Raw genomic sequence first — 576,716 nt, 5'->3', positions numbered from 1 at the left:
ATTACCCATTACCTGGTTCCTAGCTTAGCTTCATGAAAAGAAACAAGGTGCCTTTATTTCACCGAGAATAGCGGGCGAACGTCTTGTCACGCATGGAAATACCGCAAGAACAAGGCTTCGTAAATTGTTTGTCGCTCTGTTAAGGCCAATAACATCAAGATTTCGGGGCACATTGCACATGAGATGCCTCTTATTTCTGTTAAATATGCAGATCGTGTTGCACAGAGTTCTTACATTTTTTTTTCAGGCATTTGGAAACGTAGTTAATAAGGGCAGCTTGACATTTGGAAACACTTTTTCTCATAATTTCTTCCCCAAAGCTGTATGTAATGTACACTCATTTAACTTCGCACACTGATTTACCATTGTAGTCCGCTTATTACTGCTAAGTTTGATCTTGGTGCCATTTGTAGTTATATGCCATCGCTGCGTGCACAATTTTGCGCCACTCGTAGAAGCCAATCATGTATGCTCCGATTACGCAGTTTATTACAGAGGACGTGAATAATCGAAACAGTTTGAATTTTGCCTAAACAAGACCCATAACCTGCCCCTTAATTTCGCTGAATGAGAACTCTGTGTAACGCATGCACTTCCATCCGGGACACTGAGAAATGGCATACAGTGGCCGCATAACAAATTCGAGCACATGTTTAAGAAAATTTTCACAGAAGGTTTTAAATATTCCACAGACACTTCACTGCGCACACTACTTTGCCATAGTTCCCCCTACGTGTTGACCACATTTGATTTTGATGGATTTTGTGGTTAAGGTGAGTACAGTGGGCTAAATTTTGCGCTGCTCGGAAAACACCTTCGTAACGCTCTGGAGCGCTTGCGTACGTAATTTATTGCAAAAGCAGTAATCAACCCACCCTCTTTGAACTTCGCCTTCACATCACTTACTGCCTGGCCCTTACTTTCACCACTGTAGAAACAAGGTGCCTCGTTTAGTTAACCGAAGACACCGGGCTAGCGTCGTACAACGCATGGAAATACATAAAGTACGGGGGTTCATGAATGATTTGTAACACCTTCTCATTGAGCCACTATAACGTTAAAATTTCCGAACGTGTACCACTTAAAATGCCCCTTATTTTGTTATATATAATCATCCTGCATGTTACGCCCACTGCAGCGCAAAGGCCTCTCCCATACTTCAACTAACCCGGTCATGTACTAATTGTGGCCATTTTGTCCCTGCAAACTTCTTAATCTCATCCGCCCACCTAACTTTCTGTCGCCCCCTGCTACGCTTCCGTTACCTTGGAATCCAGTCCGTAACCCTCAATGACCATCGGTTATCTTCCCTCCTTATTACATGTCCTGCCCATGCCCATTTCTTTTTCTTGATTTCATCTAAGAATTCATTAACTCGCGTTTGTTCCCTCACCCAATCTGCTCTTTTCTTATCGTGGTTGCTCAGTGGCTATGGTGTTAGGCTGCTGAGCACGAGGTCGCGGGATCGAATCCCGGCCATGGCGGCCGCATTTCGATGGGGGCGAAATGCGAAAACACGCGTGTACTTAGATTTAGGTGCATGTTAAAGAACCCCAGGTGGTCAAAATTTCCGTAGTCCTCCACTACGGCGTGCCTCATAATCAGAAAGTGGTTTTGGCACGTAAAACCCCATAATTTATTTTTTCTTATCCCTTAACATTCTTTCAAATCATTCTTTCCATAGCTCTTTGCGTCGTCCTCAATTTAAGTAGAACCCTTTTCGTAAGCCTCCAGGTTTCTGCCCCGTACTTGAGTACTGGTAAGACACATTCGTTATGCACTTTTCTCTTGAGGGCCAATGGCAACCTGTTGTTCATGATCTGAGAATGCCTGCCAAACGCACCCCAGCCCATTCTTATCCTTCTGATTGTTTAAGTCTCATGATCCGGATCCGCGGTGACTACCTGCCCTAAGTCGATGTACTCCATTACCGCTTCCAGTGCCTCGCTACCTATCGTAAACTGCTGTTCTCTTCCGCGACTGTTAAATATTACTTTAGTTTTCTGCAGATTAATTTTTAGACCTACCGTTCTGCTTTGTCTCTCCAGGTCAGTGAGCGTGCATTGCAATTGGTCCCATGAGTTACTAAGCAAGTCAATATCATTAGCGAATCGCAAGTTACTAAGGTAGCTCTCTCCATTAGCTCTTATGCCCAATCCAGATCTCTGAATACCTCTTGTAAACACGCTTTGAATAGCACAGGAGAGATCGTATCTCCCTGCCTGGCGCCTTTATTGGGATTTTGTTGCTTTCTTGATGGAGGACTACGGTGGCTGTGGAGCCGCTATAGATATCTGTGAGTAATTTTACATACGGCTCGTGTCCGGACACAGGGATTCTTAGCACCGCCTGCTGCGTCACAGGTTTGACCGCCGCCGTCCTCAGTTGCTTCGCAGATGTTGGTGACTGAGGGGCTGGGGTTTGATTGTTGTATTCATATAGGAGGTTGTGAACAAGTACTGCACCAGGGTGGCCAATCCTGCTCTGGTGAGGGAGTGCGTTACACGGGTTCTGGTCACCGGGATGAGGCCGCACTCCAGGCCTGTTTATGCAATTTTATCAACACGAGTTTTTTTTTTTTTTTAGTATCCGGTGGAAAATTGTGCGGCACCAGGATTCGAACCACGGTCCTCTTGCACGCGAGGCGGATGCTCTACCACTACGCCACCGTTGCGCCCTATATATAGACTTGATTCGGACTTGTTCTTGTACGAACTTCAAAGCAATATATATATATATACATACATATATATATATATATATATATATATATATATATATATATATATATATATATATATATATATATATATATATATATATATATATATATATATACACTAGCGTCTCTCTTCGCTACAATCACCCCCCGGGAGCGAGAAGGGAGTCGTCCGGCGTTCTAACAGCTCGTCACGATGAGCGGGTAGTAGTAACGCTTTAAATGGTCGACATGGAGAATGTCTCGTCCACGGCGGCGCATGTCTGAAGATGGCTCAACTGGTTCTATGACATAGTTCACAGGAGATGCGCGTTCGAGAACACGATAAGGGCCTTCATACTTGGGGACCAGTTTTGATGAGAGGCCAGGGCCAGTTAAAGGAACTGAGAGACACACGAACGCTCCCAGATCGAAGGTGACCGTGGCAGTGGCGTCACCGCGAGTGCTCCTCTGGCGCTCTTGATCAGCGGAAGTAAAGGCCCGTGCGAGGTCGCGGCACTCTTCTGCATGTCTGACCGTGGCAGAAATAGGCACGCACTCGGATGCATCCGGCAGGTACGGAAGAATGGTGTCGATGGTGTGCGAAGGGTGTCGACCATACAGCAAGAAATAGGGTGAAAATCCAGTGGTGCTCTGCGTAGCGCTATTATATACGCGTAGGTGACGAATGGCAGAATGGCGTCCCAGATCGTGTGGTCGAAGGCAACGTACATTGAAAGCATGTCGTCGAGCGTACGGTTGAAGCGTTCTGTGAGGCCATTCGTTTGAGGGTGGTACGCCGTAGTCGTACGACGAACAACGTGGCACTCTTTGAGAATCGCTTCAACTACTTCCGACAGGAAGACGCGTCCGCGATCGCTGAGCAGTTCTTGAGGTGGACCATGCCGCAGGATGAATCGGCGAAGGAGGAATGGTGCAACATCGGGCGCTGTAGCTGCTGGGAGAGCGGCGGTTTCAGCGTATCGTGTAAGGTGATCTACTGCCACAATGGCCCAGCAGTTACCAGCCGACGTCAGGGGAAGTGGCCCATACAAATCGATGCCAACGCGCCCGAACGGCCGGGTAGGGCAGGGTAGAGGCTGCAGACCAGCTAGCGAGAGGTGGGGTGAAGATTTTCGGCGCTGGCAGTCGGGGCATGAGCGAACGAACTTTTGAATGTAGTTGTACATTCCTCGCCAGTAGTAGCGTCGTCGGAGGCGCTGGTAGGTTTTGAAAAGTCCCGAGTGAGCACACACTGGATCAAAGTGGAACGATGCGCAGATTTCAGAACGCAGGCTTCGAGGTACAACTAAGAACCACTGGCGGCCGTCAGAGGTGTAATCGCGTCGATGAAGCAGGTCGTCGCGAATGGCGAAATGGCGAGCTTGCGATGACGGATCAGCAAGGCAGTCTATGATGGAGGCAATCCAGGGGTCCTTGCGCTGCTCAGAAGCGATGGTCCCAATGTGGACGGAAGAAACGTCAAGCTGTGATATTGCGCAGCAGGCATTGTCGTCTGGCAAGGGAGAACGTGAGAGGGCGTCAGCATCAGCATGCTGGCGTCCGTTGCGGTACAGTACGCGGATATCGTAATCCTGTAAGCGAAGCGCCCAGCGGGCGAGACGGCCTGAGGGATCCTTCAATGACGACAGCCAGCATAGTGCATGGTGGTCCGTGACGACATCAAATTGGAGACCATACATATAGGGCCGGAACTTGGTAAGCGCCCAGATGATCGCCAGGCATTCCTTTTCCGTGACGGCGTAATTGGTCTCGGCTTTAGTAAGCATACGGCTTGCATATGCCACAACGCGTATTCAGGAAACCCTTCTTTGCGCTGCGCTAGGACAGCGCCGAGGCCAACACCGCTGGCATCTGTGTGTACCTCAGTAGGTGCCGTTGGGTCGTAGTGGCGCAAAATGGGAGGAGACGTCAGCAAACGTACGACGGAGCTTAGTGAACGCCTCGTCGCACTGGGACGACCACGAATGGAGAGGTCCGTTGCTGCCAAGGAGCTTCGTCAGGGGCGATATGACGGCGGCGAGATTGCGAATGAAGCGCCTGAAGTAGGAACACAAACCGACAAAACTGCGCATTTCTTTGACGGACCTCGGTTTAGGAAATTCAGCTACGGCACGAATTTTGTCTGGATCGGTGAGGATTCCATCCTTCGAGACGACGTAACCTAGTATGGTGAGCTGCCGCGCTGCAAATCGGCACTTCTTTAGGTTCAGTTGGAGGCCAGCGTTTCACAGACATTCACACCATTTTCACTGAATTAGAAGTTGGCGTCTTGTGCAGTTGCCTTATCACATGGGAAAATACAGCGAACAACGATATATAGTACGAAAGCCGAGAACGCTTGAGGAACTTCCAGCAAAGGCCGTAATTGAGCTACAGAGATGAAACTATATCTCGTCACTCATGATATGTTGCCTATTTCAACGAACTGTAAACGCCGTGCCTCGCATGTATTTCACCAAGGTTACCTGGGGACAGTAACTACATGCTGTGCATAAAGTATAATGATTGGGAGGAGACGACAATTCAGTAACTATCTTCCAAGCACACAATTGCCCTTCAAGTTTTCTGTACACGTGACGCATGTATAGAGTGGCCCCGTTTCCTCGGTACGTGCAATTTCTGCCGTTTATGGCCCTTCCACGGAATAGGGAAAAATTGTGTGAGCATTTCATATATTGCTTCTAAAACAGCCGAAAACAGGGTTTAAGAATTTTTATTTGAGTCCTAATTGACACATTTCAAAAATTTTCCAGAATATTGCACCTAACAATCCCCACATTTCCTTAAGATATAGGCTTTGTGAGCAATTTATTTTCGCTTTCTTTGCGGCGTCTCTTGTTACCCGTTAGCTGCTTTGGGTCTGTTAAATCCCGTAATTTAAAATCACCGAAGCTAAATCTCATTTCTCCGTTTCCTCGCCTCGACTACGCGTTTAGGTACGTGAGGAAAGCCCGTCCGAGGAAGCGCCCGTCCCGGTCTGTTTTCTTTTTATTCGTTTGTTTCTATCCGCCACTTTGCGCCAAGTTAGCGTACGTCAGCATGCAAGACCAACTAGCTCAAAAGTCAGTCCCCCTTTGGGCCACCTACACGGCGGGGCTCTTCAGACGTCGTATCGAAAGAGCTGCGATGTCCACTCGGAGTAAAAAGAAAAAAAAAAGGACATTGTCCGAAATCACCACGGGATGCGGAAAGACACCACCGATTCGCGCAAACCATCCAGTAGCTGTCGGGCGCTGCGTGATGCCGTCGTCACACCAGGTAGTGCTCGTGCCTCGAGTGCCTGTGGCGCGAAGCGCCACAGGGAAACGCTTTATCAGATCCGAGGCGAAAAGCGGACGCTGCGCGAGAGGATGAAGCGGGGGCCGTCGACATCCGTCTTACATTCCCACCTCGTTCGTGGAAGAAGACCGCGTGCAGCTGTCCCCGGGCGGGCGATTGTCTCGTGCTCTCAGCGTGCTTAGTGTGTGTGTACGACTCCACGGTCAAACCCGATTGTCGCCTTTGCGTGTCGAGCTGCGTGTCGAATCGGGCACCGTTACTCTCCAGCCGTACATACACCAAGAGACGATGAATCAACGTGCGAAGCGCTTCGTCGGCTTCGAGTCGTGCCGACATCCTCATCCCAGCCGCCAGGAAACTGGCGCAAGGTAATAAACCTCTTTCCTTTATTTCTCGATATCAGGACGCACAATGGCGAAATTTGCATGCCTGCCCAGTGCCAACTGTCCCGAGTTATATTTTTTTGAATTTGGGCTCGCTTTGAGGTTTTACGAGTGTTGCGTCAAGCTTTACGAAAAAAACAACAACTGAATTTTGCTCACAAAAAAAAGTTTCAAAGGTGTGGAAAAATGGGACGTAGGCAAGATTGCAAAACGAAAAAGAAAAAGAAAAAAAATCGTACAAGAAGGAAATTGTGAAGGCGCGTGTGCCGCCCTCTCGTGGCAGAACAAGATCACTGCGATCGAAAAACTGTTGCTTGCCAAACTCTGTTGTTCCAAGCTTGCTGTTGCTGGTGGGGTGCATCTGAAAGTAAATCATCGTTGATAAAATGTGGATGATGTGTGCTGAGGGCGAACGTTACAAAGTGCCTACTATCGTTCTGTCTACCTTTCCGTCGTGTCTGCTGGAATTTTACGAATCTTTAAGTCCATAGGTTGGCATGTATGCAATTGTTGCGCCTGGAAATGGCTGAGAGACCAAAGGGAGCTAGCCCTTTCAGTCAGTGTCCCCTTACGGAGACAACTTACTTTTGTATGTTCTGAATAGCGACGACAAAAGGAAACGTTGAACCTAACGCTGAATGTAAATGTAACCCTCTTCTTATACTATACATAAAAAAGCCGTATGTCGTAAGTCGCTGTACTACGGAAAGTAATGAAAAGGAATCTAAATGAAAAACAAGTTCTACGTGTTGCTCTGTGTCACTGCTGTTCACGTACTTTCTTGCGTCTGAAGTCCTTCTACATACTAATAACAAGCGCATGTAATCAATATTTTAGTTCTTTTCGTGGTATGACACTTCTATATTGAATATCGGGCAATATCCATAGTCACTTAAATAATCCGTTGATTACTATCTAAGTACTTACAATACAGCTCAAAATTATTTTTTTCCTTTTTTTTTGCAAGGCTCGGTTCTAGGACACTTTTATCATTCACGGTTCGCGGACGGCTAATACCATTTATAACGCAGGTCCTCCCACGAGTTTCCAAGCGTCCTGCCCAGTCGCCATCTTTGCACAGCAACGTAGCTTGCATCGTTTGTGACTTCGATGCTGCCTTCGTGAAGCTGTCTTCGACTTAATGGTTCTTTAACAGCTTCGTTAGAATTGGAACGAGACTTGAGATTACCGCTGCACGCTTAGCTGTCTACTTTGCCCTCTCGTAAATGGAACACAGCCGATGATGACGACTGCATAACAGATAGGGCGGACGGGCGGGCGTGCGGACGGACAAGCCCGAAGGCAGTTTCGTGGTCATAACAGCTTTCACAGTAATAAATCATAGCCACACACACACACACACACACACACACACACACACACACACACACACACACACACACACACAAACACACACACACACACACACACACACACACACACACATATATATATATATATATATATATATATATATATATATATATATATATATATATATATATATATATATATATAACACGGATGGACGGATAAACCCTTTTGAATTTAAAATCTTCCTAATTTATCTCTCATTTTCCGCAAAGAGAATCCACCGTTCCACCGTTCTCAGCCGAATGAAAGTTGATGAGGAGGAGGAGGAGGGAAAACTTTATTGATTATTCAGATGGGAAAAGGGGGATAAGGAAAAGGGAGACTTCCTACAGAGCAATTCACCTGTGCAGCCTGTAATCCAGCGTTTCCATTTACAGAACGGTCTGATGTTCCATGCCGCCTTCATCCGTGAGCCGACTCAGGTGTGATTGGAAGATGACTGGAGAGACATGGAAGCCACACTGATTGCTTTCATCGTGTTTGGCGTGGCCATGGTTCTGCTCAGCCTCCGCTGCTGCTGGGTCACCATGAAGATCTGGATCACGCCACTGTCCAGCGTGGACCAGGAACGGGAACCGTCAGAAGATCGGGGCGGTCATCAGATGGAGTTCGCAGAATGGACAAACGCAGTGACGTGAACGTGTCGCAGATGGAATGCAGCCTGCGTTTCGTGAACCTCGAGACGCAGAGAGAGAGAGAGAGAGAGAGAGAGAGAGAGAGAGAAGCGCTGCCTCTCTTGACCCATTTTTTTTTAGGTCTACAGCCTATCGCAAAAGAAAAAGAGAAAAAAGAAAACCTCGAGGACACCTAAGCACTTGTTCGAGTTGTGAATGCGAAAGCATTAATGTCCAATTGAACTCCGCTGAGTGGTCCTTCGAACTTTGCCCTGCGAGTAACGTACCATAGCAGTACGAGCTTCCCGAGCCAGCAAGCTGCAGCAGCCTGCAGTGCCAACGTCGCATGCGACCGACGTCTTGGGCGAAGAGAGACTTTCCCCTCACGCGACGCCTGGCGCGCTATCGCGGCTGCAGGTGTTCCCTTTCGCCCGCTCTGCTCCGTCCAGGCGCGCTCGTGACGTGGTTGTCGCAGCCAATGGCAATGGGAGCTTACGTGCCGTTTCGCTGCTGCATGACAGACGCCGGCTCTTTCGGTAAATGGGCCATTTGGCGCTTTCGTATATAAAAAAAAAAAAAAAGGCTAGCAGGATGTTGCCGGCAACAGCCGGCAGGCCGTTACTTTTTGGGAGGTGCTATTCTGGGTCGTTGTAGCTCTTTGGCGAAGCTCTATAAAGTATTTCTTTTCTCATCCTCCAAATTTCCTTCCTGTCGGGACCCGCCGCGTAGCTCACGAGTGGCTATGCCGTAGGCGCTACTGAGCACGAGGTCGTGGGTTTGATCCCGGTGGCGCCGGCCGCAGTGGAATTCAAGAACGCTCGGGTACCGTGCGTTAGGTGCACGTTAACTAATTCCAGGTGGCCGAAATTAATACGGTGCCCTCCGATACGGCGTCTCTCATTATTTGTTGTGCAGTTTTGGGACGTTAAATCCTACAATTTAATTTCATGTGGTTCATTTTGGGGGCGTGCGAACATTCGAAGTTTTCGAAGTCATATCAAATAGTCAATTCGATTCGGGAATTAACGATTCGAAGTTTTAGAATATCGGTTTCTGCTCGAATACTATACAACAGTTGTTACAGTCTACAGGGAGAAAGGCCATATGTAGGAGTCCTTAATTCATTACTGTCGTGTAACATCATTGCTGCACCAGATACGTTCACCTTTCCGCTATGTCTCCTTTACAAGACTCCCAGTTGACCTGACGCGCCCAGCTGTTGAAAGCCACATATCTAAATCATAACGTGAATGAGGCTCTTTCTTTGCCAACCGGATTCCACAGGATATTTACGAGTTTATTTGTATTTCTTTAGAAAGTGCAAATGTTAGGTATTCCATTTGATATTCAGTCACTGTCTTGAATATTCGTATTCGATTGAATTCGGAAATCCGAAAACGCTCGCTTTTCTGACTAACAAGGGAGATAAGATACGTCAAGCGTTAGATCAGCGCTGAGTTATTTCCTGGCAAAGGCTTGACAATTTAGCGTTTATCAAATGGTAGTATCTTAAATGGCACACTCCCTCACGAGAATGTCAATTGGCCTTCCCGGTGCAGATGGATCGCTCGTAGAGAGCTCCATCTTGTAGTGGGCACATAAAATAGACTCATAATGGTGACGTAAAAAGAAAAAAAAAAACAGGTGCGAACTGCCTCACAGCATCAAAGGGAGCAAGATGTCTTTACTAATAACCAGGCATGGATGATGCGTGAGCGTAATAATGTGTGTAGACTGACTGTTCATTGACGATGCGTATACGGTTCGAACAGATAGCTCGGTTTCCGTATGGTGCTCATTGTCCCATTCAGCCAGTTGCAAAGCTGATAAGGGTACAGATGCAGGGACGGTGGCGGTTCGAGCTCGCTTTCCGAGGTTGCAGCAATCGGCGCCTCCTTCCGAGCTCGGAAAGTTTCCTGGAACGGCGGCGCGGCCGCGAGCCCGTTCGCCGTGTATTGTGCGCACTGCACAGGGGCGTACCGCATAAAAGCACTTGCCCAGAGCGCACGCACCACAAGGGAGGCACAGCTTTACTGCTTCGCTGGTTAATCTGGCTCCCTCAACTTCTGTGTTTGCCTTAGGCAACGTATATCATACCCCTCCGAGTCGACGCGCCACCAAGAGAAAGAAAAACGATTTCCACATCATCCGAAAGCTTGCGCGTGACGACCTGCAATATTAACCAAGAAACTATATAAAAAAAGAGCAAACCAGTGAAGGTGATCCACTGTGAGATTGTCCTGTACCGCAAAAAAAAAAAAAAAAAAAGAAAGTACCGCGGGGCTGTCTTTATATACCAGGAAGACAAAGAGGACGGCGTATCTTCCGATAAGTGAGCCTCTGACCGTTGCACAGTCGCAACCGCCCAGGTACAGCCCTGCCTCTGACTGAAGACAACAAGGCATACACAGGCGTCAGCTCCGCGACGCTTTGGCCCCCCCCTCCGCGATAAGATAACGCGTCGCGGAGGGACGCCGCGTGCCCACCCCAAAGGCTCATGACGCTCTGCCGCGCGCCTTCAGATAAGGACGTTTATGTCGCCCTCCCCTCTCTTACGTGCCCGCGCAGTCGGGGAGGCCCTCGGAAACCCCTGACTTCCGATGCCGTCCCGAACACCTAACCCAGCCCACCCCGCAACGCAGCGCGTAAGCCGACGGCAACCAACCCTGCGAGCCAGCCGCAGCGGACAAGTCTCGAAGGAGCGACTGCCGTCCTGGTGCTCTACAGTTCCTCAGCGCGCGTCGGTGTCACCAGGTTCGTATATTCCACCCTGGAGAATGTGCGCCGCCTTATTCGCTTCTGTGGATGTTAGTGCCGCTTTATACTGACTGCCTGATTTTCTCCGAGGAATGTCTTTCTTTCTTCTCTCTATTTTTCCCCCCACCGGGCCAAGAACTCGTGATGCTAGGGAAGATAAGGCAGCCACGCCATCTACTAGGATAAAAAATTCAAGATAATATTGAATATGACGCAGGCGTTGTCAAGTTTTTGCGCTGTGGGGGTAGTCTTACATAGTCGCGACAAGTTTTTCCATGGAAGCAAAGAGACAGTGTAGGTTTGTTGAACGAGGGAAAGATTTTATAGCACTGAGGGATCCCGGGTCCAGTTATGGGCATCGTCGGTGCAGCATGGTCTTGTGTCAGCACACGACAAAGTTCGTGTGGTATGTCTTCAAGATAAGTCGGTGGTAGCAGCGAGTTATTCTCGTATAGGAGGGTGAATGCTTTATCGTGATATACGATGCGCCATGTATATAAAGGCTGAAGAAGAGTGTGGGCAGCCCTAGCGAGTGGAATATATCGTGCGCGCACGAGTGGTTTCTTCGATATTCTGCGCTGAAAACCTGGCCGATGGCCAGGGTTTACTCAGAAGTAAGTGTCTCAGGCCTATTCGAGGCATCGCGTGAGACCGCAATCCAAGAACGATATCAGATAATGCTGGATCTTTATCCACGACACATATAGCTCACTTGTAACCATGAAGGTACTGCTGAAAGTTGAGTGAGTTGGTATGCCTGAAACTGGGGAACATGATAACGGCTGTAAAAGGACGGCGCGAACAAGGCGAATGCGTTATTCGTCGTGTGTACTTTTTATTATTTCTTCCGTCCTCTTAGCTCTCTTAACATGTTTTGCAATGGCAACGAAATACGGTTAGTTTCGAGCTTCATATAGCGAGTAACGTCAGCCATTGCAAGCGGGTGAATCTGCACTCGTTTTGGCAGTTCAGTAATATACTTGCCTGTTAAGGCGCAAATGGATAGCATAAGCAGCGTATAGTTAGCGCGCACCTGCTGCAGGATGTGGTTCCTGGGCTTGCGAAGACAAAAAGAAAGAAAAAAGAAAAAAAGAAAAGGAGATGAAAATCGACAGTCACCTAAGTATCCATATTCGATTTGAATGCGAAAACACGCTGACGTGGTTACGTCCATGATACGTGACGTCATACATTCTCACGCGTCCTTAACGACTCTACCTTAATCAACCTTAATCCACCTTTCTAAGTTGTACCAACCTTAAACCCCTTTATCCACCTCAATCCACTTCGCCTTGATTCACTTTACTCCCCCTTAAGTCACCTTACTGTAACTTCTAACTTTATTTCTGTATTACCGACGTCATAAGAGACGCCGATGACGTCACTGATGATGATGATTTTTGTTACGACTCGTTGCGGACAACGCTGGCTTTTCTGGCTCCGTGGGGCACATAATGCTTTCACATTAAAAATAAATGAAGACCGTTGCTCCTGCGCACAGAGCCCACACAGTAGGAAGGCTCGGCATTCCGCGTGGGGAGCATTATCGCACTGCCGTTTCAGTAATTGCATGAATCGCTTTTCAGGGGAGCTTCATAGAGCGTGCGTCTCGCAACGCAATCGGTGCTCACAGCCAGCAGGTTATCGCTTTATCTCAAAGAGGGCTGAAAACCGTTTATCTTTGTTCACGTGCCGCGCTGCTATCAGTCAGGCGCACGAATTGACGACAGTCGTTGGTTTCGATTGCCTCAACGACCCGTGAGAGGCTGAACCTCGCACGTGTCCCCCGCACACGGTCAGTATACGTTTAATTACCGCCTTTTCCTAACAGGTGCTCGCAAAGATAACTAAAGATAAATCGGCTATTAGAGATACGAACTTCTTGGACTCGTGAAGTCCGGCGACGATTACAATCGGTCCTTGCCCTTTCCTTTTGCTGTTATTTACACGCGGAACTATCGAATAACTTCAAATAACTCGGGTGTAGTTACAACCTTTTGTTGTTGTTTTTTTTTTTCAGTGTAGTAGAAAGGCACGGCAGCCCTCAGTGACTCAGGACACTGTAAACATCGTTGCGTTGAAGACAGCCGCAGGAAGGCCAGGAGACTGCAGGTTCGTTATATTCGTATATTTCAGTGCTCGAGATACATCAACGATGTGATCTTCGCAAGCGGTTTCGTCGCAGATTTTGAGGCTTTTGATTGTCAGACAAGATCGCTGAAGCATGCCTTTATGGCACCTTCGCGCTTTCTTTGTCGAATCCCTTTATCTCTCTATCCCCGCTGTCCTCGTTCTGGAAAGGCAAACAGGATGCAACTCGCCCCGCTATCTTGCTTGTGGAGAACGAAAGAAAACACTCCAGTTGCAGGTGGCCTTCATGCTAGCCGAGGCTAAGGATGTCACTGACAGCACTTTGTTAACTAGCGTCAGACCTAACACGCTACTTGCCCGCAACTTGCTTCTCGACAGACAATATACAAGGTGTGCTTCCCGACACTTGCTTTGAGGCTTGCAGCGTGTTACCATCGAAGGAGGAAGTTGGTCTCGTTAAAAATAAGAGATTAAGACATCGTAGCTTGCGCATCAAGGCACAGCACGGCGCTATAGTAAACAAAGGCAGGACAAGAATTGGAATACTGCTGGACACGTATGACAGGAGCCGGGTCCATGCGCCCTTCTTGTACGTCTTTGGCACCGCTATAATTCGTATGTCTTGGTCCTGGTTTTACTGTTGCGTGTTAACCAAAAAAAGAAAAGAGTCGCAGCATCGCCCGAAAAGCGAAACATCGATTGCGATAGCAAATTAGTAGAAAACTGTACGAAGTAGGGACATTAGCTTTATCGGCCGTATAAACTTTCAAAGATTCGCTTGCTAACCAACATAACAAGCATGGTGACACGCATGCACAAGCAAAGATGAACACATCTCACTCGATGACTGCGCACACTCTCTGTAGAAACGATGGAGTGAGAAAGCGCGGCAGCAGCAGCGAGTGAAGTGACCTTCGTTATAAAAATGATGTGTTTTTACGTGCCGATCTTTGTCCTGATTCTCGCTTCAACGCGAACTAGGTGGCACGAACACAGCGCACACGAAGCTATCAGCAGCATTCGGCGCGCATTCTGCCCCCATCGCAGATCGCTTTCAAGATAGGGCCCGCGTAACCGCGCCATATGCAGCCATCGCCGAAGTAGAACGCCCCCCTCCCCCCGGTGTCTTACGCCCGACAGAATAGGGCGCGTTTGCTCCCCGCTTTCCTCTCTTGCACATGCAAGAATGAGCCACCATCGCAGGCTCACCCTCGCAAGTTCTCATTCGCACATACGGCGCGCGGCGACGATGTTGTCGCCCTTGGACTTTATACGGAACATCACGGCGACGCCGACGGTAGAAATGCGCCTGGAGTGTCCATATAATTGCTATCACAATAAAAAAAAGGCAAAGCGGTGCGCACAGCTGGACCATGTTGAACCGGCTTCACTGTTGCTCTGTCTCACGCAGGTTACGCAGCAAGCGCTCCATCGACGACATTACGTCTGGGTACGGCGGACCTCATCAAGCCCTCAGTGGAAGTGTGTTACGCTGGCCCGTGCGCTATCGGACCAGGCACGACCATCCATAGAACAGAGTATTAATTTGCGGAACCACGTCTAGCGGTTCGCATTGTAGCAGCAGGGGCAGGCGTAATGCGGCTAGCTGCGCGGTCATGCACTTGCTCCTCCTACTGGCCATCGTCCTCGTCGTCCTAGTCGTGCTGAGCGTAACAGTCTGCCTCTGTTACGGCCTCAACTCGGCTTCCTGCATGGCCGCCTTCAAGCTCAACTCGGCTGCCCACAGCGTGGCCGGTCTGTACAACGGCTACGCCGACCCCTCTACGGCGAGCGACGGCGCTCGCAACGGCGGCAGCAGTTCCGCGGTGGTCGCCCCTCTGGAGAGGCGCAAGTGTGGGCCGCCCGAGCAGGTCTCTTCTTACTCGAGCGTCATCGAGTTGTACGACAGCACGTGGCAGGTTAAGGAACCGCCACCGCCTCGGAATTGTCGCCTGGCGTCAGCCGCTTGTCGCGTCACGTTAGACGGGCCGCCGGACGCGAAGCAACCGCAGCGGTGGCACGTCGGAGACATCCGCGAGGGCGACGTGGTGCACGGACAAGTGACGCTGGAGAAACTCGACTTGGGGTGCAGCAGTGCGTCGCTGCTGTTCCCGAATGCTCGCGACGAGAACGGCGCCCCGGCCTGCACGAGGTTAGCAGGTGTCGCCGCGGTGTCCCTGCCCAGCGTCCTGAAGGACGGCAGCTGGAACCGCAGGGAGTCGTGCTCCCCTCTTACGGACCTAGACGGTGCTGAGCGATTCCGCTTGGAAGTGAGGTCGTGCATCCTTCTGGAAGAAGGCCCTCGCGGCCGCCAGGTGTCACCGGTTGGCTCGTGAACGAGTGAAGTTCTGGTATCTTTTCTTTTTTCACTCAGAATCTCGTTCGTATGCGTTGTTTTCAATAACGTGTTTGCCGTTCGTCGCACACGCGTCCAGGATGATATGACTGATGTGACAGGTTGTGAATTTCGATTAAACCGCTGCGATTGCTATTTTCGTCTCTGGTAGCGTGTTTTTTCACGACTGTGTTGTGCCGCCTATCTGATAAGACACAAGGGTGTTTGTACACGTGAGAGAACACCGCAACTGACTTCATTGGTGGGATGTTGAAGCAAAGAGGTTTTTGGACGGATGTTGCTGGTGTGAACGGAATGTGCAGGTTGACTTCTAAATATATAAGGGAAGCATGATGCTTGCCATTAGAAAGAACATTTAAATCCACTGTCTCAGGCACACCTTGCGTCAGACACATTCTTTACGTAAACCCGCCGTGGTTGCTCAGTGGCTATGGTGTTGGGCTGCTCAGCACGAGGTCGCGGGATCGAATCCCGGCCACGGCGGCCGCATTTCGATGGGGGCGAAATGCGAAAACACCCGTGTGCTTAGATTTAGGTGCACGTTAAAGAACCCCAGGTGGTCAAAATTTCCGGAGTCCTCCACTACGGCGTGCCTCATAATCAGAAAGTGGTTTTGGCACGTAAAACTCCAAAATATTATTATATTCTTTACGTAACTTTAGCCCAGTATTTGAATATGATTAGCATTCTTTGGATACTTTACGCGCTCCGGCAGCCACGCCATACGCAGTAGCCGCCGTAGCAGAACGCCCTCTCCCTCCTCTCCCCCAGCTGCCCGCGCGCGACCGAAGATCGCTTTCAAGATAGCGCCCGCGCGGCCGTGCCATACGTAGGAGCCGCCGGAGTAGAACGCGTGCCCTTTCCCTCCGCTCCCTCCTCCCGGTTCCTTGCGCGCGCGAAATTGAGCCGCCATGGTCGGTTCACCCTCACATGCTTTTACTCGCGCATACAGCGTACGGCGCGCGGCGGCGTTATTATCGCCCTTGGACTTTATATGGAACATCACGGTGACGGCGGCGGCAGAAATGCACCTAGAGTGTCCATACATTTTCTATAGCAATAAAATCCTTTAAAGTCTATCCGATGCTGGGGCGGGATTCAAACCGCGTCATATACAGTGTGTCCATGAAGGCATGGTGCACTTTTGTCCGATCACAAGAAAGCAACAAAGCAAGCTAGAAATGTGAAATCTTCAACAAATAACAGGGAAACTCTCCAAGTTTCCGTAGTATGATGTTCAAGGGTGTGCACACAAAGGTGAAAACTGCGCCACACAGGTGATGACCCAGCGCCATGAACTTGTGGGGTTATGTGACGCGACTTGTGTACAGTTAGCGTATATCAATGACATTAGCCATTTAAAACGGAGAATCACAGACGTTACTCACTCTATTACATCAGACGTCCTTAACCGTGTGTGGGAAGAACTTCAATATAGTTTAGATGTGTGTAGAGCAACAAATGGAGGCCACATCGAACTTCACTGAACAGGTATAAAACTTGGAGAGTTTTTATATTTGGTGAAGATTTCACATGTATATCTTGTTTCGTTGGTTTTCTGTGACCGGTCAAAAGTGCACCATGATTTTACGGGCACACTGTATATTCCGACATTTTTGTCTGAATATATATACATGCGCGTCATACACGGATTTCGAGGCGACGGCGCTAGATGGCGCAGTGTGTCCAGGGTTGAGCGATAGAGGATCCCGGCTGCAGCGCCCGCGTTATACATTACGCGTTTCGGCGGTGACAGTGCGGTGTGTCGCTACATTCCTTCAATGGTAATTGCATTATAGCGTCGACATTCATCGTGAGATTTGTACTGTGGAAATGTTTACATGCGAATATATATATATATATATATATATATACTTCACATCTTTCTTCAAAATGTGGCTATCTCTTTATATGCCTGATACTCAGGCACACAGTATTTGACGTCCCGCTGGAGCACATGATTTCGTAAGCTTATTACCTTTTTTTTTTTTTCCGATCGCACATCCATTTCCGTAATAAACAACGTAACGACGTTTCACGCTAATAGGGATATATACGGGAACGCAGTAACAAGTATAGAATCACGGGGTGCTCGTTAACCGTTGCTTCCCCATACGCTTGGCGATCAGTGCTCGAAGTTATACGTGCGAATCTTGAAAAGCCGGCAGATCCCACGCCCTGCGGGAATCGATGTTACGCGAAGCAGTGTGCGGGAGCCTACCAGGTTAACGAAACGACCATGAGAGCACCAAGACGTAGGCGGACGGACGGACAGACAGACAGACAGACAGACAGACAGACAGACAGACAGACAGACAGACAGACAGACAGACAGACAGATAGATAGATAGATAGATAGATAGATAGATAGATAGATAGATAGATAGATAGATACAGACAGACAGACAGACAGACAGACAGACAGACAGACAGACAGACAGACAGACAGACAGACAGACAGACAGACAGATAGATAGATAGATAGATAGATAGATAGATAGATAGATAGATAGATAGATAGATAGATAGATAGAGACAGACAGACAGACAGACAGACAGACAGACAGACAGACAGACAGACAGACAGACAGACAGACATATAGATAGATAGATAGATAGATAGATAGATAGATGCTGTCAAAGTGGCGAATGTTTGCCGAGAAATGGTTCGCATTTGATGAGTGAGCCCTCCACCTTAGTTCCCCTCATTTGGTGCGCAGATTTTGGACACGTATCACCATAACTTAAGATAAAGTTATTGAACGTGAATAAAATAGATATCCAACAGTACAGCGCAGAGCGGGAGCTTGGATATAACAGAGTTCAAATCCTCGAGCCTTTCTCTTCTGGTTCAGTACAACACATGCGTTGTAGCGTTGAACACCATACGAGAAAACGTTCCTAAGGCTGCAAGCGGTCCCAGACGACACGAGGGAAACTGAGACGATGACAAGGCGCTTTGATCAGCTCTGAGGGACAGCATAATGGGAACGCAAAATATTCTGGCATGGTACAGCCAACCTAAACGTAGGGATAGGTGGGAGGCGAAGAGGTGATTCAGGGCAGAAATCGCTACTGTAGAAAATTGGTGGCCGTTGTTGAAAACAGAGAGCATCATCTAGTTAGAATTTGGGATGAGGTCTTTTCCGGAGGTATAATCTAAAGTCTGCGCCCCCTGTCCATGTGTCTGCCATCAGTGTATTTGTACTTGATCGAAGTAAAAGCATTTATTCAACGAAATAACCGTACAGAGATGCTTACCTTCACTCCAGTCACGCTGTTTCTTACTTCATGCAGGAAACGACAAACGCGTAAAAAGTTGAATTCATGACTAAAACGAGCACGTAGACAGAACAAACGCATATGTGTCGCGGCACTGGCATTGTGCCGTATAGTATTTTGTACTTTTCCTTTAAACATTTCCTATAGAGTTGCGTTCAGCATATGGCTTCCTTGCGGTAGGCCCTCGAGAACGGCCGCTCGGTGGCCGGGAACGCATGGCCGTGGCTCGATCGACACAAGCGCAGTAGCGTTACGCGAATGAGACTGGCTAAATCATCTAGCACCCCCTCTAATTGGAATAGCTTTGCCGACTATCAAGTGCCTCTCCTGATTCTCTTACTGGACTGGCGTCAGAAATGATTCAGCGCATGTAATACTGAAGGAAACATATCGCTTACTTAATCGCAAAGTCCACGGGGTGCAGCGTTACATTCACGATCGCTACGATAATTTAGCCGACAAGATCACTCACTCTCCTTTTTCACCTGAAAACCCAACTACTTGCCTTCCCTTCTGTGCCCGTTCCATCTCCTTAGCCCGGAACTTCATACGTTTTACTACGGGACACACGTGATCTAATCACCGGTGTGTCTCCTCCCTTCCTCACAATCTCGCTCGGGTGGAGGAGGTCTCCCTCCGGAGAATCCGGGCTGGCTCAGCAACTGAAAAACCCCGTGAAGTGCTGAAGGTGCCCTGCAGCATCGTCTGCGGCGGATTCCTGCGCCGTGTGCTGTGGCTGTGCACATGGGACACAAGAGGGAAAGTGCTTAGAGGCGCTGGAATGACGACAGACCAGCCCACACACTTCGAAGAGTTAATTATAGACAGTAAGCTCTACTGGCGACCTGTACAACTTGTTTGCGAAAAAGGTCCGCCCAAATTCATTTAACTGTAATATACTGTTTATCTGGTAGCGCGTGCAATAATAACTAAAAGTGGAAAAAATCCGACAGAATTACGAGGGCAGACAGACACTGAGCATGTTTTCGTTGTAACAATAACTTGATTTGGGCGGGTTGGACCATCCAGGATACATAAGGGACGAGGACAGGAACGAGAAAAACAACAATGACAGGGCGAACGCGGCCTGGTGCGTCCACGATTAAACTTCAGGTCAGCACTCGCCCTGTCGAGGTTGTTTTTTCTTGACCCTGCCGTCGTTCCTTCACGCTGCTTCAAGTTCTATTCATGTTTTCGTCGATGCACACAAATCTTCTCGATCAAGGTGAACAGTTCAACAGCGTGAACGAGCGAGGAACAACACGAGAAGGTGCCACGCAAGCGCGCGCGGAATGTCAACGCGTGTGTCGCCTTCTCGTTATGCGCCTCGTGCGTCCGAGCTCTTTAGGTTCGCTTCACGGACATTCACGGACGTTTCTGCGTGTTGCCATAAACGGATATGGCGCTGATAGCACATCGATAAAAAGAGAGAGATAGAGAAGGAGGTTAAAGCAATGTTGCCAGTCCAAGACGCACGAGTCATTGACCGCACACTCAGGCTTCTGGAAGGACAGGTTCCCGTATGGCCGAAAGGACCGCGCGTACCGGTGTTTCTCGTAGTGTTCAGGAGTAAGGCAAATCGCCGTACAGTCCGTAGTACATTCTCGCTTTGCGCTTCAGGATGATACTTCTAAGGTACTGCCTGTAGGTCTCGTCGTGCTGGGCCTTCCCGAAGAACGCTTGGTCGGCCTCGTCTTCCTCCGAGATGGGCAAGCTTCCCGAAGACGCCGCACTGCAGTGCACTGCTGCACTCATGGGTTGCACGAACGGGACGCACCGGTAATCCTGCACTCGCCGCGGGCCGTGTTCGACGAACGGGTAGCAAGAGTACGAGCGTTCCGCCTTCCGCACTCCTCCGTGCACTCCCGACGTGCTCGAGTGACCGTCCGACTCTTCCCCCTCTTCCTCCTCTTCCCCGGCGGTGCCGCTGCACTCTGAGCCGGCGTAGGCGTCAGCGTCCGTGGCGAACACGTCTTCCCGGTTCTTGCCGGGCCACTCGAAGCCCGCGTAGTCCCAGAGCATCGGCGACAGCGACAGTTCTACGACGTCGCCCGTCGCATTCTCTCGGCGCGTTGCGGCTGTCGACGCGCATGCGCCTTGGCTTCGAGCGGGCTCGTTCAGTCGAGTCGCCTGCTTGTCAGGAACGTTAGTCCTGGATGTATCCGACACTTTGCGTTCACTAAGGTCGGTGTGCGTCGCGGACACGGACGCGTAGCTGAGACCTCGCCCCACGTAAGCAGTTTGCACTTGTGGCCTTGCATAGCGACACGCGCTAAGGCCGTCTGCAGGCGTTGACGTCATTGGATGGTTCTCTGAAGAGTGCGTACCGGAGGCTGTCTGTGATTGGTCAAACTCTGCGAAACTACCGCTGAGCGCGGGCCCGTCTTCTGGCTCGCGAGGTGTGACTGACAACAGTGTCACGCTGGAGTCCGACGGTTGTTCTTCGGCCGCTTCCACGTCCTTGTGGTCGGTTTCGTCGAAAGCGGCGACCTTCACTGTGCCGTTTAGTAGAGACAGCGATTTGCCGAGGACTTTCTCCTCCGTCTTGGACGGCTGGTACGATCCCTTGTGATCATCCCACGACATCTGCCGGATCAGGCGGAGGTAGAGCCAGGCGATGGTGGCGGCCGAAATCAGGAATACCGCGACCGCCAACAGTATAGCCACTGTGGGCAGCATGGCGTCGTTCCCGTAGACTGGTGTTCTTCTCTTAGCTTAAGTTTTGGAGGGATGTGTCCGGCTGTGTACCTGTAACGGAAGATGCCGAGACTTGAGAGACATGTAGCGTGGTAGCTTGTACAGAGGAACTACTGTACCGACATATATTTTTTCCCATCTATTTTGGACAGCAGAATGCATTTTGGCGTTTAGAAGTCAAAGGAAACAGGTCTGGTGTTTTGCACTTTGAGACTGAAAAACATTACCATTGAAAACTTCACCATGCTCATCTCAACAGTTCTCGTTAAATTATTTCTCACCTTAACGCCCCTCCTGCCTACCAGGCCTAATTTACAGCAGTAAATGAAGATAATATCTTGATTACAATGATACAAGTGATACAGGAGGTAACAGCAGCTATAAAAAGTGTGTGGTTACGTTTAGTCCTATCGTTAATCTCGTAAATTTTATCACTACTTGGAAACGACTTTTAACCGCTGTCTATGTCATGAGATGTACGAGCTTGAGTTTTATTTGTCCAAAGTGAAATGTGTGTACAAGAAAGGAGCATCTTTACATGTACATTAGGTAAGCTTTTTTGCAACACTTTATACAATATGCATGAAGCTGGGGAGCACGAAATCAAAGGCCCTCTTTGGTGTTTTTTTTTTTCATTTTCATACCTGTTCATTTTACCTGATAAGGGCAACAGCAGACTGGAACTGATCGCCAGTTTTGCACATCGAACACAGCCGCGCGGTTTGCTAAAACCGGAAACATATTCTGAATAATTTTGCGCGCACAGAACTGGCGCTTTTATTGTACTTTCGAATCCGAGATCTTTACCACCGTATTAATTGTCCGTTCTCTCCACACTCGACCTCGATTCAGGAAAGTTGATGGCAGCGCTGTCCCTCCACAGAAGAGTCGCTAGACTTCACTGACACTCAACGTCAATTCTTGAGAAGCGTAGCAACTTCTTCATTCGAAGGGTGGCGCTGTGAACAGTACGGTGGAGTGGAGGAAGAACTTCGAGTCAAAGGTGGTTTGAGAATACGCGGGAAAGAATCCTCGATACTTGGCACCGTATTCCCTGACATATGCATTTTGTCAGAAAAGCGGTGAAAAAAAAAAGGAAAGAAAAACTATTGCTGGCGTGCTGTTTTTACGAGAAGAGGTGATGGCCGCGCAGGAGATTGGTGCGCGGCGCACTCCGCCTGGTGGCCATTTGTTAAACTAATGGCACTGTAGTTTTATTAATTCCTTCCTTTCTTTGTCAACTTGCGTAATAGCGTTTTGTTGTGACGACGTGAAACGAAAGCTTTGTACGAAAAAAAAAATTGCCAATGCAAGGGGTCTCATGACGCCCACTTATGATGACCATTAAAGATCATTCTGTGGCATCTGCAGAACACAACCTGTACTCCACTTGAGGCGAATAAAAACAACGCAGATATAGAGAGAGCTGGAGGCGGAAGATTACATTTTAACTTTAAAGATAACGTCTCAGGTGCTACACGGTAAATGGTGGGCTAGGAACACATGAGGCTGACGCGATCCTCAATGTCCTTTAGTTTTCAGCAAGCGCCCATGTAAACAAGAACTTTTTTTTTCTCCGTGCTTCTTGCTTCTAGGTATGCAATGCACTAAGGGCGGAAACTAGAGTACTCTAACCTAGCGTTACAGGCCCTACCGTTACCGCTTACCCGCAGCAGCACATGTGTGGTGAACCACACGCACATGCAGTCGGCGCGGCAGGTGGTATCGGTAACGGTACCCAACGGTAACGGTATGCTAAGCTACTCTGGCTCCATCAGCGAGCATCAGAGAGTTCATGCTTCCGGAGCCAAAGCATATGCGCGTATAGCGGAAAACGCTCACCTGTCTGCTTGGCCGCCGTGCTTCGACCTTCGCTCTTACGATCGGACATTCGATCTTACGAACCATCGCAGTTCCGCTTCCTCACGGTCACTTCCTCCGTCGCGCCCTCAGCCGTGCCCGCGTTGAAGGCATATCGGATTATTTCGTGGAATACGACGACGTCAAGCGGGGCGGATGCACCTGTTTACCGCAGCTCGCACGCTAAGTGCTAATGCACGTTGGCCAACGGCTATGCGTGTACTTCAACGGCTACACGCTTTTGGCGCTCCTTCGTGGATTCGAAGCACTCGGCCCGGAGGCGACGAGGCTCAACACACAGACGAGGCTTCGCGACTGCGTGACCGCTGCAATACACGGATCCTTGCACACCGGAGTCCTTATCGCGCTGCCTTCGATAACGGCTCGGTGGACCCGCAGCATGGGGCCGCGGAAAGGCTGCATAGGGTGGAGAAGCCGTTGGCGTCCCGGTATTGACTCTATAGTGTGTACGAGCGCCTCAGCAAAGATATACGAGATATACTACATTGGCCTGTCGTGTCGATTGGTGGTTCGGGTTCAGCGTCTGCTTTCACACGTATAGGTGCGCAATCAATGTGGTTTCTTCGCAAAGCAGTCTTAATAGCCAGCACCTGTATTCAACACCAGGCGTTTCTCTATACGCGGAACACGTTCATTATCATTATTATTATTCTTTTTTGAGAGATAGTGTCATATCTAAGTCCGTAAGCCCCTGCCGGTTTTAGAGCTAGACTAGGGGGCTTTGAAAGACAGTACCATATTTAAGTCCCTAAGTCCCTGCCGTTCTTACAGCTAGACTATAGGGGCAAGGCGGACATTGGAAGCAAAATAAATTTGAACGATAACATAGCCAATTAACTGAAATATGCTAATCAACTTCTAATTTTACGCGTTATCACGTCTGCTTAGCCCGAATCCCAAGGCTGGCGCCACAATCGAGATATTCGTCCCCGAAATCTGCAAAAAATTGCCTCGGCGTGCCGGTTAGATCGTCACTAACTGTTTGAGGCACGCTTTATATATATATAATATATATATAGCAACGACCCATCTGTACACCGTTAAATATTCCCCCTCCCCATGAGAGAGCGCGCACAACAAGCAACATGAGAGGGAGCCAGGAGAGGACTGATAAGAAGGTGCAGTTCATTACTATGTTCGGGCTTTCAGTCATTACGACTTCCGGGAATTGTGCGGCAGTCCTGTGACGTCCAGCATAGCTCAGGTGGCCTAGGCTGGCTGTAGCATTCCCGACGACATATGCATATGCCCCGAGGAATGAACGTTCGGACACAATGCAGCAGTGGGAACTCGGATATAGAAGGCGTCGGCTTACTCGTCGCGACTTGTGGACACGCGGAAACTCTTGCTCGAACGTTCGGTGGACCCAGTGGTCGAGGCGAAGTCTTTGTTGGTCCGGTATGCCGTGGAAGTGCCCGTGTTCTTTTCGTCGTTGTGCACAGCGTGGTCGCAGGAATCCTTGGGGGTGGGAGCAATCCTGATAGGTGGTGCTGAAGGTGTACACCCCGCGACGTTTCTTTCTTGCAAAACGTGGTCTTCGTTGAATTCGCCTTGGGATTAGTTCGCTGGCGCACTGGCGTTTTCCTTGTCGCAACTGTGCTTTCGGCAACGCTCTCCGTCGTCGTCTCTGTGGAAGCCGTCGTAATGTTCGCTGGAGTTGTTAACGTAGTTGATGATCTTTTCGATGCTTCTGCGGGTGTTGCTGAGGCAGCGTTACCATCGGAATTGAGTTTTGACTTGTTTTACAAATTGACGTGGTGATCTGCGGGTATCCGGAACACTGCTCGCTTTTGAGAGACTTGTTTGGTGTCAAAAGCATTGTGCCAGGCTTCACCGAAGACTCTTCTGAGGCTGCTGCGACGCCGTAATGAATCAGGGCTACTGTCACATGGCAGGGTGCGACGCTTGGTGCCTGCGACGCTCCTGCAGAGGCATAGGCTCGTTCGGGTGTTGTACGCGGAAAAAAAGTTTGTGTGCTGCGAAGTGGTTTGGTCTCCTATAATGTACGGGGTTTATCTACTTTTGCTGAAAGTGCATTGCCTTCCGTGTGAAAAGAGCACATGCTGGTGGCGGTTTCCTTCTGACCTATTGTCGGATTGCAAGCCGGCTTCGTTTCATCGGAATACACAACAGTGCCGCTTGAGATGCGGTGTTGTCCGACAACCGTGAAAGTGTCGCGTGACGCGACATCCGGTGGTTGGCCGCGTGTGCGAGAGAACGGTGTGAACGCGTCACATAGTTCAGTGACATCATTCATGAAGGGTGTCGGGAGTATGGTCAAGATGGCTGCGCGGTAGTCACCATCATGCTAGGCATGCGTCTGTGCGTCGTCTTCTTGGGAGTATCACGATGTGGGAAACTCATCGACGAGTTCCTCGTACGAGGCCTTGTTCGGCACTGATGATGATCGTTACGCGGGGCCAGCGCGTGTCTGCGTTGACCCAGTTGAAATGTCTCCAGCTGGTGACTAATGGGGGGATCTGCAACGTATACTTGGAATCGACTCATCATCTCTTCTTTGACTTTTCTCCAACAATTCGTTGTTTTCAAAGACGTGGTGTGGTAAAAGCGAAATGCCTCACCGGTCACGTATTCATTTAAGTTGGCGACCATCTCCCGTTCCGACCATGATTCACTGGTTGCGTGGAGCTCGAAGATGTGGAAGCAACCTTCCACGGGCCCATCGTCCGCTGATCCACTGTGCTTGGGGACGTCCAGGGCTTCCGATGGAGCATTCTTGATGCTGGTCTGTTTCGGCGGTGGATCTGTGCGCTTGGGTTTCATGGCGAGGCGTGGAAGACTTACATGTTGATGTTCAGCTGATGAGATGGCTGCCAGGTATTTAACCTGTCGACTTGTGTGATGCGAGTAGGAGGATGCGGACGGAGGCAAACATGGTCACCCGAACACTGCCTTTATTCTTCATCTTCCTGTACACACACACACATTCGAAAAGTAAGGGCCGTTTACTTATATTTAAATATTAACGGGTCAGAACAGAGTTGACACATGTAGCGCCAATTCTTTATTGTTTCCCAAGGTACTGAAGCTGTTTTTATTCACTAGTCGTCTGTTTGTCGGTGAATGCAGACGACAATGTCTGCGAAAATTGTTGCTCGCGCCAGCTACGAAGTATGGGCTCTGGTTCGATTTTTCTGTGTGAAAGGATCGTCAGCTGACCAAATTCATCGGAAGCTATGCCTATTTTCACAGTAATCAGTGAAGCAAAAGTTAGAAAATTGTGTCGAAACTTCAAAAGTGGCCACACAAATGTGCATGATGAAGAACGGAGTGGCAGGTTCAGTATCAAGTCCCGATGAGATGGTTCAGCAAATGGACCAAGAACTGTCATTTGATCCACGATCGACAATTAGTGCTCTGGCTGATAAATTTTCGTTACAACTATTTACATAGTTGTAACGTAAACACTCGGAGATCACGAATCGTACGCAAGATGGGTACCGTGTTACAGGTGACGAGACGTGGGTATTCTACACCAACGCAGAAACAAAACAACAGTCAATGCAGTGGCGCCATTCATCCTTACCAAAATTGAAAAAAAAAAAACAGTCGCGCAATCTTTCTACTCGAGCAGGAAAATGATGGCTGCCGTTTTCTGGTACGAAAAGGGCGTTCTTTTGGTTGATTTCATGAAACATGGGACAACAATTACAGCTGACGGGTATTGCAAAAAGCTCACCAAACTGAGACGTGCGATACAAAATCGACGGAGCGGGAAACTTTCGTCCGGAATATAGTCCTCCTCCATGACAATTCGCATCCTGGCACCGCTGCCTGAACCAAGGAGAAGATTCAAGATCTTGGTTGGAAACTTTTTTATCACCCGCCTTACAGTCCAGAAGGCCCACGATACGGCGGTAAGGTTAAACCTTACTGTCCCGACGTTGGAGCCGCCTGCGTCAACCGAAGGGTTGATCTTCAGGACCTGAATAAAGTTCATCATACCATACCATCAGTCCCGAACTTGCACCAAGTGTATATTTCCTCTTCTTGCACTTGAAGCAGTGGCATGGCGGACAACAGTTGGAGAGCAACGAAAAACTCGAGACCGCCGTTGTCAACTGGTTCGATTCCTAAGCGGCGAACGTCTATGCACAGGGACTAAAGAAATTGGTGCAGTGGTACGAAAAGTGCTTAGAAGTTAACGGTGATTGTGTTGAAAAGTGAAGTTGGTTTTAAAGCAAGGGCCGTTTGGTTTGGTTGTATATATATGTGTTGACCAAACGGCCCTTACTTTTTGAATATGCCTCGTACTTGGGTTACTGAAGTACATGGTCGGGATATGTTGACACGCATTAAATCAGCGAGCGTGGATTTTAGAGCACTCAAGTTTACGGCTTTTCGATCCGACTGCTGATTTGGAATATGACCAATTAAGTTTATCAAGAGGAGCGGTGCTTATTCTTGACTCTGAGAAGCTGAAAAAAAAGAAAAAAAAGAAGGAGGTCGTTTACTACGGACGTGTTCGTTAGCTTTTTCTCTTCAGGTACGGGCCTCGGCAAACACGAAAGCATCTTCAGACGGAGCAAGAATCTGCGACACCGTTGCGGCAGAGAGCTGTCCTTGGAAGTCGGGCCTGTGCCTCCGTTTTCCGACAAAAACGAAAAATAAAAGAAGAAAAAAAAAAACGAGGAAAGAAAAGGTGCGGCGCTGACCATGCAAAACTACAACTATAGGCACGCATAAGGAAATGTTAAAAAGAAGCAAGACAAACTCTCACCCACGCTTGTCGCAACCGGCAGCTTGCCGAACCGCTTCGTCCTGAGAGAGATGTACACCCATGAGCAAAAGTATACGGACTAGGGATTGCGCGATAAAGCCATTTTTCTTTTTCCTCTCGCTGTGAATGCAACTTGAAATTGAGGACTGCAGTCCGGACTCGGCATTGCGAGCTTTCCAGTGTACTTGTAAATTTCTTTTTACGCATGTTAATTACAAATAATTTATTTTTCGGAGACCTCATGGTCCGTATACTTTTGCTCACGGGTGTACGTATGTCTGGAAGCAAGCCCAACGGTGACGTACCACCAGCTTTCTCCTCTTTCCGTCGCGTTCTGTTTTGCAGTGCGTAAGTGTGTTTGGCGCTCATTTAGAGTCATTAGGCACTCGATTTGCGTCGACGCCGGCGTAGTCTCGTATCGTGTGGCTTTGGGAGTGGTGCGCCGCTTCCGGGAATGCTGTGTGCGTCGTTAGCGGAGTACTGAGCAATGAGCCCGTTTATGTGCACGCCCTATATACGAGCTCAGTTTACAGACTCAGTGCGCACAACTTCACGCACCTGCTCAACTATAGTGCGTTTTCCCTCTCTTTCGACCCAGTATCCTCCTCTCCCCAATTGCCGGGTAGGAAACCGGACGTGCGTCTGGTTAACCTCCCTGACTCTGTCCTTTCTATTTAACCAGTTCAGTGCCCCGGATTCAGCAGAGCGCGTGCTTGGGCACGATGACAGTTTCGGCATGTTGGTTAAAAGTTGGTGGTTTAAAGGCACCGCAGAGCACGAAACCCAGTGATGAAAGGTTACGGTGAGACAAAACAATCGCAGCCACAGGCTCTTGTGCATGATGATGATGATGATGATGATGATGATGATGATATCGGCAGAGCTGGCGCAAGGGCCTGGCGTAGTCAAAAAGCGCCATTCCTTGCTTATGAACTTCTGCGGTGAAAAAAAATCACTCTGATGAAATATGATCATGCGAAAGGTTTCAGTAAAAGACATCGACCTATAAAGACATGCCTTGTGCAACGACAGACACGTTAAACGTATTCATTCATTCGCCGTAGTCAGTTTCACGGTGCGCCCTTTTTCTCTGTGCCTTGAGCGGCTTTTGAATCACAAACCATGAAGCTACGCTTAAATGTGATTCACGACGCATTAACTTAGTAATCACTTAACTACGATAAAGGTTGGAGGCCTTCCCGCGTGAATCATTGGTCCGCATGGCCCAACCTGTTTGATCACCCGGCAGACACAAAAACGTCCCTCTTATACCGGCTTGCAGGCTGTCTCTTCGCTGTGCACGACTGAAAGAACAAACACGAATCTGAGAATATTCAACTCGGAGATTTACTTATATAGCTTCCTGGCTTTTGGCGGTAGTAGTAAAAATAAAATAAAAATAAAGATTATGTCCGATGGTGACATTTGAAACAAAGCCCACAAGCCATAATAGTCCGATGCTCTTATCCCCCCCCCCTTCTTTTCTTTAGGACACAGGGGCAGGCTTTTAACGCACTTTTAAGTGCCAGCTTTACGACTCGTCGTTTGTGGCAGATTTGAGACAATTGAAACGTACATTTGCAGTATTAAAACAATAAATAACGACATATTTAGCGCTCGAGGGTGGGGGTCAATCGATGCTTCGCTTACACTAATTCCCACACTGCGTGGGAGCTGCATATATTTACATGTATTCTTTTGTTGTCTCCCTCTCCGATTTCTTACTGCCACATTTTTTTTTCTGTTGTCAGATAAGATGTCGAGGGTGTCAACTGAAGGCCCTGCTCTGCTATCTTTGTAAAGACAGTTCACGCATGCCCGTCAGCATACTTGCCAGATGACAAGCGGTAACCAAGCTTTCTCTCTCTCTCTCGTGTCTTGTTCTTGCACTATAGGAAGATTAGCCTGTCTCTGAGAACACCCCCGCGTAGTCGTCTGGGCATTTCTTTAGCGCCTCCGATTGTCCCCGACATCGGCAGCTCGGTGCCAGCTGCGGACAAACAAGGAAAGGATTAAGCGGCAGCTTCCTCGCTGACGCACCCTCATCGTCTCGTGGCAGATAACCACGGTCGACGCTGTTCGTTGGCGCCTGGTCCACTGTCGAGTGCATGCTAGGCTTGTTTTTACGTGCCAATAAGTACAAAGTAGTGGACTGACTGCGACCAGCAGGGCATCTCGGTACGTAATACATATTTTCTTCTTTTTTATGCTTCCACCTATCATACGCAAGTAATAGTGAATTAAAAAAAAATACGTGTTTTTTGGAGGGGGGGGGGGCGCTGCGGAGGGATCTGCGCGCCAAAATCGCGATCTGATTATGCGACACGCAGTAGTAGGGGACAGCAGACTGGGTTCGAAGCCGTGACCTCGAGCTCAGCAGCGCAAGGCCTTTGGGTTGTCACGGCGGTTTACACGTAGAACTCAAGACAGTGCACGTTTTCAGACTATTCGAACGGAACTCACGCTTGCTCTGCACCTAAACTGCCCGTCCCGATTCTTCCCCCTTCGTCGCGAGCTCCCAGATTGTCAAAAATTTCACTTCGTCTCTCCGCTGCGGCGTCCCTCATAGCAATTTTTTTTTAAATTTTGTATGTTACAGATAAATTAGGATATGCGATTAAAACTGTCGAAACACGCAAAGTCGCTAGTTCACGTAGCTATTAGAGCTTTGAATATTTCATTTACCAAATGAATATCATTGACAGGTCCCGTATGTTATAAGGATTCTTCCGGCTCTTTTCACTTCTTGTCATTCGACCTGCCAATTGGCCGAAGCTGGCCGGCGATGGCTGCTATGGGGCTTTGCGCAACTCACTTACGAAGGGCTATAAACGAAAAAAAAAGAAAATTGTTATAAAATATTGGAGCCGGTGTCCATCACTGAAACAAATATCTGCGCTGCTACACTTTGTCCGCCATGTTGTAGCGTCGATACGGTTGGATAATATATCCGTCATTATCTCCACGCGCCGTGAATAACGAAACTTTGAGAATCTGCCGACGACGCGGCTATCCGTTATGGCGTGTCAGCGAAAAAAGCCTATCGCATGTGACTACACGGCGGCTGCACCGCGTTCGCAGCTCGATGCCGTTCGACAGCTGACCCGTGCCGTGCTTGCCGACGTCATCCGCGCTGCTTCTCTGTTTTGTTTGTTTCATTTTCTGTCCGCGGCCGTGACGTATACGCGTTTCGCACGACGACACGCTCAGTGGATCGCGCTTCCTTCCATGTATATCCACACTTCCCGACAGAGCTGTGCGTCGCGGCACCAACCAAACTCGGCCGCCCTTTCGCCACGCTGCAGGCCCCCGAGCGAATCGAACCGAACGCCATGGGCTCCCTCATCGTCGACTCCATCCTGACGCCGTTCAGCTGGTACAGCCTGCTGCCCATCGTCGGCTTCGCCGCCTTCCTCTCCCTGGTGGCCGCGTACCAGAGGACCCAGTTCTACTGGATCACCGACAGGGCCGGCGACGTGGCGCAGTACGTGGCCGCGCGCTTCCGCAAGAAGCCCAGGCGTAGCCAGGAGCCCCACGTACCGTGGTTCATCGCGGGCAACGCCTCACCCGCTTCGCCGGGCATCGCGATGACCACCTTCCAGATGCACCACGCCTCGGCCGCCGCGTACGCCCCCGAGGCGGTCGGCGCGGCGCCTTCGAGCGGTGCCCCCGCTGTGCTGAGCAGTGGCACCTCAGGCCAGATGGACACCGCGTCTCGGGCGATGCCGATTCACGCTCACGGCAGCGGTCACCTGCCCACCTTGCCCGCGGTGCCAGTCCTCATCAAGGTCACCGACCTGAGCGAATGGCGTTTGTAAGCGTGAACGTGAGCGTGTGAGTTATGTGAATGTGAACCGTGTGTTTTCACGGGGCTGTTCGTTTGTAACTGTTCGTTGCGAGGATCCTTCCGTTACGAGAGAATGCTTCCGCGGTTCCGTCCTCAAGGTCATCGACGTCGGCGGGGTTTTTTTTCTTTCCTCAGACGGGGGGCTGAGCTGCTCAGTTGCAATAGCTGCTAACGGAAACAGTGGTGCGACGCCAGGTAACGTGGTTCTTTTGCGAGACTTTCTCGAACAGTGTCCCATAGCCTTTAGAGCATCGATTATCTCTCTGTATGTACGTGTGCGTGCGAACAGATGTGTTCGTAAAGCGGAATTTCCGATGGGTGCTTCTTAATTTGTTAAATCGTTGAATTCTGACGTGGCCTTTTCTAGAACAGTGCTTGAGTGAAACCTTGCATGTCGGTTGATATTTAAAATGTTTTTTTCTAAATTTGGGTGCTCGCTGATGCCACCAGAACAAACTTCGTTTGCAATGTTTGAGTTTGAAAGCGTGGTCACAAGCTACGATTCCGTTCGTGTAGTTATCGGAAATGGCTCTGCCACCCTGACGGCCACTTAGCATTTTGTGGCACGTTTCTATTCCGACGTTGCTGTGACCACGGCTGCAGTAGTAATCGATTGCCGCTGCTGACCCCGCCGACAAAGTGCCACAATGTTCTAAGCTAAGTCATTGCTCACTTTCCGTGTGTGTCTCTTCTTTTTTTAACCCGCCTCTTTGCACTGCGATTCATTTAGTATCATTTTAGTTCGCGCCCGAAAGCAACGAACAACTTTCATGAAGACGACGAAATGATGAGCGCTCTGCTGCATTATTTTAATAAAATCTTTTTTTTATGCTCCTTGATCTAACTTTTCTTTTTCACTGTGGGCTATTCTTCAAGAAGGCGTGGAATCTTCTCCCTGTAAGGAAAGGACACTGACATGTAGTTATGATTGTTAGGGTGTCAAATAAAGTTAGGGTGTTACACAACGTGCCGAAGCAATACACGAGCTTATAATTAGACGCCGCGCTCTGTGAAAGATTCCGGATTAATTTTGACCAGCTGGGTTTCTTTAAAGTACGCCCCATTATAAGTAGGCTTCTCGAGCGCTTTTTACATACCACTCCCGTCAGAATACGGACGCCGCGATAGGGAATCGCACGCCGCGTTGGTTCACGCGATATGGCGTTTGCCCGATGAGTAAGAGGTCATGGGTTCGATTCTCCGTCGCATTCCGCCGGATGCGTAATAACAACAAAAAACGCTCTTGTATGCCTCGATGTAGGTGCACGTTGAAGAAACCCGTGTGGTGGAAGCAGCATCTTGGTTTAAGTTAATGGTTCATATTAAAAAAAAAAAAAAAACTACGGTGCGAAATAGACGAGGGCATAGAACACAAGACTGCAGCCAATTTCCAAGTGGTGATCTTATTCAGAACGAGAGAGCGATTTTTTAAGCACAGGCAAGTCACGTGGTCCCAACAAGCGTGCTAACGCAGAATAACAAAAAAAAAGAAAAAAAAAAAGAAAAGAGGAATGCTAGGCGATCAAGCTGGGCATGCAGAAGAATCAAATAGCATGCGCAGAGAGTTGCCCAGAAAAGAAAAAGGCAGTTTGTTATCGAGTATCTTATCTAGTTTGCGCCGTAAATTTCGTTTGGTGATAGTGTGGCCAAAATTAATCCGGAGGCCTTCGCTTCGGCGTCTCTCGTAGCCTTAGTGTTGCGTTGGGGTACTGATAACCTCGTGAAGTCAATCGTGGTGTCATAGTATCCATCCAGACGCCAATGAAGTCGTGGTTAGACTGCCACAAATACCATAGATTTATTTCTTTACGTGTTGAGGGAAGCGCGAATGATGTAGGATGAACGCTTATAGCTATAGAGAGGGTCAGAACGTTGGTATCAAAAAGAAGGCAAAACACGAAACGATGGGAGCGTTACATTCCGTACTGCAAACTTAACATAGTGAGTAAACTGTTTAACCAATTAGCATCATGTGCCACCAGCATGTGTACTCTCACGAATGCTCACTGAACTTTCAGCCCCGTTCCTTACCTGTGGGTCTGTTAGGAGCTGGCCGTTGACCTGGTGACCTCCGTTGGCAGAGGTGCTCTGGATCCGCCCTTCACAGACAGCAAAACAGAGCAATTTCAGAAAAATAAGAAACAACAAAACACGCTCTTCTGCAGTAAAGAAAAGAAAAAAAATGTCAGAATGTTCTTTTTAAACTACGCACGGTTTGTAGCTTTGTTGTTCCATGTTAACAATGTGTGCGTTCTATGTTAAGCCGAGAAAAAGAAGACACTTAAGTGGCCCGCGATAGGACCAGTGTTGGGACCACACGCGACCCTGTAGATTGCTAACTCTCCGATATTGGGAACGCTGGCGTTTCCCACTTTTCATTCGTAGTGTGGCACGACGGATAGTTATCGCTCCTTTGTCAAAGAAAAAATAAAACAAATTCCTAGCAAGCGATACTGCAGTGTATACCATACATGTTATCAGTAGCAAGCCAGCACAAATTATTATAAGATGATTTCGGGCATGGAGCTTTCTACGAATTGCTTCTTATGTTTTTTCCCCCGAAGTTTGTTACTAATCGCTGTTTCTCATTTTTTTTTTTGTATGCGATAACATCTGTTCGCGCATCCCAGCACGATTTCACGGATCTGGCTAACCGTCTCGGAGCTGTACCAACACACACAGAGAAATAAAAAATGCCTTTTGGTTCGAACGAAGAACACCACGGTTGGCGATAAGGGCTCTTGAACACCGCTCCGCAACCACATTGAGTTCCTCAGAAAAGATATATGGAAGATATATGGCCTGTCACCTAGTACACAAGCGGTGACGTCATGTAAACCCAATAATGCCCAAACACAGCTGCACGAGAAGAAATTGAACTTTTTATTTATTTATAATTTAATAGGTACCTGCATCGCCTTTTCAAATCCATTAAAGCAAGTAATCTAGTTAATTAGTGTGTTCACCTTCATTACTGGTCATGGGAAGTACATCTGTACAAAAAAAGAAAGGCAGAATGTTATTTCAGCAATATCTTTGATGTCTTTCAGGATATTTACGACTACGTTTTCTTCTGTTAAATGAAGGTCCTATTCCTATAAAAAAAAAGGAAAGGCAGGCCTTAAAGCACCGAAAAAATCGAATGGCTGTCTAAATCCAATTTTGGTTTCCTTTAGTAGATTACTGTGCCTTGACGTCATGACGCAGAATGTGGTCACGTGGGAGCAACACAATGCGACGTTTTCACGCTCACTCCGGTTCACTCGGTAATCAGAAATTAATTATGCAACAATTTTGTGCTTGTCAGCGTTCCAGATTTTTTAAGCTCTTTATTGCTCGGAAAGTTCCACACCGAGGAAAATTATAACTTGATAATTTTTATTTCTGGCCACGGAGAGCTCATTTGTGCGAAAAGAAACGAGAAATGTGAGGTAAAATTTATTTAGTAAAGTAAATAATTTGTAATTCGGTTGCTGAACTATCGATAATGGAAAACTCGCTCCAGCGTATCAAAAACGCTACGCGATAGGCGTTTAAACCAGACTTTTCGGGCGTTGAATTCGTTGGGCATTACAGGATTAAGAAACTTTTCGCACCGTCAAAATTTTTAATCTGTAGGCAATTTTCGCATTTATGGAGCAATATTCTTTCGAAGAAGATCAATTCGCCAAGTCGCTAAGCCGTTGGAAGCCAGAAATTTAGGCAAATCCATGTGCTGAGCACCGTTCCCACGCTGGCTGATGCTTAACACCTTCCGCTCCAGCAGACATCGGCGCCAGACTTCCTTCTAAAAGAATGCCAGTGGATTAGCTCGGCTATGCCAGGATATACGTAGCGAAAGCTAAGGCATAGCACGGTTAGCCTTGGTTAAGCTTGATTGCAAGTCCAGGTTAGTCTGGTTGTCTAGCTTTGTGGCGGCGTTTAGCCAGTCGTTCGGCGCGCTGTTCGTCTGTTTCTTGGGCGATTCGTTTCCTCTTCATCTCGTTTCGATGTCGATTCCAGGCCTCCTCCTGCTTATCAGAATTGTCGCCGTCCATACTGCCGCCTCAACTGTGGTTGCGGCGCACGCGAGCTCTCCTTTTCAATCCTCCGACATGTTATCAGGCATGCGACGCAGCTGGCGAAGCGAGCGGAGGCGAGCGCAACGACGAGGAACGCGGTGTGACGTCGTGCGCCTCCTCGGAGCACCGCCACGGCGAAATCGCAAGTTCGCGGCAAGTAAAGCTTTCGCTTTAAAAATTTTCTAAGAAAGATGCAAACGCAAGTGTAAGAGAGATGCGAGGCTTAACACCCACCGTTCGCGAACGTTTCCGTGTGGTGGCGCTTGATGTAATTGGCCGCGAACTGGTCGGCGCGGACGATGATGAAGCGCCTGCCGACGGCCTCGATCACGTTGCCCACTCGGAAGTCCGAGATCTCGTAGTACCGCGGCTCGGCCGCTGGCGGATGCGGCGGGAACCCGTCGAGTGGAGCCGGTTTCCGTAGCCTCATGCGACGCAGGAACTTTCCGGCCGGAACGCCGGAGTTGGGCAGCGGCCGCTCCAGGATTGACACCGTGTCGTCCGAGGGGTAGAAGCAGATCACGAAGCTGCGCTCTCTGTCCAGGGGAAGCGTGCTGTCCTGCGTGCGACGACGGTCAGACAGCTGCGGCTGAGCTCGCGCTACACCTGTGCATGGCGCACAGGCAGACTTTAATGTTTGTAAACGAACACGCACAGTGCGAACAGAAAGAAAGAAAAAGAAAGATACACGGGAAGAACGCGAAATAAACGGCGCGTGGAAAGACTGGGAGGCGCTGCTGTAGCTATAGCCCGGCCCTGGAAGATCAGCTATTCCTGATCCAACGAGCTGAGCGGATGGCCCGTGCCAGTGGGGCCCTGGAACGGGGGCACCTCCCTGCCGGACAAACTCCGTTTTTCATCCCCCCCCCCCAGCTTCCTCTGGGGAACTGGGGTAGAAGCCCGTCCGGTTTCTGTATATAATAAAGTTTTTCTTTTTCTGCTACTGCAGCCGACTTTAAAGTAATCATAGCTTGAAAAGTACGTAGTTGGTGTAGCTTCATCGTTTCGTCGCACCATGCCACTGGCGCAGAGCAAAATAAAGATGGAACAAACGAGTGCGCGTTGATGATGATGATGAAAAACTTTATTTATCCCTCTTTAAAGGGAAGGGGGCAATGGAATAGAGGGTGGGAGGAGGAACTACTTGAAGTAGGCCTCCTTTATCCTCTCAGCCCACTCCAGGATGGCCTCCTGAAGATCGGGCCTGGAGCTGCGCAAGGCAGCCTCCCACTGCTCCTCACTAGATATTAATTGCTTGAGGAAAGGGGGAAGACATTTCCGCTCTTCTTCGACGGTGTTCTCCGCTTCGATCGGCAGAATTTGTGAAGTTTTGCGAGCTCGGCATATGCGTGCGAACGGTAGTTTTTGAGACTGGACCGAATCGAAGATAGAATGATTTTTGATAAATTTTCGGATTTTTGGGCAGCAGTTCTCTATTTAATTCTGAACATTTGAATGACCATTTTGAGCGTTTCTATTTTTCGATTTTATTGTTTAAATTTTTGTGCAATAGATTATTAGACCCTGTATGTATAACTGGTGAATGTTTTCTCTTTATTGACTGTAACTATTGTATGTGTGCCTGATTTCTGTACCACTCGTGTACTACTGCTTGGAGGGGTTTTCTGTACATAGTCAAGCTGCTCATGCAGCTTTTTGCCAGAAAACCCTCCATTTGAACCTGGAAAATAAACTTACTTACTTATGTACTTACTTATGGAATGATCTTGGCATCCCATTATATTGACAACGTTAGCAGAGTTCTGTCCCTATACAATCCTTTACTATACTGTCTGCTGATGTTAGTTTTGCTCTTTCTTTTTAACTTTCTGTATATGGTATATTGTCTCTTCGGAGTCAGTCCTTTCTGTACCCGTGTATATCTGAAATGCCTCCCCCCCCCCCCTACTACAATGCCCTTGTGGTACTGCAGGTATTCGTACTAATAAAAAAAAATCAATACGGCGTGCTGTGAGGCCTTGCTTGTTAAAAGCACAAATGCGGCATTAGGAGCAGATAAGCATTTATGCGCACGTTTAGGGCTCATTGGTGAGTGCGAGTGGTAACGGACTAAACGGAAGAATTCTACCTTCCTGATCGACACACCGTGCTCCACTACGTGGAACTTCTCGTGTTTTATGTCTGCAATGGCCGCCACTGTATGAAATTTATATCGCTTTTGCTATGCTTGATGGAGCGTAGTGAGTGATCTGAAAGTTTTCAAAACAATTCGATAAGATATTCGTGTTTACGAATACAGATTCGAAGACGGAGTAGAATAGTGCAACATGCGATTCGTTATTTGAGTGTTTCGAATGTCCGCACATCCTGGACGTTTCATCTGTGCTGTGCGATAAGCAACAATAGATGTCATTGCGGCAGAGTAAGGCGAGCTCTATCCGTTTGAATGCCTGAATGTAGAAGGCGAAAAATAGTGAGACAAGCACTGTTTTATCTTTAATTCAGTGTAATAATAGAGCAACTAAGTTCGTATCAAAAGAGTGCGGTAATATTGAATAAAAACGGGGCTTTTGTTTCCACCGTCTTCACGTAGCAGAGTTCATGCAGCATGAATGCAGCAGAAACATGCAGCAGCTATCTTATGCAAATTTCAGAGCTCTCCTTATGCATTAAGCGAAGCAGGCTCATACATGTCAGCACGTCTGTTCCAATGATTGCCGAATAGCGTTTCACGTGGCACATTGGTCACTGCACGTAGACAGGTTCTTTCTAAGCAACCCCTTCTGACTGCGTTCGGGCGCCTTTCTCGAAATCAACAAAAGGAAAGCGAAAATCATGCATTTTATGAAAAGGATCCGTTGCCCCCCCCCTTTTTTTTTTCGTTAACGGCAAGGAATTTTTCCTGCAATTACTCATGCCTAAAACAATGTCAGGCAACATCCATTGTTGATCTGGAGTGCACGTCTGCTTCTCGTGCGGCATTTTTTACTCGTGAAATATGCATGCGGAGTGCGCGAATACATGCCACGCTGTAAGAAAGGTATATTTAACGTTTCGCTGTCTCTATTGATTTATGTTGCCGCCGCATTTGGGGTGGCCAGCTATGCGAGGAAGCAAACTTAGGGGTATTTAGAGGGGGAGGGGGGGCAGGGGGAGGTCTTGCACGCAATAAACGCTAGTAATGCTGTGACGGAGGCTAGTTTGTGAAACAACACAACTAGATGTGCTGCTTAAGACAAAGCAATCACTTCATTTTTTTTTAGCAAACCGAAAAACAAACCAGTTAAATGTGGGTTCGCGCTTGTCTTCTGTCTTCTTGTCGCTATGTTTCGCAATGTCATATGTTAGCCATTGTTTAATGTGAAATTCTTTAAAGAGAACCGGAAATAGCTTGACACCATACAGTTATCTCTTTCAGACCAGGAAAGGTACTCTGTAAGTGTACACCTAGTGGACATGTCCATTTCGTCTGATGTTGAAGTTCTGTCCATTTCGTCTGCTGTTAAAGTTCTGATAGGCTGGGCTGGAGTGCCCGTCAACAGGAGCCAGGCGTCCCCAGCAAATCAGCGTTTCATCAGCAGACGAACTGGACATGTCCACTTGGTAGACACTTACAGAGTAGCCTCCCCCTCCCATTTTCGAAATATCAGTGTGTATCATACATTCGTTCTAGGTTAGGATCCTAACCTGTCCTTTTTTTACCCTCTTAAGCAGCGCGACTATAGCCGCGACGAAAGAAACACTCACGAGAGTCGCCTGGAACCGCAGGACGATGCCCTCCTTCTCCAGGACCAGGCGGCTGTCCCTTCGCGCCCTCCGGGGAGTTATCCTTAGCACCGACTGCAAGGTGTCCTCGGGGGAGCCGAAGCCGTTGTGCGGAGGAACGGGCTGCGCTTAAAATAGCGCCCAGTCACGGGGAGGTATGTGCTCGAATGCGAGACGGTATCGGGAAGTTTCGAAATTGGCACTGTTCCAGAAAGAAAGCAGTTTGTTTACGTATCGACTCCGCGGAATGTGTCCCGGAATTAAGTGTCCTTCCCAGACCGAATCGAGCACCTTCTGCGATTCGAGCCTGCTTGATTTAAGTAATCGCGTCAGAGTGGCGACCTTTCAGCTGTGTTCTCTCTTAATTTTGGAGAGAGAGAGAGAGAGAGAGAGAGAGAGAGAGAGAGAGAGAGAGAGAGAGAGAGAGAAGCGGGAGCAAGACCTGTCGAATTACCAATCTTTCTCGTCACGGCTGGTGCTGGTGTTTCCCTAAGTGAATTCGATTGGAGGACGTTCGCAGCCGTAGGAGTAAATTAAACTACCAAAACTTTTTTTTTTTGCAGTATACTCGTGGTGAGGTTTAAAACGCAGTGGACGATTAATAAAGACAGCTCAACTGTAGAAACGCGTAGGTGCCTATGCAACTCGGCTCGTTCACGAGAATCCTTTAGGACAAATTAAGCTGAATCAAGGGGCGCCAAAGTAGTATTTGACTTGTGTAAATTTCACGTAATTGTTACTGCAGCGTTAACGAAAGCAAGATCGCGCCGTATAATCTAGTTCTTTGATGATGCGCTGAAAACCAGAAAACTTGCAGGGATGTTAGTGTGGACCGAGCGCGTCCCTCTTCTACGAAAATCAAAGTGATCCGACGTGTTTTTTTTTCAACCGCGGTGGATTTATTATCTAAAGGACGGGAAGATAAACGCAGGATTTCAGTTTTCAGCAAGATTTGTTTTATTTGCATACATCAGTAACGTAAATGCCCTCTGCATCCCACTGGTCCATTCACTGTTTGTTTCTCGCTTGCCTGTGCACTAAATGAACGTGAAACGTTTCGGTATACATGCGTTATGCCATCTTAGTCTATACGATAGTGTTCCAAAAGCGCCTGCACTATATATAAACTTCCCTAGACAGTCTCAGGGACAATTTTAATGACTCTCGACACAGCTTTTCTGTTGCTCAATACGTACTATACATAAAAGTGTTATTTTTTTTTCTGAGAGTGAAAAAAGCCTGCGAATACACGCAAGGTGCCTCGAGCGACCAGTCGCGTGGCAATTTTGCTTGTATTCGCGAGCTTCTTTCACGCTCGGAAAAAAAAAAAAACTTTTGCGTATAACACGTATTGAGCAACGGAAAAGCTGTATCGGAAATTCTTCCTGTTGCTCTACAGTTTCCTCATTGACACTTCTCGCCTAATAATATTTGTGAAGTTGATTAATTAATTAAGACTAATTATGTAATTAGGCAGAGTGCAAAGAATATAACCCGAGTATCTTAAAGCGACGGCAAACAACATTACCTCGGTTCTGTCCAGCTACGTGGCATTTGCCTGTTTTTTTAATCTTGGTGCGTGATAGTTGGGACACCCTGTATAAACGCAGCAGTGTAAATAAATGGTAGGAAATGGACAACATTTTTGCGCATGATCGTGTGTCCATAGTTCATTTGATACGTGCTCACGTGACTATCGAGTGCGTGTTCGCGAGTTCTGTGTTTGCCAGCGTCGAGGGACGATCGTGTGTACTTCCACATGAAGACTGTAACTTTGTGAACGGCTCCGGAACATTTATTTTTCTGTACTTATGTTGCGTGCGCGTGCGTGATAACTTTAGAAGTGCTACCAATACGTTTCTTTGTTGCCATATTGTGTTTGGAACTTTTGCATATAGGTTGGAGCACATCTATGAATTATGTAAGCACCAACTAATAACCAACCAACTATTAAGTAAGCTCCAAGTAGTCCAGCAACGTGTCCTGATCTGCTGTAGGAATTATGAGAAGCCGTCGGACAAGAGAGGTATAATTCTTTAATATTTTCCGTATCCCATAATACTTTTGCATGGGCTCATATTACAATAAGGTATTGTGGAAAGGCTAGAGTTACAAGTGGCCAAGTAAGTCAGTCAATCAATCAATCAATCAATCAATCAATCAATCAATCAATCAATCAATCAATCAATCAATCAATCAATCGGTCGATCGACCTTTCGATCTGCCACACCTTCACATGCCTCTGGACATTGGTTTTGCAAATACAGCTGCAAAAGAAACGACAGTTTATCGACAGTTGCGGTTTATGTGGTACTGCATTGTCGTTTGACACTGTTTCGGTGCCTTTACCATTCGAACAGCATTAATTTGACGAACTCTGCCAGTGCTAATCTATAGACAGTGTCATAAAAAATGCTCTCGACTATGCTAAACCGTCACTAAATTCATGCGCCTAAGCTCGCTCGCCTTTCTGGAGCTAAGAATATGATATACGCAAATATACAGCGTCCGTGAAACTGTTGCTCCCTGCGCAGGTAGTGCACAGACACCTCCGTAATCTCGGGAAATTTTGGAGAATAAGGCCATAGTGTCAAAGTCATGTCCGAAGCGACCGTCAGAAGCGCTGCTTCTTACCTGCTGTGGCCTCTCTTCTTCCTTGACGTCAACGTCTATGACGTCAAAGTGCTCCACTCCGAAGTGCTCGCGATAGAAGTTCTTGGTGAAGTCGTCGCAGTCGTATATGAGAAAACTGCGCCCGTAGATGTTGAGCTGTCTCCCCGGCTGCAGGTCCCCAGGTCCTATGTACTCGTCTCCGTCGCGTTCCATTTCGTACTTGTGGAACAGGCCTGCAATGCGGATTCATTTAAGACACGTTTTATTATCATTTTTACTCATACACGTTGTTCTAGTGACTGTAAAGGCTGGGAAAGTGTCAGTGTGTGTGTGTGTGTGTGTGTGTGTGTGTGTGTGTGTGTGTGTGTGTGTGTGTGTGTGTGTGTGTGTGTGTGTGTGTGTGTGTGTGGAGGGAGCGAGGAAGGGAGGGAGGGAAGGCGGGTAACGGGGATCTTCCTCCGCTGCCCACGACCCTTCAGTGGCTGTGTTACGAGAGGCTCTAATGGTGTCTCTGGGCTTGGACATGTATTCGTAACCCTGAAGCCGTGCGCGGACCGAGGATGCTGCAGGGTCTCGGAGCTAGGGAGTTGATGAGCGACTGCCAGAGCTCCTTGAAAGCTCTTTGCTACTCGAGAGCACTTTTGGTAGTGGAGCCGTATTGGACGAGCATAGAGTTTGACCTGGTGCCTCGATGGTTCGAGTCTGACGAGGGCTGGGCTCCGAGATTCTGAACATATTGGGCAGTCCCGCAGCAGTTGCACTGGACCTGCGTTTACATGGCACAGCCTGTATGTGCCAGTATAGTTGCCTAGTGTGTGCAGTGAAACTAATCTGAATATGTGCCCCCACTACGTTCTATAATTAATCAGGTAGATAACACATTGGAGCGACCTATTATATTAGAGATCAAGAAATCTGGTAAGACGAGCAACAACATTTAAAAGTAGTTTTCGGATTATTATGAGGCCTGAAAACCAATCGATTTTTATTCTTCTAAGGATGGCATGCGAACGCGTATAAAAAACCTCGAGTGCTTCATTTTAGTTATTTGGGGCCCTTCCTATGAAATAAATTGCTGAATGATGAAACAAAACATGAAACGACACTAAAAGAGAAATACAGTTGCGGTAATGGGGCGCTATCCCATATGTTGAGCATAATGACAACCAAGTCAGAGCTCTCTCTCTCTCTCTCTCTCTGATGCACGCGCCCGCACAAGGAACACACACCTTGCAAACAAAGACGGCATGTCTTCGGAGTGCGCTGGATGATTAGAACTCCCGTGTCTGAAAGTTGAATTTATTTACGCATGAAAAAGTTCCAAAACTTAAAGTAATGCACGTGCGTAACAAGCTAACGATTAGACAAGGTGTATTTTGTTGAGAGTGTTAACTATTCCACAGCGTGCTATGCGCTTACCCCTGCTTTCCTGCGCTTTGGGAATCCTCTGGCGTCCCAGCAGAATCGGCGCCAGCTCCCGCTGTTCCAGAGGCCGGTGCATCTCTTTCAGGTCTAGAGTGTCGTCCACCAAGAAGTACTGTACAGAGAAACGAACGAAAAAAAAAAACGAAAAAGAAATGTTTTTGTAGAGTCCCCGAAGAAATCTGTGTGTATCTTCACCCTCTCCCCCTAAGAAATGTCCGCATGTCGTCATCAATACTCTGCATCTTCCCTAAGCGCCCTAGTGTTCTCGCGAGGAGCCATGTGCTATGCCTCAAGCCTAGCAACTGACTTCAGAACCCTGAGAGTGTAGGACGCGCCTTTAGTGAGCTCTATTGAAAGTCGGCTGGGGCCCTATTTTTGCAAGAATTATTTTTCTCCAGCTCAGGGGTGCAAACCGGCAGTGCGTGTGTCCAATTCCCCAACCTTTCTTTGCTTCTCTCTCTTTCGCACAGTTCCTTTCATTTTTATCACGACCGCTTACGGCCTGAATGTCCAAGGAGCATAAACCTCGAACGAGATGGAATGTCGAATGCGCCTGAAATGTCCAACGCCCCTGAATGTCCATCGAGGCGGAAGGTCCGACGAGACAGAACGTCCAACGAGACAGAGGGTCCGAAACGGAATGACCAATAAGGTTGACATTCAGACTCGTTGGATATTCGAGCTCGTTGGACATTACGCGCCTTGACGGGCCATTTCGTCTCGTAGGGCATTTCATCTTGCCGGTCACGTGACCCGTTGGACATTTAGTCTCGTTGGACGATCGGTCTCGTTGGACATTCAGGCACTTAATCGTGCGGCTACATGCGATGTAATGATGAACGGCAAATGAAAATAAATGTTGCAAAGAGACAGAGACCAGAGATAGAAAGTATGAAAGTAAATTTAGACAGACAGCTGGGGGTGCTAAACAGAGGACATCGCCGGTTGGCTACCCTGTACTCGGCTCTCAAAGGGAAAGGGGGCTTGTAAAGCAAAGCAATACGCCAAGCCGCAAGTCTGTGCGAAGCCAAAAGGACAAAGTCTAGGCAAATCCGTGTACACTGCACTCATCATTCCCGTGCTTGCGGAACGACCATGCTAACAGCTTCCGTAGACATGCCAGATATCCCTCTAGTAATTTCTGTAGGGAGCTTCTATGACCTATAATAACTGGCTTGAGAGCCCTGGTCTACGCTTATCAGCACGGGAAGCACTGCGAGAAGTGTAGGCCAAGCGTTGGTCACGTTGGACCTTCAGATCGGCCACGTTGGTACGACATTATGCCAGCACTGACTCCATTCCCACTGCTACATGGGATAGACCGCAGCATCACAGCTAGTCGTCTGGACGTCCGCAAGTGCCGTCGGGGTCCCGCCGTTTGAATCCCAGAGTGTCTTGCCAGAATTTTATGACGAAAAAAGAAAACAAAGTCGCAGTGCCTCGCGAAGATTTGTACTCCGGGATCACAGATTACCAGCAGAAGCTTCAACCTCTCAGCTACACCACCGACACCGCAGCAGAGCACTGCCCATGGACGATACAGTGCTTGGCCTCTCGAGCGCCCTTTAAAGCAATTGGTTGACGTCGCCTTCTGTAGTTTACCGCAAATCAGCGCCAAGGTTAAGTAAAATGAAAGAAGATAGTGTACAAAAACCGAAAGCAATGATAGGAAAGAGGAAGAAAGAGTCGGTGTCTCTTCGGTTATCCACCACCGGAGGGCAGCACCTAACAAACGATGACGGTTCGGACTAGAGACATCATTGAATAATAAAAAAAAAGTTATCTTCTTACCGTAAGGAAATTACTCGTACGCACCTCAGAATGTTTACTGCAACCGCGAGAAGAATTACTGCACATAATAGATACACAACATGGCGTCAACCGTGTGGTTCTTTTTCTCCCTCCACCACCCCTCCATTCAAATGACTAGGCCATTGAGCCATCTTCGTGGCCGATAAAGGGATTCAGTCTATCAATACGTCGCCAGCTATCGCCTCGCTGTTTCGCCCTGTGGTCGCGAAAAAATGAGACCTTTTGAAACAGACGCGGAAGGTTCTGCTGCTCGTGCACAGTAGAGTTACTGTATATGCTACCGTAGGTAGCATATACAGTAACTCTAGTGCACAGTGCATGTACACGCACCTGCAGCACGAGCTTCTTTCGGTGCCTCGGGTCGACGACCCCTTTGCCGTCCTCGACGCAGAAGAAGCGCAGGACGTGGCGGTCGTAGCGCAGGAAGCGCCACAGCTTGTCCCGCTGGCTCTTGGTGGTGTGCAGCTTGCGCTGCTGCTGCGACAGGATGCGCCGGCTGGCCGTGTACGGGTCCTCGGGCAGCGGCTCGGGCGGCCGAACCTCGACGCCCTGCTGGCGGAGGTAGTCCTGCGGACGAGCGTGTGCCGCGCATCATGGTCGAGATCGCGCGTCTCCAAATTACGCGCGATTTCTCCCGTTCGCGGGGGGCAAGGTGTGAAGCCGCGATTTTTGACCCCACAGCGAGATCGCGGAGGGAAATCGGCGGTTGCCGTCATTCGCAATAGCGCTGCGAAAGAAAGAAAGAAAGAAAGAACGAAAGAAAGAAAGGAAGGAAGGATGGAAGGAAGGAAGGAAGGAAGGAAGGAAGAAAGGAACTAAACATCTTCAGTTTCGCAGCGGAAATCTTATGCCTCAAAGTGATTTACTGGGAAGTTATTTAGTGGAACTTCATTTTGTTTCTCTAATTTTTGGAACAAGATTAAAGGAAAGGTGTTTGGTAACCTCATAAATGATTCAGCTACTGATTTTAAATCTAATGAAATGAATAGAGAGAGAGAGAGAGAGCAAGGACAGGAAAGGCAGGGAGGTCAATCAGACGAGCACCCGGTTTGCTACCCTACACTGGTGATGGGGAAAGGGGAAAGATAGAAGAAAAGAGGGAGAGAGTGAGCACTACGTGCGTGTGCGAGGATGCACAGGGGCATTATAAATGGTCTCTTAAGCCGGCGCCCTTCAAGTAGCGTACTAGTGCACGAATCGCTTTTCGTGCCGTTGACGCAAGTTCGGAAAATCGAGTTGCGCCGTGAGAGTCAGCGAGGAGCGCGCATATAACCCGAGGCATGCTGGAGCATACGGACGCAAAAGATGGGGACAGTTTGCGCCACACATTACGCCGACTCCTAAACATAATAATAATATTTGGGGTTTTACGTGCCAAAACCACTTTCTGATTATGAGGCACGCCGTAGTGGAGGACTCCGGAAATTTTGACCACCTGGGGTTCTTTAACGTGCACCTAAATCTAAGCACACGGGTGTTTTCGCATTTCGCCCCCATCGAAATGCGGCCGCCGTGGCCGGGATTCGATCCCGCGACCTCGTGCTCAGTAGCCCAACACCATAGCCACTGAGCAACCACGGCGGGTCGACTCCTAAACAGGCACGCGAGGCCACGATGCGTTCCGATATTGAAGAGGCCCACAAAGGAAAAAAAAAAAAAAACAGATATTGAGACGACACAAGATCGTCAATATGATCATCAAGATGGCTGCCGGAAACTTGGAGATTAATAAGATTTCTCGGTATCATTAGTTCGTTGACCTCACCTCACGTCCTCGCTGGAGCTTGGGGCATCTCAAATTTCTATGCAGCCCAGGGTCTGACCGAGAGCCGTCTGGCCTTGGTATAGAACAATATTACAGCAATATTTAGTATTGTCACTGATCGCGAAACGACGAAATTGACGCTTCGGCGCCCACACGAGCACCTTGTTCAGCGCTGAACCAGCTTGTTTGTTCACTTGAATGCACTGCGAAATCACTTTGTATAGCTGGGCTCAGAGCCCCTGACTAGATGAGCTAATGTTACACGGAACCAAGCGCGTACGTTCTGTGCGGTGTATACACGTTATCCGATACCTACACAGTGGGCCGACGAGGTTGTATTCGCGATACCAGCATTCTTCGTGTCATGTGCGCGAATGCCGCTACACTGCGGGGCTCACCCTGGTGTACTTGTCGCAGTTGACGATCTTGTAGGTGATGCCGTAGAGAGAGATGGCGTTGCCCACGTTCAGGTCGCTCCAGTGGAAGCACCGGCCGTCCGACTTGCGAATGCGATGCCTCCGCAGCACGCAACCCTGGGGGGGCGGGACCGCCAACGTGAACGTATGTGTGCGCGAACGCGTAGCCTCTCGGCTGTTTTATTATTTTTTTTTCTCGGCTGCGTAGCCTCTCGGTGAAGTAGCGGGACGTTACGGAAGGGTGACCATTGTTTCAAAAAAGAAAAAAAAAGAAGAAAGAAGGTTCGCCTCCATTCTACCATGTGAAAGTGGATGTACAGAAGACGCTGTACATCCACTTTCACATGATGGAATGGAGGCGGACTTAATTCATTTTACTCAAGTCACTTTACTAAGTTCCTTATGTCTCTTTACCTTATGTCAGCTCATTACATTAATTACCAATGATTACTGCTAATTAACGTTGTTATACAATTTCCTATCTTCGGTATTACTACTGACGTCCTACAATACGCTGATGACGTTACTCATGATGATGATGCTTGGTACCACCGCTTGATCAGGCCGGATTTTCTGCCTCATGGGACATATAATGCTTCAGCATTAGTTATCGCTATAGGGAACTATGGCGCTAGTGTCTACGGTAGCTGCACTGCGTTTCAGCCAGCATAGGAATGATGGGTATAGTATACATGAATTTGCCCAAACTTTCCCCTTCTGGCGTCAAACGGCCTCGTGACTTCGTAACAAACTCGTCATTTTCAACAATGTAACCGTGCAGTAAATACTAAAGCAAACGCAGTTAGAATTCTCTTATGGCAGGATTCGAACACAGGACCTTTAGCACGGAAGCTCTATATTTAAACTATTACGCCACAGATGCATATATCAACAAGCTGCGCAGTATATACGCCCTTATGGATTGTTCGCCGTCAAGCGAGCGCGTTGAGATGCCTGGCGCGTTTCGATGTAGCCACCTCGACAGGCTGAACCGCTGCAATTAGTGGCGGTTGTAGCGTGTTCGCCGTGTCTTCTGCACTTAAGAAAGCATAGGTTGTTCTGAAATTTAGGACAATGAAGCCAGGTAAAGCGTAACAAAGTCGCAAGAACGCCCGAAAGCACGAAGATCAGACAACTCCTTGTTCTACCCATCGTTAGCATAGTGCTGAACGCTTGCAGCGCCCTCTAGTAATTAGCTCTAGTTCCCTCTAGTAATTATTGTAGGGAACTCAATGCTTCTAACCGACCGCGCGCGAGACGCTCAGGCATCGTCGCGTGGGGTTAGCACGACGACGGTCGCGGCGACGGCGTTTCCGCGCCTCAAGCGTCCGTAGAATTGCTACAGCAGCAACATCGAAACAATATTTATCTAGAACGTGCTTGTCTGCATTGCCTGTAACCCGGTGCATCGATGGCCTGTTCAAGGGAAGGTTTATCGCGCACACATAACTTGTACAGAAAATCGAAAGAGGAACAACAACAACACGACGTATGTTTCACAAACAGATACTACGATACTGCGGCATAACACTGCGCATATATAAGCGCATTACATTTATAATGACGCTAGAAAATCGAGCGGATTAGTTTACATACTGAAGATGGTCACGTGTACACAGAGGGGTCGTGGAGTTTAGAGGTCGCGGAACTTTTCCAGAAAAAAAAAAAATTCTGCGCATGGAACGCTAGCACATATTGTCAGGACCCGCTGGCGTTAGCTATGCCTGATATCCGTAGTAAAGTTAGCATGATTCAGCACAAATGAGCAACGAGATCTTTGACTATCATCTCCACATAGGTTCCACATGATTGTAGTTATGGGCTAGTTGGCATGCAATCATTCCTTGAAGACTATTTTTCAATGTGACCAAAATCGAACACCATATCCCACAGGAGCATCACATGACAGTTAGCACGACTGGGTTTTATGCCAGGCGACGTCCCAGTTTAACTTTAGGGAAGTTATGAAAGATTCACTATCGTAGCACTCCCGTTCGCTATTCGCGTTGGACAGCGCAAATGCCGTAAAGTTCAGAACAGTTCACTTTACATGCTTCACCGGCACACCTTGTTCAGTCACCTTCACTAGCTAAATATATGAGATAACCTCGCGTTCCGAGAAAAACATGCAACGCTCTTGAGGTAGGCGCAAGCATACTATTTGCCAAATGACTTCCCACAACACAAAATACAACCCCAAATACACCTCATTCCCGAGTGTGCGGTTCTATTGCCGGCATTAAACTACAGTACTACTACACCTACTGGCGCTGCCCAAGAACCCACACGCCTCAGCGTCGCTCACTTTGTCCTAACATAATTACATTGCGGGTCTGGGTTTGCCAAGCTGGGCAAGACGACCTCGTCGTGGACAACTCTCCTCCACCATATACTGAGAATCACTTGGAACGATTCTATAGCCTCACCCTAGAGCACAGACCAGGACATGGGTATTGAAAATAAACGTTTCCTCTCTCTCTCTCTCTCTCTCTTGATGCCAGCAGTTCCTGCTAAATAAGGTGCATTGAACTGAACAGAATTAAACGGAGCGCATTCGCAGCGCGAGACGCACAATAGGCGTTATTCCATGGTCCAAGGACATGTTGTAGCCCCAAGGTGTGGTTCCGGAGGTAAATTCGAGTGCCGGTATTAGCACTGTCATTTAGACAGAGTGACGTAAGTGACTGTGCGCAACCAATCGGGAAAAGCCTGTACCTGGCTCAGACCGCTGTTTTCCTGCTTGGGTTCTCGTACCGAGATGCTGTCGTCTTCGAGGAAGTAGAAAATGTCCACAGGCCGGACGCGGTACTGTTCCAGCGGAGAGTTGTCCACTTCCTCCCGGAAGTAGCCTTGGAAGTGCAATACCTTGGCGGAAGGAAACGGAATTGACAAGGTGAAACCCTTGACGAATTAAGTTACATATAGTGCATGCTTTATTTTTTTTACTTGAAGCACTTGAGAAACAAAGCCCGCAAAATTTGCGTGAACGACTTCACTACAGGTAAATTATCTGCCCAGCCGGACATCGTTGGCAAGAAAAACCAAAACAATTCATTCACTAATTAAACTACTTACATTATTAACTCCACTGCTGCAAGCTTCGGGGTACATGTTTATATTAGAGCGTTGAATAGAATCGTCATACAAGTCTATAGTTCCGTGTTTCTAAATTTCAAAATGGCCATGTAAACCGCAATAGCTGCCGTCAAGTTATTCATTATTTATATAATCACGCCTGAGGCACTGCGAAACGCGGCTGGTGGTGCAATCACTCTGTGACGTACAGAAAGGTGGCGTAAAATTAAGCTGCCGTCGCACTTCTCTCTTCTCTTGCGCTGATTCCGATTAGCGCTTGGCGTAACTCCCAATTGAAGGCACAGTCACTGCAGCAACAAGAACGAAACAGACCACTTTATAGCATGGCACAGCGAAGAGTTGATTATGTACGGCTTTTCAATAAATTGACTTTAAAAAAATTGTTGTAGCTTGAGTATTATCGAGCAAAACGCCGGGTTTTGGACATTTTAAAGAGACATTAAGCATGAGCTCATTGCCATGAGCTCATGGCATGAGCTCATTGCCGTGTTATAGTTTGTGAACGAAGCTTCCCCTCAAGTCTAAATATTGTAAGGCAGTTTGTCGTGTGCGTATCATGGCCACGCATGCTTATATCGCCTTTCCGTTTCTCTACCACGGTTGCGCCTTAAAACCACGGCGCTGCAAGTTTGCTTTCTTTTCCTTCCCTCTTCTCCGCCCTTACACTGGCTCTCTTAACTACTACACGCAGAGGCAAGAAACAACGCGCGCTTTAGATACTATAGATGAGATGAATATTTACAATTATTATTAGGGTTATAATTATATTCGAGTGCTGATTGCCGTGTTATAGTTTGTTAACGAAACTACCCGACTGTCGACTGTCGCGGACAATACCAGCCCCTTTCCACATAAGTATGAGGCTCGGAGCAGGAGCTATAGCGCTTGAAAGTAACCGCTGGTTTGACGAACCAACCGACTGAGCTACCTTTCCGGGCAACATTGAAGGATCACGAGTTCAAATCACATGTTATGTTCCTTTTTCTTTCCTTTTGTTTTCCTTTTAATGTATTTTCCTTCCTTTTATCACTGTACGGAAACCCTCCTAAAAAAAAAAAATTATATATCCTCAATTATGTGTGGCCACACATGTGCAGGTCATAAATACCAGGTTCTCTAGCCGAGTGCCATCCATGCGGTACAACCGAGCTCAGATTGGTCCACCTTGACTGCTCAAATAGGGCGCCACTGTAGGTTAAATGAGGCGTACAACTTTTGCGGGACCCGCCGTGGTTGCTCAGTGGTCATGGTGTTAGACTGCTGAGCACGAGGTCGCGGGATCGGACCCCGGCCACGGCGGCCGCATTTCGATGGGGGCGAAATGCGAAAACACCCGTGTACTTAGATTTAGGTGCACGTTAAAGAACCCCAGGTGGTCGAAATTTTCGGAGTCCTCCACTACGGCGTGCATAATCAGAAAGTGGTTTTTGTCACGCAAAACACCATAATTCAAATTTTAATTTAACTCCTGCGGGGACGGTAGAGTATCCGTCTCCAGTGCAAGGGGACCGTGATTCAAATCCCGGTGCCGCGCAATTCTCCTCCGGGAAATACAAGAAAAAAAGAAAAAAAAAAACCGTGTGTTGAGAAATTGCACAAACAGGCCTGGAGTGCGGCCTGATCCCGGTGACCAGAACCGGTAACGCACTCTCTCACCAGAGCAGGATTGGCCACCCTGGTGCAGTACTTGGCCACAACCTCCTATATGAATACAACAATCAAACCCCGGCCCTCAGTCCCCAGCAGCCGCGAAGCAACTGACCACGGCGGCGGTCAGATCTGTAACGCTGCAGAGGGTGCTAAGAATACCTGGCTCCGGACAGGCCGCCATTGGAATCTGAACCTGGCAACGTTTAACGTTAGAACGCTATCTAGTGAGGCGAGTCTAGCAGTATTATTGGAGGAATTAGAGGGTAGTAAATGGGATATAATAGGGCTCAGTGAGGTTAGGAGGACAAAAGAAGCATATACAGTGCTAAAAAGCGGGCATGTACTGTGTTACCGGGGCTTAGCGGAGAGGCGAGAACTAGGAGTCGGATTCCTGATTAATAAGGAAATAGCTGGTAACATACAGGAATTCTATAGCATTAACGAGAGGGTGGCAGGTCTTGTTGTGAAACTTAATAAGAGGTACAAATTGAAGGTGGTACAAGTCTATGCCCCTACATGCAGTCATGATGACCAGGAAGTCGAAAGCTTTTATGAAGACGTGGAATCGGCGATGGGTAAAGTCAAAACAAAATACACTATACTGATGGGCGACTTCAATGCCAGGGTAGGCAAGAAGCAGGCTGGAGACAAGTCAGTGGGGGAATATGGCATAGGCTCTAGGAATAGCAGAGGAGAATTATTAGTAGAGTTTGCAGAACAGAATAATATGCGGATAATGAACACCTTTTTCCGCAAGCGGGTTAGTCGAAAGTGGACGTGGAGGAGCCCGAATGGTGAGACTAGAAATGAAATCGACTTCATACTCTGCGCGAACCCTGGCATCATACAAGATGTAGACGTACTCGGCAAGGTACGCTGCAGTGACCATAGGATGGTAAGAACTCGAATTAGCCTAGACTTGAGGAGGGAACGGAAGAAACTGGTACACAAGAAGCCAATCAATGAATTAGCGGTAAGAGGGAAACTAGAGGAATTCCGGATCAAGCTACAGAACAGGTATTCGGCTTTAACTCAGGAAGAGGACCTTAGTGTTGAAGCAATGAACGACTATCTCATGGGAACCATTAAGGAGTGCGCAATAGAAGTCGGTGGTAACTCCGTTAGACAGGAAACCAGTAAGCTATCGCAGGAGACGAAAGATCTGATCAAGAAACGCCAATGTATGAAAGCCTCTAACCCTACAGCTAGAATAGAACTGGCAGAACTTTCTAAGTTAATCAACAAGCGTAAGACAGCGGACATCAGGAACTATAATATGGATAGAATTGAACAGGCTCTCAGGAACGGAGGAAGCCTAAAAACAGTGAAGAAGAAACTAGGAATAGGCAAGAATCAGATGTGTGCGTTAAGAGACAAAGCCGGCAATATCGTTACTAATATGGATGAGATAGTTCAAGTGGCTGAGGAGTTCTATAGAGATTTATACAGTACCAGTGGCCCCCACGACGATAGTGGAAGAGAGAATAGCCTAGAGGAATTCGAAATCCCACAGGTAACGCCAGAAGAAGTAAAGAAAGCCTTAGGAGCTATGCAAAGGGGGAAGGCAGCCGGGGAGGATCAGGTAACAGCAGATTTGTTGAAGGATGGTGGTCAGATTGTTCTAGAGAAACTAGCCACCCTGTATACGCAATGCCTCATAACCTCGAGCGTACCGGAATCTTGGAAGAACGCTAACATAATCCTAATCCATAAGAAAGGGGACGCCAAAGACTTGAAAAACTATAGACCGATCAGCTTACTGTCCGTTGCCTACAAAGTATTTACTAAGGTAATCGCAAATAGAATCAGGAACACCTTAGACTTCTGTCAACCAAAGGACCAGGCAGGATTCCGTAAAGGCTACTCAACAATAGACCATATTCACACTATCAATCAACTGATAGAGAAATGTGCAGAATATAACCAACCCTTATATATAGCTTTCATTGATTACGAGAAAGCGTTTGATTCAGTCGAAACCTCAGCAGTCATGGAGGCATTACGGAATCAGGGTGTAGATGAGCCATATGTAAAGATACTGGAAGATATCTATAGCGGCTCCACAGCCACCGTAGTCCTCCACAAAGAAAGCAACAAAATCCCTATAAAGAAAGGCGTTAGACAGGGAGATACGATATCTCCAATGCTATTCACAGCATGTTTACAGGAGGTATTCAGAGGCCTGGAGTGGGAAGAATTGGGGATAAAAGTTGATGGAGAATACCTTAGCAACTTGCGATTCGCTGATGATATTGCCTTGCTTAGTAACTCAGGAGACCAATTGCAATGCATGCTCACTGACCTGGAGAGGCAAAGCAGAAGGGTGGGTCTGAAAATTAATCTGCAGAAAACTAAAGTAATGTTTAACAGGCTCGGAAGAGAACAGCAGTTTACGATAGGTAGCGAAGCACTGGAAGGGGTAAGGGACTACATCTACTTAGGGCAGGTAGTGACCACGGATCCGGATCATGAGACTGAAATAACCAGAAGAATAAGAATGGGCTGGGGTGCGTTTGGGAGGCATTCTCAAATCATGAACAGCAGGTTGCCACTATCCCTCAAAAGGAAAGTGTATAACAGCTGTGTGTTAACCAGTACTCACATATGGGGCAGAAACCTGGAGACTTACGAAAAGGGTTCTGCTGAAATTGAGGACGACGCAACGAGCTATGGAAAGAAGAATGATGGGTGTGACGTTAAGGGATAAGAAAAGAGCAGATTGGGTGAGGCAACAAACGCGGGTAAACGACATCTTAGTTGAAATCAAGAAAAAGAAATGGGCATGGGCCGGACATGTAATGAGGAGGGAAGATAACCGATGGTCACTAAGGGTTACGGACTGGATTCCAAGGGAAGGGATGCGTAGCAGGGGGCGGCAGAAAGTTAGGTGGGCGGATGACATTAAGACGTTTGCAGGGACAACATGGCCACAATTAGTACATGACCGGGGTAGTTGGAGAAGTATGGGAGAGGCCTTTGCCCTGCAGTGGGCGTAACTAGGCTGATGATGATGATGATGATGATGAAGCATGAGCACGAAATAAGTTTAGAGCGGCAGTTCGAAACTCTACGTGGCTATTTCTTTCTTTCCTTCTTTCTTTTTGACGAGAAAGTATCGATCAGTAACGATGAAAGTAAAGAGAAGGTTGTCTTTTCGAATTTCCGCGCCTGAAGGATTCGGACTGATTTCCGATCGACGTCGTTGAACGGCCGGCAACCAATTTATTTCACGTTAGTGTCTTCTTATTCTGAAGCGCATCAAAGGAATGGCTTGGACCCCACAAGCGAAGCGCTATATTGCGTCTCGCTAATTTCGTGCAGTGCCTGAAACGCTAGGGGTCACGTCAGACAAACGGAAACGAAAAGGATCAGATATATTCTCCGCCGCTAATCCCCCCACGCCCGACGCCAGCGTAATGGAAGGGTCAGGTAAGGATTAGCGGCGCAACATAAGTAGACACGCAACCAGACTTTCCTTTTGAGAGAGAGAGAGAGAGAGAGAGAGAGAGAGAGAGAGAGAGAGAGAGAGAGAGATCGTTTATTTCTGTTGCTTCGCAGAAAATCAAGGCAAAGCCTAAGGCCGCTGAACATGACGTAGCTGCAGGCAGAGCGCGTATATATATATATATATATACATATATATACCCGTGAGGACATGTATGAAAGATATAGAGTTACAGTCAGTGGTGATGCATTCCAAAATTAGGAAAGCAAAACAGAAATAAATTAACATAGGGTTCAATCAATGATATCAGTTTGCGGCGTACATCAGTTCATAAGATATGTACACAACTCACTGCCAGGTTGTACCTGTGTGTGTGTAGTTTTTTATTTGCTCCTTTTTTTTATTCCTTCTCTCTCTCTCACCTATCGCATCCCCTTGCCCCTCCCCCAGTACAGGGTAGCCAACCGAAGATAATCTCTGGTTAAGCTCCCTGTCTTTCCTTTGCCTCTCTCTCTCTCTCTCTCTCTCTCTCTCTCTCTCTCTCTCTCTCTCTCTCTCTCTCACTGCCAGGTCGCTAAAAACACTGAAAGCAAAGCGGCGAGAGAAGGCGCCGGTGAACATCAAACTGGCTCACACCGCTAGCGGCTTTCACTGCACAGCAGCAAAGTGGTGAGGCAGAGTATGTAACAGTTCGATCGAAGGGTCGTCAACCATTGCTTCCACGTAACAAATACAACATGAGCGCAGGTCGATGCTGACGCAGCCCGCTTGGTGCGATCACCCCTCCGCACGGCTGGTCCCGCGTGCACGCTCACTGATGCGTGAGCACTGTACGGCGGAGCACGGAGCTCGCGGGCCCGCTTTGTTCCGCTTTGTTCCGCTTTCTGTTTAACGCCAATTTCTGCGAGTGGTTTTCCGGCCAAGTCGGAGGAAGCCATTTTCATGCATTGCTAATGGAGCGACGACGCTGTACGACGTGGGCTCGTAGCAACCGTAGCCTTTGCTAGCGATGAAAGAAAGCAGCAGAAAAGAAAAAAGAGAGGTTACCACGTAAGGACAGGTCAGAGAACTCCGCGTGCCAATTATACTACACAAGAAATGTCGTACACACTACCAACGCTTTTAAATTTGTCTCTGAAATCGTCTTGGTATTTATATAACTGAGGTACGAGATTTACGTGAACATTTTGTCACTCAATCTGTCTTCAATAATTGAAGAGCGTTTTTCAGGTAATTTGTGTTTTTGCGTTTATTTTTTGTGCATATTTCACATGTAGTCAATTGCTATATATATATATATATATATATATATATATATATATATATATGTGTGTGTGTGTGTGTGTGTGTGTGTGTGTGTGTGTGTGTGTGTGTGTGTGTGTGTGTGTGTGTGTGTGTGTTTGTGTGTAGAGAGAGAGAGATACTTTGATGATAAGTGTGAAGATGGCGGTGAGTGAACTTGAACAGTAACGACGCTCCAAAGTCTCAGGTCTAGACGGCTCTCGTGCAAAAATTTGATTGGGGCATTTACGACACCACGCCGACAAGAATCCGGCCAAGGCCCCAATATGACATCTTCAGACAAAGGTTGGTTGGTATACATGACTAAATGTTGTACCAATGATTGTCTTTGCGCACCATATCGCGGGAAAAAAGGCGCAAGACGTATTCATCAGTTGCCTCAGGTACCTCGCACTTCTCGCAGTACGGATTGTCTGCACGGTCAATAAGGTGTAGGCATCGTCGAGTGAAGGCCACACCTAGTCGTAACCTGTGAAGCAGGCTTGAATAACTTCTTTTTTATCTTGGGTGGTAATTTCATTGGTCAAATCCGTGAAGGCGCCCAGCGTGGAAAGGGTCGCAGAGGATTACGCCCTTGCTATTGAATAACGACATGAAAATTATCCGCTAAAGAGAAATCTCATGCTGAGGTGTAGCAGAATCTGTTATTCGATGCGAGCACCAGCGAGCTCAATTCCCCGAGTATACCACATCTTGTATCCAGAAATAATTCATCCTCCTTTGCGACTGACGACGCCTTCGGTGATTCTGAATGTTCGCGGCGTGGAAAATAAGCCCAGCTCATCCATTCTAGAAAAAAAATTTACGCTTTTGCATACGAGCCGATTGCGGGTATACAGCGCGTTTGTCGTCACAGATGCATTCAAGGACACGTGTCACTTAGATGACTGCTTTTCATATTTTTGCACGTGAAGCAAGGAAAAGTTGCATCTGTATCACAAAGCGTCGTCTACAACAACAGAACCATTTGGCCTTCTAAAAGCTGACGTATCTGTCGCCGGAAGTATATACACTGAAAATTGGGTAATCCACTTCAAAGCATCTCCTGGAGACACTATGGTTTCGAAAATATTACGAAGAGTCGGACTCGTGTATTAACAGTTACATCCACGTTAAGTGACGTCTTCATATCCAACATCAAGCATTCTAGTATTTTATCGTGTATTGTGAGTGTTCATATAAGGGATCACCACCGTCCAATGTTTTTTTTTCACGACCTCACAACACGCGATTACCGTTTGCCACAAACGGTGCGAGATGTCAATATACACAGCCTGAACAATTTTTGTGGATAAATATCACTAATTGATTAGTCATTACTGAGGCGTACCAAAGACCCAGAAACTAGTTATGAGTACTTTTTCGCTAGATTTAAGGATGCCTTTGATAAATTCTTTAAATACAAAGTAGCTAAAGATGGGCACAAAGGCAAAGAACCATGAACAAATAAAAATTGTATCAATAAAATTCTCATCAAAAACCACCTACAGCACACTTTATCATGGCATGGACTTAGGATACAAATGAGCAAAGGAAGTAGTCTATTGCGCAGACAGAAGAGACAGTCTTTACACAATGTGTTCAATAACGACGTAATAAATAAATCCGATGTTGCCAGGAGGTGTATTAGTGGTTTGCTTGGGCGAGGAGATGGGAACACGACTACAGGCGAAGTCACGTTACATGGTAAAGTTTTATCAAGCGAGGATAAAGTATTTTAACAAATACTTTCAATAACTATAAACCTTAGTGAACAGTACTCAGGATTTTCATTCTTTGAATTTCCTTGACTGCAGCACTAATTATTCTGCGTTTTTAGGGCCGATTACGGAAAATGAGGTGTTTACTGCTTTTATGTCTATCGAGAACAGCAGATGTAATGATGCCGACGGCTTTTGGGATCACGCCAGTTAAGCATATCCTGGAGTTGATCTTAGCGGCATTAGTACACATATTTAATTTGATATTCTCCAGCAACTCCTTCCCGAAAAGACTTCGGGCTGCGAAGGTAATAGTTTTGCACAAAGCTCGTGATAAAAACGAGATGAGAAACTATCGACTAATATCGGTGTTGCCAATTCTCTCTGAAGGTGTAGAAAAACTAGTACATGCCCGCCTGATATCCTTTCTAACCAAACACAAACTGGTGATTACTATGCAGTATGACTTTGAGGTAAGGCAGTCGACAGGAGCTGCCTTGCACACTCAAGAAGAAATTATATAGGCGTCGTTTGAATAGCAATAATGCACTCTGGGTATCTTTATTGATTACTCTAAGGCATTCGATTCTATAAATCATGCTACGCTACTCAAGAAACAAGAATATTATGGTTTTCGTGGCGTCTTTCTTAATAAATTCATATCTTCAACACGGTACACGGCAAGTGATCATAGACAGATGCGTGGCACAATTGAAACCAGATTGAGCGGGAGGGCCACAGGGAAGTACTCTGGTGCCTCTGCATTTTTTTTATTTATATCAATGACTTCATGACTATGAATGCTAGTACAAAATTCATTATGTGCGCGTACGACACAACTATTCTGGTTAATTCACCGAGATCCGCTGAGGCTATCATTATCGCGAATCAGGCACTAATAAAACTGTTCTCTTGTTCTATCACAATTTAATTGGAGTAGATATTAAGAAATACGAAAGGCGTTTGCTTCACACCGAAAAATCGTAACGCCACTACAGACTTAACATGATTATGTTTAATGATTGTTTGATTATATGTTTAATGATTAATCAATGATTATATCACTGCGATTGCGCCGACTGTTAAGTTTCGGGTGGTTGTTTTCATACAACATATGTCGTGAAACACGCATGTGGGTTTATTCGCGGCTAAAATTATCCCGTGTGAGTGGAATTTTCCGCATGTTAAGATTTTTTTCTCTCCCTAAAAGCTTCAAGCTTCTCCTCTACCTTCACTTACTTTTGAGTCAAAATAACTATTGTCACCGTGTTTGGGCACTACGACTTCTTATCATAGTATCACCACATTACATAGAATACAAAAAAATTATGCCCGTAGTATTCTGAATGTTCCTGATGACACCCATAAGCGCCGCCTCTTCTTTTTTTTCTCAAGAAAAGTAAATTTATTTCCTATGCTTTCTATTTATGAGCAAACACTACTTAAATAGTATAAGACAGACATTAACAGAAATAATACCATTTTATACACTATCTCGAACTTAAAACACAGAGATACGCTGCTAAATACTCGCACTTGCGAACACTGGGAGATGCCACGCGCAAGAACTAATTAAATTGCCAGATGTTGCTATTTATACTACCGTCTTGTCTGAACAGAATTTACATTATATAACATTCGTTATTGTGCTTTTCTCTCTTTTTTTTTCCGCAGAGTGGAAAAAAATTGTATTTTTGTTACTGTGTACTTGCCGAATTGTGCATTGCAGTGTGTATCACATGACACATTTGTTGATTTCGTTTGTACATATTGTGCATTCGTAATTACCCTTGTTATTTCTTCATTTTCTGCTTCAGTTGTGTATATTCTATATAGCATGTGCATTATGTTTGTCACTCATGTTATTGGGACAACGATGAATCTACCGAATATGTAACTCGTCACCTTATGCTCTGCCACTGCCTGTTAAAAAGGGCTGCGGACCACGTCAAGACATAAAAAAGGTTTTTTGTTCGTAGTACTCGACATTGTGGTGTTTGCATAAAGTGTATTGTATTGAATTAATTCAGTGCTGCTTTAAAGGTGACATTTCCTCTCTTTGCTGTGAAATTAAGAAAATATTGACCCTTACCTCTTGTTCCGGCCATCAGGTCTACGTGTAAACAATCCCAAGCCATATTGGAATAGCGAGTAATGAAGGAACGGACATAGTCCGGCACACTCATCGAATGAATCTACACAAACACTTAATCATTCGGTTTCTTAGATTACTTTTAATCAATTTACTTTCTCTCAAAACTCTTGCTGTTATTCAGACTATGTACATAACATAAACAACCAGCACTGAAGTCAGAACGACTCGTATGTTCGGACAAGTTGGACTCAAAGTTAAACTCAACTAGTCAAGTTGTGTTATAATCATCTTTTTTTCACTTTCTTTTGCCCTGCTGTGTTCGACGATTGAACACATCCTATATATCTTTCCCCAGTACGACGTCCGGACAGCATTGAACCAGCTGGACTCGAGACCATTTTCGGTAACGAAGATCCTTAGACCAAGGCCGTACACGTCGATGGCACAGAAAGCCACGAAAGCGCTGTTGAAATACCTCAACTCGACAGGTCTTAGCAACCGTGTGTAGACTCGGTTCGAAGCTTCAAATGTGCGCGAAACTGTGCTCTCTCTATCTCCCCCCCCTCTCTCTCTTCATCCTCATACCCCCTTCCCCCAGTGCAGGAAAGCAAACCGGATGTGCGTCTGGTTAACCTCCGTGCCTTTCCTGTCTTCTCTTTCTCTCTCTATCTCTTCTCCCCTTTTCAACTCCCTTGCAGAAAATCATGCAAGTGAATACTCCTACGTCGGCAGACCTCTCCGATTTTAAATATAGAGCTCTCTCCGTCCACTGCTCTCTCAGCACCAATAGCACTGACTGCATTCGACACCACTACATCACTTCAGGGACTGAGCTGCAAAGTAACAAAGACCTTGTGGTTAGACGAGTGGACAAAATCGCCTCTTCTGTACAACACAGACTACTTGTTACGCTCGTCACCAACCTTCAAGATAGAACAGTCTCTAGAGGCTCGCCCTTGCATCGCATACGTTTCTACGTGACGTTCACACCCTGCTTTCCTGTGCTGCATACGGAAAAAATAATCTTCATACTGCGTACATTTGTGGCACCTCGGAAGTTTGCGTAGAACACACATCCCCATCGAATGTCCACAAAGAAGCCTCGAGCGATTATCTCGTGGACAGCGACTTCGTTTGGTGATTGCGAATAGTGCTATTTGAGTTACCTAATCTTTTATCGCACAGCAACGTCTCGATGACTAGCGTCATAGAAATTTTGTGTGCGTTGATTTGTGTCTCTTTTTTTCTTTCTTATTTTCATATTCTGATAACTTTACTGCGTGGCGGTGGTTAGCAATGATGGTTGGGGTATCCCTGCAACTACAGCCTGAGAGGTTTGCCGGCGACGGATGTGACAGCTTGATGGATCGTACTGTAGAGACGACACGAAAGTGTTCGAGATTTGTTAAACATAACGTAAGATTAGACCAACTAAAAACAATATATGTTCATCGGTTTGTTTCTTTCTATTCTTGCTTCTTTCTCGCTGGGTTGTTGTTGATGTTCTTGTGTTTCTTGTTAATATTGTGTGCGATGTCGCTTTGTTATCAGCAAGTTTGGAAAAGCCGACCCTAAATTGGGCCTATTCTCTCCATTTGCTTTAATCCAAACAAAGAAACAAAAGCAACGGGTATAGCACATATTTACAGTAGTTTCCAACGCCCTAATTATGAAGGTTCTTGCAGTACGAAGCAAGAAGCAAAGAAAACAAGAGAGCCATAAAATTTGCTCGACCTTCGCTCCTCCATGACCTCAAGATATTGATTTTTCTTTTTTATGTACTCCGTGCTGGCCACATCATGGGGAAAACCGCCTCCGATGCCGTCAGCCAAGATTCCGTACGCTCCGTTAACTTGTGTATATTTTTGGAAGGGTCTTGCATGGGGCTTTCTGGTTAACCTCCCTGCCTTTCCACTCTTCTATTTTCCTCTCTTTCTCTCTCTCTCTTACATCGGCTCGCTTACAGACATTTTTCTTTTCTTTTTAGTTCTTTTTATATGTTCGGGGGCCAGGTAAACGAGAAAAACGCATTTGCCCTAATTACAATTCGCGATTTCTTGTTCTGCGCTGTGCGGGATTTTTGTCGTGCTCCCATACGGAATGCGTTGCTGTGCCACTGAATCGAGGTCAGCCTTTTCGCATTACTGATCATGACTCCTAATTCATGGAATTGGTCACTGTTCGCAGGAGGGCAGTTTTACACGCATCGGCGCTCGTAGTTGTGGGCTCAGTGTATAAGGCCATCGATCATGCCGCGCGTCGTCGGTTCTCGTCAGATCACCAAAGCTAAGCATCGTAGTGCATGGTTTTTGATCACTGTGCTTGGTAACAAATCTGTGTTTATTAGCGACAAAAAAACTTAAATAATTACATAGGAGACGCAGTTGAAACGATATAGAAGATAGTGCAAACCATGACGATCCAACTCTTTCGTTTACAGGCAGGAGTGACATAAATAAGGACGGTGAGACGATGATTAAGGAGATGACTACGGTAGTGCTTATCGTTCGTAGTAATGGTGACAATCGATAGAATGCCTGTGTCGAAGAAGATGACGTCGGCAGTTCACGGCATGAACGTGCTTACGTTCTGAAACAGCGAGCGAACAAGCTGGTCATCGGCATACTTAAGCGTTAATTAGCTCTTACGATTCCTTCGACTCTTTCAGGAACGATGAAGATGTCACCACAGGTCCTGAATTCAAGCGTTATTAAGAAACAAAAAGCACCATGCGTGAGAGGTCGTGCGATAGCTGGCTTTTCAGGGATAAAACCATCAACTGATGCACTACCACTACCACCGCAACCATGCACCAACACTACCATCATCGCCTCCGGAAATATCGTGTATGTAGTGTGTGTGCACCCATAGTTTCAAATGGCGTTTACCTAGGTATACATAACGTGTGTGTGTGTGTGTGTGTGTGTGTGTGTGTGTGTGTGTGTGTGTGTGTGTGTGTGTGTGTGTGTGTGTGTGTGTGTGTGTGTGTGCGTGTGTGTGTGTGTGTGTGTGTGTAAACATAATTTGCATATTCTTTTGCACTTGCTGGGAGCAGTGCATATATACGGTATCGGACAGGAGGTGCTTAGCTCATTGCATTATTCCGCCATTGCATTCTACGCTGCGCCTTATTACATCTTGTTTCCGAAAGGTCGTGCTTGAACTCGATGCGAGTCTTACAAAGCTGTGCTGGAATCCTTGCGAACCGCGAGACAACTCTCTCGTTTGTAGTGATCGTACTCTGCGCGTGACTGCGTATTGCCTTGTAGTGGGTCTTCCTCTGTATTTGTTTCCTCCTTCATCACCTTCTTAGTTTCATTGTTTTTCTCTCCTATTCAGGCGGATGTGGCGTCCCTTATGTTTGTATATTTACATAACTACTGCTACTACTACTACTACTATTAATAATAATAATAATAATAATATTCTTCATTCTGTGCACCTGTGCACCAGTTACACCTAACGCAGTGTCGCAGAGACACGTCCTCCGGCCAACATCTCCGCCTTTCGTCTCAATAAACGTTCTTCACCCCCATCGGCATTGTTGTCAAGAGAAGCCTAGACTTTGCGGGTGCCACATGGAACTGGGCTAACTGCATACCTTTTTGTCGTTGATGGCGAAATTTGGCAAGAAGTTCTTGAAGGTGGTCGGCCTCCTACGTCGGTGCCTGTAGGGATCGTCGTCGATGCTCTGGGACCCTTCGGAAGTGTGACCGCTCCCCAGCGCAGCGCCGTCGAGGAGCTCGGACGGCGGCCTCGACTGCCGACTCTCGAACAGCTGCGGCTGCAGCGACGAGGTCGGCAGCGACCGGGCCATGGGCAGGCCGCTCCGGAAGTCGAACGTGTGGCTCAGCGGGTAGCGGTCCTTCTGCGGACACACGAATTGCGGTGACTTTATATCTTCTGCACAACTGTAATGGGACGAGAGCTTGTGGGCTTTGCGCGTACCTCTATGAGAGGAGGGAAAAAATTTAAATAGGCATGCTCTAGTACTGAACGGGTCTCGAGGTAGCATCTCGCGATAGCCCGCATTGACACCCTCACACTTCGTGACACCCGCAGAACATGTACATCCGCTGGTTAAAAAATTGTTTGCGTGTACGTTTGCGGCTGCCTTCGGGCTGACAGGCTCTCATGCAGAAAGGTCTTCGTAAATGCTATCGCAATTATTATAACCATCGTCTGTTTAGTTCTTGCTGCCTTACGGTCCCTTTTAACGAGGAGTAAGCCAAACCAGAGCGTGGAGGACGGTATCTTATACGGAAAACGTAGGTGGTGAAAGAAGATAAAATCTCCACTGCTATGTCAACTTTTTCGATAGGCTTAACCAAATATGGCTCCGCTTTTTCATTCGATCATTTCATTAAGACAGAGATCTTTGTGATGTCGGCTTTTTGTTTGGGAAAGACCATGGTAAAAGTTGCGAGTAAGGAAGTGCTTTGAAACACACCCTAAGAATTATGTCGGGAACAACGGGAAGTTACTGACTGGCTTCTTTCTTTGTAGCCAAGCACTCCTAACGAAAGCCTTGTTCGTGTCGCACTTTGTTTAAACTAGAACTACTTAATAAATTAAATAGTGGGTTTTTAAGAGCCAAAACCACGAACTCATTATGGAGGACGCCGTAATAGGCGCCCTGGAATATTTTTGATCACCTGGACGTGTACCTAAATTGAAGTACGCCAGCGTTTTAAGCATGAAATGCTTTTAGCTCCCGTTGTCGGTGCCCTTCAAATGACATTGAGCCAAAAGCCAAAGCCGTTATCCGGGAATTCAAACGGGGACATCCGGGCAAGTTGCGAGAACAATACGAGATTATACTGGCAACCAGTCAAAGTTTAAGAAAATGCGGTCTCTGCCCCCCAACCCTTTGTACCGGACCGCATTATAAGCGCTAGTTACTGCCCAAACAGGTTACAAAAATATTGCTTCCAAGTTCGTCCTAATGATTGTTCAATATATCACTCAAGCTGTAAGTTCTAGTACGTTATAGTTTTATTTGTATTTTCCAGTAGCGACGTTCAAAAGGCAGATACAGGGCACCACACACTTCATTGTCGTCTTTTGGATTTGAGACATGCCTGCCTGCCTGTGCTTTTGTTGAATGCCAGCGGTCCCTGAGTTCCGCGGAGCGGGTTTTGAGTCGTTTCGAGAGAGGCGTCACGCTGCGTGGCACCTCCTTCAGACGCTTTTCTTTTTCTAGCTGGGCAGTGCGCTCTGTCTCCTTGGCCTATTTCGCTCCCTGTCATGCCGCCTTCAGCCCGTTTTCTTCTTCTAGCTGGGCAGCGTGTATATGGACCAGTGCAAAGTACGGCGTGTTGTGATGCGGTGCGGCGTGGTGTAGAGGGGTGTGCCGTTGCGAACGTGTGGCACACCCATTTTAAGATCGCGGCTAGTGTCATCTCCAACCAATCTGCTTTGCCGCCTGACATTTTATGCTTACATCGGCTCTCCATTACGGGAGACCCAGCAATCTTTTTTTTTTTTGCATTTCGCTCCTAGCGAAACGCGCACACCGAGGCCGGAATCGAACCCGCGATCTCGTGAGCATTATTGCAACGCCATAGTTCATGAGTTACCGCGGCGGGTGCCACTTTTCGATTTTAACGTTTTGTGATTGCGGTTTGGTTGTTTAGAAGCATTTGCCATTGTTTTGAATACTTTTTCGGCAGCTCGCGTAGCAGACAAGCAGACGTATTACAAACCATGATGTTACAAACAAACGAACAAATAAACAAACAAAGACAGTCATTCTTATAGACATCCAACGTCTTGGGTGAGCAAGCCTGCCAAAGTGCTGGACTGACTGAGTACTGAACTTTGCGAAGGACAAGAAAACAAGAAAAGTGAACTACTTTCAAGGCCTTTTGCTCCACCGTGCGAGAAAAGTACAGTTATGGCTATTTGGTTTTGTATAGCCGTAATTGTTGATTTCTCGACACTGCAGGTGATCGCTGTAGGCGATCACAGAAGCTGTGGTTAACGAGCAGTTTCGGACATTTGCCAGTAGGTGACTCAGGTGCGCCAAGCTAATATAAGTACACGACAATTCAAATACGCATCTCCTTTGACTTCAACTTGGCCGAAGAGCATGAAAACGAAGTCGCGGCAAGATTTTGCCCATATCGAGACGTCATTTTAAACACTTTAAGGAAACGGACCTGCTGTGATCGCAACCCTACCAGCTCCTAATAATGTGTGACTATATATATAGCGGTGTCAAAAAATTTGTTGTTGGCGCATCTATTTTGGCGCGTTTCTCACTGGCGGCTTAACTCGCTTTCTCCTTTCTTTAGCAAAGATGCACCAATGTAGCTGTGAATAGTGATTATTTTTCTTCATTCCCCAGTTTGCTTTGCGTTTTATTGTTTTGTATACGTCGAAAAAGGCGGCAACGTATGAACTAGATGTCATACAAACCGCTTCTGTGCGCATGAGACAACTCCGTTAAAAACATCTTTTGCAAATAAAAGTTAAGCGACTGCCTTGCACAGACCCAATATTGTGTGTGTCCGTTGTCTTCCGCGTCAAAGAAGCGCGTTGTGGCCCCTCTCCCGACGCAGAAAACGGAGAACAACAAGAAAAGCAAAAGACAGAACGGAATGTCAATCGGAATCTTTACTTTCCCAATGTTCTCCCTTCCGCGCATTCAGCAATATTTCGTCACTATGCAAGGGGCGATAACGATAGAAGATTTTGCGGCCCATGGGCGCCGACCGATCTGAGTGCGCATTAAATAATAATAAGCGCCCTCTACCCGGACCGCGTCCCTCCGACCCGAACGCCTTGCTTCAGCTGAGCAGACAAGTGGGTCACTAAGGGATCGAAGGAGGCGAAAAATGGGGAAACACACAGACACACACAGACGCACACGCACGCACGCACACACACATCGCAGCAGCTGCCGAAAATGGAGGGTCGGTGAGGGCGACGCGCCTTAATCATCAGGAGGGGGGACCGCGAATAAATGCCTTCACCTCGTCTGACTCGGGGCCGCCGAAACTCGAGTAAGATAACGCGTGCCGCACCGAGATTTGTTCGTGCCCAGCGGCTGTTGGGGGGGTCTCCCGAATCGGGCCGCATCGATTCGACGGCGCAGTGCCGTGGCTTTGCGGTGATCGCGAGACAGCCCGCAATACGGGAGACCTCGGCGTCGTCGTCCCGCTATTTTAAGGTGCGCAAATACGGCGTCTTCACGATCGAGAGTCGGCCTGGCCCGAGCTTCACGCCTCAATGCCGCCTTGCCGGCCGTCGACACGCAACAACTTTTTTTTTTTGTTCGTGGGGCGGGTTCTACTTTTGAAATGCTCGGTTGCTCCTCGCACGTGTGCCCAAATTGCTTGCCTCTCCTTTTTTTTTTTACTTTAATCATTTAATCACACCTGCCAACCTCCTCCCCTCCGGCGCATGGGTGGACAACTGGAATTGCCTTTTCGTTAAAGTTTCCTACCCTTAAACCGAAAATTTACCAAGAATAGGGTTCACTTGCCCTACTTCTGCTAACGTCCCCGTCAATTACCTTGTCTATCTCTTTCTCTCTTTAGGCAGTTAACAGCAGTGTTGCATAGCTACCGAGTTCGATGGCGTTACGTTCAACAGCTTCCCCACTGCTAGAACGGTCGCCATTACTTTTTCGCCAGTGTAGACTTGAACATAATTTGACTCCCGTGGGCGTCATGGTGCTGTCGTGAGAAACGGTAACACGCCACTCGGCATTTCGAAACCGCGATTTGGGCATCACTTGGCAGCACCGTCATCGGTAATTCTGCAGTTTAAAGCGTAACCATGTGTGTGAAGAGCACCCTCAATCAGAAAGAACGATACATTTGCTAGCTGATGCAAAAATAGGGATTAAAAACCCGATCGGGGAGCAGGCGGGGTCCGATACATTCGGACGCAAAATGTACCGCTGACGTGAGTAACATGATCATGAGAGTCCAATGCACATGCTGGAATAAAGGCGAAGTGTAGCTTCCGGGAAGTGGTTAATTAAGTGGTATACAACTAATTCCGACATTACAATTGTATTTGTTGCCATCCTGTGGTACGTGTTACCTCATGCAACGGTTATGTCCTTCGTAGCGCGCAGTTCACAACTCTAATAGTGTGCGATGTTTATGTCTATGGACTATGCCTCACGCGTGAGCCGTGCCCAAATACTGACAGAAGTTCATGCCACTGCGCCCTGTGAGACGTCGACACAGGCATGTCGCGAGGACGAAGACGACGTGCGATGCTTGTCGAGGCACGGCCGCTCTCTAGCGCAGCAGCATCGTGGCATATGGTCTGCTCACTCGACCGGTTGCTCTCTTTCGCCACATCCGCCGCCGTGGCGCTGCGAACTGACCCTGCGTAAGGTTCCCAGGTAACTCCTGCGCAAGCTAGGGACCTTAATCTTGTGGGGTGCCTTCGCGTACGGCTGAAGCGTGAGATTTCGAGTGCTCGCGGCGTTGACTATTATAAATTGATTTTAGTTTATGTGACCTGCGAGAACAATTTAACGATGCGCCAACGACACGACGTAAAAGATGCAGAATGGCGTGGGCGAAAGCCTTCGATAGGGAGCTGAGCGATCGCAAGTTGCAAATGCCAAAAGGTGAGGTACGCTTTTGGTAGACATCGTCAAAGTGTCACTTTATCGAGACTGGTCAACGTTAGTTCTCGTGCAGCTGTCTGCGTTGTGATGAGCTTCGTTCACTTACCGTGGACGCTAATAAACTTGGACATCGGTGTGCAAACGCAAGTAAAATCGTAAGTATTCGTGATGAAATTTCGCAAGCAGTGTATAATATATCGAGCGAATAGTAAGGAGAGACGTACGCAGAGAGACGTATGAGGTGAAATGCCTAGAAGTATGAGGTGAGCCTGGCTATTCTTCGCCGCTCATTATTCCAGCGTCTGTGGCCAAATGGAAACTGGCGTGCGCGCTTGTGCTTTTGCGTTCACGTAAGAGCACAATTCAGCTTTTGAGCACAATTGAGATCAATTGAGCTCTCGCGCGCAAGTGCAGCGCGATGCGGTTTTGGGGCTCTTGTGCAAGAAGACACAGGTTCGATCCCCCTTTCGGGAACGTAATAAAGCGAAGGTTTCTTTGCAAACCCTCCCAGGATTTTGGTGACCGTGGCTGCTACTGCTGCTCATACTGGGTCCTGCTCTTTGTCTCGCAAAATGGCTCCCATACATGGCTCACATACGTCACCGGCCGCTAAGAATCTTGTACCATAGTTCCAGAACGTTGGCGTACGAGAATACGTCAACGCAAGATCGCAATGACCGCCACAGCTGCAGAGGCGCGAAAAACACGCGTTGCAGTCCGCTTTGACTTGTCTACTTGTTCAATCCCTCCTCGAAATCTGAAGTCCTGCAATGCGGTTCCTCGGCTTTGACGTGAGTGAATGAATGAATGAACCTTTATTTGAAGCAGTGACTTGTCAGTCGAGGTGGGAGGGTCCCTTATTCCAGGAACCCTCTGGCTCTGATCGCCCTCCGGGCCCGGGCGACGAGTTCGCGCTGGTCGACCAGGTCCGGCTTGGAGATCGCAGCCTCCCACGTTTCAGCGAGGAGGTTTGGATCTGCGTCTGCTTCTACTAGTTGTGTCGCTCTGATGCATGCTCGAGTGTTCTTGCATTGCAGTAGGAGGTGCGCCAGGGTTTAAAAAAATGCGGAGCCACGTGCTGATTACTGATTAGATTTAAGAAGGAAACGACAAAAAAAAACTAACATCTGAACCGCTCCATTCCATTCCTTAAGTCATTACTAAATTTAACCTGTACAGTTTATTCTTCTTGAGACGTTCGCCTGACTAGCTGAAAGACGAAGGTAATGCGAAACTTCTTCAACGTCAATAAGAACGGGGTGATTGATCAAGGAGCGGACCGCCAAAGTGTTTTCTCGTGTAAGAACGTTTGGTTGTTCGAGAAACGCGACGGAGGCAAAACTGCAGTCAAGACACAGCTTCTCGTTTGCTTCTCGTTCAGTTTTGACGCGTGGAGAAAACGATTTCCACGGCGCTCTTGCGACGCTCTGTCGTTGGGGAATCATTCATTGTCGACGAAATCACAATGGCCTTTTCACCACAGCGTACGCATCAGGCAGTAAAACTTTGCCGTCCGAGATCAAAAGAACCGTCAGTATATAAAAGACGACGTGACCATTGGCATGACGAGATATCCAGCGTTCGTCACAACGTTTGCGTAGAATACTGCGTTTCACTGCGGACGTGACCCGTCTCGGCGGGGAGGGGGGGGGGGGGCTTCATTGAGCGAAATCTGGCGTCTTTCGCGATCTATTTTTAAAACTCGATCGCCCTTGGCGAGTGTACTCGTACATGCGCGACGTCGGCCTCCTTGTTTGTGCAAGGTGCCGTTTTTCTGTCTTTTTATGCTTGGGTTGCTTAAAGACGACACGGCTCTCGAATAACAGCCGCCGTGTGTCCTTGCTCTAGGCCACTCTTTATGGACCCGCCGCCGAAGAGCTGGTGCATTGTCATAGGAATAAGGCCGGCCCCTTAGATAACAGAAAGTCTGCTTCGTCCCAAGGGCTATTTCGCAAAACGTAAACAGTGAGGCAGGGCATCGTCGAAAGTTGCACACACGTAGATGGTAAAATGAACGAAACTCTCTTGTCTGCGTGGCCAGAGTTAAGCGTTGAGCAAGGTGCTTGGTGTTCTTGGCATCTAATGGCTACCGTGGTAACATTGATGAAGTGCTAAAATTGCGCACGCAGGAGGGAACTTCTGAAAACATAATTATCTGTTAGCACAGCAACTATGACATGATGTGAAGAAAGGTAAGCAAGTAAACTTCGTTTTCAGCATCCGGTAATGCTGCTGGTCTCATTGTTTGAAGAAGGACGAAACCGCTGGATAAAAAAAAAAAAAGCTGTGAGGAACGACGCATTTCAGCTTTCGCAAACGTTAGCAATTCACATCGCAAGAAAAAATAATACGAACTCTTCCGTAAGAGGGTTCACGAAAGAGCCCTCCCCCCCCCCCCCAATTCTTCCTCCATTCAGAACAGATTTCGAGCTAGATGCACAAGTGGGTGTGTGTGTCTGTGTGTGTGGTTTTATATTTAGTTTGCGTTAACGGTGACTGCGATATTCCATACTGTGTGTTTGTGTGTGTGTGTGGTTTTATTTTTCGTTTGCGTTAACGGTGACTACGATATTCCATACTGTGTGTGCGTGTCTGTGCGCGCGCGCGTGCGTGCGTGTGTGTGCGTGCGTGCGTGCGTGCGTGCGTGTTTGTGTGTGTGTGTTTGTGTGTGTGCTTGTGTGTGTATGCGTGTGTGCGTGTGTGTTTGTATGTGCGTGCGTGTGTGTGTGGTTTTATTTTTAGTTTGCGTTAACGGTGACTGCGATATTCCATACTGTGTGTGCGTGTGTCTGTGCGGGCGCGCGTGTTTGTGTGTGTGTGTGTTTGTGTTTGTTTGTGTGTCTGCGTGTGTGTGTGTTTGCATGTGTGTGTGTTTGTGCGTGTGTGTTTGTTTGTGTGTGTGTGCGTGTGTGGTTTTATTTTTCGTTTGCGTTAACGGTGACTGCGATATTCCATACTGTATGTGCGTGCGTGTGTGTGTGTGTGTGTGTGTGTGTGTGTGTGTGTGTGTGTGTGTGTGTGTGTGTGTGTGTGTGTGTGTGTGTGGTTTTATTTTTCGTTTGCGTTAACGGTGACTGCGATATTCCATACTGTGTGTGCGTGCGTGCGTGTGTGTGTGTTTGTGTGTGCGCGCGCGTGTGTGTATTTGTGCGTGTGTGTTTGTGTGTGTGTGTGTGTGTGTGGTTTTATTTTTCGTTTGCGTTAACGGTGACTGCGATACTCCATACTGTGTGTGTGTGTGTGTGTGTGTGTGTGTGTGTGTGTGTGTGTGTTTGTGTGTGCTTGCGTTAACTGTGGCTGCGATATTCCATTCTGTTTCAGGGTTTCACGTTTGACATGGCGCCGAGATAAAGGCAAAGAAACATACCTGACATTGCTCCTGGCACATTGATAATACAGAGCAATGCCAGAAATACATAATGAGAACATGACACATGACCAATGGCACACGCACTACTTCATATACCACGAGTAATCAAACAACACATTTTTTAAGGTGCACAGAATAAACTATACATTTGAACAATTTGATGCACTAGACTAGTGAACTGCGTCATTTATCAAAAATAATGAGAACACAAGAACAGGAGGTCATAAAAAAATCCAGGAAATACAATTTTGATTCCCTCCTAAATGTCCAAGTAAAGGTGAAGCTTGTTCTATGATGTCAGTTAAGGAAGCGTGCATATTTAGTAAATTAGGAAACTGCAATTTTAATTGAATGCCTTAATTTGTTCTCGTTCGTATGTTAACAAAATGCCTGCTTCTAAAGAAATATGTAGTTGTAGCACTGTGTGTACAAAAAAAATAAAAATGTTTTCTCGAACCATTCTGAACTCTAGAAAGATAACTTCAGGCAATTTTCGTTCACACAAAATATTATTACTTAGTATGCAAACCTTGTTTAAAGTATGGAAAATAAAGTATGCTTATACATAGATAAATTATGCATGAAACGAATGCTCTTTTTCTGCAGTATATATGAATTTTGCAAGTCAGCTTTAGAAGTTAAGCCCTGCAGAAGTAAACAGTAATGAATCCGACTGTGAATCAAAGAAAGATATAACTGACGCTTTACTTTCAGAGGTACTAATGCACGATACTTGTTTAACACACGGAATTACTGGGCAATATTAGGTTTAAGAAAATTAACGTGACCTGTCCGGCGCAAGTTTTCGTGAAAGAAAACGCCAATAAACTCGTGTTCCGAAACCTCCTCTACGAAATGTGGTTGAAATGTAATTACGCCGTCAAGAAGGAACTGGCCTATTGTTTGAAAAAAAAATACTACGTACTTTGTCTTACTGACATTTAAGAATAGTTGGTTAGCAGTCAGCCCCTTCGAAAGGTTATTTACCCACCCATTACCGATTAGAATCTAAGATGAAGCATGGCGTGATGGAAAAAGGACGTTCGTGTCATCTGAATTTAATAATACGTCAGACATTTCGGGGAAATGTAGAAAATCATTTATGTAAAGTAGGAAAATTGCGGAGCCTATGATTGAGACTTGAGGAACGCCATATTCTATCGGTGAGACATCAGACCTAGCGCAACCTATTTCTACGAATTGAGAGCGATTCTGAAAATGACCACATAATAAATCAAGTGCACGGCCCCTATCGATATAATGGTAATTTTGAAAAAAAAAGTATGTTGTGTATAATAAAATCAAATGTTTTGATAAACTCTAAATATCTTCCAATCGTTTACGGCTGATTTTCCATATATTACAAGCAATTTTCCCACGGACGTTAAGTACATCTGATTCAGTACATTTATGTTTTTATAATCCGTACTGATTCGCTTACAGTAACTTAAGTTTATCAAGCTGTCCTCTTATTCGAAGCTAGCTTTCTGACTTACCTTACAGAAAATTGGGAGTGGAGAAATTGGCCGATAATCGCCAATGCAATCGACAGCATCACCTTTGTATAGAACCGAGACCCGCGCAATCTTCATTTCGTCGGGAAATAGTCCAGCAGAGAACACAGTGCTAGATATGTGACAAAGCGCTGTACTTGATAGATCTGTGACTCCTTTGATTGGTCCCGTCTGAAGGTCACTGAAACCGCAGGAGTGACTGTTTTTCAATTCACTAATTATTTAAAAAAAATACTCACTCGGTGTAAGAGGATGGAGAAAAATTGTTCTCCTTTCTTTATTACTTACGTACATACCTGCCGAATCACCCAAATGCTTCGTAAAGTTTACGAATTTGGACTTACTTTGCGATTTTACGAATGTTTTTGCGTCAACATTTACGATAAACAAATTCTGTTGGCAAAAATGTGTAGTTAGTAAGTTCCTGAATCCTCCGTTCGAAGTCTTCCGATGCATGGTGAACGATTGCAAGACGGTACTTGCTTTGAGCTAGCTTACATAGGCAAGTTACAGAAGCAGTCGCGAAAAAAAAAAAGTCACATTTAAAAGCAACGTGTTGGTGTCGCTACTTGCCATGCCATGTTTAATGTTGCCTGTGGGTGCCTTGCGTCGAAAGTTAAGTCATCGGTATGAAAGTTTGTATGTCTTTTTTTTTCTAATAAGGCGTGTGCTCAGGGCAGGCTTTAAAAAAGAATGATTGCTACATATCTCCCCCCCCCTCCCCCCACCCCACCGCCACCACATCTTGCGGCGGTGAGCGGGATTTTACGAATCTTAAAGCTCACTGGTTGGCGGGTATGCTTACATAGCATAAAGAAAAAGTATCCGACGCCTAAATAACTAAACATCCAGGAGTGTAAATTAAAAGCGACAAACTTGTCAGCTATATCTTTACTACGGAAGACTTGCTCACCTAGTTTAATTTCCCGTGGGACACCAGTTTGAGTAGGCCCGAATAAAGCGTTCAAGGTACGTCAACCTTTTTTTCGGGCTATACGAAATATCCGAAAATGTTTTTAATTAACGTACACAATGCGCCATTTATTTATGTCAACGTGTAATTCTAAACTTCTTACATTGTTTTAGAAGTTCGTTATCTCTTTGCTAATGCAAAAAGGTTTTGAAGCGTTTATTTCGCGCCTTTAATCATTTTAGTAGGCCGTAAGTTACCGATGGTTTTCTTGTTCTCTTGTATTTCCTCGGTGTCACCACGGGAAAGGAATATTCATCAAGCTTAATAATTTTATCAAGGAACAAGTTTTACGGGGTATTGGAATGAGAGCCAGCCGCATCAGACATTTCACTCCAGCTTTCACAATCAGTAATTCGAGCAGGCCAATCAATATGCGTTGAAAAGCCGTGCAGGTATACGAGGACAACGAAATCGCTAAGCGCGATATTGGGTCTCAGAAGGTCAATATTAAAATCCCCCAATATTACCGCAGGCAATTTTAGGGATGACGAGGAATATTGAAAAAAACTCAAAGAAGCTAAGAAATTCACCAAAAGGTTCAGGAGGAAGCCGGTAAACGAGTCCGATAACAAACGAGTTGCATTTGATAAAGAGCGATTCACAACTTGACGTTATGGTACAATGCTCAGCAATGACGGTGTAACGTAAATTGTTCTTTATATACACGATGACGCCGCCACCCTTCCTGTCAATTCTATTGAGATGCACTCCAATCGATAACCATCAAATCGCACTATGTCGTGAGCACTAGGAAACCATGTTAGCGGGAAAGCTAAAACGTCAAACCTAAGACATAAAGATGACAGAAAAGCATTCTGACCATCGTCCTTATTTCTTAAACTGCGAGCATTAAAGCAATAAAAAGAGAAGTACCGCTGCTTTAGTTCATCGAAAGCGGCGTTTCGAAAGTACTCACTACTCTGATAACAAAAATGACACGGAGTAACAGCCATAATAATATATCTTTTTAAAAAACGTCGGCTATGTAGCAACTTTCTCGGCATGATCCTAAATATTTTGTTCGGATCGTATTCACTGCGAATTCGAATGACGTTATCGCCTTCTACTTTACGCGCAAAAAATGTGCCCGTTCTTCTGCCGAAAAGAAGAAAGACAAAAAAAAAAAGAAAATCGTTCATTTCGCTTTTTTTTTTTATCCTGCCGGAGAAGTATGGGTGTCAAGTTGTCAAATATTCACACGCTCGATTCCAACTGCTTCAGCCGATTACGACACTGATTCCATTGCTCCATTGCGTCGCAGAAGTTTGCGCAACATTAGATTGCTAGTATAGGTTGCTGCAACCTTACTTTATGCGTGTTTTTGTGCTCCTGTCTGTGAGTTGAGTTTGTCAATATTTATGCGACCTAATAGGGGGCATTTACGTGTGTATAGGTGTCTTCTCTTTTTGTTATTGTTTTAATTCTGGCGGTATTTATTATCTTGTTCTCTATCGTGTTTTGCTAGGTATCGCTGGACAAACATTTATTCTTAATTCGTTTTTTCTTCTTTTTTTAACGTGAAGGAGTAGCCAGTATCACATGTTGGCGCCAATATCTCCTCATAGCCGTGTACTAAAAGAAAATTTAAAAAGAAACCTTCGCATTCGCCTGCAATACAAGCTGGGATTGTTCTTCCGAATACTTTTCGAAAAACACGTTAACTTCCAGAAACCATCGTCGCTGCAGTCATCTCTCATAAATCATAGGCGATTGAAATTGAACCCATTGTTTCTGCTACTTTACGTGACAGTTCTAGAGTTGTCGATTAGTGTATTCACGCGTCAAGCCGGCTATAGAAAGCGGGAACGTTAATGTGGTACTAATTCAAGTAGCCTGGAAGTAGTCTGAGGAGGACACATCAAGGCTCGGGATGGCAGGCTACTACTGTTTTTTTTTTTTCAGCCAATGGCGATCGTTGCGCTCGATGTAGGCTCTGCTGGACCCGCTGAGCCAGACCACCCTTCTGGACTTGAACGCTGAACGCCCTGCATTCTGAACGCTGAACGCCCTGCGTCCTGAATGCTGAAGGCCCTGCGTTCTGTACGCCGAACTCTGTTAAATATTCCCGCCCTGCGTTCTCTGCAACACGAACTCAGCAGGCCGAGCGCAGCCTGAACCGCAAACAGCCTCCATCGCATCGGCACTGTCTCCCATGCGTTCCATGGCATCGCAGTGCATGCTTCGGCTCCATCATCGTCCCCCATTGGTACAGTATAGACACGTCTACCGCGCCCACACCCCTTGACGCGCTATCATGTCACCTTCTATTGAATGTTAACCTGAGTGTTAGTTCTGATTACTTGTGCAAGATATCTCTTCTCATTCCATGCAGCAAAGTTATGCTTTGTAAGGCTTGCTTTAATGCTGCACGGTATCTTTTAATGCGCGTGTGTAGAGCTACTAGTTCCTCCTGGTCTCTGCGTACACTGCGTAGAAAACCAGAATGTTCTACCGACTAGCTCTACAGAAGATTCCTCTGGGTAACAACGTTTGTGGAGTCAGCTATCTTAGATCACCGAATGACCTAGCGTACTTATTGGCCTTGTTGGTTCCCCGGCATAAATAGAGAGCTATGAAATGCGTAACGCAAAGATATAAACCGAAAAAGAACACACGGTTTGGAATTCCACACTGGAAGTGTGATTAGAGCGTAAAGAACAATAAAACGACGGCGGAAACTTAATATACACGCGATCAGAGTATTTGTGACATTCCTACATTTTCTACATTGGATGCTGGAAGATGGGCTGGTAGCTTGACCTAGTAACGCACCGTGATTTCCAGCGGTGAAAAAAGTTGGAGTTAGACCAATGGAAAAGACGCTAGACTAACAAATGAGCGTCTTCCAAGGTGGCGGTGGTGGTGGTAGTGTTGCAGAAGGCGGGGTTAGCCTAGCATACATAGCCAGCAATTTGTTCCGCCTGAGCCTCCTATTAGTGTCACAGTGTCAAGTCTAATTTCTTCCTTAAAACTTTTTTTTCTTTTTCTAACTGCTGTAAAGAATGGTGCGTCTTCCCTCATTGTCAGTGAGGGTGAACCGGCATCTACGAATCAAAACTAGAAACGCGCATTCTCATGCTGTTATTTTGTTAAAATTACCATGTTTGATTATTCACGGTCTGAATTTCATGCTTTATTCTGCATTAAAGGGAATAATATTCAGCCTTCTGAAACAAAGCCGCTCAATAAAAGTGCTGAAATTGGCTTCGTTTTTGTACGCTACTGTCGTACAGAAAAGCCCGCTTTGAAGGAACCGCGGGAGGGACACAGAAAGAAGCCTTCCTTCAGTGCCACGATTCGACGTTGCATATTTCATAGGAATACAGCGAAATATTTTTTACATCACTGAGGAAAATATCGCAAGCTGTGCCCCGGAACCGGGTCTGCGCATCACAAGCCATACCTACTTTAAAGACAAGTACAGAGAATGAGTAATTAAAACTGCAACCCATATAGTAGTTCATCGCTTGTTAGACAGCCGGAAGGTCAGCATGCAAAACTTAATGCTGCCCGCGTAGCATAGGTATATGTGTACCTACAGCGCTACAACTTAACGCCAAGGAGAAACGAGATCACACGAGCGCAGCGTAGTGTAGTCATTTGTGTTAGGGTTCCGTTTGCTGTGTTCGCGTTGTAGGTAAACATGCAGTTGTGCCGACTGACCCAATTTTAGTTTTATTCAGACATGTATGCACGCCTACCCAAGGCGGTTGCCAAGTGTCTATGGCGTTGCCCTGCTGAGCCCGAGGTCGCCAGTTCGATCCCTGCCGCGTTGGCCGCATTTCGACGGAGGCAAAAGGAAAAAAAAAGGCAAGGCGCTTGTGTATTTATATTTAGGTGAACTTCAAAGAACCCCAGGGGTTCAAAATCAATTCGGCGAGTCCTCCACTATGGTGTACCTCAAAATGAGACTATGGTTCTGGCAGTTAAAACCACGGATTAAATCTTGCGTGCACGCCCCCTAACGAAAAAGGGTGAAGGACCAGATCGCGCATCAGGTTGACTACCCTACTCAGAGGGCGCGGCGTCAAGGTACGAGAAGAAAGAAAGGGTAGGGGAGGTGACAAAACACTTGCTATGGCTCTTTGAACAGTTGAACTTTTCAGATGAAAGCGTGCCATCTGAACGTCTAAACACAACAGGCGTTTGCTATCAGTGCTTCGTCTACTCACCACAATCGGCAAAGAGTAACCCGGTAACATGGGTAGCCTGTCTGTAAGCCTTGCCTCCATATTCGCGCTGACGGCACAGTTCGCACTGTTAGTCGAGCTGTCGCAACGGACGGTCGTCACCAGGCATGCGATGAGCTCGTGTAGAGAAGTTGGGAGCCGAGAAAGGGCGTTCAGTAAGGTCGACTTCTTTCTCGAGCTGGCAGATATTTTGACAAACGGAGCACGGTATCGTCAGAAGACCAGAAAGAAGAAGAAAAACTGCAACAATCGCAAAAGTAGACACTCGCTGAAAAGCTTCAGTCTGACGGCAAGCGTTGATTCTTGGAGCAAATCAGTTGTTCTCGCAAACCATCCGATGTCAGTGCTTCGGCCAGTGGTCTTCCGACCTATTTAACGCTGTGATCACACGCAGCCGAAAGAAGCGAAAGAACTTCGAACAAAGAAATCGAGACCGATTCCAAGGAACTTCGCGGCGCGTGGAAAATTATATGACCGGGACAGGTTTAGGAATAAGATCGTTCTTCATCTTCTGTCCAGAATTTCGCGTTCGTTCTTCTCCATGCGCCAGAACTTCGGTTTCGCTGAACGTCGGTGTAGCACATGAACATCGCGGAGGCACGTCTCACTTTTCCGGCGCTACGCACAGCGAGCATCTTAAACACATCGTCTCGTGACGCGGAGCCCTCTCGGCGAGTCTTCCTTTCGACCCGACAGCGCGCGCGCACACACTGAACTTATTTCCCGCTGCGGGGCACGCGACGCGAGCGAGCCGGTCAGCGGGTGCCGTTTCTTTCTCCTTCTTTTCTTTGTTTCGGCAGCGCCTCATCGGCTTGTATGTTTGGGCCCGACCCGGACGCGTCGTAGCCATGACGACTCGGCTCTTTTTCTCGTATCGTGCGTGCGCGGTCGTGTGTGTGTGCGCGTTAACGCCGGTGCCTTCCCGCCGCGTTTGTGTGCGCAGATGCTGCTTTATTTTCCCTGCCGTTGTCCTCCCGTTCCCCGGTCACTACCATACCCTCCTTCCCCACTTGCGGGAGGCGCATCCTCGTTTCTTCCCCTCCTCCCTCTTTATTTTCCCCTCCCTACATTTCCTCTCCGCTTTCTCTCTTTCCCACTATCTGTCTCTCGCACTCCCTACCTCTCTCCGGCACTTCTTTAGCGGTTCCTTCTCACTATCATAACCTTTCGACTCGCTTCTTCCCTTTTCCCTTTCTCTTTTTCCTAGCTGTCCCCTACACTAGCCTAATTCCCCTTTCCCTACATCTCTCCATTCATTTCTTCTCGCTTTCGTTCTCTCTTTTCTAACTGTTCCGTACGCTTTCATACATTTCCCACCCTGTCCCTGCACTTACCAACCCCCTGCGAACTCTTCCCGGTGCTTTCCTACACTTACCCTCCCGCTTGCATCTATACGTACACCCTCCCTTACTCATCCCTCACCATCCTTCCGCGAGAAGCGCTTTCGCTCTTTCCCAGCCGGCCAGCGCTGTTTGTTCGTATCAGCCTCTCACACCCCCTCGTTCCCGACTGTGTCCGACGGGTTGGCCCTCTGCTATTTGCGGTTTTGTCTTTGCTGCCGTGTCGCGTCGAACCTAGCGTGTCGCACATCCGGGTCGCGCGTGGTGTCATCGCGTGAGACCGAAAGGACGGGCGGGGCGGAAAGGGTTAGAGCAGCTTGCTCGAGTTTCTTTTTCCTTTCTTTCTTTCTTTCTTTCTTCCTTTCTTTCTTTCTTTCTTTCTTTCTTTCTTTCTTTCTTTCTTTTATGGCACCTGACTGTAGAATCACTTCAGGACACGCACTATCGTGACACCGCGCGTTCGCACCGCGCACGACGGGGTGACCTGCGTGCGCGGTCCAGTGAAGTCGGAGAGTGACGGTAATGAAAGGGCTGCCTGGGGAACTCCGTACAAAGTTTCTTTTCTGAGAAACGTGTACGATCCCTGGAAGGGTCGTGCTCGCGCAGTCGGATTCAAGCGGGGTGTTGCGTTAACTGATAAAGGTCGCCTGCAACGGTCTGCCACGGTCTGCTTCTCGAACCACGTAATGCGTGTGACCGTCGCGGCGCGCGCATTGCTCAAATAGAGCGGATACGGTCGATTTCTCGTTCGGCCTTTGGTGCGGGCCGCGTGGCACGCCACCGAGTTCCTGACCTGGCGCGGACGCGCGTGACAGGAGGACTCTTTGACCCGAGCCGAGTTGCGTCGTCGCCTTTTCTTGGTTTAATGACACTGCTCTTTCACTAACGCTGGCCTCTGTCCAGACTGTTTCTTTTCTTTTTTTCGGGAGTGCGGGGGGATCGCTCACTTTCTTTATTCGTCGTACTGACAAGAGGCCTTGAAATTGTGCAATCTGTGTCCTTACGATTGCTCCGTGCGCGCCAATATGCGCGTGAGCTCTGTTGCTTTATTGGCGCGCGTGTGTTTTTGTGTTTCAGAGTGAGCGCGAGAGAGTATAATAGGAGAAGATACGCAGAGAGGTTAAAGAGGTTGCAGGTGGTTTGCTACTCGGCACTGGGGGAGGAGGATTCAGGAAGAAAAGGGAAGAAAGAAAGGGATGAAAAGTAAAGATGTGATGCAGGCGCACACACACAACAGCGTTCGCCGCGCAATTAGAGGCGGTCGCACAGGCTAGTCGTCTTTAAAATATGCAGCAGTGCTCTGGTGGCTGCGTGGATGACGGTGAATCCGTGGTACCAATAATCTTGCTCCTGTGACGATTTATCGTCCAGTCGGCTTGGAGCATGCACGCAAAGTCTCTCTTCCGAAATCAAAAGAATAGCAGTAGACGTAAATATATATACCATGGTATCGTTGCAAACATACATCATGCTAATACGAAAACACTTCTTGTTTTATGCCCACTGCTGTTTGCTTCAGAAGCGATTGTATAACTAAATAAACTTGCAAGACTGAATCGCACAGCGTACCGAATTCAGTGTAAACCGTGCTATGTGCATCGATTGCGTACTGTGAATTTAAAGTGAGGTATGAACAGATCAATTGTATATATATATATATATATATATATATATATATATATATATATATATATATATATATATATATATATACACACACTCGTTTGGAAGTATATGAGCAGCACTATAAACCACTGGAAACAGACCTGTTAAGCACTATGTGTTACAGTGTACTGCCACACCAAAGTTTGTGGGACGCAGGACAGCGGTAATATGCAGTATACTATCAGCACAAATTGATACGCGAACAAGAAAGAGCTGATCAGAGCGCCCGTTAACCTTCATTACAAGGGAGTGCAGTTGACACTCACTTCGCAGGCGCTTTCTAACCGAGGTGTAATCCCAGACGTACGTTTTGCAGTCTAAGTAAAGCCACGATTATACAAATGCCGGTTGACCTGGAGACGCAACAATGCACTGTAGTCATTTTCGGCTCGCTCGCGTTTGAATGATGGCTACTGTGCACTATTAATAACCAACTATGTATCTTGAAAGAATAATAAACTGAAACTATAGCGCGTGTGCAGACTGCACTTCTGGCTCAGGACACATAATCTATGCAGAGAAACTCCTGACACTCTTCTCCGGGGGTGATCAGCTCTTGTGTCTTGTACGGCGTGACACTCACAGCGGGCTGTCTGGACTGACTCAGAGCAGCAGCACGGACCCATTCGCATTTGGGACCCAGCGTGCGAGTTTCGCATGCCGTATGGCCTCGGCAGGGGCGATCCAGAGTGCCTACACCGCATTCGGCAAAGTGTCGATTATTGAAAATGATTCCCTTTCCAAATAACGATCGCCACTACGGGAAGACGTAGACCACTTAACCTTCTCTTGCAGCCCATTCATATCAGAAAAAAAGGGCTCAAATGTCAGCAGTGAATATATATGAAGGCCTCATCATCATCATCATCATCATCAGCCTAGTTACGCCCACTGCAGGGCAAAGGCCTCTCCCATACTTCACCAACTACCCCGGTCATGTACTAATTGTGGCCATGTTGTCCCTGCAAACGTCTTAATGTCATCCGCCCATCTAACTTTCTGCCGTCCCCTGCTACGCATCCCTTCCCTTGGAATCCAGTCCGTAACCCTTAGTGACCATCGGTTATCTTCCCTCCTCATTACATGTCCGGCCCATGCCCATTTCTTTTTCTTGATTTCAACTAAGATGTCGTTTACCCGCGTTTGTTGCCTCACCCAATCTGCTCTTTTCTTATCCCTTAATGTCACACCCATCATTCTTCTTTCCATAGCTCGTTGCGTCGTCCTCAATTTCAGCAGAACCCTTTTCGTAAGTCTCCAGGTTTCTGCCCCATATGTGAGTACTGGTAACACACAGCTGTTATACACTTTCCTTTTGAGGGATAGTGGCATCCTGCTGTTCATGATTTGAGAATGCCTGCCAAACGCACCCCAGCCCATTCTTATTCTTCTGGTTATTTCAGTCTCATGATCCGGATCCGTGGTCACTACCTGCCCTAAGTAGATGTAGTCCCTTACCCATTCCAGTGCTTCGCTACCTATCGTAAACTGCTGTTCTCTTCCGAGCCTGTTAAACATTACTTTAGTTTTCTGCAGATTAATTTTCAGACCCACCCTTCTGCTTTGCCTCTCCAGGTCAGTGAGCATGCATTGCAATTGGTCTCCTGAGTTACTAAGCAAGGCAATATCATCAGCGAATCGCAGGTTGCTAAGGTATTCTCCATTAACTTTTATCCCCAATTCTTCCCACTCCAGGCCTCTGAATACCTCCTGTAAACATGCTGTGAATAGCATAGGAGATATCGTATCTCCCTGTCTGACGCCTTTCTTTATAGGGATTTTGTTGCTTTCTCTGTGGAGGACTACGGTGGCTGTGGAGCCGCTATAGATATCTTCCAGTATCTTTACATATGGCTCATCTACACCCTGATTCCGTAATGCCTCCATGACTGCTGAGGTTTCGACTGAATCAAACGCTTTCTCGTAATCAATGAAAGCTATATATAACGGTTGGTTATATTCTGCACATTTCTCTATCACTTGATTGATAGTGTGAATATGGTCTATTGTTGAGTAGCCTTTACGGAATCCTGCCTGGTCCTTTGGTTGACAGAAGTCTAAGGTGTTCCTGATTCTATTTGCGATTACCTTAGTAAATACTTTGTAGGCAACGGACAGTAAGCTGATCGGTCTATAATTTTTCAAGTCTTTGGCGTCCCCTTTCTTATGGATTAGGATTATGTTAGCGTTCTTCCAAGATTCCGGTACGCTCGAGGTTATGAGGTATTGCGTATACAGGGTGGCCAGTTTCTCTAGAACAATCTGACCACCATCCTTCAACAAATCTGCTGTTACCTGATCCTCCCCAGCTGCCTTCCCCCTTTGCATAGCTCCTAAGGCTTTCTTTACTTCTTCTGGCGTTACCTGTGGGATTTCGAATTCCTCTAGGCTATTCTCTCTTCCACTATCGTCGTGGGTGCCACTGGTACTGTATAAATCTCTATAGAACTCCTCAGCCACTTGAACTATCTCATCCATATTAGTAACGATACTGCCGGCTTTGTCTCTTAACGCACACGTCTGATTCTTGCCTATTCCTAGTTTCTTCTTCACTGTTTTTAGGCTTCCTCCGTTCCTGAGAGCCTGTTCAATTCTATCCATATTATAGTTCCTGATGTCCACTGTCTTACGCTTGTTGATTAACTTAGAAAGTTCTGCCAGTTCTATTCTAGCTGTAGGGTTAGAGGCTTTCATACATTGGCGTTTCTTGATCAGATCTTTCGTCTCCTGCGATAGCTTACTGGTTTCCTGTCTAACGGAGTTACCACCGACTTCTAGCACTGTATATGCTTCTTTTGTCCTCCTAACCTCACTGAGCCCTATTATATCCCATTTACTACCCTCTAATTCCTCCAATAACACTGCTAGACTCGCCTCACTAGATAGCGTTCTAACGTTAAACGTTGCCAGGTTCAGATTCCAATGGCGGCCTGTCCGGAGCCAGGTATTCTTAGCACCCTCTGCAGCGTTACAGATCTGACCGCCGCCGTGGTCAGTTGCTTCGCGGCTGCTGGGGACTGAGGGCCGGGGTTTGATTGTTGTATTCATATAGGAGGTTGTGGCCAAGTACTGCACCAGGGTGGCCAATCCTGCTCTGGTGAGAGAGTGCGTTACCGGTTCTGGTCACCGGGATCAGGCCGCACTCCAGGCCTGTTTGTGCAATTTTCTCAACACACGGTTTTTTTTTTTTTGTATTTCCCGGTGGAGAATTGCGCGGCACCGGGATTTGAATCACGGTCCTCTTGCACTGGAGACGGATACTCTACCGTCCCCGCAGGAGTTAAATTAAAAATTGAATTATGGTGTTTTGCGTGACAAAACCACTTTCTGATTATGCACGCCGTAGTGGAGGACTCCGAAAATTTCGACCACCTGGGGTTCTTTAACGTGCACCTAATTCTAAGTACACGGGTGTTTTCGCATTTCGCCCCCATCGAAATGCGGCCGCCGTGGCCTGTGTTACGTTTCGCCTACGACGCGCGGTTTAGCCGGCGCGGATGCAACGGACGCCGGGGCTTCGTTCAAAGCGGCAGACATTTTGGCCCGTTCGGCGCCGCTGCTACGCCTCCCCGCCAAGCGCGTCCAGGCATGTTCCGATGCCACGTGTCTTCATGTGCGTGTGTGAGTGTATGTGCATATTGGTGCCCACGCTTGTCGAAGCGCGGCAGCCGGGGAGAGGAGCTCCCAACAACTGTGAAGCGAGGGGGTCTGACAGGCGCCGACACGACGTGTGAGCCACCTTCTCCTCCCCATTGTGCCCGAACGGCGCCGGCACGACGGCTGCGCCACCTTATCCCATTGTGCCCGAGCGGCACCGTCACGTGCTCGTCTATACAGGGGTTCCTTCTTGCCCTCAACTGCGAGAGTATAAAAGCAGCTGCCCCCGGACGCCAAAGAGGGGCTCCGATTTCTTCTGTTGAGTAAAGTGCACTCCCGTCTCTCTACTTCGGTCAACCTGACCGCCAACTCTTTGCGATGTTAGAATAAACAAGTTGTTTTGTTGTTACCAGTCGACTCATGCTTTGCCGGGACCTTCGGATGCTTCCAGTTGTACCCCAGGCCGCCAGGCCAACGCTACCCTTGGGGCTTGCGACCCAGGTGCAACAACGGGCGTCAGCGCCGAGTTCCCAACAACTCGCGCCAGCGGTGCGATTACAACAACTGTCTGCCAGCGGTGAGATCGCGACAACGGAGGCCAGCAGCGAAGAGATGCAGTTGACTGTATGCTGAGCAGCTCAACGACCATCCGGGAGCAGTGCAACGAGCCCTGTGTGATGACTGGTTGCCTGCAGCGGAACGACTGCGCTGAATTCTTGGCTGCGAGGTTTGGTGAGTGCGGGACTTTCTTCTTCTGAGCTTTGCCAGGCTTTTGTTAGTGTCAGAAACGGAGCTGGTAATTGTGGTTGTCGTTGCTGCCGGGTTAGTTTGCGGCAAGACAATATTAGGCACTAGAGAAAGCAGCATTCAGAGCAGCCATGGATTTGAAGTCGTTGCGCAAACCGAAATTGCTGGAGCTTGCAAGAGAGTTGGGTCTGGATGTCTCGGACAAACTCAGAAAACCAGAACTGCTAAGGGCTATTCTTGAGTTAGAAGCTGAGGATGACGAGCTGTCGGAATGCCTTGAGACCATTGAGGAAAGGGAGACGGCAAAAAGACAGGAGCGCGAAATTAAAGAACAGAAAGAAAAAGAAGAGCGTGAACGTAAAGAACAGAAAGAGCGAGAGCAACAAGAGCGTGACCGTCAACACGCTTTGGAAATGAAGCGTCTCGAGATAGAGGTGGAACGCACTCGTAATGGAAGTCAGGCACACGGTGCAGGAGAACGAGTATTGTTCAAGATGACTGACCTGATGCGGCCGTTTAAGCTTGGAGAGGACATTGGTTTGTTCCTGGTTAACTTTGAGCGAACGTGCGAGAAGCAGGGGTTCTCTCGGGAAACGTGGCCACAGCGCTTGCTCACTTTGTTACCCGGCGAGGCGGCCGACGTAGTCGCTCGCTTGAATAGAGAGGAGGCAGAGGATTTCGACAAAGTGAAATCGAGTCTGCTAAAAAAGTACAGGCTGTCAGCAGAGGCGTTCCGTCGGAAGTTTCGGGAAAATGAGAAAGGCAGAAGTGAGTCATATACGGAGTTTGCGTACAGGCTTATGTCAAACATGCAGGAGTGGCTCAAAGAAGAGAAAGCGTTTGGTGACCACGATAAAGTTCTGCAGTGCTTCGGGCTGGAACAGTTTTATAGTCGGTTACCTGAGAACGTGCGGTACTGGGTCTTGGATAGGCCAGACGTTTGTACGGTGGCTAAAGCCGCTGAGCTAGCCGAGGAGTTTGTGACGCGTCGGGCTCGCGGAGCTAAGGACGGTCAAAAGGGTGAATTTGGCTCGAAGTTTGAGAGGCCGAAGTTCACACCCATGAGAGCAAAGGGGAACACACGTTGTGCGGATGCGAGTGAAAGCAGTGCGACCGAACCTAAGGAGACGGCGGCAGCCGAAGCCGAACGCAGAAAGCGGTTCGAGACGAGGAAAGCGCGCGTTTGTTATACGTGCCAGAAGCCGGGTCACTTTTCGGCGCAGTGTCCGGAAACAAAACCAAAAGTTGTGTTTTTGTCAATATGCAGCACTGACGAGAACATGAAGCTTCTCGAGCCTTACATGCGAGACCTCCTCGTGAACGGGAAAGAGTGCCGAGTGCTTCGCGATTCCGCAGCTACGATGGATGTAGTTCACCCCTCCTACGTAGAACCCGATATGTTCACAGGCGAGTGCGCATGGATCAAGCAAGCCGTAGAAGCTCATAGCGTGTGTCTGCCCGTAGCAAAAGTGCTTATTGAAGGACCTTTCGGAGCACTTGAAACGGAGGCCGCAGTGTCATCTATGCTGCCCCCTCAGTACCCGTACCTATTTTCGAACAGGTCCGATCACCTCCTGCGCGAGAAGGGGCTTTTGTTTGGTGAGGCTAGTGTTCAGGCCTTAACCAGATCGAAGGTTCGGGAGCTCGCTGCAAAGGCGGTAGTTGCGGGGCCGACGTTATCAAACAATGAAAAAGGGTCAGAGGCGCAGCAAGCCGATATTCAGAGCACGCCCGAACTGAATAAAATTGAGTCTGTAACGTTAAAGGCACCAGATACTGGAGAGGAAATTCCCGATGCGGGAAAGTTAGAAGAGCTATCTGCAGATTTGCTCATCGCGCCTACGTCAGATGGACTTAATAGGTTGCTAAAAGTCAGCCGGTCGGCTTTGATAGCCGAGCAAAAGAAGGATGGCAGCCTAGAAAACATACGCTGCAATGTCAAGGAAGGTATCGCCAAGAAAAATGCTCGCTTTGTGGAAAGAGGTGGAGTCCTGTACCAGAAGTATCTAGACCGCAGAGGAGTGGAGTTCGATCAGCTGATCGAGCCTCAAGGCTATCGTGAGGATCTGTTTCGCTTGTCGCACGGGGGTTCGTGGTCCGGACACCTTGGAGTTAAGAAAACTAAGGACCGTCTCTTGCAAGAGTACTATTGGCCAGGGTGTTTTCGGGACGCAGACCATTTCGTGAGGACATGTGACACCTGTCAGCGGGTGGGCAAACCAGGGGACAAATCGAGGGCGCCGTTGAGATTGGTCCCTATCATTACGGAGCCTTTTAGACGGCTCGTTATTGATACAGTGGGACCTCTGCCGGTAACAGCCACGGGGTACAGACACATTTTGACTGTGATCTGCCCAGCGACAAAGTTCCCTGAAGCAGTGCCGCTTAAAGAACTCAGCTCAGTTGAGATAGTCAATGCACTACTGTCCATATTTGCGCGAGTTGGTTTTCCTGCGGAAATCCAATCAGATCAGGGCACAGTGTTTACTAGCGCTTTGACGACAACTTTTCTCGAAAGGTGTGGGGTAAAGCTACTACACAGCTCAGTGTACCACCCACAGTCGAATTCCGTTGAGAAGCTCCACTCCGTCATGAAGCGCGTGTTGAGAGCATTGTGTTTTGAACGTCGAACTGACTGGGAGCTGTGTCTGCCTGGGGTGATGTTTGCATTACGGACCGCGCCGCATGCAGCTACGGGGTTTTCGCCAGCTGAACTGGTGTACGGTCGCTCGCTGCGATCTCCGCTTCGCATGCTTCGAGAATCGTGGGAAGGCAGGGGCGACGACCCAGTCGTGGTGGAGTACGTACTTAAGCTCCTCGAACGCTTAAGAAGGGCACAGGAGTTGTCAGGTGAAGCAATGGCAAAGGCCCAGCAGAGGGCCAAGGTTTATTATGATCGGACCGCCAGGGCCCGTCGTTTTGAGGTGGGCGATGAGGTCATGATATTGCGCACATCGCTAAACAACAAACTAGACGTGCAGTGGGAGGGCCCAGCACGAATTGTTCAGAAACTGTCGGACGTTAACTACGTGGTGAGTCTGCCAGGAAAGCGGAAAGCACAGCAAGTTTACCACTGTAATCTGCTCAAACCTTATAGACAAAGGGAAGCAGTGGTGTGCATGATGGTAAACGTTCCTGAAGAGCTTCCGGTCGAGCTTCCGGGACTAGGCTCAGTGACGAACAGGGAAGACACCGATCAAGTCATTAGTGACTTAATCAGTAAAGCATCGCTGTCGCCAGAGCAGAAAATCGAACTACACCAGCTCTTACAAGAGTTTCAAGGTCTGTTCTCTGAGAGGCCTGGTAGGACTTCTGTCCTTACTCATGATATAGAACTTACCTCCCCAGAGCCAGTACGATCCAAGGCGTATCGGGTGTCACCCCGCCAGAGCGATATTATGGAGGCTGAGGTAAAGAAAATGCTACAGCTCGGTGTTATTGAGGCAGGTGAGAGTGATTATACCTCCCCTTTGATTTTAGTTGAGGTACCGGGCAAGGAACCTCGTCCTTGCGTCGACTACCGCAGGCTTAATTCCATCACTAAGGATCAAATTTATCCGATCCCTAACATCGAGGAGCGCCTTGAGAAAGTTAGTAGCGCTCAGTTTATTTCCACCCTAGATCTTGTCAGGGGTTATTGGCAGGTTCCACTTACAGAAGAGGCTAGTAGGTATGCGGCGTTCATTTCACCAATGGGAACATTCCGTCCTAAAGTGTTGAGTTTTGGTTTGAAGAACGCGCCATACTGCTTTTCAAGCCTCATGGATAAAGTGTTGCGGGGACAGCAAGAATTCGCTTTACCGTATTTAGACGACGTAGCGATATTCTCCGCATCCTGGTCTGAGCATATGGCACACTTGCGGGCAGTGCTAACCCGCCTGCGCGAAGCGGGCTTGACAGTCAAGGCTCCTAAGTGCCAGTTAGCACAGGCCGAGGTTGTCTACCTCGGTCACGTGATTGGTCAGGGTCGTCGCCGCCCCTCTGAAATAAAGGTGGCCGCTGTGCGAGACTTCCCGCAACCGCGCACGAAGACCGATATTCGGTCGTTCTTAGGTGTCGCCGGCTACTATCAGAGGTACATCCCCAGGTACTCTGATATCGCGGCTCCCCTGACGGATGCTCTAAGAAAGACAGAGCCGCAAACAGTCGTCTGGGACGAGACAAAGGAAAGAGCTTTTAGCGCCCTAAAGAGCGCCCTAACAAGCCAGCCTGTGCTACGATCGCCAGACTACACCAAAGGGTTCGTAGTTCAGTGCGATGCTAGTGAGCGAGGCATGGGCGTTGTACTGTGCCAACGGCAAAATAGAGAAGTAGAACACCCCGTCCTGTATGCTAGTCGTAAGCTGACCAGTCGTGAGCAGGCGTACAGCGCCACCGAGAAAGAGTGTGCGTGTCTCGTGTGGGCCGTTCAGAAATTGTCATGCTATCTAGCCGGCTCGAGGTTTATCATTGAGACGGATCACTGCCCTCTCCAATGGCTGCAGACCATCTCTCCCAAAAATGGCCGCCTCCTGCGCTGGAGCCTCGCTTTGCAACAATATTCCTTTGAGGTGCGTTACAAAAAGGGGAGTCTCAACGGCAACGCCGATGGCTTGAGTCGAAGCCCCTAATGTAGGAATCAGCCTCAAAATTGTTTGTTACTGATGTTTTTCTTCCTGAGGCAGGATTTTTAACATATTGCTTTTGTTTAGTGTTTCAAAGTGATGACATGCTTTCTAGTGCAATTTTCCAATTTGTGGACGCGTTCTGAGTGATGCTAGACTACTGTAGGGAACTAGGCAGTGGTATAAAAGGGGAAAGAGCCTGGCAGGGCTTAGTGAGGGTTGTGCCGTGCTTGCTGACTGAGCGGTTGAGTTTCAGCGTAGTTCTAACGCTGGCCGGGAACGAGAACAAAAGTGTGAACTCTCCCGAAGTCACTTTGCAGTGTCCTGTGCGAACCTGAACGAGAGAACGAGGCCTTCTCTGTGCGCTGCGCTCAAGAAACGTCGAGGGACGCCCGACTTCGGTTATGAGCATCATCGAGCGACATCCCTCCGGACAGCGGATGCAGTCCCCTGACCATTGGGATCTCCTTCCCCCGGCGGGGCGGTCTGTTACGTTTCGCCTACGACGCGCGGTTTAGCCGGCGCGGATGCAACGGACGCCGGGGCTTCGTTCAAAGCGGCAGACATTTTGGCCCGTTCGGCGCCGCCGCTAGGCCTCCCCGCCAAGCGCGTCCAGGCATGTTCCGATGCCACGTGTCTTCATGTGCGTGTGTGAGTGTATGTGCATATTGGTGCCCACGCTTGTCGAAGCGCGGCAGCCGGGGAGAGGAGCTCCCAACAACTGTGAAGCGAGGGGGTCTGACAGGCGCCGACACGACGTGTGAGCCACCTTCTCCTCCCCATTGTGCCCGACCGGCGCCGGCACGACGGCTGCGCCACCTTATCCCATTGTGCCCGAGCGGCACCGTCACGTGCTCTTCTATAGAGGGGTTCCTTCTTGCCCTCAACTGCGAGAGTATAAAAGCAGCTGCCCCCGGACGCCAAAGAGGGGCTCCGATTTCTTCTGTTGAGTAAAGTGCACTCCCGTCTCTCTACTTCGGTCAACCTGACCGCCAACTCTTTGCGATGTTAGAATAAACAAGTTGTTTTGTTGTTACCAGTCGACTCATGCTTTGCCGGGACCTTCGGATGCTTCCAGTTGTACCCCAGGCCGCCAGGCCAACGCTACCCTTGGGGCTTGCGACCCAGGTGCAACAACGGGCGTCAGCGCCGAGTTCCCAACAACTCGCGCCAGCGGTGCGATTACAACACCGGGGTCCGATCCCGCGACCTCGTGCTCAGCAGTCTAACACCATGACCACTGAGCAACCACGGCGGGTCCCGCAGGAGTTGTACGCCTCATTTAACCTACAGTGGTGCCCTATTTGATCAGTCAAGGTGGACCAATCTGAGCTCGGTTATACCGCATGGATGGCACTCGGCTTGAGAACCTGGTATTTATGACCTGCACTTGTGTGGCCACACATAATTGAGGATATATAATTTTTTTTTTTAGGAGGGTTTCCGTACAGTGATAAAAGGAAGGAAAATACATTAAAAAAAAAGGAACATAACATGTGATTTGAACTCGTGATCCTTCAATGTTGCCCAGAAAGGTAGCTCAGTCGGTTGGTTCGTCAAGCCAACGGTTACTTTCATGCGCCAAAGCTCCTGCTCCGAGCCTCATACTTATGTGGAAAGGGACTGATGTTGTCTGCGTGGTTGGAAGGCATAATTTCTTTGAAAAATGGGCGCCAGAGGAGCAGCGTGAACTCGAGCGGCTTTATAGACTAGGAAAACTGCCTTAAAATATTTAGACTTGAGGGGAAGCTTCGTTAACAGACTATAACACGGCAATCAGCACTCGTATACGACGAGAGAAATTATTGAGACGTGGGAAATTCCCTTGAAATAAATCTGGTTTGCGAGACAAATGCTTGTATGTATTGAATCTCTTAAAAGATGAGGGGGGAAATATGCGCTCACCGAGAGGGCATCTTCAGCACGAGACCACCGCGAGGCACCTTACTGAGATGTAGAGAGCTTCGCGGCCGGAACGAAATCTCCCCTCTCCGCCGGCCCAGGGTGGAAAACGCGCTTTCCGATCGCTCAAGGTTGCGCGGATATTGTATAGCTCTAGCGTCTAGAAAAAAGGTTAAACAGGTGCGGGGGCGGCACGCATAGCGTGGGAAGCTAGCCGCCGGAATAGCTATCTCAAGTACTGCTGCTGGCGAGGGCGAAATACCTTCGTGTAATTATAATAACCCTAATAGGACTTCTTTCAAAGAAAAAAAAAAGAGAAGAAAAAGAAAAGGGAAACGGCTCAGAAGGCTATACTACGAGAGCTATGACTGATACTTTTCTATATATATGTATTCATCTCATCTATGGGATCGCATGCGCGCGCTGTTGGTTTTAAAGCGCAACCGTGGTAGGGAAACGGAAGGCGATATAAGCATGCGTGTCCATGATACGCACACGACAAACTGCCTTACAATATTTAGAATTGATATATATATACACACACAAAAGCCAATATAGGCTGCTCGACACTATCTCGCGCGTTTTTATAGCGAAGTGCATCAGAACCGACTCGTCGTTCCACAACAACCATTTCCTGAGTGATCGCCAGATATATGCCGAATAACTTCCTGTCATTCAATAAGAATGTCTCTCTTTCATGCAGCCTACCAATTCGCGCTGTTTCGGTTTAGATAAAACAATTTATCATTCGAGGCGCACTTGCCAAGTTTGCCTCCAATTAAAACTGCCTGCGATGCCTATAGTGCAGCTCTTATCTCACTCAACATACACAGTTCTATATACGTGCATCCGGTGCAATGCTTTCCGTTGTATCAGCAATTTCAATGTCATGGGCGATCATGTAAGCAAAAGTAGCTGTTTACTATTTACAATATCCAGAATTGATCAAACGTGAAGTTGTCACCGGCATTCTGAGTGGTTGGAAGGCATAATTTCTTTGAAAAATGGCCGCCAGAGGAGCAGCGTGAACTCGAGCGGCTTTATAGACTAGGAAAACTGCCTTAAGATATTTAGACTTGAGGGGAAGCTTCGTTAACAAACTATAACACGGCAATCAGCACTCGTATACGACGAGAGAAATTATTGAGACGTGGGAAATTCCCTTGAAATAAATCTGGTTTGCGAGACAAATGCTTGTATGTATTGAATCTCTTAAAAGATGAGGGGGGAAATATGCGCTCACCGAAAGGGCATCTTCAGCACGAGACCACCGCAAGGCACCTTACTGAGATGTAGAGAGCTTCGCGACCGGAACGAAATCTCCCCTCTCCGCCGGCCCAGGGTGGAAAACGCGCTTTCCGATCGCTCAAGGTTGCGCGGATATTGTATAGCTCTAGCGTCTAGGAAAAAGGTTAAACAGGTGCGGGCCTATTATGGCCTATTATGCCTTAAACCTACGACGCGTACTTGGCCTATGGGCTGGCGCTGCCTCAGCGTCCCGCGCCACGAAGGCACATTTAAGCTTACCGAGAGTCAGTGCTTTCAATGAGATACTTGAACATGAGTTTTCTTTCGCGCCTTTGCTTTGTCTCTCCGCTATTCTCTCCGTCTTTCATTTCCCCTTCCCCTTCCCCCAGTGCAGGGTAGTGAACCAGAATGCTTAATTTAACCATAAAGTTTAACTTCCCTTTTTGTTCCATCCTATTCTCTCTCTCTCTCTCTCTCTCTCTCTCTCTTTGTTTGTTGCATGCCGTGTATTTGTGTTTTGTGTATGCCCTGTGTCTGGTGACGTACACCGTACGTGTCAGTCCATCTCGCAGCCTGGGAAAGCATGCTAAGTGTGCCGACAGGAAATTGTCTCCAGAATTCACCCAAGAGCCCTCCGTCTCTCTATATCGAATTTATGTAGAAAAATATCAGCTACTGCTTCGGTGATGCTGCTCTACCAGAAATCTCCAATTACCCCTCTCTTGCGCCAGCTGATTCCAACTTGCGCCTACAAATTTCCTAATTTCATCACCCCACCTAATTTTCTGGCGTCCTCGACTGCGCTTATCTTCCCTTGGCGCCAATCTGTAACGCTAATCATCCGCCGGTTATCTGCCGAAGCATTACATGGGATGCCCAGCCGTGTGAGGCAATTAGATAGGGAGTTAGGGCAGTTAGATAGTGAAAAATCTGAGGCGTATTCCATTTCAGAAGCTGCTGATGAATGTGTAAGCGCTCCATCACTGGCACTCACTGACAAAGAAGTGCTGTACCTCGAGCAGAACACGACGAATGCTCTGTAGTGGCTTGCTGTCGGCGCCTATCGGCTTCGTTAAGCATTTGGTTATCTCCTACGTGGCACATTCGTTTATTCGCCGGTCTGCGCATTTATGTGAACATACGGTCGTTTCTTGCGTGTTTTTCTGAATAAAGCTTGTCAGTTGAAGTCTAGCGCTCTGTCCCGTCCCACCTTTTATTTTTCCCCGTTAGTCTTGCTAGCGCCAGTAACTACGTCACGGCAAATGCATCAACACCAACTAGCCCAACTTTGTGCGTTGACCATGTGCTCAGACTTGGCAGAATTGCGGTAGTCAGTGGCTGTTCGATGTCACTAATGCGCACGGTAACAATGCAACAGCCCCTAATTATTCGTTAATTATATTAGTGAGGGGGCCCCTCACTATAGTGACTTCCACATCGAAAAGTGACTAATTTATTTTTACCCTGTCTCTTTCTATCCAGATGCTATATAAATGATACTTACTTTTTCACTGTGTATTGTATAATTGTGAGTTTGAATAAGAGTTGGGGAGTTGTCGGTGGGTGTTCATGAAGTTTGTTTCGCGACATCTTTCAGCCGTTTTTCATCTGGGTTAGCATATGTCACACTTGTGGTGAGGCTAACCTCTCCCGCTTCCTTTAAGGAACAGGTATATATATATATATATATATATATATATATATATATATATATATATATATATATATATATATATATATATATATATATATATATACTTGGCTTCGACTAATAGATTAAGTTGCTTTTCTGGTAGTGCAAATATGCCGATCTCAGGACGCACGCACGCACACGCATACAAAAGAAAAAAAAAATTACCGACGATTACGTTACTTCCTAATGCGAAATTTGAGCGCAGCAAATAAGCTGTTTCACCTTTTGGATAGATTGAGGCAAAGAAATCGAGCAACACATGTATGCGCTATCACAGAATTTTTTTTTATTTTTCACACGTATTCCTTTAACAAAGACTCCACTAACAGTTCTTGACAGTCATGAAGGAAGCTTTGTGGTCGGAGAAATAGACTGATATATGTTCGACTTGGTACACCAATGCTTGATTCTCAAAGACGAGATCTATACAAGTGCCTCGCGAGGTTGTCACAGCCGTGGGGGAAGCAGAGGCTAAGCGCCGCCGCCGAGAAGACCCTGCCGTTCGCGCCGCCGAAGCGGAGGCTCATTGCCGCCGTCGAGAGCAACCAGCAGTAAGCGAGGCTGAAGCAGAAGCTCATCGCCGCCGCCGAGAAGACCCTGCAGTTCGCGCCGCCGAAGCGGAGGCTCATCGCCGCCGTCGAGAGCAACCAGCAGTAAGCGGAAGCGGAGGGGGGCGGCGTGTACACAGCGGCAAACGATGGGGGCAGAAGCGCGCGCAGCAAGCGGACAACACGATAAAGGGAGGAGGGAAGAGATAGCAGCGACTGACTGATGCCTTTGACTGATACTCTTTCTGCATGGCGGCGACGGTGTTCTATGCAGTCACGTTATCTTGACTCTCTAGCGGCGTCAGCGGCATCCAGCGGTATCAGTCGGTCGCTGCTAGCGCTGGGGGGATGAAAGGGGGGCGGAGCTGGTTACGAGGCCGACGACAACGCCGACGACGACGCGAAACCCAGGAACGGACGCCAAAGAGCTGCGCTCTAAAAAGAAGGAGTAATGGTGGCGCCATCTTGAAGTTCTCGTAGCAACTCCCAGTGCCATCAGATATTCTCGCAGCGTCTGCTCGGCGCTGCATAGTTAATTGTTGACCAAGAAAAAGAAATGCTTACACTATATTCAAAAGTAAGAAACGACTTCAGCGGGAACATCTGGGAACTTGCCAGATATAGGAACGCGAATCGAGACCCGTGATTCCAACTTGATATCATCAATGCCGCGGTGCAAGCGAGAAATTCATAAGCGGGAAACTTGGCCTTCGTGCGTGGGTGTTTTCTTTTTTCTTGTTCATTTTGTTTCCCCACTCTGTAGCTGTGTATTTTCAGGTAAAGGAAGGCGAATACAAATTATACTTTTTAACGAACAGTTCATCATTTTATGATGACTTATAGTGTTCACCTTCAGCGTATACATATAAAGGTCATCATCAATCTGTCTGTCTGTTACATATGTGACTCTCGAACGGCACGAAGTAGAATGTCACTGGCGTATCGTAGTAAACGTAAAGGCAGGGGAAAATAAATAGAGCGGGCAGTAGCCACTGTGCGTGTTTCGCCAAAAAAAGAAAAAATAATGACTGTGAAAGAAGAGGAGAAAATAGAAAAAAGCATTTACATGGTTTTTCCGTTCACATAACTCTGCGTATCGAATATGCAGGCCGCGTCGCAGGGTTAACGCTCACATTATTCATAACGATGTGAGGTAAGCGAAGGAACGTGCTCGACAGGTATCCGCGGCCACTCTTTGCACGTGTAACTTGCTTACGCAGCATCGTCACGTTTTCTGTTACTTCGACGTTCTTTCTTGTTCCTTTTTATTTATTGTTTTACTATTTTTTGTTCGTGGGGGCGATTCTGGAGAGTGTCACATGTGACGGGGCCGTCAGCGCCTTCGGGGTAACGACGAGAATGAAAATGAAAGGGCGCGGCTGCTACGCCGTTAATCAGCTGTCCTTGTCCGCGCCTGACTGGCCCGAAGGGGTGATCCATGCGAATGTGTTCGGTTCGGCGTCCGGGGGCACGGCTGTACCAAAATCATCTGTGGACTGGATCGTTCGGGCTAATCATAAAAGCTAGCTTCGTTCTCCACCGATATATGTAACGCTTTCGAGTAAGGGTTATGCAAAGAAGGCACGCTGCAATAAGTATATATGTATATATATATATATATATATATATATATATATATATATATATATATATATATATATATATAAGAAACGGGATGGCGTAGAATCCCTCGTGTTGCACTTGAATCGATGCGTCGACTACAGCACTCCTCAGGCCTCAAATTAAGGCAGTAGTTCGATAGATATGAGACGTGATCATAGAAACGGGCGCCGTTGAGATTTTGCTGAGTGGACGACCTATCATTAAGCGGTTTGCGTGCAGCCCGCGTGCACCCGCAAACAATGCAAGTATTGTATAGCTTAAGCCTCTTGCCAGATATGTATAAAATGGGTATTTAATGGATCAGAGCTTGGTCATCTGCATGATTCTTTAAATGGAAGCAAGGGGCACCGCAATGGTTTACCGCCGCCATTAGAGCCTCCGCAAATGTACGTGTGCGCGACATCTATATATACCGCATTTCGAAAATGCGAGCACGCACGCATCTCAGGTATTATATGCTAATAAACTGAGACTGCATTTATGAGCCATCTGTACCGCTGAAACAACACTTCGCTTAGACATCGAGCTCTCCCATAACAACGTAACTGCTCGTAATTTTATATGAGGCGAAAATGTTTTCTTGATCTCCGAGCGATGCGAGCTGGTCCGCGGAGAATTTACAGCGTGCGATGGCTAATCGATCTGCCTCCAGCGATTTGAAGCTGGAGGAACTCCCAACTTGTCAACCGCTTGCTTTTGTGCTGTAGTGTTTATTGCGGGGCCTCTCGGTGCTGTTAATGTGACAATGGGCGTCAGTATATTTTTTAGTATAAGGATGACGCCTGTTAGTGCGGACGGCATTTTTGGCATTGTCAGAACAGTTCTCTTTCCATGCTATTTAGCTATCTATCACTTCTACAATGTGGCTGATCCCGAAAGCACAGTCTAAAATGCGGGCCATTCACGCGGTTATGTACCACTGCGTATGTTCCACTCTTCAATGAACCTTTTTCTGGCGCCAATTTGGCTATTTGCCACAGAGTATGTGCCTCCCTTCAGTGAACCTCTTTGACGCCAACTTGGGAAACTCTGTATGTAACACAGGGTATGCCTGGACTTCGCGGCGGCGCCACCAGAAGGCGCAACGTGTCCAGTGGAAAGCGCGAGATAGTAGCCTGGGTGCAGCGCACGCCTCATATACGCGATGCGTTTCGGCTATTTCTTTGCTTGGATAGTAACCGTACATGAGTTCTTCCCGAATTTTTTCGAGCCTCATTTTCATCACCGCGAGCTCGCGTGTCACGCTTCAGCGTCATCAGACCCGCGCGTTTCGCGTGGCTCGAGTCGCGAGCATGAAACACAACACACGATTTTTTTTTTTATGTTTCAGCCGGACTGGACGCCGGAGGCCCCGCTCCGCTCGCCGCTTCTCCTTCAATAAATGTGTGGACGACGGTACGCCACGTCGGCTGCCGCCGCGTCCTTCGTGCACTTTCGTATCGCGTTTCGGCGGCAAGATATAAGACCCTCTCATAGTTGTGTGCTGTTCGATACGAATAAGAAGTTCGCCTCAGTTGAGACCAGAGATGTGTATCAAGCTCAAGAAGCTCGATCGACTTTGCAACAGCTTCCGTGTTGTCAGGATCCGTCCGTGACTTGCGGGGGCGTTCAGCGCATACGGAGCGGCAGTCCGACGATATCGGCAGGGTCGGGTGCCACGGCGTCCTTATACTTGCCTCCGTGGCCGTAAGTTAGTTGGCTTAGCAGGAGAAAGCGATACGCTCGGGCTCACAGAAAGCCGTCTTGCTGTGTGCGCAGTTCGATCGGCTCGGTATTGAAGATTAAGTATTTCGTGCGTCTCAACGTCGGCATATGATTGCTTTGCTCGCAGCCGATGCGGCCAGCGCCACCTTGCACCGTTCATGATCACGGGGTTGATTACGGCATGGTCGGCTGCGCCATCTACAAAAAGCTTATTTACACTGCGTATAGAAACTCTCTAGATGTTTTCTTTAAAGTGTGCAGAATATCTAGAGGCAGCCTCTAGATCTTCGCTGATGTCCACGGACGTTTTTCAAACAACCACGCAGACTGAGATACAGTTCCTTTTAAAGAAAAATCTGAGAAGTCGGCTTGGAGAAGTGAGAAGTGCTCTGGACAAACAAGAGGTCGGCTGAACAAGCTAAGGTTATGTGAATACATTAGTTTCCCGACAAGTTTGACTAGGGACTAGCCTTCCTGGTGTCCGCAGCTGAAACTGTCGGTAAAATAGCACACACACACAATACCCCTTTTTAAAAAGTAAAAAGCTTTTTGTGCGCAAACAAACAGGGACAAAGAAGAGGAGCAACACAAGGACGAGGGCTTTAAAAATGAATCTGTTCCAACTAGACCGACTCGCAGTTATGTTACAATACCCGATGTACTCTCATGAGCGCCGAAATTTAGTATGCTCCGCCGTTTTCTTTCTTTCTTTTCTCCTTTTGCTCTAGCAGCTTTCTTAGCTTAAATGCTATACGACTCAAAAGTAATGATTTTAACTTATATGCAAATTGCTACGCAAATTGCTGGTTTAGAAGTGAAGGGAAACAAAGGGTCTGACCTCACCCCGAGCTGGACATTGACCATGCTTTGAGGTAAAGCCTTCAAAATATATTGTCGAAGGTTTTGCGCAAGGAAATATTACCACAAGCCTGCACCTTGCTGCAGAACTTGGAATGTTTTTAGGTTTTCGGGACTAAGTATTTGAGAGCAAACATCTGACCAAACTTAAGCTCGCGATTCCTTTCTCTCTTACTTAACATGCGATTTAAACATTCCTGTTTCTTTTTTAACTGACCTTAATATGTCAGCGAATGTTTCTGTGGCTACATCCGACTTGGTTAACCGTGATGGTGAGGATCAAAAAAAAAAAAAAAATGGAAAGGGGAGGCGGGGGGTTAGAATCCTTATTCTCCACCTCACAAGTCGTTTGCAACACTGTGGATGCTGCAAGACTCCATAGCCAATAGGAAGGCCGAATGTCCTTCGAGATGAGTTCATCCGCGCCGCGTCGTCTGCTCAGCGGTTGTTGAATTCGCGGTATGCGATGCGCACGTGCAAAGGCCCTACCATGTCACGTATCGCTGTGACCGCTGTGACGCATCACGTACCAAGCAAAAACAAAGCTCTCTAGTCCTGCCATTAATAATAGTATGAAAATACTAATGTTTATTGCATCATATACTGGGCACGTGACACTAGGTACGTGACAATGGGGACAAGCCGATTTCTTTTTGCTTTTCTTTTTCAGCAGAGAGAAATAGACGTGTAGTTAAACTTGCCACTCGCTGCTGTGCAGCATACGATTTTAGAAGCGGCGACGACGGCAAGAAAACAGCAGCCCACTTTTCACATGTCTTCAATTGAATGCTTTTAGTTTCGTTTTGTGAACGTAGCGTAACTCTCTGGGTTTCGGTCTACGACTGGCGTCTGGGACTCGGCAAAGCGCGAGGAACCGTGAACTTGCTGGCAGGCTGCTGCAGATACCTTCGCCATCTGCCAGTCGGCAACAAAACTGGTCTTTGAATGGAAATTTACATGACAAACTTCACGACATACTCACAAGTAAACGTGTTCGAAAGCTCGTCTACGTACAATCAAATTTTAATGTGGAGACAGCCACGACGGATTATGAATCCTGTTTGTCCAGCGAGAGTCACTCGGACACTGAATGACCTTTTTTCTCGGTTATCAGATTGGCAATCTTTCGTAGAAGAGAACAGGGCGTTCATTTGCATTGACTTTTCCTTCTCTGCGTAATTATGGCATGTATATAAGAATAAATATTTTTAATTGCTGGAAATAATTATAACCTATGTTAATCTAGTTTCAGTTTTTCTCAATATCCGAGAAATTTCCCGAAAATAGAAAGGAAGAAAGCCGGTAATTTTCCTCCCGCTCGAAATTTCCGGCAATTTTGCATCCCAACTCACACCCATGTTGCCCCCAGGCCACAAATGAACATGAGGAAATAGACTTAATAAAGGTAGTAGTTCATAGACCTTGTATAGCCGAAATTACAGGCCTGTATAAAAGCAAGCGCAGCCACAAGAAGCCTATGTTCGCAATACATTTTGAAAAGGCTACAGCGCAGGCAGACCATGGGCAGACACTTCAAGAGTGGTGTCGCCACCTGCTAAGAACAACGCCCACGCTTCTCACCTGGTGTTCCTTTTGACCGACAGTCGGCGCTGCGCGTCCACTAAGAAAACAATTGTTGTTGACCTTTGACCTTAGAATGATGGCCACAACGGCGTTCGACTTGACCGCCTAAGTGCAATGCGGTGCGCCATCCGGAGAGAATAAATGGTCAGTTAAGTTTAGGTTACCGCCATCGCTTACGAACATTCTTAGGGGAACTTCTGTGTTTCATTTCTGTTTCTTTTTTTTTTTGCATTGGGTAGAATATTTGTTGAATTACAATTGAATGTCACATAATTTTTGACAGGTTTACGTCGCTGGAAACCATCGAGGCTCGTTTGATTCAAGAGATTTGACGTCGCTGGGCAACAAAAAGCCTACGATGTAGAAGCCTTAGGCGAGAACCTCGAATTAACTTTGACCACTTGTGGCTGTTAAGGTACGTCCAAATGCCAGTGAAAATATATATATATATATATTTTTTGCATTCTCCCGCAGCTCCGCCAGAGTGCATGCGGCCCCCGCGACCGGGACGCGAACCCGCTACCTTGCGCTCAGCTGCGGAACGCAGGAACCACTGAGACATTAAGGCGGGAAAATTATCATCGCTAATTCAAACTCATCGCAGCTTATTCAAAAGACACTGCACACATCGTGTGTTGTGTAGCGGCTTCTCCCAAATCACAGGCAATAATTTTGAGTGTTTATAGTTCTCGTTAAACAATTTGAATTTTGAGCACGTAAATGCGCTGTCCAGAGCTCGGCGTGGTGCCTACAGGAACTCTGAACATATAACGGCTTGTACTTTTTTTTATCGTAAGTGTTATTCGGTGCATTTTTCATCCGGCACAGCTACAACTCATTGCTTTGATCAGCAAAACATGTCGGCAACCAGCACTTGGTAGCACGTGGGTATGTAGCAATGTTACCATATTCGGGGAGTTTCAGCTACATCTGGCTCATTTTCGGCTTGTTTAGCGGCAAAAATGCGGCAGAAGAGGATATCAGAGTTGAGCGAATATTGCACGCCATTTTTCGAGCTCTAGACATTGAAATTTTAGCGGATGTTGAACGTTTTGCAGACATTACGAATGTCTGTCGTCTATAGTTCGTCTTTTGTCTCGACGACACTCCAGACTATAAGTTTTAACGAGTTCACAATATATATTTCGGCGAATTCTAAAGTGTTTTGAATCCTGCTTCAGCGGAATATGCAAAGAAGCAACAGGAGAGCCTTTTCTTGTTTCTTTCTTGCGTCGTCCTGTGTGCACTAAGCTTTATTACGAACACATGCCAACAAGACCGTCATTGCGTTGTGCTGACGCGACACAAACACTGGAGAACAGTAACACAACGAGAAAATTTAAGTAAGCTAGACATTAAGTGCCACTTAAAGTACGCAACTATACATCCTCGTGGTAGCGCTTTACTTACGCATCACGTTTACACGACTGTGCTGACATCTCTTCTGTTATTTTTTTCTGTGTGGCGCGCTTCAAGCATAAAGGGACGTTTTGTTTAATCTTCTTCTTCTTATTATTTTTCTGGCTTTCTTTTTGTTACTTCGCAACCTCCAAGCTTCTCACCAAAGAAAGAAAGCCAACTATAATTATGCTGCGGCAGTCGTACGTACGTTGTTAGTTGACTCCTTTACACAGCTACGTTGCAAAGTGGCGAAACAAGATGTAAAGGCGGCAGGGTTCTATATATCGGCGAGACTGGCCAATTCAATGCCGGGATTCATGTACCTTCACTTGAATTTAATCCGTGCTTTCTTATATGCCCTGGTTTTAATGTAGTTATGTGACCGGTCTTTGTGTTTACTTTAGTGCACCTATGTGACTGGACTTTGTGTTGCTGTGTTTCTGAGTTGACTTTTAGTTTTAGTGTGGCATTAGTGTGCTTAAACGAGAAGAAAGGGGGTTAACCGAGGGGCCTGATTTTTATTAGTCATATTATAAGAAGCCAACAAACACTGACACCAAGGACAACATAGGGGAGATTACTTGTGCTTAATAACGGAAATAAAGAAACGATAAATTAATGGAAATTAAAGTGGGTGAAAAAACAACTTGTCACCAGGTGGGAACCGAATTCACAACCTTCGCATTTCGCGTGCGATGCTCTACCAATTGAGCTACCACGGCGCTGTTCTCCCATCCACTCTCTTGGGTATTTATGTGTCCTAGTGGAACTGTGGGAGTGTTAGCCAGCGCCACCACTCAGACCTTTGCGGCGGACGTGGAACGTCCTTTTTGCCGCAGGCGTCACGAGAACGTGATCTTTTGTGGGTGAAGGCAACTGGTCAATAAACCCACATATGCTACCTGAAGGCATCAATGTTGCCGGATTTGAGACCCTCGTAGTGTATAATAAACGAGAAGAAAGGGGGTTAACCGAGGGGCCCGATTTTTATTAGTCATATTATAAAAAGCCAACAAACACTGACACCAAGGACTACATATGGGAAATTACTTGTACTTAATAAATGAGATAAGGAAACGATAAATAATGGAAATTAAAGTGGGTGAAAAAACAACTTGCCGCAGGTGAGAACCGAACCCACAACCTTCGCATTTCGCGAAGGTTGTGTGCTTAGTGTGCTTGTGTGACTAGACTTAGTGTTATTATGATTTGGAGTTGGCTTTTAGTTTTAATGCGTTTAAGTTAATTCCTTCTTTAAAAAAATATATTTGTGTAAAAAGGAGTAGCCGGTGCCAATTAAGGGTGACATCTCCTAAGTGCCATATAATAAAGAAATGAAAGGGGGGAGGGGAGGGGGGAGTCAACCTCAGCGCAACCGCTATGCTATCGGTTGGAAGAGAAGTCCTAAGCAGATACGACAAATTAAACGAACTCATTAACGATGTCAATGCAATACTGCACACGGGCATGTGTCTTTACTTCTAAAGTTGCTTGCTAATAAACGACATCGCAACGTACTGTAAATATCGAGGGCGGCAGAGTGTTAGATAGAGAGACTAGACAAAGAAATTTGTAGACCGGATAGAGTTTGGTAACGCAGGACTGAACTAAGTGGAGATTACTAGAACGGATCTCCGTCACACAGTGCAACTCATCCTTGTTGTCGTTGTCGCTGTTATTCTTCTTCTTCCAATTATTATTATTATTATTATTATTATTATTATTATTATTATTATTATTATTATTATTATTATTATTATTATTATTATTATTATTATTATGTGGTTTCTGTAAAGGTGTCGCGGTCATTTTAATATCGTGGTAATGTTTCCTTCGCTATATAGAAATAGAATCCACACGATTCGCTGTCACGTTATGTCTGTCCATACACGGCACGCTTCTCTGTTGTCGAAGCAGCCCAGTAAATCATTGTGGTCATAGAACATGCGCTCAACTCAGGACGGGCAGGTAGAACGCACCGAGAACGTGGACAGAAAATAGGAAGAAAAGATCCGAGGCGGCGCAGTGCTGCTCTTTCTTTTTTTTTTTCGAAGGGATTGACGTCCAGATGGACCAAAGGTATATCGAATACGAAGGACAATTATTCTGCGTGTATTACGGGTAAGAAATAAACAGTCCTATATCTCTTCCAACAACAACCGGAGCTTCGAGGCTCGTGTTAAGGTGACGGCAGTGCCCTAAGCTCTGCGTGTGTCTTTACTAAAACATATACCTGTGTAAGCTTAGTGCATGTGAAAGTGCCGTATTGACTCCTGTCCTCTCTCTCTCCATTACCTTTCTCCACGTGTAGGGTAGCAAACTGGGCTCAGTCTGGTTAACCTCCCTGCCTTTCCTTCTTCCCTTCTCTCTATCTCCCTCCCTCCCCCTCTCTCTCTTTCACTCCCAATTCCCCTTCCCACGTGTAGGGTTGCAAACTGGACTCAGTTTGGTTAACCTCCCTGCCTTTCCTTCTTCCCTTCTCTCTATCTCCCTCCCTCCCCCTCTCTCTCTTTCACTCCCAATTCCCCTTCCCACGTGTAGGGTTGCAAACTGGACTCAGTCTGGTTAACCTCCCTGCCTTTCCTTCTTCCCTTCTCTCTATCTCCCTCCCTCCCCCTCTCTCTCTTTCACTCCCAATTCCCCTTCCCACGTGTAGGGTTGCAAACTGGACTCAGTTTGGTTAACCTCCCTGCCTTTCCTTCTTCCCTTCCCTTCTCCCTATGCCTCTCCCTCCCCCCTCTCCCTCCCTCCCCCTGTCTCTCTCAACTAAAATACGTTTGTCGACGAATTGTTCCTTTTTTAATAATCGATGTGCTGCGGTTCTAATTGCGGGCTCCATTAGAATTCGGAGCTTCTTATTTTTTTTTTCCAGTCAGCCCATTCAAAGGTGGACAGCAGTAGAGGTTAACCTTACAGCCGGCTCTTCAGCTGCCCAGGACGTCATAATTTGAAGCGTATAAGCCTTATCCGTACTCCTCTGACTATACCATGAAGTATGTTAATGCGCACCGGGTTGAGGGAGCGTGTTTGTTTGCGCGCGGGCCTTACGCGAGCTCGGCTCGCGTTCGTGTTTGATTTGGACGAAGTTGAAGCGCACCGCGCCGTCCCGATCGGATACGGATTTAGGTTGGGCGGTCTGGCTCGTCGTATAGTACTGGTAGGGGGGGACATATGTCCTGGAACCTGTATTAACAACTACTGAGGCGAGCTCGTTAGCTCCCTTCATTCCGCACGTCTCCCGCGTGTCCTGGCACCCAGACGTTTTCGGCCAGCTCGCGTACACGTGGACCGGGAGGTGTCTGAAGCTACGCAGGCTGGCAAATCTCCTCTTAGGCGTTGTCTAGACGCTGTCATGGGATCAGTGAATGTGATGGGCGTTTCAGACTGACACCGCAGGAGGGGCTGTATATATATATATATTGGTTGCTTTACGGGGCGTTTTGTTCTCTCAGCGGTTGAGTGCCTTGCCTTGCGGCGATGATGGCGGTAAATGCAGGAGTCCTATTGAAAAAAAAAAAACAATATGCCCCAGAACTCTGGTTTTCAATAATCTGATATGCAACAAATAGGATTCTTAATATAAAAAGCTCGTTTTTTTCCCCGTATTACATACGACGTTATTTGATACAGTTCCTTTTTCTTCTTTTTCTTTTTTCAGTAAGGATAGATGGAGTGACGTAGGACTACGGCCGTTGAATCGGATATTGCTAGTGCTCGAGTGCGCACTGTAGCCTCTTCTGTTTAGCTTTCCGCGCAGCTCATGTACCGGAGCCAAGGTCGAAGCGAGCTGCGAATGCAGTCACGCAATCACAGCAACTGAGTGAGTTTGGCGTACCGCGGTTTAGCGTGAGGTCGCAGGTTTGATTCGCGGCTACAGAGACGCCACATTCATGGGACGAGAATAAATGAATTAATTAAGCCGGATTATTAAAATTTTTTCGGAGAGCGTGAAAGACTTCAAGTCGGCTTAAGGGGTCTATCCGGAACCATTCCCTGCGGTTGTGGGACGTGGACAACCCTCGGTCTACCGGCTTAAGCATTGCGGTCTTCACATGGAAATTCTCAGGCTGTCCTGTATCTGCCCTGCGGGGGCGATTGAAAAACATCGAGGGTAAAAACAAATCAGCGCGTCAGTATCAAACGATGGTGTTTCAGGTAGGTGACTTTTTATTAGCACGCAAGTACGGGGTCTTTTTAGTACGGGTGACTTTTTATTAGCACGCGAGAACGGAGTGCAGCATGATTGTATAAAATTCATGAATGGAACTCTAGTATTTTTAGTTTCGCGGTTATATTGTTCTGTTTCTTTTTTGTCCTCTGTAGAAAAAAAAACACTTACGTGGTTTTAAGGAACCCCCCCTTCACTAACCTTTCTTTATGTTATCTTATTTTCAACCTCCGGAATAACATCGAGGTTGGGCTGCTGCCTTGGCTGGTCTGCTTGCTTTGTCTGACCAGTCGTGACAAGGCAAGCTATCGAGAGTTCCGTTTTCCTCCGAGAATGATGGAAGAATATTGTGAAAAATAACTAAAAGTATAGTGTTTCGAAGCTGGCGGTGCGGTCTTCTGTCAATGGGTTCTGCAGTGTACTGTAATAAGGAGTTGAGATATATAGTCGCTCGGTACTTGTTTTACCGAAATGGTTCCGAAGAAAAATCTTTCTCGGCGACGTGCTTCTAATCTGGCACGGCTGCACTGTATTTGGGGATCCAGAAATGACTGATGGACGCGTCTGACCGAGCCCGCTCTGTCGGAAACCGTTTTTAGCGAAACATTACCGGAAGGTGGCGTGGGGTGTATGAACGTTAGAAGATATATACTGAAAGGTTTCCTTGTTTCGCTTTGCTCCGTGGAGATTACCCCTTCTCTCAGAATTCGGCGGGCGTATGCCTTTTTTTGCACTTCTACTTTATTTCTTTAATGCTGTCACCGCTGTCGTGCTTTCAGAACTAATGTTAAGTAAAGCGGGCTGTTTCGAGTGTCTGGAGGCCCCTTGTAGACTGCGTTCACGGTTGGCGTGTGACATATTCGTTCTGTATAGTGTCGTCGACCACCGCCATGGGTGTCAGCGCATGGTGTCTTACTTCAGTATTATTTATTTATTTATTTATTTATTTATTTATTTATTTATTTATTTATTTATATATCTACACATCACAATGTGGGTAATACGGTAGGGCCAAACAAACTATTGGGAGGTACAGCGGTTATGCACGCATACACAAAAGAACAAAGAAGAAAAAAAGAAATGAAAAGAACGACACAATAATGTAACGTACATCACGTGACAAGTATACATGTACGTAATAGCCAATAAACCCAGGTTCCCGCCCCAAATCAAAAACACAAGAACGTAACTAAAAAAAAAACACTGACGCAAGCCCATTAGAACAATGATTAACAACGATTGCAATTAACAACAATTGCAGCGACACCAGCACCAGCTTCGCATGGCAGCATCGGGTAATAACGCTCGCAGTGGCTGGGAGCAATGATTGCAGCAATGCCACCCGCCGCGGTTGCCTAGTGGCTGAGGTGTTGAGCTGCTAAGCGCGAGGTCGCGGGATGGAATCCCGGCCACGGTGGCCGCATATTGATGGGGGACGAAATGCGTAAACACCTGTGTACTTAGAATTAGGCGCACGTTAAAAAACCCAAGGTGGTCCAGATTATTCCGGAGTCCCCCCACTGAGGCGTGCCTCATAATCAAATCGTGGTTTCGGCACGCAAAAGCCCATAATTTTAATTGTAGCAATGCGATCAGCGACAGAGTAAGCCAACTAAGCTGACTGCAGCAAAGCTGACGTCAGCAAAAACAAAACAAACAGCGAGAGAGAGACAGACGACAAACTAAGATTGGATCTGGCCAGGTTTGTAAATGATGCCTAAGAGCATCAGGAAACCGTAGGTAGCAGAGGCAACTTCTATGGCATCGAGGGGGCGCAGATAGAATAGATAGATAGAATAGAAGGCATTGAAACCCGATTAACAGTTGTTGAAAACGCGCAAAAGGACTTGAGGCCTGCGGGAGTGGGACCGGTAAAAGCGACCACCAAACCATATCATCGACCCGTAGTGACAGAAACCAGTAAAGTCACCGGGGAGAATCAAACAATTAAACATGGCTCCGCGTAATAAATACATAATATGGCAATGGAACTGTCGCGGGTATCGCCGGAAACGGGGACACCTGCAGCAGTTCCTAAGTAGCAAGGAGGCCCCAGACGTCATCGCCCTGCAAGAAACGGGGGGACTGGCTAAATTATCCGGTTACAAAGCATACGGTGCTTCCGACGAGAAGGCGTCTGTTACAACTATCGTACATAGAAACCTTACGGTCATAGAACACACCACTGGCGTGACCGGTGTAGACCACGTCCTGCTTGAAATCATTCCCATGCGCAAGGGAGAAGGAAGCCTTTTCATCTTAAATGTATACAGTAGCCCTCGACACAAGATGAGATTCGGCCCACTTTTTCGTAAATCTTTAAATTTAGCAGAAAGAAATGCAATGGTAATTGTAGGGGACTTTAATGCACCCCACGTGGCTTGGGGATACCGTTTGGAGAGCGTCAAGGGTCGTAATCTATGGCTAGACGCTCAGCAGGAGGGTCTCACTCTCATAACGGATCCACAGGCGCCCACTAGAATGGGTAACAGTGTCAGCAATGACACCACACCAGACCTAACTTTTACAAAGAACACACCTGATGCAAAATGGATAAACACGCAAGAAAATCTGGGTAGTGATCACTTCATTGTAGCAACAACTGTACACGCAGGCCCATCACGAAAGAAAGGCAGAAAAATAACAATTGTCGAATGGGACTCCTTCCGCAAAATCCGGAAGGAGGAAGCTGATGAAGTCATACATGACATCGATATTTGGACTAAAAAACTTCATCAAAGTGTGATACGAGCCACTAAGACTATTCCGGAAAAAGCAGGGATAGAGGAGGCGGACAGCAAACTCCTACATATGTGGGAGGCAAAAAGCAGTATGCAGAAACGCTGGAAGCAGCAAAAACTTAATAGAAACCTGAGAAGGAAAATCACCATGCTCAATAAGGAAATAGAGGACTATGCGAATAGATTAAGCCGTCAAAATTGGGAGGCCACGTGCAACGCCATGGAGAGACAGATAGGGCTACCTAAAACCTGGAATCTTCTGCGTTATCTTTTAGACCCGGAAAACAGCAAGTCCACACAACGACACTGCCTGTACAAAATAATTCACAGATACAAAGGCACGGAAGAAGAACTTTTACAGGAACTACAAAGTCTATACGTAGGAAATACAACCAAAGAACAACAACATCCGTATACTGGTAAGGAAAACCCGTATCTTGACAGCCCCATAACCGAGGCTGAAGTTCGAGCGGAACTCATCAGGCTCAACACGAAATCCACGCCAGGCCCGGATGGAATCACCAACAAGATCCTGAGAAATCTCGATGATGAATCTATCTCGGCCCTCACCAAGTATATTAATACCTGCTGGGAACAGGGTAATATTCCACGTCAATGGAAAACCGCCCGGGTTATAATGATTCCAAAGCCGGGAAAGAAACTTCAACTTGAGAATCTCAGGCCTATATCGTTAACGTCGTGTGCTGGCAAGCTCATGGAGCACGTCATCCTCACACGTCTAACTAATTACATGGAAGATAACGGCCTTTTCCCGCACACCATGATTGGATTTAGACCAAAACTGTCTACACAAGACATTATGTTGCAAATCAAACACCAAATAATAGACGCGGGACCTCAAACACTAGATACAAAAGCTATCCTTGGTCTTGATCTTACGAAGGCCTTTGATAATATCACCCACAGGGCTATTTTAGAAAACTTGCAAGGCCTAGGAGTGGGCCAACGAACCCACGCGTATGTTAAAGACTTCCTCTCTGACCGTGTTGCGCAAATCACAATCGGTGAAGTGAAATCCAAAGAGATAAAACTCGGAAGCCGGGGCACACCACAAGGATCAGTCTTATCTCCCTTTCTTTTCAATGTAGCTATGATTGGCCTGCCAGCAAAATTAGAAAATATAGAAGGATTACAGCATAGCCTGTACGCCGATGATATCACCCTTTGGGTAACAGGTGGAAGTGATGGGCAGATTGAGGAAATCCTCCAAACAGCCGTACATACAGTTGAGAAATATGTTGTGGATAAAGGATTGAGATGCTCGCCGCAAAAATCAGAATTACTTCTATACCGACCGACACGGAGGGGCCGTAAGAGTTCTACGGATAAACCAAACATCACGCTTTTTCTAAATGGCAACCAAATACCTATTGTCGACAGCATTAGAGTCCTCGGACTCCACGTATCAGCTAACGGTCACAACGGGGAAACAATCAGAATACTAGAAAACAGCGCACAACAAACAATGAGACTAATTAAGAGAATAGCTAATCGCCATTATGGGATGAAAGAGAACAATCTGGTACGACTAGTCCAGGCTTTTGTCATCAGCCGCATAGTATATGTAACCCCTTACCTAAATCTCCAAATAGCAGAAAAGACAAAAATCGACGGCATCATTAGACGATCATTCAAACAAGCCATAGGTTTGCCGATAAACACATCAAATGACAGGCTCCTAGCCTTAGGTGTCCACAACACGCTCGAAGAACTCATAGAAGCCCATACGATAGCGCAATATGAAAGACTCTCACAAACACCTACTGGCAGACACATACTTAACAAGCTTAGAGTAACATACGCATCACAGTATGGCACTAAAGTAGACATTCACCACGACATAAGGAAGCAGCTTATTATCCCACCGCTACCCAAAAACATGCATCCCGAACACCACAGGGAAAGGCGGGAGGAAAGGGCAAGGGCTATACAGAGGAGATTCCAACGCTCTCAGGACGTGGTGTACGTCGACGCGGCAGAGTACACGACTACTCAGAATATGTGTATCGTTGCAGTGAACTCGGAAGGTGAGTTTAAGGTCAGCGGATCTATTAAAACTAACAGAGCCGAGGTGGCTGAGGAATCGGCCATTGCTCTCGCAATGGCTTCCACACTGGCCACGATAATAGTCAGTGATTCTAAAACCGCCATTTTAAATTACGCAAAGGGACGCATCTCGCCGGAATCACAACGTATCCTGGAAAACTTTCGCGGTGAGCGGGTTGTCCATATCATCTGGGCGCCTGCGCACTCCTCTCTCCCCGGCAATGAGGCGGCCGACACCGTGGCTCGAGGACTCACAAACCGAGCCACCGGGGCGCCGCGGTTGGGGCTGACAGGGGACCGGATGGTTGGCTATAGGGAGATCACTAATCATTACAGATTGGGGAGGGTGCGTTTTCCTCCCGCACACCCATCACTTAATAAGCAGCAGGCGGTGGCATGGCGCCTCCTTCAAACAAATACATATCCGAATCCGGTGACTTACAATCATTATTACCCAGACCAATATTCGGCCAATTGTAAACTTTGTCAAGAAAGGGCGGACCTGGATCACATTATCTGGGCCTGCCCTCGGGCGCCCCGACAGGGCCAAAAAATTCAGGATAAGAAGCAGTGGGAGACCGTGTTGCTCAGCTCGGCCCCCGAAGACCAACTTTTGGCTGTCCAGCAGGCCGAGGATGCCGCTAGAGCTCAAGGGCTTCTGGCCGCCATCTAGGCGGGGTTGGCCCCCCCACGAATCTGCCGGCTATATAAATAAAAGTTATTTCTCTCTCTCTCTCTTGGTGAAAATGCCTAGACATTGATTTACTTTTATCTTCAGAAGGTAATCATGGCGCTAAAGTACATAAGCAATCGGCTGACGATATGTGTCTTTTTTTTCAATGCCGTGTGATCAAAGAGTATGTCACGTAAAAAAAAAATAAAGTGAGGAGAAAGAATGCGCGGCGGGAGAAAAAGCTCAGGTGGGTCAGATGGCGTTTTACATCAGTGACGCTGCTTGGGATCTTTCCAGCATTCCGACAAATATCAGGCAGCACGGTTTTGAATTGCCGTCAAAGTATTCTGGAGAGTTTGCCGTGCCTGGATCCCATCCTATACAACCCTATTCTAAAATTGGTCTCACGTTGGTTAAATGTAACGTTATCCTTATTTTTTCAACATCTCGCGGTACGTGCTTGAATTTCCTTCTAATAAACTTCGCTCTACCTTTTTTTTTTAAGGTTATGCACTTAACATGACCAATCTACATTAAACCTGCGGAGAACGTAATGCCGAAGTATTTTGCTTCCATCCCCTCAGTGAGGGGATGGTCATATATACGAAAATGAGGGACAAGCTATACCAACATTCCCTCCACACGCGATCAACAGATGACCTTGCCATATTTAAAAAGTATCGAAACAAGTTAACTAAGAAGTTGCCACATGCACACACAGCATACTACTCATCTTTCCCGGACATCGAAAACCGGAAACGCAGTCTATATATACTATGGTCGAGGTTGAACCGACTTTTGAATCGCAGTGATTGCTACAAGCCTTTATCGCAGTTACAAAATAATGGCAAAGAATTATCAGGTATTAAACTAGCTGATGCATTCAATAATTTTTTTCACAGATATGGCTAGTACTCACGCTGCGACCTGTCATGCTAGTAAATATATTTGCGCTAACAATGAGAACACAATATACCAACAGCCCGTCACACCGGATGAAGTTGTGTCAGTTATAAAAACCTTAAACAAAAGCAGTAGTTGTGACATTGACGGCTTTCAAGCGTGTCCAATTAAACATGTAGATGAAATTATTGCCCCGAATACCCACCCATATCTTTAACATATGTGTGGAATCGGCAATTTTTCCAGTGAGAATGCAGTCTGAGAAAGTTACCGTTCTATATGAAAAAGGAGATCGTAATGGCTTGGGAAATTACAGGCCGGTATCTATTTTACCAATCTTTTCAAAGGTGTTTGAAAAAAATTTGCATTTGAGGATGACAAACTTTATTGAAAAAAATAACCTGTTAACACCACACCAATTTGGTTTTTGTAAGAAAAAAATCTCTCGAGTTAGCATTAGTAGAGCAGAAAGAATATATATTAACAGAGTTTGAAAACAAAGCTGTAGTTGTTGGTTTTTTCGTAGACTTTTCTAAGGCCTTTGATTTAGTTGATCATAACATTTTATTGGAGAAATTAAACTATTATGGAATACGAGGACAGGCATTATCTCTTGTCAAATCCTACTTATATAGAAGAACACAAATTGTGAAAAACGACACCTTTACTTCTGAGGCTAGAGCTGTCCATTGTGGAGTGCCACAGGGAAGTATTTTACGGCCTTTATGCTTTTTAATATCTACCTGAACGATATCGTCAATATTAACTCTCAGGCAAGTTTTATGATCTATGCGGACGACACGAGTATTTTTTTCACTGGTAATAATATTCATGTTCTTATAGAACAATGTAACGATGCAATGAAATCATTAGATGACTGGTCGAGAGCGAATTTACTGAAGATGAATGCAAACAAAACAAAAGCAGTTATATTCAGACCGAAAAACAAGCAAATACCTCTCCATCAAGACATTGTATTAAACTCAAGGCGTATTGAAATAGTCGAGACTTTCAAATGTTAGCGTGTCATCGTTTCAGCGAACATATGTCATGGGACAATCACGTCAAATGCATTCTAGGCAAAATAAGTAGAATAACTGGCGTAGTACGTACGCCGTATGAGGTGCATTCTTCCCACACGTATTAAACTCTTGCTGTACAATTCACTTTTCCAATCACATTTAAACTACTGCCAATTAGTATAGGGTAACACAACATCCACCAATCTAGAACATATTCACCTGTTACAAAAGAAGTATCTCCGCCACGCATATAACGCTTCCTGCATAGCATCGACAACAACCTTCTTTAATAATTCTGGTGTGATCCCAGCTCACAAGTTCTACAGATATCATCTGAGTCATGTATATAAACCGGAAATCCATCGAAATATCAGCAACCTGCGTATTCTAGCCCAACTTGAGAGAAAAGCTGCAAATTACGTTACAGGACGCTTTGCGGATTGGTTAGCACCAACACCACGTTCAAACTATGGGAAACAATGCCTTAAATACATAATACCAACACTGTTAAATTACTATAATTCGGCCTGATTTGATCTTTTTACGACATCATCCAAGGAACTGAAACTGATGTATACGGTTTCGGTGTAATATCTGGTAGCGTGTCACTGCATTTGTTTCTTGACATGAAGCAAAGTGCGAGTGAGAAAACTATGTATATGTATGTATATGTATGTATATGTGTGTATATGTATGTGCGCATATGTTATGCTGCCTCCCTGTAGAAACGGGGCTTGTAGACACGCCAAGCTGTTGAAGGGTAGCTATTTATGTATAGCACCTGTAAATGTAAATGTAGTTAAATCTGGAAATGTGCAGGATGGCCAATAAACAATTTCACACACACACACACACACACACACACACACACACACACACACACACACACACACACACACACACACACACACACACACACACACACACACACACATATATATATATATATATATATATATATATATATATATATATATATATATATATATAGAGAGAGAGAGAGAGAGAGAGAGAGGAGGAGGAGGAGGAGGAGGAATAAGCTTTATTAGTTGAAATGAGCCGACGGTAAAATCGTCCGAGGTGGGCGGCGTCCCTAGTCCAGGATGCCGTGGGCCTGAGCTGATAGCTTGGCCCTGCTATATATATATATATATATATATATATATATATATATATATATATATATATATATATATATATATATATATATATATATATATTCAGGCCGATTCAGGTTGAGCTTATCGGCCTGAATCGTTATTAATTACTTGGTGCGAGACGCGGTGGCCTCTATAGTCTGAATATTTATGTAATCTCTACACCGATATGTCATTTACGTACATTAGCAAGAACAGTGGGATGGCCAGGACGGAGCCCCGCAGGTACACCAGAACACATGGGACAGAGGTGCGTCTGCCCCGGAGGCTCACATGCTCTCATCGATTCAATTCCACGTGCATTTTATTTTTCGCTGGCAACCGCAGTGCACAATCACTGCAATGAGTATAGCCAATAATATATGCTGAGCATCTTGTTTAGTGTTTGGCGCAAAGACTGCGCAGGCCTTCTGAAATATCGATTGTTGTATTAATGTAAATCTAACCGACGAAACCACTTCGAATCTCTAGCAGTGTGTGAGTGCAGTCCAGATGGTAATCCATTACTTGTGTAGTTACCGCAAGCAAAACACGAGACTTGAAGAAAGGGTTTTTAATGATCTAATGATTTAATGAAACGAACGGCGAGCTTCACTGATTCCCGACCGACCAGGCCGCCGATTGCTTCGATAGTGAGTGCGCGCTTCTCCGCATAACGTTTATTTCTTCCGACATTTCAGGGATGGCGCGTGCAAAGAGGCGAGTGATTTCCTCCGTGAAGATCATGCTGTTCTCGTTAGGCAGTTTCACACTAGCCTCCAGCAAAGTTTAAGCCCCCTCCTTGCGACGATGCTCGTGAAGGTGTCCAGTGACGCGCTGTGAAACAGGTCCCACTTTGTCAAGATGGACTCTAGGTTTCCAAACCACGTCCTAGCGGTATCATCCAATGAGAAGTGTGCGTGGCGCAACCTGTCCTCGCAGTTGCAGCTGTTGAACTTAGCAAACCTTTTCTCGTGAGGCTCAAGCCAGATTCCCGTGCCGTGAAACGATGATCCACGGAAAGTAGGTGGCTTCCTACGCTGTTTCAGTACGAAGACTGCAGGCGAAGCTGGGTCCGCCATCGATAGACGCTGCACTTCGCCGTGACCTTCCTAGCCGGTAGGACGCGTTCCGAGGGCAGGTTGTGTTGCCTGCGGCTAGCGCAATAGTTCAGTGCTTGACGGGGGGCGTCCGGTACGTGAACGCAAAAGCACCTACCCCAGATGTGACGTTGTATAGTGACGGTAAACAACAACAGCGGCAAAACGCAAGTCACAAAACAGTTTATTGGGCCCGCTTGGGCCGAGGAAAACGATTAATACTCAGGATTATGATAGCGGCGAGCGCACTCGTCGATCGTAGATATCTAATCTGCGAATCAGACGCGTCGGCTGTTTATAAGTGTCTCAATGCACCTTCCAGTGTAATCGCTTGTGCTCGCGTTAACTTCTAGAATTCACACCATTATTCGCACCGCGCACTCAATCTGATTGCACAAGTCAAGGCGGCAACATAGACAACGGATAGAACCAGCGATAACACTCGAGGAACTTCCGATACTGAAAGGCGCGTGTTGCACTTAGCGATAACGTTTGACTTTTGTGAGGCAGTTAATGACAGCCGCCAGAAATGACAAACGAGCATACGCGCGACAATATCTCGAAACTGGTGTCATCCTGAGAATTGGTTCCAATTGAATCCGCCTCGCGATATCTCCATGGCTACAATTTTGGAAGTTGCGATATGTGTCGTAAGGTAACTATTAAAAAACTAGTTTGGTGAATTTCTTTATGTTAATTAATCGATTAGGTATTTCGGCTTCTCGTGCAAATAACGTCAGCTTGTTCGAGCAATGTCGCTCAAAAATTACAATTGTGTCATCTGCCACACATGATTCTCAAAAAGAAAAAAAAATACTTAAATTCTTCGCAGAAACACCTGCTAGATTTGCAAGGGTTACACCAGCGGTACAATGACGACCACAAGGAGAAAAAGTAAATGAGAACTCGACGCCACGCAAACAATAAACTCCTTTGCAACCTTATAAATCATCCCTACCGGGCTTAGGACAGAACGCACCGAGCTGCATGTTTTCCTTGATGCGCTTGCGCGGAATCCCGCGCGTTTTCGTTGTCCCGACATGACGCAGGCGGCTACTCACACGGTTGGCGGTGCCGTTTATTCATTCTCTCGTACACGTAGAGCCTAAAGTTCGTTTCGTTTCCTTTAAAGCGTGTAGCTTTCTTGGAACTTCAGCCGCTCGCCCGGAATGAGACCGCCGGAGCCTCGTATCGTGTATACAAGCAGCCGCCAAGCTAGCGCACAAAGCGAGAATACGAGTCATGCGAAAACAAGAAGCCTGGAACCACTCGCGTTTGGCCACCAGTTGGATCTCGGGAGAAGAGAGAGGGGAAAAAATATCGCCGGGATTTTCCCGTTGCGGTGAGACGTCGTTTCGGCGAACGAGCTTGGAACGCTGCAGACGCGCGCACGCGCGCACTAGAGGCTGGAAAAAAAATACCGTATGTACTCGCCTAAAACACACATCTTTGTTTTCTTTCGCCGGGAGAGAGAGAGAGAGAGAGAGAGAGAGCAAATGATAACTGAAAGGCAGGGAGGTTAACCAGAACTGAGCCCGGTTGGCTACGCTACACTGGAGAAAGGGAAACGGGGACGGAAAGATTAAAGAAAGAATAGAAGGTCCACCGGGAATATCGTTCAGTCCCTCAGTCCGGATCACAGACGCTGACTCAATCCTGTATCTTTCAAATATCGCAGCAGCGCTTTTGTGGCCTTTTGTAGCTGCGATATGCGAGGCCATGGTCCCAAGATCTTGTTCAAGGTGAACGGTTTTCTATCTAACTGGTTGAGAGCTGTGCAGAGATCTTGTCTTTCATCTTCAAATGATGGGCAGTAGCACAGTAGATGGTCTATAGTTTCTTCGACACCGCAGGCATTGCACTCGGCGCTATCAGCCATTCCAATTAAAAACGTATATGCATTCGTGAATGCGACGCCCAAGCGTAAGCGGCACAGCATTGTTTCCTCATTACGCGGAAGCCCTGGTAATAGCCGCAGTTGCGGAGATGGATCGAGGGAATGCAATCGATGTTGAGTGAAAGCAGGTGTGTGTCACTTCTCCAATGTCATACGGTGCGCTAGCTTGCCTAAGTGTTGGGCTGCGTCAGTACGCGACAAAGGTATAGAAACAAGGGTCGCTCCATCGTGTGCTTTCTTAGCAGCTTCGTCAGCGAGGTCGTTGCCGGAGATACCGCAATGGCCAGGCAGCCACTGAAACACGACGTCGTGCCCTATGATCTCTGTAAGATCATAGGGTGCTGCTCTTATGCGAGTCGGACATATGACTGCCGTTTAAATCCGCGGATGACGTTGCGAACGATGTATAGAAAAATGCGGACACTGCATCTACACATACATTTATTGAACACAAGAACCACTTATGTAGGTCTGTTTCATTCTTCATCACTCTCGATGTTGCTTCAGTCGTCGCCTGAGTTACTGTACCTCATCGGCATACTCCCCAGAAATGGTCGTCCTTGATTCCATTCATGCTGTGAGATATTCTAGTAGCTTTAAAACGTTTACTGACGGTATCAACCAATAGCTATACACCACGCGTTCGATATTTCGTATATTTGACGAAACTTGCTCTTCTTGTTCTTCTTCTTCATCAGAATCTTGAGCAGATAGAAGGGGGGTTGCGGGCCATACCGGAGAGTGTGCCTTACACGAGAAAAATACGGTATGACAGCGCGGCCTCCCCCAGTTTTGCGCATTGAGGCGCGCGCAAACTCTAATAGACGCACACACAGCGCTGGCCTGGAGCCTCGCTCGTATATATATATATATATATATATATATATCCGCAGGCAGCCCACACACACGTGATAGGGAAAAAGCCAGGCGTACAAATCCCGCGGCCGCAAGAAGAACGAGAAGGAACGCATAGTCCACATAGTAGTATGATTGCATTTGTCGCCGTTGTCCTTTCGAGGTTTCGCATTCCGCAAAACGTTGGCCGCGGTTCCGGCGCGGAGGTTTTTGTTTCGAGCGCCGCGTACATGCGCGGCTATGCAATTAAGCTGCCCCGTTTCACTCTCCGTCCAGCTGCACGAGCAACTCCCCCCCCCCCCCCCCCCTTTTTTTTTTGCAGCTGCTTTTACGCGCTTTGCGCGCGGGCGGGAAACACGAGCGTCGCGTTGTGAAGCGCAAACCGTGTTTTGCTATTATATTTCGTCGGCGCGTGCGTATTCAAATAAGGCAATGCCCGCGTGAGAGCTGTGCGGCGTATGCGTGTATTAATATATACGGAGCGGGTGAATAGACAGACGCTGGAGACGCGTTTTCTATGCTCGTTTAGGCGCACACGATTCGTTGTTGGAGTGGAAAGTCGTCGTCTGCGCTGCGTACACGCTTCGTCTAAATGGTGGAAGGGTGGCTATGTACGGTGAAGTTTTAAGCAGTTTTGCATGCCTAATCGTTGCACGATGTCGCGAAGCTGCGTACCCGACCTTTCTTTTTCGTCGCCGTTTTCCCATCTACGGCATGTAATCGAACAAAACAGATATAGTTTAGCACTGAGCGCGCACTTTTCGGCAGGCTGCGTTATTCGTTGTATTACGGTTGCGTTACACGTGGCATTACACGTAAGCAGAGAGAGAGAGAGAGAGAGAAAAGTTATAGGAGAAAGGCAGAGCTAGAGCTTAATCAAGCTGAGCCCGGTCGGCTGCCCTACACTGGAGAATGAGGATTTGAAGGAATAAGAAGCATTAGGAGCTCTAAGGGGTGAAATTCTATGGCTATACATATAGACAAATAGGTCATTGCGTTTGAAAAATATGATGATTAATTGGCACTCTCTGGTATACTCTAGCGCTGGTCAGTCTTGATACTTAGCAAAGCGATGTCAACGAAGGCGGCGTCGGCGCCACGCGAACTGTCCCTTAGTTTAAACATCTTAATCGACGCAGCTCTCTGCTTCCCACATTGGACAGCTCACAGGAAGTTGCAACAGCATCTACAGCGGAGATTCACCCCAGCTCCCCCTCCTCTTCCCAAGAATTAGGGCTCCTCAAGAGAGGATTCTAAGACCTGCCAAGCTAATAAATGCGAATCAAAGGGACAGTTCTAGCGTTGGCTCATGGACGATAAGTCCGCTGAGCCACTGCTGTGATTTTTATATGAGGAGGCTCTCGACGATTTTATCTTAATACACATGTATGCATTAGGGCAAGCTGCTCGATAAGAAATAGCAATTAGTCTGCTTCCACGCATCGTGCGGTGTATGAAATCGCCGTAAGAATGTTTAACCATAGTAGTACCACCGTGGCTACAGCTAGCAAATTGCTTGAGCGTACGTTAACTTCACGTTTATTTATTTATTTATTTATTTATTTATTTATTTATTTATTTATTTATTTATTTATTTATTTATTTATTTATTTATTCATTTATTTCACTATACTGTGAGCCATTTCCCCCCGGCTGTTACAGGGTGGGGCCAAATGCGTAACAAGGTAATTTATTTACTTTTGACTTTTGTTTACTTTGATTTACTTACTAGACAGCACATCAAGTGTTTCTAAACGCGGAAATAAATTCATACGACACACACAGACGTTATTTAACAACTATGCAGGTTGCACAAACAGCAGTTCCAGATTTATTTCGAAGGATGCGGCCATAATACGCTATACTTCTTCAAAGGTGTACATTTCCTCGCAACTATAACGCAGTAATTCTGAACACGATATCTAATCACAAGGGTTCTGATGCTTTTCTTACTGTTGGTAAAAGTATAGGGCCATTGCGCGTGGGCTCAGTGCGAAATTCGTGATTCTAACGCGATGGCGTCAAGGGCCCCGTGTGGTGTTGCGTTTGGAGGCGATCCTACCGCTCGCAACCAGTTTGTTGCGTACTCCAGGGTAGCGTACCGTACTGCTGCCGAGAAGTAGCGGCGCCTGCCTATCGAAGCTCGACCGACATTATTTATTGGGTAGCGTGGCGTTGTCGGCGGGCTGCAGGCATCCGGTAGATCATGGCGACCAAGCAGGGGCGAGACGATTTGCTAGTGCGAAACTTGCACGGTTTATTCATAGGTAGTTGAAAGAAAATAAGAAAAGCATGAAGTATGAAGTATGAAGTATCTCACAAGTACATTTCGGAGCCCCTTAAATAGGCTCTCTACAAGTGTGGGCGGGATCTTGCTTCCGTCGATGACACGTGACAGGCACAGAGAGAGGGCCCCTCCTCCTGCATTACCGAGCACGGGAAGGAGAAGTCGATCCTATTTTCGACGAATCCAGGGAGAAGGTCGGGTGAATGACCTCTTCGGCGCTGTGGGGTCCGACCAAGTAGAGGGTAGGGGGATGACGTATCGCCCGTGGGCTCCGACCATGTAGAAGGTAGGGGAACGACCTGTCGCCCGTGGGCTCCGGCCTAGCAGAAGGTAGGGGGAACGACCTGTCGCCCGTGGCGTCCGGCCTGGTAGAAGGTAGGGGAAATTCCTGTCGCCACGTGGTGTCAGACGCCAACCCTAACAGTGGCAGAAAAGCCGGCGTCGGCGTCCAGCGTCGGCTGTCTTGTGAGCGAAAAATAATTCCGGACAACGCAGGTCCTCTGCGTGGCGTATATATGTGTTACTGACCTAATTGAATTTCTCAACAAAAATGCGTCAGGAAATTCGTAAAGCACGACTTACACACAACCTACAGACATGATGGCGTCGGATTGTAATTTGCATATACCGTCCGGAGGGTGTTTCGATCTTGTTTCAAGGAAAGAAAAAGAACCAGAAAGCTCGCCTTCGTGCTCAGCGTTCGCCGCCAGCGTTTCGAGGAAAACATTACGGTTACACAAGCTGCAGTTACTGGGAAGCGTGACAAGCAGTCGGGGATCTTTGAGTTCTATCGCTTTCCCCTCCTAAAGGCGAAGCTTGAGTAGTAGTAAACAACTGTATTTTGGAAAACCATCAGTTTTCTACGAGGAGTCACAACAGATGCCGTGACGACGGATTAATTTTGAGCACTTGGGGTTCCTTTATCGTGAATCTAGGTACACAAGCGTTGTTGCAATACGCTCATATACGAATACAACTGCCCCGGCAAGGAATCGAATAAGCGACCTCGTGCACAGCGGCAGAGCGCGATATCTGCGCAGCTGCAGTGGCTGGTAACTTCCTTACGGAGGTGCGCAAAGATGTGACAATGTTGGCAATTAATAGATAATATGCTCCGGCTTGCCTGCTTGGTTGGAACTTAGCCGACGCAATAACGCACGCACGCACGCACGCACACACACACCATGCCTGAAAAGTGTCTTGCATCACTGCAGAAGCTGTGTAAAGCTGGCGCCAGTCGTTCGCACGCGAGGCTGGTTAGTGAGATTTCAGCTTCGTTTATTTATTCATTTATTTATTTCAAATAGTCTCAAGGCCAGATGGCGTTACAGAGAGGAGTGGAAGAGAAAAAAAAACATAAACATATGAAATTGGTTCAAGAAAAAGCATTATAAATAGCGGATTTCAATTTGTCAGAGTCTGGGACAAGAGCGACGGTGTCAGGAAGGTGGTTCCAGTCGGAGCTTGTCCTAGGGATGAAAGAATCGCTAAACATATTTGTACGGGAGGCAGAAACTTCTACTTTACATTTGCCATCCAACTTGGATGAAGTGTAGGTGGATGGAGAAAAGATAGCTTTTTTTTCAAAACAGGTTTATAAAGGTAAACATTACGGAAGAGGCAAAGACGGAAACATGTAAGGCGTACTGAAACATCTGGAGGATTTAAACTGATCTTCATCGACGTGACGCCGGTATGACGTGAATAATTGGAAAGAATGAAACGAGCGGCTATATTCTGAATACATACAAGTGTGAGCTGACAGGGGTGCCAAATAGCAGAGGCGTATTCCAGTTTCTATCTAACAAGTGTTCTATAAAGAGAGAGTTGAAGAGAAGATGGTACAGAGTGAAAATTCCGACGCAGATAACCAAGCGTGCGGTTAGTGTCGTTAGAAATGTAGTCTACGTGGACGCATCATGTTAGATTGTTAGCGAGTTTAACTTCGAGGTACTTGTAGCACGTGACGGGTGACAAGGGGTAACCCTTAAGAGTATAGTGGCGCGTATGGATGGTGTTAGAACGACGAGTCACATGCAGGACTTTACATTTTTTTCGGTATATAATGTCATGTGGCATTTATAACACCACTGTGACACCTTATTAAGATGGCGTCGAAGTTTGCTAATGTCAGACGAGTCAGTAACTTAACGATAGAGAACGCAGTCATCAGCAAACATTTTAGTAGCGGAAAAACTGAGGCAGTTAGGAAGGTCGCTAATATAGATTACAAACAGGAGTGGTCCGAGAACGGAACCTTGGGGAACGAATGAAGTTACAGAGGCAGGACCTGAATAGAAATTATTTGCAAGTACATACTGGGTCCTATTAAAAAGGAAACTCTTAATCCAGTAGAATACTTCTTAATTTATGTCAAGTTCAGCTATTTTTAAGAGGAGTAAGTCGTGTGAGACAATACAAAAGGCTTTAGCGAAGTCTAAAAACATAGTCACTGTCGATTCCAAGATCAGCATTTGTACAGAGTTAATTAGTGAAAGTTAAATGTTGGGTTTCGCAAGAGAAATGTTTTCAAAGGCCATGTTGAGCGGTGTTAAAAAACGAGTTCGACTATAGGAACTCTGCTAAGTTAGAATGTATGATGTTTTCTAACTTAGCATGGTATGCTTGTTAATGAGATGGGCCGGTAATTATTGACAATCGCATCGCTGCATGCCGTGATTGGCCGATGTACGAACGCCAGCCAGTCACTGACCAGTCTCGCGAGCGAAAACTTCTGTGAAAGTTGCTTCTGATTCACCGAGTCGGTACCAGCTTCGATGTCTCTCTGCGGCGCTTTCAGCATGCAATGACACTTCGCCACACTGTGAGTTGTTGTGGGGGGAAGCCAACGGTGCAATCAAATCCAACGGTAATACAAGTGAAGACTCAATGCCAAAATAAACAATATAAAGATAAAAGTTATTAAGCCAGTTTCTTTTTGTTTAAAGGGAGCGATGTTGCATTTATGCACTGACAGCTTTGCGCCCTTTTGTGTTACTTTATGCTGATGTTTCTATACTGAGTCTCCGTGATTCTCTAAGACTCAGTTGGAATGTGTCGATGTGTGTCTAATTGCACAAACTGCACAACGTGCTGTTTTCTTGACATTGTTTATTTCCTACAGATTCACTGTACGGCGGATCTTTTTTCTTTTTTTTTTTTGCAGGAAATGTTTTGATGTTGCTATACTCTGGTATCACCTCATGTTATCCCGCTTTAAAAATTCAACAATTTTTTGCTTGCGGAGAAGTGAACGACGCAATCATCGCCAACGTTTGATGTTTTCGTCAAAATAAACGAGCCACTCAACTCAGTGCCAATTCAAAAGAATAGATGCGACATTAGTAATTCGCTAACAGCGCTACCCTACTCCTCTCCCAAGCTAAAGGAAATGCCTCACAGTGAGCTGTATGTGGACGCGGACTACCGTTTACGAGCCAAATTTACCAGCCAGCGTTCTTTATCGCGCATTTAAACGTGACTCGAGTTCTTGCACCTGGGTTTTTTGCGTTCCGGCGCCATTGTAAAGCAGCCGCCATGCTCGGTAATCGAACCAGCGACCTTCTCCTCAGCTCGCCACGGACGCCGCAGTCAAGTGAACTACTTCGGCAGAAACGTCGACTCTTTCTCAAAGTATCTTTCTAGGCACCATCAGGCCCGCTGCGCCTTCTTATAATGCTAAGCAGCCGCGGCGTTACGGTTTATTGCACCTTCGCGATGGAGGAATTAAGGGAAACGGCGGGTGACCGTATGGGAGTGAGCTTCTCGTACGCGCGTATACGTTCTCGAGCATGCCGGGAAACAGCTCCCTGCACGAGGTGCCATTTGGACCTGCAGCGCTATCGCAGGGTACCGCGCGCTGCCGGCCCCCGCAGCGCGGGATTTGCCGGGCCCTTCTTATCCCCGGAACAGAAGCTCCGGCGGGGCGGGTCGTTTGCATACGCGGCCCGAGAACGACGCCGAAGCTGCCGGACGGCCTGACCTAGTTACCTTGGTAATGCGCGCCGGCTGCCGGCCGTCACAGCGCGAGCGTGTGGGCCAAACTTGCGCGATAGCCTTGCCGCGTTCGCGCTCTAAGCTCATAACATATTTAGAGCCGCTTCTGGAAAAGGCGTGCGTCGTCGCGGCGATTGGCGGTTTGAGCTGAGCCTTTCGTCTTTTTTTTTCTTCTTCATCACCCTTTATTGTTCGTTTACAGCTGCCTGTAACCGCTTTCTGGGGTTTAAATAAATGAGCCCGCGAGACCGCGCCTGCGCTGTCGTTACCATTCCCCATTTCCACTCTCAATTTCTTTCTTTGTATTTTGTTTTCTGGTGGTGTACACGTATACGAATGCAGTGTGTGGAGGCTGCGAGCGAGGGGCGACCAATACAAATGCTGCAAGGCATGACGTCACGGAAATGAGGCGGCGGAGCTGTCGTCAGATTCGGCCTTGGAAATAGAGATTTCCACCCCCACTGGGGGCTGCCAGTGAGTTCGCGCGTGTAAAATCCATGTATCTGCACCCTAAGCCTCCCTTAGACACACTGTAGGTGCTAGAAGTCGCAGCCGGTCGGATGTTAAAGACGCCAGATGAGTGTAGCGCACGTGCGACGAGCGAGTGTAAATCATGCGCACAATTGGAATGTGGGCGTACAACACCGTCGCCAACGCCGAAGGAACTCGACAACTGCTCGTATTCACTTTTGCATCTCGCTCGGTTCCTCTTCCTTCCCCGACTAACCACCACAAACTTCTTCATCACTTTATTTGCCGTATTTTCCTTGCCCCGCTGTCAGCTTGCGTAAATGTGTACCTTAAGCTCGCTACTAAGCGATTGCTCATGGAAATGAGATGTTGTTGCGACGCACGGTCTTGATCTTCATCTGGTCACCGTAGTACATTTCACTGTCGAATATACTACGATAATTCATCATGCGATTCCAAGGGCGCGTGTTTTATCCTTTTGTTCAGCGCCTGCTCCCGCACCAGATAAGGCGCATGCGCTCATGTTTGCGCGTACAACACACTCCATATTTGCTTCGAAAAAAAAAAAGAGAAGGAAGGAATGTAAAGGAAAGAAATGAACGTTTGTATGCGAGGCTACGCATAAGCGAGCCGAAAAAAAAAGGAAAAGTGCGCGGCAATGCCAGGAAGCATGAAGCGAGACTACACGATACAGAAACTACTATATAATCAAAGCACAATTCTCGGAACGCAAATGGCAGTCGTATTTAGCGCGTCATGCATAATGCATTGGACGTCTATGGGACGTCGCCTCTGGGAACGACGGGTTGTATGCGATAGGAAAGGGGGTTGCCGGAGGCTGTGGGAGGAGGGGAGAGGGAGGGGGAGGAGAGGGGTGAAGCGTACATAGCTTCCCGTTTCTACATGGCAATCCTCGCGCGTCGCTTCATGCTCTGTGCATCCCGTTTTACGCGCGCTTGTTTTTTTTTTTCCCCGGACGAATTCAAATTTGCAGCGCATGTCTTTCGCCGTACGCACACACGCGCGCGCATTATGTTCATTGATGCGTGCCGTATATTCCCGCTCGCCGCCGCTGCCGCGCGTGAACGCGCGCGAAGTGAGATGCGAAAGCGAGGTCGACAGACACGGAAGGCGTGTACGATTGGTTTTGTTTTGCACGGTGCGGTTCGTTGCGCGTTCTTGTGTTTGCGCTTCGCGCGATTTGTTGAAGAATGATGAAGCCTCGTTCTCGTGGCCCATGTCACGTTTGTAGTTTTCACCAGCGCGGCGCGCGAGATGTGCAGATGAACTTCCGATATTGTAACTCCGGATACAATACAGTTTATCTGAGATTTCTTTTTTTCGTGGGGGGTGGGTGGGGGGTGAGAGGGATGTCCACGTGGTGTCTTGGCCGTTGCGTTGTAATGTTGTTGAGTGCGCAATAACAGTTGTTCTTCAAGTCATTGCTCTGCAGAAATATAGTGCATGATTGCACGAAACTATGACCGTAACTGTATGACGTGTTCACAGAGACAAAGAGTAGCCAGCACCCTAATAGTGCGCGTGCGCCAACATCAACTTTTTTTCTAAATCTCAATAACGAAATAAACAGACGCAAAAGAGGAACAACAAACGGGTACAGCAAGCTAGAAAAAGAAGAGAATATCATTGTGGTAGCTTAACAATGTAGCAATGCAGATTTTAATGCAGCTTCAGAGCCAAAGCATTTGATTCAGTTATGTCAACTGCCACCGAGACTTTGTTGTGCTGTGCATTGAACTTGCCTCTCTGTCACTGATCTAAAATTCCAGCTGCGTACCTGTAAGCTACCGATGCACCACTAAGTTGTTTGCGACATATTCTTAAAGGATCTCCTCATCACCTTTCCTCGCAGCCCGTGGTTGCCGATTCTCGCTGTTGCAGTTACTGTTGGCCTTTGTAAGCGACAGAACCTCGGAACAAACTTCCTTACTGCAAAGTAATTGATGTTCCTACGTTTTTGCCGTCTGCTGTTGAGCTAATAAAATCAGCCATGGCAGCTAGGTGTCTGTGGCGCTCTGCTGCTGAGCATGATGTCGCGGGTTCGATCCCCGACCACGGTAGTCACATACTGATGGTGACGAAAACGCAGAAACGCCCGTTTGTTTAGATTTATGCACGCGTCATAACTTGTAAGGAACAGCAGACGGTCAAAATTATTCCAGAGCCCTTTACTGCGGCGATGCCCATTGCACCAGTATATTGTTTTGGCCCGTTAAAACAAGTTATATTACTCACTCACTCGGCCACACACACTCACTCATCTATCTATCTATCTATCTATCTATCTATCTATCTATCTATCTATCTATCTATCTATCTATCTATCTATCTATCTATCAATCAATCAATCAATCAATCAATCAATCAATCAATCAATCAATCAATCAATCAATCAATCAATCAATCAATCAATCTATCTATCAATCAATCAATCAATCAATCAATCTATCTATCTATCTATCTATCTATCTATCTATCTATCTATCTATCTATCTATCTATCGACCAAACCAACCAAGCAATTAATAGGCTAGTAAACAATTTTGTGAGTCGGTATAGGAGTTCTGTCGGTCTTTTTAAGCGTGCAGAGTTGCTTCGCCTACTGTAAAACTCTCTCTATATTTAGCTTCGCTCGGTCCCGACTGGTTCACTATAACGGTATTTCTTTCTACTGTATAGCATTCTCCATATATCGTATAACATTCCCTGCAAATCCACAGAGAATAAGATCTATACTAATGATCGGCTCTGAGGTGCAGTGAATAAATTTTTTATTCGGTGTCGGAAAAAAAGGAGTAATAAAGAAGAGAGAAAAGGCGTGCAAACGGGGTCAGAACTTAATGCGCGGTTCTCAATGCTGGCACCGTGCTTTCATCTCGCCTCTGAGATACGGAAACAGCGAGGAAAGCCCAATTTATTTATGTTCGTTGCCCGGGCAACTAATGGATGTTCGACTATAATAACGTGCGCCCGGTTTCGTTTCCAGATCTTTTTTTTTTTTTGTGTGTGTGTGTGTGTGTGTGGCCGCGGGCCTGGAACACGTCATGCGTAAAGGCCAACGCTACAAGCGATGAAGACGTGACGTCTGGGAAACGTCACTGCGTCAAATAAAAGGGAATAAAATTAGGGGTTGGAGGGCCCACGTGGAAGTTTGGCCCGCTCGTTGCAGCTCAATGTGAACGTTAGCAAAGGAACGTTTGTCACGAGGTGCCTAAAACATTAAAAGGAGCCAACGTTACGGAACGAGAAGGAAGGCAAACTCATATTTTAATCGCTGTTTGGCAGAACTTGCGTGGACGAACTTGGTCAACGAGAGGTGTGTCTTGGTCCTACGACTCTTGAACTGCGTTTGAGCGAGACGAATTCGAGGGGCTCAATTTTTTTTTTTTTACTCTCAGCACGTGTTCACAACCATACGAAACAAGAAGACAGTGAATCTGGAGAAAGCAGGAAAATAATTCGTACGTTTAAATGAAGGGTACAAGTAATAAAGTAGAGGGGAATGAAAGTGGGCGAAGATAAAGCCCGCCGCCCAAATGGGAGCCGAGCCTACATCTTCCAAGTTACGTGTGCGGTTCTCCCACCGATCAAGCTACCGTAGCGGCCATCCTCTCGTCCATGTTTGCGTGGGTGGGCAAAATTAGCCCTGGGAATGTTAACCAGAGCCCCCTCAGGGACAAGGATGTGGGCGACGCATGCTACAAAACTGCGTTTGTAGAAGAAGAAAACTACTGCAGCCCTTCAGGGAAATATATACGAAGACCTCCCCCCCCTCTTCCCCCGCTAAAGAAGCTACTGAGTAAACTCTATATACAATATTTTAGTTGTCTTCACCGGTTTATCTACTTGATTGTGATCTCGCGATGTTTCTGTGTCACCCTGCCCTGAACTGCATGCGAGGGCTGCCCAAGTGATACTACAGGGCTGCTGTGGGTTTCCGTCGTGGTTTGTTGGATGGACTGCACACGTGAACATACAAGGAAGCAAGAACAAAAGAAAGAAAGAAAGAACAAAAGAAAGAAAGGAAGAAAGAAAGAAAGAATGATAGATAGATAGATAGATAGATAGATAGATAGATAGATAGATAGATAGATAGATAGATAGATAGATAGATAGATAGATAGATAGATAGATAGATAGATAGATAGATAGATAGATAGATAGATAGACACAGACAGACAGACAGACAGACAGACAGACAGACAGACAGACAGACAGACAGACAGACAGACAGACAGACAGACAGACAGACAGACAGACAGATGTTACACACCTAAGTGACATAGCAACTTTGTAGAATTTGGATCTATCATGAGGTTACTATTTCCAGCCCTCTTTAGGATTTGGGCGTGCTGGTAATACATTATGGATACAGTGTTAGGTATACTGCAAGTCCGGGAATCTGGGGCATCGACTACCGCGGCGAGGCCGACCCTAGGGCAATGCGGTTGCCGTATCTCTATGGGAAGCATTCCTTAAACATCGATTGCTCAGCAAAGCCTCGTTTTTCGCGAATTACACGTTAGGCGATTAATCCCGACAACGGTCTCACGCTATATGTCGCGTCTAGCTTAATTCCGGTGGTTGGATTTTTTTTCCAGGGACACTTTTCTAGAGCCGTTTAAAATGCATTGAGTGATTTTCAAAGTGCTGATTCCAGCGGATCGAGCATTCATCCGCGAAATGCACTCTTGGGGGAATATGCTCTCTCTCTCTCTCTCTCTCTCTCTCTCTCTCTCTCTCTCTCTATATATATATATATATATATATATATATATATATATATATATATATATATATATATTTATGCGTGTGTGTGTGTGTGTGTGTGTGTGTGTGTGTTTGTGTGCGTGTCGAGTTTGGTTTTATTCCGCTCCCTTAAACTTTTTTCTCAGGCGCTTTTGTTCGCATACCATGCGGCGAAGCAGCACTACAGAGGCAAAATATTCGTCCGTCGTCCAATCGGCAGGAAAAGTCTCGTCAATCATATTAAAACTCATGCACTCGAATGTGCTACTATGATACACATTCGCACCCTGACGTATATAAGGACAGATGACACTGTCAACTAATTCTCCAAGAAACAGCGGACCGAATGGCTTTATGGAGTGGCACGGAAGCATTAAGCCCGGCTGCGCGCGCCATTTTACCGCGACAGCATTATGAAACAGCTTTCCCGCTTCCCGTGCGATTCGTGCAGCCCCCCATATGCGCGGCACCCCATCATAATAATATTTGGGGTTTTACGTGCCAAAACCACTTTCTGATTATGAGGCACGCCGTAGTGGAGGACTCCGGAAATTTTGACCACCTGGGGTTCTTTAACGTGCACCTAAATCTAAGCACACGGGTGTTTTCGCATTTCGCCCCCATCGAAATGCGGCCGCCGTGGCCGGGATTCGATCCCGCGACTTCGTGCTCAGCAGCCCAACACCATAGCCACTGAGCAACCACGGCGGGTCGGCACCCCATCATGCTCAAACGTACTGCGGATAGTTATTGCGGAGCTACGACGGCGAACTTTTGGAGTGCGTCAGTGCACACGATAAAGTGAGGCCGCTGCTCCTGCCGAAGTGGTCAAAAGGTGCTTACTTTAGTTAGCGTGCGCTACTGCTGCTACGGCGGGAACGCACCCGTGCCGATAACGATGGTACAAGAGCTGAAGCAAGCGGTATCCCGGGGTCGTTTCAGCGGGGTTGGCTTCTCTGTATCGAGTGGAATGACTGATATCGCGTTTCAAACACGTGGCGACGCGCGGTCGACGGCGGTGTAGATGGCGCGAAGAAAAAAAGAGACGCATGTCTGCTCTCGGCGATAGCCATGTACAGGAGAACAACACTGCGCTTCAGTATACGTGAGTCCTAGCCCAGTGTCCACCCTAGTTCGCATAGATTTGAGGTTTCGTATATGGGAAATGAAAAAAAAAAATGTAATCGCAATAAGTAATCTACAGTATGTCGATTCCATCGTCAATCAACGTCACATCGAGAGCCATGTGCACGCCACATATTTCGTCTGCCTATCATATATCATTATTAGTTGTAGCGTTAGTTCTTAGTAGTAGTACTTAGTAGTAGTAGTAGTAGTAGTAGTAATAATAATAACAATAATAATAGTAGGAGTGGTAGTGGTAGTAGTAGTAGTAGTAGTAGTAGTAGCAGTAGTAATTATTATTAGCATTGTTACTGTCCTTTTTACACACTCATGGAAAGGGTCTGTGGTGGCTGCTCAGCGAAAACGATAGACCTGGGGTGACATGAATGAGCACGAAGGAACGAAACGGACGCAGCCTTTGAGATGGCACTGGAGCACCTAAATAAGTAGAAAGCGCTCATAACTTCGCTCTCTTTTGATTTAGAGGCTGTTATGGGCGTCGCGGCTACTGTTGCACATGACTGGCAAAAAAAAATAATAATACGCAGCTCTTGCCAAATAATGCGCAACTCTTGCCTCACGCTTAACCGGAAAGTGCAAACACCTATGGGGGAACAAAAAAAAAAAATAAAACTCGTAGCGCGCAACATCGACGATATCGAAATGCTTCGACGTATGGCTCGTTACGAGCAGCTTAACAACACGACCCCGAACGCGCATTTCCGCGGTCTGCGAGCTTTCTGAGCTTTCCGAGCTCCAACTGTGGTGACGAGAGAGAGCTGCTGCTGGGAAGGGGGGGGGGGGGGGGGATACGACCGGAGCTGTATACCGCTGCCGTGCTGTGCGCGACGCACGGTTTTGCGGGGTGCTTCGCCCGCGGAGTGCTCTCGGAAGCCGCCGCCGCCGCCGTGCCGTGATTAATTCCGCAGCCGCGTGCGAGCGGAGATCTCTGTTTGTCGAGGTCCAACACGCCTGGATATATATATATATATACGACGACGACGACCGGGTGCGTGTTTGTCTGTCGCACTGTGTGTTTACGTCGCACGCAACGTATACGGAGAGCTCGAGTCAACCCCTTGGATCTCAACTCCGCCGCCCCCTCCCTCCTTCTTTCTCCATCTTCCCCACTCCCTTGTTCCTTCCCTGCCGCTGCGATTCTGATGTAGAACAAACAAGAGCCGGTTTGCTTTCGTCTCTCCATATGCGTATAGAGTAAATCTTGTTGAAACTTTGCCGTCGCAGAGCGGTAATAATCCTCCGTGACTGCGCCGAAGTTTAGTCCCGGTGCTCCGCGTGCAACACTCCTGCCACTACGGATTAGAGAGTTTTGTGTAACGGGCAGCGCGAGAAGCGACCAAGGCGGTGAAAGAGACGGAAGAAGCCGCTGTTCGTATGTTCAAACGTACGTACATTATCAACAGACCGGAGTCCCAACGCTTACGGGATGCAGAAAGGATATAGTTGGGCGGTTTGATTCATTGGCGCTTGCGGCGTGTCGAAGCTACATTTGAATTACTTACTCGAGAAACCAGTGAATACTAACGCTACATTTGGTTGGTTGCCTCAGAGCGCTTATTTTTGGATGTGCGCGGTACTATACATTCGGTATGGTCGAAATACAGCGCTCGGAACACGTTCGACCGGTTCTTTCAGAGAGCCGTCCAGTTTGAGCTCAGTGCGCTAGTAGGCGCTCTCTCACCTTCGACCTGAAGGGCGCGACCGGGATCTGGGCGAGTTCCGGTCACGTGTCCGCTGCAACTTCCGTCGTTGGTGCGACGTCAGTGACGCGGGTGCGCGTTGTTTGTCCTTCGCGTTTTTTTTCGCAACAGAAGAAGCTCTGATGTATTATTGCTTGTGACCTCCGATTGAACAATTCATGTAATTATATTGTTTCGAAATAGACGGCATATCATGGCGAAGTGATAATGTCGCATTCAGGTTAAGGCAGGGGATATTGTATAGCTTAGCTACAGAGTATTCCAAGCATTACATTGTGGTCGAATAATGTATGAACAAACCGTAATGCCCTCGTACGTTGACGCTAGCGAATTCTTTTGGGAGCGAAGAACCGCACTATCCTTAAAATTTATACGTATTTCATATCTCTGTTTCGTGCTCCTGATGACCACGAAGGTCACATGTACTGCATAGCTATATAATAGCACTACACTATAATGGCACTTTGGCACATTGTTTTAGGAAATGAGGCACTAGATAAAAGAAGCAGGCGCTTCTTTTCCTCTAGGTTTCACTGCATTATGACTATGGGCGCACAGAACCTACCTGTACACTTGTGCAACAAGGGAAAGCGAAACGAAACAAATTGTTCACGATTGTGTTGCGCTGACTTTCACACTGGTTAAAGGTGATGAAGAAACACTTAATGAAACATTGTTTTGGGGAGGCAATTATGTGCCCCTTCTTTGCGTCATAGTCAAGTGCCGTCTGCAATGATTACGCAGATTTTATGCTTCGCTGCAACTCGGACGTCCGGCCGGACTACACCCACGCGAAGCGTCTCTCTTCCGTGTCGGTCGTGCTTGGTAGTTGCCTTCACGAAAGCTTATTCAGCAGTAATGGGAATGGCTGACAGTCCTGCATGTGATGTCTGCGGCTGCGAGGGGAACATCGAGCACCTATTGTGCCAGTGTCCTCTGTTTTAAGCACAAAGACAATCTATGTCCAACGCATTCAGGAAACTAGATTTATTTATTTATTTATTTATTTATTTATTTATTTATTTATTTATTTATTTATTTATTTATTTACTGAAAATACCTCAACCACCCTGTACACAGAATGTTACATGAGGGATGGGCGGAGTTGATGTTTACCAAGTTGGTTGATGTTTACAATGAGAGAGACTCGAATGGCGGCTTTGAACTGAGCACTGTTGTCGTGAAGGGCGATGTTTGAGAGAAGGCTGTTCCAGTCGATGGCTGCCTTGACAAGGAACAGCCGAAGGTGCGTGACGGTGCGGCCACGTGGGCGTATACGTCTTTAACGTGGCTGGTGCGTTGAGAGATGTGATGAGCTAGATCGATGGGAGAGAAATGAGGCAAAACATGAGAAAATATTGTGATACAGTGAAAGCCTTGCAATTTTTCGGCGAGTTGAAGACTTAGTAGTAATGCTTGTTTATTTAGGTTACTCACGCTGGCCAAGAAATTATTTTCCAGTGGCTACCCGACCATGGCGAGATCAGTGGAAATGATCAAGCAGACGGAGCTGCCCGAGAGTCACATCAAGAACAACACAGCGTTCCCATTCCCCTTTCGAGGACGGACACTGCAAGGCAGCTTCGTCACCTGTCACGCAAGCCCTCTTTAACAGAGTGGAACGCCCCAAATATAAGGCGCACCAGGTTGTACGAACTGAACTCCTCGCTCCAGCTCCGACCTCCACCCCGCCTTCACCGACGTGAGACATCGCTTCTGTACCGGCTGTGGTTGGGAGTGGCTTTCGCGAAGGCGTACGCTACTTTGATTGGAGTGACCGAGAGTGCTGCATGCGACGTCTGCGGCGTGCAAGAGAACATCGAACATTTATTGTGCCGTTGTCATCGATTTCAGTCGGAAAGACAAGCTTTGTCTATCGCATTGTGACGGGAGTGGCTTTCACGAAGGCGTACACTACTTTGATTGGCCGACAGTGCTGGATGCGACGTCTGCGGCGTGCAAGAGAACATTGAACATTTATGGTGCCATTGTCATCGATTTCAGTCGGAAAGACAAGCTTTGTCTATCGCATTGTGACGGGAGTGGCTTTCACGAAGGCGTACACTACTTTGATTGGCCGACAGTGCTGGATGCGACGTATGCGGCGTGCAAGAGAACATTGAACATTTATGGTGCCATTGTCATCGATTTCAGTCGGAAAGACAAGCTTTGTCTATCGCATTGTGACGGGAGTGGCTTTCACGAAGGCGTACACTACTTTGATTGGCCGACAGTGCTGGATGCGACGTCTGCGGCGTGCAAGAGAACATTGAACATTTATGGTGCCATTGTCATCGATTTCAGTCGGAAAGACAAGCTTTGTCTATCGCATTGTGACGGGAGTGGCTTTCACGAAGGCGTACACTACTTTGATTGGCCGACAGTGCTGGATGCGACGTCTGCGGCGTGCAAGAGAACATTGAACATTTATGGTGCCATTGTCATCGATTTCAGTCGGAAAGACAAGCTTTGTCTATCGCATTGTGACGACTGGACGATGGGCCTTTGTCTGTGCAGGAGCTACTTGAAGACCGCCCCCATCGCTCGTCGGCCCACAAAGCTATGAAGGCACTTTTGTCTTTCTTGAGGGCGACTGGCCTGTGTGAACGCCTTTGATTGGCTCAGACCCTCCGCGTGCGTGCGCGAGCTCACCGCGGCTTTCCTCCCTCTCCCCCCTCTCTCTGTCTCATCTTTCTATTCCCTCTTTCTCCTCCCCCCGAGTAGGGTAGCCAACCTGAAGCATTTCTGGTTGACATCCCTGCCTTCACTCTATATATCCTCCTCCTTCTACGCTGGTAGTGTAAGAGTAATCAGAATATACGAATCTAATGGCGCGGTTTTGCATTGACTCAATTAGAAGAGTTAGCGCGCGTTCCGGAGGATTCCAAACAGAACAAGCATATTCTAATTTGGGTCAAATTAGTGTTTTGTAAGCTAATAGTTTTAGAGAACGGGAGGCATGTGTTAGATTTCGCTTGAGGCAACCTAAGGTATGGTTAGCGTCGTTAGTAATCTTGGTTATATGCGTTGTCCAAGTTAGGTCGTAGGCTAGAGTAATGCCAAGGTACTTTGCATAAGATCGTGAAGAGATGTTGCTGCCGTTAAGAAGGTATTTATGTACTAAGTACTCATGCCGCCTATGAAAGGAACCCGAAGACGTTTTGTACTTACATGCATTAGCCAGTCATTGCACTATGTATATGATTTTAGTAAGTCACTTTGGAGTACTTGGTTGTCGGTTACGTCAATGGTCGGGCGCTAAATGACGCAGTCGTCTGCGAAGATGCTTATCTTTGTAGAAATGTTACCAGACAGGTTTGTTAACGTAAATGAGGAAAAGTAGTGGACCCATAACGGAGTCTTGCGGCACGCCAGATAAAACGCGAGAGAAATTTGATTAAGTATTATTTGCATGCACGAATTGTTGCCGGATAGTAAGAAAATCTTTAATCCATTCTAGGACAAGGGGATGTAGATTAGGTCGTGAGAGTTTTAATAGCAAACGCTTATGTGGGACTTTGTCAAATGCCTCTTCGAAATTGATGAAGAGGACTTCAACAGGTATGTTTTGATCGGTGTTAGTATTAATGTCGTGCCGAAAAAAGTTCCCGTTGAGCTTCACACGAGAAACATTCTTCAAGCCCATTCACTTGGATTGCGAAAATTGAACGAAATTTAGAAAGTTGATTGAAAGATTACGGTCGTCTTCTGAGTGAACAGACAGTACTAGAACGCCGACCCCACCGATCATCGGCTCAGAAGGCAGCGAAGGCACTTTTGTGCTTTCTGAGAACGTCTGGCTTCTGCGAGCGCCTTTGCCTCTGTAGTGCAGTCCGTGCGCCCCTCTCTGCACCCCTCTCTCTCTCTATTATTTATATTCCCCTTCTCCCTTCTAGCAGCGCAGGGTAGCCAACCGGACTCTTGACTGGCTAACATCCCTGCCTTCCTTCTCTCACTCTCTATCGCCCCTCCCTCTCCCCTCCCCCGCCTCTACCTTCTCTCTGTCTCCCCCCTGCCTCCCCCTCTCTCTCTCTCTCTCTCTCTAGCAACCATTTCATTCGCGTTGCGTATCGAGCCCCCCGAAGCCGCCGGCGTGTGCAGCAGTGTCGCCTGGCGGTGAAAACAACTTCTGCGACGTTCGTTTCGCATGCCCCGCATATTTTCGCCCAAGTCGGAGACAGGTAGGACGCCTGCAAAAATGCCCGCGAGGGCTGACGTCAGCCGCGCCGCCGCTATAGACCTGAGTACGTACGCATCACGAAAGTGCACGAAGACAAAAAAGCCGTAAACGACGGCTGAAACTTCTGCCCCTAACGAAAAGGCTACGAGTAACTTAATGACAGAATTTTTTTATAAGCAAGGGGTTGAATTTTCGTAATCACTGATCGAAAAAGAAAACAGAAGAAGACGAAAGAAAGAAACGCCGCGGAAAGGCTTTTTTTTTTTCTTGAACGCATTGCACGACAAAGGCAAATGTCGACGCGAGCGAACGGAAGAGTCACGCGGAAGCCGCGTACACGTGAATAACACTTATCTTGTTCGGTCTCGAGGCAAAAAACAAAACGATATCAATAAAATGTCGAGAAAGAAAGAATGCTCAGCTTTTGTTTAAAGAAAGAAGCTCTCGCTCGCACAGATAAAGACAGTTCCGCCGACGTGCAAGCAAGAGGGATGACAAAAAAATTATAAAGTACAAGAGAGAAAGAGTTACGCACTACCGTCACCTTCGGTGTCGCCATTTTTCTTATTTTCCTTTCTTTTTCTTACTTATCCCTTACGAGATGGCACATCCGTATAAGAGTAGAGACGTATATACATACACGCAGTCTCGAGGACAACTTTCAAAACTCCTTTTCCGCATTCTGGAACAGCATATCTGGGTTCTGCTTTGTGTGTCTTGTGTCGCATTACATGCTGATGTGTCTCTATTCTTTTCTCATAGCGCCGGCAAGCGAAGTTTTGCTTAGACTTTCATTAAGAAAGCTCGGAGACAGAGTAACAGCGTTAATAGCAACGCGAAGAGGCCTCGAGAACCGATAGAAAAGCGGGCAGAGAAATTCAGCGATGAATGGAAAGATGGAATATAACTGGATAGAAAGAAAAAGGGGGGCAGTCGGTGGAACGTGTTGAGTGGGAACGCAGCCAAGCAGCTGTGTAAATGAGTTTGGAGTGAAGGCAAAAAAAAAAAAAGAAAGGCAACGGCCACGTCGTTTTCTCCCTTTCCCTCCTGTCTCCTCCCTTTCCCTCACTTTCTGTTCGGGCGACGCGACGACCTTACGGGAGCGATAGTCTGTGAAATTAAATCTCGGCATTGCTCGCTGCGAATTCAAAGCACCGCAAATGGCCACCACCCCTCCCAGCCTCCCCTTTTCTCACCCTCTCCGTATTTTTCTCTCTCTTTTTTTCTTTCTATGTTCATCCCTTCGCCTCACCATCTTTCGGCAGAGCCAAAGAAAAGAAACGCCTGTCTTCACTAGCGCGCTTCTTCTTTTAATAGTTGCGTTTCCCTTGCGGAAACGCGATGTCTTGCGGCTGCGTTTGCATTTCTTCATCGGCTCGGCATTGATAGCTCTGTCTTCCTCATTTTTGTTTTTCTTTCTGCCTTCGCCGATATACAAAATACGATGCCTTTTCTGCCCATTTCTTCATTTTCTTTTGCTTCACTTTCGACCGAGCACTGCGTCTCTCTCAACGACACGTATTATGAGCAGTCTAGAATGTGCGCCGCTGGAGGAAAAATTATTCGAATGAGTTTTCCGGCGCTTGACGGCTCCTCTATATATGCATGCGTGTGCGTGTACATATATATAGATATATACGTACACACAGCATATGTCTACATAAGGCGCTCGCTCGCGGGAGCCATTCTTTTTCGAACCAAAGTCTTTGTTGCTCGTTCTGCGAAGTAAATAAAGGAGTGCCCGTGGTGGGGTTTTGTTCTGATGTTCAGCGCGCTGTCTGCTTTCGCTAGTCGGTTCCGCGAAACGTTGCTTACGTCGCAACTTTCGCCGGTGCTCGATTCGATGGCTCGAGAAATTACGCTTTCTTTTTTTTTTTTTTTTTTTTGCGGCGCTCTAATGGGAAATAATGGCAGTCGTCGCGCGTTTCTTTCTTCTTTTTTTTGTTACGCCGAGACGCAAAGAGTAAATTTATTAAGTATAGCCTAATCATGAATTGTGAAGATGCTGTGGTATGTTGTTTTCTTGGCAATGCATCATAATATATATATATATTTTTTTATCGCTGCGCGTGTTTTTTTGCTACTCTTCTGAGTTGACAAAGTGAGCAGCACTTAATATCTGTTTGCTGACTGCGCCTATAGCGTGCATCGTAAACTGGAAAAATGCCGTGATTAAAAAAAGCTGTGTGTGTATGCATATATATATATATACGTAATGTATACACGCATATATTAATAACTATAGTTGTATTGTAATCAAGTTCAAATTGTTAAATTATGGGCTTTTACGTGCCAAAACCACTTTCTGATTATGAGGCACGCCGTAGTGGAGGACTCTGGACCACCTGGGATTCTTTAACGTGCACCTAAGTCTAAGTACACGGGTGTTTTCGCATTTTGCCCCCACCGAGATGCGGCCGCCGTCGCCGGGATTCGATGCCGCGACCTCGTGCTTAGCAGTCCTACACCATAGCCACTAAGCAACCACGGCGGGTAGTTACACTTTTTTTAATTGTCTACCATATGACCAAATAATTTGGGTGAAGAAATGTGTTACGCACTTGTTTCATCCTGGTATTCTGTGTAAGTAATCTTGTGTATTGTTGACCCTGCTTGGACTTCTTTTCCGCAGTAATTTATAAATGAAAAGTAAATATAAAATATATGCAGGGGGGGGGGGGGGAGCGAGGTAACTGGTGCCACTTATTTGTCATAACACTGAAAATTTTGCGTTCGTGAAACAATTATCAGTGGACCTAATTTACTACTTGGCTGTTCACACGACAAAGCATTCCTGCATTATATACTTTATAAGCATTCCTGCAAATATATTTGTCGAAGCTACACCTAACAAAATCTGCTTCTTTCTTTCTTTCTTCTCGTTCATCTGTGTGGCTCTACTTTTTTCTTTTCTTCCTGATTCATCTGTTAATTATGTATTTCTTCTTTTCACCATTCTTTCGTGCATTCAGTCATTCAGTTGTTCTTTATTTTGTGTGCTTTCTTTCACTGAAGAATATTTTCAGTGATTCATCCCTTATTTATCGTTTGTATTATTATTTCGCACATTCATTCATTCATTACTTCTTTTTCTTTCTTTCTTTCTTCCTTTCTTTCTTTCTTTCTTTCTTTCTTTCTTTCTTTCTTCAGTGGCTCAGTTTCCGCCCTGTTGCCCTTCTGGAGCGAAAAAATAGAGGGTCATAAAACTGGCGCATTTCGGAGAGGAAAGAACAAATTTATCGCATCGTTTTGAACCGTCGTTTGCCCCGATGATGTTTCGGTTCCGTTCATTCTCTCGATGCGGAAAAAAATCAAGCACGAGACATAACAAAGAACAAACTTTTCTTTTCTCATTTTGCTTTCTTTCTTTTCTTTTTTTCGTTCTTCTCCTCGATATACGACTCTCTTCCCTACTCCAACCTATATACTCTTCGTCATTCGTAATTTCGACTGAAATCTCTCTCACCATTTGTTCCGTTTTCGTTTTTATGATTCTTCCTTTTGTTTCATCTTTCGCACTCAGCACCGGCGATCTTGAATTCCGATACGCGCCGTACCACGATAAGCCAAATTTCGCCAAGCAGAACGCGTTACGCCTCGCAGCCGCCGGCTACCTTCGCAGTGCGCCACCTTTTAATTCTTTGATTCGTGCTCGACCTCTGAGAACGAGCACATTTCCGGCCCCGGCGTAACCCCCCTTTCTAGAATCTATAAATCGCCCGGTACCACGTCGTCATTGTCGGCAGCCGCGAAACGGTCGTCGCACCGGATGCAGTTTACTTCAACCGTATGCTCCTTATTTTTTCCCTTTCCTCTTTCCCAGAGGCTATTGTTCTTGCGCCGTATGATTTCTTTTTTTTTCGCTTCGGTATATCGCATTTGCTCCAGTCTAGACCGCGCCCTTTATTTTGACGGGAGTCGGAGTGCACGGACGTTTGGAGGCACTTAGACTGAGGTGCAAGTTTAAATATGACCCGATAGGGGTCAAAATTAACACGGAGCCCTGCACTATACACCACGTATCGTATCGCAAAACAGAGATATAAATAGAAGAGAGGAATAACGTGGAGTCGTCGCCGGCGTATCGCATTGCTGACAACGAGGCACAAGTGGCGAATCGGCTTGTACGTGTAAGCACCTGCGCACGACCACTACAAATCTGCTGACTAACGGTTGCGTCCTCTGCAACATTACACGTTGATACAAGAATCACTACGCAAAAATCCTCACCACAAAAAGCGTGCGCCTCCAGCAGCATCGTGCCTTTAAGAAAGCGAATATAGCTCTATAAAGCGTACGGCGATTGGCTTACAACGACTATCGTCGTCGATGGCTTCTGGTTACATGATTTTACACGCAGCAGAACATGTCTAATACGTTTATCGCGGGGTCTGTAAAAAGAGAGTGCATTATTCGTGAAATCGTATTAACCGAATGGGCTGGATAGGGCGTTAACGTCATAAGTGTAATGAGGAGCTTGTATATAACATATGCGCTGAACGACGTGTATATATATATACATACTTGTAACCTAATTTTTTTTTCTTTTCCTGCTTCCTATTCGCTAACACTTACTCATTTATTGAGCGTGAAAAACCAGTCGAACTGAGATGTTTTATTTTTTGTAGTATCAACAATATTTATCTTATTCTGTTATTTGGGTTCAGGACCTCCTTTCCTATCGCGTATTCTTCTTTCAAATACGTGACTCTATACCATGATTTAAAATCAACATAGACATGACGTAAGAACCAGGGAAGGACGTGTTACCGAGAAACTGTGTACGTTGGCCTGAATTTGAGTAAATGCGGTATATATGTAAGGCTACGGAATTAGTTGGCGCGACTTTGCAAAATGTTTCGTTTACGTTCGCGCGTTGTTCCCCCTGTCTCTTCCATCTCACATTTTGGTCGTTTTGTGTACCAGGAACAACCCATCTGGTGCATCTCTCTCTCTCTCTCTCTCTCTCTCTCTATATATATATATATATATATATATATATATATATATATATATATATATATATATATATATATATATATATATATATATATATATAAAGGGAACCAAGGGGCCCGATTTCTATTAGTCATATCGTATGAAGCTAACAAACAGACACCAAGGACAACATAGGGGAAATTACTTGTACTTCCCAATTGTACTTCCACTCACAAACCTAGGCGGCGGATGTGGAGCATCCTTTCTGCCGCCGGCATCACGAGCAAGTGATCATTTCTAAGAACTTATCGTTTCTGTAATTCAATCAATAAATTTCCCCTATACGAAGAATCAAGAAGACCCCCACGATCGTTGTGCTCTTTGAAGGACAAAGGGTGCCGAATCACGTGGTCTGCGGGACGGTCATGTTGCCTTGCGCCCTGTATCGCAGGCAAGTAGACGTTTGCTACACGTGTGGAGAGCTCGGCCATAGAGCAGACGTCTGCCCTAACGGCGAGGACAAAAGGAAATGCCGTGGTTGTGCCATGGTTTCCCCACCAGAAGATCATCAGTGCGACCCAAAGTGCGCCATCTGTGGAGGCGCGCACCTGACGGCCGACCGCAGGTGCAGCCAGCGCTTCCAGGTGCCGTACATCGTGCGTCGGAGGCGGCAGCGCCGGCGGCGCGCCCGGGAGGCGCAAGTGGCTGCAGGATCACGTGATGCCAGCATGGCAGGCGCGGTCCCTTCCCGGGGCCTTTCGGCAACGAGAGGGCGCTCCCGATCCAGGGAGCACGCCGACAGCAGAGCGCGCTCCCGATCCAGCGGGCATCCCGTCAGCAGAGCGCGCTCCCGTTCTAGGGGACGCTCGCGCTCCAGTGTTCGCATCCAGGAGGGACCTACCTGGGTGGACAAGGTCACGGAGACGACGACTGGAAAGAAGGTAACGCATGGCACACTGCCAGAGCAGATGGAGGATCCGCGTCTTGCGGCTTTAAAGCAGGAAAACGCGCAGCTCAAGGCGGAAATGCGTAAGTTGAGGGCAGACCTCGAATCGATTCGTAAAGCACAGCACGGTCATGGCAGCACGTCGTCCGCACCAGCGCAAAAACCAGTGCTGGGTCACGCAAAGCGTAAGGCGCCCCCTCCCGAGTCGACCGAGGCTGCGGTGGAGCTGATGGAGGAGGCGTCCGTATCGGCTTCCATGCCCGCCGCGACCATCGCGAAAGGATCGCTTGCAGAACTCCTCGATCGATTAGCGGAGGCGATTAAGACACAGTCCGGAGCTATCGAGCAGCAATCCGAGACCATCAAGAAACAGTCTGAGGCCATAGCTACCCTCAACCGCAGAATGGGGATAATGGAGGCTAAGCTTGTTGACGTAAGCAGACTGAAGGTGGCCGGTAAAGTTAAGAAAGCACATCAGGATTCCGAGGCGTCGGGCAAGTGCACCGCGCTCAAGGGGATGCTAACTATATAGAGACACAATGGCGGACAACACAGGCAAATTATTTGTGTGGCAATGGAACTGTGCCAGCTTCAAGAGGCGCAAGGCCTCGCTACAACAGTTCGTGAAAGCACAAGCGGACAAACCGCATGTCCTGCTCCTACAGGAGACCCTTTGTGAGGAAGCGACCTTCTCGGGTTACCGCGTTGTCTCGACGAGAGGAGACGGTAGGAGAGGGGTAATCACTATGGTTAAGAGGGCAATTTCCTTCCAGGAGCACGATATCACAATAGGCAGAGCTGATGCTAGCACTAGATTGGAGGCGCAGCTGGTTGAGATAATCCCTAGTGGCAGGATCAAACAAAGCATATTCGTCCTCAATGTGTACAGCCCTCCGACAGATCAGAGGCAGAGTTTTCGCGGACTCCTAGGCAGGGCAGTCGCCATAGCGGGTGACAGCCCTCTGATAGTGGCAGGGGACTTCAATGCCCCGCACATGGCCTGGGGTTATAATAGACAAACGGCGAAGGGAGTGAACTTAGTGAGCACGGCAGAAGACTGCGCGTTGACCCTAGTGGCGGACCCCCGCTTTCCCACGAGGATAGGCACCTCGGTCTCGAGGGACACGATGCCAGATCTGGCTTTTGTTAGAAACACTGACGCAGCCTGGACTAACTTGCAAGAAAACTTAGGGAGCGACCATCACATTGTGGCGTTATCAATCAGGATCAGAGCGGCCCCGCTTAGGATATTTAAGTACGTTGATTGGGATCTCTTTCGAAAGATACGGGACGAAGATGAGTCGGAGTACGGTGCACTGGAGGATCTACTCGCGCAGGTCAAGATAGACGTTGAAAGGGCCACCAAGGAAATATCCACGGACCTTAAGACCCCCAGGATGGACGCGCGCCTGGCGCATCTCCTGGAGGCCAAGAGGTCTGTGCTGGAGAGGTGGAAAACGCAAAGGCTAAACCGCAGGCTGAGAACGAAGATCGCGGAGCTTAATCGCTGTATAGAGGCACACTGTCTGGAGCTCAACAGGCAACAATGGAACGAAGCCTGCTCTGCAGCAGACGGGCGAATGCGCACGGGGGGAAAATGGAACCTTCTTAAGCACCTGCTCGATGATAAACAGACCAAGGGTAATCAGAGACTCTCCGTAGATAGACTTGTGCATAAGCAAAAACAGGAAGGTCATTCCGATACGTCCCTTCTCCGAGACCTGGCAAGAAAGTATCTTCCGGTAGGAAAGGATGAACTACGGGAATGCCCTCAATACGTGGGGGAGGACGCCCCAAAGCTCGATGATCCGTTTTCTGAGGCAGATATCAGGGAGGTGCTCTACAATCTCAATGGTAGGTCGGCCCCTGGGCCGGATGGCTTAACCAACCGGGTTTTGAGGAACCTGGACGACCGGTCCATTAGCACCATTACAAAGGAAATCAACAAGGTATGGGAGGAAGGTAGTGTTCCGGACTCGTGGAAGCAGGCGACGGTGGTACTGATTCCTAAGCCTGGAAAGCCCCCAAGCCTGGACAACCTCCGGCCCATTTCGCTAACGTCATGTTTAGGTAAGGTTGCCGAACACGTTATACATAACAGGATCTCAAAACACATAGAGCGGGAGGGGTTGTTCTCGTACAATATGGTAGGGTTTAGACCAACTCTTTCCACGCAGGACGTCATGCTACTGCTAAAAAGACAGGTTATTGACAACAGGACTAGAGACGTCAGGGGCATTCTTACACTAGACTTGTCCAAAGCCTTCGACACAGTGTCGCACGAGTTCATATTAAATGAGATTTCGGCATTGAACTTAGGAGGTAGATTTTTCGCGTTTGTGGAGTCCTTCCTGAGGGACAGGACGGCGGTCGTCAAGGTGGGGCAGACCAAATCAGAACCATTCCCGCTAGGAAACAGAGGCACGCCACAAGGGGCGGTGATCTCCCCCCTCCTATTTAACATTGCAATGCACGGACTCTCGAAGCGGCTGGCCGCCGTGCCAAACGTGGGACATGCGCTGTACGCCGATGACATTACGATCTGGTGTCCGGGAGGCTCGGAGGCGGCCGTGGAACAGGCACTCCAGGAGGCCTTGGACGTGACCGAGTCCTTCCTGGAGGGCACGGGTCTCCGACTCTCCCCGACCAAGTCAGAGCTCATGTTATACAGACCGGCAAGGCAGGGGGTTCGGGGGCTCGTGCCGCTCGAGCAAATCCCCATAGATGTATACACGCGGGACGGCCAGAAGATCCCCAGGGTGAATTCGATTAGAGTTCTAGGATTGTTGCTCGATGCCAGGGGCTGTAATGCCAAAACCATTGCGCATCTGACCGCCAAAACCGAGAATATTCTCAGATTAATCATGAGAGTCTCCAATAAGAAGGGGGGCCTAGGCGAGGACAACCTACTTAGGGTGCATCACGCTTTTCTTATGAGCCACATCAACTATGTGGTCTCGGCCCTGCAGTGGACAAAGACTGAAAGGGACAAGCTTGACACGTTGATGCGGAAAAGCGTCAAAAAGGTACTGGGTATTCCGATCACGGCGAGCACGGACAGGCTAATGCAGCTCGGCGTTCATAACACGGCCCTCGAACTCATAGAGGCGCAACGAGCGGCGCAGATCACGAGGCTTTCGGGCTCCAGCGCCGGTAGGCGCCTCTTGGAGGCTGCGGGCTTGCAGCCGCGTTTCAGTCACAGCGAGGTGGTTCAGCTGAACGAGAACTCCAGAGGGACCTACGTCGTCAGTCCCTTCCCTAGAAACGTTCACCCGCAACATAATGCGGGCAGGCGAGCAGCTCGTGCCAGGGCGATATTGAAGAAAACGGTCGGCATGGAAGCCTTCGTGGACGCAGCTCAATATGGGCGCTCCGGTAAATTCACGGTCACGGCGGTAAGCGAAAAGGGCGAGCTCCTATCTGCGGCCTCGGTAGGCGCTGTGACGGCCGACGTGGCAGAACAGGTGGCGGTGGCGCTGGCGATGCAGGATTCAAAAAGGCCGTATATCTACACTGACTCACGCGCGGCCGTCAGGGCATTCGCTACGGGAATGGTTGCGAAACAGGTGGAGGTGATTCTGAAAAACAAGTCCAGAACTAATTCTGACCCCGTGCATTATATTATATGGTTCCCAGCTCACATGGGTGACAACGTGCTACCGGGCCACCCGAACCCCAATGAAATTGCTCACCGCCGTGCGCGAGAATTAACGCGCCGCGACGGCGATGGGGCTACATTGGATCCGGAGGAGCTCGGCCACAGCGACCCGTTATTAACATTTCACGAGATCGTCTCCCATTATAAAGAGGAACGCAGGCGCTTCCCGCCTCCGCATCCAAATCTATGCAGATCACAATCGATCACGCTTAGGATGCTTCAGACGAGGTCATATCCCTCCCGAAGTTTCTTAAGCAGGATTTCTCCAGAAATTGACCGACAGTGCCCGGATTGTGGGGAGGTTAGCACTCTACCTCATATGCTCTGGCAGTGTCCTGCGTTACGGGATACGTCCCTCACCAGCGAACGGGACTGGGACGAGGCCATATCTAGCACGCAACTTAAGCTCCAGTCCATGGCCGTCCAGAGGGCCCGTGAAAGAGCGGAGAGGCTTGGCCTCCCCATTCCGACATGGGAGCAGCCAGCGGCGAGCCGGGGGCCCCAACGGGTCTCCACCGGCTAGTCCCTCAGGACCTGAATAAAAGTTCATTGTCTGTCTGTCTGTCTGTTGTCCTTTGTTTGCTGGCTTCCTTAAATATATATATATATGTGTGTGTGTGTGTGTGTGTGTGTACATACATACATACATACATACATACATACATACATACATACATACATACATACATACATACATACATACATACATACATACATACATACATACATACATACATACATACATACATACATACATACATACATACATACATACATACATACATACGAATGACGTACTGAAAGTTCGCGTGACCTTTCTAGCATACGTCATAACTCTCGCATCTGCTTACTTCACTGGATATACTATACGGGATGATCATTTTTAAGTTTTCCAAAATTTTCAGATATCACCTGTGGCAGCTAGATAGCATATTGCTCTTCTTTGAGCAGGATTATTCGAAGAGCTGGACATTACTAGCATCAGAAATCGAAACACATATTCAACTTATTAAATACAATTCAATAAAAACCACATAATTAATTACTTTATGGCACATATGGCAATTTGCGAATCGTCGCCGGTGAACTTGCAAGTCATACCCACCTGAGATGGATCTCCCAGATGACACCAGTTCCGAGATATTCTTTCCCAAAGCGTGGGACGAAGTACGTATGAGCGTTCCAGTTAGTTTTGTGCTTCAAAACATGAAAGGGCGTCTTGTTCAAAAACTAATTGGAACAACAGTCCATTCTTTTACGGCGAGTTTGGTGGGGCTTATCACCAAACTGGTGCCATTCTGTAAATTCATTTCAAGTGAACACGCCTTGCAAACTCACAGGCTGCAATTCGCAAATCGCAATACGTGCATTAAAGTAATTAATTAGGAAGTTAATTAGGGAATCTTTCTTAATTCGTTGAATATGCGTTTTGATTTTTCGTGCAGGTACTGCTCGTCTCTCTGAATAACCTAACTCAAGGACTAAAATGATGTCATCTGCAATAGGATATATCTTTTTTAAATCCGTGTACCGTCCATCATTACGGTGTCTTTATCACCCTCCATGTATGTGTCCACTTTATATATTCGCTTTTAATATGTGACTACACTCCATATCAGCCTCCCTGTTTTTTCTTTACTGTTGTGCATATGTTTGGTAGAGAATAAAAAAAAAAGAGAATGGGACGACGACGAAGTGTCTACTGTGTGGAACGCTGCTTTTTTTGTCGCTGCGAATTTGAAGCTACTTTGTGGGAGACGCCGCTCCCTTAACTACGGCGATGGATGTGGAGTCACCTGGAAGGGTTCCTGGTCCCTCCACGTCAACAGCGGCCGCTCCGAGAAAGCGGTCTAGTTGCCCGAGTGACACCGACAGCGAGGACACTGTGGTCTACTCAGCGACCAGTCATGAAACCTCGGAAGACAGGGACTTCGTGACCGTAGCGAAGCACAAAGCAAAGAGGAGACTCGTCAGGACATCTCTTTCCACAAGTAAGGCAACTGTGATCCCGACGCGAAAGCCATCAGCCCTCACAATTTTATTTGTGCCTGTGGCTGCTAGCGACAATATAAACCGGATCAACCCCCAAGCCACATCTGTGTCGCTCGAGGCACTTGTTCCGGGTCAGATCAAAAATGTAAGGATCAACGCCCGTAAGAAGATCCTCGCTATAGATGTCACACACCGCAGCGCGCTAGATATTCTGAGCAACGTTAAGGTGCTGGATAGCATCAACGTACGCTGTTATAAACAAGGCGATCGTGACTCTACGGCCGGCGTTGTGTATGACGTAGATAATTCCATAAGCGATGCTGACCTGCATATACTCATCAAGCCGGCGACAGAGGGAATTGCCATATTGCAATCCCGTCGCCTGGGAAACTCGCAGTGTATGAAGTTAACTTTCAAAGGAGACAGCCTACGGTCACACGTCAAGGTCGGTGACTTCCGACACATAGAACGGCCTTTTGTGCCAAAGCCGCTTCAGTGCAGGAAGTGTCAAAGGATAGGGCACGTTAGTGCGGTTTGCACAAATGCTGCCGTGTGCTCACGATGCTCTGGGTCGCACACCTCCGACGCCTGTCGTGCAGAAAACCAAAAGTGCGCCAATTGTCAAGGCTCTCACGATGCATCTTCAAGGAATTGCCCACATGTGAAAAAATGAGGCGGAAGACTTGAGGCAAATGGTCAGGGATGGTTCTTCGCACAGGGAGGGTGCCGCTGAGGTGCGACGTCGATGTTCACGTCGCCGGAGATCTAGGAAACCGACTGCTATTGCTAAGGATGCACCGCGTCCACTGACAGTCCACAAACTTCCCCATACAACTAGCAGTAGTAGCAATGAGGATCCTAAGCCGAAAGTCTCTAATATCATTGCCTCATGCGAGGAGTGGCCGCCGTTGCCACGGCTAGATACACCAGCGGAGCGACAAGATGTAGCACGATCGCCGAATCATGCTTCACCTTCTGGCAGCAACCAAGACGACGACAAACAAGTTGTCACCGCGATAAGGGCCCTTATGAACACGCTACGAGTACTACTGACCGCCATACACACTCCGGCGGCTCGAGGCGCACTTCAAATACTGGATGGCCTGAATCCGGTACTGTCCGGTCTTGAGAAGCACCATGGCTGCTCCTCTACACCCGTTCCTTAAAGAGGCCAAGGAAGCGTCTATCTTCCAATGGAATGTCAGATGCATTAAATTCCACATTTCGGACTTTCGTCCGTTTGTTTTTAAGAACAAATTTCCAATAATCGTCATTTCTGAACCAAACATTGAGAGCGCCATCCGCCTATATATCAGGACATGAAGCTTTCATGTCTGCCACCTGCAGCGGCCGCAGCAAAGTCATCGTTTATATCAGATGCAATTTCACGTATGTTTTACACCCAGTGGCACCTGATGACGACAATCGGTACGTATGTTTTACTATAAAATGCAAGAACGTCGCACTCACGGTCGCAGGCGCCTACATTTCACCTTCGAGTCGATTTGACAACGCAAGACTAAGTGCAATTTTAACAGCGACACCTGGACCATGGATTATTACCGGAGACTTCAATGCGCATCATCCGCTATGGGGAAACTTAACGATGGATTGTCGAGGAAGACGTGTACTATCCTTCGCGTTGGACCATGAGCTCTACTGCATAAATAATGGCAGTCCCACTTTTCTGCGGGGATTGACATACAGCAGTTGCCTGGACTTAACTTTTGTTTCAAGATGCATCAGTGCCAGTGTGAAATGGTTTACGGACAACGAAACGCATGGTAGTGATCACGTTCTAACATATGTTAAAATCGACGGCATACGCAAGTCACACTCTACCACAGTTCTTCACCACATCGACTGGCCTAAATACACGTTGCTCATGGAGAAGATTTGCCAAGAGATCCAGGACTGGCAACATCGCAACATTTGGCAACATCGCAACCTGGCAACATGGAGAAGCCAATTAACGCCGCTGCTCAACAAGCCACAAGAGCTTTCAGGCCTATTCCTAAGTTTTCTGAATTCGAAGCAGAATTGGAGCGGCTTCGAGCAATCCGCCGTCGCGCGGAACGAAGGTACAGGCGCACCAAGTCCATCTACGACCTAAGGGAGGCGAGACGCACACAGAAGATCCAGCGTCGGATCGACTCCCTGCAGTCTCTAAGATGGAAAACCTGTGATGCCCATGATCCGCATAAACCCCTGTCACATATATGGAGAACGGTGCGTGGTCTTCGAACATCGCCGCAACAACGCCGCCACTTCAAATGCATAGCTCTCTACCAAGGTCGCAGAGAGATCGACGTAGCGGAGGACCTCTGCTTCAAGGTTACTGGTCTACCGCCATCGTCCGCTACACGTGATCCTCGTGATGCTCCAATCTCGCGGGATTCTCGTATGGACAATCTGTTTTCCATCGAGGAGTTGCAGGTGGCGTTGGCAGTGTGCATACGTTCCTCATCGCCTGGGCCTGACGGGGTGACATACGCAGCTCTTGGGAACCTCGGTCAAACAGCACGGCATGCTCTTCTAGACGTGTACAATAATTCATGGCGTGAAGGAGCGGTTCCTGCTGCATGGAAGACCAGCCGCCTTGTGCCTCTACTTAAACCAGGTTAATCACCCCTAGACATAGCGCCTTATCGTCCCATTGCTCTGGCCAGTTGTTTAGGAAAGGTGATGGGGAGGACGGTGCTGACGCTTCTAGAGTGGTATCTAGAACACTACAAGTTATACCCTGACCCTATGGCAGGCTTTCGACGCGGACGCTCTTCTGTAGACAACGCCATAGATCTTGTCTCGTCTGTTCAGCACAAGAAAAGCCTAAAGAGGCTGTCAGCGGCGATGTTCCTGGAAGTTAAAGGCGCTTATGACAATGTAACCCATCGAGTCATCCTGGACGCCTTGGGCGATGAGCCACACTGGCCCTACCTGCCCTAACTTCCAACCCTGCAGTGGCAAATAATGTTCTCTCTCTCTCTCTCTCTCTCTCTCTGTATTGGGAAGTAAAGCTCACGCCACCGGCACCACTCCGTATCTCTCTGTCCCTGCCACAATAGCTTCGTTTACATTAAGCCACTAAAGTCGGGTCGAATTCGCTTGTCAGGTGGGGAACCGGTCGTCGGGTTCATCTAAACACTGGCGGGTTGGGTCGATCGGGCGTCGAGTCGAGACGAGTTCGGTCGATCCGTCTTCGATGGGTGGGTTGACTCACCCAACCAGCTTGGCAAGACGCGTGTAAACGCGATGCGGTCGAAGTGGCTGAGCTTGTTTTCTGACTCGACCCGCTAGCGTAGAGTTCATGTAAACGAAACTGTTAAGTAGTTGGGCGTGAGACGCGCTAACTACAGAGCTATCGTGCGACATTCACTTTTGGTATTTCCGCGGGATCTTGTGCTCCACAGAGATGCCGAGAGTTGCAGTGCCTTTTCGTGTGTTTAGAAGGGCACAGTAATCAGTACTGTAGTCGACGAAGACGATTTGAGTACGTCGCGAGGAACTATTCTTTTTCCGGAAGATAGCATTATTTTGTTTTTAACAAGCAAATGGTATTTTTCCGCTCTGAGAGCTTGCTTCTGTCGCTATGGCTGAGTTCAGAGTCTCAGGGACCGCTGATGTTCTTGCTGCTGACTTTATTCTCTTTGGACCAGCGTGCGGCCGAAGCGGCTGCGAGAAATCCTTGGCATAACGCGGAGCTACAGGATAACAGCAGAAATGAAGACAAATATAAATGGCAAAGAAATGTAACAAATAAACGGATGACCCGTACGATCGTCGCTGGACGAAGGCGCATTCGGAACCATGGGGAGAGCAGGAGAAACCGGCTCGGCAGGCCGACAAAATAAGTCGGCAAGAGCCAATCGAAACGAATCCAACAAACAATCGGGAGGTCTCGCGTCTGTGCGAAGCTGGAAATGATGGATGACCGGCCCGTTCGATCTGGCGCGCGCCGTTCGGACCCATAACACCCCACATTGGGACCAGCCGCGGATTCTTCGCGAGCACTGCGGCCTGACCGAAGTACACGCACGCAGGCAAAGAAAAGAGATAGAGATAGAGAAAGAATCTCAAAAGAAAGAGTGAGGCACGAGCCCACGATGACCAGGATGACCGTTTCGATAATACCATGCAGCAATATGAAGGCTACAGTCTCGCGTCTTTCAGTCGCAACCTCGAGCGATCATATATATGTATCTGTACGCGGTGTGCACAAACATCCGTCTGCCAGGACGTCGCCTGCGATAGGGTGCGGCGAGCAGACGACGATACAAAACGCACGGCGCAACGTTTAAGAGCTCCTAATTGCGTGCAGTTTGAGCAGTCGAAACTGTGAAGTCAAAAAATAAACGTTGTCGGAAAGTGGAGCTACATTCTCTCCCGCGCGTCGGTACATAGCCTCCGCTGCACTGCACAACTCTAGTGACACGCCGGGCTCAAAGGAGGCAACGCGAGCGAGCCCGTGGCCGGCTATAAGCCTTCTAGTTTGTCCGGGATTTTGCTGTCGTTGTTTCGCCGATACCCCTTGGGTTCTCGATCCTTTACTCCCTATCCGTCCTCACGCATGCTGTGCCGGCCGCCTGTCGACGTTCTACCCCGAGTCTCTCTAGTATGGTGCAGCGTGACGAAACCTATAGGTTCGTCGTAAGTTTTAATCAGGCGTTCGAATTAGCGGAGCTGTGAGCATGCAAGAAGAATTCGCAATCGATCTTGCGGCCTGTCGAATTGTCCGTCATGAAAGACGTGCGCATGACCACCAGCCAATTGAATTGCTTTTATACGTGTCCCACGACCTGGAAAAAAAAAAGAAGAAAACTAAATCGTTTAGCAGATTGCCTGACCTCTCCGAACAATCGTTGCTTGAAGCACTTTTTCGTCGCTTTGTTTTGAACTTTATTTACACAATCGCAAGACGTTGGCGCACAACTGCTACTGCTGCTTGTCACATGAAAGAAACGCTCGAAAATAATTCAAGTACGCAAACAATTATGCCGCGATTAGAGAAGAGCTCGCACATAATTGCAGAGCTTCAAGTTCATTTTGGCTGGCAGCTTCCATCTGCAACGCCTTTCATGTTGCCTCAAAAAACACCCAGAATTAAAGGTGTGACATAGACAAACATTCATCCGCGTTCACCTATTCCGAGTTCATTAATGAAGCAGTATAGGAAGAAACATTTACAAACAATCCTTGCCATCTCGCGAAGCTGTGCCAGAATTTCGGTTGAGTTCATGGCGAGCCTAGCACTGACGCTTCTGATATCAGTCTTTCTTCTTTCTTTTTTCGTTAATTCGATGTGTTTTATGTCACAAATTTCGATGCCTTCTTGATGCGTAACTTTCAGTAAAGCTCATGTTTTAACTCAGTAAACTCAGTGTAACTCAGTAAAGCCCATCAGTAAAGCTCTGGAGCTGCTGTAGCAATGGGGTGCTAAGTTAAGGAACGCTTCGAACTCCTCGAATTTAGTTATAATACTGCGTTTAGGAAACACGACGGGCAGGAAAGAAGGAAGCAATACAGCGCGCAGGCGTCGTACAATTGTGCCTTTCCTTGTTTTATGTGCGCGCCGCGTTCCCCAATGCTGCTCGCAATTGAAATGACCTTGTCCGGTGGCAATTACAGTTCATGTCTTATTGTATCTTCAATTTGAAGCAGTGATATGTGCCGATTGTTCTCTCCTGTCACATTTTGTCTTTCAGGCATATGTATATAGTGTATGCGACATTTTGTATATATATATAGGCGTGTATTCCTTTCTCAATTGTCACATTTCGTGTACTGAGTATTCGTGTCACTTTGTCATGTTATGATGTGTTTGTTTTACTTTTGTTTGTTTAATCAGGGACGCTGTAGCAACGGGCGCAGAATTAAATACGTTTACCCAGGGTTCTTCAACGTGCATCTAAATCTAACTACGACCCGCCGTGGTTGCTCAGTCGCTATGGTGTTGGGCTGCTGAGCACGAGGTCGCGGGATCGAATCCCGGCCACGGCGGCCGCATTTCGATGGGGGCGAAATGCGAAAACACCCGTGTGCTTAGATTTAGGTGCACGTTAAAGAACCCCAGGTGGTCAAAATTTCCGGAGTCCTCCACTACGGCGTGCCTCATAATCAGAAAGTGGTTTTGGCACGTAAAACCCCAAATATTATTATTATTAAATCTAACTACATAATAGTTTGTTGCGTTCAGCCCCCACCGAAGTGCGACGGCCGCCGAGGCTGGGACTCGAACCGGCGACCTCGCGTGCTCAGTAACGGAACGTTATATATATATATATATAGCCAGTGAGCTGCAGCATGCATATATACTGCACGGTTCTGCCAATAAGGCGCTAGCCTAAGTGCACTGCCGGTGGTGGAGCCGATGCCGCACCGTAGTCGTCGTCGGTGTGGTCGCGCTGTCGACCGAATATGGTTATTAACGACGCCGACCGAGGGGCGGAAGGACGCCGTGAAAAATGGCGCCTTATCCTCTCCCTTTTCTTTCTCCTCCTCCTTCGCCTACAGCCCGTGGTCAGCGTCCACTGTAGCCCGCCCACTCTTGGCATTATTCCGCGCGTGCTCAGTCGAAGACACGGATGACGCGCGTGCGGAGATGTATTGGGCGCCGGAAGGGACGCCCTCTCGCGGACACCGTTGCCCGTGCCACCACCCTCTGTTGAACGAAGTTTGGCTACAACGAAAAGCAAGAAACTGGGCCTCACAATGTCGCATGCATGTATATATATATATATATATATATATATATATATATATATATATATATATACGACTACGACTTTACAGCTGATGCGTGCATGTGTGTGTCTGCTTGGAAAGTGGGCTTTCCACCGAGGCTCTGCTGCTAAAATGAGCGAATAATCCGCCTATACTGCAGGACCAGAGTAAAAAAATCAAGTCGCGCCTCGCGATGGGCACATCGCAGTTGTGCTTACGCTTGGCAGGCGAAATGCGCGGGGAATAACCAAAACACACGACTTAAAAGAAAAATAAACAAGCTTTTGAGATTTTACGTTCCAAAACCGCGAAGTGATTATGAGGCACGCCTAGATTCCAGATTAATTTTGATCACCGGGAGTTCTTTACCGTGCGCCTGTCTAAGCACGCGAGCCTTAATTGTTCTTTCTTTATTTTTTGCCACGCAGAAGTTAAACTTGTAAAAAAAATGTGACCGAAAATCACACTCTCAAGTTATTACGCGCCGCAGAATTCACGACCATAGGCACCGTGATTGCTATGCGCGACAAAATGTCACGCTTAATCAAGCATGCAAAAACTTGCACCAAATCATGCTTCCTCGAACAACGTTACGGGATTAAGATTGTGTACCGATCGCAGCCTACATATTAGCCTAACCATAACTGCACAACCGTAACCATAGCGTGCATATAGGAATAATATATATATATGCATATATAGCACCCTCCCCTCCACCCTTGTACTTTTACATATGTATGCAAGACACGACTCCTTTCTTCCGACATGGGACAAAGAGAAACATTCAGCGAAGCAAAGAGCAAGAACGACAGCGAAACCCAAAACCAGCGTTGATAGATAGTTTATTCGAACGGTTCACAAACTCTCACGATCATAAAACTACTGGTCACGACACTGCCGAATAGAACACAGCTTCAGTTCAGCCATCCTTACGACCGAAGCTGCGCCTTCTTTCGATGACATTTATCTACACGCAGGCCACGCTTGCGTTTCTGAATGCTTGGCGCAATGGGTTCCAAAACGCGCACGCAGAGGCCACATCGCTAAGTTATTCTGGCTGCGCTTTGATGAACAGACTCCTGTTGTCACCGGCAACCTTGTGTATCACTAAAGCTAACGGTTAACTGCTTGACAGAAAATTTTGGAGGACGCTTAAGCTTCGCCTTTAAAAGCGGAACGCGATAGCATTCAAAAATGCCCTGACTGCTTCTCACGCTTCCCGGCAACTTCAGCATAGGTAACCGTAATTCTTAACGGGAAACGCTCGCGGTGAACACTATGCAGGAAGGCAGACTTTCCGGCAGACACCCGGCCTCTCGCATGGGCCGCGATGCGGCGGAGGCGAGCGCCATCTGGAAGGGTTTCGAGGAAGCGGGCGAGCCGTTTCGTGGACTCCGAGATATTTACGCGCGGGCGTGCGCAAATGGCGGACGCCGTGGGCGGTCCGTGAATGGCAGAAACGCTGGAAAAGGGGTTTATCTAGTTTTCGTCCAACAGCATTATGTTTCCTCGTATAGTAAAAAAAAAAAAACTGTACAACGCTATCGTGACTGTAGGTTGTGTGCAAGTCGCACTTTACAACTTCTTTAAGTGTTTTAGCTTGAGCAATTAAGTTAGTTCAGTAACTTCGATGCAACACATGGAAGCCCTGCGTATAGGCGGTTCGAAAATCTGTTTGCTGGAACGACGTCCGACGCTGGACGCAGACGACGGATTTTCTGCAATTCGGGGCCCTCGACGATGTCGCGTTAAAATTGCTCGGCTTTTCTAGCAAGCTCTTCGTTGAACTATACAAGCGTGCGATTTCAACTCGCGGTGTGTTCTTCTAGCACGCCCTTTTTTTTTTTGCACGAGGAGTTTACAGATCAAATAAATTTAGTTATAACGCGAGTGTCGCGGATCGCGCCACGTGCTTCATTATAGTTCCCGTGAATCTCTATTCCCATGAATCTCTATAGCCTTTTGCCATAAACATGACGCGGTAGTCTATCCTGTAAGAATCTGCGCGACAAATGGGGAAATCAATGCATCCCGCACGGGTCCAGGCCATTGGCAATCTCAGGCGGCTGGAAGGCCGGTGAACCCTGGCTTGTATGACAAGTGTCGTCCACAGCAAAGCGATCCAGTGCCTCAGCGACGCCCAGGTCGGAGATCTTGAGCGTCTCGCAGTTTGTGAGCAATAGGTTGCCTGGCTTGATGTCCTTGTGGACAATGCCCTGACTGTGCAGGTACTCCAGGCCGTCCAGCAGCTGGCAGAAGTAGCCGTGCGCCTGCCACAGGGGCAGCCGGTGTTCCTTGGCGCTGTCGAGCAGTTCCTGGAGGACAGCAACGCAGTACTCAATAACCATGTACATCTTCTGCTTCTGCTCGCTGTGCAGCACCTCCACCAGGCGGATGACATTGCGGTGGCTCAGCTGACGGAGGAGCTGGATCTCCCTTTGCACGTTCTGCTCGCCATTGGGGATCTTGCGCAGTTTGCGCCGCTTGAGCAATACGGGCCGAAACCCGATCGATCTTGGTCTAATAAAAGCACCCGTCGCCCAAAGGGCTTCAGGCTCATCATCACTTCATCAAGCTGTTTCGCGGCAATCACAAACGTCTCATGGACGACTATATATAGCGCCGAGTCCATTCGTAGTTGCGCGCGCGTCTCGGGATTTGTCCCAAGGCGCGCGTTTGGGCGCTATCAGCGCGAAGATCACGGCAAGAGGAACGTTAAAATGGACACTCATGGCGAATTTGCGCCGTCACCGTGAGGTTCCGCATAAACTCCAAACCTGATCACATTTGGTGTGCAGGACCGAGCCACGAAAGCGTGCGTTTCTTCCAACGCAGGCGATGCTCCACAAACAACACTAATTTATTGCGTTCGCATGACGAATTTATTGCTTTCCGCGAGATCAATTTATATAAATAATAAATATCGAGGAAACAAAGAAAGCAAGGAACACGAGGTGAATCACGGAGAAGTAATGCGTCTAGCGCACCGAAGATATGAAGCAAGCGCTGTGAGCAAGTGGCGCTAAAGCTCTCTTCGATGTACATGTGAACCGCAATTCGCGAACGACCAAACCGTTGATTCGATGCGTTTTTTTTTCTTCTTGCACCTCAGTCTGGCGGCGCGTGAAGCGCCGCAAGCGACCGAATGCGGAAATCGTCGAGTGGCGTCTACAGTCTATATCGCGCGTCGACGTCAGCGTCGACGTCAGCGACGACGTGGCTTTTGCGTGTGGACCACGATGACGCTGTGCCTCAGACCGACTCCTTCGGGCGTCGCGCTCGACGCTTCCCGGAGCAGAGACCGGCAGGCGTCGAGGAACGCGCTGCGCTTCTCTTCGGGCACCCGGGCGTCCAGTCCGAAGAACGGCACGTAGCAATCTGCACGAAAATAAGCGCACGCATGACTTTCTCGCAAAGGCCCTACTGTATGTATCCGCTGATGTGTGCTACATACGTTCTCCACTAATTTGTGCTCTTCACATCCTATCTCTCTTATTCCCCAAACCCCTTCCCCAGCGTCGAGTAGCAGGCTAGAGGCACTTCACTCAGGCCGACCTTTCAACCTTTCTGGCATTAAATATTTCTCTGTGCTCGTAATTGCACCACTGGACCTGGACGTTGGGCGACGCTGTTGCGCTCACCGTGAGTAATTTCGTAGTGCCCAAACACAGTTACACATCGAGAAAACTCGTTCATCTTATGTCTGGCCACGAGGAGCACATCTTTCCTATGTTTACTTACTTATTTATTTTTAATCTCAGAGGGACGTCGACCTGCGTGCACTTCAGTCAGCGCCGTGTCATTGAGTAGACCCATATAGGAAAGTAGCGAGAGCCTGCGCATGCGCGCAGAGCGTTCTGGTGTTCGAGCATCGTTCGATAGGCTATTCGAGGGGACCAGGCGTGAGCCCCTGATCCTTGGGGGTCCATCTATCTACCCTTAACCACCGCTCATTTGGACTATTGTGCGCGCGCAAGGCCACGTGTGCGCGTTATTGTGCGTCCTGGTATAGCCGATAAGCAGCACGGCTCGTGTCGATCTTACCGGAAAAGCCTGGCGCACGATTCTCGGACGAGAGCATAAGCACTGCGCGCACGCGCGCCCGCCGTCGCGACTTTCGTAGCTGCCATACGTGCGACACGGCGCTGACTGCTGTCGTGTCGGTCGACGCTCGCGAGGGATTGCTATCATTTCTTGGACAGCAATATGCACCTCTATAAACACAAAAATTAAATGTTAGGCGAACTCTAAACTAATAATTATAACTGCTCAACTGTCCACAACTTAGCACTTCTTCCGGCCTTTCCAAGCATGCTACAATACGTTGCGCCCAAATGAGAATTTCGAGGTATCAAAACAAAGTATACCGTTATACGATACGTTGGGAACTACAGTTATTTTTGGTTGTTGTTTTACAATCTGAAGTATTGCTAGTATTGTGCTGAAAAACCATGAAACGGTATAGAATGAGAAGGCTAAATGAGTTAATGTTGGGAATACAACGCATCTGTAGCGAAAAATTAGCTGTAAAATGACAAACATGTGAATGGGCAAGGCCGTTCGGAGGCAGAGGGGCCCATGACGCGCCGTTCTGCACGACTCCTAAATTCTGCCATGCCGAATTCTGTTACGGGGTTAACTACAGGCATGCTCTTGTGCAAGTTGAGCATAGCGTTCCCACGTGACCAAGATAAAGATGCTCTGGAACCGTCTGGCATAAGACTAATACAAGCACTTTCGTGGCAACAGCAGCGTGGAAGCTGACAGCTAAAGCTCTAAATTAAAGAAAAAAAAACATCGGTTATGTTTATCCTCAAACTAGACTGATGTTATCTATTGCTGCCAGGAACAAAACACAGCACCAAATGTGAATCGATGCGGATGGTCTTGATGCCGCCATGACACGCAAAGCCATCTGAAAGCGAGCGCGCGTACCTAACCCGTACAGTTCGCGTTCCGCGTATACTTAGTGCATTGTGCCCACTGTTGTACAGCCGTTAGCTGGAAGGGTTTCGACGGCGGCAAGACAGGTTCGTAAGACATGACCCGATGGTGGAAGTGGCACTGCTTCGGTGACAAGCACAGGTCACGTAAAACACGACAACGAAAAGAAAAAAGTTGTGCTATATAGCGTACGAAAGGTCTCTGCGAATACTACACTTTCGTCCGGTGGCAGCTTTGTGGGCCGCGCTTACCAAGCCAGCTGTCCAAGTCGGGCATCGTCCAGAAGGCATGGTGCATACGGCAAGACACAAGTTCCATTCCGGCGGCGGCGATCCCCTGCTGCTCTTCGCTCGCTATCCTCTCCTCCGGTATGGGCGTGCTGTAGCAGAATCGCTCGGAGAACAACTGCTTCGGATTCTGCGACGAAAAAAAAAAGCTCGAACAAAGAAACACCGTGTTAAAGAAAGAAGCGACGACCCTTTTCATGATAGTAAAGGTAGCTTTCCCGAGAAGCAGTTTGTCAAGCGAGTTAATGGAGGCGTGGATATTTTTGCTGACAGCGTGTACGAGCGCCAATTTGCTCGTGAGATCTGTTTTAAAAAAAATTGCAGCAGAACCAAAGCGTTTGAATCTGTCTACAGCGAAGCTTTGTGCAAGTGCATGAGGAGTCGGAACACGAGTTTGCGTTTACCGAATGTCCGCACAAAGTGACGCAGAAGGCTTTTCTTTAGGTATTGTAGAAAGGATAATGCGATGCCATGGATGCGCGCAGGCGAGCTTTCTGTTTCTTTTTTTCTTTCCCCCCTTCCGGCCAGCGCTGCCGCGGCTACGTAGGGTGCCTCGATGCCAGCGCCGCCGTTCAGGGTGGCGCCATCTATTGACCGCCCCCGCACCGCCGCTTTCTCGCTGCGACGCCATCTTGAATCACAGCGAGCGGTCGCGATTGCTTGGTGCCAGTGCTTAGTTCGAGGCACAGTGCGCGCGGATGCTTCGCTGACGCTTCTACTTGCTGGACAGTGTTCAGCCGCATGACTGACAAGCTGGTCAAGTGCATCGAGTCGACATGACTGGCTGTCGTGTTCCCCAAGTGCGCCGGATCAACGCGTGAAGGGCTTCGTTGTTTTCGCTTCCCCCGGGACCCAGAGCGAAGGAAGAGATGGGAAGCCCAAGTAAAGCGGTATCACTGGAAGGCAACGGATAGCTCTTACATTTGAGAGGTGTCAAGAAAGTTTAGTCTACCGCACCGTGTTTGTAATTTAAATAAGGTATTCTCTGATTCTCGCTCACGAACTAAGCACTGCACCGATGCTGTCTGAGTAGCGTATGCTTTGCGAGCGCACGTCGCATAGGCTTTTTTCGTTTTGATCGGCGCAGTCTATGCGAGTAGTACCCTGATTTGAAGGACTGACGAAGATGCTCAGCCGCGAAATACTCTTACATTAGCTACGAATCGTCTCGTAGACCACCTTTTTTACTTTTTCACGAGAAGCACACATAGTGTGTGCATCTTGTGTTTTTTTTTCTTTTGGTACTGGTTATTTGGGACTAAAGAACGCAGTGCCTCGTCTTGGAAGAGCGGCTGTTGTGTACGTGGCAAGCAAAGCATTGCGATTTTCTCCGATTTCTCAGCAGATGTCTTGCGGATCTCAGGTGTTACATTATACTTTGCTGGGAAAACACTAGGGAATACGGGAGATGAAAATTCAAGACGGTGAGCAAAAGGAGAACAAGGTTAAAGCATAGCAGGAGCCAACGTTTCGACAAGTGGACTTGTCTTCACCTTGTTCTCGTTTTGTTTTTGGTCAGCGTAGCCTTGCTACGCTGACCAAAAACCTAAAGTGTTTGAACGAGGATCAGAAGGCTGCCTTGGAAAGAAAAAGCCTAAAAGGCAGTGCTTGCAGTGCATTAAAATTAATTAAAAATTATGTGGTTTTTACGTGCCAAAACCACTTTCTGATTATGAGGCACGCCGTAGTGGAAGACTCCGGAAATTTTGACCACCTGGGGTTCTTTAACGTGCACTTAAATCCAAGTGCACGGGTGTTTTTGATTTTCGCCTCCATAGAAATGCGGCCGCCGTGGCCGGGATTCGATCCCGTGACCTCGGGCTCAGCAGCCCAACACCATAGCCACTGAGCAGCCACGGCGGGTGCACGGAGTGCAAAAAAACTATAAAGAAAGCATTGCAGCTCAAGTTTAACTGTGGCTCTGCTGCTTGGATACGACTTGCTTTGAGAACACGGCAACCCTCTTCCGTCACGCAGAAGGCTTTGCAGACGATTACAGCAGCTGTCATTTAAGGCCGGCGTTTTGACTGAGATCATAAGCATGATGAATGTAAAAGCGGCCGAGATGTCTGACATCGAAAAAGATTGCGTTTTATTTCTGGACGAAATGGAGATTCGTAAGGGTGTCGAGCTAGGACGAAGTGGTGACGGGTTTCCTGGCAAGACGACACTCGCTGAAACTGACCAAGCAGCAAACCACGTTGATTGGTGGCCTAAACAAGCGCTGGAAGCAGGTAATCGCTGGTCACTTCACGGGCGCTTTTGTGAATGGGGAGAAGTTTAGAGACTTTTGTTTTCCATGTGCAGATATTTCATTGCGCGTGCTTGGCATGTCATGCAACATGGGGAGTTCCAACCGTGCAACGTGGCGAAGCTTAAACCTGTCAAGTTCCCGCTATTCTGTCACTAGGTGCACCGTAGTGACTGTAGTGGCTGAGTGTGAGCTCGTGTGATTCAATATGGCGGCGCCGGCGGGGTTGTCTCCACCCTGAACGGCGCCTGGAATCGAGGCACCTTACGTCTACGCGGAGGCGTGCGCCATCTAGTGGTGGTACGAACAACTAAGCAATTCGTGCAAACAAAAAAAAAAGAAGTACTCACGGGCACGAAGGTCTTCCACTCTTCGGTGTTCCAAAGCCGGTACCACACGTCCGTGATCGCGCAACCCACGAACGACACCGTGAGGCACTCGCCGCCGTCCTTCAAGCACAAGAACACGTTGCGGTATGCCTGCTCCAGGTCTCGCACGTAGTGGAAGGTCATGAACGAGTACACGCGGTCGAACGGTCCGTACTTGTCCACGATGCGCTCGGCATTGTGGCCGCATTCGATGTCCAGGACGTCGTAGGCGACCTCCCGGTGGTCTCGGAAGTGTTTGCAGGCGTAGGCCACCATGGACGCCGACTTGTCAGTGGCCACCAGGCGGCGGCAAGGACGCAGCCGAGGCACGAGGGCTTCCGCCGTGAAGTTGCCGGGTCCGCATCCGACGTCCAGGTACTGGAAGTCTTCGGTGGCCGGCCGCCTGAACCGGACGCTGTCCAGGGCGCCGAGGTTGTCCCGGTAGTTGTGCTTCCTGAGCCACAGGAACGTCTCCGGGTCGCGTTCGCTGCCAGAGCCGCTGCTACTGGTCCCGGTCGACAGCGCGACGGCCACGACTCGCGTAGACGAGAGCCTCCAGAGTCGAGCCGTTACCATTAGGCCGTTCATAGCGTATTCGAGAAGCGGTCGCAAAAAGAAGCGAAATCCGGAGGAACGCCGAGTGCGAGGTTGTTTGGCAATACGTTTGGCGACTCGCCTATCTATGGCAAGAAACAGCACCTTGTTTATGCTCGCTTTAGATGACGTCACTCGCCTGCACCGTCTGGTGGCGTTTGCGCTGCTATGGCCGCTTATACATCTTTGCGTCGATTTCAAGCCTCTTTTATTGTTCGTCGACGCTGATTCAGCGGGCGGCGATAGCAGCGCTGTCTGCTGCGGTGGTCATGTGTGGTTTATCTACTTCCTTCGCCGCCAGATTCCCATTTCGTCGGCTCAGCTGCTCACCCATGTTTGTTTGTGTGCCCACGTGCCTGTCCCCAATTCGTGAGCGTTTCTTTCTTTTTGCGAACTCCGGCAGGTCATCGAATTCTCTTATCAAGCAATGAGAGAAATAAGTTGACAGTCCCTCCGAAGCGCAAGCGCTCGAAGAAGGAACGAAGTGACACAATAAAGAAGTGCAATTCTGTGTACCGAGGTGAAGGGAGAAACAAAGAGATACAAACTTTAACGATAAGGTGGGGATGTTGTTTATCGCCTGGCAATTGCTACAGCCGAGGTACGTGCCTATCCCATTCTGTGAGGGCGAAGCAGGCGGCATGCTTTTTGGCAGCTTGCGTGACGTCGTCCCAGTATGCATGGATACGTATGGTATTCTTGAAGCGAAGCTTTCGGAAGCATTATATGTCCCATGAGGTAGAAAAACCGGCGTTTTCCGCAACGAGTGGTAACAAAAATAATCGTCATCAGCCACGTCATCAGCGCCTTGTACGACGTCAGTAGTAATACAGGATAAAAGTTAGGACAAGTTAGAGTAAGGTGACTTGAAGTGAAGTAAATTGAATTAAAGTGGATTAAGGCGGAATGAAGCGGGTTAAGGTGGAATAAGGTTGATACAAATTAGAGCAAGGTGGATTAAGGGGTTGGTACGATTCAGAGCAATGTGGATTACGCTGGAATAAGGTATGGTTGTGACGGACACGTGGCAGTGTATGCTGTCACTTGTGGCGGACGTAGCCAATCAATTAGAGAAGTCATTACGGCTTTGCATTCGAATCTCGTAAGGATACTTGAATGAATGTCAATTTCTTAGTGCCCCTGCCGCACGTCGGTGCACATTTCTTCTAAATTCTGCCTTTTGTCTTTCTCTATTAATTATCTGCATTGACAGGGCACCAATCGAAGTACAGTACACACACAGCAAAGTTGAAGAAAGAACGTACACGTTCGTCAAGAGAAAGGAAAGCAAAAGAAAATAACTTATGACGTTTCGGCGCCCAATACGGCTGTCTTGTTTACAGTCTAACACATAGCACAGTTCAAACACAACAATGTAGAGTCCCTTATAGGTCACAGTAGAAGTGGCAGCTTGATACAGGCTGACGTGAAACTAAAACCCTTTCACGCACATAAGTGGCTCAAATCTTTAGAGCAACTCGAGTACTTACATCTTCCCCAAACTTCGGGATCATATCGGCGAAAATATACGCGAATGAGCTGCACATTGACATCGGTGAGATAAACAACCGCATTTCTTTTCTTTCCCAATGTGCTATGAAGACGAAGCAACATCACAACATCGTAAGGCGTAAAGCGCGCCGTCATTATTATCGTGCACGGGTATACGAACCTGATCCCGTAGGCACATAGAGGCAGAACTGCTCTTTTGACAGCGGAGCTGTTCTAAGTCGAGCCTTCGCCGTCCGTTATCCGGTGTCACGCAGGGGGAAGCAGGTTCCGGAGCTCCTGACCAACTTCTAGTCTGTCCTTCTGCTTGCCCTTCTCTTGCCCGAGAGACACGGCGAAGGACCCTCGGCACAGTCCACGCTGATGATGCCGCGATGAAGATGAAGGGCACACAGGTGATGATGATAATATGCAGATGATGAACAACTGCACAATAAATGTCGGAGCTCGCACGAGAGGGGCAGCACCGACGGCGCGCAAATCCCTAGCTTCGAGAACGTGAAGCGCAAGCCAAGCGCCTGTGGAGGCAAGCCAAGCCCCCCTTTCGAGAGAAGGCAAACACAAGCCAAGCGCCAGCAGAGGCAAGCTAACCCCCAAATTCGAGAGTAGGAGGCCGAGCCTGGAGACGTCGACGCAGAGAGATTCATCCCACTGAAGGTGCCGATGGACGGTTCTAGAGAGAACTGTTTGACCGTGAGTGCGGCCGCAGATGCAAGGTGTGTGATATACTGCGGTTTGATCGCAACCTCGCGCAACTGAAGAGTGTGCGCAATCTGGAACCAAGGCTCGAATCTAGCAAAACGACGACAACGAGACAAAAGAATTTCATGAAAATCGCGCTAAGCACGAGTTCAGACTTGGGAAAACGACCGCCAGCTTCACTGTTTTGACAGCTTTCACTGCGTGGAACTGGCTTCACTTTCTTGTTGTTTTTTTTAGTTCTTCATCGATTGACGTAATACAGACTTGTATCGTCCTATATCATATGGACTACACATCCTGCTCCCTATCTGTGACAGCGGATATTCCTCTGCGAATGGGTTCACAATGACTGTCTCCATATTATTTTTCTTCTCTTTTCTTCTAATATATTCTTCCCCATTTCCCTTCTTCAAGTGTAGGGTAGCCAACCGGGCACGCCCTTGGTTAAAATCCTTACCTTTCCCTTTTCGTTTCTCTCTCTTTCTCTGTTCCCTTTCTGCAACATTAACTCTCATGAATATCTTATCAGTCCCGGCGAGACCTGTGCACAGTTCAAAAAAGAAAAAAACATACAACCGATTACAATTACAATTAATTTATTCAAAAGTTGATTTGGCTACAGTGACCAATTACTGCCCCACGAAAGCAACTGAGCAATAACTAAACAGGTACTTTACTTTCCTTCCAGTTTTGTTAACGTCGCACAAATTTATTAAATCGAACGAGCTGGCCTGGCTCTTACAGTGCGTCCTCTGAAGCCCTTCACACGCTCTTTATCTTCACTAAGAAAACATTTTTCACGAAGCCACCAGGCGCATTAACGACAAATACCTGCCGACTACACCCACCGAACAACACGCACTGTACAGCGGCCTGCCTAACGCGAAACTCGATCGTGACATCGACGTCGAGGAGGTACGCGCGGCCCTGCACGACCTCAACAGCCGGTCGGCAGCCGACCCGACCTCGTCACGAACAAGGCGCTCAAGAACGTCGACGACGGCTCGATTGAAAACCTCGCAAAATACTTCATCAAGTGCTGGAGAGCGGGCGCGCTGCCAAAGCTGTGGAAGACAGCCAAGCCCATCCTGATCCCCAAGCCGGTGAAGCCGCCGGACACGGATAACCTCCGGCCCATCTCGCTCACGTCCTGCGTGGGCAAGGTGCTGGAGCACGTCCTGCTCAACAGGTGGCAAGACTACCTGGAACGAGAAGGGCTGTACCCGGCCACTTTGATCGGCTTCAGACAGCACATCAGCACGCAGGACGCGATGCTGCAGCTCAAATACCAAATCATTGATGATGGCGGCAGCACCCGCGACAACAAAGCAATCATAGGGCTGAACCTGCAGAGCCCTTTTGATAAGGTGAAACACTCGGCGATTCTGTCCCAAGTCTCCAAGCTCAACATGGGCGAAAGATCCTACGACTACATCAAGGACTTCCTCATAGACAGGACCGTCGAGTTACGAGCAGGCGGCCTACGGACGCAAGAGAAGAAGCTCGGGAGCACCGGCACACTGCAGGGATCGGTCATTTCGCCGATGCTGTTCAACCTGGTAATGATCGGAGTGGCCGAAAAGCTCGGGCACATCGAAGACGTCAGGCACACCATCTACGCGGACGATATCACGCTGTGGGTGACCGGTGGCAGCGACGCCCACATCGAGGGCGCGCTGCAAGCCGCCGTCGACGCAATAGAAGACCAGCTGGAAGGCACCGGACTGATATGTTCGCCGAGAAAATCGGAGCTTCTCATACTCCCACCTACCAAAAACAGCAGAGGCAAGACCAGACAACGCGAAAACGAAAAAATCAGAATCATAACCAAATCCGGCAACGTGATCCACGAGGTCGGCAAAATTAGGATCCTAGGCATGGTCATCGAAAAGCACGGAAGAAACGGCGGAACCATCACCCGTCTCAAGGCAAAAGCAGCCAACGCGATTCGACTACTCAAACGATTCACTTACCGGAAGGCTGGCATGAGAGAGGAGAGCCTAATTAGGCTCGTCCAATCCTTCGTCATCAGCCACGTCACGTACGTTGCAGCCTACCACAGATGGCTACAACACGAACGTAGCAAGATCAACGTGCTCATCAGAAGAGCGTACAACACGGCGCTGGGCCGCTCGAAGAAATAACCAAAGCGCAACGGACCTCTCAACTGGAGCGGCTGTCCATGACCAAAGCCGGGAGGAAGATACTGGACGATCTGGGAATTAGACGCTCGAACGAGGTGGAGATGAAGCTCCCCGTCCCCGAAGAGGTCCGACGCCAGACCAGAATCGACCCCATACCGAAGAACATGAATCCCGAGTTCAACAAGGGAAGAAGAGTGGCGAGGGCCAAGGCTCGCATCGACCAGCATGCCAACGACGAACACGCGCGGTACGTGGACGCGGCCGAATACCAAGGGAACGCCTTCGCAGCGGTCGTCATAGAGGCGTCAACCGGCGACACGAGGACGGCAGCGAGCGTGAGAAGCACCGGAACGGAACAAGCGCAGGAGGTAGCCATCGCCCTGGCCATCGCCGACGCAGACTGCCACACGGTGCCGAGTGACTCGAGACAGGCGGTGCGAAACTTCGCCAAAGGCCAAATCTGCAGGGAGGCTGAGCGCGTACTGCGAGCGGTCAAACTACAAGAACGAAAAGTACGACTCAAGTGGTTCCCGGCGCACGCGGGCGACGCGTCGGAACGCAATGAGAACCACAATGAGACGGCACACGCAGCGGCGCGAGCGCTAACCAACCGCGCCCCGGCGACAGATCGTCCGGCGTGTTTCGGAACCAAGGACCGCATGACGGATTACAATGAAATCACGAAGGCCTACCGCCTGGCTCGCAGGACTCTCCCACCCCCGCACCCGAGGCTGAGTCGAGCGGAGGCGGTAGTACTGAGACAGCTCCAGATCGGATCGCTACCGAGCCCGAGACTGATATATCGCATGTACCCTGAGACATATCCGACCGATAAGTGCAGAGTCTGCCGGAAGGAGACCGCAGACTACACGCACATCTTGTGGGACTGCGTTAAATATCCAGCAGAAGCAAAATCAAGAACGCTCCCACGGCGGCTCGAGGCAGCCGCGAAGAGCTACGACCGAGACGATCAGCTCTGGGCCGTCCAGCAGGTCCTCGAGGCGCTCGAAAGGCACGGACCCAGCGAGCCGGCAACGGCGAGCGGAGACCCGCACCGAGTAACGGCGACTTCGAGGATGACGTAGGCCCTCGTCGGGGCGCGCGAGCGCCCAACTGCAGGCATAAATAAAGTTGGCTCCAATCCAATCCAATTTTCACAGTTTTCCTTGGTCATCTTCGTTGCTCGCGTAGACACCAACAGGAACACTTAAAACTCACTCGATGTGCGCGCTGGAGGGAAGTGCGACGTTGTAGTGTATACGAACACCTTGGAGCGCACGGAATGCAGTTACTCAACCGCGTCGATAGTATAGCGTCCGTGTCCTCTACGAAGTGCAACTCTCCGTTGTTGCTGGGGCTTGGAGAAGGCACTCCCGACAGGGCTGATGTAGAGTTAAAAGAAGATAAAAAAAAGTGCCCGCAGGTAATTATCTGGAATCAACGCAACAAATGCCCGCCCGCCGCTATACCGAGCTCTAGGAGCACCGGTTCAATTCATCGGGCCAACATCCGGTGGAGCTCCTACGGTGCGGTAACCATTTAGACTTAAACCGAAGAAATGCGAGCGACGTCAGCAGAAATCACGTTCCGCTACTAAACCGATCGCGAGGCGCAGAACGCGGGTTTCGTCAGTGCACGCCGCGCGACCTACCGTTGAGAGGAGGAAACAAAATATGCTGAGCGCATTATAGGGCACAATCCTGCAACGGTTCGGAAAGCGAACCGCTCACTTGTCCTTGCGTGATTGGTCCGAATGGCACTTTTTGCTGATGAAAGAGCGATTATGACCAATCACGCAAGGTTACAAACCATAACAAGGTTGTGCCATTTTTTTTTTTCTATACCAAAACGCGCATCCGCGAGGTGGATGCGTGGCAAAACCGCGATTATTCTGCGTAGGAAGCTTCCACGAAATTCCCATACCGAGGAATTTGAGACATCGGGGTTACTTCGCATGTTCCGCAATATGAATAACTAAAACATTTTATTTTCTTTCACCGTTGTAGGGGACATTGCATCGCTTTTGTGACTTGTGGAAACTGCTCTTTTATTCACCTCATGATTTGCAGAGAAACGTGTTCCACCTTATTCGTTCGCTGCTCTATTTGATGTGTTGCTTTCACTGCATTACGCGAATGCATTGCGGTTGGGTGGATGTTGAAGGAAACAAATCTCACTTGAAAGAAGCTTCCCCATAGTGAATTTTGCGATATTTTTTCCCCCTTTCACAAATTCTACTTTACATAAAAACGCTGGAAATGTCATGTGTTTTGGGGCGTCTGTTCTCATAAAGGCACATGCCCCGTAATGTGACTTCACTGCAGTGCAACTTCACAAAGGTAAATTGGAAACCTTGGGCAATAATAAAAACTTCGCACACACGAACAGTAAGTCATAGTTATTACGTCTATCCAGTTCTTTGGGCTGATCAAGGTACATTTCTCTGGTATGAATTTCTAAACTTCGCTATGCAGTTCACAATGGTACAAATATGTGACCATTGAACTAAGAAAGTTTATTCACTAAAACCAAATTTTGCACATAGAGAAAGGAAGACATACACATTATGTAAATGAAAAGATGTGGATGTATAAAGAGCCGTTCCTCTGTCGACAATATTTGCCATTCGTTTTCCATTGATTGACGCATGATTGACACGACTGCACAGCACCCGCCACGGTCAGATGGCGCCAGTGATCGATGTCCCAAATTCCGGCATATGAGTGCTCAAGGTTACGTCGTCTGTTAGAGGTTGTCTCGTCGATAGAGTAAATGGTTGCTACATGCAATACATGTAATAGATTACTGAACAAGGCAATTGAATGACTGTGAGCGCTACTGAGTAAAAAGTTATCGATCAGTTACAAGACTACCGAAAATGAGATTGATTCCAAGTAATTAATTACACGTAATTTGTTACGTACATGTAAGGCCCCAGTCACCTGTGGCGTTCCACTAAAGGCTGTAGAGGCAAAATACATTTTGACAAGTCAGTATTGTTCAATGGTCAATATCTTTATTTTCCTTTACGTCAAAAAAAAAAGTAGATTTAGATCAGTAGAATTCGTAGAAATTTAGTAGATCAGTAGAAAGATAAGTAGATTTCGCTATCGTTCTTCTGGAAGACGCCGAAAATCGGTAGATCGGCAGAGGCAATTAAAGCTTCACTTTAATAACTGCCGTCGAATTACTCGTTGAATTTACCTCGTTACGCACACCACACGGCAAAGCGTGATTCGTGGTCCAACCCCCCATGTGACGCATGCAAGATTGGCGTAAAATGAATATGTCTTCGTGCTTCCCCTCTAGTTTAATTACTGGATAAATGTCTCTCCATTTTCTCTCACATGATGTCTGCCTGCGCAGTCGGGCGACATCACACTCGCACACGTACACGTCCAAGCGTTGGCGCACGGACTCCTCCCCCCCCCCCATTCTCTCCCCACCCACACACACACACCCTTAGACACACAAAATAGAGGATGCGCAGAGATTAGGGTGGCTGTTGGAAAACGTCGATAGCAACGACGGCAATGGTGTCGCAGCGATAACGTCACGTAGTTTACACAGTATACCTGATAGGATTCATAGCCGCCGAAGTGTTTCGTAAAAGCAGCACCGCAAATGTAGAGGGAAAGGAAATTGGCTCAAATCTCGCAAGTGGCAACGCGTCATTTCGTTCGCGAGAAGAGTTGTAGTAAAAGTTGTTATCTCAGAGTCAGTTAGTAATCAGGCGGTGACGTCAGAACGAATCTCGGAGCCTGAAAAGCAAGAAGCCGTTAGCAGAGCCACTTTACCCTCCCCGGGGGCATAAACATTGATTTATATATACACTGAACTTAAGAGAAAATAGATTTAGAAACTGTTTGTTTAACAGCCATCTTAAGAACCACGCTGTCAACAAGTCCGGAGGGTAGGCGATTGGATGTTGTCTAATGAATTGTAGAAACCGATAATACGACTGTTCAGAAACTAAGTGGACTAAGTTCTCTAAACTTAGTACACTCACCCCAATGAAAGCTCACCTTAACGACAAACAAACGAAACGAAAATAAAGCTTATGCAGAAAGATTGTCTAAATCAAATGTTTTCAAACAGTAAAACGCTGAACCTTCTTGGAAAAAAGAAGAAAGGAAACAGCATATACCATGGCCAAGCAGCTGGGTAGAAAAGGCTTTATAAAGCTAGAGATCTAAACTAAACAAATCTAGCCTGCTCAGGCACGCTGAATCTGAGAGTGCGAAAGCCTGCGTATTTCCAACTTCACAAGATGCATCACTATGATTGAGAAATGGGGTTGCGCATATATCTCAAAGAAGATAAAGTCGCAACTTACTTATCTAATCCGCAGTTTTCTTTCTGTAACATCTCACAGAATGTATATTTATCCTTGCCCACCGTGGTATAGCGTAGTGGCATCGGCTTTGGGCTGCTAAATTCGAGATCGCGGGATGAAATCCCGGCCACGGCGGCCACATTTCGTCAAGGGCGAAATGCAAAAAAAAAAAAAAAAAGGTATGGTCTCCAATTCACGCTTTGAAGCTGGTTGGACGGCGAAGCGGTAAACGACGACAGGAACGGGTACCCATTGCGACGTAGGTTGAAATCATTCACGTGGCGACATTCGCATGTGCTTTACCTGAGTATTAGCCTAAGGCATTTCGACAGCCTGCGACTTGGCTTGCACGGCTACTTCGTGCATCTAAAGAGAGTGGACCAGAGAGAAAAGAAATTCGCCGCGCCTCGTATGCACGCTGCTCTTCAGGTGTCCTCACCATACGTAGCCTTCCCATAGCACTGTCACAACACAAATCAGTTGTTAGGCGGGTTCTTCTTTTAGGTACGAAAGTGTAGTTACGTCACTGCCTGCCTCGTATGCTACAGTCAAGCTGCCGTCGCCACTGCAGCTTGCGCAACAGTAATCTTTACCGGGAAACGTATGCGGGGAGCTCTACGTGCTTCGCATTGCATGTAGGGGCAGGAGCGCCTTATCGTCAAGTATGTGTTTCGGATGCTTGCTTTGAGCCTGTTCTTTATAGAAACATGTGCTGTTCTGTATGTTGTGTGCGTGATTCCAAAGAATGTACGCACTGTTCGCTTCACTTTGCTGAGTTCTTGTAGCCTCTGCCTTACGGGGGTATGAGACATTGCAATTGGGGGTATGAGCCATAGATGATGATAGCTTTCTGTCGACGTTACGGCACGAAAAAAATCTCGGGATCCTAGCCATAGACAGCTTCGCTATAAGAACACCCGCTTATCGTGCCTTGGGTACAAATCCTCAGGAGGTCAAAATTAATTATCCGGTGGCATCCCCCCCACCCCCCGTCGCTTCGGGTGAACGCAATTATTAATTATCAATTAGGAAGAAACAAGCAAGCAAAAACAAGATGGTCGTTACAATTTTAGTATATGCACCTATCGGTCTCATGCTTACATGTGATTTCACTTTTCAACCGCATTTACTCTACTACAGTAGTCCTGAAAATTCTGAAAGTCTGATTATACTTTGCAAAAATTCTACCCATCCTTTCGAATAATATTTTAATTAGCGCACAGAGACGTGCATTTCTGAGATTTCGGCCGGGAGCAACGCAAGCGGAAGATCAGGTGGAAGGAATGATTGTTTGTCGTGGAATGCGGCTCCATCCTTCTCTCAAGTGTCCGGTCCTGCTTGACGAAAAACATGTCTCTGCAGGAAAGTGTGTTACCGCAACGAGCCCTCAATTTCAAACCACTTCTTATTCGTTCACCTTTAATATGCTCTTCAGTTTCGGGCTCAGTGATGCTCATCGATTAGCCTTTTATCGCGGGGGCTACTTCATTTGCTGCGTTCTTATTATTTTTTACTTTATTTTAAGGCCTCGCATTTGAAGAGCAGGTAATGTGGGTGTTTAGAAGGCTCGCCGTGTAATTGCGCTCATCGCTTATGCAATGTTACTGCTCTCGGATGCGACCTAGTCGGTCGCACGCTGCCACTGGCTGCCTCGGGGACCCCTGAGAGGGACATTGCTTCATACCAGCTTGTTTATAGCTACATTGTAGATAAGCGAACGACGCATATGCAAGTAGCATCGCTCCGGGGTCATTCTTGCTGGCCTTCCTCAGCAGCTGCCGTTACCGACGCGAAGACGCGAAGTACTCGTTCGCCCCATTACGCCCTCCTCCAGCCTCTCCCGTTCTCCGCTCTCAGTCGACCGACCGGCAACGTCAAGCTTCTGTGAGGTACCGCCAAGCGGCGCCAGCATCCACGTCTTCGCTACCGGACGTGACATCACGCCTGCTTCTCGCGCATGCGCTCGCGACCGCATCCGGCTGCCATTCTCCGTGATGGAGCGATCGAGGAGAGCAGCAGCGTCGGCGGCAGCAGCGGTGGCGGCGGCGGCTTTGCGGAGCTCGCGTCATTTTTAGCGCGACTGCGCTCCCCTCCACCACCACACAACAAAAACACAGTTGTGTCGCGCGGTCTCCCGCGTGCTCGTGGCATGGCCTCAGCATGAACGCCGGCGAGCAAAGCATCGTGGCCGATTGGCTTCGCACCCTGGGGCTGCCTCAGTACGCGGAGAGCTTTGTGGACAACGGATACGATGACCTGGAGATCTGCAAGCAGATTGGCGAGCCCGACTTGGATGCCATCGGCGTCACCGATCCGAGGCACAGGGACCGCGTTCTCCAAGCCGTGCGCGTTCTGCTCGAACAGGGCGGCACCTCGGTGTACTTCACCCTGGAGGAAGCCGCGAGGCATTCTCGCGTCTCGGCGGCATCGGCGAGCGAGTACGGCTTCGACGACTGGGGTTCGCCGGCGCCGGACAAAGCTGCGGTGCGGCCGGATTCGCTCCGCTACTTTCAGGACGAGTACGAGGAGGGCAAGGCCGAGCTGGTGCGCTTTCCCAAGATGCAGCTCAAGATCATGGTCAGGGAGAAAATGGTTCGCGATGGGATACGCCTCAGCATGCAGCCGTACAGCAACCCGGTGAGTGATCTGACACCTCCATTTTGCTTGTTTTGGAATCTCTCCGTGTAGTATGCTCGGGCGCGCGCGTGTTTACTACTGCTAGTTACTTTCTCTTTTGAATGCACTCGCGTTTCGAATTGAAACGACACAATTACATAACTTCATACGAGGAAGAAAGGCCACACGTAGCGGCGCATCAACACGCGTACGCGCCGACACGTTTTTCGTCACAGCCCGTTGTTTTCAGGGGCGATGCTGCCGTGGCCGGTCCGGCCAGTTCTCTGAAGCGTTTACGGTCGGTCATCGGCGATACATTTTCACGTAGCGTGCCGTTCCTGAATTTCGCGTCAGTGGTGAGCTGACGAAACGGTACTGAGCGTAGCCGTTATTTCGGCTTGTACTTTCCGCGACAACGGTTTCCTCCCGGAATTTTGACAGCTCGCGGGGGGCGTTTCCGCTTCGAATGGCATATGCCTTGCTGCACGCAGCCTGGCTTGGCGTCCGTCGCGAGGAAGCGATCGATGCGTTGCCATCTGAAGGGACAGCTGACGACGTGTTTTTTGGCGGTGGTGGTGCCGCTGGGCGCTCAGTGATAGCTCGTGAGCACCTTTCGTGAAATTACGTTCTTTGCATAGCTAAGCACGTTCGCGTGTTGTTTTTGTTGCGTGCCGCTGCGACACGCGTATGTTATTGAACGTTCGAAGCTGGGACGTTTATCTTGGCAGTTCTCCAGGCGGCATCCCGGAGAGTTGCGCTGGAGCCAAAGTGCAGCACTCGCCTGAATTTCTAATTACCAGACTTGCTGAACGGATTGGACACTTTTGGATAGTTCGCATGGTGTTTCCGCTGATGGATCTATAAAAGAGACTGCTCATATTTCTGTGCCAGAAAATTTGCTTCTTAAGGGAGTTAAGTTAATGAAATAGTCAAGCCCGATCCGGATCGAATTTCTCGGTCGTGATTGGCTCCTTTGCACAAAATGCGTCAGAAAGCCAATCGCAGTCGACAATTTCTATCCGGATCGGTCCAGATCGCGATCAGAAGTGCGCCGTGTGACATCCGTATAACAAACGACAATCTTGCTTACCATTATGTAATGTAATGATGCGGATTTATTGAGTGAGCGCCCTGCAGCATCTAAACGAGAAGAAAGGGGGTTAACCGACGGGCCCGATCTTTATTAGTCATATCATAGGAAGCCAACAAACACTGACACCAAGGACAGCGTAGGGGAAATTACTTGTGCTTAATAAATGAAATAAGGAAGCGATAAATTAATGAAAATGAAAGTGTATGAAAAAAAACAACTTGCCGTGGGTGGGGAACGATCCCACAACCTTCCCATTAGGACGTACCTTTGCAGTACTAATCTTTGAATGCGATTAGCATTATTTCCCTACTTCATACGTTTTGAGCCTATCTATCTATCGTATCTACCTGTCTAGACTCTTTCGCCGACGCAATGGTGGTCTCTTGTGTTGCTTATACCGTTCCAAACCGACCAGAATGGGGCCTTATAGTCACCAAGGACCACACATGTGAACCTGCTCCTGCTGCCGTAGCGGTAAATAGGACTCTTGGCAATTTGGATGCTTGCTGCACCAGCAAACCTGCTTTGAACCACCAAACCGATGGATAGGGGCGGATCCGCAGTAGAATACGGGAAGTGGTGTGTATGTGCATATTGGGACGGGGGGTGGTGTCACGGTGGGGATGACACTTAGGGCCCTCCTCTGAATCGACCAGCGCCTGTAACAGGCGAATAGGGTAAGGTGTGTGCGGGCTTTTGAACGCCCTGATATTACTTTCCAGTGGCCAACGCGGTATTGTCGGTTGTTACTTACACATAACGGCGCGCAGTTCATGTTTGCACCACCATCACGAGCGGAGTCGGCCAAGCTGCTTTCTAATTGCCCGAACCATCATCCTGTGACTTCTTGGACTACTACGTAGCATTTAAATCGCCGTTTGCGCCACCTTCATTCATCTGTTACTGCGGCCACAATGACCAGCGCGCTTTCCCATTCCTGTGCAACGCAACACTGCCACGTAGTTCACGGCTGATGGCAGCTTTTCACAAGTTTCTCTTCCTTCCTCGTTGGAATGATTTGTTTCCCCCATCGCGCCATCAGTGCGGATCTGGAGAGAACACCAAGCACCCAGCTCCATGGTGACCGCGCACTTAGACGTTATATTCAGTAAGGCAGATGCCAGGGAATTGGGCCTGTTAATATATCGTAGCTGAGGTTTTAGAAGACCAGCGCTTAAGACGAAGCACGATGATAAGAAGCACACACGCAGCGCGATGTCTAGCGTGATGTGTGTAAGTTCATGCGGTTGATATAAACTCGTATTCTATAAACTCATACGTCGCTATAGTCAGCTCTGTGTATATGTCTTTCTTATATACCTGTGCTTCGTCTAAGCGCTGGTCTTTCGAAACCTGAACTAAGTCCTATACGTCAGTATCGCCGGCACGCGTTAACCCGATCGGACGTCCTGCCTTTTACAAAGCTAAGGTCTTAGATGCGTAGCCTCGACCATCATAGGAGCGAGTCATGCGCGATGTAATTACATTCTTAAATTATTGGGTCTGAGAGGCCGCATATCTTTATGTACACACTTTCTCTTCTACCATGCGAAATAACTATCTCCTGCTATCTTCCTTCTATTTCCCTTTCCGCAGTACAGGCTAGCCAACCGAACCTCTGTCTGGTTAACCTCCCTGACTTGCTTCGTTTCTCTTTCTCTCTTTCTTTCTGTTTTCTACAGTTATAGTTGCGTAGGCCTACTCTGCATTTATTGAAGCGCTGATTATAAGAAAAAATTCCTCTCTGTTCAGATGGCTTCAGGGTAGCAAATGTTGATTTACCCCCTGGCTTTGAGAAGGCTCTCAGCTGCGATGACTTTTGAAGACTAAATGGTTATGAGGAATTTTGATGCACCTGTTCCGTTGAACGACCAAGTTAGAAACTTCTGCAGAAGGCTCGTCTGGTGGTCATATAAGCATAGAATAATACACAGTAACCATTCCTTTTCAGCGTTACATTATCTCCACATATTTCTTGTCACTGTCATGTCATACTGTTTTGTAAGTAGTGTGACGTTGTTCACTTACATGTAACTTTGCCGCTACAACTGCAGGTGCAGGGAAGGCAAATGAATATGTCCTTTGAAAGCCACGTTAGCGTCCTTTTTTTCCACAACGTCCTGTTCTGTCCTTGATTGCATCCCCTATATACGCGTATATGAAAACGCTTTATATGAAAGTACATGTATCAAGATGCCCTGTACGCTGCTGATAAGTGCTTTTGCACCTTCTTGTATGCTTTTTTCCTCCAGCGAGGTATTTTATTCTGCTCTGTTTCGCTCTATGATGTTCGCTACTCATAAACTTAAGGGACGGGTCCACTGAGGTCTTTACAGTTCGCGAAACGCCTGTTTTCACCGAAATGTTAGCAGCGGAGCGTGAGGTCGGCGGTGTGTGTGTGTGTGCGCGCGCGCGCGCGCGTGTGTGTGCGTGTGTGTGTGTGTGTGTGTGTGTGTGTGTGTGTGTGTGTGTGTGTGTGTGTGTGTGTGTGTGTGTGTGTGTGTGCGTGTGTGTGTGCGTGTGTGTGTGTGTGTACGTGCGTGTGTGTGTGTGTGTGTGTGTGTTTGTGTGTGTTGGGGGGGGGGGAGGGCAGGATGAGGGCGGAGCCTCGTTAACCGCTCAGGTGTGTAGCTTCGCACGCGTATTCGAGGCACCCATAATACTGTGGAGAGCTACACGTTGTGATTACTTTTTGCTTGAAGCTGTATATACTTAGCCAACCGCGCACTCCAGTTTCATTGCGCGAGGCAGGCGTGTTTGCAGCTTATATATACCCTCGTCAGACCCAGATACTACTCGGGAACGCAGTCACTTTTCAAGTCGGTTTGTGTCACCGACTCGTATGTCACGAACAGACTGGCCACGAATACCGATGTATGTCACGAAGAGCCCTGTTTGATGGTGAAAGCGCCGTTACCGTGTCTGTGGAGAGAGCAATTATGCATCGTCTCGTGCACGTTGGTGAATACAACCACTTATATTGTGTCGGGTCTTGAAAGGTACGGATTGACTAGATCGCACGGGCAGATCAGGCACTGCTTGATCATTCATTGTTCTCCTTACGTGTTTGCCAACTGCGTGTACAGACTCGGTTCGACGCAGGAAATATAGAACGACACTCACGCCACACGATTCCCGCCTGGCTATGGAGACTTGGCTAGGTTTCGTGAATGTAGGACACTACATCTTAGCCCTAAACACAGAGGTGAGGGAGCAACATCGCGTCGGACGGGTTGGCATGCGAGCCGCGATGTCGTATCCAAGATTTTCACGTCAACTCACGGCATTCAAACACACTTCGCGGGTGTTTTTTTTTTTTTCTTCTTTTCTTCGTAGTCTGTGACGATCACAACGGTCTCGATGAAGTTGGTGTCAGTTTTCTCGAAAGCTGAGGGCAAGAATGTGTTCAAACTGCTTGCACCAAGTTCCGCATGCATGCGAATTTGCGCGGTGACTTCGCTTTTCGCAGCAGTCTTGCCGCACAAATGGCGCGCACGCGTAAGAATTAAAGCAATCGAATGAGAGTAAAATTCCGATGACGAGCCAGGTGAGCCGTCCCGACTTATCGACGACAGCCCTAAATTTTGCTGCAACCACCGCCACATTTCCGACAACTGCTCCGCTGGAGTGGGTTCTAACACTCTCCGGGCTGGAAGAAACTCGTTGCGGCACGAATCGGTTTCGGGGCGTTCTTTGGAAGACATATTACGTGGCCTCCGAGATTCGCTCTCGCCAGCAGGTATTGGACATAAACGCTCCCTCCCCCCCCCCCCCCCCTTCCCCGCTTCTTTTTATTTCAACTTGCAGTTGCCGTTGCCCTGGGCTACATAAGCCCACCCGATTCACACCACGGTCATTATCATCGTCGTAATCGTTATCTTCGAAGGAATCGCGCCCCACCGGCTGCGAGGGTTCGCGCCTCGCTTCGGTTTGTTGTGGTCCTTCGCCCTGGAAACATGCATCCACCAGGAGATCTAGAGTAGCGTACCTTCTACCTTTTCTCGAAAAAGTGGGCCCAACTTTCACCTAATATGTTGATTTATTCATTCATATTTGGAAAGGGATTGAAAGTAGTGTACGTTACAATGTCCTCGGGTTCACGCGAGTATGTACGTATATATGTATAGCACTTGTCTGTTGGCGGTCTGAGCGTTATTCGGTGAGGTATTACGTCTTCTGGAACTTTCTTCGCATTTCCTTGTGACGGCTCCTGTTAGAACTAGTGTTCGATTGTGAGATCTGTCGAATTCCGCCATGTTAGTGTTTTGAGCAGCCCTGCGAGCCAATCAGAGCTGACGAATGCTACAGTATGGCGAAATTTGGCAGTGCGTCTCGGGAGGACTCGCGCGTGTGCGGATGAGAGAGAGAGAGACAGAGAGAGAGAGGGGGGGGCAGGGGATTGTAGAGTTACGGTGTACGTGCTACCTTTGGTACCTTGTACAGTGACTCTGTAGGGGTTTGTAGGGCGCGGGTGTACGCGTGCGTGCAACTGAAACCATGCACCTGTCGTTAGCGTACCCAGCCTCCGCGTATCCACCTCGGACGAGTGGTATATTTTTACGCATGCGCTGCGGGACAATGCTCCGTGCTGGCTCTCCCTCGTGATGACGTGCGCGCGCGCGCGTTGTTGTTGCCATCCTCCAGGCCGGGCGATGGAGCTGCAGATACGTACTTTCGCGGTTTGCCAATCACGGTGGCTTCACTGCGCGGTCATTACCTGCGTGCTCTCTTCTTCCTCCGCGCGGCGGGCATGCGGAGCCGGCGCCGCATGCAACAGGGGTTCCCGCCGCTGTTGGGTCGTGCCGCGGATGAGGATATTAATCGCAAACCGTCCACCACCAACCAGCACGCGCGCCTGCTGGCGTTTCAAAAGGAGCATCCCGAAAGGTAATTGCGCCGCATGCTCGGCGGCACCGGCGTGTTTTCTCGTTGTCGTTCCTCCAGAAGCGATGCCTCTTCTCGCTTGCGCACTTGAAAGCTCCGGCGACTCGCTCTCGCCAACGGAGTGCGCGGTCGCCCCGCCGGATAGCCGGCCACCCTAGCCCGGAGGGACGGACGGACGGTCCGTTCTCGTTTGTGCCGATGCTGACGGTGGTAGTGGTGGTGGTGGTTGTAGCGATGTGCGCTGGTGTGTGGCAACGGTAGAGAGAGAGAGAGAGAGAGAGAGAGAGAGAGAGAGAGAGAGAGATTCGGCGTGGAGGGGGTGGGAGGCTCGTCTCCGAGCTTCGCTGATGGGCCGCAGTTTCGTAGCTTGCGTTCCTCGCCGATGCCTGCGCGTCGTATATGTTTGGCCTGTCGGTTCTTTGACCTCGCTTAGCGGTTGTTTGGGAACGTTGCCTCTGTTGTGTACTGCCCCGCAGGCTGGCGAAGCAGCGTGTGCCCTCCCTCCCCGTCCTCTCTCCTTTTTTTTTTTTCCTCGTAGCACCGCGTGCGGACAATAACGGGGAACCTGTTCATTGCATCATTACACGTGCGGATGACTTAAGGTCGCGTCGCTCTTTAACTTCCTCTTCTGCCTCTTTGTTTCTCACGTGGGAAGCATGCAGCGAAAGGAACAGACTGGAGAGTCCTTTGCAACGACGTGCAGAGTGGAAGCCCCATTGTCCAGTGTTCGTTTGCTTTAGTGGTTGGTTAGTGCGTGACGCTGCGGCGGTTTCTCATCCTCCTCTGTGTGTTCTTTGCGCTTGGTGATTACCCACGTGAGCCTTGCTTGCGGGCGTCTTGCGTAAACGACTTTCGTGTTACGTCATAGCCAGTGCGCTATTCATGTTTCTGAGGACAGGGATGTTTACGAGCTGGAAAATTGAATCATTTGTTTGGCCAGTTGTTTTGCCATCACTGTCGTTGTCCCTTTCCGATGCACTATTAGGAATGCACCAAAAGGACTTTCGGCTCTGGCCTCTTCTTCTTTTGACTGCTCCCTCCAATTTTTACACTGGTACGCAGTTTCTTTTATGCACTTCCACTTTCTCTGTTGCCTTAATACAACTATACATCTTCCCCGCAGCTATATCTACCTTTAATATAATCCTTAATGCCACCCTTTCATCTTAACGCTTACTCCAAGTTCGCGCTAAGCTGTCTTATTTGATCATTTCCTTGACACCCGTTCAACTGAGTGGTTAAAGCGTTCCGCAGTCAAGCAGGATGTCATGGGGTTCGAATCCAGGCGGTGGTGGCTCTGTGTAGTTGGGCGGGAATGCGAAAACGCCCGTGTACTTAGATTTAGTGTGCCTTTTAAAGAACCCCAAGCGATAAAAATTTATCAGCAGCCCTCTCCGTTACGACGTCTGCCCAGTGTTGCTTTTGGTCGTTTAAACGACATGAATTAATCGGTCCGCCGCTAGCCTGACTGTGCCTCAGTATTGTTCTCAGTTCTCCCATTTTTTTCCTCACCGCTCCAGGCAACTTTCTACGCACGTTTGGCTCCGTTACCCTGGTCTTACCGTAATCTATCGCTTGTCTGCGAAGTTACGTTTTATTTTAATGCAGTGCTATTGGGAGTGTAAAAGTGTAAAAAAAAAAAAAAAGGCGTCGGGTCACGTGATATATATATAGTGCAACTGATGGTGGTATGCTTTGAACCACCGTCAGTTGCTCTTCGCTCCTCGAAGATGCAGGACGTGTGCCGTGTGAGCTCCTGAAATCAAATTTGCAGTGTGGTGAACGTGGTTTAAATCATGGATCCGGCACTTCTAATAAGTGCAACGTAATGCTGACGCATTTTCCCCGCACCTAGCGCTAAATTGCCGCTGATTTTTCTTTTTTTCCGAACGAGTGTGTCCAACTACGGGACTGCATGACGCGCCGTCTGTAATGCCAGGAATGAAAGTATCTGCGGTATTTATACCCCTTCACTCAAGTGTAGCTTAGGGAATACTCCCGAAATTGAAGCAAGCTTCCTGCCTTGGTGTTCCAATGCAAGTTTTTTTCCCGAAAATTCGCGATGAACTTGTTAACACACAACATCAGTGTGTGTATGCTTGTCCTGGCTAAGCCTGGTCTGCTATGAGCTCGTAGTAACACGATAATTGTATGTATTCGGCAGACAATGACCGATGCTAACATTCTTTCGGGCCATCATTTGCTTCGGTTATGTGTGCGCTGTATTCTTCTGTGAGACGCGGCCTTAGTGCAAAGTCTGCTATGCAGGAACAACAAATGTATACGTGCAGGACCAAAACGCTACAAAGAAACGTCAAAACATTACACTGCTGACAATAATTCAAACAAGAATTCCTGAACTGTCTGTACGAGAATTCCCTCTTTTCTTTTTCGAGAAACTATTTCCTAACACCTCTCAGTCGTGTTGAAGCAACCTCGCGATCTTGGGTATGCGAAGTAACGCTTTCGTATGTTCGAGGTTCATATATACTTACGTAACAGGAGCTTCAACGGATGAGGACGATCCTAAACTAGTGCGAGAACAGATTAGTCATCTCTCAGAAAGGGCAGGTCATGTAATGCGTCGATTATATAACCGTTGTACCATTAGGGTTACGGTATGGGTACCAAGAGAAGGTAACCGCAGTCGAAGACGGCAGAAGACTAGGTGGAGTGATGAAATTAGGAAATTCGCAGGCGATAGTTGGAATCGGTTGGCGCAGGACAGGGTTAATTGGAGATCGCAGAGAGAGTCTCGTCTTCGTCCTGCAGTGGACATAAAACAGTATGATGATGATGATTATGATGATGACGATGATGATGCTGATTTACGGCGTCCCGCGCCTCATCATCCTTGGCGTCGAAAAGCCTATAGCCGCCCGTGATGTGCATGCTTGGAACCGACAGCGCGAATACCTCGCTCTGCGTCGCGCAGACTGTAGGCCGAAATATTGCGTCATGACGTCTCGGGGGGCGCGATTGCGTGGGTGATAATGCTGGATAAGGGCAGTTTCTGAAACGCAAAGCCCTCCTCTCGCTTAATGTACAACCTGATCAGGCATCTATACTTTCGTGCTTCAGGGAAAACGTATTGGACCCGAATTGAAAGAGTAGGGAGAAAGTTAAGGTGCTAGACGGGTCGATGTCGTCTGCTTTATACATTTTCTGCCTGCTCAGCAGACGACACTCTTCTGTCTTCTCATCCACATCGATATAGTTTACGTGTCTCATCTGTCTTTCTCTGGATGGCTATACAGTGTCAGGTGTGGCTGTTGATATCCATGGCGGGTACGCCCAGTACGGGACTAGCCAGTAATTGGTTAGTTAAGAGAAAGGCACAAAGATGAGGCGAAATAAGCGAAGGTGTAACATACTCATTCTTTTTGCTCCCTCCCACCCCTTTTATTCTTTTTAGGCGTTCTTCAAGCGTTCGCACTTTCACTTCCTCGCTTCAGAGCGTCGCCGAATTATTTTAGCTTTCTTACGCTGCCCTCAATTGCGCAAGATTTATTGCTGCGAACACTGATGAATCACTACGAGGAATCGACATGTCGTGTCTGCTTTCGTATTTGATTTCTTGTCATTTTTCGTTGCCTCCTTTTTTACTGCGGCAGCAGCTGAGGGCTCGAAACTGTGTTTGCAGTGTTTTTCATCCTTTCCGTTACGTCTAAGGACATTGTCGTCATTAGGCCAACTGCCCACCGTCAGCTTATCCCTATATATGACCAGAGTCCTTCCTCTGATATGACGAATGAAAGTAAACGCTGCCCAACGGCGCCAGATCGCCTCCAAAAAGTAGCGGTCATGACGTGTTTTCGTCGACCACGTCGCTTCCGGTGCTTGCAGTGCACAAGAGGATGTCCTTCGAGATTTGCTTCCGTAACTCCGGAAGCTGACCGCTGCAGGTGCGATTTGGACACTCGAATCGCACACCGAGCGACGGCTCCCTCGGAGTTACGGAAATCGATCTCGAAGGCGATGCTTTTGGACACTGCAAGCGCCGGAAGCAATTTGGGAGCCGTAAAAACGTCCTGGCCGCCGTGTTTTAGACATCATCATGGCAGTGTCCGATGCGAGAGCCTACTGATGTCGTAGCAAATGATTCCAGAGCCGGAGCAATCGCCCAAAGCCTGTAGATTTTGAAGTTTCTCTTTTGTACAATAAGAACAACATTATTCATTAAATCTAACGTAGCACCTTAGCATTCGTCGGAATTGAGAGATGGAAACCGTAACCGAAAATCTCTTCGCTGGGTCTGCGCGTCAGCGCGCTTAGCACTAAGCAGCGCAACCATATGGAGCGCATTTCCGACGTACTTTCGATTTCGACGTTGATCGCGGCCTTTTGGGGCGTCATCCATTTCACGACGGGCGATAACCGTGCTGTATCCCTTGCGGTCGAAATACGTACAGACTGTTGAGTGTCCGCTTAAATCGTCGACCACCTGTACAAAACAACACATTTTTGGCCGATATTTATCCACTGCTCAGTCATCGCACAGTGCGTTAAAGTGAGCCGTCCGACACCCCGACAAACCCGACGCGACGCGTGAAAAATGCCTCGTCTATGCGCCTCCGTGTGCGGTTGCGGTTTTGACGGTGCGGTGGCGTTATTCGGTTGACATCTTGTGCCACGGGCAATGCGCGCGAAAAGCAAATAGATGGGAGGAGTGTGCAGAGGAAAGCGCCGGGGGGGGGGGGGGGTAGGGGGGCGAGGGAGTGGCGGAGGGTTCGGATGAAAGGGCGAGGCGAGCGTCGTCTCTGCGGACAGATTTTTTAACGCGCCACGTCGCGCTTTTAATGGCTCCGGGGGAAGAATTATACGGAGAGGGTTGGGACAGGGTGGGAAGGGAGTTTGCCGCCGCCGTGTCGCCCTTGTTCGCTCGTTGTTAGAGCAGTGCACAAGCTAGTGCGGGAGGAAGAAGAAAAAACTAACGACGACACTCGGGTCGACGCAGTTGATTCTTAAAGAAGCGCGTAGCCTCTTCCTCTTCGTCGTGACGCGATCGTGTTCTTTTTTTTTTCCTCCTCCTCTTCCGTCGCGTGGCCGCTCGGACTCCTTTCTCCCGGGCAGTGTCCGTCCACAGCGCTGATTTTGTTCTTTCTTTTCCTTGCGGCTCTTCGCCCTCGCCCACTTCATGGTGGTGCTGCCTCTCCGACGACGGCCGCTGCGGCGCTCGGTCCTCCGCCTCTGGGCGACGTGGTCTCGGCGATAGTAGTGGTGGCAGCGGTGGGGGTGCGCTCGCGCTCTTTATTATTCGGTGAAAAAAAAAAAAAAACCGTAAATGACGCAGTGGACGTCGTCGCCTGTTCCCCCCTAACTCCGGAGAGCGGAATGCCGGGACCCTGGGGGAAATGCCTCGACTCTTGATGGGGCCCTGCGACGGAAAAGGAGAAGAAGGCGAAGCCTTCCTTTCTCTTTCTTTCCTTTGCTTGCTTGCTTGCCTTTCGTCTTGTAGACGCGTACCGTAGTCGTGCGGGCGCCCGTAACAGCCGTTTTTCCTCCCTGAGATTCTCTCTCTCTCCCTATACCGACTATTCGCCCCGTCCCCCATCTGGTTGCTCAGCGGCGAGGGATGTGGCATGGTGTGTAGCGGTTCTAGCATTCTTCTGCGCCGTCTCTGCGTTGTCCTTTTTCTGTTTGTTTGTTTGTTTTGTCGTGCCGGCACCGTGGCTTAGCTGCAACTGCCGTTACGATTCGCTTAACAGCCGGGTCTATGCACGGCGTGGCGTTTTTCGTTTGCGTAGTGGACGTAGTAAACCTGTTAATCAGTCGGTTAGTGAGCCAGCCGCTCATGAATGCGTGGAGGGGACAAATAAACGAACTAACTAACGCATGAATGAATGTTTTGCGAATTGCTCCAATTTAGTAGCTCTGTTGATTAACTCGCAGCTGCGGGCAAGCCGCGATTCGTTCATATCGAATCACGAATGCCCAGTCCTGCGCACTTAGCCATTGCATCAGCATTGGTTTTACGCTCACTCTGGTGCCAGTGTGGCATTGTACCGTACAGAGTCTGTCATGGCCACGCTTGTAGTCGGCATCGCACGATAGTTTATAATAACTTCTCGCGTTTGCGTTCCGCGGATGTGTAAACAGGAAGAGAGCGACGAAGTGGAGGTAGGGTGGTTCACTAGACTTTGCCCAGTTTACTACCCTACACGTGGCGAGAGGGGGCGCGTGAGTGAAGGAGGGAGAAGACGGTAGTTCAAACCAGTCGCGCGCGTTGGGTAAGTGATAGCCTGTCTACAGAAAATTATAAAAAAAAAGTGGACGCTCACTTAAGTATTATTACGTGATTTGAATGCGAAAGCATTAGGAATTGTCAAAGTTATCGCCTTAAAGTTCCACCTTAATCCACCTTGCTATAATTTGTACTAACCTTAATCCACCTTAATCCAATTTTGAGAGTGCGCCACGGTGTCCGTCCGACGCCGTGGCTGTTCACCGTAGGATTTCGCAGTGCGAGACGCAGCGGGATCAGAACCGGGAACATGACGTCATCACTTGGTCACGTGGGTTTTGGTGCCATCGAATGATGACGGCGGACGCCGGATTTTCCGCTTCGTGGGGCATATAGTGCTTTAGCATTACAAGAAGGAAATACATTAAAAAGAGCTAGAGATGTTAGCGAAAAGCCTGACGTGCTACTTCAGATGATTAAATCGAAAGATGAAACTTAAGAAATAAAACAAAAGTGCTTTCTTTTCTTTTGGTTGGCGAAGAGTGGGGTCAGCGTCGATAAAAGACCGATCATTCACAATGCTCAAGGGGCACTGGAGTGTCTCGCGTCGTTAGTCGAAGCTGCCCAGGATTTCACTGGTTGCCTACATATCTATTAACGCTTAAGATACGCACATAGTTCCCCTGTAGGCCGCATAAGGGCTGCTTTCAGGAAATTTAATCACCCAAACGCTGCCCAGCGAAAGAAATGTATAGAATTTAACGTTTCGTGCAGAAGCTTAAGCAACTTTAGCTATAGGATGAGAACAAAGGCGTTGTCTTATTATGAGTTTAATATGTAGGCGACGAAATAACAACGGGATTTACTAAACCTGGCGTTTCGTACCCGACACAGCTCCTCCCTCAGGGGTTGAATGACGGATGGTGACGGAGTGCAGCTTTATAGAAGACCTTAATATAGAGGGAGAGGTAGGCACAGGGACCTTAACATAGTATTTCATTAGAATGGTTGACTGGCAGGGGTGATAAAAGCAAAATGGGGGGAAGGCGGTTGCAGGCAAGGTGCGCGGAATAGAGATTTCGGTATCTTCAGTGAAAACAGAAAAAAAAGCAGACTGGTCCATACGAGAAATTAGGAGAGTCCGAAATCCGCAAACTGTGTTAGCTTCCGTCAGCAATTCGTCAATGCCGCGGCGGTGGCTCTGAAAATCCTATAGCTCACTCCATCGGGCGACGCCATATTGTGAGAGCGTGCGTATAGTTGCGGATTCACAGATCATGGCGACTTGCGTTTTCGTCGACGGCGATCGCCTTTCGTCGCACTCCTCCTTCGCACCTTCTTCACCACATTTCTTTTTTTTTTTAATTTGCGATATACGTAGTGTTTACAGTGCTTGGTGACGCCTTTTGCTGGTCATATGTGCGTATGAGATCTGTAATCGCGCGAAACTGTACTTACGATAGCAAGCTGTGCCCTAGCGTTCGCTCTCATTGTTGTCAGCTTGTGTGAAGCCTCTTGTGCGTCATATGTTAAAGGAAGAGTCGCGTAAATACGTACGTGTGTGCACCTAAATATCCGAGGCAACAGCCGCCTTTCGCCCAGCGCTCCCTAGCTGGCGCCACACTGCCGTACCGCAGCGCACACACACACACGCACACACACACTCAAAAAAAGAAGCTTCACCAAGCCGCGTATAATATGCGCCTTGCTATCGCGCGAGTTCGTCAACGTGTACCTTGCGTGGCCATTAACGAGCGAGAGCGCGTACTTCAGCAGTACCCTTTGCAAGCGAGATATGAGCTTGCTGTCGCAACTCCTTTCAGTGGCAGCTTTATGTTAGAGTCTTTAGTTTGCATCACTCGCGTAGCTGAAGTACATTTCGTAATAAAGGGGGCGAGCAAGAACTCCAGAAACCAGCATACCATATATATCTCTCCACGTTGCAGTTCCCGTGGCCATACGTGTATCCCAGTTTTTACTCCCTCTCCGAAGTTTCCATCCTCCTCCTCCTAGATAGTTTCGGATTGCCCTGGGGCTGGTGACGGGGCTGCGCTACGCTTTTCTTTTTCTTTTCTTTTTTTCCATGTTTCCTCGCATTGCGTTGCAAGTCCAAACCAACCCCGTTTTTCAAGTTCGTGGGTGTACGCGCTTCGAGGGAAAGTGCCCCTCTGTGCACAGTCGGTTAACGCGGCGCCCATACCGCTCCGATACGAAATATGACCGAGGTGTATCATCTCCCGACTTCCCGTATTCCCAGCGTTTTCATGTATCATCCCCTGCCGCCAGAGCTTCTATTTATTTATTCTTTATCGTGGCGGCTTCTGTTGCAGTCCTCCAGGGAACGCTGTGACGTAATTCATTCTCCTAACGCCATAGCTTTCTCTCTATTTAGCTTTCTTATTTTTTTAATAGACGGATTTATACATCTCGTTTAAAGTACAACGCGGAAAATAGCAAGATTGCCATTTTTCCTCCACTTTTTGTTGCAGGCATTGCTTCGCTATTGGAGAAAAAAAAAATATGAGGCGCGGCTTTTCCTTTTTTTTTTTGCATGATAACATAAAATATAATGCAAGAATGTCAAACATAATACGAAAATAAAAGAAGGAAAAAGGCCGGGTCCATTTGCTCGCTGTGTAGACTCCCCGGCATTTTCGGTAAGCTTTTACTTTTCATTCCCAGCCATTTTTGAGTGCTGTGGTCTGCTCACCCTAACAGTTAATGCTTTGTACCAACGTACGTCAATCGGACAGTCTAAGATGGAGCATTGTTTAATCGCCGTATACCACGTCTGGTGACGATCGCCAGACGGTAATGCATCACAGTTTTCTCGTGGAATGTCGGATGGTATCCTACTCGATGGCGACTTACGTTTGCGTTGGAAGGAGGAAGTGGCACTCGCTCACTTAGTTGATGTGATCGTCTCCTTAATGGTGACACAATTTTGCGATCATCAGAAGGGGTTGCGCAGTGCAGTATACTTCAAGGCAAGAATAGCAAAAAGACTCCCTCGCGCTCCTCCCACAGTCTGTGCGCAGATTCATCAAAGCGGAGTTGGCATCGCCAAGGGAAAATACTTGACTTGGCAGGTGAAGTAGATGTCCCAGTACGTGTAATTAGCGTCTCAGTGGAAGGAACAGGCGTCTAGGTAGGTGGAATAGGTGTGTCAGTAGGCGGAATAGGCATAAAAAGAATTGTTTCATCAGGCGGAATGCGTGTGTGCATAGGTGGAAGAGAGGTGTCAGCAGGTGGAATAAATTTTTCAGTGGCTGGAGTAGGTGCATCTTTAGGGCAACTAGGTGTCTGCCTAGGTGTCTCAAATGGAACTTGTTATCGGTAGGTAGAATACGCGTGTCTCAGCAGGTGGAACAGGTGTCTTTACCAGCTGGAATAGGTGTCTGAGTGGGTGGAATAGTAGTCTTGCTAGGTAGAATAGGTGGTTTATCTCTAGATGAGATACCTGCCTGCCTATATTGACTTGGTGGAATAGGTGCATCAGCTAGTGGAATCGTTGTCAGGTTGAACATGTATATCAGCAGGCGGTATACAGGTGTCTGAATAGGTGAAACCGGTCGCTGCACACCGACAACGCTGCCGACACCACTGAATCTTGCATTTCACTCTGAAATCTTACTCCATTTGCACCGCTGGGAGAAGTTACGCAATCCGCTTAGGTGAAAGAAGCGCTAAATGATGATCCCAAGTAGTTTATTGCCCTGTGGCACTGTTACTAAACGTTGCGTGCTCTTCAATCGGGGGTAAGCCGCGTCGCTTGCGACTTGCTGCTGCTAGCGCTGTTCCACGCCGTTCGAACCATCTTCGTGCGGCCGACCGATGCTTTTGCGTGCAGTATCGAACTCGTCAGAGGTTTGCTTGTTGGTTGTCTAGCCGTTGACATCGTGCCTTTGGCGTTGCCTGTTCCGGCCCAACTAGCATAATCATCATCATCATCATCATCATCATCATCATCGTATATGTTTCTGTACACTGTAGGAAGAAGGCCTCTCCAAATTTCCCATCTCTTGCGCATGCTCGACTCCTCCTATGCCTGCAAACGTACTTAATTTCAACTCATCCCCTAATTCTCTGCCATCCTCGATTGTGCTTCGCTTCACTCGGCAACCACGGTTCAAGCTGTCGGTCGACGATCCCCTGACCTGAGCCAGGCTGTCCGGTCAGTCTCGCTGCTGACGGGGGGATGAGAGAGCAGGCCCAGGGCCTTACTTGAGCCCGATCCCTCAGTCACCTCCTGCTTTCCCCTTCCCACTTTCAATAAGGTTTACCACTACTACCACCACCTCGGCAACCATTCGATAACCGGAATAGACCGCCGGTTACCATGTTCTACGCATTACGCGGTCTGCCCAGCTTCATTTCTTATTTCTTAACTGGAATCGTCCCCTCTGTAATCCACACCGCTGTCTTTCTGTGTCTTAGCGTTATACATCTATGCAGATACGCCGTTACTTAATCTGGCACTTATGATTTAAAATTGACTCTCTCTCTTTTCTTTCTTTCCCCAACCACTGACTGGAGCTTGATCTATCCAGAACAAAGTGCAGCATGACCAAAGAACAGAGCAAATTGAGTCCACGTTCATGACCGGAGCAGCGCGACGGGCACCGGGACACCAGGGGGAAAAAAGAAAAAAAAAAAGAAAACGCGACGAAAGGGCCGAGAAACAAGTTTCGGATAACAGAAACGCGGGAGGAATGCATGGGGCACATATACCGCATACTTCGAGACCCGAGGCGTCCGTGGAGCCTATATAGTATCCCTTCGAGTCGTCACCCGTATTACTCCGAGCGCGGCGGCGTCCCGTTTCTTCGGCTACGCCTTTCGTGCCCCTGCCGCTTACTTAGCCGAGTAATTGGCCGCGTCGGAGGAGTCCCTGCGCTCCTCGCGTCTCGCTTTGTATCTCGACACTTCCCCTCGGTACGGAGAGAGAGACACGTGTCCCCCACGAAAGAGCGAGCGCTGCGTAGCACGGGGTCGCGACGGCGGTTGTTATTGATAGCCGCGCGGTGTTGTGCGGCTCTTCGCGAATGAGGGAGGGTTCGCCTTTCAAAGAGCACTCCTCGGTGGCGGCCGCACCCGTAGCAGCGGCACTTTCGTTTCCTTTTGTGGCAGCCCTTATTGTTGTCCGCGCGCTCTGCGCGCGGCACTTTCGCGTTCCCGCGAACGAGACATTGAAAAAAAAAAAAAAAGAAGCGTCCGCGGTGACGACGACGACTCTGCTGGCGCTTGCTTGGCTCCAATGCTTGCCTCCCAGCCGAAGTGAGTGTGTTGAAAGTGTCGCGACTGGAGTGGCGCAGTGCCCTTCACTTGCCGGAACGGGTGAAGCCATTTGGGCGATGTTCTCGCATGTGCCGATTCTGTCACAGTGTACGACATTTGCGTGCGTGCGTGCGTGCCACGTTATTTTGGCCATTTCAGTCCAGTATAGTCGCAAGTGCGGCTCGACTGAACCCTCTGCTTGCCCGGTGTGGCTACCTTTCACTTCATTCTGCCGTGTTCATTCATTCATTCATTCATTCATTCATTCATTCATTCATTCATTCATTCATTCATTCATTCATTCATTCTTCACACGACCACTTCACCGAATACGTTATACCATATTTGATGGGGTGCTCAAGGTGCCACGTTGCGACTGCAATGAAGGAGCAGATGTGTGACTTTCATTGTGATGCTTGGAACCAATAATTCACTTGTTCGTGTGCCATGAGCCGGAGATTGAAAGAATTTTTTTTTTGCGTAATACCGCGACGTCGCTAGCCGTACACTTAATTCGTTAATTTGAGATTGGATTCGAGAAAATCCAGAAACTATCACGCTGCCGCCTTTATTTTCTTTCAGTTCGAGTCTACTGATGCCTTGAATACAATTATGTAGCTGCGAGACGTTTATCGACAATCGACTATAATTCGTAATTAAAGGGAATGCGTATAATAAAGATAACGGGTCATCTGAGATCGCAGCGACGCCTTGACCGTTCATCTCGGAGACCACGACAAGAGTGGATCAAGAAAGGCGGGTGGCGACGCCGCCTTGAAGTGTGCTACACTGTATCGCAAGAGAGCCAAAGAGTGAACGTTTAACGCGGCAAGTTTCGAGAACCTTTACTGAACCGCAACTGCCGAAATACAAAAAGGTCAATGTTTTGCAATTTGTAACGTCACACAAACGTACCCACCCTCGGGCGCTTGGGCACGAAAAAAAAAAAGTTTGACCGTCGATCTCACGCGCGATTGCAGCGTATCACCGCGAAATCAACTAGAGTAAGATTCTTGTAGAAAATTTGGACCATCTAAGATGAGCCAGTGCTTTTCTTTAGAGTCCCCTTAATCGTGCACGGTGTACAAGCGTTATTGCACTGCGCCTATAACGGAATGCGGCCGCCGCTGTCGGGATTCGAACCCGCGATCCTCCACAGCTCAGGAAAGCGAAGTCATAGCCACAGCATGGGGTATACCGCGGTGGCTGGCTAGTAATACTAATAATGAGCTTTTATTTCCTTTTGCAAAATGCGGGTTACCGCATTCATTTGGATTACCGCAGCACAGGGTCACCGGGTTACCGCAGCAACGCTGGTTGAGCCACGTTGTGGAGCGTTGATCAACCGACCCAACCATATTCTACTAAGCTACTTGCGTAAAATGTTGGCAGCGACGTAATCGGCATTATTCGTGCCTTTCTTTCATTTTCCTTCAACGAAAAAAAAACGAAGGAAACACGTAACACACAGACGTTTCTAACACTTTGTGCTTGGCCAATACGTCGCAAGATCTTGTCAGCGTTGCTACAGGCTATTGCCGTCCACGTATCCGATATTATCCGGTGTTTGCACGGACAGTCTAAAACTTTTGATTGCCTCGACACGCGTGGTGAGACGGGGTGTCCTACTCCGCCTTCACTTTAGGCTCGTCAGTCTCATTCTCTCCAGAAGTTTCCTTATAGCTTCCCAACACCCGTTTAGAACGAGACACGACGGCCGCACGTATATATCCGCAGCCGTCGTCCACAGCAGGCAATCTACGGCTAAGGCCGCGTGCTGCTGCTTCGAGCGCCCGTAGGAGCGGGCTAGCGGGGGGTGGGAATCGTTTTGCCAATTAGGCCTAATGCGTCCTGCTACGACGTACTCCTTGATCGCGGCTCTCGTTTGCTTGGACGCGGGTGGCGCCATGTCTGCTTGCTATATCCTCCCTTTCCCCTCCTTCTTCGTTCCCTCTGCTTCTTGTTGCACACCGATTTTGCTCTTTGCTGCTGACGCGTCGTCTTGCTAGGCGATCACCACTAGGCTATTGCCTCCCAGGCCCCCTCCCATATTCTTTTCTGGTTTGTTTGATCTTTGTTTTTGCTTGAGGCCGCGCACTATCCCTTAGCGTCCTGCTTGTTGGACACTTTCTCTATCGCTACAGGGAGAACCAGGGAAGTACTCTTCCGAGTTCCGCCGTCTTCTTTCGAACTTGGCCGGACCCTGGTCGGCGCCATGATATCAGGAAGGCTATATAGTCGTCTAATTCTTGCAAGAGGTGGGTCTGCATTTGAAAGCGTTCGCTGTTCGTTTTCATTGAGACCGCCGTTTTCCTCCTCATCGTCGACTTCTCTCTCTAACATTTTCGTGTCGTTCTCCATCATCAATGCTGAGGAGCAGGTCAATACGTTCATCCAGGCCGATTTGTAAGTCTCTCTCTCTCTCTCTCTCTCTCTCTCTCTCTCTCTCTCTCTCTCTCTCTCTCTCTCTCTCTCTTCCGAGTCTCATAATAACTTGCGCATGTATAATAGCGGAGGCGGTGGCAGCCGCGTTTGTTTTTCGTGGTGCTGTTGCAGCGTATGGGAGTCTATAGAGTAGTTCTAGCTTTCTGTATTAAAATAAAACTTAAGAAAGACACTCATTTTTTTAGTAGTAGGTTTCTGGGCTGCATTCTTGTAGAAAGTTGAAAAGAAGCAACCGGAGAGGGAGAAAAACAACAACAACAAAACAATAACAAGGGTGACAAAACAGGGTGAACAATAACAAAAAAGGGTGAAAGGCAAGGGGCTTAACCAGGTCATTAATTAGGGAAAAGGAATCCAAAGATATGTGAAGGGAGGAAAATGAAGAAGCAACCGGGGTTCGCGTTGTGTATATATGGTACCTGCGATTCCAGACATGCCAGTGGTGTCTTTTCACGGTTATTTGATCTTTGCTAAACTCGATTTTTTGAGGAGCGACAATGGGCACTTGAAGTAAGGAGTAAAGCACAAACGAGGGCAGCAAGCCTGACGAGCTTTCCTAACTAGAGCACTAGAGTTCCCTTCCTTCCAGTCAGCACATAGTTCAGTGCTCGCGGCGAACCGGCCGCGAACATTTCTTGTCCTTACGATTTCTTCGTGTACCGCTTGCCTCCCGCACTTGCGAGCGGGAATTTCGCGTTCAAAGCAACGTAATCAGAGCAGAACAATCATCATCATCATCATCATCATTGTCGTCGTCATCATCATCATCATTATCATCATCAGCCTGTTTACGCCCACTGCAGGGCAAGGCCTTTCCCATACTTTTCCAACAACCCCGGTCATGTACTAATTGTGGCCATGTCGTCCCTGCAAACTTCTTAATCTCATCCGCCCACCTAACTTTCTGCCGCCCCTGCTACGCTTCCCTTCCCTTGGAATCCAGTCCGTAACCCTTAATGACCATCGGTTATCTTCCCTCCTCATTACATGTCCTGCCCATGCCCCTCATTTGTTTTTCTTGATTTCAACTAAGATGTCATTAACTCGCGTTTGTTCCCTCACCCAATCTGCTCTTTTCTTATCCCGTAACGTTACGCCCATCATTCTTCTTTCCATAGCTCGTTGCGTCGTCCTCAATTTAAGTACCCTTTTCGTAAGCCTCCGAGTTTCTGCCCCGCAGGTGAGTACCGGTCAGACACAACTATTATACACTTTTCTCTTGAGGGATAATGGCAACCTGCTGTTCATGATCTAAGAATGCCTGCCAAACGCACCCCAGCCCATTCTTATTCTTCTGATTATTTCCGTCTCATGATCCGGATCCGCCGTCACTACCTGCCCGAAGTAGATGTATTCCCTTACCACTTCCAGTGCCTCGCTACCTATTTTAAATTGCTGTTCTCTTCCGAGACTGTTAAACGTTAGTTTTCTGCAGATTAATTTTAGACCCACTCTTCTGCTTTGCCTCTCCAGGTCAGTGAGCATGCATTGCAATTGGTCCCCTGAGTTACTACGCAAGGCAACATAATAAGCGAATCGCAAGTTACTAAAGTATTCTCCATTGACTCTTATCCCCAGTTCTTCCCAATCCAGGTCTCTGAATACCTCCTGTAAGCACGCTATGAATAGCATTGGAGAGATCGTATCTCCTTGCCTGACACCTTTCTTTATTGGGATTTTGTTGCTTTCTTTATGGAGGACTACGGTGGCTGTGGAGCCGCTATAGATATCTTTCAGTATTTTTACATGCGGCTCGTCTACACCCTGATTCCGTAATGCCTCCATGACTGCTGAGGTTTCGACAGAATCAAACGCTTTCACGTAATCAATGAAAGCTATATATAAGGGTTGGTTATATTCCGCACATTTCTCTATCACCTGATTGATATTGTGAATATGGTCTATTGTTGAGTAGCCTTTACGGAATCCTGCCTGGTCCTTTGCTTGACAGAAGTCTAAGGTGTTCCTGATTCTATTTGCGATTACCTTAGTAAATGGTTTGTAGGCAACTGACAGTAAGCTGATCGGTCTATAATTTTTCAAGTCTTTGGCGTCCCCTTTCTTATGGATTAGGATTATGTTAGCGTTTTTCCAAGATTCCGGTACGCTCAAGGTCATGAGGCATTGCGTATACAGGGTGCCCAGTTCCTCTAGAACAGTCTGCCCACCAGCCTTCAACAAATCTGCTGTTACCTGATCCTCCCCAGCTGCCTTCCACCTTTGCATAGCTCCCAAGGCTTTCTTTACTTCTTCCGGCGTTCCGGCCGAACACTCATACGTACATATTCACGAGGTTTTCCGGTTAGAAACGTAGCAGCGGACACAAGTTTTCGGAAACACCGCCGACGCGGGGTTATCGCGACGTCTCAGCGGGACGCAACATGTTCGCTCCCAAGCCCGCGCAATTCGCCGCCGACTGCTGGGTTTCCAGGGAAACGCGAGCTGACTCGGCAGGCTTCTTCTCCGTGGCCAGGGCGTGTGGGTGGTTCGGGGGGAGGTGTTGTATCGGGCTTCCTTCGCGCGATCGGGAGAGAGAGGAATGGCGGGGTGAAGGTGAGGGGTGGTGGTGGTGGGGGAGGGTGGGGGGTTGCTGTGCCGCGGTGTGATCGTCGAATTGAACGCCGCCCGCGGATCGGGGGCAGGGCTGCCGCCTCGAGCATCGGCTCGCCGCACTCTTCGACACGTCCCGTTCCTCGCTGTGCCCTTGCTCCCCGATACCTTTCCCCTTCACCCGTCTGCCCTGACGGCTGCCTGGATCCTCGCTTCGCGTTTTTTTTTTTTTTCTTAGCAGGGGTTCCGTGCAGTCGCAGAAAAGGGACGAACGCTGGTCCACCTCCGTCTCGCCGATGCATGCATTGATCGAACAAGGGATGACACAGGCCGTATCGAACGTTTCGACAAGGGACTTAATTGTCTTCCGTCAGGGCAGCAACTGCATTTCTTGGTGGCGTTTATATAGCTCTCTCTCTCTCCTCCATTCCCAAAGGCGGGTGAAAATAAGAGGAGTGCGTAGAGTAGAGAGAGAGAGAGAGAGAGAGAGAGAGAGAGAGAGAGAAAGAGAGAAAGTGTTCAAGAACATTGAGCATTAAACAGTAAGCCGAGGTAAGTCGGAATGTTAGAAAATGTATTGTTTTTGAGAAATTTGAGTTCCCTCACTCTTCTCTATGTGTAGCCTTATTCGCCTCCCCAATCGGGAAGTGGTGGAGAATGTCTTCGCTTTCGCTGCTTCGAACGACAGTCTTTGCAAGGTAACCTTGTCGAAAACTTGACCGCGTCTATTAATCTTGCGTGCTTAGAAAACTCGCACCAGTGGAGTTTGTCAATGATTTTTTTTTAGCCTGCACGGAATATTTGCAGCGTCGGGCATTGCAGCTTGTCTGTTGAGTCGTTGCATGCACTTTTGTTCATAAAGCGCAAGAAGCGATTTGGTGTAGGTCGTCGTATTTGCATTGAATCATGGCTCATACCCACTGTGCGGGACTGGCCAAGACTCGGCGTCGTTGCTGCTGCTGCTGTTGTTGTTGTTGTTGTCGACGTCGTCTGATAAAATATAGCCTGGTAGAATAGGCCAGGGTTCATCGTGGAATCAATATACGTGCTTGCTCTCTGTCAGATTTGTTCTCGCTGTACTTTACCGCATCGGAAATATCGTAAAAACTTCAGACATTTTAGTCGCCCATAGCCCACGTGCAGTACGAGAAGGTAAACCCTATACGCCTTAGTGATAATCTTGTCAAAATTGATCACTCGTATTCCACAGCGAAGCTGTTTATGCGCACCCTGTGCCCTTCGCTAAAACTATCATCATCAGCAATGGCTCGAGCGTCGTCGTCTTCTTCCACAACTGGCTAATTGGCTACCCCTGTTGGTCGTGAACTTTATTGAAAAGGGGAAAGGGGGAGGTGGCTGAGGGATCGGGCTCAAGTAAGGCCCTGGGCCTGCTTAAGCCTTCTCCGCCCAGTCCACCAGTTCAAGCTGTCGGTCGACGTCCCCGGAACTGAGCCAGGCTGTCCAGTCAGTCTCGCTGCTGACGGGGGGATGTGCCTCGGCGCTACCGCGCGAACTCACTCGCGCCACTGCCCCCGCGTTCGTCGTCGTCGTCTTCTCGCACAGCTGACTCAGTCGCCGCTCGTGATTCCAGCGTAGAATTTCACTTCTCATCTGTAGTCGTAATGGGCAGGCCGCGGGGGTAGGGGGTAGGAGCCGTTGCTTAAGGGAGTATGAACCATTCATTGCCTTACGTGACGGGCAGATTTGATTTTGAAGCAATTTGATTTTGAAGAATCGCAAGCTGCAGTGCCGGGCGGATGCTGCTAACCAGGCCACCGAGCAAACTCGAGACATCGAACGCAAGCAACCTTGCGCCCAACATACGGAACTTTGGATTAGTGGTTCCGCGCATTCCATTCCAGCTGCAACTATGGGAAGGCCACGAGTAGTGCGTACTCGTGGGGAAGAAGCTGCCTACCGCGAGCATCAGCGAGAGTTGGCTCGTGAACAGGCTCGTGGTCGTGGGGCCGACCCCCGAGCAGCGTGCCAGAGATGCAGAGTTCAAACGGCAGCGCCGGGAGGCCGATACCGACGTGCGCTCCCGAGGGGCGGAGGAGGTACACCGATCACGGCAAAACACAGACAGAAACCTCACGGGAAAAAAAAGAAAAGAACACCCCCAAAGCATGCTCACCACGCGAAGCACGCAAAATCGAAAATGAAGTCGAAGAATGGGGAAACAAAAGATTTGCCATATAGACTGCAGGCTTGCGAAGTTTAACTTGCATGGTGTAACACTCGGTGTAACTAACACGGCTTCGCTGTTCGACCGCGTCTTCACGTATACTGGAAAGGGCGGTTATCTTTTAGTAAAAAACACGCGAAACCCTCATGGCTTCACATCACCTTTAGTAACAAGAAAATGCAGCCCCCCTCGATTCCTCTGATTCGTGTCGCGGTTCTATATAGATTTGGAGCAGGAAAAAAAAAACAGAAAAGAAGTACCATTTTGTTAGAGGGTGAACTGCGGGGATGGCTATTTCATGGGTCACAGTCCGGAGAACGTGACCCCGTGCACAGCTTCGTCTTGGGTGGCGCTGAACAGAACTGGTAATACAGACGCTAAAACAGCTGGCGCGGCGTCCTCCTTTCGCCGCCACCCTCGGCGAGCCGGTTGATTGTGTTCGGCCGCGAGACCCGAGCTCGTTCCCGTGCGCAAACATTGGAGGAGGCCGCCCGGTTGTTTAGTGCCTGCGCGGTCGGCAGCCGGCTTTAACGCGAGAGGGGCGTTGGGACCATCGTCAATTTTCGAGTCCTCCGGAAGCTATATGTTGCCGGTTCGAGACCCCGGCGCTAATCCCGCGCACCCGGGGTACCGGAAGCCTTAATATACACTACCGACGTATACGCGCTCACCCGCGCATGGCAGTGTACCGTGCGCTCTCCAAGCGGTGCCGCGGAAGCCATGTTTTTACGCGTCAGGACTTTCCACCCAGGTATAGGGTAGTAGGGTAGCAGACCGCATATATACTCGCATCTGGTTATAACGTCCCTTGCGTTTTTTCTAGCCCGTCACTTGTCGCTCTTCGCTGCACCCCCCTTTCTTTCTGAACTGCTAAGATGGAAATTTATACGATAAATAAGCCTCTTCTTTTGTTTTTCTTCTGTTTTCAGTGTCGAAAAGTAACAGAGACGAGGGGTACAGTATGTGCGCCGTTACTGCGTTGTTTTGCGGCGAACCAGGGCCAGATTGCGCTGTGGTGTGAGAAACCGTGCTGACGATCCCTTATACGACAAAACCCCATCTCTGTCGAAAGGTGCCAGTTTGCGTGTCTGTGCACCAGGTCCGCGATGCATTTCACGCGCTGTCCCTCTGTTGCGAACTTCTGTTGCGACGTCTGCTGTCGTACGTGCGCGTCTTTGTCGAGACGCGGCCTCGCGGCCTCTTTTTAAGCGGACGTCTTCTTCACGCCTCTGGTGCAGCTGCTCGATGCCTCGAGTTCTCGCAGCGCGGTGTCATCGTGTCGCTTTCATTGTGCACGCGATCAGCGACGCGTTGCACCTCTTAGACTTTGCCGCCCCTGACACTCGATTGTGGTGCTATATGTCGTGCTGCCTGCGCGACCTTGCGACGGCTAAATATGCGCATTAAGCGTCGCCAGAAGATGGTACAACACCGCACGCACTCAGTCACTTCGATCTGTGGCATCGTTGTCCTTGGATGCCATAGACCTGGAGCGTGCATCACTTCGTGAACGCGGCTCAGCTACAAGTTTAGATGGAACCGGACCGCGCCAAGAATAATCGGCAGCCAACGCGAGTATACTGTGACTGCCGCCCTTACGGAGTTCACCAGCCCCGCGGTTATCTCGATCAATTTTTCTCTCCACTTCTTTTCCTATGTGACCTTACTTGACCCCCATTTCTTCAGCTCACCGAGAGAGAGAGAGAGAGAGAGAGAGAGAGATAGGAAAGATAGGAAAGTTAATCAGACAGACCTCGGTTTGGCTACCCTGGGTGGGGGAAAGGGCTTGAAAGGAAGAACGAAAAGATAAAAGCAGAGAAAATTCACGCGCTCAGCGGGAGACGCAAAGTGTTTGTGAGAGTCTGTTCTCTGGGCCGTTGGTTGTAAGAAAGTCTTTAAAGTGTGGGTAACTTTCTGGGCTGATGATGGGTAATGCATGCACCCAGGATCTTTTTTTCCGCAGAGGGTCGACCGTCCACGTGGCTGAGCGCGCTCCGAAGAGACTGACGCTGCACGTTGAAACAGGTGCAGTAACAGAGGAGGTGCTAGATGGCCTCTTGTCACGTGTAAACTGCAAGTCATTTCTTTAACGGGGTGCCCACGTAGCACTCCCTATAGCGACGGCTCTCTCAAAGAAATTGAAGCCAATCTCGAGAGCCGTGCATTCGCGGTACTGCAGCGACATTCCTCATCTAGGAGGCGTTGAGTGCAGCTTCCGAAAGGACCGGTGACGTCATGGTCTCCATTTTCTTGAGCTCTAATGTTTCATCATCATCATCATCATCGTCGTCGTCGTCGTCGTCGTCTTCGTCATCATCATCATCATCGTCGCCCTCCTCGTCGTCGTCGTCTTCACCAGCTTCACGCGTTGTACCGCCATATCTGAGCGTGCGGCAGCACTAGCAGATTCATTATGGGCACCGCAAACGTCAGGCCGACCGTAGTCGAAGAACACCTGCCTGTGGCTCTCACGGCATACGAACGCGAAGCGTCGCACCAGCTGCTCCTAAAACCCGATTCTGTGTCGTTCAGCGTACTTCTGATACTTTCGATAGCAGATGTACAAGGTCGGTCGACTAAATGAAAGGAACTGTGGCTTTAACGAAACGCTCTTTCGACGCATTCCAATGCTGGAAATCGAAAGAGCGAAGCAATCGACGTCGGTTTGGATGATTGCGAGGCGCTAGTCGCAAACATATATTATATATGGGGACTGCAAGTGGTTAGTGCTCCTCGGGGCGGTTGTAGTTACTCGAACCCCGCGGGTTACGCTAGTTTTCCGGGCACGTATACCCGCGGGAACCAGCAGACGTAACGCGATCGATGCGGCCATAAAGGTTTTTTTCGGCCGCTTTCGCAAAGTTAGAGTTCCACCTCCCCGCACAGCAATACGTTCTGCGATGCCGCAGTTATTCCTGCTTCAATCTCTCTTCTTTCCTTTTTTTTTTTCTTTTTTACGAGATGCAGTTGCATCACTCGTTGGGAAATTGCGGGCAGGCGAATGTCTTCTTTTTTTCACCCTATTTGGTTCCCTCTCTTTCTATATATTTCTTTTTTTTTTCGCGTTCCGTCGATCAGCGAGGAAATGGTTGGGCAATGCCAATTGCTTCTTTCTTTTTGTTCGTTTTATTTATTTATTTTTTTTCGTGTCGGTCGGCACTGCCGCGCTTCGCGCCGTGACTGTGGGCTCACCGGCGCATTTATGCTGAGAAATCGGCGCTGCCCGGCGCGGCGCTTACTTATTTAGGCGCCCCGTCGAAGTGCCGAGGCTGCAGCCTGGCGGGGCTAATCAGAATTAAGGAGCCCGGCGCGCGCTTTAGCGGCACGAACTTTTGAACGAGAGTAGCTTGCTTCGCGCTTCTTGGTCGTTAGAACGAGCAATCCTTTGTAATTAGATTGTTTATGACGGTTCGACTTCGCGCCCGATATATATATTGGTTTGACGTGCTTGAGCAACCCTCAGTTTTGTTAACCCGCGAGAGGCAGAAGCGTTATGAGGTGATCGGCTTGGAAATGTCGGAGGAAAGGTTATTCTTCGAGTTCGATAGCCCGCATGAAGTGTGAGAAGGCTTCCGCACGATGCTTTGGACACAATTGGACAAGATTTATCACACAGTCCATGGTAACGTTACAAATTTTGAAGCAGTTAGTGATAGCGGAAATTAGACGGACGGACCGACGGACGGACGGACGGACGGATAGTTGGAGATAGATGGATGGACGGACGGATATTTAGAGATGGATGGATGAATGGATGGATGGATGGATGGATGGATGGATGGACGGACGGACGGACGGACGGACGGACGGATGGATGGATGGATGGATGGATGGATGGATGGATGGATGCTTAGAGATGGATGGACGGATGGATGGATGGATGGACGGATGGATGGATGGATGGATAGTTAGAGATGGATGGATGGACGGATGGATGGATGGATGGATGGATGGATGGACGGACGGATGGATGGATGGATGGATGGATGGATAGTTAGAGATGGATGGACGGATGGATGGATGGATAGTTAGAGATGGATGGACGGATGGATGGATGGATGGATGGATAGTTAGAGCTGGATAGATAGTCGTTGTCGTCGTGCTATCTTGCATAACTAGTTTTCATGTAGGACTGTGAGTTCTTGCTTTTACGGCTTGCTTTTGTTTATTCTGAGGTGAGTTATACGCCACTCACTCTGCACCACGTCACTATATCTATTGCATCAGTACAAGTCAGTCCATTTAGTCCTTGATTTGCTGTGCGCTCAAGCAGACGTGTTTTGTCTGCTGAAGTTCTTCAAGCGCACCGAAAGTGGTCGCGTGTCTTCTGGAATCTTGCTTTCTTCGTTGGCAACAACTCTACTTTCAATCAGTGATGGTGCACGTATATAAGGCCACTCGGGAATATGCCTTCTTCTTTTCCTTTTTCCTTGTATTCCGCGCACTTTGCCGCTTCAGCACCAATAACGAAGCAATCTTTCGTCCTATGCGGGAGTTAGGTGGGTGGTGGCTGAATGGGAGGGGAGCGTAGGCGCCGTCTTGCCTACCGAGTTTGGCGCGGTCGCCCTGGGATTTCGGAAGCGCGCACATGCTCTCGGAACTCATTGTTGAACGCGAGTTTTCGTTTCCGAAACACTATAGCTGATGCCCACGCGCGTCGCCTTCTGCAACGTCTGTTCCTCGTCGTCTGTTTGCGTGGCTTCGCTTTTCCGGACTCTGCCGCCACTACGCTAGTATACCACTGCTCGCGCCTATACTCTCGTCCAAAACTCTTCCGGCGAACCATACGCGTGCGCCTTCTGCCCTCGTTTCCGTTCGTCTGCTTCTTCCGGACGCTCTCTGTATGCTGTCTCTCTGTGCCGTACTCTCTGAGGCCGCGTTGTTTCTTGCATACCGGTCGTTTCGTCTGTACCGCTTATCCGTTCTTTGTATGCTCGCTCGTATATACCGCGCGCATCCGCTGCGTTTTTTATTTTTTCCCGCGGTCTTTCAATTGGCTTTTCCTGCGTCAGGTCCCGAGCCTATACGCGTACGTTTTCTATTATTATTATTTTTTTTATTATTTCGATGCTCTCTCTCGTGAGATCGAAGCATCGTTGCAGTGCTGTTCGACGGTGCAACACTCACCGCGCTCCTGCCTATAGCTTCGCCCGCATGCAGCGCAGCGCACCGTGCTGCCGAGGTTCGTATGCGGAACGCGCGCGCTGATTTTTTTTTTTTTTTTCGAAGTCTGCGGCGTTAGAGCTGTGCTATATATGCCGTTCTGACTGCTGACTACAGGCTGCTTGTTCGCTGGCCGAACGAAGCGCGGCCCAAGCAAACAAGTGCTTTGGTGCGCGGTTCCGCCATGTTTGCATTCCCGGCTGCCTCGCGCTGCAGGGAGTAACGCGGAGAAACAGAAATTGCCCCATCTCCCGGTTCGCATCTCTCTCTCTCTCTCTCTCTCTCTCTCTCTCTCTCTCTCTCTCTCTCTCTCTCTCTCTCTCTGAGCGAGTGGCGAGATAGCGCGCTTCCTGGGCAAACAGCAGCCTCGATTTCTGGGGATCTCAATTTGGTTTGTTTTCCTCATCATGTTGCGCTGGTGTGCGTGATCGGCGATTCCCCGGGATCCGTATTCTTTATTTTGCCACTCGAGAACGACGCTGACGCAGAGTCTTATTTTTCTTCCATTTCGTAGGCGCGGACATTTGGGCCGCGGACAACGCGCAACTCAGAGGCAAGGAAGAGTGCGGGAAAAGAAAAAAAAGAAAGAAAAATGCTTCTAGGTTTTTTCTGAAGCTGAAGTGCTGAAGTTTAGAGCTTCAGAGGCGGTTGCTCTGTCTCATTCGCGCTGCTGGTCTCGTCAGCGCCCGCTGGCAATGTTCTCTGAAGTATCGAACCTTGCAAATACGTATGCAGACATTGAGGTGCGGTACCGTTAGAGCGAAATAGTATACGGCCTGGCAATGTTTCAGGCCCCTCCTCTCTCCTCTCCTCTTCTTTTGAAGTTGAATTTGGCGATCCCATCGTTTTGAGACGGGGCCTACACGAAATGTAGCAATTATCGAGATAACTTGCCGTATATACGACGTTTGATGTGTATTCTGTAGGTGTGACCCGTAGTTCGTATATATATATATATATATATATATATATATATATATATATATATATATATATATATATATATATATATATATATACTGCGGGCGTCACTTAACCTGAGCGTTAAATGACCGCTGTCAGAGGTTTCTTGCTATGGCTTGCACTGCATGGCTGTGAGGAGCGCTGCAGTGGATGGCTCCGGATAAAGGGTCGACGAGCTACCACGCTTTAGGTGAGCCTACATGCTAAGCAGTGACTCCTTCGTAAACCCTTTAGCGCAACGCGCACCTAGAGACTTTTCAATCTCTCTCTCTCTCTCTCGTCTTTTCTTTTCTTTTTCTTCGGTGTGACTGCCGCGATCGCGATCTTCTATTCCGGGACGTCGTTGTCAGCCGCGGGACTACATAGCCACTTATCCACTGCGGCTGGTCAGCCTGACCGCTTCGTCCATTAACGTAAAAACAACAATAAGTCCGTCGTTTTCCTAAACGATGCCTAATTTCCTTCGTTTTTCCGGTCTTCTCGTACCTCACGGGAGCCTCACGAAGAAAGGTCCTGCCATTCTCCGCGGCGTCCTCTCGATGCATTCGCTTCGCGTCGATGACAAATAAATAATAATATTTGGGGTTTTACGTGCCAAAACCACTTTCAGATTATGAGGCACGCCGTAGTGGAGGACTCCGGAAATTTTGACCACCTGGGGCTCTTTAACGTGCACCTAAATCTAAGCACAAGGGTGTTTTCGCATTTCGCCCCCATCGAAATGCGGCCGCCGTGGCCGGGATTCGATCCCGCGACCTCGTGCTCAGCAGCCCAACACCATAGCCACTGAGCAACACGCGCGTCGATGACAAGGACGGTGTTAGTGCGTGAAACGGTGCGCCCTCAGAACAGCAAAGTCGAGGGGTCTTCGTGTGCCGGACGATTGATCGCACGGCTCGAGCAGCGCGAAAGAAAGCACGGACGCGGGTGGACACAACGACCACTAAGTGGTCGCTGCATGGCTCTCTCGAGTATTCGAGACACGCATATACGTATATATCCAGCAGCGAGAACGCGCGCGCGCGATTTGTCTCCTGTGGTCCCGCAGCGAGAACGGCTCCGCGTATGCCAAACCAGTCGGCCCTGCCTCTCGTTTGTGTGTAGGACTCGAACGGTGAGCGCGTGGGAAAGGCGGAAGGAGGGAGGAGGGGGGGGTAGCCAGCGCCACAAAAGCACCACGGTCGTTGAGGGAGCACCGAAAATGAGCCTACAGGGCGCGTGGGCGCAGCCATTAAGCCCCGCGGTAATTGTTCCCATTGGTCGGACAACTTTGGACGCGCACGCGCGCGCCCCCTTTCTGTCTCTGTCGCTTCTTCGCCTCAGGCCTTGTCGTTTTCTGGCTTCTTCTTTCTTCCGGTAAGTGCCGTGTATGTCTGTTTCGTTCGGCCCCCACTTCTCGTCGCGTATCGAGGAGGGCCGGGAGACCTGGGCTCTCGGACATAGTACGCGCACGTGCGTGAGTGTGCGCGCGTGTGTATTTACATGCAGCGGGCTGTTTTACGGGCTTCCCTAATTGGAATGGATGACCGATGGGGGACTAGCTGCTCTCCAGCGCCGAGCGCGGTGTCCCCTTGCTGTACACGGCGCGAAGCGCGAAATCGCGACCCGCCCGCCTGCCTGGGACAGCGGGTTTTCCCTCTTGTTCTCTTCCGACTGTCCTGAGTGAGTGTCATTAGCTGTAGCTGCTGCTGCTGCTGCTGTCTCTTCTGCAGCTGTACCATATACAACGCCAGCCGAGCCGGCGAAGAAAGGAAAAAAGAAAAAAAGAAACGCGAGCTGCTGTCGTTACAGTGCGTGGTTGTGTCCAGGAAAAAAGGGCTTTCGCCCGTTCCATGGCTGTCCAACGAGCGCGATGAGCAAGTACCGCGGTGCGGACCTCTCCGAGGTGTCGCTCGTCCATTTCTGCTGGCCCAGGGTGTGGACAACGCGCGGTCCTTGTGGACGGTGTCGCCACGCTCTGGGTCTGTCACGTTCTGGCAGCTTGTATATGCTTTGAAGCGTGTGTGCGTGTGCGTACGCGTGAGACAGAGAGAGAGAGAGAGAGAGAGAGAGAGAGAGAGAGAGAGAGAGGTGCGGCGCCGCGGAAGACGGACAAGGCGACGCGTATACCCTGACCCCGTTTGAAGAAATGGTAGGCGTGCGCAGCGCAAGTCGTGAGATTTTCTGTTCAGCTTATATCGCTTGCGTGTGAAAAACAGTGTGTCTGCGTGCTGCTGGCCAGGGCGCGGGCCTGCAGAGCTCGTATTCGCAGAACGCTCTTACGATAGAGTTTGTTCGCAAGAGAATACGCCGGCCAATCCCGATGCTGGATTTATTATTAGCGAAGGCTGCCGGCCAATGGCAAAGAACAGTTACGAACGAAAAGGTTCGGGAATTCGGCCGCTGCAGATTTGTCCTTGAAACAAGACATAAGAACGGCTTCATTAGGAGAAACTGCGCGAGAAAAAGAAATAGCGAGGCAAGAAAGAAAGACATGGACAGGTGGTGAATACTAACATTTTGGTTTATTTTTGTGAGCACGCACTTATACGCATGCCAGGAGAGGCGGACAAATCAGGCACATGAGTCTTACACTTTATCTAGGACGGTGAATCACTCAGCTGCGGAGACTATTATTATTGTTGTTCTTTTTTGGCAGTTAATGCAGCTGATGGTGAACTGAGATTTGGAGGCCCTATGGGAATGCACAACAAACGCCTAATAGGTTTCCAGAGCGTGAGTATCGCGGTGCGGTTGCGTGGTATTCGCTACACGTGGTGGGAGTCCGGGCGGGCACCCCCGCTCTGGGCGCAGTGGATCGCCAAACGGCGGCCGCGGTCTTCGCTTTCGGACTGTTAGCGTGCTGTCGAATACGCTCCTTTCCATAACGGCTCGTTTGTCCCATGTATAACGGGCCAGCACACGACGTAGGAATCTCAAGCGACACACATTCTGCCTTGCAGGCCGGGGTCGAAGCCAGTTGCATGTCTCACTCCGCAGGTAGGTTTCTCAGAGTGAGAGGGCGGCATTCACTCAACTGCAAAGGGAACCCATGCAGTTCTTATGGGTGCCGAGTGCTCTACTGTCACATGTACGCGCGCTCGCTCGTGCAGCTTTGGTCAACCTGGTGGGAGACGCCGTACCAACGAGCTCAAGTTCAGGCCCTTTAAAACGTAAGAACGGGCTATAGGGGGCAATCCGTATTGTTTCTACCATACATCGCTGAAACAGAAGAAAGCGTTGCGGCTTTTGAATACACGTGCACCGCGGCGTCACCTTCTGCAAGCTTTAAATGGAGGGAGTGTGAAAATCGGTTGATGTTTCGGCGAAGATACAAAATAAACACGGCTGCTGTGTCCGAGTGTGTCTATCTAGTCCCGTGCATGCAGGAACAGTGCTGATTGAAATTCTGTTGCGAAAGTCGTTAAAAATTCAATTCTGGTGTTTTACTTGCCAAAAGTATACGTTCCTACGAATATTATGAGGCACGATGTAGAGGGGGGGGGGGACCACTAGTGATTAATTTGGCCACCTGGGGTTCTACAACAGTCGTTATTGAGTTTTGTAGTTGCCATTGAGTTCTGTCACATTTACCTTCTACCTTAATGCCCTGAATTCACGTCCTGTTGAGAAGCAACGGAATATGCTTACATTTTGCATGGCTTACGTTATGCTTACATTTTGCAGAAGGACGAAGGCAAATGACATATGCTAAGTCAAGCCATGAAGCGTCTCGAAAGCGTTCATGCCATGCGGGCTGAGTGGTTCTGCAAAGACCGCAATGACTTGTTATTTCGGGTCATATGAACGAAGCACTCTTGTGCAGACACGCTTGATAATATTGCAGTTTCTAGCATATCTCCTCATCCTAAAGTCCAATGCGTAGCAGGGACGAGCTAACTGGTTGCTTTTATTGCCAGCTTCTTATAACTTTAGTTATTAACTCTCAGTTGAGACGTTTCTGCCGTTTAAGACGCGATATTCTCAGACATTTTCGGAACACAATCGATTACGTAATTCTCATTACAGCAACGTTTACAAAATAAACTATACCCATCCGTCGTCGTCATCTTGGAATTATTATCATCATCACTATAGCAGCCGGTTTAAACTTCTTAAAATCATGTCGGCACCAGAAATTGAACGAGGTGTAACCCATTACGCGAATTAGTTCCATTCCGAAACTATGCATCTTTCACGACGAACGCCTCTTCTAGCGCCCTGCAGTTGCCCCAGTCCTCCTGAGTCTACTCCGCCATACTTAAGCAAGTTTTCTCATCTGTCGTCACGCCACCTTATCCTCTACCGACAGCAACTGTGGATGCCTTTCCTTAGCACTTGTTCAGTTCATTTTATATACGTAACAGTTGGCTGTTGTGCCCATTGCATCACCTGCTGAGGTGCACTTCTTCCTGTACAGCCTCGACTATGGAGTAATATTTTTGTACTCGCGTTCGCTTTATAATATGTTCTGTCACCTTCCTATCTCTCAGGATTACGCCTATACTTTTCCGGCTCACACTGCTGATAGTGCACCCTTTAACGTCCTTCCAGGTTTCTTTCTTTCGCATCATTTCAATTCCGCATTAATCACCACATTGGTGTGTCCGCTTAGCGCGTCCATGAACGCGTCGCAGTTCTTGTAAAGCCGAACGCCTCCGTCTTCTGACATGAACGCCATATAAAAGCAACTGTATTAACGCAGTGCGGCTGCTCCGTCAACATCGTTATAGCGAAGTATTCCTGTAAATGCAACGACTATGTTGCGTCATCGTCTCGTGCGAATTGGTCGCGGCCTTTGTTATATAGCAGTACAGTAGATTTCTTTTCTTCTTTCTTTCCTGCTGCGAGAACAACGGCGGAACACAGACACGTTAATCAGGCGTCGTTTCTGAAGAAAGTGTCGCAACGTGGCGCTATACAGGCGTTGCTGATACCGTCGAATAAGTTTCCGGTGTTCCGATATTCCGTTAATTGTAACGCATGTACAGATGGCCTGAAAGTCTATACTATAGGTTTACAGCTTCCGTGTAGCGCTCCTTTGTTACTAAATTCGACGGGGCGTTAGTGTCGGCGCCCCGCGGCCTGCGCTCCCGTTTCCTCGCACGTATGGATATGTATCGAGCGGTAGCTGGGAGGCGGCGGTATACGTTTTGCGCATGCGCGCGCAACCTTGGCCGACACGTGCGCTTGGTGGCCGCTTTGACGCTTCACTGCTCGCGAGCAATTACGGGCGAACGCTGGTGGGAGGCGGCCCAGGGTGCACGTTGGTGGCCCTCCGTGACCGCACAGTGTTTATGTATATCTACTGTGGCGGCTGTTTGTGGTCAAATCGACGCGCGGTCGCGCTTGGCGCGTCGCGCGCCTTCATCCCGTGGCGCCCCGTCGATTGCCGCTTCACATCCCGTGCTCCCCAAAATGAGTCCCGAATTTCCGACGTGCACTCTAAGCGCCGGTGACGTTTATGGACGTTCGTGCTTTCTCATTTAGCCTTAAAGGTCCCTGAGCCTAATGACTCCTAGAGCGTACGTGCCAGCTAGCTCTCCCGAATTTCTCGCGCAGGTTATAAGAATTTAAACGCGCTGTGTAATTTTACAAATGTTGCGTGCTTTTAAGAGAAGTAAATTCCGTTCTCGAAAAAGAAAAATTTAAAGGGTGTTGAAAAATAGCGTTGCGCAGTGTTGTAAAAACCTACACGGCACATACAGCACCCGCACGTGTCTTACGTCGTCCCCTCGCGCCGCTTTATCATTCCTAATGTGGAATGCAGCCTTATTTCTAGTGCACTACTGTTTCCTCATAAGAGAAATTAAGCGCATAGATCAAAGGAGCATGATAGCCTACTCTGATGAAATGGTCATAGGCACACTTCAAGCGGTGCCGGCAAGTTTTGGTTCTCAGCGAGGTCTTGTTCACTCAGCCGTCATCCGCCCCGCCCCGACACCGTCACGGCATCGGGATTCGTCAGGATCGAGAGGCTGGTTCCAGCTTCGCAGGTTTCTCTTCGAAAAATTCACAAACGATTACGATACTCCCTAATGCGAAATTTGAGCGCAGCTCTTCTATACGTGTTCTCATTTCGCCGTATATTGGCTGGCGCGGACAATCTGTCTCGTGCGGCACGTTGCAGACCAAGGCAGAAAGCTGGGCTAGTTGGTGTGTCATCATTATTCAAAAGACTAGCGCAAAATAGCAGGGACAAAGACAGAGAAGACGACAGGACGAGCGCTAAACATCAACTGGTTTTTTACTGCGAGCCTGTGTGCGCATGCACCAACGAAATGTGTATATGCACCTTCGCTCGCAGTAATAACCAGTTGATGTTTAACGCTCGTCCTGTCGTCTTCTCTGTCTTTGTCCCTGCTATCTTGCGCTAGTCTTTTGAATAATGACGTTGCAGACGGAGCGAAGTGTGGCGCGACTGCCTCGCGAATCGGGAGATCGCGAGACGCAGCGCGTGGGTGACGAGTGGGGGCGATTCACAACAGCCACCGCAGACAGACCTTCTCTCGCGCAACGCCTTGTTTCTATATGTGGTATCGGTGGCGTCATCGATGAACAGACGACGTGCGCTACTCTGGCTCCATCTCGTAGCCATCGTCGGCGGAGGGCCCGTCTTGCGCGACACTACATTTTTTCTTCATGCGTTTTCGCTATACCCTCCTCCTCCGCTTTCCTCCTTGCGCTCTGTTCGCTGTCGCCTTCTTTCATCCCCCGCTGCGCTCTGCGTCCGCTCTTTCATCTTTCGCTGCTCTCGTTCGCTCGGTTACGAGGGACGCCTATACCGACGCTCGACGCAGGAACGGGCGCCTATGCATTGCATTGCTATGCATATGCTATGCATTGCCGACATCCCGATTTCTTCTTTCTTTTTTTTTCTTTTGAAGAGAGAACGCCGAGCAAACGCTGTCTCGGCGATTGCCGGTGCCGTAACGGTAATGGTCACGGCACCGGCACGGTTATTCCCATTCGACCATGTCCTACATATATATAGATATATATTTATATATATATAGTGTCAGAAGCTGAGCTATAGCCGGCCACAAGCTATAGGAATGCAGTGGCAGTGATATCACTGACGAGCTAGAAGAGAATTCGTATAAATGCGCTAACCAATTACGTTCGCTCACTTCCTTGACGTCGTTACGCAGGCGAACTTCTTGCAGCATTCCCGTCATCTCGGTAACTATATTTCTGAATGCAGAAGGCACAGATGGCAGCTGCAGTGCGCATAGCGCACGACTACGTCGTTGCGCTTTTATTTAAATAAATAATAATTAAAAGCTGCCAATTTTCGTTCTCCTCGCTTCGTTAGCGGCAAACTATTTTCGAGACGGGCCGCGCGCGCCCGTAACGTATGTCGCGCTTGCGTTGAGCGACTGTATCAATTCTTGCAGAAACCCCAACACTTTTTATATCACATGCACTAAAACAGGAAACCGAATTAAAAGTAATGATAATAAAAAAAAAAACAGGAAGGACTATGCTCACTGCTTGACTCATGGGCCTAAGGCGTTTGCAGTTGATGGCGTGGGAGGTGTACAGAAAGCGGTCAGACTGGCTGTAGCGAACGAGCACACACACAAAAAAAAAAAAACGCAGAAAGAAAGAAATAGAGCCGGCGCAAGATGAATAGCGCTTTATAGCCGACCGCCTTGTGAACTCGGCGTGGGCTGCGGCCGGCGTGGCGGTTCTTCTTCTGTGGCAGTGGTCGGGGGACATATAACGCGGCATGTACCGCTTGGCGAGAGTTTGGGGCGTTTGTGTGGTTAACTGTGTAGCGACGGCGCATTCGCGTCGGGTTCCGAGTTTGGAACGGGCGTTCAGAAAAGAACGCACGCCTCGAGGGGATCACGGCGGCTGCGGCGTTCTGCCTGTGAGCGCGAGGTCGCGCGTTCGGCTGCTGCACTAATGCATGAACGCTCGTGTACTTAGATTCGCGCGCGTGTTAAAAGAACCCCGGGTCATCGAGATAATCCGGAATCCTCCATAAGCCCGTCTCTTGATTCGGGACGTTTATAGCCTTATGAATGAATGAATGAATGAATGAATGAATGAATGCATGAATGATCAGTCAATGATCTTTTCTATGTGACGAAGACAAATCGATATTCTGACAGTCATATATATATATATATATATATATATATATATATATATATATAGAGAGAGAGAGAGAGAGAGAGAGAGAGAGAGTAGTAGTAGTAGTAGTAGTAGTAGTAGTAGTAGTAGTAGTAGTAGTAGTAGTAGTATATACCACTGAAGCAATCGTGGCAAAGCCGCAGGGCCGATAATTCCATCGTTTGTTGTTGTTAGCGGCCTTTAAAGAGACCCTGAAACGATTTGGGCGATTTTTTAAAAAAAACGTACTGAGTCGTTATATGGTATCTTCTTCTGATTGTTAAGTGACACGTTTAAGCGTTCCGTGTAAATCATGTCATCTATTATAAGGCTTTAAAAATGGGCGTCGCTACCGATCGCAGCGGCGCCGATCGCCTGAGTTTTCAGCCTTCGCGTGCCCTGCTAGTAGCGGGGTGCGTGACGTCAGTCAGGCGAGCTATCCTATTGGTTGCCCACGTTGCGTCAGCTCTAATCTTTTTCAACTTTATAGTGTAATAATGTTGTTCGTAATAGTTGAAATGTTGATTAATTTTTTTTCTTCTGTAGGAAAATACAGCAAGTAAATGCACAATGACGATATTATCACTACACTAAAGCATGTGCGGGACACAGCAAGTGTCGTCTGCGTGTGTGACAATGTGCTTCGTGTCGGCGCGCGCTGCGCGGTCAGTGTTGGTCTCGAAGTTTCTTTGCGCGAGCACTATGAATTGCCCTTGTTGCGTTGTCGGCTGCAAGTCTATCGTTTGACGACATGTCGAGCTGCCACATCGTGTCCCTCTGCAAGGCAGCAGACGAGCGAAGTGATTGTAGCGCAGCGGTGTGTCGGTATCCGATCGGCTCCAGGGTAAACGCGTTTGCGACCGGCCACCTCACGCGCTATTATTACTACCGCCGTTCTCGTGCGACAATTAGGCACTGCGACAGAATGCTCGCTGCTTGGATATCTCTCGCTGGGGATCGACGGGGTCGAAGAGGCTTCGCCCGCTGTCTCCAGGACACCGGAAGCAGACGACACGACGTCACATCATGATGCAGAACCAGTGAAGGCGGAGCTTAGCCCCTGATGGCTCGGCGAGCGAGTTGAGGAGGAAAGGCATGGCTAGGGATGAGTGTAACTCGTTACCGCACGTAGCTCTCTTAATATGAGTCGCTTCACTTATATTACGAAGTGAATGTTTTACTGTAGCTGTACCCTACGGCAACCAAAAAATTTGTCCAAACCGTACCAGGGACTTTTTAAACAGCACCTAAGCAGACGACGCGAGCACCTTTTGCTTCTCGCTATGACGCATGTCCCAGCTCGCCGCCTACCAGATTTTTCAGCGCGCCGCTTATCTCAAATGTATTTCCGAGGAGCCGTGTGTTCTAGAATTTGCGTCACTTCGGGCGAGCGGTAATAACGACTATCCCCCCTTTTTTTTTTAGTTTAGGTGTCGAGAACGGCTATTTTTACGAGCTTCCGTAACGTTTCCGCTCGTAACGTTTCCGCTCGTAAATCTTTAACTAGCTTGAACTAGCTTAAACTAGAAAGATCTGGGCGCTTGCCTACCTGTCCAATACAGTAGATATCGTCGATGCGGTAGTTTATTCTGGTGATAGGTGCGCGTTCTGGGGGCACAAGAAACGCGAGCGCGGTGTTGTTATCTGCCACACTTGTAACGACAGCTTTTTTGCGAACTGTATATCTAAGGCTTTTGCGACTCGCCCACGGAAGTGGCACTCTCTAGAGATAGAACGAGACCTCGACTCAAAGTCCAGACGAGTGTACTCATGCGCTCATGTCGCATCGTGAATAAAGGTGAGGCGAAAAAAAATTAAAAGAAAAGCAACTGGGTAAAATCTGAATCGAAAAGCGTTGCGAGGTAACGCTGACTCGCCTCTTTTACGCCGGTTTGACGTGGCCTGTCTTTTTGAGTGGTCATTAACGCGATCGCGAGACAGGCCTTTCTCTTTTAAAAAAAAATATTTCTTTGATAATGAGGGGCCCACACTTATAGACCTCTGCTTCCACCTCGCTTCACCTTTCGCGTTTTGCGCGATCTGCTGTCGCTGTCAGAATTTCGAAAGGACGGCTTTCTTTCTTTCCCTGCTCGTCGCCTCCGCTTCCATTTCCACGAATGGTGCGTCCGTATAATAATAGCTTCGTCGATCTTCTTCCCGTAACCATTAGTTTCTTCGGCGCGATCGCGGTGCTCGCGAACTTCTCGCGCCGTCGCTGTCGAGACGGAGTTGCTTAATTGCCGACGGATCATGTGCTGCTAAATGTGCCGAGGCTCCCCTAATTGAACTTCTTAGCCGTCGTCGTCTTCTTCGAGTACGGCGCAAGGATATCCGTGCAGTGCGCCGCCAATACGACGCAGTTTGAGGTGGCGGCTGATCTCTCTGGTCTCCATTCCCACTGTAGTTGTTACAGTTAATGATTTACAGGCCGCGTTCGCTATAGCGGTGCTTTCGGCCGTCGCACATATTGACAGGTACACGAGTCGACGATGTTTTCATGATCAGAATCGGATCGGAATTAAGGTTATTAGCGCTGTGAGGTATGTTGCGCTGTAATGGTTGCAGGAGGAGGTCCCAAAGTCAGCGGCTGCGACGGGACCTCCCCCGTTGCAGTCATAGTACTGACTTGGATACGGTAAATAGAGTATACCTTGAATTGTCGGCCTCAGTCGCGAACCGGAACGGTGATTCGCTGTATCATGATTGGCTATCGCTGGTACTTTGGCTATGGCGTCGTCTGATGTAACTTACCTTGTCAGCTAATGGGAGACGTGTGGCTCACGAGCCTAGCTTAAACCTGGAACCCCGGCTCTGTTATTCATCGACTGTGATTGGCCGATGTATTGACGCTCTTTAGCATAGTACGTGTTAACGTTCTTTCATGCCCGATACCGCGTACTGCCAACTACCCACTCATGGTCGGCGGCATCGTTGTCAGTAGGACAGCAACGCTATGCTGAAATATTCTATTGGCTACAGACGTATTGTACACCGTATTATAACGGCGGCTTTTCGCGTACTTATACTTAAACTGCGATTCACGAGCAGGGATTGGCTGGCCTGTGCCTAGATTATCACGTCGTCGGCTCTCGCGATTGGCCGTCGTAATATCGGAACGCCGAGGTCGCGTCATCCTCGAACAGAAAATAAAATCTGTGCACCGCGAAGCGCTCAATGAAATCTTTGGGAATCACCTCGCCGGCTAACGCTCCGCACCATTACGTAGCACCGATCAATCGTGTATACCGGTCTAATAGAACTGAATTCCTCATCCAGATTTGACGACAACTCGTCCTCTAGCTTTAAGCGCGCTGCACGCTACTAATCGAGGCGGGCGTAAGAAAGGGTCATACGCGGCCTTTCGCGCGCGCGATTCCTGAGCGGAATATCTCGAGAAAAAGAGTAGTGTGCAGGAGAAGGGCGGGGGTGGAGCTAAAACAATAAAGCGAGGGGAAATGCGATTACAACGTACGGCGAGGAAGGAGAGAGTCGCTTGCTTGCTTTTCGAGGCAAGCCGGCGCGCAGCGCTTCTCCCGCAGTCGTCGACTCGCCCGGCGCCCGTCGTCGCCGCCGCTGACAGCAGCTTTCCGCGGCTGGCGCGCGCCGCACAGCGCTTTCCTTGCGGGAACTCTCTCTCGCTCTTTCTCTCTCATCTCTCTCTCTCTTTCTCTCCACATCTCGTGGCTCCCGGCCGGCAGCGATTATTCATCAGCTGGCAGTGAACGCGAGAAAGAGGAATAAGAGGAAGCGGGGGGGGGGGGGGGGGAGTACGGGCAGGAGCAACGCAAGGCAGGAGAGTGCAGCGAGGAAGGAAGAGAGTTGGCGTGTATCAAGATTTTTCTTTCTTTCTCTCTGTCCCTGTGTTCTCTTTCTCTCAATCGCTTTGTGTGTAAAACTGCGCGAGTGGGCGCGATCCTGCTGGCTCCACTTTGCCCTCACAGATGACTTTCTTCCTTCATTTCTTTCCTTCTTCATTCTTTCTTGCTTTGTTTCTTTTTTCCCTCCTTCGCGGGGGCAGCCACACCCCTACGCGGCGCTGCAGTGAATCGGGGGGTAAAGCCCCTCAATCTCCCAAAGTAGCGCCATTCACTTCCCTCCTCCTCCGCTCGGCGCGGCCTCGACGGTGGCGCCGCCGGTGGTGGGCCTGCCATAGCAGACGACAGATAACACGCTACGGGAGGAAATTTGCAGACAAGTTCGTGCGAGCCCTGCGGAGCAGTTTTTTCAATCGAGATGTTTCTTCGTCAGTCGGTAACTGGCCTTTAGAATTTCGTGTTGGAATTGCGGAAGAAATAGAGAAAAGGACCATTATTCAAGGCGTATTTAAGGCGTAAAGCGCGCGACGTTGAGAGTTCGCGCGTTGCTGAAACACGACGCAAGCACGCGGTGTAATCAAACACGCGCGTAATTACCAAAATTTCAGGTGTTGTCAGCGTAGAAGTATGTGTACGTGATTTCGTAGGTTCATTTACGTACCTGCGGGATACTTTTGTTTGGCCGGTCCGTGAGAGATTCCGGCTGTGTGCGGTCAGCAACGCCTGGCAACAGGGCCGTTTTTTTCATTGCGGGGTGCTTTGGTAATCGTGACGATATACAGTTTTTTTTTACAAGTACAGCTCCTGGAGGGCACATGTAATGGCTAACGGAGGCCTCTGAAGAGCACGTGACATTACAATAATGCAGGCGTCGCAGGGAGTGTTCGCATACAAAATTGGCTGTCCGCGATCTTATACCCTCTTGGCATGCACACGCTTCGGCGAGCCCCATCCAGCCCTGGTTCTAGCTTTGGTGTTCCCGTTGCCGCTTTGGTGCCCTGGAGGCGCCGTCAATAATACGAAATAATGACAAGTTGTTACAACAAGCAAATAAAATTTATTGGAGAAATACAATCGCGCGAGGCACCAACCTCTAAAGCAGCGCTAGCGCGCCCGCGCGGGTATTATGAAACGCCAACGAGGAATTTACCGGCCCACGTACGACTCTACGATCAAAGTGCACGTTAAACATCCCCAGGCGAGCTAGATAAAGTTATCCGGAGCCATCCACTAGGACCTCCATCCTAGCTTTAGTGGCTTGGGAACGTTAAAAACGTCGACCACCACAAACCAAATCAATACATGCGGGCGTACATTAGAAGCTAAAAGACTGCATCGTAAGTCATATTGAGCCTTGCAAAAGCGTCGAGAATGTGCTAACTTCTGGTGGAGCTCAAAACACACCCTGAATAATGTCGCTTTTATGTCACAGGCCAGCTGCAGATGAGTGCATTTCACCGCAAGACGAAACTACATGAAACAATGAGAGCACATTCGAAAAAAAAAAAAAGTCGAACAACGCGCTAAAAACCACGCAGAGCATGAACACACACTTTTTCGAAGCGGTAGGCGTGAACTAGGCTCAAAATAAGAGGCTGTGAGTAGGCGTGGCCCTTACTTCACTAAGCCGTGCGCTCTTTGCCACTTCCTCGAAGTCAGCCCGCCCGATCCTGCGAATCCACACTTCTTTTTGCCTTGCGCCCGCCGGACGGCAAACCAAAAAGCTTTTTGCCCTCACTGTGTCTGTTGCGGTAACCGAAGGCGCAGCAGCATGGCACCGCAATTAAGTTCTCGGCCCTACACATTCTATTACGCTAACGCACTCCGTCAGTCCGCCTGCCGTACTTTCGTCGCGCAGGCCCAACAATGGAGGTCGGCGCTCGCTGGAAAGAAAAAATATACAAAAGCGCGGCGCCTGCTCCGCACTGGAAAGAAAAAAATATACAAAAGCGCGGCGCCTGCTTGCACGTGACACAGATTGGCCAATGGAGGAGCGGAGGAGGCTGGGGCGACAGGAAGCGGGGAGGAGGCGGCGCCAGGGTGAGCGCGGTGGCGGAAAGATCTAAGAATGGCGCTACTTTTGAAAAATTGAGGGGCTTTATCGGGGGGCAGGTGCTGCTCCGAAAAAGGACCCGGCGCTCGCCGCTTTCCCGGAGAGCCCTGCGCTCTGTCAACCTGTCTCTGCGTTGAACTTCGATTATTTGGACACGAGCTTTGAATAGTACGCACGCGGTAGAGTTGTTTGTCGTCATCGTCGGTGGCGGTACCTCGTCGCGTTCATCCCGCAGCCCGGATTTTTCAGTCCGATCGACGGTGTGCGTGTGTGTTTAACCTCTCGGCTCCTTTATATAAAAGCGCGCGCGCCAGCTCTCCCTGTCCCGCTTGATTTGTGGAGTGCGCGAGGATTTAATCGCCGCACTCCCCATAACTCGCCGCATTTATAGTTGACTCGCGCTTGTCACGCGATCGTACTCGCCGCCGGTTCTGTGTGCGACGAAGTCTGAACGGGCTTCCTGGCGATCGTTACTTCTTTGTCTTCCCGCCCGCGTCATTTTGTATTTATGCTGTCCTCATTTCGTCTTGACGTCGAGATTAATTCCGCTTCTTTCATCTTTTGCCTCTGATGCTGCGTCGAGCGCAGTCAGTGGACAACGATTCTTTTACAGCGAATTCTTTGGCTGCAAATGGCGAGCCGATTGGTCCGTCCTTCCGTCTGTCGCCTGTACGCCGAAAACTCCTTCGGCGCAACCCCTTGTGCATGTGTGAAAAAAAAAGAAAGAGAGGCGCGTGATTGACTGAGCCAGTAGGGACGTCGTTGCTCTCCGTTGCAGCCGAGCGCGCGCGCAGCAGTCTCTCTCCGGCTCCGAAATGAGTAGACCACGCGTCATACGTACTCCTGAGGAGCAGGCAACTTTCGATCAGCAACGCCGCGAGCAGAACCGGGAACGAGCTCGTCTCCGCCGTGCCGATGCTGCAGCCCGGGCCCGAGAACAAGCTCGTGCAGCCGAGCGCAAGCAGCAACTGTGTACCGAGGATGCGGCAGCCTACCAAGCCGTCGTTTAATGAACCGTCGGGATTAACCCAGTGATGTTTCACGTTTCAGCTTCGCTGGTTAACTATCTGTACGGAGTGCTTGTGCGGTGATTTTTTTCTTAGGTCTTCGGTCGTATAGAAATGAGTTGAATTCTATGGTTTTACGGGCCAAGACCACGATTTGATTATTGGACACGCCGTAGTTGGGGGCTCCGGATTATTTTGGACCTCCAGGGGACCTTTAACGTGCTCCCAATGCATGGGACATGGGCGCTTTTCGCATTTCGCCCCCATCGAAATCCCATCCGTCGCGGCCGGAATTTGAAACCGCGACCTCGTGCTTAGCAGCACAACACCATAGTCGCTAAGCCACCGCGGCGGGTCGTATAGGAATCGTATAATACGAAGCGCGTATGGATTGTTTGCGCGGTGGTATATTATAAGCGTGGCACCGGAATTCAATGTGCATGGGGGTGGAGGAGCATGTTAAGGGTGTTGTAGGATCAACGTTTAAATTGGTTCGGTTCATTACAGCGTCTCTTGAAAATTAGTTTACAAGCGTTTCATGGAGTTTGAAGCGTATTACGAAGTTTGCCCAACGCCTGGAAAAAAGTGAGCTTGCCGCAGATAGATTTGACATACCGAAGAAACAGGGCTTATGCGAGAGCATTATTTGAAGTGCGTTAGTTAATTACAAACTTTGCTAAATTATTTTGGGTTAGGGCTTGAGAACGTTATGCGGCGTTCATTAGCAACGCTCACAGTAAAGCGAACATAGGAGCGTGCGAATTGTGAACGTTTTTCGGGACGAATCCAATGTTATTTATTGTCTCTTGACAACGATTCACGTGTGTTTTATTTTTTTAACACGTGGATGTGTTGACGAAACAGCAGGTACGTTGACGCCCGTACATCTTCTGTAGCGTTGCGCTGTCGTGATATATATTTTCTGTGCCGCATGACTAAGCGAGATATGGAGATGCAAACACCAAGTTCCGTTGGGGAGGTCTTCCGCCATGTGGCAATGCGAGTCTGCTGCTGCTTGACGAACTACCAGGAATAGCGCGAGCTGGCGCTTTTCATCGCTCTGAGTGCTGCGCATGCGGGCGTCCACAAGAAAACCTCGCCGGCTGCAGTCGTTTACTGACTCATTCGAGAGTAAGAGGTGGAGATAGAGTGGTGGAGAGTGAATCAGCTGTGCCGTTTCGCGGCCACGCCCCGATGAGGACCCCTTATCGTTAGAGGCCCGCAGGTCTGTTACGGCTTCCATGATCGTCTGCCTTTCTTTACATTATACTATGCGGGAGGACGACCGTGCTTGGGACCAGATTGCTTGCTTGTTCGTTTTCGCTTAATTTCTTTCGGCGACTCTACAACGGCATCGTTGCTGCAGTGTCGTCCGCCGAGAGCTTATGAGTATGCGCAGGCACATGATTTCGCCCGCGTGTAATTTGCGTGTTTTCCCGCTCGACTTCCTCGGCCTCGGAAGTCGAACCGGCGGCCTAGAGCAAACGCCTTCGCTGTGGAGCCGCGGAGGTGGCAAATAATTGTTCCCAAAAAAGTGCCGCTTTCAATTGTAAGCCGCGACTTGTTCTCGATCCACCAGCGTGCAGAGTACCTTTCTTTCTTTGTTTGTTTGTTTCTTTCTTTCTTTCTTTCTTTCTTTCTTTCTTTCTTTCTTTCTTTCTTTCTTTCTTTCTTTCTTTCTTTCTTTCCTTCCTTCTTTCTTTCTTTCTTTTTTGGCTGCCATCTCTAGTACATCAGGTCGCCTGGAACTTTCGTCACGCGGCAATTTGCGAGCCGCGAACAAGTTGCCTAGCGCGGACCGACTAACGCTTGATGAATCGATGCATTAAAGGGACACTAAAGCAAAACAATAAATCAGTTTACACTAATGAAGCATTGTTTTAGAACCCTGCAGGCAGTCATTTAAGCAGTCATTTAACAAAATAGTTTGATTATTAGATGAGAAAATGGAGGTCCAAGTATCAGTATTTGAATTTCGCGCCGAAATCCCAGCGCCGGTACGTCAGCGTGACGTCAGGGATTCCAAAGTATGTTTTTGCATTTGGGCCGCGTTGGCTCAATAATGGTTCCCGAAACTTGCCATGTTTAATATTTGGTTGCTTTAGAACACAACGTAGCCAATCTGTACCGCTATATATAATTAGTAGGCCCTAGACGATGCCATCAAAATCCAAGACGTCACAGCCCCCAGGTGCGGGAACTTAAGTAGGCGTCGCCACCCGTATTTCGTTCTTGGGCTTTTTCTGGCTTACCAAACGTCTTATCGTTGTAAGAGTGGTGCTTTTGGTGTTGTAGAACGGTAATTTACTGATGCAGAAGAAATCACTTTTCACTTTAGTGTCCCTTTAAGGACAAACCGCCCTGCTTTGCCCCGCCCGTTGCCTAAGACGCCCTGGTCAGCGGCCAACAGTCTGTGATGTTGAATTCCAATGGCGAAGTCGGAGCAGCCGACGGGCTCCGCGAGCGAGCACTCGACTCTGACGTAGAGCAACGCCTCCAAATCCGCGAGTGGAACAGAACCTGCGCCGCCGGAGCAAGGCAGAAACGGAACTTGTATCGCCGAGTTACCCAGATACTTGAGTGTTGTCACTTCCTTCCGCTATTTGCTCCCAGCACCGCCGCACCGGTCACTTGTCTCTTCAGCGCCGTTCACCTGTCGTTTTTTTTAAAAGTGCGGTGTAGATATCCCGCCAAGCGTGCACCAGCTTTTGCTTCCTCGCGAGTCGTGACCGGTGGCGCCTCCCAGCATACAAACGTGGTAAAGGAAATACGTCACGCAGAGTTCCGGTCCACTCCGCCGATTTTGGCGGAGCATCTCTTTCTGCTCCACGGAGTGACTGCCGCTCTGAATCCACTCCGACTCTCTCATTGGAACACCTTACTCCCGCTCTCACTCCGTCATAGGAACAAACTTGCTCCGAAACGAGCAGAATAACTTGCTCCGACTCCGCCATTGGCATTCAACATGAGAGAACATGAATCAAACGTCCCCTTGTCACTCACTTTACGCGCCGTGACTTCAGGCTGCGCACGTAGGTTGCCTGCCGAGTCTTTCATCTCGATTTTCTTTCTTTCTTTCTTTCTTTCTTTCTTCCTTTCTTTCTTTCTTTCTTTCTAAATCTCTTTTTTTTCTTTCTTTCTTTCTTTCTAAATCTCTTTTTTTCTTTCATTCTCGTGTTCACTCGGTCTCTCTACGGCCGCTTGCTGCTATGCCAGTAAACGCTCCTCTTCGGGAGTGTGCACTCTGACTCACTTTGCTTCCAACTTTTCCCCCTATACGCTACCCTATAGGTTACCCTAGGAAAAGCAAGGTTGCCCTGCAAGCCTTTCCTCCTGCTGCTTCGCCCCCTTCTCCTACTCCTCCCCCTCCTCTCTCCCCAAGCTTTTCTTCCGTCCCAACTACACCGCGTCTGGTATAGTAGGGACCATTCCTTGTACATTTGCCCGGAGGAGTGTCTCTATATGGTCGCTGCTGCTGCTCCTGCTGCTCGCCGCCGTCTAGCGTGGTAGCTGCTGCTCTGGCGCCCTCTCGCGTCGTGACCGTTATCTGCAGGCCATGCGCTTCCGTTCCCTTGTGTCTCGTCTTCCTCATTTCCACCCGTCGCTTTTTGGAGCCAGTCTGCGGCGCTCAGCCCGCGCTTTTGTTCTACGCGTGCGCAGACTGCCCCCTTTTTTTCGTCTGGCCGCTTTTCGCCCTAGTTAGCACGGCGTGAAGCTGCTCGTTTGGTTGCTGTTGGCGCTCGTCCCTGTTCGCTTTTGATCGCGCGATGCGGCGCTGTTGCTGCGGCGGTTGTAGACGTTGCGCACGACGAAGAGCAAACGAACAAAAAGAAGCATTTTCTTTTGGACCCATTTTTATCTTCACCGCAGACGTTTCTGCTGATGCAACGACTGCAGTATATGTATTGCAGTGCGTGGCATTCTCTCCCAACGCTGGGAGAGTGTACGCACACTTCGTTAGCCTTCGTCAGAGAGAAAAAAAAAAGATTCTCAGTAGCCCACGTGACCTGGCAAATCTTTTCCCCGTTTGATACGCGGTTCACGATCACTATGACAAAGCTTTAGACGAATTGGGGGGAGAGAAAACGAAGGCTGTAACGAGGAAAGAAAAGAGAAAACGAAAATGACGCGGAGTCGAGCAAAACTCTTGCCGCACTCAGCTTCAGTCGCCTTGCTTTGTTCGTTCACTGGCTGACAGTCTGTGGTTATACCACTCACGCTGTTTGGTACGTGTCGCCTCTCGCACATTTATTGTTTTCAAATGTTTGTTATCAGACTATGTGAGTGATGTGATATCGCTGGGATAGTACTTCGTATTGTAGTGGACATGAAATGTGATAGTGGTGATGATGATGATTGGCAGCATTACAGAAGTGTACACCGTTCATGTACAAGTGCTATCTTGTAGCGCATTCATGCGTCTTTGTCTGCGGTATCACGGCATAGCTTACGGCCCACTATTAAATGAAACGCCTAACTCGTTTTCGAACCCTTAGTACGGCTGGCTGTACGCATGTAGGCCCGGGGATATACTTTCTTTTTCTAACATATACTTGTCCGTAACGCATGATATCAAGCATTTACCCCCAATGAAAACTCAGGAAATATTGAACTTAAGTTGGTTTGAAGACTAAAATTGTCGGTTCACTTTCATGGTTACCGTACTTTACATACACGGCTTACGCTGTATGTTTGAGACTGTTAAACCAGCGCATCTTCGTGAGAATCGCGCGCTAGTCATGCGCCCTGGATAGAGAGGGAGAGAGAAAGGTTGGGGGAACTTGCCTGACCTACTGTGTCCTAGCTCACTACTCAACCTTGGGGTAAGGAGGAACAAAATGAGGGAAAGAAAATCATACACGTCATAATAATGATGATGATAAGGAGAAAAAAGTAAATGTGGAACGAAGCGTCCCGCAAGGGCACTTTGTATCAAGAAAGGCTTCTTCGCTGCGCCGTCCGGCGTTCGCGCGAGGATTTCACCGTAAAAAAAAAATTTTGGAGGACGCTTTAGAAGAAGCTTTGCTCGGGTGCTCCTATCTCAATACATGTAAAAGGATAATTCGTTTTTGTCGGCAACCACTGCGCCAAATTTGATGAGGTTTGTTGCATTTAAAAGAAAAACTTAAAATCTAGTGACTGTTAGTTTCGAATCTCTGATTTAGGTCGTCAATTTTTTACTAAAAATTTGCCAAAAGCGCAAATTTTCTGAAAACTAAGTTATCAAGTTTACAACTCCGTAACTCAGCAATGAAAAACGATATCACAATTCTGTGAATTGATTTTGATACATTTACAATATTGATATGATAAAATGATATATTGTACATGAATCTCAAAAAATATTGTGATGTGTAAATACAGCTTTTGCAGAACCCTTGCACACAACGCAACCAATTCACGAAATATATAAATTGACCTATTGAATTTGTCCGCTTTGAATGATCTAGTGGATGCCGTCTACAGAACCGCGGTATCTGTTTTTGACGGAGAGCTATTAATTTGTAAACTTCGTGCTTGTATTTTTTTTTGAACTTCCGAATTTCTGAATTTTTGCCCACAAAATCTAGGCCTTAAATCGGAATTCCGCTTTCAACACTCACTAGAATTAACTTTCTCTCTCAAATGCAACAAATTTCGTTAAAATTGGCCCAGGGGTTATCTAAGAAATGTGTTTATGCGTTTTACATGTATTTGAATAGGCCGCGTTGGAGTTGGACCCGAGCTAAAGCTTCCTCTTGAGCTTCGCCTTTAAGAGTGGAACGCCGATAGCAGCCAAAGATCTGTCACTGCTTCTGAGGCTTCCCGGCAACTGGAGCGTATGTAACCGTATTGTTTACCGGGAAATGCTGGCCGCAAGCGCTACGCATGAAGGTGAGCTTTCTGGTAGAAACACGGCCTCTTGCGTGGGTCGCGGTGTGGGGGAGGCCAGCGCCATCTGGAGGTATTGCAAGGAATCGCGCGCACCGCTCCGTGGCCTCCGGAAGACTCGCGCGCCGGCTCGCGCAAATGGCGGACGCCGTGGCTGGTCTATGCATGGTAGAAACGTTGGAAAAGCGGTTTCTTTGAATTTTCACGTAACTGAGTTGCGTTATTTCGTATAATCAAATTACAGTGCGGCGCTTTCGTGTTTGTAGATATTGTGTAAGTCGTACTTTATGATTTTTTACGTAATTTAGCTTGATAAGTTCAATTAATTCAGTAATTTCCTTTCGCCAGATGGAGGGCCTGGGTACGTATGGTTCGAAAACTTTCTTGCTGAAACGACGTCCGACACCGGGTTTTCTGCGACATGGGGCCCTTACGCTATCGCGCTAAAATCTCGTTGCTCTTGTAATGGTTGAAGTGAATAACCACGGAGTGATAATAGCAGATATGACGAACAGCCCCAGTAAACACATTTGAATCGTAGCTATATGTAACGCAGCCGATTGTGAAGCTCGAGATGCGCTCGCAGGAAATCGCAACGTCATCGCGTATGTGTAGCTCGGAATGACATTCTGCCAGGGTTTCTTTAAAAAATGGAAGCGTGCTCTTTCGCGTCGCCAGAAGTATATAGCGTTTCTCGTCACATACGTGGAAGAAAAGCTTTCCTACGAGTGATAGAACATACGCAGTGAGGTGCGCTCTTCGAAATCAGTGCCGTGAAGTCTGAACGCGCTTGCTTACGTGGGTCGCATGCGAAACTGCGAAGCCGTCCCTCCCTCCGTGCAGCCAGCGAGTCGATGGCCGCCCCCGGAGTTCAGCGTTATAGTGTGTGTAGTAGCGTGGGGGCCGCGCACTGATGCTTGCTCACTTGTGTGGGAAATCAGCGAGAGAGAGAAAAAAAAAAGCGAACGGCGCGGGGTCGGGACCCGTGTATTGGGAGTGAATTGGGCTGCCGTCTCGGGGTCGCTGGCCCTTGCTCACCACCCGCCTTCCCTTGCGTACTGTTGGCGCTGTTTCTTATGGACCGCGAGACAAAGCCACGGCTTCTTCGGCATGCGGGCCGGGTCGTTCGAGTAAGGCTTTCCCGGAGCTCCGAACGAGGGAAGAGGGGAGGTCGCTGGCGCCGTCTATTGACTGAAAAACGAACGACGACGACTACGAAACGGCTGGGAGACACTCCGGGTGAATCGGGCGCGGAAAAAGCGGTCGTGCTGTACGGTTGTGAGGGACTGCCGTATCAACGCGCATTTAACAGTTCACTAAAGAGATTGGGACTGGAAAGTCAAGCTTGATTGGCAGGTTTCCCGTCTAGAATACAAAAGTATACTTCGGCGTTGCCCTGAGCGGAACCTTGATTAACCCTATTCAAGAACGTCATATAGCGTTTCTCGTCACATGGCCCCGGTTATATACATGGAACCCATACGTTCATATGGTATTGGTCAAATGGGGGTTCATGGCGCATTTTCTCTTTTTTTTTCGTTAGGGAAGGCAGCTATGAAGATAGAAATACATGTTGTGCTATACAGCTTTCACGGAATTGATTAGTTCTCACGAAATTGCACAACTGTCGTTTTCGGAAATTAAACGGCTGTTCATTTGCAGGGAAGACGAGTATCTTAGTGCAGCGTTACCGTTTTGCCGTTCCGTTACCAATAACGCTTGTTACTAACTCCTCATGCTGTTCTTGGACAGTCGGCGATATAGGTAGCGGTACAACGGCAGCACCATCATAAAATAATATCTTGAACTATGCCAGCTCGATGTTATAATTAACATTCCGTATGCCATGGCAGGAAAAATTGTAGGATTAACTTTAAGCGACTGGAAGACCTGCAGCGGGGTGGATTAGACAGCAAGGGAAGTAGCCGATATTCTAGTTGTCATTAAGACAAATAAGTGGAGCTAGGTAGGTCATATCACGCCGAGGACAGATAACCCTGGTGGTCTACTACAGTTACAGAACGGGTGCCTATGGAAAGGAAGCGCAGTCGTGGAGCACAGAGGATGATATGGTGGGGGGAAATTGGGATATTTCCATGCATAAGATGAAGTCAGCTGGCTCAAGACATTGGCATTTGGATATCGGCGGTGAGAGGGCCTTCGCCCTGCAGTGGACGGAATATCCGCGACGACGACGACGAGGATGATTATTATAACTAGTCGCATATGTCATCATCATAAGGCTATCTATTTTTATGTCCACTGCAGGACGAGGGCCTCTACCTGCGATCTCCAATTACCGCTGCCTTGCGCTAGCTGATTCCAACTTGCGCCTGCAAATTTCCTAATTTCATCACCCCACCTAGTTTTCTGCCGTCCTCGCTCTACTTTCCTTGGCACCATTGCGTAACCTTAATGGTCCACCAGCTATCTACCCTACGCATCACATGGCCTGGCCAGCTCCATTTTATTCTCTTAATGTCAACTAGAATATCGGTTATCTCCGTTTGCTCTCTGATCCACACCGCTCTCTTCCCGTCTCTTAACGTTACGCTTATCATTTTTGGTTCCATCGCTCTTTGCGCGGCCGCGCATATTTATAGCCATTACTCTCCACATTCCGCCTCTCTTTCTGCATCTTTGTGCCCTCTCTCTCTCTCTCTCTCTCTCTCTCTCTCTCTCTCTCTCTCTCTCTCTCGCTGTCTGTACTGCATTCGTGAAGCACGCGTGTTTACCTCTGTGTGCAGAAGAGCGTCGCAACCACTCCGCCACGCGTTGTTCGTGGGGCTGCGATCCCCTTGCAGATTATTATTTACTTCCTATTTTTTTTTTCTTGCCTGATGGGAAAGTTGAAGGACGCTGTATTTGATTTCAAATCTCTTTCGCCGACGCGGCGCTGTTTTCTAGCTTTTAGCGGCGTCGGCGTCGCGCGCGCGTTTTTGATGGGGCGGCGGCGGCTCTCAGTTCGATCTCCCATCGCGAGTCCCAGTCGAGTTTCGTGCGCCGTCCTCCCACGCCTCGTTCCTTCACGCCTGCCCCCCCCCCCCCCCCCCCACCGCCCCTCTCTGAAAGTTTCGGTACACCGCGACTTGTGCGTGCCAAGCCCGATCATTTCCCCAAGGACGTGTGTTTATCCGGCAGAGTCGTGCTCTGTGGAAGATAGATAGATAGATAGATAGATAGATAGATAGATAGATAGATAGATAGATAGATAGATAGATAGATAGATAGATAGATAGATAGATAGATAGATAGAAAAGCAACAAAAAAATTGTGTTCCTGCGCTTAGCCTTCGCAATCTCTCTCGCTCTAATTGTTTCTTGCTTATTTATTTATTTATTAGTTTTTGGAATTGATCATACACATTTTGCAGTTACCGTGTTTCACTTTTGTATTTGGTGAAAATGTGTTCTATTACTGTAACTACCATGTCTTTATATTTTACTGAAGATATATTCACTGCCTGGTTCACATAACTAATGTTAAAGAATATATATCGATGTCAAAAACCGCTAGAGACACAGGAGGGTTGGAGGCGACAACACATGGCGCCCTGTGTCTCTAGCGGTTTTATTCACAATGTCTCGCCAACTGGCTTACAACTTTAGCTTGCTAAACATATATATGTGTATTCACACTAATAATAGTTTCAACTGCTGCTCCTGTTACGGCGGTGAGAACCAGCCAAGCATTTGAACAAAGATTGATTGATTGATTGATTGATTGATTGATTGATTGATTGATTGATTGATTGATTGATTGATTGATTGATTGATTGATTGATTGATTGAGTGGCATGAGGCCAGAGACGTACGTCGACGTGACAATCTCCTGACGAGGCCTCTAGCATCGCTTGGCACATTGTATCCACACAACAGTGTAGGCAGAAATACGATACAGCGCGTAAACGTCACCATTTGTGACGTTCGTAACTGCTTATTAAGCCGGATTGAACCATACTGATAGCAGTGCAACAGCGTGGCAAGAAAAAAGTATGTTCCAAAGTATGCACAATTCAAAAGAACTGCTAGCGGCATTTACACACATACTTTTTAGTATATAGCCGAACCAGGAGCAACTCTTGCAGAAATGTTCGACGGAAAATATTGATGATTATTTCTTCGATCTTCAAGCAGTTAGATATCTAACATCGACACAGAGCCTGAGGACTCGGATCCCCCGCCGTGCCGCGACCGCCTTCTGACAGGCACCGAATGCAAGAATCCACGTGTATTTACATACACGTTGACAAAAATCTATCTATCTATCTATCTATCTATCTATCTATCTATCTATCTATCTATCTATCTATCTATCTATCTATCTATCTATCTATCTATCTATCTATCTATCTATCTATCTATCTATCTATCTATCTATCTATCTATCTATCTATCTAACTAACTAACTAACTAACTAACTAACTAACTAACTAACTAACTAACTAACTAACTAACTAACTAACTAACTAACTAACTAACTAACTAACTAACTAACTAACTAACTAACCTAATCTGTAAATGAAGCAGTGACCCGCCGTCTTCATCCACCGGGATGAAGCGCCTCTTCCGAGGGGGAGTACGGCGACTAGAGCGACGTCACTCCTTCGACAACATGCGCGAGCAATTGCGCTCTTACCAGCGAAAAACAACACGTATACAGAAAATGATATGAAAAATAAGTGGGGCTAGACCCGATCGGCTGGGTTTTCCCCCGGCCTCTTCCCTTACTTCCTGTCGTTGCCTCCTGTACCAAGCCGTCCGGCCCCCTTTTATGTGTACCGGACCGTTCTGGTCCATGCATGTGGGGTGGATAGGAAAAATCGAAGTGTGTGGCGTCCGGTATCTCCTCCTCCTCTTCCTCCTCCTCCTCTGGTTTTTATACTTCTGCGCTATCGTACTTTCTTTCTTTCTTCCTTTCTTCCTTTCTTTCTTTCTTTCAACGCACACACGGAATCTGTAGCGTTGGCGTGAGAGCGGCCGGGCCATTGACGAGAGCTGATGGCGCGGATCCTAGCTACGACCCCTCCCCCACGCCCACACCGTAATTAGCTTGATTGACTTCGATGCCGGCGAAGAGCGCAATTATAAAGCGAAAGTGCTCGTCGGGCTTCGCTTCGTGTATTATACTAGCCGGCGCCAGAGTCCTCGGTGGCGGGCAGGGTTATAGCCTCTCTGGGAGGACGCAGGTGAGATATGGGCGCACTGAAGACGGTTTGTCTCTCTCTCGCTCTCATTTCGCCGCAAACCGACGCGCTACTGTTTAAAAAAAAAAGAAATAAAAAAATTGTTGCTCGTCTCTCACACGAGTTTACGCGCCGGCAAAATATCGGCAAACCATCTGATTTACTCGCCAGCATAAGCCCAGTATTCAGCTTATATGTCCCTCTGTCCCGGTTTATATTATTTTTTAAACCTAAGTTTCTTTTTTTTGTTGTTGTTGTTTTCGTTTCTCTGCCAACACGGTCCTGTGTTGAAGTTCTCGATTTGTAGCTAGAACCAGTTCGCGGCGTTCCTCCTCCTCCTCCTCCTCCTCCTCCTCCTCCTCCTCCTCGAATATGTTGGCTTTATAAGCGGTGATTAAAGGGACACTAAGGAGCCATGCTAAGCCATATTAGAGTATTATTTCAGGACTGTTCGCACGTATTTTGGCTGAACAGGGAGTTGCTTCCGGAATAACCACCGTGCGGTATGTGTCGCCGTGACGTCATGAACTTAAAACCTATTTCTTTCTTCTTTGTCTTCTTTTTTTTTTTTTTGAGGAGGAGGGGAGAGGTGTTTCTGAACATTAAGTTTTCTCGGTGACTAGCCAGGTTCCGTCTGATTATTTTAGGGTGCACAATAACAATTGCTTATCGAGAAACAAATGTCTACTCTCTCGTGAACTTTGTCAGAATTTAGGTCAATCACGAAGAGCTAATATGGAATCTTCAAGGTGTAGTGGCTAATGCCGTCAAGGTTTCGTGGCCAAGTGTCGCCAAGGTGTCGTGGCTATTGCCGTCAAGGTTTCGTGGCCAAGTGTCGTCAAGGTGTCGTGGCCAGCCATCCGTCTTTCGTTTTTTGCGTCATACGAAGCTTATGGAACAGCCGCTCGCTGTAAGAGATTATCTTTCTGGCGTTTCAATAACGCAATCAGCTACTTTGCTAAACTTTGCATTGTTATTTGGTGTGCTAAGGAGCAAAATAACTTCACCTCTGTTTGTTCTAAAAGAAAACAAAAAGCTCTTACCGTGAGGAAGAGGCTTGACGAGTCCGCAGGAGACGCCACAACGACCCTAATGCGTTCGAAACTGTGTCTAAATTCAATCTTTGCTGTCACGCTTAAGCATACCGATGTTGGGATTCCGGCGCGAAATAAAAATGAAAAGTGAAAGTTTTGTCTTTATTCTCCCTTCTGGTAACAAACATTTCAGCTGGAAGTGGATGATATTGTAGCATTGAAACATTAATTTGTCAATCTACACTGATTCAGTGGTTCTACCTAGGGTCCCTTTAAGCATCAGGATGGTTATTTGGCCGGCCTGGTCGGAGTTCATGACCCAGAGGCAACGCGAAACAGAAAAGCGCGGGAAAAACAGTGCTGGTACAGGAAAGACTGCAAAGGAAGAAATGGCGGCCTGTCTCTGTAGCTCTTTCCTATCACTGCACTGACTATACGGGTTACTATAGAACTGCCCAACACAGGACTCCACACTCGACCAAACACCGCAACTCAATAACGCTGCTGTGTTAACGACCAAGCGTGCGAAAGGGAACACCTGCTGCTGCGCTAGCGCACCAGGTGTTGCGTGAGGGGAGAGGGCGTCGCCGCGACGCCACGTCATCATCGCTCTCGGAAGTCGGTGTTATCCGCGCGTTCCTTGCCTGCGCAAGCTCTCGCCTGCGTTTTAACCGTGCATTGGTAAGGCCATAGCGAAACGCGCCATACCTCTCAACGCGCTCGCTTGCCCGCAAGGAGTTAACTCGTAGAACCGCTCAGGGGCGTTCAGTTGGACATTAATGCTTTCGCATTCACATCTCGTAAGGACGGCTTAGGTGTACTCGTATATCTTTTTTGTCATCCTCCTGATTAATCCTTTTTCCGTTCCCGATTTTCTTCTTCCCCAGCAGAGTATTAGAACACACAAGCTCGGGAACACACAAGCTTTCCATGAATAAAATCTCTCTCTCTCTCTCTCTTTCTAATATAATTGTTTACTGCTATTCCGGCACTCTGGTGCTTTGCGCTGCTCCTACGTCACGTTCCTGTAAGGGTTGGGCACCACGCGTGACAACATGAGAAGACGGCGAGGACCATAAACGACCTCTGCCAGAGGCTGTCGGCGGTCGAGGTGCTCTAGGATGAGTTCTCCATTGCCATGGGCAGGGGAAGCGAGGGAAAAGCCATTGGCCGGACAACGAGCGGGGCACTGCGAGGATAAGTTTGCTTGTCTATTTTTTTTTTTTTACTCTTCCCGCGACGCCGTTTCGGTGGTCCATGGAGAGGGCGTGAGCGTGGCAAACTTGGCCTGATCGGAATCGCTGATCGCGGCTCCGTCAACGACCGCGCGCCTCTCCTGCCTGCACGGCCGATATCGACGTTTGCGTGCAGAGGGGGGCAAGGGTACCCGCGTTTCAAAAGTTCTTCGCGCGCTGTGGACACAAGGACTTTGAGCCCGACAAATGTCTCCCACCGTCGCTCACTCGGAGAGCTTTTGATCTGTCATAAGCGTACTACCATTTGCGAAAGGGCGGCGATGTGGACGCGAGCCCCGTTGCCGATGACACCATCTTGAGGCTGAGGTCAACCAGAGCGCGCGCACATGGCCTCCGAGCCGCCCCGATCTCGGACGCCATGCATAAGCTTACTACTGCGATGGCGGGCTATGATGCTGCGCACTTAGATCAACTGTCCTCGAACAAGGGATATGTCCACGGATTCAACGTTTCAAGCAAGGAGGCAAGGAGAGCGAGAGTACGTTGTGTTCTCTCCTGGCTCGAGACCCACGCACATGCGCGGCGTTGATGATTATGGCGGACGAGGACTCGCGGTGACGAACATGACGCCACATCTTCGTCAGGACAAGGGTACTTGTCCTCCTCCGGATCCTGACGAAGACAAAGTCCCCTGTTGAAACCTTGGCTCCAGACAAACAACCCTCGTTCGACCACGACGCTCGCAAGAACGCAATCGTTGTGGCGTGTCCGTCGAGTAGATGGCCGTTCACGAAGCACAAAAGCGTTAAAGGAAGCCAACTCTTAGTTTTATACCAGTATCTTCCAGGCTGCTCTGGCGGCAACATGCCTGCAGATGCCCACGTATGTGCGTAAGAGTTGGCGAACGTTTTGGAATTAGGCCTTTAATCAAGGTACATAATCACGGACCTCAGGGTGCAGTCGGTGAAGTCGAGCTCGTCAACCCCTTCGCCAAATGCGCGCATTTCGCAGTCGTAGATATAGCTGATGTGAGGAATATGGCGTGTGAATGCATCATCATGCGCCATCACCGTGTGCCTTAAGAGGTCCCTCACCAGGCCACATGGCAAATTTTGGTTGTATGCTCGAAATTGCTACTTGCCGTCTAAGTGTTCTACCGCATCATTTTCTAAGTGTTCTACCGCATCTGTTTCTCTAAGCTTTAATTCTTCAGTTGAAGCAACAGATTAAACAAAGAACTGATGTTGCCTTGAATGATTCTCGAAGTCACGTGTCACTGCGAGTGACGTCACAGCACTGCCATGTATGTAGGCGCACTTGTGCGATTGACGTCAGCTCTCCGGCTGGGAATGCGGCGCCCGCGAGGAGAAGGGCAAACCGCGTTTGGCTTGAAATTTAACCTCCTTCCGCGGCGTCTAGGGATCTAATATTTAGCACACACGATCGTTAGCGCGCTCTGCATGCACGGCGCTTGTCAGCTCAAAAAGGCCAAACCTTGTGAGGGGCCCTTTAATATGGCCAGCTGCGTCTGATTGGTTGGCCTTCACGGCTATGCTTTGAGTGACCCTTTCTAATTTTGCTGCGCTTCGCCTTCCTCTTATAAGCGCTCATAGCCAACTAAACACGAGTCGTACTGACGCTGTTGCTTGTTAGCCTAACGCACGTTTACTTATGGTTAGGAGATCACTGCTACGTACACATGTGCCACTGTGGTAAGTCTCAAACGTTTGCGCAGTTCGCGCAGAGCAGTGTTAGCCGGCCTAGGAGACCGCCCCGCCAGCCTTGGATGTGTCTCCGTGGGCGTACTCTATATTTGCGGTGTCGTTACAGCTAGTTGCTCTTGTTATATACCGGACCGCATAGTTACGTGTCAAGAACAAACGAAACTCATTAGAAAAGAGCGGGGAGGGCGGAAAGAAAACACCGTGGCAGTCATTCGCTACCAGAAACCTAGAGAGAACTCCTTGCTAGAACATTCATGGCGGCCGTGATGATACGGCGACGCTTGCATGTTTGCTCCGTCCCTGATTGGATTGGCTGCGGTCCCGCCGTCGGCTTCGTTGCGTGGATGTGCGGAGGCAGAGCACGTCCCACGGTCGGGGCGGGCGGCCGGGAGTGTATAGGGTGGCTATAGCCCATGGCCTGCAGGCAGTGGCCCCTCAGTTCTGCGCCCACTCTGTCAGGAAGGGGGGTAAAGGGGGGGGGGGGGAGGTGTAGCTGAGCACAGCGGCGCTCAGTCCATTCAGAGTGGAAAGGAGAAGTGGCGTGAACGTGTGTGGGTGAGGGTGGTTTCTCAAGCGCCGGGCTTCATCACATCGCTGTCCTGCGTGATGGAGTTTTCCGCCGTGCGAGGCTGGCCCAGTTGTTATCGCTTCTTTGGCGCGTGGACGTTATATGCCGAGGCGCAGTGTCTAATTGAGTGCCGTCCAATCTTTCCTTTCTCCCATTTCATTGTGTCCGTTTTTCCTGGCGCATTGGAGTTTCCTCCTTTTCTTTCTCTTCTGCGCTTTACGACTCCGGGGAGGATCCTTTGTACTGAAGGAACCTTGAAAGGGTGAAAATTGCGTTGATAGCGCTCTGAGAAGTGACACGATCCTTCTTGCATCGGCAGCCTGTAGAGTTTCCTTACGCCTTAGAGGCATATGAGCCGGAAAGTTATCTCTCAACGCTAACACCTCTAGTGCATCTTGATCACTTGTACATTAGCTGCATGGTAAGTGCTCTCTCGGGCTGAGAACTAACGCAGGAATCTTGCAATGTATTTAATCACCAACGCTGGCCAACGACCAGGGCCCGTATTCACTGAAGCGTCCTTATGGTGCAAGACTTGTTCGTAAGAGCGATTTTCCGCCAGTCTTGGTGGTGGACATCTTATTAGTGAAGGCGTCTAGCCAATGACAAAGAGCATTCACGAACGAAAAGCTTTGTAAATTCGGCACCTGGGCTCGTGTTTATCAAAAAGATACTACGCCAGAACAAAGAGCCAGCCAATCGTCATGCCGGACATATTACTAACGAAACCGGCCGCCCGACGGCAGACAGCGCTTGCGAAATAATAATAATAATAATAATAATAATAATAATAATAATAATAATAATAATAATAATAATAATAATAATACCTTTATTGCCAATAATCAAATCAGTACATTCATACAGGCCTGCCAAAGCCTTTGAAGGCTTGAGCGGCAGTGCCTGGCAGGCAGCAAAACCATACACGGTACATTTATAGACCAGTTATAAGCAGCGAACTCAAGTATAGAACACCAAAAAAGGTTATTAGAATTTATACAGTGTTTATGAAAAGAAATTTCATTGAGATAATGAAACACAGAAGTACAGCAATGTGTGTAAACAAAAATTACCATGAGATTGTGCATAACCATATACCAGACTGACCGTCATGGTGCAAAGGAATGGCACAACCACATGCACGAACACAAGCAGTAACGGTAAATAAATGGAACAAGTACGCCTTTGCGAACAGATACGCCTTAGCAGTCTCTTTAACTTGTTAGCTTGTCTTAACTTGTTAACTTGTTAGCTTGTTAGCTTGATGAAAGCTTTGTCAAGTCGGCCCCGGCTGAATAATGGTTTAGCGAGCGCCTGCTAGCTCGTTACGCAATCTTTGGGCTCTCTCTCGCCGTTCGATTGGGGCAGCTCGGCGAAGGCTGCGATATATGCTTGACTTCTGCCTCTGGGAAGGTGCAGTTCGGTCCTTCAAATAACACACCGTGTACCTATATAGGCTGGCCGTCTTTTTGTTATTAGAATTCTTTTTCTGTCTCCGAAATTAATGCAGAGCAGTCCAAGTCTCCAGAGCTTATTCGCAGCTACTACTGCTGCTGGTGCTATAGCTACTACTGCGACGTGTCTGGGACATCGATTTGTCTTGCTCAGGCTCTTTCCCAATACGGACGACATACTCGTGTCGCGTACAACGCGACACGGCTCTAGAGAACGGAAGGTGTACGGGTTATTAATATTTCGATAGCGTGTTCTTAGCCTCCCAATTCTGTTCCGTCTCGTGTCCTCCGCCTCTTCTGTACGGTTCTAACTGTTCATTCCTCTTCCAACATCCTCTGTCGTTGTCTTTAGCTGTTAGATTATTTCTTTCCCTCTCCCCCTCCATCTCCCCTCTCGCTCCCCTTCCTCTCTGTCACTTCGCCGAAACGCCGGGTCCTTGCACGGTGAAAAAAAGACCGATCCAATCCATCCGTTTCGTCCCTTTTTTAGGAGCCCACCTCCATGCCGTGGCACCCGGCCCGCTCGATTCTATTTGATTTCCGATGCTAATTTCGTGTCTTTACGCCTCCCCCTACTTCTCCCTTTCCCTCTCTTACCATTTACATGGCTCCACTTGTCCGCGTTCATCTCTTTTTACTTCAATCTCGGCTCTTTTCGCTCCTAACCAGGGCGAGAACACCATTGTAAGCGCACCTTGCGTAAGGAAAGTAATACATACACGTACACGTACGCGTATATACACATAAAGACAGACAGACGTGGTGTTCACTTCGTTGACTCGGTGGGTTTCGTTATTTTGTGTGTTTTGTTTTACTCCGTCCTTCGAGTTCAATATTACCAATAATACTAAGGCCGAGAAGTGAAAAAGAAAAAAAGAACAGCGTTGGGTGTTCGGAGCGAAAGTTGAAGAAAATGGCGTACATGCGTATGGTCGTCAGCCCTGTACGTGTTTTCTTTGGTTACGTGGACAGTTCGTGCTGTTGTTTTTTTTCCTCTCTCTCTCTCTCTCTTCTTTTTAAAAGAAGCTTATGGAAACAACGATAGATAGCATAAGTTATGGTACAGCGGTGTTCTCCCGGCACCTGACACACTGCTGGCGTATGTATATACGCGGCTGCGTCGAAAATGGATCCGCTCTTCGATCTTCCAATTTATCGATTCAACCCTCCCCCCCCCCCCCTCCACCGTAAACAGGTAAAAAGGGATAACTCTGCGTGTAGTTGTGCCCCATTTCTCGCCTCTCTGTTTTATTTTCTTTATCGTCTTCTTATTTCTTTTTCCTAGATGGTCTGAAACTCGTCTTAACTCCGCTGTTCTTGCGCCTACGTGTAATCTTGGTTCTTTCTTTTTCTTTCTTTCTAGCGAATTCAGAGGAACTCGCCAGCTCTGTACGCTAAATTTCGTGTTTCTACCGCGTTCTTACGTGGGGCGTCGATGAAGGCATCTCGCACGCTAAGTCCTCCTTCGTTTTCGGTTCCGGCTTACATAATCTGCTTTCTTTTCTTTTCTTCGTTTCTCTTTCTTTTCCTCCCTTAGTCGTGTCTTTGAGAGCTGCATTTGTACCAAGAAGAAAATCCATAGCTTTTAACCGCAGCGCGCTCTCAATCTGGGTTCATTGCGTTCCGCTCAGTTCTGTTCACAAATAGTATGCATGTATATTACTATATTATGAGAATATAGGCGGCGTAATTAACCTTTACGTGGTGCAGTTCACTGTGATCGTGCTTCATCTGAGCCGTACACGCAGCATATATCTTGTGCATTTTAGGTTCTTCCCGATTGTCCAAACACCCCGAAAGTGCGGTTCTCCTGTAGTTTCCCCAGCTTGATGCTCTATTTTCCGCCGATTAAATCAATCGCCTAGGCATTCGGGGCAAACACACGTAAATTCAGTCCGCCATTGAGCCGCCTCATTCGGCTTTGTGCTTTGTGGAATGCTTTGTGGAAAGTGGGCCAACATAACTGTCTTCCTCCGGTGCCATTGGCCCACGTTTTCCTTACCGCCCTTTTCTTTCTGTCGATGTTGTTATTGTTTTTCCTACACGACCGAGAACACCGCATCGAAGGAGGAGCCATTCCGTTCCGAAAATGTCTCGGTGCGCCGGCCTACACCCAGCGGTATTATGGGTAGGGGCAGCTATATAGCTGAAAAATGGGGTTGGGACTCGGGACTCGTCCGAAAAACGACGGATGCGCACGAGGAGGAGGAGGAGGAGGAGGAGGAGGAGGAGGAGGAGGAGGAAGGTGAGGATGTTCGGCACGCGTAATGACCACTGGTCTCGTCTCGTCCGGCCAAGATGCGGTCCCTTCTCCGAGAGTCCGCTCGTTCAGCTGCTCTCTCTCTCGTACTTCGCCAACGGCGCTCGCGCGCTTTTCCAATTTCTCGACTGACTTCACCCACGAAGCACCGTTGCGAATCCTTTCGAACCAGTTCAACTTCTGCCGCCCCGCCGTCCCACCTCTTCTCACGATGTTTTCTTGTCCATCTAAACAGGGATGAAGAAATGCAGTTCGAACGAGGGGCTTTAACTGCTCGTGGCAAAAAAAAAAAAAAAAAAAGCTTGCGCGTTTTTTCTCTCTCTCTCGCTCGCTCGGTCCACGCGGGCGGTACAAGTTTACGATGCCTTGCAGTGAAGACTTCCTACTTACTTCTTTTTTCGGCTTCTTCGTTCAGAACGAAGCGCGCCGCCGAACGGCGTTCGTGCTGGCATGAACTGGCGTGCTATGCACACGCACACACATAAGAAATTTGAGACAGAGAGAGAGAAAGGGAAAGGGCGGGTCCTGTAGGATGGCTGCCCGACCGGCGGCGCGGCCGTCCGACAGCGTAAATAAAGCGGTCCGAGCTATCGGTCGGAACACGGAAACGGCGCGGCAGGCGCACGTCGGTCGAGCGTTCGGTGGTGGTGGTGGCTGGGGGAGGGGCGCCATTCGGACTCCGGATCGCGGATATGCGGCGACGAAGGGAGGGGAAGGGAAGGTGGGAGGGACGCGAACCCTATATGCAGTACGCTCTGCTACCGTGCTTTCTTTTTCTTGGATCACGATGCGAAGGCATGTACGCGAGGCGAGCCAGTAGTACCGTGGCAACAGACTCGATGCGGAAGAATGAAGAGGGAGTGAACGAATGGTGGGAGAGAGGGAGAGAGAGAGTGAGAGTGAGGGTAGCCCGGGGTGCGTTACGACGACGTTGGCGTCATCTTTCGGTGACTTCTACCCACCCATCCAGCCGCGCCCCCCTCTGCGAGTAAAGAAGTCGTTTCGATTTCGCCCGCCGTTCGGGTTAAGCGGCGAGCGCGATGCAGCCCCAACCGGCGCCGCGGGTTCACTTGATCGTTCGCCCAGGACTCGTTCCCTGCGAGCTCTCTTAGCTCGCGACCCGCCCCTGCCTCCACTGAACGCCGTTTGCGTGTTTGAAGTGCTCAAGCAACAGCTGCGCAGAACGCCTCTCGTGCGCCGAACGAAGCGCGATGGAAGGGGAAGCAAGCTAGAGAGGCCATGATAATGATTATGACGATGCCGCGCCCTGCGTGACGTTTGGGATTGCAAGATGTCCATTCAGCGTGTGTTGTCGACCTATGGTTCTATGTCTTGGCCGTCAGGTTGGCTCAGTGGCGATGACTCTCTGTGCTTGCTGTATTGGTGAGCGACGTTGCAGGTTCGATTATCAACCGCAGCGCCGATCGAAGCTCTGGTGTATAATGAGATTTCGCTGACACTTAACGGAAATCAGTGTGGCCGAAAATTATTCGCAGCCGTCCGTTACCGCTTCCCCCATAGCATGTACAGTAAAACCTCGTTATAACGAAGTTGAAGCGGGAGCCAAAATTTCGTCGTTATATCCATTGCTTCGTTACATTCAGTATTGCATGTACTGCACTTCGGATCTATGTAGGGATTTCAAGGGCATTTCATTTGTTATGTGCCGTTTCGTTATAGCGACATTTCGCTGTATGCGTGCGCAACTTTGGCATCGTAGAACCATCGACTGAAATCAAAGTGCTTTGTCATTTTCTTTGTCGTCCGCTTACGTTGTTCTCTCATTTAACCGGTGTCCTGACGTCATCTTCTTCCTTTTTGTTTTCTAAACAAGCAACAAAATCTACATGGGGCGCCCACCCTATCTGTCTTTCTGTATTTACGCGAAGTTTGGAATTGATGACAACCGCGCAGCTTAAAGCAGCAAAGAAGCAGTGCATCAGGAAATGGGCGTCTTACTGGACAGCGCATTCAACTGGTTGGCACCAGTGTTGGCAACTTAGGGAAAAAAGTTTCTAAACTTAGCGGATGGCTAGTCTTTTAGTGACTTTTCTAGTGAGGTAAATGACCCAGCAAATGATCCCGCTAAAACTGCTCAGAGGTATTAGGTAAGCCTATAAATTAAATGCCTCGCCCCAATTTCATCCCAAGGTGGATATATGCGCGTATACATTTGTCGCTCCTTCTAGAGAAAGATAGGGGAAGACATAGAGGTTAGCCAGCGTAAACCGGCTGTATCTAATGAACGAAAAGCCACGAACTAACTTCCTAGTTAATTACTTTGAGGCACATATTGAAATTTATTAATGGTAGCCGGTGAGTTTGCAAAACCTATCCACTTGAAATGAATCTCCAGGATGACACCAGCCTCGAGATAATATTTCTCAAAGTGTGGGACGAAATACATGGGCGTCACAGTTACTTTTGGGCTTTGGTGCATAAAATAGCGTTTTGTTAAAAAAGTAATGTGCTTGTGCGGCGAGTTTGACGGCGCATAGCTCCAAACTGGCGTCATTCTGGAAATTCATTCCAAGCGGATACACCTCGCAAACTCACCGGCTACGATTCGTAAATTGCAATATGCGCTGTAAAGTAGGGAGGAGTAGACTTTAATGGAGAGAAAGGAGGAGAGGTCGGCCTGGAGAGCGTGTCTCTAGCCTGCTACTCCTCACTGGGGAAAGGGGAAGTGGGAAATACAGGGAAAGGTAGGTGGCGGGTGATTATGTTATGGTACAATGAGATACTATATACACGTTGTCCAATATGTGGATGCGCACTGTAGACGCAATAATTATGAAGTTAATTGGGGGAATTTTCTTATTAGTTCGATATGGAGGCTTCGATTTCTCGTGCAAGTAATCTCCACCTCTGAATAATCCAGCTCAAGGAATATAGAATTATATTGCCTTCAACAGCGGTTCTGAAAAATTCGGGAACATTTCGGAGATGATCAGTCCGTGAGTGTATGCGATGTATATATTAGCCAACGCCACTTAGAGCCAAGGTAGGTGGATGTGGAGCATGCCTTTCTGCCCGATGGCGTCACGCAGCCCGTAAACACAGGAGTGGAGTGGACGGTTTGATCGCCGTCGCCGTAGCGCAATTGGTAGTGCAACGCACACGTAGTGCGGAGGTTGTGGTTTCGGTCCCCACCGGTGACACTTTATCTATTCGTCCACTTGCATTTCCATTTGCTCTATGATTTTCCATATTTCCATTTCAACCACAGTTAATTTCCCCTATACTGTCCTTGGCTTCATTCCCTGTCGATATATATATATATATATATATATATATGTGTGTGTGTGTGTGTGTGTGTGTGTGTGTGTGTGTGTGTGTGTGTGTGTGTGTGTGTGTGTGTGTGTGTGTGTGTGCTCTGACGAAGGCTGGTCCACCAGCCGTAAACGTTTAGTACCATAAGTCTTCCAAAAAGTTCGTCGTCTCTTTCCTGCTTGTTTTTCCTACGCGCCTCTTTCCTACGAACTTTTTGGAAGACTGTGTTACTAAACGCTTTCGGCTGGTGGACCAGCCTTCGTCAGAGTACAGTATATATATATATATATATATATATATATATATATATATATATATATATATATATATATATATATATATATATATATATATATATATATATATATATATACACACACACCAATGGGGAATGAATGCAAGGAAAGCACAAATGTAATTAGCTGCAGTTGAAACTAAAGCGCAGAAAATAATGAAGAGAAGGGGAAAATGAAAGTGGGCGAAAAGATCACTTTTGTCAGATAACTCCAGTTTCACATTCCGACTGTGAATGAAATAATTTAAAGGTGTAGATTAAAATACAGTGTGAAGAGAGACGCTTACGAACAGCGAAAACATACAAAAGAAGAAACTGAAAACAAATTCGAGCAAGTGATCATCATCATCATCATTCGGTTTATCGTGCGCTGTGATCCAATAGACATGTACGTGTAGCCAACTATAGGCCACCAGTTCGTAATGGTGGTGGCCTTGTAAAGGAAGAAAATCGTCATCAACACTGACTGTCGCGTGTACACTCAGCCGGGATCGTTTTCCATTACGCTGTAATGCGCCCACGAAGGAGCTGAGCACATCTTTATTATATAAGATAGAAAGAGAGAAAGAAAGTAAGAAGAATGCACGCTCTTCACAGTAATTGCAATGGACTGTTGGTTCTTTTCTCACTCCCTCTCTTTGCCCTCTTTCTAACCCTTATATCGCCCAACCCGGTGCAGAGTAGCAAACCGCAACTCGCCTCTGGTTAACCTCCCTGCCTTTCCTCTCTCTCTCTCTCTCTCTCTCTCTCTCTCTCTCTCTCTCTCTCTCTCTCTCTCTCTCTCTCTCTCTCGTGCTCCTGCAAGAACGTGGTCGCAAGACGTGCGCCAGAATTGCGCATTCTCAGTGCCGAACATGTACTACCTTGCGCTGCTTTCGTTTTTCTCTCCCTCTCTCTCTTCCCCATCTTTATTTTGGCCTCTCCCGTATACTCTGGGAGGACGGCCGTTTCTGTGCGCTTTCGCTATAGGTATTCCACTGATACTTACGCGAACCCGTATTTGCCTCACCGACCGCAGGCTTTCTGCAACTGGATGAAGCGTAGTGTGTAACCGACACACAACTCCGAGAACTCGGCGCGCCTCTGTTCGATGAGACCTTCAGATAGAAGTTGCGGGCGCCGTACGTAGTATGGAGCAGCTGGCTGCATTGCCTGGGTGCTCGATCGCGTGGCAGCCCGGGAGAGTTGCGAGCGTGAAACGATTGCATCGGAGATAGAAAGTAGCGAGAAGTGTGGACGGTATTTCTTTCCTTTTCTTTTTCTTTTTTTTGAAATCATCGTTTATTCTTTCTCAAGTTTCTTAGTAGAAGGTAGAGGTGACTTCACCTACCTGCGGGGCATTTATACGTCCGGATGATAAATTGAATGTGCCCGATGACTCTTAGGGCAGCAGCTGCGAGACAGTCTAGAAGAGAGGGGGAGGGGGGAGGGGAATACCGCCTTGCGTTTTGTCTTCAGCCGAAGAAGCCCCGTGCCTGAGCAACCTCTAGGGAGGATCTTGTCTGACGCATCAGGTGCGGCTTATCGCTCGACGAATCGAAATCAGTGCACGTATACTCCTGTCGGCGGTCTTCTCTCTGATCTCGCGTTGAGAAATGTTCGTAACCCAAGGGATAAATAAATAAAACGAGCCCGCAAGCAAGCATGTGTGTACCCTTTAGGTTTTCTTTAATTATTATTATTTATTTTTTGCTCGAACACGTTTTTGTTTATTATTCTCATCGGACTCGCAGACAGGTCGTCTTGCTTTCCGAGATGGGTAGCGGAGCGGATCATTAATCACCTCGTGTCTAAACCGGACATTGCAGGCGCGGGCATGTGTTCCTGTGGAATGTTTGAGTTAACGAAACATTTAATATCATTCTTTTATCCTCTTAGGCTGTTGTCCATGTGCTTCTCCTAGGGGTTTAGCAGAACTATTTTGGTAAAATATTTTATACCGGCGTCCACTGAAGAGTGTTCTCGTCTAGTCTCGAACCTAATACACATAGCGAAAGGTTCCGTGTTAGACTGCTTTGCATTAAATTAGCCAATTATGTCTTCTAAAATTTGCATAACGCGCGTTCGTTGCTGGAACGGAACGTGAATTCATTTCCGTCGTACATGTGGTTCAAACGAGGACATCTCGGACATTTCTGTTTGCATCGTGGTAGAACTAAGCAAGCCTTTGCCAATCATGTAGCTTATTTCTCTTTATTTCCTACACTATCTAACCAATGTTCGTAGAATCATCTCCATATACTTGAGTTATCATGATGTGCACCTAAAATCGTCATTGTTGTGTCTTTTTATAGAGTGGCATACCGATTGGTCTTCTGAAAGTGTGATTGAAGTAATAAAACGACGCCCTCTCTCCGCATACACTCGCGGGTTCGGCGTGGCTGGTGCTATACTCTGCTGCTGGGTCGGTCGGTATCTCGGTGGATATACATTAAGACCTCTTTACAATGGAGTGTAAAGCAGAGCAAGAATTACTTCAATATATCGATTGCCTCGTTATATCCATTATTGCATGTACTGGAATATGAATCTGTATGGTGATTCCGAGGGGAATTTCTCCTTGCTTCGTTACCTTCTTTATTTCGTTATAACCCGTTTCGTCATAACGGGATTTGACTGTATTTGTGAACTTACGTACACGAAGGTTACGTGTGCGCCGAGTACAATTAAGTACCAGGAAACGAACTTTATAACCCCTGCATGCTGATCGAGTACGTGGTTGCAATAAGCGCACCTCTCTTCCGAATAATAATAATAATAATAATAATAATAATAATAATAATAATAATAATAATAATAATAATAAGAAGAAGAAGAAGAAGAAGAAGAAGAAGAAGAAGAAGAAGAAGAAAAGTATTCTTACATAAAACCTGAACCTATAAGGTCGGCCTCAGAAGTACATCTCCAGAGCGCACCGACCTCTTAGTGGAGTAGCGCATTATTTTCAAGGGATTCATTGATCTTTTCTATTTTCTCGACTGAGCCATCGGATATCGGTCACTGGATGTGTTCCCATTCTTGACCAAAGCTTCAGAATGTGTATCTGCCATTGTTACAAATGTGCTGCAGAATCCTTAAATGTATCTCGATATGCGTGCTACTTTCCTGCACACACACCTGTCCTCACCATTCTTCCTTCCTCAGGCGTGATACGTCGTTTTCGTCCTCGTGACATCGCTATGTGGATGTATCGCCCTGTTCATCCGCCTGATATGGTGTTTTCATGTAGGCATGGTTTGTGAGCGGTGTTGTGCGAAAAACTAAAAAAAAAGATGCGTCAGAATAAAGTTGGGACCTCCGCGGTGGATAAACACAGCACTTAATGAGGTTGCAGGCTGCACAACATGATAGTGAACACAATAGTTCGCATCGCCATTTAGTTGTGTCGAATTTAAAACACACTACGTGACTGAAGCTTCGCTTCATGGAGACTCCGACATGTGCATTGCATCTGTACATTTTTTTAGTATGGCGTTACCGTTGTACCGTTACCACTACAGCGTCCTTCAAAGGGAGCACACGCAGTCAGTAACCGTAACGGTACGCTAACCTTCGCTTCACATAGACTCCAACATGTGCGTTCGATCTGTATATTTCTTTTTCATCATGGCGTTGCCATAATAGCTTCCTCCAAACGGAGCACATGACGTCGGTAACGGTATCGATATGCTAACACATTTTTATGAAGCATGAACCACTCCGTTCATCTCCTGTGTTTATCGTTTGCATTCCCCTTTTATTGAGATACCAATTATACGGACACTCCAGGCGCATTTCCGCTGTCCCAGCCGTAGTCGCCATCACACGCGTGCAAGGGAGGAAATCCGGGGAAGTAGCGCCCCGTCTTCCATTGCGCGTAAGGCACCGCGAGATGGGGAGGGTTGGAGGGAGGGGGGCATTCTACTCCGGCGGTGGCTGCATATGGCGTGGCCCCGTTTGCCCGATCTGTCCACATTGCAGATGGCTTTCCAGAGTGCGCCGAGTGCTGATAGCTTCATGAGCTATGTTACCGCCGTTTAGTTCGCGTTGAAGCGAACGGCAGCACGAAGGTCAATTCGCTCGCTGCTGCTGCCGCGCTTCCTCGCTCCAGCGTTTCGACAGCGAGTGTGTGCGGTCATCGTGTGAGATGTGCACGTTCGTGTTTGCTTGTGACATCATGCTTGTTAAGTTAGTTAGTGAGCGAATGTTTACCTGGTTATATGGCCGATAATCCTACTATCCGTATAGCTTTCTACTAATTTGCTATCGCCTCGATGCTACGCCTTTTCGGCGAAATTGCTACTTTTTTCTTTTTTTCATCCCAACTTCGGTCCTAAAGTAGCATATAGTTTGTTTGTCCTTTTTTTTCTTTATGTTTCTTCTTTTCTCAAGTTTGGCGCGTCCGCCTTCGTATTTCGTCGATACCGTGCCTTAGGGCGCTCGGCGCGATCACGTCTTCGCCCTATAATATAGTCTCTCGCGGAAGCAACGTCGCTCCCTCAACACCCCTTTCTTCTTCCTGCCCGCGCACTTCCCAATTCGCTTCGTTTCTTATCGTTACGCTCCTCATACACCGCGCCCTCTGCCGGCCGCTACTGAAACTCACACTGCACGGCGGTGTGTTTCCGTTCGTGTGCATTTAATGCGCACGCCACAGGCGCCGTTTTGTGGGTGCGAGATTCGAGTGACGTCGCCGATTGCTCTTTCGCCCAACTTTTATCGTCTCCTGTATAATGTATATGGGAGCGTGATGATGGTGTTGGTGGTATCATATAAAAGAGCAACGCGTTCAGATGGCTATATGTATCTTCTTTTCGTCGACCGTGTAAACCTCCTCGTACCGGCCGACCGGGCCCTGGTAGCCCAGCGAGCGCTTTTAACGACCTGATTCTCCGGCATATTTCGCGATCGAAGGAACTGAGAGAGAGAGATCCCACCCGGCAGGAGCGAAGCGCGCTGCCTTGCACTGCGTCCTCGCAAAAAAGAGAAGAAAATGGGGGGGAGGGAGAACTATTCTTTATTTTTCACTTTCGGCTGAGCTGATTGCTTCCACCTCTTCCACCTGTACATCCAGCAGTAGTATCGCGGTGTAGTCTCGTCGACTATTTTCTTCTTGTATACGCGTTATTGCGTTCTATAAGAGTTTGTACGTGGGCCCTGAACCGTCTCTCTCTGTGTGTGTGTGTGTGTGTGTGCGTGCGTGTGTGCGTGCGTGCGTGTGTGCGTGTGCTTTCGCCTCGTTAAACGAAGGTTCCAAACGTGGTTAACGGTGTTATCTTATTCGACGACTCCGGTAGAGGGAGAGGAGGGGGTGTTGCTCCTACGCCCGCCGGCCCTTCGGCGCCGCGTTCGTGAGAAACGGCGTTCACGGCGATCGTCGCCGCTCTAGAGGTAACGCACCGGGGCCCGCGGTGCCTGCTGTACCAAGCCGTAAATGTCCACGCCGTGTTCTCTGCGCCGAGTTTGTAACCCGCTTTCTCAGCGACCGCTACTGCTGCTGCTGTGCTGCTCCGGTTCGCTGTGTGCTGCGAGAGACGTGCGTCCTTCCGTCGGCCTTGCTGCGAGTATAGTTTATCCACCGCGCTTGGCAAGGAAACTGACTTGGCCGAGGGTACTCGGGCCACCCAGACTCAGAAAACGTTGCAGAAATGACCCTACTTTGTTTTTTCTTTAGGGGTGCCGAAAGTTTCTGCCGGCCCGCTTCCCGTGGGATTCGGCTAAAAGGAGCGTGCGTTCTTGTATACCACTCTGAATCGGAGAGGAGAAAAGAAAGTTTCCAGCTTCGTAAACGGACAGAGGCGAGAGTTGTAAAACGTGCTTCCGATGATCTTAGTCTCAAGTCTGCATTATTTAGGCATTGGCTCAGCGTCGCGTTTATTTTGTTTACCGCGGATGTGTTTGTGTTTTTGCTAGCAAAGCTGGGTAGGCGCGAGAGTTCGAAGTTTTGACCTGAGCTAGATGGATTGAAGAGGTTTGACAGGGATTTGAATGCATGAGGTTCTCTGGTTATCAGATGCAAGAATTGCCACTCGTCTTCAGCTATAGTGCAGGGTACGGATACGCATTTCGTCTTACCTTTAGTACCGTTTCTTTTTTTGCTTTCCGTTTTCTTCTTAGGTGTAGTTCAGTCAGCGCTTAGGAGGTAACACTAAAGCTATATGAATAAGACTTACTAAAAAAAAATGAAGCTGCGATTCGGCCCTGAATGTACACGACTCGCCTCGGGTGGTGTATCATTGGGTTTATGCATGCGATGACCTTGAATGCTTATTTGTGAGCGAGAACCAGCGAGCTCGATCAGTTCGCAGCTCAGACGGAGTGCGCGTTCACGTGGGCGGAAAGAACGAAATGGTCGCTTTCTTTGACTGTGGGGTATACGTTGAACCTGTAATCGTATCATATGGCCCACGCCGAGTTTGATGTTTCGCAATCCTTTGTCATGCGCGGGAAACCTAAAGGCCAACTGCAACAGAATATTAGACCGCGCAAAAAGCCTATAGTTTACGATATTATAAACGAAAAGGAGCCTCCGTGCAAAATTTTATATTGTAATTACGAGCGGTAGCCTCACGGAAAGCTCGCAAGAATAGCCGTTTTTGATGCCGGCGCGGCTCCTCGGCGTGACCTCCGAGATAAGGCGGCGCCCTGAAAAAAATCTCGGAGGTGGCGGGCAGCTGTGATTTGCGTCATAGCGACAACCACCAGGTGAACGCGTCGTCTACTTAGTTGTAGTTTAAAGACTGCTAACCCGGAAACTACGGAATTACCAGCCCTGCGGCTTTGCAGAGAGAGAGAGAGAAGGGGAAGGCAGGGTGGTTAACCAAAGTAGAAGCTCCGGTTTGCTACCCTACGCTGGGGAGAGAGTGCAGGGGGAGGTAAAGTGATAACAAAGTAGAGATAAAGAAAGAAAGGAGCGCAGACATACAATCACAGCCGGTCACTGTCGCCGCATACTGTCACCCCACAGCCCAATAGCACTTGCAGCACTATAAACATCTGTTCAGGCTACAGCCGCTTGTCTAATTCTGCTGCCTTTCCGCGACTGCTTCAGCGGTATAGTATGTGCTACTGATTTATGCCAAATTTAGCCTAAGCGATACTTTGTTGCTGTTGGCCTTTAAAAGTCATAACCTAAGGCAGCGTTTCTTATGCGTGAGCGACGTTGCATTTGTGAGCACTTAATATAACCAATATATAATGAAACCGTTACTATAGTAACGTATTGGCTACTCAAAATAAACCTATTTTATTGTATACAGATGTACTCTCCGTGAACGTCTATTCATATAGGTGAACGAGTTGTTTTACCTGCCGCCCAGTGGCCGTGGCTTGGCGCTATTGAGCTCGAGGTCGCGGGTTCATTCGCAGCCGCGGCGGCTGCGTGCCTATGGAGACGGCGGAATGGAAAAACACTTGTGTACTACGCATTGTGTGCTCGTTAAAAAAAAAAAGAAAGAAAAAGAGAAGATAAAAGTCTCCAGGTAGTCAAAATTCATTCGGACTGCGTGCCTCATAATTAGGATGCTTATTTTTTATGTAAAGCCCCGGATGGATTTCCTTTCATTTTTTTTCGAACTTTCTGCTCTCTCTCCATCTTGGAACCTATACTTAAAGCAATCGAAACGTATTCTCTGACTGAGACGTTCTTTTCTTTTTGCGCGCTTGTTAGCATTTTTTTTTACCTATTGTACGTGTTTTTCCGACACCGTGGAGTGATTCGTCAAGGGAAGGAGGCACCTGCTCACGTGACCGCGCGCCAGTGGCGACGGTGTGTCAGCGTAACAATGCGCAGTGGCAGTGGAGACCGACGTCATATAGGCGCTCGCCTTCCGAGTCAGTTGCGCTTTGAACCAGCCTTCGAATGTGAAATGTTTATTTGTTCGCCTCAGAAGAACTTCAGTTTGGCCCAGTCGGTGCTTACTGCATATTATATTGACCGCAAATAAAGACGGGCACAGCGGAAGAGAACACGCAAACGACACGGGCGGTGTCGTTCGCCTGTAGCTCTTGCAAGACCGATTTATTTCGAAATTCGGTCGCTCAGATAGATAACATTGAGGACGGACTCCAAATTACTTATTTGATTTAGCCGCTAAAGACGGACAACTATAAAGTTAATTAACGTAACATTGGTTATATACACACACATGAAAGCGCATATTACTCCATATCTAAGAGAGCTGTCAGTCAAGGGCTGAATTCATTGGCTTCGCAAATATCCTTTGTTCGTAAGATTTTGATCGTTGGGCAGTCTCTCGCGCTAATGATGTGTCCAACGTCAGGATTGGCTCGCATTTCTTCTTACGATCAATTCCAGCGTACACGCGCTTCTTGTGAATATGGGTCCCTGGGCACTCAAATGGTTGCTGCTTATAAGTTTACCGTGATTCATATTGCTCCAACTTTCAGAATCTGCTGCTGTTAAAAAAGGGGTATAAAAGAGAAAATTATGTAGACCAAACGCACATTTTGCAATCTATGTGAAGAGACGCTTTTGCGATGCGGTTAGTCAAATGCTATTAGTTTGCTCATTTCTTTCCTGCGTCATTGGCGTAAAAGAAACTGGCGCGCTCGCAAATTCTCTCGCGCGCCCGTGTTAGGCCACGTGATAGCACCTGCCGATCATCTTACAGAGCTATACTTGTAGTTGGCAGGAAAGAAGTGTGAGTGAGTGAGTGAAGTAACTTTATTTTGGTCCAGAGAAGACGCATATACGTGCGATTGTGGTCTATGTAGTATAATGGTTAGAACATCGGGGCTGCTCTGCTTGGGGATTGGGGATCGAACCCACTATCAGGCGCGTAATTAATTTTGTTTGTTTTAAAATGTGACCTATTCGCCAGGATACCAGGAGCACCGAGCAGCCACTGTCAGGAAAGTTCAGTAGGGCTAGCAATGAATGTTTCGCTTTAAAAAAACCGTATGTGGGTCGTCTGCATGTATATACCTCTACTTGAAAACCTGTAGTGTTTCGGCAAGCTACCCTCGTGCCTCATTCTGTCTCGTGTTAGTACTCTCTCTCTCTGGAGGACGCTAGGTGGCGTCGACCAGTCAAGACGCCTTCGCATCGAGCTCCGACAATCTCATACGTTTCATCGTTTTTTCCTGCTACCAGCCTATCGACGACATTATCATCGGACAGGGCTTCGCTCAAGGAACGGCTGGATGTCCTGCCCTCCACAAGTGAGCCCATCTTTTGGATTTTACGAGGGTTTTTTATCCGACCACGTCGCTACGCCTAACGCCGGAGCTGAGACGCAATCCTGGAACCTACCCCCACTCCCGTCGACGCCAGCCTCGCGCCACCGCGCGCGGTTGCGTGCCACGAGGTGTCGGGTGCCGTAGACGCCAACGTGCAATCGGAGGCGCCTCGCTCACTTATAATGGACCTTACCCCGCCTGCCGCCGCAACCGAGCCAGCCAATGTAATGGATACTCAGCAAACCGAGGACGCTGCTGAAGACGGCTGGACAACAGTTCAATACAAGAAGAAGAATCTTACCGCCCCCCTGCACCCTGCTGCGCTCCACACAGTCGTAATTCGGCCTCAGAGTGATGTGCACCTCCCTCAGCACAAATTGCACCACATCTCACAAGCCGTGCGGCAACAAGCCCCCCTCAGTCCACACGAAGCCCTGGATCTCTCACTGCATATTAAGCCACGAAGCAATATAATTGTTATCAAGACCCCAAGTTCAATAGCAGCGGAGAAAATCGCTGCCATGTCTCAACTCGCACTTGGACCAACCACGCACACTGTCACAGCATACATAACCGCGCCGGCCAACTCCTGCAGAGGGGTTATCCATGGAGTTGACGCCGGCACATCTTCGGAGCACCTGATGCAGAACTTGGACACTTTTGGGCCCACCATACTAGCCTCCCGGATGATGGGCCGTTCAGAGACTGCTATTATTACATTTGAAGGAAGCATTGTACCCAGGAAAGTCCTCTATCATCGAGCTATGTTCCGATGTCTGCCACACCACCCCAAAGCAGAGTTCTGTTCCTTATGCCTGATGTATGATCATCGTGCTGACAACTGCCCCACAAAATCAACTATTTTCAGATGTCCTGACTGCACGAGACAACTCAAGCAGGCAGGAGAGGAACACCAATGCTTTCTCCTCTGCCTGCACTGCGGTGGCGATCATAGAACCAACGACCCCAGCTGCCAAATCAAAAGGCAAAAAGACCATAACAAGACAGAACGAGCCTACTTGCAACGCATCAAACTGCGCAACGAGCAACAGCCTACGCTTGGTTCCAGCGCCCCCAACACCGCAACCTCAACTGATTACCATCGCGAATACCCTGCATTATTATCGCACGGACAGCAACAGCAAACAACGCAGACGCAACAGCCCCAGAAGAAGCAACAAGACATGCTACCTAACACACCGCTGTCACAGTCGACGACTTCGGCAAGCGCTACACCGAACGTGCAACGACCGGCCTCGAGCAAAAGCCCTGCGCGCACCCCACAGTCTGGGAAAACCATCATACCCAAGGCGCCTGGTAAGCCAAGCACTCCTATCATCCCGCAATCCCCATCCTTCAAGACCCTAACATCACAAGCACAGTCTCCTACTCCAATTTACGAAGCACCACAATATCAGCAACACGTCCTACACGCGCATTCCCACAAGACACCTTCAACGCTAGAGTCTCGTCTAAACAAATCAGAGACACTGTTAGAACGCTTTGAAAGCATAGAAAAGAAACTCGACCGCCTCACTGATATTGTCGAAAAACTTGCCTCAGCCTACGAACGTCACGAAACACGCCTAACCGTGCTGGAACAACGAGTAGACCGCATGCTTAAGCGCCTTCTTCCAGATGAAGATCTTAGCTCCGAAAACATGGACCACATGTCTCATTCGCAAAAGAGACAACTTCCTGATGACCCAATCGACACCTCCAACACCCAGTCTAAGACCGCAAAGGTCGCTAATCCATGGCAGAAGTAAGGGACGGAAACTTTTGCGTTTGGCAGTGGAACTGCCGCGGTCTCAGTAACAAAAAAGCAATAATGAGGCAATACTTCCTAAAGTTGAAAAACCCACCACATGTGTTACTTCTGCAAGAAATATACAAAGAACAGAACATCCCAGGATACACAGCTACACATTCAGCGCACAATGAATACGACCTACCATTAATTTCGACGTACGTAAAACATAACATTAAACACTACACGGAAACAGCACCAGACTGTTTAGCAAAGTATGTCTTAATAACCACAATATACCCGGACAACTCACAACGACCTGCCAAGCTGTACAACGTCTACAATCCACCAAAATCGACTTACAACCTTAGTCAGATCTTCAAGCACGCTAAAAAAGATGAGAAGACTCATGACATTTACATCATGGGAGATTTCAATGCGCCCAACACATCATGGGGATACAAGGCGAACACGAAAACGGGCAGGTTGCTGGAAGACAACATAAACAAATTTCAGTACACAGTTCTCAACACTCCGGGGGTAACAACTCGCGCAGGGGCGCAAAATCAAGTTCCTACTACACCGGACCTCGCGTTGCACAAAGGTGAATATGCTACGAGCTGGGAGAACACCCATGAAAACCTAACTAGCGACCACGACATACTAAACATCATTATACACATGACGCCTCGAAAGCGCCGCGCTACAGTCACCTTCACAAATTGGGACAAATTCCGGAAACTGAGGCAGAATAACACTAACACAGGGCATGACCTGGACACGTGGGCTAAAGGCCTCCTAGAAACTAAGACAGCAGTTACAGACACGCGCACAACTTCAGCGCCGGTAGACCGGCCCGACCCGCACCTCACACGCGTCTGGAAAAAACGCAAAAAACTATTGAGAGTCTTATCCCAGCAACCGCATAACAATCAGCTTCGTGAAAAGGTAGATGATGTAACTATTCAAGCGATCAATCATGCCCGGACGCTCGAACAGACAGAATGGAACCATATTTGCGATAGCATCCAGAATACGTTAGACAAAAAACACACGTGGCATCTTTTGCGTGCCCTGCTTGGCACAAAGAAACAAGTGATCCCTACCATAGAGAAACACGCCAGTACACAAGGTATAAACAAAACATTTGATGAACTCCGGACCCTTTACATACCTGCGGCACATCAGTCACTGTACACAGACTATACGGGCCCCCCAAACGACAACATCGGTGGTGACTTCACTATGGCAGAACTAAACATAGCATTGATGCAAAACAATAGGGCGACGGCGCCGGGTCCTGACGGCATCACATATACTCTTCTGCGTAATCTGCCCGACGAAGATAAAGAAACGCTTCTCTCGCACATAAATGAGCATTGGAACGCGGGTACCCTCCCAGACGAATGGAGAACATCACACATTACCATGATCCCAAAACCAGGGAAAAAAGCCACGCTTTGCAACCTCAGACCCATATCCTTAACATCATGTATGGGCAAAACAATGGAACGGCTTGCACTGAACAGACTAGAAGAACATTTGGATAACACGAAACATTTTCCGCACCAGCTCATAGGCTATCGCAAGAACATTTCCACACAGGACTTATTTCTCATACTACAGAACACGCTTCTGCAGCCAAAGACAGCACAGACCCAAGCCCTTCTGGCAATAGATATAAAAAAGGCATTCGATAATGTCACACATGATCATGTACTCAAATCGGTTCACGACAGTGGATGCGGCGCCAACATGTACAATTACATACGCAGTTTCCTCAAAGGCAGGACAGCACGCTTCAAGGCAGCGCAGTCTCTTTCCTCCCCCATCAATATTTCCCGTGGAACACCTCAAGGATCGATTATATCTCCCACCCTCTTTAATCTTTGCATGACAGCGCTATCAAGGCAGCTATCCACAATCCCTAACCTTCACCACACTTTCTACGCCGACGATATTACCCTATGGTGCGAAACCGGATCTCCAGGGAACGTCGAAACGACCCTCCAGAAAGGCGTCGAGACCATAGTTAACCACTTACATAAAGCCGGACTCGAACCTTCAGCAGAAAAGTCGGAACTTCTCCTCATGAATCGAACACATTACCAAAAGAAAACAAACGCCCTGATACAACTCACCTTATTAGGCAAGCAGATACCAAAGGTTACATCGTGCCGAGTACTCGGCTTTGTCATAAATCACAACAACAATGCTAATTCTAACGTTATACAATATCAAAAAGACTGCCGAAATCTCACGCACCTAATGCGAAGAATCATTAGCAAAAAACACGGACTGAGAGAAGAACAAGCAACACAGCTCGTGACTGCGCTCGTGTATAGTAGGCTTCTGTACACCGCCCCATTCCTAACACTGACACAAACACAAACTCGAAAACTCGAATCTTCACTCAACACCCTTCACAAGGCCGCCCTGGGCCTACCTATATACACCTCAAATGAGCGCCTTCAACAAACGGGCCTCTTTCACACTTTCGCAGAACTAACACAACAACACCGAGACCGACAAGTAGCGCGATTGTCTTGTACGGAGCAAGGATGCGACATCTTGAAACGAGCAGGGATCGCCCCTATCCAGTTGACACCAGTTAACCAAAGCCCTCCGCTACCACGCAACATTGCATTTACAAACATACCAAAAAATATGACGCCACACCTACATGACGGTCGACGTCAAGCGCAAGCAAAACATCACCACATAGACAGGAAATGCATCACGATATACACGGACGCCACACGCTCTGACATGGGATCATACGCGTATGCAATATATACACCTGGACAGACAGCACCGATCATCCAAACAGCTGGGCCATTTTCCAACCCTCCCAACATAGCCGCTCTGGAGACTCACGCGATAATATATGCCATACAAGAAGCCTCTCTACTCACTAAGCACCACTCCAGTAACATCAACCTTTATACCGACTCCAGCAAAGCCATTCGCAACATACAACAACGACTGTTGGAAACACACCTACATGACATCTTAACAGAATCCTGTAACCGCAAACCGAGCATTACAATCACCCTGCGTTGGGTGCCTGGTCATGCTGGGATCGAGGGAAATGAGTTGGTTCATCAACGTGCCCGCGAAATTAACCTCCGGGCGCCCTCGATTCCCTGGCCAAATCCAATGACAGTGGAAGACGCTGCCACGTACAAAGCGCAAATAGCTGATTACTACAAGAACATCAAGGAAAACCGTACTATTTTGCCCCAACCTCACTCCTCACTCAACACGGAACAAGCACATGTCCTTCGTAAAGTTCAAACGAACACTCTTCTCACGCCACTAATGCTCTACAACTTCGGTTGGCGTAGCACAGCTCACTGCCCCAACTGCCCGGAGATAAGGGCAGGTGCAGAACTCATTCTGTACTCATGTAACACTGCCATTACCTCTCCTCATTTTCCTTACCCTCCCCCTCCTTCCTGGAGTGCTTGGCTTCACTCGGACTCGGAGGATGAACAACGAGCCTTAGCGGGGAAGGCGCTCTACTTCACTGGGCCTTAATGTTGGCCTTAAATAAAGTTTTTTTCCTCTCTCTCTCTCTCTCTCTCATTTCTTCAGTCTTTTCTTTCGTCTATTCTGACGACACGCTAGGAGCGCGCTGTGGTTTCCATCACGCTTCAGGTTTTTTTTGTACTCTATGTACACCCGAGAAACGCGATGCTTCGCCGAGATTCGTAAGAAGCATCGTGCCGGCCGTCTATTCCCCTTTCTTTCTTGGGACCGCGGCGGCGGATGCACCGATTCTCGCCAGGTTTCAGGCGCACGACTCCGCGAGAGGAGACGAGGGAGGGGGGCTGTCGTCCTTCGCCCTATCGTAATTCCGTGCAGTGCAGCAGAAGCTTTCAGATCACGAAAGCATCACAAAGACCGAAGGGGGTAGATTCACGAAAGCGTTAATAGCGCACATTGGGCGAGCCCTTGGAACATGTAAGCGGCTCCCGTTACCGATCGGCTGAGCATGAGCCCTATAGCTTGCGCTGCATTGCGCGGAATTAGTCAGGTGGATTACAGTATACGAGATACAGAAGAGGCACCGCGCTGTATACTATACATACTGCACGGGATAAGCAGGAAACGCCTGGGAGCAGTAGGAAAGGATGGTGGAAGGGACGAGGGAGATGTGTCGTAACTTCGGAAACTGGAGAAAGTTGGAAAAGGTATACGCGCTGCGTCTCTGGCTTATCCGTTCAAATCAGTGGGACCGACGCCCGCGGTTCCTCGGCGCACACCTCTAGGATGTACGTAGTGTATATACGCGTAGGATGAACGTCTCCAGCGAGGACCGCGGTACAAGCCTTGTCGTCTGCTACCGTGATCCCCTCTCCCGCCTTCTGCTCCTTGCTTCGGGAGATTAAAATTGTGGGGTGTTCGTCTCTGGGGCCGGTGCCGGCGCTCGCTTCTGTTTGGTAGCAAGCCGGTGAGATGCGACCGTCTGCCCTGTTTCTAGCGCGTTTTATTTTTATTTTCGTTCTGTCATTTCTTGGAGCTTGCGCCGGGACTCCAAGAAAGAATTTAAGACTGGCCTAACTCACCGCTGCTGCTGCTGCTTCTTCTGTTCTTGGATCTGTTCGTCGTTCACGGTGCAGCTGGGAATAAAAGGTAAAAGCACGAAGAAAACTTTTCAGCGTTCGTCAATTTCTTTCGTGTTTCTTGCTTCTTCCTTTTTTTTTTTTTTGTTTACTCACGACTTTTGTTGAAAAGACTCGCGCCGCGTTTTTGGAGCGATGCAATCTCTGAGAGGAAGCCGCGCAGCTTGTACGTGTAGCGTGAGTTCTCTGGGGAATGCCGACGCTCTCTTTCTCTCTATTTCGCTGGATTGTTGCTTTTTTTTGTTTCCTTCTTCCCCTGTTGGGCTCTGCGGTACGTGATGACCGAGATATTTACGCCTCGATATATGAGTTCCCATGGTCGAGGACGGCTCAGTCGTCATTGTGGACCTGTTCTCAACTTCGCGATAATCAGCGCGCAAAATCTTGCAATGTTCCGAAACTCGTACTCTTCTTTTCCTTTCTTTTTTTTAAATATTTGTGCTGCCATAACTGGTGCTGGCGTCGCTGCGTTGTCGCCGCTGCATGCAGCTGTTGTTGACGCCGAGGTGTCGATGCGACTCGGTATGCCCGAGAGATAACGGCGTCTCATCGTGCAGGGTGGTAGTGTGTTTGGATCTGCACCTGCTGGTGGTCCAGTCCAGTCGGGAGATATGTGCACGTTCAGCTTTACATGTCCCTGATCAGCTTTGCTGACGTTCGCCGCGCGACCACTTTTCATTCGGTTGCGCAAGCTCCTATCGTGAGAAACACTGAAAGGAGCACGGTGGTACAGCGACAGCAGTATAGCTGGCCCATACGTTATGCTAGCGGATCTCTTTGTTTTGTTTTTCCATGAAAATTATGTAGATCAGACGCACGTCTTGGGATCATGGCTGTCTTCCAGAACTCGCCGTATAGACGGCTAGATTAGATGGATAAGCGGGCAGCACGGTGAATCTTAATTCTCGTTCCTATTCTGACGAAGCCGGTAAAATATACAGCTACGCGTAGACAGCATCGAAGTACAAAACGAGGCAGACTACTTTGATGTCCAAACGAGATGGCGACTGAGCAGAAAGCTTCACAATTCGACGGAAGGGGTCTTCTGCTCACAGAAAAACGTTGTCACGTTTTCTTATACGCTCTTAATGTAAGTTGCGGATTGTTTTGCATAGGTTCGCACACGGAAAGTGTTGACATGCGTGTTGTAATAGAGACTTTTTAGTATACGTAGCGCTTGTCTTTGTCTATTTTGTGCTTGTTTCACAGTGTTGCGCTAACATTCCCTGCATAGAAGGCAAAATCAGTCCTTTTGTGGGCGCGTTCTCGGTGTTGAGTGGACATCGCGTCTGTCGTCCTTGAAAGCATTGAGGCGCCGCATTCTCCCAAGTGGAATTGCGTTCGGGTTTCCTGTCGGCTGACCGCCTTCGCTAGTACATCGGACATCACGATTAAATGTCGGCAGGTTTTACTAACAATTCTAGATGATGCTGAATCGACTTGTAATAGAAACTGCAAGCGTCAGAAGAGTTTATCTCCCCCCCCTTAGATGGCGACTATAGGAGCCCTTGGGTCCTAGCGGCATCTTCGGCTTACCTGAAGACTTGTAGTTGGACCTCGCTGTCTGCGCTTAGAGGCGCGGTCTCCCACATGTTCGGCGTCCTTACACCTGTTGTTTGGCTCCTGCTCTATGTTGGGGCAAGCACAGATTATGTTTCTGAGGTCCGCCCGCTGATAAGTCTTTGCATATATCAGAATAGAGTTCTGGGAGAACAGGCTTCGGTATTCGAACCTGGATATACGTAGTGTGGGAGTCGAGTGAACTACACCTGTAGGACGTATATACGCCGTTCTCGCTTTGAAGCAGTTTGGGAACGCAGGGCCTCTGTAGACAGCGTCGCAACGTCGGATACCCGCAGACCCAAAGGCGGTAACGTATGTAGAGCTACTTTTTATTACGTCACATGTTACGTGCCGCCTGAGTTCTCGGATGGGCCACTAGGGGACGTGGCAAATACAAGCACTTTGTCAAGAACTTCCCGTTAATTGGCTTTTTGTCCTTCGCATAAGGCGTCAAATGCTAGAGGAAGAAGCTCGTTTGAGATTTCGTTCCGTTTGCACAAAATTTGTACAATAAAATGCAATGAAAGAGGGTGCATAGGTATAGAAGTTGTTTTTGTTTTCAAGCTTTCAAACTTATACGCCGCCTTGGTCCTCAATAGGGGTTTGTCCGGGCGTATTCCGGGCCGTAGGAGTCGTTAAAGCACCTTGATTCCTCCCCTCCCTCCCACCCCCCTCGAATAAACTACTTTAGTTTTATCATTTTACATTCGCATTTTCTAGGTGACTGGTTAGTTGGCGGTCGTATTGCGTCTTACGTTCGGCGTAAGAAAGAAAAGCGGAGCGAAGATTCGTCTTCCTCTCTATGCGAGAGAGAGGGAGACGAATCCATTCGGGCTTCGAAACGAGGCGATGACGGACGGCGTCACGGGGGCGGGATCTGTGTGTGAGCGCATCGTTTCCGCCGCTCCGCTACGCGCGATTCTGCGAGACGCGCCCTAGCCGCGGAGCGGAGCGCGCCCAACGCGATGCGGCCGCGAAAAAAAAAAAAAAAGACACGTGCTAGAAACCGCTCGTTGTCTACGCGGCCTCGCCCGGTGCAAGCGTGCGCCCGCGCGCGCGGACTTGTATATGCCGCCCATCCCTCGAGCGGAGCGGCGCGCTCGCTTTTATGTTGCGCTCGCGCTGTAAAAGCCGTGGGAGCCGCAGCAGCAAGCTTGCAGCAGCAGCCTTGACTTCGAGCCCATTCACTGCCCGCTCGAGCCGCTGCCGGGAGGGGGGCGGGGCCGCCCATGGTCAGTTGCGTGCAGCGCGCGCGAGACCGCGATGCCCGCGAGGGTCACGGCGCGACTGCGCGCGGCTGGTGCTCTGATCGCGTTAAAGGGCAAGCTATACGTAGGCGCGTTGCTCTATTGCCTCAGAGATCCACGGTTCGCGGCGCCCGATGTCGGAGCCCGAGCTTTGCGCAGCTGTATAAAGGAACTATATACAGCTCACTGTTTGGTAGCCAATGGCAGTGTGGAGGCGAGTGCCTCTTTCCCACCGCGCATGGCGACGTCATGCATAGGTCATGTATGTTCTACGAGACCACAGTTTGTATAGCTTCTTTCTTTCTTTTCTTTTCTTTTAGAAACGGTCACTTGAGACTGCGCGATGACCTCCTCCCCCCATTCACTATCATTCTTGCAGAAATCAGCATCACGCAGGCCTTCGGCTTCTAATGCACTTTTGACGAACGGCGTATAACCAAGAAATACGGCGTTGGTGGCAGTGCGCATGCGCAATCTGCTCGGTTATTTTGTGAGTCTTACCATCTTACTTACTTTGTAAGTCGAGCTCGTAGGGTCTGCAGTAAATTTGCTGTACTCCCTGCTTGTCTGCCTGGCGTCGTCTCTGAGAACCTCACCTGGCTGTTGGGCTCAGCAGCCATGACCATGAGTCCACAACATATACAGCTTCGAGAACTTCTTTTCCGTGCCGAAATATGACTCCGATACGAGAAAAAAAAAAGGGGGGGGGGAATCGATTGAAATCAGTGACGTCACGCCGATGTGTCGGCGCTGCGGTTTTGGGCGCGAAGTTCGTGGAGGGAAAAATTTTTAGTTTGCATCCAGCAGTGAACGTATAGCGCGTTGCCGACTAAGAGCTGGAAGCTAACTGCATGCGCTCGCTCGTGTTTTTCTTTTTCGTCCCTGTGTGTTTGCGCCATTCTTGAGTACAGTTTATTACTTGTTTCTCCTTCTCTGAGGCGTGGTACGTTTGCCAGTCGTATAGAGGTGCCAGCAAGCACAAATAGCAACGGAATAAGTTCGTCTCTTATTTTTTCTTTCCTGGTAATAATCGACCTTTCGCAGCCAATATTTTTCCACGTCGCGTTTTGAAAGAATGCTTTGCAAGTCAAAGTTGATTTCGTGGGTTGGTCGGTTGGCTGATCGAGGTGCTTGCTACAGGCGGGGTAAGCCTGGCAGTGTGGATTGGCAATTATTGCTTCGTCTATTCGCGACCCCGAATAGATGCTCGCCCACTGGCGGACTCGCCGAGAATTAGCCGATCTAGGTTCAGACGCAGGTTCTCACACGACAGCGTGCGCTGCAACGTTGCCTCGTAGTTGTCAACCTGTCGTGATGCCGCCGTGCACAAGCGCGAAGAAGAAGAAGAAGAAGAAGAAGAAGAAGAAGAAGCAAAAGAAGGATGTTGAAATAGTTTTGCTGTGCACCATTGTGGGGCTGTCGTCGCGATGGAAAGGACAGCAATTCATTTCACCGTTTCCCGAAAGTAGCAGATGACATGCAACGGAGAGCGACGTGGACAAGAAACTTGCGCATTCGGAGAAAGGTCACTAGTACTGTGGTGGTTTGCCAGCACAAGTAACAGATTCTGGAGTTGCGAATTCGCGTGCTGAAAAATGTATTACCACGTGTCCTTAAGTTCAATACCGCACAAATGTGCGAGTTGAAGGCGCGAGATCTCCCTGCGCACCATCGTCTTTCGCGGCACATTATCCGTCGCGCGTACCCATGTTGAAAACTACTTGTTTTCAAGTTTTATAAGCGGAGTCCTGCTTTTGATGAGGTGTCAATTTGAGCTTCTTGGTGATCCATTACTTGCAGTAGACGCATATAGTGCGTTGCGGACAAAAGTGCTGAGGCACATTCGACACACTTGGCACCGAGTGTGTCCTCTCGTTTAATTCTTTTGTTCTCGTCCGGAACGCGCTACGCCTAACTGCTCTGCCTGTCGGCATTAGAGAGCCGGGCAGGACCATATACAGAGTTGATATTTAGAGGGTCCCTTTATTGCACTGCAGCAGCTTTCGCAGCGCGCTGCGTGCAACTTCACTGGCCCGAGCGCATGGAGCACATCTTGGCATCATCCGCTCTTTCCGTGGGCTTTTCTGAATCGACGACCCACGCCTGCCATCCGTTGCTTCTTCTTCTTCTTCTTCGGCCGCTCCCTTCGCGAGAGCGGCGTCGTCGGCGCATCTAGGCTATAATTCGCCAGTGACGGGACCGGCCCGATACGCTGCGTTTCTCTGTGTGTTTTGAATACGACCGTATACGGGGTTGGGCACCGCAAGGTTGCTCCTGCTCCACATAAATTTCGTCTTGTTAATACGGTGCATTGGTGCACAGCTCAGCAGAGTCTCGAAAGCGAGCTATAGATGATACTTATTTCGGTGGTTGTAATATCGCGCACCGGTATGCGAACTTCAGGAGCAAGCGGACGAAGGAGTCAAGGACAGGCGCATAAAGTTCAGGAGGCGGCAGACGAAGCGGACATGGACGATGACAGCGCTTTCGTCTCTTTCTGTCTCCATTGTACGCTTGTTCTCGATGTTTATATCTGAGCATTAACTCGAGCTGTGGTTGGATACAGGGCGGTACACAGGGCGTTATACAGTGCGGAACACATGAGTGTAGACCACATGCGAAAACTTCCCTCCTACAAGTGTACAATGTGCCGGCATTGCAGCAGATCACTCCTGGCTGGTAGTACTGACACCATTATACCATGCCTGTGTAGTGCATTGGTATAGTTTCATTCGACACTCGCAGCTGTAGTGTCTGCAAAGTGAGAGCTGCACATTGGTGCGTTCCGTTTAACAGGGTTTCCGCACAGTGTACATTCTCGGAAGCAGGCAGCGCTAAACGCGCGAAGAACACTGCACACTACAACCATAGCAACTGCGGAATCCGTAGGCAAATATCCGTACGCGATACCGAATTCAGAACGCTGTCATGCACGGTAACAGACAATGACCTTACGATTGATTGCGTAGCTGTGGGAAGCCGTTTTGTACAGCAGAGCGACTATGCGCTCTGACTGTGACGTCATCTTAGGAACGCCTACACGCTCGCATCGAGTAACTTGCGCTTAGTGAGAAACAAGAATGAAAGAAAGGAGTACGGACTAGTTACGCTGCAAACTTTGTTAAAAGTATTGCACACTAGTACGTTTAGGAGCAGATGACAGCCAATCGGGATGTAGCACGTAATGTTAGCGAAGGCGGCAGAGCAATGGCAAATAACACACACGAAGGAACAGCTTTGCGAATTCGGCCCCAGGTTAATGAGCTAGGCGGCACCCTCGTCCCCATGCGAAATGTATCGATTCACGCGGCTTTCCTTGTGATGTTGCGGCCACGGTGTAAACGATGCGTCTGCAGTCACTCTACATTTGCAAATCCGAGTTAACAGTCAGTGTAAAGCGACGGAAACTACTCAGCGTCATTTAACTGCTCGCTAATGTATGTCGCTACGACGTGAAGCACTTTCTCAAACGGCCGAGATGTAAAACTGTACTTTGACTGCCCACGACGTCCGTGAATACATTCTTTAGGCCCGGACTACCCCTGCTGCCACCTCGCGCAAAGCGGCGGCAACTCAACAGTCCTCTCGAAACGCTGTGAGCATTGCCGAAGCGGCGCTGTTTGGCCATCTTTCCGATTCTACCGCCGTGGTCATGGCTGAAGTCGTGCAAGTGTACCGCCATCTAGAAAAAAGTGTGTTGTTCTTATAGACCAACACAGAAGCGCTGGCCAATCACGCACCGTGTTATAGCCCGTCTATTCAAAGTCGTGGGTTCTAACCCCACTGCTGCCACCAAGTTTAACCTGGCCTCATCAGGACCGTCACCGAACTTTCGTGCATAAAAGCTCCCCGAAAAATATATCCCAATCTTTTCTGAAACAACAACAACAACAACAATATTCTCTGTTCTTGACCTCAAGGTCTTCTTTGTCCACTAGAATATCAAACAACGCTCTCAACTGCCGGACGCGATCACTAAGTCTGACCTTCCAGCGCGCTGCACCGTATAGTTGACACGGGCCATAAGTGCTTCGCGCGGCCCGTGCCCTACAGGCATGACCGGCCGGTGGCCCCTAACTGCCCCCGGATAGACCAGGGCAGCGTCATGTGGGTAGCTAGGCTGCTCCGGTTCTTTACGGAATCTCATGACGTCAGCGCCGTGTGCCACCGGAAACGGATGTTCCGCGCGCCCGGGCGCTGACCGCGGTTTGTAACGAGCCTCGCTTCCTTCCTTTCTGCCTTTCTATTTCTTTTTTTTCCGGGTCTCTCCGGCGCTTCCCCTTCCAAAACGCGTGCGCCCGGTGTCTGTTTCTCGTGCAGCCTGTTCTTCCGCCGCCCCGTGGTCCGAGCCTTCAGGTATATATATATATATATATATATTCCAGGAGCTCCGTCGCCCCCGCCGCCTTCTTTCCTTTCTTTCTTTTCTTTCCTCTTATCATCTTTCCGGTGTTCGCGGAATGCGCGCGGAGAGAGTGCTGGAAAAAGTACTTCGCGGTACGTCGTTCTCGTTCTTTTTTTTTTTTTTTTCGTCCGTTTTTATATTTTCTTACTTTCGCGATGTGGGGGCCGCGTGCACAGGCTCAACTGCCTTCGCGGAGGACGCGTCATCCCGATCCCCTTCCCCGATCTCCACACCCACTATTTGTTTACACCGCCCGCCTCTAGTCACTAGCTTCGTTCGAGGGTGAGATTCGCGTGTTGCTGCTCTCTGGACGCAGTGATAAGCAAGAGAAAGCTCTTGCAGACTCCTTCACCCTTACAGTTTTTATTTTCTCTCTCTATCTTCACTGTTATGCAAAACGCCTTCACAGGCGGCTCGGGTGCATATGCCGTTCCGTCGGGGTTGTTTCACCCTGTCTCTCGTCTGTCTTCTCTTACTCGTATCTATTTATTTATTTTATTTTTTGCCTGGGTGTTGCTTGGCCCTCGAATCCTGTGTACAACGGTCACGTGCTTCCTTATCGCACGCCTCCATTTGCGCCGTCAGTTGTCAACAGTGTTGTCTGCTCTAATCATGACTCTTCCGGACTTGTAGATCCCTCCCTTCCCCCTACACATACACAAACACACACACACACGCACACACAAATTTTGTTGCTGCTAATGTAGACAAGAGAGGCGTCCGCTGCAACCGCCCGCTTGCTACCGAGCTAAGTTCTCTGCTGGGTCGCGCATCACGTCTCGCGATGGCGCCCTTGTTTAGCGATAACGGTGTACTTGACAGTTTGTCGCTATTTTCTGTTCTTTTCTTTTACTTCATAGCTTGTTAAGGAAGTGCAGCAGTGCGACAAACTTTTACCGTCTCACTGCTCCCTCTAAATGTTTCTGTTCCCTAATTCGTGGCATATTTTTTATTTTGTTGCGACAGTGTACTGGCAAAGTGATCTTCCGCCATTTTTGTTTTTGCGATCTCCTGTAATAGCATAATTTGTCGCCATGTAGTCATCACTGAACGGTGAGTCCAGAGCACTGAGGGGTGCGTTGTAATGGAATTCACGACTGCTGTAGACAGACGAGTCACGTGGACAAAGAAGGCGCGAAAGGTGCGAGGACAAAGCTGAATTTCTCTCTTGGTCTTGCTCGCGAAATTGAGGAGCAAATAGCCCAGCTTAAGGTTTCACTAATGTGTGGCAATATGTTTTGTTGTCAACTTCGTCGTGAGTCGGTTTAGGGGCCCGCACCAAGAACGCGACCGTCGTCGTCACAACAGCAGTAACAGAGATGTGGCGAATGCAATAGGTCGTGAACAACACAGACAAAAAAGGTATAAAGAAAATCCCGGACAGAGTCTGCTTCTTGTGCATGTGCAGTCGTACTGAAGCCTAACTTAATCATGCTAAGTCGCTTGCCTGAGTGATTTTCAGAACATTGAAATGCCAAGGAGTGTAAGGTCAGTGGTAGTACGCATATGCAAAACATGGACGCAGACACGACTCGGCCTTATGGACTCAAACTATATTGAGATCCCATAGCAAGCGTATGGGATCTCATTGGTAAGCTTGTTTCTGCAGCTCACAGCTACCGATCTTGCTATCAGTTTTTTTTCCTACTTACTCTTGTTTCTTAGTGACGTGCAATCTAAACTTATTGTCCCCGCCCGTTCAAGAACGCCTTCTGTCTGAAGCCTGTTTAATCATATATGCCTCCGAGATCTCTGATCGCACAAGCTATTAATTGCGATAGCAAGTTAGACCCGGCATTTGTACTGCATCGTGTTATTTTGTCTGAAGCCCTTCGTGCGTCATATGTTTACAATAATGGTAAAAATGAAAAAAAAACACACACGCTAATGTGTGCACCGAAATCTCGGAGGCAACATCTGTCACTCGCAGACCGCTTGCTAAATTGCGCCAAAATACCGCGCCGCAGTAAACGCAGAGGCATCCCCAAGGCGCGTAATATCCGGATGCTCATCTTAATCCGTGCACGAAGCTGTAAATGGTGAACAAGAATACGTAAGTCTGGAATACACTATGTACATAAGGAGACCGGAGCTTGCCATCGAGTCATTTCAGGCGCAGCGTTATGCGATGAACGCGTAGTTTCTTTCTTCGTTTGTTTCGTCTGCGTTCTCACGTGGAGTCTCGTCGCCAGTCGGACAGCCGCGTAGTTTGTCTAATCCAAGCCTGCGAACGTCTGCCACGTGGCGCGCAGCCTCACCGCTTCCGAGACCGCGTGGCGTTTTCTCTCTCTTGGTCGGCCAGGCCATCCTTACGTGCAACCCGCCCTCCCTCATTACCGCTGCTTCCTGGGGCCATACCTCAACGGAGGAGGCCTGACTTGGGCTGTCAGCAAGTTGGCACCTGCTCCGCCCTGCCGATTTGTACCGCTTCCAAATAGACCCCCGTTTCCTCGAATTAAGGGTGCGCTTTTTTCTCCCGCCACTCTCTCTCTCTCTCTCTCTCTCTCTCTCTCTCTCTCTCTCTCTCTCCATTTGGCTTCCTCTTGTTTTCTTGTTATCCAAGTCCTGCACTGTCATCCTGGCTGGTTTTTTGGTTTTCCGCTCACTTTATTACAGCCCCCCCCCCCTTTCTTTTTTTTTTTCGTAATTTACGAAAGATCCGCTTCGAAGGCAGGCGACACTGAGAGAAACTCCGGGATACCTTGGCGTTCGGAACATCCCCGTGTTTTACGGATAAAGTCGGCTACCTTCATATACACGAAGTAACAGTGCAAGCGAAGGCGCCATTACAACTTTTTCCTTTCGGTTTCTTTAACCCCTTTAATATGTGGAACATCGAAAATGTAATCGGCGTAAACTGCGGTTAAAAGATCGCGGTTTCTTACGCACAGACTGCCTAATCGACAAAGGGGAAGCGCCAAGAGCAACTTTGCGACATCATGCATTCGGCGAAATGTCGCTAATAATAATAATAATAATAATAATAATAATAATAATAATAATAATAATAATAATAATAATAATAATTCTATTGAAAATAAACGGATAAGATGGCCACTCTGCACTACGGGCTACATTCGGAAGACATAGCACCCCCCAGTTAGTCTACTAATTCAGCCTAATCACTTTATAAATAAGGGCCCTAATGTCCGCGCTGAACATATATGAAAAACTATCACGCCTTGGTCTACAAGTAATAGCCGACGCATCCCGCGCAACGAAGACACTTTTAACCTACCTGCAAGAGTCACTAGTTTCATTGAGATACTTGAACTAGTTTGTATATGTTGCCTGTTGTTGCGAGTTTTGTTAATGCGCTGTGTCTGCGACGTAGGCTGTACGCCTCGTTTCGTTCACTTCGCGTCTGGGTTAGCGGGCTGGGAGTGCCGCCACGCAAAAAAAATGTCCTCAAGCAATTAATATCTAGTGAGGAGCAGTGGGAGGCTGCCTTGCGCAGCTCCAGGCCCGATCTTCAGGAGGCCATCCTGGAGTGGGCTGAGAGGATAAAGGAGGACTACTTCAAGTAGTTCCTCCCCCCACCCTCTATTCCATTGCCCCCTTCCCTTTAAAGAGGGATAAATAAAGTTTTTCATCATCATCATCATCATCATCCAGGGTGAGCCCCTCTCTCGCGGCACATTTTGCTGTATTTTGCGTGAAAGCAGTTGGGAGACACAAGTTATCCGTTATGCGGCTGTTGATTGCCTTGTTTTGTACGAGACGGGGAGTTGATTAGTCCGGGGACACACCCTCTCTCTAACAACGAATGGGATGCTCAGGTGTAACGATTGCCGGCCAAGCACGCCAGGTTAAGCCGGCTTGCTGCAACACAACCACCACAAGTACGGCTGATTGGTCTAGTTGGCATGGATTCATATCGGAAGAGGAGCATCAAGCAGAAGCGTGCGGATCCAACAGAATAACAACGCAGAAACCGTGCTGCTCTTCGGTTGTCTGCGTCCCCTTCTTTGCTTTCTTCCCCTTATTTAAATTTGGGATACGCCCAAATTTATGCACTTATGAGAGAAGATGGAGAAAGTTGGTGTCAGAGGGCGTATGAAAGAGGAGCAAGTAAAAGACGTGAGAGAAAGAAAGTTTTGTTTGAGACGAAAGGGCAGAAAGGCAGACTGTTCGCGCTCCGTTGCGAATGTTTTCTGCACACTCCGCGAATGTGTTACTGCGTGTGATGATCCGGCAACTATACCTGTCTCGCTGCTTGGCGCTTTGCAGGGAAGCTGATGAAGAAAAGTTACGGCAGCGCTCGCTCTCCATTTACTGCGTTTCAACTTGGCCACTCGTTGCACGCGTGCGCTCGTATATAATTTAAATATAGCGAGTGCAGCACGGAGTAAGAGTGCGAGCCGCAGCTTGCTGCTAATGTCGACTGCTGATAACGGCAAGCAAAAGACAGAACAAGGAAGAAAAAGAAGAAAAGAAAGTTAGAGATACCAGGCACGGTAGCCCTGCTGAAACGCAGCCTCCAACCCCTATGTAAGGCAGAGCGCGGAGCAGCTGGGTGGTTGTGCACGTTTTGCGGGGGGTCCCATTATAGAAGGCAGCCCACCACCGGGAGTTGGACAACTCGGGCGTAACTTAACCGCAACTAAATGACTATGACGTCCTTCTTCCGGTCGTGATGAGGCGCGATGTAGACTCGACCTGGGGGGAATTGGGAAAACGAAGGGGGTCGAGGAGATACGAGGGGAGAGGAAGGAATCGGGCTATATTCGTGCCCTCGCTGACTAAACAAAAGCAGCACCGTGGGTTTTCGGAGTTGTGAGAGAGAAAGAGAGAGAAAGGGAGACGTGCGCTGGGAGGTTTTCTTGTTTTCTTCCTCGCCCTGAGGTCGACCAGATTTGTCTGCGGCTAGCGCTTCGTCCGCCTATTTTCCGGCCTCCCAGTTGTTCATTCGCTCGTGCCGATTTTTATCTTGCAGCCTTAGCTTATTTCGTTATTTCCGGCCGTCGATAATGGTTCCTTCTTTCGTAGCTTCTTTTCTGCGTATTTTTCTCACTCATCGCCCAGCTTATGCACTACTGAAAAGATGTCGGAGTTAACCATGTGTGGTTTGTCGGGGGGCGCGCTCGTGGGGAGAGGCGTTCGTTAGCTAATACGGCTTGTTGCTGCTTCTCGGCGGTGCACGTAATGGATTAAAGGCACGTCTGCGGGACGAGGGGCGGGGCGCTTACCACCTCTCATCAGCGCACTCTTTTGTCTATTTCATTTCCTTTCATTTTTGTTTTGCTTCTTTATTTACTTCCCGAGTCTGAATCTTCTGCTCGTCATGTGGAGTGTTCGCTTTGAAGCCTGACGCTGCAACCTCGCTGTCCGCCTGGTCTGTGTACTCGATTCGCCGGCCTCTGGAGCCGCTGCTGGCCGTGACGCTGTTTGTGTGTTCTTTTGTGGCCGCGCGCTTGTCATCTTTTTTTCTTTGTTTTTTTCCCCCCCGTCTGTTTGTTAGTGTGCCTTGACCGCGGTGACACAAATTGCGGCTGGTTCGTTAGGCCCTTCCGTGTCGAAGGCCGCGTGTTTGCGTTTCGAATGCACCTCTGTAGCAGACGGACGGCCGAGAAGGCAGCACCGTTTTCTGCATTGTCTCTCTCTCTCTCTCTCTCTCTCTCTCTCTCTCTCTCTCTCTCTCTCTCTCTCTCTCGTTTCCGGCGTGAGCTGTTCGCGTCCCGTTCGGACGCGTTGGTGTTACCCCTTGTCTGTTGAAGTACTTGGTTGGTGGCTTGTTGCAGTCGTAGCGCAGTTTTCAACGTTTCTTTTTGTCTGCGGATTTTCCCCTCTCTACAGCATTACAGCGTTCGTTCGTTCGTTCGTTCGTGTGTGTGTGTGTGTGTTGTACATACGTAACACATGCTCCACACGCAACATCGCTGGCTCAATGGCTAACTCTCAAGCACGGATATTGCGTTTTGTAGAACTGTTCACTCACGACGTTTTGGAGCTCGAATGCCCAGAATCGTCCGCAGGCGCTTCGGGGTGCAGCTGGTCTACGGAATTAGCGATTAATGAGGTATCCTAGAAATAGCGCACCGAAGCTTTTTTGCCCATAGTCCCAAGCCCTGATTGCGTCCTTTGGTGATACCGCCGGCTTTCTTGCGTCCTTTTGTATTCCCCTAATTTTGGGTGCGCAAAACTAAACTCCCCGATGCAACAGTGCAGCGACAGTAATTCTTGTTTGTACGCTTATACTTCAGTCTTCCGAGTGATGTCCTAGCGCAGTGACTGCCCATCGGTTTCACTCAGTTAGTGTAGCTATCGAAGAGAGAAAAGATGCGCACCAGATTCAGCGTATAAATTAATGAATATAATACGGGTGAGGTACATAGAGTGAATAAACGTGGAAACCAAGCAATAACATTGATTATTATTATCACTCGGCCTAAGAAAACACAGGTTAGGCAATGGCTTCATGGTGTCATAGAATATGCTATACATCCGACGAAGTCTGTTAAACAGTATGTCGCCCTACAGAGTCGCATAAACACTGGCTGCACGGGTGGCATAATGTATGCATATACTCTGCAATATACACGCGAGCTAAAGACTAGGCGGGCGGCTTGCAGCATGTTCATCTCGCTCACAGTGGCGACATCACGGGTCCGTTATATGCACGAGCATTTTTTCCATGCTGCAACTTTCCGCACCCTCAGGTCACCCCTTCTCCCCTATCTACTCTTTTCTGTGTTGCTCGTGCTTTTTTTGTTGTTGTTATCTGAACTCTGGACAAGACATTACTGCAACGTTTAGGTTCGCTCATCGACCGCGCCGGCTCGGCGTGTCCCACCCCTTCTTGTTGTGACCCGCCGCCCAGACGAGAGCGCATCGCGAACAACTTCCGGAGCAGCCCGCGAGCATTTTTCGGGAAGTGCCCGCGTGTCGTTCGACGTGATATCGACGCCGCCACCGCCGCCGAGAGTTGCTACAACGCAACCAGCCGTTCGATCCCTCCTCTGCTAACGCGCCAGCAAGGTGTAGCTAATTAGGCTGGGGACCCGTCTCCCCCGCTGCTTATAATTAACGAGTGCTTTGTCATTAGAAGCGCCACCGCCACCCACGCTCTTTCGTCATCGTTTATACCCCTCACCATATGCGTCCCCTTTAACGTCTCGCATACCTTTTCTTTTTTTTTTTTCTCGCCTTATGTCTGCCTTGTACATGCATCGCTCGCACACCTTCCTCTTCGCTTGGTTCACCGTGACGCCGACGGGTGGCCGGTGCTCGCGAAGTGCGTTATTGTTATTACGATGGCGCTAGTCTCACTTGGACGTTCTTTGTGTGGAGCGCTGATTTACGAGCGCGGGGCCTTTGGCCGAGTGTCGCGCTGATGTTAGCCGCCGACGCTGACTCAACGATGCAGTCGCGTTGGCTCGGCAGCTTTTTCTTTCTTTCTTTTTTTTTTTTGCATTCCTTCGGGCATTCGTTCGGGAGCCTCATACGCGGTGCAGTGAAGTGAATCGACAAGTATATAACGACGGGATAAAAAAAAAATGATGGAAATATGCAGAAAATATCCAGAAAAGAAGCAGTAATATTGGAGTTAGGAAGTGATGACGTCGAAATGTTATGTGCTAGGGAAGGTGAATCGTAGCTGTTTGATCGAAATGTATTGCAATGTATTGAAATGTAATGTATTGTAATGTATTAATACAATACAATGTAATGTATTGAAATGTATTACGAGGTACGTGAGTTTTATATTGAAGCAGTCGTTGGTGCTGAACGATTTCAGTTGCGGTTTACAACTTTCGCTTCGCTGCTCTTGATTTTGCTGCTGTACTCAATCCGTCGTGGTTGTCATTACTTTAAGTTTTTTGTTAGACGTCGTCTTGTTCTTTCTTTCCTTCCTATTTTCCATTTCTATGTTTCGGTCTCCTCCGGCCTGAAAATGTGGGCAGGCTCCGTGCCTCTTCCGGTGGCCCCCCCGGTTGCCAGCCTGCTCCTTACTTTCTGTTTCTCTCTTAATTGTGTATGTCTTCAAACTGAATACTACTACTACTACTACTACTACTACTACTACTACTACTACTACTACTACTACTACTACTACTACTAATAATAATAATAATAATAATAATAATAATAATATCTGTCTGCCCGTGAAAATAATTGTCATACTTGGGCGAACATTTGTTATTATGCGCCCTCAGGCAACAATCCGAAACCACTGACACGTCGTAATCTGCAAACAGAGGCCTGCACATTGTACATACCGCGTTTTGTGTTCCAGTTTACCGTTCTCGAAAAGTATACGAAAGCTTTGTTTACACATCTAGGCTGTGTTCTGCCTGTATATTTTTTAAGCTGCTCTTGATGTGCCCGTTCGTCCTTGCGCTTACGTCGACGATGTCTACATCGGGCCGCCTCCCCGTCCTCAGCTTCTCAGTCTGTATAGGGCTAAGAAAAGCAAAACGTTGCCCAACATCGCCAGTTGCATTCGAACCCGTGACCATGAGGCAATGAACGGTTGGAAATTCGGCCCTCTCACCACCTCTGCATAGCGCACCTTGGTCTCTTCGTAAATATTGCGCAGTTTCGCGCGCCATGCAGACTAAGAGAGGTATCGTCTTTGCATGTATTTCGAAAGCCACAAAAGCCAAAACTGCAGCTAAGGGAACCCACGTCGTGTGCACCGTAAATGAGATTTTTTTTTTTTCTTGACAAGATGCTTAATCTTCGCTTTGAGAGCGTGCCGCAGTTGCATTAAAAGAATTCAGAGGCGTAGCAACAGCTGAAAGCCTGCAGATTCTCTTGTTTCTTTTTTTTTTTTTTTGGCTTGCCGATTCGTCCGCCCGTCTGTCACCTGTACACCAAAAACTCCCCCGGCGCGACTCCATGCGCATGCGCGAAAAAAATAGATGCCCGCGGTTGGGTGTTCTAGTAGTAACGTCGTTGCTCTCCGTAGCACCCGAGAGCCCGCGCAGCAGTTTCTCTCCGGCTCCGAAATGGGTAGGGCGCGCGTCATACGTGCTCCTGAGGAGCAGGCAGCTTTCGATCAGCAACGCCGCGAGCAGAACCGGGAACGAGCTTCGCCTGCGCCGTGCCGATGCTGCAGCCCGGGCACAAATAAGAACAAGCTCATGCAGCTGAGCGCTAGCAGCAACGGCGTACCGAGCATGCGACAGCCTACCAAGCCGTCGTTTAATGAACCGTCGGGATTAACCTAGCTACAAACACCATGGCCGCACGTTCCAGCTTCCCTTAACCATCTGTACTGAGTGTTTTGGCGAATATTCTTTCTTTTTTGCCGTATTACCGCACGCGTTGAGATATAAGTCCAGCGTTCGTAAAACAGCTGAGGCCTAAGCTCAACCGATCTATATAACCACTGTGTAGGTGGCAAACGCTAACTGTGCTATACGGTGGTATGGAACACAACCTTCGCCAGGCAGTGTCTGCAGAAACCACGATACCGAATCGGCACAATTTTCGTCCGCTCGGATGGCTGTGCGGGCGAGCGAGCGAAGTGCATCCTCTACCGGAACGATGCCTGCGCATCTCCCATATAAAATGAAGGTTGCATCGACGAAACCGTTGCTTTGTACGGCACTGGTTGTGTAGGAGGCGCACGGGCGACCGCGCGCACGACCGCGAACGCTCCTGAGGAACTATAATGGGCACAGCGACGACTTGAATAGCGAGGAGGAAAAAAAATGAATAATAGCCCCGTTACGCTCAAGCCGTACAGATGCTGGGCCCGCAGTCGTGCTGTGCGGGGAAGCTGCGGCTTGATGTCACTGGAAAGGATTCGGGAACCCCCATCCTTTCTTGATGGTTTTGCTAGCAGCCTTTATAGCTGTCTCAACGACGTAATACCCGCGTGCGTGTGTTTTAGGACTCTCTCCCTCTCTCTCTCTCTCTGGTTTCGTTCCGTAATACTCTTGTTTCTAGTATTGGACGTATACCGCTAGACATTACGAGGCTCGGAGTGAGGCTCTGGGGACATCTTGAAGGCTTGCAACGCAGTGCGCGGTCTGTTTACCAGCGTCGTTTTGTCTGTGGCGAGGCTTTGCTTGCCGTGCTACGCTCAGTTCTTTGTTCCGGGGCCAAAAAAATCAAGTAAAGCGCCTTAAGGAAGACGGAAGAAGGGAGCTGACTCTGAGAGATACGTTTAGAACGCGCTCCGTTTACATACGCTATTTTTGTTCCCGCTATCCCAGACAGCGCGAGGCATTCGCGTGAACTTTTAACGCGCGATAGCAGCGCCTTCTTTAAACCCTATGTACTAAACTGTGTGTTACGACACAGTTCCTACAACATTTTTTTTTTCTAATTCTCCTTTATAGTGCACCAGCAGGCCCTGATTGCCGTCTCCGCTACAGTTGCTCATTCTTTTTTTAGGGGTGTACCACAACGTCCTGCAACCGGGTCCGGCGCGGTTTCTTATTACAATCGAACGCGGGTATATTGATTCTGAGGGTAATCACGAAAAAGTTCCGTGTCTAGTAATTCGATGTGTAAAATAAAAGCTTTATACAAACGATTTTCAAGGGGATTTTACGGCTGTTCGTAATGCACAATAGCTCGTTATATGTGGGTTCAATATATCCGGGTTCTACTGAATATATGTTCCCTTATGTCCCGGTGTTTTTTGACGGACTCCCAGTCTTTCAAATATTGTTTAGAGATTCTACCCGGCTTCTTCGTTGGCTCGTCGACGTGTGTTCACGTAACGCAAATGCCTTTGCGAAAGGAACTTGCACTCTGCGTTCGTAAACAGCCAGTCACGATTCATTAAATAACTTCGGGCGATTTAATTACGTGCCACAAACCACCATCTCCTTACGAGGCACGCCGTAGTGGTGGACGCCGGATTAATTTGGATCACCCTGGGGGTTGCTTAACGTCCTCAATCTAAGTTTAAGGACGTTTTTTCTATTTCGGTCGCCTCCATCGAATTGCACCCGCCACGGCCGGAGTTCGCGTTCCGAATCGAACCCACAACCTCGAGCCCAGCAGCGCATGCGCCATATCCACTCGGTTACAGCGGCACCGGCGGCGGATAATCAAGCACCATTGAACGACCACATATTCGTATGTTACTTCAAAGGAACATCGTTACACACTGTAAAATAATGTACACCCTAAAAAGTGAAAAAGGGTGTAAATGTGTCTATAACTGACGCCCTTATGGTGTCCGTTACATAGATAACGCTCTAAGGGTGTGAGTTATAGACACATTTACACCCTTTTTTCACTTTTTAGGGTGTAAATTCTTTACAGTGCAGTTGGCGATTGTAGCATGCGCCCTTTACATCCTTATTACGCACCAGTGACACTGCAGATTCGCGCGCCCTCGAGTGTGGGGAAATTAAACGTCCTTTTGGACACCTTGCGATCTTTCTGCCGAACTATACTATAACAAAAAAAAAGGGGGGGGGGGTATAGAGGCGAACGTTTCGGTCGTATACGGGAGATTGCGCGGCTTGCCTCCAACCTAACCATATCGCTCTGACGACATTCCAGAAGCGCCACCGCGCCCTTTCGGTGTTGCCAATGGCGCAATGATATATATATATATATATATATATATATATATATATATATATATATATATATATATATATATATATATATATATATATATATATATATATATATATATATATATATATATATATATATTCAACCCTGGAGCTTAAGTACATGCGTTCCTCGGGACTCGTCAATGGACCTCACATGGAAATAGATTAGAGAAAGATAACGGTCTCTGTTCGCGTAATACCTCCATATATAGCAATGCGCGCTCCTTTCTCAACCGGGACTTTTAAGAAGGCAGCGATGTGCCCTTCCCATAAGCGCCTCGCCGACGCGTTGAAACGATCCGCGTTAATTGACGCGTCAAGCGTTGGATCCCGCAAATCGAGCTCACGCGATCGTCATCTTCCACGCGTCGATCGCGGCGCGAGTCAAGACTCTGCGATCCTTCTTCGACCGTTGCTTTTCTTTCCCTTCAAAACGTAAAGACGCCGCCATTGGCTCACAGGCTTTCATATCTTATTTTTCAGGAAGGGTGTCCGCGAGACAAAGTATGTATATCGAGGGCGCGAGTCCCCAAGACGTACGCAGTTAATCGAATGACTTTAGGGATGAAGAAACGCTTGCCACATTTTTGGTTCCTGTTGTTTGTTTATTTCAGTGGCTATACAGTATCTTTGCTACCGAAGCTCTTTGACGGCGTTTCGACATCGAAACGGCACAAGGAATGACGAAAATCGAAGCGGGCGAGGTATAATCCCATCTCGTCTGCGCGCCATCGCGCCTGGCTTACACTGATGCGGGCAGTGTCGAAGCGGGTCTGACGGCGTATACGGTGACGAAACACTGCAGAGGCGCGAGACTCGTCGGCTTAAAAAGAAAAAAAAAACAAGACACGCAGAACACGGCGTCGATCACGGGCCTCCCAGAGATTGCGCGAGCTGGCACGTTTGCTGCTCAAACCTGCGCGTGCGCGCAATCTATATGGGAGGTCGTGCGCGGATTATATACCAACTGCTTGTTTATTGCGGCGGCCACAATATGTGCGGCAGGACTCATCCGTCTAATGCTCGACGCGCTATATGTTCTTGCGCCGAGTTTCGTATACCTCGACATACTGATTTCAGTGCGGAAAACTTAAGGTAAAGTCGATAGTTGCTTTTTTTACATATATGCACTGGGGTGGTGTTCCCCTGCGAATAGATATTAAAAAAAAAGGGAGGGGGGACTGGATTTTAGTGGTATTACGTGCCAGAACGACGATTTGATTGTGAGGCAGAGTTAAAAATAAAGACTGAAAGGCAGAGACTAAATAAACAAATGCAATACTAATTAACTTGCAGCGCAAATAACATCGCATTGCTTGTTTTTTTTTTCTTTGTACAAGTGTACTCTCCTTGGCAAGAAATAAAGGTGAACAAGTAGTCTCAATTTTCCTGGGCATCACCCGAAATGCGCACGCAAGACAAATGTACAGAAAAAGAGCAGAGCAAACGGAGCTATACGGTATATAAGGATTCATAGAAATGAGCTTGTTTATACGGCCCTCTATACGCCCGGGGTGGGTGTATACGTCTGCCACAAACACGCACGCACAGTTTTACTTTTGTTTCTATAGCGCTATATGCATCATATATATGGCTGCCGTTTAGGAAAAACCGCGGCCTGACGTCCGCCGGAGGCGGGAGCCGAGGTTTTCGCCGCGCAGCCAGCTATAGCGCACGCGTGTGTGTGTGTTCGTGCGTGGCTGGGGTTCGGCCGCCAGCGTATACGCGCCTGTCCGCGTCTCTTGTCGTCGCGGCGCGCCTCGTAATGTATTCGTCTCGCGCGATAACGCAACAGGGCCGCCTATACGGCGGGATCCCTTTTCGCCGTCGACGGAGAAGGCAGCTGCGGAGAGGCAGCTGCATGCTCCGATGGGCTGTGGAAAAAAAAAGAATGAAATGGGGGTGGGGGGGGGGGGGCGCTCTCGGATGCCACAGGCCGTCCGGGCTCATTCACTTTCTGGCGCTGGGATGGTGTGTGTCGCAACCGGTTGAACGAGCCGGCAAAAGGAGGCGAGTTAAAAAGAAAGCCTCCCCCGAATAAGTAAGGCGGCGGCGACGGCCAGATGTCGCCGGTGTGCTATAGTGAGAACGTATAGGCGGGCGTGAGGTTGCAGCGGTGCTTATACTTATGATTATTGTTTTTATTTATTGGCTCTTGAAAGTCGCAGACAGCCGGACGTGTTGGCGTCGACGTTATCCACGTTGCCTCCGTATTGCGTACGACCATGAGCCCGTTGACACCAGTGTATCCGGCTGGCGTTTCGAAATGGGTCCGATTGTATTGACAGACGATAAGGGGGAAAGGGTTGTCGGTGAGCCTGCTTTTCCTTTTTTTTTTTTTATCGCTATCTCCGATAACGGTAGACAGAGTGGAAAAAAGAAAGAGGCAAAAAAAAGAAAGAGAAAGAAACGGAGTACGTTTAGTTTCATTCACGGGCTCCGACGAACGTACGGCGTGTCGATGGGCGTTTATATGTTTGTGCGCCGCGCCTTCTTTTCGTGTGACGAGAGAGAGAGAGAGAAAGCGAGAGAGAGAGCTTTCGGCGTTACGAAAACGGCGGTGATTGTGATGGAAGCGAGATTGGAAACGGGGTCTGTCGTGAGGCCAGTCACCAATATCTTCGCTTTCTCATAAAGCGCGACGAGGAGAGTACAAAAAAAGGACAAATTGAAAAAAAAAATGTGAGAAGGCGCGGCGGCCAGAAAACTGGAGTGGCGTGATTCACAAGATTGGCAGCGCCTGCGTCCAACCCGAGTTTTGCTCGAGGTGTTGCGACATTGTCCGTCTTCTCCATTCTTTTTTTTTCTCTCTCGCTTGACTCACTCGCCGGCGACTTTGCCCTTGTGTCGCTCAGCCGCTGTTGACCGAGTCTCGAGAGGGTCCGGATGTGTGCAGGTCCCTGAGGCGCGGGCGGCAGTGTTTGTCCAGACCGGTACGCGTCACCGTTAAGGCGTTTCCGAAAAACGAGCCAAGAATTGTCGCCTTCTTTTGTTTCTTGCAAGAACCGCGGGCCACTGAATGCGGTGAAATTTTGAGAGCTGGTACCAGCAAACCAGAGGCCGGGCTCACGAAGCGCCGTATACGACATCTTTCTTGCGATTCCGCAGAGGGCGTGCGAGCGTTTCTTCTGTGGCAGTGTCCACAGATTATTTCTGTGGTCGATGCTGTCCATGTAGGCGCTTTATACACTCACCGCCTTATACTTATGCTTAGTTAGCAATAGGTCTAAATATTACGTGCAATGCTGAGCGATTCAAACGCGACACTGGGAGCGCATGGCTGCCGGTGCTTCATGCGCCACCGGTCGGCTCTGGGGCCACGGATCCGATGCGTCATCGTGTGCAATGAAAGCGAGAGCGCTTGTGACGCATTCTGACTATACATTTGGCCCGCCCAGAGCCCACCGCTGGCGCAACAAGCGCCGGCCCAGTATCCGACTGTCGCACTTCGATCGCCGAGCACTGTCCGTGCGAAAGGGAATGTGTAGAGGTGTGCTAAGGGCTTTCTGAGATTTCTGCCGGCAGGCCATGGGTCATTCCCAAATCCCTTCTCACCAGTGCACAATATGCCACGTGTAGCCATTGGGGTGGTCAATCTCAAAGCGCCCTTATAGAACAGCGATCGTGAACGTGATCCCTGATCAGCCGTCGCCAATCCTATATATACTGTAAGGCTTCATGGAATGAATAAGACACTTTCTTTTCTCCTTTCTTTTTTCTTGAAGGATTTGATCGCGTGTATCAATCATATACTACGTGCGCGGCTAGTAAGCCTTTCATTTGCAGGTCAACAGTGTGTTTGCGTTTGGTTTGCTTCACGTATACGTAGCGTCTTCGTCGTCGCTCCGACCAACTCACCTCATACCTTTCACGTATAGAATCGACTGCGCACGTTTTCTTATACGAAGCCGCGGCGATTCAAGGTCTGTTCGCGTGAGCTGCCGCGCTTCCGTTGCCCGCAGCTTCGTTCGCGCGCCCCTGTAATTGGGAGACCGGTGTTTCGCACCTCTGGGGCGATGTTTTAACCCCTTGTCGCGTGGGGGCCGCGCGCAAGTGAAGCGCCGGATCGCTTTTGACGATGATTGAGGCTGCAACGGGAGAAGCCACATGTGGCGAAGACGGCGGCGGCGGCGACAACGAGGAAAAGCACGCAAGAAGAAGAAGAGAGCGAAAGAAAGAGAGAGAAAAAAAAGATGAAAGTCGTGCTTTGCGGGGCTGCATGAGACGTTGAACGCGGTGGCTAGCTGCCTTCGGTATCCTCGGTGGCAACCTCCATCACCGGCTGTCGCGCACAGGAAGGCGGAAGGAGGCGATAAATACGGCAAGGAAGGAGAAAAAAAAAAGGAGAAGCAGATACGAGGAAGACGAGGAGGAAAAGGAAGCTAGGCTCTCGGTATAGCGAAATTCGCTCGCGCGCGCTCGAACGTCACCGGAACGGGGGCGGCCGCCGAGGAGCGTATGGTGCCGGAGGCATTGCGCGCGAGAGAACCGTTTCTCGCGCAGCGCTGAAGGATTGCAACAGCGAGGACGAAAGTGTGGCCGGGCACTGACATATTGCCGTCATATATCAACGTCTCTCTCTCGCTCGCTCTCTCTCACTCTGCCTCTTCGCGTCTTTCTTCGCGTGTCGTTCGACACCCGGCGCAGCTCGCTTGCTTGTCTTGCTTACGCCTCGCGTTCTGGAGAGCTCTCCCCCCCCCCCTCCCCACCGCCCTTTCCCTACCCAAGACCCGCCATTCTGTACCTTATTCTCTCTTCCGACGTTCGCAAGCCCTTCGAACTCCTTCCCTGGATCATTCTTTGTTGTCGCCGTGCGCGTGAGGCCTCTTTTCCATCCGTCGTATACGGGGAAGAAAGGATATCTGCCGTCTGAGGAAAATGGAGTGTAGGTGGCCCGAAGAATGAAGGGAGAAAGGGAAGGAAAGGAGGAACGAGAAAGTTATGGTACCTTTCACTTATCAGTGCCCCTTACACGAGTCGCAATCGATGCGCCACAGTGCAGCGCGGTTCGAATGCCTCTGACGAGGAGCTCTTCTCCGTGGTGTATAACGGTTGCGTTGTCGTTTCGGATTTACTTGCTCGCCGTTCAATCTCGCTACCCCGCTGTCCGGCGCCCCCTTCCCCCTTCGGGACGAGCCGCACGCCATAACAGACCTCGGTGGAGAGCTTGAGATCCCGCGTTTCCCGAATGGACATTTCCTTTCTCTCCTGTTTTACCCGCGCCGAATCGTCGTTCGGTTTCTTTGAAGTAACAAACTTGTAGACTGGCGCGCTTTCTTTCTTTCTTTCTTTCTTTCTTTCTTTCTTTCTTTCTTTCTTTCTTTCTTTCTTTCTTTCTTTCTTTGGAAGTGACTAATAGACCCTGCGAAACCGATGCATGTTCTTTCTTTGGTGAACTATCGTCCTTCGTTTATTGAGCACATTATTGTTCGCGGAAATGCCGGCGATACAGCAGTCGCCAACATTTTCCATTTCATCTAAATAAATCGATTAATGCATCACTGTGATCTGTGTCACCGAATGACCAGAGTCGTGAGAAGTCCGGGACTGTAAGTTTAGAGCAAGTATCAAACCCTAAAAGGACTTTTTGGAAGCGGACAGTAAAGGGACCCTGAATACACATATTATACTTAAGAACCACCTCCTTGTCAAGCAGAACACGAAATAGATGGTTACACCAGAGAGAGAGAGAGAGAGAGAGAGAGAGAGAGAGAGAGCTGTGTCATCTTACCTAGTTTTGTCCTTTCTTCTTCCTACACTCTGGCCTACTTCTCTTAGCGCGTAATCGCGAGTCTCTGTTGATGTCCGCTATTTCGGCTCCTTATGCGCCCGGCGCGAATTTTCTCCTGAACCAAACGACGCCTAAGTGAAAGGGGAATAGAAAGTGCTCTGGGGGACGGGAAAATTGAAATTTATAACCGCGCACACGTATAAAGGGTGTGCTACGCACCAAATGTGCCGGAGTTATCCGCATGGACTGAAAAAGAAAAAAAGAAGGGGGGGGGGGGTAATGCTCGGTCAACGATTTCTCTCAAGGCGGGCACTTTTCTCGAGACAGTGGATCTACCGCCTTCCTCTTCTTCCTTCTGTCCCCCTCGCGTTCCGTCTTCTTCTCCTAGGCGGCTTTTCTGGGATTTAGAATGAACCGAGAGAGGCCACCCTTTCTCCGTCTGTAGTTCATTTGGAGGGAAAAGAATTTGCTGGGGGTCCATTTTTCTCTTTGAGTTGCTGTCCTAACTTATTTCTTACCTTTCTTTCTCACTCACTCTTTTTCATTTTGTCTGCCTCTTCGCGAAAACAGCGATCATTCTTGGCTCGCCCGGTTCTCTTGCTCCTCCTGTCCTACAGAAAGCCTAATGTCTACGCGTCGCTTGAAGTGTTCTCGTTTATTTATTTACTTTATTTTGTTTACGGTGGCGATCGGCCGAAGCCATCCGTAATTGTGTTGTGCAGAGTAGCCCGCCGAGTCCGAACTTCTCGAGCCTTCAAAGTAGCTCTTCAAATGCCGCCGGCGATGCGCGGGAGGAAAGGAGGGAACGTCTGGGAAGAACGAGAAAGATCGAGAAGAGGGAGAGGAGACATGAAATGGGTTAAAAGATAAAAGACTTGAAGTAAAAACGTGAAAACGCGAGACGAAGAACAAGTGTTCGACGTGTGGCAAGCCGCCTTCGCGTTCGGCTTCCCCTTTGAAAGGCTCTTACTGAGGGAAAGATGACTCTGCAGGAGCGGTGAGTTTACGAAGCAGGCCGGTCTTGGAAGGGGTAATGCTGCTCTTCGCTGAGGCCGGTTATTTTTGCTGGTACGTGCTACTGCTAGGAATGAAGAGCGTAATGTTAACGCACGCCGGCTTGTATTGTTCTTCCGAAATTTTTCTTGCGTTTCTTTTTTCTTCTATCGGAGAAACGGCGCTGGGTGGAGTCGGAGTCTCGGCATTTGCAATCTTCGTAAAGTGCGAGAGGTACAAGTAGTACTACTGATAAGAATCGCAGCGTAGAAAAAGGAAGCCGTATATGTTTCTGTAGGTTTATTTGATATGTTGGGCGGACGAGACATGCGTATTCCGCATTGTCGCTTGAAAGCGTGTAACCTTATCGCGTGTCTTGGTTTAATGTTTCGGTAAACGCTCTATGGTTTCCGTAGTTAGCGTAATCATTGTCTCTCGGTTAAATGGAACCCCAACACTTATTTGTCTTTCAGGAACAGTTACTCAGCCCTGCTGTCTTGCATTAACTCATAATTTCGCCTTTCTTGTAACTCTACCTTGATCTGTACATATTCTGTACTGTCGATATTTTACTACACGGGGGCAGCATGAATGCATCCTGATTGTCTTGCAGGTAAATAGGGAGCGTAATGCGTTTCAGATGCTTTGCGTCTGTCTTTTAAACTATTTATTGCTCGATTTTTGTATTGAATCAATGTTCGCGACTACTTTAGATGTATTTTTTGTAGTTAACGTTTAATGGAGGACAGCTTAACGTCTAATAACCAAACTTCCTTGCGTTTTACTATTCCTGAAACTTGCCACTTACGCAAAGGCACCAAACACAAATATTCACTCAAGCCAGTATGATGCGGCTCACTGCTAACTAGCAAAATTGGTGAATTTCAGGTTATGTGAAAGCAAAAGAAGGGTTCGTAATTGATGAACCAGTGCCCTGTGAAGTTATGAAAGGCTGGTAGTAGCGTGCAGGACGTTCGTGTGTTTTGTGACCGTTACATTCCTCTAAAAAATTATATTATGTCGTTTGAACTCTTCGTTGCGCTGCAAGATCTTTATGCAAGAATTGCTCTAACTGCTGTACATATGCCCGACCACACACACACACACTTATTTTTTTTCTTCTGATGTCCTCGCTCTGCACTCAGGTATGGGCTGAGTTGTGGCCTGCGGTTTCTCAAAACACGTTAATATTCAAAAAGGATCGCAATGTCTGGCGCGTCCTGGCGCTGAAGTCATCGCCGCCGCAGCGTGCAGATATATCGCGGATATATATTCAGCCTTAAAGTTTTATTGCGGTAACAATTATATGGACGCTCCAGGCGCATTTCTGCACTTGGCGTCGCCGTGAGGTTCTGTATAAAGTCCAAGGGCGATAAATCATCGCCACGCGCCGTATGTGAGAGTGAAAACCGGGGATCGCGGCTCAATCTCGCGCACGCATCGAGGGAAAGCGTGGAGGAAGCACGCCGCCTTCCTTCGCGCGCAAGCATTGGGGGGGAGGGGGGGGAGGACGTTCTTCTCCGGTCTGCACGGGCGGCCGCATTCGTCTGGCCGGGCCGCTGTATGTTGAAAGCTATCTGCGATCCTGCCCTGCACCGTTTTTTCGCGACTTAGTTCGTGTTAATGTGAGCGGCTGCACGAAGGTACATTCGCTCGCTGCCGCTGCCGCGTTTCCTCACTACAGCGTTTTGACAGCAAGCTTCCGCGGTCATCGAGTGAGATGTGCTCATGTTTTCTTGTGCGCGCGCGACACCATGCTTGTTAATTTACTTAGCATGCCTATGTTTGCAAGTTTATACGGCCGATAAAACTATTATTCTTACTTTGTAAGAATAATAGTCCACTACGTTGCTATCACAATCGATTCTCCGCCCTTCGGGCGTAACTGCGATTTTTTTTCTAAACGTGCTTCTTCCATGATACTCAATGATATTGAACTCATTCTGTATGAACAGACGTTGTTTTGGAAAAAATAATAGCGAAGGGGCATGTATCGGGGGGGGGGGGGGGGCTGCCCAAGTGGCACTGTAACTGAGCCCAATTGTCTCGCCAATATTATTTCTCGATTATCGGCCAATGTTGGCTCGACGTTGGCTCGTCGTTGGCTGGAGGCTGACCTACGTTAGCTCTGTTCTTTGTGCTGCTGGGGGGGGGGGGAGGGGGTAGTATGATTGGATGCTTTCATTTAGTGAGCTGCACAGTGCTTGTTTGATCGGGCGCATTTGGCCGAATGCTTCGTTTTCTCTAAGCCAAAGAGTCCTGTTTCGGAGACGATGGCTCAGTAATTTAGCGCTTATATTTGGCAGCTTTATTTTGTTTGTTCGTTATTGTTGTTTCGTTTACCTAACTGAAGGGTCGCGTCTCACGCAACTAATTTCCTTTCGTATCTCTGTTCGTTTTTTTTTTTTTTCGCCTGTGCAGGATGGCAGTCGGGGAGACCTGGACGGCCTCGCGAGACGGTACGCGGAGGAGCTGCGGACGCACTTTCAGGACGTTCTCGAGAGACTCGAAGAACTCCGGAAGCGACGAGTGGCTGCCGACTTTGCTCAGCTTCCGGTACGCCACTTCCGCTTATCCCTGCCAGCTTTCTAGCGGCGCGGCTTGGAGTCCTCCACGCACATCTTTTTACTAGCACGCCCTCCCCACCCCCCCCACCCCCTTCCCCTTGTCGCATTGCTTTTCTCTAGACAGTGATCAGTTGTTTTTGCTGATCGGTAAAGTACTTGACCGGGTGTATAAGGAGCGGTATTGTACGGCTCAGTTACAGATACACCAACAGGCAGACGACTTGTTTGGTTTAGTAACAAATTACCAGTGTAAGCAAAATACAAGGACAAAAAAATAAGATACAGTAGCGTAAGCAAAATACAAGGACAAAAAGAAAAATATACGACAGGAGGAGTCGTTCTTGTTTGTCGCTTTGAATTGTTTGCGCTGTTAATCTGTTACCGCGAGTTAGCAGCTATCCCAAACCAACACTTTGCTGCTTTGCTGCTTTGCTGCGTTCTTCGCTAACTGGCGGTTTTGTTTCGGTCTCTTATGTTTAACAATAGTGGAAAATCTGTTAAAATAAACAACTTCGAACAGCGACAACAAGAGCAGGTGCGGTTTTTGATAATTACAAAAAATAGGTGTCACTCGTCTTTTTATTATTACTTTATTTAAGGACAACGTCTGCTGCATATTTGTGAATCTCTCAAAAAGCGCAGAACTGATGAAAGGAACGGAGTCACGGCGGCCCTTTCCGAAAAGAAAGGTAATGAAGTTAATGAAACGCAATGCAGACCAACACGGGACTGGCACTTCTTTTGCCTTTTGAAATGAGATTGCTCGCTCGAACCCTTCGAATGTTCGCGCTAACAAACGCCGCGCGAAGAAGTCGTAAGGTTTATTTGAGTATCATATTTTGACAGCTATCGTGTCAGTGGCTCGCGTTAGGGTTGAAACTGCAAATCGGCGCGCGAGATTCTGCGGTGGCGGGCGTCGCTACCACAGCCTAAATCTCTCTGGCCTGTAGACCGCAAGAGGCGAACTAATGCTCTGGGGGCTCTTAGGGCGTATGGTAACGTATGGAGAGGCAAGGACTGTGTACCGTGTTAGAGACACTGTTAGTACAAGCTTTTCTTTGTTTGATTTTTTAAAATTCCCATGTGCCTTCGCAGCATACCCTCGCGACATTAGAGAGAAAGAAAGAAAGAAAGAAAGAAAGAAAGAAAGAAAGAAAGAAAGAAAGAAAGAAAGAAAGAAAGAAAGAAAGCAGCCGGTCCCTGTCACAGCAGAGTACACTATGACTTAAGTATAGAGGCAAGTTAGAGGAGTCTGGGGGATTAGCGGAGAAGAGTGACAGTTTTTTTGCTTGCATTTGCCGCGCTGCATTTTATCGTGTGGCTGAGAAGTGTCAATCGGAAAAATCGGCGGACCTATGGCGACAGAATTTGAGTATGTACTCCTCGAAACTGTAGCATTAAGGAACGCACAGCGTTTCTGCTACATGAGATACACGAGTTCGTCAATTCTCGGCTGCGATTGCGCAATTGGAACTTCTTACCTAAAGGTACTAAGTGCAAGGCTTTACGGGGTGGAAATTGTAAACAGGTGCCATCCCACTGCGATTTGGCGTGCAGTTAACCGTCCGCTTCTTCCAGCAAGCCAGCCGGCGTGGCTCTTTTGTCCTATCTGTCGCGAACTAAATTAATAAGGATTTTTTTTTCTACAAAGAAAAAAAGACAGCTTGTTTATCTAATTGCGTACTCTCCGTTGTAGACCCCTGACAATGGCGTTGCTAGGCTTCGCTCGAGGTCGCGGGATCGAATCCCGGCCTCGGCGGCCGCATTTCGCTGGGGTTGAATCGCAAGAATGCCTGTGGTACCTGGGTGCACGTTAAACAAACCCAGGTGCTCAAGATTAATACGGAGTTCTGGCATGTAAGAGCCATAAAGATCACAGTTTTGGCACGTAAGAGCCGAGAATTGTTTACCGAATTGCTTGCTGTGTGTGTCATGCGGGATAGTGTGTTTGTAAGTGTTAATTAGCCTCGTCGCGATGCTTCAATCCTGCGATGTCAGTGGGGGTGGACTCAATACTAAGAGATGTGGTACATGCATCTTGACAACTAGGCTTATACAGGGTGTCCCAACTATCATGCACCGAGATTTAAAGATACGAAAATGCCACGCAGTTTTACAGAACCAAGGTAATCTTGTTTGCAGTCGCTTGGCGATACTCAGATTATTATATTTTTTTTGCATTCCGCCTAATTACATAGTTCGTTTTAATTAATCAACTTCTCAAATGTTATAATTAGATTAAAAGTGTCAATCAGAAATTCTAAAGCTGGTGCAGCGCAACAAGGGAATGAAGAAACAAGCCGAGCCGGCCAGAAGAAGGAACAGAGGGACGACAGTGCTCCGTTTCTTCTGGCCCGGCTCGGCTTGTTTGTTCCTTTCCTTGTTGCGTCGTACCAGTTTTAGGTTGCATTACCGTCTCGCCCGTTCGTCAACACTAGTGAACGTCAATCGGAAAGTTGTAGAGGAACATAAACAAAGCTCCCCATACAGCTTTCTGTTGCTCATTATACGTGCTACATAAAAGTGTTTTTTTTTTTCCGAGCGTGAAAGAAACCTGCGAAAACACGCAAGCGCTTCGAGCGGCCGGTCGCGTGGCAATTATGTGTTTTCGCGGGGCTTCTTTCACGCTCGAGAAAACACTTTTATGTAGCACGTATAATGAGCAACAGAAAGCTGTATCGAGAGCTTTGTTTATGTTCCTCTACAATTCTTTCATTGACGCTTTCTCATCTAATCATGGTATTTGAAAAGTTTATGAATTAATTGAGACTAATTTTGTAATTACGCGGAATGCAAAAAAAATTAATTTTGGTATCTCCAAGCGACGGAAAACATTACCTTGGCTCTGTCCAGCTACGTCCCCTAGCACCCGGAGACATTCAGCCGATGCAGGTCGCGTCTGTCACGTGGCCGGGTCACGTGGTCGGGTCACGTGGCGGAGTGACTGCGGATCGCGTCGCTCTTACCCCGGATGTGTAGCGCGCTCTTCCTTGCATCGTGCTACAAATGTTTTAAATAATAATAATAATAATAATAATAATAATAATAATAATAATAATAATAATAATAATAATATGCCCCTCTGCCGAATTCTAGTACGTTTCAAAGAAGCTAACGCTGTATTTCACAGTAAGCGTCGACGCCTTCTAGCGGAATTTTAAAGCTTTGCTATGATCGTTTATTGCCGCGAACTGGATCAGCAGGAGTCATTGAGAATTCATTAAAAAAAAAATCTCTTTTTGAACTGGTGGTTGATAACTCCTCCTTCGAAAGCATGCCTTTGTTTCCGCGATCACTAGCGTGCGCTCTGAAAACTGAAAATCGCCGAGGGAGAGGAAAGCTAATTCTGCCGCGCCGTGTGGTACGACGTGTTCATATTACGCGTTCCGTCACGGCCTTATACATAAAAAAAGACAGTCAAGAAAGCGCTATTTAATATTTCGCACTTTTTTGAAAAGTTTCTGCGAAGGAAGGAATGTTTTTCTTCCCCCTCGACAAGCCGGTCACCATTATAGTCATTCAACTGGCCTGACCAGATTTTTCTCCCGTTCCTCCACTAATTGAAAACTCGTCCGGTTAGCGTGGATGATGGTCGGTTAATCGTATAACAGCGATTACATTTTTTTGTTTTTGTTGTTCTACGCGTAACCAAAACAAGCTTTGCGAAATTCGCGAGCCGGAACTTGATTCATGGAAGGGAAGCTGTTATTTAATACGCTGCACGTTGTCCGGAAGCAGCGGGTTAGTTTTATCTTTTCATACGTCCTGGTGTTTTTCACTTCATTCTAATGCTTTGACGTTATAAACTGGACGGTGTGCGTGTCACTGTTTGTATGAATGATCGATTGTTATCACGATGTCGCGGATTTAGAAGGGAAAAAAAAAATTACCCGACGGCCGGCACGTGCTGCCGATATTAGTTTCTTAGCCTTTTTTAGTTTCTTACTTCCTTATCATCTTAATTAAAGGAACAGACCTGACGAGATTGCTAACTATTGACGCCGCATATACTTTCTTTCATTTTTTCCTTGTTTTGATATTTGGTTTTTCGCTGTTTTCTTTCTGCCTTTCTTTGTTCCAGGACGATATTACCAATAATTTGGGCTATAGGGCGCCTCGGTATTACAGACCTGGCAAATACATGGTAACGCCCTTCTATTTTTTGTTTTGTTTTGTAGTTGTAGTTCGTAGCTGTAGAAACGTTAGCGTAGAAACGTTAGCGAGGTGTGGGTGAGGGAGAATCGAAGGATGCGATGGAGATATAGTTAAAGAAAACTGGCTGTGTATAGCCAGCCGCGGATATGCTTGGAAGCATGTCTTCACAAGCATTGTCTGTAGCAAGATATATGTGCCTTCGTCGCTGTCACACCGCTTCTACATTCGGAAAAAATCCAAGAAATCTCCGAGGAACCTTCAAAAAAAAAAGGGGGGGGGGGAAGAGAAAGATCAGAGCTGAGAAAAAAAGAAAACAAAAGAAAACGTGTTACCAAGTTCCAAAGAGCCATCGAAATCGTTGCATCTAATCGAGCTTCGGGTTTGTTTCCGGTCGTGGTTTATGTGCGGCATTAGTGTATCTTATGCAGCTGATCCCTCAGTGTTGAATTTTAACAAGAGAAATACAAAATGAATTCAACTTAAAGTACTGTCGGTTGTTCATTCTGAGTTGCTCTTGATATTATGGTTCCGCAACAGTTAGCTCTGCTGCATACATCGGCATTCGCCTTCATCTAAGGACGCAGTGAATATATTTCAAATACCCGAGTTTTAAAATAGGTACTCTTTCAAAGGGAGTGTTTCAGTGACCTCGGAATGTTTTCGCCGCTGGGTCAGCGTTACGCTAATAGGCCTCAATTGAGGAACCGTATTCTCGATGTCCTAGCCTGACTCATTCGGACAAGGCAGAGTGTTCGCCGGATGATGGAGTGGTCAACTAGGTGGTCAACAGTGGGCAATGAACGAAAGCCTCAACCTGGTGCTAACGTTAAAGTTCGGCGTACTTCGTCAAAGTTCGTCATAGCTCGGATTCTTTAACGTGTACGGACTAATATTCGCCAGGGCTATAGGTAGTCCTCATTAACATGACTCTGCATGTGGAAGACTCAGGGCAGGGCTTGGTACTAGCCCTCACATTCAGGCTTCGTCATACAGAGAACTTGTCGAAGACTTGTTACGGCTAGGTAGCCCTTACAGACCGTGTGTACTTAGATCTAGGTGCACGTTTAAGAGCTCTTGGTGGTTCAAATTATTCCGGAGTCCTCACTCCACCCTCACCTCCCCCTCCCACCGCGGCGTGCCTCATAATCAAATCATGGTTTTAGACACGTAAAACCCCATTATTTAGTTTTAAGAAATTTTCACCGAACTTGCCCGACTTTACAGCGGACTTGTTGAAGACTTGTTGGGGCTACCTATACTACACACGGCTCCTTAAAGCCCTAACTAAAAATATATATAAATAACGACAAATTCCGAGGTATTACGTTCCAAAACCACGATCCGATTGTGAGGCACGCCGTATAGTGGGGGACTCCGGAATAGGTTTGACCCACCTGGGATTCTCTAACGTGCACCTAAATCTACATACTCGAGTGTTTGTCCTTTTTTTTTCTTTGCAATTGGTCCGAGGAGTAGCTATGCAGAGGACGAGTCTTAATGAAAACTTAATCCTGGCGGCCATTGCTACCTAACGCCTTTCAGGGAAAAAAAAGAAAAAAAAACCTCTGCGCCTTGGGTGAAGAAAAACTCTTGCTCACTGATTCGGATTATTAAACGTTTTTTCTCTCTCCCTTTCTCTTCGTCGAAACGTTATGTTCAAGCTGAGGCCTTTCCTCGTTCGTCCACAGTTGATCGCTTCTAGTTTTCGTTAACGCCGCTCACTATAGATGACACAGTCGGCTATATATATATATATCTCGACACCTCGAGGTGGTGTGATAACCGGTGGTGGGGATGGGGTTCTTGCGTCGGGAAACGCATCTGTTGCAGCCTTCAAGTTGCGTCAACGACCCCGAAGACGAGTGCGGCGGCGTGGTGGACCCTTACGGCGTCTACGGTGTCCGCCTGGGTCCCTTCATGGAGAGCGCGGGATCTCCGCAACGGTGAGTTCCGCGCGCCCTTTGTTCTTGTTCTACCGTGAACTACATAGCCTATAGCGCCGTACCGAGGCATTCATTTTTTGAGCGCCCTGTGTAATCATCGTGCATTATAGATGGCGTTACTTGGGTAAAAGAACGAGGAAAGAACAGCGCCAACTGGGACAATCACGAGCGGGAGAACGACAAAGGACAGGCGCTTGTCCTGTGTCGTTCTTCCGCTCGTGATTGTCTTAGTTGGCGTTGTTCTTTCCTAATTCAAGTATGAACCATCTGATCGAACCATATATATATGAACCATCTGATATGAACCATCTGATGTATACTGATCGATAAAACAGCGGCGGGAGCACCATCGATATTAAATTTTTTTAAAGATATTTTTCGTGACACAGTGAGTAAGTAATCTTTAGAGAAACGAACAGTCTGAAAAGCAATAGAAAAACAAACCTCACGCATGAACCCCCATAAACAAGGTCTAGAAAGAAAATTTGAAGACACCGCCAATTCTGGCAGGACGTGAACCAGGTTAACCTGCGAGAAGGCTCGTAATGCCGGATGAGAGCTATGCCGAAAAAGAAAGAAAGAGAAAGTGTGAGACTCTCTGTCGAATATATGAATGCACCAAACCTAACCCTCCAGCACTCACCAGTCGAAAAAAAAATGTTGCGTCTCATAGGTTCAAAATTAGAAGACGATGAAAATGTTGAGAAAATCCTGTAAAAACGTTGAATGTAAAGCATTGCGCAGTGAGGAACCTGAAAGACATAGAAAACATGTTGCAAAAACATGTTGCCGGCTTCTGCTCTGCCACTTATTGGAAGACGGTGCGGAACAAAGGTATTTGTGTAACGCTCGAGGGCTGGAATGCGCTCTCTCCAGTAGCGTGCGTTTGACTTGCAGGCATGCAGTGGAACTCCTAGATAATTAGGTGACACACAAGGCCATTCAATGCCAGCATAATGGTATGATCTAATGGCCAGAGATCCAAACCATGGCACTGAGTTCTTAGAGCTATTCATTTGCGCGCGGGAGACAGTACCATAGTCTTCTATGATAAAAATAATTTTATCGGTGCTGGGCTTGTCGTTGCAGAAGAATGCGATATCATCAGCGTAGGCTAACAGCTTTATCTCATTACCAAGAATATTAAAACCACGAACGTTGCTGCAATTCAAAATGCTCAAACAGAGCGTTTCTATGTGAAGGGCGAAGAGGAGTGGGGGACATAGGACATCATTCTTTCAGGGAAGAACGGATGTGGACGGATTTGAAAGGCATTGACAACGAAGCGAGTTGTACAATGACTATAACAAAGTCGAACGGCATTAATGACTGTGGAGCCAACATTGGCGTGTGATAAGAGAGAAAATAGAAAGGAATGCCGGACCCGATCAAATGCTTTTGCGAGGCCAATCTGAATCATAGCAAGTTGCTCATAAGAAGTGGAACAGTACCCAAGAATCGTACGAGCGACGTATAGGTTAGTTTGTATCAATGGCCTTTGATACCACATGTTTGATGAGGACCAATAAGGATTGAAATCGCTACCTGCAAGCGATTTGGCAAAAGTTTCGCAAAAATTTTGTAGGCAACGTCTGACAGTGTAATCTGTCTATAAACCTCAATAGAACGTAATTTTTCTCTGTCGGTACATTTAGGTATTAACACTGCGTGGCCTTTTGTGAAAGACCGTGGTAAATCCTCTAATTCAAAACTCATCAAAAATATCTTCAGTAGAACAGGCGTAAAGATGGATTTAAAGGTTGTATAAAATTAACAGGAAATGCCTTCAGGACCGGGAGTTTTTGACAGGATTAACGTGATCAATGGCAACCTCTACCTCCTGTTCAGTAATCGGACCACTGATTGAACAGTCTTCGTCATTTAGAGGAGTTATTATAGAGGCGAAGTACTGTTGAAGCTTGGTATCCTGGTCCCCATGGAAACATCACTGTAGAGCACCGAGTAGAAGTAGTATTGGAATGGTGACGCAATATCACTCGGTGTCAATTACTAATGCGCCGTTCCAATACATTTCAAATAACTTTCGCAGAAGCGTGGCGGTGTTCATCGATCAAATGTTTGACGGGTCGCCTTCTCAGAAGGCAAGGCACGGTTTTGACCGAACACGTGACCGAACACGGGCGCCTTTATAGCGCCCTGCGTCAAACTTTTGCGAGTCGCGTTTCATGTTTGCAATGTCATCAGCGTACCTTCCAGGAGCTTCACTTTCGAGCTCGTGCATAAAGGCTAAAAAGACTTTTCAGCAATTTCTTCTTTTCATGTTTTTCGTAAAAATGACCCAAGAAGACCAAGTTCGATGCAAGCGGGCTAAATAGCCACGCTCGCAGACGGCGAAATGTATCTGAACCATATGAGTGTGTCTTAGTGGCGGTACAAAACAAATGTAAAGGAGGACTGCAGTTTCTACGAAGGCGTTGTTGTATGATTTGGTGATGGTGGAATAAAAATAAGCCATCTCTAGGACCACATGTAGAGCCAACTTGTAGCATTGTAGGAATCGGGAAAATTCTTATTTTGCGAAAATGTAATGCCACACGCCACATCCTCGATGCGTTTCGCTCGTCGCGGGAGTTGCTTTCCGTTGGGGCGTTCCTTCACAGACCGAAATGCCACCAATCTTTGAGGGCTCATGCGCGTCACGTCGCGCAGCACACTGCAGACAGATAAGCAGTCACTGAGTTGGTAAGCAGTGATGAGGGATTATATGGGTTTCATCTCGGTTAAGAATGGTCCCACGCGGAATGATAAAGTGCTAAAGAGCGATAAGGGCTTATATTAGCCGGAGCAATTCTGATGCAATTAATAAGCACTGATAAGGGTTTATAAGGGTCGGATCAAGTCCCATAAGAGTTGATAAGGGTCGGATCATGTCATATAAGGTTGATAAGGACGGATAAGGGTTGATGAAGATCGGATCGATTGCGATAAGGATTGACACGACCGATAAGGGTTGATAAGGCTCAGATCGATTCCGATAAGGTTGGTAACAGCCAATAAGGATTGCTAAGGGTTTATAATAGTCAGATCAAGTTTCGTAACATTGATAATGACACCGGGCTGCTTTGAGATGAGCAAGTGGCACAATGCTTACCCATACTTAGACAACTTCCCAGAGGTGTTTCTGCGTAAATGTTTCTTCTTGGACTTTTGATATTGCACTAACTGGAGACTGTTGAATTCATTGAAGCATATTTGCGTTCAACATTTCGTCGGAAACCGTTATACAGCTATAGCCGCCAGTATGACACTTGTTATCCTCATTGATGTCGATCTGCATTGAAATGTTCCTTCATAAGTTTACTGCGCATCGACATCGATGACAATAACCGAGAATTTCGATTCTGATCGACTTCGTCGAGGAATCCAAACAGTTTATCGTACAAGGGCGCCCAGCTATCGCTGTTGTCGCGCCCCGGCGACAGCGATGTATAAGTGGACCCGCTGTCGCGAACTCGCCTTCTTGGCTATTTAAGGTCGCAGCCGAGCAGAGTGGCAGATCAGCGTGCCGTCGGCGAGAGAAAAGGAAAAAAGCAAAAAGAAAGAAAAAACAAACCCTGTGCTACGAAGAGGGTATCGAGGCGCTGAAGCGCTTGCTTCGGTCTCTGCCCATTGGCCTCGTGATGGGGCTATTTGGTCTCCCGGGCAACCGCTGTTGCTCGGCGTCGCTTGTTCCGCCGATCCCATTGCCGAACCAAGCAGGGAGGGCCGAAGTCGAGCCGTGCTATATTAGGCCTAGCTGCCGACTCTGTACCGCGCTTATCGTTTTCCCTTTTTTTTTTCTTTTTGCCTCTTCGTCTCACGTGGCCGCTACGTCTCGTTGGCTCTCATTGAGACGTATACTCCCCGCTTATAAAGGCGCTCCCAGGAAGAGGCACTAATGGAGTGGGCCCGAATTAATGAATCACGTCGAGCCTACGCGCGTGCGGACCCCCCCCCCCTTCCCCCTCTCCCTTTCTCCTCCTCGTGTAGCACAGTCCCGTCTCCGTCTGGCCGCGCCAGTTAGTCTCCCCGTACTTGTACGTATACCGCGTCTCCTCCTACGTCTCAGCGCTCTTGTTCGAGTTTCGCCCTCATCGGCCTGTTAATTACCGCGCTGCCTGCTGCTTCTGCTGGATTCGTCGTCCGTTTGACCCCTGGCATCAGCAGCGGCGGGCGGCCGGGCGGCAGCAGCGTCGCTTTGTTTACTCGGCGTTTGCGATTAGGCACGAACGTGATCCGCTGGATGCTCCCGATCGGCACGCTTGAACGCTGCCTGGGGACCTCTCGGGCTGCGTGTGCGAAGCGGCTATGTGGGGGATGAGAATCCCTTCCTCACCACTACTCTCTCTCTCTCTCTCTCTCTCTATCTATCTTTCTATCTATCATTCTGTATTTCTCTTGGAAGGAGGCCGCGCTGTACCCTCGTGGCGTGCGCACACGCAAGCATTTCTATCCGCCTCCTTCCTTCGTTTATCGCCCTGCAGGAAAGGACGCGTATGGTTGTCTTGTTTGCTGTGTCTGGCCGCTTGCGTTATGACAAGACGGGAGAGTTCTGCTCGACGGTGTTAATTAGCGGCGCGCTTTCGCTTGTTCGAACTTTTTTTGCGAGACGACTCGCTGTTTAACGAGCGCGGTGAGAAACTACGGCGAAAGCGTATGTCGGATCTCTGCTTTCTGTGAGGAAAGAAGCGGCGGATTGCTAAAGGAAGCCGCAAATGCAAAGGCAGATGTTCGACTAACGATGGGACGTGTAGAATCGGGCGGTGAGCCCACCGACGTCAACTTCTGCAATCAATCAATCAATCAATCAATCAATCAATCAATCAATCAATCAATCAATCAATCAATCAATCAATCAATCAATCGGTACCGGCGTACTTGCGTACTGGCGCACATAAAAAATCATACGCTTTTATGTCTATCTATCTATCTATCTATCTATCTATCTATCTATCTATCTATCTATCTATCTATCTATCTATCTATCTAAATAAAATTAATCATCATCATCAGCCTGGCTACGCCCACTGCAGGGCAAAGGCCTCTCCCATGCTTCTCCCCCTATCCCGGTCATGTGCTAGTTGTGGCCATGTGGTCCCTGCAAACTTCTTAATTTCATCCGTCCACCTAACTTTCTGCCGCCCCTGCTACGCTTCCCTTCTCTTGGAATCCAATCCGTAACCCTTAATGACCATCGGTTATCTTCCCTCCTTCAAAAGTAGAGTGTTAATATAGATTCACACATTACTAGTGCAAGAGATGTTGCTTGCGCAACAGTTCTTTCTTTCTTTCTTTCTTTCTTTCTTGTTTTTTTAGCATGCAGCTTTAGCCCTGGCAGCACCAACCACCACTTGTTACAGATCAGAATTCACTGACTTTACTCACATAGTAACGTCAGATCGCAGGCAGGCAACTTCGAGATCTAGGCCCCTTTGCAGGCTATCTCATTAGGAACTGAATACAGAAGTCTGTAGATTTTGTTCCGACGTGCTTTTCCTTGTTCCTTTTTTTTTTTTCGTCGCGAAACTCCGTCGGTGAGCGCGAGCCCGCCGCGTAAGGTTGCGAAATTTTCAAGCTCTTCAGCATGTATGCAGAGAGCCCCCGCTCAGGCTTTAATTTGCTTAGCTTCGCGCATAGGCTGTCGACACGGGCGCAGTCTGACGGCGGGCGCGTTCGTGCGGCGAACGCTGGCTGGCTGGCCTCTTCGAAATTAAAGCGTTGGGAAAGCCGACATCTGTCGCATTTTGATGGCGCCTGCCGGCACCGGGGCAAAGTGGCCTCGGAGACTGGTGGCAGCAGAATCAGCAGCAGACGAAGATTTAAGGAGAGAGAGAGAGTGGGGCCGAGCCGTCTGGAGGTAGTTCGCAGGGTTGTGCAAGCTGGCGGCGAGATCAACTGCGTCCTGTGGCGTTTCGTTTTGTTGTTGAGTTAACCGTCGTGGTGCCTACAGAGTGCCTGTGTGCCTTGGCTCCGGTGTTTGCAACGGGAAAGGGGGAAAGGTGCTTGGTGAGATAGGGCATGGAACGTCAGGTGCACTGCCGTGTTCGAGGGAGGGAGAGAGGGTGAATTTATTCGAAGCAGGAAGGTCGGCCATACGGCCAGCTTGTTCTTATAGCCCTCTACTTTGAAAGGATTGTACGTAACGCTCAGCCGTTCGTCGTAAGGGTTGCGTGGGCGGATCGCGACACATCGTGCTGTTTCTGTAGGAGGAGCGGGAGTTGCCGCGCAAGCTGTCGCCTGGACTCACTTATTGCCCCCGATTGCGCAGTCATTGGGATCTCTCTCTCTCTCTCTCTCTCTCTCTCTCTCTCTCTCTCTTCGAGAGCGTGCGGCCCGTGGGGAAAAGGTTAAAGGTTCAAGAGGGAAGGCGCGTGGAATTTGTGCGCGGCGTGGTGGAAACGTTGGAACTCCGTGGCGAAATGAGGGCGCATGCGTGTTCAGACTCTGAACCACGAACTGAGCATAAAAAGGTATAGAGGCGCGCCTCGCCTTGCTGATGAGTGGCTACCCCGCCGACTGAAATTCTGCGCTCTTTCTTTTCTTCTGTTTAAATAATCGACTGCCGTGCGTACGTTCGGAACTTGCAGCTTTTGTGTGACTGTTCAGGTGGCGAAATACTCCAGAACTTGAAACAGTGACACGACTGACCAGTGTGAGCTTGAGCTTGTCCTGTTTCTTCAACTGGTCGTGGTCCGGCTACCTATATGGCGACTGTAGGAGGCTTAAAGCGGATGGACTCGTCATTCGACGAAGCGACTTGGGCCAGTTGTAAAGTGCGCCGGCGGTGACATGTAGCAGTAGTTCGTGTGGTTTTACGTTCCAAAGGCCCAATCTCGGTTTCTGGTCTCGCTGTAAACCTTTAGATGGCGCAACAAGAACACCTGATGCTCAGATATTGCGTCCGTCGCAGCAATGCCATCGCGTGATGGAGCTCATTTTAGGATGTACAGTCAAACACAAAAGTTTACGGATCACGGGATCTCAGAAAAAGTTCAGTTTCTAGCAGCCTGTAACAGCAGCCAGTAAAACCGAACATAACAATGTTGTTCACATGTACTGGTAGTGGCTGTAAATGCGAATAATATAGGCTGTGTTATGAGGATGCACAGATATTCACCTTTTCCTCAAGATCTCTTGTTCCGTAAAATTTTGCTGTTGACTGTACTTAATGCTAACGATGGTGGTGCCTGCTATCATGCTCTGATGCCCTCGTTTGTAACGCTGGGCTTTGAAATTGACCAAGGTAATCCCACCAACAAATTAATTGCTGGCAGAAAACGACGCACTCGGAAGGGGTTTTGTCAACTCAGAATCGGTGTAACCATTTCGTGGAAAAGAGCAGTCACTAACCGCGTCATAGCGAGGAGTATCCAAAACTTGAGAATTGGGCTGGTGCACGTTTCGTACTCAACCGCATGCCGTCCCCTGTCATTTATCATGGGCAGCGATTCGACGGAATGGCCTAAATGAGCTAAGATAGAATGCGCGGTTAAACGCGTATACGGCCGACGTGAAAAGTGCACGGACCACTGTATCCGAGCAAACAGTGAATGTTTCCGGCCCCGTCGCACGCCGCCTGGTATCAGAATTCCAGGCATACATGCTAGTAGGTGCGCGAATGATAGTGCTGGACGGTTTTGCTGGCTGCGGTTACAAATCTGCTGCGGAAGTTCAGCCTTTTCTCAATTCCCGTGGCCCGCAAACTTTTGACTTGCGAGAGTTCTCGTGCGTGTCTTCATTCGAGGGTTCTGGCAGTCATCGGCACTGGGATTATAACCGAATGTACGTTGTTGTTGCTGCTGCTGTTGTTTCTTTCCCCACACCTGTCGGTGGCAGAGCCTTGAGCGCATTGGATGGCCGAAGCTCGGGCGGCCAGCTCATCAAGGCTTGCGCTGTGTTGTGCGGCGCTGTATCAGACTGGGGACCGGTGGGGCCGGTGGCGAAACTCGGAATGCCAAATGACCCGAACCGAGAAGCGGCGGAGGACGGACCACGCATGGAGGAAAAGGAGGAGGAGGAGGAAGAACGGCAAGAGCCGGAGAACGACGTTAGAGAAGGGCCCTTGGCCGAAAATGAAAGAAAAAGAGAGGCCTCGCAAGACGGGGCGCTCCAAGAAAGAATGGCGCCTCGTGTGGAAAGCCATTACCGTCAAGCGAGAGGCGCGCGTGTGTGTGTTCTTGCCCCTCTCTCTCCTTTTGCTCGCCGCCGCCGCCGCCGTCGTCGTCGTCCCGCGTTAAAGCATGATGAGGTAGGAGAAGAAGGAAGGAACACGGGCACCGGCAGCAGTAGCGAGGCAGCGGCAGTGCGGTGAATGTTCGGAGCACGTCTCGGCAAGGTACCGCCGCGCTGCTGTTGCTGCTTGCTCTAACGCGGCGTTCAGCGGTCTATGAAGACACGAGTAGTAGAAGACACACACCAGAAACATTTATCTATTTTATTTTTGCTCTCTCTCTCTCTCTCACTCAGTATCTCTCATAACTTTGAAAGTCAGTGGGGGCGTGTGTACAGAAAATTAAAAAAAGAAAAAAAAACAAAATCTGGAAGATGTGAAAAACTTCCGCTATGGCGCAGTTCTCGGGTGCCTTTCTTAGCTTTGGTAGAGGTTCGGTCACTGACTGAAGGGTCGCTCGCCGTTGCATCGACTTTGAACACTATGCTACCATAAGCTAGAGCTGTTGCTCTAGCTTATGATAGCAAACTTTCATAGCAAAACAACTAGTTTGCTATGAAATGTGCTAATCCAAGTGCATCTCGTGGCAGCGTCTATTTATTATTATTATTATTATTATTATTATTATTATTATTATTATTATTATTATTATTATTATTATTATTATTATTATTATTATTATTATTATTATTATTATTTATGTTTTCACGTTACTCTCCATCACCGTCAACCATTCTGATTAGAACACTCCGTCTATCAGTTCCTTTACATGGTACGTTGTTTCATGGTGTATTGAAACCTGGCGATCGATGGGATGGTGGAGGCATACGGTGTAAGTTAGAGGAAATAATACGCTGCTGCTCCAGTGCGGGTTTCGGCGGTCCAAGAACACACGAAAAAGACAACCGGGAGCTTTTGCTTTATCTCTATTTATTTCTCTTTTATTTTATTTTTTTTAGCCTTAAATGTCAATGGAGCCATGTTCATGGCTAAATTAAACAAAACTGATATTAGACGATGTAAGTGACTGTGGTGGTCCAGTTGTCAGGTTTATTTTTGTTTATGTTATCTTACGTGGAGCTGCGGTCACTGACTGGCTGGTCAGTCGTTTGAGTACGCGAATTCAATAAACCACCGTCACCACCGACTAGTCTTATAGGAGCACTCTACGCTCGGTCCTTCCCGCGCGACTTCGTGTCCTGGCTTGTTGAAAGCTAGCGATGGGCTGCTGCGGAACGTTCAGTGGCACACATCTGACAAGCTAGAGCTGGCGGGGTATGCTGTAAGTGTTCGACTAGCGGACATGTCCATTTCTTCTGCTGCTGAACTGCTGATTGGCTGGGGGCGCCTGTCTCCTTCCGACGCATGCAATCAGACGTCAGCAGCGGACGAAATGAACACTTAAAGAATACGTCTCCCACCCCGTGACATCTAGGTGAAGAGAGAGAGAGGGAGAAAGGAGACCTGCTTGAACGATTTGCTTTTAGCCTTCTTATCCACGCTGGGGATATGGTTTGTGGGAGCGGCGGCAGACAGGGTAATAATGCCGGCACTTTCTATCCTAATTGAAATTGCGCCATGAGACACCAGTATAACATCGCATGACGACGACGACGACGACGACGACGACGACGACGATGATGATGATGATGATGATGATGATGATGATGGTGGTGGTGGTGGTGGTGGTGGTGGTGGTGGTGGTGGTGGTGGTGGTGGTGGTGGTGGTGGTTGCACACTACTGTTTCTGTTCAAGGTTCACTTTGTCCGCTCCGCAGGACATCCACTTTAGCGGTGGAGCTACGGGACTACTGGAGTAGAGTCAGGGGACTCTAGTGACCGGCGGTAGCTTGCTTGATTTGCGCAGCTGTCGCCACAGGCGTTAACTGAGCGAGAAAGCAGTTGCTGCAGGTCGTCAGTTGTGTGCGACAACTATCGTCTCGACTACGGAGTCCGACGTGGACCGCGGACGTCTGGACGCACTGTTGTTGTACTTTTCAATCGGTGGAGGTGCTGTTGCTCGAAGCAGTGCCGGCCGTTCCGTCGACTGGGAGAACGCTGCTGTCTTTTTTTCTCGCTTATTAGAAAGCAGTGTGGCCTTCCAGCATTTAGGTTCGCGTGTACAAAAAACTAAGATTGTTTCTCTTTCTGTTAACGACAACAACTATAATAATAATAATAATAGGACAGAAATAAATGAAACATGTCGATGTGTTTCAACTGATGCATAAAACCACTTGGTTTTATGCTGCGAAGTACTGTCAAGTTTGCACTTTGATGTCTTGCACTGACTGGAATCGCAGACTGGAACTAATTACCGCCAACGTCTCTAATAAATATTGATAGCGGTGGAAGTGTGGATTCCCTATATGTGGCCTTTGTATTTATTATATATCCTTTATAATCTCGTCTTCCGCAGCATGGCCTTAGTCGCTTTTGTGCCATTAAACTCGAATTAACTAACTTTGTAATCTCGTTTTGCCGCGTGTGCTTAAGATAAACGCCTTTGCATATTATTTCCCTTACCTGCCGCGGTTGCTTAGCAGATGAGATGTTGCGCTGCTGCTGGAGGTCGAGAGTTCGATCCCGGCCATGGCAGTTCGCATTTCCATAAGTACCAAATGTGAAAACGCTCGTGTACTTAGATTTAGGTGCACGTTAAAGAACCCCGGGCTGTCAGAATTGATCCGGAGTCCCCCGCCTCTACGGCGTGCCTCATGATCGTGTCGTGATTTTGTCGCTAAAAGACGTCCGGGAACTTAATATAAGTCAATTTTATTTTTCCAGGTGCCTAAGTCCTCGGTCCAAGTATTTCTACGAGCCCTGTCCCTTCTCTGCGTCCGGTGAGTCCATAAAACCATTTCTATTTTATGCACCTTCTCCCACGTTTACGGCTTGTGTAGAACGGTTATTAGCGATACATACGTTACGAAATCAGGCGAAAAAGAAATGCAGCAGGTATACGCAGACTCGCACTGCAGAAAGCCGTCGTTAAGCCACAACCCCCCGGGTCCAAATCTCGGACACCGACCTGCAGTGAAGATTTAAGTCTACGTCGATGAGGCGTGACTTGCCGCTTCTGTCCTCTCTCAGCACCCCTAGCATATCTACAGCACCTCTTGTCGAGTTGTCCCGGGACGTACTCACGCATCCTCTCAAGAGCCACGCTGCACCCAAGCCGCCCGTCTGACCTGGTCTGACCTGTGGATCTATGGGCCGCAATATCGATACCTGATGGGCTTCAATCAACATCACGTGATCGTTACGCATACATGTGTACATAAAATGGGGCACGTTTTATGCCGCAGAGCGAAAAGCAAAGAAAAAAGAAGGAAAAATTGACTGCGAGAACAATGTTGGGCCCGATATCAACTGCCCCCTGACTCATCGTCTTTCCTGCCAGCCTCACGCCGCGCTGTGCACGCGGCTTTCCCGCACATCACCTTTTTTTTTTTTCCTCATGGCGCCGCGGTGGGTGCCGCCATCCAGTGGTCGCTTGTGGAAACGCACCTTGCTGGTTGTGCAGTGATGCCCGCTTTCAAGGCGCATTGTGTGATTTTCCTCTTCGTGCCTTCGCTCGCTCGCTCGTGTTTTTTTTTTTTTTTTTTTTTTTTTTAGCCCGCACTGTTGACTCGGTTCTCGTGCGCGCGCTTTAACAACGAATTAAACGGCTCGTGGTTAAGCGAGACCTTTTTACGAGGCCGTTTTTTTAAGCGCTTCCTCTATCTCGGTGGATCGCAATCGATATGCCTTGGTTTATACACCGTCGTCTGGCGATAATTTGATTTGTTAGGCCGTCTAATTTAAGCAATCGTAAAAAAAGAGAGAAATTATGATTTTTCGGTGATGCTTTATTGCGAATTAAAAGCGCCCGATCCGAATGGGCCTCCCGGTTTCCCTCGGGTTAAGCGAAAACTTTTGTTTTGCAATGTACTATAATAATGCGGCTGACTCTCTTTCTTCCTTCCTTCATTCCTTCATTCATTCATTCATTAGTTCATTCCGTTTTGTTTTCTTCCTTTATTACTTTTTTTTATTCCTTTTCGGTTCTATGCATCATTCCTTCTCTTCCATTCTGATTCTATTCGTCATTCGTTCTTTCGCGTCTTTTATTTCTTCGTTCATTCCCCTCTTCGTTCCTTCCTCCCTCTCTTCCTTTCTTATTTCATTCATTCCTCCTCTCCATCCTTCTTTCTTGCATTTGTTCATTAGTTCTTCCCCGTTTTTTCTTTCTTCGTCCATTCCTCTGTTCCTGACGCTTTCTTTTTCATTAATTCCTTCCCATCCGCTTGTTCCTTCCTTCCTCTCTCACTTTTTTCATTCAATGCTTCTTTTCCTTTCTTCCTTCGTTATTCATTCCTGCTTCTCTTTCTTTCTACTTTCTGCTTTTTTTCCTGTCTATTTATTCCTCTCTCCTCTCGTTCGATCCATATGTTTCCGTTTCGTTCTTCATTCTTCTTTTTTTCTTTTCTTTCTCTTTTATTTTTCTTTGTAGACGAGCCGCAGATGTCAACAGTTTGGAGGCGAATTCGAGCGGCAACGTTGTTCTAAGCGTCGGATAAGAGCAGCGCGTGCCTTGTCCTCCACGGTATTTACCGAAGTTATAGAAATGCAACGCGCCCGCGCTCTTGGCTCGAGCTCGTTTGATCGTCCTTTTCCCATTGCAGCAGCGAGCGGCATTGCTTAACTTGGTTACACCGACGCGAAAGTCTCAAGTGGCGCGGCGGTAAACGAATTATCTTCGGCGCTCCCCGAGATCGGCGCCTCGCGGTCAAAAGTGATTTCCTGTTCAACTTGTGCCGCCCGCGTGCTTCTGTTGGCGGACGTGTTGACCCAGTGCCCCTCGACCCAGCTATTCATTTCCTGTTTCTCCGAGAGACGCTAAACGGAAACACTAGGTCGTTTTAGCCTTTTGTTGTACTATAATCCAAGCACCGTTTGCGTTTATTTGGCAGAAAAAGATGCACTTTCGAGCAAAAAAAGAAAGGGGGGGGGGGAAGGCAAAGTTTTTTTTTATGTCGCGTCTAAACGTTCGTGCATCATGCACCACTCACTGATCCACTGCAAAGAAAGGTTACCAAAGTTACTGGGGCTGCATCACTGTTTTGAACGTTTTCTTTTTTTTGGAACTCTGCATTTTTTCTGTGTCGCAAATACATCCATTACCACAGAAGAACTTCTACATAATTTTTCGGAAATTTCGCCCCTATAAGTCGCATCGGCAGCTCTTACGTCTTGTCTGACGTCACAGAGTGCGCCTTGTCTTCACGTAACTGAACCCTTTTCGTGAGGTTACCATTTGGCGACGTTTTCGAGGGTGATAAATTTGTTTTCTTTGGAACAAGGTGTCTTCCTTCATCCATAAAGGGTCGTGTAGCACCAAGCGGACGCTGTAAAGAGAGAGAGAGAGAATGAAGAGGAAAGGCAGGGAGGTTAACCAGATATGAGTCTCCGGTTTGCTACCCTACACTGGGGCTTGCATATATTTTGGTATTTCAGAACTCTTATTTATTTATTTATTTGCTTACTCACTCACTCACTCACTCACTCACTCACTCACTCACTCACTCACTCACTCACTCGCTCTATCTGTGTCTGTACGTGTGTGTGTTCATTTATGAGCGGGACGTAGAGAAGAACGCGGAGCGAACAGCTGATGCCCCTGTACACAACGACGCGAAGCCACCACGTGCAGCCGTAGATGTCAATGGACACTGCCTGAAGTTGAATCAGTCCTGGAGTGAGTGGAATTCCAGGGCCGACCCGCGACGAATTACAGTGCCTGTTGTTAATTTATGGCACTAATCACCATAAAACTGTGTTGCGGTGTTCTAGAATTCGTCTTCACTCTTTACGACGTATTTCCGCGTGAATTCGGTTCTGAAGTTATCTCTTGTACGGCTGTCATTCTTCTTTTTCTCTTTATTCTTTTTTGCGTGCTTAAAATAGGTTTGCAGCACGATTTTTCCGTGAACGTTGCGGATATCTGCAGCGTAAATAAAAAAAAACTCTAACTATGTTCAGGAGTACGGGCACTGAAACGGGCGCGGCTTATGCAACACGCGATTTGCCAGTGATTTGGACGTTTCCTATTCTAAAATAAACTTCCCGAACCGCCTTACTTACCCCTTCCGCGACAAATTGTCGATGCGATCTGCTGCAGTGAGACTCCAGGAAGGGCGATGACTACCGCATTCGATACGCGCATGCACGCGCGCATCCTCCGTTTGTCCTACATATAATACGATCTCTCGTATTCATACAAAATGTGTCCGCGAGCTCGCCCACGGCCCTTTCCCGCTTCCTTCGATATCTGCTCTATCTATCTCTCTCTCTCTCACTCTCGCTCGCTCGTCTCGTCTCGTCTTCCGCGGAACGAGACGTTCCGTCGTTTTTTAATAGCCAGAATAGTGCCAGGTGTAACGTGTAATATAAGCGCATCCTAAAGCACCACAACCGAGTCGACATTTGGGTGGATCCGCGTTGCTCCGATTGACCCCTATCGATCGCATCATTCGCGGAAGCTACTTAGCTCGCGGCTGCTATCGGCCGTTTTCTCTCTCTCGCTCTCTCTCTCTGCTCGCACGATTTATTTTTTCTCCCGGCTTGATTATAGACCAGCGGGAAGGCCAGCACCGCCGCGCCTGACTCTGATGACCGCGATTGTTTTCTTCTTTTTTTTTTCTCAGAGAGCGTCTTGGTTTCCTTGGGAAAACCGCACTCCTTCGCCTTGAAAGAAGTAGAAACTCAAAAGTAAACAACGTAAACAACGAGTGAATGCGGGCAAACATACAGAGGAGCCCAGCCGAAAGCTGCGTTTCAGAGAGTGGCTGTGGGCAACGCCGGCGAAAGGCGGAAATCGACCCTATCTCGCTGCTTTGTATGGATCGTGTAACGCCATGACACGTCCTGCATACGATTGAGATTAGCCCCGTATATAGTGTAGAAGTGGCCCTTGGCCGTCCGCGTTTAACGGACGCCTGCCAAGCTTGGTTTATACGTGCTGGATTTCCGCTGTGCCGTAGAGTTATACGCCCAGCAGCCCAGCAGCGGGAGACGTGAACGGGGTGTTGCTGCAAGCTTGGTTGGGCGGCCATCTTAGAAGCGGGTACGCCGCGCTCGTACGCGCATGCGCACTTTCGCCGCGATCGCACGCTCTGTGTGCTTTCACTTGGGCCACACGAGGGCGAATGCAGCTACCGGACGTTTGTGGATTCCGCGTGCTTCCGGGAATCGTGATAGCGCTACGCCGTGGCTACACATGTAACCTGTATGTGCGAGTGGCTTGTTTGGCTCGTTATAAAGCGATGTTCGAATCGAGGCTGATGGCGGTGTAGTTAACGGCTGATGTTGACGTTACATTTTTGAAGCGCACCATTACCCCCTCTCCCCATCCTCGTGTCTGTGTGCCTAGCGATAGAGTGTATACGAAGTTGCGTGACTTGGTTTGCGGACGGCTACTAGAAAAGAAGCGTATACAATAACGAAAATAGTAACCGGCACTTCGCTGCTCTTGCACTGAGCAGGTAGCAATTAACTTGCGCCACATTAAATTATAAGAAAAGAACTGCGCGCAAGTTTTGGGTATTCATGTGTTCAGATTTATTACCGGTTTACTGGAAAGTAGCGAAACGGGCGTGAGTTAGAAACTCCGCGTTTCTTCTTTTCTTTTTTTTCGGGCTCGTTTTTTCATTTTGCTTCGTTTCCTCTCCAATTTTTCCGCGTGGTATTCCGAGTGCTTTAAAACCGGGCCCCTTCCCTAACGATCTCGCAAGGCGGTTCTCGCTTTCGAGTCGCGTAACTGTAACGGCTTAACTACCGTAACGAACCCGAGTTTTCCCCGCCGCTTTGGGACCACCGACCGTGTAGAGAGGCTCATTTACCAGCCGTCGGGGAGAGATTTCGGTTAAGTTTCGTTTGCGAGGCGTCGCTGATGCGTCACTGCATGGCGTCGTCTCTATACGCGCCGTCGCAGTGCGAAGCGCGCCGGGTGGCCACCCACACGAGCGTGCGATGCCGACTTCTGTTTCCCTCTTTCCGTCTTTCTTTCTTCCTTCCTTTCTTTCTTTCTTTCTTTCTTTTCTACGAAGTTTTAGTCCTGAAAGTGGGCCAGTCGCCGCCCGGCTCCCGCCTCTCGACCTCTGCGCGCGACGTTCACCGACACTGCAGTGTCTGTCTTCCATGCATGAGTGAGGTTTTAGTATGTACGAGTATATGCACCGCATTCATCATTGTGAAGTTAAGCTTAGTCAATAGGGGCCGCATCTCTACGCCGCGAACGTTGGAACGACGACGCACCTTTGCTTGCTTTAAGGGCAATTCATTCATTCATTCATTCATTCATTCATTCATTCATTCATTCATTCATTCATTCATTTATTCATTCATTCATTCATGCGGCAGCGTGTTGCTTGAGAAATAGTAAACGTGGACAAGCTTATCTCAAAAATGGCACAGAAGTCGCGTAGCTTGAAGCAAGTTTATGCGAGTACGTTGCCATGTTCTAGATTCGTTCGTTCGTTCGTTCCTTCGTTCGTCCGTCCGTCCGTCCGTCCGTCCGTCCGTCCGTCCGTTCGTTCGTTCGTTCGTTCGTTCGTTCGTTCGTTCGTTCGTTCGTTCGTTCGTTCGTTCGTTCGTTCGACCGTTCGTCTGTTCGTTCGTTCGTTCGTTCGGCGACACTTAACGTGAAATAGGTGTACGTGACTACATTACCATGTTGTAGACAAAAGAAAAGCAGCGTAGTTTTCTTTATAGCACAGCAAGGGCAATCGCGTCTAAATTTGTTAGTTCGCAACTTTATAGCAGCAAGCAAGCACCGTGCAAATGCTAGTGTGAACAGCCGCTTAGGCAAGTCGTATCGAAACAACTGTCCTTGCGCAGAGGAGCCGACGAAAAAAAAAGAAAATACAAAGCATGTCTCGCGAGTTTCGTGACTTTTGACCTACGCAACTCTTCATTTTGTTACTGCCGCTATAGATGCGCCGAATAAATATAAAGGTGCGGATCTCACAGGGGGCGATTGAGGTCACCGAACATCGTCGAGACTGAAAGGTTTCTGTGCGCTTGTAACAGAAACAGCTTTCGCCGGAACCACTTCGATAACCATAAATGTTTCTTTCCGTGAGGGCTCGAAAAAAGCAGGAGCGTTATCGCCTCTGCACAGGTCGCGTCACCTGTTCTATTGCACGAGTTTTTTTTTTTTCTTGCGTGTTTATTGTTGAGCTGCACTTTCCACTTTTTTTTCACGAGAGGGCCTCGAAAGCTTCCATTAGGAAAAAAAGAAATAATAAAAATCAGTATAGCACCTGCGTCTGGAAAGGTTCGACTATTTCAGCGGAACTTCAATGCAGGAACTATTGTGTATAACGTTCAGAAATTTCCCCATTTTGGTCGCGAAAAGTGCGGTTCGAAGGTGTGTGAAGGCGGTAAGAAAAAAAAAATGCCGAATTGAGAGAGAGAGAGAGAGAGAGAGACAGAGAGAGAGTCAGGAAGCTTGCACACTGCAGGCTTGAACACATGGCAGGCGCTGTAAGCTGCCAAATTGCCGAGAAATCTATCGGGAACGCCTCCGACATTTGCGAGATTAAAAGAGGGGCTTCCTGTATTTTTATTATTTTTTTTCATGGAAACGATTTTCTTTCTTTCTGAGGTACTCAGACAGTGTGACTTTCACGTCCTTTATAGATTTTATCTGACTGTCATCCCCCCCCTTTTTTTTTCCCCGAGGGAGAGAGTTTCCAGAAGCAGGTCGATATAGGAGAAACGGTAATGGTGGAGTTTATGGTGGTGAAAAAATATCCGCAGATTGTATTACATACGTTTCCTCTGTGCATTACAAAAATAGCGCCGTCTTTTCGAGAGGGAGGCCGGCAAACATCTCAGAAGTGATCCACACTTCTTGCTGCCTTTGCCCCCAGATTTTTCTCTTTTCTTTCGGCGATTGATCTTTCTTCATTATATTAGTGACCTGAAAAATGAGATGTTGGCACCAAGAAGTGGTGCGGGGCTACTCCTTTTTTCCTGTGAGGAACTTACAAGTACACATTGCAACTCATACAACACTAAAGCTAAAAGAATCTGTCTCAGTTTCATTACGCACAGCTTTCAGTAAGCAACACATATTTGCAAAAGCAAAAAAAAATGTATTTTTTTTTCAATGGAACTCACTTGGGACGAGATTACGAGTGTAGCAACGTCTTGCAGCCCGGCTTAAGCGAGGAAGGGGACCTGGTGTTCTTTGTCGGTCGCCTTTGAAACGCATGGCTAATGGGCTTGACTGCCTGCCCGGCACTCCTTCGGATTCCGTTCTACCTACCGCCCGACTTGTGTGCAAAGGTCATCGCAGACTGCAGCCAATTCACTCTGTAGCATTACACAAGAAAGGTCTACTGCCTGGCATATATAGAGCCAATGGAAAGAGTCAATTGGCGCCTCGGTGTTGGCTCCTACGCGACGTTTCTATATCTGATGCGCACGTCCAAGACCCAGAGGTTGACACTGACGACCCCTGTGTAGGCCGACTGGTATGCGCGTCGCAGACGTACGTAGACGCCGCGCGGGTCAATCCGTCAACGACGACGGCTTCTACTGTTGTTGTTGTTGTTGTTGCCTGTCACGCGTGTGGCTCCTACCCACGATGAGGGATTACTGACCTCCTTGGCTTCTTCTTCTGTGCCTGCACGCCCGATTCAGTTCTTGCAGGGAGGCGCTGCCTTCGACATGTGCTGGGTTTAGCGCCGTCGTTCTGTGTTTGTCAAGCGCGGGGTGGCGCTGCTATTTTTAGCCCTCGCACACGTCTATATGCGCGTATGTTTTGTTGAGTCGTACCAGGACACGTGAGTCGGTTCCTACGTGTGGCTTCGTTGTAAACCGCCTGCCTTATTACTTGTATGAGGCCCGCAGTTTACCTTCAAACAATTTTTTTTTTTTTTTTTTTTTTTGCAGAGTGGGTGTCTTGCCTTTGTCAGGCGCTTTTGGCTGCCCGCTGAGGCCTAAAAAACGTTGCTGAGACTGCAGCGTGAAGTAATGCAATCACTGACGACGGACTACGAACAGTTAAAGCGCTCACGGTCACCACAGTCGGCATTGAGAGCAACTATCGTCATCTACCGGTGACTCTGGGAGCACCTAACGACGTGGTTTTCGCGAGTGGCGCTTAGTATAGCGTATGTCCAAGATTTGGCGTTCCAATGAGGAGGGGGGGCGGGGCTTTACTCGAGTAAATGTGGTATGTAGTACCTTAGCTTCTGTAACGAACGTCGTTCGTGGTTCTCTTCTTGACGGATATCTATGCTGCGTTGTTTTGCGCGTATACCTATAGTCACATTTTAATAAAGGCTGTCGACATTTGTTTGCCGTGTGCAGTTTTCAGAGCCTGGCTGAATTGAAATTGATGGGCTGTGTCTGAAACACCTGTCAAGGCATTTAAAACGTGAGCGGACAAGATAACGTTTTATAAAACAAGTCAAAGGTCTTTCCGCGCCCGTATGTATGGACACTGCATGTCGTAATACACTACTTTGAGCAGCCAAAGTGAGCTAAAACGTCTGCAGCTACGCAAAAAGTATTCGCAACGTCCCCGCAGTACGTTTAGAAAACGTTTATAGAGAGAATTAATAAGTGCTGCAGTGTAGACAAGCTTACAAAGCCGTGTCTTTCTGTCCTTTTTTCTTTGATTCTTTCTTTTTCCACTCAAGAAATATTCACTCCACAACATCAAGATCACGTTTTAGTTGTCTCTGCAGAGCGTATTACTGAATAGTCTTAGAAGGCGGTGGCGGACAAAGATTTACTGCATTACTATGAACCAACCTTTGTCAGTAGCGTTTTCATCTCTGTGCAATTCTTGTAGCACATCGTGTCACAAATGAAAAAAGAAAAGAAAAATATCGCATCTCCTGGTATATAGCTGCGTGGCAGAGAATGCGCGCCATGATCGTACATTGTGGCAGTCTTTTTCTCTGATTTGCAACCCGATGCGAGCTTACTCTGAATGCTGTTAGAACGGCCCGCTGACGTGCAAGTTTAGCCAGCCGGTTGCGACAGTGGGCGTCAAATTTTCTTGGAACGCCACCGTTACGCTCTAGCCTCGTCGCCGTTGTGACTAAACGCGATCAGCGGACCAACTATTGTTACCGAACCCACCAACGCCGACCTGTTCTGCTATGAGCGGGGGAGTTGCCGCGGGAACGTCTACGAAGGCCCCTTCCCACGCGCCGTCCAAGACGCAAGACAATGGGCACCTGGCCGCGCTGCAGGGGTCAGCTCGGGGAATAAAAGGCACCTTTCCTGACACAAGCCCCGAGTTCTACGAAGTCCGTCCGACGTCGGCTCCGTATCGTGAACTTCGCGCAAGGAAGTGTGTGTAAACCGTCCCGCAGAGAGGCGACTTGTTTACGATGACTGGACGGCCGTTTCCGTCTCCTGGGTATCGGGGGGGGGGGAGGGGACCGAGTGTTTATAAACTGCTTGTGCGGCTGCTCAGCACTTTCTCAAGCAGTCATGTTAGACTGAAGCACTTTCTCAAGCAGTCATGTTAGACTGATGCACTTTCTCTCGCAGTCATGCTAGACTGATGAACTGCATGTAGATACTGTAAATAAACCCATATTCCTCGTTCTCGATGAGAAGCAGTCCTTCCCTTCATCAACGTCCTCGGCGTGGATAAGTTGGACGACGGCGTGTGCCAGCTACCTTCTAATTCATGTCGGACTCCAATCTCGACAACGGGTTACGAGCGATGGGATTGAGCCCCCAATCCTGACAATGCAATCTTCGCCATGGTTCAGCTCATGAATGTGATGCAGCTAATTTATTATTAATACTACGATGTGTGTTAGATGTCTGCTTCTCATACCCTTAAGTTTCGCCGCCAGCTTCTTAACTTAACATTAACCTTAACGAAACGCGTCATGCATCTACAGAGCAGAAATTCTCATTTTTTTGTGAAACCTGTGTGTCCCCGCAATAATTTTTATCCGATGGCGCGCCTGGCTGTAACGCTTTGGTTCAGATCTGGCATCTTTAGGAGACACTGACTTTAACGAAGTGGTTTGCAGCACGACACCGACGTCACGATGTCGACGACTGCGTTATGTCGACGACGGCACGACGATGACAGTGACGACGATGGTGGAAGTACGATGGCTGACCTTAACTAACAAAAACAGCGATAACGTATACGAGTATTCGCACAGTCACTATGGCACGCCTTCAATGATTCTGCGCGTCTTCTGGTGTGGCGTCACTTCATTCGCATTCGCGCGGTAATTCCCTGCTTTAATCACGAGATAGCTGGCCCTTCGACATCTCCTTCTCGAGTATCTTCATGCAGCATTTAAGTGCTCTTAACATTCAGTGAGTTGAGGGATTGAAAGAATCACTTTCTTTTCTCTATCTCTCTCAATCTTTCATCACGTACGAGTTACCCCAAAAAAGAAAATTAAAAGCAAAAGAAAGCGAATCGTTGTCGGAAGTGACCTTCCTGCGCTGCCTTTGCGGCGAGCGTGGAGGTGACCGCTTCAAGCTCTCTCTCTCTTTTCCCAAGGAGGCGTGCGAATGGGACACTCTCATTTCGCGCCTCGGTCGCGCTGACCCGGAGGGTGGCGGGCGGAACGCGATGAAGCCAGAAGCCGCCGTTTTTCACTGGAGCGCCGCCCGGGGTCCTATAGCTCAGCGGTATACCACCATCATTTGATGCCCGCGTGGCGGCAACCGGCAAGTGGCGGAGAGAATGGTGGGAAACCGTGATTTCTGCTCCTTGCGGCCGTCTGCGGCGTTTCGAGGCACTCTACCGTTTCGGTTAGGAAAGCCTACACATATGTCTATGTATACAAAAGGTAACTGCGAGAAAAAGTTTCAGCAGGCTTCGTTTGAGCGTTTTCTTGCGCTCTTGTCGCAATACTGTTACGACGACGAAACGGTGGCCAGATTCATCGAACACGAGCCGCAAAGCCTATTTTCTCTCCTTCTTGTCATTCATTCATTTTTTCCTTTTCTGTTTTTTTGTTTTACTTTGATAACGCATTCTTGGGGCGTACAGCCTGCAAGATGAGCCTCGTAGTTCAGTCAGGGGTCGTGGCACTTTGAGCACCAGGACGTGCGTTCGACTCCCGCGGTCGCAGCACCCGCGTTCCGATGGGAAGGAAGCGGTTCAGCGCGTCCGTTGTTGTTGCTGTTATATTTTGTTAACGAAGAAGAGGCACTCGGTTTAGCGTTACGAGAGTTCCCGCTCGCCTTAACTGAGGCCATAACCGCCTTTGTTTCCCAGCCTGCTTAGAGGCACGGTAGAGCCGAGCTTCGAGTCGGAAGTGTGTAGTTTGGCACTGAGCTTTGTCTACGGGGAAAGAAAGACTATGTGGTAACGAAGAGGAGGAGGTACGTGTAGCAAATCGAGGAACAAGACGGGCTGCGTCTTGGAGAGAAGGGGGAGAGGCAAGCGACGCGCATTTGTGAAGAAAGCGCATGCACCCAGAGGAGAAGGCTGCAACGTGTACACACTTAAAGCTACCTGTATAACGACGAGGACGTTGTCTTTCCTCGGCTTTTGTCGGCGGATTCCCCGAGGATCATTATGCGTTCGCCGACTCTGCGGCGTCGTCCCTGTCGCACGCGTCGCGTGGGAAGCGTGCGTGCATACTGCTGCAGCGGGATGTTCGATGTAGTTCGGCACGGCGCACGTATAACGACCGCGCACGTGATCGACGCCGTACGTATGACACTTCCGCGCGCGCGCTGGGCGCTTCGTTTCAGCCGTAGGACACGCCCGCTCGTTTGCTTCCTCCTTGTAACAGCTTCACGAAAGGCGAAGAAGGATCATCGTTTTACAGCGCGAGCGCCAGTTCACGAGCCAAGCGCGTTATCCACGTTCCCGAGGGAACGCCCATTCCTAGAGCCCTGGTCACTTGCACGCGTTTGCGATCGGTTCAGCGTTACTATCAATATAAAGGTAAATGAAGGAGAACAAAGGGGATTAACCGGGGGGCCCGATTTCTATTAATCGTATCATGAGAAGTCAACAAACGAATTATAAGACACCGAAGACAACATGGGGGAAATTATTTGTAATTACAAGTTGAATCAAAGACATGATAAATTAATGGCAATGAAAGGGGATGAAGAAAACAACTTGCCGCAGGTGGAGAGCGATCCCACGTCTTCGCATTACGCGTGCGATGCCCTAACCAATCGCACGTGTGGTGAGAGCTGCGCACGCGTAAGGCGAAGGCCTGGGATCTTTCCTGAGCAATGTACTACGTTAAGTTGTAGATCATGTCCAATGTCCGATTTGATCCCGCTCCTGCGTCTGCAGCATGCAGGTGCCTGTGATCGGTGTGTACGCTGGACTTGCCATGAAACAAAGTATGTTGGTGTATAGGCGCCGATACTGTTAACCTATACCGCGCTAAACTCCGGAGTGCACTATCGAACGAGCTAATTGAAATTTACTTCTGTGTCCTGATAAGGTCGCGCATTATGAAGAAGTTATTCTGCCTTGCTGAAAGGGAATGTTGGTTCTGCACTGCGACAACTTTTTCTCCTATTGGTCAAAAAATAAATCGTACTTCGAATGTACGCTGTCTACACTTCCTACGAGCGTATACTGGACGGTGCCATGTTGTTGAATGCGGTACAGCTGTGCTACGCGATGCCAAGCGAAACATCGCTGCAGATCAGAGATAGGAGACAGGCAACAGCTGCTCCTGTCGTCTGCTCCTGTTTGCTGACGTTCTTCGGTAGCCCTGCTGGGCAAAGCTTTGCAAGTTGTGCACCCCCCTATCAGTTGATAAGTTTTCGCGTGAAGCCCAGACTCAGATTCTCATCGTGCCGGTGCACCAGCTTGGCGGCTACGATGGCGTCAGCGCAAGCCATCTCTAGCTTAAAATATTGGAATGTCTACTTCGTCCAAATATCCGGTCCCGATTGAATTCGAATGTTCGTTCGAACGGCATCCTTAAGGTAGTGCTCCCGAAACACCACGCGCCAGTACCTACAAGGCGGGCGGTCGTAAAGGAAGAACATCAAGAAAGTAGGTTACGTATGATGAACACCGTCCCGTTGCGATCCGGTAAGCATATGGGAAAGCGCGTGTCTTCAGCGTTTCACGTTCGCCTACCGTGACGGCCGAGAATTGAGACGTCAACAACGACCGGTCGCCGTCACGCCCCGTGTACAGCATTGACGTGCAGATTTCCCCCACCGTGCGGCCACTGCATGGGTAATAAAAAAAAATGACAGGGGGGGGGACGAAAACATAAATATACAAAAGAAAGCGAACGGGAGACGGCGATCGAACTGCACGTCTGGTTCGCGTGAAATGTGACGCCCAGGTATATGCTTCCGTGTGCACCGCGAAAGACGCATTTAGCAACCGAACGGCGCCCATTTCTCGTTCGCGCTTTGGAGGCGACGGGGCGTCCGTCCGTCTCCGTGCCGCAACGCCTGTTCGCGAGGGCATGTGTATTCGAGTTCCCTTAGTTTTCCGCTTGCTCGGGTGCAGTGTGAACCTTTTCCTCGTCGAGTACGAGAGATCGACGTTCGCCTTTTAACCTTTTCTTTCTGTTCTTCGTTTTTTTTTTTTTTTTTCAAGAGGCGCAGTGCAGGAAATCCGGACGCGATCGGTGGTGCGCGTGCGTTCCATTCCAGGGGGGAGGGGGGGGGGAGGGTCTGCCCTATCCGGCATCCAGAGAGCATGAGGGAGGGGAGGGGGAGAGGGGGGTTGGTGCGGAAGCTGTTCCTTACGCGTTAGCTGCCGGCGCCTCCTCGATTTGTGTGTTCGGGGGTGGTACGCACTGGGTATAACGGGAGAGTTTTTTTTTTTTTCGTGATTTGTTGTGTTTCGTTGCGTTTCCTCGCACGGGCATCCCGCGTCTCACGTTGTTCGGTCGTCGTGGTTCTGTGCAGACCGACGTGGTGGCAGGGAGGCGCGCGAGGTAGCACAACTCAAGAAGTTCTTAATTCTTTCCCTTCCCCACCCTCTTCCAAAAAAAAAAAAAGCAATAAGTAGCCATGTCGTGCTTTGTGTGAATCGAGGATGAGATGACATCTACATGCTTCTGTATAGTATAGTCGCTCCTCCTGTTTCGCATTTTTGGTTTTGGTTTAATTTTGTCTCCTTTCTTTTTTTTTTTTCCCCTTTACACGGGCACGGTGGCATCGTCACGGCTTTTCGGACTTTTCTCTGCGCCCTTCTCGCTTGCCTTGTCCTCCTCGAAACTTTGTGGTGACGGTCATCGCGGCTCTGTCTGTCGGCATGTTGGGACTCGGTTCGAATGCCGGTGCTGATGGAGCCGATATGTGTAGCTGTGTGTGTTTTTTTTTTTTGTATTTTTGTTTTCGTATTGTGACCGCGTCCTTCAAACGGTACGCCCTTTCACGTAACGTTTAATTTTGTTTGTATCTTTTTTTTTACCTCTACAGATGGTCAGATAACATTGTCATTTATCATGTTGCTACCTTCAATGTTCATTTCTCTCTCTCTTTTTTTTTTACTGCTACGCCTTGCTGGCCTTGTAAAATGGGCAGTACGTCATCTAGAGGCAACGGGTGTTCCACTGAACTTGGTCAAATGATTTCAAAGATAACTCTGCCGCGTCCAAGTTTAAATGGTGTGCGGCTTACTGAATGCATCTCATCGTGGGAATGCGTTATCTCCTTTGCCTCGGGCCCCGTAGGCTGTCTTCACATCTTTTACTTTTTTATTTTTCTTTAGCGTGCGTAAGGACTCTAGACCTACCGCCGTCAGAAAGTACGCTGGTGGGCGCTTCGTCAGTTTACCCGGAGCAAACGCGCAGCGGGCGAAAATGTAGTTCCCCCATCTTTTATTCTCGGCGGTGACTCCTGTATGTTCCTGTATGGTTCACACGAACATTCCTAGAGGCCCTCATTGTTCAAACCAACGGTTTGGCTTGGCCTGGTTTCGCGTGCGCTCCTTTCTGTCCCCGGTGCGTCAACTGGGCTGCTGTGGTCGTTCGTATTCGTGTGCATTGCCGAGAACACGTACACTCGCATTCCTAAAGTTACGGGCCTTTTCTTTTTTTCTGTGTAATGTTATCGCGCAGGCTTCAAGCTTCAGAGGATAGAATGCCGGGCAAGTTGCTATCCGTTCATGGCTAATGATGACGGCGCTGCGAGGACGGAGGCGAAAGCAAGCGACACAAATCAGCGCTTCCATTGGGTCGCTGCACTTAATGCGGCTTCTCCGCGTTGTTATCATTAGCTGCCAACTTGAAGCTTCCGCCCGAGGCAGATATGCCATACCTACTCGGAGCATGCAAAGGAATGGTATTTTATTTATTTTTTATTCAAAGACACGCTCACATAGAGTAATGTTTTATCGGTTGACAACTATATTGGGAAAATGGGACGGACAGCTTCCAGCAGCAATATCATTCTATCAGGCATCATCATCATCATCATCATCATTGGAAAATCTGTCTGCACTAACGTAGGGTAACTGTTTCGATTAAGTTATCTTCAAAGAGAAAGAGTGCATCTTATGGGCCTCTCCTAATAAAACAAGATGGGCTCTCTATCTATAATGGGCGCAAGGAACAGAACGCGACAGCTTTACATCCTGCTACACGGCGACGGCGAGCGTCTGAGTACCCGAGGCTAAAGTCTCCCGAGGCTCGTAAAAAAAGTAATCCTCAGTGTACGACGGGTCTCGTGCCAACTTCCGTAAACACCAGATTAGCGATAATCTCTCCCGTGGCTTGCGGAGACGAACCGCGCGGATCTCTCCACAGCTCTTCACAAGCGACGACAGACGGCGGTCGGTTGTCAGCACCGAGTCCATCGCGACTGCGCGAAGGCTTAGCAATCTGCAGATAAGCGCGCACTGGCTGCCAATGAAAACACCGTATAGGCCCTCAACGTCAGAGATAAGCACCTGGCCGAACGGCGCGGCGGATATACAGCGCCGTTGGTACGGGAAGCAAGGAATATACCGTATTTGCCCGCACGTATGTAGCTCTACCAGTCACCCTGTATTGAGTCGATACTTTGCCCGCGCTTATGTAGCTCGACCAGTCACCCTCTATTGAGTCGATCTGCGCCGGAGTATATTTATATAGGTCAATTACTCACAGGGGACCCTGATTACGAGAAGGAAATTTACAAAAGATAACAAAAAAGTTGGTGGCGTGCATACGGCAGGCATTACCAAATCCCGACTGGGAGCTTACTATACTGTCGTTTAAAAGAAAAGTGTGCAATCGTTGCACGCTACCGGTGCTAACAAAGAAGCTCGAGAACAAGGTAACGACCGCGCGAAGAGCGTTGGAACGAAAAAAAGAAATGTTAGGCGTAACGTTAACAGCTAGAAAGAGAGCGGTGTGGATCAGAGAGCAAACGGGAAGAGCCGATATTCTAGTTGACATTCAGAGAAAGAAAGAAATGGAGCTGGGCAGGCCATGTAATGCGTAGGGTAGCTAAAGGGTGGACCACTAGAGTTACAAAATAGGCGCCAAGGGAACAGAAGCGCTCTCGATGACAGCAGAAAAATTAAGTGGGGGGACGAATTTAGAAAACTTGAGCGTGAAGTCATTCATTCATTCATTCATTCATTCATTCACTAAACGTACTTTCAGGGCCCGAAGGCACTACATAAAGGAGTGTTATAATATATATACAATATGTACATAAGATTATCACAATGTATGTTGTAATGAAGTCTTGAATTTTTCTGTGTCCGTGATGGCGGGTACGGAAGCTGGAAAGTGGTTGCATTCGGTACTGTTTCTTTGCAAAAAACAAGAGTCGTGATACAAGTTAGTGTGACAATTTTTGCAAGCGTACTTTGTAACGGTGGTCACCTTGAGATCATATGTAGCTAAGGCGGTAGACAACGACTTGTCTATCAAAAACAGGTTTGTAATTATAAATTGCACGAAAAAATAGCGAGACGTGAATATTTGCGGCGTAGAGAAAGTTCACGTAGATTTAAGATTCTTTTCATCTACGTAACACTAGTCTGGCGATAGTATTACTTGATAGAATTCAAACGAGCAGGTTCGATTATAGACAGGATTGGGGTAAGGATGATTTGAGGAGGGTCCCAACTTCTTGCGTGCGTGCTATTATTTAAGAGAGACAAGCGTTTCGCACAAAGCTATCTTATGCAAAGAAGGTGCGCGCGAAAATTTGCTACGCAGGTATAGCCAGGCATGCTTATGGCGTTTAATCACACATTCGACATGCACATTCCAGAAGAGGTTATCAGTTACGTGAATACCGATGTGTTTTTAGCAATTTACGAGAGACAGTGGAGTTCTATTAAAAATGTACAGGTGCGCGGGGTCCGGTTTGAAGAGTGACAGATAATTACCCAAGCGCTTACACTTGTTAGGGTTCAGTAGCATAAGCCATTTCCTGCACTATAGTCTGATATACTGTCAAGATCACGTTGAAGTTCCGTGGATTCTGTGCCGTTAGCAATCTTGTGGTATAACTCACGCAGTCGTCGGCAAGCAGCCTGATTCTTTAGGAAGTAACGCAGTTTAGGAAGGTCATTAACATAGACAAAAAATAAAAAGCAAGGGCCCCAGTACTGATGCTGTTGGTGAGGTGGTAGCCTGATGACGGTGACGGTTGTCGGCTTAACGGAATGGGCGTCCACAGGTTTTCATTGCTGTCACCGTGAAATGGAATGAGTAGCACGTTGATAACGAAATGCCGCGAAGTGAAAGTCTCAGTAAACAGCCGATTTAACGAAAGAGCTGTTCGAAAAGCAACGGGAGGGGACACGTGTTCATATTCACTTGCGCCAGAAGCAGACAGGGAGAACGCACAATTTTGCAGAAGTGTTTCGATAATTGCACTTGCATGTACCTTCCGAAGCATGCAATCGCCAATGAACAACGACGAAGCTATATCAAGCGGACTCGGTTGATATGGGCAGCAGTCTGTACAACGTGCCTATAAAAAATTCGTTACACATCATTTTGCTCTTGCTCGCGCGTCTTCGCCTGTGCTTTTGTTTGAGATCGTTCTTGAAAGTCGTGCTCTGCTTTTGATCAGTAAATTCGAGCGTATTCCCGACGCCTTCGGAAATGCGCAGAAGAAAATGTGGAGAAAAGAGAAGCGGCCAGATGGTGTCCGTATACGATGGAAACAAAACCGCCAAACTAAAGAAAAGTTGCAACGCAAATCGAGAGAGAGGGAGACAAGAGGCGATGGAAGTCGGCCAAACAGATCCTCACCAAAACCAAATAAGCACCCTTTGCTTGACAAACTTCCTTCTCTGCACCACCCCTCCCCCCCGACTCCACAGTACTTTGTTCCCTTCGTTTATCGTTACTTTGACTCCCCCACCCCGTATCGCATTCTGAAACTGCAAGCTCAAATGACGCGCGGTCAGGGAGAGGCTGCCGCCGCTCTGTTGCGTGAAATATACACTGACACTGACTGAGGCCCTGCTCGCAAACCTGATTCTCGAGAACCCCGAGCAAGATTTCTTTCATTTCCCTTTTTCTTCTCCCCAAGAACGCGCATTATGCTGGAACCTCGGTGCTGAAAGGGCTGTATGTATATATATATTTTGCTTTTCCCTTGGCAGACTTCTCGAAAGAGTGTCCCTTTTTTCTTTTTTTCGCACTGTGCTCATGGGAATCCAATTCTACGTCCGCTCTTTTATTTCGTTCTCTCCCTCGCTCTCCTTCTAAGTTCTTCTTAGTCTCTCTTCTTCTTTATCGCGGTGTGCTACCGGTCAGGGACCGACCACAGCCCGAGCAATCTATCATCTTCCAGAGCGCGCGCGCGGTTCTGCCTCCGAGCTGCTGGCTAAAGGAACTGTGGAGGAGTTGGGGGGAGGGGGAGGGGGGCAGACATCTTTCAAAGGAAAGCGCTCTGCCTTGACGCAGCACAGCGTGTGATCTAACGCTGCCGCTTTCCTCTCTTCACCGAGGGCACGTTCTGTCGATGCGGCGGTTCCAATCTCCATCCTTTCGTTCCAGCGTGCCCGAATCAGCGAGATGATTCTCTTTCCATCTTATCCGGGTGGGAGAAATAAATAATAAATAAGTGCGCCTTTCTGTCTTCTTTGTTTTCTTTTCTCCTTGAGGGCCACGCGATTGATGTAGCCGCTGCTGCGAGAAAAAAAAACTAAATGAATAAAAAGAACGAGAAAAAGGAAAATGCGGGGTCACTAGAGTGAATAATGAAGTGCAAAGGCCGCCGATGCTACAGGAACGGGGTCCGGGGTGAGAACTTTTATTTTTGTCCGAGATATATAGTCCAGTATAATCGGGGAGGATGAACGTATATACGCTTTGCTTCCAACAGGTGTGGGTGTTAGAATTTGTTTCGCGGCTTAAAGGTAGCGGGATCGTCGCATCTGATTCGCTGTGGACGCTTGAAGCATGCGTTTCAGATACCAGGCCGCTGAGGCAAGTTAGAGGTTATATAAAACGAAGTTAGCAAAAATTCCGAATCGCAGCTGCATCACTGAATATTCCTTGCGGGAAATAAAGCGCGCACGCAAAATTTATCATCTTGTTTTATGTTCAGCGCACAGGCGGCAGCACTTTATTTCGTTTGAATAGTTTGTTCCAGAATTTGTGTTAGTTTGCTGATCGGCTTGACGGATGCTCAGTGACTGCGGTTGTGAGTAGAGCTATATTTTTGTGCGTTTATTCTCGGATCCACATATATATGGGAGCCGGTGGCTTCGGAGATGAGAAAATATTGCGGTCGCCGCCTCACCTGTCGGTGGTATTTGTGGCGAATGTCGCCATCGCGCGAGCTAAACGGAAAACGAATGATTCATCTGTGCAGGGTAGCAAACCGGACGTGCGTTTGGTTAACTTGCCTGCCTTTCCTGCCTTTTATGTCTCTCTCTCTCGGATCCAAAGGAAACAGCGCATTGTAACCATTGCAAACTGTGTGTATGGGCCGTACTGTATAATTTACTGGATCGGTTCAGAAAATAAAAATACGTTTTTTGTCGCGTGTGTTTGCCCATGTATACAGGTATGCGGAATTCTCGTGCCAGCTACGCCGCAAACTATATGCATATGGGAGCCGGTGGTGTCGGAGATGAGAGAATATTGCGGTCGGCGCCTCGCTTGTCGGTGGTATTTCCGGCGAATGTTGCCCTCGCGTGTGCCAAACGGAAAACGAAAGCTTCATCTGCGCGCGTCTTTTTTTTTCTTTTCTCTTTTCTAGCCGTGTCCCCATAATCAGCCTCTCCCGAATCGGGAGTCGACGGGTCTGGCAACCCCGAGGATTACGGGAGCGGCTGTGACGTACCCCACTAGCAATGAGGTTCTTGCGGCGGTGCGCAAACAATCGGGCTTGATATCCGGGTGCGCTGTCCCTTAAAGGAAATATTTTCCGGAGGAGGGAGTCTAATGACTGTGCGGTATCGACAGATTTTTCTTTCATATGGAACTTGAGTTTCGTCTGTATGGAAAGTATTGCCGACTGCTTTTTTGCCAGAAGTCGTTGACAGACGTATTTCTTCGTGTCTATAAGCGGTGTCACGTGTCGTACTGCCCTCCCCCCCCCCCCACCCATCGCCAAGAAAACGATAGAGCGCTCTGGTCTCTTTAGATTTACGTGTGTACCTTATAGTGCGCGCACAGTACTCACTCTCTCCGTTCTTTTTTCCCTCTTTTTATTGCCCCTTTGTGTACAGTCTAAAAAGGAACGAGAGAGATGGAGAGAGAGAAGAGGCGATGAAGTCGAACGCAGTGTCACCAAATAAGCACCCTTTGCTCGACAAACTTCTTTCTCCTGTGCTACCCTTCGTGCCCCCCTCCGTGTAGGGTAGCAAACCGGTCGCTCGTCTGGTTGACCTCCCTCCTTCCTCTCTCTCTCTCTTACGGAATCTCGGCTGTTGACGGTGAATACAAAGCCCTTCACCAAGACGTGCCTCGTAGTCCATATATACAGTGTAGCTTCGAGTGCGTTAAACCCGATCAGATATTATGACGAATCAGCCTAGACAGCGATGCCGGATGCGGGTTTTCCTTCTTTGTGCTGCGCGTCGCTCGTATATTCGACCCGGGCGTTCATTAAGCTGGCACCGTCGCCGTATACGCGTCATGCAAGAGGAATGCGCGTTCATGTCTCCATGTGCACGAGCCCGGCACGAATGCAAGCCGGCAGCTGCGCTGCACCCGCGCTCAGAAAGACCGAGGACGTCGCGCATTGTGTTCAGTGCCTGCTCTAACCAGACCCGCGCGAAGCGTATGCTTTGGACTCCGCGCTCTTGACATCCACTCGACGTGTTACGTATATATGGGCTCGCAGATGCATACGTCTGTGCAGCTTTCCGGTTGTGTTTGAAAACTGCAGCGGACTGTGTGTTTTTTGTGATCGCTCCAATGCACAGCGGTTATCTGGACCCGACATCTTGCTCCCCTCGCTTGTTTTGGACCGTTCGGGCTCTGGCTGTTCCTCTGTTGGTGTGTGTGTGTGTGTGTGCTGGAAATGTCGGCGACGTTCTTTCCGGAAAGCTTCGCGGCTGTGAGTGAAGACTTTGTGCCCCCGACGCTGCAAGCATGCTCGCAAGCGGGTGAGTTGTGGCGTGACACCGCATACTAGTCCGGGTGGTGGGTTTTTCTTTTCTTTTCTTTTTTTAAGGACCACAGTAGGGCTCGGGTAAGCGGAAACGGTACTCGCTCGTGCATTATACCTGTCGCTACACGATGGGCCCGGGCGAGATTTATCGCTTTCGCGGTTACGGCGCGTTTCTGCAGTGGCCGTGTAAAGTGAAAAATTGGTCGCGTACTGAGATTGGCATGCGGCGCCGAGGAAATCAACACTGCCCAAGGTAAATGTAACTTAATCCGAAACATTACGCAATTCTCGCGCAGTCGTCGTTGAGGGCTAAAGTGCTAAATAAATAAATGTGTGTTAAGTGTTAAATAAATAAGTGCTGTCGCATGCACCAAGAAGTAAATAGGACTTCCGCAACCGCTATTTTATAAACTTTCACGACAACTACGCTAACAGGCTGTGCGCAATAGAATTCGAGTAAAGAAAAAAAAAGGAAAGAAAGAGTTCGAGAAGAAAGAAAGTTAAATTTGAGGATTTCACGTCCAGCACCAACTCGCGGTTTATGAGAGGCGCCGCTGGGGAGGGATTGGGAATGATATCGAGCAGCTGTGGTTCGACATGCTCGGTCGTTCTGTTATTCCACTGTCATCCGGAATGCAGTACGCAGCGGCGGGGATTGCCAGTTTGTTTTATTGACTCAGAGTTACGGGTCTCTAATCGCATAAAACATCTTTCTTTTTTTTTTTTTTTGTCCGTAGCCGTCATATGACTAATGCATGGTCCAATTCTGAAACGCACTTGGAAAAAAATACCACACATTCAGGCGCGTATCAACACAGGAAGTATCCTACAGCGAGATACGCACCGTTTGCAACAAAGCGTCCCGCGGATTCGAACTCGCGACCTCGCGCTCGGCGGCAGCCAGAACGTCGTAGCCACGGCTCCAACGCGACGGATTCCGAGGAGAAAGCTTTCTCCAAAGAGGCTCCACAACACTCGACGAATATACGCATATACTTCTCGGTTTCCAGCGTCTCTTAACCGTCTAGACGGAGCGTTGCCCTCTACTACTGGTTATGCGGGGTCCATACATACCGTCGTGTCCGGCAATTTTAAAAATGGTTCCACTTTTTTTTTTCGCCTCTATAGTTTACCCGCTCGTGGGAGAACGTAAGCTCGACCGTTCCGCTGTTGCTCGCGGCTCGAGTTTCCGCAAAACGCGGCAATGACACCGCCGATGACCGAGACCGCTACAGAGTGCTCTCGAGGAAGTGGCTCGCGGTATCTCGTAGACGCCGTGTTTATTATTAACCTTGATGTATTGTTTTTGTTTTCTTTTTCCCTCGCGTGGTCTGCCGTTCCCCGTATACGCTGGAACGTGACTGAGAAAGTGCATCCTCCCGAGCTTATAGATAGGCACGTGTGACCGTGATTCTGAGGCGTGCAGGCTGTATATCCAAAGTTTTTTTTTTCGCATTTAGGGCTTGACGCGCACTTGCAACCTGGCCATTGGGGTGTAGGAGTGGTCTTTGAACCCTGCGTGTGTTGGCCGACGCACGTTCACGAGGCTTCCTCGAATCGTGACGTCTCCTGCGTGCGGTCCTCAAACTAATTGCAGCGGACAGCTTGAGAGAGCTGAGGGTTCTGGCATGCTTGGCCATGTCCTCGCCATACTCCTCGCCATACTCTATATTCGGTCCGTGCTTCGCCCCCTTTTCGAAATTAAACCAGAAGCAACGAGCAGGGGATTTAGTCCCGTATATGAAGACTTATTGAAGGAAGACGTACGAGCAGCGGACGTAAGTGGTTTAATCGTGGTGATACCACAAACGCTTGAGAATACTGGCATCTGTTTATGTGCGGCCGTTGCATTGTTGTCACTGGCAGTGAAACGCGCTTACAAAAAGTGTGAGTTCAAATATCGGTAATGGTCGACGCGTGGCAGCCTCGAGACAGAGCACGCTAGCTCAGGCCGTCCTGTCTGCCTTCCTTCAAATAAATTATACCTCTCTTTCTCTCTGAACCTGCCACGTGGTGCTAGATGTCCATATGTGCGTATATGGGTAAACAAAAGCGATGAATACCATCGCGCACTACAGGAAAGGGTCATTCTGACGAATAAAGGGAGATGCTGTTTCGTTCGTTCAAATCTTGGCATTTCAACAATCAATGAGTTCTTTGAGGACTGTGGCACATACTAAGCTGACGTCATGTAGAAGCCATTTTTATCACATGACATTCTTCGGGTCACTGGAAGGTTTTAGTAATGACAGTATAATTGGCGGTAGCTGTGTTAATTGTGTGGACTGTTCTGTGCAACAACAACAACAACAACGACAACAAGAATAATAATACTTAAGCGACGCCGCGTTGATGTTAACCAACGCGTCCTGGGTTCAATTTCCGTTCGCAGTGGCGGCGTCCCAATTACGGGTGTATAGCAAACGCGAATTTTGATTTATGTTCACGCTAAAGAAACCCCTGTCAGAAATGTCCCGCGAAGTGCCCCGATTCATGCGTATCTTATATTCTAGGGGGTTGCTTGGATACATTAAACATATTCACTAGTCAGTGGGTAGATCGATCAATAATCAGATCGATCAAAGCGAACCACTTTCGTTCCTCATAGTAGCCTTTGTGCAGTTTTTTTTTTCTAACATTAATGGTTACTGGCGTAGAGATTTGCTCCCTGTTAGTTTTCAGAAACAAACAATGGGAAGGAAAGGGAGCAATGATAAGCGCTTGAGTTCAGAGGGGAACAATTTACCGGCTGGCGGCTTTTCATGTCATTTTTTTTTTAATACGGTGAGACGTATAATCAATTGATGCGCAGCTGTGGCTGCAAGTAAACGTTCTAAAATTCTGGGAGAAAACGTGTGCACGTTCCAACCTCTCTGGAAACTGTTTTAAAGCTGAACATGCGTGAATGTTTTTGCAATACTCCCATAAAAACGTTATCGCGCATTGAAATGGCAGTGTGTGAGACTTAGCGCTAGCGCAGGCCTTAGTTGCGGTTTTTGGTTGTACTCGTAGTGTTTACTAATTGTTTTGGGTTTCGTATCCATCTGCCCACAACATTTTAGTTCATCACTTTCCTAGCATAAGAGGCCCCACTGAAGCGGCTTCGCTTCAGGACCTCTTTTCATGTTTGCGTTTGTGTAGTTTACTGTCACCGCGTATGGAGAAGAACAACTACCGAGTGTAGACAGCGCCTAGTGCCATCGGCTGTTAACACATTAGCACATTCTATTCCGCTGTCCATTCTTCGATGGTGAACGTTCTGTATATTAGTCTCAAACCGCCGAGAGACAGATGTATTGTAAGAAGATGAAAGGCGAAAAAATAAAGGGAGGGTCACTCTGAAAAGATCAATGTCATAATCATTGAAAAAGCCCTGGTCCGAGTTCTTGCGAGTGTTCTTAAATCGAGACGCACGAGCCGCAAGTTCACAAGCTCACAAGCCAGAACACAAACACCGCGCAGACCGTGCGAAAAAAACAACAAAAGAAAAGATAAAAAAGGAAAAAAAAACCTGGAGGTCACCATAACACAAGCGCTTACAATGAAGGTACAGGAACATGTCGCCACAATCATTGGCTCTGTGTAGCCACAAATGTAGGAAACATCAGTGCACGTTTGCGAATAAGTGTCAAAGAAAGTAATAGAAACGGCAACTTCTTCCAAATATGTTATATCCCCCTTTCTCTTGTGTAATGTAAACAACCGGGTGCAGACGTGGTTAACCTAAAGCCCCTAAAACTCAGGGGCTTGAAGTTAACCCGCCTTCCCTCCGACCCCCCCTACGCATCTTTAATGTGGCGTTGAACTTCCGACAGAAACAGAAAGAAGCGACGACCAGCGAACGTAGTTTGTTGCACGTGCTTGAGTGAAGCGGCGGCGACGCAGCCAACGAGTCAGCTGGCGATTTATTCGTCTCATGTGCGTCAGGGCGATCTATAGCCAGCTGTTCTCGAAAGCGGGGTTACGGTGTGGCGTGTCGGACATTCTGGCTAATTTGTGGGTCGATGACCGCTATTGCTTTTGAGGGGGTATTGAGGACGGAAATAACGAGAAAAAAAACGAACCTTTATGTCGGGACATATATCACGACGTTAAATAAGTCAAACGAAATATCGAAATACACGGTGGAGTGACCCGCTTGGCTGTCCCGGCGTACCGTTCGACCACCGTTTGTTCTGGAAGTTTCTATCGAGACGGAAAAGATGCGCAGTTGTCTTAGGAGTATTTATGAACTTGCCGTTTCAACTTGTCTCGTTCTGCTATAGTAACCTTCTTCTAATCTTATCGGGAGTTTGCAGCTCTGGCGACTCTTCGATGTCAAATGGCTTGCAGTGTGCGCAACAGTGTTTTTCTCTATGGCGTATTGTTTACTCATACTTAGGTAATTACGTAGGCTCTCGGGGTTGTGTGTTTAAAGGAAAGAAAAGGATATTCAGCACGTGGTGAAGCGAACTTTTGCAATATAGAAAGGATGTCATACCACCAATACGAAACAGCCTCAAACTGTGTGCGCTGTCTACACACCTGACGCATAACTGCACTGAAGTGTCTCAACTTCATGTGCTACAGTTTTTATATAACATGCGATTTTGCGGATATTTGTCGGGGTTTGAGTTAGGCTCGTGGCGTCAGAAATATTGCCCCCGCATGGTATACTTCACCGCACCTCTTCCTTAGTCTCGCAAAATCAAGTACAGACCCTATGTGTAGATTCATATACGGGTATTGCGAGATGTTGCCTGATTGTTTCGTATGTGCCGTGTTGCGTTGTATTAGTGTCCTCGAGCAAAAACAAACATCTGCTGAAAAAAAAAAACGAAGAAAAAGGACCAAAAGAACGTGCTTCCGGCGACGTAAGGTCATCGAGGATATTGCTTAATACTTCATCTGTGTTCGCACACTTACTCGCAAGTTTCAACATGGGTGGTGGTGGGGGGGGGCGGGGGGGGGGACAACCTTGTCTGGCGCCCATGACGCTCGCATTAACGAGTACATGGTCACCGCAGTGCATACAAGAAAGAAGGCCACAGAGTCATCCTCCTGGCAGTCGGGAATGGATGCCGGAAATCGTCTTGATTGCAGTGATCACGATGCAGAATGGTCTTGGTCGCATGGTCGTATAGAGCCGCTCGGATAATGGATGCGATGAGCTTTTCGACGGGAGTCACAGCCAGAAGCGTGTAATGATAGGAAATAAAAGTCAGTAAATAAAGGTAGGCAGGGTGGGGGCGAGACTCTAGCTAACTGGCCATCTATGCAGTGGAGGGCGTATGTGCGGTATACGCGGTCCACTGTCGGCTTCGGAGTTAAGGGATTACTGTCGCGCGTATACGTGGAGCGCGAAGGAGGCACACATGCAACGCGCGAGTGAAAAAAAAAAAAAGAAGAAGAAGAAGAAGGCGAGTCGTGAGAAACGATGCCGCGCGACGATCAGTCTTGCGGAGGCTGATCGCGAATTATAGCCGCCCGAACGCGATTCTCCGAGAGAAAGCTGCTTGTGTGTCGAGTCTCGTCAGAACGGTTTCGTATAGCTCAACGCGTAAGCCGAGGAATTGGGGTCGGGATCAAAATAACGGCTCGGAGGGAGGGGAGAGGGTGAACACGCGTCTCGATCAGCGGAGATGAAATGAGTTACGCCTGTAACCGAAGCCAACCACATACGAGAGAAGCTTTTGCATGGGCATCGCTCAGATCATTAGCGACGGAGGATGAACAACGGCCCACCTCTTCGGGCAGCCTCGGCTGCTCCATTTGCCGCACCCTGACGCAGGAAAGACAGTAGGCTACGTCATTATCGAGCTTCGACAAGGGAAGTACTTTCGCTTTAGTGACTAATATATAGCTTTCTATACATTTGTCAGATATTAACCCCTTCTTTTTACGAAGGTATGATGTTTATATATGCATACACGTGATTTGAAGAGACGTCGGCACCTTCTATTTCGAAATGAAGTTCGTGAGAAAAAAAGAAGCGCAATAATACGTTTCACGTGGATCGTAGTTCACTTATCGCGTGTTCACACAGAGTTAGTGGTGTGATATAGCTCCAAGGCAGGATATAGGAAAATAAAGTCCCTGGGGAGCAGTGAACGTAATCATTGAAGTACGCGTAAGTGCCGCGTAACGGCACATGGAATCAGGTCATGGAAAGACGCGTGTCCCATGTGGAGTGTCACATGTGGCGTGTCACAGAAAATTCAGGTCACATGACAAATAAAGCCTCACGCAAGGACAACTGAAGTTCGGTTACAGCAGGTGATATACGCGCAGGTTCAGGGACTATGGTATACATACATATATACATAGCTGACGACGTTATTGGGGCAGCGTGCTGTTGGCGGCTTCGAGAAATATCTGAAAGTCCATTTGCGCTCACCATTGCAGTGCGCTTATTCGTCATGGCTTTGAAATCATTTTGAGGTTTGGGGGTTCTAGTGCTGTAAGGTCACTTTTTTCCTCTCACTTTTCTTCCGCTTTTTTTTTTTCTGTGCTTTCGTCTGTGTGGTAGTTAAGCTCTGGTTGCGAATCTGCGCGGTGTCTCTTTAGCCAAACCACACCGGAAAAGGAAGAACGAATGAAACAGCTTCGCTGGTGATCCTGCTTCATAGAGTGGAAGGGCACTGAAATTTTTTTTTTCTTTGTTAAATATTCAAACTGGTCCCGCCAGGTGTTCGATGTACTACTACCGCCTCGCAATTCTCTCTGCGCTTGCGGTTACTTCCTCCGCATGTCCCTCCACTTGTCTGTGCCGTTTCCACAATCGTCTCCGCTACCGCCCCCCCCCCCCACCTCTCTCTCTAGCTGTCTCGCTCTCTCATGTTCTCACTGTTCCTAAAACGGCTTCAGCTAAGCCCGAATGGCTGCCCTCGTACACACACACACACACACTAGTGCTCGGCGTTGGCTTTACGAGCGTGTTTCTCTCCTCCTCCGTCGTTCCCATCTCTACCACTTCCCCGCCACTGTCCCCCTCCTCCTTCGTAGCACGTTTCGGTGAGGCCGGCGCGAGGAGAGGTGACTTCGCCCGGCCGGGCCGACGAACAGAAACCAGTTGCGCGTTGCCGTACGATGGTGCGCGCTGTTCAACCGCCGTGCCGCTACCCCGCGAACGCGATCGTACTCCTGCACGCCAACGCGGACGCAGTTTGCATATCGCCGAGGTCGTGATCCTTCCCTCCGCACCGACGCAACCGTCTAAAGCACCGTTGAGATCTGCCTGTATATACACAGTGTGGAAAGGCGAACGGAGCTCGGAGCCGTGGTTGGTGGTCTGCGGTGCATCTTCTAGTTGGCGCCTTCGCTTCTGGAGCTCCGCACGACAAGCGTCTTCTCGGTGAAATCGGCGGTTTCCCCAACTTCAGGAATTGGTGTTTCCGCAGCAGCGCCTGTGCGTGTATGTGTGTGACGATTTGCCGGCTTACACTGATCATAATTACTCGTGTAGACAGCCGTTCGATTGACCGAGCTTGGTATAGTGCCGGCCTTCTGCGAAACGCCGGCTCTGTTCATCTTATGTCCTTGTATCGCTGCTCTGACCTCACTGCTGCCACTTCTTGGGAGTGAATATTTCGTCAAGCGAAGAAGGACCGTCCTCGACCCTGGCTTATTGACTGACCTCCGAGCAGAAGAAAACGAGTCTGTCTTTTCCTCCTTTAGTTTTTCAATTTCTTTTTTTATCGTGGAGCACGCATCACCACGCTTAACGGATGAGCAGTGAAGATGGATATTCTACGCCGGGGCCGTTGAGTACCGTATCCCGAATGCACATCTGAACATCAGTGGCGGGAACGGATGCTTTTTTGTCTCACCGCTATCTGACTCTGCGGCCTTGTGTACTCTGTGCAACCGTGTCCGGTCTACCGTGTTCTTCGGACGCCCAAGTCATCGCGGGAACGCATTCCGCTCGCTGTGGTGTTGTAGGTGACCTGTGAGCTCGAAGATGATGCAAAACAAGTTGTCCTCGCTGGTGGTCCTATGGGCTGGACCGTCGTACGAGCAGCTGGTCGATCCGGACGGTGAGCGCCTCTGCATGTCGTTAACACCATGTAGTCCCCGAATTCCTTTATTATCTTATTATTGCTGTTGTGATTGTTGTTTATTGATATTACTATCCACTGAGAAATCGAGGATGACAGCTTCTCCAGCATTTTTTCGGTCCACTGGACTAGACACGCGGCTTCAGGGATGTCTCCAACTTGGTGGACTTGTATATACGCACTTTCTAATAATAATAATAATAATAATAATAATAATAATAATAATAATAATAACTGCCACCGCCCCTTTTCGTCTTTCGTCCTCTTCTCTGCGGTTCACAGAAGGCGGCCCGAGCAAGCTCGGATCGGCATCTCTCCCTTTCTGTGACGAAACTCCTCTCTCTCGAGAAGTTAGGACCACCGAATGGTGCAGGTACACTTCTCGTCGAGTTGGCAAAATGAAGCCCTAAAGCTGCTGTTATCAGATTGCAAACGAGTTTTAGCGCGTATTTGACTTAAGTTCCGGTTTCGGTTGGCCGTCTCTTATCTTTCAGTCTACTCACTGACCCTATGTCCTAATTACTAAACCCAAGGTTTTAGGCCAAAGCTGGTACGCGTTTCTGCATACTTGTGCCGTCGACGTCTGCACTGCTCGTAATTTATTTACAGGGACAGTGGCATTGGCTGAAAGGCAGCAGACGGTGCCAGTAATGTCTTGGCTAATATCGTGCTTTCCGCGACTTTTCGACTGTATATAGAGCATTTCGCCAACCCAGCGTCAGCGCTACCGTGCTGAGTTATCTTCGCACGGCTTTCGTACGAGAGACGTTCCGAAAGTAAGTTTCGTAATTTCATTGAAAGAGAAGATGGTACACCTGGTGAAACAAGCAATCGCCACAAGAATCCACGCCCGTTGCTGGTTCAACGACGGAAGCAGCGTCAGCAGAGGTGGAACTACGCATGCGCAGAGGGCCAAGGAAGAAAGAGTTGCAGTAGACGAGGTAGACGGGCGTGCCCGAAGTTATTCGAGTATACAAATCACGGTGGCAGACAGACGTGTTCTAACAACGTGGGCGGCCAATGGAAGTGCGTGCTGTTATCCGGTGTGAATCGGCACGTGGGACTAATGTGTCACATCCAAAACAATGCCGAGGTGGAGCAGGCTGTGCGACAATTCCTTGCGTCGCAGGGCACCGAGTTTAATCAGAGTGGTTTCTTCAAGCGCATTGCACTCTACGACAAATGTCTCATTGTCGGTGGCGACTGTGCGGAAAAGTAGTGCGAGGTGTGTAGTTCATGATGACCATGGTGTATTTTCTTTTTTTTTTTCAATAATGTTTCCTTGTGAAAATAAGTGACGAAACTTACTTTTGGAACGTCCCTCGTATTTTTCTGTTGAATCTGAAGACCAGGTTTGCATCGGGCGACAGAACCGGATAATTTGACTGCTCAAGAATTATACGTCACTATAGATACGGGAGACGGCTTGCTTCCTTGCTTAACACGTTCGTTTCTCATTTTGGGCACGATCATCTTTTGCTGTTTACCATATGCATGAAATGACTGCACAAACCACCTGCGCTGACCTGCACCATGCACCTATTCTGCGATTGTCCTGGTCTTCAAGAGAACCGATACAAAGCACGGGCAAAAGCTACCGCTACAGTTACTGAACCGCTACTGTTAAAAAAAAAAAAAAGAAAGAAAAAGAAAGAAAAAGAAAAAGGAAAAAAATAAGAAAACAAGGAAAGCGAGAGAAAAGGAAAAAAGGAGGAGGATGAATAGAGAGGAAAGGGTAGTAAACCAGAATCACGTCCGGTTTGCTACCCTACACGGGGGAAATATGTTTAATTGATGAAAAGAAAGAAACAGGTACAAAGAGAGTCTCCTCCGTCTGTGGCATCATTGCTACTTGCGCCGACATGCCGCCAACGGCACAGCTCGGGAGAGAGAGGGGGGAGAGGGAGGGAAAGGCAGGGAGGTTAACCAGACGCACTACGGGTTTGCTACCCTGCACTGGGGGAAGGTGCATGGGGACGGAGAGAGAGAGAGAGAGAGAGAGAGAGAGAGAGAGAGAGAGAGAGAGGGCAAGGTTAAGTGAAGCTGCCTTCCCCTTGCTATAAATGATGAGAAGTGCCGCACCACGCGTCCTTCAGCAGCAAAACGGCATTTGTCCACGCCGGTTAGTGCCATTAATGCCGGACTCCCGCTGCGTAGCCCGTAACGTAGAGCGAAAAATGAAAATCAATTGGCTGACACGAGCACGGAAGCGTCTTCGGTCAAGCGCTCGTGTCGGCTCGAAGCGTTCGGAAAGGCCGGAGGCACGGTTCCCGTAGGAGGAGGAAGAGAATTAATGGGCCGAGCCGGACCGCGGCGGCACGCCAACCGGCTTTTGCTCCGCTGTATAGTTGGCTCGGTGAGCGGCCGGCCGATGAGGGCCAGTTTATTAGCCGCGTTCGCATCCCAAGTGTGTATACCACTCTGAGCGGTACAAATGCGGGGGGTGCTATCGTTGCCATTTGTCTGGCCTGTGCGACCCAACAGTGGGGCGAGAGCTGTCATGGATTTGTTTTCGTCCTGGCCGGGAGACACTGGGCCAACATTTGGCATGCTTCGTGTTTCTGCTAGGGTACACGTTATATACCATTCCTCGCGACTTTCTAGCTCAGTCACACTATTTTTTACACAGAGAGGTATTCCCTTCGCATTTGTGCTTCCTTCGCTTACCGCAGCGATGAAGGCGAGGTCGACGTTTTTGAGCTTCGGCGCTTCTCGTGAGCTCTTCACTCGGAAGAAGGTGAAGAGAGGAGCATGCGTTTGACTGGCTCGAGGTAGCTTTACTGGAGGACTTACGTGCAGTAAAAGCGAAACTTCGCTGCTAAACTTTATACTAGCTGCTTCTTCTGATGGTCCCGTATTGAATTCGAAGCTTTCGCCAGGATAACGATCGGTTGATCGGTACACAACAGGCTGTTGTTGATTAATGCAGCGACTATGCTTGTAGCGCATGTACTTGTCTGTCTAGCTTCCCATAAAAGTGTTTACGCTATCTTCTTAGCCTGGAGATGTAGCTTCAGAAATGGATGCAACATATGGGCCACTTGGTAGGACACAACGCGTCGTAAACAGCGTAGGGGTAGCGTGACCTTGACAGTTTTTCGCGACTGAAAGCATAAAAACACTAACAATAGTGGCATTCCCCTTTTGACAAACGCATGTATAGAGCGTGCACGTCACTTTGCTTTCATGGGGAGTATGCTGGCCTCGCGGATCAATAAAAGTAAGGAAGGCTCGCTTCCCTCTTGAAAGAAAAGTCTGGCCGTGCATTCGCGATGCGCACAGAACAGGGAGGTAGCAGTAAAGTGGGAAGGAGGAGTCATTCGTGACGGCTGCATAAATGTACATCTGTGTGTGTTTTTCCGCGAAGCATAGTTTTGTGGACAAAGCACGGTTGTCATACGTTACAACAGTATTGGTGTATATTTCGTCACGCTCCCCCTCATAGGCAGCAGGTTTGATGCTTTCGTTTTGCACATCAGAACGGACGTGTGTACTTCAGCGTTTGGTTCATCGGAGTTGCATCACCGTCAAAACAGAAAAAGAAAGTTCGTCAAAAACTTGTTTACGCAGTGTGCTTGACACCTGACTCATGCTCTAATCAATGTCTAAGATCTTGTTGACCTCACAAAAAACTTGCTCAACTACGATGGTTGCGCAAGATGACGTGTAGGCAACGCACTATAAAACTGCCCGCGAGTTATCGGGACCTTGCTACGGTAATGGAAACGCCGTTCTCGTAGCTCGAAAGTGGCCGTAATTGCTATCGTTGTACAATCCGAGTGTGTAAACAGCACAGCAAGCGGACTTGTAAAAAGTACAGGTTGTATAGAAACAAGGTGTTAGCGTTTGTCCGGACGTCTGAGCAGTTTGTGATTGCGGCTCGGAACTCCCAGGCGCATTTGCAAGCTTCCGCGCATTAAAATGCGTAGCACGTGCGACTCCAGGCGCCAATCGTTCTGAGCGGCTGAAAGGAGTGCTAAGGAAGGGGAGGGGGGGGGGGGAAGGAGGAGAGCGAAGAGTCGTCGTTACGTGTAGCCTGAGAAACAATTGCTTGTTTTCTCAGTCCTCACAGCGGGCCACGGTGACGTGAACTTGCTCCGGCTGACCCTAGGCGTTGTTAACTCGTTTACTCCCGTTGCTTCGCCTCCCCGCCACCGTCAGCACGAGGCCTGTGGGAAGCGGCTGGGGGTCTGCCCTGTGCTGCCCCCGCACCGTTCTTTCCACTGGCCGCCCCATCTCCCTCCTCCTTCGTAGTTCGCTCCGCTGTCCATTGTTCCGTGTGTTGCGGACGATGCACCCCCGGGGCCATCATTCGATCACGCGCCTGTTGTCTATAGTGTACCGTGCATTCCCGTTCGCGCATTCATATTTGATGCAGCGCGAGCGGCTCCGGCTGCTGCGGCTGCAAGGCCGTGGGAAAGAGGAAATGCGAAGATTTGTTCAAGGGCCTGGTGCCCTGCGGCAATGTGGATGCGCGCGAATGTTTGTGTCAGTCTTCTTTGCGATCTTCGTTCGTGTGGGCGCGACACTGAGTGAGTGAGTGAGTGAGTGAGTGAGTGAGTGAGTGAGTGAGTGAGTGAGTGAGTGAGTGAGTGAGTGAGTGAGTGAGTGTGTGTGTGTGTGTGTGTGTGTGTGTGTGTGTGTGTGTGTGTGTGTGTGTGTGTGTGTGTGTGTGTGTATGTGTGTTGAACAGAGAGAGAGTGAGTATGCGGGCGTAAGCTTTTGTGTGAGACAGTAAAGGAGTAACATGGCGTTCGTCTGCTCGAGTGTGCGTGCTTTATTGCATTTTGAACTTGGTAAGTGACTCGCTTCATTTTTAGCAATGATTTTACCTGAACAGGCGGTATTCCGTTGAACTCTTGACTATTGTATTCATACGCTATAAGAATATAGAGTTGTCTGGCTACCCCCTTTGTGCGACCACCTGTGACTATTAAGGCAATTTCTGTAAAACCGCACGCGTCAGCGAACTTGCCACAATTTCATTCTTTCCTTCCCTCCTCTCTCTCCCTGTGATCTTTGCTTTCCCCTTTCCCATTCCCCCGGTGTAGGGTAGCCAACCGGACGTTATTCTGGTTAACATCCCTGCCTTCTTCTTTTCTCTTTCCTCCTCCCTGGCTACCCCCTGTGTGGGATTGAGTATGTCTCCCGCATTCGACCCTACGACTCCATTTTCCAGAGTTTCGGTAGATTATGTTAACTCTCTGCTTGTGTCCAAGGTGGGTATATGCACTCTCCGTGAGGAGATATACTCGAGATAATCTAGTGAAGTACAACGATAGTGTCGGTACCTCACGCTCACTCCTTACTTGTGCCCCAGCACAGTTAACGTACTCCATTTAGAATGAAGGAGCTCGAAAATGTTGTCAAATATATGGTGTAGGCAGTATACTCCCTTGTAGAATGGGAGTCGACAGCCCGCCTTTCATTCTTGGCGTGTCCGCGTGAACACGCACAAGACGGACAGAGTGCGTACAAAGTTGTGCTGCGTATTTGCTTACGTATCTCGACGCTTTTTGACTTTGTCACTATTTTGAATTGTACTAGAACTTGCCCGCCCGAGCCCGGCACGGGGTCGTGGCACCCAGCTGCAGCGCATCTTTCGGTGACAAACCGCGACGTTCCCTTTAATTTTGGAGCTCCACTTTCCGCGCGTGTACGTGCTGGGAAAAGTCGCCTCTGTTGTAGCATCAGCGTCGACCCCCGTCGGTGCCAGCCCTCGAAATTCTGGGCTAAGCGTTTCGGGCGTTCGGCTCCCCGCCCCTTTCTTTTTTTTGCTTGTTAGCGCGTTTCTTTAAGGAGCGCCTGCGTATACATGCGTGCGTACGGCACTAGGCCAGGGAATCCAGTCGCGGAACGGAGCTATACATGCAGTGTCCCGAACTGCTATTTGCGTGTTCTATTTCTCTGACCTCGGTCTCGGCTGGCTGAGTTTACGCGGCGTCGGCGTAGGCGCCCGCATTCGCGATCCGCGTTAAAACGGTCCAACGCGCGCGAGCCATGCAAACGATATGCGCGTAATGCCTCGGCCGTGGTCAGGGCCTCGCTCGCTAGCGAAGACGCCGGCGCGGCTTGTCTCGTGCGGGTCGAGCGTCCCTGGTTGTGACGCGGGAAGAAGCGGATCTCGCGAGCGGAGTTGGACCGTTCCCACGTTCATCTTCGGGCGAAGGGAAAAAGAAAGGAAGAAAGCGAGCGGAGGTAAAGAAGTGATGCCCGAGGTAGACACGCGCGACGGGGGAGGGCGTCGCTGTTCTTGAAGAACGTGCGAGACCGGTCTCTTCGTTCCGGTGTGCGACCGGAGAGGTCGTGCTTTCGTGCGAAAAAAATGCTTCGAACTGGAGTGGTTCGGGTGTCTTGCTGTGGACTTTCTCCCGCAGTGGTATAGGCGTTTATTTTTTAGTTTTGACACGACCAAAAAAGGAGAGGTTTGTGCGTGAATTCGGTGTCGGTCGCTCCTCGTTTGTGGTATTCTTTATATACTGTTCTGTAGAAATGTGCTGCTTATATGTATGTAAGGCTATTTAAAAAGTTTTATAAAAATGCAGGTTAGACGTATATTTTGCATTCCGCCCCTATCGGTATGCGGCCGCCGTAGCCGGCATAGAACCCGCCGCCACGTGATCAGCATGCAGCGCTGTTATGTGCGAATGCAGTATGCTAATTGTGTGTTTATATACGCTGTGCAGTATGTTATATAATTATTAGTTACACATGCGGGAGCATGAGTTGCGTATAAGAGTGTTTAGCAGCATATGTCTGTAAAACCTTACATCTTCATGAGGCTAATAGTAGTGAGCTGTACTTGTTTTTTTTCTTCCAAGTTTGTTTTTATTGTTATTTCCTTTATTTTTTTTTTCCTGTGACATCAGAAGACGTTGCCGTTTCTGCTTACATATGCTCACCTGCGGACTCGCGTGCATGGATCACCCAGACGCCAAAGTCTCTCGGGCCATTTTTTTTTTCGCTACTCGATCCTTCTACATGATCTGCCAATTTGTCAACGTCGTTTCGTGCAAGAATGTTTGTTGGTGTTCGCGCGCGGGTGCGTGAGGAATTGTGTCGTTGTTATTTATTTATATTTTTTTGAGGGGGTGGGGGGGCCTGTTTCTCGTTGACCGAGGAAAGCAGGCGCCCGGACATATCTCACTAGCCACGGTTCGGCATCTCCTCCATTTCCGTAATGCGTTGTCGGTGGACTTGACAGCAGGGGGCTCATGATAAACAGTTTCGGCTGCAACTCAATCAAACTAGAAAACCAAGTTTTCGGGATTTCAGCGTCAGAGTGGACTTATATTCGCTTTGGTTTTCCTTCCTCTATCTGCATATCTGGACGCGCCATATCTCGATAGAGGTTTTCTATTTTTTTCTTCTTTTTTGTTCTCTACCATTGCTTGGCGCCTATAGACATTTGCTTTCGTTTATTTAGCACGCACTCTATGCTCCTCAATTTTCTTTTTCTTTTTTGTCGTTGGTGTTGTCTGTCCAATTAATGCAACGAAGCAACGCGCGGTCATTTGAGAGAGCTGTACTACTTATACGAAAAAAACGAATGCAAAGGCAATGCAACACAATGAGAGAGAAAGAAGGGGCACCCTACGCATTTTCCTGCCTCAATCTTTTCGCACGCGCCCACTCGCAACGGTCTGAACCTGGCGCATCGGTCAGTCAGTCCAGCGAGCAACTGGCGCCGGCGGAACAACTAAACGCTGCATCAAAGCCGCAGCGCGTTCACGTCTTCCGCACGTTCTCACGACCCGCGTGCATGAGCTGCGCGGACGGGCCCGCCGCGTCGATCGGCGCAAGTGTACACGCCGTTCACGAAGCCGCACCTCGGTCAACCTTTTTTCCCGCCCAGCGTCGCCATCACGATTCCCACCCCAACTGCTGCGCACCGCGTATGGAGCGCTGTTTCCGCCTTGGCCCTCGACGATCGCCACCGCCACGATGGGACCGACGCACCGGGGCCGCGCGAAGCACGCCTTGCGCGTGACGCCGACGATGCTCAGATCGGAAGCCGAATCGGTGGCTTCCTCGCATCGTCTTCTCGCGAAAACTGTGCAGTATGCGGCCTGTGGCCGCGCTCTGTCGAGTTGGGCGCGTTTGTCCAGAGAGCGACGGTATATACCCGTGCGCGCTATATAGGTGTGCAGATGTGCTTCCCGCAGGGTGTATACACGCACATCCACAGCCACGTCGTCTGCTCTGTAGAGGACAATAAGCAGACGACGAAGCAGAAAGGAGCAGTGTGTCAGGTTCAAGCACCCGGGATTAACAATGCAATATGAGCGTACGCGTTAAACAGTCTCTTTGCTTCTTCCCGCGAAGGCGACAGCGCACCTGTGGAGTTCTGCTGCGGTGCACAAGAGGTCGCAGTGTCACGGTGTCATCGATAACCGCGGCTGCGATGGGCAGCATTTAAGTAGAACAGAGAATACGGGAGGTCTTCTCTTGTGGACTCCATCATAAACCCACTGTAGAGTTTCGCCGAGTCAGAAGTATTTGAGCGCGAACAGTGCTTTTGAGGCACTGTTGGAACTTGAAACCAACCGATGGAACTTGACGCCGTAGTGTACTTTCTGGACAGTATCGTGATCGACACACTTCGCAGCTTTTGATATACTGCAGCGTTTTTTTTTTTTTTTTTAAGTGCGAGACAGTGTACACGCGGTAACACATGCCGTCAGGACTTGGTGCACTATAGGGATGTGCTGGGCAGTATATATATATCGTCGTCTGCACGCCTCGCATAACTTCCGAAACGCTGCGCTGATCTAACAACGAGACAGGGTCTGGTGAAGCGGGCGTCAGAGAGCACACTTCCTTCCGTCGCAGTCTCACCGCACGCGTCGCATCGCCTGCCGTCACGAGCACGTCTTACATCGGCGAATATACGCATACGACAGACCTCGGCGTATGCTCGCCTACGATGCTCGCGCACTAGCATCGAAGCACCCCGCCGAGTCGATTCCGTCACGAAGCTGCGCGCGTGGCTTGTCGAGTTAGGCGTGCGCGCATGCAAAAGAGGCGGTAAGCGAGCAGATCAAAGGTACGATATACGTGTGCGATGTCCACTTCATCCTCGGCGCTGTCAGTTTCGTACAGCCCGCTTCGCCGTGGACGTGCTCCCGTCATTTCATAATCGCTTCCTCTGACGGGACATATACAGGCGCGCTGTTTGGAGGAGGCAGGAAGCAAACTACACGCGCACAAATCTTCCTGCGCGCGCATATTTTATAACGTCAGAACAGATTAAGTGACAGGGAAGAGGATGTTAGTATACGGGCAAGAACTGACGGGGTAACTGGGGCATGCAATAAGGAGCGTGATTGCGCCACTCCAGCTTTTGTAGGTGAGAGATCGCGCAGAACCGGAAATCCAAGTATACATTTTGAGATAGGCACGCTCATTGTCTTGCACTAATGGTAATCGTGGGCCGAGCTGTTGCCCGCCTCGCGCGAATTACCTGCATAACGAAGTTCATGGTACCGAGAAGCATTTTCGTTTTAGAGGTCCCTTCCTTATAATAATGGCGACTTCCTTCCGCGGTCGTTGGATTATAAGATTACCGAACTCGTTAAAGGGACACTTAAGCGAAACAATAAATCAGTTGACACTAATAAAGCATTGTTTGAGAACCCTGCAGGCGGTCATTTAAAATAACAGTTTGATTATAAGATGAGAAAGTGAAGGTGGAAGTATTCAGTATATGAATTTTGCGCCGAAACCCCGACGCCGGTACGTCAGTGAGACGTCAGGGATTCCAAAGCATGTTTTCGCATTAGGGCCGCGTTGGCTGAGTAAAGGTTCCCGAAACTTGCCATATTTAATATTTGGTTCCTTTAGAACGCAATGTAGTCAATCTGTACCGCTATATAATTAAGTATGCCCTAGAAGATGCCATCAAAATCCATGACGTCACAGCGACCAGGTGCAGGAACTTCAAGGAAGCGTCGCCACCCGTCTTTCGTTCTTGCGCCCTTTCTGGCTTACCAAGCGTCTTATCGTGGTAAGAGTGGTGTTTTTGTGCGTGTTTGTGTCATAGAAAGGTAATTTACTGATGCAGAATCAGTCAGTCAAGAACTTTATTGAGGTCAAGAGCAGGTTTAAGCAGAAATCATGTTTCTCTTTTAGTGTCCCTTTAAAGAAAGATCGAGCCACAATTTGGTGTTCGACCGCGAAGTTCGAACTGGCCGTGTGACAGTGTGAATCGTGCGACCAACTCGACTTGTATGTGCGTGCGCAAGTTGCGTGGCACCGGTGAATGCCGTCGGCCGCCTTGGTGATCCAACGCAGTAATGCTGCCACCATTCTGCAAGACGCGTTGTGCACGGAATCTCGAGCCGATCGGCCCGTGAGCGGTGTGTGCTTCCAGTGCGCACGCGCGGACACGGTGACACGGAACACGGGGTCGCGTAGCAGATCGTCATCTGAATGCCAAATAACGGTTCCTCCGCGGTATTACAGTCAGTGCAACCGGTCGGCAGTGACGAAACTCGGCGTCACGGCCAAGTTGGAACTCGACCAGTAATGCGGCTCGCCCCGGCGCGCAACCTGGCTCGGCTGCGGGACAGTGCCAACCTGTTTCATTCTCGCATGTGTGGAATCGTCTCATCCCTGTGTACACGTGTCGAGCTGGTCTCCTTTGGGGACGACGACGCGGCCGAAAGAAACGCGCGCGTCTGTAACGGGCCCAGAAAGGAGAGGGGAACGAGAAGAGAGGGAGAGAGAGACGGGTGTGTCTGTACCGAGCTAGGTTCTTGCTCTGAGCGAGAGAGAGAGAGAGAGACCGCTTTTCTGCGCGCGCGTGTGTGTGGCCGACCGGGAGCGCACGACTTTGAACCCGTCTGTCGCCGCTCTTGGAGAGAGCTTTTGCGGCGCGCGCCAGGCGTCCGCGTGTGGTGCTCGAGCGTATACAAGAAGCGCGGCCAAGACGCGTTGCGCCGCGGCGCACGTTTAGATATAAAACAGGAGGAAGAACGAAGAATGCGGCTCGCGTGCGTCAGATTCTTGGAGGAAAACGGAACCCTTGCTGCTGCTGCCGCCGCCGCCGCCGACTGCGTTGCAAGCATGCCCCTGTCTTCGCATGACACGCGAGAGAGAAAAAAGATAATAAAATAACGTCCTCCCCTCTTTTTTAAGTTGATTCTGGCGCGCTCGTGTAGTCTCCGCGTTGTGTAGCTCCATGAGTCCATGGAGTTGGGCTTCGCGCAGCGTGCGCGCCTCCTCGTCTTTAGACAGTGCGTGCGCGCGTGCAGGTTGCTCATTATGCTGCGCGTTGCTCGCACGTGTTGGACGGAAACCACCTTGCGCGGACTTTTCGTGACGATGCGCGCTTCCTGGACAGAGGCCGCGCGCTGCGCGAACGTTAACAACAACAACAAAAAAGAAAACGCACGAATGCAACGCCGCGGGACATACATGTGCTCAAAACGCACGCGGCGCAACCTTCGCGCGGATGTGTGTGGATGACGTGGTACCGGAAGTGGGTGTACAGTTCGCTGATTACGGCTCTCCCGCTGCTGGCTATGTTTCGACGCCGCTCAATGCCACCTTTTGTACAAGCTATTTCGTCGATCAGTCACGTGTGAATGCGCGCGCCGGCGTGCCGGAAGACTTATTTCGCTCATCGCTTTCCCCGGCGGGTAATCTTACGGCCTTTCTCGACAGTTACGTGAATGGTTATGCACGCTCACAATGCTATGTTCGTAGTGGTCGTACATACATTTCGGACAGACAAACTTTATTTCTTCAATGCACGCAGTGAACGCGGCTTCCTCTATAGATTCGTGTGATCAACGCGTTGAAACGCACTATTACCGTCTTGTGCGAGGAGCGGGGGTGCGATGAACAGTTGCTCGACAGGATCGACGACGGCGTTGCCGCTGACATCGTTGGCACGAGACGGCGAGTCTGGCAACAGTGCACGCGAACTGCGCTACCACACCAGAATGATACGCACAGACACTGTGCGAATACTCGTGTGACCAGTCATAACGTGTGATTCTACGTCCCAATATTCGAAATGTATAACCTACCGTGGACCTTGTAGCACCACCGTTTTCCGTTCATATTTCGCAGGAAGGCTTGTCTACTAATCTTGCAGTATACGTAGATGGTTATACTGAACGCTGAGGCAGTGTATAGGTACTACAAAGCATCCGCCCGACAGTGCTGTAACATTCTTCACGTTCCGCGCAGTTATATAGTTTCGTTGTGAGAAACGTGCGTATGAATGATCCTTATATAAATTGATCCCAGGAACGCCGTATGCACGTACGATCATTACGCCGTCTACGATACGTATTGCAATAATAGTTAGCCAGCTGAAATCATAACTTTTCGCTTGTCATTAATCCATGCTCGATGGGCAACATACGAAATCAGTACAAGCCCCTCCTTCAAAACCGCATATCACTTGCCCTCCGGGTTCCAAAAAGTTATAGTTCCCGAGACGCAGTGGTATTGAAAGAAGTCCGCGTATACTGCGTGATGTCGTGGAATTGAGCGAACGTAAATGGCTGGCGCATCTGTAGAGTGAATCTCTGACTTGCACAGTGGCGCCCGTCCAATGCCTCCCCCCCCCTCTATCCGCCATTTTCCATTTCTTTTGGGTCCCCCTCTGCTGGCCGTAGTTCAGGTTAGAATTACTATTCGGCCCCCTTTGGTCGGTAGAGTTACTTTCAGAGTTACCGTAGTATATATGGCTCCCTAAAGTTAGCCATAGTCAGTAACTTTTAGTTCAGGTGTCAGCCGCGCGCTATAGACAGTCACGGTGAAATCAGCAGGCTTTCCTCGTTCCTGCTAGCCAATCTGTCAGCTGTGCATTTGCCACTGCTCTCTTTGGCTGTCACCGAGTATCGACGTGTTTCGGGAAAACGCAGTTGCATTAGGCGCGCACGGCTTCGATTATATTCGGCGTGTCACCTCTAGCTGCGGCTCTAAATATAGCGCGCGCGTCTATACGCGTCGTGAAGAGGTAAACTTAAGGCGTGCCGACGCATTCGAGAAACTCGCGGGGCGAAACGCGCACGAGTGACAAACCCGTGTTTCCTGCATAACTGGGACTCGGTGTGTACATCTATCTATACGTATAATACACAAGCACGCGCGTGCCCATTTTCCCCCATGGCTATAACGCATTCGCGTTCCGTCATCTCTTCGTGTTTCACGCGACTCGAGGTGTCACTGCTCCTTATGCCTCCTTTTCGTTTCTCCTAACGTCAACATGCAACCCGAGAGACGCCCCCCTTAAAGAGAACGCCGTCTACCGTTCGCTTCCCGAAATAGGCGCGCGGACGTTTCGGATGCGTGTACACGATGCTGCTCTTTCGAGGAGGACGCGTTCGGGATCGCTCTCAATACCCGCTTATATATATACCTTGCATCATTTATGCAGTTTGAAGCGGAGTCTGCCTTCCCGATTTCCTTCTTTTTTTTTTTGTTTCGGTGGGCCGCTCGTCGATCGTGTTTGCCGAGTCATCGCTGTACGAGGATGGAGGAAAACTATTTGCACTGCGTTCGGCCTCGGAACTTCGTAATGGTTTCGCGACGTGGACGTTATGTCGCGGGTGGTTGCTCGAAACGGGGCGTGTATTTGTTTCCCGAAATACATATGGCACGCTTCTGAGCGCACTGGGGACGTGCTTCAACTTTTATAAACCTCGCGCCTCACGTTGTGCCTGCCAACTTATTTCCGCTTACGAAGTACTTCTACGCGCAGGTTGCATTAAAAAAAAAAAAGCTCTATCATGTCTCTTTCATATAGGCATCAGGTCCCGGCTACGAGGACCACAGCAGCGTTAAGGATCTGTCGCAGGACATCTGCCACCGTCACTCAGCTGTACACGCTGATGTATACAAAGCATTGGCATACTCTCGCGTTATTCTGCAACCTCCGGCATCACCGCGCCTGCAGCAAATTGCATAAAATGGCATATGCGTTGTCATATATATACGTCATAAACGCTTAGCCCAATGTTGTGCTATGTGAAGAAGGCCCGCCCACTGTGACGTAGTCGGCATCGTCAGAGCTGGCCATGCCGGCAGAACTGCTCACAATGCCTCGCGCGCTGAGCTCGCACTCATTCGATTCTTTTATTGCGTAAATTTCGCTGCGCATATAGTCTCTGGTGTGACGCGGAGAGAGACGGATGCCATATTCGAGTTCATCGCAGCTGTAACTTCCACGTGCTTCGATAGGCACGATCGTGGGCGGCGTGTCACATCGCATTTGCCCTATAGACCTTTCTGACCCGAATCACTATCTCTCTTTCTCTCTGTAAAATTCGCTTGTTCAGTGTGCCATGTTGCTGCACGGATGCGAAGCGTCGGCGACGACTTTGATGACGAGATTGGCGTCTGCAGACGCTCTGCAACCACTGCATTTATTGCCTCGAAAACATCATCTGCCGGTAATGTAGGCCAGGCCAATCTGCAGCTGTGTACTTTAATCTCTCTCTCTCTCTCTCTCTCTCTCTCTCTCTCTCTCTCTCTCTCTCGTTTTATGTGTGTGTGTCTTCCCTGTTTGAGAAGGCCGAGCCAGTCGGGGCGAGAGATATCATTCCGCCTGCTCCTGCAGATGCGCGTATAGGTCACTCACTCCGCGGCGTTGGTCCACGAGACACCGTATAGCAGCGCTCGAACTCGAAATGCCACCGCGGCCACTTGACCGCGCGAAGCTCATCGAACCGAACCCGCACGCGCTGTCACCGCCAGGTGCGCGTACCACGTGGCGGGCGTGTATAGTCAGTCAGCTTGCCTCGCGGCGTAGCCTACTTTCCGTTTCCCTCGCGCGCGCCGCGGAGCTCGCATTGTGCGAGCACTCCAGTTTGAACCCCCCCCCCCTCTTCCCCACTTCCCATTTACCCTCAAGCCGAAACAATACTTACCGCCTCGGCAGCGAGGCGATAAAAATCGACAGGTGTTTCTCGTTCGTTAAGTGCGCGGCCGCGGGCAGCTCGCGCATTGACGAGCCTCTCTCTCTCTCTCTCTCTCTCTCTCTCTCTCTCTCTCTCTCTCTCTCTCTCTCTCTCGTCGTTGAAGAAACACCGCGGGCTTCTCTGGCCGCGAACGCGGCGAGACTGTGACGCCGGCGCTGTTGTGTCCGTAGGCAGCCTGGCCTCGTTCCTGTGTGCCCGGCCGAACATTGTGTGTTGTTCTTCTTTCTTTCTTTTTTTTTTTTTATCTGCCTCGTTTTCTAGTTTAGCGCGAGAAAACACTGCAGCCTGCTCATTATTTCGGCCTCTCAATTGTCTGGGTGGCCTCTCCCCCCTCCTCCCCCAACCACGATACACTTCCTTCTCTTGTCCTTTTTCTTTAAATTCTTGGTCTTTTCCCGCTCGTTTCTGGAGAACGTTCGCGTGGATTCTTTTTTCAATTTTTTTTTTTATTGCCCGAAGTTCTTAGAGAGGGGCTTCGGGGGGAGTGTTGCAACGGTTCTGGAAGCTGCGCCGCCGGCACGTGTTCACGCTACAGCTCTATAGCTCGTTCTATTTATTAGCTCCATCGCGAGGCGCATCTCGCGTTGCGGCGAATGCTGCGTCTTTTTGGAGATAATTGCCGCCGCGGCCGCGTCGCGCGTACGTACGTGTGCACCGTTTTCGCGACTCCGTTGTCTCTGGTGAAAGTCGCCCAAATTGCATCGCGCTGTTCTTTCTTTTTTTTTTCTTTTCCTCGTTGGTGCGCGCGTTCGCGCATCCGTTCCACTGAGCATGTAGGGACGTATACGCGCGTCTACAAGTCGTCGTTTGCCAAGTTTGTTGTGTTACCTGTTTCTGCGGTATCCCCGTGTTTATTTCTGGGGACTGTAAGTAATTGTCCCCAGCCATTGTCCCGAGCCAGAAGTCGGCGTAATCGACTAGTATATAGGACACTTGTCCCCAAACCAAGGCCACAATTCTTTTCGAAGAAAAGAGAAATTAAGAGAGAGGCGTAGTTTTCCTCTTTCTTTTTATCGCCCAGTTTTATTCTGGGGCTTCCCAGACAGAAAGTTCAGCTTTCGGTCGTGGGCCCATTTGTCAGCGAATCAGGCTCAGTACACAGAGCTCACACTCGCGGTAAGCGAGGTCCGTCGCGCTTACAGACTTACTTTCCCGTTACTGTGTGTTGCCACTTCGAAGGTCCATCTATGGTCAGCGCAGTAGACAATATTTAAAACTTTGCAGTTGATGCACTATCACCATAAATTCAAATGTGAATGAGCCGAAAGCGCATAGCATATGTACGTTGCGTTTTCACATGCGCCTGCATTTGTAACCGTGTACGTGAGGCTCTTATAAGTGAGGTTCCGAAACGTATATAGTGTAGCGACTACAATATGCTTACAAACCGGGTAAGGAGCAAGTGCCTCTCCCAGGTTCACGTGATTGCGTGTAATACGTCTTCTGTATGCTTTTTTTTTTCTGTTCGCGTTTTCTGTGATATGGTGATGGCAAAAAAGGAAAAACATATTAGCGAGGGATTTTATATATAGTCACTCGGGTCGTTGAATATTGTTATGCTGTATGCCCCTTCTCTCTCCCTCCCCCCCCTCTCTCTCTCTCTCTCTCTCTCTCTCTCACACACACACACACACGCATATATATATATATATATATATATATATATATATATATATATATATATATATATATAAAATCTTCGTTCATACAGTTGCCGACTTTATGAATGGGATCGTGGGAGCGCCGGCCAAAATTAATTTGAGGGCTTCCCAGCGTACGCCCTATATATAAGAAGACGCTGCGAACAAGATTAAGCTAGCCTCTCGTTCTCTTCGGCTGTTGCATTTCATTCATCGCACCCTCGAGAAGGGCAAGATTAATTCTGTTTGGTTTGTGCTACCGAGGCCACCTTCAAAAAGAAGTGGGCGAGTGTACCCGAGCGCGTAAGGCTATACAGCTTTTATACTGGCTCGCTGTCTTCGTTTTGTGTGCGTTTTTTTTTATCCTCTCTTAATTATTCGTTTCCCTCGCATGTCGATGCTGACTGCTCGTTCGGGCCTGCTCGCGCGCGCATCGATCCGCGCGTACCGCGATGCTCGTATATATACAACGGCTGCAGCTATATATATGCAGGGGTGTCTTTAAGATGTGCAACGCAATCGCCCCGTCTTCGCCGATACGGAGTCTCTCCGATTCGCCCTACATTGCGGAGCGGTGCGCGCGAGGAACTCGCCCGCGGAAGCAACTCAATAAAACCGCACCTGCGCGCGCCTCGCTATCGTCGCTTCCAGCGCCGGACAGTCTCTAGCGCTTCCGCTCTCTTTCTTCGTCCTCCTCCTCCTCGCAGAAGCCCCCCCCCCCCCCCCGCGGCACCTTTTCAGCTGGTTTAAGTTCTCGCATACGGCTTTACCCAGTTTCTTCGTACACCTTCTGAGTTCGCTATCTTTCTTCTCTTTCTTGACTCTCTTTGTTTATTTTTTTTTGCGTATTTTTTTTTTCTTCGCGGATGCGGGCGCGTTCCGTCGGCGGTGGCGGTGGTGGCGGCTGCGTATTCCTGCGCTTCTCGCGCGCTAAAAATCTGTGCGGCGGTGCGACCCGCGTGGGGTCACTGGGCCGCCCGATTCCGTTTCGCTTCCAGAATGCCGGGTGCGCCGCCTTACTGAGTCCCCCCCTTGCTTTTATGTTATCCTTCTTTTTCTTTTTTTGCCAGCTCCGGTTGGAACGGCGCCACTGCTTCAGAGTGAATATGCGTCGCTGTATAGCGCATCTCCGCGCATTTTATCCTTTTTCCCCCCGTTTTATCCGGAACAACGACTTTTTTTTTTTATTTCTGTTCGCTTGCGTACACCGTCCCACTTATGGCAGACATCGTACGTGTTGCACAGAGGAGATGTGACGGAACCCAGAAGGAAGCCAATTCGCGGGGGTTTGCGCAGGGCTGGTTCTGTAGGGTCGCTTGCGTCGCGCATGTCTGGGTATACGTGCGCATTTTTTTTCGACTTAGTTTAACGGGTTCTTAAGTAGCGAGCGCGGTCAACGTGCCTGTTGCCTGTGTTCAGCAGCGCGGCGATCGCACTGTAGACGCAGGTGTACCTGCGGCTTATAATGGCTACGGTTTTACTGCTGCTAACTCGAGATACCGGGCTCGATTCACGGTCGTGTTGCTGCATTTCGATGGAGGCAGAATGTAAATAATAATAATAATAATAATCATAATTGAAGAAGAAAAGAAATAAAAACAGTTCGTATGCTTAAATTCAAGATCAATGTAACGACAGGTGGCCGAAATTAATCCGGAGCTCACCGCGTGTTGCTTTGATTCGTTAAACTGCGTGATTTGATATGATTTGGAGAAGGCGTGAAATCCGGGCCAGTTGCTACACAGTTGAAGGGAAAAAAACCAGTCACGAAAGACAAAAGTTACGAAGAGAGGTACGCTAGCCTCTCTTCTTGTCTTTTGTGTTTTGTGACTGGTTTCTTCCTTCAAATTGATTTGATTTAACTATACTTTTTGACAGTTCGGGTGGCACAATGGCGGCGTGCGGTTAGCGGCGGCGTCCCCATTTATCTCGGTACGGTGGGCTGTGTGTCGACGTCACCTTATATTGCGGGAATTCGTGGCCCCCTGGGGTTTGCATTAATGCGTCGATGTATACGGACGTCCGACTTTATTTTCGTTTTACAGTTCGTTTTTGCTTTTATTTCTTCTCTCTCTTCTCCCCGAGGCTTTTTTTCGTTCGGTTTGCTCACTCTCGGGCAACTTACTTATATATCCATGCTTTCATCGTTTCATAAACGAGCATGTGTAATAATACGCGAGCACGACAATGTGTTTCCGTCGGTATATATAGTAGCGTCCCAGTACGAGATACTGACGTGTCGAAGTATCGATATAACACCGAATTCGGCAATTTCCTGTTTTGCTCTTGACGCTTTTCTTTTACATTCCAATTTATTCCGTTTTTTTCTTAATTGCAAGTTGTTCTTTTATTTTTCGGCAAATGCAACAAGTGTCTTCTATACGTGAGTGAGTGAAAGGAAAAAAGTGTGTGTGTGTGTGTGTGTGTGTGTGTGTGTGTGTGTGTGTGCGTGTGTGTGTGTGTGTGTGTGTGTGTGTGTGTGTGTGTGTGTGTGTGTGTGTGTGTGTGTGTGTGTGTGTGTGTGTGCGCGTGCGTGCGTGCGTGCGTGCGTGCGTGCGTGCGTGCGTGCGTGCGTGCGTGCGTGCCCGCCCGTGTTTTCTCGTGTGCATGCCATGTATACACCCGACAGCTAGTCAGCCGTAGCCCTTCAGGAGGTCGTTCGCCCCCCCCCCCCCTTCTACACTGTCTCGAAGCGTTGCCCGAGGAAGAAGCACGCCCACGCTGAATCGCGTTACCCATTTCGGCCACGCGGTAGTCGGGTCCGCGTTTATATGAATGCGCGCTTCGGGCCACCTCTGCTATCTCCGCGCGCGGTGGGATGGGGGGAGAGAGACCCCTGAGGACACGCGTCTAGCGGTCACGTTCTTCACGCGTAAAATTTTTTTTTCCTACTTCTCGCTCGCGTACGCCGCACCTTCGTTCTTTCACACCGCTTAGCTTCTCCGTTTTATCATCGCGTCGAAGCTCTCTCTCTCTCACTCCTTCGCTGTTTTCTATATTGCCTATCGTCGCAGAATGAGTCGCCGACAACGTCACCCTTGCCGAGCCGACGACGTCTCCCCTCCCAAAGATGTCAGCCTCAGCCTCTATTCTTTCTTTTAGTTTCATGCGAATCTTCCTCGCTGTGTTTATGTGCGCGCGTTTGAATGTGGACTTTCGAGGGCGAGAGACTCGACCTTAGCAGGAACGTCGCCGCATAGACGACACACCGTACACGTTCTTATGTTTCCCGCGCGTTTAATGTCCTCTTACTTTCGCGCATTCGATCCGTACGTGCAGACACACGGGCAGTTCTTGTTTTCTTCTCTCTCATTCGGATCTTTTGCGAGATCTGACGGCCGGATGCCTTTCCAAGCAATGTTTTCTCCTGCGCGTTACGCGTAAGCCTCCGTGTCGGCATACATGCGCATATGCCCGTGTGTATAGCGCTGGTTATTAGAGAGCTTTAGACAAGGTGATGCAGGACGCTGGCGTACGCAAGCCACTTGCATCTCATCAAAAAAAAAAAAAGGAATAACATGGTAGACTTTGGCTGTTAATTGGATACGCCAAGTCGCTCCCGTTCTACAATAGAACACTCTCTATTACGGCACTTTTTGCGACACTTGGGAACGCTATAAGCTCGGTGTACGATTCCGCGTAAGCGCCTGCGCGCTGTATAGGTGGTGTTCGGGGGGGGGGGGAGGGGGGGAGGTCAGCAGGGTCAAGAGATTACTTAGGATAAGTTCGGCGAGATATATACACGTTTTAAAATATCTTTTTTCTTCTTTTTTGCTAAGTCACCGTGGCCAGTTAGAGTGGGGGCTTGTTTTGTGTGAAAGTCCTCCTGTGTTGTGTGCACGGACCGTCAACAATACGAAATGGAACGCAAGGCTTCCGTTTAAATTCTACTTCCTTGTTACTGCACTCGTTAAGTTCGAGTTCTACTACGATGAGGATTCTTCGGAGGCAACTATGTGGCAAATATCTATCAGTGAACGAGGTTCGTGACTTCTCATAAATTTTTGTCGGAATAGAGCCATTCGAACTCATATTAATTTCCGCTTTTCACACTTGTGTAGCGTGCAGTAGATGGCGGGGATATCCAGTATTCCACTAAAATCGACGCGTCCATGGAAGTACTGACGTCAGTTTTGATAATCATGCGCCCGCATGAGGAACGCTTCGCTTCCCAACGCCGTGTGCAGTATATATATATATATATATATATATATATATACGTGCGGGCGAGCCAGCGCAATGATGTCGCTTATCGGAGCTGCTCACCCGAGCACCGCAAGCCGGCGGATCTCCTCCGACGCGTTGCCCCGTGCCCGTGGGAAAGGTTCGTCGGACGCCGTGTGCCCCACGCGTTTCGCATCACTGGACTGCTTGCTTCTGCGCCCAGCGCCCTGCGCGTTGGGCCGTGCAATGCGCAGACGAGTTGCTGCTCGCCTACGACCCTGTACTCCTAGATATTACTCCCTCCCTGCCTCCCTCCTCAACCTGCCTTCCTTCCTTCCTTACTGAAGATACTCCACCCACCACCCTCTCTCTCTCTCTCTCTCACTCTGTCCCCGAAGCGACTGGCTTCTTGGCGCTCCTACCGTTCGCTCACTCTTGCCAAAGAGTCATATCTCTCCCCCTCTCCCCCTCGAACCCTCCTGAGGAAAGCGACCTTCGATAACCTGGATCTCGCGAGATCCCCTGGACCGTCGAAAGCGTCAGTCATTCTCATAACGGGATTTGGGCTGCTGTCGGAGTGGTGGCGAAGACGGCGGGGGGGGGGGGGGGGGGGGGAGGGGGGATTGGGGGACCTCGCGTGCAGCGGAGCGCTCATCGTCTTCTCTCGACAAAACGCGAGTCAAGTTCACTCACCTTTTACTTTGAACGCGCGCGAAGTCCGTGACAGCGGAATGAAGGGTCAGTGCCAGCTTCTGATCCAGCTCGCGCTTTCTTTTTTTTTTTCTTTTTTGTCTAGTCTCCTCCTCTCTCTCTCTGTTCTTTCTACCCTTTAAGCTGTGCCCGTCTAGATCCTTTTGAGAACGGCTGGCGTTGTACGGCACTGTGCCAATGCTTCTGCGCGCATATATTTTGACAGGGAAATCTCTTGCCCCCTTCCCCACCCCACCTCTTTTCTGGGACAGATAGCCGAAAAGATGCGGGTGTAGTTTATCGTATAAGAGCGTATTTTCGTTGGTCTCTTAAATGATGCGCAGTGAAGCTGTGGACGTAGCTTGTAGCAGTGGAACGAAAGTAGCAGAAGAGGCGCTGTGCTCCGACTTGCCCAATGGACTCTGCGTGCGGAATTCGGCACGGTCGGGGTGTATATGGAGTCGTGAAATGTAAAAGTTGGTGTCCATATCTTCGTGCTGTACGTTAGTTTCTGTGTTATAACTTCGGTTTTCTTAAATTACCCCCCTCCCCCCACTCCCCCATCCTCCCCATGTGCGGTCTCTGCACGCATCGCTCGGTTAATTAGCAGTCCTGTGCCCTAAGAGGTTGATTAAGGCGCTGTCACGCTGCCCAACTGCTTGCCTGTATTATAGTTAGCTTCGCTGATGGAACGACTGATCAGGAGTGGCCGTAATTTGTTATTCGACTGCGGAATTTTCGCTCCCAAGGGACATTTATGTGGGTTTATTTTTGCTAAAGCTCAACAACCAGCCGTTTAAACAGCGGACAATGCCGGATTTCTGTGTTCCCCTAACGAGAAGGTGGTTGGAATCCACGTACGTCTTGCAGTTTAATTGTCATTTAGTTATCATTTAAGTAGCCGCCTCACTTAAGCTTCGTTTCACATAAATTGTAACACGTGCCTTGAATCCGTATTATTTTTATATTGCTTCGTACTTCTTTCATGTTGTTACCTTTTATTGAAATGCGGTATTACGTAATTAATTATTCGCGCACTTAAGTTTCCATGGTGAGTAGGTAAGAGGGGCCAACTGCGAGAGAGACATAAATAGCTAGGAGGGCAAAAGCAGGGAGGACAAACGGACGGATAGGACAGGTAAAGAAAAGTGGAAATAGAGGTAAATTTAACTGTGGAGATGTATAACCACTTGTATCCTAGCTGCTGCTCCATTTCCCTTTTGTATAAGCTATGTGATGCGTTAGTATTGTTCAAAATTATATTTAACGCTAAAAGAGTAAAGAAATATACGTACATTCGTCAGCAATGTGAAAGGGCACTGTGATTTCTCTCTCTCTCTCTCTTATATTATTATTTTTTTAAGGAGACGATAACTCGTGATGCGTGGGTCCAAATCTAGGAACTTGATGCCTAACGATTTGTTTCCTGCTGAACATTTAGTCTCACTGAAAACTTTTACGAAAGGCATGTATGCTTGTTCCCTCTACGGTGGGAAAAAAAAATTTGGTCCACCCTTGCACACTGATGACGACTCTGCTTATGTAGAAATAAAAGGAGATGGAAAGCATGGAAACTTGGTTTACACTTGTACTCGTAGTACCATTACGTGTTCGTGTTGTTCTGTGGCTCCATTTCAAAGAAATAAAAACGCCGAGTCACGCTTGAGCGCCAATTAAGTGGCACTTTAGGGCCATGTTTGTGAGATCCTGTCACTTTCCGTATCCTATTCAGGTACAGGATAAATGAGATATCTCTGGAGATAAGGGGGAGGGAGAAGGAGAAGTGCCCTATTTGTGAGATCCTGTGACTTTCCGAGTCCTATACAGGTATAGGACAAATGAGATATCTCTGGAGACAAGGAAGGGAAGGGGGAGGGGGGGGGGGGGAGGCTGCGGCAGATGTGTTTGCTACACGCACGCCCAGCCCCCTAGTGCGAGGGACCCAAGGCGGGCCGGCTTGTTCCGGATTATCGTATCAGACTGAGTGAGATGTATAAGCGGGAAATACGATTATAGTTGTTCTATTTCTCCTTTTCTTTCTTTTCTCTCCTTCTTTTTATGCGGGACCGTTCGTCCTCTTCATTAACGGGCACGCGTAAAGCCTCGAGGCAGTGAAGCTTGGCGAGAAGACGCCTTCCGCGTAGCGCGCGGTCTTCTGGCGTCGAAATAACCGGGCCAGGGAGCCGCGTCTTCGCGCGGGTGAATCGCCGGCGGCTGCCGCCCGAGGAACCAGAACGAGTGTCACAGTTTTCCTTCCATTTTCATGTATGTGACCGCACGCACGCACTTGTGTTTGACACGCATGTATATGCGACACGCACGCAAAATTAGTGGGACAGAATTAATCTCGAGCCTTCCGCCACTACGGCGTCCCTCATCACCCAATGTGCAGTTTGGAGACGTTGTACTCCCATTGTAATGTCCTAACAATAACTTCATTCTGTCATCCCGTAAGTGTGTATCGAGGAAGAAGGAGCGCACTTACGAAAAGCATGCGCTCGTTGATGTTGCCGCGGGTATGACGTGTCCGTCCGTCTTTTCCATTACGCTGTCGTCGTCGATCAGGTGCTACCTACTCATCCTCTAAGCTTCATGCTCGTCACCTCTGTCGCCAAGAAAAAAAGAGAACCTTACTCACCAACCCAGAACCTAGGTACGAACTCGTGCCCCTGTTGGCGTGCGAAGTTAGCAGCCACTGACGTTCTAACCGTTACACTGTCATCTCTCTCTCTCTCTCTCTCTCTCTCTCTCTCTCTCTCTCTCTCTCTCTCTCTCTGCCTGTGTTCAAACGAGTTTCCATCGCCACCGTATTCCTTTCTTTAGGTTGATTTCAATAAATAAAGGAAAAAAGAAAAATCTCATCTAGTTGCCCAGCCGTAACAGGCAGCTGGACCCACGTTTTCGCTCGCAGTGTTGTTTTCCTCAAGCCCTTGCGGTTTCAGTCCTCCGTCAGGACTGCGCAAACGGCGTCAGTCCTGACGCCGCTTGCGCAGCTCCTGTGGCGTTCATTGCTGCCGCTTTTTAAATCAGGGTCTAGCAGTGCCATTGTATTGCAATTTGTTGCCTTCCAGAAAGAGAGAGAGAGAGAGAGATTACATATTTCGCGTCCTTTTGAAAGCCAAGTTTCGCTCCGCCGACGCGATTTCACTGCATATTACTCGAGATATCCGTGTAGAGTCGACGTAAGCCGCAAGAAATCACGGGAGAGTCGTCTTAGTGCCCATAAACTTAAATATATATACGGTAATGGATCGTAAGTGGTTCGGCCCGCTTGCGTCCAGTGCATAGTTAGGCGTATACACACGCGCGCATAATGTCCTTACCGGGTCCCTTATTGGGTGGGCCATTTTCGACTAATATAGGACTACGCAATGCTCAGGGCTTGGATATATGGACGAGCCAAACATGACGATACGAGCCGCAGCGCATACATATATTTGTTTCTTTTTCTTTTCTTCTTTTTACCAGGTGTTCTACAGTTTACTATATTTAGCCCTTTTAACGTATGCCGAACAGGCGGGAGTCATATGTGCAAGCTGGCATTTTTCGTTTAGTTTTGTTTGTTTGATTTCTTTCCCCTCCCTCGTATTGCAGTACTGCACGACGTGCAGCGTTTTTTTGAAGCCTCCACATAAAGAAAATTGTCGGTGAGCCGCACCGTAATCGATAGTTCGATGTCTGAACCTTCGTTTGTGATTTTTCTATCCCTCTAGAGGCTGGAGGCATAGCCAGCAGCTCTGAATAGGGCTTGATTGAGAACTGCCGCAATGTTGTCCCTGCAGGGAAAGAGCGTTGCTCAATTGGCCTTCGGCGGTCGTAACAGCTGGCTCTTTGGTCTGTTGTCTGCATTTCCACTCGTTCCAACCCCTCATCTTTATTTTCCCTCATGCAGGACTGCCGTCCATAGAAGTGCACGTCGCTTGTGCAATGCGTAAGACATTCGTATCTCATCGTTGTTCGTTAGCGTGTCGGGTGGTCTTGTCGTACCGATGAAGCGAGCAATCCTTTATTTGGGGATTTTCCAAGCACCTCCTTTCTGCACCTGGCGCAACCGGCGACGTTGCGCCTCTTGCTTTTCTGTGGGTCTCCAAGCGTTGCCACTATCCCCCGGGCAGTGTCCGTTTTGCGTACGACACGTGCTGTGTAAAAAGTAAACTGGCGCTTGGAACTCATTTTCGAGAGTAAGCGTCCGCACCATGTTCGACTCTCTTTGAAGCGAACCTTCTCGCTTGTATACTCCGCTTAGCCCCATTTCTAACGAACATGATCGTTACTTGTATACCGGTGCGTACGCTGCATGTCGTCCGATGAGTAAACCTTCCATATACTAAAATACGAGGAACGTAGCGGCCACGGTGTGGGTGAAGGCAGAGATGACGGGGTGGGGAGCAAGCACCATTTGGAATCGCGGCGATTTTGACGCTCCAGTTCTGTCCTGTTTTTTTAGCTAAGCTGCGGGTCTATTTCGCCCGCCTGCCTTCCAGCCTAGTTCCAGCTCTGTATCAGCGCAAAAGAAAGCCAGGCCAATGCATAGGTGCCGCGTTCGAGCACATTGGTTCTGCATTGGACAGTGCTGGGCGATCATATGGCAACCGCGAACGCCATATGCATGAGCTTCTTGTATGGCTGGGTCGGAGAATGTAAAAAGACAAAAAAAAGGGAGGGGGTTGGGAGGAGGGGGGCGGATTTGTCTGGCGAGTCGCTCTAGCTTAGCACAAAGCAAGCTGCCCCCTTTTTTTTCGTAGCTGCTTAAGAGCGCGGCTCATCATAGTAAACCCGTCGTGACCAACGCCCACCGTCTGCACGCAGCCGCTAATAGCGGAGGTTACACAGCGTCGTCTCTCGCTTCGCGCGCTGGCCCGGTGTCTGCGCTTAACGCTTCTCGCCCGTTCCGCTCTCTCCCCCGGAGGTATATACCGCGCGATGCGTGCATGCTCGCGTCTGCGCATGTAAGCACCGTGCGTATGTCCAGACGGGTAGCGTATAGTTCCGTAGCTGCTCGTGCAAGTGGGTGACCCTGTTCCACCGAAAGTTGCCCACGCCGTACGAGCGCTTGTTGTGTACGTGCAGCGCGCGCGCCGGCGACGCACTCATTGATCGCGGCGCTCCCTGGTGGAGAGTGCGCGAGTGAACGTTGGCCGCCCGCACGCGTTACGAACAGACGCACGCAGGCGCGCGCGCGGCGTTGGCGGCGGCAGTGGCATCACCATCCGCTCGCCGCGCGTGTGCCGGCCGCGGTAATTGCGCTATGGAAGTCACCGGTAATTGCCCGCCAAAAAACTCGGCCGGACAACAAGGCCTCGCCGACGCCAGGACCGCCGTGGCTTTTATAGTGCTCTCTCCCTCCCTTTATCTCTGTCTCTCTCTCTCTCGCTCTCGCACACAGAAGAGTCGGTTGTATTATGTGCCTGCGTATCCCTGTAATACGGCGCAGTGTTACGAAAGCTGTACAGCTGGCGCCGGCTGACCAACAGGGCAAGAGCGCCCTGGGCTGGCGTTCAGAGCGAGTACGGCCAATCATGACAGCTATCATTGCAATAGTCGCCGCCCATCGTGAACAGTTCTCGACGTCGTGAGCCCTGCCTGTATGATGATGATTATTTCTTTTTTCATTGTTTAGTGGGTCGAACCTGGTCACGCGTAAGCGTTTTGGAACATATAGTAGATTCGACGTCCTCTAATGACGCGCTTAGCGTATGACGCAGCTTGCAGTTGCCATAAACATCCGTGATTGATCGCAATAGCCCACGAATACAGGCAGCACTCGTTAAACCAAAGAAAAAGAAACAGAGGGAACAAACCATCCAAACATTCCAGACTGGCGACTGGAAAAAAGAATAAATAAAATTACATAAGACATCTATCTAACTTGCTAGTCAAAGATCCTACACTAAGAGCAAATAATAAGGTCGCAAGCATAGGCATTACAGAGGTAATGTAGAGGCACTGTATTCGCTATGCTAAGGCCATCACAGTTTCTCCACAAATCGCGTAAAGGTGATACTGCAGTACGCCTATAATGTAATCTGCGACGTTTCGAGAACGTATGGGCCAGTCATTTGTGGAAATCAACGACAGCCTCCATGCAGGGAGAGTCTTTTCGTGCGCAGGGAAGAGACCATTGCTTAATTAAAATGTATTTCAGTTATCTGTTCATTGTCTGCAAACTTCCTGTCGAACACTTCGCCTTCGTACACGTAGGCTTCCTGGCGATATCTGTGCCGTGTTTATTATTTATCTCTTCATCTCGGCGATATAAAGTCAACACACAGCGTATAGGCAAAAGGTATTTACCAGTCTGTTTCCCATCTTATCACTTTTTTGGTTCAAATTCAAACAACAGACATACTTTCACAGGAAGATGGTAGATTTGGTGGACATTGGTCAAACGAGGAGCGTGTCAGGTGGTAGTCAACGTTTCGACCAGAGGTCTTGTTTTCGTCAGAGCAAGTCGATAAAGACGCCTTGTAGTAGTAGAGCCCGTTGGCTCCAGCAAAATCCTTTATTTGATAGTAGTAGTAGTAGTTAGTGTACTGATATCATTATAGTAAAGTAAAGAGGAAGACAAAGAAACGCTGCGAGCATCGTAACTGCCTCACCTTTCGACGGACACCTTAAATATCCAGCGGGTTCATGGAGGAGAGAAGTATAAAAATAAATTGCTTGCCTGCAGAAAGGCTATGAGACATGAGCCTGCAAAATGTGTAAGCCCTCAAGTGGAGACACTGTCTACAGAAAATTCATGTAGCCGCCACAAAGAGACACTCTGCTTCTGTGTACATTCTACGGACTATTTTACGAATTCGTTGGAGCGCCGCCACGTTGGGCTGTTAACGCGGACGTTTTCTTACTCCATACGAACTAACGCACGGAACTGTTGTGTATTCGTATTCATCTAAACGATTGTACAAATACATTCGGTGTTTTGGACCCGTGTTAGCTTGATGCCAATGCCCACAAAAGTGAAGCGCCGTTGGCGACATTGCAAGATTTGTGCCGCCCGTGAACAACAAATAAAGTAGTCTGTAGACTCTCCAAATGAATTTTTGTGAGGGACGGAATTTATCGCTCTAACAAACGTATAAATTGGATCCAGCGATGTTTTCTGTGTGGTGTGTGCATTGTCTTCGTGCTCTCGCTCTTTCTCCTGTAACTCTCACCGCACTGCGCGGCTTTCGCGATATAAGATACAGACATGACAGGATGGGGGGGGGGGGTGAGGGGTGGAGGGGGTGGTGCCCCCTTCCTCTGAGAAGGGGCGAGGGGGAACGTGACCGACACTTCCGCCGCTTTCGATGCCGCGCTCGCGAGAATCGAGATGCACAGAGGTAGCGTGCATGCCTACGTTAGTACCAGGGTGTCTACCAACCGGGAAAACAGGGAAAACCGGGAATTCTCAGGGATTTTGAGTAGTCTGGGGAAAAACTCAGGGAATTTGTGCTTCTATCAGGGAAAATTGGCTGTAAATTTATTGAAAGGGAACCCAAAGTCACGGTAATGCTGGCCCGAGTAACAGCGAGGATTCGTAACGAATGGTCTTTGACGCCGCCTCATCGGCTGGAGGAGTTGTCAGAGTACAGTCAGCGAGCGATTTTCCGAACGCTAGATAATTCGGACGGCTTCGCGGCACCAGTACGTACCCCATAGGGTGTATAAGAACGCTGAAATTGCGGACGCAAGAACACTTCGCCGTCCAATTTTCCGGACTTTTTGCCGTGACCGCAGGTCCGAAACGGCATTAATAAAAGCCACAACTGCCGCCATTTTGATAACCTCGCCGCCTCGAACCGGCACACTTGCACGCAAATCAGCTGACAGCCGTAGCAACCACCGCAGCAATGCTAGGCCTAGCTTAAGCTTCTTGCCATTCTGTACCGTGTTTTTCATTGAAAGAATTCGCCGCTATGAGCAATGGCACTGACACCGCCTTTGTGGTCATCGCGACTGGCTTTGAAGTTCGGAAGGCACGGCGCGTTGCATAATGCCGGTTCCCGAAAGTCAGCTTCACCGCATTACAGAAGTGTTGCGCAATGAAGCATAACAAGTGTGTGAAGGGGCAACTGGCACGGGACACAGTATGACATATATTCCGTAATTATATACGCGTACACCCGCCATCTTCTGTCACAGTACGAGCACCTATATGCCTAATTAGTGTACTGGCAGGCCTTCAGAACTTTTTCGGGCGGGCCTGTGGCGATTTGAACCCTTAAGGGCTGTGAAAGACATGCATTCATCTTTTTTTTTTTGACGTTTTGTCGGCCCCTAGGGAGTCCTAAAAATCGGACGCTGACTGCACAATTGTCCAAGAGGATGCTTAGAATAGTCCGTGTGGCGAATGCGCAGCCTAAGGAAAACAAGAAGACAAAGGACCTACGCATTGAGAAATGAACGGGGAAGGAAGCACGTTGCCGCTTTTTTGAGGGAGCTTGCACTCTGAAAGCAAAGTGTTGGCGGACACGGAGATGCAGGTGTCCGTCACCCAAGTAAAAAAAAATGAACTCTTTAAAGCAGTGAAACGCAACACTGAGGCCTTGTGCATGGGCTGAGTATGTCAGGACAGTTGAGGTTGACTTACCAGCTGTTGCGAGAGAATCTAACTTGTGATAAAGTTCGGGCTGCATACCAGTTAGCTTGCTATCAATTGATAGAAATACCTCATATTCTGTATGCCTCTTTTTTTTATTCACATTTGAGAATGTTGGACTCGGTTTGCAATGGGTTTTACTATTTTCCTTCGAAGATATTTTATTCGCTGTGCATTTTACTAACCCCTCCCTTCTGCTTTCTTTTTGAATGATATGAACGCTACCCCTTACTATTCGAACTGGATTAAGGAAATATTGCAAAGGGACTCAGGGGAAACCTGGAAAATTCAGGGAATTTGGAAATGCCAACTTGGTAGACACCCTGGTTACACACGAGACTGCCTTCATTAGACGGCGGAGACGTTCTCGCGCACGTTCTCATTCTCATCCTCGCCTCAGCCTCCCTTCCCCCGGTCTCGCTCTCAATCTAACCGCATAGTCGTGTACAGATGGGACCCCGTTACAGCAAACTGTACAGTCAAAACCGTTCGAGACGTTTAAAGTGCGACGGTGGTTTTGCTATGCACGGGGAGTCGCTCCAAAGATTTCGTATAAAGCCAGCGAAGTTACCTTGAAAAGTCACAAAACTGGACCCGTACTCACAGAAAGCGTTTACGCTATAATTGCTCGCAAGAGAAAATTCCGACTATACTATATTATCGAAGGCAAAGAACGCTTTCGAACGAGAATATTTGCGAATGCGGTCCCTCTTTATTAGCCCCTCAACAGTCCAAGAAAGGGTCCCAGCTGGAAGCATAATATGTGTCGGGTTGACAATATTGCTCGTTGCCGGACCATGCCAGCGCTACCACAGAAACTGTTCTTTTTTCTTCTCTCTCTCCCCCCCTCTCCCCCAGAAGTCATAATTCAACGGGGGCCGACCGTCTTTTACTATATCTGTGTACTTAAGCTCAGTTACTATGCAACGAAATCGGACTCTATAAACGCCTGGATAGGTGATAGGTGGCCAGAGAGAGAGCGAAGTTCGTTATTAGAAAACAAATTTTTCCCGGCTCATATACAACTGCTGACACGCTGCTCAGCATAGGGATGTATATATGCCACATCCTCATTTACTATATAGAACAATATATGGTACTCGATGAACGCGAAGGATGGCTGGCCAGATTTCGATAAGAAAGGCGGCGCCAAGTGTGTAGCAACCACGCAGTGGTCGGCGTATAGTTTGCGAATCGATCGCCGCGTCGATGGAAGAGCGCGCGCGCGCGCGGTTGACCTCGTTCCCTTAATTTCGGGAGCCCCGTAATTGATAATGCGCGCTCCGGGACCCGCTTACGTTGCAGGCGTCGTCGATCGGCCCAGGTTTTGAGCGATGAGCAACTTAGTAGCGCGAAGAACGTGAAGAACCTGCGAGAGTATTTATTTCCTCCTCGTGAGAGAAGCTGACCGGACCCAGGAGTATCGATGCATCAATGTGAGGACAGGAAGGATGTTTCAGGAGTCCCCCCTCCCCCTCTCTCTCTCTCTCTCTCTCTCTCTCTCTCTCTCTCTCTCTCTATATATATATATATATATATATATATATATATATATATATATATATATATATATATATATATATATATATATATAATGTAGGTAGCTAAAAGCAGGTAGCAGATATATGTCCGAGTCGAGGTGCGCGGATGAATGATGGCGGGCGGGGCGCACGATCTGATCATGAGGCACGCCGTATGGGGGACCCCGGATTATTTTGACCACTTGCACTTGCAATATACATGTTTGACCGTTTATGGGACGCATAAGCGTTACGAATTCTCTTTCTCTCTCTCTCTCTCTCTCTCTCTCTCTCTCTCTATATATATATATATATATATATATATATATATATATATATATATATATATATATATATATATATATATAGACCAAGCAGTCAAAATAATCCAGGGTCCCCCATACGGTGTGCCTCATAATCAGATCGTGGTTTTGGTACGTAATTACAACCTCAAATTGTTGTTTCAGACTTCTCTACGTGAAGGGGAAAAAGAAAACAAAGAAATTCGCCGATGATTACGATACTTTTTCATGCAAAATTCGTGCGCAACTCTATACGTGCTTTCGTTTCGTGGTATATCGGCTGGCGCGAACAATCTATCTCGTGCGTCACATTGCGAACGGAGCGAAGTGTGGCGCGACTGCCTCGCTAATCGAGAGATCGCGAGAGGTAGCGCGTAGGTGACGTGTGAGCAACATTCACAGCAGCCGCTGCAGACAGACCTCCGCTCATGCAGCGCTTTGTTTCCATATATGGTATGGGTGGACGCCCTCGCCGCATGCCATCTGTGAACAGACGATGGCGCGCTACTCTGGCGCCATCTCGTAGCGGTCGCCGCCGCACTGCCCATCTTGCGTGGCACTACACTTCTCATGCTTTCACCATACTATCGTCCACTGCTTTCCTCATCGCGCTTTCTTCGCTATTGCCGTATTTCATCCTCCGCCGCGCTCGTTCGTTTGGTTACGCCGAGGGACGACGCCGAGGGACGACGCCGAGGGACGCCGACGCTAAACGCAGGAGTGGGCGCCTAACAGCTGCGCTCTAAAAGAACTTTGCAGTGATTGTGTCGCGGTCCTCGTATTCGTGTCAGCAGATAAGTGGAGCACCTTCTGCTCGTTTTTTGTGAACAGAGCGTCACACGACGACCTAAGATTATTTTTTTTACCATTTAATTATCTTCTCGCATTTCTGCTGTGTACATCAGTACGATGCGACGTCCACGCCATGCGAAAGCTAGGCCCAGCCCGACGCCCGTAACACTGCGCGTACCAGCGTTCCCAGCATGACTACATCTCAATCGTCTGTTCTGACGAAATCGTCTGCACCGCGTCTGCTTCGTTCACACAGCAGAAGCAAGCGTATAACGGCGCGTCGTCGATACGTATAAGCGGAATCATCCCTTCCGCGCGCAGAACCGGGGAGTGTCTGCAGCTGTTGCACTTCCGGTGCTTAGTTGTTCGTGCAAAATTGCACAATATGGGCACGTGTTCCACATACCGCTGCCGTTGGCGCGCACGTGAACTGCCGCAGGCACGCCGTGGCATTAGTCATGAGGCTTGCGCCGTCAGATACAGCAGCTCGTGAATTATATTGCGGTTCACTGAAATTCCGCATTGCTTAAACGGGTGCCCGCGTACACCGTGCATAAGCATGCGGGCTGCGTGTAGACTATACAGTTGCTATGCAGGAAGTTTAAAGCTGCGTTCTTTCTCTCTCCATATTTCATAATTGCGCGCATGCGCGTCCTCTAAAAAAACCGAGGGCAGGCAAATTCCGCGAGCCCTCGTTAGAGAGCACTGAGCGAGATTTTATGGCGTTAAGCGAAAGCTGAGAGTTTGGTATATCGAGCCAGCAATCGCCGGGGCGTTAGTAGCTGCGTATACGTGTGCATAGTCGAAAACGCTGCCCATGAATCATCCCTGTTTGTGGCTCGTTAAGTGCTCCGTTAGAATCGGTATTGCCGCAGTGAGTTGCTGTAGGCATTGGTGCGCGGTGCGGGTCGCGGCATTTATCGAAAAACTCGCGCCGTTTGCATATGTATAGGGCTCCCCCGGGTGTGTTGCGCGTTCGCACCTGGAAATCTGCAACCGCTGTTCGAACTCCATATTTTTTTTTCTGGTGTTTATACGTGGAGTGTACGTACAAAACCGATTGGTACGTTGGCGCAAATGAGGACGTATATATTCGGTCCAGTCGCATATATATCCGTTCCAGACGGCCGCGATAGCTCAGAGATATCGCCGACGTGTCTGTTTGATATTTTGTTCTTCTTTTTCTCCGCCCCCCCCCCTCCTTCTTTTTAAAAGTTTCAGCTTTGCTAGAACAAGTTTAACTCCAGTAGAAGGCAGACGCCCATGATCACGCAATAAAGTTTTTGTCCGCGCGTTCGGCGAGATATATCTTTGCTTAAGCCTAATGTTATCTTCTCGTCCCTGTATGTATCGCTATAGTGCCTATGCAATGTTGTTGCGCCGTCTTTACCGTTCGCCAATCTTCTGTTTCGTTTCGGTCTCTATTTCGTCTGCTTCTATGCGTGATGTTTTGCTTGACATCTACTTCATCAGTCCATACGCCTTCTGCCTCGTCTGTTTCCTTCATCACCTCTTATTTCATTCATTATTGTTGTTTTACTGCGCTGTTGATACGTTTAATAGATCTTTTGCCAGCGAGCAGATTTCCCAAATCTTTCAAGTGCAACGCTGTTTAGCACGTGCATTCCCATTCCTGCCAAATCTGTTCCTTCGTGTGCGAAGTCGTCTTTTTCGTTTTGTAAGTTTCTCCTGGGGCCCTTGCTTGCATTGTTTGGGTGCTCCATATACAAGCAGCCCAGAAACAGCAGACGCGTCTTTTGTTACACAACGAGCAGCCATTCCTACGCGCGGACGTCACTAATATCCGCCCTTCTTTGTTCCAGTGTATTCGAAGTTCTCGGTACTATGCCTACAGATCGAGGTTCTGGGGCAAAGGCCCCACGCCCCTTTCCACTTGTCCCACCCTGCCGTCTCGAGTGTCTGTGTGCAAACTCTTGTGGCAGCACGAAACGATTAAGAAGTCAGGACTCCGCCTGCTGTGAATTCGTTGCCTACTTTGCGATTTTGCTTTTCGTATGGAGTCGTGTCATTGATAGCGGTTTTTCTTTCTTTCTGTTTTTTTTTATTTGGCCGCCGCAGTAACAAAGAAATACGATTGCATTTTGAATGCGAAGCATTCTTTGCGCTTTGCTGAGCGACCACCACTGCCATTGTTTGCTTCTTTTGGCGTCTTTGCTGTAGGTAGATCTTTTGTTTAACGCAGCCCACTGTAACAGTGTTATGTGCAACACGTATAGAAGCAACGAAGTTCCTTGCCGAAATTGACGCGCACCTGTGAAATTAGTGGTTTACTCGAACTCGAAGTCGGTGTTAGATGTCCTTGCCAAGACATCAGACAGTGAAGTTGTTTCAATTGCGGGATTTGTGCACAGCGGGACCCCTCAGGGACACAGTGTTGTGCTACAGCGGGTGCTCAGCCTCATTGGATTATCCGCGACCGACCGGGCAGATGAAAAGGCAAAACGGGCCCATGAATACGCTTAAATGTGGGGTATTTCTCGTTTCAGTGATGACATAAGACACATCGTGAATAAATTCTGCATGGAACGGTTCCTTTTTTTTTTTTCGAAATGAAAATAAAAGAAAGAGATGTAGTCACCTTGTAATGGTGAAGGCTACTCCTTTTCTCATAGCGGAAACAACAATATCAAAAAATATGTATGGTCTTTGTCAACTTGGTTTGACGGTGCAGCGAAAGGATGGTCATTCTTTATGCCGAACTAAAACTAAAATTCAGACTTCCTGTCCACTTACCGAGAGACGTATGTAAATTTTGTTTCGTTGACTTCGGCTAGAGGTGACCTTCACCAACCACCTCCTACCTCAAGTAGGACTTGAGTGTGTCAAACTGTGCGTCAAGTTTAATACGTTGGAGAGTGCTGCACTCTCTTTGGGGTCTATATTCTTGGACCATTGCTTTCTGCAGGCATTGTGAATAGGACATTGTGTGCTGTCCGTATGTCCGTAATTTCTGTTTATTTTGTCCAACCTTGCTCCGAAGTGCCGATAGCGTATGTGTTTTCGTGCTTTTATTTTTTAATTTTGTTCTATTTTATCACTTTTGACTTTAAACTCAATGTGCATGCGTTTGAAATTTAATTTCATTCTTCTTTTTTTCGGCCTCGCGCTTAAGTGTGACGGCGTCGTCCACCATGTCGTTTTTTCCCGCATTATTAATTAGTTTTTTTGGGTAATTTTCGTTTTCCATAGTGCCTTAGTCCATATATAAGGAGCAGGAAGCACGTGCTTCCGAACTCTCCAACTGGTCATCTATCTATCTATCTATCTATCTATCTATCTATCTATCTATCTATCTATCTATCTATCTATCTATCTATCTATCTATCTATCTATCTATCTATCTATCTATCTATCTATCTATCTTTTCTTTCTTTCGCGGTTGGCCGTGCCGCCGCTAGGCAGGGAAGGAAGCCCGTCAATGTCGAGCCATCATCGTCGCCATCGTGCTGTCATCTTGTCGTTGTCGTCACACGCACGACTGCTCGCCTTACACGGACACGTGCTGAACCACTTGGATACTTTGTAAACTCGTTTTCTTTGTCGCCATCGCCGCCAGTTTGAACAGACGCAGACGTAAAGAACGTGGTTTTTTTTTCTTTATTTTTTAAAAAACTTAAAATCAACTTTTTATCCGGCAGCGCCGGCCACATTTGTGGCTCAAGTAATCGCTACCGTTGCAAACCGCGAACAAAAGAGCTGGCAGTTCATGAAGCTCGCCGAGAGCGTTCCTGCACACTCGCCTTGTATCGTAAATCTCTGGTCGTGACAGTTCCGCCGTCTCGCCGACAGCGAGAGACCGCCGTCGAAGCTACGGCGCTTCCATTCCGCGTGCCCTTCTCCCTCGCCCACCTCCTTTCCTCCTCCGCCTTCTCACATCGGCGGCGGCGCTGTGCCACTGGAACTATTAAAAGGGATCCTCGTCGCAATGAGGTCGTCGCGCATGTGTTGGCGCTTCGGGACATCGGTGGGCGTGTCGGGGAGGTCGGGATACTTCAAGTAAGCAGGGGAAAGGGGGGGGGGGCGAGAGGTGTTTGGCGAGACGCTTTGGCGAGGGCAGACAGATTCGGAAGACGGCTGTTAGGTCATGAGGACTGTGCTCCACTCGCCCTCCTCTGGCACCATCCCCTCCGTCATAATCCCCCGTGTCATTGTCGGCAGCTCTACATTTAATCGCAGTTGTTCCGTTCAGCACCCGCCGATGGTGTCGCCGAGATGGCTATGGCGTTGCGCTGGTGAACGCAATGGTCACGTGTTCGATACCTGGCGGCGGCGGCGGGCCGCGTTCCAATGAGGGCGAAATACAAAAAGCGCCCGCGTATACCGTGAATTTGGACGCACGTTAAAGAACCCGAGGTGTTCGAAATTACACCGGAGACTCCAGGCTCCCAAGTGTGCACGATGGCGCGTCGACATGCGAGAAACTGGTTCGTTTAATGTTTCGCAGTAATTGCATCGGTGTTTATTTCTCCAATTTTTCCTACGTCAGAGCCGCCGTGCCTATCTTGGGAGGCCCTTCGACCGCGGGCGCCGTGTACGTTGGAGCCCGTATGAAACGCGACTGGACATTGCGTTCGTATACTAGAAGGCGCATAAATATGTGCAGTTCGTTGTCTCGACATTTTTTTTTGCTTATCTGTCTCCTCTGTCGCATTTCTTTCGACGACAAGCAAACTATATATACTTAGCTCGAGAAATACGAATGTTTTCGGAAGTGAGGCACCTAGAAAGTCTCGCCGACCTTCGTTAAACTTGCGCCTGCTGTACTTTTCGCAGTGCTGCACCGTACTAAATGGAGCAGCGTATATACTCGCCCGTCGCTGCCGGCGTCCATGCTGTTCCCGTTTCATCTCCGGGAGGCCCATGCATATAGTTGGGGAGTCGTCGCGTGATGCGCAGGCGAGTGTGGGACGGAGCGGCCGCTCGCGTCTCCCAGCGCATCTGTTCAGCCACTGGACAGATGTATGAATATGCAGGACGGTGGAGATGACCAGAGCGTACAAGAAACGTTTGTGCGCCCCTCCATAACTGCTCGCATTCGTTGCTTTTCTTTTGTTTGTTTGCGCCCGAGTTCTGCGTGGGCTCGTGAATGAGAAGCTCCAATGAGTGGGCGCTCGAGGTCGCGCTAGAAGGTATAAATTATCCCAGAGCCGTGGTTGGAAGGGCGTCCACTAATGGTCCGCGGCTTCAGCTCGATAAAACGCGTGAATGCTTCCGGACTTCACGCAAATGGTCTCTCTCTTACTACGTAATGCAAGCCCACACGTATGTAACGCATATATGTGTTGTGTCTAGGCGCGCGTATCGGCGTTGAACATAGATGTTCTGTGCGGTAAGTGTGAATGTAAGGTAATAGCCGGTGTCAGTAAAAGACATATCTTAGAGACCTTATTTTCTCAGCGGGGTTCTGTGGGGGAAAGCGAGGAGGGTGCCATTCGTGAGTCAGCGTAATATTAATGTAAAGGGAGAGGCTGCTTTCGAAAATCCCGGAATCACAAGAATAAGGGCGTATTGTCGCGCGGAGTCACAGTCACAATGAAGACACGCGCTGTGTCGTTAAGCGAACACCAAGCGTGCCCAACAAGTCCTCCTGCGGAATCAAGGAGTTGATAGAAGTGCGGATGACTCGTAAGATAAGAGGCTGATCAAGAAGGGCGGTCCACACGTACAACTTGCACGCAATGCCGGATGAATGCGGGGAAGGTACTCGTCCCCAAAACATATACGGAATCTTGAAGGATGCCTTGTGGTCATGACCTGACGGTTACCTGGTCGTTATATTTTACACTCGCTGTCGTTTCACCCAGCGATGTTAACGAGGTGTGTGTATTAAAAAAATAAAGGAAGAAAGTGTACAGGAGTGTATGGGAAGCGCATGTGAGCCGCTTGCACCCCCGAAATTTGTGCTGGTATGATGGATCTGACAATTGATGCCATTTCGAAGACAACCACCCTGTTCAAACGCCGCCTTGCCTGCCAAGACCTTGCGCCTAATATTTATGTTACTGTTTGGGAACTCACTCCTGTGTGTACTTTATCACGCGAACCAAATTGTAAATGTAAGCAAAGGATAAGGTATACATGCGAAGTAAATTTCGTGATGGGCACATCTAAAACGCCTTCGAAGCGTTGAAACTATATGTCGGGCCGCCGTGTTTCCTCAGGCACCGCGTGAATAAGTGTTATTGAGGTTATCGAGCATCGAGGCTCCGAGGCGCGGTCGGTGCTGTCTTACTCATGCGCTGGCTCCGGTTTCAGCAGTCTTAAACAGGTATAATTGTCGAGCTACTTACGTAATCCAGATGTGGTGGCGGCAGTCGCAGTTTTTCCCGCTGTGTTTGTCACTGATTCTCTTTTTTTCTCGCGAGTGTCAGTCTTCCAGCTTTCGATCCCAAGTCTGCGACGCGTCATCCATCACTGTCGTCGTTGTTATACTTGTCGCGTTGCGTCGTTGTTTTTTCTTTTCGTCGTTATTGCCATATCAGGCCCGCTTTCGCCGTTCATCGGTGCCGTTTGGCGCCTTCGTTTCAGTTGCTCTATGCACTTTTCTTTGGTAATTTGATATTGGTGTCACGCGCGTGTGGTGATCAGCCTCTGCCAAGCGAGAAGTGCGCATGCATTCAGAGCTGCATGCGGTGGCGCTTAATTGGCCCATATGCACACTGGGTCACGCCACGTCATATCCTGTCACTGTTTTGCTATCGTGCACCCGTGGTTAGCAGATGAAATTGCCATGTTAAGCAACGCTGTAGGGATCACTTACAACAAATGATTGAGGACCTGAGCCGACGAAATGTAATAGTGTAGGCGTGAAAATTAACAAGGTAATCAATAAGAAAACGATAAGGCAATCTTCAGTAGCTTCGCAAGAGAACGGGAGTTCGTGAGTCGGCCTCTCGAATCGGTGCAATAGTGCATGTCTCTGTAGGACAATTAGTGACAGTGGACCTGCATCTTGAGAAAGAAATATTTACGGGTGAATAAAAATGGGTTGAAGCGCGTATAGCAGGCATTGCCAAGTCATGACTGAAAGCTTGCGGCTATCCATGAAGAAAAAAGAAAGTATACAATTGTAGCATTAGCGGTGCTAACATATCGGGCAGAAACTTGGGGAATAACAACGAGGCTTGAGAAGAAGCTAAAAACAGCGCAACCAGCAATGTGAAAAAATATTTATGTATGTAAAGTTAAAGAGACATTAAAAAGAAACACTGAATTGGTTTGGACTGACAAAGCATTGTTTGAAAATATGTATATTTCTTTTGTCAATTTCGCGATAATGCGTTTGATATGAGGTATGAAAATGGAAGGTCAAGGCTCCATTTCTTTAATTTCGCGCCGAAACCCCAGCGCCGCATACGTCAAATAGACGTCACGGATTTTAACGTGTTTTTTTTTTTTCGTTCGTACTGTCAGTTCGTAGGTAACGTGGCCGTCTCGTTGCCTCTGTAAAATTTCCCGAAACTTGCCATGGTCAATCTCTAGCTTCTGTAGAATACAATGTTTTCAATTTTTTACTGATAAGCTACTACCTATATATGCCCTAGCAGGCGCCGTCGAAATTCATGACGTCACGGCGCGCTAGTGCGGGAACTTCAAAGCGGCGTCGCCACCCGTCTTTCCTCCTTGCCGCCTTTTCTGGTTTACCGAGCTTCTCGCGTGACGATTTCGGTATTGTAGAAACGTAATCTTGTAATACAGTGAGATCAGTTTTCTCCTTATATAGTAGGAGGCAGAAGGACAGCGGTGACGAGTAACGATCATACGGGGGAATAGCTGACATTCTTAACATAAATGAACGGAGTTCGGCAGGCCGCGTAATGCATATAGGGAAATAACGATTATCCTGATAGACTTAGAGTGGGTGCCCTGAGAAGGGAGGCGCAGTCGAGGACGGCGCAGGTGGTCGGTGGCGTAATGAAATTAGGATATCTGTAGGCGTATAAGAGGACCGAGTCAGCTGGCAACAAGCCAGCGGTAATTGGAGATCGCTGGGAGTGGCCATCGTCACGCCATGTACAGTACGGTCCACTGTTAAAGGGAACACAGGAATGTCAATCCCGTGCGACTTTTCCCCTCTGGCAAGTGTAAAATCGGTCCGCATTGCAGCAGATGACTTCTGGTTGGCGGCGCCGGCCGCACCTTTCTACACACTGGTACAGTGCGCTGACGTAGCTTCGGCATGTACATGCAGCTGCAGCACCAACAGAGTGAGAGCCGCACGTTAGAGTGTTCCCTTTAACAGTGGACCACTCTGTACATGAAGTTGGATGACGATGACAATTACCCCCGATAGCCACGCAGCGTGCACTTGTGTGGTGTTCCTTGAGACGGGCGACCCGTCCTCATCTCTGGCCTTCCTTGTCTGCGCAGAGTGTCGTGACGGAGGTGCCGAGTCCGGGCGTTCCAAGAAGGCGTCTGGCGGCGGTGGCGGAAGCGGCGGCGGTGGCACCGGCCTGGGCCGCCTCTTCCGCACGCTGGGCAGCAAGAAGGAGCGCTGCAAGACCTCGCCGCGCCACCTGGCCTCCAGGCTGAGGCCGGCCGCCGTCGGGTCCACGTCGGCCTGCCGGCAGCCGGACGCCGCTGCGTCGCAGCTGCAGTGGGCCGCCGCACCGGAAGGTCAGTTGCGCGCACTTCGCTGCAGATGCGTGTGTGCCGGCGGGGTCCCCCAGAAAAAGCGCACGTCTCCCCAAATGGCGTGAACGTCCATGTCTCACACCAACAGTTGTAAAACATTGTCGAAATGCCTTTCTTGTACATACACAAAAGAAAAGCTAAGAAAGTTACTCAGAACGAATGGAGACCCCAAAATGCCGTTGTGGGACTAAATGTTTCAGTTAAAACGCGATAGAAACGGAGGTGCTCTCTTTATGCATACAGAGGGAAAGAGAGAAACGGGTGAGAGAATAGTTCTCAGGTGATAACACGGTTGAGAAACATGCGAGAATAGTGTGAATGGTGTTCTGATCGAAAGAGGGCGAGAATTACGGAGTTTAATAACAAGCTGGATGCGTTCACATGTGCACGCTGCTCCAGCGTACACACGTGATCACATAAGCACACAAACGGTGAGCAAGCGCTGGACAGAAGCCTGCTTAGTGTACAACTATAATGCGCTGGCACCGTCCGTGCACCCCTAGGGATGAACCACGCTTACCGGCATGTGGCTATATGTCGACCCTTGCTTCAGCCGGATGCGTCTATCCAAGCCTATATAGCGTTGCCGACCACGATGTGTGTAGCGTGTTGTCGTCGGGACATGCTGGACATGTGTATGCCCGCGTTTGTGCATATCCCTGTTCTCGCGGATTGAGAACGTGGCAACACTGCTCTAGCTAGACTGAACATTTACGTGCTGAAATGTGCACCTGGTAACGGCTCCAAAAAACTGACTTGCTGCTCCAAAGTTAGGTTTTAGCGGCACCTAAATGGTCTACGAAGTGACCTAAGACCAATCGCAACCTTTGAAATGACACTACTTTAGCAGAGCCGCGGTTGTTATGCGAACGCGCCTGAGCGAGCCATGGGGGAGATCATTTATGCAGCACAGTTTTGAGTCGTTAGGTAAGCGCATACCTCGCCTTGAGACAACCTACGAATGTGTTGTCTCGGTTTCGATAAAGCAGTTATTTACTTGGCCGATCTCGCCATCTTTGGATTCCTTTAAAACGATTTTCGCGGCTGTAGTTTTGTACCTATAGCTCGTTGGACAAACGGAACAGTCTATACCACGTGCACCTGGTGAGGTGCCGTTCCCTTGTATTGTCATACTCGTACCATAATTATCCCCAGCAGCACTGGGAAGAAATTACAGGAAATTATTGAGGATCTTAGCCGAGAAAGTGTATGAGTAAAGCTGACGATCAACGTGCAGAAGACAAAGGTAATGGTCGATAGCCTGAAAAGAGAACAGGAATTCATTTTTTGGTAGCCAGTCTCTAGAATCTGTGTAATAGTACATTTATTTAGGTCGATTACTCACAGAAGACCCCGAGTATGAGAAGGAAGTTTCCAGAAGAATAAAAATTGGTTAAAGCGCACACCGAAGGCATTAACAAGTCGTGACCGTCAGCTTACCGCTATCCGTGAAAAGAACAGTGTACAATCATTGCATTTATACTGGTACTCAAGTACACGTGGGGACGAAACTCGGAGGTTGACAAAGAAGTTTCTGAAGAAGTTAAGGAATGCGCAACCAGAGATGGCGCGAAAAATGTTAGGCTTAACGTTAACCGACAGAAATGCAGTGTTATAGATTAGTCAGCGAACAGGGGTAGCCGACACCCTAGTTGACATTAACAGGAAAACTGGAGCTGGGCAGACCAAATGCAGTGCGCATGGCAGATAATCGGTGTACCATTGGAGTTACATAATCAGTGGCAACGGAAGGAAAGATAGATGCAGAGAGAAGCGCTCTCGATGACGGCAAAGAATTGGGTGGTGCGATAAAGTTAGGAAATTCGTGGGCATAACATGGAGTCAGCTATAGCGTAAAACAGGGGCAATTAGATATCTCTGACAGAGGCCTTCGTCCTTTCAGTAAACACAAACATAGACTGATGATGGTAATGATCATGATCATCGTCATCATTAATTCTCAGCCGTTTTTTCATTTGTTCTCAGTTGACCTGACGTCCGGTGTTTAACGGCATGACAATTACATAAGCTTAAAGCAGCAATTGTCACTGAGTGCAACCTGTCAATATCGCTTTTTTTTTTATTCTTTTTAGAAATTGGAAATATTCGGTGTTCGATCCGATATGCGAAGGTCGTTTTTCTCGAACATTCCTATTTTTTTTTATTCCATTTGGAAATTTTGTTATTCGAATATTCCTACTGAAAACATAGTTATCTTTAGAATACTGTATATAGGCCGTCTAAACGGAGAATCCGTTTGCGTCTTTCTTTTTTTTAAACGATAATGCATTATATCGAACAACTAGCCCTCATATTTTGGGTCTGTACAAGTTAACCCAAAAGAATGTTGCTGGAGAGTCTGTTATAAAAAGAAAGAAGAAAAAAAAAGGGAAAAGACCCCGCGTCTGACGTAAGGAGAAGGTAAGCTGAGAGGTGAAGCTCTCTCGCACCGAGTTTAACGCAGGTGTTTTATTTCGCGTGCCAGAGCCACTGTGACGGGCTTCTACATAGCGACGCATTCGCATAATCCCAACAAAAGCAGGTGTCGCATACCTCTGACGGCGCGCATGTACAAGCTCGCGGTACACACACAGGAAAAAAAAAAAAAAAAAACGCTCGTTGTCGACGGGTGATATAGCGCCCCTGTTTTTAAGCAGCCATCTATCACTTCGCTTGTTTGCCCTGAAGCGACGCGTTTAACAGCGTGAGACCAGTCGCTGCTTGGCGTGAGCGCTGCAGCAGTTAACTGGAGGGAAAACACAGGAGATCGACCTTGGCATGTTTTCCCGCTCGTGTGATGTTTGTCACCCGGGGGTAGTGGAGGAAGAGGAACATATTTGTTCAGTAAAAAGAACACACACACACATGTACGCGCATGCGCACACGCACACAGTAAAATGCATTATCCGGTGCGTGCGTGAGCGTCTATGTTATCTGTTTGCTTTTTTTCTGTCTATACTCTTTTGTACGCCACCTTTCGAGGATGTGTGAAAAGAGAAAACTAAAGCAGTGCCCTGCAGGGCAAATGTTGAATCATGTGTAAAACATGAAGTGTCTCGTCAATGAAACTAACCCTTGGCTTGCCTAACCTAGAGTTACGTCGTAAATACTTTCTCCTGTGCCTTTTTTCATGAGATTTATTACACTAACGAAACACTTAAGGATGAACTAATCTCCCCGCCATCATGCATATCGTCACGCACGGATCATCGTTTTAAGGTTGAAGTTCCAACTTGTCGCACCATCCTTTATTTCGATTCCTTTTTACCAAGAACGACGAATGACTGGAACCGCCTCCCTGCCTCCATCACTGCCATTTCTGACGCCACAAACTTGAAGAATATTGTTAACGAATTTGTTTGTAATAATCACCACTCCTCTCTGTAATGCCCCCGGGCCTTGAGAGTTTGACAATAAATAAATGAATGAATAAATATAAATAAATAAATAAATAAATAAATAAATAAATAAATAAATAAATAAATTGTGCTTGAATTTAGTGCGTAAGCTCTCAAAGCTGATTAAGTCGACTGAGACGATCGGCCACGCTACCATCTACAGCTTATAATTAACTTCTGCTTCTCACCTTCTCTTTCGTCCCTGATGGTGGAATTTCTTATCTCGTGTTAGACTAGCCTTTCTCTGCACTGTTAAGCTCGGAACACATGATTGTCTGCTCCATTGGCTGCAAGATCGCTGCTTTAACATAGTATAGATGGGAACGTTCGATTGGGATCGACACGCCCCTCATTCTTGCCCTTTTCCTTTCTTTACTCTAACTTTTCATTCTTTGCGAGCTTAAAGGGACCACTAAAGCGGAATACTAAGTGAAGTTCTACTAGTAAAATAATAAATTAGGTTTCGGCAATATCAACATGGCCTCTCATTCCGGAAGCGGATATGGAGGGCCTATATCCTCGAGAGGAGGCATGACAAACAAGAAAAGGAAAACGCAAAACAAATAGGACACGTGGCGTCACAGATTTTGGCAGCGTCTGCTTGGTTCTAGTTATTTTCTTAATGATGAAGGAGGACTGCGTGTACTGTACATTTTATAGGAATCGAAGACTGAACTCAACAAGCTTCGAGTTGTTTTCTTACACAGAATACCGGCACAAACACCTGAGTACAACTTGAAATATGTGGCGTTAAACTGTAACTTACAGCTCATAGGCGTGCGCAGTGCGCAACAATTAAGAGTTGGACACCGAATTTCACCAGAGAACCTCCCCCCCCCCCCCCCCGCCACCTCTCACGCACGCGCTCACAGACTCACCTCCTTATGTCTTTCCCTTCCTGTACCGCGCCATTACGTTTTAATTTTAACACGCAGTGAAAACCGAGTCTAATGAAATACCAAAATTGTTCCCACAATTTTTTGTCGTACAGCCCTGTCATACTAATGGCACCGCTGTCGTGTACTTTGCCGCAGTGGGAGGTCTAGCTTGCTGTGCAAATGAGAACCCATGCGTATATTTCACAGCATGAAGCTAAACCTGCATATGGGGCTCTACGAGTGTAGATGGCACCCAGAAGTAGAAGTCATAAATTTCAATTTCGGTGCGAAGTTAAAAAGACAAAGAGAAGTTTCACCTCCATTAGAGATGTTTGGCTTGTCCGTCACAAGATGTCACTACCAGCGTCACAAGGTGTCGCTACCAGGATTGTTACCGCCCTTTACCACTCCGGTAACCGGATACTACGTAAACCGTAAGAAGTATGCAGACGACCTAAAACTGTTTCTTACCAGGACTAAGTTGCCAGCATATTTCTGCGAGATGAATGAAATTATGTTTTTGAAAGAATGCTTTAGCAGCTCAAAATTTATTGTTTTATTTCCGTATAAGCGGGCAACCATTCACGTGAGTTTCGAGTCGCAGAATCAACTCCTATGCTGACCTCGAGCTGTCCATACCACTCTCTTTTGCGTTGGTTTCAACACGGACGCTTTTAACTACTTCCGGCCACGTTCTTCTAGCTTCGGTTTACCCGATCTATTTAGGTACAGTGAAACCCGATCGTCACGTCCTCTGGCGTAAGACACGAACACCGTTGAGTCCACGCGCAAGCGACGTCTTCCGGTTTCCCCTGTACACACTGACGCATGTGCCATTCGTGACACACATGCTCTTGCAACTACGGCGCGCAAAACGGACGGCAGCTTGAAAGAATACGTGGTTTGTGTATTCGCGCGCTCTCACTGGAGCTTTACGCGGAAAATGGCGGATATCGTTGCAGAATTTGCGCACCCCCGCTTTGGCTTTACGTTACGCTGACGATATGCGTACCAAGGGAAGCGTTCTTGCGAATCAGGAAGGAAATTGAGAATGAAAGCAAGGGCACGCAGCTGCCACGTCACTGCGCAGATGCGACACTGGTCTTCCGTCTTGGTTGGTTGGGGTGTTCGCCCGTTAAAGTCGAACACCTCTGCAACGATCGTCTCAACGAAATGACCTGTATGAATGAATGAATGAATGAATGAATGAATGAATGAATGAACTTTATTCCCCTTTTAAGAAAGGGGAGGGGCCGGGGGGGAGGGAGGTCTAAGTACTCCAATCCCAGCAGGCGTCCATCATCACATTATGTGGCTAGAAATCCGTCTATCAGTCGTGGTAGGCCTCCGCTACCTCCTCAGCCCACCTCAGGACTCGGTCCTGTAGAGTGGGATCGGAGCTGCGCAGGGCAGTCTCCCACAGCTCCTCGCTACTAATTAATGGTTTGGGCTTGCGGGGGGGGGGGGGCAGTTTTGATGGGGCATTGTCACATGATATGGGAGAGATCTGCTATCGGGACAGGGCAAAAGCGACACTTGGGTGTCGGGTATGTGGCGGGAAAGAATAAGTGCAAAGTGCGCGGGGTAAGAAAAGTTCGAGTTTGTAGTTGTCGCCACAGTATTTCTCTCTGGCGCGTTCTAGGCACAGAGAGAGGTGGATACATTAGGCGTTGGTTTCTGTAATGTGTGCAAATTTCATGGAATGTGACGATGATGTCTTTATTAGTGTGTTGTTGGGAGTCATTGGGTTCTAGAGTTAGGCCCATATTTGCGGCCACTCGGTCCGTGAATTCTCGAGCAGCGGCATGAGTCATTTCGTTGCCATGGAGTCCTTGATGTGCTGGAGTCCATACGAGAGCGATGTCTTTTATAAATCATGTGTGATTGATTATGTTCCGGCCAAATTTCCGTCTTTCATTCGCATTGTGAGCGCCTCTGCAAGGGAGATCACTACAGTGAACTGGCCTGCACAAAGAAGGGATTTAAGCGTCCCCGACAGCTGATTTGTTGCTTTACGACGAAGACCTCGTAGAGGTGCCGCCAGTGCCCTCCACAGACGTCGCCAATGTGCGCTCTGCGCTAGCGCTAAGGGCAGCGCTAAGGGCAGCGCTGGCGACGTACACTAAGGGCGTGCCGATGCTAGTATAGACTTGATGCAGTTCTCCAGGAATCGCTCAATTCGCACGCGATGTCTGTCGTAACGCGTCAACGGGTGCGACGACTGACAAACACGTCGCACTTGATGGCGACGTGTTGTCGCAATCGTAACTGATGACCGACGACGTCTTCAAAGCAATCTTAAGGCAGAAAGGACGCGGATTTCAACGACGGCGACAGTGTTGAAGATCCCGTAAACGGCAAGCGAGGTGATAGTGGCATTCGACAATCTGCAGCTTTATATCGATTAGCTCCTGCGTTTCGCCCCGCAGCGTGCTGTGTGAACATCGGTGAAACGTTGATGAGAACTTCGGGCTGCAGTCGCACATTGTGTAAGGGTCAAACAAAATTAGCTACATATTTCACTAAGTATATCTTGAATTCGTGTTGAGTAAGTGTGTTCGCTCGATAAATGGGCTTAGTCTGCTCCGTTGGGAACGGTATACGGTGCGCGGCCTTTACAACGAAGTGACCTGTATAACGAAGGATTTTTGAGGTCTCGAGCACTTTCTTACGAAGGCGTTATATTGTGTCATTATTGCATTTGACCTGCTCTTATGAACAATTCTGGCGTAAAGACTTTCTTGCGAATACGTGTCCATAGGCTCCTGGACTTTTGAAGCAAGAACTGTCAAAATAGCTTTACAATATTATAGCTCGGTTGGAGGACTCCTTCTTCCTGGCCTTCGTTTTTATTCTCCTGTCCTTTCTCTTTCCTCTTGTATACAGGTTAGCCAACTGGAAATATGCGCCCCGGTTAATGTTTCCGCCTCTCTCATTCCTGTCTAATTCTATGCCTCGTTAAGCTTCATTTTCAAGGTCCCTGCGAAGTTTGGTATCTATTTGGTATCTCCAGCAGGCGTTATATGACGCTTATAGGACGACCAAATGATATACGCATTTCAAGCTTGAAGCTCTGTGTTTTGCTGCGTGATGTTCATCGAAAGCTGTGTCGTTGGGCGGCTCGGTTCTGCATAACATCTTTCACCAAAAGCCGCCTCCTCACTGACGTCATCAGTCTGTGGCTTGACCGTTACCTGGTGTGCCTGACATTAGCCTGGCCACGGCTGGACGGACCGCGGCCTGCTTGACCGTAGCATTTGACGGCATTTCCGGTTAGTGCTATGTGACGTGTGCTCTGACGTCACCCGTCCTTGTCCACGTACGTCGCGAGAGAACAGCGCTGTGCGCGTCTATCTGCCTGCGTTTTACTGAGATTGTGTTTATGTCGTCTTTTAAAAGGACGCTGAGGATTAATATCAAGTTAAGCTACATTACTAATTTACCTTTCTGCAGTGGTAAAGCGGCCTTTCTTAACGGTGAAGGCAGAGGCGCATGCTAAGCAGTAAAATGCGTAAGGACCAACGACCGGGGGCTACGCAACCTTTGCCGCCCCAGGTTGCCGTGATGTCAGGAATTTTGACAGTGTGCACTCGTCACTATAGCGAAGTGTTTGTTCAGTAACGAAGGAACACGTTGCATTTGAAAGGAACTGAAGACAGAGCAACTTTCGAGAACCTTAACCGGGCCCAAACAACCTGACTATGGAAAACGCTTTGAAATCCATGACGCCACGCTAGCTTGCAGGCGCTAAGGTGTGGACGACAAATTTGTAATAAAAAATATTATGGTTGGCTTTCGCATACTTTAGTAACATAATTAATTTCCCGCAAAAAAAAAACGAATTTAAGGTTTTCAAAAAACACTAGCTCCGATCTTGTAAGTTCGACGAGGAAGGTGACACATCAGTCTAAATTTTTTTTTAGTGAGGTTATTTCCTCTCCGTTTAAGAGCTACGTCTGAAGACGACTGCTAAGGGCCGGGCGGCCTATGCAGCTGTAGAAGGTGCTTGATCTTCCTTGTGCGTCTGTGATCTCTACGCGGCCAGTAGCGATGTGGTAATAGGCAAACACGACATGAGTGTCACGCGCCTCGCCGATTGCGCGCGCGTATTACTTTGGCCACCGTAGATTGTCGGAGCCATGAGTTATCTTCTCTCTCAGACCACTGACGGTTGACGAAATTTCCGGGTTATCACGTGCGTGCTTATTGGTGAGCCCGCGTCCCGATATCGCGTCAACAACTTGGCACGTGTGATGAATCATTACTTATACACGGGCCGCTTGGTATAAATAACTGAGCGAAGGTATTGCGCTGTCATGCGTGTGCTGGAGAAAACAGCAATTGTTTTTTTTCCTGAAGGAAAAAAGATATGTTAGATTTCTGAGTGTATACCGGCCTATTTCCTTTCTTCGTTTTTTTTTTCTTCTACTTTCTCTACGATATGATTCATTTCTCTTGAAACTGTACAGAGGCCAGTTGGTGGAATCCAGAAAGTCGTATATCATTCCCATCAGAGAAACTGTATTGCGAAAGTTTGATGATTGGTTGTTTAATCACGTTCCCGTTGTGCGTCTGTGTGTGTGTGTGTGTGTGTGTGTGTGCGTGTGAGAGAGAGAGAGAGAGAGAGAGAGAGAGAGAGAGAGAGAGAGAGAGAGAGAGAGAGAGAGAGAGAGAGACGGTTCCCTCTTACGTTCATCCCCCTGACAGCGGTATGCAAATTACGGGGAGCTCAAGATGTCCAGTTTTATTCATTTCTTCAATAGAAGAACTCATTCGTGAAGAACTGGGCTACCGACACCGTTGACTTCCAGTGTAGTAGAGATGTGTAGTCGGAACTGCTTTTAGGCAAAGGGCGTCCAATATGTGTTCCTCTTTGACTCACCAAGAACGGTGCAGCCATGCTGGAAGAAAATATTTTCCATCATCCCTCGGACACAGCTCCACCTCCGGCTAGGCGTAGCGGAGGCATACTCGATTGCTAGGAGCACCGTAGTGAGGGCCTCCGAGGTAGTGTCATAAGCATGGCGTCCATGACGTGCTTCCGCTTCGTGCATTCACCCAAGCGTAGCCTTCGAGATTGGTTTCTCAGAGGGAGCCGTCGCAGGGGCGTTGATTCGGACACCATCTCTGGGGACGGCCCCATATGTGACGTGCTGTGGGCGTCAAAAGTATACGAAGCACGGGTTCCAGTAACTAGATAAATTATCGCGCGCCTTGTACCCGCAATCTGTTAAACTGAATCAACACTGTCTTTGGTGTGTGCTCTGGCAAACGCCCACGATCTGATTTCCAGGAGGCGTGCCCAGGCTACGTGGAATCCGTGGTCCCCCACGTGGTCGCGGGTTCGGTACCCAGTCGATGCGCCGGCCGCATTGCTCTAAGTGCGATGTTTCGAAGGCACTCGCTTTTCTTTCAGTGATTTTATCGCATAAATAAACAACCGCGCTTTCGCTCTTTTTTTTCTTCGTTTTTTTTCTTTTGAGAAGTCGCACCGGTGCGCTCCATTCCATTGCACGGGGTCGATAAATTGTCGAGTTGACGTTCTCGCGTAATTTGCGATTTTCTCCACGTCTCACTGCCTATACATTCTTTTGACGTCACTCCACCACTCCGCCCCCTCACCGTGTAGCGACACCGTATAGCGCGACCTTTCGCTGAAGGTTGTCGTTTGATCTTTATCGCAGTGTCTCCGCCGTCCTCGGGTCTGCAGCAGCCGGGCCTGGATGAGGAGCTGCTGACCGACGATCGCTGTCTGCAGCTGATGCTCGCCGTTCGAGAGGGTCACATGACCGGAGACCAGGCTCTCAACAGGGTTGGTCTTGCACGCACGCCTCACGTTCAACCCGCAGCGAAAAAGAAAAGGCGGGTGGCAGTGTCGCCTTGAAATTCTTACGCCAGTTCAGCGTGACGTCATTGATTTTGACAGCGTTTGCTCGGGCCTAGCTTATCACTTTCCGTCGGTCAATACAGAGTATAAAGTATTCTAAAAGATGACAAGGCCAACAATGGCACAGATCCGAGAATATACTCTAGAACCTATGATGTCACGCTTACGTATTGCCGCTGACGTTTCGGCGGTAAATTGAAAAATGAGGGAACTTTGACTGTCATTTTCTCGTCTAGTAAACAACCTGTTGCCAAAAAATTAATGAAAATAAAGCTTGGAAAGAATGGTTTAACAATCTGAACTGATACAGCGTTTCTTTCAAGTGTCTCCTTGAAAAGCGCGAACAGCGAGCTCGGTGAATGGCTGCATGCGTACGTGCAAACGCGCCTTTGGTGCTAACCCTTACAAACATTTTTGTACAAAGTCTAATAGACAGTCTATAGACTGTCTATAGACTTTCTACAAAAATTTTTCTAAGGGAAACCGCATCAGTTACAGTCAGCGACCAATTAACCCAACTTCCCGTTCTGCTGAAATTCAACAGTTTGTCACCCTACAGCTAGACTCGACGAGCTCCTATTCTGCGAATGCTATTTAGTTTGCGCATTACTCGGTTATCGTGACCAGGCAGAAATGCGGCTGAACAATGCCAAACCTGCACTCACGGTTGCTATGACGACCGGCCCCATCCTGAGCATAAGAGAGAGGAAGAGAGAGATAACAACTTGATTTGAAACAAACCCCAGGTCGCGGGTGCGAATACAAGGCATGTGGAACACAGCGCTGCGTTCGTGTAAATCGCTTGTGTTCGTATATCGTTCATCATTTTTTTGTTTTTCTTACGCCGTGTGTATTTCATGATGCGTTACTAACAAAGCGGAGCTCCTAACACTTCGAGTTTTTCATGCGAAGCAACATGTGAACGCTAACCAACATGTGGTTAGCGTTCCTGGTAACGATGCAAATTGTTCTGTACTAGAGTAATCAACAGAATTATAAGAGCGGATGTTTCGGGAGCCGACGTTTCGACAAGGTTAAAGTGAAGTGAAATTACTTTTCTTCGCTATATAGGGTGGAGCACAACACTGCTTGCTGGGGACGATCGTTGCTGCTGTGTCCCTCGTTTCACTGCTTGTTGACTACTTCTCCATCTTTCTTGCCCATCTCTGTTTTCTTCTGATTTCATATGCTAGATGTTACTTGCGAAGATTTTTTTTTTTCACTTTTCAAACCTCACTTCCTTCCCCTGCTCCTCCCCTACACCCTTTCCTGTGTTCGCAGATTCGTCAGCGGGGCACGCTGCGATTTCGCAACAACCGAAACCGCGAAGAGGTGAGTGACCCCCGCAGCAGCGGTTCAACAGACCTCCTTTACGATACGCGCAACCTGTTCGGTGCACCGCCCGTTTCAATGGGCTGCTTCTGCTGCCGCTGCCTAAAAGCCGGCACCACACACCACCCACGCCGGCGCCCACACCTATGGTCAACTTTAGAGGAGGCAGTTGTTTTTCAAACGCGCGTTCCATTTTTTTTTTATGTCTGTTGTTTCTCACTATCATCCGTTGTCTGGTGCTTTCGACCCCGCGAGAGGGTGGTCACGTGAGCATCGCGTGGTGCGTGCGCCGGATCGCATCTCAATGCGCCCCGCAGGAGCGTGTAGGTTTGTTTACACGTCGAGCCACAGGGGCTTCGTTAATGCGCGGGGCTCTTCGCTTTTCTTGCATTTTTTGATTCGCCCTTATCTTATAGGCTCCTGCGATGCTCGTTGTCAGCGGCCCGAAGAGGCGATACGCGAGAGATATGGCAGCTGCCGGCGGCACTAGAGAGATGAGAGGTCTCGGGGTGGGGGTGCGAGATATGATCCGGGCTTCTCGCTTTCGCTGCTGTGGTCTCTCGGATTGCGGATGTTGCGTAAGGCACGCACTGTGTGAGCGCGGAGGCGGGTGCTTTCCTTTATTTTATTTTTTTTTTAGTGTACGAAGCACGCCCGGACTGCTTAGTGTATAGAGAGCTTATTGAACACGGTGTGTACGAGTTCCTCATTTCGTGGCATTTGAAGCCATTATTCTTTTTCGCTTTAAAGTGCCGAGGTGCCTGTGAAGAAAGAGGGTTCTCAGTGTACTCATCTTTCATTTTAGAAGCTACGTGTGCGTGGTATATAAGGCCGGATAAGTGCTCGCCTGCTAAAGGAGGAAAGGCACCTCCAGTGGCACTTCCTGCCATCGACAATGGTATACATGGTGTCCCGTTCGAGGTGGACTCGTGAATCATGGCGCGGTATAGGATTCTATCGGCACACGATGCTCCCAGGTGGTCCAGCGTCAAGTAAGGCTGCGTGGGCCACCCTCGCCGACGAAAAGGCTAGGTACCACAACGATTTTCTCCGCTACCGCAAAAGAAATCATGATCACCGAAACTGACTGGCGTTGTTTCACTTTGCTGCGTGTAGTTGGGTCGTCTTCCGGTTTTAGTGACGTCACTAAACGTCATAACGCGCATGCCGTTCGTTACTGGGAAGTACCGGGCTCTCAGCGTTAAGGAAAGGAAATGCGGACATGACAGATGACGTGTATTGTTGTGTGGCAAGGTACAAGCCAAAGGGTTAATTTTGTTTAAGAGCGCAGCAACAAAAAGGAGCAGGCGCAAACGATAATGGAAAGAAAGAAAGAAAGAAAGAAAGAAAGAAAGAAAAAAGAAAAATCAATTCTTTCTTTATTTATTTGAGTCTTTCTTTTTTCTGAAAGAATCTCCCCAACATAGTGCAGAGGTTAGTAGTGCCTGTGTCACACTTGCGGATATTTTTCACGTGCACTCTGACGAATTGGAGACACGCCTTGGTCTTTGTTTGGGGGAGTCTCAGCGAACTTCCAGAATGTTGGACCACAGAACGAGGACTTGTGTTCACTTGCCGTGCCTGTCAAACAGACGTCTGTTAGGCGCGTGGCAGCCCGTCCCCGCGAAAACGTTCCTTGAAATTAGGGCCACCCAGAATCCGATTCGTGTTGGAACCGCGCTAGCAACAACTCGCCGTGGGGGGTTTTGTCGTGTCGAGGGGTCGGAAAGATTTTTCTCAGAAAAGGGCGAATGCCCCCGTGCAGTCTTTCTCGGCTGTCGTACTCACAATTCAGACTTGTGGAGCGTCGATAGCAGCCACGGGTACCGCGCCGCACGGCCGATGTGGTGAAGCATGGCATCCGAGATCACGTGCGCAGTACGGATCTCGGAGACCATGGATGGAGGCACACAGTAGCTTGAGCCTTTTTGACAAAATTCTCAACGTTCCAGGAATCTTAACGCATCCAGTTCCTGACGCTTCTTTTAGAGTTTTATATTCCCAACCCTCGTGAACTTTATATTCCCCTATTCATTCTTGCTTTTATTGGCTTTACACCTGCCGTGCCTCCGGTGGTGCAGGTTTCCCTCATATTCATTTATGTAGTTTTTACCGCTGAGGGGCACAGAAACGTGACATAATTCAAAGACTTGAGGGACAGACAGAACGAAGGAAACGGCCCTTTTTACCGGAAGTTTTCGATAAACTTTTTTAATGTTTGTACTTCTACGATCAGCCTAAATTGAAACGCGAACAGCAGATAACTCATCAGAACGCCTTTTACGCGTGATTACAAGGAAGTGCGACGTGTAAACGCTTCTGTACCTGGTTTCTAAGCATGGAGTGGTCCCAGCTGTCCGTTCTGGAGTCTGAATAATTCCACTGCTGCAAATGCGGGTGAACCTGGGAACAGATACGACGCAGTGGAATAGTTTCGGAATCGTTGGCGTTTGAATGTGTGCTCATAGTACGTATATGTGTTTGCTTACTATGTGATACGAAAAGACTTACCGTCGCCGCTACATTCATCGCTTACAATTTCACATGTCAGCCTACTCTCTTCCTTGATAGAGGCTGCGCTGTTCAGGCAGACGAAGTTGCCAAAAAGACTTCATTAAAGCCACAGACAGAGACCGTTAGCAATAACTGCAGAGTGATTCAAACATTTGCGATGGGGGTCTTCGTACCGTGTTCTGAGCTTTACTCTGAACATTTATCATCAAAAGTGACTGACCTTTCGTTTTGGTATGCCGACGTTGATGCCTTAAGAACATGACACGTCCAGTAGCACTGGCCACAGTGCCTGGAATTAAACAAGACAGCAAGCAAACGCCAATATTCAGAAAAAAAATATATAATAGATTGGCTGGGAATCGTGAGAAAATGTGTAAATATGGAAATTTCCCACGCCGCTTTCCATTACCGCCTGTTATATTGCTTCTTGCATGGTCGTCATACTGCGCTTATATTCGCCACAGTATCTGTCTACATGCAAATCGCGAGCGGATATTTACGCAAACATCATCCCCACCATAACTTATCATTCTCTTTCACTTCTTCGAGCGACTCTGCTACGACGCCGGTCAAACCAGATCAGATAAATGCAGGAGCTTCTTTCGCATTAATTAATACCTCAGATGACGTCACAAAGAGCGGGGGTGGGGGGGGGGGGAAGAGAGTTTCGCGTGTTTACAGCTGGCGCGCGTGGCGGACGAAACGAAATGAAGGTCAGTTCCAGCCTCCTCCGCGCGTAACTAGATGGCGCCACCTGTTCGCGCCGGCGTCCTCCTCTCACTTAGTTGGCAATCTTCTTTTATTTTTTCTCACGCTTCTCTCTCTCTCTTTCCATTTCATCCTTTCTCTCTCTCTCCCAACGCGCGCGCGCGTTGTGCGTCCGATATGCGGCCGCTGTCGGACTGCACGCGGAAGCGAGTTGCTGCTGGCCGACCGCTTGTGTGTGCCGCGCGCTTCAGTGGAGGCAGCTAGCTCGCTTGGCCTGCCTGCGCCTGGTCCCGGCTTTCTGGCTTGTCACACGCGGAGTACGCCTTGCGCGGACTGTGCGAGCGGTGCGCCGTCTGCCCGCTTGCGCGCCTCTCCGCGCGTGTGTGTATGTGTGCGTTTCGACGACCCGTCGTTGTGTACCCCGTGGGAGAAGCAGAAAACAGGAGGAGGACGTCTGGGATGCGTGTGCGGGTCTGTCGCGTGGTGCTGCGTCTAGACTTCCGCGTGTGAGATCTTCGATTTCAATCTGCGGCCCGCGATGGACAGCCACGTAAAGAAGGTGAGCGAGCCGTCGTTCGGGCGTTGGATGTTGTGAGCGCTCATTCTCGGTGATCAGTGTGCTTGGAGCGTCTCTCCCCTCCCACTCCTCCACCCTTCTCATTTTTTTTTACATCGTAGCGAAAATTGCCCATCTCGTCACGCGTTGTGGAATGAGGGACTCGTGTTTGTGTGCACGCGAAAAAAAAAAAAAGAAAGTGCTGGCTGCTGATATCGGTGTCCTGCCTGTTCTTGTTGACAGAGGGTATTACCAGCTCAGGGTTGGGCAGCTAATGAAGCCGGTTGAAACGCCTCAGTGCCCTTCGATCGGTCAATTCGACAGCTGCGCTTACGGGGGCGGAATTGCGGCGCTCTCGATTTAGAGGTGAACAATCAGGGACGTATGTGCCACCACAGGTGAAAAACAAAGACTCCGCTATCCTGACGTTTCTCGCAACCTTGCGTTCCTGGCTGTGGCCTTGTTGGGTAACGCCGACCGACTGATAACCCTGATTTTATTGTCTTCTTTTTGGCCGGCAGACATTAGCTTCGTGCGATTAAACGGCACATCGAAGCAAAAAAAAAAAAAAACGTGAATGTCTGTAATAGCAAAAGCAACAGATACGTGAAGCAAGAATCGGGACTTTGTGTATGATTGTGTATGGCGGTATATAGTTTAAATAACACTTGTCTTAATGGTCGATCGTGCGACCGACGCCACCATAGACGCCGACGTCGCAATAAGACAACACGTGGTCATGTTGCATAGTCAACTCAGCAGGTGCTACGGACGCCTGCAGCAGCCGGCCACTACGTAGACAAGTGTAATTGATGCAGTGCAGCAGACGGCGCACACGAACGCATTGTGTCGTCTGCTGCCTGTCCTCGTCTACCGCTTTGTTTCGTCACCCAAGTGCATGCACCAACTGTTCCATATTAGCGCGGTACGCGTAAGCTAGGAAGCAGGAATATTGAGCACCACCGCCAGCTCGGCTAAGAATTGACATAACGTGAGAAGGTTCCCCTGGTCTGCTGTACTTCCAATACTTCTTTATCATTCGCATCGGTATTCCTGCAACGCTTGGCCGCACATTTTTAAATCACGTCACTGAACGTTCCGTTTCTTGCAGCGCGCGCACTTGCTGACGTTGCTGTTGCCAGGGCTGCGCAGTTTCTTGTCATTCATCTTGTCTAGCGGGGGCGGCATGGGCCGACACGGCACTGCTTTTGCAGGTGATCTGATCGCTTTGTCAGCGTTTTCCTTTGCTCTTTTCTTGTTTTTTTTTTCGGCGCGGTAGGTTTTGGGGTTGAGCTTTAGAATAACCTGTCCAGCAAACTTTTCGGGAAAGTCTGCGTCCTTGAAAAAAAGAAGCGCGGCACCCTCCGAACTGCCGTCCTTCTCTTTGTGGCTGGACCTGCCTTTGCGTTTCTTTTTTCTTTCTTTACTCGAACTCTACCGGCTACCGCCGTTGGAAAGGTGGTCCCCCTCCGGGACTGGCCCTGTCAGTGGCGTTCTTGTGCAGATCCCCGGCGCTTTTCATGCCGACGGGCAAAGCTCGCCAGTTCCTTCCACCCCGTACCCTGTCCTGTCTCCCGTGTCGCCGCCGAAGCTCGGCGGTGTCTCCTTTTGCCTCCTCTCAACCGAGGTGAAATAGGTGTTCCCAGAGGTGGCGGGGGTCGGGTTAAAAACGACGCCGTCACGCCCGCTCCGTTGCAGTGCCTTTCCCAAAGCCGAGAAAGTAAAGTCTGCTGTAAGCCAAGGGCGTTCGCACTAGGTGCGAAACACGGTTTTCTGCAAGTTCCAGGCGGCTCGGCCAACTTGTTCTAGGATGGATGGATGAATGGATGATTGTGGCTCAACCCTTTGAATCGGGCGGCGGCGGCGCGCGCCACCTAGCCTTTAATGGTTCTATATGCATGCATACCTATGTATTTACTCCTTTACTTTTGCGTTGATATTGTCCACCAATCAGATAGCCTCCGTTTAGTTATTTCTATCTGTTCAAAGTCTATTCTACTTTCACTGTCTTTGTGGATGTAGTCTCGTGGATGTAGTCACTGTCTTTGTGGATCGGTCTCGTGGATGTAGCGCCACGCTACATCCACGAGACCGATCTGGACAGCGCAGGCGAGCCTCATAACGTCGAAATTCGCAGAAGTACGGTCAATGAAAAGGGGAGGGGCTGGGGGAGACGATTTGCGAATGCTGTTGTGTGCACCGGTTGAAGTTAAAGGCGCCGTGCGAAAAGACGCGCAACTTTCCTCTTCCGTCATTTCTAACGAAGTGCTCTCGGGTGGGTCCATTCTAGATAGACGCGCGGCCGGCTGGCTGCAAGCACGGGACTAAAGCGAGGCGCGGTGCGGGTGAAAACCTGCGGCCTTGGGCTGTCGAGTCGGAAGGCTTTGTTTGGCCGGCCGTTCTCCCTTTCTTTCGTTCTTTCATTCTCGCTTCTTATTTTATTTATTTTTTTTTCGAGCCTGACAAGTTGCCGACACTTTCGCGCGTTTCATGCCAGCAGACTGAGCGGTTAGCGTCGCAGAGCGGGCAGTATTTTATTTTTTTTTTTTTTCGTAAAGAAGCGAGAAATTTCTGTTGGCCGCACAGTAACTGGTTGTAACTGCTGACGGCTGTAAAACTGAGAGCACTGGTACAAAAAAAAAAAAAAAAAACATGGACAGAACAGGAGAGAAAAGATTTGTATTTATCTGCGCTTGTTGCCTGACATGTCTAAATACTCATCTTTGTGCGCCTTGTGTGATGGAGCCCGGTGGCGACTGCTCTCTCTCTTCGTGTCTTTATGCCATCGGTGTTTGAGTACGCTTCTTGCGAAGCGACTCCGAAGCGCAGGGGGCGTAGCAGGTGTGGGAGAGGGTGTGTTTGGTGTCGGAGCACCTGCGCCTCGGGCGTGGATGCGTTTCGTATTTCTCTTCACACGCAGGCCAGTCCGAGCGATAACTAAAGCGATTCAAGCTGGCGACTTCAAAAGTAACAACTGTCACGATTCGCTGTGCGTTTCCAACCGTAGATTTAGCGTTCGCTTCTCGAGCGGCAGCTAATCTTTCCTGCTAGTAACAGCGCAAAATGTAGACAAGGGACGAGACAAAAAGACACCACAAGCGCCGACTTTCAACAACGTTTATTCCGAAAGAAACACGGCTTCTTATAAACATTGTTGTTGAAATGTTGAACATTGTTGTTGAAATGTTGAAAGTCAGCGCTTGTGGTGTCTTCTTGTCTCGTCCCTTGTCTACATTTTGCGCTGTTACTAGCAGGATGGAAAACCAACAAGCCCAAGCTGCTATTCTAGCTAATCGCTGTCGCGTCCGTCCACTCGAACTGCAGTACTATACCTACCAGAAAGAGTACTAAGCCCTAAAGTAAAAGCGCGAGCTCTGCTTCGCCGTTTTCCCGACATGGGCATTGGCGGCCGCCATCGTTTCAGTGCCGCAAATCCCGATTACCGACCGTGTAACCGTTCTCTACTTAGGCGTGCCCGAGCACGACGTTACGCTTCGACTTCGCTTACATAGCGGCTCTAACTAATCTCTGCGTGTTGCCTGTTACCAAGCACGTCAATTGTTGCGCTTCACCTTAGCCAGCGTCTCTGTATAAGCTCTGGCATTTGCGTCGTCCTTGGACTACTTCGCCGCGTCGTGTCCCCCCCCTCCCCCCCAAAAATCGGCGTGCCTAAACTAATTGAATATTCAAAAAGAACATGAAAAGAAGTCGCCTTCACACGACTGGCTGTACGAATCCCGGGGCGTCTCGTTTTGAAGCTTAAAACTCCTGAATACGTTCGGCGATCGCCGTCGTCGCCGAAATTGGGGGCGACGACGCGCACCTGTCTCCTTTGTTCAGAACCTGCGCACGTGCGCTTCTTTCCCGGGCAGAGGCATCGCGAGCGCATGCGTAATGCACCCCCGGTGGCACCGGGTGAACAACCTGTACGTACACGAAGCGTGCGTTCCTGCTGCTCGGCGATCAGACGCACACACGCACAAAAAAAAAAAAAGGCGTGAGCGTTAGTTTTTGTGTTCATTATTTTGTTCTCATTATTGTAGAACCTTCTCAATGTTTCTTACCTTGTTTCTCGTCTGTTCTTTGTTGTTGTTGAATTTCCCGCGCCAATTGTCCGATGTGGTATGGCTACCAGCCGGCAGCCTTTGCTTTGCCCGCTGTAAAAAAATGGTCTTGTTTTTCTAACTCGCGCTTTTATGATTGTTCGAGATTGCGCGGCGCCTTCGGTCTCTCCGCCCGCGCGCTCCGTTCTCACTTCGCGTTTTCACGTCGCTTTGTGTACCATAATCGCCATTTTTCACCCACATGCGCGCGCGGGCATTGTCTTCCTATATACCTCTTTCAAGGATGCCTCCGTTGCTCTGTGCGGTACTGTAGTGCGCACACGCTCAAGCTCCGCTGCTCCTCCGTGTTTTCGTCCTCGTGCTTGATTCCATAGTGTTTCCTACAACATTTACTGAGGAGAACTCTGGGGCACTGGTGTCTGTCCTACAGCTGCAAGTATGTTCGGCCAGCTTAGCAACGATGGTATACGCGCACTTGGTCCGAATTATTTTTTTCCTGCTGGCTTTAAAACGGCTTTTGTCGTTTGCCGAAAAACGTTGTGCTGTGAACGCGACGATTCGGGATGAACACGCGTGGTCACGAAGACTTAAGACAGCAGTTTTGTGAAACTCCTTTTCGTGCTTTCACGCTGGGCCCGCGTCTCTTCGCCTGCCGGCAACGGTGCGCAGGCTCAAACGAGCATCCCGTGGGTGAGCAAGTTACGTGAAGTTCTCGCGCAAGGCTATATGTATAGTGGGGGGCAAGCACAGGTCCAGGATGGGATGGGGAGGTGTTAAGGGATGGATGGATGGAAAACTCTATTGGGTCCTGCAAGGCTATGGGGTGACCCATAGGAGGGCTAATCCCACGTCCGGACTGGAAGACGGACCTTCGCGGCCGCGTCGTGGACTGCCCAAAGCTGGTCAACCAGATCCCGACTGCGAATGACAGCCTCGAACATGGCCAGGTCCTGAGTGTAATCGGCATTGGTGGTTCTGTCGCACGGCCAGAGCGTGTGTTTGTGGTTAAGTGTTAAGGGAGCACCGAGAAAATCTTCGCGGAATGCTCCCTCTGTAAGGAATCTTTCAGAATTGGCGCAAGGCGCGTCCTAACTGCAACGAAACCTTCCTTGGAAGTCAGCGAGGAACGTTTCATAATTTGGGTCCTACTTCCTTGCTGTGTTTAGAAAACTGATTGCTTCAAAGTTTAGAATGATGAAGCTTGATAAAGAACGTGTACGAGCCGCAAGTCCGTGGACAACCCGTCATTCCCGTGCTATAGCTGGAGGATCGCACCGGCAGATTTCCCGCTAGTCATTTCTTCTGCACGAAACTCTACGCTTGCTTCACGCACGCGCGCGTTCAGCTGAAAGCGAGAAATGGCCGTGCCGCTACTTTGGCTCCCGTTGCGAGCTATGTATACACGTTCGAGAATGGCCGGTCGGAGGAGCAGCAGCCGCGTGATAAAACGTTGAGAGCGTGGAGTCAGTAGTGGCAGTGTATAACAGGCAGTGGCGCCTCGGCGGACGGTAGGAATCTGTGTCGCGACTCGGCTCGGCCGGGGCTTTCCCCGTTTTGCCGGCGTTCATCTCTGTTGTGCGTCGACCTGCCTGACTACCCGTCTGTCCGGCTTTTGTGCTTGTTCCTTTCTTTCGCCGGCGTTTCGTCCTGGCCGGCTCCGGCACTTTTCGGTAGCGATAGAAACAAAAAGGCCCCCTCTGGCGTGTGTGACCTCTCTCTCTCTCTCTCTTTCTATATATATATATATATATATATATATATATATATATATATATATATATATATATATATATATATATATATATAAACAGCAAATCGGACGGGCGGGAATGAGGAAGGCATCGGCTTTGCCCGTCTTGGTAGATTCGTTTCTTTTTTTTTTTTTTTTTTGGTGCAGTGGGATACGCGTAAAACAGCTGTCCCCTCTTTCGTCTCTCCGCAGCACTAGCATGCGCTGTTACTCTATTTAGCTTCAGCACGTACTAACCGGCCCAAGTTAGCGCTCATTGCAAGACGTGAGGGAAGTTTTAGTGATGCGTCGCGGTTCTTGGAAATAACGGATGCAATTGCGTTTGCACGCGCGCCGTATTTATGGCGGCGTTGTTGGAGCGTTGGCAGTGCTCGGAATCGGATTTCTCGCTTGGGTTCTGTTTGTACTGAAGGCCGGTAGCGCCTGATTTGTTCAGCAGCTCCCTTTTCTCAGTGCGCATTTCTGAAATTTCTGCCGGTTCCTCGGTATCGAATCGTTCGCGTTATACCGGCGTGACGCGGAGGATGAACGCAGGTTGGTTAATTAGTTGAAATGTCACTTTGAAGAGCACAAGATGCGAAACAAACTAGGCGGGCGCTCGAGTAACGCTTTCCTTCGGTCAGCCTTTTGTGTCAAAGTGCCACAGAGCAAGGGTAAAAAATACTAATGTCTTCTCCAGGTGTGGGCTCTAAGCTATGCTGGCTGGTTGTAAGACACGTATTCTGTAAACAGGGCGCTACGGAAGTTTCGTTTTTTTTTTGTACTTCGAAGATCACATGTGGCAACAGCACTAAAAGGGAAAACACGTGGGAGGCGGGAGATGGAAATTCAAGACGATGAGCAAAACGGGAACAAGGTGAAAGGAGGGGCCAACGTTTCGACAAGTGGACTTGTCCAAAACGTTGGCTCCTGCTTTCACCTTGTTCTCGTTTTGCTCAACAGCACTGACAGAAATTCAAGAGCACTACATCTTGAACGTAGAGTATCTAACAATCAGGTAAGCATACCCACGCATTCGGTATCGCCAGAAAATAACGCGGCTACCCCTGAGTAGCATACACGCTCCTTACATGGGCTGCAGACTGCCCGAAAAAGGATCGAGTACATAACGAACTTTCAACATGCCGACCACACACCCTGTGCTGCCAGAGCCTACGCAAGCGAATGGGTATAAACACAGCGTAAGGCAAGTCACTGATATTTCTAAATTGAGTATAAAGAATTGAAAATGGTGTGATGGCTGTCTTTCTTCTGTGTTGTCTGTAGACACCCTCCTGTGCCAAAAAAAAAGAAAAGCTTTTCCTGAAATTACAAGGAATAGCTTTGCTCTGTGATCGACAAAATTGCGTCCTTGGCCTGTAACAATTGATCGCTATTTCGCACTATTTGCCGTATTCTTTTAGGAGTTTGTGCACCACGGTATTTCCATTGAAGAGGCGTAATAGTAGGAACTTACTATGCAGCTCGACACGCGCGATAATTTTCGCCACTTCGCGCGTTCGTCGCGGTGAAATGGCCTCGCGTTTCAAGCAGTAAAATGCTATCGGCGACGGTGCATGCACAGATTTCTGTGTTCGTGCACCCAGACGGCTCGTGTGATGAATAATAAATCTGAAGCACTCGCCAGAGGAAATGCCAGTGAATGAGTGTAGCTTCTACGCTTCGTAATATGGTGTCACCTTGTCGTGAATTGCATGAAGAATTTGCGTTGTACTTGTGTAAATGTATTTATCAGATGATATATATGCTCCTCTTGGGCTTTCATTAATATACCTAGGAAGCGAAGGGGCTCGTATTTCTTTTTCTTTCTCAAATCTCTTGTACAGTGTGTTCTTGCTTTTGTTTTTAAGACTCATCTGTCTCGCTACGATCGTTCCATGCGTCTTCTTTAACTTCACAAAGCTCAACGTGTTAGTTTTACTGCGTTTACTTTTATACCTTCAAAGCATGATTAAATCACGGAACACTGGCCGCAAGGTCCGTTGTAGAATCTTTCTTTCTTTCTTTATCGTTTTCGGTGTGCCTGAGTTTTTCTTGAATAATTGCTGTAAGGGTGTCGAATTGAATCTCGAATAGTTTTCGAATATAGAACAAACGATGTTCACGTTCTAGTCTTCGTAACGCTTTGAAAGTTGTAGTGATTGCATTGCGCCCTACGAAGTTGTTGTTTTGGGTTGTTCAGGAAACCAATTACGACATAATCACTGTAGCAACTATTATTCAAGTTCTAATTTCCTTTGAGGTGAAAGGGCGTTTGCGCTAAGCCACTAGACAAACGCTCCGTGTTCATAGTTAGCTTCTTTTTTGTGTTTTTTATGGCTAAATAATCATACTAGAAAGAAAGAAAAAAAACGTTGGTGGCGATCGTTCCACTTTTCAGATGCGTGCGACTCATCTCCCAGTGAAATGAATCTCGGTACCTTGCAGAAGTTCTTTGTCTGCTCCTCTCTCTCTCTCTTTCTCTGGAACGGTCTTCTGTGCGCGTGACTAGAGAAGTTTGTCGCTGTCCGCAGAGCGCATCGGGCATTGATTCTCGGAATCTTGCTTGCTCTTGTGCCCTTCCCCCCATGCCCTCCCCCCCGCTTTGTCTCGGTCTCTCCCCCCCCCACCCCCCGCTGCCGCGTCGCTTAAGCTCCGAAGACGCGTTGCTACCCGCGGCGCCGGCGTCCTTGGGAGCCTTTGCAGGCCAGCAGGTTCCAGTTTGCAAACACCCACTGATCAAACCCATCTGTCCTCTCGGCAGAGCGTGAGAGGAACTGGGCGAACGACAGTGTAAGCGGAGCGACTCGATGGCCAGCTGTGGCCCATCTCGCAAATCAGTGCAGTGTCGTCGCGGCTGGAAAAGGGGGGTCGTTGTTGTAGAGTGGCTTTCTTTTCTTTTTTCTTTTTGCTTGGGCAATGAATGATTAAGCCACAGTGGTACGCGAATAGTGATGTTTCATACCGAATGGCTCAAGAAACGAATAAGTGCCGCAACGGCATCGAAACGAATGTGGAATAGTTTTCGAATACGGAACTGACGTTTTTTACGAATAGTATAAAAACGATGTTCACACTCTACTATCCGTAACGTTTTGAAAGTTCTAGTCATTGCATTGAACGCTATGAAGTGTTTCTTTTTATTAAATGTCTCACAAATGTGGGAGAGTAGCAGCAACAAATAAACACTTCTGTTCTCATACGCGTGACTGTTGGGGGAATGTGAGCGGTCGCTGTATAATCGGTAAAGCGTAGCTCCTTGAGGAACGTAGCCCGCATCACTGCTCAGTTTATTATGTTTCATGTTATGCCCGAGGAGATTAAATTTATCGCGCTTTTGCTCCAATTTTATGTTTAATAGCGGCTAAATTGTCGTTCTGAAATATTCTAAATCTATTCGAAAAACTTTCGTATTTACGAATGGAGACTACTCGGTTCAAAGACGCAAGTCGAATAGGGCGCTGTTTGATTGGTTGTTCGAAAGCTTGGAATATATTCGCACATCTATAATAACCGTTCGCTGCTCAGACGTTTGCCTCTGAGAGAAGATCAAAAAGCCTTGGAAATGTTGAAAAAAAAAAAAACAGCTTACAACTGTTGAGCGGTTGAGCGACTTGTACCTGCTTCACATTGTTGGAGAAACATGGTGTGACGCGCTGCTGTCGTGTTCGTGTGAACACGCTGAACCATGTAGCCTCCCTAATGCTGCATGGTTTAGTGAGGCAACCGGCGCACGGATCCTGCGACGGCGGCTGCATGCTCTTTTCCGCGAGATTCGGATTGCCTCCGGTGCGGCAAAGGGCGGCGGACGAAAAAGAGGCGTGCGTTGACCTCGATGGAGATTTCTCTCTCTCTCTCTCGTCTCGTGTGCGCGGCTGGAGCGTCCTCAAGTCCCTCCGTGATCGCTAAATTTGACGTGGTCGGTCGCTGGGTCACGTGACCGAGCGTCCGAGAGCAGTAATGATGGCTATCGCGCTTGCTGCTTCCAGCTTGCTTTGAGAGCCCGCCGTAGACTCGCCGGCCTAATGGCTGCCATCGCTTTGCATATCTATAGGATTGCCGTTTGCCTGCGCGTTGCCGGTCTCCGGAGGAAACCTTGATTGCCAGTGCTCAGTGCGATGCGAGTGCAGTTTTAAGCCTGAACTCGCGCATATTATCGCTGATGTTACGTATGTTATTGGCCGGCAGCTTTATAGGATATGCTGTATATTGCCTGCGTTCCACTGGTGAATTGAACGTAACCTAGATGGCATAGGTGCTCGCATCCGCTCCCTATGTGTCGTTTTCCTCAACGTCAATTATAACTCTGACTGTACGTTTATATTTTTTATTTTGATTGTTTAAATAAACATTTACGAGCCCTTAGCCAGCTCCTGGAACGGTCGTGCTGACGCTGAGCGACAACCCTTTGCTGTAAAACATTGCCACCGATTCACACCAGTGGCTCTCTTTACACGTGCTAGCGTGGCTAGCTTTTTTTACCGCGCATGCGTGGGTGTACCTCAGATGGGCGGTGACAATATGCGTAACGCCAATTTAGCACTGTACACAGACAAACTTATGCAGAATGTGTGGCACTCGTCCTGCACGCGCGTGTGTTGTTACGCGTAAAACGGGCTGAAGCGTAGTAAGACGAAGACGGGCACTGTGTGGCTGTTTGTTCCTCAATCCACTCGCGCGTTGTTTGTTTCCCGTTGGCGGTGAACACACGAAACTCGGCCTCGTATGTTGTGTTAATTTGTGTTGCTAATTCGTTTGCCAGAGATCCCGCAACTACAGCCAGCAGGATGTTCTGTAGTCGCTACGCGGAACGTCTCGTTTGCACTTTAAAGAGACACTAAAGAGAAAAAAGAAGTGACGTCACTTGCAATAGTAGGTTACCCTTCTACAATACCAAAAAGAAAGAAAGGAAAGCCGCCTTTAACGTGAGAATAGGCTCTGTAAGCCAGAGAGGAAAGCCGAGGAAGGGAAGTTAACCAGGTGCGAGTTTGCGGTTTGCTACCCTTCACTGGGGCGAGGGGAATAGTGGTCGGGAAAAGGTCAGAGAGAAAGAGAGAGAAAGCCACAACAACGTAAGAAAGGTGGTGACGCCCCCTTGAAGTTTCCGCAACCGGCCGCCCTGACGTCATCAATTTTGACCACTGCTTTTAACGGCGACTGCTAGGGCCTATAGCGAATTGTTTATCGGTACAAACGGACTATGTTGTGTCCTAAAGGATATAAATATTAAATTTGTTATGCTTCGGGAACATTTACTGAGCCAACGAAGCCTGAATATGAAATACTATATACTTTGAAATCCGTGACACCCACACCGATTTACCGGCGCTGGGTTTCCGGCGCGAAATAATAATAATAATAAAAAGAACTTTAACCTTCGCTTATTTTTTCTGATAGTCAGCTTATAATCGCGAACTTAACGAGAATAGACCATTTAAACTCTACTTTGTTAGCTTATAAACTTATTTAGTATTGCTAGATATAGTGTCTTAAGAGGAAGCTTTAGCTTGGGGCCTCCTATCTAAATACATGTGAAAGGAGAAATCGTTTTTATTGGCAACCACTGCACCACATTTCGTGATGTTTGTTGCATTTAAAAGAAAACGTTAAAATGTAGGGACTGTTGCCTGTAAATTTCTGATTTCGGTCGTCAATTTTTAATAGAATTGACAAAAATCTCAAATTTTCAGAAAATGAAACTGAAGTTTACAATTCTTTAAGTCAGCAGCGAGAAAACATATCACAATTCAGTAAATTGCACCTAATAGCAATGTAAGGCGCACAAAATGGATATATTATACACGGCTGTCAAATAGATAACTAATTTGTGAGCAGAACTTTTGTAAAGCCCTTGCGAGCACCGCAACAAGTGCACGGACGATATAAATTGACAAAAAATTTGTCCGCTTTGGATGCTCTAGTACATGCAGGTTACCGAACTGCGATGTCTGTTCTAGGTGCAGAGCTACAAATTTGTAAACTTCGTGGTTCTATTCTTTCTTTTTTCAAACTTAGTATTTTTTCAACATTTAGTTTTCTCTCTGAAGCGTAACAAATTTCACTAAAATTAGCACTGTGGTTGGTTCACCAAAGCGTCCTTGCGGATTTCATTGGCATAGAAGTCGGGCCCGAGCTAAAGCTTCCCCTTAATATGCAGTCACATGTGCATCTTCGTTATCAGCAGGCGTCTGTCCATATACGGCTGAGATCTTAGAGTATATAAGACGTCGGGGTCGCGATGAATGTGTGTATCCACAGCTGGCGTCAGAAAATGTCGCACCGCAGGATATGCGACAACGTTGAATTTTTCGGATCTCTTTGTGACCGTAGTAAGTATAAAACCGTGCACCATTGCGTTGTTTGCGTCTTCTAACACGGCCTGCAAACCTGAATCTCACGATCCATGCCCAGGCTGCGGAAATATATATATATTTTTTCTAATACCGTGGTCTATATACTTTTGCAGCCAACTGTACACCCGGTATCATTTCAACCTCGCTTCTCTACTATCGGGTAATGGTGCTCCAAAAATGAATGACTGTTTATTGTATTTCAAGGGAGCAACTCGACACCCAAGTTGAAATAAGAACAATTAGGAAAAAAGTGATTCTCGATATTACTGACGCTGACCACAAAAGCGGAAGAACTTGGGACCCTTCTCTGCCTCCGCGCCTACACAGGAACTCTGTGGAGAGAGAGAAAAAACATTTATTCGGACCATCGAGGTGGTTGCTCTTGAGGTCGAGTGGGTGGCGTCCTCATTCCAGGACTCCACTGGCTCTGTGGAGTACTACAGAGATACAATACGGCCGCACGGCCACCATAGGAGGAACTGGTGCCAGCTTTAGTCGCGCCCTTCTGTGCTAACCTGGAAGCGCTTACGTCACATGGTGACATCACGTTTGACCCTTGACCCTGGAGCAATCGCTCCGGTGGCGCCAACGTGTATACCGACCGGCTTTTAAAGAAAGCGGCAGCCGTGCAACCAACAGGTTTCGGCACAAGGCGTTATCTCGGTCTCGCATATCTATTCGGAGTAAGAAGGGTGTGTGTATGTGGGGGGGGGGGGGGGGGTGAGGGACATTGAGAAAGCACGAGGACGCCTCTGGCGTTCCGTGGAAAACGCAACCCCGGCATCTGGTTTGGATGGTGGTGCGAAACCAGGCAGGCTTTCGGATCACGTGCGCTGACGACTCGCGCTGCGTGTGCCAATGCTTCTGGTCGTTCGAGGCCGTCGTTGCTATCCGCTCGCGTAAGCTCACGCTGCGGCCGATGTGGTCATGCACCGACCGATACGCGTAGCACGACGTTACGGTGGGGCGGCTTACTCAGTCGGCCGGGCTCAAGGACCCGCTAATGAGTCGCGCGCTGCCAGGCTCTCCACCGTATTTCAAGGTTGGGGGCGCGCGGGTCGTCTTACCATTTCTTCTGATCGGTGGGTGCGCCGAAGAACGGAAGCAGAGTTTGTTGGCTTGCACTCTTTCTTTTTTTTTTTTTTTGGAAACCGTTAGGCTTCGCTAAATTCTCTCGAAAAAAAGCCCGTTGAGTCGGAGATGGGCGCCCTGCGGACGTTTCGCGCTTGGTTAGGACCACGGAATGGTACATATAGAGGACACACGTAAAACAGAAAGCAAGATGCATAGATTGGTGGCGTTGTATAAACAGACGTAGTTTTCTGAACTAGGGCGTGTAAGCGTTAGGGACAGTTGGTATAGGATGGGCATTGCCGTCTGCTCCGTTACTATTGGTTATACTTTAGAAATCCCTTCATATGGTCTCTGTAAGGAAAATGAGGGGAAAAAAAATAACGCAGTGCCCTTCCACTCTGCGAAGAAGGTTGACCAGCGAAGCTGTGTGTGTGTGGATGGCCCCGTAATGTCGAACTACACCTCCGTCGCGGATCGGCCCGGCATTGCACTGTCTTCGGGGTCGGCCCGCATATGGGGAGTGCGTAACGCCTGCTTCACCCCCGCCGCGGGTCGGCCCCCTGTTTCTCCATCTTCAGGATCGGCCCACATAGGAAAAATTTTTGGTCTAGGTGCGGACTAGATCCGCCAGATCGATTAATCTCTTTCAATGCGGGGTTTTTCACGGTTAATCATTCATTTTTTTAGCCGTTATTCGATTAATCGCTTTCGATGCAGGAATTTTCATCGATTAATTGATTAATCGAAGTTTTGACCGGGCACCTTAAAAAGGTTCAAACACAGTTATCTACTTTTGTAGGGCCCTATTTTGACGTTCGAGAGGTGGAACCAAGTTTGAAACGCAAGTGTATAAATGTTTCACAAAGGAAAATCTTTAACTTGTTAAATACTGACTACTAGTTGACGGCTAGTGTCTCTTGAAAAGTTAAACAATAGGTATTATAAAATGACAGTGCAGAAATTCATAAGATACATGGCACTAGTGAAGCCCTATGCTCTACAGCTAAGCAAGAAATAAGAAACAAAAATGGCAAGAGTGATAGGTGAAGTTTAACCGAATTACGCAAGAAATTGCAATATTCGCAGGGGAAAAGAAAATTACCGGTGTTATATTTTGAACCACATGCTCTCTTCTACAGAGGGAACGAATTTCAATTGGCTGGGATGTTTGGGTGAAACTGCCACGTTCGTTGAATGGCCACACAACCATCATGCAGGAATAGCGCTCGGACGCTGTAGATCTTCCGGAATCGACTTGAACTCCATCGCTATGTCAAATACGTGCTCCAAACTGGCGCATGTGCTATGCCACGTCTTTAGTGGACTGGAAGTGGCACCGCGATCAACGACTGGGTTGCCGTAGTAGGTATGCCTTATTTGCGAGGACATTTCATGGCTTCGGGTTGTGTGGTGGCGTGTGCGGTGCGGGGGAAGAGCGGGGAAGTTCGCATCGCTCGGCATCGCTCGGGACTCCGAAAAACAGTCGACAGTCGCTCTACCACAGCCGCACAGTCACCTGCTCGTGCGGCGCCATTCCAGCACGATTTCATTTTTCTTTTCCGCGCGACTCCTTCCGCGCCATCGAACAGGCCCGAATCGGTTAAGTCGAATCAATGAAAGGTGGGCATCGATGAAGATTAATCGTTTTGCGGCGTACATTTAATCCATTGATCGATTAATCATTCATTCATTCATCGTTATTGCCAACCCAGGAGGAAACGCACCGGGGGGGTGGGGGGGAGGGGGAGGCGTTGCACTTCGGCAGCAACTGCGTATGGCACGGCCATGGCACGGCATGTCAATAACTTTATTTTGTTCCAGAGAAACTTGGGCCCGAGGGCAAAAGCCCCCAGGCTAAGTCGGTGGCTCCGTCCACGTATAGCACCGATAGGCCAAAGGCTTTCCCGATGTCGTGAGCTCTCCGGACGGCCAGAAGTTGATCTTGGAGGACTTCGCTGGATATGCGCCGACTCCAGTCGTGCTCACTGTTGAGATCCGAAGCCCTTTGGTTGCGGCACAGCCAGAACATATGATCAAATGGACACGGAGTGTGTCCACAACTTTTACATTCCGCGGGAAAATCCTGGTCAATATTGTTAAGCACACAAGGTGTAGGATAAGATTTAGTTTGGACCATTCTTCCAAGCGGGCTTTTATATTCAAAGCGATCCGCTTTTGGGGCAGAGTGTAGGTGGGCCGCGCGTAGGTTGCGTGTGCTGTGTTCCCGCCCCTCCGTTTGCCTCGAAGCGATAGAAAGCACGGTCACTTCTTTCGCTGCTGCTGCTGCGCTTCCTCGCGCCAGCGTCTTGACAACGAGTGTCTCCCCAGTCGTAGAGTGTGATGTGTGCACGTTTAACATGCCTGTGCGCGCTGACACCATGCTTGTTAATTTAGTTAGTAAGCGAATGTTTACAAGGTTACACGGCCTATAAAACTACTATCCTTACTTCGTATGGCTCTCTACTAATTTGCTATCACAATCGGCGCTTCGTCTTTCGGGCGAAACTGCGACTTCTTGATGAGCTAATTGAACTATGCTATTTGTCGTCAGGTGCGTTCGCCTCTCCGAACAATCCAGCTAACGGTGTGTAACTACTCTTTCCCTATTGAAAAAATAATAAAAAAATAAAAGAAACGTACAGCATACTTTTATTGCTCAATCAACCCATATTATTCATTTCAACATACAGGAACCCGCCGTGGTTGCTCAGTGGCTATGGTGTTAGGTTGCTGAGCACGAGGTCGCGGGATCGAATCCCGGCCACGGCGGCCGCATTTCGATGGGGATGAGATGCGAAAACACCCGTGTACTTAGAGATTTAGGTGCACGTTAAAGAACCCCAGGTGGTCAAAATTTCCGGAGTCCTCCACTATGGCGTGCCTCATAATTAGATCGGGGTTTCGGCACGTACAACTCCATAATAATAAAAAACACACATTTTAACATACTGGTTTTTATGTGGGATCTCCATATGCTTTTAATAATTCTGGAGCACTTTCTTAATTTATTGATAGGGTTGCCGTGCGTGTTAGGGATAGACGAGTAATATATCTCGACGCTTTCGTTGAAGCGGATCGTCTAATATGGTCGCTGGCTAAGACAGCAAACCAAGTCAAGAAGTCAAACTGCACAAACGTAGAGTAAAACGCCAAGTGGCACAATGTCGACTTGTCATTGTCAAAGGACAAGTTACATTGTGCCAGGCCGAATGTATCATCTCGATACCTTTCTCTGACGTCACGGTCGAGGGCAGCCAGGTATATACGTGTCCCAACAAAGCGCGCGCGTGTTCGGCCCCTTTTCTTTCACGCGGACTGCCGACACGACAGCTGTTTTCTTTGCATGGAAAAATAGATTCCGTGCAGGCCGTGCAAACCAAGCTTCCCCCCTCTCCTCCCCTTCCCAAATGGCCTGCGTCCTTGCTTCGGTTTCGATATCTATAAACAATAACCGGAACTACGTTGCGCGCACCAGCTGTTTTGAAATTGATTGCGGCCAGCACCGCCCACTCTCTTCTTTTTTTTCAACGCGTGGGTCACCGACTGAAAGTGTGACCCAGATGCCGCCTATCGCCTATACTGCGTTGCGATCTGCTTTAGCCTCCATGACGCGCGCACTGACGTAGACTCTCCGGCCGCGAGCGAATTGATGCGCAGCACACGCTGCATCGGGGGTTTAGTCTGTTTAATTTGTTGCTGCGAGTCATTTGTTTGAGAGCCTTTTTTTTTGTGTGTGTGTGTGTGCAGCGTGCAAAAGGAGTGTGTCCGCGCAGGTCGATCTGTGTTGAGCCTTGCAAGTTGAGGCGTCGGCAAGTTACGTAGTGTTCGCGGTATTCGTCTGGTTTTTGAGCTCAGCTTTACCAGGTGGCTGCACCGTGCAGGCACCGTTCACGTTTGCGCCGCCGCTCATCTGGTAGAACGCCCAGTCCGCTTGCGTTTACCGGAATACCGGACACGCTACAAAACTCTCCGATCTCTTAAAAGAGATACAGCGGTCTGCCTGGCGTCACACGCCTCTAGCATGTTACTCCAGGCGACAACCGCTGGTCAATCCGAGTTACAGAATTGGTTTGCATAAAACGCACGGAACTGTGCGCTACATTTCCGTATACTTACTATAGGCCGCCGTCCATGCCATGTGTGCTCCGAGAAGCGTTACAGTACTGTCGAATTCAGCACCGCGATATAGTTGAGTATTTCACGGTGTACTAGCTGGGCGTCAAATCTCTAGTCGCACGATGTAACAGTGGGCGGGTGAAGTCGGTTGGTTGTCTTTACTGTAACGTAACATCCTTGCAAATCGCAAATCTCTCTCTAGTGCTAATAAATGCGTGGTGTATAAAGTTATCTACGAATGCGAGTTGTTCTTGAACGAAGCCGTTTATTATATATTTTGCGGCTATAGCGGTCTCGTTATGACGCACAGATTGAACGTTGCCTCTTGAGTCGCCTTTATCGTGCGCGTTCCCTAGAGTACGCCGAATTCGAAACTTGTAAACCGAGAGAACGAAAACTTTCTGTTGCTTCAGCTTTCGCATTTGGCGCGATGCGCCGCTTAAACACAAAGGTCGCCCACGTCTGTGCTTGACCAGACAGCCATGTGCTTTTGACCTTCGTCATGTATACGAAGAAAGGCAAATACACTCGTCTGTCTCAAACCAGACAAACAGCTTAATCTTGACTTTTCGGTCAGTTGGGGGGTTGCTGAGGCTCGCGTTATACAGCGCAAGAATGACGGAACACGGAGAGACCCTAAAACATGCGGCTTCGGGCTGCTAAGGTTGCAACTCTAGCCGCGCGCGCGCGCGTGTGTTTGTGTTTGTGTGTGTGTTTGTGTGTGTGTGTGTGTGTGTGTGTGTGTGTGCGTGCGTGTGCGTGTGCGCGCGCGTGTGTGCGTGCGTGCGTGCGTGTGTGTGTGTGTGTGTGTGTGTGTGTGTGTGTGTGTGTGTGTGTGTGTGTGTGTGTGTGTGTGTGTGTGTGTGTGCGTGTGTGTGTGTGTGTGTGTGTGTGTGTGTGTGTGTGTGTGTGTGTGTGTGTGTGTGTGTGTGCGTTGCAGATTGCGCAGGGCCGGTGGAGTTGATTTTTTTGTATTATCTTTTTTCCATAAATGTGCTAGCGCGTGTAAGGTCCAAGTGCGTGGGCCTTGCACACCCAGGTTGTCGTCGTGATTAATGAGGAGTCCGTCCAATTTGCCTCGTAATCGTATCGTCCTTTTGGTGTACGTAAAATCCAAGGAATTTGTGGACTTGCGCTTGCAGTCACGTAATGCCATTAGTCAGTCTCGAACTTAGAGCACATGTAAGAACAAATATGTAAGGAGACGACGTGGCCACAGGTAAAACATACTAATACGCAACCTGTAGACTGCCAGCCATGTACCTTTAGTGGAACAGCCAGAACGCGTCTGTACAACTATATTTGCTGCCCGCTAGCTGGACTTCGATCCCTGGACGTCGTGATTGTACGATGGCGGCACTTTCGTGTAAACACCACAGTATGGCGGCGCCGGTTGGCATAGCGTGGTGCAATCGTCGTCTGCTCCGAGCGCTCCAGTGCCAGCCACGCAGCCCGCTGCCTGCGTTGTACGCTGTTTCTGGCCTGTGTTTTGTTTGCGGACGCTGACTGTGCGCGCTCGCTCTAAAAGTGCTCCCCGCAGAGAGAGAGAGAGAGAGAGAGTTAGGAAAAGGGCCTGGCTGTAACTAACGGGCCCGCGCACAACCGGTCCCACGGTCGCCCACCGACTGGTTCCGCCGCAGCCCGACGATGTTGACCCGCTGGCAGTCGTCGCCTGTGAGAAGAGAAACACAAGAGCGAGCGCGAGCGGTCGGTCGGTCGGTCGGTCACACCCCTTTATCTTTGCGGCCACGGCCTGTGGGAGAATGAAAAGAGAAAATAAGAACCACGGAGTGGAACTGTATACGTTAAATCTTCTCAGTGAAACCGCTCAGTGCATGTGGAAGCTGAAAAGCTCGCGTCAGATAATTAAGGGGGGGGGGGGGGGTGATTCTCAGAAGCTGTCCGCGTACAAGAAGACGCAAGAAAGTGAAGTTAGGGTTTGAGATTTAAATCTAAGAACTTTTTTGTTGTGCTGGCCCATGGTCACTTTCGCAACAATCTGAAGCTAAGGATTCGGTACAAGTTCCCCTCCAACGATGCCGCGATGCATCTGCCCTCTGAGCGTCTGAGCTCCGGAACATATAGTTTTCGAGTGGTGCCAATAGATTGAAAGAGCGAAGTCCGTCTCCGCCGTGAACTCGAGGAAAGGAGCAAACCTAATTGGCTGACGCATCTGTACAAGGTCTCTTTAATGTGTACAGCGGTGTATTTGCCGCAGCATTCTTAGGTTCGCACTACCGTGAAGCTCGAAGGAAAATTGGCGCGTGTTTTATTATTCGTTTTTTTCGACACGGGCTGGCGACTAACGAGGTGCGTGCGTTCGCACGATCACTGCATGACCTCCGAGATCGCCGCCTTCGCGATTTAGTTTACGCTGGAGCTTCGGCGAGGGTGCCGCATTACATTGAAGCAGAGCAGAGTTAGTGCTTCGTGGACAAATACTCGAGCAGACGCGCATAAAGAAGTATAGGTAAGCAAGGCAATCGCCCGTGTCGCCTTGGATGAGCGTGGCCTGTCCCTACTTTTATTTGTTTTTTTTTTCTTGCGCGTGCCGTACGTTAATCAGGATTATGCGGGTAGCCATAGAAACGATAACATAGATAAGGAAGCAGATAGTTTACCCCGGTAACCGGTGTCCGCAGTCACGAATCTGTACCGACTGACCAAATCGTAGATGGCGCACGCGCGAAGCCCAACCAATCAACAATCGTTAATATAGGTGCGGGTATTTATACGCGGATTCGTCTGCTCGTTAACTCGACGCTGAACGGGCTCTATCCTTCACACTATACTGTACGATACTGATTCGTGGAAGGAAGAGTCCGCCCCTGATTGCTGAACTGCATTCGAAACGCCCTTTTTAAAACTCATCCTCTCTGCTGAATGTAGAATCAAATGAAAGTGAGAGAAAAGTCCGTTCCTACTGGACTGCAATAGCAGACGTGAGTGAATTGAAAGTAATTGAATCAGGGCTGATATGGTAACCCAATGAATGAAATCCCTGGGGCAAAAAGAAAATGAAAAGTTTGCAAAGTTCGGAAACATCGCAGAAGGTCCGCGGGGCCTTGGAGTGTTTAGTATGATAACGTGGCAATTGGTGTCTTTGTTAACTAACTGCTGCAGGAATGCGCCCCCCGGAAATCGGTGATTAGTGAGCCGATATGGATGCCCGATTTATTCGCAGCCTTTTAGAGTGACAGGCTGTGGATAATCTTGAAGTTGACTGTAAAGTGATGCGGCGACGTTCACCGATTCCGAATCGGCGCCCCAAACGAAATGAACGTCGCACCCCCATCTGAAAACATGCGACCGCCGCATCCGCCGCAGTAGAACCCACAACCACGTGCTCGATCACCACGCGTTGGAGGTCCGTATTGCACTGTGAGGCTCTACTGGGTCACGGTGGCGTCTCAGCCGAGCGAAAAATAAGATCCGCTTCTGAGCGCATTTCCCCCAGAACATGCGCCGCCTTGTCTCCGGGTCAGATAAGAGAAACGTCTCAAAAACGTCACTGGGAAGTACAGTTTGAGAAGTCGATCTGACGAGAGAGAGAGAGAGAGAGAGAGAGAGAGAGAGGAAGACACTGGATGAACGTGCACGCAATAAACCGTAATTAGGGGCGAATGGACGGCTCCCACTGAAATGCGAGCCAGCCGGGGGTACACACACGCACTTGACTATAGCTATTTGCTCGTCCATTGCGCGCTGCGATGCGTCATTACGGGCCGAAACGTCGTTTGGCTGTGGCTCGAGAATTTTGTGCGCTCCACGCCCTTATAGGACGCACGCGTACGCGCACGTGCTGTGGGAATTGCCTAATTCCGCTCCTCGTGGTCTGATGGCAAATTGTTGCGTAGTCGTCGGCAATCGCACTACTAGCTCCCGTTTTCCGCATTTCTTTCTGACACCACAATACCTCTACTTCTTTTGTTAAAGCGCAGTAATATTTTTTTTTCTTTATTCTATTGTGGTGGCTTTGAACAAGAACCCGTGCTTAAAAAAAAAAAAACGAAATAGGAAGAACTTTAAATCTGCGCATCGGGGAAAAAGTCGAGTTAAAAAGTGCCACACGTGTGTTCAACGTGATTTCTGCGGCGAGCGGCCTGTTTTCCTAAAATGTTACGCGTGAAGGAACATTTTCGCCGATGCGTACCTATTTCCGTGTCTCGTGCTCGCGCAGTGGCATACATATTATACGCTTCATTTTATCCGCAGTAATACTTTCAAAGGCGCGCCGACACATTTTTTTTTTTACTTCCCTTTATTTCTTCTTGCGGCCAATGAAGGTCTTTACCCTCTAAGCATAGAAACCTGAAAAATATAGCGGCAAGGGTCAGAGCGCCCCAAATAATTTACTATATATATATGACACTTGTTTATAAGAGCCAGCTTCGCTTTCAGCACGTCGTGACGTCACGATAGACAGGTTTCGGTACGTCGTGACGTCACGATACACTGGCTCGCCACGTTATACACGCGAGCGCAGCAAATGGAACACGTGATCCTATTTTGCTTTTTTTAATGAGCAAGATCATCATATCCAGCATTATTTCTCCACGGCGTCAGCGCTTTGTGTCATGACGTCACGATAACGTCGAATGACTCCAGGTCCGACATTTCGAGGCCAACTTTAGCGTGGAATTTAAATATCTTACAAGTGTGTCCGAACTTTCGTCCTTGCTAAATGTGATCTTTTTTACCGCAGAGAAGCAAGTGGTAGAGCTTCCATACAACTCCGAAACTTCTTGTCGTTTTTTTTTTTTTTTTTGCTGAGTATAATACAAGGAACTTCGAGCACTGTTAATCGTGTGTACGGATTGCGGTAGAATTGCATGGCGCCATCCGAACGTTCAGAAAAATAAATAAATAAAACAATATGTTCGAGCAGCCTGTACTTCCCGTTCCTCGTTGCTATCCGGGAGTACGACATCGCGCGTATATGGCGGAACGCAATATCGTTTGCCCTTGAGAGACGCTATATCTTCCTCTTCCTGCTACTACGAACTGTCATATTCGTCGGGTGTCGGGCGCACCACGTGACCGGGCACAAGACGGAAATATATCCAAAAGCTGACCTTAGGAAGTTTCGAGTAGATTTAACTGGGAGCCACAGTGTGGCGCAAATACGAATCAAATGCGTGACGTCACGCCGGCCTACCGGCGCCGAGGTGTCGGCGCGAAATCCGGAAACCGAAACTTTGGCCTTCATTTTCATTTTTTAATAATCAATCTGTTACAGCGAAACAAACGAAAATAGAGATTTCGAAGGAAGGCTTCATCAGTCTAAACTGATTTAGTGTTTATCTTTTAGCGTCCTTTTAAGAAATTAAACTAGTCGAAAATTAATCCGTAGCCCTTCATTCACTACGGCGTTCCTCCCTCTCAATCCACCGTGCAGTTTCTGCGCGTTAAACCCCGTAGTATATTTTAAAGCGAATAGATTTCTGTGCCTCATTCGTCCGTTTTCTTGGTCGATCGCACTCCGCAAGGAAAACCGTTCGCTTGCTCTCTCGTTCGCTCATTTGTTCGCTCGCTCTCTCGTTCGTTCATTCGTTTGTTCGCTCGCTCTATAGTTTCGCTCGTTTGTTCGTTCGCTCGCTCTCTCGTTCGTTCGTTCGATTCGCTTGATACCCGCCGTGGTTGCTCAGTGGCTATGGTGTTGGGCTGCTGAGCACGAGGTCGCGGGATCGGATCCCGGCCACGGCGGCCGCATTTCGATGGGGGCGAAATGCGAAAACACCCGTGTGCTTAGATTTAGGTGCACGTTAAAGAACCCCAGGTGGTCAAAATTTCCGGAGTCCTCCACTACGGCGTGCCTCATAATCAGAAAGTGGTTTTGGCACGTAAAACCCCAAATATTATTATTATTATTATTCGATTCGCTTGCATTACCAATCATCGGCGATGGTTTCCGCGCAATCTATTATTAGCAATTCACAAATTCCTCTTCACTCTCGACGTTTATTCGTGCGACCTCGCAACTGTCGCTAGCGCTGCTGCGGGCCCGTCTCTCCGCCACCGAGGGTGGTGTCGCGAAGGCGGCGCGACCGCGACGGCTTTCATTTTCTCTCGCGCGCGCGAGCGTTGATCGTCGGCGCGCGTCCGCCGCATTCCCCCACCGCTCTGCATCGCGCGCGGCTCCATCACGCTGTACAACAACGCAGCAGCGGGGCCTTTCCTCCACGCCGGTTGCGCTTCGGAGGCGACGTCCAAGGACAGCCGTCTCGGCGACGGCGAAGGGTGCTCCTCTCCGTGACTTAGGCGGACCGTGTCTCGCGAAAAAGTGCGGCGTCGAATAAAAAAGCCCGCGTATGCGCGCGTTTCTGTGCAGTTAGCTCCGGTGCTACGACGAGGCACGTTTCGCGATTGTTGTAGTGGAACTGCTGGATGGAGTGGTGATATGCGGAGGCATGGCAGGGATAGATGGAGGTCGCTGCGAGAGCCCTTCTTCCTTAAAAATGGAGTAGCAACGCATCGGAAAGCGTTGCATATTGCGTGCGAAGCGAGGCGTTTTCTTTTTTTGCTTTTGTTTTGCGAACGTTTGTGGATGTGTAGGTTTTTGATAACCTCAGAAAGGCACCAAATTCTTTGTGTTCAGCATAGAGAGAAAGAGGGGAATGGAAGAGAGGCGGGGAGGTTAACTAGAATTTGTCCCGTTGGCTACCCTACGCGTAGGAAGGGAGGCAGGGGAGATAAAGAAAGAGAGAAAATTATGAGTTGTTCATTCACACGCACTATAATCAAAGTGCTGCGCATTTACAGTGTAAGCCATTTATCGTGTCTTCCGTGTATAAGAATACTCAGCTAACGACACTGCCTTTGGGCCACATATACCGTTTCCATGATGCGATGGCTGCGCTGTGTAAGGGCCCTTGAGCGTAACGTTGTACGTATCATCATCGTCATCATCTGCCTGGTTACGCCCACTGCAGGGCAAAGGCCTCTCTCATATTTCTCCAACTAACCCGGTTATGTACTAATTGTGGCCATGTTGTCCCTGCAAACTTCTTAATCTCATCCGCCCACCTAACTTTCTACCGCCCCCTGCTACGCTTCCCTTCCCTTGGAATCCAGTCCGTAACCCTTAATGACCATCGGTTATCTTCCTTCTCCTCATTACATGTCCCGCCCATGCCCATTTCTTTTGCTTGATTTCAACTAAGATGTCATTAACTCGGGTTTGTTCCCTCACCCAATCTGCTCTTTTCTTATCCCTTAACGTTACACCTATCATTCTTCTTTCCATAGCTCGTTGCGTCGTCCTCAATTTAAGTAAAACCCTTTTCGTAAGCCTCCAGGTTTCTGCCCCGCACGTGAGTACTGGTAAGACACAGCTGTTATACACTTTTCTCTTGAGGGATAACGGCAACCTGCTGTTCATGATATGAAAATGCCTGCCAAACGCACCCCAGCCCATTCTTATTCTTCTGATTATTTCAGTCTCATGATCCGGATCCACGGTCACTACCTGCCCTAAGTAGATGTATTCCCTTACGACTTCCAGTGCATCGCTACCTATCGTAAACTGCTGTTCTCTTCCTAGACTGTTGAACATTACTTTAGTTTTCTGCAGATTAATTTTTAGACCCACCCTTCTGATTTGCCTATCCAGGTCAGTGAGCATGCATTGCAGTTGGTCCCCTGAGTTACTTAGCAAGGCAATATCATCAGCGAATCGCAAGTTACTAAGGTATTCTCCATTAACTCTTATCCCCAATTCTTCCCAATCCAGGTCTCTGAATACTTCCAGTAAACACGCTGTGAATAGCATTGGAGAGATCGTATCTGTACGTATATGTATCCTAAATTGCGCTACCAACCTAAAGGACCCGCCGTGGTTGCTCAGTGGCTATGGTGTTGGGCTGCTGAGCACGAGGTCGCGGGATCGAATCCCGGCCACGGCGGCCGCATTTCGATGGGGGCGAAATGCGAAAACACCCGTGTACTTAGATTTAGGTGCACGTTAAAGAACCCCAGGTGGTCAAAATTTCCGGAGTCCTCCACTACGGCGTGCCTCATAATCAAAAAGTGGTTTTGGCACGTAAAACCCCAAATATTATTATTACCAACCTAAAGGAACTGCCTACAATTTTTCAAAGACATTCTACCTTGTAGCGCAATAGAAAGCCTACCATTCCAAATTTCGCAAGGTCCACCGGTTTCATTTAGAAAGCGTGAAGAAATCTTTAGAACGGAATATAATTTTTTTTTTTTAATCTGCGTTGTCAATTCTTAAAACCAGGTCCGGACGTCCGCAACGCCGATTACTGGTTTCGGTGGCAGTGCCACGACAATGCCCCCTCGCATTGTGTCGGCTGCTGGAAAGGAGAATGACAGTCGTCTTCAACAACGGCGCTTGCGGTGCCAGAGACAGCACACATTTGACCAGCTTACATGTATATATATTAGCACCTACGCTACCGCTACAGATGTGCTGGTTATCGACTATGTTTCCCGCGGAATTACGCGATGGAACAGCAAACGCTGCCTAAATGGGCCCCGCTGCAAGGGATATACTGCTCCAAGAGCATCATTCCTTTAATGAAGCGAACAGCTTCCTAGAAGTGTTTCGCAGTTCGCTTAAATTGACGATTGGCGTCGATGGCTTCCTCGAAAACTGTTTTAACCATTTCTCTGTATGAATGTGAGGCGCCCTCATAGCACGAAAAAGCAGTGCGTGTCCCTGACGTATTCGCACAAAAACGATGGCGCGGGATAAGCTCCGATGCTTTGCAAGATGATCCTGCTCTCCCGAACGCATGCAACGAGAGCCATCTTTGCAACTCGGTGGCCAGGCAACGCTTCTTAAGTTGCCTCGGGAGCGCCGGTTTCATTTTTCCTCCTTGGCAACGCCCCCGCATATCGAATGTGTGTACACACGCACGCACGCACGCACGCACACACACACACAACGTGCGCTTGCGCCGCAGCGCACGTTGGGTAATAGGCGTGCAAACCCATTGGTCAAGTGCGGCCGCCAACGTGAAATGGGGCGGGGTTTTATAGGCAAGCTCCCCCTCTCCTGTCCGGGCGCCGCTCTGGCAGCTTCATTTCCGCAAACATCGCGTTCGCTCCCTCTCTCTCCTTTTTTTCTCACTCTCTTATTATTAATAATTCGAAAGCATTAAACGGCTCATGAGGTGGCAAATCTGGCGTTGGTGGCGCGACCACGCGATGGTACAAAAAGTCTGCGAACCCTCGCCCTTTGATGGAATTCGAAGCCACGACCTTTCTTGTTAATTAATGCGAAGTTGATTCGATAGGATTAGTTAAGGCAGTCGAACCCAGGACCTTTGTTGAGGGTCGAGCCCTCGACCTTTGGCGGGAGTCGAACCCATGACTTTGCGTTGTGGTACAATGTCTAAGCATCGCGTGGTGGTCGCAATGCTTTCGGATGCATCGACGTAGGAATAACTAAGTGTCCATTGAATTTGATTTGTCTTCATATTTTTCTCTTTCGATGTCTCTATGCTCTCTCTCCTTGTTCTTCTTTTTACGTATGTATCCTTATTTTTCGTATGTTTGCGTATATATATATATTGCATTCCGCGGGACGCGGAATGTAAAAACGCCCGTGTACGTTGCTTAGGGTGCTCAAACCGAGGTGATAAAGTTTTTAGTACGGAGCTCTCTACTATTGCGTCTCTCATAAGCCACTGGTACAGCTTCAGGATTTTAAACCCCACAGCTTGTTGTATTCAAGTTAATTAATTCTATTTCAATTTATCTGACCGAAAAAGTGTTCACTTCTCGCAGAGCAAAGCATTTTTTCTACTTCTTTTTCGCCACTTCCTCATTTTTTTTTTATATTTTTGTAACTTCAGTGCCCTGGCACGTATATTCGAAGTATTTTTATCTTGTTGGAGCGGTTTTGGTGGAGAAGTTCTGGAAACTTTTTTTTTTCAAGTTGAGCCTTTTGATGCCTCTCAAATGCAATGTAGCATACCAATTCTGCGCAAGCCCGCAAGAAAGCCAACGAAAAAAAAGAAGGGGGGGGGGGGCGGTGGAGACTTCGCGCTTCAAACGCGTAGATCACCATTTTCCCCTTTTCATTTACTAAATGGTAATGAAGTCATTGTTTACAGATAAACAACGAACTAGTCATGAACGGATGCCGAGCATAACGGTAGGCGTAGCCTCCTTCCTGTCGCAGAAACAAAGTCGAGGTATCTTGCTTAACGTTAATATTAGTGTCATTGACACGCACCTGGAACGGAAGATCGACGCAGAAACGTTATCGCATTCCGCCTCCACCGGAATCGGGCTTCCGAGGCACGGAATCGCACCCGCAACCTAATGCTCAGAAGGACGCCACAGCTACTTAAACCTATTGTTTCCTACGATTCACTAGAGGGAGCTCTCTAGCGCTTGTATTCACAGGAGCTGCTTGTGCGGCGGTCCAGAGCAGAGCGTAGGAATGTTATATGGGCACTATGCGTGGGTTTGCATAAACTTGAAAGTTTTGAAACGAGCATATTTAACGAATTATATTGCGTTATATCAATGCAGCAGCAGTTCGCAACGTTTACGCATGTTACGCAGGGACTTGAATTGTGTTGCCGTACTATTAGTGCTCGAAACTTTTAGAAAGGTAAACCGCAATAGAAACGTCACAAGAAGTTTCAAAGCCACAAGCGTGAAGATGGAACAAATCCGTGGACTGTAGCTATAGTTCCCGTAACTGTAATTCCCATCGTAACTGAAGGATCGCAGCGCCATAGTTCTATGCAGATAGCTCTTGGCGGACATGACGTGTTTACCGGCTCCACAATTGCTCCCCCCTCGTGCAGCTTACAAAAACGTGGCCTTCGAGATCTGTTTCTGTGTTATGTGTGTGTACGTGCGTCTGTGTGTACCCAGAGGCAATGGCCACTGGACCTCAATGTAGGCGCTGCCTATTTTTGTGTGACCTTTCTTTCTTTTCTTTTATGAGTTTGAGTGTATCGACCTTCGTTATTTCCATAACGTATTTCAGGCTGTGCGTGCAACAGGCCCGCTTCGCATTGGAGGGCTTTTTATTTCTCTCTCTCTCTCTTCTTTCTGAATCGCGTTCTGTAGAACGGAATTTATGCCCCGTTTTCCGCGTTCTCGCTTTTATCGTTCCTCCCGTTTGTTCAGCCGCTCTCTCCGATGTCGTTCCTGTTGCCGCTGGCTATAGAGTAAGCGGTCGCGGCCACGGAGGCATTCCGTGCGATCGCGTGACGGGTGAAGTTTCGAATCAGCCGCATTTCGCCTGTATAATACTGCGTGTCTGAGTGTCTCGATGGAACCTCATAAATAAATGCCTCACGCGACCGCGCGAGGTCGTCTTTGGCGCGGTGTTTGCAAACAAGTCAGCTATGCTTAATGTTAAGCAACCTGATCTAGCTCGAGGTGAGCTGAATTATTTTCTTTTTCTTTTCTTTTTTTTTTTCTTTCGAGAGGTCGGGATCGAACTTGATGCGAGATTCACAAAGCTGTACTAGACTTTGGTCTGTTATGCTCGTGCACTGCATAGTTTGGTTTGCTTTGGTTTGGTTTACTCTATTAGCAGCTCTGGTGCGCCTGCCGCTTCATTTCCTCTCTCTCTCTCTTGTCTCCATTCTCATCTCATTTGTTCTCTCTCTCTCTCTCTCTCTCTCTCTCTCTCTCTCTTTCTTTCATTTTCTTATTCAGTTACATATAGTGCAGGCCCTGTTCGGGCCCAAACAGGAGTCGTTACAGCAGTGGTAATAAGACTAGAAACAGAAAAATACAGAGATATTAACCTTTGCAATGTAGAATTATGAACAGTAAATATGAACTAGCAGCAATAGTTCGCAACTCTTCAAGTGGGTGCGCGTGGCTTTTCTTGCTTTCTTCAATCCGCAAAGGTGAATTGATTGGTCGCTCTCATAATCTCAAATAATTACGCGACATCAAAACGCCAGGAAACGAGACCTTCAAAACCGTTAGCGGGCACATGTCGTTCTCGATTTTCGCGCCGCACGGAGGAGCCACCCGACGCTGGTGCGGTGTTCTGTCCCGCCGATAGATGGGGTGAGCTGCGCGCTCTCCTTTAGCCAGCCCGGCTGCGTGTTTGCGGCTCCTCGATTTTGACTTTCCGAGCTGAGGAGCTACGGCTCTCTAGACGGCGATCGTTTTTTGTCTTTTTTTTTCTTTTCTTATCGACCCGACGTCATGTCCCAGGTCGTTCACCTTGGCAGCGCTGACCGGTAGCGTGCGGGATTGGTATTGTGTTCGTAGGTCAGCAGTTCGGCACCTGCGGCATCTCGGCGTCCGCTCGCTCTCTTACCATGGTGCCTCGGCTTGCGTTCAATTATTATTATTATTATTATTATTATTATTATTATTATTATTATTATTATTATTATTATTATTATTATTATTATTATTTGCGAACCATGATCGTCAGCCTATGTTATGTAGGACTAAGGCCTGTTCCAGCGATATCCAGTTGCCCTTGTCTTGCGTCAGCCAGTTTCTTTCTTATACCTGCAAATTTACGAGTCTGATCGCACAACGTAAGCCGTTCCCTTGCACCCATTCTGTTACTCTAAGGAGCTGTTGGTTACCTGCTCTTCGCAATGCATGACGTGCAGACCATATCGCCCCAAGATGAGAGGACGGTACAAAATTGAGCGCGGTAAAAGGCAGCTACGAGGAGAAACAGACTGGAACAGTGCGCCAACTTCAACTGGCGTTCTATGTGTGGACTTTATGTTAATAAGATTTGGAGTTGGCTTTGTTTTAATACGTTTAAGTTAACAATATTTTTTTTTTAAATCTATACGTGAGAAAGAGTTGCCGGTGCCAGTAAAGGCGACATCTCCTGAGTACCATACAATAAAATTTAAAGAATTACTGGCGTTTGCCGGCCACGCATTGTACTGCAGACGACGCCATCAATGCGCAGCCTTGGTCATCGAGACGTATTCGTTAAACACGCGTTCTCTGCTATCGACGAGCTTATGTTTTCTTTTTTTTTTTCTAGATAGCCTATATCGCTAAACAGAAAGCTGCACTATATGCTCACTGACGGACGATTGGTGTGGTGAAACGCACAGCGGAACGCGGAGAGAATTACGCCCGCCATTCTCGACTTCGGGCTTCCCTGACGCGTATTCTTCGCGACATATGTACCGGTTGATCGCGCTTTGTTTTTGGTCGCATCTCCTCGCTGCTTATACTGTGGTGATGCAAGACTATCGGTAAATAGACTATCGATAGCTGCTTCTAAGCCGTCAATAATGTAATAAAAAAATTTCATAGATATTATTGAGATAGTTAGCTATTGAAAGAGGTATTAATAATTTTGTAATTCTTGGCTAGTGACTCCACGCAATAGGGGACAGGATAACGTCGCCTAGTTTATGTCGAAGTGTTCATGTGCGCGTTACGCCGCGTGATTTTTCACTATCTATAGTGCCCAGTCGATTGTACTATCGATATCAATAGTGCCCCGTCGGTAGTACGATCGATCGGTTTGCATCACTATTACACAATCACGCGTTTCTGTTCCCCGTGCGCCTCGTCGGCGTTCCGATATGCACCCGCTGGTCGCCACCTCGAACAATAATCATTCAGATAATGGTGTTTGCCTGAATGATCTCTCGGAAGTGGGAGAGGTGGGCATTTCTGGGCAGTGCGTTGGTCGTGGGCAACGGAGTTTCTATGAACACATTCTCTTGCCTGGGTAATTAGATAGATAGATAGATAGATAGATAGATAGAGAGAGAGAGAGAGAGAGAGAGAGAGAGAGAGAGAGAGAGAGAGAGAGAGAGAGAGAGAGAGAGAGAGATTAATAAAAACTGACCTGGCTGATTTCCTTTGTATTTTTGAACGCCGCTCTCACGATCAACGTATCGATTCGCTCAATACACTTATTGGTCATCTGTTCGTGAACCTGCGTACTTCTTTGTCTCCATTTGAGGTGTTTGCAGACATACATCATGTTGAGAAGTAGATTCCTTGGGAGCAACGTCCGCTGTTGTCTTTGTGTCATTTTTTTTTTTGTAGAGTGAAAAAAAAAATAAAACCTCGGAACTGTGTGCACAGCTTTGCCCGACCAGGGGGGGGAATCGATACTAGTTAAACGTGTGCCGTCCAACAAAGTTTGGGTATGTTCATGCCTCTGCGAGCCTCCACACGGACGAAGTATAGACATGTCAGCGGGCGATGTCTCGCGGCTTCACATTCGTTCCTCGGTTCTATGTGTCCCAATATTTTTTTCAGGTCAGCGAAACGCGTGTAAAACTATTTCGGCAGGTTAAAAGTTTCCCAAGTGTGCACTACAAGACGGTGTGCATAGCTTCCAAGACAAACGAATGAATTCCTCAGATGCCCGAGTCTAGTGAAACTCTGGTTAGGTTGAACGTTTAGTCGTGCCCCAAGGGCGTTGCAGCCCGTTGGGGCACGACAGAGATGAAGCGGGCTCCTGTCTCATAGTATTATTCCAGGAAGACCTGTTGTCCCGTATTAGGGCCGTCCTGGAGTCAAGGTGTTAAATAGTCCCTTATTTGGCCTTAATTAACAAGGCGTTAAATAACCTTAACACATTTATAGGTGTTAAATAACGAAGTCTGTGTTGTATCTCTTTTACAAGCCGTTTGTGTGTAGTCGAACGGGTTTTTTTTTTCTTAATACTGTTTAGCTGCGCTGTTTAAAGTTTTATATTCACAGTTTAGGCAAAATCTCTCGTTACTGTTTTTACAGGCGATGGTTTGCAATGCAAGCTTGACAGCGCGTTGAATATCGTCTGCACGTATGTGGCAGACCCCTTGAAAGCCGGCTTCGCCACATTGAATGTCTTTGTGAGGAGAAGCCCGCTTCTGGGTACTCTAAAACCAGCGATATAGCTCTGTCTGCGTTCAACTTAGCTTTCTTTTTTTTTTTTTCTCCAATTTTTCGCGCTGTTTCATGCATAAAGATCGAAGAGATAGCCATTATATTTGAGTGTTTGTTCGCTTAACTATGGTTACCTTGGCAACGGCTTCTCCCAAAAGGGCACTTTTCTCGAGCAACGTGATCATCCGGAATTTCTAAGTATGTGTAGAATTTATAGGCTGCCGTTACGTTTTGTTTTCTTGTGCTTGTGATTCCAGTGGTGCAACACACACCCACACTTAAACACATCTGATGGGAGTGCCCCAGGAGGCCTCCGCACATAGACAGCCCCATATTACACCAATATCCACTAATGAGGAATAGGCAGTGGGAGGCATGGCTTGCGGACGAGGGTCGGGAGAGCCAATTGGCTCTTCTGGACCAAGCCCAGCAGACCGCTCGTGCCAGTGGGGCCTTGGAATAGGAGCTCCAACCATTCTGCCTTATTTTATTTATATTCAATAAAGTTTTTACTCACTCACTCACTTGTGATTCCAGTTGCTGAATGACCTTGCCAGGGGCATCGCATGGAACCAAGGTGGCCCCAAGAAGTTGCAGGCAAACGCGGTCTTTTACACAGGTGAGTATTTGCTTTTTTTTTTCTTCCTTGGTAGTAGAAACCGGAACAGCGTTGCCGACAATGGACGAACTGCTGAGCTTTTTAATCTGACCTAATTGTTCACGTAAATTAACGCTACAAAAGAGCGAAAAACACCCGCATTACTTAGATTTGGGTGCACATTAAGGAAACCGAGGGGGTCTGAATTTCCGGAGTCCTCCGCTACGGCGTGCCTCGTAATCAGGAAGTGGTTTTGGCACGCAAAACCCTGTAATTCACGGAATAATGCTTGGTTTAATTCGTTCCTTCGCAGACGGTGTGGGCCCGGCGTCCGGCTGCCTGGGACCGTGCCGTGGTCCCGCGGGCTTGTCCGCGCCCGCGCAGCCCATCTACTACGAGCCGCCCGATGCGGTGGGGCTGGTGGCGACGGGATCGCCCCTGCGCACCGCCGCCGTGGTGGTGGCGGCGCCGGGTTCCTCGTCTTCTTCCTCTTCGTCGTCCGTTCTGGTTTCCGACCGATGCTGCGGCAGCGGCGCGACTAGCACCGTTCCGCGGCCCAACGCCATCGTGTCGCCCTTCAGGGCGGCCAAGCCGGTCTCGGACCCTGGTCCGGCCCCGGTCTACGGCTCCACCACTGAGGTGAGTGCGTTGCCTTGCTAACGACGTCGAGGGCGACTGCGCGCATAGTTTTGGCCGAACTTGTCACGTCCGCGTGGGCATGCCCCATTGCTCTTTGCAAATGTATGTATGTATGTATGTATGTATGTATGTATGTATGTATGTATGTATGTATGTATGTATGTATGTATGTATGCATGCATGCATGCATATATATATATATATATATATATATATATATAGGGGGACACGGAGCACAAGTGAGATGACAGGGTGTCCTTGCCTGTTTTTCGTGCGCCGTATACATTCTTCGAGACCGGAAGCCGTCTTGCCTAACTGGTAGTGCCACTACCAATTGCGCAAGACGGCTTCAGCACTTGCCTCGCATTCTACTTGCCCATTACGCCGATATTTGAATGTTGCAAGATCTATAGCGCTTGCACGTGAGCATGTGCACTTTATTCGACGCTTCAAGAACTTTGCACACCGGCACTAACAGCTTCGTAAAGAGTTCTGAACGTTAAAGCGAGTGCAGTGTTACGCGGATGGGGAAGGGCAAAGTACAGGTCTACTAATGTTCCTTAATGAGTTTTAATGCGAACGACAAATGAAGAGCTAAATGATTTATTGCAGAGTAACTTGATTCACGTGTCGAAAATACTTTGAAAGCACGAATTGAGAGAGCCACAAACAATGAAACAAGGAAGGTACTTTACACTGTTAACACTGTCGTCCGGGTACAGTCCCCAAATGGAAGTGAGATTTTGCTCTCCCTTAGACACCGCATATTTGAGAGCTGCTTCAGCTCCCCCTAAAGTTTCTTCGTGATAGTGAGTTAATGAGTTCCAACGATGAGCCGCACGTGTGTGTGTGTGTGTGTGTGTCCAATGCAATTTTGGAGATATGGAGGGCGGCTTCCACTGACGTTCATCACTCTGGCGGCGGTTTGTCAAACGTAGTCAACGAGCCTCAATAAAACGGAGATAAAAATTTTCGAAAGCGAAATAAATTTGATTCCGCGAATAAAGATCAATTCGCAGTTCTTACGTCATTTTTTTTTTAAACTCGCGCTGCTTGTTCACCAACGCATACACTATAGGAACAGCAAAAGCCATCCTCACATCATCAGCACAGTCATTATTTTTTACCCTCTTTGGCGCGCAGGTATGCGACGGCAACTGCGGCAACATCATGTGCAGCGTCCGCGCGTCCTCGGACAGCCCCCCGTCGTCCGAACCGTCCACGTTGCTGCCGCCCGGTCACACCACGCTGCTGACGTCGTCCAAGGCGACGTCGCCCGATGCCCTGGACTCTGTCAACGACGACGACCACCGCGGTTGCGAAGGGGACGCGAACGCCGGCGGCGTTAACGCCAAGCGCGACGACGGCGGCAAGCGCGACGGTTCCTCGCCCGCGGCGGACGGCGCCCAGCGCACCGTGCCGGACGTGGCGCACGACAGCGAGCTCAAACGCGCCGCGCTCGCAGCAGCCGCCGCCGCCGCCGCTGGCGCTGGCGACAAGCCAGCTTCCGACGACGTCCGCGCCACGACGTTTGGCGCTGCGGTCGGCTCGGCGGCGGTGGTGGCGGGCAGCGTGACCGGCGCTACGAGTGTCGAGTCGTCGTCTGCCAACGTCAGGGTCGTCACGATGCTGGGCAAGCTTCGGGGACGCACGGTGAGTCTCGGCGTGGTCTTTGTTTGCTTGCTTGTTTGTTTGTTTTTGCCTGTTTGTTTCGCTTTAGCTTTCTTTCCGCGGTTTCGCTTTCGGTAATTACGCGCCGCTCTGGCTGCCGCGCGTTAATTATAGTTTTCGCGTAACGAGTGCGCGCCGGAAGCAAGATCGTGGAAGCAGACGAGGTGTTGAAGCAGACGGCGTTGTTGTTTCGGTGCGCTTCCTGCCAGGAGAAACCCCTTTGCTCTCTTTTGCGTAACGCGGAGCTAGGACAGGTGCCGAGTAAGGACCGAGGAAACTGTCATAACATGAAGAAAGAGTGACGGTGTTTCAAAGGTATACCTAGATATTAATATTGTAACACGTCCTACTGTAATACCACGTTGTGGTTGTGTACTCGTATGTAGTCTGCTGTTTTCTGCAAGGTTGAAAGGAGGGCTCAACTGCAATCGGCTGCTTTTGTCAGTCTAGTTCGTCGTCCTTTTGACGGCACCAACAGAGGAACTTAACGAAGGAAGCCAGAGATTTCATTCCGGCTAGTGTTCCCGCTTGCTTGCGCGGTTCTGTCCTGTATTTGTGGCCGGGATAGAGGAGACCAAATCGCCTTAGAGAAAAGCTGCCTGCATTCCCGAGACGATGCTCTTTCTGTGTGCCCTACCAGAAAGGTGTCGCCTTCTTAGTGGAGTAAACTGCAGCTCTGAACTGCACCTTCGGCGTGAGCGACGTTGCCAGCGGGCTTCCTCTTGTTTTATCGCCGAGTTGCCCGCCCTTCCGTTACGTTCACGTCGCTTCAACCCCGACGCGTGTCTTTCGAGCTTAGCTTTAGTGCGCAGGGCGTGTTCGGTTGTTGGCTTCCAGGTTTCGTATGGTTGCGGAGATCGTAACTGAAGAAAGGTGGACCGAATTCGATCACACGCGGCGAAATTCGTTGCAGCCCCTTCTTTAGTTCCCTTATTATTATTACCATTTAATCGTGGTGGCGGCGGCAGTTGTGGTGGCTTTGTTGTCACGGCAGTTCGTGTTAGCCTGGCAATTAGCGCCGCCGACAGCTGCTTCTCTAGCGTGCGATACGGCAGAGGTGGTTGTTGTAGTATTGCGAAGCTCGACCGAGGGTCCCGCTTTTGCTTGCGTTGTGGCTGTCATTGTTACATTCTCTGCGGAAGTGTGGGAAGTTCTCTGACGCGTTTCGGGTGAGTGTGACAGTTATCTTATCACAGTGAGATGCAGATGAGCTTATTTGCTTTTTTTAAAATACCTTTTTGATTCGTCATTAGACGCTCCCCCCCCCCTTTTTTTTTTTCGGTGTAATTCCATTAGCTCTTGTCATTTTGCGCTCTCACAGCGCATCCCGCAAAATTAACGAACTCGTTGAGCTGCTGTTTAGGACTGGCCTTCTCCGGTGTGACGGACGAGCGGACGCACACTGTTCCAGCGGTGACGCCCGTTTCCGCTTTCATGCGAGCCTTGTTATTGTCATTATTAATTTAGGCGCGTTGGATCTACGCGCGTCAACAGAGCTCGCTTGCTCGCATCCAATTCGGTGTCCCCGCCCCCCTTCTCACCTTTGCATCCTCCTAAGATAACATGTGTACATTACACTGCACATTTCATTGCATAGCGTTGAATTACATTGCAATTCAGTCGTTTTTCACCCTTGACTCGGGAGCGATTACGCAATATGTTCATCCCAGACATGTGGTCAGATGCACGCGGAACTTTATGGAGGTGTTTTAATCATGTTCTTGCCGTCAGCTTTGCAGAAACATTTGTCACAAATTTGATCTGTATCAATGTGTCATCACAGTCGGCGAAAAGTATCGGGAAGTGCCATTTCGAGTAGTGAAAGTGGCATGAAAATCAAAGATGCAAGATCGACATGCTAACCCATCACATTTTACATTAAGCAAATCGGAGTGGCTTTCACCTTAACAAACATGAGACGGTTACTTTATGTACTTGGAACTGTTGATTTCAGCATGGGAAACGTGGTATTTTACCAAACAAGAAGTAGTAGGAGGGGAGAGGGGGGTAGGGCTCATTTTGTAAAATACCAGTAGGTATAGTAAGAACTGACTGGTGAAAGTGATTATGTGTCTAAGACAGAGCTCTCGACCTGTGAACATTAAAATGCGTAATATCCCCCGCGCACGACAGCTGGGGGAGAAAGGGGGATGGGGTTATCATGCTTTCCTGTTTTTTTTCAAAGCTTGCCATTAGTGCACAGTTTTTCAAGGATCCATACGCACTTTATTAAAGGTGGTTTGACGAGCAAACCATTTTTTTTTTTATATACCTAGGCGACTTTGTCAGTCACTTTCGTGCTGCCGATTTCGACTGCTTCATGAAATTGTCTGTATAAAATTGCCTAAATTCGTAACCTCTTGCATCTGTTCACTGTCAGAAGAGTTGCTACGGTACAGAGTATAATTTCTTGGTTACAGGAGAGTTTCTTGGCTCGTGGTTAACACACCGGTTCTCGCTCTCACCGTGACCTTTCCCGTTTGCTTCGATAATTAATGCGAGGTCGTGAACGTTTGCTGGTATTGCGACTTTATTGCCTACTTTTATGTGCGTCAGCGCTCTATACAAAAGCAGGGAGTGAGAGAGACGTAGAGAAGAGAAAGTCGGTGCTGCAGATTTTGCCGTCCAAAGTTCCGTGACGCTACTCGTTGGAACCACAGAGAAGCGGTGTTTCTGCCGAAGCCGCGGCTTCAATTTCATTCTGTAGTGCCCTTGCTTGGAACAGGGTAACGTTGTAAGCGCAACACTACGCCTGTTTATTATTATTATTATTATTATTATTATTATTATTATTATTATTATTATTATTATTATTATTATTATTATTATTATTATTATACTTGGTATTCTTCACTTGTTTCTCTCGACGGTTTTGTCGGAATTCACTCTATGGATTCAGGTTTGGTCAACCCGCCTGCTGTTTGTTTGTTTGTTTTTTGTTTGTTTGTTTGGCGTATACATGCACAGCCGACCGCCATTTTTGGGTCATTCTTAATGAACGCCTCTTTCTTGGGCACTTACTGTTAGCCTTAGCATCCGCTTCCCGCCTTGAGTGCGCAATTTCTTTAAACACATTACATAATTGACTAATGCTTCTGCAGGAATAATATATCGTTCTATTGCGCATAATCTGCTGGGCCTTTCTTGACGACCGGCAAAGAGAGAGAGAGAGAGAGAGAGCAGCGCCGCATCAGTTGTAGCGGGTGGCTGCCATAGGGGGGGAGGGGGTATGAAGTTGAAGTTACGTAGATCGCTGTTTCCTGGTCGGAGGCGATTGGTGCTGACTAGCCAACACCACAGGATTCATTGGTTGTAACTTGCAGTGTACAACGGAGCAAAAAAAAATTTTTTTTTAAAGTCAGCATTAGTAAATTACGCTTCCACCGAGGTATCAGTGAGACGAGTCTTGGTAAGCCAGAAAAGAAGCAAGGACAAAATACGGTGGCGTCGATGCCCTAAAGTCTGCACGTCAACGCGCCTCGACGACAAAGGATTTTGACAGTGCCTGCGCGAGCCGAGCTAATTGTTCATCGATAAGGAAGGTCCGCAATGCATCTTCAGAGAACCGAGGAATCCAATCGAGGCCCTCGGTCCAAATACGGTCCAAACGGCCCAAATACGAGAAAAATGCATTTGAAATTCGGGACGTCAAATTGACGTATAGGTGCTGAGGCATCGGCGCGAAAATCAGAAACTGAAACTTTGCCGTTCATTTGTTGTTCTCCCAGTGGTAATCAACATTTTCTCTTACATTAGTGCGAACATATTTCTGAACTTTAATAGTATACGTTTGTGGTTTATACTGACTTAGGATTGCCCTTTTAACACGCGAGGAGGATGTTTAATGCCGAAGTGGAGTGTTCAGTCGAACGCTATTTTTGACTCACTCGCACCGCTTGTTTCCAAGCGAAGACGTCGCCGCCGCTGTAGTGTGTCGGGTCCAGCGTGCAATCCACGCAGTACATACTCGGAAGCAAAAGGAACACTTGCGTTTCTTGTTCTTTCGCCAAGTTGGAAGAGAAGGGAGGGAGGGGGGGGACGCAGTGCTTCTCTTGGCGTGTCCTTCGCAGTCGGCTCTGTTACCGCATCTCGGTGCAACGGTGAGGAATTTCCATCCGCAGCTGTGTTGTTGGTGGCAGCAGCAGCCGTTCGTCCGCACGTACCTCACGTGTGTGAGCGCGCCGTTTTCATTTGTCGCGTAATTGCTTCCCCGCGCTTCAAACCCCAGCTGTACGCCGAACGCGGCTCGGAAAACCTAGGAAAACCCGACTGGAGCGCCGCCCCTCTGATAACGAAAGCAACACTGGAGACGGGTCCTTCCGTTATTCGTATTGCTCATTTAGCTTTGCCTTTGCTTTATATCTGTATTATCGCCAGTAAGGCTTAAACCGAGGGCGCACAGCGGCAGGCTCCACCAGCAGCACTCGTTTTTTTATTGCGTCTGTTCTTATTGTTTCTTTCTTCCCCGGCTTTGTGCGCGCGCGGGCCGGAAAGACGACAGGTACTGCGGCAGTTTACCGTTGGCATTCGGTGCTTGCGATACGTCGACCGCGCTCTCTTTTTTAATGCCCGAGGGCTGTGCGTGTGCGCGGCGTCGAGCGGGCGGCTGGTGGTTCTAGTGCGAGTCGAGCGGCCCCGTGTACACGGGCATATTATCGGCGATGCTCTCGAGACGTCGCAGCGTGCGCCGTGGCACCATGCGCAGGAAGCCCAAGTTGGTGCGGCTCGACGACGAGGACATGGTCGTTCTGGCGTGGAGAGTACGTATATACCGTTTACGGGAATGGTTTCGCCCGCTCCCCCCATTTCTTATAACTACGTCACTTGCAACCACCTCTTCTTTCTGTATCACTTTGTCGCCGTATGATGTGCTGAATACCGCGCGTATTGGTAACGTGCAGGAACGTGCGGCAGTCCCCTGGACGAAGCGAGTCGTATAGCACAGAGAGAGAGAGAGAGAGAGAGAGAGAGAGAGAGAGAGAGAGAGAGAGAGAGAGAGAGGTCATAAGGGAAAGGCAAGAAGGTTAACCAGGCTGAGCCCAGTCGGCTACCCTGCACTGGGGAAGGGGGAAACTGGATTGAAATAGAGGAAGGAAGAGAGTAGTTCACACATTGTGCTGTTACAGAAGACCATTAGCACACTAGAAGAAGCATTGGATACATACACACAGTGAAATAGCGTACCCAAGCGTCATTAGATATAGCGTACCGAAGAAAGTATTACGCACGCGAAAGCCAAAACTCCGTTTCCCTCTGCACACACACACACACACACACATATATATATATATATATATATATATATATATATATATATATATATATATATATATATATATATATATATATATATATATATATATATATTGTACGCCCGGCGGTTCGTGACCCCTAACATTGGGTCCTCTATGTCTAAAGTGTACTTGGGGCTCTTCTTTACGCTATGACTCGACTTGATAAGGTAAGCCAACAAGTACCCATATGAATATGCTGGCAGGCTAAGGGGTTTGACGTGATCGCGTATGCAATAGGTAGCGCGTCTGTCGCTCGTGGGCGCTGTATAACATACGTCGACCGTAATGTAGAAACCATCTGTGCCGGTTGGTGCAGCATACATACGTGCTAACGGTACTGCTCTACGTAATCAGTCCCACATTGCAACCATCGTCCAATTATCTGGTGTTTCTTTTCGTTCGATCGAAACCCGTTCGCGGTGTCGTGGGCGTGCCCGTGTATTTCAGTTTATTGCCCGCAGTGAGGTTATACAAAACGCGCACCATGCGCTGCAGAGGAAGAAGCCCGACATTCGAGCGTTGTCGACTGCAGAGAGACCGCGTTTCCTCGCCGGATCAAATTAAGCGTGACGAACCTATTTCTAGTCGCGTAACCGCGTGTCCGCCTTTTCGCTTTGTGCCTTTAAAAAGAAAGAACGAAAGAAAGAAAACATGCTAATAATGAAAGCGCGCGCTTTCCGCTTTGCTAGCGTCGCATTCCCGATCTAATTTCTCCTTTTTTTTTCTTTCTTTTTATTATTCTGTCTAGCCTCTTGTTTTGCTCTCGCGAAGGTGTTCCTTTTTCGGGACTCCGCTGGTCGCTCCTTCTGTTTCGCCGCTCTTTCCCCGCGCGAACTTATGCACGGCGCGTGGCGGCGACCGAAAGGGGAAAGGGTGTTGTGAGAGAAAGAGAGAGCACTGTTATCGTCGCTCGGAGTCAACACCGTTACACGACCGGCCCGCGTGCCTGCGCGCTTGGGGTTGGAAGGCGAAGCTCACATTCCAAGGAATCCGCTGCGCGGAAAGCGAGATCGGGTCGTCGTCGTCGCCTCCGCGTTCAGATTCTCGGAAGAGAGCGGCCGGCCGCTCCGAAGGGCCCAGGCGGAAAACAAAAGAGGGGCGCCTTCCTTCTCCTCTTTCACTCTCTCTCTCTCGCTCTTTCTTTTTATTATTGTCTCTCACCCCTTTCTTTCTTTCTTTCTTTCTGCTGGGAGCGCCTCCTCGGAGGTGCGTGTGTGTGTGTTGCGCCGAGCAGTGGTTTCTTTTTGAGCGGACGAGCCCTGGAGGAAGTCGCCGGTGGCGTGAAAGGGTTACCGACGGCTGCGTGACGCCAGATGGAAAGGGATCAGCCGGAAAGGAAGCGGGACACCCAGAGCAGCGCCCCCCCCCCCCCCCCCCGGTCCATAGCTGCTACTGCCGCGGTTTCCGTTCTCCGTGCTGCAGGGAAGCGAGCATGCCTGATCTGCTGTTTCGTCGTTCCCTTTTTCTTCGTTCGGAAAGAAGCACGTGCCTTCCACGTTTCGTTCGCCTCCAGCCCAGCGACGCCGTGGCTCCTTCCTCAATATGGTTGCGCACTGAAACAGTGCGGACTTCTCCTTAGACGACGCGCTCGGTCTCTTGTAGCTACAGGTTGCGTGATGCGCGAGACGAAGTCTCCGCTGTGGCGTGAAGGTCAAACTTGGGACTTGATGTATCCAGGAATGTCCGTCGTCGTGGTCGTCGTCATTTGAATCGTAATCATCCTATGTCAACTTCAAGACGAAGGACTTTTCCAGCGGTCTCTGTAGTTACTCCTGTCATTTGGCAGCCGACTACGAGCCATTCCTGCGCCATTTGTTGATCTCATCACGCCACCCAATCTTCTGCGTCCTTGATTGCGTTTTCCTTCCATTGGCATTTACTTTGTCGCTCTAATGACCGCTGCTAGTCAATTGTACACATCACGCGACATGCCCGACTACACTTGTTGCTCTCAATCTCGGCTGTAGAACGTCAGCTGCACCTGTTTTCTCATTAAGGCATACATACTGGTGTTTTACTGTCTGTCAACTTTACGCCCACCATTTCTTGCCTATCGCTCGTTTCGCGGTCATTAGCTTCTTCTCGACTTTGCGAATGCCCACTAGAAGGTAGGTAGGTTACGGGTAATTCGTAAATTACTTAAATTCTGGTATTATATGTACCCGTAGCACGATCTGATTATGAGGTCCGTCGTAGTCGAGGGCTCCGGATTCATTTTGACCACCTGGGGTTCTTTAACGTGCACCTATATCCAAGTATATGAGCGTTCTTGCACATCGCCTCTACCGAAATACAGCCGACGAGGCAGGGATTGAACCCTCGAGCTCAGCGGCGCAACGCCTTATTGACACGTTCCACCGTCGCTGAGCGCAGGAACAGCGTACTTCACAAACACAAATGAAATACTCGCTTAGACCTGTTCCCACTGCGCGTTAGGAATCCGCCGATGTTCTTTTTTTTTTTTTTTTTTTTTGTCGCCGTTGCTGAATGTGACGAGCTCTGCATGGTGCATATGCAACGTGTAAGTGAGCGCGCTTTGCTAAAGCTTTCCTCAGCTCCAGCGCGGGCGGGTACGGATTTCGCTGAAAGGCGGTCCTTACGCAAGCAAGAACGGTACCGCCGCGAATCTGCTTTGAATCGCATTTGCCGCGTATACTGTCCGCGTCGTTATGCCGCGTCGCTGCATAACGACACGCGCATTGCGCCGCTGGTTTCCGGCGCCCAGTTCTGGCTGTGGCGGCCGGCGCGTGTGCTTTATGCCCTTCTTTGGGCATCCTTCGTTCGCGACATCCGATGGCTCGTATCATCCGCAATCGTCTAAGCGGCGCGTCTTGAGGCAGAGGCGTCGGGAGTGCTTTGCGCCTGGGCTGTGGGAGGTGGTGGCCAGCGGTCGCGGGCAAGCACTAAGATGTCTGATCCGGGTGTCTTCAGTAATACAGTCGAGCCTCGATTTAACGGAACCCGATTTTACGAAATTTTAGATATAACGAATTGCTGTTAACTTCGTGACGCTTACATATTCAGAGAGTCTAGTGCGCTGAAAACCGCGAAACGACAAACTGAAAGCTCGCTGTTTTGTCCGATTGAACCAACTCTGCATTCCAAAACTTGCCGTAGGCTCGCAGCCGAGTTCAAACCTGTGTTGTCTTTCTCAGTGCAACCTATAGTTCGCGATTCTTTAGTGTAACACGGACAAAAGTTACGCCTTTTTATTTCTCGTTAATAAAGAGCCATAGCGTAATTCGAATGAGCGTTTTGAAGGTTTTTAATTTAGGAAAAGATATATCTGGTCCCGTTCGTTAAATCGAAGTTTCACTGTAGTGAGGCCTAAGTCAAGGGGGGCGAGGGTGAATGGCGTTACCCCAGAGGGTGGCACACCGGGCACGTACCCCACCCCCTTCGAAATTTTTGTTATTATGGGCCCTGCCCAGCCCCTTGACCATCCTCCTCGACATCTCGCTTTCCCCGACCCTGACTAAGTGTGTGCCACCCCCACCCCCCCGAAAGAAGTTTCTGGCTACAGCCACTGGTGAAGGTGGTGGTTGACTGGACGTCTCTATTTCATAGACTCACATAATATTGGCCTTCGGGCCTGTATAGGCTTCCATCCCCTACGTGAGGGAATCCGAACCAGAGTCCATGATATAAAAGTGAGTTAGAATCGGGACTTTCAGGCCTTATGTAATGTTGCTTCTTCGAATTACTTTTGTGGCAATGTGCGTTCAAAGCAGGTGCGCTGCGTCGACAGCTTCTTGTGTACTTTTGCACTTTAGGCACGTGAGTCTTTCCTCTTGTACGCGACAACCTTTAGAGCGTGAAGGACATTTTTTTTTTTAATTTCCTATTCGGAAATTGCTTATTCAGACATAGAAATTAGCCCGGTTCATGCTGTGTACATGTATATGGGCTGCTAAACACTAGGTCACTAGCAAGATCTCAAGCCACAGTGACCGCCTTGTTATGGGGGTCCAACGTTCGCTTGCTTAATTTTTTTTTCTCTCGTCTTAAGTGGATGGGCGTGATGTTCTTTTAAGCAGAAAGTTGCTGGCCCGCTTCCATTTTTCACTGTGCTGCGTTTATATACGTTTCCGTGAATAATAAGTCTGCGCTAAATAGATCACACCAAGCGTACAAAATCAACTTGGGATCCTCCCTTATAGAACGTCCCTCGTAGCCGTTGGCGTTGCTAGGGAACGTTAAAAGCCAATCGTTCGCTCAATCCTCACTCAACCAGTCAGTGTTTCCTGCGCAGCGCCCAAATCGAATCAGCACTTCATCACGAGAGCGTCGCATCACCGATGGCGTTCGAGCGAACTCCTATACTTTAGCGTCGCCCCACGCGTCAAGCGCCGTTCGGTTTCCACGCTACACTGGCAACGTCGGCCTTGGCGCTTTCGCCGGATCCACCGCAGCCTGCGCGTAGACTTTCTCCTCTTCTTCTTTTTTTTCTTTTCTTTCCTTTTCTTTCTTTTTTTTTGTCTACGAGTTGCGCACTGCGAGTCATCGGTACGAAACAGCTGCAGCAGCTAGGGAACGTTGCTCCGCGGTTTTTTGCGCGTACTCTCCTCTCTTTGTTCGTAGGTGACAACGCTCGACATTGCGAAAGCGGCGAAGCTTGATATTGTCTGATCACTCACTGCGGCTTCGCACCGTGTGCGAATCCGGCGCGCCTTTCGCGGGAAAAAAAAAACTCCGTCCACTGCGTCGCGAGCTCTCGGAAAATACACTCGAGTGGAACAGCGAACAAATCACGGGGAGCGAGTAAAGGAGAGAGAATGGGATATCTAAATGGACGACTCCGGGTCTGTCTGGTGATGTGGGTAAGGCGATCCAGGTGTGGTTCACTGTGGAAGTTTCCCGCGCGAAGCTTCTTAGTGATTTAAGTGTCTCTGACGTTAGCCCGCGGTCGGACCCAGTCCGCGAACGTCGTACGTCGCCTCCTAAGGCCGATGCTTTGCCCTGATTGTCGTCGTCGTCGTCGTCGTCGTCGTCGTTGTTGTTGTTGCCGTCGCCGGATGCGTATCACCCGGAGCTATTTGGCTGCATATCTCGTGTAACTGCAGCGGGGTCGCGTTTACTCTTCGCATCTTCGTGCTTCATTTTCGGAGCTTGCATGCTGTATCTTATGATCCCGTATCATTTCTTTTTTTTTTTTTTAACGTCACCTTCTTCACTTTGCGCTGCTCGCCGCAGCCACCGCCGCTCCGCTACTCCGCCTTCCCAAACAAGTTGTAGGGATCAAGAGGGCTCAGTTGGTCCGACATCTCTAAAGAGGAAAAGAACCGCGTCTTGAGACGGGACGTAAGACGAAGAAGTGGACAGAACGAGGGGGTAACTAGTTACTAGTAGTTGCTACTAGTTGCCCCCTCGTCCGGTCCACTTCTTCGTCTTACGTCCCGTCTCAAGACGCGGTTCTCTTCCTCTTTAAAGATGTAGGGACGACGGTCCGCCTCGTCGGCCACCGCCGCGTCCTCTTCCTGCACTTTCGTATTACTGCGATGGTGGAAACGGAGCAGCCGTCACCGTTTTTAGGTCACTGGAGCCCATTCTATCGCTTTACATTTCAGTAATATCCAGCGGCCGTGTCAGTAATGACGATAAAACGGAACACAACGCAAAGGAGAGAGGGAAGAGAGACACTGGCCAGCAGTTCTGTCCTATAGAAGGGACCAGGACTCTATCAACATCAACGCGTCGCCCTCCCGCGGAGAGAGAGAGAGACAGAGGCAAAGGAAAGACAGGGAAGTTAACTAGACATTATCTCCGGTTTGCTACCCTGTACTGGGGGAGGGGCAAAGGGATGCGATAGGTGAGAGAGAGAAAATGATAAAAAATGGAGAAAAAAACTACACACACACACACACACACGCGCGCGCACACACACACACACGTACACACGAACTGTTTCTGTGGGCACTGCCCTGCGGAGAGGGCTCACTGTCTCTATAGCCTCGCGCTGCTGAGCGCGGGGATGTCGCGACATCGGTTCCTCGCCGGGCTGGCCGCACTAGTTCGCGATGGGGGTGAAATGGGTGCGCGTCAGAGAACTCCGGGGGTGTTCGTAATTATTCCTGAGCCCTACTCTACGGCGTCTCCGAAGGCCCCCCCCCCCCCCCCCCCGTGTGACTTCGTTACCTTAAACTCAACCAACAAATAATTGTAAATCGATCAATTAATCGACCGAGCAATTAACGCGAAGGGAAAAGGGAGAGGAAGGAAAGTTGTGCAGACTTCAGGTATGTGGACACCCTATAAAACACTGTCTTTCTGTGTATCTTCCTTGTGCTTTATACATGCAGATGAATAAGTCGTGAGGCCATTTATTTATTTATTTATTTATTTATTTATTTATTTATTTATTTATTTATAACCATAATGCGGACTATCGAATTATGTGTTTGTAAAAAGAACAAACTTCACTACACGATGCAATGACTGGCACAGGTTAGATTAATAACGCTTAGAAATAAAAAAAAAAAAAAAACAGGCTTAACCATCGGTATAAGCACTCGACAATGTCAACGTCGGCGTATACCCTCCACTTCCACTTAAGCACATGGCTATCCATGCTTGATATTCAACGGCAATCAATCGGTGCACTGCTTTTGTGAACTTAATAGAGTCCGCAGGCTATACAAGTTTTCAGCGTGCATTCTGCACAGACGCTGCCGATAAACAGCCGGAGTCTTCTTTACCCCGTACTTCGATTAAATAGATCGTCGCGCGCGATTAGTCAGAAGAGGATGACGAGTCGATGCAAGCCACACACGGCGCTCGGAGCTGCAGCTACGTGTGAGCGATCCTCGTCGCGTACGTGGCTCGTTACACAAGCCGCTGCAGAGCGCCGTTCGTCACCATATTTTTTTTTTCATTTCCTCCTCCTTGGTCGTCGCCATATAAATCGGAACGTCGAATCACGAAACAAGAACGCGACGTTGCTGCCGCGTGTCCCACGTCGGTACTCATGTTAAAAAAAGTATTGTCTGTTTATCGTCGAGCCGCCGCCGCCGCCAGGCCGCAGGCCCTGTCAGCCTGAATCATGGCATTCCTCCCGAGTTTGTCCGAGCTTGCACGCTGTGAGTGTGCACCTCTGTGTGGCGTCTTGTTTCCTTCCGCCAACGTGGAAAGAAACAGAAACTAGAGACGTCGCCTCCGAGATCGGACAGCGCGGGCACCGTGCGCCGCCCAATCTCGGAGGCAGGCCCCTTCTTTTCCTGGTAGCGCTGTAATCGTTCAAACTATAACGCGCGGGAATATGGGTATACTGCAGTCACGAGCAAAGCTTGAATACCGCATATGCCGCGAAAAATTATTTTTTTTCTTATTCGCAGCCTAGACATGCCGACCGAAATCAAGTGATAGAGCCTACGTTCGATTAATGCAATGCCTATGGAAACGGTTTACGGTACCGCTTTGGTTAAGTGACAAGTCCTCACTGCAAAAACTGTAGCTCAGTTGAAACCGTGGATCATATCCTGTTTGAGTGTCGAGCCAACGAGCGTGCGTTCTATGAACATTGCACGTATTCGCTTGCACAGAGACCTTTGTCATTTGACTGTGTTTTAGGCCCTTTAGCCTGCCTCACACAACAAAGGTGCGCGATGAACTTGTTATTCACATACTTCTAAAACATTGGTCAACTCTACAAACTCTGTCATCTTCATGCACCTTTCACGCAGCGAATTCTGTCACCTCATTGTAGGACGGTGCATACACTGAAGGACTTTACCAATGCATGCCATTGCCCATGAGCCAGAAAACTCAGTGCCCATTTTTTCTTATCTTAATCCTTTCTATTGGGCCTTTCTCCTTCTCTCTTTCCCCGATTCCCTTTCCCATGCAGAGTAGCATGTCAGCGATGTCTATGCGACGGCTAAAATATCTGCCTTTCATTAGAGGGTTATCTCTCTCAATGTATTAAGAATATTCCAGGTTTCGCGGCTGAGTTTGAACAAATTTTAGAAATGTCACTCATGCCGTGGTCGCTAGGCTTTCGCTCGCGACTGTAGGCGGATTTCCTTGACCTTCACACTTGAGGCTTCAGACGTCATTCGTTCTGCGTTCCCCCCCCCCCCCCTAGATTTCCAAGTAATATTTTTTTCTAAGCGCGCGAACAGAACTACTTCTAGCGCACGTGCGTAATCTCACGAATCATGTTTATAACGCGATATGTTGCCCAAATGTCATAGATCTCGCGAAGTCGCAAAGCCATAAGCCATTTTAAGCCACAAGAACGAAGCTTAGGCAAGCTTCGTTTAGCTTTTATGCATGTTATAACAGGAGGTCCCTTTGACAGTTTTTACTTTGGGACCTCCTTCTGTGTTACATTTCCTTTGTAATTGCAATAATGTCTAATAATATTGATTGATTGATTGATTGGAATCCATGCAATACCCACAATTCCCATGCTCGCTGAATCGCTATGCTTGCACCTCCCATAGACACTAACGCCAGAGTTTCCTCTAGTGGGTTTGTTTGTTTGTTTGTTTGTTTGTTTGTAGGAATCTCTATGCGGTCACCACCGATACCTCTCAGTCCCTTTCTTTGCGCGTCGGTCTGGTCCTCGTTGTGGCAGCCACAGCGCGCAGGCGCATGCCTTTGGGCGTCGCGTGTCGTCAACCCCCCCCCCCCCCCCCCCATTCCCACCGTCCACGGCCATTCGCGTCCAGCGCTCACGTGACTCCGCGCTCACGTGGCATCCAGACCGCGCGTGCGCTCGGTGACAGAGCAGCAGCGCCTGCGGCCGCGTGAGCGATCGTTGTCGCCGCCGCCGCCGCGGTTCTCAGGTGCTGTGTCGTCACAAGTGCCGCAGATGCGGGCCCCAGCTGCTCGCGTTTCCCTCGCCGCCATTGTGAGCGACGCGCCCCTTTTGCTGGGCAGATGAAAAAAAAAAAATTATGAAGAAGAATGTGCGCGCGCACACGGGGATGTTATTTCGCCGCTGGCTCACGTGCTGTCTCGGCCGACGATGATCTGGACGAGCGAATGTGCGTGCGAAATGACCCGCAGTCCCTGTGAACGATTCCAGCGAAATATCGCGGTGCAGAGACCACTCAGTATACATGCGGGGTTTCTTGTTCTGTGGAGGCTTCGCGGTTTGGGGGTGGTATCTGGCGTCGCGGAAATTTAGACAAGCGTTGTCGACAGTTCACGAGGGTTGCAATGGGGGCTTGATGGCGTTGCATCTTCAAGGGGTGTACGGTATCAACAGGCTTGATTGGGTCCGTGCCCCTTACACATGACACTCAGTGGAAAAAGTGCGGCATAACTAAACAGGTTGCAGACTTGGAGTATACGGATACATTAAACAAAAGGCATAGAGAATAATATCGGCATTGTCGAGCGCGAAACATCAGACAAAAACTATACGTACGTTGGTAGGCAACAACGTGGGTCAATTAGCATGAAGTGTATGAAGACAAAAATAAGCCAAACAATAAGCTCATCACTTTTACCCGCAACAATATTTGCCAAATAAATTTTTACAGTGCTATCGACGTCTCTGCTTTTATTATTATTATTTTACATGCCGAAAGGGTTTCGGCGTGGTTATGCAAAATCATACCGCAAGGTACATTGCAGCTTATTGGGACGAGCTCCTAGCAAAACGAGGAGGAGGAGGAGGAGGCGTGTGACGCAAGATTTAGAACCGGGGTTTCTCGAACCGGAGGCAAGTGCCACGCTGACTCGACCCCCTGTTGTCGACACGCGGTGGTGATTGATGGCTCGTTTACGTAGTCGTTCCTGGACAAACAGACACGCGGCGGAGGAGGACAGGGAAAGCAACAGCTGCGTGCACGTGAGCGCACATACGTATTGGGACAGGTCGTCCAATAAATGTCAACCGCACCGTGAAACACGGCCGTCGACCGTATATGGCTTTTCTCTGTACGCACGGCGCGCGCGGTTATTCGGAACGTGAACTCTTCGCGCGTGCGACGAGTCCGCCAGGCGCGTGCATAGTCACTGCGGCGACGATTTCAGTAGACGCGTGCTTGCATGAATGAGACAGTACAGGCAGAGTGTCGCATTTCGTGGCGCATTACGGTAATGCTATGCGACAGCGTTTGCGCGTGGTGCGTTTCGTCGGTGAGTTAGTTCGAGAAAAGAGTGCACACCGAAAGCCATCTCACCTTTCCCCCCCCCCCCCCCCCCTCTCTCTCTCTCTCTCTCTCTCTCTCTCTCTCTCTCTCTCTCTCTCTCTCTCTCTCGATGCCGTACGCCAGCGTTTACACACACCGCGAGGGTCGACTTCCCTGTCTCGAGTTATAACCCTTTGTGAGCGTATTTTTACAGCAGCCGTTTACGTTAGTCTCGTGCGCTATAGATGCGATGCGCCTTTTACGTGAGTGCAGCAAGTGGCGCATCGTGCAGCAATAATGCACTGTAGAAAGGCGAATCGCATTTGTGCGCCAGGAGAGGGTACAGACCGAGGCGGCGAAAGTCCCCCGACTGAGGCGGTGCATGTAAAATGCTGGCGTATCGCATCGAGAGAGAGAGAGAGATGAAACGACGAGTAATTCGAGGAACGCATTTGCCGGGAAACAAGGTTCCGGGTTGTTTCGGACGAAGGCAGACGCCCCTCACGTAAACGCTATCGCGTGTAGTAGTACACCCTGCTGCTCTAATCGCATTGCTGCAAACGCGGCTATGGAAGGAAACAAAAGAAAAATGGATATTCGGCAGTGGACACGCACGCCACGTTCGTAGCGGGACGTGGTGGCGGCCGCAGCTCCCGTTGCTTGTGAAGGTGTTTCAAAGGAGTGTGGGCACAACTTTTAATGACGATGCGAACTATAGAGTAGCTTATATTCAGGCTCACAATGTTAATCAGCCGAATATGGCTACTGAGATCGCGTTGTACGAGACATTTTATTTGGAGGCTAATTAAAATCAAATGTCATGCTAACATTGAGAAATATATATTAAACATTATGCCTTATGGCCCCTCTTCATCCAACTAATAGCAATATATATATATTATATATATATAATTACAAAACGCAATCGCTTCTTTGCAATCGCTGTGTTGTTCTTCCGTTTTTCGTTCTACATTCGGTATGCGGACCTTCCGCGATGGAAAGAAGACTGACGGGTGTAACGTTAAGGGATAAGAAAAAAGCAGATTGGGTGAGGGAAGAAACGCGAGTTAATGATAACTTAGTTGAAATAAAAAAAAATAAATGGGGCCATGGGCAGGACATGTAATGGGGGGGGAGGATAACCGATGGTCATTAAGGGTTACGGACTGGATTCCAAGGGAAGGGAAGCGTAGCAGGGGGCGGCAGAAAGTTAGGTGGGCGGATGAGATTAAGAAGTTTGCAGGGACGACATAACCACAATTAGTACATGACCGGGTTTGTTGAAGTATGGGAAAGGCCTTTGCCCTGCAGTGGGCGTAACCAGGCTGTTGATGATGATGATGACACGTTCCCACTATGGGGGGCTTTTTTTTTATTATTATGCTGTAATATGCAGTGGCAGCCGGTAAACGGGAGCCTTTAATTTTTCTGGCATCCCCCGGCTGCCCGTATTTCTTTCCTCTTTTCGCGTGCCCCGATATGCCTCCCGCCCGCGGTTTGCAGTCGCCTGTGCCATGTGCAGCACCACAGCACATATAGACTCGCTGGAACGTTAGCCTGCCCTTCGCTCTGCGACAGTAGACCACAGTGTGGAAACTCGAACGCTACGCAGGAGAGGTCGAATGTTCTTTTTTTTTCCTTTTTATCTTACTTTGGTCGAAGTGGACCAAAGAATAAGCATAAGAATCACCGATTGAAGAATCAGCAGTACGTGCGGTGCGTACGCATTGCTGATTCTTATGCAATATCAATCGTAACGCAAATGCAGACATTTCTGACCGACATTTAACCTTTTCAACTCTGAGCATGACTGCCACATGTGATCTCCCTCTCTCTCTCTCTGATTAGAGTTTAATTCATTCGTTCACTCATTCATTCGTTTATTCATTCATTGAGGCTTGATGCGTGTCACGAATTATCTGCACCGACTGCGTGTGCGTGTTCGTTGAGGCGATATGGTACAGCTCCGGCCACGGCTCCCCGCACAATATGCGCTCGTCGTGACTGATGAAATGCCGCAAGTGCCCTCGTATAGCATGGCCTGCGCATCTGCATTGCTATTAAACGCGCCGGCGCATATGTGCAGCGCGTATGCTTTGCATTTCGCTGCCTTCCACGCGCGCGGCGTCGCCGGCATTTTGAGTGTGGAGCAAGTTTTTTGCCACCCGCGGGTGACTTTCCCCGTTGCTATTTCTGGCGTGTTATTATTTCTGTTTCGTAAACTAGCCTATCCGAATTGAAAACGGACGTGTGCGGAACTGACCTCTCCCGACTTCCTGGTTCCGCGCAGCGCTTTTTCTTTTTCTTTTTTCTTTCGCTTGTGTCATCGGAGATTGTGCTGCAGGGGCAGAGGCACTTATCTCTACAATAGACCGTCCATGCGTCTCATCTTCCTAGGCCTGAACATCTCTCTCTCTCTCTCTCTCTCTGATGAGACAGGAAAATGCGCACCCTTTTGCCATTTTCATTCCGCTCTGACGTTACGGGAGGCAAATTACGCTTGACTGCCTTACCGTTTTCTCTTTCTTTCTTTCTTTCTTTCTTTCTTTCTTTCTTTCTTTCTTTCTTTCTTTCTTTCTTTCTTTCTTTCTGTGCGATTGCTCGCCGCTCAAAAAGCGCGAGCTTGGTGCGCACGCTCGCACGCGCCGTATTACGCCTTCCCTCATGAGGGAGGAAGCTGCGAGTGTGATTTCGCCTAATACCATAGATTGATGTATGTATAATGCGCTTGCTTTGAGAAGCGAACGAAAGGAAGCGCGCTGAAAAAAAAAAAAAATCAGCGCTCTCTCGTGGGTCTCGGTGCTGATGCTAAAGTGCGACTTATGGTGGTCGCGCTGGCCTGTACCGTCATCGTTGCCTTAGCCGCGCGCTTTCCCTCCATCCGATCCAACTAGGGCTACCTCAGCCCTCTGGACTGTTTCGAACACGCACTGATGGCCCTCGAAGACACTGTAGAAGCTCCAGCGCGTGCCTCTGTGCTCACGTGCAAGCAGTCCGCAGAGGAGGTCTTCTCCTCCACCACTCTCTCTATGGAAGGAGGGTGGGGTGACGTGCGGATGGCGCGTGACAACGCGACGTTTGGCGACGGCGCTATGATCGCGTGACTGACCGGGGGGGCTTTGTGATAACACGCCCCAAATGGGTCATAACTCACGGCGGCTGTATCAGGCCTTGCATTTGTGTCTTTATTCTCCATTCCTGGGATGCTGTTCCTGCCGTAGCTATAACGGACGTTGCGAGTCCTCGGTGATTCACTACGCCGTGCCCTGCTGCCGAGCGCAGCCCTTCAGACGATCGACTTCTTTAAGTCGTTAGGCGCCCACGGCTTCCTGTTGACGCTGACGTTTTGGTAGGGCCGCTATCTTAATTGGTTTGCAATGTCTGTAGTGTATACCGCGCCTACTCGCAATCGCCAACAGCACTGCCCAACCTGGTTAAGGAGGGAGGGGGCTGGAGGGCGTACCGGAATCGGTGAAGTACAAACGCAGTGCAATTGGACTGCGCAGGAAACAAGAGGAATAGAGAGAAAGGGAGACAACGTTATTCAACAAAACCACTCATCCGGTGGCGCCACTGTAGACTCGTATAACTTAAACCCCGAGCACCGGTGGAAGCTCAGAATGCGTGAAACGGAGTCGCGTTTTCATGCTGGAACAAGGCTTGACTCAGTGTTCCATTTATCATTATCGGTGCACTTTCACCTAGACACACGCATTGGCCTTTTCAGTAGCTACGGCCTCCCATCTTCCGCAGGCACCTCCCCCCCCCTCCCCCTACACACACTCTTCAGCAACGTCGACTATTCAGGACTTTCGTGAGTATGCGGACGTTCTATAACCACTCGCATGTCGAGGAGTCAATCTTGTTGTCAGCAGGAAGGGTACGACTCTGTAAACAGCAGAGCCACAGAGGCGATAGCTTTCGATGAAGTAGCGTCCGTCTAATGCAACAGACAGAGATTACCGCTTGTGTCTGAATGCATATGTATATTAGAACCTGAGTGGCGCCTCAGTGTTGTTGAAACGTCTCTGGGATAATTAACGCGTGCGCCTGGCGACGCAGAAACCGGGCTAGTGTGGGTCAGACGTTAGATCACTGTTGGCTTTACATCGGCCAACGTTGGTCCGACATTGGCCTCGTTCGCAGCGCTACTAGGGGTCGACCACCCACTGATCATCTCGGACGTCTGCGACAAGTACTCATTACGTTTGCATCGTCCTTGCTGTGGGAACGTAGTGCTGGGGAGACTGTTATTCGGCCGCCAGTCTGAAGCAGAACTGTGCGATGTATCCTGCAACACACGCCGAGTTTAAAGGCGGGCCATTTGGTCGAATGAGTTAACTGACAGCTTCGGCAATGACATCCGGCAAGACGATGGTTGCGTCACCATACCGTCAATTGACACACAGACGCGATAGATTTCGTTTTGCCATTCTTTCCCGCTCGCAGCTGTACTGCTTCCTTATGAACCTGAGTTGTAAGGCCAACATATTTCCTATCTGTTGGATCTCCACCGTAAACTTCCTTCAGCACTGCAAGGCATGGTTTATCCGCTGCGTTCACTTGCGAATAATGGCGCCTACAGTCTGTCCATTAGCTTCTTAAATGCTGCGGAATGTGTATCCATTTCTGGAGAAGCTCCCGAGCTGGGAACGTTCGTTTTCTTTCCTTTTCTTTTTATTTTTTGCCCCATCGGCAGTAAATGTATCGGGGTGGAAACATCGGTGATAAGCGGCGACGGCGGAAGTTTGGAGCAGAAAGCTCATACCGTTATCAAAGAGAGAGAAGCTCAGCCCTCCACGACCTTGGCAGAGGTGTTCTTTAAGCCTCGCGGTGGTCTTTTGGTTACAGTGGCACTGGCCTACTCCGATACTGTGGTAACTCTATCAGGGCGTACAGATCCGTTAACTAAATAAAGCCAGACCAGCTCCGGCGGATCACTGCAGCGCCTCGAACCTTCGCCTACATCATCAACACCGTAGTAATATTTCATAGTGACATGGCGCTGGGCTGCCAGTTGTACGGAAGACGTCAGCCAGTCTGGAGCGCAATCGTGGCAATGGGCCTGTCCCTTACGTTGCCGGCCCCTTAGTGTTGGAGCCTTGTCTTAGTAACGAAGGCCAGAGCAGGCCTCGCTTAACTTCTTTTCCTGTGCCGCATTGCATTTTGAACAGGGTTACATTTCGCGAGTAGGTTGCAGTTGCGAACGGCGCATGTTCCGTTTAGCCGCCCGGCGGTGGCGCAGTAGCTGTATGGCGTTCTGCGGCCGACCTCGTGGTCGTGGGTTCGTTTCCTGACCGCGGCCGTCCCATTTCGATAAAATCGAAACGTAGTTACACTCGTTTAGCTGCGCGTAAAGTAATCCCAGCTGGTCAAAATTAACCCGCAGTCCCCCACTGCGGCGTGCCTCATAATGGAATCGTAGTTTTCGTAATCGAATCGTAATTTTTATTCTCTACACTTCATATATTTTCGCCAGACTCACTGAAACGACTCGGGATGCTTGTCGCGCTACAAAAGGGGGGCGTCGTGGTCATTAGGGAGTGTTTCGGAAATGGCGCACCCGAAATTATCGCATGCGCTAACCAGACTCCATACAGAAGCACCCAAGCCGAGCTCGAGCTTCGCGCGCGCGCAGTGTCGCTGATGCTTCTCCTTGGCTACAATGGAGTCTCTTCGATACGCTATTTCTAAACCTCTCGATTGCGGCAGAAGCGGCCTGCATGCAGGCGTGTGGGTGCCATAACCGTTTTCTTTCGTCTTTCCGCGTCGTCGGACCTGACCTTACAGTTGGCGCGGCACGTGAATGCGTGATGCTTTCGGGTTTTCCCCTTCCCCCCTGTGTCGCTCGAGCGCCGTTCGCGGTGTACAGTCGAATGCCCTTGACGAGTCGATCAAGCCCCGCCGAACGAGTCCGTCTGCCTGTCGGTCAAACTACGACGTCGGCCCCGACGGCGTAGGTGAAGCAATCCATGCCGCCGCGTGCATATGTAGCGCACGATGCCACTGCGTGGCTGCGTGGGGTGCCGACAACAATTGTGGCGGAAACGTCGATCGCGTCCGTGCCGCGCCGTCTGACGCAGCTCGCTCGCTTGTCTCGCTGCGGAGCTTTTCGAAAGTGAGGGTGAAGTTCTCGCCTCTACGCGCATCAACATTATGCGGTGGAGTATTGACGCCGCCGTCCCGCCTGCATCGTCATCACTTCGCGCCCACCCTGTCGGAGCGCCGCCACATCTATATATGCGAAATACTTCCCGACAGTTATACCACGACCTGTAGCCGTCGTCTTGTATACGCCCTCTATACGTCTTGTTTGTCGTCTGCTCTGCGGGCTCCCCAAGACGGATCGTGGCCGCGTGTACAGACAGTGTGTTCAATTAGGAGTCGTTTGTTTAGACGACGCCGTCTTTCGAGCTTTCTGCGGAACCTTTTTTTCTGTGCACAGCTGTCGCGCAGGGCTGTTCGACGTTGCTCGAAGCCCGGTGATTGAACTCGCCTTCCTCAAAACCGTGCGATCGGACTAGAATGAGGTCTGCGTCGGCCGGAACGCGAGCACTTCCGCCGCCTTGTCGGACTGTTTTTGTACGGTTTTAAATCTGCACTGACTAGATTAATGTTTAGTGTTGTTGTTTTTTTCTTTTCCCCTGTGTTTTCTTTATCGAGCCTTCCACCCGCACGATGTTAAAGTTCGACCGCGGCATCAATTTGTGCGGCCCTCGAAAATAATTACGAACCTGCGTCGCCTTTGACATAACTCGTTGCACGCGTTATATAGCTTGTCCCGCGCTGAACATCTGACAGCGCGCGTTATGTCGAAGTGCCCTTGTAATACGTAGAACGTTTTCTCTCGTGCGTCTCGTCGGGGTCGCTTCCCTTATTACGCATTGCGTAGCTTCCGTAATTACGGCCGCAAACGCGTCTCACGGTTTACTGTGGCGCCCTCTGATGGTTACGGAGAAGGCGCACCTTGATGACTGCAACAGCGTGAAGTCGAGCCCGCATCACTTGTGCCGAGAAGGTCGCCGCGTGCGCTGTTTCTTTTCGCCTTGCAGTATAGTCGTCACTGTTGTGCAAGCAAGCGCGCTCCTCTCTCGCCAGGCGTAGATGGCCCCCGTAACAGCCTGTGCAACGGCACTTCAAAGCGAAGTGAGGAAAGAAAATTAACAATAAAGCGTGATCCGGCGCTTGCGGTTCTGTCTGTGCAACCCCTCCCCACCGACTATGGCATATAAGCGAGGCTTAGAAATCGCCTATCCGTCGCGTCCTTCGTGTACGTCTCTCGCCCAGTCGGGCTTCGCAAGCGTGTGTGTGTAGCACGTCGCTACGCTGGCGCGTGACTTCGCTCGCCGACGATGCGAATGAATTAAGCGCATCCCCGCGCTGCCCTGGACCCGCGCTCTGTACGCATTTCGCGAAGGGTGCTTTGGTGGGCATTATTTTTTGATGTCGAACGAAACGTTGGCAGCCTGGATCCGTCGTCGGCATTTCGAAAAACGACGAAAACTGCTTGATGACGATACGAAAACAGTATAGGTGAGGTGAGATCAAAGAAAGCAGTCGATAGCATTGAAGCGCACGCGTGCGCTGCGCGGTACAAAGACCTGACTAAAAGTCGGGACACAAGCTCGGCGAATCTTGTACATTGCGCAACCCGCAATATGAATTGCGTCTCTACTGAAGTATCCGCGTTAGATAACGCTTCTCGGCGATTTTCGTCAATGAGGAGTATCTTAACAACAACAATAAAGCACCCGGCACTTCACTCGGTGTCCTTGCTGATTACGAAACGACAGTTCAAGAACCGAAGAGGGTCATGCAATCGCGGTTGACTATACTTCGATCATGGGGCGATGGATCTCGCTGGCAAGACTCCAGCTGAGAGAATCTTTAGCGATCGGACTTCGGGATTATACTTATACCGTCTATGTGGAGCTTCGATCAGAGGCTCCATTGTGAGTACTTCTGTTGTAAGCCTCCGAAGTGCGTGCGTACCGACGCACGCTTCTCCGCTGGACATCCTGTGCTATTCCAGCGCCTGCCGAGCTCCTTCTTTGCGTGCAGCACAGGTCGCTGGCCGCGAACGCGACGCTTCCTCCTCCTCCTCCTCCTCCTCCTCCTGCCTCTCGCTTCCGCCGCCGTTCCTCTGTCAACACCTCCTGTCGCTTCTATAGTTTCGTCTGCAGCGGCGAGTGCCAGTTCTTCGCTTTCGCTTCCACCTAATAGAGAGATTTAGGTTATGGGTCGCAAGCGGCTTGCGTACGCATGAACTATAGGGGGCGACTGTACTGCGCATGCGCACAACCAGACGTAGGGGTCTGCGCATGCGCAGTACCATGGCCCCCTAGTTCTTGCGTACGCAAGCCGCTTGCGTCCCCTAGCCTAAAGCTCTCTAATGCCGCGCTCTTGCACAGATGCTACGCCGTCCGTGCGGCCTTCGGCGACAGTCGTCGGGTCCCCGTTCAGACAAACCGAAACTATAGACCAGGACCGAAGCTGAGCATGCTGGAGCGTCAATTGTCTTTGCCGGCGAAAACCGGCTAGTGGAGTATTCACGACTCGGTGGTCGCGAATCTGGCGACACCACGAAATCGTCGCACAGCTCCAGGTTAGGTTGTAGAACGAAAAACCTAGAACACTCCGGCATTTGGTTATCGTACGATCACGTGAAGCTGGCAGTTTTGCTTCATGCGTGCAATTTCTCTGTGGCGTCGTCGCGGCCAAGCGCACGTGAGAGTTATCCACATCATAACTGCTTCTGTAAGGCTGACGGGCGTTCGGTTTAGACGCACTGCTTCCGGCTGGCCGAGAGTGACACCGGGTCTGCTCGCACAGGTACAGACAGTTGTAGTAACGCGCCGAAGTTTTTTTCAGGAAGGTGCGCTGGAATCACCGAGAGGAAATGTTGACTGCATATATGTAGGTGGAGGTCGTCGTAAGCCATCCAGTGCCCCGTGTTTCTATAAGGGAGACTCACGCCGGTTATGTTCTCTCTGTTCAAAAAAAAAAAAAAGAAAATAACTTTTATTATTTTTGCGTAGGCCCTATACACTAGTGCTATAGAGCAGTACGAGAACTCTGCAAATCTTGTGGCTGTCCTTTTTTTTTTTTTTTGTACCTATGAGCATGGCATCCACAAACGCATTCGCGTGACAATCGTGAACGAAAACAAGAGGGACACAGGAAGGAGGAAACTTGAGTTGCGTTTGTCAGTCGTGATACTTGAGTGAACGCGCGTCGTGTTCAATTTTCAGTCCTTCTTCCATAGTGCTCCCTCGCTCACCAATGGACATTCATCTGTTTTGTTCAGTACTCGCTCGTCTGGTGTACGACGTTCTGCAAAGCAACAAGAAAGACCAAATTCTGTACTGTCTTTCGCCCGCCGTGGTTGCTTAGTGGCTATGGTGTTGGGCTGCTAAGCACGAGGTCGCGGGATCGAATCCCGGCCGCGGCGGTGGCATTTCGATGGGGACGAAATGCGAAAGCACCCGTGTACTTAGATTTAGGTGCACGTTAAAAGAATCCTTGGTGGTCTAAATTATTTCGGAGTTCCCCACCACGGCGTGCCTCATAATCAAAGCATGGTTTTGGCACGTAAAACCCCGCAATTTTTTTTATTGTGCTGTCTTTTGTGATAGTTCTTATAATATGGAGTCATTCCGGCCGTTCACGTGACAAGCGACTATAGGGTTAGATATTTAAAATTATTTTTGTGTTCTTGTAATAAGCATCGCTCTCACCGCGCTTTATTTCTTATTATTACTATTTCAGAAGTCTAGGTGCAATACTATATAATATATACATAATAGGCAGGCCGGTCCCTCGTGCTTTTGGCACAGATGCGAATGCTGGAAGGCCAAATGGTATTCTTCGTCTTTCCCCTTTCTATGTTTTTGTAACTTACTTTCGCACATCTTTCCCAACCGCTGTAGTTTGTCACGCACTCTTTTTTTTTTTTTTTTTGCCGCTTCGTATTCGGCGCGCGTCGTCGCTTCACCTGGCGCACTATCCTTTCCTCCAATTAACGAATGCTGTCTTTATGCGTTCGTACGTTTTCCTGGTTCGTCATAACATCACTCTTCTATATTTATTTACATGTAATTTTTCACCAGCAAGGTCCCCTCCCCCCCTCTCTCTCTCTTTCTGTTTTAGCATTCACTTTTTTTTTCTACGTAGCAATCGAATTCTCTCTCTTTCGTACCATAACTCGAGCTTCATATCGCACTCAAAAGATTCGTTGCTTCGCAACAGCCGCCATGTTCCTCGAGTCCCTAACCGCTCCTGTAGTTGGCACACGGGCCCGTATGAACGGACGCGCCTCTTATCATCCCAAGGCTCCGTTGCTACCCGTCGGCGAGATTCCATAACGTTGGCTTCGCATATCGACAATGTCACAACTGACAGGACGATGAACAGGACGCTCTGAAATGGATCGCACCAAACGCACTCGGTAGACGTACTCTTGCTTGCTTTACTGGGCTTTCCTTTTTTTTTTTTTCGCTGCGCCCTGTACCCGTGAGCAATACGCAAGGTGTGTGATCGCGTGAGCGAGGGCGGCAGATTTGTAGGCGGTCGATACGCTCTCAATATGCGTCGCAGCCGGATCGTGATGGGAGTTTGCACGCGTTGGCTCCACTTGTTTTAACGGGGTAACGCGACATGGAAGGGCGTCAGCTGTGTACGAACGTCTCGCACGACGTCTCGCAGAAGCGTTCGATTTGCTTTGGCGGCGCGATACATGCATTGACGCTTATGAAATTATGCGCGGCTGTGTGTAGCATGCAGTCAGCAGCCCGCGTCGGGAGACGTTCAGCGCACCCGCCAGCAGACTGGGAGGCATGACATCGATTAATAAACGTCATTTCGATTTTGCGCGTTCGGCCTTGTTTGCATATATATGCATGGGGCGAGAGAACTGAGCGCCGACGATACATCTATCTCTCTCTCCACCGCCTTTCAGCGCCAGCTGTTGTATTGCGAATTGTGTTGTGAGCAGCGCTAAATTGAAATGCCGAAGCAAGCAGCGCCTGCATTAGTGCGAGTTTCGCATCCTTGAATGGTTCGCGAACGCTACGATTTCTACGCGTCCTTATATGGTATGTACGTTTGTCGTCTTGCCTGAGCAGCGAGTCCGAGAAAACGACCGCATCTGCGCCCTTGGTGACTGCGGTCAGCAGGGACACGTCTGTGGCATAACTGAACTGGCTTAATATACGCTTGCGTTGAGAGCTGGATTCCTGCTTGAAAGCGTTAGCTGTTTTTTGTCTTCGTAAACACAGTGTGCTACGAGTGCTGGTTAAAACTGCCGGTGTTCAAGCTTCTAAATTATGCTTGGCCTGCGCGAGCAAATTTTCAAACGAACTGTGCAGCCTGTTTAACTCGGTTTATCGTTAAGTACGCAGTGTGAAGGTCGGCATATAGGGTTACGTCTTCAGTTGCGGCGCCTGCACAAACACTTCTGTCTGGGCTGCCGAAATTTGGAGCGGGCGAATCTAATTTGCGAGACCCCCCTTGTGTCGAGGACACCCGCGTCTTGAGTGCGTTAACCGGGACGGATGGCTTCAGTTGGTGCGTGGAGCTGCGAATTAGTGAAAACTAGGTCTTAACTAGATGCTTCTTCTTCCGTTTTGACGGTGGCCCCGTACGTCTCTGCTAGAAGCTCACAAGCTTTGTAAGAATATGACATCCAAGAACAAGGGACACTTCCTTCACTGCGCTTATGCGAACTGCTTGTTATTTAAAGCCAAAGTTACTGGGGCCTTTCTTAGTTCCCGCGCTGCGCTGTGGACTGCAAGGTGACGGCGTGTTAGCGGAGTGCCGAACGTTAACTTTCAACACCCAGGAGTTTCTAAACGTGCACTGATCCAAATGAAAACGCTCGAGCACTTCGATGAATGCGCGGGTTGAAACAACCCTGGTGGTCAAAATGATCCGGCCATGCCGTCCGCATTGTGACGTGGAAAGCGAATTTGGGTTTTAACAACAGAGGTTGAGAAGCTTGTATTAGCGGATCACGTTTTTTAAAAGCGGGCCACTATTTGAGTGAGTTAAACTGTAGTGAAATAAACTGTAGGCCTGGACAGCGTAAAAGAAAGGCTACAGGTTAGCCAAATCAATTCAATTTCTATTTTCGTATCTCTTGACATACAGACTGAAGTATAGTGAGAAAAAAAAATGTTTCATTTAGAACGGCTTGACTGGTTCACAGCCGTTTATACGGAACCTCACCGCGACGCTGACGCCGACGGCAGAAATGCGCCTGGAGTGTCCATATAGTTGCTATCGCAATGAAACAACAATAAAAAAATAAGCTTCTCGACATTGATCTTCCGTACAATGCGCTACGACTCATCCATCACCCTTATCACAGCGACGAAACACTTGAATTGTTTCACCTGCCGCGGCTTCGCACGTATGGCTGGACGCGATGCGTCGAAATTGGCCAAGAAAGGCGTTGCGACGTTATGCTACATTCTGTACGAACGGGGGAGCGCCTTTGTTCCAGGGCTCCCTTAATTGCGAATCGGCTTACGGACCATCGCGCGGGGCCCTCCACCACCCTTTAACTACCCTCCCTCTCCCCCTCTGCAACGATATCTCGCTGCAAAAGAGGGGGAGGGGACGGGGAGGTGGGAGGAACAATGAACTTAGCCGCTTGTCTTCGCGTCCCCCCCCCCCCCCCCCCTGTATGCGGCCAACGGCGCGAGACGCGTCGAGTGATCGCGAATCTTCCCCCCACCGCTGCCACGCACCACTTAGCGTCGCAGGACGACAGAAAACGAGCGGGCCGGCTTAACGCGTCGTTCATGTCGTGTACGTATATATGGTAGATAAAAAAAAAAAAAAAAAAACGTTGTTGGTTCGCACCGTATCTGGAGATCTTCAGCTGCTGCGCGGCAAGCTAACGGTGGGAGTGTCACGCTTAAACGGTTTCCCTCGGAGACACACGCTGGGGTCTTTTGTACTTATTACTCCATGGCGCAGACGGAATGGGGTTCAGGGGAGCCTTCTTCAAAGAAATGAGTACCGCGGCTGTTGGATCGTTATTATTCTTTTGTGGGGGAGGGGCGGGATGGGGGGGGGGTTCTTGAAGCTAGCTGGCACTGCTGGGGCGGCGGGGAAGACGGTCGTGCAGAACTCTCCCGAGACCCGTGGAGACGTCGTGCCTTGATGTTTCGGAGCACAGGCCGACGAAAATCGACCCGCGCTACTGGGTTATTGTGCATGCTTAGGTGGGTGGGAGAGGGGAATAATAGAGAGAGGGACAGAGGAAGGAGGAGGAAGGCAGAGTACTCTGATTTAAGAATTTTTGTCGGACATGTGAATGAAGAATAATGGATAATCCGCGAAAGAACCGCCGATGATCTCCATTCTTGTTCGTTATTCACTTATTTGATGATCTCACTTCCTCCGCACTCCTCTGGGAATGGAGTGGGGGACGCATAGAACAATTGAAAATTTGATTGCGTTATTTTTCGTCTTCCTGCGGTACTTTGGATGACGGCGTTGTGAGGCGCGGTCATTAACTTTTCGTACGGTGCGGTGATTTGCCGCGTAGCCTACCGCTCACGCGCTGGAACCAATAAGGTAATGGCGCGTGCCTCGTACAACATGCGTCATGCCATTCCGTAGTTCTGTAAGCGCGTGTGCACGAAGTTGTTCCTATGGCAACCGGAGTAAGGCCTAGTGGGATAGGCCGCGAACTACTAAGCCATTTTGAAATGATTAGCAATTTCCTCCGTATTGCCGAATTCCGCCGTGTTGGCTGCTCCGGCCTCGAGGGGCCCGAGCCGTCCCGTGAGCTAGTCGGAGCTGGCAATATGGCCAATTAATTCTACGATGTGGATGAATTTGGCAATGTCCCTATAATGTAGCACACCGATGTAATACAACGATTCTGTTCCAAGGAAATTCGTTTTCAGGCTTCACCAGTGGTTCGAACGTCGCCCCATTCACTTTATCACAGCTATCAGATGGCCGTGAACGATGGCCGATAGGAAACGAATAAAAATATAGCAAAAGGAATCCTTACACTGTATCCTGCTTCTTGTCTAGTACCACACGGCGCCAACTATGGTCCGTTTTCACTTTGACATTCGAATTCACATTAATTGAGAAGTATATTATAGCAGTGCATGCTGTTGGAGGGCAGATTACGCAGAGTGAATTCTGCCTCTGATATGCCACCGCATTGCAAATTTTTTACTGTTCGAAGTGATCTCGTGTTACAGACTGTGCATAGGTGTACGCGCTGGTTGCAGGAATTGTGTTGTTACGTACCTGCTTCAATTCGTCTAGTAGACTGAGCTGGTAACCAGCGCGTGTATTGTGTTCTCTTTTCACATTCCTTTTGTAAATGATGCTGTTGCAGTATGGATCGTCACCAGCGTGCCCAGAATTACGACCTTGATAATCCGTTATCGATGACCTTGAGTGTCTCGTTGACGTCGCCGACGCTGTGCATCTGCGCGCGTTCTTTCTCCGAGTTTCACCTCTGTCCGTTAAACACTCGACAGGTACAAGCACGTGACTTCCGTTTGGCTCCCTCTTCGGAACAGTATCGAAGAGGCATCGCGTCGGAACACGCTAGTGGGTTGACGATCAGGGCTCCGAGGAAAGCTCTGCGCTTTCTGTACTGAGTGACCGCACGATATACCCAGTAGACTTTCTTTTCTTCTTTTAATCTTTCCGTCCCCTTTTCCCTTTCCCCAGTGTAGGGTAGCCAACCGGGCTCAGTCCTGGTTAACCTCCTTATCTTTCCTTTCTCATTTGCTCTCTCTCTCTCTCTCTGCGCTTTCCAGCGCCTACCTTTTTTCTGCTCATTTGCCTCGAACAATCTTCGCGCGGTAATGGAGTGCCAGTCAGTCGGGCGCGAACTTAATATGTGTCACGTTGGTACGCTCGCCGTTGTTTGCTGTCTTTACAGGAAATGATGTATAAAGCAGGGAAGGATCAAGAGGACTATATATATGAGTGCGCTTCCGATCGTCGCAGCGTCTCATTTCCCGCTGCTGTGTGGATTAACTGCGGAGGAAAGTCCCTTCCGGTTTAATTTCCGCCTTTTCCAATCTTTATAGTTGCCACCTCTACTTTTTAGTCCCGACCTGCTGTTGTTACGCATTTTCTTTTTCTTCTGTGGCACAGCGTTAATATTTAATAATATAAATATTTCTATTTATAAAAAACTTGGCCTTTCTTTCTTTTTCACTACCCTGTACGTAGCTTCGACTGTTTCGTACGTGACATCGCTCTATTGTTTATAATATGGTCTCAATTATTTCCTGCATTTTTTTAATGTAACGTGCCAGCTGCGCACCAGTACGTGCCAATACCGATTAGTTGTTCCTGGGAATTCTAAGTAGTATTGAGCGGCATTGATTTATTGATTGATTAGTCCATCGATCAGTTTTTTCTTTTTTTTTTTTTTTTTAGAGCGAATGGTTTTTATTCCATGACTCTCTCTCGCCCTTTCACCACCGACACCAAGACGCCGATGGAAAGAGAACGTGGCTTTCCTCACGCGTCGCGCGAGATATGTTTTGGTTGCGTCTGAAAGTTTAGATGCTGTGGTGGAGCTGCGATCGTACACTCTTGTGCATTATTGTTCTTTCTACGCATTAATGGTTGGCCCAACTTCGTAGAACATCGCTTTTTGAGTTGCTTTAATTACTCCTGCCCGTCTATCTGTTCTCTGTCTATATTTCCTTTCCCCCGCTCCTTCTAGAATTTTCAATTTGTGACACACACAATCGAAATCGTTGTAGACGCGGCGTACACTCCGGTACGAAATGTCGCTTGTTTCCCAGGGCGCGGTGACAATGTCTCTTTCCCCTGGGAGCTGACGGATGCCGCGCTGTGACCTTGGCTGACAGCCGTTTCAGTTCGTGTCAATGTGTGGTCGAGATGACGTGATCCGGGCGTCGGGGCTTTTCATAGGCCTTGTATACTTGTGTTCTGCGAGCAGGCTTGTCACCATCCCTTGTCGCTGGAGCTTTCTCTAAAGCGTCGGTGAATTGAACCGGTTTCCTGCCTTCGTTTCCAGTCTTCGGTCTCTGTTTGGTTTCGCACCATCCGTGGTCGTTTTCGTATATCTCTGGAGCTTTGTCTCGAGTCCCCATATTGCTCATTGATTTGTCTTTGTTCTTGTTCGTCGTGAACCTAATAACGGAACCTCATGTCTCGCAGCGTTCGCAGTCTAGTCTTTCTTGATGTTGCTTCATGTCCTGCGGCGTGAACCCAGCGTGAGGCGGGACACACACAGGCACACACACGTGCGCGCATGTGCGCAACTTTGTTGGCCGACTTGCTTTCAGTGGGCCGGCTGGCCGCCAATGCTGCCTTCTTCCCCCGTCTTCGTGACCGCGCAAACCGTACGTCGGCGACGGTCCAACAAACCACGACGCGAAGAAGAGCTCTACTGTTGTTGTGCCTTCCGCGCGCAATCTCTCTCGAGACCCGTGAGCAGTTGGAAGGAACTTCGTGGAGGGGCCCGGGGGGCCTCCCCGGCAATCGCGTTGCGCATGCGCGTTCTCGCAGCCGCCCCGCACTTTAGGCATCACCGCCGCAGCGTCTTCAAGGCGTCTCCCGATGTTTGTGTATGCGTGCGCGTTCGAAACCGCGCGCGTGCGCGCGCTCATTTCTTTCGCCGTTGTGCAAGCGAACGTAACACCCACTGTTGCTTCGCCACGAGGAGCGAGCCCCGTTTCCTTGCGTCAGTGCGTTCTCGCCGTCGGCCGGAAATCCTCCTTCGCGTAGAATGCGGCGGTTCACTGGCAAAACTTTCCCCTTTGACTTCCTGAGAACGACGCCGGCCACGGCCTCTTCTCAAACCGGGTTGTCGCTGGCTTCGCTTATTTTTTTGCGACGCGCCGTCGTCTTCCAATGTCTGTCCGCGTGCTTTTGTATGAGACCGCGGGGCGCGTCTGCGTGGCCTATATTCTATAGGCCTGGATGCGCGTGTCTGCATGTGGCTGGGCTTTTCTTCATTTTTTTTTTTTTTTTACATCTGTGGTTTCGGTGTCCGAAGAAAGAGGCGCATCACTTTCAGGTGTGTCGGTGTCGGTGCTGGCATTCGGGTTGCGGCGCCTGGGTTTGACACTTTGACACCTTCGAGTACGTGTGCACAACATCCGGACGCACTCTCACTGCAGTGCGCTTTCGTTTCGTAGCAGATGGTAAAGTTTCGAAATCACCCCGTTAATTGTTTTTTCTGGGGGGGGGGGGGGAGGTTAAAAGCGGTGTGTCAACATCATTTTCCTATACGTTCATTCTGATCGTAACAGATGATCGTAACGGTGCGTTAATGCAGTATTCGCTTACTTCCAGGTCCACACTTCGGCTTTCCTTAATGTTTCTCTAGTCTTTTCCTTTGCCCTCTTTGATCGTATGTACGATAGCCTAGCGTTGGGTGTGTCCTCTTTCAGTTGTTACCTAGACGATAATGTCTAAACAATTACAGGTTAATTAGAGATTTCTGGGAGAGGCCTCCGTCCTGCAGTGAACAGGAATCAGTCCGATGATGATGATGATGATGATGATGATGATGAATGCTTATATGCTAGGTCTAGCTGGGACCGATCGGGCCCAGTGGCTGGAATTTTATCGTAAGACCAATTCAGCCTTAGAATTCGCAGTATAAGGAAGCGCAACTATACGCATCGCTAGCTGCAAGTTATGTGGACACATTCGTTACGCATGGGCCGCCAACAGCTTGCAATATAATAGTAATAATAATAACACATAAGAAGTTAAGAAAGCGTGGCTCCACTTCCTTTAAGGAGACGCTGAAAACTGCCGTTTCTTTGTCGCTTGTTTCCTGCTGCAACGCGTGGGATACTTCGATCGTCCCCCACTGTTCCCTTCCCCTCTTATAGCGTCGGCAGATGGGAGTTTCCTTAATGCTTTCGAACATCTATCAAACGATGCGCTGGCATTCCACTGGGCATCGTTTTGCTGATGTTCTACCTCAAGGTCGCGCAGGCCTCAGTTCTTCCTTTTTTTTTTTTTCTTCTAGTGGTCCTTAGATTAAGTGTGCGCGCGTGAAGGCAGCTGACCGTTACGTGCAAATTTCGCGCCTTGCTGACGCTGAGGCACGCTTGCCCTCGCTTTGGCGCCATAGTAGAGGGTCGACTTTTTGAATACAATACCTCCTTAGGGAGCTACCCCTACTATTCCATATCGGGGTATGTGTGTTTCTAGCCTCTTTCGTGGGCCGATCCTAAATATTGCGAAGTCTAAAAAAAAATATGGGCCCACGCTCCTCCTATACTCCCCTTGCACGTTAGTGCCGTGCGGAGTGACCCCGCCCCATTATCAACCCCATCCCCGTCAGGAAGACAACTAGAGATTAAAACGCCTACCTACTCTCTCTCTCTCTCTCTCTCTCTCTCTCTCTCTCTCTCTCTCTCTCTCTCTCTCTCTCTCGTTTCTTCGCGGTTACCTGCAAAGATAATTCTGTGCGTCGAAGCAGCTGCTGACCTGGCGCCTAAATAAGGGCGGGAAAGGGAGGCTAAGCGCGTGTGTCGCAGCCGGCGTAGAACTTCCCTGGCCATGCCGTTATACCCGGTCACCCATGGAAGTGGCAGCGCCTATCGTGGAGCACTTGGACCGATTATAGCTTCGGTTAACCTGTACGTGGATGATATGCTGGACATTCTCGAATTCCGCCACGTTATCGAATTCGCCCGTCTTGTCAGCTCCAATTGGCCCACAGGGCTGCCATATGCAGCCTCTCTGATTTGCTCAAAATGCCGCTGTTACAGAATTAGACAATGCCTCGGATACCCTCCTCCTCCGGTCTCTGCTTGGGCGAAAACGTTTGCGTCCTGTGCTGCGACGTCGATGTCGATAAGTTCGGCAGCTTCGGAGTAAACCGAAACTATGCTAGGTAGGACGGAGTAAACCGAAACTATGCTAGGTAGGACGGAGTAAACCGAAACTATGCTAGGTTAGGTTCCGCGCGTGGGCGAAGTCTGAAGTTACGCGCGGATTCTGAAGTTGTGGGTCGTGGCTGAGGGCTTTATTATTGTGTACGCTCAGAGCTTAACCGCAAGTGAGTCGAAGGCAGTTTTGCACGTGCACGCACACGTGACTGAACCCACGCCTTTGCGAATCTGATCGCGCCGCCGGCTCGGGACGTCTAACCGCGATCGCGTGCCGCCTGTTGCGTCTCGCGTGCGAGCCCCGGAGATCGTCGAGGGGGACGGGCGACGGGGCGCTTCTCCCGTGCGCATAATGTTACGCGCGAATGCGCGTGCGTGTGTGGCGGCCGTCGCTTCGCGAGAGAGAGAGAGAGAAAAGAAAAGCGCACACGTCCTTGGCACCGTAGTGGGAAAGGGTGACGTCGGCCATTGTTGATGGCCCGGCCTTGGTGGTAGCGGTGTTGGCGAGACGAAAGTAGGGGAGGGGCATCTGCCGGGAGCTGAAGCGTCTGTCTCGCGCGCACCCTTGCCTGCACATGCGACGCGTGCTGGCTCGCGCTCGTTTCGGCGGCGGAGAGGACGACGCGCGCGTTTGTCGCTAATTGGGAGCGCGCGCAGGACTGGTAAATTAGCCCGAGCCGCCTTTTATTGGCATGCAGGAATGCGCGCCTCGGCGACTGACGTCTGCGCATGCCTGAAAGGAATGTCTGGGCGCCCGAGGAATGCGGAGAGGGAGAGTCCGCGTTGCGTTTCGTTTTATACTTCCGCCTAGACCATAATAACCAAATGGTCCCAGCAAAAGGAACGGCTGTTCTTTTATATGCCTTGTGCGAACGTGGACGCGCACGGTCGCAGATGCCGCGCTCAGGCTAGAAAAGCGTCGTTAGGTGGATGCGACGGTTAACATTCAACGGGCAGGAACTCCTGGCATTGAAAGATTCAATGGATTGCCAAATTTTGGCGCGCCATGTAAGCATGTAAGCTGTATATCTTTGTCAGTACGCTTTGGCTCTATCGGACGCGACAGTTCACCGGCAGCCGAAAGGTTTTGATTGCTTGGTTGCACTGCATGAGTCACATGGAGACATCCCTTGTGGCAGTGCCATAACTTTTTTGTGTTAACTATTGACTCAGTCCACTGAAAGCTAATTAACAGGTTAAGTATAACATTCTTGCAGCCTAACACGCAATGCCACGTATAACCAAATCAAATAATTTTCTATTTGTGTTTTGCAGCCGACGCGCAACAGTTACTGTGCCAGTGAGGAAGGACAGTCCCAGTCTTCAGACTACGAGGACCAGGAGGAGGCTGAAAAGGTATGACATGTTTATTTAAGGTTCTTTAGTTTACTAAAGCCAATGAAATTTCACTAGAACCCATCTGTCAATGAATGGCAATGTGAATGTGAAAGGATGATAGCAGGCATCGTCATTATCACAAGTGTATTACATGCCAGTCATCATGCGAATGTCTTTAATTCAATGCATGCAATGCATGTGAATCAGACAGCTCTGTGGCATCATCTTTGAAGCCCTAGCATTGCACGGAGTTTAGGAGTAGTCAAGGAAATGCTCTTGTATTTCAATACAAGAGATGTCAATCTCAAAAACTCAAGTGAAAGATTCGAGCTCGTAAGTTTGCAAAAGCGTAGTACTGCAAGAATGTGGTTCGCCACTAAGATGTTTATCCATTGCTGTCTTTCAAAGAGCTGTGCCACATTAAGATGACATTTGCGTGTGTCACCATTTGTTTGTTTTTAACATATTATTTATTTATTTTTCTTTAGCAGATGGGAGAAGCCCAAAAAACTCCAGACCAGCAGCTCAGGAACACACTCGTAGGACGGGTCAGGCATCTCCACAAGGATGTCAAGAAAAAGATATCTCGGTTCAGGAACAGCCGGAGCTCTGTGGATGGGACGGTTCGTTGCTTCACTTATCATACTTTCTCCTTGCGCTATGTTCAAACTTGAAAGACCAAAGATGTGTTTCACTTAATTTGTGGGTTTCATTACTTCGTTGTTCAGAACCCCTGGGGACACACCACTAAGTCTTGCAATAACTTTGTCTCAATGACTTGGAGTGCTTATGCGAGATTTGGCGCCAGAAAATATGTGCATGACTGCAATGCCAGCTAAAAACAATTCTTCTTGCAGGCGTTGTTTTACATCTGAATTGCTTTCAGATGGAGGTTTATCAAGTGGAATCGGTTACTGATTGGCTTGCGATAGGTGACTCACTTGTAATGTGCACATACACTGAATACGATGTTTGTGGAATATTCAAAGGGATGACGAACAAGATTTCTCATTTGAGAAACATGTTGATATTTAAGCTTCCTGCAACTTTCACAAGAAATTGGCTGTGTCCATTTCATTAACGAAAGCTAATAAGATTAAGGGGAGGGGAAGAGTGTTGATTACATCTAGGAGATGCACGGCTCAGTTCATTTTTGCTTTTTATGTCTTTGGTTCATACCTGATGCTTCATTCGGTGTAACCATTTGATGCTGTTATGTGTGGCATTCATCAGAAAGATTGCTATTGATGCAAAGACTGCATTCTTGTTCTTCAGATGGAAGACAAGGACCTTCCGGATGAAATCCTTCAACCCGGAAGCTCTGTGGAAAGCATTCCCAGTGGATCTGTGGGCTCCCGATCAAGTACGTCCTCTGCCTTTGAGGATTTTTCTTACTTCTGCTGTTGATGAGCCTTTTATGTACCAGGTGTTTTGTTTTTTTAGACCATACTGAATTTTCCTAACTTGTCTGTGACGATACGACAGTTCTACTCGAAGAGGTGGTCATTACTTGCATGAGAAATCAAAATGCATAAATGTATAATTAATTAAATTTCACTCATTCACTTAACTTACAACTTTAGGGCATATATTGAAATCTTCAAATCGTAGCCTTTGAGTTGGCAAGGTGCAGCCACTTAAAACAAATTTTTAGTATGACACCTCTAGCGAAATTCATTTCCAATGTGTGTGACAAAATAAATTGGTGTTCCAGTTACTTTTGTGCTTCAGTGTATAAATTGACGTCTTGTTGAAGTAAGTAGTGCAGTTTTGCTGCAAGTTTGTCGACGCATATCTCAAAACTGGTGTCATCCTCTCAATTCATTCTTAGTGGATATGACTTGCAAACTAGCCAACTACAATTCGCAACTTGCGACATGTGCTGTAATGTAATTACACAAAAATTTAACTAGTGAAATTCTATTAATTAGTCTATTATGCATTTTTATTTCTTGCACAAGTAATGTCTGCCTTTTTGAGAAATACAGCTCAAGGACTAGAATTGTGCAGCCTGTGCAGGTAAATTTTAAGAATTCTTTGTGGTTAAGAAAAGTCGCAGTTTCGCCCGAAAGGCGAAAGGAGCATTGATTGTGATACCAAATTAGTAGACAGGTATACGCAGTAAGGATGGTAGTTTTATCGGCCATACAGGATTGTAAATATTCGCTTACTAACTAAATTAATAAGCATGGTGTCATATACACACGACCAAACGTGAACGCATCTCACGTGATCACCCCGGAAACCCGCTGTCCAAACATTGGAGTGAAGAAGCGCGGCAGCAGGAGCGAGCGAATTAACTTTTGTGCTACCTCTCGCTTCAGCAGAAACTAAGTGGTGAGAACATAGCACACGCGAAGCTATTGGCTGTCGCTGCGCCTAGACTCTGTGCCCATTACACGTCACCTTCAAGATAGGGCCTACGTGGCCGCGGCGTATGCAGTAGCCACCAAAGCATAACTCACCCTCCCTCCCCTACCCCCGGTGCCTTGTGCGCGATGGAAGATGGCATGTTTCCTCCCCGATTTCCTTCCCACCTTCCTCCCTTGTGCGTGCAAAACTGAGCCATCATTGTCAGCTCATCCTTGCACACTTGTTATCGATGTTATCGCCCTTGCACTTCATACAAAACATCACGGCGATGGTAGAAATGCACCTCGAGTGACCATATAATTGCTATCGCAGTAAAAAAAACGTAAAGGGGCCCTGAACCACTTTTTCTCTACCTAAGTCGAGAATTGAAACTGAAGCTAAATTGGACTATTTCAGAAATACTTCTCCGCAAAAAGCATTTTGATGTGTTCTGCGGAAGCGTAGTTATTGGCAATCAAACATCCTGTTCACGGTGCTTTCACTCCTTCTTCAATTATTTGCACTGTGATGGCTACGGCGGAGCAGGGTGTGCCCACAACTCTCTGCCGACTGAACGTCACCACGGTGCACAGTTCAAATTTGATTTTACATGCTGACTTAGACGCCACTATTTCCAATTTTGGCACCTACAACGTTCCAAATGTGGTTGTCCTCAGTGAGCCCCAGTGCGCTCAGCCAGCGGACTCGTTGTGGTACCTCACAGTGGCCTCGGTATCCACGCTACATAGCAGGCAGCAGTTACATGCAACTGCAATGTGTATGCGCAGTGTTTGCTTTGTGCACGATTGGGCTTAAAGTGCGCGCTTGCAATCATATGCTCCTGTCTGGCCGTGTTACATGGTGCAGACCGGCTTTGTCCTGCATCAGCTTGACGAATGTATAGCAGGCACATCCAACTTGCGCATTTTGAAGCGCTAGCAATAGCTCAATGCGAAGCGAAGTCTGCCAAGGTGTCTCTAACCAGGAGCGGCCAGGAGTGAGCGCGTGCTGGTAAGCGTGTGGGTGGCGCGACCGTAAGTTTTGCATGCTGCGAGGCTAGTTGAGTGTTCAAAACTGCTTGAAATTAGAGGGACCTGACAGCTGCTACACCGATAAGCAGGATGGCCGAAGTTTAATTCCTATGCGGGTAGCCACAAATGAGCGTGAACAGACGATATTCAGCGTCCTCCGGAAGTATGTCATTATTATAGAAATTTGAAGCAGATTTTCACTTATGTCAGCCTGTTTATGAAATTGCGTCAAAAGATATGCACAGTAACAGTAGGAAGAAAGGCCCTGATCCAGACACTCTTCTTGATTGATGTCAGCTTATTGGCCAATGGCAGTTATGGATGGGAATCTGCTATATTACAAAATAAAGTGTCCTGAGCAGTGTGAGGAGCAGGCTTCTATTGAAAAGAGAGCGTTTGAGAAAAAGGCGACTTAGTGCTCTGCTTGTGAGCTCCACGGGCTGTGCACGACTGCAAAACTTGGCTGAGATGTTCACAGCAGCATATGCTATCCATGGGCTGTGTATTATTTTTTTACGCCCATATTTTTCATTAAGTTCTTTCAATGGTTCAGGACGCCTTAAAAGCCCGTAATTTTCCTCGTGTGTGCCTGTAACAAGAAGTTCCATGAGTGGAATTCTTCAACAGGAGAACAACATAACAAATAGCAGTGAGGGAAGTTATGACTTGCATGTCTGCAAGAATCTATGTTTTAACACTGTTGCCTTTCACGTCGGCAGGGAGTGTACATAAATATCAGCAATGAAATGCTAGTGATAAATTCAGTGTTTTCATCAAAGGAAGGTAAACATTTGGCAGATATGTGCAGAACCCGATGTTTCAGAGCCCGACCAGCTCCTTCTGCAGGGGTGACATGGCATGAGGTGTAGCAGTGCTTATATGCGTTTTTGGCACTTTGACAGGTGTGCAGACACTTTTTGTAGACATTGAGCATAAACAAACGATTGATGTTACCCGGCATCTTCTGGATGTGCCAGGATTCTAAAAGGAGTTGCAGCCTGTGGTTGTTCTCTCTGTCCAAGACGGCAGTACCATCAGGGCTAATTTGGTGATCAAAAAGCTCACAGTGTTCTGCCACAGCACTGTGTTCTCTGTCTAGTTGTTAAAATGAATTTTGGTTGAAGTTTTCCATCTCCTTCAGTCAGTTTTTTTTTTCATCGCACAGGTGTTTCAAAGCATTAATTTATTCTGGTCCTGTCTTGGCACCTCACTGCATTTGCTCTGATTTCACCTCAACCTGTGGACAGACGAACTGACCTCAAGTTTCTGAAAATGACAAAAATGAAGTTGACCAATTAATTTTCATGATTCTTAGAACAGCACATTAAAAAAAGGTTCTGTAGAATAAGATTGTAGCTGCGTAGCTTGCTGCCAAAAGCTACCAAAATTCACTTTGCCCTCATTATTTCGAGCCTGCACTAGCCATTTATTATTCTGTCGTACGGATCCACTTTTTCTGTTGGTGTCCGGATGCAGCTAAATATAGTTTACCAGAACACCACGTTTCAATGGCGCACTACCAAACACACAGTTATCCTCGAAAAGAAATGTCTACCGGTAGTACTAGCATATAGGCTCAGAACTTTGAGGTTGTGACAGTTCGTTCGAAGTAATACACCACTTTTTCTTCGTTTTGCTTGTTTACCAGGCATACAGGCCCACACTCCAACCAGCAGCAACAGGAGTTCTTCCTCCATCGGCGAAGAGGAGTGCAATCCACAGTGCTTCGGCCCTTTCGTTGGCCGGGCACGTGCTCTCGTGGACTGTGTACCTTCTCCTTATGACAAGGACGGCCTTGCATTCAAGGTTGGTAGCACCCAACCGGGGTGTTTTTTTTCCCCACTGCAATGCGTATTTGTTACGGCCACTTTCCTAGCTCATTATGAAGTAGTGGTCAGTCGAAATCAGCCGCTCAAATGAAGTTATCGAGCATTGGCTTGAAATGGCGTGGTGGGCGTTAAAACTTTATCAGCAGCCCAGATTGATGCGCGGGCACAGTGGTCACAAAAGATTTGTCCATTCAAAGGTCACCAAAATTTAACCACAACCATAAGTTCGATAAAGATACGCAAGTATGCATGACGTTCTGATAAGGTGCCTCAGTTATCACTGTGACAGCTGTAAATATGCACAGGGCTGCTTTCTTTTTATTTAGCATGTAAACCTAGTGGAGGCAAGTTAGGTTTGTGGTTAATAGCTTTGGAAACATGTTGCAGCATTTGCCTTTTAAAGCCAATATCAACCTGAGAATATAGGGCGATGTTCGTATCGCAGTGCAATGCATCAGGCAGCTGCTTGTATGCTAATGTCATGGGGGTCTGGTTGGTCCTTTGTAATTTGGTTTGAATAACAGTTCAGGTAACATAAATTTAGTCCCTCTAAAGATCCATGTATGTTGTAGCCTTCCAGTTGACCTGGTACTGGGTGTGCGAGGTATTTAAAGCATAATGACAGCTTCAAGATTAGAAACAATATTTTCAGAGAAGAATCGAAACATTCATCCTAAATTTTTTACATTTTCTTCTACCACTTTTGCCTGTTTAATATAAATCATTTTTGGCCTCAATTATTGACGGATTTCTACTTCGATAAAGGAAGCATGCTGAGATCACATAGTGTGTGTTAAAGTCGGGCACTGCTTTCACAACAGCAGCTTTTAGTGTGTTTTTAACTTTATGTGGCTGCTATTTAGTGTCCCTGTCAGTGACTCTGCCCATACGTAGCAGTGTAGTGAGTTAATGTTAGAAACTAGACTCTGCATTGAGGGTGACGTGCCCGCAGATGTTAATAACCATCCACTCTTGGTTAGTGCAGGCCCTGTGGGGAGTGAGCAAATCCATCGGTTAGGAAGGGCACATTATTACATTGTGCGGAGAAAGCTTGGCTGTTGAGTCCGCCACTTGAAGCTACTCAACGAAGGCGATAATTTACTTTTCAGGATTCTCACAGATCATGGCCTCCACCTGCTGTAGAAACTGAACTGCCTGCATGATGGCCGACCACTGGCAGCACTTATTTCTCTTTTGTATCGAATGAGAAGTGGCCCATAAACTGTTGTCCCACTCCAAAAAGAAACGATTTGGTAACATTCAAGAAGGCAGCGAGGTCCAAGTCGCTGTGGTCTGCATATGAGATGACTAGGAAAGCGTACGGCAATTCATCTCCTGTGTCAACTTGGAAACCGATACATTGGATTAAGTGCTTTAGATAGGTGACGGAGGGTTTGGTGACGATGAAGTCGAGCACCTGGACAGGTGCAAAGAGAATTTTGGTGTCAATGGCAAGTTTGAACCATCTTCTCATGCATACTTTGCACCCTCAGTACATTATTCAGACAGTCTCTATGTGTCTGAATAATAGAAACCCACTGCTGGTTTTCATAGCTTGGCTAAATGATAGTTTCCTGCTTCATTCCCAGTTTTTTTTTTTTTTCATTTGCAGAAAGGGGATATTATAGACATCCTGTCCAAGAACACAACAGGCACATGGGTTGGTGTTGCGAACAAGAAGGTGGGCCATTTCAAGTTCATTAACGTAGAAGAAATTCCGACAGAGACAAAACCACGAAAGCGAAGGTTCCCAAGTGTGCCGAAGCTAGAGCAGAGGCCTGAATCCCTGGAGGAGTTGCTCGGAATGTTTTCCCTACAGGTAAGACATCTGGGAAGGCATCGCTAATGTTTTGCCATTACGTGCAGCAAAGCACTGCTTTGTAGCATTAGCTCAGTTGTAGCTGCTATGATTGTGGAATTAGTGTCTCTTAAGCACAAACTGAATAACCTTAATGTATTTTCATAATTTTCTTTCTGGTGCGTATTCAAGCAATTGAACACTTTACCAACATTTTTTCATCGTTCTCACAGAACGAGTATTGTAATAAAAATGGAAATGCTGCATAATTTTTCATCTACTGTACAGCTACAGATATACAGTCACGAGCAAAAGTTTGGAGACCATGGCGTCAGCAAAAAAATTTAAATATATTCAAGTGCAGCTTGAATATATTTAAGCTTGAATTGGTTCAGTACATTGTATTGGTCAAACATGCGTAGGTAGGAGCACATTCTTGATTTCAGCTGAAATTCCCAGTCTGGGAAAAAAAAAATCGCGGCACCTTTGGTCTTCAAACTTTTGCTCACGACTGTACACTTTCAGTGCTGTACTTCGGACCATAAATCTTTGTTAGATGCACGCTTGGGAACTCATTTTAACTCAAGCGTTGCCACTATTTTCCAGAACTATGTCAACGTATTCATGCTGCATGGCTACCAAGATCTCGACACCTTCAAGGAAATAACAAAGGAAGACCTGGAGAGCTTGGGAATCAACAATGAAGACCACCAGATGCAAATCCTCAAGGCTGCTGAAGCACTTCTCGAACACGATGGTAGGTGTCGGGAGGTGCGGTTTGAGTTAGTAGGAACAGCATTTGGGAAACACAAGTTGTACGGTGCAAAACCTTACGCGATGACAAGGGGTTACATGCATGATGCTGGGCATATCCCCTATCCCCTTACTGTGTCCTCTGTTTTCACATTGTGAAGGTTCTGTTTCCAAAATGGTAATATTCCCAGCTAGTGTTTAAGGAAAGCATAATCATTTTCAGCGGGTTATGATAGAAATGAACTGCGGAAGCGTGCATGCATCCCCACTGCTATGTTATTTGCCAGTTCATATGACAAGAACACAGTGACCTGTGCCAATCTTCTCGAGTCCTGGTCTTCTGCGCCTTGCCAAACTACTTCAAGCATGAACCAACTAGCCCAAGCAAGAGTTTTACTTGAACTGTGCCAAAATTGGTCTTCTTTCATTTCATAGAGGCTGCAGGGCTAGGCCAGCAATTAAGTTTGCTCGTTTACAGCATGATTGAAAGTAGCGTCACGCTATCAAGAAAATGCCCAGTCAGCTGCTCTCGCACGCTGGAGATTCCAAGCCTCTTTTATCACTGAAAAAGAACTAAGCACACATCATGCTCTCCTTGAAGAGTGATCCCTGCGATTACGACTTAAATGTGTTTCTGCAATAAACACCGTCAATACAGTGGAATTTTAATACAGAGAACACGGATACAGTGCATTTTCAGATATATTGAAGCACACAATAATATAACAAAATTTGTGAATATTTTTACACCGCTGTGAATGTGTACGCTTATAATTATTGGATATAAGAAAGGCATTTTCTTGTTGGATACAACTTCATTACGAATGAGTAATGAATGCCTATTTAATATGTTGATTACTCATTAATCCTAGATAGTTGGGTAATCGAGTAGATATGAACTTTAGTGCTTTTCTTTGCATTGAGTATTCTAAGTAGCCATATGGGGGTGGGGATCCTTGTGGTGCTGTTAGACACAACAACTAATCATGCTTTACCATAGAAGCCTAAACAGTTATACAAGGAAAGAAGGAACACAGTTAAGCTTACTGCTAAGGCAAGTTTACTGGAGTAATAATACCTTTAACTTTCTTAGTGAACTGTAACACAAGTGACGTACAGGCACTTGAAATCGCAACTGTGCCCAATTGCAGTCAGGTTTTTACAACACGTTTCCTGCATTTTCTTTTATACCAGCTTTGAGTCTATTGTACTTGCAGATGGAGTTGAATACAAGTTGTTCTCCTTCCATTGTGTTCAGAAAGCTAACCTGCTTCTTCCAAAATTTTGGAACTCACACAGGTAGCACAAATTAAAACACAAACATCCAATCACAATAAATAGATTTTACGACTTCAGTAGTATTTGTCATTAGTGTGCTGAAAGGCAGCTATGAAAAGTTGGGTTTGTTCATTGTGATCAAATTTTTCTATTGCGATGAACAGTGATCACTTCTGCATGGCTAAAAAAAATCCGTACGGCATTGGGTGAGCTCTAGCGCACCAGGTGTTGCTAAGTGAACACAAATACACTTGACAAGTTCACTTCATATATAGTAAAAGTCATAGTGCAGACATTGGCCTTAGATTGCTGTCAAGAAGCTCGGTCACAATGCACGAATCAAGATTGAACAGATTTGGATTGGAGTAAAGCCACAATGGAAAATTCCCACGTAGCAGCACACTCAATCCGGGTTGGGCTCAATCAGGATCAAAACTGCAGATGTGACACTGCTATAAGGCAGAGAAGCAGAGAGCAGTTTATGAGAAACAGTCACACAAATTAATTGAGCTTATGTTGCGAATTTCAGGTGAAATCCTCGGTGAATACCTGGAGGTGCCTGCCTGCCCCGAACTTCCACCTGTCAAGGAAGGGGACGCAGACCTAGCTCTAGACAGTGTAATCAACGATCTCGACAGTGTGCCCAGTGCGTTCCAGAATGACCGAAAGGCATTCACAGTGACCAGCGACGGTGGTGACTCTTCCTTGAACAATGGAAGCAACCTCTTGCGTTTCCCTATGAACATCCCCGTGCCTGAACCGGATAGCCCACCCGCTTTTGCAACAAGGTGTGAAGACACCAAAGAGAGGGCATTCAACGGAACCAACACCCCCCCACTCCCTCCGTCGATCGTCAGTGCGGCCGTTGAGCGGTTCGAGCTGCGTCGGGCTTCAGCTGACTGTATTCGGAATCACATTCCAAAGAGCTTGCAGAACGTATTCCGCAAGCTGAGTGGCAACGGAGGCGATGACGACAGTCGTTCCGCTTCCTTTGATGACGAGGTGCTGGCCGAGTCTCCTGCAAAAACGTCGTACGGCTCGAGCTTTGCTCGGAAGGTGAAAGCGTCGGCCCTTCTTCGGAGGGACTCCCACGACCCTCGCAAGGCCAGTGATAGGAAGGGAAGCCTACACAATGTTGAGGAGACGGCGGCAGCGGCGGCGCTATCCCTGCACATGTGCATTGAACACAAGCTAGCTGCGGAAGGCATTGACCTATGCCAGGAGCCTTACACAGACAAGGTGAGCTCCCTCTGCAGAGCTATGCTCGTCATGTGGACTTCGGACAAATGGAAGTAATGCTTGGCTACCGCATTTTAAGTATAAAGCTGCTTTAGCACCGATAGTATACTTGGTGGCAACCTATGAATTCACTACGAGGTCTGCGGGGTGGCTAGTTGATGAGTCATGACAAAGCAGAGGCACAGTCAAAGCAAAACAGAAATTCTTAACCGTTTATTTTTTTGTTCTACTTTGCTCTTATGCGAGCACTGATACATAAAAGAATGCAAGTGTTTGGTGGTCAGTAACACTTTTTATCGGATGAATTTTTTTCACGTATAGACAGCCTGTTTGGTGAAAGCATTAGTGCAGTGATTATGTTTTGTTCTGTTCCTATGTGACTTGCAGATTGGCTTTTGTGGCATACCGCCTGCCTTGGTACAGCGGTACTCCGAGGAACTTCAAAGGGACATAGCAGAGACTGCAGAAGCCCTGGATAAGATTCGCATCACAGAATTGGATCGCATAGGCAAGCAAGGGGTGAGTTCCTTCTGTGTTTCCTGGAGAGTAATGTAACATTAACTGTATGTGGACTGTCAGAGCTTTACATATACACTGCCTTACATGCAAACCAGCATGTTTAAAAATCAGACTCTTTCATTCTCGAAACCTTACTGACTGACCTTCAATGGCAGGTTGCTAGCTATGGTGTTCTGCTGAGCAGAAGGTCACAAGTTCACAATAAAGATGAACTGCATTCTATTCTAAAAGAGCCAAAGACTGGCCTTGGCAAGTTTCAAGTACTTATACTGCACCGTGATGACCCAAATGCAAAAAAGATATACTTCGAAATATGTGACATCAAACTGACTCTTGAACTGAATTTTAGGGAATGGATTTCACATTAATTCTGTGTCCTAATAATTAACCCATTACTGCAAACGTCACAAGAATTGCTTTTAAAGAATACTTTATCGATATAAACTGATTTAGTGTTTCTCCGTCATCATCATCAGCCTATTTATGTCCGCTGCTGGACGAAGGTCTCTCCCGGTGACCTCCATTCACCCTGTCTTGCGCCAGCTGAGCCCATCTTATGCCTTCAAGTTTCCTTAATTTCGCTGCACTACCTAATGCTCTGCCATCCTCCCGTGCACTTTCCTTCTCTTGGCACCCATTCTCTCTTTAACCGAAACAAAGCCCAGCATATGGTTTTTTATATGCAGAATTTGATGCCTAAAAACTGATTTAAGCACTGGAGGCCCAATGTAGAGCCCATGCTAGTGTTTTTAATATGCTCGAAGGAGTTTCCAGTTGTGCATCATTCAGCAAATTAATTATTAATTAATTACCATACTATTAAGTTTTAAACAATTATAATTTCACCATTTTATTCATACCAGTACACTCTCCATGACCAGAAGTAAATGCGAACGAGTTGCTTTAATTTTTTTAAAATGTGAAATGGGGTTTGGGCCTCGTGGGCCTAACGTAGCGCTTGTCTTTAGCGTCCCTTTAAAATGCTGCATTCCCTGTGCCAGGTTCCCAATGACTTTCTGGCCGACTCCTGCCACGGCACCAGTGTGGAGGCCGACTACTCGGGCGGCCTACGGCCCTGGCTCGTCTCACTTGGCCTGCCCATGTACGAACCCCTGTTCCTCGAGGCCCGACTCTGCGACCTGGCGCGCATCGCCCAGCTGCAAGAGCAGGACCTGCGGGCACTGGGCATCTCCAACGTGCGGCACGTCCGGCACTTGGCGGCCGCCATCGGCGCGCTGCAAATGGAGCAGAGCCGCTATGGCCTCGAGCTGCGATGACAGCTCCTGCAGCAGTGGCACGCCACTCGGGAGCAGGTGGCGCGCACCTGCCAACGCTTGTTGTCCAGCGGGAGCGACACCAGGGCACTGTGGCGGCGGGCTTCGTCACCGTCATAGACGAGAGAGGGTGGCCGGTACACCTTCTCTGTGTGGGGGACAGCGGTCGGTGACTGTGTACCGTGAACGGAAGCAGACAACATTTTCGGCCACTGTGGCCCTTGTTTAAGAGATGCCAGAACCGAGTGTGGTATTCAGTGTGTGACTACGGTGCGCAAGATTGCTCCCTGCGTTGTGAAAAGGCGTTAGTTAATTTCATGCTTGCCTGCTGCCATGGCCTTCAACAGCATCTTGTTTTATTGCTGTGGGCTCAGAGCGTGGCTACTGCAGTTTCTTGTGCAATGTTGGTCAGCGACTACTTAGCAACTGTGGAAAAGTGCCGCATGGCTATAATGGCCAACTTCTTAGAGGTGCTGGAAATAAGCGCAGTATCAAGTCTGTAGATGCCAGAAACGATACCACGGCCCACGTGCACAACTTGAAATTGAAAAGTGCGCTGAAATTTTTTCGCAGCAAAGTCCCCAGTGCAGTACCCACTTCCTGCATGGTGGGCCTAGGCCACTCAAAAACTAGCTTTTCTTTCATGATGCCTGTGTTCCAATGACATCTGCTTGAAATATAACTAGGCCATATGTGAGAGCTTCCTGTCCTGCAAAAGACTAACATAGAGCTATGCTCTTTAACTCGTGGCCAGTGATACGATCTCGGTCTAGAAGACCGGTTGCATAGAAGCAAATTTTTCTTTTCTTTCTGTTGCTTTTATTGAGTCAAAGACACACATATTGTGAGAGTTCATTGAGCACTTACCAACCCTTGTCACTAGACACGTATAATTTTAAAGACACTGGTGCTTTACATTCACTGCGATCACAAGACCAAAACTTAGCCCAAAAATGCCAGGTTGAGCAACAAGACATTCAAGTTGCAGCACCAGAGTACAGGGACTGCCATTATGAGAGGAAACACAATTGGCTCATGCCAGTGCGTTTCCATTGTTCACATGTGGTTTGTTTACGTGACCATTCTGGAACAGAAAGACCAAATATACTGTTATTCTTTGAAACTTTATTTTTGAGATCTATGATTGAGGATGTTCAAGCTGCACATTCGACTGAATCAACCACAGCTGTTACAGTTGCTAGCACAACATTTTGGAACTCTGAAACCGTAAGAAAATGCAACATTTTTGTAGCCTGGTCAAACGACGTGAAACTCCAAGGCTGTGCACCTCGGAGTTTCACGTCGTCTGTATGTGAGGTGCACACACATACACACACATTTCCCCACTGCATGCTTAGATCGCAAAAAAAGAAGTTCCATTAAACTTTTTGGTGGCTCCTATCTTCTCTCAATTTTTCTGAGCAACTGGGCACGGCCTTCATCAAAAGAAACGTGTGTGACCACAGCTGATTCTGCAGTGTCTAGCGAACCTCCTGCTGCATCTGTACAGCTAGAAGAGCTCTTCGGCTTCCACATGCCAAGATTTCTAACACCAGGAGTTTCATGGGTGCAGCATGGCAATCAGAACTCCCAGTACTCATGCTACTTGCGGCTTTGTTTCTTTTGAGAGGTACTGTGCATTCGTGTCAGGAAAGCCAAATTTGCACTTGTAAGCATCTCGTATTGTTTGCCAACCATTTTAGGTGCCTTATATGGCTCAACATGCTATGTTCTTGTCCATGACCTTGTTAGTTTCTCGCACATACTCTGCACCTATTAATTTCCTGGTAAAATGTTATTCTTGCTGGTACATGTAAGCAGAGATTACACCTGTATGCTGCAGCTAACTGGCAAATTGTTCAAAACACAAGGTGGAACCAGTCTTGTGCTTCTATACCTGCAATACGCAAGTACATGATCAACGAGTCAAAGACCATGGAGTGTCTTCACATTTTAGGCAACAGTGACTGCATTGCATGTTTCAAGGCCGATTCGAATCTGAATCGCTAGTTCAGTGCCAGTTTTTGCTCGTGCAGAACTGACATGGCATGACCTGCACGAGCCCTGCCCTAACTCTCTAACAAGTACAGCGAATGTTGTGTACTTGTGCACGAAGCTTGCATTGTGTATGAGTAATGGCAACATGCAGATGTCGCCATGTTGAACTGGTGAAACAACTCGTAAAGATGCAGCGCCTCCTTAACTACTTCGGAAAGCGGCGGTGAATCTAATGGACTTTCAGTGTCACTGTTGTTGCAGTGCCATTCGTACAATTCTGTCTTGGGCAAGAAGCGCAATACAAGCCAGATGTCCCTTATTGTATTGCAGCTTTCCTTGCCTTGACGTATTTGCAGTAGGACAGCAAAGCCAAGTTAAAAGAAAATGTGCCACTGGGTGCTTTTCTTTTTAGTAATATTGGCTGAGACTTGCTTCCTAGCGCCATTCTGCCTTCGAAGCCATCTCTCGGGCTTTGAATGGAAAGAGTGGCTGTCAGGAAAACGGGCCTCGCGCCGCAGTACATAAACTTTTGCTGCTTGTCACAACCATTGTGCATTCGAATTGACTATGCACACATTCTGCTAGAATGTGTGTGTTACACATGCTTTTACTTATATACTCAGTGATGTGTAATAATTGCAAGCCAGCGTCTTTTAAAGTGCTAGCAAAGCACACACTTGTAGTGGGCCGAGGCACCATGGCAGACGCTTTAAATCCTGTGTCATTCAACGCCGTGGGTGCGAAGTTGGAAAGCAGAAGTCATGAATTTGCACCGGGTGACGGCTAGAAAATAGTCATTACTTCTGGCATCTCGAGAGCAATACTCTTAAAAGGAGAATGTCATTGTTTGTGTGGTAGAGATGACGTTTACATTGTTTGCCATTTCCATGCTGTGGTCATAACGTGCCAGTCTCTCAAGGGTCGAAATCACGTACCACCAGTACATGTTTACTGTGTGCATCATGCCATGTAGCGTAAACATTGCTGTATGTCAACTCTTGATGCTCTGCTTCCGATTTTTGCGTTCCTAAGATTACCAAAGTGATAAAGCTCTTTGTGAGATTGATCCATTGCATGTTTGTTGTGCAGGGCAGTGTTTTACGATAATGTTGTAAATAACAAAAAAAGAAATTGCGCGCATGAAAGGTAACATGTGCCCATGATGTACGTGTGTATGTGCATATGTACATGTGACAGTTAACAGTGCACACTAAAGGAATTGTTGCACAAGATGTTGCAAGAATGATCCAGGACGGGCTAATATGGGCTGTCGTTGCTGCCAGTTCATTCACCTTGGTGCACTGTTAGGCCTCCCCTTTGCCATTATGTTGTTTACAGAGCAACAGTGTTTTTTTAGCGAAATTCTTGCATTAGGTGTGCCTAGGGGGCTAAAGAATTCTCGGGCTGCACTAATGTGACATGGATAAGTGCAACTGCTGTTCCAATGTTTGTGCTTTTGAGATTTGTGAATTAAGAATTTTTTTAAAAGATTGCGTAACTCACTCTTAATGATAAAAGTCCGTGAAGTGCTGCAGTCCTCAGCCATCAGTAGTAGTTACTGCCTTGTGCATTTGTCTAGTCAAGCGTAAGGTACTTCTCACAATACTGAAGCTGTAGACCTGGTCACTCCTGGTGCTTCCTTTGTGCACTTTCAATACCAACGTGGAATCCACTCACTTCCAGCAGGGAAATGTAAATAGTGCTGTAAAGAAATCAAGTCATGTCTTTCTGTGCCCTGTACTTTACCAAGATGCCGAGATAGCTGTTATTGTATGTACAGTAAAGCTCCTGTGAATAAACTATGTTTTTAAGTATAGCTATGTGCGCTGTGAGTGAAAGCGCAGTTGCTGCCGCAATTTTATTCCGGGAGGTGTAAATCCAGCGGGTAATCAGAAGTACCCTACAGCTGAAGGGTTTGCAGCCAACGGTAGTATGCTGCCGTTGGTTTAACTACACTGCTTCAGCAGATGTGGCGTTGTGCTGCTCGGCCAATGCCTCCTTTACTAGATGCCAGCCGCGTTGCTCGCTTTCCCATTGCGGCGGCGGTTCCCTTAGTTGAAGTTAGTTCAGCATAAATTCCGTGCGGCGGCGCTCGTTGCCTTTTCAACTTCCGGCGGATGTGGCAGCGGCGGCTGAATGCTCCGCGGGCACTTTATATGCGCGGGCCTCCGAGATGGCAACAGACGCCATGGTAATCTCAGAGGCCGCAGCACGTGATCTAGGTTGCAGACGTCCGCCACAAGCGGCGCTCGTTGCCTTTTCGCGGAGGAGAGAAAAGGGAGAGGGCCAGGAACCGAGTTTACGGACAACGCGGCTGGCATCTAGTAAAGGAGGCATTGGCTCAGCACAAAGTCGCGGGATCAATTCCCGGCATTAGCAACCGCATTCCTATAGGGGCTTAATGCAAGAGCACTCGTATACCAAGCATTTGGCTGACATTTCAAAAACCCAATGTAAAAACGTAAGTGTGCTCACTGTCGCTGCTTCTTCAATCAAAATTATGTGCTATACAAGCTGGGGAACATAGTGGCACCTACCCAAATAAAGGGAGGAAAAGAAAATAAGCTTCACTTTAAATATCAATTCGGGGCCTTCCACTATGGTATTTCTCATTGCTGCTTTGGGATATTTATTTCAAACACTCCGATGAAGCGTTTGGTGCTCTTTTCGGGCTGTCTGTAAAGTAATGCCCTTTACATTTTTACAGCAATAAACCTGTTATATCGATGCTGCAAAAGCTGCATTAATAGAGTTGCTGTAAGCAATTGTAGTTTTAGCTGCCAGTAAGTATCATGACATTTCATTCTCTCAAAGATAACAGAGATTGAAGAAGGCTGGCTCAATGAATAGTGAGCATGTGTCCTGAACTTTCAAAAACTACGACTCCAAAAGATCTCCGCCACCAGGACACTGACATAAGCCTGAAGATCTGAATGGCACACTTTGGTTGGACAATGTTTCCCATCTGACGTGGGTTACTTATTTGGCATTGCCAAACTTTCATCTTTTAACAGCGCAATGTTTGAAGATGAGCTTGCAAATCATGCACTTGCATAGCTTCATACACCGAGCATAATCTTGTACACGAAATGTGAGCATGCCTTAATTTCACAATGCCACAAAGCTGAATAAATCTACACGGAAGCTATCATACTTGCTCATGTGAGACCCGCACACAGAATAGTAGGAGGAGGGTGGGCTGACGGGCATTACAGGAGTGGCACTTGTGGCCACCTGCTACCATACATGGGGCTCCACAATGTGCAAGCGTTGATAGCATGTTGATGCAAGTGTGCTTCTCACCATGGGAATGGTGGGATTAGTACTCGAATTTTCCAAGCTTCGTCCATCATACTTCTTTGTGACTGTGCAAAGTGTTCATGTTCGACAATATGTTGCGTTATAAATTAAAATTGTCATGAATATGCATGTACAGAGTGTTACTGCCTTTTGCGTTGAGGAAAATAGGATTGCTTGAGGCCAATAAAGGCATATAAAGCATAGTAAGCAAAGGCACAAGAATGTCCGAAGCCACAAGTATAAAGATTAGACAAATCCATGTACTACCCGTCATTCCCATGGTAGCTGAAAGAGTGCAGTGCCAGAGTTCTCTTTACACAGTAAATTTAGTAAGCTCTACGGGAATAACCACCACAGTGACGACAAGGTCTGCTGCGAGCAAACCACTGAGGAAATGCTTGTACACTGGGGCAAGTAGAGCAGGAGTGTTTGAGGTTGTCAGAAGAATGTGCCCCATTGTCTTGCAAGGTCTGGTTGTACCTGGTCCCCGTATGTGGTACTTGTCCCTGTATGCAATGGCAGCAGTGGTGTCGCAAGTAGATCTGAGGTGGAACGTAAGTGGAGGAAAGTTGGAACATGCAAGGGAAAATCCTACGATTTAATGGTTTTTATCAGACTAACCAGGAACCAATGACAAACGTACATGATAAAGAGCATGTAGTTTTTCCTAGTGCTTGCTGCTTACACGAGTCCGACATTTTTCCACGGGTGACTAAGCACAAGTCAAACGCTTTTGACGTGATTTGCGTTCTTTGGGAACTCCACACACTTTCAGGGGGCTAGCTTTCTATCTAGCCATATTCCCGCCGACTTGGGTCCCTGGGTTAGTGGGTATGTATGTATCGCTGCGTATTTGCTGCTCTTCAGTGAACCTCTTTGGCGCCAGCTTGGGTGGCTGGGTATGTGCTGCTTTGATAAAAAAAAATCATAGAAATTTTCTCCAGTGCTGTACGGAATCTAACCTGCATCACATATACTTCGAAAATATTGTCTGAATTCACACGCCTGCGATGCGCAAACTTTGCGGTGATGCCACCAGATGGCGCAGCATGGTCAGCGGGAAGAAAAAGAGTGGATCCCGGCTGCATACACGCCTCTTACATAATGGGCCTCTGCAGCGGCAATGCGGTCTGTCGCTACTAGCGCTGCTTCAATGATAATCGCACTAACGTCGACATTCATCGCAAGAGTGGTCCTGCCAGAATTTGTTTAAGCATTGTTTTTTTTAAACGTGAAATCTTCTGGGAGGATGAGATCAATTGTATATTGTTAGCAGCCTCCGGAAGAGGTGCATATTTTTGTGTACTTAATGGTTAGTCATATAATAGTGATATTTCATCTAACTTGTGAATTATTAACTTTTTATATTTGTAGTAGTGTTTGTTTATTTGTCTTTAGAACATTTCACACATATTTACAACTTAACGACACCAATATCAATGCAAGGTTCACAGGCAGAGCACATTTGAAAACTCCATTTCAAATATGCGATGGTTCTCAGCTGAGCTAGTTGGTTTATACTTTTTGGGAATTCAGCACACTTATAATTTATTAAAGCGATACCTCTCCTTAGCTACTTTGACCACTTTGGATGGATGGACGCCGGCCAATCTCGTGCAATAAATGCAGAGAGTCAACACGATCCACTAGGTGTTAGTTGGATGCTGTCTTGTTGTGCGGACATGGGCCACGGGCTATATGCCCGGATAGGCGACTTTCTGCAGTCTGGCCTAGTAGACAACATGGGTTACTGGGTATACACCACTGTGACTGTGCCCAAACAGACAACTTCAGTACTGCATGTTTGATAGTTGCATTCACCACTGGGTACGTTACACTCGGTACGGGTTGCTTTTCGATTAACCTCTTTCATGCCCACTTGGGTCACTGGATATGTCTGTGTTTATTGGGTATCGCAACGCGTGGTTTTTATGGTGCCGCCATTCTGAGGTGCAGCATGTCCAGAGGGAAGCGAGAATAAGAGAAAATGAAGGGACGGGCTTCATTTAGTGAGTGTGATTGAGTACGTACCGCTCTTCAATGAACCTCTTTGACGCGAACTTGGGTCACTGCTGTGTACGTCCACAAGCCATTGGCCAATGCCATAAGCAGAAGCTGGAACTCAAAAGAGCAAGACGACGATTCCGTCCAGTGGCATGCACACCTCATGGATGACTTGTTTTCGGAGGTGGCAATACAATTTGTCGCTTCAATGCTAATCGCATAAACGTCGACATTCATTGCACAATAGATTCTGCCAGAATTTTGCATACCTCTTCTTTCCACATAGCTCTTGTGTACCACTTGCTTCTGTGGCACACGAGTGGCAGGCTGTGGTAGATTTTTTTTACAGCAAAGCTGTTTACAGCTAGGGTTCTGTGCATTTTTTGTGTCCGTCAGCAAATCTGGGTGAGCAAAAACTATCATGAGCAATGGCTCGAGCGTCGTCTTTTTCCACAGCTGACTAACCATTGCCGTTCATCATTCCAACATCTCTTCTGTCATCGTAATGGGGAGGTTGCATTAGTGAGTGAGTAAAGACTTTATTTGAAAACAAGGTATTGACGGATGACCTTGTTGTTATGCAGCCACGAGCACCTGGGCCCGAGTGGCTTCTTCAGCTCTCTCAGGTCAAATACGTGCTGGTGGTTCAATCCGTACCAGAAGCTCCGAAACACCAGAAGAGGCAGCTATTGCTCTGGCAATAGGCTCCACACATTGTCATTACATTATTAGCAATTCCAGAGCAGCAGTACGCAATTTTGTGAAAGGTCGGGTCTCGGCTCCCGTAAAACACATAGTAGACACCAACCAACACCCACAACCAATCCAGACCATTTGGGCACTAGCACACTCCTCCCTACCCGGCAACGATGCCGCCTACACCGCCGCTCGAGGACTCGCCAACCGAGCACACGGACGGCTCACGCTAGGATCAGAGAGGGATCGCATAGTCAGTTACCAGGAAATAACTCGGCACTACAGGTTAGCCAGGGCAGTGTACCCGCCAGCACACAAATCGCTTAACAAGCGACAAGAATTAGCTTGGAGACTACTTCAGACGAACACCTACCCCAGCCCCGTAGCCTATCACTACTACTACCCGGACCAATACCCTAATACACGTAAGCATTGTAAGAAAACAAAGGATCTGTTCCATATTATATGGTTGTGCCCAGCCAAAAATCATACAAATAGCGAAATAAGTAACACTGAGCAGTGGGAGACCGTGTTGCTCGGCTCCGACCCTGACCTGCAGGTCGCATTAAATTTTTTTTGTTTATAGGTGTATGAGTTGAGTCATTGTTTAAGGGGTTATGGGCCATTCATTGTCTTACATGATGGACAAATTTCTCGTGGGGTAGGCATAGATATGCTTACACATTTAATAACAGAGGTGATACGAGAATGTGTGTGCATGCCTATTGTCACGATGAACATCGATCAGGACATGTTCGTACCTTCGTTCAACATTCTGTGTCGCATCTTGTGTCGTGTCGTAAACAGCTTCGTTGCTCATCCACCTCCACAGAGTCGAATGGCTCATGAATTTTCTTTCACTCTCTGCAGCAACAGTGTCAGTGAGCTGCGATTTTCTTGTCACATGTGCTTTAATTATTACTTTTCTCAATTTTGTTATAGTTGAACATCGAATATCCTTCCTAGTTTCCCTCCCCTCCCTGAAATTTTGTGTGGCTAGTCGTTTGATTTCCAGGATGTGTGGCCATTTCTGCCGCACTCAAAGGTACGCGCCATGTTTGAAGGAATCAACATCAACTTTGTGGCCACGTGTTTTGTTGCTCAGCATGAGGTAGTTGGCTCGGTTACTGGCCACCATTTGCCACAACCTAATGGGGGCAGAATGCATAACGCTTGTTTACTTAAACCTATGTACATATTAAAGCACCCCGGTGGTCAACAGTAATCAGTCCTCTGCTTCAGCGCACAAAACTTCTAATAGGCTTAGCTGATTACATTTCATTGTGAGCACGTCTGTTCCGGTGCTCGGCTGTGGCCTTCGAGAGAGGCACTAAGGCCATAAAGAGCCTAGGTTTATTCTTGCCCCAGCTAAGCCAGGCCGGCTCCAAGCACGCCGACCACCGCTTGGGCCGTCACGCGCCACAGGGAGTAGTTCTCCCGGAAGACGCCGAGAGGCAGCCCAGGTCGTACAGCACTCTGAAGAAAGCTTGCACCCTTTCGATATTATCTTGTCCCCAAATAATATTTCTCATCTTGCAAGCCTTTCCTTTAACGCTACATACCTGGCACTTCCAGGTCGCAAAGTGCGCGCACATCATCGGTGCGACATGGCATTCTTGACAGGAAAGTGGTGAATTCAGTTTTTTCAAGTAAACGCAAGACAGACTACAATTATTGTTTATGGTCAAGATATGCCCCAAGGGGCGTAAACGTTTTCTAGTGCAAAGTTCTGTTCCCAAAATCTTGCTGTCTGCCATGCTGACACTGGAAATTATGACTTTAGGCAAACGAATGAAGTAGCACCAGAACCAACGTTCGCTTATTTCACATATTTTTCAGTGGGCACCTGTAATGATCATTCCTCACGAAAGGCAATGCAAGGGCTTGTTCTCAAGCATGGTCAGCTGAGTCTGCCTCCACACATGCAGCCTAATTTAAATGCTCTTTTTACAAAGAATGTTCTTATGGGACTGAAACACAATATCTTATTACACCTCTAAAGAAACCTCTGGTAATCAATTTTTGCTATTCATTCACTATAAACGATGCTGCACGGGCAAGGCGACGACTGATTAAGTAGAGATACTGAAGTGGGCAAATGAAATGTGCACAGGAAAGTACTATAAAGAACGCCTCTTACAAGTAACACCCAGGTGTGAAAGCTGATGTAAATCTCAGACTAAGTAAACAAGCCAATATCATGCCAACACCACAGAGACTGGCAAAAGTCATGGAGTGTTCACATTTTATTTGTTCACTATATACTATATGTTTTGCTTGGCTGATTACTTGCAAACTAGATTGGTTAAACTACTTCCATAACTCATTCAAATAAATGACATAGCCAGAGAAGCACATCAGGGATTTTGATATGTTTATTTACAGACCAAAAGCAGAAAATTACAAAATATATTGCAGTGCTTTCTAGGGTAACGCTACTACCATTCCAATGAATGGGATGTGAGCATTCTTTCTTTTTTTCCTGGTCCTGACTTTTATATGCTTTTATTTTTTACAATGGTCATGCCATCTAGATGAGGCATGATGGCCAAACAGTGAAGCAGACAATACCAATTAATCTCAACAAATGCAAGCCGGCAACAAATTGATTCCCTAGCGCACTTGTTGAGTGTGTGTAAAAAGCTTCTTTTAATCTGCTACTTCATTCATTTTGCTCTTCAGGTCTCTCTCGAAAACTTTCTTTACATCACAAAAGCCCTTGCGAGTCTTGCCAAACGAGTTGGGGCCAGCAGACGTAGGGGTGTCCCTGCATGGGACAAACAAGACAGTGTCAGCTCCTGTGTTGTTCTCGCCAAACAAGTCTGCCAATTACCTGCCAATGTTGCGCATGCGCATTTTTGCCTCAGGCGGCATCTCCTCTTCTTCCTGCCAAAAGCAACAGTCACTCAGTAATTGTATTCAAACAAAATTCAGCAAGGATGGCAAAAAGAACTCACATCACTGCTTTGGTTGAAGGCCTCGGCGACAGATAAGCTTGAACTCTTCTTCACTGGTGCTTTCTGCTCTTTGGATTTCTTTGCATAAGTCACGTAGAAAAGAAGAAACATGTATGCAGTGAACAGTGTGCTTATTGAGCCGGGAGGTATATACTTGGGCAAAGAAGACAGCACTCTTGAATGGGACAAGAGGTGACGACAGACACAAGCACTGACTAGCAACCAGAATGTTTTACAATGAAAGGCCAATTATATGCAACCATTACCAAGTGCATGACAGCGGGACATGTTTACAAATTACATTCAAGAAATTGCAACTCTTCCTTGAGCAAAGATACAGAAGGTTCACTGATGCAGCATTTAACCTGTGGATAGCAAACAGTGTAGTGCAAATTGTAAAAAAAACATGCTTGCCAGACTTGGACTGTTGCATGATCATGAAAAGATATCGGGAGCAAGGAATGTGCAAAATCTTTGAAGCATTTACTATCCACAAGTATGGCGAATCCTGCTTCAATAAACACTCCTTCTCTTTGTTCAGCAATGAGCTGTCATACCTTAAATGCATTGGTAAACGTGTTCTGCTCTCACACACTTAATGATGACTGCAATGCAGCCGTTCATTATGAATAGACATTATGGTTTCTAGTCAGCGCTTGTGTCTGTCGTCTCCCCTTGTCAGATTCAAGAGCACCATTTTCTTCGTCCATGTAATCAATGAGTGTCATTTACTTGTGAAGCTCAGAAGAACTTCTAAAAACCTCAAAATCTGTGGCTGCCATTACTGTATCTGCAATTCACCTGCGATGAAGGTCGCATGGAGAAAATTGATACTCACCATACAGCCACTGATATAGACTGAGCCTTCTAATGTTGGGACTAAACTCACCAATGAACTTCCCCTCACACACCATAATGTGTGCAAGTTAGTAAACAGCATGATCATATTGAACAGCATGTTTTAAGTTTTGCACAGGAAAGGGGAGACTCCAAGAGATGCCATATTACTTCCGTACCACATGAGTTAAAAATTGTCCCATTCCTGCAAATTTCACATTGTCGTCATTCCCTATAATCCTCGACCATCTCCGACAATGTTTCCCGCCCTTTGGCACCCATTCTGTTAGTCCAGTAACATTACCAGTTATTTCTTTGTATATATCATGTGGCTTCCCCATCTGCACTTCTTCCAGTTGATCTCGACCCACTCCACATCTAACAATCGGGGACACAGTTTAACAGACAAAGCGCTGAAAACAGGTAGCATTAAAGACTGACCAAACATTATCTTTGACATTGAAATGCAGTCTAACTGTCTTTGGATTATTGATGGCTGACAACAATTTCCCAGCTATAAACAAGTTCTGCTACATCATGTTAGCCTGCCCATATTTTCAAAGTGGTGCAAATCCCATCTCAAGTTTACAACTTACTCTCGCTTATGAAAGGTCCGCTCTGAATATTTGTGACACTTTTGACACCTAGGTACACTAGTCTACCACTTGAGCTTGGCTTAATGTCTGCCACTGTGTGCTGGAGTCCTTCCACAATCATACAGGTTGAGTCAAGCTCAAATGGAGGACTACTGCTCGAAGGTATGCTTGGTGTGCTTATGTTAGGCTTACAGTGCGAATTCATGTTGCTTGCTGGCACGTAAGGCTTTGCAGAAAGTTTCAGAAAAAAAAAATCTGGCTCCAGCCAGATCAACATGAGCCATGAATAAAGTGGTTCAACCAACGTCAATCACTTTTGGAGATATCGCTTTTAAGGAATGTCAAGCCTTTGCACTGGATGTCCTGTCACACAAAAATCAAACTACATCTGGAAGTAATCAACTGAAAATCTAATCCCAGTATGAGAACAGTGGGATGTATAACACCTTCAGCCTGATGCTTATAATTCTGCAAGCCAAAGTAATGACTCAGAAGCACTGACATTGCACATTATGATCACATCTGATTGCACCTGCACAAAACGAGTTACATTAGATTCACAGCAAAGGAAAATATCAAATACATGGGCAAGAACTGTGGGAAGAATAGGGTCTAGGCATTTGGCTTTTACAATACTCTGGTTTCTTTTCTTTTTTTCTACACCGTCTACTGAATTGAATCATGGGGTTTTACGTGCCAAAACGACTATTTTATTATGAGGCACGCCGTAGTGGGGGAGGACTCCTGATTAATTCTGACCACCAGGAGGGGATACTTAACGTGCACCCAATGGACGGGACACGGGCGTTTTTGCATTTCGCCCCCATCGAAATGCGGCCGCCACGGCCAGAATTGGATCCCGCGACCTCGTGCTTGGCAGCGCAACACCATAGCCGCTAAGCCACCGGGCAAGGTTCTGACTGGTGTTGTAGAAGTCGCGGGGCACCTTTTTCGTCGCGACGATATATTGAATTTTTTACATGTACTGGTCCAGGAGGGCACATGTAAGCGGAGGCCTCAGGAAAACACTTGAGATTATAATAACGCTGTGTCTAAAGGTACGCCGCCCGTGCCTGCTTTGCTTCCGTTTCGCTAGCTCCGCGGCTCACGTCTACCAATTTTTGCACATGTTTTTGACAGAAGGCCGTTTATTTAATTCAAAGCGGATCACCAAAGATGCTGTCGAAAGGTCACATAAGGCAGCATACGAATAGCCTGGCACGAGCGGAGATACCTCTCCATGAGAGCAGGCCCCAGTCTCTACTACGGCCTCTGCTGCTCCCCCGGGAAAATCAGTGATGTTATATTGAAGGTAAAGCGCCGTAAGTCGCGAGAAAGGTATAATCCGGCATGACTGACTCAGCACGAGCGCCGCGGGCACGAGAAAGTTTGTTCGACGTACACCCAGCAACGAAAAAAGCGCCCCGCAACTTCTACAACACCAGTCAGAACCTTGAGCCACCGGGGCGGGTTACACCGCCTAAAAGAACAGCCCCTTACATAAAGCTTGTCGAAGATACAGACACAGCTGCGCGCTCGCGTGCTTTCAGTGTGAAAGTTACGAGCTAAGATGAATCTTGCTGTCACCGTCTACGAACGGCACTGGCGCAGACGTTGCCAACAACACCACATGTACAGAACCGTTCCGTTAATGCAGGAAAAAGAGCGACAAAACTTACCGGTCCCCCAAACTTGATGGAAATCGGTGTAGGTCCCGGCTTCTTCTCTTCGGTTGCCTTGGCGCTGCTGAATGTTCGGGAGAACCCCATGGTAATCTTTGGCTTCTTGGCTGCGTCGTCGCCGCCTTCTTCATCGCCAAGCTTTCGCTTTTCCGAGTCGACGGGGCTTGCAGACTCCCGCTCCTCATCGTCACTCTGGCGGCCTGACGCTACCGCAGTAGTGCCACCGCCTATGTCAACGGCAAATACACTGGCAGGTTTAAAGCAACGGCTCGATTAATCAAATGCCGGCAAGTGACACGCTGAACAAAACACACTGAACACACTGCTCTCGAGATGTCCGCGGTACGGCCGCGATCACGCTACACTCATGCATATTTGCTAATGCAAAATATCGCAAGATCACTCGCTGCTTATCACACTGCCCCATTTCAATATATGTACTCAACTGTAATAAGCATTCCATTTCAAAAACTCGCTGCTGCGGGGAGTAAGGCATCTGAGGTTCTAGTCCTAAGGCTAAGGCTAGAAACAGCATCCAAGACATGAGACCATAACATGCACCAAACCCACCATCAAACTCGGTTTATGAGCCTTGCAAACCATAAGAGTGAGAAACAAACATGCACTAATTACCTAAACTAGCGCTTCCTTTATCGTCCCAGCGACTTCTTCCAGTAGAGCTCGCCATTTTGCGCGCAGATTGTTGTTACTAGACGACAGGACTGCTACACTGCCAGTATGCGCCAAAACGCACTTAAGCCCTTAAGCTTGTTCGTAAGAACCTTGTTAACGCATTTATTCATATTTCATTAAAATATGCGGTTGTAACGTTTTTTCAGTGATAACGCTATAGTTAAAGAGGTTAAAAATATTTGCGTGCTTGTCGTGTATTTAGGGAAGTTGGTGTGAGGTGTAGTTTATTCACCGCGTCGCTGTAGTCGTGCTTGCAGCTAGCATGGCGGCGGTGATAAAGGTGAGTTTTTCTGGCTGCGTTCAGCCGAAGACCTTGATTGTTCGCTTCACAATTCCTGCAGTTGTAGCAGATGGTTGTTTTGTTTAGGCATTGGCTAAGCTAGCCGCTGAACTGGCTTGCTTCGGCACCGTGAATTAGGTACCCGTAAGGCCGGTCACATTAGGTTTAAATGGCAAGTAAATACAACGGCAGCTGATAGTTGCAAACAAACAACAAACTGCAAAGATTTCATTTTGACGGCTGTGGTAATCACTGTAAGACATTGTTGCTGGGGTGGCCTGCTTTTGGACAAATAATCGCTTTCGTCTGAACCCGCTAGGCGTTGTTTCATGGCTGTTTGATGCTATCATATGATCGGATGATCTGAGAATCGCGCGTCACGTATACCTATGTGCGCGCTTCCCTGTGTCGCAACAGCGCCGCTTTAGGTTCAGAGTAATCTTGGAATTGCCTGTTGCGATAGCTTCTATTCTTGGGCTGCTGGCGCAATTAGTGTGTGCCGGTGAACCCCGACCCATGGTACCTCATACACTTGCCTTGCGGAAAAGCTCTCACACGCACGGTAGCGCGATACGCGTCGTAGTCCGTACGCAATTTTGGCTTGTCTGTCACTTGACAACACAGATTTGGGCTGTGTCGAGATACCACAATCCCGTATTTAGTTAGCGCGCGCAGCTGCCGCTAACTGTACAATATAATAAAAAATACCGTCGGGCGTGTAATCCGACGAACGAGCGAAAGTAATGACGCTGCGAGCACCGTACGTCGTAACATGAACGTATAGTATATGGCGAAACTTCCGCAGGAAAAACCCCAACTGCAGTTTGACGAGCGATGGCCCAAAATGCGGCCGACGATATTGAAGCTGCTTCACCAGGATCCAATCACGAGAGACGAATGGCAGGGATTGTTCTGGTGAGTTCACGAACTTGTGTGGCTCTGAATGCCCCATTTTTCCACTTCTGAAACCATTGGTTTAATTCGGTGCAAAATAGTGCAAGAGAGTTAGTGCTGTACTGGAATGGTTGTGTCAATGTTTATGTTAACTGAAGTAAAAATATAAATTTAGTCGCACATACATTCGTCTGGCACAAACTTAATTCAAGATCAAATTGTGTTAGCCAAAATGTAACATCCACTGCCACTTGAATCTATCAGGTGAAAGAAAGTATTTACTGTAAAATGATCTAAGTGTAACAAATAACATTGTTTTTTTTTCTTATAATTTTGTGTGTTTATGTGTGGTTTTAGTAAGCAAATCTATGTGGGGTTCAGCTAGCTGTTTCTTTATTATCCTAATAATCTGAAACTTCCACTGATTTCTGCATTGTTAGTGATGCCTTACACACCCTTGTCTTGTGGTTAGTGTAAAGTGAATGCCAAGAAGCTATTTCTGCATTTACTCATACCACCGCTGCACAAACAGTAGTGCTGCTGAGAACACACCGTGAAATGTGTAACATTTTCTCATCTGTCACTTTTGAGGGTCTTCCCGAATTTGGCCTGTTGTGCATGCAGCCAGTGGCAAGAAATATGAAATATTTGTAAGCTGCCACACACTGCTTTGATGTGGCATCTTACGAATGAGCCGGATGTTGTCCTATATCGTCCAAGTTCGATTTGTTTTTCACTGTATCTTAACAAATGTGAAAAACACACACTGTTCAGCAAATGAGACTATCGAAGCAAGAAGACACCTCCGGCATTGCTTGCTTGGCAGTCATTTGTGTCTCAAACTAGCGCACACGTTACATATGTACACTACGTGCTTTGATGATGCAAACCGGCTTTGCACTGACACTTTTTTAATCAAACCTTGTTGTAGATTGCATAATGAGTTTTCTACACTTTACTGTAACAATTAAAAATCTTTCATAAGGTTCGTGTGCTTGATCAATTTTATATATTGTGGCAATGATGGATGTTTAAAAAGCTGCCATGGGTGCACTGATTGAACATTGGCATATTTCTTTCTAGGGACATCCATGCAGTGTGCCTATGGGATGAGCGTGGACCTTCAAAGCTCTATGCCGCTCTTCAGGAAGACATCCTTGAATTCATTAGCGTTGCACAAAGGGTCAGTATTGGCCTTGAGCATGGTCATTTTGCGTCTTCCATAGTTTCTTATGATATGCTTAGAAGGAAATCTTAGCTCATATTTTGTTACGATTGTCTTAATTTTTCATTCTACTTGCGTTTCGTCATTGGGTCACACTTAGCTGTGCTCCACATGTCATTCAGATTAGCTGCTTGACCTGAAAAATATCAGAAATAGATAGAATTTGAAGGAAAAAACCATTACAATACATCGCTCCTAATGGCACCATCATTGCAAGCTCGTCTATGGGCATTGTAACACCATAAGATATGAAAGCTGCAACTTGTCTCAGGTGTGGTTAGGCATGAAGCAGGATCATGGTGTGGTTAGGCTGAAGCAGGTATAGCGAATTTTAATTATTCTGTAAGACATCTTGTATTAAAGTTTGATAAACATATAACAAAGAAACGAAAGGTATAAAAACACGATTCAACCCGGAGCACACTGCATACCGACATTTTTTGTATTGATCAATCCATTGGTGGTGTAGTTCACATTCACTAAGACTGCACCCTAACTTAATAACAAATTTTCTATATTAATGATGTGGCAACAACAGCATCTTGTATGCTATTTAAGCAAGACAAAGCCTGGTGCCTGGCTCCCCTGCCTTTGATATCGCCTGTCTTCCCACCTTATTGTTATGCACTCTCATTGGGCGCCGAACTCTTCAATGATTACAAACATCGAGACCCTGGATCATGACTTCATAATCCAGTGTGTTAGTTGCTGGTACTTTCATGAATGGTTTATGTAAGGTGATCATGCCAGTTGAAAACACCAAGCGTAAAGCTGTGGTCACTGAACATTTATGTACCTTCCGTGGTGACTAAGCAGTTTTGGCATTCTGCTGCTGAGCACAACGCTGCAGGTTCAGTTTCTAAACCGTTCGGCCACATTTTGATGAGAGCTGAATGCAAAAGCACTCGTGTACCAAGACTTCAGTGCATATTGAAAAACACAGGTTATTCAAAAATAATTTTGCACCCTTTACTACAGTACCTCCTCTAGCCTCGTGTTACATTGAGACGTTAAACCTCGTAAATCAGTCTCATCAAAATGCGCATAAAAGTAATTTATCAGAATCACATTTTCAGGTCTCGCTGTGCAAGTTCAGATGCATAGTGCAACATGTTACAATTTAGTCTTTGCCCTCTGTTTTTACTCAATTATGAACTATTACTCGACTAGCCCAACTTCATGTTCTGATACTCCCGCATAAACTGATTCTATATGGTCTCCTCGCAGCGTGTGCTTGAACATCAGGAGGACCAGGCCTTGCTGAACGCATACATCAAGGAGTGGCGAAAGTTCTTCGTCCAGTGCAGCTACCTGCCCATGCCTTTCGGGCAACTGGAGACCGTGCTGGCCGGCAAGAGCCTGAAGAAAACTGAGGAGGGCCTCGTTCGTAAGCTCATGCTCGACACCTGGAACCAGAGCATCTTCTCGACCATCAAGGTGAGCTGTGACCATAGGACGAGCACTCAGGCCTGTAGTCGGCTTTTGTTAATGAAACCTTGACGTGACCGACAGAATTGGTCAAATTATCTGGTGGGTTTAATTAACAAAAAGAAACTTAAAAAACATCCAAATGCACCACCACCTTGGCAGTATTTAGGCAATTTTAATGCATCTATAAATGTAACGTGCACCTAGTATATTTATAGGTTTAAATTCAAAAACAAGGGCCAAAAATTATGCACTGAAAGAATTTAAAATGCACTGAAAGAATGTAAAGATGTTTGTTTAACTTGGATTTAGCTGCACGTTATAGGATACTCGGGTGACTAAAAATATCTGAGGCCCTCGTTATGGCATTTCTTGTAGCCCATGATATGCCATCGGCATTAAATCATGTGATTTGATTTTGATTTGAGAAGATAACTATGTGTATTCAAGCTAAGCAGTAGATAGCCCTCCTTAAAGCAGGCATAGATAAGCAGCACAGCATGCTTAAATATTGCTCAAAACAAGCTGAATGTTTGTACTATCAAGACATTTTTTAAGAATTCGGCTCAGTTTTATAATTAAAAACATTCCTCTTCTGTTATTTTGCACGTACCTTTAGGGAGGTGCCAAATTTGATAAAATCATAAAAGAATATTTAGTCACGTGCTGATTGACATTACAAATTAGAATCGCACTATGTAATGACAGTAATAACTTTAGGCTGTTCTTGAAGTCGTGAGACTTGCGGGGCCTCAAACCGTACACAATGGTGCAAACAAACGAAAGGGCATTTATTGCACCTTGTATACAATAAGCCAACTAGCCGATATATAACGAATGTAGCATGCCGATAAAACACCCTGAGGAATCTTGTGGTTTCGACTTGCCACACCGGGGTACCAAGCGAATGTGTGCCCCATGCTGGACACTCGCGCACAAGTCATTTGCAGGTGAAGTCTCGCAAACAGGGGTCCATTCGAGTAAACGGGAAGGCATCCGTGAGTCCGTCCCATGGAACGCATCATTGAGCGTGCAGTGAGTTTGCACATGTCAAGGTCCCACAGCCGACAAGAACCAACATGTGAGCGATCACTCCACACATGATGCTTTCCTCACCCCAAAAAGGAGGAAAGAATTTTCACTTGTGCTCGTGTATTCATGTGGTCACATGGTGCTAGCATCCAAACACTGACTCCCTCCACAGCATGTTTTATGTGGGGAAGCTGGATTCCAGGAGACACGCAATCCATGCGGGGAAAACAGCATCAGGGGATGCGAGAGCATTGTGTCCCCACAGACTTGGGCATGTCAATTATTCCAACAGCGCTGGTAACATTGAAATATAATTTGAAAAGAAGGTGCATCGAATTGCCCTTACTCCTTTTTTAAACAAAATGTGCAAATATTGTCAAGCCAAAACAACAAGCAAGAAGATAACTGTGCAAGCAGCTTGGAAAAATAAACATGCTTAATGCCGCTCATAATATCCCTACTAATTTAGTCCAGACAGGATGAGATACGAATTAAACAGCACATAAAACTTCATGCACCATTCCGTTTACATTAAGGCTATGTGGACGTGCGCTAAGTTATCCTTCAGTTTATCTGCTCGGAGGAACTAGTTGTTCTAAATTACTGATTCAGCCTAGTTTCTGAACTTGTCTGGCCAAAAGCTGACCTTTGAAAATTGTGGTATATTGTAGGAATTGATTTAACTTAAATGGGCAATTAAGAGGGGTCTAAATCAGTTTAGATAGTTTTGTTTCAAAGTTCTATTCAAAGGAAAGAGATTTGGTTGTTACTGGCAAATTTTACTGTTCTTGAATTTCACGCCACAGCATCCTTGCTTCTTTTCTTCATCTATGGAGATTGGGTTTCTAGAGAAGTAGAGAATCATTTCTTATCACTTTTGATTGCTTTTTTTATCATGTATAACTATGTTCTGTGTGTATATTTGAATGCATTGCTGTTAGCCCCTCTGTCTATTTGGTATTATACTGATTTCTGGCGGCCCTTACAATTTTTCTAAATAAATTCTACTTCTGTGCTTCAGGGTCGTCTGCAAGCAAGTGCAATGAAGCTGGTGCACGCAGAGCGGATGGGCGAGGCCATTGACTCCCAGCTGGTTGTTGGTGTGCGGGAGTCGTACGTGAACCTATGTTCTAACCCGGAAGACAAGTTGCAGATCTATCGGGAAAACTTCGAGCGGGCTTACATCGAAGCAACTCGGCAGTTCTACCGGGCACAAGCGCCCCAGTACCTGGAAGAAAACGGAGTCCAGAACTACATGAAGTACGTGAAGCTGTCATCCAGCTTTCATTCTTCACTGCAGTGTGCCATCTAGCAGTCATTTAGGTGTGATTTCCTATTGCAGTGTCCTATACGTCGTGAACTATGAACAGATGAAACCCATTGTAAGGGTCACTGGGTTGTTCACTTGACTTAACAAAGTGATTGATATGAAAATTGTCACGAGGACACATTTCATTGCGAGATTCCAGTACTATGCGTGTTAGGCAAGATGCATTGCGAAAATAGACTTGCGAAAGAACACCAAATAAGATCTGATGTACAGTCGATCCCAGATATATCGAACTCGAAGGGGATTGGGCAATAGTTTGACATATGGATAACTCAGAATGTAAAATATGCCTGTCTGAAGCTTATCTGAGATCTCTGCATGTCTCGGACAGCATCCCGAGTTCGTGAAAAACGGGAACTTACTGAGTCCACTATGAAAGGCACGACTGTGACGGTCTGCATATCCACTGGATTTGACCAAGCATTGCCACATGATCATGTAAATTTCCATGGTTGAGGCTACTCACAGTTGGTGCCTCCTCAGTGATGCTTCAACATTTAGGTGTGACGATCTTGGCAAAAGCATCTTTCGTTCTGTTCGGCATGGAAACACAGCCCGTGGGAACTGCAACATATCAGCACTGCGAGTTGAAAAAAAAAAAAAAAAAAAGAGAAAAACGCATTCCCCACAGCAGACTGATATTTCCATGCTCACAGCGCGTACACAGTTCCTTCCATTGCCCTGGTGCTGGTAGTCTCTGCTTCTTAGCTAATTTGTTTAAGTATGGGGTAGCGTTGCCGGTCGTGCCAGCGGCCGAGCACCGCAGCATTGGCAGTTTCACCATTAGTGGTGCACCCTATGGTGCGCCAACTTCCACACCACAGATTGGGTCTAGAAATCGATTTCTTGTTGTAAAGCATGACTTCCTGGTGCAAAAAGGATTTTTGTCGCGCAAGGGATCACGTACAGCGCTGAGCGATTCAAATGCGATAACCGGCCCACGTGGCAGCCGGCACCTTTTGTGCCACCGGTGAGCACTGGTACATTTCTGGTGGGCCAAATGCAGACACTACGAGTCACGAAAGCCCTCACTTTCATCATATACCACGATGCACCAGATTAGTGTCCCCAGTGCCCACCAGGGGTGGAAAAGGCACTGGCTGCCATGTGGGCTGATTATTGCGTCTGGATTGCTGAGCACTGTTAATGAGGCCAATGAAAGGGTCTAGTAGGTGGCTGTTCATATTCTTTCTTACTGTGCTATCGTCCCTGCAGCAAGGCTGGAATGCTCATATGCAGGGATTGCAAGAACATAAGAGAGATTTAAGATTAGCTTTCTGTTATCACAGAAAGACAAAATTGTCAGCATACCATCTGTACCATTGTCAGCATACCAACTGAGGTTGAAATTTCCTTTGTTTGGGATGCACTGGATGTACCTGTAATTTCTTGGACTGGCTTTTTTGAGCATCGGTGACCCTAATGTTTCACAGTGAAGCTGTACCCTGTAGTTGGTCGGGATTTTTCGTCGGCTCGTGCTCACCCAAAAACAGTACTGCCACCTAGCGGCTGCGGCCACTCAGACAGACCACAGATGGCAGCTAGAAAAGGGCTTTGTCTTTGAGTTCCCGCATAACAGAATTATGTTTTATTGTATATTCAAATTGCAATCCAAAGCTATCACGTCTGCAGCTTGCGGGTCTTTGGGTCTCACAGGAGTACCGACCATCATGGGTTCGAGCTTAGCAAGCCATAGGGCCGTGTCAGCCGTCGCCTCTAGCGCGACACTGCGCGAGCGCTCAGGCTACAAGGGGCTACTGAGTGACGCTCGTGAGAACACAGTATTGCCTTGAGTTAACGGAAGCCGTTTATTGTCTCCAGCAACACCCAGTATCGGGGAGACTTGGGAAACAAAGGTGTCCCGCACCAAGGTCGAAAATACAGACAGGGGTGCCTATAGCACGTCACTGCGTGTGCACTGGCTCCAAGCTGGCACACGCCACTACAAAAAGTCCCGGCGGCTACTTGCTCTCACAATAGCCAATGGGCTATCTCGCGAGAGCTCGGTCAGTCTCCTTCGGCTTGGGCCTCAAATAAGTGTAGCTCAGCAGGAGCTACACATGAGGTCGTACCACCTCACGCCAGCACTAGGCACTCATTCTTCAGCTTAGTGTCCAGAAAGGATCAACACAAAGTATGCGCTTCCCGCACGGGCAAAGGCACTGTGTGAGCTCAAGTCCTAGCCACAAAGGTGTCGCCGGATGAGAGGGAAGCACGTACGTAGCCAGTGAGGTCCGGAGGTAAGAGAGGCATGCTCCCTGCCATGAGCCGCCGACAGTGGCCGTGTCGTGACGTCAATGCCCTGCCTCCACTGCAAATCATCGCGACTGGAGCACCACCGCTGGCAACCGGTCGCGAGTGGAAAGGGGGTGAGGCGTAGGGATGGCAGAACATGAGAATGCCGGCGCATTCCTTAATCCCCACAAGCTAGTCTGTAAGTCGTGCTTTACGAATTTTCCCCACAAGCTACGTAGTGTGTAAGTCGTACTTTACAAATTTTCTGGTGTAATTTACATTTGAAAATTTAATAAGTTCAGTAAGGCACTTGTGCTTGGCTGAGGGCCAAGAAGAATGAGGATGTATGCTGCACCCCACACATGTGCGTGTGTGTGCTTGACGCAAAGTGCAAGAAAAAAAACTGTGCACCCTATCATAACCAATACAGTGTGCTAAGGGAAACTTTCTTAGTGAAACTTGTTGTAATAAGCATGTACAGCATGCACTAGCAAATAACACTTCTCAAAATACTTGAACACACTAATTGCTCCCATCTTAAACTTTGCATAACTCTTGGCATATCTGCTTTGCATATCCTTCCGATAGCCGACTTGCATTCTTATGCTGTGTCTTGCTTCGTATGTGTACTGAACCACACAGTATCTAAAATCATCTTTGGTTTCTTTGAAGATTGCATTTTCACTACATTGTACCTTTGTACTGAAGCTAGCCTTCACTACATGCTTAAGTGCTATACATAGTGGGTATAGCTGAGAGTGCTTGCAAATTCACTGAACTAAGTTGATAGAGAGATGCATGTAGGTTGGTATCACTTGCTTCAAGGGAAGGACTTTCAAAATGTGCTTTTGAAATACATAACATATTATTAAGTCTGAGGTTCTTTCCCGTCTTTTTCCCCCCACAAAACCAGCATTCTATTTCCCACTTTTTTTACTTGACCGGATTTTTTAAGGAAATTTCTTCTTTTGGAGAATTAATTTTTGTATATCTCTTATGTTCAGTGAAATCACCAAGTAAGGAGAGCTGGTATGCAATATATATATATATATACAGAAACTTTATTGATATGCCAGAGGTTAGCCTTTCTTTGAAAAAGAAATCTGTTTAGTATATACACAAGTTTTAAATCATATTCTCTGAATGCAAGGCAACAAAACAAATGTAAATGTTAAAATGAATGACTGCCCAAGATCAGCTAGATACCAGGTGAAATTTCTTGACATGACTTGTTTTCGGCAAGCAACTAAAGAGAAACTGTGGCATCAACGAGTGGGGCTTTTCGTATGGAATATAGGTTACATACCAGCAGGGTGAGTGTGGCTTGGGCTGGCCATAATGTAAAGTTTGCCATGTCGCAACCAATCGCACATTCAATTGCTGTTGCCTTGCGTTCTTGTGTCACAAGCACGGGTTCTTGAATCAATGTTCTCCTTGGACAGGTACGCGGAACAGAAGCTGAAGGAAGAGGAGCAGCGTGCTGCCAAGTACTTGGAGTCGCAGTCGGGATCGGTGCCCGCTTTGACGGAGTGCTGCGTCAGTGTTCTGGTGACGGCCTTCAGGGAACCCATCCTCGCTGAGTGTCCCGGCATGATTCGTGCCGGCCAAACCCTCAAGCTGCAGCTCATGTTCGGACTCATGGATCGTGTGCCTGATGGTGTGCTGCCCATGCTACATGACCTTGAACAGCATGTCCTTTCCCAGGGCCTGGCTGACATGCTCGCCTCGGCTGACATCATTACCCAGGCAGGCAAACCACTTAAAGTCGTGCTATTGCAGGTGCACAAAATATGGACACAAGAGGAATGAAAGAGAGAACATTCCTGTGTGTCCTCTGGTGTCCTTGTTTTGCAAGCCTGCCCTTAATGCCATGATTGCCTACCAACTTGCTGACCTTTGTGACGTTCGATTAGACTAAACATCTACGTGATTTATGAGGGAGAAACGGTGTGAAAAATTGGACAAAAGAAAATGGACAGGATGAAGCACTCTTTCCTCTCTGCCTGCTATTTCTCACTGTCTTTCACAGTGTTCTTTCTAAATGAAGCCGCACCAACAAGCTCAAGCTATGGTGCTTTTGCAGTAATCATTTGCTCATTCAGCCTTGACACCTACCTTGGTAGCTAAGTGGATACGGTGTACAGTTTAACCTTGCGATAACGAAATCGGCGGAGAACGCGAAAAGATTAGCTTTCGCGAGAATTTCGTTGTTGTGAAAAGAGACAGCACAGATAGGTAACGCATCGCAGAACAAAACCTTGCAGTCAAAATTACTTTAGCCTATTTTGCAAGCTTTGCTCGAGGATATAGAACCGCATTGCCAACAGTACAAAGTGCACCGCATGTGTCGACCAGTGGTGGCACTACTGCCGTAGGACAGTATTGTCAATTGCTTTCGGAGATACGATCAGTTTTGTGAGGTTTTGCATAACTGGGCGCCAGATGCAGAGCAACAGCGCATGCAGCACCATTTCTCCAGCGCACGCTGTTGCCCGTAGGCACCAACACGTCCGGTGCCGAGTGCAAAAGTTATCGTGAAGTCGAGGTTTTGACGGAAGCCCGTCTGGTCGGGAGGCATCATGAAGAAGGGTAAAAAGAAGGACACCGACCACTGAATGAATACAAGAAAAGACGTTTCGGCTCCCCTGACGGGAGCCTTGTTCACAATGAAATCAAGTACGTGCGATACAATGTTTATATGGCTTTAAAATATGATGTATGCAGCGCGTGTAGATGGGGGGGAGGGTTCCGTCATTCCGATTGAGGGTGCTATCTGTGATTTGGATTAGGAGGGATTCCAAGTGGTGTCTTGATGTCAAATTTCTCTCTTTTTCTAATATCTTGGCGTTATCCCAATCAATCCTGTGGCCCAAGTCATCTGCATGCTCTGCCAAGGTGTTTGAGGCGACTTTTTTCTTTTTGACATCGTTGATATGCTGCTTCAACCGCTGTTCGAAATTTCCTGTCTCGCCGATATATACGCAGTCGCAGTCTTCACATGGAATCCCGTAGACGATGCCAGGAAACTTAGTCTTTGGAAGCTTGTCTTTCACGTTTACCAGCCGGTGGCGTAATTTTTGGGACGGTACGTGAGCTACCTGAACGTCATAGCCGTGTAGAACGCGGGCTAAGCCCTCGCTTACACCGGGCACATACGGTATGGGGGCGCATTTTCTTGGGAGCACACAGTCAGGCCTTGGGGGCTGAGACAGATGGCGTTCCACCGAGTTCACAAACGACCTCGGGTAGCCACATGCGGAGAGATTACGGTGAACCTCTTGTAGGTCGGCAGCCCGGCTTTGTGGCGTTGTGCAGATACGCTTGGTTCTGCCGACAAGAGAGGCTACTACCGATCTCTTCTGGTTCATCGGGTGTACTGAATTAAAATGCAGATACCCGCCTGTGTGTGTGCTCTTTCTGTACACGGTAAATGCCAGACTGCGCCTGTCACGTTTTACGAGGACGTCCAGAAAAGGAAGCTCGCCATCTTTTTCTTCCTCGACTGTGAATTGGATAGACGCTTCAATACTATTTAAATGTGACAAAAATGAAGGAATTTCTTCTCGCTGAATTATGCAGAACACATCGTCTACGTAACGTAGGAAGACTCTGGGCGGCGAGTTGAAAGAGGCGAGTGCTCGACGCTCAAGCCATTCCATAGTTAAATTTGCAGTAGTAACCGAAATGGATGCGCCCATCGGTGTCCCGTGCACTTGCCTGTAGAAGGTGCCTTCAAAAGTGAAGTAGGTGTTCTCCAGGCAGAACAGGAGGAGCCTCTTCAAGTCAGGAACGTCGAAGGGCATCCTTTCTGGTAGGGTAGGGTCAACGTCCAGAGCGGCGGTGCAAGTTTCCGCGGCGAGTCGAATAGGAACGCTTGTAAAAAGCGACACGACGTCGAACGAGACAAGCGCTTCCTGATCGTCGGGAGTAAAATCACGAATCTTGTTTATGAAGTCTTCAGAATGTTGAACGTGCGTGCTGCCTCTACCAACGAGAGGGGAAAGAACCTTATGAAGGTATTTGGACAGTTTATGAAGCGGAGAGCGAGTAAAATCAACAATTGGTCGCATCGGGACGTTAGGTTTATGTATTTTTGGCAAACCGTAGAGCGCCGGCGCCGAACCGTTTGTGCACAGAAGGGAGAAGTATAATCCTTTGGGCCTTGGATCTACAAACCGGAACACATCCGTAAGAAGCTTCTGTAGCTCCCTCTGTATCTTCAGCGTGGGATCCTTCTTCAGACGGAATGACGGAACCCTCCCCCCCATCTACACGCGCTGCTTACATCATATTTTAAAGCCATATAAACATTGTATCGCACGTACTTGATTTCATTGTGAACAAGGCTCCCGTCAGGGGAGCCGAAACGTCTTTTCTTGTATTCATTCAGTGGTCGGTGTCCTTCTTTTTACCCTTCTTCAAAAGTTATCGTATCTCATGTACGCGGAGGCAAACGATCGATAACAGCCCTTTCGTGCAAATCTACATCCAGCACCGAATCCGCACGCAATGCCTGTCAGGTGGCACCAAAACCAGCATTCTTGAAGCAAGGGGTGTGTATTCCCGGACGATCGCTCAATCATGGTTCGAACCGTGACACTCCATATGCTGGGACCGCCATCTTAAGTGCCATAAAATATTCCGTGTTGGTGGGACGTAGATTTCCTTGTTTTTGCTGCATTTTTCTCACCAAGGCACACATTATGTCGCGATCGGCGATTGTTTTTCGAAACGTCCATTCAGTTTACGTTCAGTTTCGCCTCACGCGATTGGCCTATAGGCCTCACCGAGTTGTCAGCTGCAGGGAACACAAACTGAACCCGCGTTTCGAACAACAATCTATGATCTCGCCTAGTAGGCGGACAAAAACCGTCGTCGCATGTCGGTAACAACATGCATGCCACTTTAAGCGGGCGATCAACAAACAAGATAGCGCCCATGACGTATTTGCAGCGCACTGATCGCTTTCAGCGCTTGGTTGTTTTTTGTGAGCAAAAATGGCGGCGCCCACACAAGTGTAATGTAGTGGTATTTTACACAATTTTAGTGCAAAAAAATTGCATTTGAGCACATTTTGGAGCCTGCTAGCATTTCGTTGATTCAGGATTGCAGTACAGTGACATTTTGTTGCCGAGAGGTACAAAACGCACTGAATCCTATGGGCGTTCGCCGGGGATACAAAAATGTTTTGTTGTCGCGAGAATTTTGTTTTTGCAGGATTTCGTTATCGCGGGTTTCGACTGTACTGCTGCTAAGTATGAAGTTGGATGGAAGGCTTTGCAGTATAAGAAAAATTTGTCCTGGTCCAGGGATGGAGCCTGGGACCAACACCTTTTCAGGGCAGTTACTCTCATCTGAGCTAACCAGAAGGCTAGCAGATCTTTCTGAGAAACCTATATGGGATTCCTCTGTAGCTTTCTTCTACAGTTGGGTGAATGATAATATGAGGGTAAATCAATGAGTAACCGCAATTTTCGCATCTTTTTTTCACATAAGAACAACTGCATCTATCGCATTCTTTTTTTCACAGGTGTCTCCTGCACAGCCATGTTCTTTTGGTATTGTGCCATCAGCTTCTGAATCCTGTCAGTAAAAAAAAAATGTTTGGTTGCTCACAAATCCATGTCTGCACCATTTGTGGGACCTCATTAGCTGGCCTAAACCAAAGACAGTGCGGTGCCTCCTTCAAAAGGCCGAAAATGTGGTAATCCGATGGTGCCAGATCAGCGCCGTACGGAAGATGGGGAAGAGCTAGTAGCCTACGGTGGATTTCCACCGGTTTCACTCCCTCTGCACACAGAAAGTGCGCTGCGGTGTACTGTTCCTCAATGGTGCAATGGTGGAGTGGAGTGTCCATACGTTTGGTCCGTTGCCTCCGCTACACTTGACTGAATGGGGCAATGATGGGTACTACGACTTTGATGTCGCTCCAAGTATACATGCGATGATGTCAGGCACACCTAGCACTCGTTTGTCCCAGTGAAACACAAAACCTTTTGATTCACCCTCATATATTTCCACTTCATGAACCTTCCTCCACTATGTGGCCTTCCACGAAAGTGATTGGCCATGAGCCTGAAAAATTCCCCACTGCTACAGCCATAATCTGATAAGAAGGGAATGCTAAAACACTTGTGGTATATCGTGCTTTGGGTGCACGTCAAAGAGAAAAAACAGTACCAAGAAAAGCCACTCCGGAGTTGAGAAGGAGCTTGCTGAGCGAGTAAAGAGGCTAGAACGAAATACGAACGGCAATTCAGCCTTAAAGCTGCCGCAAAAGAGCCAGAGACAGCTAAGCAAGCTTTAACATGTAGTGAGCCACAGCAGCCGAAGCACAAAAAGTACATTGAAATGCGTAACATCACGATGTTGTGGCGCAGAGGTTTCAGCACAAAATTAGAAAAGTTGAACTTTAACCTTCATTTTCTCTTCTAGTAATAAACATATTACTGTGACAATTAAAGTGCATTTTGAAAGAATTGTTTATCAGTCTAAACTAATGTAGTGCTTCTCTTTGGTGAGCCTTTAAAAAGTGCCAGGTTGTCGAAATTAATCCAGACCCTTTCGCCATGGATACCAACACAGCCCATACTGCTTCTGGACGCAATACTTTTATTAAGCATAGGTGGCATATCTGGCATTGGGTATAATCACAAAAAGGCAATTTTGAAAGTTGCCTTGAAGTTGCCTTGAAGTTGCCTTTGAAGGCAACTTGAAGTTGAAGTTGCCTTTTAGTTCTCCCTAAAATTCCACCTTGATTCACTTAAAAAATAAATCTGTGTCGTGCTACACTCTTGCTCAATGATGGTGACTGCCTAAAGGGATGGTTTTTTTTTCCACCTGCAACATCCAAACATCCAGGAGCGCACACAGAACCGTGAGGCGAAAACCTTTTCTGGCAAGAAGTGGGACAATATAAATGTGTGAGAGTGATGAGGCAAAACGTGTCACTGTTCATGCATCACGTATGTCAAAACATTCTGTCGTGTGTGTTAGTATAGCTGGCATCAGACACCGATAAAAGTCACCTTGTTCATTCGGTTAGTATTCCATGCGTCGCAACCGCTAACCTTGTGGATATTTAAAGAAGCGTTGCCCGCCATGGGTGGCTTAGTGGCCGAGGTGTTGCACTGCTAAGCATTGTTCGCAGGTTCGATCACAGCCACGGTGGGGACATTTCAGTAGGGGGAAAAATGCAAAAATGCTTGTGTGCTTAGATTTACGTGCACATTAAAGAACTACAGGTGGTCATAATTAATTCGTAGTTCCCCACTACGGTGTGCTTCGTGGTTATGTGGTAGTTCAGGCACGTAAAACCTCATAACTAAATTTTTGTTTTTCTAGAAAAACATGGACTGCCTTCATAAATGTAGTAAATTCACCTGTAGACAAACTGCTGCTTATTTCCACCTGTTCAAAGTAAAAAAGAAAGAATTATCTTAAACATAGTCCGCAAACATAATTTCCACTTAAAGGGGCCCTGCTACACTTTATGAGCACGATAACTAAATAGTACTAGGTGTGAGATAATGCTTCCATGAACACAAGCCAACAGTTACTTATTTCAATGCAGCAGGTAACGTATAATGTCTCTGTAAACAGCAGTCATGCTTTTCTACAGTTTTGTCAAATCCCTGATATCTAAACTGCACATGGCGTTGCAATGGCACCCTCTTACAACTATTGGCTGGATGTGCGAAAGCGTCATGATCAATAATTTATTAACGAATGACCACAAAGGCGTCTGCAACAGAAGCAATGTACATGATGCCTTGCATATTAAATAATTATGAAATACCATAATGTTCAAAGTGTCGACATAAAAAATAAGTTTTATACTTCCAGTATATGACAGCTATCGTGTGCTCGAGCTGTGCCAGCTCTTCAGCAGCGCAAGGTTGTGGCATTGCTGATATTTTGCTGGCGGCTGCAGTAGTGTGTGCCTTTGTGTTTCAGTGCATCTTTGCATGTTGAATTTGTGCACGCACAGATTCACTTGAACGCAAGTGGACACGCCGTGTGAACATGGCGTTTGTCGTGTTTGTTGTGGAAGTTGTGCAAAACACACTTCTCAAGCCACTTGCTCGAAATGAACGGAAAATTGCAACCTCGCTGCGCAGTTGTTTGTGGCTGCGTAACGCCAAATACGTGCTGCTTCAGTAACTGCAAGATGAGCTGCTTCGGCAAGCCTGGTTAGAGTGCCTGGGGAGGGTTGCTTGTCCGTGGTACTTTGCACTTTAGTGCGTCAGCCTATGGGTCGAAGTCCATGTCAGCTGTCAAAACGCTTTGGTCACCGTTGGGGGTCCATTGCCACATAAACCACGCCAACGAGCTCGCGCAGCCACTGGCATGGTACACTACACATCAACCAGGAAGAAAACTCTTTGCAGTTTATTTAAGCTACAACACCACAGCGAGGGCAACCGTGCTCACTGTTGCAGCATATAAAGTATATAATAACTCAATCATAAGTTGAGGGACAGCCCCCTGAGTTCAGCATGTTGTAGGCACCAAACCAGGTGTATTGTATTTTACGCGAACCTATGAAATCAAATTTAAACTGCGTGCCACTGTGTGTGCAAGCTGTTGAAAGAGCGAGAGCACAGTGGAAGAGATGAAGGGCGACCCTTGATCGCTGATAACTCTGCTTGTAATGTACGCACCAAAATACCTTTTGCTGCCTAGTATTGTTAAAATAGTGGCGTTTTGACAAATGCATTTCACAACTTAAATAAAATGTGTTGCAGGGTCCATTTAATGAGAGCTAGCAGAGTTCCACGAGGTCAGAATGTTTTAAAAACTTGTGTTCTATGTAGTTGTGTCTTCTTCATAGGCCATGGTTGTCAAGTTTAAATAGTCCAGCCGAAGCTCATTATAACAAAGTTGCATTGGACATGGAAATACCTTCATTATATATGAAAATTGTTATAGGCATATATTCATTACTTGCCGATATAGATGAAAAACATTTTAGATTTACTTTATCATATAGAATGAGTTCTCATGTCGATGTTCGTCATATCAAGGTTCGACTGTATTGGTGGCAAAAAGATTAGAAAGGAACATGTGGTCATTTTGCTCGTTTGTTGTCTTCTTGCATCTGTAACCAGTCTTGTTACCTTACACTTTTGCTAAATCTGTTGCAGGACTCCGAAAAGTATGTAGAGCAACTCTTGGACCTCTTTCAAAGGTTCAGCAAACTAGTCAAAGAAGCATTCAATGATGACCCTAGGTTTCTTACAGCACGTGATAAAGTAAGTGCCCTTACTCATGTGGTGTGATACCTTGTGTTCATTCTTGTGTTTTAGTGCCTTGCTTTTTTTCCACTTTAGTATAAATTTTTAGCCATGCAGTTAGAGGTGTCAGAACAGGAGTATTTCTTAGAGAGTTGGGAGGAGGGATTACTGTGATATCAGCGAGCGTGAACTTCCCCTCGCTCTTCTGCATATGTCTGCAGTCGGTAACAACATTTTGCCTCTGACGATAAACGAGTTGAGTGCTAGAGGAATCAGTAAAAGCTGCTTTACTTTCCTATATTTAAAACTTTTTTTTTGATGCAATGCAACATTTCAGCCAAGCAGATCTAATATGGCTGGGTCTTTGCCAGACATTCCGGATGAAAAAAAAAAGGGGGGGGGGGGGAGGGGGATCCTTTTTACATCTTTGCTTGTTAGTTCATGCTTGTTAACAAATAATTTGCCTGCTTGGAGGTTTGTCACCTGCAACTTTTCTGTGCAATAAGGAAAACAGTAAGAAAGTTCAATTTCTTTACCACTATATTACTGATGTCAGTTTTTAACTATACATTGAAGCACTCTGGAATAATTTCTCAACAAACGAAATTAGTTTGCATGCAAACCAGATAACACTGCCATGGTAGTGGGGTGTGATGGCATCATTTGATTCGTTGTCCAGGTGACATCGGTGTACCGTGTATCTCAGCTGATGCTAACCAAGCTGTTCAACGAGAAAAAAAATAATTAAGAAACGTGGTGCAAGGTAAAATTGTAAGACCTGCAGTGTTCAGTCGTCAGTGTTCGCACAACCAAACACTGCAAGTCCTAAAATTGTATCTTGCACCGCATTTTTTCAATAATTTCGTTTCGTTGGACAGCTTAGCTAATGTTAGCTGGGACATTCTCCTCTCTATTCTCCTCGCCCATCTATATGCCCCATATCAAACCAGTGGGCTGTGCAGTAAACCAAGGTATGGATTGTGCTGTACAGAGAATATCAACAGAGTGACATGCTGTTTTGTCAATGCTTTCTGTACCCTGCCCAAATACTTTTTATTCCCAAAACACTGCGCATTAACCACCTGTGGCATCTACCACGTCAGAAAATTTTGCATTCGCTGTTACCTTGTTATTTCTAATGCAAACCATTTCTAATGCAAAAAGCTTCTTTATTTTTCAGGCATTTAAACAGGTTGTGAATGATACCTCTGTGTTCCGTCTTGAGCTTCCTTCCAAACAAAAAGGGTGAGTGCTGCTCATGCATTTGACACTCAACTTCACTGTGCAGTACAGTCAACTTTGGTTCATTTAACATTGTATTAACCTACTTATGATATACTTAAATGGCACCTGTACTTCTTAAGCGCTCTTACTGATTGCCACTTTGGATAGATAGAACCAATTCTGCATCTCCCATGGATGATAAATTAGTGTAAGTTGACTCTTCATAAATTTGGTTGTGGGGATTAGGGGTGTCAAGGTTGTGTGTTGTAGACATGCATATAAAACGTTTGTCCTAGGCAGCATTGGCTTCTCTCATAATTGGGGCCAAGATATTTTATTGCGAAGATTTCACAAAAAGAAAATATCAAAATCCACTATTATCTGCTAACTTTTTGGTAAGTCTGCAAAAAATTTTAATGATGAAGGGTATGATTTATAGCCAACAGGCATTGTATAGTTGTACAAGTGTCATTGAAGTTGTCATTGCAGTATTACAAATAATAGTACATCTAAGATGTGTAAATTCTAGGCGTGTGCAAATATCAAAATTTTCGAATACGAATCGAATATGAATACTTAAAATCGAATGTCAAATAATGATGTGCACATGTATGTATTAGCAAGTTGGTTTATTTTAACATGTTGGAACATTGCAATTACATTGTCATTGGTAAAAGAATTAAACTAGCAAGCCGTTATACTAAAAGATTGTATATTTGGCTCATGTTAGCTTTGGAAAATAGAATGATCTCTGCTGATTGTCCGTTCTCGCCAACCTGTGCCTTAGTATACCGCATCAATTTCCCGTAAACTAAGAGGCATTTGACTCTATACCAGTCGTCACTCATCGCATTTGCTGTCGAGGAATAAACTCTAGATTTGGGGTGGAACCTGCAAAGGAGTGCACCCTCCCTGTTTGCAAACCCGTGTTTTGCCCCTGACAGGCTTGCTTTTCTGCGAAGCTCAGACGTCCAGTGGCTAAGCGTGCTTTAGATGCGATATTTCGCCAGCAGCATGAAGTTATCGTAAAGTTCAACACGAAATCAGACACGCTTTCTTAGATTAGATAGAAATAAACACTGTTTCCAACATTCGTGTCCAATAGAATACGAATCGAATCGAATCTGAACATGAAAAATTTCGACTAAAATCTACAAAGAAAAAGCTCATTAGCAGATTACCTGCAGCATGCTTAATTAAGATTCATTGAAATGGCAGTGGTGCAAGTTTCTAAAGGGCTATTAATGATAGACACAAATTAGCGGGGAGGCTTTGTGCAGCTACTGAATTCCATGGTCCTGTCCTACTTAATTATGTGCCATGCCACCTTGTGCAATCTACACTCCATGGCAGAGTATGGTGTGTACCAGTTTACAGCAGCGCTTTGCTTTCCTTTTATTGTTGTTATGCAGCTGTCATTATTAGTATATTTCTGTGCCTAATGTTGTGAATAGTTTCTAAGAAGCAGTTTGTAGGAGTAGGGTTGTACAGCAAAATATAATTTATATATATATATATATATATATATATATATATATATATATATATATATATATATATATATATATATATATATATATATATATATATATATATATATATATAAATTATATTTTGCTGTACAACCCTACTCCTACAAACTGCTTCTTAGAAACTATTCACAACATTAGGCACAGAAATATACTAATAATGACAGCTGCATAACAACAATAAAAGGAAAGCAAAGCGCTGCTGTAAACTGGTACACACCATACTCTGCCATGGAGTGTAGATTGCACAAGGTGGCATGGCACATAATTAAGTAGGACAGGACCATGGAATTCAGTAGCTGCACAAAGCCTCCCCGCTAATTTGTGTCTATCATTAATAGCCCTTTAGATATATATATTTCATTTTATGCCTGCAAGCAGCTGTTCCCATGTGCAAATGGCCACTGATTGCTCATCCTGTATTTTTCTCCAAACAGGGTTGCAAACAAGACTCAGCCTGAGAGCAGGTGTCCAGAGCTTTTGGCCAACTATTGTGACATGTTACTACGCAAGACCCCTCTTAGCAAAAAGCTGACATCCGACCAGATTGAAGCCAAGTTAAAAGAAGTGGTTAGTACATGCTTATGCAGCACTGTACATATTAAAGGGACATTAATGAGAAAAATGGTTCGAGCCGTAGTATTAGTAGTAGTCCAACACCAAGAATCTGCTCTTACCGTGAGAAGAGTATTGGTAGGTCAGAAAAGATGCGAAAACGAAAGGCAAGTGGGGACATTGCCTAGAAGTTTCTGAGAATTTTTACTGTACCGCAGCAGCTATTATACAAAAAAATACATTGAAATTTGTGACATCTCACTGACGGACTGGTGCTGGGGTTTTGATGCAAAATTCAGAAATTGGTACTTTGGTCTTTGTTTTCTTTTCTAATAATCAAATTATTACCATGAAATTAATGAAAATCAAGTTAAAGAAATTACTTTGTCAGACTAGAATTATTTAGTTTCCTTAATGTGTCCCTTTAAAGGGGCCTTGAACCACCCATCGGACTTGGTGAAATAACATAGTCCGCGGGTAGCATACGCTGCTGTGGATGTCTTAGACAAGTTTTGCTGTCGTGCGCGGTGCGTGAAGCTCGCAAGCGGATCACGAAGTCACCTTTCTCTCAAACGCTCTTTTCAACAGAAGGCCCTGTCCTCATTCTCTTCCGGGTGCTTTATTTTGTCATTGGACACTTTATTTCATAATTCCTTTAGACGGCTGTTATTGGCAGGTAGCTGACATTAAGCTGTGGTCGGCTGCGTGGCGTAGATACCGTGGCTGCCGCAAGATACCGCCACGAGTCCACTGTCTAAGCACACTGCGGCTAGCTGAGGACAACCGTGTTTGGCTTACCTTTAGTGCGTCATAGACACCAAAATCGGGAGTCGTGGCTTTTTCGTTAACATACAAAATTAAAATTTGAACTGTGCGCCACGGTGACATTTAAAAGGCGGAGCATTGTGGGCAGGCCCCGCTGCGCCGTAGCCTTTGCAGTGCAAGGCATTGAAGAAGGAGCGGGAGCACAGCGGAGGCCATGTTTGATTGCCAATAACTCCACTTCTGCTGACTGCATTGAAGTACTTTTTGCAGCAAAGTATTTCTGAAATAGCCCATTTTGACGTCAAATGCCTCTCTCCACTTCGATAAAATGTGGTTCAGGGCCACCTTAAACAAGTCTCTATATTTTGTGTAGTGGTGAAGCAATATAGAGCATCAGCATCTCAGTCCTGGTTTAGATGTGTTACATAAGTTCTTTGCAAGACTTTCTTGTTTTACAGCAGTGACTTTTACAGGAACTTATCACCTACATTTTCAGCCTTTCCATACATGACACATGAATAAACAAACTTTCTTCACATTTTTCCCTCAGGTATGAGGTATTGGGCCTTAACCAGGTGCAGTCCTTATATCAAAATACAGTTGAACCTCATCAATACATTTCTGCCTGTTACGTTTTTCTGGCTATTGCACTCCGTAACACTGATGCCATTTAGTTCCGATAAGGTCATGTGTATTAGCCTTCCATTTGTTACGTTTCCCTTCCCGGTTGTGTCCAGAAACTGCAACGGCGCACCACCAACGCGGCATTGTCTGTCCGCTGCACTTAAAGCGATACTGAAGGCAAATATTAGGTCAACATAGACTGTTAAAATACCATTCCAGAATACTTGTAGCACTTGTTTTGGACCAAGAAAATACTTAGTTTAAGAGGAAATCGCATTTGAAGGGTTCACATACCCTTAGCACATTTCAAATCGACCGCCGCTGAGCGGGGAGTGATGATGTTGCATAAGCCATCACCGCCCCTTTACCTCTGTTGGTGAGTAAAACGGCACCCAACAGACGGCGCTTTGGTGTTTTACACAAAACGCAAATGCGTGGCCATGGAGAAATCAAGCCAAGGCATAGCATTCGATTCGCCGCTGCAGCTGCTCTTGGTCAAGTGACATAGACTGTTCGGGCATCCCGCGACATCACATGGATGTAGCATTCTTTGCTACTTGCTGTCTGTGCAAATTTCGCAAGCAAGCAAAACCGGCAAACTACACAATAACAAAACTACTGAAACCTGCGGGCGGCACAGAGTCAAGCAATAAGAAACATGAGCCAGTTCTATGTTCTAAAAATCGAGCAGAACTGAAAAGTAGCATCCTTTTTCCTCTTACAAGGCATTGCAATGATCTTTTTGTTGCAAGTGATTGAGCACTAGTGACAGAATTATAATAAGGAGTGCCTACTTCGTCTCCTACCTGAATGCCATGGAGGAGTCTCAAATTATATCCTGCATTTAGGTACCTGTTTTACCTACTAAAGCCCTGTTTGCAATAATATTAACGCCTTAGACATTCTCGAGCAATAATCTATCACTTTAGCTGGACTTAATATTTGCCTTTAGTATCACTTTAGCCACAGATGTCATGGCCTTCGATACCCTTTGCATGTAATTCGATTACAGTGCTTCGTAGGTACGAGTGCTAAAAAAAGAATAGACACTTTTTAATTGAAAATTCAACACAAGTGCCAGATGAAAAATGCAAGCTTCATTTAGCAAAATTTCTTATATACAACCAATTTATAAAAGTTATTCAATCTGATCACCCAGCACAAATAGCTAGCTTTATTTATGAGGTTTTTAATAGTTTGTTGGCTTTATCGTCATATTCAAATAAAATTTTTGTGTGATTGTCGCTTTCTTTCTCATGTGTAGTGCTGCCACAAGTGTTATCAGATATCATGTACTTCCAGTTTATGCATTCCTGTAAAAATATGTTTCTGTAGTTTCAATATTTTTCAAAATGTTTCAAGAATTTCAATGTTTCTAGAGAAATAAATTTAATTAATGAGGTTCTACTGTGTATGTAAGTGCACAAGCTGTCACTGCTTCGAACTTTGGGCATAACCATATCTCAGTGGTTGTTAGCATGATAGAAGGCTCATTTAAACTTTACGAAATGGATTTCAGCCCATCACGTTCATTTGTATGAGTGAAAGGGTAGGCATTTAATCACATTTAATATCCAGCGTAGGCTGATGTACAATAAATACACAGTACCTAATCTTTCACTTTTCGTGAAAGCTTTTCAGAAAGGGAAGCCTGCATGGATTGCAGTTCGCAATAATTAATTATATGCGGCGCTGTTTGAAATTGCCAGGACTGTGGTCTCTGCGCTCCAGTTACTACAAAGCAGATGACACACTATTAAGGAGAGAAACAAATGACGGCCACGCCTTTGCATGCAGTACCTTTCTTCATGTACGTCCTGTGCACTGCGGTATATCAGTAGTGGATCACTAACAAGCTTCCATTGTTGTTTTGGGAGTAATTTCTGTGGTGTATTTAATCAAGTTCTCACCAATTAACGCTTGGGCATTTACTGTTTGTACTCTTTACAGTTACTGGTGCTACGATATGTTCAAAACAAGGATGTGTTTATGCGATATCACAAGGCCCACCTCACAAGAAGACTGATTTTGGACTCGTCAGCCGACAGTGAGAAGGAGGAAAACATGGTTGAGTGGCTAAGGGTTAGTGTCGTGTACTATGTTCTCTTGCCATGTTGGTCACACATCTGCTATTCTTTTCACTTGTCACAGTGCAGTTCTGTGCCTTGAATATTAGTGCCGTGAGCTAGGTAATGATATACTTTTTGCTTTAATGGCATTGTTGGGTGGAAGCAGACCTAAAAACACTCTTACATGACCTTCAAACCCATTCGGATGACCTCTGCACTTTTACATGGGAAAGAATGTGAACAGATGGAATTACGTGCACTATGTGATCAGAGACTGACTGACCATGAAACACTATCACAGGAAGTAAATGGACAACAGATCAAGCGAGGAGCAAGGAAACCTGTCGACTAGTATTCGTAAATGTTCACACGACCAAAATCTGGCACACGGTGGTTTTCATGTGTTTTGCACTACCTCATTGTAAAGTTTTTCTCATGAGGCATGCATCAAGCACTCGCTAAATGGTGTCACATTGTTATCGCACATTTGACCGGTGCCAGTCTGCATTTGTGCCAACACCGTGACTAACCATTGAATTAGTTTGCCACGGCATTGTGGCTCACTCTTAAAGGCACATTTAATAGCAATTCCTGCATTGCTTTTCTTTCTTTTATTTTGTATACACTTAAACCTCGATTTAACGAGGTTGGTAAAATTGGCAATTTGCTTCGTTGTATTGAAATTTCGTTCTATTGAAATTCAACCTTTTATGCAAATAAGTGCAGTCGCCAGTGTACTTTTCTTACATGGAAAGGGGCCGCAGAATTTTCTAAATTATTGGGCAATCGAAAGAAGCAAATTTGAATGAGAAAACAATTCATTTTGATAAATTTGGGAGTCGGCGACGAATTATACGGTTTCATGCCACGTTTGTCACTGATATCTTCTTGGCAGCACAAATTAAGAGAAGCCAGCTACACTTTCGCGTGCATTCCCCCCCCCCCTCCCCCGCCGTTGATAGCATCGCACGCACAATGATGCTATCAGGAAAAGCAGCGGGGAGCTAATGCTTCGTCAGCCTCTTGCTCTAGTGGGTTACCGAAACTTGAGATTACGCAACCTCCAATACTAAACGTGCAGTAAGACAGCTTACATGGTGCCACGCCGTCTAGTCTCTTTGTGCATGCAGCAGGTTACCTCCGAAGCAAGGTGTGCGGCTGCGTATGGGCTCAGCCATGCTCAAGACGCACACCAACTTACCCCCACTCCACCACCCCCTCCCCGCCTCCTCGCACACACTTGATTGCATTACCGTGAGCTCGCTCCCCTCCCCCTCTTTCCCTTTGCTCGGGCAGGAAGGCGGCACTTGTGAAGCCATCATCTTTCTTGTCTCACCCTCACACTTTCACTCGCACCTAAAGCACACAGTGCGTGGCTCGCAATAGGCTCTTATCTCTTATCGCACTTGGGCTTTATATGGAACACGATGCGGCTCCACTTCAGTGGTCACTCTTGTGGTTTGAGAGGTGCGTTTGCAAGCAGCCGCTTGTAATTCACTCGTTTGACCATCTGCATCTGCGGAAGTTTCCATTGTCTTGGCATTCCATTGTGGCAGCAGTGGAATGTCCTTATATTGAAATCACGTACAAACACACTTCACTAAATTGAGGTTCTAAATACATGGTGTTCTACGTACAAGAGGTTATGAAAAGACAAATACTTTGTTATATCAAGAATTTTATTATATTGAAGTTCTTCATATTGAGGTTTAACTGTATATCTCTTCGGTCATTAATGTTTGTGCTGGTGATGTGTTTTTCTCCCAGGATGTAGGTATGCCTGCAGACTATGTGAACAAGCTAGCGAGAATGTTCCAGGACATGAAAGTCAGCGAAGACTTAAATCAACAGTTTAAGGATGTGCACAGAAACAGCAACGAGTTGTTGGCTGGTTCGTACTGTCTGATTTCTCTTTTACTAGCTCTGTTTTCTCAGGTTGTCGGTGCAATTGCAGCTATATGACTTGAGTCAGTCATATAGGCGGTGATCGCACACTTGTAAATAATTACCGTCCTATTTCACTCACATGTATCAGTTGTAAAATTCTGGAGCACATCATCGCAAAACATATTTTACGATTTCTAGAAGTGAATAGTTTACTTTACTCAAACCAGCATGGCTTCCGTACTGGACTATCTACCATTACACAATTAATTGAAGTAGTTCATGATCTCGCTGCCGCCTTAGATGAGAAGCATCAGATTGACGTCATTTGTATAGATTTTGCAAAAGCCTTCGATAAGGTTCCGCATAATAAGCTGATCTTTAAACTGAGAGAAATAGGTATCGATGAAAGATTAGTGCTATGGATAAAAGAATATTTAAGTGATCGTAAACAGACTGTAAGTTTAGATGGCAGCCTGTCGAGTCCACTCCAAGTGCTTTCTGGTGTTCCTCAGGGGTCAGTCTTGGGCCCACTGTTATTTCTTATATATATAAACGATATCTCTTCTGTTATTGCAGAACCGGTAAAAATGAAGCTTTTTGCAGATGATTGCCTAATTTATTCTACCGTAACCAATGTTCAGGATCAACTCAGAATTAGTCGTTGTTTAGAAAATTTCAGCCGATGGTGTAAATTATGGGGTATGAATATAAACTACAATAAATCAACATACACACATATGACTAAGAAAGTAAACGTTCTGCCTTTTAACTATTACATCGATGGTAATTTGTTAGTTCGTGCTAACCAGTTTAAGTATCTAGGTGTTACAGTTACGCATAATCTGACATGGCATACGCACATAGAAAATGTGTGCTCGAAGGCGAATCAGAGATTAGGTTTCTTAAGGCAAAAACTAGGTCAAGCTTCGCGAGATGTAAAGCTGATGGCTTATAAAACTTTTGTTAGACCTTTACTTGAATACGCCTCAGTCATCTGGAGCCCTCATCAGAAAGAAATGACTACAAAGTTAGAAAAAGTTCAACGTCGTGCCGCGCGCTTCATATGCTCAAAGTACCGCCGTTTAGAATCCGTTACACTGATGTTGCAGTCTTGTGAACTGGAAACACTAGAAGTACGAAGGCTAAAAAATCGTCTGAAAGTGTTTTACAGAATACTACATGGACATTTAAAAATCAACAAAGATGAGTATGTGCATCTTCCAGGAAAACGAAGCAGTCGTGTTAACCATCAATATGTTTTACGTCCATACTTTGCTCATAGTGATGTGTTCCGCTTTTCTTTTTTCTCTGCCGTGATTGAACTCTGGAACGCAATACCAAGCTTTGTGGCAGAAGCCAGTGATGTTTGTGAATTTGAAAAATTGTTAAACATGTATTTTTGTGATTCCGCTGCCACTTGATGCACCTGTATATATGGTCTGCCTGTATTTAAACCCTCCCTGTAAGAACCCTCAGCAGAGGGTTGACAGTATGAAGAAATAAATAAATAAATAAAAAAAATGTCCTGCTTTGCTAGCAAGCATGCCCTCTGCCTTAGTCTTGTTTCATAACAGCACCTGTGACTGGCATCGTTGCAATACTGTGATGCTAAACTTGTTCTAATAGTGATCGTAGAACTACCTACTATATGTGTAGGTATTGCTCATTTGCATTATTTTCATTAAGATTTGTGTTGGTAGTAAATAATACACACTGGTTATGCATTAGATAAAAGGTTTCAGCAACTTAAAATATACATTTAATATGTAGAATATCGTTGTGATGAGGTCAGTCACACTGTGTCAGAATGCAATTAAACTATAATGTAATTTCAAGATTAAAACAGTCGCTGAATGTCAGTAGGGTGAGAAAAAGAAGTTTCGATGTCGGGATATTGTACACATTCTCTACGAGTTGAAAGCACTTGGATGCTTGTTGTTTTCACGAGCATTATCTGACGCAGGAAGTGCTGTCATTATTTATCAGGCCATTGGCAGATCTTTTTTTTATGATTTCGTTACCTACTTGTTGGTCTGACTTTGTACCACCACTACCATTCATCAAGAGGGCCTTAGAATTCTTACTCTGTTTGATTTTTCGGGAAATGCATGTGCAAGCTTGTGATCACAAATATTTTGTGTATTGTGCAGAGCTACCAATGTATGAACAAAACTAAAGAGGCTCGGAGAGATTCATTTCATGTAGCTGTAGACAAATAGGTTTATGGTAGTTAACCATTTGTTTCTCGCAAGAGTGTCACCAAAAACACATTTCCACCTTTGTTTCCTTTAAATGCTTGATGGCACACAAGGCATTTTCTAAAGAAAGGAAGTGCTATAAATTTTTCCAGCTAGCCTACAAGGCCTGTAATGCAGTAACTGCACACAGACAGTGCGGACCACAGTTATTGGTAAACAAAAGTTAGAGTAGTGTATTGTGCATGTAATTTATCTTGTTTCTTATGTGCCATTGTGTAACGTTCATTAAGAAGTAAACACATCTTGTGCCTCATTGCAATTGCTGAAGGCTAGGTGCGACTCATTTTTTCAGACTCAATCAACATCAAGATTCTCAATGCTGGTGCATGGGCTCGAGGCAGCGAGCGCGTTCAAGTTTCACTACCTCTTGAGCTGGAAGACTTCATTCCCGAAGTGGAGGAATTTTATAGGCGGAAGCACAGCGGCCGGAAGCTGCAGTGGTACCACCACATGTCCAACGGAACGGTACCGGTGCCTTATTTTTCAAGCTCGTTTACACAAACATGGTGCAAGCTGACGGTGCCCAACTCAACATTATTTACGTGGCGCTTGGAGACTCTGCCGACAGTTTTCCTTGATGTTGAAGGACAGTGTGCAAACAGACCATTTAGTTCCTTGTTCTATAGTGCAAGCCGCTGTCCCTAGTGGTCCTCATTTACACGCATTTACATACACTTGACGGAGCAAATCGCTGGTTCAGCCCTTGTACTGAGCGCAACGTAGCTAACCTGCACCAAACTGCGATGTGAACAGTGGCGCTTTCTACTGGTCGCCTACAGCGTACTTCGATGCTGCTGAGGCATCTCACGTTCATCCCACAGACTGAGTGTGGAATTTGTTGTGTCATGCAATCCGTCAGTCAGACTGCTCAACTCCAACTCGATGTAGACCCAACCTAGCACTTGCTCGGGCCAACTGGCTAGCAGTTACTTGCGTCCAAAAGGCAGTTATCAGTCTGACAAGCCAGCTCAGCCTGCTTTTATCACATTTATACAAACGCTTTGGATATGCTTTCAGAAGGAGTCCCTCACTAAGTAAGAGAAAAAATATAGGTAAGGACAGAAAATGTAGCATAGTGGTATCAAGGTAGTGCCTTGATAGTATAGTGGAATAACCCACACGGAAGCTGCATATTTTCTAGATTTGTACCGTTTTTACTTTGTTTTTGGCAACCTATGTATAATTCATAGTGTATTCATCCTTTATAACCTTTTTGGAGTGAGTGTCTGGACTGAAGTGTCTTGTGCGCTAATCACTGCCTTGTTGTGGTTGAAGACTGTCATCATTATTATGTAGACTCTGTCGTGTGCATGATCCTGCCCGTCCCATTGCTTTTCCACACCAATTTGTCACGTGCTACAATGAACCCACCAGCCAAACGCCACAAGCTGTTGTACAAAATTGTGCCGTCAGGAACTTGAGACAGGCAGAGGCATGTTTCACGTTGCCTTTTGTTTTCTCTAGATCACCTTTTGTAATCAAGTGGGCAAGTTTGACCTGGACGTGACGACGTTCCAAATGGCTGTTATGTTTGCCTGGAACCAGCGACCTAATGAGCGCATCTCTTTTGAAAACCTCCGACTAGCCACCGAACTTCCAGATGCTGAACTTCGACGGACACTCTGGGTGCGTGTCATCATGCTATTGCTAAGATCAGTGCCATCACACTGATAGTGTCAATCCGAGTGTACAGCACTATGTGTACTAGAACCTCACTGCTTCATTCTTAGTTTAGGAAATTGCTAGCTTCACTCATTCACAATGGAGAGCATAGTATGTACACCATTCAGACTGTCTCACCAGTTGTGTGCAGTGAAGGCTATCAGCTCCTTCAGACGATCGGGAACCAACAGCATATCTCTGAGAAAGAAGGGCTCACCCATTGCACCCCTGTTGTCCGTCGTCACTCCTTTCATTTATCTATCCACATTGTTAAACCGGATCAGTAGCTCAGTCATCACAGCAGCAAGTGTTTGCTTAGATAGCACAAATTTAGCATTGCCAGCCAGAAACTGTAAGGAAAGGGATAAAGGTTTATTTTGTTTTTGTTGTGTGTAATACCACACACATGATTTGCTTGTAAGACTACTACACGCTTCTGAAAAAGCATTTACACACTTGCAGCTTTCTGACTTACATTTTCATTGGTTTTGCAGTCTCTGGTTGCTTTTCCCAAATTGAAACGGCAAGTCCTTCTGTGTGGATTTGAGGCTAAGTCACCCAAGGACTTTGACGATGGCACCCAATTTTGGGTGAATCAAGAATTTGGAGTCATGTAAGCTGTGGATCTGCGTTCTCATGCTATCATTCACAATGTGTTCTAGCCTCACTTGCTTTGCGTTTGCGCTCCTTTCTAATTATCTTTTGCACTTTCAGAAAAAATGGCAAAGTTCAAAAGCGAGGCAAAGTCAACCTAATAGGAAGGCTTCAGCTATCAACGGAGAAGAGCAAAGAGGAGGATAATGAAAGTATAGTTCAACTAAGAATATTAAGAACGCAAGTACGTCATTTTGTTTGTCGTGTACCCCTTGAAGTGGGGGTGGGGCAACCTGTGCCTGCAAATTTTAAAAGTTCAATTTAACAGCTCAAGTACTTGTTGTGAGATTGTTGATGTGCTCTTTTCTTATAACAGCACGTCTTCTGTTAGATTAAGTTGTACTTCAGCACAGAATGTATAGTTCAACTCTGAACCCTGGGAGCACAAGTACGCTGCTTCGTTCACTCCCTGCAGCGTAGTCTGCTCATGCTTTTCTCCCTTTGAAGCAATCAGCCCATGCAAATTCTGTTAGCTTGAATCACAGTTCAGCAAAGAACAAAGGAATTCATCATAGCTTTAGTTAGGAGTTAGGTGGACGTTAAACAACCCCAGGCCGCCAAAATTAATCTGTAATCCCCACCCCCCCTCCCCCAACTATTTCTGTCCTAGCATAAGTGTGGGAAAGTTACTATTGCATAGTTCAGCCCTGTCATCAATAATGTCTGTGACAAAGCACAATGAAGGCCACCACAAACAAAGTTGAAAGCCAAACATGAACTCGTGTGGTTGCCAAGAATCATGACAAAAAGATAGAATGGGCTGGGAACATATAAAAGACGTTTTAAAACAAACTGATATACTATTTACTTGCACATGCAAACTGATATGTAAATTTGTTTTTCCAACCTGTTGGTTTAACTTATATAAATTAAACCTGGTCACTTACAATTGCCTTTTATTTGTTTGTCTTCAGGAGGCAATTGTGAAAATCATGAAGATGCGCAAGCGAATCACCAATGCCCAACTGCAGACAGAGCTAGTGGAAATTTTGAAGAACATGTTCCTGCCTTCGAAGAAAATGATCAAGGAGCAGATTGAGTGGCTCATAGAGCACAAGTACATGCGTAGGGACGAAGAGAACATCAACGAGTTCATCTACATGGCCTGATCCAGCCACATGCGCCGGCGCAGTGGTTTCCGAACAGTGCGCGCACACGCTCGTATGGACCAGTCGAGTGCTGCGGAAGTTCGCCCGGTTTTTATCCAACTGTTGCCCCCTTCTAAGTCTAGGCTTCAGGGCAACTCGTCAATCACAGCGGCGGCCATCTTGCCAAGGAACGCTGTATACTGTTTTCATAGGAAAGTTGTTTTACATGAAAAGCTTTTTTTTTTTTTTTTTGAGGATGTGATGACACTGGTTAGACTCATTCATCTGTAGTGCTGGAATTTCATGTTGGAAGTGAGCCAATTCATTGTTTTACATATTTTGGTTGAACTCATCTGATCAAGTGCGAGAATGCCACACAACGTGAACAAAGTTGCCTGTTTTGTCTCACCTTTTCTGAAGGGTGGTTAGATACTTTGCTAAAGTAACGATACTACTTTCAGTGCTCGCGTCTGTTGCGAACAGATTTGAGTATTTTTTCAAATGTTTCGAGAGTTACTTTTCTGAACACTTGGAAAAGCGGCGACACATGGAAGCATTCGGCATTGTACAATGTTGGGCTTTGATGGTACTGGAGCCGACTTGATCTGTACAGTTGCTGGAACAGAAACGTTCAGTTTTCACTGGCATGCCCTCTTCCGCAGGCACAGACGGCAAATGTGCATGCTTACCCAACGACAGCTGCAAGCCATTCAAGAATCTGTAGGTTATGTGTTGCTAAGCAACATAGTGGGAGTTCTCTAGAATTATGTACTGAATGTTGTGTTCAAAAGGTAGCCCAGTATAAATGCCTCGTCTTGGTAAACTGCTCACTTGATTGCATTCAAATTTTGCTTGGAGCTGGCATTGGATGGTGCTTTGTTTTATACCACATTTGAATACCGTACCTGCATTGTCCACAATAAGTTAAAAGTACAAATTATCCGTGTTGATACCACATGAAAAAGTAATTATACTACTGAAAGGAGTTGCAGGCAACGTGGAATGTGGTGTAGTTTATTCTTCAGGGCAGCAGGTGGCACCGCTGATAACACACGTTTAATCTGGCATTGCCACATGACGTGCACTTCCGATTTATTTTGGAGGTGCTAGTACCGAATCTAAACATAATAAGCAAAACATTCACTGCCACTTCACCATAAAATTTGAGCACAATCAATGGTCAGTTTAGCCAGAAAAGAAACTTGTACAGGGGGCATTCTTGTCAACCCGTTTAGTACAACCTGGCGCTAATGAAGTTTTTTGTCCGAGTAAACACTCTGTTATCTGAAATATTGCTGTGATTTGTGCATTGATGCCGTGATTTTGCACGAAAAAAAGAAAGTCTTTCAAATGTAGGGTAAACCAGTAGAAACGCAGATCAGTTGAAATTGGCCAGACAGCAATTTGCATCACAAGTAGTTGGTGCCTCGCCATGTGTAGATTCTGAAGGTTTAAAACATGGTTTGCTGTGACAAATGATAAAACGTGTTAGTACCTATCCTTTTTGCAGCAAATATTTTTGTCAGGACGTGCAGACCTGCTACAACAGCATGATGCCCAAGCAATTGCAATGATAACTCGACATAGCTTTTGTACATATTTATTTATTACAGCTACTAGGCCTTTACCAAAAGAAACGAGCCTTATTTTGTCTGATCGTGTTCGAACAGTAGGCCTGTATGGGGGAAAGAAAAAAAGGAGGGCGGGGGGCGCATAGTAAACGACGACTCAGTTCATGGGTGGAAGTCTGTAAATATGTTTTACATGTGAATAAACAACTTTGGAACAACACACCGGGAGCCTCTATCGTCATTTTCCGAGTGCTACGCACTCCACGACGGGTCACAAAAGCAGGCTGCAGATATTTCCGGTGACGGTGTTGTAGCAGTCGAGTCACGCGAACAGAAGCACGCACACGTTTCAAGTCGACGACTGCCTGTAGTTCTTGGTCTCCAGGATCTTTTTCCCGCACATAGCGCAGATGCCTTTCTTGTAGGCGCACCCCTGGCAGTAGTTGGACCCAACCTGGTGCACCTTCTGGCGACAAATACGGCATTCGGCGAATTTCCCATAAGGCGTGAATCTGGCCTTCTTCGCTGTCAGCGCCTTGTTTTCGTTGATCATCCTGCCACCACCTTCTGTTGTGTTCCGAGCTCCGGCTTTCCACGGGTCCGGGGTGATGACTTTTCCGAGCTTCTTCTCGCACTTCTCACACACCATTTTTGCCAAGCTAGGCAACCGTAACCTGTTAAGAATGTTAAATACAGCACGTCAACGCTACTCAACAGCTGTAAGGAACGGATAAAGCTTGTAGTTCGCTGAATAGCGCTGTAACGTAAGCTGGATCGTTTTGGCTTGACCCTACTTGGCCACTTAGCCACTTGGCCAGTGACTTGGCTTCGTCGTTAAAATTCCATTGAAAGCCTCTTATGAAGAAAAACATGCAGGAACAGTTCTGAACACCGTGGTTCTGAACATGTTCTGAGTAACGAAGTTTTGCATAGGCTTTAAAATTTTAGCGTTCCGTTCCAAATATCTCAAAGGCCATGCTTTTGCAGTACTGCGACTGCACAAAAATTAATGACATCATGCGCGCCTTTTTTGTTTTAAACATTACGTTAATATTAAATACTTTTGCACAAAAAACAAAATTATTTATCTATACTGAAGCTTTGCTCTCGTATGTCATTCATGTAGATTATATTTTAGGGGTGTATTTTTTTATGTGATCGCGGCACGTTAATATCCGATAGGCGGCGATGCGTTTTGTTGGGGGATCTCGCGGTTGGCGCGCTTTGTAGTTTGCGCACATTTTCATGCTGATTTGCCGGCGCTGTTTTATAAGGTTTGTTTAGTTTTCCATTGAAACTCTTTAAAAGAAGAACAACTTTCGCTAGATCATTACGTAATGAAGCTACCTAACTCAGCAATTGTTGCGCTGCGTGTGTTTTGCGATAGAAACTTCGCGCACTTTCGATCCGGCGGTATTGGCAAGTGGCTACTGTTCCTGCATATTTGTTCTTGCAATGTTGGAGAGGTTAGCCGCGGCCATAGATATGGCCACGAAACGTTATTTTCCCCGGAAATTTGCCTTCCTTTTGCAGGAATGAAGTGCCATGTACCGGAAATATCCTGGCACAATCGAGATCCCATCTTGAGCATCGACTTCCAGCCGTCAAATGACAAATGTCGAAGGCTGGCCAGCTGTGGTACAGACACGCATATCATGGTACGTTTATCGTTCTAAGCCGGAGTAACTTGTTCCTTTTCTCGCGTTACTAATAACCGCTTGTCGCGCAAACGTGTACAGCCTCACTGCAACCCCTCCCTTGTTTTTTTTAAATACTTTTGGGAAAGCGTAACTCCCATGTATTCGTTTCTGGATAACTTGAATGTTTGCGTAGGCGTCGCGTTTTGTCACGGATTATGTATCTGGGGTCGTCTTTATTTCTATTGCTCAGCCGTAGTTTATTACGTTTTAGCCGGTTCACGTAATTTCGCTTGCAATCGAGATATCATTCACGTTTGGATTGTGATAAGATGATCTGAGTTTGCTCACCTTCAGCACCGAGGAATAACTGCCGTTTCTCTCATTCTTTCGTTCTCACCCTCTATCTTATCTCACATTGTTTACTAAACAGCATATCAATTGACTGTTGTTTGTTACTGTTCCTTCTGGTACTTAGATATGGTTCATAATAGTGCACCACAATGGGGAATGCAGCCTTGAATTTCGCTCCGACCTGAACAGGCATACCAAGACCGTCAACGCTGTACGATTCTCAAATAATGGTAAGCAGGCGCACTCTCCTCGCTCCCATTAGACTACACAATGGCTGATTCTGATGTGAGTTCTCATTTTTATGTTGGTTCTATTTCCGACCCTTCAGGCGAACTACTTGCATCAGGAGATGATGGTGAGTTCACTGTTTTTTGTTCATTTGTTTCTGAATTGGTGGACCTGTTGCAGACTATGGAGAAAGGAATTAAACAGAAGAGATTGCAAGAACACTTTGTCGTCCTAGTGTCTTGAAAGCAGGACGTGTCTTTTCTATAACACACGTTTCTGCCTGGATGTTAAAGCAAAGCTTTCTTTGGTCCTTCCCTTCCACTTTGTGCGGACGGCCGTATGGCCATCTAAACTGGGCCAATCTCTGAAGCTTTGCAATCAAAGGTGGCGACTTGGTGGACTGATCCCAGTACCAGTGTGCCACCATAATGGTTTTAATGTGGTTGTAATGCGAGCCAATCCTGAAGCCAGTGCAGCTGGCACCTGTATACAGCACCCATATCATTAACCAATAGAGCACTTCCAGGCTATTTGTATTAGGAAGAACAGCCCTAATGTCTGCACCGAATATTCATCAGACTGTCATCCCTTGAGCTGCAACATGTACTTGGACCATGGAATAATGCTGCCAGTGTATCTCATGCAATGAAGACACTCTTAAGCTTCCTTAGAGGCACTGGTCACATTGAGGGTCTTTAATTGGTTGAGTTTTAGGGCGTTTCTTCACTTTTCATCATATCCATCTGGAGTAGCAAACTAGGGGCGTCACTATGCAAACCTCTCCAGGATTGTCTAAACAGCCCCCCCCCCCCCCTCTCTCTCTCTCTCTCTCTCTCTCCCTCTCTCTCTCTCTCTCTCTCTCTATATATATATATATATATATATATATATATATATATATATATATATATATATATATATATATATATATATATATATATATATATCTTTCATCAGTGGTATATCTTAGGTCAAACGGGAAGCTATAGCTCCACTTTGACATTCATTCTCCGATCGTTTCGGCCTCCTTGTTTGCACTAAATTATTCGTATGAAAACTTGCATTGAGCTAGCCAGCCTTGCTCTGCCTCAACACTCCGTCTACGAATGCACTTTGTGGATTCCATGACAGATGCAAATGTTATCATCTGGAAACAAGTGGACAAAAACCCCGGTGACGTGTTCGATGAAACAATAGAAAACAAGGAACACTGGGTTGCGCAGAAAGTGCTGAGGTGAGACGAGCACACACAAGAAAACGTCGTATCTAAGCTTCTTTTACGCTTAATCTTTCTTTCGTAACATCAGGGGACACATCGATGACGTCTGTGACGTCTGCTGGTCGCCCGATAATATGTACCTGCTGTCCGGGTCAGTGGACAACTCTGCCATCATCTGGAACATTGAAAAAGGTATGTTTATCTCATGTACTTCAGTAATATTGTGGCATTATTGTAGTGGTTGGATATCCTGATTGAGACAAGCTGAGTTGTATGCTGCCAGTTAAAACGTTCCTTTAAGCGAATTCTTTGTTTTTATTTTAAGGGGTGGCAAACTTTTTTGATAAGAAAGAAATGGTTTATATTCTCATGACTTGAGACTCATTGTTGCTAAATTATATTCCCACCATGCTACAAGATGAGTTATCACTGGGAATGCTTGTACAAGAAAGAGTGGCACTAGCTGGCATGACCACTTTCTCTGGCACGATGTGGCTTGCTGAACCATGTAGCATTTAGTGTAAGATAATGTGCTCATAAATCTTGTTCGACATGATGTAGCAGTCATATGAAAAAACCTATTCAAGAACTGGGTAGTATATGTGTAAAGGGTTGCAATGGCAATAATGGTTTCTTGGAAGTTAGTATAAGAAAGAAAAGGTTAGTATGCCAGCACAACTGCTGAAGCTGACGATGTTCACTTTACTCCGACACTAATCACATGCGTCCATGTACGATCAACTCAAATGTCCATACAATTTAATTACACATGTCACAGGTTAATCACATCATGTTGCCATGCACCACATGGCGGCTTTTTTTGGTGCTTTAGGTAGAGTACTATGTCACACTTTAGCAAAATGTTGTGTTCAGATTCATATTGGCTAATAAGCTTCTACTATTATTTGCAGGAAAGAAGGTATCTCTGCTGAACGAAAACAAAGGCTTCGTCCAAGGCGTTGCATGGGACCCCCGAGACACCTATTTCACCACCCTCAGTTCTGACCGGTAACTGTTTCTTGGTGTTATGCTTTTTCAGTGTAAAGGATCTTGTGTGACACCACGCAGGCAGATATAGCCACATGACATATTGGGATGAAGTTGGGCCCAGGTTCATTTTAAAACAGACTTGGCACTCTGTGTTCTTGCATGCATAACACAGACTAAACACAAGAAAACTACAGTTTGTTGTCTCAAACAGCTGGGTGCACGTAATTGTGTGCAATTGTCCTACTTGCTCGCACCGCCTGCGAAGAGACATCACCAAAAGATGGCCTGTAGGCCATCTTTGGGTGAAATGGTCTTGGACATTGACGTTCGCTCTAGGGACAATTGGCGCCATGCTGGAACTCAGCTGAGGCAGCAAGACTGGAAGACAGGACAGTACGCTGCTGGAACACCAAGCTGCAGATGTCAGCTTGCAAACATTTAGCCATCCATCATAGATGACGGCAGCAGGTCAGTAGGACAGCTGGCCATGGACTTGAGAATCGCCAATCAGCAAGCGGCCGTTCGAGGAGATGCTGTTGCTCACTTTCCCGCAAGGCACACTGCTCTCCCACGGCCACAGATGCATTGTCGCCTTCGCGGTGAACAAACATCATCATAGCACACATCAAAATCGTCAAGTGCGTGCAGGTAATGCTTCATGCAGGAACTGAAATACCTTGTGGAACAGATTGCTCACACAAGTTCAGTAAATAGAAAGCACACAACGGGGGCCTGCATGTGGATAAACTTATACTAGTCGTAAATTTATAAGTTTACAGTGCAGACAAAATTATGATGTGCTTTCATTCCGTGTCTCGGCACTCCTGAAAAATAGTTCCTGAAAAGTTTTCACAGGCCCGAAGAGGAGGTGCCGCTGTAGTTCAGCAAAACTGAACATGCTGTAGTCGCGCACCGTGTGCACCAACAGCTAATTTGACAGGTGTGCTTATGAAAAAAAAAGGAATATTAAAGAAAAGAAAACAGCTCAGACACTTACACAGCAATACCTTGTGCTTGAATAGTGCTATATTTGGAAAAGTATTATCCTGACTTGTAAAAAAGTAACTGCTTACCAGCACCCTTCCCCAAAGAGAATTAGAACAGGTACAGGTTGCAGCCCTGAAGGTATGCTGCACTGGGAGGCCAGGTTAATCTATTCATTTTTTACTTAGTAGCTAATTTAGTTTTCTTATATTTTTGTTAGCTAAAAGGCATCACAATCGACTAGGGAGGTCCTTGAAGCAAATGAGATCAGTTGCTTACGAACATCATGCTACTATTGGCAGTGAATAATACAGAGTTACAGTATCTGGGCATAACTGATGGGAGTGACGTGATACGATCACATAGCGGTTTCATTTTTTTCATGTCTGTTTTTTATTTCTATCTCTTTTTCATATATATCGGCTCTTTGTGAACGCTGAAGTTGTTTGGTGCAAGCACTGTGTGCGTCCTCTTCTCCTGTTTCTGTACTGTGTTGTACTGTTAAAAATTCAAAGTAGTACCCAGTTAGCCTTTCCTCAGACATGTGTAATGCTTTGAGCTCATGAACAAACAGAACGTCCCTCTACCCCAAATGAGGTGAAAGGAATTTGCAACGTGACAGCAGCTGGGCAAGGCAAATACGTTGCTGTGAATAACAAGGAAGAGGGAGAACCAGATGCAGTGATTTACTGATGAGCGTACACTTGTGAGGAGCTCTCGCATCTACTTTCTTGAGCTGTCACTGATAGTAGAAACTTGTTGTAACATGCAGATATTTACAAGTTCTGTGTTTTCTTTTCTGCAGGGCACTACGTATATTCAGGGTCAGCAACAAGAAGGTCGCCTACAAGATACACAAGGCAGTTGTACCACACGAAGGGCTGAGCGATAAGGTAATTGAGATACAGTGCATGAAATGTATGGTTGCTGGCTGTGCATTGTTTGAAATTTGCACGATTACTGAATGAAGGCTCAAAAGTAAAATGTTGAGTCAAACTTGGCTTGTAAAATAAAGTTCTGGAAAAGCAAATTGTGACGTTTAAGAGTAAAAACTTGACATGTCCAGAAAAGCAATGTAAAAGGAAAACGTGGTTGGTAGTGCATTATTCCGGTTCCTGAAACAACACCCCATGATGTGTAGGACAGTGTGGCCAAACAATGTTGTCAATTGTTTGAAGTATGTTAGGCTGGGCTCAAAAATAAGTGACAACATGTCTAGACACTTTCATAGCCTCTTCCTGTACCAAAAGGAAAATCTGACAAAATTTGTGCATTCAAATTTCGATGTTTTATAGTTATGGTAGTTTAGCGCAAATTAATCACAGACACAAAAAAAGAAACAGAGTGGACAAGTACGAGCACTAGTAACAACTATTTATGAACATGCCACCGACCGATAGTTGTACAATTTGACACCGTGACATAAGGCTCGACTGTATCAAAAAGTGGCTTGCATGAATTTGTATTCAGATGAGTGCAAGCTTATTGAAGCTTTCCTAACTCAAATAGAGGCATTCCTTTCGATAAAAAATGTATCCAAAGCCAACCAAGATGTGCAACTTTTGCTGCTGCCTGGGATCTTTGTTTCCTGAAGTTGTGATTCACAACCACATGCAGAAGTGTGTGCGACTAAATGTGTGTCTTTCTTTTTTTTTTTTTTTTTTTTTTTTTCTTTTAGACCAAGCTCACTGTAATGTACTGTATCATAATGTAGTCAGTCCTCCTGAAATTCTGATGTCACTGGCAGTTTGGATAGGGTGTGACAGTCAAGAAGGGAAATGTGTTCTTTATTTTGACCATTACAGTCCTACCTAGATATAACAAACTTGGATATATGCAAGATAAAATCTTGGCCGCAGCAGCCACATTTCAATAGGGCCGAAATGCAAGAACACCTGTGTGCATTGGGTGCACATTAAAGAATCTCGGGTGGTCAAAATTAATTTGGAGTACCCATTTATGACGTGCCTCATAATTAGATCATGTTCTTGGCACATAGAACTCCAGAATTTGATTAGGTAATTTCATTAAACATGGATATATAAGAAGGTAAATCTAAAATTTGGTTGGCCACACATTAATTCAGTGACTATTCTGCTGCTATAATGAAAACAAAAATGCAATATATCCAAGACAGTATTTAGAAAGATTGGTGGCACTTTGTAGATGATCACAAGGAAGAAGACAGGACAGGCGCAATACACAGGTCTTCTTCCTTGTGATCGTCTACAAAGCGCAACCAATCTTTCCAAATACAATGAACCAGCTTGCCCAACAATGCATTCTGCTAAACAAAACGGTATTGTTTGTGTGAAAGCAAATAAATGTTTGCTCAAGATATCTATTGCAGCAAATATGTCGAATAGTGAGCAGGAGCAACGTGATGCAGTACATTTTGATTGTGCATGCACATCTTGACCAGCAGCTTGATTTGACTGGCTCACAGACAGCAAACCAACATGCCGACCTCTTATGGTTGCACTGTTCACATATGTTCATACTAACGACAGTGTGAACTACGTGTTTATAATTTAGCATTGCTCAAATGCAACTTGTTGGCATGGCTACATGACCATCAAAATCTACAGGAGGCCTTTTTCTGGCCTGTCAGGGCCATCACACTTGCGTTTTATTTGTGCAAACTTGATTACATTTTTTTATCATAGTAGTTGCACACTTTGAGGTAATAGTTCTGCGGAAACCCGCAAGATGGAGAGAAGTAATGAATAAAGGGAAACTCGTGTGAAATTGCTACAAACGGGTGGATGTCTGAGTTTCCCTTTATTCATTAGCTGCGCACTTGTAACAAATATCAGATGTAAAAAAATTATTTTCGTGCCACATGCAATTTCATTTTAATGAAGTTCAGCTGCATGAAAATGTCTGAGAAGGACATATGCAGTGGTGCTTCAAAATGATCAACCATTCTAGTCTGAATCATTGCATGCTTTTAGCGTCCATGCAGTATGTCCTGTCCGTGCATGCTGAAATGAATGTCGCCATAATGACACCAAAATAACCTGACGAAGTATTTTAAGTGCTTTTATTTGCTTTGGCTGTCGTATGCCGTTTTTATGCGCTCTCATTAGTGCCTGTCATTCTTTCTTTCTCCGTCATCATTCTTTGTATCCTTCCTGGAAAGCAGACAGGCATTGTTCCTCTTCCAGTTGCAACTGCCAGCCTGTTCCTTCTGCCTCTTCTCTAATAGGGTCTGAGACTTCTCTTCATGCCTAGTGAAAATTTTAAAAAATACTAAATTGCAAATCTGATCATTTTAGCAAGATCTGTGTGCTTCCATTGAGTGTGCAGACCAACTTGCTTTTTAAGCACGAACTACTCATACGCACAATGAACCAACGTTTTAATTGCATCGCGAAAATCAAACGGCGCAAAGGAACAGAAGACAACAGACTTGGACAACATGGCTGCTGTGATGTTATTGCACTGGCAAGATATAAATAGATAAGCGTACAATGGCACATGGTGCATGCAACATATTCTAGACGCATCTGTTGCGTAAAGTGAATTTGCTGGCCTTTCTCGCCAGGCTAAACCTGCCTGTTGCTACAACCCACCACCAGCACCACCATAGGTGCATCGGCAACAAACAAGGCAGAATTTTTGCCAATGTGGTATGCCTCGACTTGTTCCCGGGTTACCTGGTTCTTATTTCTAAACGGAACCCTGGTTTCCTAAAGCAGGGCATTGCAATCGCAACATCTACAATGCGTGGCCAGATTTGATCATTTGTAGACATTACGTGGCTATGTTTGGACTGTATCCTGCAGCCACATGTGATGCATTACAGGAAACCTCACCAACAGCAAGTATTGACTTTTGGGCAAGTTGGATTGACATTTCGTCAACTTTCTAGCGCCAGTAAGGTGCAGACAACAGCGAGCAACACTACATGCAGCAGACGTCCATTAATTTGACTCCGGTTAATTAGATTTTTTCTGTTAGTTCGATCCCAACTGATGGTTCAGGCCGGTGCCCATGTATTTCTGTGGGCCCAGACATTCGTTATTTCGAACCTAAAATTGGCCAGTCAACGCGCACTCGCTTGATCACTATGGTGACCCCAATAGCAACCTCTTTAGTAAAAATGTCAGTCTCGGCAGAGCTTAGGGGACAGTGAATGCATTGAATAGTACATGTCATCACCCTTCGGAAACGAAACGCCTATTTCCAGCCAGCCGTAGGAAGATTTTTCAAGCAATAACCCTAGCTTGCAATGGCCGATCATGGGATTGACGTGGTTCAAAAGTGCATTCTTCTTTTTTTCTTCTTTTTTTTAAGGCAATTGGGTCGTAAATTGCCTGCACGTTGCAATAACTAAAACTGCCTTTGCAGCATTCGTATGCTGTACCGCATAACACAGATGTACTGCGGCGAAGCTGACATAAAAAAAAAAGGGCGGCAAAGCTTTAAGAAATTAACTACCATTGCGCAACACATCCTTCTTTTTAAAAATTGAGTCCGTGTTAGATTTCCACTTTGTTTAGGAGCTTCAATGTAAATTCTACATTAGTTTTCTACTTTGGACAGAGGCCTGTTAAACTCCGGTGATTACTGCCAAATGAATTGGCAGTTTGTTTTAGCATTTTTTATGCATATTATTTATTTAGACCTGCCAGCTCATTCAATGAATTTTGTCAGTCTTGTCGGGGTCGAATTAACGGAAGTCTACTGTACTCTGTCTCGCTCTTGCCTGCATCATATTACCATAAGAAAGTTCATGTTGCCTTGCCGAAAGAGAGGAAGCTTGAGAAAACCGATGTAGGTGCCGTTGCATTTGAAAGACGGCTGTACTTGCCGTTAATGTACATTAATATGTAGCTGGTGCGTACTGTTTCATTTTAACCTGTGCATTCGTGGAGCACTCTTTGTTGTTCTGGTCCAAACAGAACCTAAGTTCGTGGTATCTCTTCCTTTCTTCATTAGGACAAAGGAACTAGGTTGTTTTACGATGACACACTAAAATCCTTTTGTCGGCGGTTGGCATTCTCCCCTGATGGCGAACTGCTGGTTGCACCCTGTGGCATCATTGAGCAGGACAGCGGCAGAGTGGTTAACACGGTCTACGTCTTTGCTCGGAGCGATCTGTCTGAGTGAGTTTTACTTGCAACTTGCCTGCCTACAGGAGTGCTTTGCTAGTACTCGCTGCAGGATTTTGGAACACTGGGACTGGGATCCAAACTCATAAAGTGAAAATTTTGATTATGTAATTGGGACGTTGGAAGCAGACAAGTTGATGTATTATGCACATTGCTCTGAATTTTAACAATAACTTGTGGACAAGACTTCTGAAAAACTCCATGTAAATGATAACCATTTCATGCAAACTGTAAAGTAATGCATCTAATTTGTCTTTTTTTAAACACCTTAATAGCCACAGTTTGGTGGTAGTGTGATATCTGTGCTTGCTGCAGTGCTAAAAAACTTTTAATAATTAGTGCATTGGTGTTTTTAAGGTTTTTGAGATTTTCAGCAATAAAAAAAAAGAAATTGGGAGCCTAAATAAAATTCCTATCAACAGTCACTGGAGCACAACTTTCTTTTAAACTTACCAAGTTTCATTGAAATATGTTAAGCCATTTCTCAGTATCATGATATCTCCGTGTTTCACATGCCGTTTAACTGCTAAACTTAAATTGACCTCAAACTAAGGTCGAAGGCTTAGTTCCCAGACGTCGTGGCCACATTTTGATGGGGGTGGAATGCAAAAAATGCTGATGTGCTGTGCTTATGGTGCACTTTAAATAATTACATGTGTTCAAAATTAATCCGAAGAATCCGAAGCCATTCACTGTGGCACCCCTCAAAACCGACTGTGTAGTTTTGGGGAGTTAAACCCAATAATTAAATTTTTTAAGTTGGCCTCAAGCTGGGGCTTACTGTTTATGTAGCTAGTTGTACATTAATTCCCATGATAGTGGAGGATGACTTGATATGCAAATCATCTTACTCTAGTTTGCATGTGTTAATCTTGAGCAGCATAATACAACATCTTTTCATTTCAGAAGTGTCTTGTAGCTGCATTGAAAGCATAGGAAATGTCTGTCCACTACCACCGCTTCTCATGGCTTGAGAAAGATAAGAAATACAAGCACAGGCGCATAAACGGATACATTTTTTCCACAGTGTTAGCGGTAGATAATTTTCGGCATTGAGCATTGTTTTGTTGTTCTGGGCTCAACAAGCTCAATGTTTCCTGCAGCTCCCTGAAGAGTTGTGGGAGAGTGTTCCTTGACCATTGCCTGTCGTGATTGAAATGTTTACATAGATGTGGTTCAAGAGCTTGGGGAATAGTAAATTTGTTTTTTTTTACGTGCGAAGTCTGTGCCTCAGTAACGACAATGACTCTAGATACTGCAAGAATTCAGCACATTTTTTAATCAACTAGTGTTAATTGCACAGCCAGTAAAAATTCAAACAAACATTTCTGCATTCTTGCAGCAGCAGAGTAATGTACTTAATTAAAATAGTGCTGAAAGGTAAAATGAAAAGAACTCACCATGACAACCTGAAGAGAAAAAATTATAGTTTACCCCATTACAATACAAAAGAAAGCCATTCTTGCCATGAAAAAAAGAACATTGTAAGTGAGAAAGGACGCAAAAACAAAAATATGGGTGGCGACGGGCTGCCTTGAAGTTCCCACGTCTGTTCGAGCCTAGTTAATATTTAATCAGGGGATTGACTGCTGTACATTGTATTCTAAAAGAGACTAAGTCTGAACTTGGCAAGTATCAATAACATTTACTGAGTCGCAACAGCCCAAATACGAAAAAAAAAAAATTTGAAATTCGTGATGTCGCATTGACGTAGTGGCACTGGTGTTTTGGTGTTAAAATGGGGAAAAATTAGAGAGAGAGAGAGAGACTAACATTGACCTTTGTTATTGTTTTAATCAACCTGGTACCGGAAAGTTAATGAAATAGCAATGTTAAAGAATAATTAGAATAATTTGTCAGTCTAAAACTGATTTAATGCTTCTTCTACACGCCCCTTTAATGACCTGAAGCTATCATTACTACTGGAAGTTTTTCATAGAATTGCTGTCACTGTTACACTTGCTGACGAGTTTGTAAGTGCTCCAGTATTGTGCGTGGCATCTTGCAGGCCGGCCTACTACTTGCCTGTCGGGGAGAAGCCGAGCTTGGTGATACGCTTCTGTCCGGTTTTCTTCAAGCTGCAGATGCCCGGCGCAAACGACGGTAAGTCTGAAGGGAGTCCAGTGCAGGGGCCACCTCAGCCTGCAGCCTCCCTAACAAAACCTCCTCCACCCTAACAAAGTGACGCGTTTCCTACTGTAATTACTAGAACTCACAATTACAAGAAGGAACTCTGGCACTGCGATTGTTCAGTTACCATGGGAACGATGGTTAGTTCGCGAAAACATCCGTGCGCTTATATTTGGGCGCACGTTAAAGAACCCCAGGTGGCCCAAATTTCTGGAGTCCCCCACTACGGCGCGCCTCATAATTAGGTTGTAGTTTTGCCACGTAAAAGCCTTTTTTTTTTTTAATGGTTAGTTCATACATTTGTCTGATCTTTGTGCTTGTGACTTCAGACGCCCTTGCGACTTTGTCCACTACATTTTTTTCTGCCTCCGATGGGCTAAATTTTGAAGCAGTTTTCTTTTTATAAATCCAGTAGGCAGTAAGACTCTGTAAACATGCTTTGAATTGTTGCATTTATAACGCTATATTGTATAAATTTATCCATTTGCAAAATCATAAAGCCGTTTGAAGCCAGGGTGAAGTTCAGGCAAATTTGTTTACGTACCCTAATTCCCAAGCTGATTGAACAGCCATGCTTACAGCTTCTGTAGGCAGAAGTGCCAGAGTTCCCTATTAATTTTTATAGAAACTTCTGTGGGAGCAGATGCATGGTTGAATAAAAGCACATGTGTCCTACTGGAAGTATCTTTTAAAGGTGCGGAGTAAGGCGAGGGATTGACTTGCCATTCAAGGGTAATACCTCTGCTTTCTGCTGTCTGTTTCTGTGATGTTGGCTTAAAATTGAAGCTGTCCTTGATTTCAATAAATGCGGGTTGTAAACATTGGAATGTTGACAAAGACTTTGCCTCGGTGTTGCTTATAGATGGAACTAGCAAGGAAGAAGTAGAGGAGCCACTAATCAGGTAATGTGGATTCATGTCACACCTTGATGCCCTTGTTACCTTTGTTGATCGGCTCATGATTCTCGTGTTTCCATGCAGCTTGCCGTACCGGATGGTGTTTGCAGTGGCCACGCAGAAAGCCATATTATTGTACGATACCCAGCACAGCGCGCCTTTTGCCCACATCTCAAACATTCATTACACAAGGCTCAGCGATTTGACTTGGTATGTCCCATCACATTGGCTCTTTAATTGCAACTGGCTTCTGCATAAATAGAGGTAATTAGTGAGAGCAGCTCTTGCGGCTAAAGCACTGGCTCGTTCACACGGGGGTAACATTTCAGGGAGTATTTTGCTTAATGTTATGTTTGGGTGGAGTACTTGCCCATTCCAATCAGAAATTGGAATCTGTCCGACCATGATCTATGGCAACAAGCAAATTCAAATTCTTGCAGTCTTTGTTCACTGTGGCTTGCATATTTCCGGTTGCCCCCCCCCCCCCCCCCCCATGGATGCAAGCACGCGAGAGCTGCGTCGCCTTTGCCTGACGCTTGTGCGCATGTGCGAGTTGCAAGAGAAAAATCTAGGGACTGCGCCTAGGTACTACGAAGGAGGACATACTTCACTTCATTTGTCCCTAGCCGATAGCAGTCTGCACTATGCAAGAACTGGCGCCCAAATTTTGTTCAAACGGGCTTAAATTTATCTAAGTGGAGAAAGGCATCTGAAGTCAAAATAGGCTATTTCATAAATATAAGGAATGTTCTAAAAGTAAGTTTTAAGCTTTGTCATTTATTTTCACACGGAAACTTTATTGCCAAAAAATGTACACCATGGCATCATGAACTATGGTCTTCTGCTACTCTCTCTTCTTCCGTGCTCTGCACATGCGTCATTCTTCCTCTGCTAATGCTCCTTCCGTCGTTGAACCAGCAACAGGCATCGCTTCATATGGCGATGTACAATATGATGTACAATGTGATGATGATATTGTATGATGTTCAATATTCTCTTTTTAAAAAATGCCGAAACTTACTTTTGGAACGTCTCTCATATTTTGCCGCAAGAAATAGTTCAATGCGTTCAGCAGAAGCAGAGTTATTAGCAGTCCAACACAGCTTCTGCTGTGCTTCACTTCTTTCTTCAATGCCTTGCACTGTGAAGGCTACGGTGGAGTGGGGCGTGCCCACAACGTTTTGCCTTCTAAATGTTACCGTATTTACTCGAGTCTAACCCGCACCTTTTTTCCGATAAAACAAGCCCAAAAATTACACGCGTGTTAGAATCGAGTAAGACCCTAAGTCTGCGTTACGATATCGCCACTGGCATTTCAAAATGCCGCTTTGCACACGCTGTAAGCCTAGCTGCCGTAGCTTCCTCTGTGTGCTGTAGTATGTGTGCTTAGGTTAGTACGCTGTCCGTCGTCCCGTTTTCTGCATTTGCTCTGTCAGCATGGAAGTGGCGACTGCGAAGATACACGATGCCGCAATTAAAAGGAAAGTGATCATGTGTGTGGAGATGGACGGAAATGGGCTGCATCATGGGCCTTCGGAGTTCCCGAAACTTGCGTGCAAGTCAGAAAGGGCGTTCTACTCCGGTAGCTGCTGCGTGTGGCACGGCCGCGTGGCCGCTATCTTGAAATCGATTTGCGGTGGAGACAGAGTCCACCCATCTGGGCACATCGTGCTGCATTCTCGTCGCTTAGTTCGCATCGAAGCGAGAGGCTGCACAAAGCTCAATTCACTCGTTCCTGCTACAGCACATCCTCACTCGAGCATTTTGATAAGAGTTTCCGCGGTCACTGAAATGAGACGTGTTCATGTTTGCTTGTGCACACTTCACGCTATGCTTGTTAGTTAGTAAGCAAATGTTTAAAAGTTTATACGGACAATAGAACTACTACTATCCTTACTTTTCATATAGCTGTCTACTAATTTGCTATCGCAATCGATGCTTCGCCTTTCGGGCAAAACTGCGACTTTTTATATTTATCGCAACTTAAGGGTTAAGGTTTAAGAGCTGAAAAGTGGCCGGTACAGAGTCTGTAATGGGGAAGCATACAAAAGAACAAATTTACAGTAACAATATGTTGTCAAGGTGTTTATTGACAGAGTACACAAAGAGTGAGAGGTCGAACTCGGTGCGGTAGTCAAAACCCTGCGAGCAGTCAGAACTGCCCTCATGTGTAAAGCGCTGGTGATGCACCTGACTGCCTGGCACTTCTTCGTTACAATGTCATTATTCATTGGTCTGCGGCCTCTGTAGTGGTATTTAAGATTTGAAAAACTGTGGGAAATTGTGTGGTTCGGGATTCAGCATTTCGGAGGACTTTTTTGCCTATGGTGCAGTCTATCCGTAAGAAACCTTGGGCAAGTACCAAAGTAAATACAGTCAAACCCCGCTACAACGAATGCCGCTTCAACGAAATTTCCGGTACAACGAATAATTCTCAGTTCCCCGTCAGCTGCCCATAGGAGTGAATGCATAAATATCCTCACCACAACAAACACTTTTTCTTATGCCGTTCCGCTTCAACGAAATCTGACGAAGTAATTCCAGGCTCGAAATTTAATTTGTCTTGCAGGAAACGCAATTTCGAACATTTTGCACATAAAAAGGCGTCTACAAAGTTATCATCACGTGTTGGAACCACAAGAAACTGCCGCTGATGACCGAGCATGGGGGCCACCATTGCTCGATGGCGATTGGCTTGAAACTTTTTAGCTGCAGAGAATCCAAAGCCGAAGCTCAGTCGTCTCGTCAGTCCTTGCTGCATCTCGACGCCGTCGGTGCGTAGTTAGCGCTAGTGCAATAGGCAGTTCGTGTTGTGCACATGTAGCGGTGTTCGATTTGCTCAGAGAAGCCATTCTGTTTTAGCGTGCTTTTCGACATGGCACCGCCATGTTGAAAGTTTTTATCCTTGGAGGATAAAGCTCGGATCCTGGCCGAAGTTGCAAGTGGCCAGAAGAAAGGCGACATTGCAGAAAAGTTTGGTATTTCTCCCAGTTCGCTGTCCACCATTTTGAAGTCCAAAGAGGCAATAGCCCAAGCTCTTGCATCAGGCACATCAGCCAAACAGAAGAACCGGACGCCGTCGGCACACGAAGACCTCGACAAGGCTATGTACACATGGTTTTCGAGACGAGGGTGAAGAACATGCCCATCGGTGAAAACGCCGTGCAGCAGAATTACGCTTGCATGCTGGGAATTGACGATTTTAAGGCGAGCACAGGCTGGCTCAGCAGCTACTCGCCGAATGTGAAAATCGCGTCGTGATGCTCCTGGGAAGAAAAGGGAAGCAGTGGACACTGCTTGACTTTTGGAAATAAAAGTTTGTGGTTTACCAGTTCAGGTTTTTTTTGTGAATTTCACAACAAAATTTTTGCTTCTACAAATTTTTTCTCATGCAACGTCAATTTCGTTGTAGTGAGACTCGACTGTACACCAGGAAAGACGTGAGAGCTTATTCATGATTAATTATCCGTGGTAGAATTGCGTAGCTCGGCTAGGGACAGACGGGCCTAAATGTGTCCTTCTCTGCAGTACCTAAGTGCAGTCCCCAGCTTTTTCTCTTGCAACTCGCGCATGTGCACAAGGGTCGGGAAAACACAGCATATCTCTCGCATATCTGTAGTATTCACAGTACAGAAACACACCTGTGCTTTGTTCAAGAAAACTATGCATATTCATTTTGAGCAATGGCTTGAGAATTAAAATTATCTGTTTGACACTAATACTTCCCAGCTGTGCAAAAATGGCAATACAACAAGAAAGATTTGTAGAAGTTGGCATGTGTCATGGCCTTAAAAACTGTTGGAAAAGGAACTGCTGTACACAATTCCACCATAAGAGCGTCATTGTTTAATAGGAAAAGAAGGTTCATGTGTTTCTTACAATATCTTGACACTCATGACTGGTGCCAGAAGTGGAAGTATGAAGGTTTGTACTGAGTTACCTCACGGAAAGAATTTGTTTGGAGCTGGAGCAGGAAGTTATGTGGAGCGATCTCTTAGGCAGAGATTGGCCAGGGAAGTCAACATGAGAACACTGATTCTGAGACTGCAGCAGCCCCAAGAATTGTGTGTTGATCAGTTTAAATATACAGTAGAATCTCGTTGATACGTTCCCCTTACATATGTTTTCCCAGGGTCTATGTTTGCAATCGAGAACACAAAAATTGGCCCAATAGAGTTACGCTCATTTTTAACTGTTCATACACGCCCGGAAAATAAGATTTTTCAGCGCCAACATTCAGTATGTCGCAAAACTGCAATCGTATTATACATTTTCTGGCCGCTAGATCCCATGCAAACAAGAAAAATGTGCAAGCCGTATGCGATCGAGAACAGTTTATAGCCACCCGCCATGGCAGCTTCACCGCAATACTCGCGCGCCTGTCTCACGTGATAACGCCGGCGTGCACTCAGTTTTTCATTTCGGTACCAGCAAATCTCCAGGGTCGTCGCGCGCGGCATTCACAGCTAGCCCCGCGAATCCTGTTGCGATGAGCATTTTCGCCTATTTGTTTCTTAGCACGCAACACCATCAAAAGCGTAGCACATGCTTTTAATAGGCGATAACCGAAACGCGTCTGTTTCGTGCTGTGGACTGCGATCGTATACATTTTCCGGCTGCTAAATTCCACGGGAGCAAGAAAAGGCGCACACAGTTTCTTATTCCAGTACCAGTAAATCTCGCCCCGGGTCTTCGCATGCCGCATTCACAGCTATCGCCGCCAAACCTATTGCGATAAGCATCTTCACCTATCTTATTTACAGTGTGTGGTGCGTAATAGCGTACTGCATGTTTTAGTAGGCGATAGTTCAAATGCACTGCCATGCCCTGCTGATTGCATTTCGCTTAGGCAGCATTCGACGTTGCCTGCCAGCTCTGTTTCGTTTCGGTTTCCTGTCCCCCTCTTAAAGCACCACACAATAGGAAAACAGCAAAACGTGCCTCGGCCGCTGCAGCACCACCAGCTTGACGTGTGTCGGCGCCTCATGCCGCAACAATTCGCGTGAGACTTTGCATTACATAGATGTCAACAATAGTTGAGTCTGACAATTTTTGTTTGTTACTTCAGATCGTACATTTTCCCAGTTAGCACGTTTTTGTCGCTGTTTTTCCCAAAACGTATGAACGAGGTTCTGCTGTAATTTCATCATGCAGCAGCCTTTATTAAAATTTTTGTGCCCCCTAACAGTGTATGCAACTATATCAAGGTCATTTCTCGTTCATCAAGTGAATGTTGAAGCTCGCCATTGCTTCACTTCATAATGAAGCCGAGGGTCTCATTTTTATTCAAAACAGTTTCACATTTGATGCTCAAAATTTAAGAATGAATTTACTACTTAGATTTCTTTCACTGTTTTCAGTGGTTTTCGCTCTAATAATTTCTTAAGAAGTTTTATTATGCTCAAGCTTTTTTTTACGTAAGCTTCACAAGTACTGTGGCATTTAACACTTGAGAGAATCTAGCCTTCATTACTCCCCACCAAATGCAGCCCTCGTCCAAATTTTGGGTCTGGTTTACTGATGGCAATTCTTGTTCCAGGTCTTCCGACGGCAGGGTGTTGGCTGCTTCATCAACTGATGGATACTGCTCCCTAATCACGTTTGGCGAGACGGAGCTGGGCGAGGTCTACGAGGGTTCCTTCCCATTTAAGGAAATTGTAGAAAACAACAGGTATGTGCATTGGCTTGCATAAAGTTTGTTGTAGACACTGAACTGCTGCGTCAAATCAAACAGTATAATACATACATGCATGGCTGACTGGGGCAGTGAGTGGCCAAATTTGAGGTTGCGGGCCCATGCAAGAAGTCTTTCTTGCTAACGTTGTGGCCTCAAAGCTTTTGTTAGTGATGATACATAACTGTAGACTTTAGCAAGCAGTCCTTGAGCTTTCGCAACTTACTGTCGTGGGCTCAAACTGAAATTTATGGGGCCTAAACATGCACTGCATGTAGCATGCACACTCAATGGGCAACTCTGGCTATTTTTTCAAGGTGAATGGGTGGGTCTCAACGGGATTTCTATGAAGTGTCCTGTGTGGCACTCTAATCATCTCTGCCAAATGGTTCAAGTGAAAGTTATTTAGTTTCACTTAAATTTAATTTTAAATGCTCCCAACTCGTACCTGTGAATACAGTAAAACCTCGTTCATGCGGTTTGGAAAAAACCGGGAGAAAAGACTTACTAACCAAGAAAATGTACGATCCAAAGTAACTAAAAAAATTTTAACTCAACTGTTGTTGACATCTACATAATGCAAAGCCTCGCGCGGATCGTTGTGTCACAAGACGCTGACGCGCATCGAGCTGGTGGTGCTCCAGCAGCCCAAGACGCATTTTGTTGTTTTCCCGTTGCATGTTGTTTTAAGAGGGGGACGGGAAACAAACAAAATCAAGCTGGTAAGCGACGGCGGGTGCCACCGAAGCGAAACACGATGCCCATATCGTGCCGCCTGCAGCAGGGAACGGCGATACATTTTGATTATTGCCTAGTACTAAAAGTGTGCAGTACATTACCAATGGGCCCACACACAGATAGTTGAAAATGTGTATCGCAATAGGTTTGGCTGCAATAGCTGTGAACGCGGCGTGCGACGATCCGGGTGGAGATTTGCTGGTACTGGAATAACATATTGTGCGCACCGTCATTTTCACGTGAGACGCTGAGCATACTGTTCTCTTTCACACGCACCTCGCACCTTTTCTTGTTCACTTGGGCTCTAGCGGCCCGAAAACGTGTACAATTGCAGTCTGCAGCAGGAAACGGCGGCACATTTCGGTTATCACCTATTAAAAGCATGCGCTACTCATCTGACAGCACCATGCGCTGTGAAAGAGATAGGCAAAGGTGCTTATCACAATAGGATTGGCAGTGACAGCTGTGAATGCCACGTGCGGTGACCCTGGCGAAGATTTGCTGGTACTAAAATGAGAAACTGAGTGCGCGCCGGTATCTTCAGGAGAGACGGGCAGGTGACTATTGCGATGAAGCTGCTGCAGCGGCCAGCTAAGCAGTCATTTTGTGCAAGCTCCAGTGCTGTGAAGACCATTCTTTGGCCTGTAGGCATAGAGTATTTTAGCATAACATTACCGACTGCCGCCAACAGCTTGATATTTGCCACCACCGTTCAGCAAGTTTACCAGCATGACACTTTCGTGATCCCCATCCAATAATCCATGCCAAATAGATAATTATATAGCACTAAATGATGAGCAATCAAATGGTTTCAGTAACTTATGCCATTAATCTATTCTGAGTATCGAAATAATAAGTTGTGACAAATCACACGCATATAACATTGACTCATGGGTTAATGGAATAGCGCAGGGTATGGAACAGCTTCTTTGATTTCCTTAAAATGTTTATATTTGGGCTTCATGGAAGCTTTTGAGCTGGAAAAGCCGAACTATGGTGGGGGGTTAATATGGCAAATCAGTTGAGTGGAAGCTCACAAAGTGGAGGTAGGTGCATTTTATGGTAGGTGCTTGGCAAGAGTGCTAACGCTACATGAAACAGCTGTCCGAGTTACCCAGCTTGTAGTTTCGGTACTTTTTTTAATTATGTAACATGGCACTGCATTTCCGAGTTTCTAAGCAAATTGACTCACGTTTGTGTTTTAGGAAAATCTTTGCTCACTTGTCCTAATATAGTATAGAGTTGAGAGAGTTGCCCTTTGAGACAGCAGCTGTATCTCATCGAATGATTGCTTGTGAGGGAACATGGTGATACTCAAGCAAGTAAGAGATTTGCAGCTTATCAGTGGTAATAATGTTTTATGTTCATTTTGCAGTTTATAGTACACTGAAAGTTTGAGTGATGTTAACTTAGCTGCTGCTGCACCTGTGTTACCGCGCCAAGTAGTACAGCAGCATTTGACAGTGCTTTTAGTTGCTCAGATCGAACGCTGAACCTACGCAGTTTCCATGTGTGACGGTTTCGCGTTTGCCTAGACACGAAAAGGAAAAGCCGCAAAATAAGTAAATCTTTACACTCAGTTGTGTGTTGTCTTATTTAACTTTCGCTAATAAGGTGTTCATGTTTTCTCTTCCTCAACCTAATCTAACGTGGATTAAAATGTGGAACTCTTTTCAGAAGCGCTTCTATTTGTGCACGCTTTCCCTCCGTAGCTTTCTGTTCATTGCCACAGAAAGTTGTTCATGAATATAGTAGTTGTTTAGTTAATGTTATTGCTGCACTAAGATATGTCTTTTGTACTTATTCAAAGCACTTGAAAACATGGAACACCACGATTCATATTCTTTCCTGCTCTAATGAAAAAAAAATCGCACTTGCCATGCACCAGTAAGCCAGTGACTTTCACAGAAACATTCATCTCTGCTTTGTATTTGAAAAATTAGGTTATACTCTGGGCCAGCACAATGTAAAGATTCTGTTCCAATTCTTTTCATTTTCGCACTTCGCCCGTGGTCCAAGCAGTGCTCCGCCTACTTTGTCGCCGTGATCATCCAATCATGAGCAGTGGATGATAAAAGAATACTTATAACGACCACATTTAACTGCATTTACAATTTTCCGGTCCTGCCTGTTGAAACTGAACCCATATACAGTAAAACCTCGTTAAACCGTACCCGCTTAAACAGTAGTTACGTTTTAAAAGTAGTAAAGTCAAATCCCCGACTCAGCGGCCATTGAACAAAAGGTATTTTGTATCCGCATAAACTGTACAAGCTTATTACATACGTATCGGTTAACACAAAGTGTTTCCACTTTTCATCACAATATCACGGTGGTATGTTGGCCCGGCAGAACAACAAGCCTCAGAGATCGGAATGGTCTCCAGGCGCAAACACAGAGGGCGCTTGAAAGGCTGAAGTCACATCAACACACAACATTATTTTGCCCCATACCAGAGTCTGAGAGCGTTGTGGCCCTTGTTGTCAACTGGCTCTTTATTCTATAATGTTGTTGCGTCATGTAATCTAGGACAAAAACTGGGTGCTCAGCATAGAAGAAAAATTGGACATCGTTCTTGCTATCAAACGGGGCACGAAGAAGTCTGTGCTGGCACGCGAGAGGTCTCTAGTTGACTACGGTGTGTGGCATTTGTAATGCGAAGTTGCTCGGCAGTGCTGCTGCGACTGCGAAAATACGACGGCTACGAGGTTAGACTTTTTGAGGTTCAACTTTTCGACATTATTGCCTCTCTCATTGCCGAAGTCTCGCCTAACGGCAATGATGAGGACGACACGAACAGCAAAAGTATGGGAGATTCAGGCCCAAGAGCAGTTGAAGATGCTGCGCGTTACGTCGGCCTTATGCAGGTGTTCGCTGAGAAGTGGAGGGGGCTCACAGAAAAGCTGGCTCGTCACTTAAGTGAGTTTAAGGGCGCTGTCATCACTGCTAGCCCACCGCAGTATCAAATGAAAATAAGATTTATGTCTTGCAAAGTGAATAAATACTGCATTGCTGCGCTTTCATTTGGTTAAACAGTACTACCGTGTAGTACATACTTTTTCCGAGCTCTGGCCAACTACGGTTTAACAAGGTTTCACTGTATAACAAACGTTTTCAACGGCGGTGTACTGTTACATTGAACACTTCAAAAATAATCCTGATAAAAGGAGGTCGCACACGAAGTTTTGAAGCACGGAATCGCCACCGAACTGGGCGCACGGCAGCGCGCCCCCCACTCCAGTCTAATAGCAACCAAGGTACAATTGCCAAGATGAGTGAGCGCCCCGGGCGCATTTCAGAAGTCGCAGGGAAAGTCGGCCGCTTTCAGCCATGGTAGGGCAGTCGTGCTTCAAGGCATGTCTCCAGCATGCTTCAGGGCGAGGCAGAACAGTGGCAGTGACCTCTGTGACAGCGCGCACTGGTGCTATCACAGAGGCCACGATGACGGCACACTTTAGTTTTTGGGCACTTGTCCGTGCGGCGCCACATGCAATCACGGAGGTCATGATTAGCAGCACTCATGTTCAGAGTCAGCGGTCGTTACTACGCCATTATTGGAAGATCGTGGTTTTTCCATGTTTCTTTTAAATCGATGACAAGGGCATTCTACCTTTTCAAACTTCGTACTTTTTTGACCAAAGCGACATAGAAAATGTAACTTCATGCCTATCAGTGCGCATGCAGCTGACGTTGAAGCCGTAACGCCACGACCTTAGCAAAATGGCGGCATGCCATAGCAATTTCTGCTTCCTGCCAACTAGAATGCTTCGCTGTCATATTCGGAATCCACTCATGTCCTGCTGATGTTAAAACGTATAGTAAGCTTTGAAGAAACAATAGCGGCGGCTGTGCTTGTGGTTTCAAAATGGCAAGTGATCGGAACTGGCTGGGCTAGAACATGCCGCATTGGATTCTTTAGGTCGGGTTTTCAACGAAAACCGCGAACTAGATGCACGAAAGTGCCAGGAACAAAAAACAAGACGCTAAATATAGAATTTTCGGACCAAACTTTTGTTGAATCGTAAGTGCCACAGCCAGCTTCAGTGTCGCTAATTTTTGTGCATTTTGAAGGGTAAGTCCACATATAACGAACTATTGATACAAGGGCCACTTTTCATGTAACTATCATATTTGTTATAGACGAATTCAACTGTATTTTGAAGTGAAAGGCATTGCTACATTATACCGGTCCCAATTCATACTGCATTGTAGTGTTCAAATTGGCACCCCAGACATGTGTCTTATTTTTAATTGCAGTGACTCCCCATCTGGATCAAAAAGCAATTCTCCTTCAGAACCTAAAAATGTTCCACCAAAAAAGAGAGACATATTTAGAAATAACAAAAGGAAAAGTGCCAGTTTCAAGATAACAGAAGTCTCAGCAAGGGTTAGTACCAGCCCTCGGACCAGAAAGACGCCAGCCGACGTTATTGTCATCGACGACGAAGAAGATGCTAGAAGTGGCAGGAAAAGCTCCAGTCAGTCTAACGGAGACAGTGAAATGGGGCTGGAAGACAAGAAATGCAATGGAGTTGCATTTGAGGAATGCCCGCTGACGAGGAGAGACAATAGTGAACAGAAATATGGGGCAGATTTGGAAAATGCAGCAACCAGCAAAGACAAAGCGCTCCATCAAAAAGACAGCGGTGGTAGTGGCGACTTGGCAAGCACGTGCACCAAAAACAAACTAGTGTCCGAGGTTGCAAGTGGGACTAAGATGGACTTGGGAGATTCCAAACAGGAATCACAGGACAAAGTTCAGCAGTCTGTGGAAGTTTGTAAAAGGGACACTGCACCTCAAGTTGTGAATGACCACTCAAGTGGTCAGGATTGTGAAATGGCAGCCTCCAACAACAGCGAGGACAAAAAGCAATCTCCAGAATCGAGCGGTGCCAAGCCAGAATCGGGGAAGTCTGCGGATCTTCCAAAGAAAGCACCTCGACGGGTTCAACTGGTTACACTCTGTACAAAGAAATTGTGACACCCTAGCCAACAATGAAGGTGAAGTTGCAAGTGGAAGCCCAACATGGGAATGACAACTGGCCAGAGATGCGCACTTGGACAGCACTGAGCGCAAGCCGAAAGAGCAGACATTCCTGTATTGATTTTTCACTTGCAATTCATTGTATATGACACTGTAAGTTAAATTTTAGCAACATTGTGTAGCACTGCCGATTACCTTGCATGTTAAGTCACACAATTTCCTTGTAATAAATATATTTTGGCCATCTCTCTAGTATGTTGTGAGCAAGCCTTTATTTTTCTTCATGCTAAGCCTGTACTTATAGTTACAGTGCACAAAAATTGAGTCATTGTGCACACGGGCACCACATAAATGGAACATTATGTGGAACGCTCAGTTTTCAGTGCTCTTCAGTTTTTCTTCTACAGTCTTCCTTAAGCTGGCAAAATCTGTCTTGAACTCCTTATAATCCTTCATGTTTTCTTTGATGACATCAACAGACTTTCGCAGTTCTTCATAGCGCTTTGCCTTTTCACGCATTGACGCAGATGATTCTTGCATTGTCTGCATACTGGCTTTGAGGTTCTTCAAGTCTCTAACTACATCTGTTAGGCCTTCTTGCTTAGCAGTGTTCTTGGCAGGCAATGAGTCTTTCAAGTCATTTAACAGCTGGACATCCTTCTTTATCTCAGCAAGAGAGGCTTTTAATTCTGCCAGTTCCTTGAATTTATCTGAAGCTTCGAGCTTTTCTAACACAGTAGCTCCAATGCTTGTCTGCAGCTCTTCAGTCTTCTTAATAAAGCGTTTGTTTAGTGTCTGCAAGCTGGTTTGCAATCTCTGAATACTGTCATTTACTGTCTGCAGAGAAGACAGCTGGGTTGTTGCTTCTTCCAGTTTCTTGGTTGTGTCCTTGCTCAGTATTTCGCTTTCTTCAAGTTTATTAGTCTTCTCACGGATTTTGTTAAGCTCTTCCGACAGAACATCAATACGCAGCAATGCGTCCTTTGTTTCTTGGAGTGATTCCTCCAGGGCATCAAAGTCTTCAAGTTTCGTCTTTATGTTTGACACTTCAGTGACTACTTCATCAAATCCAACTTTATCCTTTGTGTCGTCTGAAGTGCTCTTCAGGTAGTCAATGTCACTATCAATTTTATGCACTTTTTCTTGTATCAGTTTGATCTCTGCTCTGTACCCTTCAAGCTCGGCGCGATATTCCTGAATTATTGCAGAATCGGTCCTGGCAAAGTCACCAGCATCCTTCACTACTGCCTTCAATCCAGTTAAATCTGATGATATTCCTTCAACCCTGTCATGAAGTGTACTGTACTTTCCCAGATCATCCTTGATGGTCCTCAGTTCATTGACAACTTGCTCCATATCCTTGTGCTTGACAGTGCACTTTAGTTCATCAATTACTTCCACGCACTTTTTCAGCATCTCAACTTGTTGAGTAAATGCTTTCTTCTTGTCACCAGAGCTTCCCGTAATGTCTCCAAGTAAGGTCTGTTCAAAGTCATTGACAAACTCCATCACATGCTTCATGTCCTGAATGGCAGCAATGGAGCTCTTCATCTCGGCCACCATAGTACCCAGTTTTGCATAGGCCTCCACACTGTCCTTTAGTGATTCCACATTCTTGACAACATCTGCAATCCTCAAGTCCATGGTCTCCTTCAGTGCTCCTAAGTCTTCAATACTAGCTCCATAAACCCTCATGTCTTCCTTAATGGCGTCAAATTCTTCAGTCACATCTGCCATGTTGTCCTTCATCTGGCTGCGCAAGCCAGAAATGCCATTGACTATGACGCTGTAATCTCCTTTCTCATTTTTCATCTTCTGCAACTCCTTCTTGAAGACTTCTAGCTCTCTGGCAGTCTCGTCCTTGAGTGCCTGCATCCTGGTGGCCATCTTGCGCACATCTTCATGCACCTTATTCAACTTCTGCTGCATCATGGTGACTTCATCGAGCCACGGGGCTTGTTGCATGACGACAGGCGGCGCCTGGAGGTGCTGAGTCATCATCGCCTGCGGTGTCATCGCCATCGGTTGCATGACCATTTGTGCCGGTATTGTTTGAGGCTGCATGACCTGAGATGGCACAGCCTGCACTGGCGGGCCCTGCATTGGTCCCATGTTCATCGTCTGCTCGCCGGCACATTTCGGTGGCGCTGCACGCATCGGGCCTCCTGCCAGCTGGGCGGCTGGCATAGCGGTGGCCCGCTTGCTGTTGTCAGACTTTGGAATGCGTGAGCAGTCCTTGCGCGCATGGCCGGGCACCTCGTGAAGCTTAATCTTCTTGCCACACATCTGGCATTGGACGGCCTGGAACTCGCACTGCTTGAGGTGATCCTTCATGCCCCGCAACGTGTCCAGGAGCCGACACCCGTTGCGGCGGTTCACGCACGCCACGCGAAGCGACAGAAGCAGCTCCGTGTTGTTCCGTTCAAACTTGGCCTTGCTGGTAGGGGTCTCCACCTGGGCCCAAGAAAGCGTAGTTGGCATGCATCAGATCTGCATCCCCATTGCTGCGTGGTGAACCCACACAATGGACTACAACACTGACGTGACCGAGGTAAGTGAGTAGTTCACTTGGCACTCATGATATATATCAACAAATAACTGCGCCAAGGCCTCTTTCAGACCTTGACATTGCAATAACACCACGCTAACGGCCATAGTAAGGACGTACGGTGCTACAGGTGGGCATCATAGCATTTAGCAGTAAAAACCCATTCTCTTTGAATGGGGGAATGCTGCGTTTTATACTTGCACATCGAAGCAACGGAGGCGAAAATGTGCAAGTATTGAGATTTCGGTGGTTCTTTAGAAGTGGCAGGTGGTTAACACTCGGAGCCCTCTGCTACTGCGTCTTGGTCAGTTTACAAGTATGGAATGTCAGAGCCCTTCAATTAAGCATCAATGACACACATACATAACTTACTGCTTACTGCTAACTTACACTTTAGACTTTGCCTGCATATTACTTATAATTAATGTGCACCTAAATTTAAACATATAAACAATGTGCCTTGTTTAATTCACCGGAGAAACCTACTACGAACGTCATTCAACGTATAAAGTTAGAGAAAGAAACGAGGGTTCAGTAATTGTAAACGCTTCTAATTATAGACTAGGAACGCTAAAATGACCCCCTAAGTAGCGTTATCTTGGTACATTGGCAAGCATGGTTGGAATTGGCTGAGAGACACTTTCGAGCATTTGATTAATAATATTTTTGCAACGGCTGCAGTTGATTAATGCACATCTAACTTTGCACATAGATTTGTCATAGCGTTCCTCCCATTTTCGCTAAATTTGATCTCGGTAGCATCTAGTTCTGCCAGGGCAACGAGTTAAGTTCTGCACCACTGGTAAGACACTCATAACACTTCGGAGTGCCTCCATACATATGGTTTATTGCGAAGGACGCAATTAACTCGCACGCCAAGACGGCAGGTTGGGCCAGTTGGTTAGTATTCATTGTAAGGTTCGTAACATCGCAACACAAGACACAGACAAAAGGAAGTAAAAACGACCAGCGCCGTGTCGTCGTTTTTACCTTCCTATTGTCCGTGTCTTGTGTTGCGATGTTACAAATCTTACAATAACTCACACACTTCAAATTTTGTGTGAACGTCACCCATTACCTGGTTCTTACAGTCGCCAAACGTAAACAAGGTGCCTCACTTAGTTCATTGATGACACCGGAGAAAGCACATATAACATATGGAAAAATGAAAAACAATCAAGAGTTCAACAATTATTTCCTAATTGGACCAGAAACGTTAAAATTTCGTGCCGCATGGCGCTTAACATGGCCTCCATTTCTATGGAATATATAGTTGGTCAACGCAGAGTTATCTTGCGACATTGGGGAACGTATGTAGGTGATAACAGCCGCTTGGCTCTAACAGTTGCTTAAGAATTTTTTCACAAAAGCTGTATTTGATCCTCCAGCATTCAACTTTGCTCACAAATTTGTCATACTGGTCTGTCCCATTTTGCTAAATTTTATCTTGGTGTCATTTGTAGTTACGCCAGGGCAGCGTGCTCGATTTTGCACCGCTGATAACACTTCGAAGCACTTGCATACGTAGCTTATTGCAGAGGCTGCAATTAACCCACAGACTGAACTTTACCTACGCATTACTCATAATGTGCCCTTAATTTCACCAAATACAAACACAGTGCCTTTCACCGAGGACGTCGGAGAAATCAACTGTGAACCTTGTATATGACACACGTATAGGGAATGAAGGAGCATTCGGCAATTATTTGCAACACTTCTAATTAACCCTGTAATGGCCAAACTACACAGTTCCACATCAAATAAGATTGGAACAAATTGCTGACGTCTATTTCTGGCTATGGATCGAGCTCACATTATTAGAATATTTCTTTTTGTCAATTATAGCTTATTGACTGAATTAACTAGTAATTGGTTTGCTTAACTATTCACAGCTATAACTTTACTCCAGCATATCAATAATGAAACGAAGTGTTTCGATTTAAGTGTCGCCGCTTCAGTCAGAATTTCGAAGCATCAATTAAACTCAGCATATATGACACATTGTGCATTACAGGGTTCAGCCAGGAACGTGAAATTTTCATAGCGCATTACACTTGCCATTTCCTCTATGGTAATTAAATTGGTGTCTTGTACAGCTGTTTACTCTCGAGAAAACATTGCGGATGACAGCAGTAAGAGACTTTCAAACGCTTGACCTTTTTTTTTTTTTTTGCAAAGGCAGCATTTAATCCACATGCATGTGACTGCATGCAGAGATTTGCTATAGATTTCCCTCCATTTTCGCTAGATTTGATCTTGGTGGCATTTAGCAGATGTCATGGCAGCGTGATATATTTCGCGCAGAGAGGTTGACTTACGAGCACCCAGATATGTCATTTATTTCACTGGCTGTAATTACACCCATAGCTTTGAATTTTGTCTATGCAAAACCTACAAGCGATGGCCCCTCATTTTGTCAAATATGAAATTTGTGCAACGTAGAGTACCCTCGGGACACTTGAGAAACATAGCGCTGAATGGCCATATAATGCAATCGAGCACTGTCGAGAACTTTTTACACAAGCTCCGTTTTATCCCCATGCATCTAATTTCGCACACAAATTTGCCATATTGCTCTCTCAGAGTTCACTAAATCTCATCTTGGTGACATGTGTAATTATGTCAGGGCAGCTGGCCGGCTAAATCTTGCACCGCTCTTAAAACACACTCATAACGCTCCGGAATACTTGCATATGTAATTTATTGCAAAAGCCACAATTAAACCCACATACTTTTAACTTTGGCTATCCATAACTTTCCCCTTATGTTTGCAAAGTATAAACAAGATGCCGTGTTAGTCCACCGGAGAAACCCTTTACGACTAAGCCAGTAACGTGAAAGTTTTGCCACACATTAAACTTAACATTTATTTTCACTGAATTCAAAGTTAGCGTTATGCACAGTTGGTTTAGAACTCTGGAAAACATTGTGAATAACCGTGGTATGCCACTCGAGAACTCTTGAATTAGTAACTTTCCACGACGACTAATTAGGCTACACAAATTAAGTATTATTGTGTATCACAATGCGATTCCTAATTCAACGAAATATAAACACGGCATCCTGCATAGTTCACCGAAAGAGAGCAGCCACATGCCCTGTTAATGCGTAAAAATTGAAAGAAGAGTGTACACACTTCAGGGTTGGTCTGCATATCACCCCTAACACTTCTCAAATTTAGTTAATATAGAAACTTCGTTAGTGATATAGCGTAAACCAGCACATTACGTTTTTCAGCGCTTTTACTCGCCATTAACATCTTCGCTGAAAAAAAAAAGGGGGGGGGGGCTTCATAATGTGTCAGCAGTGAAGCTCCAACCACCATTGGAGCAAGTAAGTCCAGAAACGCCAGCTGGCGGAACATACGTCGTGCTTTATTCACAGGCGTGAACGAGGCGAAGCATTCTTTAGAAACGATCGCACCGAAGGAGCGACGCACACACACACAAAAAAAAATTAAGTGGCGATTTAGCGGTAAATGCGAGAGAAATGCGTCAGCGTTACGTCGCACCTCTTTGAGGTCCCGTATCAATGATTTAAGCCGCGTTATCCGCATTGCAAGGTGTTCAGGAGCGAAGTGCAACTGACGGTGATCCGGAGCAGACGACCGTCAGTTGTACTATATACGCGTGTGTACTGTACGAGTACCTCTACCACGTGACCGGCTTCACGCGCACACTTGGTTCCACTTTGACACTCCTAATGCTGAGGCATTTAATATATCTTGGAGCGCGCCCGCTACACGCACCTTGTCGATGGGGCAGACGATGCTCGGACCCTCTCCCTGGTCGCGGAAGCAGAAGCTGCAGAGGACATGCTGGCAGGCGATGGTGGCCGTGGTGGCCGAGACGACGCCGCACAGCGAGCACAGCCGGATCTCCCGCGAGAAGGTGAGGAACTCGACCTGCGTCCAGTCGGGGATGCCCAGCTCGTCGAAGCCGACCAGCAGCCGCTTCTCGGACAGGCTGGCCATGGACGGCTCCGACCAGGCGTAGCGGGGTCGTTGGCCCACCTTGCGCGTGGTCAGCGTGGCGGTCGGCGCTCCCGCTCCACGTCGAGCCAACGTTCCTGCGAGGGCGCGAGCAGCCGGGTGGTGCCGTGCGCTACTCGGCTGTAAGCTGCTGCCGGCACGCTGTTGCACGCGAGATGCCGTTGATGATGATCCCCCCCACATACCCACTGCGGCGGGACCGGCCAAGAAGCGTGCGGCGGTAGAACTACGAGAGAGTGAGTGAGGAAAATAATCGTGTGGTAAGAATACTGAAGCCATAAGTTGTTTCGTTGTCGATCGAGGCGTCGCCTTTGCGTTCTTCACATTCCTATAACGCCCCATGATTACTTTATGCACACTGATCGGGAGTAGGCTGCTCGCGTTCAGCGCTGCCGTGGCATGGGACGCGACCAAATCGCGTACGTCTGTAAATGCGACGCGATAAATCTGGACTCGCTAAACTGGTCCTCTTGGTCCAAAGCAGCAGTAATGTAGAACGAGCTGCATGGGTGCTGCCATCTTTGAACGCGTGACCGCGGCCGCCATTGCGCGCCTTCGGGCTTCCCCTTCCCATAGCAGACGCCGTACTGTTTAAATGCATAGCAGCGCTGGTCTAGCTTTCTGGATAAACTATTATTCGCCCGTGACACAACGCTTCCAACTAAGGAAGGAAGGAGAAAAGCAGAAGGCAGGGAGGTTAACCAGAACAACGTCCGGTTTGCTACCCTTCACTGGGGGAATGGGAAAGGGCAAAACAAGGATGACAGGGGGAGAGAGGAGGGAAGAAGGAAATTAACGATGAGGTCGCTGAGGCGTATGGTCTGCTAGTCATTGCACTAATAGTCGCAGACGTTCACACAAGCCCGTCGTCCTCAAGAAGCACAAAAAATGCCTTCACCGCTTTATGGGCTGACGAGCGATTTTGGCGTCTAACCAGTCCGCAGCAGTGGGAGGCTGCTTTGTCCAGCACCGAGTCGGATCTCCAACTTCGGCTGGTGAACTTGGCGAAGGACGTCGCGACTAGGCATGGCATGGACGCCACAACCGGCAACCTGAAGGCCGCCCACTACGCTGCTTCTTAATTTTTTACTTCTGGCCTTCTCATCAATAAAAGTTTTTCACCGCCACCATGGGGGCGATGTTCCAGCAGCACCTGCACGGAAAGCCGCTGATTGTCCAGTTTTTGGAGGGCGTTAGCAAGTTCTTGTCTTTCAGGGGCATATCATGTGCAGTGACACAGCAGGTGGTCGTTATTCGGTGCCGCAAACCTCGCATGCTGGACTGTCGGTTACTCAACCAAAAGCGCAAACAGGACGTTAGTGCTGGTTATAATTTATTTACAGCGCGCCCGACCATGGCTGCGCATGGCTGCCAGCACCCTATCTTTACTGTCTTGTAGGTAATTTTGGGTGGGTGCAAAGATCTGGCTCGAGCCGAGATGGCTGCATATGCGCTGTATTTCCGCGCGCTTAGTGCTGGAGATCACTTCATCTACATTTTACATTTATTTACATAGGCGGCGTCGGAGTTTGGCGGCCCTAGCTAAAGCTTCTTGCGGAGTCGTCGAATCGGAGCTTACGGATCTAGTCCGTCGGCAATTTAATATTTATACATGCAACGTGGCGCTCTAGAAAAGTGTTAGTGTTCTTTGGGGATTTTCTTGTCTTCAAATAATGTCAGTGTCAAATATGGTATTATTGACAGAAAGGTAGTGAGCGCATATGTAGTGTTCAAGAAAGGAAACGCTAGCAAGACATTACGATCATTGTTTGGGGACGAGATGTGCCCCAAATGGTGCAGTTTTTCTTTTCAGAGCACAGCTCTTAGGCGCCCGTTCCTGCGGTGAGCGTCGGCGTAACCGAGAGCGGAAGAGGAGGGTACGGCAAAAGCGCGAGAAGAAAAACCTAGTACTTTGCAAGACGGGCTCTGCGGCGGCGATGGCCACGAGATGGCGCCAGAGTAACGCGCGTCGTCTGTTCATCGATGAAGCCACCGATACCATATATGGAAACAAAGCGCTGCATGAGCGGATGTATGTCTGTGGCGTCTGCTGTAAATCGACCCACATGTCACCCACGAGCTGCCTCTCCTGATTAGCGAGGCAGTCGCGCCATACTTCGCTCCGTTTGCAATGTGCCGCTTGAGAAAGATTGTCTGTGCCAGCCAATATATCGCGAAATGAAAACGTATAAAGCTGCGCTCAAATTTCGCATTCGGGTGTGTCGTAAACGTCGGTGAATTTTCTTTGTACAGCGAAGCTGTATATGCCTAGGCGAAACGCTCGTGGTCCGACCACAGAAACCCTATTAGGCAATGGCTCACACCCCTGTAAGCGGGGCCTCCCCACTACGACGACAGAAGTGAAATTCTAAGCTCGAATGATGAGCGGCAGCGGAACCAGCTGTTGAAGACGATGATGCTCGAGTCATTGCTGATGATGACAGTTTTTCAAGCGAAGCTCGTATTGGCTCACAACTGGCGTTGCCGTAGTCACGCAAAAACCCAGTTGCCCCCAGAGCAGAGCAGCTGCGGGAAAGGGCGGTTTGGTGAGTTGACAGCTGCGCGACGCCGGAGCGTGAGTCATTAGCAAGGATTCCAGCTGCACAGGCGCGCGCTCACGCCATACGCGCAACCAGTCCGAGCTGTTTCGCTTCCGTCTGGGAGGGAAAGGGCAGGAAACGGTTTCGCGCGCACTGCACTAACACCACCTAGACAAAAGAAGGCCTGAGCGCTTGGCGAGTGACGTCACGGAGAAGAGGCCGGTGGCGTGCTCGGGGGTACGGGTTGAATGAAGGGATCGCGCCTCGCGCCCTTAGGGGCAACGTTAACCAGAGCGCAGTTATTGTTTTTCTTTAGGCATAGTTGAGCAGATAGCCTGCAGAGAACAGAGGGTGTTCCAAGATTATTTTATTTAGGCAATACTTCTTACGCGCTGCATTATTAAAAAGCCCGTCCATAAAAATGAAATGGTTCAACCTTAGGATTGAGAACGAATTTCCTGTGCATGACTTATATTAACAAGTTACAGCGCTTCGCTCTTGTTTAGAGTAGTTTCTTTACCTTGATTTATCGTCGGCGTCAGAGTTTGCCGTTCATGCGACCACAAAAGTTCTTCAACAGAATGTTAGCACTGCACCATAACACATATCTCATGACAACTTCACTGGTGTGCCCTTCACGTTCAGGACACATGTATTTATTCCAGTCTAGATTAGGCTCTAAACGAATAATTTTGCTTTCGAGGCATTATTACATACAGCACCGCAGTCCACATATTTACAGCACCTCAAATGAGTTTCTCAATGGAGATCCAAAGTATTCGTGCTACCATTTACGAAGAAACAGCTGCCTTATTCCGCAGAATTTCAGCTTTTCTCTTCTTTGCCTCAACATTGGCACCAAATATTCTGTCAGTGATCTTGTGGAAACATGAACGCATGATTTTCTGGCCCCGATTTGTTATTGCTCTAGCAATGGCGCACGCAGCACTTATTAGGCATGTCTTGGCTTGAACGTAATCCAAATTCCGCGGCAATGAAGGCTTGCCGGACACAGCCGCAATCGCAGCACAAGCGCAGAGACTACATGCGCGGTTCACGTCGAGCGAAAAAAGTACGCTCGGAAGCATGTCGCAGCATGCCAGGACTTTTCTAACCACGAAGCTATCCAAGGAGCGACAGGGTTCCCGGAACTAATCGAATTGTTATCGCCGTCGTCGCCCGATCGGTCTTCCGCGTCTCATTTTCAACACAGGTGCGCCGCTCGTAGCTTCGAAGCACGCTGCACGGAACTTCTATGTGGGCCTCTTTTGCGTGACGTAGCTCAGAGGGGGGGGGGTACAGCCAGAAGGCCTCAAGTTCTCTAGAGGGTGTTGGCTGCGCCGGCTTCGCTTCCGTTCGCTTCAGTCTCAGAAAACGGATGGGGCGGCCACGCATTGTGCGTGATCCCCCGAGGAACGGGCAGCGTTCGACGAGCGACGGCAAGAACTCGTCCGTGAAAGGGCTCGCCGTCGGCGCGCCGATCCAGTCGTTTTGAGCGGCCCGAGCCCAGGCAATCCGACAGCAACGAGATCCCTAGCTGAGAGAGCGTGATCCGGCACCGTTACCTGTGGCCTACTTAACCGTGACGAAGGTCAGGTGCACGTAGGACAAGCTTCGCTTACCCTCATTTTCCGGTAGAGGAAGGGTTGGCCATTTTTCTTTTTAGAAAGAGAATGTATGCATTCCAGCGTATAAATTCGAACGTAGACGTTTCTGGATCTGTCGCAGTTTATTTTAGGAAAAGAAGGTACATATAAACCCGCTGACTAGAACTACCATGTGCAGAACGATGCTTTTTTTCCATTCAATGGAAATTAAAAACTGCAACAAATGACAAATGCGACCAGTTCACGGGGCGTTTAGGAAACCGAATTCTTTTTCAGTGAGTGCATCATTAACGCACATATGAATGTGCTTTCTGATGTGGAAATAGTTTACTAAGTGTGAATGATTACCTTTGATTGGAGATGCTCTTTAAGCGGTCATTAACACACCGGTCAGTCTCGCCTATATATGTGAACTTTGTCGCAAGTTAATGACATGTACACCACACCTGCTTTGCATATATAGCAAACTCTAACGGACGATGTGTGTGTGTGCTGTGCTATGTGCTCTCTCTCTCTTTCCCTTCCCCATCTTTCATCGCCCCCATCTCTCTCCCATTTGTAGGGTAGCAAACCGGTTAAGCTAAACCGGTTAACCTCCCTGCCTTCTCCACTTTTTCCTTCCTTCCTTCCTTTCAAAGCACAAGCACGTGTTCTTTCTCTCTTGCCGTTCTTCTTAGCCGCTGTTCGGCAAAGTCGTTGCAGCTTCTTAGGGACGCAAAGTATAACGTCAACGCCTAACCGGCTTACGAAGTTCTTGGAAAGCGTGCTGATATGTGCGTTATATAGTGAGCCATCTGTTATTGCACTCGTAAAAAATAATCCGCCTTCGTAAATGCCTGTTTGCGTTGTTGCTGTTGTTAACGTTCACTGAATGATAAAGCATCGCTCCACACGTGTTCATTCTAGTCAGCGCTGGTGTGTTTATATGTACCACGTCTTTTCCAAAAATAAATTTAGTTGCGAGTCAGCGCTTGTTCGTTAACTCAGCCTGTATTATTCGTCTTTTGTGCGTGAATCGTTTCCGATGCTCCCAATACTTTCAGTTCTATTGTAAAAAAAAAAAGGGGGGGGGGGGGGGTGTTCTTCAGCGCGCACGCAAAACACACGTTTGCCACAAGACCAGCGCTCACTTTATATGGACCAGTTCGTCCGCGCGCTTGTAAGCAGCCCATGAGCGCGATGAGCGCCTCTTTCGCTCTGTCAGAAGCGTGGGAAATTGCCGCAGCGGGTCTATAGATTGTACCTGTATGTTATCTTCAAATATGCATGCATAGTTCGGCAGCGCCCGTTTCGTCAGCTCGTCGCTATACTGGCTATATACAGGGTGTTTCAGCGAACACTTTTCCTTTTAACCAACGATGCTGTTAGCTTCTCGTTGGTCGGAATTTTTCGTGTCCGTCAGCAAAAAACGAAAGAAAAAAGTGCACATCTCCTTTGGAATCGGGCATACAACACACAGCTCAGTATTCATTTCAACGAAGAAAAAAAGCACAAAAGCGTCAAAACCGCATGATCCAGGGAAAACGGGGGGAAGTCGGGAGATGGAAATTCAAGACGGTGAGCAAAATGAGAACACGGTGGAAGCAGTAACCAACGTTTCTACAAATGGACTTGTCTTCTTCAACGAGAACAAGGTGAAAGCAGGAGCCACCGTTTCGACAAATGTACTTGTCTTCTTCAAGGCCTTGAAGAAAACAAGTACACTTGTAGAAACGTTGACTACTGCTTTCACCTTGTTCTCGTTTTGCTCAAAACCGCATGATGGATGATAAGGCGCCTGTGAACAATGCGAGGCACGTTCCTTCTCCCCGCGTGTGTTTTCCGGTAAAGATTACGCTCGCATAAGCTAATCCTGTGGGGAAAGGGCAACAGCAGCATTCAAATCAGTGAGTGACGTCACAAAAGCTTCATATATAAAAGGGGCACCCGCCTAGCAACTCGTTCAGTTCATTGCAAGACCGTTATGGTTGGAGCACGCAATGTTGGCTCCCGATGAGCAGCGTGAAAACGATGAGCGTCGAGGAGTGCAAAATCGTAATGCTCAACAACGGTGTCGTGCTAAGACTAGGCAGAATAATAAAGCATTTCGTATCCCTATCGAAGGAATTTGAGTGGTTTTCCAACAGCTTCGCCGGCCTTCCGCTTTCGCAGGGTTGGGATGACGAGTCATTTTTTTCAATTTCCTGTGGCAGACAGTACAGTTCTAGTCCATGAGCAGGTCAACTCTAAGAGGCGGACATTACTTGCATAAATAATTGAAACGCATAATCGACGACTTAAAAAAAATCACTAATTGTGTTTTGAACGAATTACCTTATGGCGCATTGTAATTTACCAATTCCAGCGGGTGAGACCGCAAGGCGTATCCACTTGAACATAATTGTGTGGATGACGCCATTTATGCAATATGCGCCGTCAAACTTTCGGTAAAAATGCACTGTCGTTCCACTTAATTTCTAACAAGATGTCGTTTTATGTACTGAAGTAACTGGAACGCCAATGCATTTCTACACAAAGTTCGGGAATTAATGTCTCAAAATTGGCGTCATCCTGAGAATTCGTTCCAAGTGGATTCGCCTTGCAAACTTTTAGGCTAGAATCTGTAAATTGCAATATGTGCCGTAAGGTAATTAGTTAGAAACGTAATTAGTGATGTTTGTTAATAAGTCGATAATGAATTTCAATTTCTTGTGCATGTCTGCCTCTGCGAGTAGACCAGCTCATGGACTAGAATTGTGCTAGCTGAGACTGACAATCTTTTTTTTAATTGAAAGCGTTCGCTGAAACACCCGGTATACTGGCAAGTACTGCGTGCGATTCGCGTTTCCTTGACGTGACGGCGCTTTCCAACGAAGTCTGTGCCTGAACACAGGAATAGCTGGGCGTCAACGATCAACTATATTCAGGTGGAAGATCCTTTACGCAACGTCAGAGTGGCTGCTGTGCAAATAAGCTTCAGTGGAAACAGCTATAGAGGCTGTTGAAACTTACCACCGTGTTATGTTGCTTGCCCTGTTCTTTGCCTTGTATTTTTCGGCCAGGATTATCGCGTAAAACAGGTTTTAGTCGTACAACTTTCATCCCTTCGTTGTTGAACTTTGACACCCGTAGTAAATTCTTTAAAAAAAAGATTAAAAAATTCTGGAGTTCTACGTGCCAAAACCACGACATAGTTATGCGGCACGCCGTAGTTGGGCACTCCGGATCAATTTCGGCCGCCTGTGGTTCTTTAACTTGCACCCAATGCACCATACACGGGCCTTTTTGCATTTCGCCCTCAGCGAAATGCGGCCGCCGCGGCCGGGATTTGATGCCGCGCAAAGCGGTAGCCACTACGCCACCATGGCAGGTCACACCCGTAGTCGTTTCATCAGCAAGTTTTAAATTGATAATACGGTTCGCCTACTGGTACATATTAGGCATTATCTAAAAGGAAGAAGGAATTCGGGAAGACTTGAAGCGCTATAGGTTAGTTCATGTTCAAAAGGTTGTGGCCAGCCGACGAGCTGACGGGGTGTCACATAGTTCATCTCGTGCCTTCTGGACGTCTCCTAAAATGGTCATCCTAGAACGGTTTTGTTTCGTATAACGATGAAGGCGACAGCTGGCCCGCCGACCGATGACGCACACTTCGCAACTTCGAAGACGGCCCAGATACTGAAAGGTGGCAGCACGGCAAGTAGAGTCAGCTTGCAGTGAAGCCAACACAGAAAGCTTTGATTTTGGAGAATGTTTTATGTCGATTAGTGTTTTTTTTTTTTCGATGGTTAGTCGTGAAGCGCGGGGGAAAAGTGCCTTTTCGAAATGAACAAGAGTGACTTCGGGAAAAAATGATAATCGATCTCTGCTCCAGCATCTGGCACGTCTTGTCTCTGTCTTCATCGCAATGAAACTGCTCTGTACGATATCGGCTATACCGGTCGCCCATTCAGAGTTTCCCGCATAATCTTCCAGTTGCGGCACGGTTCAAGTTACGTGACATCTCGCCTTCTTTTCGGGGTTCGCTTACGAAGCCGTGACCCACGCGACCGGTGAGAGAGAACAAGTGTCCTTTTTTCCGGTGTTTGCAAAAAAAAAAAAAATTACCGACGATTACGTTACTTCCTAATGCGAAATTTGAGCGCAGCAAATAAGCTGTTTCGCCTTTTCGATAGATTGAGGCAAAGAAATCGAGCAACACATGTATGCGCTATCACAGAATTTTTTTTTTATATTTCCCGTACTCCTGGATCATCTCGACGGCGGCGACGGTAAGCTTCTGCTTCGGCGGCACGCACCTCTGGATTCTGACGGCGACGGCGCTGGGCCTCTGCTCTGGCAGCTCGTTTAGCAGCAGCAGCAGCAGCAGCAGACGGAGGACTTCCATCGGTCGTCTCGCTCATGGCTCAGAAAGAACTGGCAGATAATTTCGCAGTGGCGAACGGCAGCGGCAATTTCGGCTCGGGCGGTGCACATATACAGATCCGCCGCCACCGATCTGGCTTTCTGATTGCCACCGCACAGGGCGAACGGCAGCGGCAATTTCGGCTCGGGCGGTGCACATATACAGATCCGCCGCCACCGATCTGGCTCTCTGATTGCCACCGCACAGGGGTTGCATTGGAGGAGGAGCGAAGAAAGGAATTAAGTTCGAGCCGGCGCTTTGACAACCGGAGACTCGCAGGAAGAGGGGGGAGGGGGGCGGCGTGTACACCCAGCGGCAAACGATGGGGGCAGAAGCGCGCGCAGCAAGCGGACAACACGATAAAGGGAGGAGGGAAGAGATAGCAGCGACTGACTGATGCCGCTGACGCCGATAGTGAGTCAACCCCAGCTGCGGAGTTGGTTTCAGGGACAACGCCGCCGATGCCGACACAAACAATATGATACCCTCGCTTCCGCAGCGCTAAGAACCAGGTCTAGCCGTGGGAAGGTGGTCACGTATTCGTCGACGTGCCGGGGCCTACGTGAAATAACCGGCGCGTCGGCAACTGAAGAGCACCCTATCCGCCACACAAGAACAGGGGGGGGGGGACCCTTTCCTCCTCTTTCTGCATGGCGGCGACGGTGTTCTATGCAGTCACGTTATCTTGACTCTCTAGCGGCGTCAGCGGCATCCAGCGGTATCAGTCGGTCGCTGCTAGCGCTGGGGGGATGAAAGGGGGGCGGAGCTGGTTACGAGGCCGACGACAACGCCGACGACGACGCGAAACCCAGGAACGGACGCCAAAGAGCTGCGCTCTAAAAAAATTGTGGCGGCTGGAAACGCCTGAAATGTGTAGTGTAAGAGAGTCGCTCCAGTCTACCGCTCAAAGGGTACTATGGCAGAGCGCGCCATAGACGATTTTGAACCTCTAGCGACGTTATGCGCCCGTGGCGTGTACGTACTTGGCCTCGATCGTGCGTGACTTTACTGCATTGTAACGCACAGATAACGCAAAACACACAGGCGCATAGGGCGAGTGCAGGTGCTTTGCAGCGAAAGTGATAGTCGCTGCGAGGAAAGACACATGAAAGAGTGAAAGAAAGGGGAGGAGGAATTGTATATCTGCCCCAGCATGCCGAAAGCGTCCTTCCACGCGCAGTTGTTAATGGGGCGTATGCAACACTCACGTGACAACATTCATATCGCAGCTATGGGATGGTATATATTGCGAAGAGCTGGAGATCTTTGTGACAATCCGACGGCTCAACAGGCCCCGTACACAGATACATAGTCTGTCGGCGCTCGGACGAAAGCGCAGCGTTATGCCTCGCGATCGCTACAAGACGCTCTCGAACGGCACACCGACGGAAGCGCGCGCGATTCCCAAACCCTTCGGGGCCGCAGCCCACCAGCGACGCCTTCGGGACATCGCCGTCCGGATAACGCGAAGTTGCACGCTTAAGAGACCGAGCCCCCGGGATGAGGACGACGACGAGGTCCCTATAGTCGCCGAGGAGCACAACTGCCGCTATCCTTCTTCGTTGACTTCGTCATCTTCAAGTTCATCACCAAGGTCTCGCGGGTCTCGGTACGATCCGTCCTCGGACATCGAGCCCTCGCCGTCGTGGACACCCAAGGGTTACCTCGCCTTCGTCGACTCGAGCACCGAGCTCGAAAACGAGAGACGACACGAAAGGGCGGTCGCGCCACCGGAAGACTTCCTGTTTTATCCGGCAAGCCCGCAAGAAGCCGCCGCCTCAGCGCCGTCGGCAGGCGACTTCGAAGCAGACCAGGCGCGAGGCGGCAGCCCGCCCGAGACTCCTCCTGCCGGCGACTCCCACGTGACCGCTTCGAACGGCAGACCCGCCTGCCGCATCTGCCGCGAAGGGGACCGAGAGGAACCGCTCGTGTCTCTCTGCAAGTGCTCGGGCGCCGCTGGCCTCAGACACTCCTCGTGTCTGGAGCGTCGCATGAACGCCCCGAACGCGGAAGAACTCTGCGAGGTATGTCAACATCGCTTCCAGACCGGCGCGGTCGAGTCGGGTTCCGCTCGGCTGTTCTACCGCTGGGTCCTGTTCGGCGAGCCGCAGATGCAGAGGGCGCTGCTGAGCGACCTGCTTTTGTTCGCCCTCCTGCTGACGCCGGTCGCCGCGGTGAGCTGCCTGCTCTGCGTGCGCGGCGCTTCGAAGCGGGCGCTGCGCGGCGACGTCGCGGAGGCGGCGGGCCTGGTCGCGCTGGCCGTCCTCGTGGTCGCGGCCTGGGTGGGCTGGACGTCTCTCGCGGTGCGCGTCCACTGGCGCGCGTTCGCGGCGTGGAAGACGAGGCGCGACCCGATGCGGCGCGAGGTCGTGACGCCGCCTTCGCAACGGGGCACGACCGGGCCCCACCGCAAGACGTCAGCGCGAGCGACGAGACCCCGAGAGCTCGTAGACGTCGCCGCCGGAAGTATGGACGTCGAGACCGCGTCCACGTCGACGCAGCGACGAGATGGTGGCGGCGATGCCGACGTCGGCCAAGTGCTGTTCGAAACCTCGCCGAACGCGTTGGAGCTGCCGCCTTCCGAATTGCAGCAGCAGTCCGTTGGTCCTGCCCGTCAGCATTCTTCGCGTTCTGGCTGCATTGTGTGAACTGTTGTTCCACCTAACCTGGTTCACTTTTTAACGTTTTAATGATTTATGTTCAAGTAACGTTCTTATTCCTTCTCTTTATGGCGTTCGAATTCATATGTTCTTGAAGGATATGTTATCATCACTGTGCAATCCGATTTCGTCGGTTTTAACATGATTTTACGTTGTGTTTTACTGTCTTTATATATTTTGTTTTAACGCGCTGTCTTACTCAGATTTCGTGCGAATAAAGGCGCGATTCGTCTACATGCCTTGATTTGTCTGCATGCCTTTCGAAATGTCCATACGTCGACCCTTCTCTGGTGGCTTGCACTGCGCAGTAAAAAGCAACACTGAATATTTTCAGGTTTAAGTATTTTTTCACGAACATTATATATATATATATATATATATATATATATATATATATATATATATATATATATTGGATTTATTTGGCCCCAAGATGTTCATTTCTAGCAATGACCGTTTCTCGCGCTTAAAGCCGCGTTCCGGTACGTTAGCGCGACTTCGCGGATTGTAAAATACTTATATGCGCGTTGTAGCTGTCTTAATGCGGTAGGTTACTTCTCGTTTCTTTAGAATGCAATGTAGTCCTTGTTCGTCAATAAAACGTTTTTACTAGAGCTACGGGCTATCTACATCCGCAGCTTCACGGGCATGCAGCTGTACGTATACGTCGCTGCAAGAGTGGCCTTGTCTTGGTATTCAGATTACATTTTGGGGCACCGACGTGCCCGCAGCGCAACTATGGTATCGTCAAATGGCTTCTACATGACATCACGAGAAATATAGGCTATAAGGTTGCATGCCGAGAGCTCAGGACGCAGTCCCAAATTTACTTTAAACGTTCGGGCGTAGCAGATAACAAAAACGCGTATTGCAAATTATTCCCTTACGGCACAAGGATATTGCAGCGTGTGTTTATTACCATTCCCGGTGACAAGTATTTCACCCGCTAACAAATACTCAGCGTTATCGCGCGTATACAGCACGATATACGCGCCTTTCTGCATCTAGTTTCTCCAATGTTATCGCTAGTTCTGTCCGTTGTCACCGAGCCTTGTGTAATCTGGGGCGCGGTCGGAGATTGTTGTTCAAACGCGCGTTCCCGTTGTGTTCAGTTTCGTCGTTGGCCTATACACTGTAAGATTACACCCTTAAAAGTGGAAAAAAAGGGGTGTAAATATCTAGAACTTGCACCTTTAGGTTCTGACACCCTAAGGGTGTGAGTTAGACATTTACACTTTTTCACTTTTAAGGGTGTAAATTATCTTGCAGTGTAGGCCGCGCCGACGTCGCCAGTCGCGCTCGTCGGCGCGGCCAATCGCGTGTTGCGAAACTGAACGCGCGTTTCGAACGCAGATCTCCGATCGCGCGCCAGATTTTTTTTATGATAGCCGCCTGCATACTCGCCGCTATTGTTGTCTTGAGCGTTAGTTCTGTGGGCACAAGTTAGCTCAATGAAGAGTTCGCTTCGTGAGTGAAGTTTTTTCACCGTTTATGTTCTTCAATATTACTACATCGTGACACAACGTACAGGCAAGACATTTGGCACAATCGCACGTTTTTCGCAGCCGCTCTGGCCCAATCCCGCAGTCCTTTCCCACCATAAATGATAACTGCCTGAAATAGCTCTTATAAATTCAGTACACAGTTCTCGACTAAATGAACACGCTATAGCAGCTTTTTCCTACAATCGTTTCTCATTTGCATATGCATGTTATGTCGCATGACATGAAAAGAGTCGACAGTGTAAGAGTTTGGCTCGGGCATATGTCAAGGGATAGCTGACCCATGCCGTCATCCGACTCATCCATGCTGAGGACGCTGTTGAATGGAGGAACAGGTTCTCATCAAGAGCGAAGGGTACTGAATTTATTTACAATGTCTGCATGAGGAGTAGAGAACGTTGCGTCTCGACCATATAGCATGACTGCATTCAAGCACCCTTGAGGGGCCGAAAAAGTCTGCTTGAATCCGGCCGCCCTCTTTCCTCCCTAGATCCACGTTCGTAACCAGGCTTCGTTGACTAACTTGGTTCCCGACCTGTACTGTCGATAAAGCGATTTGCCCGTAATGACGAATCTGGTCTTTACTTTCGAAAAAAAATATTCGGAAATGCTGCAATAAAGCTTGCTTGTTTGCTGGGCATCTGGAGCAAAAATTCGACAAAATGTGAACAAGTTAAAGTGCGTTATTCTGGCATTATTATTTTTTATGAAGCTCGATATAAGTGTGCGCATGTCTAAATATCCGTTTATGGACATTCTCTGCATCATTTAAAAAAGAATAGCAGTTATATGTGGATGACCATTTAACACGTACAAGAAACACTGATTTGGCATAGGACGCCCAGACCTACATTATTCGGAAGCCTTGGCCTGCTGGCACGAGATAAGGAGCACAGTTATCTCTGATAGCTGACTGTGTAGCCTTTGTGTAGCAGTGCATGACATTATGGCATGAGGATGACGATACTATAAAGCCAGATCATTGGGGCTGACACAGTGATTTATTTGCATGCTGGAGAATAATGAACTTTGGACACATCACTTCAAAAAAAAAAAAAGAAACCGGGCAGTCAACTCTACACCAGGTCGGCGCAGAACTGGACCACAAAGGCGTCGTCCTTGAGGAATCCGTTGGCCGGGTTCTCGATTTCCTCCAGCGCGGCGAGCGGGAAACCGTACCCGACGTTGCGTTCCGCTTTGGGCCTCTGGAAGCTGTCCCGCTCGTCCTCGCACGCGTTGCCGGGGTCGAAGGTCACCGCCTTGTCCGCGGCCGCCTCCTGGTTCACCAGCTTCACCGTGGTCACCGTCCGGTAGGGCCACTTGAGCGCCGCGTCGAACATCCCGCGCAGCAGGTGCACGTAAACGCTCAGGTAGACGCGCCCGTCCGCCGGGTTCTTCGAGAACGTCCCGGAGAGCGCCACGCGGTAGCCGTGGTGACCGATGTAGAAGTCTTCGCTCTTGAGCAGCGTGCACTTCCTGACGGCCGTCTTCTTGAGCTTCGACAAGGGCGCCACCTGCCAGTCGAACGTCTTGGTTCCCAGGACGCTCCTCAGGTGGCGCACGTCGCCCACGACGTCTTCTCGCCAGAGCCGGTGCTGCTCCCGGAGTCTAGACTCGAGGTCCTCGATTTCGGCGCGCGTCTGCTCGGCGTGCAGCGTGACCGACTCGCGGACGTCGTTGAAGGCGTTCCTGAAGTCTTCGTACTCCTGGCACATCTCCTTCATGGCCGCGATCATGCCCAGCACGTCGTACTCCTTGCTGTTGCCGTTGAAGATGACCGAGAGCCTGGAAGGCGCCGCGCTCGGCGCGCTAGGGGCGGGCGCGGCCTGGGCCGTCTCAGCAGCGGTCAGGGTTCGCGCGATGTCGGGGTATAGGTCGCCCGTCACCACCGTGTGCACGTTCCGCTGAGCTGGCGCGGAATTTTGTTCGGGGCGAGGCGCCGTCGCCGTGCAACCTCGCGCCGTGTGGTCCCTGAGCTGGAAACGTTTCAGCCAACTGCCGCATATCTGGCACTGGATGTTGTAGAAGCCGCAGAGGCGCGTGTGGTCGCGGAGCTTGTCCATGGGGCCGATGTAGTCGCACCCGAGGGGCCGATTTGGACAGTACACCCTGAAGCCGAACGCATAAATGCGGTTATGCATCAGAGGAGATAGGCCGTGGGCGTATGTCTAAACTGTCAGTGGACGACACCTTAACTGTCCCGTACCCAAGGAACGAAATAAAAAGGGAAGAAAACATGCAAATCCAACCCCGTTATTTGAAGCGGTTATTGAAATGCCATGAATTTAGCCATTTCGTTACTGCGTTTTTGGCGTAAGAGAAAAAGTGGCGCGCATGCGCTCTCGCGTACACCTGTGTTACGCGTTGTGACAAATCTTATATCGACTTGATTTATTGATTTCTTCTTATTCTAATTGTAACAGCACCTTCTTGAGCAATCCCACGCGTTGTGGGTATGTGCCATATTGTGTAAATCACGATCATCATCATCATACAATCGGCGATCACCTCAAGGAGCTATATATAGTTAGCGTTTGCACGATGTGCAACGCCCACATTTTATCCCCCCTCCTCACCCCCGCCTTTGTCGGTATGTGGCATAGTTTGGAAATCATCATAATCAACACGTAGTGCATGTTGGTGTTGGCATGGGAGAAGTGTACGTATGGCTGTGGCACAATAAAGACAAAAAGAAATAGCAAAAAAGTCGCAGTTTCGCCGAAAAGGTGAATCATCGATTGCGATAGCGAATTAGGAAACAGCTATACGAAGTAAGGATGGTAGTTTTATCGGCCGTATAAACATGTGCACATTCGCTTACTAACTAGATGAACAACGACGCGCGCAGAGGGAGACATGAACGGATCTCACTCGATCATTGTGGACACTCGCTCTCAAAACGCTGGCATGAGGAAGAGCGGCAGCAGCAGCAGCGACCAAGACCTCGAGGAGCACAATGCACGAGACTGACGTAGTGGCCGCGTCGCGGTAAAAGCTTGTCCTCCCTGCGTGGAGGGAGCCTATCCGACTCTGCAGGCATTTTAACTAAAGTTGTTCTCTCTCTCTCTCTCTCTCTCTCTCTCTCTCTCTCTTCAACGTGAACTAAGCGGCGAGAACACAGCGCTCGGCGCGCCTATACGCTGTTCCCATCGTAGATCGCTTTCAAGGTAGGGCCGGCGCGGCCGCGCTCAGCCGCGCCATACGCAGCCGCCGCCAGATTAGAACGTCCCCGGTGCTTTGCGCGCTATGTTGACCGTCGCCGGAGTAGAACGTCCCTGGTGCCTTGCGCGGGATGTTGGCAGCTCCGTATGGCACGGCCGCGCGGGCCCTATCTTGACAGCGATTTGCGATGGGGACAGAGTGAACCGAGTGCTGATGATTTCGTGTGTGCTGTGTTTTCTCCGCTTAGTTCGCGTTGAAGCGAGAGGCAACACGAAGGTCAATTCGCTCGCTGCTGCTGCCGCGCTTCCTCACTCCAGCGTGTTGACAGCGAGTTTCCGCGGTCAAAGAGTGAGATGTTAGCCCAACTATGAGATTCCCCATGTATCTTCTGTGGAGCTTTATGTATCCCTATGGGTATTCTCTCTGATAATTTTTTGTTGGTTTATATTGTTCCTAACATCGCTCATAAAGCTACCAATCGTCTACATTTAAATTATTATAGCGGGAAACTGTCTTTGCAAATTACGCATTCTTGCGCAGGTAAGACATTCAACATTTCGCGTGACGGATCTTGGGTACACGCCAAAAGGATGCTTACACATTAAAAGAAGCTAATCATTAAAACGCTTTCACGCACTCAAAGAATAATTGTAGTATCATATATTACTGTAACTAAATTGCCTCATTGCAAGTAAAATGGTTATGTGAGCTAAACAAATATTTTTTGTGCAACTTTAGATTGGGAAACCGATAACGCGCTCGAGTGCCTTGCTTATTCCGCGGCTGCCTATAAGGTGCGCCTGCCCTCTTTCGCCCCCGGAAATATGGCCACCGGTCGCTTCACTCGCTGCCGTAGGCGGCCTCAGCGGCTGCCACTCCGGAAGCTTTAGTATATACCTCCTAGTATATATAACTCCTAGTAGCGCGCGTCGTCTGTTCACCAATAACGCCATCGATAAGGCATGCGCCGTGCGCGTCCACCGATACCATATATGGAAACAAAGCGCTGCATGAGCGGAGGTCTGTCTGCGGTAGCTGCTGTGCGCACACGCGTCACCCACGCCCTTCCTCTCGTGATCTCCCGATTAGCGTGGCAGTCGCGCCACACTTCGCTCCGCTTGCAACGTGCCGCACAAGAGAGATTGTCCGCGCCAGTCAATATATCTCGAAATGAAAACACGCATATAGACCTGCGCTCAAATTTCGCATTAGGGAGCACCTTAATCGTCGGTGAATTTTTTTATTCTACAATTGGCTTTTATTTTGAAAAATACGTGTGTGTTAACACGCCCCCCGTTATTTTATATGTCATTGGCACTACACCTGCGAAACTTTGATGGTGCGGGAATTTTTTTGTTTCATTTTTATGTGAGTGATATCAGAATTTAAAAAAAAGGATCTGGGGCTTTACGTGCCAAAACCACGATATGATTATGAGCCAATACTCCGGATTAATTTTGACCGCCTGGGATTCTTTAACGTGCACCCAACGCACGGTGCACGGGCGGGGTTTTTTTTTTTTTTTTTGCATTTCACTCCCCCATCGAAATGCGGTCGCCGATATTAGAATAGATGCGTGCGTGTACCTGAAGGCGAGCAGCACTTCGAGTGCGATCTTGTCCCTGTGGAGGGCGTCGAGCGGCGTCACGGCGCCGTCCAGCGGGCAGGCCACGACGCCCTCCTCGCTTCCCATCATGGCGGCGCAGAGCGGGCAGAAGACGTGCCAGCAGCGCGACCAGAGCATCTCGGACGCGATGGCGCCGCACACAAGGCAGGAGGTGAAGCGCGGTATGGGGCTGGCGAACTCCATCTCGGTCCAGTCGGCCAGGCCCGCCTGCTCGAAGCCGATCACGTAGCGCTTTTGCAGCGCCGGCACCGAAGTGGCCAGAGCTGGCGCTGCGGCGGCGGCGGCCGCGGGTCGGTCCATGGCGAGAATTTTGCCTTCCTGACGACTTGCCAATGTCACTGGTCGCCGCCTCCGCAGCCGCCCAGCTGTGGAATGGTTATGATGACGATGATGATGATTACCTCAAGGACTCTGGCCCATACCCATCAAGAGGGATTAGCCGAGAATCGAGCGACGCAGACAAAATTCATTGGAACAGGTTTTTTGGAAAACAAAAAAAAGTGGCCGGTGATTACGCTTCTCGGTAATGCGATCTTTGAGCTCAGCTGCTGCCTTATTTCAACAACAAGCAACCGCATACAGAACATGATGTGCCGAACGGAGCCGGTTCTGCGTTTCGGATTGGGCAGCACACACTGCGATCGGCCGTTATTGAGCCGGCGCTCAGGCCATAGCGCCATATTATAGTAGGTCACCGCCGCGGAGAAGGTGGGGGAGATTAGCAATTATAATTTTATGTTTCTTCTGAGGTGGGATGAGGAAACGGGTGGAGAACAAGGGTATTGAGTAGAGCTAGGTCACACACTCATTCACTCACAGACACAGCTGCAGGCCTAAATGTGGCCGCACAAGGTTAGGGTGGGAAGTAGAAGTAAGGGGACGAAACGCTATCACTGTGTTTCGAGTCACCGCAACGGCACTGCACCAGGTAATGGGAAATATAGGGCAAGAGTGGAGGCGAGAGAAGGACAGCCAAGCGCAAACACTGCCAGAGGCGACAAATTCCACTGAGGAACGCGCCCCGCGCCAACGGGGAAGCGAGAGACCCGGTTGAGAGCTGTACAGCCACGCCGTGCGACGCGGAGACGGAGGAGCGGAGGAGCGGAGAGCCGTGGATCCCGCGCGAGGCGGCAAGGGGCTGGCACCGCGGCAGTGCCGCGACAGCGGGAGAAGGGACGGCGAGGGCTGAGTAGACGGTAGCAGCGAGAGTCAGCGCAACGGTGCTGCGCAGAGGAAGGGGGCGAAATGATAGGCGAGAACACGTGATCCGGATTTGGAGTACAAGGGGAAAGCTTAGAACGACAGAAAGCTGAGCTAGTTGGTAAGGATTCATTATGCAAAAAAGAGGTGAGGCGTGCAGACAGGACACAAGAGTAGAAAAGTGGACAATACGGCGTTCGTGTTGTCCACTTTTCTACTCTTGTGTCCTGTCTGCACGCCTCACCTCTTTTTTGCATAAGGGGAGAGCGACTCGCGCTGCGCGCGAGAGATGGCAACAGGAGCGCGCGCAGTTAGAGCAGCGCGCGGATGATGACCTTGGTTACGGCGAGGGACGATGACGCCGCGAAACACAAGAACATTCGCTAAAGAGCTGCGCTCTAAAAATAGTAAGGGAAAATTATGCAGATCAGATCTATGTGAATTCTAAGCGGAGAGCTTTGGTGAAGCGGCCGTTAATTAAATGCTATAAAACTAAATGCGATGTGCACGGTTGTCTATTGTCACCACATCCAATGTGTAAAAACTCGTGCAATTACATGCACCACCACCAAGGCTACAGCTTTATACCATGCAGTGCTTATGCACTACACCGTTCACAAGCAGTGCCGAAATGCAAACAGCGTTTCACGCACTGCACACCGTGAGACTTCAACGCAGCGATGTCTCGATAGCGAAGGCGTTGTTTGATGTTTGTCGAGTGAAGTATGGTGAGCAGAGGTGCTTGGGGACAGAGAGAAGTGCGATGCGAAAGGCTGTGGTGGTTGCCTACATTACTCGCCGGTTTCGTTGCTGCGTCTTTGGCCCATGGAAACGGGCATGTATATGATAAGCATATGTATAGCATACCTGATTAGCTTAAGCAGGCCACAGGTGACTATTTGTTGCCGCCCCATTTCAAAGAGGATGGCAGTAAATCATCATCACCACCAACACCACACTAGGTATCGTGTTATGAAGGAGCGAGCTTTCACAGCTGACGCGCTTCTGTGTGCAGCTGACCGTCTTTTACTATGTTCCGTATTTTTCTCTCCTTTTGTTCATAGGCAGTAAGATTGAACAGTCCTTGCGGTCGCTCGAGTAGAAACGTGCGCACGAATACATCATCTTTATAGAACATTCATACAGCGAAGTCGGCTTTTACGGATGATTTTCTTCTGCTTATTTCTTTTTTCGTTTCTTTTGGTGATCACGTAGTAAAGATGATGTGATCGTGGAATCTGCCAAAGAGTGTCCCAGTTTTTACCCGAAAGGCGAATCATCGTTGCAATAGCAATGTATTAGACAACGATGCGAAGTAAGGATAGTAGTTTTATCGGCCGTGTAAACGTTTGCTTACTAAGTAAATTAACATGTATGGTGTCGCGCGCACACAGACATAACACACCTCATGACCGCGGACACTCGCTGTCAAAACGCTGACGTGACGGAGAGCGACAGCAGCAGCGAGCGAGTTGTCCTTCCTGCTGGCTCTAGCTTCAACGCGAACTAGGCGGCGAGAACACAGCGCACACGACGCTATCAGCTCTCGGGGCGCCTAGACTCTGTACCCACCGCAGCTCGCTTTGGCGCTCAGCCGCGTCATACTCAGCCGACGCCGGCGAATAAGACCCTCCCCCCCCCCCCCCCTGTCATCTCCGCTGCCTTTCGCGCGAAGGAAGACGGCGCGCTTCCTCCCTTGCGCGCGCGAGGTCGAGCCACCATCCTCCTCGGCTCACACTTGCACGCTTTGACTTAGCATTCGACACGCGGCCGCGATATTGTCGCACTTGTGACATTGTACAGAACATCATGGCGACGTCGACAGCGTAATGCGCCTGAGTATCCGTACAAATGATATCGCAATAAAAATGAATAGAAACGGAGAAGCGCGCTTTTCTGCATAAAGCTTCATATTGCGGAGAAGCCGACGGTCGCGAACTATTTGTCGGCGAGTTCTGCATGCATGCACTGACACGTCTGAAAAAAGAAAGAAAAACGGCGTACAGCGTGAAGTCTCAAAGATACGCGGCGGCATTGCTGTTATCTTTAGCATATGCAAAGAGACTTGAGACAAACCTTATGGCGTTTTTCACTGGTCGATCTGGAGCGGCCGCCGAAATCCTGGAGCGAGCGCTCGGGTTTCAGGAATCCGAATCGGCCAGCGGAGCGCAAAAACGCTCCGCGGCGGATCACACAGGAAGTCTGTGTACACGTCGCACGAACCGGTTCTGAAAACCATGCCCTACTTCCGTTCTGTACGTTTCCACGGCAACCAAACTCGCCGTCCCCCGTGTGCAATTTGACCGTGGCAGTCGCATAGCCCGTCATTTCCACGTCGCGCCAGCAGGGATTGTGCATGGACAACGTGCATAGAAGTCTTCGTACAGCACCTGCGTCACTTCGTAATCGCTGTCGTCCGCGCTCTCGTCACTAAACGCGAGCGCTGCAGCAGCACCGAACACAGCCATCTTGCGAAGCAACACAATGTTGTGCGCACCAACCGGGTACCGATTTCGCTTGAAGCCGGAAGTGACG

At 48.0% G+C, this 576,716-nt stretch overlaps 14 protein-coding genes across 17 annotated transcripts; 6 read left to right on the top strand and 8 right to left on the bottom strand.

Moving 5' to 3' along the window:
• The first annotated feature begins 8,938 nt into the window (after positions 1–8,938).
• LOC142585305 (uncharacterized) lies at positions 8,939–15,711 on the top strand. The gene is made up of 3 exons (XM_075695959.1): positions 8,939–11,126; positions 13,150–13,241; positions 14,632–15,711. The coding sequence occupies exon 3, from the start codon at positions 14,837–14,839 to the stop codon at positions 15,554–15,556; it is 720 nt and encodes a 239-aa protein (XP_075552074.1). The 5' UTR covers positions 8,939–11,126; positions 13,150–13,241; positions 14,632–14,836; the 3' UTR covers positions 15,557–15,711.
• A 4,102-nt stretch (positions 15,712–19,813) lies between these two features.
• LOC142585304 (uncharacterized) lies at positions 19,814–23,816 on the bottom strand. The gene is made up of 2 exons (XM_075695958.1): positions 23,398–23,816; positions 19,814–21,606 (listed from the first exon to the last, which is right to left on the bottom strand). The coding sequence occupies exon 2, from the start codon at positions 21,535–21,537 to the stop codon at positions 20,422–20,424; it is 1,116 nt and encodes a 371-aa protein (XP_075552073.1). The 5' UTR covers positions 21,538–21,606; positions 23,398–23,816; the 3' UTR covers positions 19,814–20,421.
• A 6,133-nt stretch (positions 23,817–29,949) lies between these two features.
• On the top strand, positions 29,950–32,852 carry LOC142585303 (uncharacterized). The gene is made up of 2 exons (XM_075695957.1): positions 29,950–30,355; positions 31,483–32,852. The coding sequence occupies exon 2, from the start codon at positions 31,510–31,512 to the stop codon at positions 31,993–31,995; it is 486 nt and encodes a 161-aa protein (XP_075552072.1). The 5' UTR covers positions 29,950–30,355; positions 31,483–31,509; the 3' UTR covers positions 31,996–32,852.
• A 43-nt stretch (positions 32,853–32,895) lies between these two features.
• On the bottom strand, positions 32,896–80,459 carry LOC142586308 (EF-hand domain-containing protein 1-like). The gene is made up of 11 exons (XM_075697552.1): positions 79,756–80,459; positions 64,732–64,998; positions 50,558–50,707; positions 47,825–47,959; positions 45,992–46,228; positions 43,844–43,961; positions 42,446–42,657; positions 39,794–39,934; positions 36,320–36,644; positions 34,056–34,123; positions 32,896–32,919 (listed from the first exon to the last, which is right to left on the bottom strand). The coding sequence occupies exons 1-11, from the start codon at positions 79,813–79,815 to the stop codon at positions 32,896–32,898; spliced, it is 1,737 nt and encodes a 578-aa protein (XP_075553667.1). The 5' UTR covers positions 79,816–80,459.
• A 79,214-nt stretch (positions 80,460–159,673) lies between these two features.
• On the bottom strand, positions 159,674–160,212 carry LOC142586307 (serine/threonine-protein kinase STK11-like). The gene is made up of 2 exons (XM_075697551.1): positions 160,186–160,212; positions 159,674–160,135 (listed from the first exon to the last, which is right to left on the bottom strand). The coding sequence occupies exons 1-2, from the start codon at positions 160,210–160,212 to the stop codon at positions 159,674–159,676; spliced, it is 489 nt and encodes a 162-aa protein (XP_075553666.1).
• Positions 160,213–160,523: 311 nt separating this feature from the next.
• LOC142584378 (juvenile hormone acid O-methyltransferase-like) lies at positions 160,524–166,226 on the bottom strand. Its single transcript, XM_075694528.1, has 3 exons — positions 165,485–166,226; positions 162,848–163,013; positions 160,524–161,030 (listed from the first exon to the last, which is right to left on the bottom strand). The coding sequence occupies exons 1-3, from the start codon at positions 166,088–166,090 to the stop codon at positions 160,858–160,860; spliced, it is 945 nt and encodes a 314-aa protein (XP_075550643.1). The 5' UTR covers positions 166,091–166,226; the 3' UTR covers positions 160,524–160,857.
• Positions 166,227–176,790: 10,564 nt separating this feature from the next.
• Positions 176,791–479,514, top strand: LOC142585302 (SAM and SH3 domain-containing protein 1-like). Of its 4 annotated transcripts, none has more exons than XM_075695954.1 (20): positions 176,791–177,424; positions 289,432–289,566; positions 293,659–293,721; positions 295,563–295,675; positions 306,633–306,688; positions 377,429–377,674; positions 387,653–387,780; positions 389,137–389,187; positions 425,665–425,746; positions 426,039–426,364; positions 427,508–428,017; positions 463,565–463,645; positions 464,119–464,250; positions 464,903–464,990; positions 468,659–468,816; positions 470,452–470,658; positions 471,244–471,394; positions 473,198–473,907; positions 474,295–474,426; positions 475,428–479,514. In XM_075695954.1, the coding sequence occupies exons 1-20, from the start codon at positions 176,948–176,950 to the stop codon at positions 475,701–475,703; spliced, it is 4,122 nt and encodes a 1,373-aa protein (XP_075552069.1). In that variant the 5' UTR covers positions 176,791–176,947; the 3' UTR covers positions 475,704–479,514. The 4 variants fall into 4 exon arrangements, with proteins under 4 accessions (XP_075552069.1, XP_075552067.1, XP_075552070.1 ...); XM_075695952.1 differs by having other exon boundaries at positions 464,116–464,250; XM_075695955.1 differs by lacking the exon at positions 293,659–293,721 and having other exon boundaries at positions 464,116–464,250.
• Positions 479,515–486,055: 6,541 nt separating this feature from the next.
• On the bottom strand, positions 486,056–490,524 carry LOC142585300 (PEST proteolytic signal-containing nuclear protein-like). Its single transcript, XM_075695950.1, has 5 exons — positions 490,404–490,524; positions 489,768–489,997; positions 486,656–486,733; positions 486,532–486,584; positions 486,056–486,465 (listed from the first exon to the last, which is right to left on the bottom strand). The coding sequence occupies exons 1-5, from the start codon at positions 490,456–490,458 to the stop codon at positions 486,348–486,350; spliced, it is 534 nt and encodes a 177-aa protein (XP_075552065.1). The 5' UTR covers positions 490,459–490,524; the 3' UTR covers positions 486,056–486,347.
• Positions 490,525–490,700: 176 nt separating this feature from the next.
• On the top strand, positions 490,701–524,231 carry Cul5 (cullin 5). The gene is made up of 16 exons (XM_075695947.1): positions 490,701–490,743; positions 491,549–491,658; positions 492,721–492,820; positions 494,090–494,299; positions 496,344–496,582; positions 500,330–500,633; positions 508,034–508,141; positions 509,304–509,368; positions 511,314–511,446; positions 514,771–514,902; positions 516,657–516,780; positions 519,327–519,499; positions 520,499–520,660; positions 521,191–521,309; positions 521,411–521,534; positions 522,265–524,231. Exons 1-16 carry the CDS (start codon positions 490,726–490,728, stop codon positions 522,457–522,459), a joined length of 2,316 nt encoding a protein of 771 aa, XP_075552062.1. The 5' UTR covers positions 490,701–490,725; the 3' UTR covers positions 522,460–524,231.
• LOC142585301 (cysteine-rich PDZ-binding protein) lies at positions 524,023–524,806 on the bottom strand. Its single transcript, XM_075695951.1, has one exon. The coding sequence runs from the start codon at positions 524,656–524,658 to the stop codon at positions 524,359–524,361; it is 300 nt and encodes a 99-aa protein (XP_075552066.1). The 5' UTR covers positions 524,659–524,806; the 3' UTR covers positions 524,023–524,358.
• A 368-nt stretch (positions 524,807–525,174) lies between these two features.
• On the top strand, positions 525,175–549,212 carry Caf1-105 (chromatin assembly factor 1, p105 subunit). Its single transcript, XM_075695949.1, has 14 exons — positions 525,175–525,283; positions 525,543–525,667; positions 526,125–526,230; positions 526,329–526,355; positions 527,360–527,462; positions 527,536–527,639; positions 528,359–528,455; positions 530,227–530,314; positions 534,366–534,532; positions 536,547–536,641; positions 537,531–537,570; positions 537,649–537,774; positions 543,104–543,235; positions 548,234–549,212. Exons 2-14 carry the CDS (start codon positions 525,545–525,547, stop codon positions 548,955–548,957), a joined length of 1,932 nt encoding a protein of 643 aa, XP_075552064.1. The 5' UTR covers positions 525,175–525,283; positions 525,543–525,544; the 3' UTR covers positions 548,958–549,212.
• A 14-nt stretch (positions 549,213–549,226) lies between these two features.
• LOC142585297 (uncharacterized) lies at positions 549,227–555,657 on the bottom strand. Its single transcript, XM_075695948.1, has 2 exons — positions 555,257–555,657; positions 549,227–551,414 (listed from the first exon to the last, which is right to left on the bottom strand). The coding sequence occupies exons 1-2, from the start codon at positions 555,479–555,481 to the stop codon at positions 549,333–549,335; spliced, it is 2,307 nt and encodes a 768-aa protein (XP_075552063.1). The 5' UTR covers positions 555,482–555,657; the 3' UTR covers positions 549,227–549,332.
• Positions 555,658–565,323: 9,666 nt separating this feature from the next.
• Positions 565,324–567,033, top strand: LOC142584377 (uncharacterized). Its single transcript, XM_075694527.1, has one exon. The coding sequence runs from the start codon at positions 565,374–565,376 to the stop codon at positions 566,676–566,678; it is 1,305 nt and encodes a 434-aa protein (XP_075550642.1). The 5' UTR covers positions 565,324–565,373; the 3' UTR covers positions 566,679–567,033.
• A 2,227-nt stretch (positions 567,034–569,260) lies between these two features.
• LOC142584376 (TNF receptor-associated factor 1-like) lies at positions 569,261–573,350 on the bottom strand. The gene is made up of 2 exons (XM_075694526.1): positions 572,941–573,350; positions 569,261–570,301 (listed from the first exon to the last, which is right to left on the bottom strand). The coding sequence occupies exons 1-2, from the start codon at positions 573,279–573,281 to the stop codon at positions 569,269–569,271; spliced, it is 1,374 nt and encodes a 457-aa protein (XP_075550641.1). The 5' UTR covers positions 573,282–573,350; the 3' UTR covers positions 569,261–569,268.
• Positions 573,351–576,716: the final 3,366 nt, after the last annotated feature.

Source organism: Dermacentor variabilis, chromosome 6 (assembly GCF_050947875.1).
Source record: "Dermacentor variabilis isolate Ectoservices chromosome 6, ASM5094787v1, whole genome shotgun sequence".
Taxonomy (NCBI): Eukaryota; Metazoa; Arthropoda; class Arachnida; order Ixodida; family Ixodidae; genus Dermacentor; species Dermacentor variabilis.
Note: the sequence above shows the minus strand (reverse complement) of the source record. Positions and strands in the feature narration are given on the sequence as shown.

Excerpts from the sequence above, each read along its gene's own strand:
- LOC142585300 (XM_075695950.1), bottom strand. The coding sequence starts at position 490,458 with ATGGCGAGCTCTACTGGAAGAAGTCGCTGGGACGATAAAGGAAGCGCT. Across the intron at positions 489,998-490,403 it reads TAAAGGAAGCGCTAGTTTAG|GCGGTGGCACTACTGCGGTA; the intron begins GTAATTAGTGCA and ends CCGTTGACATAG. Across the intron at positions 486,585-486,655 it reads CCTTCAACCAAAGCAGTGAT|GAAGAAGAGGAGATGCCGCC; the intron begins GTGAGTTCTTTT and ends TGCTTTTGGCAG.
- LOC142584377 (XM_075694527.1), top strand. The coding sequence starts at position 565,374 with ATGCCTCGCGATCGCTACAAGACGCTCTCGAACGGCACACCGACGGAA.
- Cul5 (XM_075695947.1), top strand. Across the intron at positions 516,781-519,326 it reads CAGCAACGAGTTGTTGGCTG|ACTCAATCAACATCAAGATT; the intron begins GTTCGTACTGTC and ends TCATTTTTTCAG. Across the intron at positions 521,535-522,264 it reads TAAGAATATTAAGAACGCAA|GAGGCAATTGTGAAAATCAT; the intron begins GTACGTCATTTT and ends GTTTGTCTTCAG.
- LOC142585301 (XM_075695951.1), bottom strand. The coding sequence starts at position 524,658 with ATGGTGTGTGAGAAGTGCGAGAAGAAGCTCGGAAAAGTCATCACCCCG.
- Caf1-105 (XM_075695949.1), top strand. The coding sequence starts at position 525,545 with ATGAAGTGCCATGTACCGGAAATATCCTGGCACAATCGAGATCCCATC. Across the intron at positions 525,668-526,124 it reads GTACAGACACGCATATCATG|ATATGGTTCATAATAGTGCA; the intron begins GTACGTTTATCG and ends TCTGGTACTTAG. Across the intron at positions 543,236-548,233 it reads GAAATTGTAGAAAACAACAG|TGACTCCCCATCTGGATCAA; the intron begins GTATGTGCATTG and ends TTTTAATTGCAG.
- LOC142585302 (XM_075695952.1), top strand. The coding sequence starts at position 176,948 with ATGAACGCCGGCGAGCAAAGCATCGTGGCCGATTGGCTTCGCACCCTG. Across the intron at positions 306,689-377,428 it reads CTGTCCCTTCTCTGCGTCCG|AGTGTCGTGACGGAGGTGCC; the intron begins GTGAGTCCATAA and ends TTGTCTGCGCAG. Across the intron at positions 463,646-464,115 it reads ACCAGGAGGAGGCTGAAAAG|CAGATGGGAGAAGCCCAAAA; the intron begins GTATGACATGTT and ends ATTTTTCTTTAG.
- LOC142585297 (XM_075695948.1), bottom strand. The coding sequence starts at position 555,481 with ATGGCCAGCCTGTCCGAGAAGCGGCTGCTGGTCGGCTTCGACGAGCTG. Across the intron at positions 551,415-555,256 it reads TCGTCTGCCCCATCGACAAG|GTGGAGACCCCTACCAGCAA; the intron begins GTGCGTGTAGCG and ends TCTTGGGCCCAG.
- LOC142585304 (XM_075695958.1), bottom strand. The coding sequence starts at position 21,537 with ATGCTGCCCACAGTGGCTATACTGTTGGCGGTCGCGGTATTCCTGATT.
- LOC142584378 (XM_075694528.1), bottom strand. The coding sequence starts at position 166,090 with ATGAACGGCCTAATGGTAACGGCTCGACTCTGGAGGCTCTCGTCTACG. Across the intron at positions 163,014-165,484 it reads AGTGGAAGACCTTCGTGCCC|AATCCGAAGCAGTTGTTCTC; the intron begins GTGAGTACTTCT and ends TTTTCGTCGCAG. Across the intron at positions 161,031-162,847 it reads CGACTTGGACAGCTGGCTTG|ATTGCTACGTGCCGTTCTTC; the intron begins GTAAGCGCGGCC and ends ATTTTCGTGCAG.
- LOC142586307 (XM_075697551.1), bottom strand. The coding sequence starts at position 160,212 with ATGAGCCTGAAGCCCTTTGGGCGACGG. Across the intron at positions 160,136-160,185 it reads TGAAGCCCTTTGGGCGACGG|CGGCGCAAACTGCGCAAGAT; the intron begins GTGCTTTTATTA and ends GTATTGCTCAAG.
- LOC142585305 (XM_075695959.1), top strand. The coding sequence starts at position 14,837 with ATGCACTTGCTCCTCCTACTGGCCATCGTCCTCGTCGTCCTAGTCGTG.
- LOC142584376 (XM_075694526.1), bottom strand. The coding sequence starts at position 573,281 with ATGGACCGACCCGCGGCCGCCGCCGCCGCAGCGCCAGCTCTGGCCACT. Across the intron at positions 570,302-572,940 it reads GAAGTGCTGCTCGCCTTCAG|GGTGTACTGTCCAAATCGGC; the intron begins GTACACGCACGC and ends GTTCGGCTTCAG.
- LOC142585303 (XM_075695957.1), top strand. The coding sequence starts at position 31,510 with ATGGGCTCCCTCATCGTCGACTCCATCCTGACGCCGTTCAGCTGGTAC.
- LOC142586308 (XM_075697552.1), bottom strand. The coding sequence starts at position 79,815 with ATGGAGGCAAGGCTTACAGACAGGCTACCCATGTTACCGGGTTACTCT. Across the intron at positions 64,999-79,755 it reads GTTACTCTTTGCCGATTGTG|AAGGACCGCTACCCGCTGAG; the intron begins GTGAGTAGACGA and ends GTGTGTCCGCAG. Across the intron at positions 46,229-47,824 it reads ACTGCGACAAGTACACCAGG|GACTACCTCCGCCAGCAGGG; the intron begins GTGAGCCCCGCA and ends GCTCGTCCGCAG.